The sequence below is a fragment of the Chiloscyllium plagiosum genome, unplaced genomic scaffold, assembly GCF_037043375.1.
Source record: "Chiloscyllium plagiosum isolate Xiang-an unplaced genomic scaffold, Cpla_swu_hap1 HiC_scaffold_180, whole genome shotgun sequence".
NCBI classification, from domain to species: Eukaryota; Metazoa; Chordata; class Chondrichthyes; order Orectolobiformes; family Hemiscylliidae; genus Chiloscyllium; species Chiloscyllium plagiosum.
In genome coordinates this window covers 44,787-621,502 of record NW_028270319.1, presented here as the reverse complement: position 1 = coordinate 621,502, position 576,716 = coordinate 44,787, and the positions used below count along the sequence as shown (strand labels likewise).

Sequence of the window (576,716 nt, the reverse complement as noted above, 5' to 3'; positions counted from 1 at the left end):
TTTTTAAAATTATTGATTTCAAATGTCTCCTTTTCAGATGGCTGGTTTCAATCCTGCCTCCCCTGAACATTGGCTGAGGTTTTGGATATATTCTCTAGCAATAATACCACTAGGCCATTACTTCACCTGCTCACTGGGTGCTCATCCCTGAGCACCGATACCAGGGCATCATGAAGCTAAACCCATTCTTCCGACACAATTGTGTGATCCTGACATCTTCCAGCAATCTGGGACTATTACTTAATATCGCTCCATTTTCCAGATCTCTGTGGAACTCAGTGCCATTCTCCATGTGTAACCCTCACTGCATCTGTTTAATTTCCCAATCTGTCTATTTCTCTGTCTCCTGTCGGTACTCAGGAAAGTCCTGACTTAATAGCCTTCCCAGCTGCGGGGTGGATCGTCCATCACCTCATTGAACGCAGTTGGTCTGCCAGAGACAGACAAAGGGAAAGGAGATCTGGAGCCTTCAATAAATCCTGCAGTGAAGTAAGGTCACCCACAGTGCACAGAGCAAAGAACAATGAAAGGGCTCCAAACATCTATTAACACAACATGACATTGATACAGTGCTGGAGGGAAGCACAATACACACACACACACCCCAGGCTCAATCACCACCCCAATGTAAGTTCTGTTATATTAAAATTCACTACTCTGCAACACTATGTATGGCATGCCTTGTGGTCCAGTATCTTCAATAATTTTTAATTCCTATAACAGATCCTATCGCTGTAACCTCCTCCCTTCCCGATAGTCCCTCCACATATTTGAAATGTATTGCATTCCTGACTACCATCCCTATCGCTGTAACCTGCTTCAGTGTCTACAACATGCCTTATCTCGGTAGTCTACTCCCCAATAAGGTAAAAACTGCAGATGCTGGAAACCAGAGTTTGGATCAGAGTGGTGCTGGAAACGCACGGCAGGTCAGGCAGCATTCGAGGAGCAGGAAAACCGACGTATCTGGCAAAAGCCCTTCATCAGGAACAGAGGCCGGGAGCCTGCAGAGTGGGGAGATAAATGAGAGGGGGGTGGGGATGGGGAGAAAGTAGCATGGAGTACAATAGGTGAATGGGGTGGGGAAGAAGGTGATAGGTCAGAGTGGAGGATGGGAGAAGGTAGCAAAGAGTACAATGGGTGAATTGGGGTGGGGATGGGGGTGATAGGTCAGAGTGGAGAGTGGAATGGAGAGGTGGGAAGGGAGATAGGCCATTAGGACAGTTCATGAGGGCGGTGCTGAGCTAGAAGGCTGGAGGTGGGGTGAGATGGGGGAAGGGAAAATGAGGAAACTGGTGAAGTTCACATTGATGCCCTGGGGTTGAAGTGTTCCGAAGCGGAAGGTGAGGCGTTCTTCCTCCAGGCGGCGGGTGGTGAGGAAGTGGCGGTGGAGGAAGCCCAGGACCTGCATGTCCTCGGCAGAGTGGGAGGGGGAGTTGAAATGTTGGGTCACAGAGTGGTGTGGTTGTTTGGTGCGGGTGTACCAGAGATGTTCCCTAAAGTGCTCTGCTAGGAGGAGTCCAGTCTCCCCAATGTAGAGGAGACCTCATCGGGAGCAACGGATACAATAAATGATATTGGTGGATGTGCAGGCAAAACTTTGGATGTGGAAGGCTCCTTTGAGGCCTTGGATGGTGGGGAGGGGAGAGGTGTGGGCGAAGATTTTGCAATTCCTGCAGTGGCAGCAGAAGGTGCCAGGAAGGAAGGGTGGGTTTTTGGGGGGCGTGGAACTGACCAAGTCGTCACGGAGGGAATGGTCTTTGAGGAAAGTGTAGAGGGGTGGGGAGGGAAATATATCCCTGGTGGTGGGGTCCGTTTGGAGGTGGTGGAAATGTCGGCGGATGATTTGGTTTATGCGACGGTTGGTGGGGTGGAAGGTGAGCACCAGGGGTGTTCTGTCCTTGTTACGGTTGAAGGGGTGGGGTCTGAGGGCGGAGGTGCGGGATGTGGATGAGATGCGTTGCAGGGCATCTTTTACCACGTGAGAAGGGAAATTTCGATCTCTAAAGAAGGAGGCTATCTGGTGTGTTATGTGGTCGAACTGGTCCTCCTGGGAGCAGGTACGGTGGAGGCGGAGGAATTGGAAATAGGGGTTGGGAATTTTGCAGGCGGTAGGGTGGGAAGATGTGTCATCTAGGTAGCTGTGGGAGTCGGTAGGTTTGTAGTAAATGTCGGTGTCAAGTCGGTTGTCATTAATGGGGATGGAGATATCCAGGAAGGGGAGGGAGGTGCCAGAGATGGTCCAGGTAAATTTAAGGTCAGGGTGGAATGTGTTGATAAAGTTGATGAATTGCTCAATCTCCTCGAGGGAGCACGAGGTGGTGCCAGTGCAGTCATCAGTGTTGCGGAGGAAGACGGGCGGAATGGTGCCATTGTAACTACGGAATATGGACTGTTCTATGTAGCCTTCAAAGAGACAGGCATTGCTGGAACCCATATGGGTGCCCATGGCTACCCCGTTGGTCTGGAGGCAGTGGGAGGATTTGAAGGAAAAATTGTTAAGGGTGAGGACAATCCTGAAGAAGGGCCTGTGCCCGAAACGTCGAATCTCCTGTTCCCTGGATGCTGCCTGACCTGCTGTGCTGTTCCAGCAATAAAGTTTCAACTGAGGACAAGTTCAGCCAAACGAATGAGAGTATCGGTGGAAGGGTACTGCTGTCGGGAGATGAAGAAGGTCCTGGTCATTGTGGATGGAGGTGTAGAGGGATTGGATATCCGTTGTGAAGATGAGGCGTTGGGGGCCAGGGAAACGGAAGTCTTGGAGGAGTGGAGGGTGTGAGTCGTGTCTCGAAAGAATGTGGGTAGTTCCTGGACTGGGGGATAAGACAATGTCGAGGTAGGCAGACATGAGTTCGGTGGGGTAGGAGCATGCTGAGACAGTGGGTCGGCCAGGGTGGTCAGGCTTGTGGATCTTGGGAGGGAGGTAGAACCGGGCAGTGGGGGATCCAGGGCTATGAGGTTGGAAGCTGTGGGTGGGAGATCTCCTCCTGAGGTGATGAGGTTATGTATGCTCTGGGAGATGACGGTTTAGTGATGGAAGTAGGGTCATGGTAGAGGGGGAAGTTGGAGGAGGTGTCTTTGAGTTGGCGTCATGGCTTCAGCGGTGTAGAGGTCAGTGCACCAGACTACCACTGCATCCCCTTTATCTGCTGGTTTGATGGTGAGGTCGGTATTGGAGCAGAGGAAGTGGAGGGCTGTACGTTGTGAGGGTGAGAGGTTGGAGTGGGGGAGGGGTAGATAGGTTGAGGTGGTTAAGGTCTCGGTGGAAGTTGGAAATGAAGAAATCGAAGGCAAGTAAGAGGCCAGCGCGGGGTGTCCAGGTGGATGGAGTGTATTGCATGCCGGCAAAGGGGTCCTCAGAAAATAGGCGGGAGTCTTCGTTGTAAAAGTAAGCTCTGAGGCGGAGGCGGTGGAAGAAGTGTTCGATGTCACGGCGTGTATTAAATTCATTGATGTGTGGACGGAGGGTGATAAAGGTGAGGCCTTTGCTGAAGACTGATCATTCGTCCTGTAACTGTAGTGGTTGTGGTGTTAGGGGGAATGGGGATGGAGTCATGAGCAGGGGTGGTATTCCCCTCAGGGTTCTGGGGGCAGGGATGGTGACGGTGGGACCTGGGGGTGGTGTCAGCAGAATGCAGATGAGTGGCGTTGGTGGGGGCGGAAGTGGTGGCAAACACGGCAGTGAGTGAGTGACATTAGCGATGATGTGAGGGGCGGAAGTGATGTCACTTGTGGTGTATGAGGAATTGCGAGGGGCGGAAATGGCATTTACTTTATTTTAACCAATAATTTCCTGTCACAAATCTGTTTGACAATGTCGTATTTTAATTAAACTCAGTCCTTTACTGTTTCTTTCTTTGGGTCTTCATTCACATCTCCATGGTGTTCCAATATTTCAACCTTTCTCTTTGGACTTGGGAATTTCCATTCACCTCAGACCTCTCCCCCTCCTCATCTGTGTCCATTTATAGCACACTGCATAATCTGGTACCAGAGGAGCCTATCCCAATAAAATAGCTCAGTCCTCTCTGAGTACTGTGAGCAGTGCTCACTGGTCAGAACCACTTCTGATGATACCATTGTGTTATCCTGATACATTCCTGCACTCTGCTGATATCACTGTCTCTCTCCATGTGATATCCCTCACTGTGTGGGTCTAATTGCAGACTCTATCAGTGTCTCTCACTCTTGCAGCTACTCCAGATCCTGAGCCAACAGCATTCTCCACTCCAGAGGGAAGCAACTGCACAAGCCATGGATGGAGACTGGGAATTTCCAGATCTCTGTGGGATTCAGTGCCATTCTCCATGTGTAATCTTCATTGCATTAGTCTAATTTCCCATTCTGTCTACTTCTCTGTCTCCAGTCGGTATTCCTGATGTCCCTGGCTCAGCAGAATTCCCAATTCCTGTCTCGTCCATCACCACATTGAAGACATTTGATCAGCCAGAGAGATGGAGAGTGAGATCTGGAGCCTTCAGTTAATCCTGCAGCCGGTAAGAACACTCACAGTAAACAGCACACGGAAGAGTTCATGGACTTTAATTCCGACCCTGAGGGCATGATGTAGGAACAATGCTGGGCAAGGAAGATGAGAAAATTCTCAGGCTTCATTATCACCATCATGTCTGTAAATTCATCTGTTCCACAGAACCCTCCCTATGTCTGTCAGTTTCTCCATTGTCTGTTTCATCAATACCACTTCCCCTATCTCTATCAGCCCCTACAATCCTGCTTATCCCTGTAAGCTCCTCATATCAGTAAAACTCTCCAAGTTTCTGCCTTTGCCTTGAATTCCGGGTTCTGTCACATCTCTCCTTAACTGAAGAAAAACAACTCTTCAGTTCCTTCAGCCATCCTGGTCAGTGTAGTCCTTTCCAGACCTGAAAAATCTCCCTGTCTTTGTGACTTTTTTGAACTCCTACTACCTTCATGATCTCTGTAACCTTCCCGTCACGACAACAAAAAAAGCTCTGTACGTTAGTAACCTCCTCCAGCTGTTGGACTCCTCCTTGACTCTGGACACAAAGCAGAGTGGCCCTGTTTCTCTCATAAATTTGTTTCTGCATTTCTAATGATGACTATGAACTCTTCCTGTCTCTGAAACGCACTCAGTCTCCGTCAACTCTGCTGGTCCCAATTGATGTAATTTTCTTTGATAACTACAAACCTTTATACCTTTAATCTCCCCCAGACGCGACCACACAGTTTATTTCTATAACCTCTGAGTGATAGAGTCATAGAGATGTACAGCACGGAAACAGACCCTTCGGTCCAACCCGTCCATGCCAACCAGATATCCCAACCCAATCTAGTCCCACCTGCCAGCACCCAACCCATATTTCTCCCATCCCTTTCCATTCATATACCCATCCAAATGCCTCTTAAATGTTGCAATTGTACCACCCTCCACCACATCCTCTGGCAGCTCGTTCCATACACGTACCACCATCTGCATGAAAAAGTTGCCACTTAGGTCTCTTTTATATCTTTCCTCTCTCAAACTAAACCTATGCCCTCGAGTTCTGGACTCCCCGACCCCAGGGAAAAGACTTTGTCTATTTATCCTATCCATGCCCCTCATAATTTTGTAAACCTCTATAAGGTCACCCCTCAGCCTCTGACACTCCAAGGAAAACCGCCCCAGCCTCTTCGGCCTCCCCCTGTAGCTCAAATCCTCCAATCCTGGCAACATCCTTGTAAATCTTTTCTGAACCCTTTCAAGTTTCACAACAATTCTTCCGATAGCAAGGAGACCGGAATTGCACAGAATATTCCAACAGTGGCCAAACCAATGTCCTGTACAGCCGCAACATGACCTCCCATCTCCTGTACTGAATACTCTGACCAATAAAGGAAAGCATACCAAATGCCGCCTTCACTATCCTATCTTCCTGCTACTCTACTTTCAAGGAGCTATGAACTTGCACTCCAAGGTTTCTTTGATCAGCAATACTCCCTAGGACCTTACCATTACGTGTATAAGTCCTGCTAAGATTTGCTTTCCCAAAATGCAGCACATCGCATTTATCTGAATTAAACTCCATCTGCAAGTTAGCCCATTGGTCCATCTGGTCAAGATCCTGTTGTAACCCTCTTCGCTGTCCACTACACCTCCAATGTTGGTGTCCTCTGTAAACTTACTAACTATACCTCTTATGCTCGCATCCAAATCATTTATGTAAATGACAAAATGTAGAGGGCCCAGCACCGATCCTTGTGGCACTGCACTGCTCACAGGCCTCCAGTCTGAAAAACAAACCTCCACCACCACTCTCTGTCTTTTACCTTTGAGCCAGTTCTGTATCCAAATGGTCAGTTCTCCCTGTATTCCATGAGTTCTAACCTTGCTGATCAGTCTCCCGTGGGGAACCTTGTCGAACGCCTTACTGAAGTCCATATGGATCACATCTACCATTCTGCCCTCCTCAATCTTCTTTGTTACTTCTTCAAGAAACTCAATCAAGTTTGTGAGACATGTTTTCCCACGCACAAAGCCATGTGGACTATTACTAATCAGTCCTTGCCTTTCCAAATACATGTGCATCTTGTCCCTCAGGATTCCCTCCAATAACTTGCCCACCACTAAGTTCAGGCTCACCGGTCTATAGTTCCCTGGCTTGTCTTTACCACCCTTCTTAAACAGTGGCACCACATTTGCCAACCTCCAGTCTTCCGGCATCTCACCTGTTACGATCGATGATACAAATATCTCAGCAAGAGGCCCAGCAATCACTTCTCAAGCTTCCCACAGAGTTCTTGGGGAAAACCTGATCAGTTCCTGGGGGTTTATTCACCTTCAACCATTTCAAGACATCCAGTCTACTTCCTCTGTATATCTGGACATTTTGCACGATGTCACCATCTATTTCCCTACAGTCTATATCTTCCATATGCTTTTTCCACAGTAAATGCTGATGCAAAATATTAATTTAGTATCTCCCCCATTTTCTGTGGCTCCACACAAAGGCCGCCTTGCTGATCTTTGTGGGGCCTTATTCTCTCCCTAGTTACCCTTTTTCCTTAATATATTTGTATAAACCCTTTGCATTCTCCTTAATTCTCTTTGTCAGACCTATCTCATGTCCGCGTTTTGCCCTCCTGATTTCCTTCTTAAGTATACTCCTACTTCCTTTATACTCTTCTAAGGATTCACTCGATCTATCCTGTCTATACCTGCCATATGCTTCCTTCTTTTTCTGAACCAAAGACTCAATTTCTTTAGTCATCCAGAATTCCCAATACTTACCAGCGTTCCCTTTCATCCCGACAGGAATATACTTTCTCTGGATTCTTGTTATCTCATTTCTGAAGGCTTCCCTTTTTCCAGCTGTCCCTTTAGCTGCGAACATCTGCCTCCAATCAGCTTTCAAAAGTTCTTGCCTAATACCGTCAAAATTGGCCTTTCTCCAATTTAAAACTTTGAGATCCGGTCTATCCTTTTCCATCACTATTTTAAAACAAATAGAATTATGGTCGCTGGCCCCAAAATGTTCCCCCACTGACACCTCACTGACCTGCCCTGCCTTATTTCCGAAGAGTAGGTCAGGTTTTGCACCTTCTCTAGTCGGTTCATCCACATACTAAATAAGAAAATTGTCTTGTACACACTTAAGAAATTCCTCTCCATCTAAACCTTTTACACTATGGCAGTCCCAGTCAATGTTTGGAAAGTTAAAATCCCCTACCATACGTACCCGATTATTCTTACAGATGGTTGAGGTCTCCTTACAAGTTTGTTTCTCAATTTCCCTCTGACTATTGGGGGGTCAATAATACAATCCCAATAAGATGATCTTTCCTTTCTTATTTCTCAGTTCCACACAAATAACTTCCCTGGATGTATTTCTGGGAATATTATCCCTCAGCACAGCTGTGATGTTATCCCTTATCAAAAATGTCACTCCCCCTCCTCTCTTGCCTCCCTTTCTATCCTTCCTGTAGCATTTGTATCCTGGAACATTAAGTTGCCAGTCCTGCCCATCCCTGAGCCATGTTTCTGTAATTGCTATGATAACCCAGTCCCATGTTCCGAACCATGCCCTGAGTTAATCTGCCTTCCCTGTTATACCCCTTGCATTGAAATAAATTTAATTTATTAGTTTAATTTATTAGTCCTACCTCGTCCCTGCCTGTCCTGAATGTTTGACTCACTTCTGTTCTCAGCTGTACCCATCTCAGATCGAGCTCCCAAAATCCTCCCTGTGATTGTTATCACATCCCATCCCTGCATTCCTCCAAATCCCTGCAAAGCCCTCCCATTCCTAAAACCCGCCATGTATCTGTCACCTGTCCCAGCTTTCACAACCCTCCCTATCTCTGTAATACACCCCCCATCCACCCCCCCACCCCCGTCCCAGTTACTACAGCCCACTGTATCACTAAATGCCAGCAGTCACTATAATATCAGAGTAAGGTGTGAAAGCAGGAATACTGTACTGGGTTAAATGATCAGTCGTGATCATATTGAATGGTGGGACCGACTCTGGTAAAATGGCCGATACCTGCTCTTCTTTCCTGTGCTTCTCTATAAACTTACAATCTATATAACCTCCTTCAGTCCCCACAGTCCTCCCTATCTCCATAAACTCCTTCAGTCCCCACGACTCTTCCTATCCATGTAACCTGAATCATTCCCCATAAACCTCCCTAACTCCACAACCTCCAGAACGCCCCACCACCCTCCCTATCTCCATAATCTCATCCTGACCCAACGAACTTCCCATTCAGAGCAACCTCCTTCAATCCCCATGATCCTCCTGCCTCACAGCGCCAGAGACCCGGGTTCAATTCCCGACTCAGGCGACTGACTGTGTGGAGTTTGCACATTCTCCCCGTGTCTGCGTGGGTTTCCTCCGGGTGCTCCGGTTTGCTCCAACAGTCAAAAGATGTGCAGGTCAGGTGAAATGGCCATGCTAAATTGCCCGGTAGTGTTATGTAAAGGGGTAAATGTAGGGGAATGGGTGGGTTGCGCTTCGGCGGGTTGGTGTGGACTTGTTGGGCCGAAGGGCCTGTTTTCACACTGTAAGTAATCTAATCTAATCCTGATCTTTGCAACATCCTTCAGGCCTAACAGCCCTGCAGATCTCTTTGGCCCCTTTCAGGCCCCACAGCACTCCCTATCTCCATAATGTTCTTCAATCACCACTGCATTCTCTACGTGCATAACCTCATAAAATCCCCACATCACTCCCCTTCTCCATAATGTCCTTCAGTCCCCACGACCCTCCTTATTTCCAAAACATCTATTTCCTGTTGAAACTGTAAGCTACCTTTTCCATATTGATAAACACGAACTCCCATAACCCTTTCTGCTGCCAGTCTGAAACCAAACAGTGTTAGCCTGATAGTAAGTCGGGAGGTGAAATATGTTTGAAAGGATATGTCAATGAACTGGACCGTTAGAAACGCTTTTAAGAAAAAGAGAATGTGTTTTTGAGCCTGTTGGATGTTATTTTTATTGGTGTGAATATAAATAGCAGAATAGATACGGATGTAGGAGTGGTTGTACCGAGGATACGGTTTATTTGAATTTTCAGAAACCTAACACAAGTTTCAATAGGGATAAAGAATAACTTGGTAGAGAATAGGGCACCTTAACTATCAGGAGGTGGGTGAGATATTAGACAAAATCGTGTTGTCAGAATTTACTGTAGAGAAAGACATGGAAGCTCAGGAACTTGGGGAAATAAATAGCGATGTCTTGGAAAGAATCCTCAACAGAGAAGAATAAGTGCTGGAATCTTAAAACAAATAAAGGTAGATCAATCCTCAGTCGCTAATTAGGTCTATCCTTGAATATTCATGGGAAGCTAGGGAAGAGATTGCAGTGTCCCTAACAGAGATATTTATATTATCAACAGACACAATGAGTTACCGGAAGACTGGAGGGTGGCTAATGCTATTCCATCACTTAAGGTCTGCAGGGAAAAGCCAGGAAATCACAGCCCAGTGAGCCAGTGCTGGGAAGTTGTTGGAGGCGATTCTGAGAGAAAGGAGGTACGTACATTTGGAAAGGCAAGGGCTGATTAGAGATAGTCAGCATGGCTTTGTTAGTGGAAAACCATGTTTCACAAACTGGATTGATTCTTTGACGAGTTTACCAAGAGATAGATGAAGGCAGAGCAGTCAACGTTGTCTACATGAAATTCAGCAAAGCATTTGACAAGGTTGCAAGGGATGTAGAACATCTAGTCAAGAGGAAGAAGGAAGCTAATTTAAGTTTGAGGAACCAAAGATCAGAAGCAGGGCTCTAGAGAGTTACATGGGGCAGCACGGTGGCTCAGTGGTTAGCACTGCTGCCTCACAGCACTCGGGACGCGATTTCAAATCCAGCCCCAGGCCACTGTCTGCGTGGAGTTTGCACATTCTCTCCATGTTTGCGTGGGTTTCCGACCGGTGCTCCGGTTTCCACCCACAGCCCAAAGATGTTCAGGTTATGTGAATCAGCCATGCGTTGTTCGAGAAAGGGAATAGAGATAATCCTGGGAATCACAGACCTGTCAGTCTTCTGTCTGTGATGTGCAGATTATTGGAGACTCTGAGTTACAGGGTTTATGATTCCTTAGAAAACCATAGTTTGATTAGAGAAAGTCAACATGACTTTGTAAGGGACAGGTCATGCCTCACAAATCTTGTTGAATCCTTTGAGAATGTGACAAAACATTTATGGCTCATTGAGAAAGTACAGAGCATGGGATACAGGGAAACCTGCCTGTCTGGATACAGAATTCCTGGCCCATAGAAGACAGGGTGATGACAGATGGAAATCATTCAGCCTGGAGCTCAGTGACCAGTGGTTTCCTGCAGGGAGAGGTCAAAAAATCTCTGTTCTTTGTGATTTTATGAATGATTTGGATGTGTGAGTGAAAGAGTGAGTAAGTAAGTTTGCCAATGACACGAAGGTTGGTGGAGTGGTGAATAGTTTGGATGTCTGCTGGAGGTTACAATGGGACATTGACAGGATGTAGAGCTGGGCTGAGAAGTGGCAGATGAAGTCAAATCTGGAAAAGTGTGAATTGATGCATTTTGGGTGGTGAGACATGAATGCAGAATACAGGGGTAAAAGAAGAATACTGAATAGTGTGGAGGAACAGATGAATCTTGGATTTCATGACCAGAGATCCATCAAATTTGCCACTAAGCTGGTAGTGTTGTTAAGAAATAATATGTTGTATTGGCTTTCATTAGCTGGGGGATTGAGTTTTAAAGCCATGAGGTTATGCTGCAGTTCTATACAGCCCTGTTTAAATCCCGATTAGAATATTGTGTTCAGTTTTGATCCCTTCATTACAGGAAGGATGTGGAAGCTTTAGAGAGGGTAAAGAGGAGATTTACCAGGATACTACCTGGTCTGGAGGGCAGGTCTTATGAAGAAAGGTTGAGAGAGCTAAGGCTTTTCTCATTGGAGTGAAGAAGAGTGTGGTGTGATTTGGTAGAGATGAACAAGATGGTGTGAGGCAAAGATAGAGTGAACAGTGAGAGACCTCTTTATCCCATGGCATACATGGTACAAGGGGGCATAATTGTCAGGTGATTGGAGGATGGGTAAGGGGAGATTTCAGATGTAGGTTCTTTACAGAGAGAGTGGTGGGTGGGTGTAATGGGACATTTTAACAGACTCTTAGATAGTCACATGGATGATAGCAAAATGAAGGGTATGTAAGTTAGTTTGATCTTACAGTCGGTTAAAAGATGGGCATGGCATCATGGCCGAAGTGTCTTGTGCTGTACTGTTCTGTGTTCTACGTTCTGTATGGTAAACTGGGTAATAAGCTCAGATCAATGTAAAAGGATATGGCATTCAGGAGGAGCTAGTCAACTGGATACAAAATTTGCTTGATGGTAGGAGACAGTGGGTGATGGGAGGCATGTTGCCTTTCTGACTGGAGACATGTGACCAGCGGTGAAGTGGGTCCCCTGTTGTTTGTCATTTGGAGAAATGGTTTGGATGGGAATATTGGTTTTGTGGTAAATAAGTTTTTTGAGTGACACTGAAATTGTTGGTAAAGTGGAAAGTGAAGAAAGTTATCTATGATACAACAGGACGAATAGTACACTGGGATAGTGGGCTGAAGAATAGCAGATGGAGTTTAATTAGATAAATGTGGGGTGTTCCATTTTGGTGAAACAAACCAGGGCGGGGCTTGTACAGTTAATGTTCGGGCCCTGGGTAGTGTTGTCAGTCAGAGACCCAGGGATGCAGGTACACAGTTCGTTGTAAGTGGTGTCACAGGTTGACAGGTTGGTGAAGCAGGCGTTTGGGATGGTTACCTTCTTTGGGCAGAGCATTGAGAGTAAGAGTTGAGATGTCATGTTGTATCTGTACAAGACATTGGTGAGGCCACCATAAAAGCATTGTTGACCAGTAGGAAGTACTCATCTGGTTCACTTACGTCCTTTAGAGAAGAACATCTGACATTCTAACCTGGTCTGGCCTGCACGTGACACCAGAACCAAAGCAATATGGCTGACTCTGTGCTCTCCTCTGGGTCATTAGCAGTTGGGCAAAGAATGTTGGTCCAATCAGTGACATCCTCATCCCATGAATGAATAAATAAAAATACATATATCCCTCCCTACCTCCAGCTGCAGCTGCAGCAATCCGTACTGGCTTTGTAACACCGTTCAGACCCTGACCACTCTCTGTAACACTCTCACCACCTCCAGCACCTTCACCTCTCCCAGTTCCTTTTGTGACATAAAACCTTGACAATTATTCCCTCTTCCATCTGACCTCCTCCTGAGGGCAGACCCTTTGCAATCCCGTTAAAACTTACTCCTAAAACATTCTCTCACTTCAGAATTTTAAGTACTTTTTGGTGATCCTCTGAGCCCAGTAATCTAATATGATCCTTTTTACTTGAGTGTGGGACAGATGGGGATTTCTTGCTTAGGATTTGTCTGTTTCAGTGGAATGTCCTTTTGTTGAGTGATTTACACTGCTCCTTCAAATGTTTTCCACTGTTCATTGACGGGCACATATTTCAGTCTGTTTAGCCTATTTACCTTGGTCACTTCTCCTCTCAAACTCATGTTATTGGTTATTTTTTGTTTCTAGTTGTAGCTTGTCCTTTCTGTTATTCACTTTAAAACTTTATATTTCTTTAAATTGCACTTTATCACTATTTCACAGAGGATCTCTCCAGGTGACATTACTCATTCACGAAGTTTCATCACACAACGGTCGCTCTGAGATAGTTCTGTCCTTAGCCAGTTGCACAATGTGTTATTCAAAGAAACACTGAAAACTAATTCTCTGAACTCCTCTTCCAATATCACTCTTGCCAGTGTGACTGTCCCACATTTTGTGAATATTGATGTTCCCAAAATTATCACCATGTGTTTGTTAAAAAAATTCCAATGAGTTCCTGTGTAATGCAGTTATGAGCAACGGAATGCTGTTCGGTGGCTAAAACTGTTCTGCTGCTTGTGTCCTTGGCAACTAGTAGCCGGAATTTACATTCAGACTGATTCTACTTCATGATCTGAGGTCAAATGCTTTCCCTGTGATGCCTTTCTTAGTGTTACCCATTTTGCCTGAGTTTCCGCAAGGTTATGATCCATTGAGTATTTATGTCCACCTTTTGTTCACCCTGTAACCATATCTTTCTTGTGTCTAAACCTCTTCTATCTCAGTGTCACAAATCCACTTGCCTTATTGATAAGACTTCATCCATTCAAAAAAGAATATAATTTCCTCTTTTCCACAATTTCCTGTCACAAACCTATTCACTGATGTACGGTTTTAGTTAATCGCTGTCCCTTCCTGTTTCTTTCTGTTTGCCTTCAGCCACATCCCCATGCTGTTCTGATGCTTCACCTTTTCTCTTTGGATTTGGAAAGCTGCTTTCACCTGGACCCTGTCGGTTTAAAGCCCTATCCATAAACCTACTGACATGATTGGCCAGGACACTGGTCCCAGCACGGCTCCAGTGGGACCATCCTATTGGATATTTTTATAAATCAGGTAGGGGATGTGAGTGTCTCTGGCTGACCAGCCTTTCTTGCCCAGCCCTAGGTGCCCATGAGCTGAGTAACTTGCTCGGCCATTTCAGAGGGCAATTGAGATGCAAACACTTTGCTTGTGGGTATGTCGTGCAGACCACGTGAGGATGATCAGATCTTGTTGTCGAAAGGACAAGTGGGCGGTACAGTGGCTCAGTGATTAGCACTCCAGTATCACAGCACCAGGGTCCCAGGTTCGATTCCAGACCCGGGCGACTGTGTGGAGTTTGCACATTCTCCCCGTGTCTAGGTGAATTGCCTCCGGATGCTCAGGTTTCCTCCCACAGTCCCAAGATGCGCAGGTCAGGCGAATTGGCCATGCTAAATTGCCAATAATGTTAGGTATATTAGGTCGAGGGAGCTGGGTCTGAGTGGGTTACTCTTGGGCCGAAAGGCCTGTTTCCAGACTGTATGGAATCTAATCTAAGGGATTGGGATTTTTGTACATCAGCAATGGTTTCGTATTTGTTTATGGATTGTTAATTGCTATTTTTAAAATTATTGATTTTAAATTCCACCTTATCTTATGATGGGATTCAAACCTGCCTCCCCTGAACGTTAGCTGAGGTTTTGGACAAATGCCCTAACAATAACGTTACTAGGCCATCACTTCACCTGCTCACTGGTTGCTCATCCCTGAGCACTGACACATGAAGCTAAACCATTCTTCCAACATGATTGTGTGATCCTGAAGTCTTCCAGCACTCCAGTGATATCACTTAGTCTCTCTCCATGTGGTATCCCTCACTATGTGGGTCCAATTGCTGCCTCTGTCACTGTCTCTCTCTTGCAGTTACTCCAGATCCTGAGCCAACAGAATTCTCCACTCCAAAGAGACGCAACAGCACAGGCCAGGGATGGAGACTGGGATTTTTCAGATCTCTGTGGGGCTCATTTCCATTCTCCTTGTGCATCAGTCTAATTTCCTATTCCGTCTATTTCACTGTCTCTTTAGGTACTCAGGAAGTTGCTGACTCAATAGACTTCCCAACTGCTGTGTGTCTCATCCATCACCTCATTGAAGATGGTTGGTCAGCCAGAGAGACAAAGGGCAGGGAGATCTGGAGCCTTCAATAAATCCTGCAGTGAGGTAAGATCACTCACAGTGCACAGAGATCAAGGATAGTCAGCATGGTTTTGTGAAGGGCAGGTCGTGCCTCACAAACCTTATTGAATTCTTTGAAAAGGTGACGAAGGAGGTTGATGAGGGGAAAGCGGTAGATGTGGTATATATGGATTTTAGTAAGGCGTTTGATAAGGTTCCCCATGGTAGGCTACTGCAGAAAATACGGAGATATGGCATTGAGGGTGAGTTGGAGGTTTGGATTAGGAATTGGCTGGATGGAAGAAGACAGAGGGTAGTAGTTGATGGCAAAGTTTCTTCATGGAGTGCCGTCACTAGCGGTGTTCCGCAAGGATCTGTTTTGGGACCATTGCTGTTTGTCATTTTTATAAATGACCTGGAAGAGGGGTTAGAAGGTTGGGTGAGCAAGTTTGCGGATGATACGAAAGTCGGAGGAGTTGTTGACAGTGAGGAAGGATGTGGCAGGTTACAGCAGGATATAGAGAAGCTGCAGAGCTGGGCAGAAAGGTGGCAAATGGAATTCAATGTAGCTAAGTGTGAGGTGATTCACTTTGGGAAGAATAACAAAAAGATGGGGTACTGGGCTAATGGTCGGATACTTGGTAGTGTGGATGAGCAGAGGGATCTTGGTGTCCATGTACACAGATCTCTGAAAGTTGCCACCCAGGTAAATAGTGCGGTGAGGAAGGCATATGGCGTACTGGCTTTTATTGGTAGAGGAATTGAGTTCCGGAGTCCTGAGGTCATGATGCAGTTGTATAAGACTCTGGTGCGGCCGCATCTGGAATATTGTGTGCAGTTTTGGTCGCCATACTATAGGAAGGATGTGGAGGCACTGGAAAGGGTGGAGAGGAGGTTTACCAGGATGTTGCCTGGTATGGAAGGAAGATCGTATGAGGAAAGACTGAGACACTTGGGGCTGTTTTCATTAGAGAAAAGAAGGTTTAGGGGTGACTTGATTGAGGTGTACAAGATGATTAGGGGGTGAGATAGGGTTGACAGTGTGAACCTTTTACCGCGTATGGAGTCGGGTATTACAAGGGGGCATAGCTTTAAATTAAGGGGGGGTAGATATAGGACTGAAGTTAGGGGTAGGTTCTTCACTCAGCGAGTCGTAAGTTCATGGAATGCCCTGCCAGTAGCAGTGGTGGACTCTCCCTTTTTATGGGCATTTAAACGGGCATTGGATAGGTATATGGAGGATAGTGGGTTAGTATAGGTTAGGTGGGCTTGGATCGGCGCAACATCGAGGGCCAAAGGGCCTGTACTGCGCTGTATTCTTCTATGTTCTATGTTCTAGAGCGCAATGAGAGGGCTCAAAACATTGGCTAACAAGACATTATATAGATACAGTGCTGGATGGGGAGCACAGTATAGGCACACGCCATGCTCAATCACCACATCTACTTTAACTTATGTTGCACTGAGACAGCATCGGGAGTTCAGTGTTATCAATCCAGGCCTGCGCTGCCGTAGTGAGCATGAGTACAACAGTGGTTAAAGCAGGCCTCCGACGAGAAGTTGGGAATGCTGCCTGGGATATTTCTGTTCTGTGTTCTTCCTCCAATACTGTACTAAGACTCATTACTCTGCAACACTGTATCTATGGCATGGCTTCTGCACCAGTGTCTTCAGTCATTTTTAACTCATATAACAGTAATTGTCCCAGTAACCTGCTCCATTCCCGATAGTCCCTCCAAATATTTGAAACATACTGCATTCCAGACTACAATCCCTATCGCTGCGACTTGCTTCAGTGTCTACAACATGCTTTATTTCGGTACTGTAATCCTCTTTAACTGGATACAGAGTGATACAGAACGGAAACAGAACCTGTGGTCCAACTCCTCAATGCTGAAAATGTGTTGCTGGAAAAGCGCAGCAGGTCAGGCAGCATTCAGGGAACAGGAGAATCGACGTTTCGGGCATAAGCCCTTCTTCAGGAATGAGGAAAGTTTGTCCAGCAGGCTAAGATAAAAGATAGGGTGGAGGGACTTGGGGGACGGGCGTCGGAAATGTGATAGGTGGAAAGAGTTCAAGGTGAGGGTGATAGGTCAGACTGGGGTGGGGGCGGAGAGGTCAGGAAGAAGATTGCAGGTTCGGAAGGCGGTGCTGAGTTCGATGGATTTGACTGAGACAAGGTGGGGGAGGGGAAATGAGGAAACTGGTGAAATCCGAGTTCATCCCTTGTGGTTGGAGGGTTCCTTGGCGGAAGATGAGGCGCTCTTCCTCCAACCGTCGAGTTGTTGTGGTCTGGCGATGCAGGAGTCCAAAGACCTGCATATCCTTGGTGGAGTGGGAGGGGGAGTTGAAGTGTTGCGCCACAAGGTGGTTGGGTTAGTTGGTCCGGGTGTCCCAGAGATGTTCTCTGAAATGCTCCGCAAGTAGGCGGACTGTCTCCCCAATATAGAGGAGGCCACATCGGGTGCAGAGGATGCAATAGATGATGTGTGTGGAGGTGCAGGTGAATCTGTGGCGGATATGGAAGTTTCCTTTGGGACCTTGGAGGGAGGTGAGGGGGGAGGTGTGGGCGCAAGTCTTGCACCTCCTGCGGTGGCAGGGGAAGGTGCCGGGAGTGGAGGTTGGGTTGGTGGGGTGTGTGGATCTGACGAGGGAGTCACAGAGGGAGTGGTCTTTACGGAATGCTGATAGGGGAGGGGAGGGAAATATATCCTTGGTGTTGGGGTCCGTTTGGAGGTGGCGGAAATGGCGGCGGATGATACGTTGTACATGGAGGTTGGTGGGGTGGGAGGTGAGGACCAGTGGGGTTCTGTCCTGGTGGCGGTTGGAGGGGCGGGGCTCAAGGGCGGAGGAGCGGGAAGTGGAAGAGATGCGGTGGAGGGCATCGTCGACCACGTCGCGGGGGGAAATTGCAGTCCTTGAAGAAGGAGGCCATCTGGGTTGTACGTTTTTGGAATTGGTCCTCCTGGGATCAGATGTGGCGGAGACAAAGGAATTGGGAGAATGGGACGGCGTTTTTACAGGGGGCAGGGTGGGAGGAGGTATAGTACAGGGGGCAGGGGGCTCCGCCCTTGAGCCCCGCCCCTCCAACCGCCACCAGGACAGAACCCCACTGGTCCTCACCTACCACCCCACCAATCTCCATGTACAGCGCATCATCCACCGTCATTTCCGCCACCTCCAAACGGACCCCACCACCAAAGATATATTTCCCTCCCCTTCCCTATCAGCATTCCGTAAAGACCACTCCCTCCGTGAGTCCCTCGTCAGATCCACACACCCCACCAACCCAACCTCCACTCCCAGCACCTTCCACTGCAACCGCAGGAGGTTGAAGACTTGCGCCCACACCTCCCCCCTCACCTCCCTCCAAGGTCCCAAAGGAAACTTCCATATCCGCCACAGATTCACCTGCACCTCCACACACATCATCTATTGCATCCTCTGCACCCGATGTGGCCTCCTCTATATTGGGGAGACAGACCGCCTACTTGCAGAGCGTTTCAGAGAACACCTCTGGGACACCCGGACCAACTAACCCAACCACCCTGTGGCTCAACACTTCAACTCCCCCTCCCACACCACCAAGGATATGCAGGTCTTTGGACTCCTCCATCGCCAGACCACAACAACACGACGGTTGGAGGAAGAGCGCCTCATCTTCCGCCAAGGAACCCTCCAACCACAAGGGATGAACTCGGATTTCACCAGTTTCCTCATTTGCCCTCCCCCCACCTTGTCCCAGTCAAATCCATCGAACTCAGCACCGCCCTCCTAACCTGCAATCTTCTTCCTGTCCTCTCCGCCCCCACCCCAGTCTGACCTATCACCCTCACCTTGACCTCTTTCCACCTATCACATTTCCGACGCCCCTCCCCCAAGTCCGTCCTCCCTACCTTTTATCTTAGCCTGATGGACAAACTTTCCTCATTCCTGAAGAAGGGCGTATGGCCGAAACATCGATTCTCCTGTTCCCTGGATGCTGCCTGACCTGCTGCGCTTTTCCAGCAACACATTTTCAGCTCTGATCTCCAGCATCTGCAGACCTCACTTTCTCCAACTCCTCAATGCTGCCCATGTTACCCAAACTGAACGACTCTCATTTGCCTGCGTTTGGCCCTTATCTCATCAATCCTTCTCCTCTCAATATACCTCCCCAAATGTCTTTTCCATGCTGCAATTGTTCTTGTTTCTCCCATGTGCCCTTGGCTGTCCGTTCCGTCTGTGCACCATCCTCTGTGGATAATGTTCCCCCTCAGCTCCCACTTTAAATCCTTGCTCTCTCACCTCCGTTTATACCCTCCAATTTTGTACTCACCTACGCTTGGTTAATCACAATTCTTAGGGTCACCCCGTGGCCTCCTCTGCCCAAGGGAATTATTTAGGACAATATTACAAATATCTCCAATGTATGTAACAAAGTGCTGGCCAATGTTGGCAAATGTGCCAAATGTCGCTTTCCCCACCCTGTCCACCTGGTATGCCACTTCCGAGGAACAATGTAACGTGCACACCCTGGTCTTTCTCTCTCTGTTCAACCCTAGCCAGAGCCCTTCCATTAACTGTGTTTGTCTTAACAAACTCCAACAGCTGAATTAAACTCCATCTTTCATTCCTTGGTCCACTGGCCCATTTGGTCAAGATCCCCTTTGATAATCGTATTTACTGCCCACTACACCATTCATTTTATCATTAACAAACCTTCGCACAATCACTCCTATATTTTCAACCAAATCGTTTATGTAGATGATGCACATCAGTGGACCCAGCCCTGATCCTTTCTTCAATAATGGAATAAAACCATATTCTTGTCATAGAGCCATACAGCATGGAAACTGACCCTTCAGCTGATACCCACCATAATCTAAAACTAAACTCTTCCCAGCTGCCTGTTGCTGGCCCACATCACTCCAACCCTTCCCTATTCACCTGTCAATCCAAATATCTTTCAAATGTTGTAATTGCACCTCCATCAACCCCTTTCTCAGGAAGTTCATTCCACACTCATACCACCCTCTGTGTAGCAAATTGCCCCATATCTTTTTTTTGAACATCTCTCTCCTCTAACCTTAAAAATGTGGCCCCTCCTCTTGAGACTCCCCCATCCTGAGGGAAAGGCAACTACCATCAAATCGATCTATATACCTCATTTTTTTCCCCATAAACCTTTATAGCATCATGTCTGATCCTCCAGGCTCCAGTGAAAAAAGACTCAGCCTATCCAGCCATTTTTCAGAACTCAAGCCTTCCATACCCAGCAATATCCTGGTAAATTTCTTCTGAATCCCCTGCAGCTTAATAATATCCTCCCTGTTAACTTGGCGACCAGAAATGGACAGAGTATTGCAGAACAGGCCTCACAAATGTCTGTGCAATCTCAACATGACGTCCCAAATCCTCCACTCAATGGACTGAGCAATAGTCAGGCATGCAAAGCACTGTCTTATCCATCCTCTGATGCAAGCTTCAAGAATCATGTAGCTGAACCCAGAGGTCCCTCTGCTCTAAAACACTAACCGAAGCCTTAACATTAATTGTATAAGCTCTACCCTTGTATGTTTTACAAAATGGATTACCTCGTATTGAATTCCATCTCTAGTTTTGCTGCCCATTCACTCTCTTCATCAAGATCCCTTTGTAATCTCAGAAAACATCCTTCACTGTCCATGATGCCACCCTCCAGTCTGTCAGCCCATCACACATAGCTGTCAGTTAGTACACATACCTTTGCTCGGGGCTCCACCATTTCTTCCCTAGCATCCCACAGTGTCCTGTGATACACTTAATCAGGTTCTGGAACTTGCCATAGCTTTGTGTTTAAAACCTCCAGCACCACTTCTTTTATAACATGCACTCTTTTCAAGTCATAGAGATATACAGCATAGAAACAGACTCTTCGGTCCCCACCTCGTCCAGGCTTACCAGAACATCTAAATAAATCCATTTCCTTTTCCAGCATTTGGCCCATATACGTCTACACCCTTACTATTCAGATGCCCATCCAGATACCTTTTAAATGTTGTAATTGTATCAGTCTCCATTACTTTCTCTCTCAGCTCCTTCCATACACACATCATCATGTATGTTAAGAAGCTGTCCCTTCAGTCCCTCTGTAAACCGTTCACCTCTAACCTTAAACTTATGCCCTCTAGTTTTGGACTCCCCAACTTCTGGGAAAAGGCCTTGAATGCTTACCCTATCCATGCCCCTCATGTTTATATAAACCTCTGTCAGGTCTTCCCTCAGTCTCCGATTCTCCAGTGACAGTAACCCCATCTTATTCAGCAACAACCCGGGCAATATCTTGTTAATCTTTTCTGAGCCCTTTCAAGTTTCACAACATCCTTCCTGTAGCAGAGAGACTGGAATTGCAGAGTACTCCAATTGTGGTCTAATGTATTACTCTTGTTCCCTGAGTTCCCCCGTCTTTCTCCACAGTAAGTTCTGGAGTTAAAAAATAGTTTACGATCTCAGCAAATATCCTGCAGTTCCAAACATCGATGGCCTCATTGATCTTTAATTGACACTATTTTGTTCCGAGTTACTTATGCACTCTTAATATACTGATACAATCACTTTTGGATTCCCCTTTCCTTCTCTGCTGAGGCTATTTCATTTAGCCTTTCTCCATTCCTGTTTTCTACTCAAAGTGTATTCCTACAGCCCCCGTATATCCTCAGGGATTCCCTTGATCCAGCTGACTATACCTGACACGTGCCCCCTTTTCCTTGACCAGACCCTCAACAGACAGCCTGTGATTCCGAATGCTGTCAGCATTGACCTGCACACAAACAGGAACATGCTGGCGCTGATCGATCAGTTTATGTCACTTTTAAAATATTCTCACTTGCCAAACTTCCCTTTCCCTGTAAATAATTCCTTTCCCTCATTACATTTTGAAAGGTCCTGGCTTATACGATCAAGATTGGTCAGGCTCTATTTTCTAACTTGCACTTGTGGACCAGGCCTGTCCTTTACCAAAGCTGTTTTCAAACTACTAGAACTGTGGTCACTTTGGCAAAATGCTTTCCCACTCACGTCTCAGTCCGTTTCCCTACCTTAATTCCCAAGTGGAGGTCAGGTTTTGCCCATTTCTCTTTTCAGGCCATTTACATATTGATTGGGAGTTTTCTGGAACACAATTACCAAATTCCTCCCTTGCAAACGCTGAACACTGGCACTCCCAGTCTAGATTTGGAAAGTTCAAAAACCCTACCATAACAGCCTTATTATTATGGTTGATATTTAAGATGTCCCGACATATTTGTTCCTCAGTCTGCCACAGATTATTTGGGGTCAGCAGTCCGATCGTATCAAAGTGATAACCCATTCTTATTTCTCTGTTCCACTAACGTAGCTTCACTGGGTGATCCCACAGGAATATCCTCTCTAAGTACTGCTGTGATGATTCATGCATCAAAACCCACCACCACACGTCCTCTCTTGCCTCCCCTTCCTGTAGCATCTCTACCTTGAAACAATGAACTACCAGTCCTGCCACTCCCTCAGTTGTGTTTCTGTTATAACTATAATATCCCAGTCCCATGTTCCAATCCATACCTTGAGTTCATCTTTCTTAGCTGTCTGGCCCCTTGCATTGAAATAAATGCAGTTTAATCATCAGTTTTCCCCCATTACCTGCTATTTTCTTGCCTGCCTTGTCTGCTGAAATTGCTGTCTTCAACTCGTGTACAAGCCTCAATCTTCTTTCTGGCCTTACGTTTATTTAAGGTCCAACACCCTGCCAGACCAGGTTATATCCTCTCAAGCAGCTCTAGCAATTCACCCCACTATGATATGGGCCCCTCTCCCGCTCCGAGTTGAGGTGCCTTTCACACCCTGTCTCCTTGTGCTGACACCTTCAGGGATCTATGGACTTATCCACCAAGGTCCCTGTATTCCTCAGTACTCCGCAAGGACCTACCGTTTATTATGTCTGTACTTCGCTTATCGTACCTCCCACAGAGTATTACCTCACTTCAATCAGAACTAAACTCTGCTTAGATTATCATCAATCGACATCGGACTGCAGACGGAGACCACCCTCCTCACTGTGAACAATACCCTCACCTTTCATGTCATCTGCAAACCTACTCTTGATACCTTCTGCTTTCACATCCGAGTTATTAATGTTCAATGGTTCCTGCACAGATCCCTGTAGTGAAAGTATTCTATCTATCAATTTTGCATCCAATTTGCCAACTTGCCTTGGAACCCAGTCTTTTTGGACCAGCCTTCCATGTTGGATCTTGTTTAAGGACTTATTCAAGTCTATGTAAACCACATCATCTGCACTTCACTCATCAATATACTTAAGCACCATTTCAAAAAAACTGAACTGAACTCCTCAGACAGTATCTTCCTCTGCCAAATCCGTGATGACTAAACCGTGTTGATCCTTACCTTTGCAAGTGTTGATTCATCCTCACAATTGTTCCAATAATTTCCCTCCCCCTGCTGTCAGACTATCTGCTCTAATTACCTGGCCTACCCGTGCTGCCCTTCTTGAACAAAGGAACCACATGCGCTATCCTCCAGTCATTCAGCACTTCACCTGTGTTCAGCAATGTAATATATTTATCCACCAGGGCCCCAACAATCTCTGGGTAATTAGCATGGGGTCAAAGAATGCTGGTCCAGGCAGTGACACCCACATCCCATGAATGAATAAATAAAAATACATATGTCCCTCCCTACCTCTGCAAACCACTCCAGCTGCAGCAATTTGTACTGGCTTGGTAACACCGTTCAGGCCCTGACCACTCTCTGTAACTCTCTCACTACCTCCAGCACCTTCACTTCTCCCTGTTCGTATCGTGTCAAGAAACCTTGACAACGATTCCCCTTTCCATTGCCCTCCTCATGCTAGCAGACCCATTGCAATCCCTTTAAAACTTACTCTAAAACTCTCTCTCTCACTTCAGGATTTTAAGTACTTTGTGGTGATCTTCTCAGACTCACAATCTAATATGATCCATTTTGTCCTGAATGAGGGGATTTCTTGCTGAGTTTTTATCTGTTTCAGTGGAATGTCCTTTTGTTGAGTATTTTACACTGTTCCTTCAAATGTTTTCCACTGTTCATTTACAGACACATATTTCAGTCTGTTCAGCCTGTTTACCTTGGTCAGTTCTCCTCTCAAACTCATGTAATTGGCTATTTTTGTTTCTAGTTGTAGCTTGTCCTTTCTGTGTTTCACTTTAAAACTTTATATTTCTTTAAACTGCACTTTATCACAATTTCCCAGAGGATCTCTCCAGGTGACATTACTCATTCACTACGTTTTATCACACAACAGTCTCTCTGAGACAGTTACATCCCTCGCCAGTTGCACAATGTGTTATTCTAAGAAACACTGAAAAAAATTCTCCGAACTCCTCTTCCAATATCACTGTTGTCAGTGTGATTGTCCCAGACGTTGCGAATATTGACGTTTCACTAAATGTTCACCATGCCTTTATTAAAAATTCCAATGAATTCCTATTTATTGCAGTGACGAGCCATGAAATGCTGTTCGGTGGTCTAAAACTGTTCTGCTGCTTGTGTCCTTGGCAAGTAGTAGCCAGAATTTACATTCAGATTGACTCTACTTCATGTTCTGATGCCAAATGATTTCTCTGTAATGCCTTTCTTACCCATTATTGTTAGCGTCGTCCATTTTGCCTGAGTTTGCACAAGGTTGTGATCCATTGAATATTTATGTTCTACCTTTTGTTCGCCCTGTAACCACATCTCTCTGGTGTCTAAATCCCTTTTATCTCTGTGTCATAAATCCATCTACCTTGTTGCAGAGTCTTTGTCCATTAATAAAAAAACATAATTTACTCATTCGCACAATTTCCTGTCACAAATGGATTTGCTGATCTACAGTTTTAGTTAAACTTTGTCCCATCCTGTTCCTTTCTGTTGTCTTCGGTCACATTCCCACGCTGCTCTGATGCTTCACGTTTTCTCTTTGGATTTGGAAAGCTCCTTTCACCTGGACCCTGTTCCTGCATCCTCTCTGTCAGTTTAAAGCCGTGTCCATAAATCTACCAACGTAATTGGCCAGGACATTGTTCCACTGGAACTGTGCTGGGACCAATCTGAATGGATTTTTTTTTTAAAACAGGTATGGAATGTGGGTGTCTCTGGCTGACTCGCCTTTATTGCCCATCCCTTGCTGCCTTGAGCTAAGCAGCTGGCTCGCCCATTTCACAGGGTAATTGAGAGGCAAACATTTTGCTGTGGGTATGTCGTGCAGACCACATGAGAGTGAACTGTTGTCTTTCTCTGAAGGTCAAGTGTTTGGATTTTTATAAATACTTATTTATGGATTGTTAATTCCAATTTTTAAAACATATATTCATTTAAAATTCCACATGGTTAGAAGTTAGAAAGAAGAAGAGGGGTGGTCACTATGTTGGGACTGTACTGTAGACTGTTGTAGACCCAACAGATACCAGAGGAGCAGCTGTGTAGAGAGATTGCAGATAACAATAGGAATAATAGAGAAGTATTGGCTGGAGATTTTAATATTCGCAGTTTTGACTGGGCCACCTCGAGTATAAAAAGACCTGGACAGAGGGCAATTTTTCAAATGTGTCCAAAAAAGGTTCCTAAATCAATATGCAGAGGGCCCTATTCTCCTCAGGCAGGTGCAACACTGGACGTCCCCTCAGAAAACGAGGTCGGGCAAGTGACTGAAGTGTCATTCAGAGAGCACTTTGGGTCCAGTGCCCACAACTGTCTTCGTTTTAACATAGTTGTGGAAAAAGATCAGCAGGTCCGCAGATTGAAGAGGAAAACTGGAACAGGGCCAGGTTTGGGGCCATTAGGCAGGATCTGGCCAGCGTCAATGCCGTGAATTTAAAATTGCACAACAGCCAGTTGTAGTCCAGCTCGCTTTGGAAGCGCTGGTAATCACTGTAACAGATGAAGGGCTTAAACTAAGTATGTTTGATACTATATTCCATGACACTGCCATCCTGTTGCTATAAATTCTGTACCTTAGGATTGTGCTCCACAACCACCTGATGAAGAAGCAGTGCTCTGAAAGCTAGTGCTTTCAAATAAACCGGTTGGACTGGAACCGAGTGTCGTGTGATTTTTAACTTTGTCCACTCCCAGTCCGACACCGGCACCTCCACATTATGATTCCAATCGATCGGGTGAGTATGTTTGAAGGAAAAGGAACAACTGGCAAATGGGAGGCTTTTCAAAGTGTGATATCAAGAATCCAGGGCCAGTATGTCCCATTGGGGTAAAGGGAAAAGCTGGCAGGTTTAGGGATCCTTGGCTGATGAGGGATAATAAGGCTCTGGTCTTGAAATGAAGACTGCATGCATTGGGTTTAAGCTTTCCGTATCTACATAAACTCTTCTATTCTTAAAGACGCGATCAATCTGTGGAGACCCTACAATCCTCTCAGTCCCTGTAACACTCCCAATCTGCAGAAGTCATTCCAATGCCTGTGACTCTTCTGATCCAGACGAACTATCTATGCGCTATCTTTTCATTGCCAGCACCCACCCTGTCAATGTCTGCTCCTCCACTATATCCATCCATCTGCTCATTTCCATAATCTTCCCCAGTTCTTACATGTATAAACATCACCCTCCCCGACAACCCTTCCCACTTTGACCAAACTGGAGGAGGTTACAAATGCTCCATAATCTGTGAAACTGTCTCCAACCAAAATTGCTCTCTTTACCCCTTGGAAAATCTGTATGATTCCACTCCCTCCATGTCTAAATAACCTGCAGAACCTAAGCCTTCCTGTCTATAAACATCTTCAGTCACGACTACCCTCCACATGTCTGTTTGTTTTTCCAATCTGTACAACCCACGTTATCTCTGTATTCATCTCCATTCACCTGAAAGATTCATGTCTGTGTAAAACACCCCATCCTACCAACATCCCTATCCCTGTGAACTGATCCATCCCTCCCAACCTCCCCAACTCCATGAAACTCCTGTAGGCCCTACAGCTCTCCACATTTCTGTAACCTGCTGTGGCTCTGTGCTCCTCCCTCCCTGTGAAACCACCTCTAGTCCCCACAACCCTCTGTCTCTGTTACCTCATACAACCTCAGCAACGCCTCCTCTTTGTGTCTCTTCATTCAGACCCCATCCTCTACAGCTTCCCGAAACCTCTTCCTGCCTTCATAACACACGCTATTTAGAACATAGAATAGGACAGCCCAGGACAAGTCCTTCAGCGCTCGATATTGTGCTGACCCTTTATCCTACTCTTAAGACTAAACAAACCTACATACCCTACATTTTGCTATAATCGCTGTGCAATGCAAGAGTTGCTGAGATGTCCGTAATGTGTCTGAATCTCCTACCACGGCTGGCAGTCCATTCCACGCACCCACCATACTCTGTGTAAATAACTTATCTCTGATATCTTAGTTAAATCTTCCGCCAATTACCATAAAAAATATGTCCCCTTGTGATTGCCATTTTGCCATGGGAAGTTGTCTCTGGTTATCCACACAATTGATGCCTATCTTGCCTGAAGATTCCTGAAGAAGGGTTCATGCCCGAAACGTCGATTCTACTGCTCCCTGTATGCTGCCTGACCTGCTGCGCTTTTCCAGCAACACATTTTCAGCACCTCTTTACCTTGTACACCTCTATCATGTCACCATTATTCTTTATTCACTCCGATCAGAAAAGCCCGAGCTTCCACAACTTACTTCAATGGGCATGACCTCCAGTCCAGGCAGCATCTTGCTAAGTATCCTCTGTCCTATCTTTAAAGCTTCCCCATCCTTCCTATAATGAGGTGAACAGAACTGTTCACAGCATTCCAAGTGTGGTGTAACCGGGGCTCTATAGAGCTGCAGCAAAACCCTGGAACTCTTAAACCCAATCCCTCGCTAATGAAAGCCAACACACCGTATGCCTTCTTAACACCCTCTCAACTTGGGAAGTAACTTCAGGGACACAGGAACCCTCTGTTCGTGCACACTGCTAAGTATCCTGCCTTTAACCATATAAAGTTCTTTTTCTGCAGAATCCTCCAATCTGAAACCATCCCTATCTTTGTAACTTCCTCCAGTCCCTACAACACTCATAAACTGTGAAACCTCCTCAAGTCCCAATATTCCTAATGCCTGCAAAATCTTCCATTCCCGATAGTCCTCCCTAACTCTGTAAATGCCACCGGCCTCCAGTACTCTTCTGGGGAACATTGCAGAAGAAGGAAGAGTTGTAGTGTCCGGGCCATGTGACAGAGGTAGGAAGGGCTGCAGAACCTGGATGATGGTACAAACATGGGAAGGGACGTGGGTCCTGTAGGAGTGTAGAGGGAGCGGGATACATAGAGCCTGCAAGATGGAACCAAGAATGGATTACGGAAACTGAAGGATGTTATGATTTGAACCACAGATCATTTTTGATTGGACCATTCAGCCCCTCTTAGAGTCAAATAGACGTACAGCAAGGAAACAGACCCTTTGGTCCAAACCGTCCATGCCGAACAGATATCCCAATCCAATCTAGTCCCACCTACCAGCATCTCTGGTCAACATTCTTGCAAACCCTTCCTATTCATATACCCATCCAGATGTCTTTGTATCAGCCTCCACCACTTTCTCTGGCAGCTCATTCCATACACGTAGCACCCTCTGCGGGGGGAAAAAAAGCTCGTTAAGTCTCTTTTATATCTTTCCCCTCTAACCATAAACCTTAGCCCTCCAGTTCTGGACTGCCACACCCAAGGATAAAGACTTTGTCTCTTTACCCTCTCAATGCCCCTCATGATTTTATAAACCTCTATTAGGTCACCCCTCAGCCTTCGAGGCTCCGGGAAAAACAGCCCCAGCGTATTCAACCTCTCAAACCCTCCAATCCTGGCAAAATCCTTGCAAATATTTTCTGAACGCTTTCAAGTTTCACAACATCTTTCCGATAGGTAGGAGACCAGAATTGGGCACAATATTCCAAAAGTGACCGAACCAATGTCCTGTACAGCCACAACATGACCTCCCAACTCCTGTACTCAATACTCAGACCAATAAAAGAAAGCATACCAAACACCTTCTTCACTATCCTACCTACCCGCGACTCTGCTTTCAAGGAGCTATGAACCTGCATTCCATTTTCCCTATGTTCAGCAACACTTCGTCAGACCTTACCATTAAGTATATAAGTCCAGCAAAGATTTGCTTTTGCGAAATGCAGCACTTCGCATTTATCTGAATTAATCTCCATCTGCCACTTCTCAGCCCATTGGTCCATCTGATCAAGATCCCATTGTAATCTGAAGTAACCTGTTTCACTGACCATTACACCTCCAATTTCGTTGTCAACTGAACACTTACAAACAATACCTCTTATGCTCACATCCAAATTATTTATGTAAATAATGCAAAGTATTGGACACAGCACCGATCCTTCTGTCACTCCACTGGTCACAGGCCTCCAGTTTGAAAACCAACCTTCCCCCACCACACTCTATCTTCTACCTTTGAGCCAGTTCTGTACCAATTGGCTAGTTCTCCCTGTATTCCGTGAGATCTAACCTTGCTAACCAATCTCCCATGGGGAATCTTGTTGAACACCTTACTGAAGTCCATATAGATCTGCCCTCATCAATCCTCTATGTTCCTTCTTCAAAAATCTCAATCAAGTTTGTGAGACATGATTTCCAACTCACAAAGCAATGATGACTATCCCTAATCAGTCCTTGCCTTTCCAAATACATGTACATCCTGTCCCTTACGATTCCCTCCAACAACTTGCCCACCGATGTCAGGCTCAACAGGCTATAGTTTCCTGGATTTTCTTTACTGCCTTCCTTAAATAATAGCAACACGATAGCCAACATCCAGTCTTCTGGTTCTGATGTCCTGTTTCTATAGATCTTTACCGGAATGGGTGAGCACAGCTTCAAATTCCCAGGCTGGGAGATGTGAATTCCAATGTGAATCTATTTTCCCGTTCTGTTTGTGCGCCTGATGCTGACCTGGTGGTGCTCTGTTAGAAAGCACTCTCCGTGGATCTGGTAACCTCCAGGTCTGTGTTACTGACCAGAGCTCACCTCATCAAAGCCTTCATTTGGAATGTTCTTTATTTTAACATTTAAAAATGGCAGTTTTGTGAGATGCAGGTATTGAGGAGTTGTCATTTTTGAAAGAATGAAACTTTTGTCATTGACCCTGACCCATGCAATGGGGATTTGTGGATTCTGTTGTTCTCTGCAGACTATCACTCAGAGGGTTGTATCACCAGGGAATCTGAGTGCAGATGGTCTTTGCCTGGAAGAGTGTGAATTTGCCAGGTTATGTCGGCTAGGACACAGAGTTTCTGGAAATGTATAACTGTGTAAATACTTCAACGACTGGTTCAGGGGTGAGTGCACTGGGACCTGAGCACCAGCAGCTGGGAAACCTCATGCTGTTTGTATGTGGGGCATGGCACCAGACTGGGTGAGAGCCGCTCCCTGAGTAAATGACAGGTACGGAGTTTGGGATCCTTCTGCTGTGTTTGACCTTGTGCCATTTCGTTATCTCCCTCTCATGACAGTGTTCTCCAGTCCTGACAATTTCCACTCCCTGTAAACCCTTCTTGCTGTTGAACATCTTCCTTCTCTCTCACTCCCTCCAGCCCTTCCAACCTGGCCTTCGTCTCATATCTCCTGCAGTCCCAAACAACCTTGCTCTTTGTTATCGCTTTGCTTTTCTTTGAGCTGTGCGGGAACAAACCTGAAGTAGGTTTGGGCCATTGGAAGAAAAAGACAACTCCCTCTTCTCCATCCTTGTCAGACTCTCGTTGTCTGCCTCTCTCCCATAAGGAGAAGGAAGCATCCTTTCAGCATCCACCCTGTACATTCCCCTGAGGATCTGTACATTTTAATGAGGAAGACTGTCGTCCTGATGACCCTCAGTGGCACAGCACCGAAGTGACATGTTTATGTTCTATAATTTTTGCAACCACTTCATTTTGCTCGACCCCTCCATCATTCTGAAGCCTCCCCCAGTCTGGACAGTGCTCCAAACCACTAATTACTGAGAATGCTCCAACCCCCGATCTCTGTAAACTTCCCACATTCCTACAATCCTCCTTGTCTGTGAGAACCCCTCCAGCTTCTACAGTCGTTCTAAATTATTGCATCTCCTACAGCCCTCACCATCTCCGTATGCTCCAGTCACTACATTTCTGCATGCATCTGTAAACCCCTTAGGCCCCTCCAAATCTACCTATCTTTCCAAAGTCCAACAATTCCAAAAACCATCCCTCTCCATGGAACTTCCACCAGAGACAACTGGCCACCATATCTCTGTAATCCCCTGTGCGTCTCTCTATCTCTGTTCCCAGCGTCAGTCCCTATAACTCTACTTCCATGTGCAACATCATCAAGTCCCTGCAATCCTCCCGAACTGTGGAACCTCCAAAAGACCTTACAATTCTATCTCCATCTCTAACTGCCTGCAGTGATTTGAAACTTCGGCAATTAAGGTCAGAGAATTATAGAGATGGTACAGCATGGAAACAAACCCTTTGGTCCAACTTGTCCATGACAATCCAGTCGCACCAAACAGCACGCAGTCCATCTCCCTGTAAACCCTTCCTATTCATGTACCCATCCATATGCCTTTTAAGTGTTGCAGTTGTACTAGCCTCCACCACTTTCTCTGGCAGCTCATTCCAAACACGTACCATCCTGTGTGAAAACGTTGCCCCTTAGGTCTCTTTAATATCTTTCCCCTCTCAACCTAAACCTATGCCCTCTAGTTCTGGACACCCGACTCCAGGGAAAATGCTTTGCCTATTTATCCTATCCATGCCCCTCATGATTTTATAAACCTCTCTAAGGTCGCCCCTCATAATTTTATAAGCCTTGAGAAGGTCACCCATCAACATCTGACGTTCCAGGGAAAACAGCCCCAGCCCGTTCAGCCTCTCCTTATAGCTCAAATCTTCCAACCCTGGCAAAATCCTTGTAAATCATTTCGGAACCATTTCAAGTTTCATAACATCCTTCTGATAGGAAAGAGACCGGAATTGCACACGGTATTCCAAAAGTGGCTTAACCATGTCCTGTACAGCCGCAACATGACCTCCCAACTCCTGTTCTCAATATACTGACCAATAAAGGAATGCATACCAAGTGCCTGCAACATCGTCGCACTCCCAAACATATCTCCAACTCTGTGACCTCTATCCATCCCTCAAAGGCCCTCTCTCGGTGATACACGACATGCATTTTCAACAAGGCAGATGGAATGACAGCATTAACTGAAGAGAACAGATGTGATCGACATGTTGTTATGGAGATGTGGCTGCAGAATGACCATGGCTGGGATCTGATTATTGAGGGGTTGTAGGGAGTTAGGCAGGATCAGTAAAAAAAAAAAAAACAAGGTCCCGTTTTGTTGTGAAGAAAGGATGCAGTCAGTGCATTAGTGAGACAGCCAATTTAATCTGGGAATCAAAATTTAGAGTAATGTTGAATGGACAACTTTCAAATAGCAAGGGAAATCTGGAAGATCAAATCACAATCCATGGAATCCATGGTCGTTGGTAAGTTGGATACAATATTTTCTTGGTGATAGTAGACAGAGGCATGTGCAGTGGTGAGTTTCTGATTGGACGTCTGTGGCCAATGATGTTTCACAAGGATCAGTGCTGCGATATCTGTTTGTAATTTATATCTGTGATTCAGATGAAAAGGTCAGCAGTTTGAGTGGTAATTTTGCAGACGACATTTGGAAAGGCATGTAATGATTAGGGATAGTTGTGGATAGTGAGGAAGAGTGTTAAAAGTCGCAGCAGTGTGTCGATCAGCTGGAACGCTGGGCAGAGAAAGGGCAAATCGAATTTCATCGGGACAAGTGTGAGGTGATGCACTTATGAAGTCAAATGGAAGAGAGAATTACACCAATTGACTAATTGAAAACATTGATAAAACAGGCGACCTTGGATGCAAATCCGTAGCTTCCTGAAAATAACAACACAGCAGGATGTGGTGGTAAAGGAGGAATAGGGCATGCTTCCTTTCATTGGTCACAGTACTGAGTACAGACGTTTGCATGTCATGTTGTGACTGAATAAAACTTCATTCGGCCATGTTTGGTATGTTGTGTGTTGGTCTCATCGACACACTACAGGAATGATGTGGATGCTTTGGGGCCCGTGCAATAGAGGGTTACCAGAATGTTGTCTGGATGAGAATGTGTTTACTGTAAGGAGTATAGACACAGTTGGATTGTTTTGTGCGAGTATCGGCGGCTGAGGGGTGATCTGATACAGATATAGAGCATTAGGAGAGGCATGGATCGTGTGGATAGTTGGAATCCTTCTTCCAATGTTGAAATCTCAAATACTAGGTTGCGTTGATTTAAGGTGAGAGTGAGAATTTTTATGTGAGATGAAGGAGGCCAGTTTTTTTGCCAGAGAGAGTGGAAGATGCTCAGGAGGTGAGAGAAGTGGCAACGAGTGCGAAGTTTTGAAGTGGCATTTCGATAGTCACATGAACAGGCAGAGAATAGAGGGATACCGCCCATGTGCAGGCAGATATGATTAGTTTAGATTAGCATCACGGTCAGCACAGCCATGGTGGGCCGAAGGGCCTATTACTCTGCTGTACTGTTCGATTTTCTAACTTAACGGCATCTACCCTGTCAAAGCTCCTCCGAATCCTGGATGTTTCATTCAATTTCTCTCCCATTCTTCAAAACCCCAATGGTTTAAAGTCAATCTACTCCACCTCTTCTCATTGGAAAATCTCGCCATCTCCAGGTCAGCCAAGTGAACCTTCTCTGGCCTGCCTCTGATACAGGAATATCTTTACTTAGGGCATGCATACTGTTCATTATAATCTAGGTGTGGTCTGACTTGCACCTTGCATTGTCTTCGCAAGACTTCCCTAATTTTAGACTGCATTCCCCTGTAAGAAATGCCAACATTTGATTTGCCTTCTCTACTACCTGCTAACACTGTAAACTACCTTTTACAGAATGATCCACAAAGATTCCCAAAACCCTTTGTGCAGTCAGTCTGAAACCAAACGGTGTTAGCCTGACAGTAAGTCGGGAATGTGCTGGAATGTGTTATAAAGGATATGACAATAAATGATAACTGGACGCTTAGAAACAACGGGAGACGCATGATTTTATAAAAGGGGAATATTTTTAAAATTTGTTGCATTCTATATTTTAGTGTGACCATAAATGGCAGAATAGTTAAATCTGGGGGAGGCTAGTAGCGCTCGGGGGATATTTTAAATTTCAGAAGCATTTTGACAAGTTTCAACAAGGGTTAAAAAATAGCTCGGGATATAATAGGGCCCCTGAAATGTCAATGAGGCTGTCTATGTGGAATCACTGCTGATGGGTGAGATACTGAACAAGTGTTTTGCATTAGGATTTACTTTGGAGAAAGAGATGGAAGCTCGGGACCTTGGGAAAATACATAGTGATGTCTTGAACACAGTTCACATTGGAGAACAGGAGGTGCTGGAAGTCTAAAAATGCAAACCGTTAGATAAAACCTTGGGACATGATCAGCTGTATCCCAGCGCCTTGTGAGAAGCTACCAGGTCCCTCGCAGAGATGTTTGTGTCATCGACAGCCACTACAGACCAGTGAGACTGATGGTAGAGGTGGGTAAGTTGTTGGAGGTGATTCTGAGAGAAAGGATCATCATGCATTTGGAAAGGCAAGGACAGACTAACGATAGTCAGCATGGCTTTGTGTTTGGGAAATCATGCCTCAAACCTGTGTGTAGAGGTGGATAAGTGACAGATCAAAGCAGAGCAGTACATGATGTCCACATTACCTTTAGCAAGGCCTTTGACAATGATCTGCATGGCAGACTGGTTAATAAGTTTAGATCACACATAACCAGGGAGCACTCACCAACTGGATACAAAATTGGATTGACGGTAGGAGACAGAACGTATTCATAGAGGGTTGCTGTTCAAACTGCAGGCCTGTGACCAGCGGTGTGCTGGGTCACTGTTGTGCATCATTTATATAAACAATTTGGATGAGAAGAGAGGCGTCATGGTTAGTAAGTGTGTGAGTGACACTGAAAGTAGTGGTAAAATGGACAGTGAAGAGGGTTATCGAAGACTACAATGGGATCAACATTACTGCTGGGTCAGAGAGGTTAGGAATAGCAAGTGGAGAAATGCACAGTGTTGTATTCTGGTAAAGCAGACCAGGGCTGGACTTGTACAGTTAATGTTCGGACCCTGGATAGTGTTGTCAATCAGTGACCCGGGGGGGGGGGGGGGGGGGATACAGATACACAGTAATTTGAAAGTAGCGTCACAGGTAGACAGGCTGATGAAGCCGGCATTTGGGATAGTTAGCTTCATTGGTCAGAGTATTGAGAATAGGAGTTGGGATGTCAGGTTGTATCTGTACCGGACATTCATGAGGTCACCATATAAACATTGTTGATTATCTGGAAAAACTCATCTTGTTCACGTATGTCCTTTAGTTAAGGACATCTGAAATTCTTACCTGGCCTGGCCTACATGTGACTCCAGACCCACAGCAAAATGGCTGTCTCTGGGCACTTAGCAGGAGGGCAATGTGTGCTGGTCCAACCGATGACATCCTCAGGCCGTGAATGAATCAATGAAAAATACATACGTCCATCCCTACCTCTGCAAACAGCTCTAGCTGCAGCAATTCGTACTGGCTTTGTAACATTGTTTAGGCCTTTGCCCATTCTGTAACACTCTCACCACTTCCAGCACCTTCACCTCTCCCTGTTCCTATCTTCTGATTAAACACTGGCAACGTTTCCTCTTCCTACTGCACTCCTGCTCGGAGACTCCCTAGTGATCTCTTTAACAAATGTGTCCACATTTCTAAACTTTGGCTCCTTCAGAATTGATACGATTTTTCATCTCTTAATCAAATCTGGTAACTCCTGGGAAATACTAGGTCAAGGCCGTCCGATGTGGGGAAGGAGCATTGGGACGGTGTCGGGCACCTCGAGACTTGCTGTGGGAAAAAAGGGGAGTCCAGGAGAAAACAGCACAACGAGCGTGCTGCCACACCAACGCCCCACCCACCCCCTTCCCACGGCAACCTGTTAGCCCAAGTGTAAGAGAACATATGGAAGGCCACATCGGTCTGTACAGCCACCTACAGGCTCCACTGAGAGTGAATGAGAGTCAGCCTCGTCTGTGACCCATCACCAATGAGATGATGAGATAGGAAGGCTGAATTCCCTCTCAATTATCCCAGCGCCTTTGTTACAAATTCCAATAACTCCCCGTTAATGCAGTGTCGAAAAATGTAATGCTATAAAAGGGCTTTAACACTGTCCTTCCATTTTTGTGTTCTGACCGTTATTACCCAGAATTTGGTTTCCTATTACATGATAATCTGAGGACACATATTTTGCTGGTAATCCCATTGTAATCTCGAACTGTGGGAGTTCCCCATTCTGCTTCCCATTCTGTCTGTCTTTCCACAATGTTGTCTGACCTCGAATATCAATGACTCACCTTTTTTGTTCACTCTGTGAAAATGTCACCGATTGTGATTAGACAGAAATCACAGTCACACGTCCATGTAACTTATTGCAAATACTTCATGCATTCAAATTAAGAAACAGCAATTTACTTTTTTTAATCACAATTTCCGTCACAAACCTTTTTGCTGATGTGCAATTTCAGTTAAATGCAGTCCCTTCCTGTTTCTTTCTGTTTGTCTTTAACCACATCCCATGGTGTTCCAGTATTTCAACCTTTCTCTTTGGACTTGGGAATTTCCTTTCACCTATACCGTGTCCCTCCTCATCTTTGTCAGTTTAAAGCAATCTGCATAATCCTGGTCATATGATTGACAAGGACATTGGCCCTAGCACCGTACCACCCATTCCAATATAATGGCTAACGCCTCCTTGAGTACTGGTAGCTGTTCCCACCGCAACAAAACCACGTCTTCTGACAGCATTATATAATCCTGACAACTTCCTGTACTCTAGTGATATTACTCAGTCTCTCTCCATGTGGTACCGTCGCCACCGTCACGCTCACACCCAAACACTCTACCACAAACAAACACACAGCCCCCCACCATCCCAACAGTCACGCTCAATCCCAAACACTCCAAAACCCTCACAGACACTGCTCCAAATCAAGCCCACTGTCACGCTCACATCCGCACACTCCAACACCCTCACCATCACGCTCACTCCTACACACTCCACCACCATCACATACACTGCCCCAAACCACCCTCACCATCACGCTCATCCTCACACACTCCACCACCCTCATGCACAGTGCCCCACACCATCGCCATCATCACGCTCACACCCAAACACTCCACCACCATCACACACACTGCCCCACAACACACCCACCGTCACGCTCACCTTCACACACTCCACCAACCTCATACATAGCCCCACACCACCCTCACCGTCACGCTCACCACCACACTCTCCACCACCATTACGCATAGCCCCATAACACACCCACCGTCACGCTCACCCGCACACACTCCACCACCCTCATGCACAGTGCCCCACACCATCGCCACCATCACGCTCACACCCAAACACTCCACCACCAATACACACACTGCCCCACAACACACCCACCGTCACGCTCACCTTCACACACTCCACCAACCTTACACGTAGCCCCACACCACCCTCACCGTCACGCTCACCACCAAACACTCCACCACCATCACACACAGCCCCACAACACACCCACCGTCACGCTCACCCGGACACACTCCACCACCCTCATGCACAGTGCCCCACACCATCGCCACCATCACGCTCACACCCAAACACTCCACCATGATCACACACACTGCCCCACAACACCACAACCGTCACGCTCACCCTCACAAACGCCGCCACCCTCACACACACACAGCCCCACAACGCTCCACACACCATCCACACCATCACACTCACATCCACACACTCCACCACCATCATGCACACTGCCCCACCCCACCCCCACCGTCACGCGCACCCCCATGCACTACACCACCATCACACACACTGCCCCACCCCACCCTCCTCGTCACTCTCATCACCACACACTCCACCACCCTCACACACACAGCCCCACAACACACTCACCATGACGCTCAACCGCATAAACTCCACCATCCTCACGCACAGCACCCCACACCATCGCCACCGTCACGCTCACACCCAAACACTCTACCACAACCACACACACTGCCCCACACCACTCCAACTGTCACGCTCAAACCCAAACACTCCAACACCCTCACACACACAGCCGCACACGACACACTGTCACACTCGCAACCAAACACTCCAACACCCTCACATACACTGCCCCACACCACCCTCACCATCACGCTCAACCTCACACACTCCACCAGCTTCAAACAAACAGCCCCACAAAACACCCACCATCACGCTCACCTTCACACACTGCACCAACATCACACACACGGCACAACACCACCGTCACCGTCACGCTCACCACTACACACTCCACCACCCTCACACACAGCCCCACAACACGCCCACCGTCACGCTCACCCGCAAACACTCCACCACCCTCACGCACAGTGCCCCACACCACCCCAACCGTCACGCTCAAACCCAAACACTCCAACAAACTCACACACACTGCTTCAAATCAACCCCACTGTCACGCTCACCTTCGCACATTCCACCACCCTCACACACAGCCCCACAACGCAACCACCATCACGCTCACGTTCACACACTCCACCACACTCGCACACACTGCCCCACACCAACCCCACTATCACGTAACCTCCACATACTGCACCACATTTGCACACACTGCCCACGCCACCCTCACCGTCACGCTCACACCCACGCAATGTACCACAGTTGCACACACTGCCCACACCACCCTCACCATCACGCTCATACCCCCACACTCCACCAGCCTCACACACACTGCAATAGATCACCGACAACATCACGCGCACCCCAAAATCACCACATCACCATCACACACAGTGCCACAAACCACATCCACCGTCACGCTCACACACACACACGTTCCACCACCCTCTCACACACAGGCCCACACCACCCTCACCGTCACGCTCACCTCCACAAACTCTAGCACCATCACACATACTGCCCCACACCACCCCCCAACCCTCCAACACCCTCCCACACACTGCCCCACACCACCCTCACAGTCATGCTCACCCCCACACACACAAACACCATCACAACACACTGCCCCACACCACCTTCCCCGTCACGCTCAAAACCACATACACCACCACCATCACACACTCTGCTCCAGAGCACCCTAACCATCACGCAGATTTCGACCATCACACACAACGCCCCACACCACCCCCACCGTCACGCTGAAACTCACAAACACCACCACAAGCACACACACTGCCCCACACCATCCCACTGTCACACTCACCCACACACGCCACCACCCTCATGCACACTGGCAACACCATCACACCGTCACTGTCTCCCCAATCCACACCACCCCCACCATCACACACTCACACACACTCCACCACAATCACACCCACTGCCCCACACTATCCCCACCATCACACTCAACCCCACACACTCCACCACCGTCATGCACACTTCTCCACACCACCCTCACCGTCACGCTCACCTCCACACACTCCACCAATCACATACAGAGCCCCACACCACCCTCACCATCACGCTCACCTCCACACACTCCACCACTCTCACAAACACTGCCCCACACCATCACACCGTCACGCTCTCCCCCACCCACTCCGCCACCATCACACACACTGCCCCATACTACCCTCACCGTCACGCTCACCCCCACACACTCCACCTCCCTCACAGATACTGCGCCACACCACACTCACCATCACGCTCACAACCACACTCTCAACCACCATCACACGCACTGCCCCACATCACCCTAAACGTAACACTCACCCACACGCACAACACCACCCTCACATGCACGCCCACACTACCCCCACCGTCACGCTCAGGCCCACACAATCCACCACAGTCACACACAATGCGCCACACAACAATCACCATCACGCTCACAACCACACTCTCAACGACTATCACACACACTGCCCCACACCACCGTCACAGTCACGCTCACTCCACACTCCACCACCGTCACACAGACTGCCACACACCATACCCACGGTCACGCTCACACCCACACAACCCACCACCTTCTCACACACACTGCACCACACCACCCCCACAGTCACACTCACTCCCAAACACTCCGCCATCATCACACACCCTGTCCCACAACACACCCATGGTCACACTCACACCCACACATTCGACCACCCTCTCACACACACTGCACTCCACCACCCCCACCATCAAGCTCACCCTCACACACTCCGCCATCATCACACACACTGTCCCACAACACACCCACCGTCACGCTCAACCCAAACACACCGCCATCACCACACACACTGCCCCACACCAGCCTCACTGTCACGTTCACCCTCACCGTCACGCTCACTCCCACACATTCCACCTCCCTCACACTCACTGCCCCACAAAACACCCACCATCACGCTCACCCCCATTCACTCCGCCATTATCACACACACTGCCCCACACCACCCCCATCGTCACGCTCACCCCCACACAATCACCACCATCACACACACTGCCGCACACCACCCCCACCGTCACGCTCACCCCCACACACTCCACCAGCATTACACACACCATCCCACACCTCCCTCACCATCGCACACAGCCGCACACTGCGCCCATTTTCTCCCTCAATCGTGCACACTCCATCGCCCTCACCCACACTGCCACACGCCTCACCCACCATCACGCTCACGCCCAGGCACTCCACCACCATCACACACACACTGCCCCACAAAACACCCACCGTGACGCTCAACACCACACACTCCACCACTCTCACACACACTGCCCCACATCACCCTCACGGTCATGCTCACCTCTACATACTCCACCACCTTCCCTCACACTGCCTCATACCACACCAACGTCACGCTAACCCCAATCTCGCCACCACCATCACACACACTGCCCTACACCATCCTCATCGTCACGCTCACCGCCACACACTCCACTACCATTACACACATTCCAAACACCACCCCCACAGTCATGCTCACACCCCCACACTCCACCACCATCACACACGCTGCCGCATTCCACCCCCACCGTCACACTCATCCCTACACACTCCACCACCATCACACACACTGCCACACACCACCCTCACCGTCACGCTCACCCCTACACACTCTATCACCATCAAACACACTGCCCCACACCACCCTCACCATCACGCTTACCCCCTTAACCACCACGATCACACACACTGCCCCACATCAACCCCACCGTCACGCTCACCGTCACACACTCCACAACCCTTACACACACTGCCACATACCACCCTCACCGTCACGCTCACCCCCACACCCTCCACCCCATCATACACAGCCCGACACCACTCCCACCGTAACGCTGACCCCCACGCAAATTCCCCTACCATCACGCTCACTCCCTCGCACACTCCCCCCGCATCACACTCACATGGCCACGCAGTCTCCCACCATCACACCGCTCACACACCTTAAACTGAGCTCCTGCCTGTGAACCGACCCAGTTGATCCCCTCTAAATGGACTTTAACCCCATTCCCATTCTATTCCCTGAATAACAGACAGTGGGTCCCATACAATGTGTTCTGTTTGTGATATCCTGATGTACCAGTCTCAGGCACAGCCTATGGTGCCACTCCACCTGTTACCCCCGAGTAACAGCTCGTGTTCTCACCTCCACTATGTCCCCGAGCAATGGCGTTTGGCCCAAGCTGCATACAGTTGCCTTTGCAATGGCCTGAAATGCCGTCCCAATCTCTGTTCCCTAACATCGGCCTGAAGATCTACAACCCTCTTCTGTTCCCCCAGCGATGAAGGATTCGAGGAAGACAGTAACATTGGGAGGTTATAATCGCAAGACAGCGAGAGAGTGAATGAGATTGCGGAAGGCAAGGACAGTGAAATTGAGTGTGTAAATGGGAAAAGGATAGAGAACTAGCAGTGCAGTGTGAGAGTGGGAGGATATATCGAGGGAGAGTTCCAAAGGGAGCAAGTTGAATTCTGCTGAGAGCCAAGTTGGAGTTGGAGATCCAGAAGGGAAAATAAGGACAGAGGGAGTTAAGCCCACCTCCTGAGCTCAGGGCGCGGTGCTCTCCCCTTCCCTGAGGACCAGGACTTGGGGCTGAATCTGTCTGTCTCCATCTCAGCTTCTCCAACACAAAGACACACAACAACATCGGTCACTCTGCTGCTCAGCACACTTTAATCAACATTTTTATTGTGCACAAATGGAAGTGATGGATACAGTCAGTGGGATGGTGCCTTTTCACACCGCCCCCTGAGTTGTGAGAAACAGTGAAATGTTTCCCTGTAACCCCCCTGTGGGATAAGGAAGGACAAACCAGCGCTACCCTCAGTCTGTTACCATAACGACAGGCTGCTCCATCGCTGAAACACTGAACTGAAATGAGAAAATCCCGGATGGATTGATTAATGAGGGAATTTGATTGATGGATGGATTTGGGTGAAGGGATATTTGAGCACATTCTTCAGCTGCTGCCTGAACTTAGTCTGGGTCACGTCATAAATCACGGTGTTTGTGCAGCAACTGAGGAGCTACAGCATGAAGCCCAAATCCCGCACAAAGTAATGGAGATACACAGACTGATACCCAATATACCACATCCGGTACCATTTTGTTGACCATAACAGGATGAAATTGGCCGAGATCACAAACAGTAAAATGATGGATTTTTTTCGGTTTCTCATTTCTGTGTCAGCCTGAGCATCCCCATTGGTGTGAGCGCGGAGTCTCCTGCGGGCTCTGCTGGTCACTAAAATGTGTCTGACGGTGAGAACATTGAGCAGCAGAATCAGGAGAAATGGGACACACGGGGTTAGAATGTGGTGGAGGAACTCGATTGTGACCCAGACACTGGAGTAACGAACAGCGTCTGTTACATCACAAAACCAGGGGGCGTTCTCAGGGTTCCACAGCCGATACCGAGCCGTGAGAATAAAATACCAGGAAATGTTCTTTAAACAGCTCAGCACAGTCACTGCTCCCAGAACCACAGCCACCGCTTTCTCACTGCAATATTTACTTTTCAGCTTCTGGCAACAAATGGCCACAAACCGATCAAAGGTGAAAGTGACGGTGAACCAGACAGAGCAGTCAGTGGCTGCATAAAGCAGGACGGCATGGATATTACACACGGGGACGGAATACTCCAGGAAATAAAACTGTTCCCAAAAAACAATGGGAATGTGTCTCAGTATCAGGTCGAAGATAATGACCAGGAGATCCGCCGCTGCCATGGCCCCCAGGTAACGTCTGACACATGGAGACAATCCATAATCTTTATAAAGCAGGACGTAGATGGTCACTACGTTAACTGTGAGGAAGGAAAACAAACCCATTATCAATCAGCCTGGAGGCAAAGGGACCCGTTTGATCGGGGACACAGTGAGATTTTCAAATATGTCCCTGTATTCAGGGATTTATTAAAATAATTGGAGCTGGAATAACAAATGGTAAGGTCTGAATGACTGACAAAAATGTGACATAAACCACAAGCAACCCTCCCTCCCCAAACACACAGAGATTCATCCATAAGGACAGATGGTTTCTAGAACATTCCTATACACTCGATCACTCGAGAGCAGACATAGGTCACTCCTTCCCAGTTCCTAATACGGAGGGTGGAAAGGTTGCTGTCCTGAAGAATTCTCTCCCAGTATCCTGAAGACAAACGGAGTTTGGGAATTTCTGTATTTTGGTCTAAACTGTGGTCGATCCTGAGTCGTGAACAAATGTAAACACAGGGAAAACATATTCCCCCCTTTAACTGCCAGAGGGGCCTTCGGAACAGTGTCTCCTGCTCCCTGGAACGGGATCTCTTCCTTCGGGATCTTATCGTTTGTTCAATTCACTGCCGTCCGGCCGATCACAAACAATGTCAGGGACAGAACGTTCCGGGGAATGTCAGTTATAGAATGTCGGGGACAGAACGTTCCGGGGAATGTCAGTTATAGCATGTCAGGGACAGAACGTTCCGGGGAATGACTGTCAGTTATAGAATGTCGGGGACAGAACGTTCCGGGGAATGTCAGTTATAGAATGTCGGGGATAGAACGTTCCGGGGAATGTCAGTTATAGAATGTTGGGGATAGAAAGTTACGGGGAATGTCAGTTATAGAATGTTGGGGACAGAACGTTCCGGGGAATGTCAGTTATAGAATGTTGGGGACAGAACGTTCCGGGGAATGACAGTTACAGAATGTTGGGGATAGAACGTTCCGGGGAATGACAGTTATAGAATGTTGGGGACAGAACGTTCTGGGGAATGACAGTTATAGAATGTTGGGGACAGAACGTTCCGGGGAATGGCAGTGAGAGAATGTTGGGGACAGAACGTTCCAGGGAATGACAGTTATAGAATGTCGCGTACAGAACGTTCCGGGGAATGGCAGTTACAGAATATTGGGGACAGAACGTTCAGGGGAACTCCCTGACCTCTCCTTCACCTACCCACCCCACCAACATCATGTACTGTGCCTGGACACACTGAAACATTAATGGGGTGAGAGACGGAGGGTTCAATCACAGGAATGGGAACTAAAGGCATTGCCAGATCAGCTGAAATGGTTAGATATACCACATTCTCAATCCACCTCACAGAACCAGCCGAGACACCATAAACCCAGAGGAGATATCTGTTCACCATGGAACACTGTGCAGACCAGGCCAGTGTGCTGCTCAGTACAACCCAGCAATCTGTCCAGATTCAACCATTGCTCTGGTCAATGCAATCCAACAATCTGTCCATAGTGGAGCACTGCACAGATCAGATCCGGACATTGATCCATTAACACGGACGAGATACCTGTCCAGCACCGGGAGCTGTGCAGACCACAGCAGGGCACTGACGTGTTAACTTGAAATAAATATTCATCCAGCATTGGGAGCTAAACAAACCACAACATTGCATTATCTATAAACCTCAACCAGATAGTCTGACCAGTACAGCGAACTCTGCAGTGATCACCAGTGAATTAATCTGTCAACAAGGAGCAGTTACCTTCCCAGCATGTAGGACTGTGTACACCACACCAGTGCATTGATCTGTAAACCAGGAGCAGTTACCCTCCCAGCATGCAGGACTGTGTACCAGGCCTCAGTGCATTGATCTGTAAAACAGGAGCAGTTACTCTCCTAGCATGTAGGATGATGTACACCACCCCAGTGCATTGATCTGTAAACCAGGAGCAGTTACCCTCCCAGCATGTAGGACTGTGTACACCACCCCAGTGCATTGATCTGGAAATCAGGCATAGATACCCTCCCAGCATGTAGAGCTGTGTCCACCAACCCACTGCATCGATCTGTAAACCAGGCGTAGTTACCCTCCCAGTGTGTCGTGATCCGTACGACCCCCCTGTGCATTTATATGTAAACCAGGAGCAGTTACCCTCACAGCATGTAGGACTGTGTACACCACTCCACAGCATTGCTCAGTAACATTGTGCTCGATCCCTGCGCAGTGTGGGGAAACTTGCAGCCCATGCTGGAAGTGACAGGATGTGCAGCTCCCGCCCATTTACAGCTCCATATCTCCATTGTGCCATGTCAAGGGGGTGCTGTGGGTGTGAACATCACTGCCAGAGAGAGATGGCGGGGGAATCAGTTTAAATATCACCACATGGGAGTGGTTTGGAAAGTAGAGAGAGAGCGAAAGAATGAGAGACAGTGCCATAGAAGGATATGTTCCCAGGTTTCAGGATGTTGAAATGTCGACACTTCGATAGCATCCTGTAACATGAGCCAGTCTTCCCAGGAAAGATGGGAAAAAGGGATATTGGTGTGAAGTCAGATGAGCATTTGTTCTACATCTTTTTAACTGGAATGGGTTTAAACAGAATCTATGACTTATTGGGCAGATTCTAAAAATAGCTTATCTCAGTGAATTGTTCATTGAGTGTGACAGAGGGATTGTCGTAACGAGGCTGAGCAAGTTTCCTGGTGCTATCTTATCGCGCTCACCTCATTAACTACCCACCCCACCCCATGGTGTCCCTCTCATTCGATACCAGCCCGATTCTCCCACCCATCATGGCTGGAGGTACTCACCATCGCCCGGGTGACCCTAGATATTCCGTGATCCCAGACACTGGTGCCATCTTTAAAAGGCCAGTGGGCACACGGTTGAGCTTTCTCAGTTTGGAGCTTCCCTGCACAGTTTACCCCGAGCATGGCAGATAGAGAGCAATTACACCACGGTTTGCCGACAGGGGCATGGAGTTCCTGACGGATGGGCTAGTACAGAGGGGGACCATTCTCTTCCCAGAGGGGGCCACACCACCAGACGCACCGAGGATGGTGTGAGCTCACCACCCAGCTCACTGCTGTATCTGCGGTCTGAAGAAATGTCCAGTAGTACAGGACAAGCATCAATAATCTTCCGTGCTCAGGATAAGGCTCGCCGTATACTCTCTGCTCCTTCACACCCTGTATCTCTGTTACAGCACCGACATACGAACAAGGCTCATGTTCCACCACACTCACTACTGCATGCAGCACCTTTCCTCTCTCTCTCTCCCTCCACTTTACCCCCCCCCCCCCATTAATAACACTGCCTTGATACAACACTGTGGACTGACTCCCGCCGGACACCTCACCATGACCCTGTCCCCCACCTTCACACGCACTAACAGCAGGACAACCCTATCCCTCCCTCACTCCCTCCCTTCCTCCCATTCCAGGAGAAACAGCCTGGAGTAGGGCAGAAAGGTCCTAGCCTGTTGGTGGAGTGCTCGATATCCGATCCCTCGCCACCCTCCCCCCGCCACATGTGGAGGATGCTGGTACGAGTTGGAGAGGACCGGGACACCTCGTGTGGAGATGCTGAAACATCCACGTCCCACCGACCGAGTAAGGAGCAATGTTCAGTGAAGGGCAATTCTCACTTTAAACCCATTGGCATCTCCGTTTCACCCCGGCACAACTTAGAAGCCGTGGCCCTGATGCTGTCTCCATTTTGTGTCGAGCTGGTACAAATGGAATCCCCACGGTCTCGGTGGGCATGAAGATGGGCTCACAACACGTCGTCACCACTACCTCCCAGGAAGGAAGCACAGAGACTCCCTCCCACACCTCCTCCTGTAAACAGCTCAGATACTGAAACTAATCTTTGATAGTTACTGTTCTCCCCACTTGTCCTGACATCTTCAATAATCTGTGCTCATACACACCCAGCGCCCTCTGCTCCTCAACCCTCTTGTCCATGTAGTGATCTAAATGTTATTTAAACGGTGTAACTCTCCCTGCTTTTACCACTTCCACTGGAAGTTCATTCCAAACACAAGCCAAATTCTGGCTAAAATAATTACCCTCCCCCCTCATGACTTTTGTAAATCTTTTTCCTCGCACCTCAAAATATCCCTCAGTTTTCAATCCTAAACTCTCGGGAAAAGGCATTAGCTCTTCAGCTTATCTGTACCCCACATGATTTTATAAACTTCTGTAAAGTTATCCATTCATCCTATACTCTCCAGTGAAAAAAGTCCCAGCCTACCCAGTCTCTCATTATAGATCACTCACTCCATTCCCAGCAACAACCATTTAATCTCTTCTGAACCATCTTCAGCACACTTTAATTCCCTCTCCCACTCCGCCAAGGACATGCAGGTCCTTGGCCTCCTCCATCGCCAAACCATGGCAACACAACGCCTGGAGGATGAGCCACTCTTCTTCAGCCTAAGAACCCTCCAACCACAAGTGATGAATACAGATTTCTCCAGCTTCCTTATTTCCCCTCCTCCACCTTTTCCCAGTCCCAAGCCTCAGATTCAGCACCGCCTTCCTGACCTGCAATCTTCTTCCAGACCTCTCCGCCCCCACCCCTCTCCGGCCTATCACCTTCACATTAACCTCCTTCCACCTATCGCATTCCCAACGATCCTCCCCCAAGTCCATCCTCCCTACCTTTTATCTTAGCCTGGTTGGCAAACCCTCCTCATTCCTGAAGAAGGGCTTATGCCCGAAACGTCAATTCTCCTTCTCTTTTGATGCTGCCTGACCTGCTGCGCTTTTCCACCACCCCTTTTTTAAAATAATAAAATCAAGGTCAATAATATCAAAGTGAATATTCAAAGTATTTTCTTCCGGTCCAGGGAGATCAAAACTAGAGGACATAGTTTTAAGTTGAGAGGGAAAACATTTAAAAGTGACCTGAGGGGCAGCTTTTTCACCCAGAGGGTGGTGCACCTATAGAATGAGCGGGAAGGGAGACCAGACTGGATACAGTATTCCAGACGTGGCCTCACCAATGTCCTGTACAACCACAACATAACGTCCCGATTCCAATACTCAAAGGTCTGACCAATGGAGACATGTGTGCAACTTGACCACAATATCTATAGGAGATGCAAAGTTTAAAGAATTATACCTGACAGCCTAGGTCTCTTTTCTACCACGTTGTCAAATGCCCTACTTTTAATTGCATAGGTCCTGCTCTTGTTTGATTTACCAAATCCAATACCTCGCATTAATCCAAACTAAACTCCATCTGCCACCCCTCAGCCCAGTGTGTGATATTACTGCCACCTCCCCCTCCCTCTTCAATTTTAAAATGCCCATCCCCCTCTCCAGGAGGCCTGCACACTCTGGCCTTCATTTTCACAAAGACCCTGTGCTTGGGTTGCCTTGTGTTGCTAGGGGGAGGAGGGACAGATCGCAGACACAGTTAGTGCGGAGGAGAGGATGGACAGTAATCAGCGGCATGCTATCATTTCATGTTTTTTGGAAGAGGGACGTCACACGTGAGAGTTGGGTAATACTGATCGGTGTTTTGGGGTCAGACCTTAAGCTCTTCCTTCGTCACTGGTGTTCCGTAATAAATATCCATTTGAGACGCTTCATTGGGCTGAGTGTGTCTGCAGGATTTCTTTCCCTAATATTGAAGGCTACAGATAATAGCGATTAAAGACGTTCATAGTTAATTTCGATGGCACAGCATGTACACTCAATATCCTACAGTTGAGACAAATATTTTGCATTTGTTTAACAATAAAAAGTCTTTTTTGTAATTCAATAATAGTAACCTGAGTATAATATATCCTCACCGAGCTTAAAGCGGGCACTAAAATATGACCCAATTTCTGGCTATGGTAGTGTAATGGGTAGTGTCCCAGTCTCTGAGCCAGTGTTCTGGATTTGCTTCCAATTCCTGAACTTGTGTGGTAGTGTTCCTAGCTCTGGACTAGAAGGCCGGAATTCAAGTCCTGCCTGTTGCAGAGGAATGTCACAGCGTGTCAGAACAGGCTGATGAGCAAACACACAGGGGAATAATGTTACAGCTTTATGGGTATTGCTGAGTGATGCTAGTGTCCCTTTCTCTGGGCACAAAGGTCCAGGTGTAAAGGCCAAAGAAGTGTCTCATGATACATTTGAACAAACTGATTAAAATGGATTTAGAATTGTGACTTGATGGAGAAGGTAAAGGTGTCAGTATTGTGTTTCAGAAGTTAGGCCGAGGATGACTGAGAATACAGGTATTCGTGTAGATTGGGGTCCCATTTCGCAGCAGTAGAGGTTTATAAAATCAGAACTGTCCTGGATAGGGTGAGTAGTCAGGGTTTTTCCCCAGGTTAGGGGCGTCCAAAACTAGAGGGCATTGGTTGAAAGTGAGAGGTGAAAGGTTTTGACGAGGCCTAAAGGAGACCATTTCACACAGAGGGTGGTGTACATATGGAATGAGCTGCCAGAAGAAGTGGTGGAGGCTGGTACAACGACAGCATGTAAAAGGCATCTGGATGCTGAATTAAAAAATAAAATTAAGCATTTTATTTTTTAATGATGCAGAACCATGTAAACATATTTCAAATCGACCAAGACCATTTTCTGCTAAGGGTATGACTCTGTGTATGACAGCAGCAATGATGCACCTACATGGAACAGGGAATGTGATGGAGACATAGTTTGGACAATGTACAAGGATACTTCACATGGTCCAGTTTGGGAGAAGATAACATTATTGTGTGATTCAACTCAGAGAGGGAGAAAATGTAATCTGCCTGAGAAGGAATGGCCGATTGCACTCTCTCTCCTTCATTGTTCCTCATCACAGGAATGTGTGCAAGCGAAAAACAACTCTACAGTCATCGTTACCCTCTTATTTTTGTAGAATCCCTGCAGAGTTGAAACAGGCCCTTCAGCCCAATAAGTCCACACCAACCTTCCCAACCCATTCCCCATTTATTTACCCCTGACTAATGCACCTAACCTAGAAATCCCTGAACACTACAGAAAATTTAGCATGATCAATCCACCTAACCTACACCGTTTGTGGTAGGAAACTGGATCACCCATTAGAAGCTCACACAGAAAAATGGAGAATGTGCAAACTCCCGGCAGGCAGTCACCCAAGGTTGAATCGACCCCAAGTCCCTGGTGCTGTGAGGCAGCAGTGCAAACCATCGTGCTACCCTTTGGGTGATCCCTAACCAGAATTCACTGGAATCTACTCACTGCCTAAGGCAAAGGGAATTCTTAGATTAGATTAGATTACTTACAGTGTGGAAACAGGCCCTTCGGCCCAACAAGTCCACACCGACCCGCCGAAGCGCAACCCACCCATACCCCTACATTTACCCCTTATTACCTAACACTAAGGGCAATTTAGCATGGCCAATTCACCTAACCTGCACATCTTTGTGACTGTGGGAGGAAACCGGAGCACCCGGAGGAAACCCACGCAGACACGGGGAGAACGTGCAAACTCCACACAGTCAGTCGCCTGAGTCGGGAATTGAACCCGGGGCTCTGGCGCAGTGAGGCAGCAGTGCTAACCACTGTGCCACCGTGCCGCCCACTATGCCACCGTGCCGCCCACTAATTCAGCCAAATCCAAACTCTCCCAGGATGAAATCCTATTGCTAGCAGCTTGTGTGAGTGCAATATCTTCAGAAGCAAAATAATGTTTTGGACAATGTTGCAATTTTTCCTTTTGTCATGAGTTACACTAATATCTGGACAAAATTCTTTCGAGTTAAAATTGCAGAGATTTTGTTTGTTTGTGTGTGTGTGTGTCAGTATTTTTAGAAAGGGAAATATTGATTATGTATTTGCAATACCCAAACAGTTTGCTATTCATCTTTCCATCATAGTTTGAGTAACATTGCACTGGATCATAAAGGTGTTGTTTCAGCAGATTAAAGAAACTAGCCTGACTTATTCCTAAAACTAACCCTGACCCAGTCTGAGACCGACATCATCGGCCATATCACAAACTGGTCACATTTAACATTTGTTGTGAGCAGTGGAGGAGTGAGACTAGAAAAGGAAACAGTGACACAAAAAGCCGGGGAACTATAGACCAGTGAGTCTGATGTCAGTGGTGGGTATGTTATTGGAGGGGATTCTGAGGGACAGCATTTGCAAACATTTGGGAAGACAAGGGCTGATCGGGGTAGACAACGAGGCTTTCTGCATGGAAAATCGTGTCTCATTAATTTGGTTGAGTTTTGTGAAGAGGTGACAAAGAAGATTGATGAAGGCATTTTGGTAGGCATTGTCTATATGAACTTCAGCAAGGTGTTCATTTAAAGAACAAAGAGCAAAGAAAATGTACATCCCAGGGACAGGCCCTTCGACCTCCAAGCCTGAATCGATCCAAATGTACTGTCTAAATCTGTCGGTCAATTCCTAAGCATCTGCATCCCTCTGCTCCCCACCTACTCATGCATCTGTCCAGACGCATCTTAAATGAATCTGCCGTGCCTGCCTCTGCTACCTCTGCTGGCAACGCGTTCCAAATGCCCACCACCCTCTGTGGAAGTACTTACCGGGTGTCTCCCCCTTAAACTTTCCACCTCTCACCTTGAAAGCACAACCTCTCGTTATTGAATCCTTCACGCTTGGAAAAAGTTTGTCTCTGTCCACCCGATCTATACCCTTCATGATTTTGCAAACCTCACTCAGGTTCCCCCTTAATGTCCTTTTTGCCAGTGAAAATAAACCTAACCGACTCAGCCTTTCTTCGTAGCTGGTAATTCATTCTGATTTGTAGGCAGATGAGTAAGTTTCAGTCACATGGGATACAGAAGAAGATAGTCACAATTGGCTTGAAGGAAGAAGGGTAATTTTCAGACTGGAGGCTTGTGAGCAGCAGTGTGCTGTAAGAATCAGTACTGAGTTCACTGCATTTCATCACTTTTGTATAGGATTTAGATGTGGATATCGGGGTCATAGCTAGTAAGTTTATAGATGACATCAGAAAGGTGATGTAGTAGATTATCTCAGAGTACAACGAGACCACAATTAGATGGGACAGAGGGACAAGGAGTGACAGATGAAGTTTAATTTAGATAAATACGAGGTTTTGTATTTTGGGAACGCAAATCAGGGTAGAAATTATACATTTAATGGTAAGGTCCTGGGGAGAGTTGTGAAACAAAGGGACCGAGGGCTGCAGGTACATTGTTCCTTGAAAGTGGAGTCGCAGGTAGACAGAGTGGTGCAAAACACATTTGGGACATTTCCCTTAATCAGTCAGAGCATTGGGTATAGGGGTTGTGGTGGCATGTTGCATCTGTACATGATGTTGTCAGGACACTTTAAGAATACTGCGTACAACTCGGTTTTCTTCTGAAAAGATTTACACAGATGTTCCAGGACTGGAGGTTTGAGCTTAAGGGAGAGGTTGATTAGGTTGAGGTGTTTCCCCCAGGAGTGACCAGCGGGGGCATGGATATTCTGAACAGCCACGCTCTGCTCCCAAGGATAGTGGGGGGGAGGGGGGGGGGTTTGGGAGTGGGGGGGGGGGGCGGGGCGGGGGTCCAGAACAAGTGGGAATAGGTTGAAGGCGAGAGGGAGAATGATTTATAAGGGACCTGAAGGGAAATGGTTCACACAGACAATGGTATGTGCACAGAAAGTGCTGTCAGCAGAAGTGCTGAAGGCGGTTACAGTCGCACATTTAAAAGTATCTGAGAGGAGGGATATTGGCCAAATCCTGGCAAATGGGACTGGATCAGATTTGATATCTGATCGGAGGGAACAGATTGGACTAACGGGTCTGTTTCCGTTCTGCATGACTCTCTAATTCTACAAGACGGATGACAAAAATTCTGAAAGGACCTTTCAAGTGGGAATTCTCTTCACCGGAAGGTTATCGTGCGTCTATGCTCATATTGATTGAGAGCTGCATTAGTTATATATTTGACAGAGAAGTGAGTCACGGATAATGGGATACAGACAGGAAAGTGGGGCTGAGTCCCCAACCTGATCAGCCAGAATCTTAGTGCCTGGTGGAGAAGGCTCAAAGTATCCAATGACCCACTTCTGCTCCTCAGTCCCATGTTCCTGTATTCCATTCAGCCCCTCAAACCTGCTAGACAGAAGCAGTGGGAGGCGACTTACTGCAAAACCTGATGCAAAGAAACAGAGGAGACCATTTGGCCCTTCAGGACTGTCCCACACGCTTTGAGGTGATTTGGGAAATGTAATTAGAAAACCCATGCTGGGTATGAAAGAGGCCCCTCATCTCTCTGCAACTTGTGCTTCATTTGTTGGTTATGTTATCGACCCAGATTCACTGCAAATACAGCCCATATACCGCACCCAGAAATGGCTCACAAAATCCTCTGGTCTCCCTGTCTGCAACATTCAATAACAGAACATTCACGAAAATAACATCCACTAACTTTCCAATAACAGAATGTGAGAACATCAGAAACAGGGCTCGGCCGTTCACTCCCCAAGCCTGTCTTTCCCTTCACTAAGATCATGACTGATCTGCTCTTGGTCTGAAATCCTCTTTCATACCCAATTCTTCATAGCCCTCAACTCTCTGACAGGTCAATATTCATCTATCTTCTTTTCAAATACTTTCAGTCATCTTGCTACCCAACACTCTTGAGAAGAGAAATCCTGATATTCAACACCACCTGTTTGAAGAAACACTTACTGCTCCTGTATCATGGCTTATTGATCTGAACAAAAGAGGTTAATACAAGGGTTCAGGTAAAAATGACTGGCCCTGATGTCAAAGCAGTGGTTGACTTCTGTTGACATCAAGGAGCTTAACAAAACTGGACTAAATGGGAATCAGAGTAAACTCTCCAGTGTTTGGAATCAAACATGGCACAAAGGAAGATGTTCATCATCTCAGTCCTGGGTCAACTCTGTGGGAGTTTCTCAGGCTATCTTCCTCTTCACAAACATCTTCAGTTGCTACATCAATGTCTCCCCGACCCACCCTCTCCACCATAAGATCAGAAGTGGGAATGGTCACTGAAGATTCCACAATATTTAGAAAATTTTGTCTCCCCTCAGCTCCTGAACTAGTCTGTGTCCATATGCAGCAAGACCCAGACTCCATTGAGACTTATGCTGTTAAAGTGTCAGTAACATTCATGTAACAGCACTGCCTGACACTGCACAAAGCCACAGTAAAACAAGAGTTCATTCAGCACCTCACGCTGGTTTCACAGGAGTATGAGGAAGTCATTCAGCCCATTGACGCTATTGGAGAAGAACAGGGAGAGGCCATTCAGTGCCTCCAGCCTATTACTCAGGAAGAGAAGGAGTCTAGTGTGATGGACCACATCAGAGCCCCTAGAAAATATGTGAAGGCAGTAGGCAAGACGCTAATGTTGTCTTATTTTAAAGGAATTGTAAAGTGTCTGTTCCAGATGCAATGTGACTGGTCATACTACTCGGTGTGAAGCAAAACACAATTTATTTCAAAACGAAAGATGAAACAAAACCAAAGAAAGAGGAATTTAGAATAACGTAATTCTATTGGACAAGTTAACAGAATAATAGATCTAGGAACTATTACTAATGAACTGTTCCAACATAGGAATCTCCCATAAACACAACCCCTGGCAAAAAGGAATATTCAGACACAGAATGTCACAAATATTTCTCATTTCCAGGAATTGAAAACAGCATCAAGAGAAAATTCATAGAGAGTAGCAGCCAGGAGACATTCCATGAAGCTTCCAACTCTGTGGAGACCCCATTAGTTTCTGATGTTACTGAGAAACCAAAACCCAGAAATCTTAATCTCTGAGAGTTGGTCACATCCATTCAGGCTGCATTAAAATAAATCCAAGGCCTCCCTCGCTGTTTACTCAAGGGGACTTAACTAGCCAGTTCGTTAAGAATCATTCAAACTCTCTCTTAAATGAAACCAGGACAAAATAACATCTTAAAGCTGCAACATTGTCACATTTGTCAGCACATCGAACTGTCAAACAGGAACCAGAGGTAACCCAGTCAGGCCCTTGGCCCTGTCCAATCGGATGAGGAAGAAGCCAGTCAGTCCCTTCAGTCACTTACTCAGGAACAGGAGGAGGCCATTCCCACCTCAATGCACTTACAAGGGGGCAGAATGAGGTAAGCTATGCTGATTCCTGATGAATGTCTTCCTGATGAAAGTGGAGCTTTGGATGCACAGACAGACTGCTCCACGTTGTTCCTCTTGGCTCCATTGCTTATGATACACACGTGGGACTTTAACGTGGTTTTCTAGTGGTGAGTAGAGAAAACATATATCTTATGTGAAGTCTCAAGAAGGCATCTTTCATCTCCGAGAAGGCAGCCAGGTGTTCTCTATGTGAGGTGGAGGTGGATACGAATAGCTACCTGTTTCAGATGCAAGGTATTGTGGCTGCCGTTGGGGATTGTGAGCATCCTGACGTTCAGTACGGGTTCACACGCCAACTGCACAATAACGTGGGGAAGAGTTAATTTAGGCATATAAACTATTAGGAAAGTCACGTTAGACTGATGAATGGACTCTGTAAGTTCAAATAATGCTGATCTTGTTCATGTTGATCTTGTCTGGTGCATGTCCTGTTCAGTGTATCCTGTATGCCTTACTCTGTCCAAGTTTATTTCCAACCTATGATCTGTCTGGCCATGCTTACTATGATCTGCCTCCATTGCTCATAAATAAAGTGTTTCCCATTACTGAGGTTCATGTGACAATAAATCAAACTAATCAATCCTGGTTAAAGTATGGAATTTCTCTCCCTGTCAATGTCTGTTTTGAAAATAAGTGATCGTTGCCACTCCTCGTGTTTCAGTGTCACCATTACTTCGCCTCTCACAGCTCTTCAGATTAAACACTCAGCTTCTTCACTTCATTCTCATGATACCATCACCTGTGTCTGTGGTAAGGAGATAATTCCTTACAAAGGCGATCAAATCTATACAGAGTGCCCCGAATGGTCTCTCAGCAACCCTCGACAACAGCCGGAAGATGGCTTTACTTATGTAATCGAATCATCTTACAATGAAGGACAGCTTACCATTGACTGCATCCATTTCTTACACAGGGTTTGATTCGGAGCCGTCAGCATGGACTTGTGAGTGGGACATCATGCTTCCCAAATTTCTTAGCGTCCTTTGGTGAAGCGACCAAGAAGGTTGATGAGGGCCGAGCTATAAACGTAGTCGCCATGGATTTCAGTAAGGCCTTTGATAAAGCTCCACATGGCAGGCTGCTCTGGAAGGTTCCATCCCGTGGAATGTTGGGGGATTTGACCAATTGGATACACAGTTGGATTGATGGTAGGAAGGAAAGGGTTTAGTGGAGGGATGCTTGTCAGACTGGAGGCTGGCTCCATAGCTGCTTGTTATCTATGATTTGGTTGAGAATGTACAAGGCATGATTAGTAAGTTTGCAGATGACGCGAAAATAAGTGGAAGATTATCAGAAATTGCAGCAGGCCCTTAATCAGGTGGGCAAGTGGGCCGAGAAATGGCAAATGGAATTTAATATAGAAGTGCGAACTCTTGCGTTTTGGAATCCCAAATCAAGGTGGAGTTCCATGGTGCATGGGAGGGTCTTAAGGGGTGTAGTGGGCAGAGAGACGTTGCCGTTCAGGTGCATACTTTTCTGACAGTGGAGTCACAAGTAGACAGGGCAGTGAAAAAGACATTTGGGACATTGGCCTTCATCAGGCAGGACATTGAGTTGTGTTGCAGTCACAAAGGACTTTATTAAGGCTGCACTTGGAGTATTGTGTTCAGTTTTTTCACCCTGTTATAGGGAGGATGTTATGAAATTAGAAAGAGCGCAGAAGAAATTTACAAGGACGTTGCCAGGACCTAATGGTCTGAATGAAAGGGAGAGGTAGGACAAGCTGGGAGCTTTTCTTTAGCGTGCAGGAGACTGAGGGGGGAGCCTTAAGATCATGAGGGATATGGATAGGGTGAATTCTCTCAGTCTTTTTCAGGTTTGGAAAATCGAGGGCGAGAGGAGATCAGTTTTAGGTAAAAGGGGAAAGAATAAAAGGGAACCTGAGGGGCCACGTGTTTGCACTGAGGGCTTGTTTGTGGATGAGCTGCCAGAAGATGTGGCTGAAGGGGATACATTAACAATATTTCAAAAGCATGGAATAAATATGTGTATCGGAAAGGATATGGGCCAACTGCAGGGAACTGGGGTTAGCGTGGATGGATATTTACAAAGTGGATTCAAACCCTTCTGTTAATTAAAACCAAATCCCCAGCAAAGCTCGCCTCACCTCATAATCTGTTAAAATATGAGTGGCACAGATCTCCTACATTCCACTATTTAAACAAAAATTAGCAAGTTATTTTCTTAACTTTAATAGTGAACACTAAACAACAACTATTCACAAATCCAAGCCCCTTTTGTCTTATCTACTTATATCTGACTCCAACTCTGTAGAAATATGCTGTTCCAACAACCCATACATTAAACATTACAATCTCAAGACCACGCAGTCTCCATCTTCCCCGCTGTGTTCACTCTTCCAGATGCTGATCTCCCTGTGTCTTGTTTTTTTTTTACTGAAGGGAGGTTTGACATGAACGTGTATCTTTGATAGAGAGTATTTGAAATGGTCAGTTAGCACTCCTGCTCTGCAGCAGTTACTCTGCTGTTGGATGTCAGTGGCTCTCCCTCTAATTTCAAAATGCTGGGTTTATATACTGCCCATGGTACAATAATTCTCATAATTTGATTGCTTCCAGGTGTCCAAACAATAATATTGAAATTCTGTTGGCTTCTGGTATCCTGAGCGTTATTTAAACTCTTTGGTTGTATTTGAATTGTTGTCAAAACAGCAACCAAAATTCAGGTATCCATTTCCCAGATAATAGTGACATGTGGAACAGCCTGACCTTCAGCTGGCATCTGTGGCTGTACTTGCTATTCAGCAAAACCCGTTCTGTCTTAAAGTGGCCTGATATGCTTCTGGAAACATAACACCTCCCCACTTCAGAAAAAAACATGAACCAGCAGAACGAAAAGATGGCTTCATTTCCTTTCCTCTAATTGTTAATCCCATTATTATGAAATACAAAAGTATCAATCTCAGCTATACCATACATATTAATTCTGCACGCATACATAACACTGCCATAAGTCAAATCTTATCTAACCTTTTTCCTTTAAATCCGTGATACGCATCTGCTATCACATTTTAGGACCCACAGCACGTACATGTTGTAGGGTTAAAATTGGTAAGATAAGACTCCAATGAAATACTGTCATATTCTGGTCTTTAAATATTCCAAAAAATGTGAGAGGTTTGTCGTTGTCCACAACCATCTCCGACAATTCCTTTGTCATATAAACATTATAATATTGTCGGTCCAGTGCGAAACTTACTTATTCCTTTGCAGTAATGGAGATTTTGTACTTTTTTTTCTAGTGGATATTGTGATTTTTCGACAAGTACCGAATTGGACATTCAATTCCATCGTCATCATTCTGTATCAATACATCTCCGACCACTATTTTCTTGTAATCGTTGGTGTTCATGGATGCGGATCTTGAGCTGTCTTCCTGTTTATCCAAAGGACTAGCCACACTACCATACATCAAGAACATTTCCGACTGACAGCCAAACTACTGCGACCACTAGGTCTTACAACAGCACACAAACCAACAGCCACTCTCAGACAACAACTCACCAGAACGAAGGACCCGATACCCAGCATGAGCAAAACCAATGTAGTGTACAAAATCACATGAAAGAACTGCACAAAACACTGCATAGGACAAACAGGAAGACAGCTAACGATCCACATCCATGAACACCAACTAGCCACGAAACGACACGACCAGCTATCCTTAGTAGCCACACACGCAGATGGCAAGCAACATGAGTTCGACTGGGACAACACTACTATTATAGGAGAAGCCAAACAGAACAGCCAGGGAATTCCTAGAGGCATGGCACTCATCCACAGATTCAATCAATAAGCACATCGACTTGGACCCAATATACCGGCCACTGCAGCGGACAGCTGGAACTGACAACCGGAAGCGGCAGATTCAAACCATTATAAATACCGGAGGAAACATCACAGAAGCACTTCACTGGAGGCTCCCAAGCACTGAGGATGCCACCTAGACAGGGGACGAAACGTCTGCAACTCAAATGTTCAGCTCGGCGAACAGAACCACAACTCCTAATTATCTTTCAGCCCCCTTGTCCCTCCACCACATTCCTGACGATGGGTGTATGCCTGATATGTCGATTGTCCTGCTCTTCGAATGCTGCCTGATTTGTTGTGCCTTTCCAGCTCCTCACTTCTCAACTATTAGATACTGAACAAATCCCGTATCTTGCATAATTATAAGTTCTTGTCCTCCCCCCACACCCCAGTTTTCCTTGGAAAGGTTTATCTACAGAGGCGAATTCTTTAAAGAGATCAGGCACTAACTCCATACCCCGCCCCTGCCTAGGCTGTGCACTCTCCTGCAGCTCCTCAGCTCTACTTGGGGTCTTCTTTACCACGTTCTCCAGGTTTTCCTTCAATGCTTAGCATTGTGTGTCCCAGCTTGCGGCAGTGGAAACGCCTTTTCCCACTGCCCTTCTTAAACCAACGGCACTGTAATTTTATGTGTTCCACTCCCTAATGGTGAGTACACCTGAGTTCTTCCACTTCCTTTCAACCCCTTTGGGCCTTTTCTTTCACCTGTGGTAAACTATTGCCAGTGTGTTTTATGTTTTGTCGTGTGTGATCTCCCTTTCTCCCAATTTTTATCCCTCACAGGATGAAAATCCTCCCAGAAGCGAAATTTCATCTCATGCGCCAATGCATATTTATCTGCCAGTTCTGCCGCGCTTCTCACTTCTTGAACTTCCTATTCATTCACATGAATTCTTACCATCTCTGGAAGTGAGTCTTTAAACTCCTCGGGCAGAATAATCTCCCTTCGAGCGTCACAGGTCTTATCCATATTTAAGGATTGCACCCATCTGTCAAAATGACTGTGTTTAATTCTTTCCAACTCAATATAAGTCTGACCTGGTTCCGTCTCCATATTTCTGAACCACTGTCTATATTCTTCTCCTACCAATTCATAAGCACTCAATATAGCCTGTTTGACATCTGCATAATCTCTTACTCCCTCATGTGACAGCACTGCACATACCTCTCAAGCTATACCCACCAGCTTAGTCTGAACCAGCATTCTCCACAAGATCACTGGACATGCCATCTGCCGAGCCAATTTTGCAAATGAAATAAAAAAAAGGTTTTGGCATTTTTCTCACCGAAATATGCCAATGTATTAGCATAGTTGTATACATCCCTACGTTCTCCCTTCATCTTCATCCTGCTTCATTCTTATCTAATTCTAAACATCAGAATTTCAAATTCTCCATCTCTTCCTTTTTCGTCTCTTTCTCTTTCTCTATCTTCTCTCTCTTTCTGTCTCTCTCTTTATCTTCTAGCTCCAGTTGCCATATTTGCAATTTAAGTTTTTTCGAACTCGACTGCAGTAGCCTGCTTCTCGGATACACCAAAGTGCTTGACCAACTCCATTATGATGACAGCTTTCCTTTTGTCTCTGGTGAAACCCAATTCTAATCTACATGTTAATTCTAAAAGTATGCCCTTCCATTGTCTTTCTACACTTTTTTGGCAAATTTGGGAACCACCTTCAAACCTCAGAACCTCTTTCGTAATGTTAAAAGCCATTTCTTTTAATTTAACCAACCACAAGAAAACAAAATTAAATGAATTTTGTCACCTATTTTATTTGAAGATCTCGGTCACTAAGTGCCAAGTGATGGAATCTGCTGGGACCTTTTGCATCCCAAATCTGTTCAAATCTGTCTAAATCCAATACGGCAAGCCCTCAAACCGTTATGATGTCGATGTGGAACTCCCCTGTTAATTAAAACCACACACCAAAAAGTCTCACCCCACCTATTAATCTGTTAAAACATGAATGACAAAGTAGTCGCAAATTCCAGTATTAAGAGAAAAATAACAATTTGTCAGTATGTATGTTAACTCGCTGAGCTTGAAGGTTTTTTTCAGATGTTTCGTCACCATGACTAGGTAATATCATTAGTGAGAGTCTTTGGTGACGCACTGGTGGTATGTCTCGTCTTTCTATTTGTAGGTCTTGGTTTCTTAAGTTTCGTGGTGTCATTTCCAGTTTTTTGTTCAAGGGAAGGTAGATATGATCTAAAATGATGTGTTTATTGATGTACTTCTGGCTAGAATGTCATGCTTCTAAGAAATTTCATGCGTAGCTTTGTCCTAGGAAGTGTGTGTTGTCACAGTCAACGTGGTGTTCTTCTTTTTCTGTATGTGTGGAAACTAGTGATAGTGGGTCATGTCTTTTGGTAGCCAGGTGGTGCTCCTATATCCTGCTATCACGACAACAGGACAGTCTGAAATGGAGGAACAATGATTTTATATACACTGTTCAATCAGTGTGTGTTCAGATAAGTAACATTGTTCATATGTGTACACACATTCTGAATGAACAACGGAGACACAGTTAACGAAAAATGATGCACACGATGAATAAAATTTTTAAAGCATTAAAGCATTATTTGATCCTCATCTGAAGTGATACCTTCCCTTTCTCTCAACGTTCCCCCTTTTCTGGGATTCCCAACTCTAGTCTCTCATTCTTATCAGGATGTGTGTTATAAATTCTTGTTTCTGGTTTCCCAACTTATTTCAGTTCATCTCCTTTCTACCAGGAATTGAATATGTTGGCTTGCTGGGTTCTTTCCAAAGCTAGTGTCTGTCGTATTATTGGAGAGAAAAGTTATGGCATCAGACCCAGCATTTGAACATATTGCTCTGTTGTAGGTGAACTGTACAAATGACCACAGCACACAGGAATTGCCAAAACATTGATGGAAGTACATCTACTACTTTCGATAATGCAGTTTGCTCATTTTCCACATCTCCATATCTATATCCTTTCTCTTGTTCTCCCTTTGTATCTAGTTAAGAAATCCACCAATTATTCTGTGTGTCCAATCTCTCAAAACTCCTTCTATCGGTTTATATCTATTGCTCTCTTCTCGATGTAATGTGATTATAATTGAGCAAGTAACTACAAAGGCATAAGGGAGGAGCTGACCAGGGTTAATTGGAAGGGGAGTCGAGCAGGAAAGTCCATATAGCGGCAATGGGAGGAGTTACTGGGGATAAGTCGGAAGATAATACCAGAAATTCATACCCAAGAAGATGAAATATACTCATGGGAGGACAAGGCAACCATGAGTGATACGGCATCAAACCAATAGTGAAAACATGCAATGTGGTGAAGATGATTGGGAATCTGGAGAATTCATTGACTCTGAAACTACATAAGGCTGGCATCACTGAAATTACAGAACTCTTAATCATGGTCATGGCGAGAAACAGAGGGAAACACTTCAATCTCAGAAGATGGCATTACTCAAGGAAAAAGATTCAGGTGAATTAACCATTTGAATTAAGATCAGTTAAATGCTTCTGCGGAATGTGTCAGATTGGAAGCAAGACCCGGGGAGAGAGACCCTCAGCAGGATGAGAGTTTGAAAATGGAAGTATTTCCACATCAGAAACCAGGTTAGGTCACTGAGTGCAGGGCTGATGGGTGAATGGGTCTCAGTGAGGATTGGGGAACAGACAGCAGAATTGCATTGCAGATATTGCAGCTCGAAACTGCGTATTCATGTAGTGCTGCAGACCACAGCAGCAGGAGAAGCAGAACACCATTCAACCACAACCTGTAACGTTTTGCCAGGATGACACCTCAGTCTGCCATTACCATCAACACCATCTATGGCTCAGTGACGAGTGCGGGTGAACATGTCAGAGTCAGAATCACATGAACATTAACCTGATGCTAACTCATTAAAGCTACGAGACATGACCAACAGATCTGAACGAAGCCCTGCAGTCCTGTCACGTTCAGTTACAAAATAGTGATGGACGATTAAACAAATGACTGGAGGAGAGGGCTCCACAGACATCCCCATTCTGAATAATGGAACAGACCTGCACATCAGTGTAAAAGAGAAGGATGTTTTATCTGCACCCTTCTCTGTCAGAAGTGTTGAGTCGATGATCCAACTCACCCTCATCATGATGCCCACAAAATCACAGATGCCAGTCCTCAACCAATTCGATTTGCTGCCCTTGAGATGAAGAAACAGCTGAAAACAGTAGATAAGACAAAGGCAATGGGCCCTGACATCATTCCTGCAATGGGACTGAAGACTTTTGCTGCCCAACAAGCCGTGTCCCCGGGGAAGCTGTTTCATTCCAGCTCAAACTCTGACATCTCGCTGGCAATGTGGAAAAGTACTCAACTACGCCCCCCCCCCCCCTAAAACGGGAATAATTACAATCTGACCAATTTCCACCCCTCAGTCCCATCACGACAGTCAAATTGGTGGGAATACTTTTTGACAGAGCTGTAAAGCAGCACAGAAATAACCTGTTCAGTGTGGATTTTGACAGGTTCCCATGTGAAGATGGTGTTGTTGTGGAAATGTCACTGGATCACTAATCCAGACCAGGCTAATGCTCTGGCAGCGGGTGGGAGTTAAAGACAATTAATAAAATATCGAGATCTCAAATCTGGGGTCAGTAACAGTGACCTTGAAGCCAATATGGATTGTAAATATAATTTCCTTCTCCAATATCCTTTTGGAAGTGAATCTCCCATGATTTCCTTGGCTGGCCTAAAAGTGATTCCAAAGACGCAGACATGTGATAAACATTTCAATGGTCTCTGAAACGGCCAAGCAAGAGCACTCATTTGTATCAAACTACTCCGAGGTATGAAAGGATGAAACCGGACAGAACACCCGGCCTCAAAATCAGTGTCAGAAAAGGGAATGGGAACACAGTCCTGTCGACTCTGCAGAGACCTCCTTCTCAACATCTGAGAGCTTGTGACAACATTTACCGAGCTTTCCCAGAGAACAGAAACACCGGGAAAAGAGTAGATCATACAACACATTGAGCCTCCCCATTGTAGTTCATGGAAAAAATCTCCTCAATGCACTTACCCCACAGGATATACATATCCGTTAATGTGAGTAACCTTGGGAAGCTATAAAATATGAAGTGCAGTAGTACGTTTGGTCCATCGAGTTTGCTACCCAACTCAATGTAATGATGTTTGGCCCTTAATTTCCATACCGTACTCCAGCTCTCCCACCATCCCCTTACTGTCTCTAAATCCTTATTTATAATCAGTGTCTTGGTTTCCAGGTGCGAGCGAATTCCCCATGTTCACCAGTCAGTGAGTGCAGACATTTATTCTCATCTCAATGCAGAGTGACCTGCTTGTACTTAATACTGTGGCCCCTTGTTTTAGACGTCCCATCCAGGGGAATTATCATCCCTGCTTTCAATCTGTCTCACCCTGTCAGAGCTTTGTACATTTTACTGAGATCTCCACTCATTTTCCTAAACCCCATGGAATACTGGCCCAGTCTCCGAAACTCTGCTCCCAAAACAAGCCCGTCATCCCAGAGACCAGTCTGGTCATCCTTCACTGCTCTCCATCAATTTCAGGTTTGTCCTTTATTTGGTAAGGAGACCAAACCTGCACACAATACTGCACAATACTCGAGATGGGATATCTCCAAGGGCCTGTACAGCTGCAGTAAGACACCCTTTCTCCTGGACTCACATCCCCCTGAAATGAAGGTCAACACACCATTTATCTTCGTCACTGCTTTCTGTTTCTGCAATATTGCTTTCAGTGACTGGTGTACAAGGAGATGCAGATCCTTTTCCGTGTTATAGCTCCCCACTTGCTGGTTGGATATACACTGATCAGCGTGCCAATGCCATGCCCAGTATTGACTTCTGGTTACAGAACTCACTTCGCTGCAGGGACCTCGGAGGTTCATGCAGAAGGAAACAACAAAAAGGAGCATATGTCCCTTTATAGATCAACAGGTTTCCACCAATCCTTTTCAAATGGTAGGCTGCCAATTTATCATTTCCATCAAAGGGCACACCGTCACCTCTATCCACATTGTTCTCCATCTGTCACATATTTACCCATTCACTCCACTTGTCTTCGTCTTCTCGCTGCTTGCTTATATCCTCCTCACCCACACACAATCGCACATCCGTTAGTGCTGTCAGCAGGTTGGGATATATTGTATCTGATTACAGCAACCAAATGTTTAAAGGGCATTGTGAACAGCTGGGCCCCAAGCACTGATTCCTGCAACACCTCAGCAACCGTCCTCTGTTAATTTCTATTTATTTATTTCGTAAATCTGGATGTCACTGGCTGGGCCAGCATTTATTGCCTATCCCCAGTTGCCCTTGAGAAGGTGGTGGCCAGCTGCCTTGTTGAACGCTGCAGTCCACCTGCTGTGGTTGACCGCCAATGCCATTCGGGAGGGAATTCCAGGATTCTGATCCAGCGACTGTGAAGGAGCGGTGATATATTTCCAAGTCAGGGTAGTGTATGGGTTGTAGGGGAACGTAAAGATGATCGTTTTTCCATACATCTGCAGCCCTTGTCCTTCTAAATAGACGTAGTCTTGAGTTGGGAAGATGGTCTCTGAGGATCTTTGGTGAATCATTTCATTGCAGCATGTAGATAGTGAAACACTGCTGTTGCTGCTGAGCGTTGATGGGGGAGCATTGTGGATGAAGGGACAGTCAAACTGGTTGCTTTGTCCTGGATGGTATAAAGCTTCTTGAGTGTTGTTGGGGCTGCACTCATCCAGGCAAATTGGGAGTCGTCTATCACACTTCTGACTTATACATTGTAGACGATGGACAGACGTTTGGAAGTCAGGATGTGAGTTCCTCGCCGCAGTATTCCTAGCTTCTGACCTGCTCTTGTATTTACTATGTTTATGTGGTGAGACTAGTGAGTATCTGAGCAATGATTACCTACCAAGACTTTGATACTGGGGGATTCACTGATCGTAACACCATTGAATGCCAAGGGACAGGTTAGATTGTATTTTATTGGTGATTGTCACGGTCTGGCCTGAATATTACTTCCACTTGTTAGCCTGGATGCTCTCCAGATCTTGTCGCATTTGAACATAGACTGCTTCAGTATCTGAGGAGCCACAAATTTTGCAGAATATTGTACAATCATTAGCGAACATCCCCACTTCTGACCTTAAAATGGAGGGAAGGTCTTTGATGAAGCAGCTCTAAAGAAGTTTTCGGCCACTGCCCGAGGGACTCCTACAGACTTGGAGCTGAGTTGACTGACCCTCATCAACCATAGCAATCTTCCTACGTGTCAGGTATGATTCTAACCAGCAGAGAGTTTGCCCCTGATATCCATTGATTCCAGTGTTGCTAAGGCCCCTTAATGCCACACTTGATCGAAGGCAGCCTCGTTTTAAAGGGCTGTCACTCTCACCCCACCTCTGCAATTCAGCTCCTTTGTACATGTTTGAACCGAGGTCAGGAGCTGAGTGGCCCTGGTGGAGCCCTAACTGGACGTCATTGACCAGAATATTGCTGAGCACGTGCTGCTTAAAAGCACTGAGACTTCCACCACTTTACTGATGATCGAGAGTAGACTGATGGAGTGGGAATACCATCATTTTTAGGTTCCCCTCCAAGCCATTCACCATCCTGACTTGGAAATGTATTTGCTTTTTATAAACTGGAGATACTTGGGGATAAGTTTCCACATAATCGGGGAAAACCATTGTAACTGTGTTGAAACAGTTTGGCTAGGGGAGTGGAAAGTTATGGAGCACACGTTTTCAGTACTATTGCCAGAATGTTGTCAGAGTATGGACTCTTTGGAGCATCCAGTATCTCCAACCGTTTCTGGATATTATGTGGACTGAATCGAATTGGTTGATGACTGGTAACTGAATCGCTGAGGACCACTGGAGGAGGCCGATATAGATCATCCACTCAGCACTTCTGACTGAAGATTGTTGCGAATGCATCAGCCTTATCTTATTCACTGAAGTGCTGGGCTCTTCCATCAAGGAGGAAGGGGTTACTTGTGGAATCTCTTCCTCCAGTGAATTGTTTAATTGTCCCCAACGTTTCTCGACTAGATGTGGAAGGACTGCAAAGCTTAGGTCTGATCCTATGCTGTGGGATCACTTAGCTCGGTCTGTCACTTACTGCTTATGCTGCTTGGCACACACGTTGTCTTGTTTGGTGGCTTCAACAAGCTGACACCTCATTTGCAGGTATGCCCACTGCTGCTCCTGCCATCCTGCACACTCCATTGAACCAAGGCAGATGCTCTGGATTGATAGTAATTGTTGTGAGGGGGATATGCCAGGCCATGAGGTTATTTGGGTGTATAATTCTGCTCCTATAGATTAACCATAGCACCTTATGGACACCCAGACTTGAGCTGCTAGATCTGTTCGAAGTCTGTCCTATTTAGCACCGTGATAGTACCACCCAAATTGGTGGAAGATATTCTCAATGTGCAAGTGTGACTTTGTCTCTACAATGACTATGCGGTGGCCACTCTTACCGATACTGTCATGGACAGATACTTCTGCAACTGGCAGATTAGTAAGGCTGTGTTCAATATGTATTTTCCTCTTGTTGGTTCCTTCACCATCTGCCGCAGTACCAGTCTAGCAGTTATATCCTTTAGGACTCGGACAGCTCGATCAGTAATGCTGGAGCTCAGATACGATTGGAGGTGGACATTGAAATCCGCTACCCAGAGTACATCTTGCGTCCGTGCTACCCTCAATGCTTCTTCCAGGTGTTAATCAGCATGGAGGAGTACTGATTAACCAGTTGAAAGAGCCTGATACATGGTTATCAGCAGGAGTATTCCTTTCCCATGTGTAAACTAATGCCATGGGACTTCATGGGATACGGAGTCAAGAGCAATTCCCTTCCAACTGGATCCCAATGTGCCGCCACTTCTGCTGTGTCCGTCCTGCTGATGAGACAGGAGATATCCGGGGAAGGTGATGGGGAATCTGGGACATAGGCTGAAATGGATCATCCACTCAGCACTTCTGACTGAAGATTGTTTCGAATGAATCAGCCTTATCTTATACAATGATTTGATTGGCTCTTCCATCATGGAGGAAGGGGTTATTTGTGGAATCTCTTCCTCCAGTGAATTGTTTAATTGTCCCCAACGTTTCTTGACGAGATGTGGAAGGACTTATGCCTTATATAATCATACCTTACAGACAATGTCAGGCTGTTGCTTGACGAGTCTGTTTATTTCTATTCACTGTTTCTTGCCAGCCGTCCCATTCTAGAAACATATCCATATATTAGCCCCAATCCACTCAGATTTGATTTTACAAATTGGGTTGGAGCTTTACCAAAACTTTTCTAAAAATCAAAATGTATTACATCCATTGCTTCTTTTTCATTTGTCTCCCAGTCTGTTTCTCAAACATAATTCCTATTTCATAAATCTATGTTAGTGTTGTCTATGATCATTACTTTCAACCCCAATAATTTCTCCTAAACCATTTTCTTACTATGTTCTATGTTCCATGTACTCTATCATTTTCCCACACCAGACTTGCTTTTCCTTGTATTGTTTGAAAGTTCTGTGAAGACAGAACTGAAGTAGTGGCTTCATAGTTCTGCCATTTCCGTGTTCCCCATTGTCCATTCTCTGGTTTCAAACTGTAAGGAAACTGCCCTTGTTTTCTCATATTTTTCACATTGACATGATTTATCAAGTTATTACAGTTCACTCATAACTCTTGAGAATATACTCTTCAGAAATTCATCAATTCCTGCCTTAAACTGCTCACTAATTGACTTTCCACACCATACACTCACAGGAGCATAGCCTCTGTGCCAACAGAAGTACAGCACGATCTATATTAGTCTTACTTTCCTACACCAGGCCATAGCCTGGAATGTTATGACAATTCCAAGTGCTCGTCCAAGTACTTTTTAAATAATTGTGAGGTTACCCGAGATAATTCCCCTCTCAGGAAGTAATCCCAGAACACAACACCCTCTCGGTGAAAAAAGTTTAAATCCTCTCTGAACCTCAAACGTTTCACTTTAGAAGTGTGCTCCTTTGTTCTTTATCTTCTGACTAAAAGGAACAGCCGCTGTCTATCCAATCTTCCGTGTTGCTTATAATCTTATCCTTCTGAATCATGGACCCCTCAGCTTTCTCTGCTCCAAAGTAAACAACCAGAGCTAATGCAGCATCTCTCCATAGCTGATATGCTCCATCCCAGGGAACATCCTGATGAATCACCTCTGCACCCTCTCCAGTACAATCACATCCTTCCTGAATGTGGCTCCCAGATCTATATACAGTATTCCATTTTGGCCGAACCAAAGCCCTGTGTTGCTCTTATAATCTACACTCTGATTCGGAAACACAACACCCAAGGTCCAAGTCTTAACTAGTCCATTAACCTGTCCAGTCACATTCAGGGATGTGTGGAGAAGCACACACTGAACTTCCCAGTGTGCTGCCATTCATTGAGTCCTCCCCTGCCTGGTTCCTTCTCCCAAAGTGCATCACCTCATATTTATCAGAGTTACATTCTATCTGCCATTGATCTGCCCATCTGACCATTCCGTCTGCATCTTCCTGTAACTTCAGGCTTTCCTCCTCACTGCTAACCACCCAGCCAATCTTTATGTCAAGCATGCATTTACTTATCACACCTTCCCCATTCTCCACGTAGCCCCCTCCACATTCACATCTATATTTTCTTTATGAATAACACAAACAATAAGGGACACAGCACTAATCCCCGTGGTACTCAGACAATTTTCGTTATAACCTGTCAAGTAACCCTTCATATTGTGAGATTTTACTTTACTTTTCAGTTTCCCAGGTGGAAATTTGTCAAAGGCCTTCCTACAAAACTAAATAATCCACCTCCTCAAACTAATTCAATCACATCCATTGGATGTGACTTCCTTCTGATAAAGTCATGATAATTATCCCTAATCATACCTTGCGACTCTGATTGGAGTTCTATATTCTCATTCCCTATTTTATCCAGTAGTTTCCTTAACAGTGATCTAATACTCGATCGTCTATAGTTACCTGGTCTATCTCTCCCACACTTACTGTGAAGTGGAATCGTATTAGCAGTTCTCTGGCACGTCCGCTATGGTCAGATTCTAATTAAAATATTCAGTCAGGGAGTTTCCTCCCTTGACTCCAACAGCTGCCTGTGTTAGAACTCATTCAGACATGGAGACTTGTCCAAATTTATACAGAACAAAGCCTCAAATCCTTTCTCGTATTTTACATCAATCTGTTCAAGAGCTTCCCAGTCCATCTTCTTGAATTCTGCAACTGCTTCCTCCTTCTCCCAAGTAAAATAGTTGTGAAGGTGTCATGTTACAATCCTTCAATGTTCTCCAGCTTGACACACAGATTGCCCCTTTGGTTTCTCATGGACACTAACTGTTTGTTGATTATTCTGTTCTACTTGTCCGTGTAGAATATCGTGGGATTCTCCCTGATCTCGCCTACTTGTACTTCTCCATGTCCTTCTGTTATTCAGTCCGCTCGATGTTTCTAAGCTTCACTGCAATCACCTCTCATGTTTTGAAACTTGAGATCACAGGCTGAGTTTCCACATCAGACAATCGTGCCATTTTATGGATTAATCTGGATAATACCTTTTGCAGTTCCTCTGTAGTCAATCTATTCTTTCTTAGCTTGGGTCTGCAAACGATACAAAATACGCTAAGTGTAGTCTCATGAACACTCGATGCAACTGGCGCACGACATCCTCTATATTCCAATTACATTCACATGAATGTCAACCTAATTTTTACTTTCCGATGTTCATATGTTCTTCCTCATACCTCTCGCTTTAAGTTTTCTTATGAGCTTACTGTGTGAGTTCTTTGAACAAAACGCTCATGAATATCCAACTATACGTTATCCAATGGTTCATCATTGCCCTATGTCCACAAGAATCATCTTCAAACCATTCGAAAAAGATGTTTGCCACTTCTGGTTTTCCTTTCAACGGTACATTCTCACACTCCCCAGTTAAGTTATTATCTTCTAAATATCTAGTATCATGTTCTTTGTAATCGAGTCCAACAGATACCTGACTGTGGATGACATGATAACTGGTCTGTAGTTCACCATTCTCCAAATTCATCCTTTCTTTAACTTTTGGATAATATTTATTACCTTTGCCTTATCCAGATTGGCTAAATGCCTTTCTGGAATGTGTCGTAAAATAAAGCGACAATCCGCGATGCACTCAACATGTCTATTGCTGCTTCCTCTGAAATTCTTGTATGACGTTCATCTAGTCTGTCAGATTTATAAATACTCAATTCAGCTTTCTTTTCAAAGATAAGTTCAACACTGATAAGAATGATCTTAGACTTTACTTACACAAGTCCCATGGTCACTTGGTATTTCTGGAAGAATTTCTGGACATTCTTCCATGAAGATAGACACAAAGAAACTGTTTCTTTTCCCTGCGATTTCTCTGTTCTCTGCAATAAATTATCCTGAACGCACACCCACTGTTCCACATTTGACCTTGTTTTTATTTTTTTTCATACATTGATAGACGCTTTTTAGCAGTCTTTATATTTTTCTTTCATTTGCACGCTTTTTCTCTTTCTGATTTTCTTCTCAGTTTCTTGGTCATCCTTTGCTGGGTCCTACATTTCTCTGAATCTACTAGCTTACTGCAACACTTGGCATTTTTCTAAGCTGCCTCCTTTCATTTAATAGATAGATGAAGGTGGGGTTGAAAGTGATAGTCGGAGAGGAGGGTGGACCAGATTGATAGGGAGGAAGGTGGACACATAGGAACATTCAAAAGGGCGGTGCTGACTTGCAAGGTTGGAGTGGGATAAGGCGGAATTAGGGGAAATGGGGAAATGGTGAAAACCACTTTGTTCCCCTGTGGTTGGAGGGTCCCAAGGCAGAAGATGAGGCTTTCTTCCTCCAGGCTTCTGGTGGCTCGGGTTTGGTGATGGATCAGGCCCAGGGCCGTCATGTCCTTGGCTGAGTGGGAAGGGGAGTTAAAGTGCTCAGCCACAAGGCGATGGAGTTATTCAATGTGGCTGTCCGAGAAATGTTCTCTGAAATGATCTACAAGTTGAGCTCCTGCCTCGCCAATGTAGAGAAGACCACATTGGGTTTAATGGATGCAGTAGATGAGGCGTTCTGTCTCCCTTCATCACCTATTATTTTCAACCCACCTTCATCTATCGCAATCCCAGCTACTGGCCCCCTGCCGCACCCCCTTCTCATTTATCTCTCAGCCCTCTTGGCCCAAAAGCTTCATTCCTGATGAACGGCTTATGCCCGAAACATGGACTTAACTGCTCTTACTATGCTGCCTGACTGTGCTTTTCCAGCACCACATTCCTCGACTCTGATCTCCGCATCTGTAGTCCCCACTTTCTCCTCACACTTTCATGGCTTGCATGACTCAGATTTATAACGGTTACTTCAAATAAAACAAAAACTGCCGTGTACTCAGACAGCATAAAAGAAAACCAATGCATTGTGGTCACTGTTCCCAAAATGTCCTTGACAGCAAAAGTTTCAATTAGCTCTTCTGATCATTCAACACCAATTCCTAAATAACCTGATCTCGAACTCAGTGCTCGACATAATGTTAATGCAAACCATCTCACACGTGTTCATGATATCCATTTTTCCCAGCATTAGCATTCGATTGGGTTCACACAGTTTAGATATAATTTAAACAGTACATTATTACTGAAGTTCCCACAAATGTGTATATCTCATTTCCTGTTTTTAACATGTCCAGCATTTGTACTGCAGCTTTCACTTTGATATATAACTCCCATCAATGTTTGCTCCTCCTTGCTGTTTTGCGCTCCACCTTACTAGATTCTGTGGAATCTGAGCGACGTGGGCTCTGGGGAGAGTAATGGTGGATATCATCTCGCCACATCATTTATAATCTTCTTAAACTTTAATTTCTCCAGATCTCCCGTTATGCTGATGGAATAGAGAAGACATTGATCTTCCAACAATGCTCTCTATTCCCCCCGAGAGCTGAGACTGCTCTAACCTGGGTGGGAACCTTAAAACAGGCTGGTAAAGTGTTGCTGCTGCTGTACAGGGTCTTAGTGAGATCACATCTGGAGTAGTGTGTACAGATTTAATCTCTTCAATGAAGAAAGGATGTTGTTATATTGGAAGCAGCTCTGAGATGGTTCCCTCAAATGATTCCTGCAATGAAGGTGCTAACTTATAACGAAAGGATGATCAGGTTGACCCAGTAGCCAGTGGAGTTTACAAAAAATAAGGATGATCTTATTTCAACATAGAAGACAGAAGGATTCAACAAGTTAAGCGAATTACACAGAGAGTGGAGGAATCCATTCCGTTCTTCAGCCTGTTACACAGGAACAACAGAAGTATTTTCAGGCATTCGAACCTGTTACACCAAAACAGGACGAGGCTCGTCAGCCCCTGGATCCTGATATACATTTACAGAAGGAGGCCAATCAGCCACTCGAGCCTATAACAGTAGGCCATGTTGCACCAGTATCCTGTTAAACAGCAACAGGATCAGTCCATTCAGCCTCCTCAAGTCTGGAACATAGGAACAGGAAGAGGTCACACAGTGACTGGAGATTGTTACACTGGGATAACAGGAGGCCATTCAGACCCACCGAGCATATTGCAAGGGAATTGGATAAGGATAAAAACTATCTGACACTTCTTTCATGAAAAAGGAAGAGGTAATTTAGACACGTGTCTGTTGTATGGGAACAAGAGAAGATCAATCAATCCCTCGGTCCCATCTCCGGGATATATGAGGAGACCGTTCAGTATATCCACCTGTTATGGAGAAATATGAGAAGACCCATCAGCTCCTCAAAATGTTAGACAGCAACAGGAAGATTCCACCATCTCCCAATCCTCTAAAGCATCAACAGGAGGAGGCCATTCTGGCCTTGGAGGTGGCAACATGGTAACACCAGAAAGACGTCAGCACATCGAGTTTGTACATCAGCAGGATGATGAGTCCATTCAGCCACACATGGCTCTTACACAGCATTTGGAGCAGATCTCTTAAAGCCTTGTGCCCATTAAATAGGAATTCAAAGAAAACGTGAAGGTTTTCGAAAGGGAAGAACTTGTAATAATGTTATACATCAGGGACTAAAATGTAACAATAAACTATTGTAATTTAAGGCAACTTTTTAGAGTCTATTGTTCAGGACATTTGCAACCTCAAATTCGTCAGAGTCAACATGGTTTTACGAAGGCTAAATCGTGTTTGAATTGTTTCCTTGAGTTATTTGAAGATGTCACAAACAAGGTGGATCGTGGAAATTCTGGAGATGGAACATATCTAGTCTTCCTGAAGGCATCGGATATGTCGCTTCTGCAAAGAGTAAAAGGTAAGATCAGACAACATGGGTTTAGGAGTAATTTATTAGATTGGATGGAGGATTGGTTATCCAACAAAATGTAGTCAGGTGGAATAAATGTTTCATTTTCTTTTGGCAAATGCAGTTTGTGCCATTGATTTCAGTACTCATGCCTCAACCATTTGCAATTGATAGTATTACTGTACTCGGTTGCGGGAGAGAAAATACAATGCCACATTTTCAGATGACACTAACATCGGTGGGAAATTACTTCGGAATGATGATGCAAGAGATTTTAAAACATATGGATAGGTTGAGTGAATGGGCCAACATTTAGCAAGGAAAATTAAAGTGAATAAATATGGGGCTATTCAAGTTGGCCAGTATAATAGAAAGACAAATTATTATCTAAATGGAGAGAAAGTTCAAAGTGCTTAGGTGCAAAGGGATCTGGGTATCTGCTTGCATATCACAGAAAATCTGCCTCCGGGTACTGCAAGTGTTTATTTATAAAAGGATAGAGTAGAAAGGTAGGGAGTGTTGGTGTAACTATGCAAGGCATTAGTGAGGCTGCAACTGGAGTACAGTTTGGGTATCCTGCAGAATGAGGTATTTCCATTGGAGGCAATTCAAAAGAGCTTCATTAGATTGATTCCATATTTGAAGTATTTGTCTTATGAAGAGTAATTGAGAAGTTTATGCCGATACTCTCGAGTTTATAAGAATGAAAGGAGATCTCATTGAGGTCTGTAAAATGCTAAAAGTAATTGAAAGTAGAGAGATGGAGTGGATTTTTTTTCATGTGGCGCAATCTACAACAAGAGATTAGAGTTTTATGATGGAGAGATGGCAGGAAAGTGGAACAGAGGCGGCGTTGACATCAGCCTCATCAAGGGGTTGGATACCTCACAGATGCTCCTTGTTCTTATTCAATTCTTCTACTGTGTTGTCCAGGAATGGGGCAGGACTGGGTATCATACAGGATCAGGCACTCAGGATAAATCATTTAGAGAGAACATAGCCAGTAGGGTCACACAGTGACCAGCGCTGGGTTCTCAACTATCTGCAGTCTATATTAATGATCAGGAGGATGGAACAGATATACAGATGCTGAGTTTGGTGATGTCCATAAGACCATAAGACATAGGGGTCGAAGTAAGGCCATTCGGCCCATCGAGTCCACTCCGCCATTTAATCATGGCTGGTGGGTATTTCAACTCCACTTGCTTGCATTCTCCCCGTAGCCCTTAATTCCTTGTGACATCAAGAATTTGTCAATCTCTGCCTTGAAGACACTTAGCATCCCGACCTCTACTGCACTCCGCGGCAATGAATTCCACAGGCCCACCACTCTCTGGCTGAAGATGTGTCTCCGCATTTCTGTTCTGAATTGACCCCTTCTACTGCAAAGGCTGTGCCCACGGGGCCTCGTCTCCTCGCCTAACAGAAACAACTTCCTTGCGTCCATCTTTTCCAAGCCATGTATTATCTTGTAAGTTTCTATTAGATCTCCCCTTAACATTCTAAACTCTAATGAATACAATCCCAGGATCCTCAGCCGTTCCTCGTACGATAGACCTACCATTCCATGGATAATCCGTGTGAATCTCTCCTGGACACGCTCCAGTGCCAGTATGTCCTTCCTGAGGTGTGGGGCCCAAAACTGGACACAGTATTCCAAATGGGGCCTAACCAGAGCTTTATAAATTCTCAGTAGCACATCGCTGCTTTTATATTCCAATCATTTTGAGATAAATGACAACATTGCATTCGCTTTCTTAATCACGGACTCAACCTGCATGTTTACCTTAAGAGAATCCTCGACGAGCACTCCCAGATCCCTTTGTACTTTGGCTTTATGAATTTTCTCACCATTTAAAAAGTAGTCCATGCTTGCATTCATTTTTCCAAAGTGCAAGACCTCGCATTTGCTCACATTGACTTCCATCAGCCATTTCCTGGACCACTCTCCCAAACTGCCTAGATCCTTCTACAGCCTCCCCACCTCAGGACTACCTGCCTGTCCACCTAACTTTGTATCATCGGCAAACTTCGCTAGAATGCCCCCAGTCCCTTCATCCAGATCATTAATATATAATGTGAACAGCTGCGGCCCCAACACTGAACCCTGCGGGACACCGCTTGTCACCGCTGGTCACCGCTGCCATTCCGAAAATGAACCTTTTATCCCAACTCTCTGCCTTCTGTCAGGCAGCCAATCCTCAATCCATACCAGTAGTAAACCTCGAAACACCATGGGCCCTCACCTTATCAAAGGCCTTTTGAAAGTCTAGATAGACCACATCCACTGGGTTTCCCTGTTATAACCTACTTGTCACCTCTTCAAATAATTGTTATGTCGCTGTGATAAGCAAGAGATTAAATTATCAAGAGATGGTGGAGAGTCTGCAAATAGATTCAGAGAGGTAAAGACAATAGTTAATAATTTAGCAGGTGGAATTAAACATGATATAACCTGTCATTCCATTTAGAGGAATAATGGAAGGCAGTATGTTACTGAACTGGAGAGGGATTACAGTACTTAATGATACTGTGTACTGGGGGGTTCACTCAGATCCGTTCAGACATGGGAGGTTTTGCTCCATCCCTGATCGTCAGCTCCCAGACACTCCAAGTGACCCTATTGCTCTCCGTACACATGGAATACTTTGATGTGGTTGATTGGTGGTGGGGATGGTGTTTTGACACATGCATCAAGGGGAAGGCTTTTATCCAAGATATATTCATTTCTTTCTACGATGGGAATGGCTGACTGCTTCTGAATGAACACGTCGTGACTGCTGCCAGGACCGCGGGTATTCACCAACATGATGAACTGTGCATGGACACACTGTAACATTAATAGAGAGAGAGAGCTCCTTCAGTTCCTCTACCTCTCCCCATTGACATGGGTACTCTGCAGATGCCATGTGCACCATCAGGAATTCCACTATACTGGATACACCCGGCAGCTCCCTGCTGTGGGAGAAACAATCTATTTACCTCATCCGCCATATATATCCTCCATCACTGAATGGTGACATTGATGTTGAGATACTGGAAAATGATGGATATGTCACCTAGTCCTGTCTGGAAAGTTCTGGATCATGGAAGCTGAATGAAACAGTGACGCTTACAGCTACTGGCAGCATCCTCCTCCCTCTGGTGTGAAGCTGCAGGTCGTGTTGAAGGAGGTGACACCGTTCTGTAACCAGCTCCTTGTTCAGTCAGGGACCCCTCACACTCTGCTCTTGGTTAAGTGAAGCTTGGTAAGCTGTTCCTGTAAAACCCGATGTGGATACAGCAGATCCCGTTCACCACACACACTCACTGCATGGTTTCAGAGCTTCCCCTCTCTGCAGCCTCTGCTCCATTTGGTCTTCATGTTACACACCCAGATACTGTAACTACAGTCCCCATGCTCCATCCAGAATTGGGTCACCTAATCCTCAGGTCCCCGCAAACCATCCCCAGCCACTCCACTAAATTTTCAATTACAGGAGTCAGTCATAATCCCCTGGGTACAAGTGTTGTGAACCAGACCAGATCCCCCCAGAATGTTTTAAGAAGGCCACTTAGACCCATACCTTTCCTTGTTTTGAATATAGATGTGAAGTATGCGTTCCAGATATGTTGTTACTGGTCAAGCCACCCGACATTGAGCAAAATATAATCTGTTAAAATGCTTTAGTTAAAATACAATCAAAAAAAGAACATTTTGGGGTTGTTTATATGTCGGAACACTTAGACAAACATTAGATACCGTACCTTCTTGGTTTACACCGCTTGGCACAAAGATATATTCAAATACAGATCCTTACAGCGGTTTTCCAATCCAGGAGGAAACAATATCAACACAGATCTCAGAGAAAAGCAGCTGGGGATCATGTATTGAAACTTCCAACCCTTCTGGGACCCCGAGCAGCTTCTGAATGCTGCAGGTAAAAACTAAATGAGAAACCCTGGTTTGGGAGAGCTGGCTACTGCCCTTCCCTTGTTATCACCGTTTTAATGAAACCTAAAGGCTTTCTCAGTTATTTACTTGGGGTGTTTTCAGACAGCAGTTCTTCACCTCTGCCTTTAAAACCTCTCTTTAAAAAAAATAACCCAAGAGAAAATAACCTTTTTACAGTGATAGTATTCTCACAATTCCATCTTTAATAAAATCATCCATCAATATACAAAGGTGGATTCATTTTAGACATCCTAATCTTCCTCTATTCGTAGACTGAAATGCATATACATTACATTGACTGTGAGCATACTAGTTCGCAACTAGTTTCGATTTCAGTCATTTTACTCCTGCCACAGAATGCCTTTGTCTTTCTTCATCCAAGTCTCCACAACGTGTCAAAACGTAGGGTTTCTCGCCCTGTCACCTGTATAATTTCAAACTGAATGGCAGCAATAATAATCTCAATCGAAACAGACTGGTATTTTTCTCCCTAACCTTCTCCAAAACCTTTCAGGGGTCACGATCAGTGCTCAAGATTTGTCTCATGTATGTTATTCACAATTTAAATGTGGAAATGTTGTAACGCCAATCCCAAGCTCAAGGCTTCCTTACCCATTGTGGAATAAGTCTGTTGATGTTTCCACTGGACACTCCAACCACACGTTACATAATGGAGCACTTCTCATCTCTCCAATAGTCCCTCTGAATGGCATAGCTCCTCATGTCTCAGGATAAAAGAGTTACATACTTCTGTACCTCTTAATGTTCTAACCTGCTACTCCTGGCCTATGCCAGTAAACCTTACTCTCACGGGTATATGTTTTAAGAAGATCTCGCACATTCTTAGCAATCTCTCACAGAAACCAAATTTTGATTTCTGAACACAATCATCATCATCAGCTAGTTCAGCTTCTAAGTTTGCCATTGTTTCTCTCTGCTCTTCCACACTAGTTCTCACGACTGCAGGAAGTGAATTGTTGAACTTCTCCAAAATAAGAATCTCTCTAACAGTGTCATAGGTTTGCTCTGTTTTTAAATACCCTTACCCACCTTTCAAAATTACTTTGTTTGATCATTTCAAACTCAATGTGCGTTTAACCAGCGACCCTTTTTTAGATTCCTGAAATGCTGTCTGTCGGCTTCTGGCCCAAGCTCATATGCACTTCAGATGGCTTTCTTCACATCCTCATATTCCCCAGATACCTCATCCGATAGGGATGCAAATACCTATCAGCTTTGTTTGGACCAACTAAATCTACATGATCACTTGCCACTGCATTAGTCACTTTCTCAAATGAAATTCAAAAGGTTTCTCCACCTTTCACATCAAATTTAGATAATGCCTAGAAGTATTTAAATAGAACCCCATTAGTGAATTGGTTACAATAGGGTTGCTCAACCTCACTATCCTTCTCATCCAGCCGACCCTCTACCTTCATCACCGCCCTCTATGTCAACTTTCCTCTCTAATTGTTAACTGTTTAAGTTGAAACTCTCTGCTTTTCTTCTCTCCTTTCCTCTCTTTCGTCTTCATTTCCTTTTCTTTTATATCTACTTTTCATCATAATTTAAACTGTTTCAATTCCTTCTCATGTTAAAAGTGCCTCATTTGAAATTGAATTCTCGCCATTTCCAAAGAGTCTGATGGTGTTTCCACAAAACGCAATTGCCGAGCTATAGCTGTAATTGTCTGTCATTTTCTCACAGACAAACGCAACCACAACTCCAGCTTGTCTGCCAAATCCTACAGCTTTGCCTTCATTACCTTTTGTAAAACACCCAACTTCACTTCTTCCACACCGAGAGATCTTAGTGACTGAAAGAATCTTTATACACAAAACACTGTTTAAACCAACCGAATTCAACATCTGGAACAAAAGACGCTAACAGCTACCATACGCGACCTTTGAACCCAATAGCCTCCCGTTGCCTACTCTCCAGTGTCTGTATGGGCTTATTCTGGATTATCTGGTTTCCTCCCACAACCCAAAGATATGCATGTCAGGTGAATTGGCCATGCTAAATTGTTTGTAGTTTTCAGGGATGTGTGGGTTAGGAGCCTTTGTTAGGATAAATGTGTAATAATGGGGTAGAGGAATGGGTCTGGGTAGGTTACTCCTCGCAGGTTTGGACTTGTTGGGTCGAATGGCCTGTTGCACACTTTAGGGATTGTAATTCTGAACACAATTTGGTATTATCGATTTAAAACCAGACAAGAGTCTCCAATTTGCTATCGACCAACTAGACTGCCTCAAACTATTTTAAGATGGTAGCTTGGATGCCAACTTTTCTTATTTTAAAGGTAGATGTGAGTTGGATGTTCCAGATGTCAAACTATTTAAACCACTCACCATTAGCAAAACACAACATACTCAAACACTGTAATGAAAATCCATACAAAATGAAGAAGAATTAAGAATAATTTAACTATTGGAAACCATGACCGAATAATGGATACAGTATCTTCTACAAATGTACTGTTCCAATACACCAACATCCCATAAACACACCGCTTGGCAAAATGGAACATTGAGACATAGATTCCTGCATACAATTCTCCAATTCAGGAGGAAACAGCATCAACTCAGATTTCAGAGAGAGTAGCAGCTATGAATAAGTTATAGGCCATTGTTACTACTATTTATCAAAAACTGTAAAAGCGTCGTAAGTTATTTACTTGAGCCGTTTTCAGTAGGCAGTTTGGCCTTTAAGATCTCTTATATGAAAAAAAAAGAGAAAATAATCTTTTTTTAAAAAAGTGACAGCATTGTCACACACTTTAGATGCCTGGTCCTTTACTTAAGGGGCTTCCTCGATCGCAAGATCACCTGAGAGGGACAAATACAGGTACAGACCAAGTTACAAGGATGCATCTCATAACTTCTGAAACACGCCTGTCCATGGACCATCACATGGGGCATACCGGGAAGTGAACAACAGCCTGACACACAACATTTCACTGTTTTTGAGCTTCACAATGCCAGCACTCGATACACTTGGGAGCCAAAAACAAATGCCAGGGAAAGATACGGAGGGACAGAAAGAGTTACATTAAAGAAAGAAAGAGATAGTTAATTAACTGAAAAGATGTGGAAATATTTGGAAAAAGACAGGACAGTGAGACTAACTGGAGAAGTGAGATCTTCAAGAGTAAAATTACAAGAATGAGAACATTGAATAAAGGCATTGTCAGATCAGCTGAAATTGTTTGTTACATCAAATTCTGAATCTGCTTGACAAAAAAAAAAACCATAAACAACATAAACTGGGACAAGATGACAGCCCAGCATGGAGAGCTGTGCAGAGCATGCTAGTGTGTTGCTCAGTAAACTGCACTATCTGACCAGCATAGAGAGTATTGCAAACTTTACTATAATGTGATAACTATACTCGCATCAGATTACTATAATGTTTACAATGAGAAGATTTGCTGTGTGTGTGTTCATCAAAGACTGAGAGAGAGTCCGTTTGTGCGCGCGATTGGTGGGTTGAATGAGAAACTCATTGTTAGCGAAGGAACGCACATGGAGGAAACTATTTTAAATACGAACAGCTGGCAGGCTTTTTGTTAATCGACAGAGAGAGAACGAGAGAAGTTTCATGGACAGATGAGGTAAAGTATTTGAGAATGTTATAATAAAGGCATTGCCAGACACAATAGCAATATACATCGGCGTGCACATGAATGACAGATGGATGGGAGTTTGGTGTGAGGTCGAATCAAATTTGCTTCGGCAGGTTTGAAGCCGGGAGTGTCAGCAGCAGATTATTGGCTTCATTAAGACTGTACTTCATAGCTCAAGGTTCAAACAGCAGATGGAATAAGCCAGTGAGATATATTCTGGGGTGGTGAGTATTTCAAGTTAGAAATGGTCAGGATATGGTGTCATGACTCAGCTCATGGTCAAAGGGATCTCCCACAGTTGTGACTTGTCTGCTTCAGTCGCAGATATTGGCCAGGGATGAGATGGAAACAGTGGAAGGAAGTGGAGTTTGTAACCAGAACAGTAGAGAGTGACCTCCCTGCTCTTAATATTTAAATAACAAAGGCAACGATCCAGTAAATTGTCGTTCTCCACTCGAACTGAGTAGGTCAACATAGAGAGTAGCAATGCCAGCTCAGAGAGGGAGACAGTCATTGAACACATTCCTTTATGTAGTTAGTTGTGTTCTGCAGAGTGAATATCTGGAGTGAGAGTTTCAACAGAATAATAATAGTGACAAGAAGTGTAGACTATATAAAAGAACAGTAATACAGTCATAACAGATTTATAGAACTAAAAAATCTGGACAGTGACACTTACCAGGAACACCGACGATAGCCAGGAAAGGATAATAAAAATATTGAATAATGAGAAGAGCGTAATAGATCCGCGATGATAATGACAACCAATAAAGTACAGAAAGACGCCAAACATAAATGTATAAACTCCTGTCTATTGTTGGAACATGCCAGTCTAATGTTCCCAGATTCTGATACATTTTTGGAACATTCCAGTCTAATGTTCTCAGATTCTGATCCATTTTTGGAACATTCCAGTCTAATGTTCTCAGATTCTGATCTCTCCTCCCCCTCTCCCTGGGTCTGCTGTTCCCTGTCAGTGCTGTCGGTTATGCTCCCACTAATGTTATGGGATAACACATTGAACGGCGCCCATTTATCATTAAAAGATGGAAACCCTCCACTGGGATAATTAGAATCCATGGAGATTGGCATTAAGCACAGTCACTGAAAAAAACACTGGGAAAATTAGCAAAGGCTACGACAACGGATGAATGGGCACTGCACAATAATCAACAGACAGGAGGGTTCCCTACCAGTTGGTGAACACTTCAGTGGTCCAGGATATTCAACCTCGGACCTTCTGGTGACCATCCTTCAAGGCGGACTTCAGGACAGGCAGCAGCGAAAAGTGGCTGAGCAGAGGCTGATTATAAATTTCGGTACCCATTGGGAGGGCTTCAACTGGGGCCTTGGGTTCATGTCACATTGCAGGTGACCACCATTGCGCTACACGCACACACACACTCCTATACACACACATATATAGGGACACGTACGTACACAGACACGCACACAGACACACACCCCCCCCTTACAGACACACACACTCTCACAGGCATCCGCTCAGAGACTTAGACCACTCTACACTCATGCATACACATATACACTCTCTCTCACTGATATTCAAACCCCCACCGAAGACACACACACACTCCCACACTCACACATGCACCCCCTCACAGACGTAAGACACTCTCCATCACTACACACACATATACACTCCCTCTCACACTCACAACCCCCAACCAAGACAAACACACACATACAAACAGACAAAGGCCCACATGCACACATATATTTTGTGGGGCGAATTTGTACTTGCAGAGTTACATTGTACTTTGCTCAAAAACTGCATGCATTCATGTAGAACTCTGAGCTCCTAAACTACATGAATTCATGTAAAACACTATCACCTAATAAAGGAGCAGCGCTCTGAAAGCTAGTGTCCTTCCAATTAAACCTGTTGGACGAAAACCTGGTGTTGTGTGATTTTTAACTTTGTACACCCCAGTCCAACACCGTCATCTCCAAATCATGATTAAACAAACAGGCTCAGTTAACCAGTTCCACACATCACTTTTCATATCACCATAAAAGGGAACATTTACTGGGTTTGAAAGGAATGGATGAGGGTTGCTGAGGGATGGACCATAAATCTTTAAATCTTTAGAAACTTTTTTTAAAACTTGTATATGAGAGTATTAAAAGACACTGCAGTGGTCTATATGTGCTCCACTCTGTTTATGAAAGGAGGCAGTTATAAAATAACAGATCGGTTGCATAAAAAAGTCGGCTGGGTAAGTTTATAGATACCTTACCCCAAAGTATAATACTTATTGACCAGTGTGAGGCTACTCCTGGTTTTAAGTGCCCTGTTATCAAATCCTTTCATAACCTTGAGACAGTGCATTGAGACTGCTGCTCAGCAACAGGCTGAAGCAATTCTGTCCCTATGGGCCTCTTGCAAAGGGATAAGAGAAGACCATTCAGCCCATATTAGCCTGTTGCTACTTGAAAAGGTGGAAATCTAAAATATTGGCACATTTTGCCAACAGAATCATTCAAAACGAAGATATATGCCGCTGCAGCTGTATGAAGTACTACTGGGAGGGCACCTGGAGTAAGTACATTGTGTTGTTTGTGCTTCTGGAACTGAGAAGGGTTGGACCGACATCAGATACAGTTTAATGGCTGCTCGTAATCCACGGGTTGCTGTGTTATTTACTGTCTCGTGTCTGTTGCACAGGGACAGGAGGAGGCCATTCAGCCTTTCCAGCCAGCCTTTCCAGCCTATTACAGAGGGCCACGTGGAACCCATTCAGCCTCTCGAGCCTGTTACGGAGGGGCAGGAAGTGTTTATGTAACTTTCAAGTCTGTTACGCATAAATATTAGTTTTAAATTAGTTTTGCAATAGGAAAGACATGATGTAAGCATTAAGGTTCTAACTTTGAACAAGGCCATCTTTGAAAGTGTTACGTGAGCCCTGTAAAAGGCTGATTGGAATACCCTATTCACAGGTAAAGGGATGGTTGGAAAACGCAAGGCCATCAAAACTTGGTTTTAGAGAGTCCAGAGCCAACGTGTTCCCATTAGTGAGAGGGGCAAAGCTGGTGCGTGCAGGGAGTGCTGGATGGCTAGATATATTGATGCTCTGGTCAAGGTAAGGAAGGAGGCATATGTCAGACAAACAGAGTTGAGGATCAAGTGACTCCCGAGAGGTGTGTCAGGGCAGCAAGTGTGCAGTCAATGGGGAAACCGGGCCAGAAAAATGTGGACAAGAGATGGCTTTAGAAATACGGTTAACGAGGCATTGAAGAAATTATACAAATCCTTTAATGTCAAAAGATTAACTAGGGAGAGGATAGGGCCCCTTAAAGATCAGTAAGGCTACCTATGTGTGGAACCCCAGAAGATTGGAGGGATACTAAACAAGTATTTCTTCTCAGTATTTAATGTGGAGGAGGTTACAAGAGAGAATGAAGAAATATATAGTGATACCTTGAAAGTGTCTATATTACAAGGAGATGTTGGACATTTTAAAACACAGAAAGGTGAACAAATGCCTGGGACCTGACCAGTTGTATCCCAGATGTTTGTGGGAAGCTAAGAAAGAGATTGCTCAGCATTTTGGTGATATATTTGTAATATTGATTTCCACAGGTGAGGTGTCAAAAAACTGGAGGGCTGCGAACATAGTGTCATTATTTAAGAAATTAAGGAAAAAACAGGTTACCATAGATCGGGTGAGCCTGACGTCAATGATGACTAAATTGTTGGAGGGGATTTCGAGGAAAAAGATCGATATGCATTTGGAAAGATAAGGTCTGAAGAGGGCTTTGTCCATTGGAGATCACATCCCACTGACTGGGTGGAATTTTTTGAGGAAGTGATGAAGATGATTGATGACGGCAGGACAGTGGATGTTGTCTTTATGGAATTCAGTAAGAAAACCAAAATGTTCTACATGGTAGACTGGTTAACAAGGTTAGACTGCCTGGGATCCAGGGAGAGCTCACCTGTTATATCCAAAATTTTCTTAACTATTGGAAACAGAGAGTGACAGTGGACATTTGTTCTTTAAGCTTGGAGACCAATGACCAGTGGCGTGCCGCAAAGATCAACAGTGGGTCCACTGCCTTTTGTTACTTATACATATCATTTGCATTTGAGTATATGAAGTATGGTCAGTAAGTTTGTAGATAATACCAAATTTGGTGGTGTAGTCGACAGTGAAGAATGAACTCTCAGACTATAATGGGACTTTGCTTAGGTGAACCGAGGAGTGGCAGTTGGAGTTTATTTAGTTAAATGTGAGGTGTTGCATTTTGGCAAGACAGATCAATGCAAGACATGTAAGTATGCTCCTGTCTAAAGCTTCCAATCAAGGAGAACACCATAGAAGTTATCAAATCCCTTCACTGAGGAAACAACCTATTCTCCCCATCGAGGCCACACTGACCCTCTAAAAAGTATCCAATTGGACAAATCCCTACTCTATCACTCTGAGCCTGCATTTCCCCTGGCTAATCCACCTCACCTACACATCCTTGGGTACTTTACGCAAGTTAGAATGGCCAATCTACCCTTACCTGTATATCTTTATACAGTCGGAGGAAAACATAACATCCGGAGGAAATTCATGCAGACACGGGGAGAATGTGCAAAGAATGGAATTAAACCCAGATCGCTGCGCTCTGAAGCAGCAATGCTAGTCACTGAGCTACTGTGTCACCTTGAGCTGCAGGTTCTCCGTTCCTTGAAAGTGCCGTCACAGGTAGACAGCGCAGTGAAGAAGGCACTTGGTGATCTTCCCTTTATTGGTGCGTGCTTTGTGTTTAAACATTTTCATGACGTGTTGCATCTGTACAGGACATTGGTTTGGCCACTTTTGTAATATTGCTTTTAATTCTGGTCTCCCTGCTGTCGGAAAGATGTTGTTAAACTTGAAAGGGTGCAGAAGAGACTTAAAATACTGTTGCAGGTGTTGGAGGGTTAGAATTACAGGGAGAGGTTGAATAGGTTGGGACTATTTTCAAGTGTTAAGGCTGAGGGGTGACGTTAAAGAGTTTTATAAAATCAGGAGGGGCATACATAAGGTAAACAGTCAACGTCTTTTACCCATGATAGGCGAGTCCAAAATTAGAAGACAAAGGTTTAAGGTGAGAGTGGTAAGATTTAAAAAGGAACATGAGGGACAACATTTTCACACAGAAACTGCTGTGTGTCTGGATTGAACAGCCAAAAGAGGTGGTGGAGGCAGGTAGAGTTAACACCATTTAAAAGGCATTTGGAAGGATACGTGCATGGAAAGTGTTTAGAGGGAGATGGGCCAAGTGATGGCAAGGGGAACGAGATTTATTTAGGTTATTTGGTCGGTATGGGCGATCAGACCGAAAGGTATTTTTCCGTGCTGTACATCTCTGAAACTCTATTGCCACTTGAGTGTATAACACAGGAACAGGAGGAGACTATTCAGCTTCTGAATTCTGTCAGGCAACTTGTTTGATCAATTGCTGAGAGTGAAATACAAAAATACCTCATTCAGATTTTTATGGTGCTTTACAAAAACAGGAGAAAGGCTTTTAGTCAAGAGAAGCTGTAAGGAATGTGAAGAGGCCATTCAGGCCCTCGACTCCATTCCCCAGGAGCAGCAGTTGAGCTCAAAGCTATTGGAGCCTGTCAGTCAGTCGTAGGAGGAGGACGTCTACTTTCGCAAACCATGGATAGGTGGCAGTCACGCAGCTGCTCAAGATTGGGACACAGAACAGGACGCAGTCATTCAACTGCTTGAGACAGTGACAAAGGACCTGAGAGAGTCACTCAGAGCTCTAAACTGGGGCACAGGGAAATCTGGAGGTTAGTGAGGCCCAGCATCCTGTTATGCAAGGACAGCAGAAGGTGACTCACTCCCCACCAGTATGGGACACTGGCAGAGAAGGGGAGTTTGCTTGGAACAAACAGAAATATATGAACAGGTTGCATTAGTAGTCCATTCAATCCTGCCTCAACTTTCACTAAGACCACGGCTGATCTGATTGTGATTCCCTCATTCCATTTTACGGAGACTCCCCTCTCTGCAGCCTCTGCTCCGTTTCTTGGTCATGTTGCAGACTCAGTCTCTGCAACAACACTCACCACGACTCATCCAGAAGGATGGGTCTAACAGGATAAATCAGGATTTGAGGGGTCTAATGACAAGAATGAAAACACAAAATAAAGGCATTGCCAGACATTTTGTACTCTCACATTCGCAATCCAACTCGCATAAGCAGCCCATCCATTGCATATTCAGGATGTAGCACTGTGTAGATCCGGCTAGTGTACAGCTGTATGCAACCCAGCATTGTCCAGTGTGAAACTCTGTGCAGCCCACACCAATGCTTGATCTATAATCCTGGGCTAAATGTTCAGCATGGGGAGCTATGCAGTCCGCACTGGTTCATTCATATATAAACCCAGACTGTTGCATTGTTCGGTAACACTGTTAGATCACTGCCCAGTGTGGTGAAAAATGTAACCAATGCTGGAAGTGACAGGATGTGCAGTTCCCATCCATTTACAGCTCCATATCTGCATTGACAAGGGGTGCTGCGAATGTGAAAATCAATGTGAGGAAGAAATATAAATGGAAACAATTTAAATACCAATAGTTCTGATTAAGGCGCATATCACTCTAGCATTTAAAGTTGAAATAACTGAGATAATATCCAATGAGGTTTTGTGAACGGTGCAAAGAAGTAAGAGGGGGTTGGTGATGTTATAGTGGTTGCACTATAAGCCTCCAAATAATCAATGGGACTGGCGAGACTTGCAGGAGCAATAGGGTTGACATAATAGGCGATTTTAATTTTCCTAACATAGACTGGTACTTTCAGATGGTTAAGAACTGAGATGGAACGTAATTTGTTAAGTGTGTTCAGGAAGGCTTCCACAAGCAATATCGAGAGTTTCCTATTGGAGAAGGGACAAACTCGACCTACTGTTGGGAAATAAGGTCGGATAGGTGACGGAGGTAAAGTGGGCGAGCATTTTAGGAATAGTGACTAGAGCTGTATTCGTTTTAAAATAGTAATGGTAGAGACAAAATTGATCCACAGAATCAAGTTCTAAATTGGGGCAAGGCGTATTTTGTTGGAATTAGACAGGGGATTGCAGGGGATGATTGGAGTAATTTGTTTCGAGGTAAAACGATCCCGGGCAAGTGGGAGGGCTTCAAAGGTGAGATAGCTCGAGTTCAAGGTCTATATGTTCCTGTGAGCATGAAGGGAAAGTGAGGCAGGAAGAGAGAACCCTGGATAACAAGAAATATTGAGGCTCTGACCAGAAAAAAAATGAGGCGTGGCTCAGGTACAGGCAGCTGGAATCAGGGAATCCCTGAAGGTACACAGGTGATACAGGAGTTTAGTGAAGAAGGAAATCAGCAGGGCGAAAAGGGGGTATGAGATAGCCTTGGCTGAGCAGATTAGTGTGAATCCAAATTCAGTATAGGAAAGAAAAAGAACAACCAGAGAGAGAATAGGACGCCTTACAATCCAAAATGGGCACGCATGTGTAAAACCTCAAGAGATGGGTGAGGTCCTCAATTACCCCTCTGTGTTTACCATGAAGAAAGACATGAAGACCTGTGTCCTTTGGGAGGTTAGTTGTGATATCTTGGTACATTCCATATCACAGTAGAGGTGCTGATGGACATATTAGAATGCATAAAGTCAGCTAAATCTCTTGGTCCTGACCAGATATATCCAAGAGCACTGCAGGTAGCGAGCCAAGACAGTTCAGGGGCCAAGGACCCGGAAGACTGGGCTGTAACAAATGTGCCCATATTCAAGAATGGTTGCAAAGAAAAGCCTGGGAAATATAGACCAGTAAGCTTCATATCTGTTTTCGGTAAACCGCTTGAGAAGGTTCTGAGATATAAGATATGCATGCATTTGGAAAAACAGAGTTTGAATTGGAGCAGTCAGCATAGCTTTGTGCGTGGCAGATCATGCCTTACAATTTTTGTTAGAGTTTTTGAGGAAGTGACCATAAAGGTTGCCGAGGGCAGGGTGGTGGACATAGTCTATATGGATTGCAGTAAGGCCTTTGATAAGGTTCCACATGGTAAGTCGCTCTGGAAGGTTAGCTCGCATGGACTCCAATGTAAATTGGCAAATTGGTGACACAATTGGCTTGATGTTATGAAGCAAATGGCTATGGTGGAGGTATGCTTGTCGGACCGGAGGCCTGCGACTAATGGAGTGCCTCACTGGTCGCTCCTGGGCCCATTGCTGTTTGTTAACTTACACCAATGATTTGGACCAGAGTGCACAACGCAAGGTTAGTAAGTTTGCAGATGACTCTAAATTAGGAGGCATCATTTACAATGAGAAACATTATCAGAAATTGCAGCAGTACCTTGGTCAGCTGAGGAAGTGGGCTCAGAAACAGCAATTTGAGTTTAATACAGATAAGTGCATTTTGGAAAGTCAAATTCAGGTGGGAGTTTAATGATAAATGAGAGGGTCTTAAGGAGTGCAGTGGAACAAAAGGACGTTGGAGATCAGGTGCACAGTTGTCTGAAATTTGAGTCACAGATACACAGGACAGTGAAGAAGGCTGTTGGCACACTGGTCTTCATCAGCACATTGAGTATAGAAGTTGGGACGTTGTGTTGCAGTTGTACAGGATGCTGGTAAGGCTGCAGTTGGAGTATTGCGTTCAGTTTTGTTCACCTTGCTCTAGAAAGGATATTATTGAACAAGAAAGAGTGTAGAACAAATTTACAAAGATGTTTCCTGGGCTAAAGGCTCTAAGTTATAGGCAGAGGTTGGACAGGTTAGAACTTATTTCTTTACAGCGTAAGAAACTGAGAGGGTTCTTATAGAAGTGGAACTCTTATAAAATCATGAGAGGCGGGCATGGGGTGAATACTTCAATTTTTTTCCTAAGGTTGTGGAATCGAGGACGAGAGGACATCCATTAATGTTTGGAAAGGATAAAAAATATAAAAAGGAAACTGAGGGGCAACTTTTTTACACATAGAGTGTGGTACATATATGGACTGAGCTGTCAGTGGAAGTGATTGAGGTGGGTACAATAACAATATTGAAAAGGCATTTGGACAAATACACAGATAGGAAAGGATGAGAGGGATACAGTGAAAGTGCAGGGAAATGGAGTGAGTGTGGATGGACATTTTGGTTGGCATGGACCAGCTGGGCCAAGTGGCCAGTCATACTGGAAGTCTCGTGCAGTATGACTGTAAATGAGTGTGATTAGGAGTGGATGCAGAGTGGGGGAGACTGAGAACAATGTCATGGAAAGATATGTTCACAGGTTCAGAATGCTGAAATAAAGACATTTCGATAGTATCATGCAACACGGGTCAGTATTAAGAAGAATTATGAGTGAAAGGAATATTGCTGTGAGTTCAGGCGATGGAGAGTTTTGGATGAGCATTTGTTCTGCGGTTTTGTAACTGGGAGTGAGAACTGCAGAGTTTTTGCCTCACTGGGCTGAATCTAACAAAAATCTGTCTCAGTGACATTTCTTTGAGTGTGACAGAGGGGTTGTCTGCACGAGGTTGAGCTGGAATCCTGGTGCTATCGTACCAAACACATCTCATTAACTACCCACCCCACTCCATGGTGTCCCTCTCATACAATGCCAGCCCGATTCTCCCACCCATCATGACTGGAGGTACTCAAAATCGCCCGGATGAACCTGGATATTCCATTACCCCTGACACTGGGGCCAACTTTAAAAGGCCAAGGGGCACATGGTTGAGCTTTCTCAGTTTGGAGCTGCCCTGCACAGTTTACCCCGAGCATGGCAGATAAGGGGAAATGTCATCACGGTTTGTCGACAGGGGCACGGAGGTCCTGGTGGATGAGCTAGTACAGAGGGGGACCATTCTTTTCCCAGGGGGATCACACGACTAGACACACCGAGCATGGTCTGAGCTCACCACCCTCCTCAGTGCAGTATCTGCAGTCTGAAGATATCTACAGCAAAACAGGACAAGCTTCAATAACCGTCCCCACTCTGTTAGGATAAGGGTCACCATATTCACTCTGCTCCCTCACACTCACTGTATGTCTGTTATAGCACCGGTTCCTGAACAAGGCTCATGGTCTACCACTCTCACTACTGCATACAGCACCTTCCTTCTCTTTCTCCCTTGCATCTCTAATACCCCCCCCCCCCCACCCCGCACACACACACACACACACACACACACACACACACACACGGTTATAGAATATTCTGGACAATTTCAATTATGGAATTTTCCAGATCATGTTCCAACTTATTCCCAGTTTCAGTAAAGCGGCAGTAAAGTGCCCCTATGTGTGACATGTAAGAGGATGGAGTAGAGATGTACATTTGTCAAGTCACACACAATTAAAATCCATCATGAGGCCATTCAGCACTTCAAATAATTTCCTACATTCATTACGTTTGGAGGTGAGCTGATTGTTTTCTCGTTCATTCAACCCCCAGCTTCCTGTTCCCGAGCAGACGATTCTCAGAAACATTTTACCCCGTGTTTCTTCTAGCATGTGTTCCGAAGGCATTTTCCATGGGGACAGACTCTCCTAAAAATATATTTCATCTGCTTTATAAATTCATACAACAGTCAGCATGCTTTCCACAGACCAATCAAAAGCATGCACTTATTTTATGGTTATCGATATCCAATCACAATTAGTCAATCTGGTTATTTCACTTGTCTCACCTTATTGTATTCAGCCAAAGATAGCTTCCAAACACTCGTCTCAATATAAAATACAATTTCTCGCAGAGAACATTTTTATCCTCAGAGGTTATCATGATCGTTATCTCAAATATACCTTTTTCCTTGTCATGAAAGTTTCTCTTGCCCTTTGTCTGTGACTGATTCTGTGTGGAACAGTTACACAGTCTCCCACTCAGTTGGCTGGATGGTTTGGGATGCAGAGGGTGGCCACCAGCGCAGGTTCAATTCCCCACACAGACTGAGGTTACCATGAAGGGGATGCTCTCTCAACTCACCCCATCACCCGAAGTGTGGTGAAATTCAGCATAAACCACCATTAGTGGTCTAGCTAATGAGAGCTCTTTGGGACTCTATTCTATTAATGTTAGCATTTTAATTTTTTAAACATTTTTTTTTACTGAAAAATAGATTTTTATTAATAAACATACCAACTCAAACAACTGAACAATATTTCACCCATGTGCATGTACATACAAAACAAGTTAAAGTCTATAAACGGACAGAAGAAAAACAATAATAAACAATAAATAATAAATAAATAATACGGTTGAGAATAACAAAACGATCGCTCTTGTTCAGCATTAACTGATACACATTCATATGTTCATAACTTTTCATATTAGATTCTTTAGACAATATCGTCATAGCTATATAAAAGCCCTTTTCAGAGTGGCAGATAAGCCTAATCGTGGTAATCCAAAAAAGGTTGCTATATCTTATATAAATCTCTGCTTTCTGGTGGACCATACAGGTGAAAACGTCCAAATGGATATTCTCCATGACGAGCTTACGACGAGCCAACAGACCGTGGTGGGGGGGGGGGGGGGGGGGGGGGGGTTGAGGTCTTTCAGACATCCAACACAAAAGAATACTTTTCCTGGCACAGGAAGTGTGGGGGAGATGCTAAACGAGTATTTTGCATCAGTATTTACTGTGGAAAAGGATATAGAAGATATAACATGTAGGAAAATAGATAGTGACACCTTGCAAAATGTCCATACTGCAGAGGAGGAAGTGCTGGATGTCTTAAAACGGGTAAAGGTGGATAAATCCTCAGGACCTGATTAGGTGTACCCTCGAACTCTGTGTGAAGCTAGAGAGGTGTTTGCTGGGCCTCTTGCTGAGATAGTTGTAATATGAATAGTCACTGGTGAGGTGCCGGAAGACTGGAGGTGGCTAACGTGCTGCCACTGTTTAAGAAGGGTGGTAAGGACAAGCCAGGGAACTATAGACCAATGAGCCTGACGTTGGTGGTGCCAAGTTTTTGGAGGGAATCCTGAGGCACAGGATGTGCATGTATTTGGAAAGGCAAGGACTGATTAGTGATAGTCAACATGGCTTTGTGCGTGTGCAATCATGTCTCACAAACTTGATTGATTTTTTGAGGAAGTATCAAAGAGTATTAATGAGGGCAGAGGGATAGATGTGATTTATATCGACTTGAGTAAGGCTTTTGACAAGGTTCCCCTTGGGAGGCTGATTAGCAAGGTTAGAACTCATGGAATACAGGGAGAACTAGCCATTTGGATACAGAATTAGGTCATAGGTAGAAGACAGAGGGTGGTGGTGGACGGTTGTTTTTTAGACTGGAGGCCTCTGACCAGTGGAATGCCACAAGGATGCTGGATTCACTACTTTTTGTCATTGGCATAAATGACTTGGATGCGAGCATAAGAGGTACAGTTAGTAAGTTTGCAGATGACACCAAAATTGGAGGTACAGTGAACAGCGAAGATGTCACCTCAGATTACAACAGGATCTTGCCAAGATGGGCCAATGGGCTGAGAAGTGGCAGATGGAGTTCAATTCAGATAAATGCGAGGTGCTGCATTTTGGGAAAGCAAATCATAGCAGGACTTATGCACTTAATGGTAAGGTACCAGGGAGTTTTGCTGAACAAAGAGGCCTTGGAGTGCAGGTTCATAGCTCCTTGAAAGTGGAGTCGCAAGTAGATACGATAGTGAAGAAGGCGTTTGGTATGCTTTCCTTTATTGGTCAGAGTATTGAGTACAGGACTTGGGAGGTCATGTTGCAGCTGTACAGGATATTGGTTAGGCCAATGTTGGAATGTTGCGTGCAATTCTGCTTTCCTTCCTATCGGAAAAATGTTGAGAAACTTGAAAGGTTTCAGAAAAGATTTATAAGGCTTGGAGCATTTGACCTATAGAGGGAGGCTGAATAGGCTGGGGCTGTTTTCGCTGGAGCTTGGGATGCTGAGGGATGACATTATAGAGGATTTCAAAAGTATAAGGGGTATATAGGGATATAGGGTATATAGGGATAGTCCTTTCCCTGGGGTCAGGGAGTCCAGAAGTGGAGGGCATAATTTTATGGTGAGAGGGGTAAGATATAAAAGAGAACTACAGGGCAACTATTTCACACAGAGGGTGGTACGTGTACGTGATGAGCTGCCAGGTGAAGTGGGGGAGGCTGGTACAAGTGCAAGATTTAAGAGGCATTGGGATGAGTATATTGAATAGGAGGGTTATGGGCCGGGAGCTGGCTGGTGGGACAAGAATGTATTGGGATATGTGGTCGGCATGGAGGGGTTGGACCGAAGGGTCTGTTTCCATGCTGAACATCTCTATGACTCTATGACTTATATTAATCTCTGTTTTTTGGTGCACCAGACTGGTGAGAAAGTCCAAAGGGATATTCTCCATGATGAGCTTACAAAGACCCAACACATCCTGGGAGTTTCAGACATCCAACACAACAGAATATTATTTCCTAGCACAGAAAGTAAGGATATTTTTTCCCATGTTCCTCTGCGGAAGATACTCTGGGCAGGCGCAGGAAAAGAGAAACCGTGTCCATCTCCAATTCGGTTCCAAGACCCATTCTACCACACTGAACACAGTGATCCAATATACAAAGCCTGCAGCAGGACCACATGCAATGAGTAAGAGAGCCTGTAGTCATTCTGTATTTAGGACATGCTGAAGATAATCCCACATTGAATTTTGAGAGAAAATCTGGCGTCAGATAGACCCTATGAAGAATTTGCAACTACATGGAATGGGTCCTATTACAGATCAAAATCCTTCAAGCATTTTCACAAATATCCTTCCATGTCTCCAAAGAGATCTAAACCCCCCAACTCTCTCACACAGACGTAACGAAGCTGCACAGTCATGACTCAGGGGACACTCTCCAACAAATGATAAAGGGTACTGACAAAGAGTGTATGCTTAGCAATAAGTACCCGCTTCTCTGTATCGGATCTGTAAGAGTCTGCTAAAAGTGTGTGTTTTTAAAATCAAATCCCTAATCTGGAAAAAGAAACAGAAGAAATCTCTACTAGGTAGTCCATACTTACGAGCTATTTGATCAAATGATATCATTGTTTCTCCCTCAAGTAACACGTGGTGGCTCAGTGGTTTGCACTGCTGACTCACCGCACCAGGGTCACGGGTTTGGTTCCAGCCTTGGGTGACTGGCTGTGTGGAGTTAGTATCTTCTCAACTGTGACTGCGAAGGTTTCCTCCCACAGTCACAAAGATGTGCAGGTTAGATGACTTGGCCATTGCTAAATCACTCAAAGTGTCCAAGGATCTGTAAGTTCAGACATTAGTCAGGATAAATATAGAATAGTAAGAGAATGGGTCTGGGTGGGTTACCCCTCAGAGGGTTGAAGTTGACTTGCTGGGCCCAAGGGCTTGTATCCACACTGTAGGGATTCTACTAATTCTAAATCACCCAAGCAAGGTACCCCCATCGCTGCCCACAGTATAAACCTGGAATCCATTATCCCTGGTTGACAACCTGGTATACCAATTAAAGGGGTAAGAAACGTGGGTTTGGCTGGATTGCCCTCGATCTGAAACATTGTTCTTCAAGTTTTAACAGTATTGATAACCATTAGTTTTTGACAATACTCCATAAAGGTTGTCATTTTATCTAAGAACAACAGACTAATAAAGGTTCACTTTGTCTGAGAGGGCTCAATTTCTAGCCGTATTGATGCCGAGTCCTCAGGGGCCCAGGCACTAACATCGGATGATTAAAAAAAAAAGCTTAATTGATTGCTTTTAATCTGGGAGATCTACCCCTCACAATCTGTGAGGCAGTTGCAATTTTGTTAGCTTGATAAGGAATCGCTTATGGTGCCAAATAAAAGAGCTAAACCAGCCATTCTGTTTCCTAAGTATCTGTCTGGGAAACATCAAAGAAAGCATTCACACGGGTTCTAGGAAATGAGGAAGGACATTCATTCTAATAACAGCTATCGACCTAGCCACGATATTGTAAATGCCTCCCATCTTTGAAGGTCTTGTTTAATTTTGTCAAACAAATGGTCACAGTTCACGTTAAATAAATGATCAAAGACAGATGTAATGAATATACTGAAATAGGGAAACCACCCCAGAGACCATTTAAAAGGAAACCAGGATTTGTCCTCAGTGTCAGGTATTTCTCTAAGACCTCCCATAGGCATGGCCTCCATATTTGTAAAATTAATCTTATCCTCCAGAAAGGCAACACGCGAATTAATGCATTGCATCACATGAACTACCGACATTGCGGGATTTGACAAAAAAAACATAAGTCCCTCCTTTGCATACAATGTAATCTTACGAGACTTCTATCTCACTTCTGGAGCAGATGTGTTGGCAGCCCTACGGATGGCCTCCGCCAGTGGCTCAATCCCCAACGTTAACAACAATGGTGAAAGGTGTCAACCTTGTCGGCTGCCTGGAGAAATATTCATATTACTGGGTTGGCCACACCATTAGTGAGAACCGCAGCCAGAGGATCGCGGTAAAGGACCCTCACCCACTTAATAAAAACTTTGCGTATACCAAACCGTTCTAATGTACAAAAGAGATCCGGCCACTCAACCCAATCAAATGCCTTCTCTCATCTAAAGAGATCAATAATCCCTGGACAGATTGTTGTTGACACTCTTGGATCATATTGAGTAAACTCTTCACATTGTAGGAAGATCTGCGGCCCTTTATAAAACATGTTTGGTTCTCTTTGGTAACGGAAGGCAGCAACGTTTCCACCTTAATGCACGGATCTCAGACAGCATTTTGAGACCAACATTTAAAAGTGAGATTGCAGGGTAAGAAGCACAATCCTTCAGGGTCTTCCTTTCTGCAGCATCAGAGAGATATGAGCCTCTGTTAAGGATGGAGGGAGGGGTTCCTGACGGTATGAGCGACGGGCCGTGTTAAATATCAGCCCTGATAATAGGTTTATAAAGTATTTATAACATTCTCTAGGAAATCCGTCAGGACCGTGCCCCTTTACATTCTGAAGCTGCTTCACACTCTCCTGCGCTGACAATGATGCATAAAGACACAACACTTATTCAGGGGTTACTCCTGGAAGACCCAGGTTCTTGAAACATGACTCCATCTTAATCCATCTATCCTCAAAATGTTCAGTCTGAAATAATTCGGAGAAAAATCTCGGACAGGGGGCATTAATAATTTTGGAATTGAAGGTAAGGATCCCAGTACCTTCCCTAATTGAGGTAATGGCTTGAGGGGACGCTCGGTTTCCTGGCAAGATAGATTAAATACTTGCCTGGCTTATCACCATGTTCAAACAGCCTTTGTTTATCAAAAGTAAGTTCCTTCTTGGCTGTCTGTGTGAGCGTGGAATTCACCGTAGACCGAAACGTTGTGATCCTCTGCAGCTGAGCCACTGAGTGTCTATCACAGTATGCACACTCGGCTGCCCTCAGCTGTGCCTCAAGCCAGCGTTCCTGCTTCCCCTTCTGCTGCATCCTGAGGAATAATTATTCCCTTGGCATAAGCCTTAACAATTTCCCATAGAGTGGATGGTTTACTGGTTGAATCTGAATGAATGGCTAAGGAAGTTTTGAATTCATCGCAGTGCGTGGCACGGTAGCACAATGGTTAGCACTGCTGCCTCACAGTGCCAGAGACCCGGGTTCAATTCTTCGCCTCAGGTGACTGACTGTGTACAGCTTTCATATTCTCCCCGTGTCTGCATGGCTTTCCTCCGCGTGCTCCGGTTTCCTCCCACAGTCCGAAAATGTGCAGGTTAGGTGAATTGGCCATGCTAAATTGCCCGGGGTAAATATGTGAAGGGGTAAATGTCGGGGAATGGGTCTGGGTGGGTTGCACTTCGGCGGGTCGGTGTGGACTTGTTGGGCCTGCTTCTACACTGTAAGTAATCTAATCTAAATGAACTAGCTAGTCTTCAGAATAGAGGGATACCTTCGCTAGTGTCTCGAATCTGTTACATTGCCTTTAATCTTAATCAATAAGAATACTGCTTCATGGTCAGAAATGGTAATATTCCCACCGAATGCCAACGAATCTAAGATTGTGGCAGGGATGGGGAAGATATCAACCCTCGTGTGACATTTCTGCTGGTTAAAGAGGAAAATGAAATCCCGACTTGTGATGTGGATCTGCCTCCAGACATCCATGCTCTAGTTCTGCACACCAATCCACTAATTGCTTACATTATAACGAGGGTATTGGGGCAACTTTGGACATTCTGTCCACCGTAGGATCCATAGGACAGTTGAAATTTTAATGTGCCACGATGCAAGATAACTGAATTGGGAAAATGCATCGACCAGGATTTTAAGAGGGTGCGCCGGGAGGAGGGTGGGCAATAAACATTCAAAATACTGTATTATTTACGATAGTTCAAGGCTTTGGGGATTATGAGCCTTCCGTGAGTGTCAAATACAATCTAGTAGATTAAATGGAAGATTTATTTATCCATTATGGCTTCTCCCCTACTCGTAGTATTAAAAGAGGAGAAATAAGCCCGATGAAACCCGACCTGCTGTAATGTTAAATGTTCCTTGTCATCAAGGTGCATCTCCTGCAATAGGACAACATCCGCCCTCTCTTTTTAAGACTAGAGAGTTTGTTTTCCTCTCTTCTGGACAATGGCTCCCCTAATGTTCCAGGTAGACCATTTAAGCACATCATTACCCAGAACACACTGTTGCAACATTTGAACTGGAGAGAGGAAGAACTTGAATTACTGATCATGAATAAACAAAGTCTCATAGAGCTTAAAAACTGCACAAACTACGACTACTACAACTGTCCACTCTCAAAACCTTCAAAAACTAAGCATTTTAAATAAATGGCTGGCTTGCAGTGGATGAGGGAACCACTTTGCCCGTGCTGTTATGCAGAGCCCAACAAAGCAGACCTTCCAGATCGCCACCATCTTGGATTTCCCCTTAACATTTTATCGGTATTATCATTTCATTTTGCATTATATTCCTGGATGTGCTGGAGCAGTGTGATTTTTTTTACCACTGTCAGCATTTCCCCAACACTGCTCATTCCTGCAATTCCCCGATAATCCTTGACTCCATTATTCTTTATGAACTTTCTGTCTGTCCATCAAACATATTCAATATCTCTGCCTCCAATGATCTGCAGGGAAGAGAGTTCCAAATACTCTCACCATTGAGAAAACAAAAATTAACCTCATTTGTGTGTGAGAGATTATTTTTGTATCCTTACCTGAGAAAGGATATAATTAAATTGGAAGCAGTTCGGAGACGTTTCACTTCATGTATTCCAGGGATGAGGGTCTTATATTATGAAGGCTTTAACAGGTTACTCTTGGAATGAGAGGTGATCTTATTGAAACATACAAAACCTAGAGGAGAGTGGATCAGATAGATACCCCCGGGGTGTTAGTATCGTCCAAACTTTTTGTTATTTTTATAGAAACTCTACAGTGTGGAAGCAGGACGTTCCGTCCATCAAGTCCAGATTGACCCTCGGAATAGGATCCCCCCCCGCCCCGGACCTGCCCCCCTACTCTTGCCATGTAACCCTGCATTTCCCATGACTAACCACCTATCTAACCTACACATCCCTGGGAACTATGGGCAATTTAGCATGGCCAATCCGCTCTAAGCTGCACATCTTTGGACTGTGGGAGGAAATCCACACTGACATGGGAAGAATGTTCAAAATCCACACAGAGGGTTGCCCGAGGTTGGAATTTAACGCAGCTACTTGGTGATGGGAGATAGCAGTGCTAACCACAGATCCACCATGCGCATCCGTTAGTTCTATTAATTACTTGTGGTTGACTAAAGAAATCTGCCTGACTTGTTCCTGTCACTGAACCTAACTCAATCTGTGAACTTTATCATCGGCCATATCACCAACTTGGTTGCATTTAAAATTTCGTGTGAGCAATGGATGAATGGGACGAGGAAAGGAAACAGTGACACCTTCCAACCTCCGTCAGAGCAGGAATTAGGAGAAATTCACAAAGTGGGATTTCAGTCAAGTGGGAATTCTCTTTCCCAGAAATTTGAGATGGCTGGATCTTTATATCATATCGAAGCTGGCTGTGTCTGATTTTCCATGGACAGATGAATCAGGGATAATGGTGCATGGAAAGAAAAGTGCAGCTGGGATCACAATGAGATGATCCATGACCTTATTTACTGGTGGAGTAGTGTCAAAGGGCCGAATGGCCCACTTGTGTCCCTCAGCCCTATGTTATGATGTTCCATTCAGCCCTCGGATCTGCTAAAGAGGGGCCGATCGAGGCCACTCCGATGGTTAGCTGTAGTTTTGGAAATGCACTTGGAAAATCCAGGTTGTGTCAGGAAGTGGCCAACACCCCTACCCCTCAATCCCTGTTTCCAGGCTTACCCTCTCTGTAAGAGATGTCGCTCATGTTGTAGCCCCAGATACGCTAGGAATACAGCCACATACCCCACCCAGGGTTAAAATATCAAATCCTCTGCTCTGCCTGAATGCAATATTGTACAACACGATTTCCAGCAAAATAACCCGTTTCGTTCCAAATGCACAACATGTGAAATTAATAAATAGGAACAGGAGTAGGTCAATCGGCCCCTCAAGCTAAACCTGTCATTTCATAAGAACATGGCTGATCAACTCCAGTGCTCAATCCACTTTCTTCCCGACTCCTTATATCCCTCCACACCTCTCTGAGTTAGGGAATGCCAGACCTTCACTACCTTCGGAGAGAAGACATTACTCTGCATCTCAGATTGAAATCGATGTTCCATATTCGGTATCGAAATCCTTGAGCTCGACACTTTGCACAAGAATGGAAACAACTTCTCAACATCTACCTTCTCCAACCCCTTCTATGTCTTGTATGTTTCAGCAGTACCACTCCTCATTCATTTAAACCCAATGAATAATCGCCTCACCATTTTAGAGATTCTCAGTAACTCAACCCTTTCATCCCAGGAAACTGCCGAACGTACCAACCGAGTTACTTGCTGCATCAGCATGCTGAATTTATGTTTCATACACAGGAAGACTCCAAAGCCTTTGTACTGTTCCTTTTCTGGAAGTCCTCTCCATTAAATAACAGCCTGCCTTTTGATCCTCAGTGTTATCCTCAAACTCGGATGTATATTGCACTCGACTCCCTCCTTCAGGCTGTCAGCAGAGATTGCAAATAACTGTTGACATCAGACTGATATTTGTGGTACTCCAGCAGATAAACCTTTACCATAAAGAACCATTAATCCTGACTCTCCGATTTCTGTGTTAACCAATCATCATCCCATGTTAATACAGTATCCAACATCCTGGAGCTTCTGTTTTGTGTAAGAACTCTAAATTTGTAATACCTTGTGGAAAATCTCTGGAAAGCCTCGTGTCTACCAGATCGCCTTTATAAGTCCGCTTGTTACATTCTCAGGCATCTCCAGAAATACTTTGCATGATTTTACAGGGCAAAGTATGATTTCCCTTTCACAAACCTACTCTGACTCTTCGTTAAACTTTTCTAAATGTCCATGCTGGCCAAGAGTTTCAAATTAAGCTCGTCTCATTTGATATCATTTGGCCCATAGGCCTCAAAATGTTTCCCATTCATATGTTTGTACAAATGAGTTTTAAATGTTGTAGCAGTCCTTGCATCTCCCACTCTTTCTCTGGAAGCTCATTTCACACCCACGCCACCCTCAGTGTATGAACGCTGACCCTTCATCCCTTTTAAATCTGCCCCCTTTCACCTTAAACCAATTTATTCTATGTTTGGATTCCCCTATCCTGTGGAAAAGACCTTGGCTATTCACCCTATCCATACCTCTCATGATTTTATAAGTTTCTATAATGTCACCCCTCAACATTCTACATTCCATCTGATACTAACTTCAAGAACAAGCGTTTAAAGATAAGCACTGCAAAATAGAAACAATATTAAAAATGACAGGTAACCAACACTCAGCCCAAACTTCATGCTGTAATTTGTTTTTCTCCATGTTGCAATACTAAGGCAGTATGAAACGCTTACTAGTGCCAATTAGAATTCAAGCACCTGAATTCCTTTGTCTAAAGGGGGTGATAATCATTACAGTGAAAATGTATCAGTGGCCCGATTTATATAATAAATCTTGTGCTACTGAGACTTTATCAAGCTCTGGTTAGGCTTTATAGTACTGTGTCCAGTTTTGGGCCCCACACCTCAGGAAGGACATACTGGCACTGGAGCGTGTCCAGCGGAGATTCACACGGATGATCCCTGGAATGGTAGGTCTAACATATGAGGAATGGCTGAGGATCCTGGGATTGTATTCATTGGAGTTTAGAAGGTTAAGGGGAGATCTAATAGAAACTTACAAGATAATACATGGCTTGGAAAGGGTGGACGCTCGGAAATTGTTTCCGTTAGGCGAGGAGACTAGGATCCGTGGCCACAGCCTTAGAATTAGAGGGGGTCAATTCAGAACAGAAATGCAGAGACATTTCTTCAGCCAGAGAGTGGTGGGCCTGTGGAATTTATTGCCACGGAGTGCAGTGGAGGCCGGGATGATAAATGTCATCAAAGCAGGGATTGATAAATGCTTGATGTCACAAGGAATTAAGGGCTATGGGGAGAATGCGGGTAAGTGGAGTTGAAATGCCCATCAGCCATGATTAAATGGCGGATTGGCTCGATGGGGCGAATGGCCTTACTTCCACTGCTACGCCTTATGGTCTTATGGTATTATACCATGTGGTCAACATTCTCCCTCCGTATAACTTTGTGTGGTTGTGTCTTCTTTATCTTGCATTCAGTAGAGAGAACCCCTTTCCCCCATTCATACCTTAAATTCGACCCGTTATCCAGAATCTTCTCGTTCACTACTGCTAAAAGCCCGTTTTTCTTTTGCCACACCCTCTTTTCCCTGCCACCTATCCTCCACTTCTGGCAAGGGATTAAAAGACCATTTTGCAATTGTATTCAGTTTTGATGACTTGTCACACTGGACTGGAACCGCTTACTCTGTTTCTCTGTCTCTGCAGATGTTGACAGACCTGCTGAGTTTCTCCAGAAATGAATAGGCACAGAACAAATCTTCAAATAAACAAATAACAATGGATACTGGAAATAAAAATACAAAAACCTTTGTAGAATGTTCACTGAACCTCAAAATTTAACTCCACATTCACTCCAGAAAATGCTGCAACACTTTTAGCAATTTCTTCAGCAATTTCTGTTTGTTGAACAATTTCCAAAGACATATTATCAAAGATGCTCAAACATCCTGTCCAACATGGTGCGCCGTACACTGGGAACTGAACAGTTACGCATGGTGACAAGTTCCTTGACTCTGGAACTGCATAAGGCCGGCATCACTGACACTGCAGAGCTCTGAATCATGGTCAGGGGAAAAAAAAACAGAAGGAAACACGTTCACTTCAAATACAGAAGATGGCATTACTGCAAGGAAAAGATTCAGATTAGTACCTTCAATGGATATTGTTTATGTAAAACATTGGAGGCGTCACACAAGGAAAGACTTCCAGCAGAATGAGAATATGAAAATGGAAGTATTTCCGCTTCAGAAACCAGAGTAGGTCACTGAATAAGGGCTGATGGGTGAATAGGTCTCGGTGTGAACTGGGGGGCAGTCAGGAGAATTGAATTGTAGATATTGAAGCTAAAACTGGGTAATCATCTGAAGCGGTAGATTTCAATGACAATCTGTAACCTTTCCCCCAGGATAGTCCATCCGTCGACCATTTCCATCAAGCCGATCCATGGGTCAGTAACGAGTGTGGGTGAACATGGTTGGGTCGGAATCACGTGCACCTACACCTATGACAATCCATTAAAGCTACTGCACTTGACTGGTTACTCTATGAACAGGAGGACTAACATCTGATACAGAGAGAGAGATGATCACAAGACTAACAAATCAGATCTAAGCTCTGTCGTCCTGTCAAATCCATGCATAAAAGTCGATGGACCATGAAACAACTTACTGGAAGAGAGGACTCCACAAATATCCGCACCCTAAATAATGGAACAGCCCTTTACGTCAGTGTAAAAGATGCAGTATCTGCACCATCCTTATCCAGAAGTGTTGAGTGGATTATCCACCTCACCCTCACCATGATGCCCACAGAATCCAGATGGCAGTCTTCAATCAATTCAATTCACTGCACGTGACATGAAAAAACAGCTGGACACTGTAGATACGACTAAGGCAGTGGGCCTTGACCCCATTCCTGCAATAGGACTGAAGACGTGTGCTGCACAACAAGCCCTGCCCCTGGGGAAGCAGTTTCATTCCAGCTCCAACTCCCTGTCAGTGTGGAAAATTACTCAACTATATACAATCCGCTAAGAGGAGGATTACTGCAGTCTGACTCTTTACTCGTCCTTCAGATCTTTCACGACAGTTAAATTGGTGGGAGTTCTATTTGACAGAGATGCCAAGCAGCACAGAAATAATCTGCTCAGTGTGGTGTCCGCTCGGTCCCGATGTGGAGGTGGTGCTGTTGTGGAAATATCACTGGATTACTTACCGAGTCCAGGCTAATGCTCTGGCAGCTGGTGCAAATTAAAACAATTAATAAAATATCAAGATCTAAAATCTGGTGTCAGTAATGATGATCTTGTGTTCAATATCAGTTGTAAACTTCGATTTCCTTCCCCAATGCACTTTCAGGAAGTGAATCCCCCGTGCTTTCCTGGTCTGGCCTAAAAGTGACTCCAGGCACACAGACATGTGATAAACTCTTCAATGATCTCTGAATCGGCCAAGCAAGACACTCAATTATATCAAACTGCACTGAGGTCTTAAATGATAAACCCGTACCGAACACCAGGCCCCAGAAAAGGGAATGGGAAACACAATCCTGTCGACCCTGCAGAGAGCTCTTTCCTAATATTTGCAGAGCTTTCCCACACAGTGCACAGAAACATTGTGACAGGAGCAGGTCATACAACACATTGAGCTTTCCCTGTGCTAGTTAATGGCCAAACATATTCTCAGTGCAGTTTTCCCCATACAATAATCATATCCCTTAATATGTTGAAACATTGTGAAATATAAAATGAGAACTGCTGCAGTGCCTTCAGCCCATCAGTTTTGCTCCTCCATTCAATATGCAGGCAGTTCTCTGATAATACGTGTTGATTAAATACAATTTGGCTGCAATGTGATTCGTGAATCTTTTTTCTATCAAGTGAATTCCCGTTCACTGTGACGCGATTCCTTGCCGGGAACCAGCTGAACAGCAAAACCCTGCCTCAAGATCCTCTTTCTGCAAAATGTAAAAACAATGTGGTCAGCTAAAACAGGAATGCAATGAGGTCAGGAAGCCTTGAAACTGAGGCTGCAACTGGAAATTGTAGATTACATTTAGAAAGAACTTTATTTCAAACTGTGGAGAGAATCTTGAGGAGACCTGGAATTCCTCATCGGCATCACGTGGTCATTCAGCCCCCATCTGCTTTCTGGTGAACGGTACAGTGCTCCAGTGATGACTGTAGTGTGAAAGTGTTACATTTACGGCACTGTTTCATTACAACATGTGATTTAAAGATTTATTTAGACTGAACTAGTGTGGTTGTTAGACCAAACTTAATTTTTTAATTTTTACTGATATTTTTTGGGGTTCGCCCCTTACCCTCTTTTTTCCATAGACCCCATTATTAATATTGCACGATTTTCGACAACACAGTGTTGCACAGAAACACAGTTGCCGTGTTATTTGAGAACAACCTGGACTGATAGCTGATCTGCTATCTTCACACCGTACTCCTGCTCTATCCCTATCACTGTAATTTCCAAAAATCCTTATTTATATTCAGCGCCATGAATTCCACAGCCTGATCTGGGAGAGAGTACCCCTGGTTAGCCAGTCTCAGAGTGCAGACATTTATTCTCACCTCAATGCATAGCGGCCTGTCTGTACCTGATACTGTGGCCTCTTGCTTTAGACATCCGATCAGGGAATTACCATCCCTGCTTCCAATCTGTCTCGTTCAATCAGAGTGTTATATATTTCACTGAGACCTCCACTCATTTTCCTAAACCGCATGTAACACAAGTCCAGTCCCCCCAAACTCAGATCCCATAATAAGTCTGTCATCCCAGAGATCAGTTTGGTCATCCTTTGCTGCTCTCCCTCAATGTCAGGTTTGTCCTCTATTAGGAACAGAGAACAAAACTGCACACAATACTGCACAATGTTCGAGATGGTGTCTCACCAAGACCCTGTACCGCTGCAGTAAGATACTCTTACTCCTTGACTCAAATCCCCCTGAAATGAAAGTGAATACAGCAGTTATCTTCCTACATGCTTACTGCACCTGAAATATTGCTTTCAGTGACTGGTGTTCAAGGAGATCCAGATTCCTTTCAATGTTACAGCTCCCCATTTGCTGGGTCTATATACACTGGTCAGCGTGCCAATGCCATTCCCAGTATTGACTCCTGGATTCAGAACTCACTGCCTGACATGGACTTGGGGGCTGCACAGAAATAAACAAAAATGCAGCTTAAGTTCCTTTATAGAGCAACATTTTTCAACCACGCCCTTTTCAAATGATAGGCTGCCATTCTATTGTTCCCATCAAAGTACACAACATCTCATTTCTCCCATTGCTCTCCATCCATCATGTATTTGCTCAGTCATTTCACTTGTCTGAGTCACCTTGGAGCTTTGTTACATCGTCCTCACCCATTCACAAGCTGACATTGTTTAGTGCTGTCAGCAAACTTGGGAATATTGCATTTGAGACACTCAACCAAATATATGATGTGTATTAGCAATAGCTGGCGCCCAAGCCACGATCCTTGTTGTATACTCCTCGCCCCCCCTTAAAAAAACGTTGTTTTATTCCTACTCACTGTTTCCTGCCATCTTTGTCCTTCGAGAACCATGTCCATGTATTATCTCCAGTCCCACAGGATTTGAATTTGCACAATAGGCTTGGGGCTTTATCAAAAATCTTTCTGAAATTCCACTCGTATTGCATTGATAGCTTCTACATAATTTTACTAAAAGCCGCTTTCTCAAATATGATTCCTATTTCATGAATCTCTATTGACTTTGTCTATGCCCATTAATTTCAGTCCGATACTTTCTCCAAACTGTTTAGTGGATAATTTAATTCTATTCCATTTTTCTCACCAGACTAAAGTTCCCTCGTATTACTAGGAAGTTTTCTGTTTTGTTCTGCTTTCTTCTGTGAAGGCATAACTGAAGCATTTGCTCCACAGTTCTGCTATTTCCCGGTCCTCAATTCTCTGGTATCAAACTGTAGGAAAGCTGCACATTTATTTCCCTTAATTTTGCCATTGACACATTTTCAGAAAATATTACAAGTTCTGTCTTATAAACTTTGTTAAGACATTCTTCAGAAACCTATCAATTCCTATTTTAAGATACTCAGTGATTGGCCTTCCACAGCCATACAATCATAGAAGCAAAGACTCTGTACTATCAGAAATACAGCACGGTCTACATTAGAGCCACTTTCCGACACAATACCCGTAGCCGTGAATCTTAAGGCATTTCAAGTGCACTACCGTGTATTTTCTCATGGTTTTGAGGTTACGATGACAACTCGCCTCTCAAGAAATGCATTTCAAACCCCAACACACACTGGGTGAAAAGCAATCCTCAAATCCTCACTTTAAAAGTGTAGCCCTTGGACTAAAAGGAACAGCTGCTGTCTATCCACACTGTCCATGCTCCTTGTAATACTATCCTTCAGAATCACGTCCCCCTCAGACTCCTCTCGTCCAAAGTAAACAATCCGAGCTTATCCAGCCTCTCTCCATAGCTGATATTCTCCATCCCAGGGAACATCCTGGTGAATCTCCTCTGCACCCCCTCCAGTGCAATCACATCCTTCCTGTAATGTGATTCCCAGAACTACACACAATATTCCATCTTGGCCTCACCAAAGTTCCGCAAAGCTCTTATAATCTGTGCCTCAATGAATCAAGGTTATCTTTACAATCCCCTATGCTTTCCCAAATTGTGTTTTAACCTGTCCATCACATTCAGGGATGTGTGGAGAAGCACCCTCTGACCTTCCTAGTGTGCTGCCATTCATTGAGTCCTCCCCTGTCTGGTTCCTTCTTCCAAAGTGTATCACCTCATATTTATCAGGGTTACATTCCATCTGCCATTGATCTTCCAAGCTGACCGTTCCATCTGTATCTTCCCATAACTTAAGGCCTTCCACCTCACTGCCAACCAACAGGCCAATCTGCGTATCAAAGACTTATCACGCTCCCCACCCCCGTCCATATTCACAGCTACATCATTTCTGAATACCACAAATATTAAAGTGGAGAATGCTAAAAATCTCGTAACATCAGGTTAGAGTCAACAAGTTTATTCGGAGGCACTAGCTTTCGAAGCGCTACTTCATCAGGTGATTGTGCGCTTTGATGAAGAAGCAGCACTTCGAAAGCTAGTGGCGCCGAATAAACCTGTTGAACTATAATCTGTTGTTACGAGATTTTTAGCATTCTCCACTCAGTCCAACACCAGCACATCCGAATCACAAATAATAAGGGACACAGCACTGATCCCTGTAGTATACTCTTGGACACTGGCCTCCAGTCACACAAGCAGCCGTCTACCACCACCTTCTGTCTCCTACCACTAAAGTTCATTTGGATGCAACTTGGCACGTCACTAAAGAGTCTTACCTGTTCCCTGGTTATTCTGTTCCGCTGGACACACTTGTCGAATATCTGGGAATTCTCCCTACTCTTGCGCTGCCAGCAGGTCTCCATGCCACTGTGTTAGTTAGTCCCCTACGCGTGCAGAATTTCCTCCTTATTGCAGCCTTAAATGGTCGTCATTTATCCTGCCATTATTTGCCTTGAATGTGGATTAGACAGCCGGAGAAACATCCTATTAATTTCCAACTTGTGACATGTTTTGTGAATTTTATACATTTCACAGTGACCCACCTCTCATTCTTTGAAACTTTAGAGAACACAGGCCCAGTTTCCTCATCACACAATCTGGCCAATTGAGGATTTAATCTGTAGAATGTCAATTGCACTTCCTCTGTGGTCAGTATATTCTTTCTCAGGTTTGGTCACCAAAACTGTACTCAGTATTCCAGGTACAGTCTCATCAACACGTTGTTAAACTGCTTCAACATGTCTTTACATCTATATTTTAATTCCCTTAAAGGAAGGCAATCCAAACTTTAACTTACCACTTGCATATAGTCCTCCCAATACCCTTCACATTCATTGCATTTACGAACTCATTGTGTGAGTTCTTATAGAAAGCCTTCTGATAATCTAAAATATGCAAATTCTACTGGTTCCCCATTATCTCTGCTGTAAGAATCAACTTCAAACAATTCCAAAGCTTGTCTAGTATTATTTTCCTTTTAGAAATGCATACTGATTTTCTCCAATGTTGTTGTTAATTTCTAAATAATGAATATCACATCATATATAATAGATTCCAACAGTTTCCCCACAAATGTCACGTTAATTAGTCTGCAGTTCTCTACACTATCTATTCTCCCCTTTGTAGATGCTTCGATCACTACCGTACATCTATAGTGCTTGGATCACGTTTACTAATGTCCATTTATCGACAATGGCTTCCAGACTATGCAGAATGCACTGGGTAAGAGAACACAGTCATCGACAGTGCAACTAACGCTTCTATTAGTGGTTTATTTCTGAAGATTTTGGTATGAAGTACATCTGGTTTGTCAATGTTAGCAATGCTCAATCCAGCTGCATGTTCAAATAAAGCCTTGCTACTGATATAAATTGACTTTATGTTTTTCGATCCACAAGTCTTATATAATGACGTCGTATTTCTGGGAGATTTTCTGGATCTTCCTCCATGAAGATAGATGCAAAGTAACTGGTTATTTGTTGGCCATTTCCCTGTTATCCATAATAAGCTCGTCTCTCCTGATTGAAGATTTCCACATTTGACTTTGCTTTTCTCTTTCCTTTGAAATATAGAACATAGGTTTATGCACTCTTTGTGTTCCTGTTTGTTTGCATGCATGTTCGCTTTTTGATTTGCTTACCCATTTCATCGCCCTCCTTTTCTGGATTGTACATTTCTGAGAATTCTCAGGATTCCACTATATCTGGAATTCTTCTGAAGTCACTTCCTGTGATTAATATAATTTTTAATTTATTATGCTAATCATTGCCAACTCACTTTCTCACTCTTGGGTGTTTTACCTGAAATAAATAGACATATTTTTCAGACTTTGTTGCATTTCTATAAATCTCCTGGTCCTGACCAGATATATTCAGGAACACTGCAGGAGGACAGGAAAGAAATAACGGGGGCCCTCGTTGGTAATTTGCATCATCGGTAGCCATTGGGTGAGGTCCTGGAGGGTAGTGAATGCTGCACCCTTATTCAAGAAGAGGGACGAAGAAAAACCTGGGAACCATATACCAGTAAAACTAAAATCAGTAGCAGATAATTTACTTAAGAAGATTTTGAGAGAGAAGATATACATGCATTTGGAAAGACAGGGCTTTGTGAATGGGGGAATCATGGCACACCAATTTGTTAGACTGCTTTGATGAAATGACCAGTAACTTTGACAAGGGCTTGGTTGTATACATAGTCTATATGGATTTCAGTAAGGCCTTCAATAAGGTTCCACATAGTACGCTGCTCTGGAAGGTTAGATCGCATGGAATTGAGGGGGAGCTGGCAAATTATGTCCAAACTTGGCTTGATGATAGGAAGAAGAGGGTAATCGTGGAAGGATGCTTGTCACACTGGTGGCCTGTGATGAGTGGAATGCCTCAGGGGTCGGTGCTGAGACCATTACTGTTTGTTTGAAGCATATATATGCATTCATATATTACACGTATCTATGATTTAGCTGAAAATGCACGATTTGTAAGTTTCAAGGTGACACTAAAATAGGTGGTATCGTAGACAGTGAGGAAGGTTAACAGAAATTTCAGCAATTACAGCAGTACCTTGATCAGGCGGGGAAATGGGCCGAGAAATGACAAATGGAGTAAAATACAGATAAGCGTAAGTCCTTGCATTTTAGAAACTCAAATCAAGGTAGGGGTTTCGTGGTGAATGGCAGGGCCTTAAGGATTGCAGTGAAACAGTGGGAGCTTGGAATTCAGGAGCACCGTTCTCTGTAAGTGGAGTCCCAGGTAGACAAGGCAGTGAAAAGGGCATTTGGCACACTATCCTCCATCAGTTAGAGCATTGAGTATCGAAATTAGAAAGTTCTGTTGCAGTTATACAGGATGTTGGCGAGTCCGTACTTGGAGTATCATGTTCAGTTTTGTTCAATTTGCTCGGGGAAGGATGTTATTTAACTGGAAAGAATGCAGAAGAAATTTACAAGGGTGTTGCCAAGACACAATGGTCTGAGTTATAGTGAGAGGTTGAACAAGCTAGGAGTTTGTACTTTAGACTGTATGAGGCTGAGAGGGAGCTGATAGTAGTGTATAAGATCATGGGAGGCATGGATAGAGTCAATGCACTCAGTCTTTTTCTCCCCAGGATTGGGTAATCACGGACTAGAGGGCATCAATTTAAGGTCAGAGGGGAAAGAGTAAAAGTGAACCTGAGGGGCAATTTCTTTTACACACAGGGTGGTATGCATATGGAATGAGCTGCCAGCAGAAATGGTTGAGGCGGGTACATTCACAAACTTTAAAATAAATTTGGACAAATACACAGGTAGGAAAGGATTAGAAGGATACAGGGAAATGGCAGGGAAATGGGGTTAGTGTGAATGGACATTTTATTCGGAATGGACCAGTTTGGGCCGAATGGCCTGTTTCCGTGCTGGAAGACTCGATGAGTCTCACAACCATTGTTCTCCCACTGAATGTTATATTGTATTTTCCCAATTCATTGGAGCGTACTTGACATTCTAGTCTCTGGGCTTCCATAATGTTTGATCAGAATGTTCAAACATTCCACATTGAATGCAGACGCCGTGTAAAATACAACATATTAATGTCACTATTCCTCCAAAGCTGCTTCAGAGCAAGGTTAGTAATTAGTCCTTCCGACCTCACAACACCAAATCCGAAATAATCTGCTCTCTCGTTTGGTTCACAACATACTCTTCAACCTACCAGATATACACTTATTGAATTTATTTTTCACAACATTAGCAGTCACTTTGTTAACTCAGTTTCGATGCAACTTGACACCATCCATTATTACTGCAGAACCCACGAGTATTTGTTACTCGTTCACAGGATGAGGGCTTCTCTGGACAACCAGCATTTACTGGCCATGCCAGACGGCAGTTCAGGGTCAACAGCATTGCTTTGGATGTGGAGTGACGTCTCGACCAGACCAGGTAAGAATAACCGTTTCCTTCCCTAAAGGACATCAGTGAACCAGATGAATTTTTCCAACAATCAACAATGAATTCCTGATCATCATAAACCCTCGATTCCAGATACTTCTTGAATTCAATATCCACAATCTGCCATGGCAGGATTTGAAACCATGTCCCCAGAACTTTAACTGGGTCTCTGGGTCAAGAGCCCAGCGATAATATCAGTATGCCATGGCTTCCCTTAGCATACAGTTGCATATATGATTTCCAGAGCATATGATGCAAAACATTTGCGGGACAGTTTTGGTTCAGATATATAACACATCAAGTTTGTTTCTCCTTGCTATTTGTAAGAGCCCCCAAAGTGATTCTGTGGAATCTGAGAGACAGAGCCTGTGTCGTTATTAGTGATAGACTTGGATAAGGCATTCGGGGAAGCTCACCTCGATGCTGACATGATCTGAAGAAATGTTCAGCAATACAGGACAAGCATCAATATCCACCCCGCTCTGTCAGGATAAGTGTCACCGTATATTCTCACTGCTCCCTCACACTCACTGTATGTCTCATAGCACCTACACTCAACCAACGCTCACGCTCCATCTCCAATAAAGGCTCAAGCACGACCAATCACACTGTTGAATTCAGCACCTTCCCTCCCCCACATTTTCTGTCTCTGACGCAATAGCCCCGCACACTAATAACACTGCATGGATATAACACTGTGGACAGACTCCCTATGGCTACCTCGCAATGTCACACCTCACCTACTCCAGCACTAACAGCATGGCCATCCACTCCCACCCTCACTCATTCCCTCCCTTTCTCCCATTCCAGTAGAAACAGCCTGGAATAGGACAGAAAGGGCCAGGTCGGGTGATGGAGTGCCGGATATCTGTTCCCTCATCCCCCTACCCCGACATGTGGGGAGGACCCTGGAGAGAGCCGAAGTGGACCAGGAGGCCTTGTGTGGAGATTCTGAAGCATCCACCGTATAAGGAGCAGTGTTCATTAAAGAACAATTTTCAATTCAAACCTACTGTCAGTTACAACCTCATCTCTCTCACTCGCAGAAGAACAGATGCCCCATTGCACAAAGATGCAGGCATCGAAATACACAGGTGTATTGGTAAATACCCCAATATACTAACATGCACAATGCATACAAGGAGATAAGCATGCACACACGTAGAAGCACGCAAAGACATATACCGTCACACACAAATAGACACAAACACAGATAGAAACACACAGGCTGATACACAGACAGACAGACATAATCACACAAATACACAGATGACAAGCACATGGACACACACAACACATAAATAAACATTAAGACACAGACCACGAGTGCCATTAAGACACAAATAAATACGTTTTTGATTTTTAAGGAGATCAAGGATTCTCAGGAGAAGGTAGGAGAATGATGTTGAGGAACATATTAGAAATGACTGAATGGCATATCAGACTCGATAGGCCAAATCGTCTAATTCTGCTCCTTTTTTAATGCTCGTGTGGTGTTATGCTATCAGGAATTCTCTTCCTGAGACAGCAACAGCATCATATTTGATTGGAAAGAGTCAGTGGTAATATGGGAAAATATTGGAGGGCAGAATGGTTAATGTCTATTCGTAGTTATTGTACCACTCTCTCCGAGAAGGGGCAGTGAATTTATGTGAGGTTAACCCAGTATTAAAAAAATGGGTCCCACAATGAAAGAAGGATGCCCCTTTCCCTTTACTGTTGTGCTATCTGTGGTGTCCTCGCCCTCAGGGAGCACTGAAGACTCTAGGTTGAGCTTGACTGATCTTTGCTGGACAGGAGAGTCAATGTTTATTGGGAACAGACAGGAGACGGATGGTCACACACACTCGAGTCAACCATGAGCATTCTGAATGGTGTTACCAAATGGCCAACTACCGCCCCTATTCCATGCGTTGTTCCCTCAATCCACACTCCCGGCCGTTACAGAGATATACTGCTGTCCCGACCCCATGTGCTGTTCCCTCAATCCACCCCTGGATGCTGTTACAGAGATATCCTGCTGTCCCTAACCCATGTGTTGTTCCCTCAATCCACCCCTCGATGTTGTTACAGAGATGTACTGCTGTTTCTTCTCCATGTGTTGCTCCCTCAATCCACCCTCGATGGAGTTACAGAGATACACTGCTGTCCTTACACCATGAACTGTTCCCTCAATGCGATTACAGAGTAGAGGACCATCCCATTCAGCCAGACTGGATCGTTACAATGAGACGGGAGGAGACCTTTCTGCCTCTCTAAGTAATTATGCAGAAATATAGAATGAAGTAATTCAGCTCGTTGAGTATATTACACAGCCCAGGACGAGGCCCGCCTGAACTGCTGCACAGGAACAGGGATGCTGTCACTAACAGGAAATAGTCAGTAGAGATATATGATTTTTAAAACAAAGTTGTAACTAGTTTTGCCTCAGAGATCACTGTGTAGTCAGCAATGATCAATAATCTATGTCAAATATTTGGATGAGGGACTGAATGGATCAAAGCTGAATTACTTTGTACACCAAAATGATCATTCAATGTATCTTCAAATGGAGGTAGTGAATCTGCATTATGATGTAGACAGGGAAGGTTAGTGAGCATACCCTCAACAGAAATAATATTATGTGACTTGTCTATTGCAGTCGGAAACAATTTAAATGGAGAGAGATTGTAGAACTCTGCGATGCAGATGTTTTTCATATTCTTGGTACATGAATCATATGAAGTCTGTCTGCAGGTGCAGCAAGTGATTTGGAAGGTAAGTGGAATGATGCTGTTTGTGGCAACGGGTATTAAGTTTAATTAGGAATGTTTCATTGTATCTCTACAGCGCATTGCTGATAACACATCAGATACACTGGGTGCAGTTTTTATCCTCTAAACTAAAAAAAAGGTACAATTCCTTTCAAAGATGTTCAAAGATGCTTCCCTTTACACATTCCTGAAACGAAGGCCTTTTGTTTTAAAGGATTATCTGTTTCGATCTTAGATGAGAAATCTTATTGAACCACGATTTTCAGAGAAGTGTTTTGGCTGGCTAAATATTTTCTCTTGTTAAGGAGACTAAAGCTAGATAATATTTTTTTGAATGAGATGCATTGGTATTAACACAAATATTATGAAGATATCAAGCTATTTTTAAAAATTATGCAGACGCATGTAAACATGTCATCAAATTATAAAGAGGGCACTTTTGTCTTTTGCTAATGAAAGGCACTATGCAAAACAACAGCAATGATGCTGCATACAGCATACAGTCTATTATCATCCATTCCAGAGAATGTACATGGAGAGTGCGCATTGTCCAGTTTGGTGTTCAGTTGACATTAGTGGAAATTTCCACACAGACACTAAGAAAAATATTACTTGCTTCAGAAGCAACAGCCAATTGGTCTCTCTCTCTTACTTTGTTCTGCCTGAAAACAAAGTATGAGAGCAGAAAATTCGCGAGTCATCTTTACCACTCGTCGAGGATTCCTGATGAGGATTCATAGGAATCTCTGTACAGGTCGAAGCAAAGGGAATTCAACCAAATCCAACTGTTCCGGGAATAAATCCGCATTCCCAGACATTTCTGTGAGCAGAATAACTTCAAAGACAGAAAAACATTTGGGACCCTCTAACATTTCACCATTTGTTCAGAAATCAACTTTCTGTGTCTCAGATTTTTTTTAGAAAATTACCCAGTCTGAGACCTTTTTCATTGGACTCAGCATTCAACTCGTCACATATAAAATTTGCTTTCACCAATAGAGGAGTGGGAAAAGACAGGGGTGACGCTCCAATATTGGTCAGAACACGAACAACAGATTCTCAAAGGGTTGGTAAGATGTGTATTCCCTTCCCCAGAAGTTTGTGACGACTGGATATTTCCATTTGTTCAAAATTGTCTGTGTTAAACATTTGACAGACAAATGAATGTAGGAAAATGGTGAACTGACAGAAAAGTGCTGCTGAGACCTTAATCGGATCATAGTGCGTGGTAGAGCAGTGACAAAGTGTCTGATGACCCATTCTTGCTCAACAGTCCCGTCTTACTATGTTGCATTCAGCCTCTCACATCTCGTGCATGGTGCAGACGGGGGCCACTTGCTCCAAATACCTGGTCCACAGTAACACAGGATCTCATTTAATCCCTCACAATTGTCACACACAGATTAGTACAGAATGGAAAATGTTTTTGGAATCCAGACTGGGTTCGTAAGACGCCTCTAGTCTGTTTACAGAGTGCCCCCTCTCTGCAACTTGTGCTTCATTTATTGGTCTTGGTCTAGACCAATATTCATTATGAATAAAGCCCCATAACGCATTCAGATATGACTCAAAAATGATTTGCTCTCCATGATTGCAACATTCAATAACAGAACGTCCAGGAAAATTACAGCCGTTTACTTTGGAATTACAGAAAATGAAAACACAAGGAACAGGAATAGGTAATTCGGGCTGACAAGCCATTGTATACGATCATGGCTGATCTTTGTTTGCATTAACTCCTCCTTAATGCCCAGTTCTTCATACTGCTCAGCTCTCTGACGTGTCAAAATTCCATCGACCTCCTCTTTAAATACTTTCAATGATATAGCTCCCCTAACTCTCTAAGCCAGATAATTCCTGACAGTGATTACCCCCTGTGAGAGGAAAACACTCTCTACACATACACCGTCACCTATTGAAATGAAAAGGAGGTGACCACAGGGGCTCAGGGAAGAGTGAATACCCCTGATATCAAGGCAGTATTTGACTGAGGATGGCACCAGGACCACCTACTTATTTGAGCTGAATGGGAATCAGGTGTAACCTCCGCACTGGATTGGGTCTTTCAGAGCACAAAGGAAGATGTTTGTAATCAGTGGCCGGCAATCATCTCAGTCCAGAGACATCTCTTCAGGAGATCCTCAGATTAACTTCCTCAGCACAAACATTTTCAGCTCCTTCGTCAATGTCTACGTGCCCCCACTCACGGCGCCCCGCATCCATCACAAGGTCAGAAGCGGGGTGATCACTGAAGATCACACAATATTCTGAACATTTTCCCCCCTCAGCTCCTAAACAAGTCTGCGTCCATATACAGCAAGACCTCGATAGCATTCAGGTTTGTGCTGTTAAAGTGTCGTTAACATTCATGTAACAGCACAGCCAGACACTGCACATTTCCACAGTTAAAAGAGGAGCTCATTCAGCGTCTCAAGCTGGTTCCACCCGGATATGTGGAGGCCATTCAGTCCATCGAAACGACTGAACATGAAGAGGGACAGCCCATTCAATCCTCCTGCATGTTCCATAAGAAGCGTAGGGGTCTGGTCAGTACATTGAGCTGTTAAACAGTAATAGGCAGAGCCCAACCTGACCCCTAAAACTGCTCTATGGAACCAGGAGGAGACCATTCACCCCTCGAGACACTTACACAGGAATAGGAGGGTGTCATTGATGCTCCAACCTGAAAAACGAATGGAGCTGACAATGCACTCATAGACTGCTCACAATGCTCCTCCTGGCTCCATTGCCTGTGGAACAAATGATACTTTAACGTGTTTTGCCGGCAGTGAGGAAGGCAGCCAAATGTTTTTTTGCCAAGCCTCAAGGAGGCATCTTCCATCTCTAAGAAAACAGACCCATGTTCTGCGTGGGGTAATGAAGGTATTGTGGCTCCTGTCTGGGTGGTGGATAACGTGAAGGTCTATGCATGATCACACACCGAATGCACTGTCTTAATGTGGGAAATGTTTAGTCAAAACTGGCCCTCTCTCTCAATCGAAATGGGGAGTTGCGTGAAGTGAGACGAACGTTCTCAGAGGCTTGTAAGCCATCGAGTATCATGTTAACCAAGTAACCGACAAGCCATGGAATTTATCACCGTATTAGTGTCTGTTTGGAATATAATGAGTGACTGTCCATCCCCTTAAGGTTCAATGCAATCACCTCTTATTCCTTCAAAGCGCTACAGATTAATCCTTATGCACTTCCAATGGTACAATCATGCCAACAATTAGTCTGGTGAAATTCCTTTACACTCTTTCTGCCAAGAGGATTATTCCTTATAAAGGAGAGAAAATCTGTGCACAATACCTCAAATACTATCTCAACAACACTCTCAGGGTTGATCACAATAATTCTGATCCCTCGCTTAGCTGTCTCAGCTTCTTTCCGGTGGTACAAAAAGCCACCGCTGCGAATGATGTGGAATTTTGAAGTTTCTTACATCTTTGCATTAGTCATCGCCAGAGGTTCCGATGGAGATGAATACCACTCTCGGAGGGAGATTCAATCCAAAAGAATTCACTCGGAACAGGGGATGGTCACCTACCTGAATGGAAATGATTTGTGGGAACATGGAAATCGAACAGAGGAAGGGAGCTAGCTTTCCTGTTGTTCTTCCCTCACGGGATGTGTGCAGCCTTGGGCAGACCAGCATGTTATGCCAAACTTGAACTGCGTGGCTGTTTCAGCTGTTCCACAGGACAGTAAAGAGTAAACTACATTGCTGTGGGTTTGCAGTCACACAAATACCTGACCAGGGAAGGATAACCCATTGCCTTCTCTAAAGGACATGAGGCAAACAGATCGGCTTCCGTTTAAAATAAGTGGTGATGATTTCATTTGCATTTCATAAACTTCCTTCATGATACATCAAAAGATTATTATTTTGTGCCTCACAATTATGAGTCAATGACTTGACCACCATACGCTCTCTGCCCATCTGAAAAATTCTGTGCAGACAACAAATTAACCATCTCACGTGCAAGTATTTTGTGACTGAAGCATAGTTAGAAGGGACTTGAAACGGTTATATCTGGACTTAACAAAGTCACCAACGATGGATTATTCAGCAGTGGCACTGAGGCTGAAAAGGAGACTAAAATATCCTGGTAGTGGTCCAGGGCAGTGTTGGTGAGTGAGGAGAATATGTAGAAATGTAAACCTGAAGGGAGAAAAAAAGATAATGGAGTTTGCAAACAGTGTGGTTTCTCCACGCATATTGTTGGGTAAGTTGTGAATAGTAATTTGCCAGTTATAATTTGCAAGGAATAATATTTTACACTGGATATGAAAATGATGACTTCTAAATTCTAAAATTTGAATGTGAACAGCAATTCAGTTCAACTCAGCTTAATCGTCAGATGGAATGACTTACCAGGAACACCAACTGTAGCAAGGATGGGATATTAACCACCTTGAATAATCCAAAGGATATCTTCGATCCGTGAGGCTAATTATATCCAAGGCTGAGAAAGACAGTAAAGACACCAGGATAAACTTCTGTCTGTTATTGCAATATTCCAGTCTAATGTTCTCAGACTCTGATCCATTATTGGAACATTCCAGTCTAATATTCTCAGATGCTGATCCATTATTGGAACATTCCAGCCTTATGTTCTCAGATTCTGATCTCTCCTCCCTCCTCTCTCGAGCTGTTGTAACCTGTTAGTGCTGACGGTGATACTCCTGCCCATACTATGGGGAAACACATTGAACTGAGTCCCGAATTAATAGAAGAGGCAAACCCTCCAGTGACACATTTAGGATCTACGTAGACTGACATCAATTACATTCGCTGAAGAAATAGCTCCAACCAACGCCTTTTAATACAATGCTGTTTTATTAAAATTCAAAACAATGATTTTTCTTTTGCATTATTAATGGGGTAGGTGAGGGTGACTGATGGAGCAAATGTTGGGGCTGGTAGATCAATTGCGTGTAACCATTCAATCTGCCTTGGACATGAGAGTAATGCCAAAAGTTTATCAGAATGTAAACATGCATTCTGTTTATAAATGGAAACATACATTCTGTAACTACTGACCAAGCATTATAATTTCAATAAAACATTGAGACCATTTTTATAGTTCATGATCTGAGGGGAATGTTGCCTGAGATAACGTGGGGTTATAACAGACAAATGGCATGAATATGTTAACAGAGAATTGTACGTGACAAATGCAATTCAGTTTGATATTCCAGGATCAGAGGGGGCCGACAAGGCCTGTGCTATTGATGTTATTGATATTAATGAACTGTGTGGAAGTGTCATTTATTGGACTTTAATTACAGTGTGATTATGGCATTGTGGAGGAGATAGAAAACAGAGAGACTTTGGGGACATGGCAGTTCAGACTGGAGGTAGGGACAATAATATTCCCCAGTCATCAGTATTGGAATGTTACTCTTTATAACTCATATGAAGAACAGATTAAAGGATACATTTAAAGTGAGGAATGAGCACTGATATTTGTTTATTAACACAAAATACAGCGACAAAATGATTTTCTGTCCATACTAAACATAGAGATAAGATAGTTAAAATTGAGCAATATAAATCGAAATGTGTATTACAAAACCGTGGAAATGATGTGGAAACGTTATCAATCATTATTTGACCCACAGCTGAGATGCTGATTCCCTGTCTAACAGTGATCTACCTCACTGAGATTCACTGGCATCGTATCTCAGTATCGAGTGGGTTTCTCAGTGCTTGCTACTGTTCTATTTAAGTTAATCCACTTTCTACCAGTAAAAATAAAAAATCGTTTGGCCTTTCGGTCTCTGTTTAACTGTCATCAACTCAGGTATGTGATATTATTGAAGATAAATGATCTGTGACCACAGTCAGTATCAGCACAGTGCTCACAGGGTATGGCATCAGACAAAGGCCTTGCTGTCCATGAGAATTTCTGAATAAAACTTCCATTTTCTGACTATTCTTGTCTATCTCCCCTCCTGATGTCTTCTGATCTATCCAACTGACCCTCGTTTAACACCCTTCCAATCACTCCCTGTTTCCAAATTGTGCAGTTGTACAGTTTGATGTGTGGCCATTTTGGAGAAATGGATACAGCAGGGATAGGAATGATTGTTACAGGGTCCGGGGTTTATGCTGCCTGACCTGCTGTGCTTTTCCAGCAACACATTTTCAGCTCTGATCTCCAGCATCTGCAGTCCTCACTTTCTCTCCGGGGTTTAGATGCTACATTAAGAACAGGGAAGGTACGAAAAGTAGGGAGGGTGGCATTGTTAATCAGAGACAGTATTACAGTGGCAGAAAGGATGTTTGATGAGGACTTGTTTACTGAGGTAGTATGGGAAGAGGTTAGAAACAGGAAAGAAAAGGTCACCCTGTTGAGAGTTCTCTATAGACCTCTGAAACGTTCCAGAGATGTAGAGAAAATGATGAAAAAATGATACTGGATTGGAGCGAAAGTAGAAGAATAATTGTTATGGAGGACTTTAATTTTCCAAATATTGACGGGAAATGCTACAGTTCAAATACTTTATGTGGGTCAGTTTTTTTGTCAAATCTGTGCGGAATGGTTTCCTGACAGTATGCCGATAGGTCAACAAGGGACGAGGCCAAATTGGATTTGATACTGGGTAGTGAACCAGACCAGATGTTTGATTTGGAGGTAGGTGAGCAACTCGGTGATAGTGACCACAATTCGGATTGAAAGGGACAGGTGTACACCGCAGGGCAAGTGTTATAGCTGGGGGGAAAGCCTATTATGATACGATTAGGAAAGGTTTTAGGATGCATGGGATGGGCAAAGAAACTGCAGGGGATGGGCACAATTCAAATGTGGAGCTTTTTCAAGGAACAGCTACTGCGTGTCCTTGATAAGGTTATACCTGTCAGGAAAGGAGGAAGTGGTCGAATAAGGGTGCTGTGCTTCACTGAATAAGTTGAATCTCTTGTCAAGAGGAAGAAACAGGCTTCCTTCTCCATGAGGTTATGCTGCAGCTGTACAAATTCTGGTGCAGCCACACTTTGAGCATTGAGTACAGTTCTGGTCGCCGCATTATAGGAAGGATGTGGATGCATTGGAAAAGGTGAAGAGGAGATTTGCTGGGATGTAGCCTGGTATGCAGGGAAGGTCTTACAGGAAAGGCTAATGGACTTGAGGCTGTTTTCATGAAATAGAAGAAGGTTGAGAGACATGCAAGATGATCAGAGAATTAGATATTTTGGAAATTGACAGCCTTTTTCCTCGGATGATGATTCCTAGCGTTAGGGGATGTAGTGTTAAAATGAGGGATGATAGATTTCAGACAGATTTCAGAAATAATTTCTTTACACAGAGAGTAATAAGGGCGTGGAATATGCTGCCTGCCCAACAATAGTAGACTCACCAGCTTTAAGACCATTTAAATGAGCATTGAATAAACATAAGGATGAAAATGTAATAGTGTCAGTTAGATGGGCATCAGTTTGGTTTCACAGGTCGGTGCAACATTGAGATCCGAAGGGCCTGTACTGCGCTGTAATGTTCTGTGCTCTTGGACATACAATGGGCTGAATAGCTTCCTTCTGTGATGTAACAATTCTGAAGTCCTCTGACACACAATAAAAGCTTCAGGTGCCTGGAGAGGCAAGTTGGTCCAGTCCGGCATTTATAGTGGTTTGTCTCTGCAGCTTCCGGTTGTCAGTTCTCGCTGTCCGCTGCAGTGGCTGGTATATTGGGTCCAGGTCGATGTGCTTATTGATTGAATCTGTGGATGAGTGCCATGCCTCTAGGAATTCCCTGGCTGTTCTCTGTTTGGCTTGTCCTATAATAGTAGTGTTGTCCCAGTTGAACTCATGTTGCTTGTCATCTGCGTGTGTGGCTACTAAGGTCGTGTCGTTTCGTGGCTAGTTGGTGTTCATGGATGCTATTTTCCAGCTTGTCCAATGTAGTGTTTTGTGCAGTCCTTGCATGGGAATTGCAAAATCACTATAAATGCCGGAGGAAACATCACAGAAGTGCTTCACAGGAGGCTCCCAAGCACTGAGGATGTCACCTAGACAGGGGACGAAACGTCTGCAACACAAATTCCCAACTCGGCGAACAGGACCACAACGAAGGGCTTCACACTCTGTCATAAAATTGATTTTAACGCAGATGTAATGAAGACATCAACCGATTTCTTAAAATTATGCAAACACATGTAAACATGCCATCAAATTTTACAGCTGGGATTTTGTTTTTTTGTTGTTGCTAAGGAAAGGCTCAATGTACAACAGCAGTAATGATGCATTTGCATATAGCACCTTATCATCCATTCTAGAAAATGTTCAAGGAAATTACCCCTGGTCCTTTTTGATGTTCAGTTGGCATTATTGCATATTTTAGCACAGGGTGGGAGAAAAATGCCTCAGAAGCAGCAGCATCGTGCCCCCCTCTCATTTTGTTCCGCCTGACAAGAGGAAAAAATCCTGCGTCATCTTTACCAATCGTGGGGGTTTTCTGTTGAAAGTTTATTTGGCATTTTACCACCATCTGACGCAAAGCGAATTGAAACAAATCCAACTGTTCCAGGGCGATATCCCATTACCAGCAGCTTGTGTGAGCAGAAGAACTTCAGAGGACAGAATAACATTTGGGACATTCTGTCATCTTTCCATTTGTTACGAGTTCAGCCATTATGAAACTCTGGAAAGTATTCATTTTTCTGTTTTATCTTAAAATGTGTGTGTTCATGTGTGCATGCAGCTTCACATTTTGCGAGAAGATGAGCCAAGCTGACACTAATATTATTGGCCTTATCACTAAACTTTGAAATTTGTTGGAACCAGTGGAGGATTGTGACTGCAAAAGGAATCAGTGACCCTGTAACATTGGTTGGGGAACACGAATGAGAAATTCTGAAAGAGTTGTACAAGTGGGAATTCCCTTTCCCAGAAGTTTGTGATGTCTAAGTGTTTGCATTGAACAGAGAATTGAATGAAGGAAAATGGTGCATACAGTAAAGTGCTTCTAAGACCACAACCAGATCAGCCACGAACTTAGTGCCTGGCACAGCAGTGGCAAAGTGGTTAATAACCCACTCCTGTTCCTCACTTAAATGTTCCAATGTTCTATTCAGCCCAGCACAGGAGCAGATGGAGGCCACTTGCTCTAAATACCTGGTCCACGTTTACATATGATATCATTCAGTCCCTCCAGACTGACACACAGCTTGGTGTGGGTTGGAAAATGTTATTTGGAAATCCACTCTGGGTTCGAAAGACGCCTCTGGTCTCTTTACAGAGAGCCTCCTCTCTGCAAATTGTGTTTCATTTGTTGGTCATGTAGTGGATCCAGATTCACTGTGAATACAACCCACAGACATCGCTCAGAGATGATACACAAAATACTTTGCTCTCTCTGACTGCAACATTCAGGAAAATTACAACCATTAACTTTCCAGTTACAGAATATGAGCTCATAAGGAATAGGATGAGGTAATTCGGCCAGTCAACCCTGCTGTGCCATTGTATACCATCATGGCTGATCCACTGTCCGCATCAACTCCATTCAATTCTCAATTCTTCACACCCTTCGACTCAATGATAGTGGGTAAAAAACAATCTCCCTCCTCTGTAAATACTTTCAGTGATCTAGCTCCCTGGATTCTCTAGTTCAGATAGTTCCTGACATTCACTACTCTCTGTGAGAAGAAAACACTCCCCACACAGATACAATTACCTATTAATATGTTCAAAAGAGGGGAACACAGGAGCTCAGCTAAGAGTGACAGACCCTGTCATCAAGGCAGGAGTTGGCTCAGGATGGTATCAAGGAACGCTGACTACATTAAATTTAGTGGGCATCAGCTACATTATCTCCTTTGGTTGGGGTCATCCATAGCACAACGGAAGGTATGTTTGGTTTGTGGACATCAGTCCTTTCAGTCCCAGGACATCACTTCGGGAGATCCTTCGGGGAGCTTCCTTAACATAAACAGCTCCAGCTGCTGCATCAATCCTTTCCTCCAGCATAAGATCAGAAGTTGTGATGGTCACTGAAGATCAGGCAATTTTCAGAACATTTTGTCCACTGTCAGCTTCTGAACCAGTCTGTGTCCATATGCAGCAAAACCCAGACAATATTCAGGCTTGTGCTGTTAAAGTGTCGGTAACATTCATGTAACAGCACGGCCAGACACTGCACATTTCCACAGTTAAAAGAGGAGCTCATTCAGCATCTCAAGGTGGTTACACATGGGTATGTGGGAGTCATTCAGTCCATCAAAACGAATGAACAAGAAGAGGGACAAACCATTTAACCCTTCTGCCTGTTCCACAGGAAAAGCAGTCTGGTCAGTACATCTAATTGCTAAACAGGAACGTGCAAAGTCCAATCAGATCATTAAACGTGTTCCATGCGACCAGGGCGAGAACATTCATCTCCTCCAGGGCTTATTCAGGAATAGGAAGATGTAATTGATGATCCAACGTGACAAAGCAATGGAGCAGAGACTGCACTCAGAGACGGCTCCATGATATTCCTCATGGCCCCATTGCATGTGGAACGTGTGCTATTTTAACATGGTATCCTGGTAGTGAAGAGAGAAGCCAAATATTTTATGCGATGTCTCAAGGAGGCATCTTCTACCTCCGAGAAGACAGACCCATGTTCTCCATCAAGGACAGAAGCTGTTGGGAAGGTATTGTGGGAAGGTATTGGGAACTGTGTTAGAGTGAAGGTATTGTGGCTGCTGTCGGGATTGTGGATAACATGCCGTTCAGTGCAGAATCACACACCAAATGCATTGTATTAATGTAGGGAGACTGTATGCAAAGCCTGAATCTGTCTCTGTCAATCGACATGGAGAGTGGGGCTGAAGTAGGGGAAACGTTCTCAAAGGCATTTAAACTTTCGAGAATTATAATCCGAGTAAAAAAAACAAACTATGGAATTTATCACGTTCATAGTGTCTATTTAGAACATAATGAGTGATTATCCATTCCCCTCAAGTTTCAATGCAATCACCTCTTATTCTCTCACTGCGCTACAGATTAATCTTCACTCACTCCTCATGGTACCATGATCCCAGTGATTAGTCTGTTGACATTCTTTCATACTCTCTCTGTGACGAGGAGATCATTCCTTATAAAGGAGAGAAAATCTGTCCACAATACCCTAACTACTGCCTCAACAACACTCTCAGAGATGATCACAATAATTGAATTACCTCACTTTTCCGTCTCTGTTTCTTTCTTGTGGTGTGAAAAAGCCATTCTTTTTCTATGCCCTGTGACTGACGTGAAATTTACAAGTTCCTTACGTCTGGACATCAACATCAATAAAGCCAACACCAAACATGGAGATGAACATCACTCTTTTGAAGAACTTCAAAGATAAAGAATACACCTAAAACAAGGAATGGTCACCGCCTGAATGGAAATGAGCTGTCGGAATATGTTAAACAGGCAGAGGCAGGAGTTATATTTCCTTTTTTTTAGATTAGATTACAGTGTGGAAACAGGCCCTTCGGCACAACAAGTCCACACCGACCCGCCGAAGCGAAACCCACCCATACCCCTACATTTACCCCTTATCTAACACTACGGGCAATTTAGTATGGCCAATTCACCTGACCCTGCACATCTTTGGACTGTGGGAGGAAACCGGAGCACCCGGAGGAAACCCACGCAGACACGGGGAGAACGTGCAAACTCCACACAGTCAGTCGCCTGAGGCGGGAAATGAACCCGGGTCTCTGGCGCTGTGAGGCAGCAGTGCTAACCACTGTGCCATCTCCTCACGGGATGTGTGCAGCCCTGGTCAGGCTGGCATGTTATACCGATCTGAAACTGAGTGGCTGGTTCTGCTGTTCCACAGGACAGTAAAGAGTAAACTATATTGCTGTGGGATTGCAGTCACACGGAGACCTGACCAGGCAAGGATGACCCATTGCCTTCTCTAAAGGACATGAGGCAAACAGATGGACGTTTTCTCACAAATGATAATGGGTTCATTTTAATTGTGTCAACTTCGTTCATGAGATATCAATGCATTATTATTCGATGGCAGTAGGTTAAGAGTCTACGACTTGAGTACTATACACTCAAGTCTTACATCTGACAGATTCTGTGCAGAGACCAAGTTAAACATCTCAAGTGCAATTATTTTGTAATTGGCACGTGCTTTGAGGAGACTTGAAGAAACAGCTGTATCTGATTTAACAAAAGCACAAACGGTGGTTCATTCAGGAATTGCACTGAGGCTGAGGAGGCGACTGGGATATCATAATGGTGATATTAGACAGGATTGGTGTGTGGGGAGGATATAATAATGTAAATTTGTGCAGGACAGAGTTTGAGAACAGTCTGGTTCCTTCTCGCATATCAGTAAAAAATTTGTAAATAGTAATTTGCTTTATATATTATATGAGGAAAGGAATTTTTGATTGGAACCGAAGACATTGGTTTCCCTTTTCCACAATTTCCATATCATGAGCAGAAATTCAGTTTAACCCAGTTTAACGGTCAAAGAGAATGACTTACTAGGAACACCAACTATAGTGAGGATGGGATAATAACCACCTTGAATAATCCAAAGGATTTACTGGATCCGCCATGCTAATGATATCCAAGGCCGAGAAAGAAAGTAAAGACCCAAGGAAAAACTCCTCTCCATTGTTGGAACATTCAAGTCTAATGTTCTCAGATTCTGATCTCTCCTCCCTTCCCTTTGGAGCTGCTGATCCCTGTTAGTGCTGTCGGTGATACTCCCTCTCACACTATGGGATCATACATTGACAGAGCCCATTTATCGTTTAACGATGGAAACCATCCACTGGGATAATTAGAATCGACAGAGATTGACAACAATCACAGTCGGTGAACAAATAGCTCCAGTAAACCCCTTTCAATTCAATATTAATTTTATTAAAATTCAAAATAACGTTTAACATTTACACATTAAGCATGGGATATGTGGGAGTGACTGGGAGAAGGGATGTTGGAGATGGCAGATTGTTTGTGTGTAATCATTCAATCTGCCTTGAATATGAGAGTAATGACAGAGGATTGTTGGAACATAAACCAGTTTCTCCATTTATCAATGGAAACTTATAGCCTGAAATTACTGATCACTGATTATATTAATGAGTGAAACTTTATGTTGCCTAATCTGATGGGAAAATGTGCTTAAGAAAACATGGATTATAACAGGCAAACTGCATGAATATGTTAACAGAGAATCTTACGTGACAAATACAATTCAGATTGGTATTAGAGGATCAGAAGGGGCAAGTGAAGGTCATGCTGTTGATGTTATTGATGTCAATGAACTATGATGAAGTATCATTTATTGGACTTCAATTACTGTGTGATTATGACATTGGGGAGGAGACAGAGGAATTGGAGGAAATGGCTGCTGCGACTGGAGGGAGAGATAATTATATTGCCAGTCATCAGTATTGGAACGGGCCTCTTTATAAATCATAACGTCAGAATCATGACGCATCTCTCGTGAGGGATGAGGACAATCTACATTAACCGTAAGACCAGAAGACATAGGAGCAGAAATTTGGCCTTTCAGCCCATTGAGTCTGCTCCGCCATTTGATCATAGCTGTTAAGCTTCTCAACATCACTCTCCCGATTTCTCCAAATAACCCCTGATCCGTTGAGGAGAATCGGTGGAGCACCTTTCTGCAAGCTCTTCTCCTCTTCAATGCTATCTGGCACTCTTCATGTCTTTGCACTGTCTGAACTCAGGCTGTGGGTGGCACGGTAGCTTAGTGGTTAGTACAGTGCTAGGGACACAGGTTTGATTCCCACTTCGGATGACTTCCAGTTTGGGGTTTGCACATTCTCCCCATATCTGCATGGGTTCCCTGTCAGTGTTCTGGTTTCCTCCTGCAGTCCAAACATACGCAGATCTGGTGAAATGAGTATGCTAAATTGCCCATAAATTACGTTATTAGTCAGCAGAAATGGGTCTGCCTGGGTTACTCTTCGGAGGGTTGGTGTGAACCGATTTTGCCAAAAGGCCTGTTTCCACACTCTGGTGATTTTAATACTAAAAATTATCCAAAGTGCCCTCAGTTCCTTCATCTAGATCGTTAACTGTATAATGTGAAATTTGGTCCTCCCAACACCGAGCCTTGTGGAACAATGCTTGTCACTGACTGCCATCGTGAGAAGGCACATTCTACCCTTACTCTCTGCTAGCTTTTATCGATGCTAGCACGTTGCCTCTGTCACCATGGGTTCCCTTTCTCAATAACCTCCAGTGTAGCAATTTGTCAAAGGACATCTTGAGGTATAGGTAGATAATATCCATTGGTTCTTCTAATCTGCTCAGTATTCCTCAAAACATTCTAGCGGGTTTGTCAGACATGCCCGCCCCTTGATGAAACCATGCTAACTCTGCCCCATTTTACCATCTACATCCAAGTATTCAGAAATCGCATTCTTCATGATGGATTTCAGGATCGTACCCACAACTGAAGTTAGGTTAATCAGTCTGTAATTTTCTGTCTTCTGCCTTAATCCGTTGTTAAACGGGGTGTCACGTTCGCGATTTTCCGGTCCACTTTGTCCTTTCCTGATTCTAGTCATTCCTGAAAGATCACAACTAACGCTTGCACTACACCTTCAGCTATCTCCCTTACAAGGCTTGGGTGTAGTCCATCTGGTCCAGAAAATGTATCTGCATTCTGTCCATTCAGTTTCCTAACCCGTTCTCTTTGGTGATGACCACCATTCTCCGTTCTTACCCTCACTCTGTTGAATTTTTGCGAAATTAATCGTGTCTTCCACTGTGAAGACTGATGCAAAGTTCCTCAGCCATTCCTTTGTTCCATGCCACTACCTCTCTGGCATCATTTCCATTATCCACTTTTGCCTCTCGTTTGCACTTTATAAATCTCAGTGGCTAGCTTACCCACTTATTTAATTTTCTCCCTCCTTATACATTTTTGTTGCCCTCTGTTGGTCTTTGTAAGCTTCCCAATACTTTGGTTTCACACTGTCCTTCACCACATCATATATTTCTCTCTTTTGCTTTGATGCTATCCCTGACTTCACTCGTCAGCCATAGTTGCTTCATCCTCGTTGTACCATGACTCTTTCTTCTTGCAATGATTCTCTGTTGTGTATCCTAATTTACTCTTAGAGCCTCCTGCCATTGCTTTTCTACTGTCTTTTCTGCTGGGCTACTGTCCCCGTCAATTCTACCCAGCTTCTCCCTTATGCCTCTGCAGTAGCCCTTATTCAGCTGAAGTACTGTTGCCTCTGATTCTATCTTCTGCCTCTCAAATTGCAGGATAAATTCAACCATGTTATGATCGCTGCTTCCGACGACTTCCTTCAGTTTAAGCTCCCTTATCTAGTCTGCCTCTTTGCACAACACTAAAACCAGTATTGCCTGTTCCCTCGTGGACTGCACCACAAGCTACTAAAAAAAAAACACATCTTGTTCACATTCCATGAATTGTTTTTCTTACAATTCACTACCAATGTGATTTCCCAGTCCCCCTGCATATTGACATCGCCCATGATCACTGTAACCTTGCCTTTCCTACACATCTTTTCTATCTCCTGATATATCTAATGGCCCAGCTCCTCACTACTGTTTGTCGGCCTGTATAAGACTCCAACTGTGGTTGCTTTAATATTGTGCTTCCTCAATTTTACCCATGCAGATTCTACACCATCTGACCCTATGTTATTTCTTGCTATTGATTTAATTTCATTTCTTACTAATAAGGAAACCTCACCTCGTCAGCCCACCTGCATATCTTTTGGATACAGTGCATACACTTGAATATTTAGCTCCCAATCCTGATCCCCTTGCAATCATGTCTCCGTGATGCCCATCACGTCATACCTGTCACTTTCGATCTGGGTCACGAATTCATTTACACTATTCCTTATACTGCATGCATTCAGACATAACACTGTCAGTCCTGTATTAACCATCCCTCCTCTCAATGTCATTCGTTTTCCAGTGTGCTCAAAGTTTATTTGTTAATCATTTCTAGATACTCTATCCTATTTATGTCTGTGATGGAGGTTTTCATAATCTATCCTGAATTCTGCACTTTTACCTCCTCTTTTAATTCAGGTTTCTGATTACCCCATAACTGATTCCCGTTCCCCCACTCCTCTTCCATTTACATCCCTGTCTTTCGCCCTAGTTAAGCAAATCATTCGGACTCTGGTCCCAGCATGGATCCGATAAAGGCTGTCCCATCAGAACATCTACTGCAAACCCACAGACAACCTCACAATGCATCACTTCTCCAGCTTGAACCCAAAACATATTAAAACAGCCAGCATCTATAGACAGGTCCTATGCATACACCGGATCTGCTCAGATGAGGAGGAACGTGATGGACACCTGGAAGGACTCAAGGATGCCCTCACAAGAACGGGGTACGATGCTCAACTCATCGACTGCCAGTTCCGATGTGCCACAGCAAGGAACCGTAATGACGTCCTCAGGAGACAGACACTGACAGGGTACCCTTCGTTGTTCAGTACTTCCCAGGAACTGAAAAATTGCGTCGTGTTCTTTATGACCTGCAAAACATTATCAATGAGGATGAGCACCTCACCAAGACCTTCCCCACACCTCCAGTACATGCCTTTAAACGCCGCCAAACCTCAAAAAGATCGTTGTTCGTAGCAAGCTGCCCGGCTCTCAGGACAACTTCAAACAACCATGTCACGGTGGACGCTTCAAGACGAATCAGAGTGTGGACATGGATACCACCATTGCACGTGGGGACACCTCCCACCTTGTACATAGCAGGTACTCATGTGTCTCAGCCAACGTTGTCTATCTTATTAGTTGCAGGCAAAGATGCCCGGAGCATTGGTACATTGGGGAAACCGTGCAAAGGGTATGGCAACGGAAGAATGGGAACTGCACAACAATCAACAGACAGGACGGTTCCCTCCCAGTTGGGGAACACTTCAGTGGTCCAGGGCATCCAGCCTCGGACCTTCGGGTGACCATCCTCCAAAGTGCACTTCGGGACAGGCAGCAGAGAAAAGTTGCCGAACAGAGGCTGATAGCTAAGTTCGGTATCAGAGGGAGGGCCTCAACCAGGACCTTGGGTGAATGTCACATTACAGGTGACCACCATTGCACTATACACACACACAGATGCTCCTACACACACACACACACACACACACACACACACACACACACACACACACACACACACACACACACACACACACTCACATACACACGTATACACGTACAGAGGCGCGCACACAGACACCCACACACACCCTTACAGACACAAACAGACACTCCCACACCCACACGCACTCCCACACGCACCGCCAGACATTCTGCATTCACTAGACAAACACACATGCACTTTCTCACACTCACAACCCCCAATCCAGACAGACACACACACACAAAGACCCACATGGACACAAAAGTGGGGTGAATTTGTCCTTGCAGGGTGACATTGTATTTTGCTCAAAAACTGCATGCATTCATGTAGAACTCTGAGCTCAAAAACTGCATGAAATTATGTAAAACGCCGTTATCTCACTTTTTAGATTAGAATCAATCTAAGCACTATGACATATACAGAGAACACAGGGGGCCAACACCTTCAACATATTGTCTAGATATCACCATTGCTAACAGCTAACCCGAGAATGCAACTTTTTAAAAAAAGATTTTGTGATTTACAAATGAAAGAAGTGAAACTATCACTGTATTCTAACAGATGAAAGGCTTAACAGACACTCATTTTTTCAATGTATGATTTCAGTTACGTCACACTGTAAATTCTTGCTATAAATTATGTGTTACGATTGAGCCCTCCACTATCCCTGATGAAGGAGCGTCGCTACGAAAGCTAGTGTGCTTCCAATTAAACCTGTTGGACGATAACCTGGTGTTGAGTGATTTTTAACTTTGTACCCCCCGGTCCAACACCGGCACCTCCAAACCATCAGAACAGGTCCTTTCTTCCCCAGAAATCAAATGTGTTTATTCAACACAAAATACAGGGACAACCCGATTTTCTGGACAAACCAAAATATGAAATGTACAAAGAGATAAGATTGTTAAAATACACTCATGATATCGAGCTATATGAGTGAAATGTGGATTACTAAACGATGGAAGTGGTGTGCAAACTTTTTAAGTCATTACTTGACCCACAGCTGAGATGCTGATTTGCCCTCTGACAGTGATCCCCCTCACTGTGACTCTCTGGCTCAGTCTCTCGCACAGTGACTCAGGAGGTTATCGGTTCCTGTTACGATTAACACAGTCCATTTAAATTAATCCACCTTCTCTCTGGAGGCAGTCAATTAGTCTATTGGATTCTGTTTAGCTGTCAGCCACTCAACGCTGTGATATTATAGGAGATAAATGATCTAGGATCACAACCAGTATCAGCATAGTGCTCACAGGGTATGGCTCCCAGACAAAGAGCTTGCGGTTCAGGGGAATGTTTAAATAAAACTTCCATCTACTGTCTATTTCTCCTCATGCTGCCTCCTGGTCTGTCTAATTTAATCCTAGTTTCACACCCCTTCATTTCTCACTCAGTGTGGCACTCCGTTCTCCTGTCTGTTTATCTCCCTTCACATTCTCTCTTTATATTTCATTCTCTCTCTCTGTCTATCTCCAATAACTCTCTCTGCTTTCAGATAGTGTAGTTGGAGAGCTCGTGGGTGTACGAAGGACTGAATGGCTTCCGTCTCTGCTCTATTAATTCTGAGGTTCTCCGACCCACAATAAAAACGTTAGGTGCCTGTAGAGACAAGCTGGTTCAGCGAAGGATACAGGGCACAATCATCCATTATCTCTTGCTGTTCTCTGGTATACAGCGACTTCGAAATATCTATCCAAATAAAATAGATAGAAGTTCGAATAGTCAGGAGGACGTTCGCCAGATGATATTGCAATCAGGATTTAATAAACAGCCGCCACACACAAAATGTGGATTTGCCTCATAGCTCATCCTCCCAATTAATACTCCCTAGCTCCTGCCTGATACTGACGTAACTTGCCTTACTCCAATTCCATAGCTTCTCAAAAGGTCCTGACTTATCCATGTTCTTAGCTATCTTAAAACTGAAGGAGTTTCCAAAATGATTCCACAATGCTGTCCCCCTGAAATGTCAGTCACCTGTCCAGGCTCATTACCCAATACGAGGTCCAGTATGGCCATTCCTGTTGTGGATTATCCACATACCGTTTCAAGTAACCCACTTGGATGCATCAGACAAATTCTGCCCCGTCTAATCCAGTTGCTCTAAGTGAGCCCCAGTCAATATTGAGGATGTTGAAGTCATTCACTATGACAACTCTGTTTTTATTACACCTTTCCATAACTGGCCCACACATTTGTTCTCAAAGTCTCGGTGGCTGGCAAAAGGACTATAGTATAATCCGAACAACAGTAATTGCATCAATCTTATTTTTGTGCAGTACTCATATTGCCTCAGTGGATGAGCCCTCCAGTACGAGCTCTCTGAGTGCAAATGCAACATTATTCCTGATTAGTAATACAGCTCCTCCACCTCTTTCACCTTCCTCTCTATCTCGTCTAACACAACAAAATGCTGGGACGTTGAACGCCCAGTCTTGTCCCTCTCTAAACTAAGTACCTGTAATGGCTACAACATCATGGTCCCATGTATTGAATCAGGCCGTAAGCTCATCTGCCTTACCATTAATAATCATTGCGTTGACATAAACACACTTCAGCCCAATGCCATCAGGTCCTGAGTCAATAGGATATATACAAGAAGCAATCTCCGATATATGGATGATTGGGATTTGCAGGCCGGTAGGATGTATGCAAGAAGGACGGGATGGACTTGAACTGGCAGCGATTTCCTGGCAGGCAGGTTTGCTGTTGTCACTCAGGAGGGTTTAAACTAGTGTGGCCGTTGGGGGGAGGGGGGCGCAGTGGGAAACAGAGCAGTAGATCCACCAGTACACGACTGAGGCGGGGTTGGCGACTCATCCCAGTACAGCTAAGACCAAAAACAAACAGGCAGAGGTTACTGATTACAATGGGCCTGGCAATCTGAAGTTCGCTGATTATAATGTGAGGAGTATGACAGGCAAGACGGATGAACTTGGAGCTTGGGTGAGTATATATAACTGTTATGTTAATATTATAGAGATTTGTTTGAGAGAGGGACTTGGGAATCCCAATGATACACATATCGGAAGTGCTACCTCCTCTACCAGTTCTTTGCCCATGTATTTAACTCTACTATCATCCTATTCCTAACCTCATTGGCACATGGAATAGCCTTGTCGCACCAAAATTTAAATATCATTTCAGCACAACTCCGGCAAGACTTTTTTTTCTTTAATATGGACAGACTTGACAATAAATACTTAAGTGTGAGTTCATTAACTGGGAAAGAGGAGTCATCTGAATCAGTCTAATGATGACAGGATCTGATATTTATCACCTCCATCAAACCTGCTTGACAACGAACTCCATTTTCCCAAAGCGGCGTGGAAAGGAGGAGGAGTGAAGCGAGGCCTGCCGGGAACGTTAGGGCTTAATTTATATCTGGGCAGTGGCTATACCAAGATACTACACGTTTCTCTGCTCAACACCCCCCTCCACTAACCGGAAGAAAAGGTTCCTGTAAGGTAAGGTTTTTATTTCATATCCATCTTTTTCATTTATTTAAGTGCATTGTTTGGTTTTAGTTAGTTCATATAAATTTAAGTTTACAATGGAAGAGGATGTCAGACCCGTGGCATGTGACTATTGCTTGATGGGGGAGCTTAGGAACGTGTCTGACGTTCCTGACTCTTACAACTGCAAGAAGTGTGTCCAGCTGCAGGTGTTGTTTGACCGCATGACGGCTCTGGAGCTAAGGATTGAATCACTGTGGAGCATCCGCGATGCTGAGGACGTTGTGGATAGCACGTTTAGTGAACTGGTCACACCGCAGGTTAGGATTGCTGAGCGAGACAGTGAATGTCTCCAGCTAGCACATGATGCAGAAACAACACATCCCCCGACCCGCCATCGTTATTGTATTTAGCTAGTGCTGGATTTGTTGTTTTTTTACTTTTTAACTGTTTTTATATCTCTGCTCATGCAACTTGTAACCAATAGATGAACAAAATTCAATTTAAGGCAGATTCATATTTCGCAGAGTCCCAATTAGCCAATCAAATCACATCCTTCCTTTGTCAAACTTGCACATTATCATCTGAAAGAATTCTGGCAGACTTGTCAGCGAGTTCTCCCCTTGACAAATCATGCTGACTCAGACCTATTTTACTGTGCACCTCCCAGTACTGCATTACAAGGGCCCAGTTCTTCAGCAAAATATCCCAGGCCAAGCCATCTCCAGCTGCTTCATCAACATCCTTCCCTCTATCAGAAGCTCAAAAGCGTGAATGTTCAATGACAAATGTGCAATTAATACCAAACACAACTCCTCAGTTGAAATTTAACATAGCACAATCAATTAGAGATTGCGCTACTTTAGATTTAGTCCTAAGCAATAAGAAAGTATAATTAATAACGTCACTACAATGGACCCTGTGAGATCTGACTGTGGCGTCGTTCATTCTGGAATGCTGCTGGTTGTCAACCATTATGAGGACTGATGCAAAGCACCTATTCAGTTCATCCTCCAATTCTCTGTTCTCCGTAACTCTGCAGCTGCCCTCGTTTTCAAGTTGTCCAATGTTCACTCTTGCATCTTTTCCTTTTATAGTTCTTAACTAAACTCCTTAACTTAACAGTCTCCTTTCATATGAGGAGCTAAATTATGCGTTCCATATTCTCCACCTTATTGTTTATTTTAAATTATCCTCTGCTGCTATAGAAAGGCTTCCCAATCTTACAGAGACTGAGGGAGAATATTCCAGGGAATTGACTGCAGAAGGCAACATGTAACTACACTAACCCTGTTAGCCATCATTGGGTGGCATGGTGACACATCTCTGCTGCCTCACAGTGCCAGGGACTCGGGTTCAATTCCAATCTCTGGAGCCTATCTGTCTGGCGTTAATACAATCTCCCCATGTTTGCATTAGCAGCATTAACCCCTTTCGTCTCTCCACTGTCTGTCTCCGTGTTTATGCCATTGGCAGTATTTCTGCCTCAGGTCGATGAAGAAATGCGGCAAATGCAACCAGTTTTCGTAAAAGCGACCCTGGTGTTCAGGCTGCCCTGGGTAACAGGAGACTTGCCTGGCTACTCGTGTGAGCGCAGTGTCACTGATTTCCAAGCTATCCCTCTCAGTCCCTCAGTCCATCCATCACTGCATGCAGCCTTTCATCAAGCCACTCCTGAGACTCCCCAGAACTCATCGCCTGGCAATGGTTGCTCCCTAACAGGGCTGGCTACACAAAGACACTGGGCACTTTCTGACCCACTAGGGATTCTGGGTGAAGACACAGACATTGAAAGGAACAGAATAACTACAATTCAGTTGAATAGCAAAGGCTGAATGGCATCCAATGGCGTGGTATACATCCTAACCGAGCTTGGACTAGACTACGAAGGGATTGCACATCCAGGGCTGTCAACAGGGCTTTAAACTAAATAGGGTGAGGGTGGGCAAGGTCAGATATTGGCGGAATTAAGAAAACCCGAGTTAAAGGAGGAGGCAAGAGTGCTGAACACAGGAGAAGTTATTAAAATCTCCAACACAGACATAAATATGACAGAGTGTATGGAGAGTGTTAGAAATCAAACTTCAAGCACACTGGACAAACGAATGACAACATGAAGAGGTTAATACAGGACTGAAGGCGTTATATCTGAATGTATGCAGTGGAAGGAATAGAGTAAATGAGCCTGTGGCGCAGGTCAGAATTGGCAGGTATGACGTGGCGGGCATCACGGAGACATGGCTTCAAGGGTATCAGGACTGGGAGCTGAATATTGAAGGGTATACATCTTATTGAAAAGATAGGCAGGTGGGTGGAAGAGGTGGAGTTGCCTTATTTATAAGAAATAAAACTAAATCAATAGTAAGAAATTCAGTAGGGTCAGATGATGGGGAATCTGTGTGGATAGAATTGAGGTATCGAAAAGATGAAAAAAAAACATAATTGGAGTCTTGTACAGGCCTCCAAACAGTAGTCAGGAGCTGGGGCACAAGATACACCAGAAGAGAGAAAAGATGTGTATGAAAAGCAAAGTTAGAGTGATCATGGGGATGTTAAAACGAAAGGTTGTTGAGAATGAGGACGGGCTCAGCCAGTTGGAGGATGGTGGTGGTGTTGGGTGCAGTTCAGAACTTTGTTCCAGGAAGAAGCGGAGAGTCCTGAGACCATCCTAATGGGGCTGGGGGGTGGGGAGGGTGTTGGTGGATGTGTAATGGCATGGTACATCCATGGGAACGAGGAGGTGGATGGAACCTGCAAAATGGAAATTCTGAAATTGGTGTAAAGTGTCAAATGAATCACGGATGTATGTGAGCAGGGACTGGACCAGGAGGGATTACTGAGTCAAAGTAGGAAGGGATGAGTTGTTTGTAGCAGGTGCAGACTGAAGCAATGTATCTGCCTGGGCCAAACTGTTTGTGGAAGACTGGAGGATATGGAAACGACCTTTGCTATCAGAGGGCGATCAGCTTGGTGCCATTGGCTGCTGTTTGGGAGGGCAGTGTGGCGAGGGGGTGAAGGAGGGGATCACCAGGAGAAATTAGATCAGTTATCGCAGTTGGTAGAATGGCCTGTTGTGCCATGGTGGGGGTCGTGGTGTAGGAAATGACTTGTTATATGTTTTTCTATCACTTGATTCTTGTTCAGATTGTGCAGCTATTCTGAATTTCTGTATCTCCATCAAGTGTAGACCACATGTATTTTCTCGCCTAGTGTGGCGGCTCAACAGTTCTTCAACATTTTTTTTTACAGTATATGCAACAATGGGCGTTTGTTCTAATAATTTGCTTCCAATTCAAGGAAAACGTGAGAATATGATTTTGAATTCCGGCAGTGTGTCCATTACATGCAATTTAATTGAATCTTTATCCTCATCACACTCACTCTTTCAAACAAACAATGAATGAATCCGTAAATTCTGCAGATTTTTCTTTCAGCCCTGACGATTGTTGGGAGTGTTACAAAGTACACACTTCAGTGTCACGGAAAATATAAATGTTCCAGTGCAAGGTGCCAAATCCTGGTCCATCCTAAATTATTCACAAGCTTTATAAATAAAATATGCAGAGGTGGCAGAGCATACGTAAAAAGAGAGTTCAGCTCTGTGTTCAAAATGCTATTTCTGGCTCCCTCATAAAAGACCTTAACTACATCACTCTGTAAATTCCCCAAAATAAGAATAGCAAGAGACTGTCCCACTATTTCCATTGCTGTGAGCATCATGTGGCGGTAAGGTTACACAGCATCCTGGCTTGAATCAACGTCATTGTCCCTTCACTGTCACTTGTTCAGAATCCTGTGGCTCTCTTTGAGACATATCAGTTAGTGTCCCTGCACCGCGAGGATCACTGGAGTTCACCACCATATTCTGAATGGAAATTAGACATAGGCAATAAATGCTGGTCTTGCTAACGGAATTCACCTTACAAGAACAACCGACAGGAATCTGTTCTATTAAAGGCATCCATTCTAACCTATCTGATTTCTAACGCAGTTTTACTGAGGATTTTACTTTGACCTAAGCATCTGATCTTTCCATAACTCGATGAAGCTTCCACGAGGTTTTGCAGTGCTGATAAAAAATCAATTTACATGTTGTGCTCATCATTCTGAAAGGGAGAGACTTTGTGCGCTTAAGAATGCGTTCATTATTTGTCAGTATCTAAAGGCAATAGCAACGTAGAAACTAAGATCAGGAGTAAGTGATTGGGCAACTTGAACCAAGTCTGCCATGTGATAAGATCATGGATGATCTGATTGTGGCCAGAAACACACATTCCTGATATGCCCTATAACATTAATTCATGATTCATAGGCGATAAACTGTCTGACTGTGTCTTAAGAATATTCAATGTCTTACCTTCCATCACTCTCTGGGAGGGAAGTTCCCACAGACGCAGAACACTTTGAGATGGTTAAAACAATCACCAACTTCTTCACTAGGATATTCTCCAGTTTCCAGGAGTCCATCCATTTCTGAAAATCTCTCGCACAAATTGAAATATTGTTTCAGCATTCAACTTGAATAGACTACTCAGAATATTATTGGTTTAAACAGGATCATACGCCATTTGCCTAAACCCCAACTGATACAAGGCCATTCTGACAATGCTTCCTTCAGAGATAAATGCTCCTGACAGTAATCAGGTGAGTGAATTTTCTCTGGACTGCTTTTCATGTCATTGGGCCCTCAGCTCTCCTGAAGTAATCTCACCGTACCCTGCAAAACTGTAGGAAATCGTCCCTACTCCTGAATGTATTCTCTTTCAAAAGGTTTGAAAATTTATATTGCGTCCCTATGATGTGCACGCAACGTGTTTTTTTTTGCCATCCAGGTGCCTGATTCCTCTGTGCCTCAGATTTGAAATCTCTCCATTGGATTAATGCACTGTTTTTCCATTCAAACCACCAATCTATTCAAACACTGACACACTTTTCCTGCTAAGCCCCATATACCAATATATCATTCACTTGACCCACTTTGAACTCTCTATATTATTATGAAGTGGAGGTCAACATCCATCTGATAATTAAAAACAATGCACCCAGCGAAGATTTCCTCGCCTTCTGATATGGTAAGGGAGTGTGACAAGTGATGTAACCCACCTCCTTTTTGACACCCAGTTTGTTTTCAACGAGTAGTTCAATGAAATGAAATCCTTTCAAGCATTCTGTAATTAACAATTACTATTTGCCTGTCTAGGGGTGACACCGTGGCTCGGGGCTAGCACTGCTTCCTCACAACGCTAAGGACCTAGGTTCGATTCCACCTCTATGTGGAGTTATCACATTCTACTCGTGTCTGCATGGGCTTCAAACACGTGCTCCTGCTTCCTCTCACAATGTGCAGGTTACTTGAATTGGGCATGCTAAATTGCGCACAGTGTTCACGGATGTGTACGTTAGGTGCATTAGCCAGGGGTAAACATAGTTAATAGGGTAGAGAATGCATCTGACTGGTTTATTCTTTGGAATGTCAGTGTGGACCTAGTTCGTCTGAAGGGCCTGTTTCCCTACTCTAGGTATTCTATGATTCTAACTTTAACAGTGAACAAATCACTAACAAACCGAACAATCTCTCTGTAGCTAATTACTTATTATGGAATAAAACAAGATTTTCCTGATATGCGGTTTCATTAATGCGGATTCCACTCATAAATCCATTATTAGTAAGAACAAAATTAAACTTAGTTCTCAAAGATCATCCAGAATGGGCTCTCTTGAAATTTCTGTATCTTATTCCCTCGTCTTTCTCTGTCTGAAATGTCTTCTCAGTTGTTTTCTGGTTTCAAGAATATTTGCTCAGCATGTTGTGCAACTTTATTGATGGATAGAGCTTTTTAGGCAGAGTATGGAGATTTTTTGTGAGACCCCAATATATCTTTCACAGATGACACTTCCCTGTCATCATTTGTTCAGATAGCAGTGGACTCTCCCCCTCTGTCCAATTGCCTCGCTGTTATATATATCTCCTTGACACAAGAAATTCTTATTATATGATTGGTTTCATATTGTTAACACTAAAATGGATCCTTAATCTCCAAGTGCCGTTTTAAGTTAATTGGCAGCATTTGAACTGTTGCCTGGATAAAAATGCTGCTTGGGCCTGATAACTGAACGGGTTTGATCCATTCTGTCAATTTGCGCACCTGCAAACTGCTTACCCACAGACATTCGTTCTTCTGTTTAATCACCGAAAAATACCTTACCTTTTCAAAGGTCATCATGGTATTGCCCCAAATTTTGCAAGTTCGCCGTTTTTACGCACCAATAGACTGACATGCATACCTCCACCTCTATAATAATAGTCCGATCAAAAACTCTTATTTCAAAACCAGCCAGCTATCGATTCTTCTCCATATTCCTGTCTTCTTTTCTTATTCTTGGGGTTTCTGCTTCCCAGGTCTTTGGCTGATAAAGGTACCTGTCAGAGAACAGATCTTTATGCTACTAGTCTGGACTTGTTGGCGGCTTGCTGCTCTTTTCCGCTCTGGCCAACTGTTCAAAATGTTTAATATTTATACCCCAAAAGATTGGATTGTTTCATTGGGTTTAATATTGTCAAAACACTGAATACAAACTTGATTAGCATTTGGCATCTTGGCACATTATTTAAACTGATTGGCTGAATTTGAATTTGAATTTGTCTCATAGCAACCTAGATACTGCTCGCTGTTTGACCAAATATTACATATCGATTAGATTAGATTAGATTACATTACAGTGTGGAAACAGGCCCTTCGGCCCAACAAGTCCACACCTACCCGCCGAAGCGAAACCCACCCATACCCCTACATTTACCCCTTACCTAACACTACGGGTAATTTAGCATGGCCAATTTACCTGACCCTGCACATCTTTGGACTGTGGGAGGAAACCGGAGCACCCGGAGGAAACCCACGCAGACACGGGGAGAACGTGCAAACTCCACACAGTCAGTCACCTGAGGCGGGAATTGAACCCGGGTCTCAGGCGCTGTGAGGCAGCAGTGCTAACCACTGTGCCACCGTGCCACCCACATTTTTAATTATTTCCAGTACTCTGGGCAGCCTTTCAACTCTCTTGAAGGTATGGTACACTTAAAAATTCAGAACACTGTCCACCCTATATAAACCTTTGCTTATCTTATATAGATCAATTCAGACAGGTCTCACCCTTCTTTGCTCGAATGAAAACAGCGGCAACTACCTCAGACTTTCCTTCTAAGACCTTCCCTCCAAATCAGGCAACATCCTCGTAAAACTCTTCTGAACTCTTTCCAAACGTTGTACGTCCTTTCTGTAATGCAGCAAGCAGAAATATAAACAGTACTCCAAGTGTGGTCACAGGGGAGTTTTGTGCACCTGCAGTATGATCGTTTGGCTCCAAAATTCTATCCCTCTTCCAATGTAAGCTAACATACTGTATCCCTTCTTAACAAGCCTATTAACCAGATTGGCAATTTTCAGTGATCTACATACATTGAAACCGAGATCTCTCTGCTCATCGACACTGCCAAGAATCTTGCCATTGTCCCAGTACTCTTTATTCCTTTTGCTTCTTCCAAAGTGAATCAACTCACACTCTTGCATATTAAACTCAAGTTGCCACCTCTTAGGCCAGCTCTGCAGTTTATCTATGTCCCTCTGTAACCTGCAACATCCTTCAGCACTATCCACACTTCACCAACCTTAGTATCATCATTAAATTTACTAACATATCTTTTTTTATGCCCTCATCGAGGTAATTTATACAAAGGACAAATAGCAGTAATCCCAACAGGTTCCTCTGTAGGAACTACATTTTGTGGTGTCGTCTGTGAAAACGGAAAGCATTGATTTTGTGCCTCTGCCATTTTTGAGTTTTTCATCGTTACCTTGTCAGTTGCAAAGAGCCATCACTTAGTTTCACTCTGCGCTTATTTTTTTATGTACTAGTGAAAGCTACTGGTATCAGTATTTATGTTTCCGTTCATTTCCTGTCATAGCTCCTTTTAATGTTGTGTGTTAACCCTTTGCTGATATTTTTCGTTTGTTTTCATTAATTCACAGGAAGAGGGGATTGCTGCGTAGGCCGGCATTTATTACCTATCCTTGATTTCCCAGAGGGCAGTTAGGAGTTATCTACATTGCGGTGTGTCTGGAGTCACATATCGGTCAGACCAGCGAAGGATGGCAGTTTCCTTTCCCATTGGACATTCGTGAGCTTCTCCTGACAATTTATTCATGTTCACCATCTGTTTGTTAATCCCAAATTTGAATTCAAATTCCACCACCTGCCATGGCAGGATTCGAATCCAGCTCCCTAGAACATTATCTGAGTCTCTCGATGAACAGTTCAGCTATAATGCACTAGGCCACTGCCTTACCCAATCCAGCGGAGTGTGACTAACTTGTGCAATATGATTTGTCCTAGTTTTTGTCCTCATGCTGTCATTGACGTCCTTATCTAGACATGGATACTTTTTCTCTGTCATGCGATTCCTCTTCTCTCACAAATATACTTTAATTGAGAGGTATTTAGTATCCCCTTAAGTATTTGCCAAATTTCTTCATCTGCCTTGCCTTTGACTGTTCCCCCACATCCTAGCAACACCTTCCTTAGGCCACTGTAAGTATCATTACCCAATACTAAGGCTCTCGTATGTGACTCTGTTCTCACTCTTTCAATCTGAATTTGAAACTACAGTATGTTGTGGTCATTCTTTCCAAGAGGATCCTTAACTTTAAGATCGTGTTTTCATTCCTTCCTTATATCAAATCTAATGTAGCCTGCTCTCTGGGTGGTTCCTTGACATGCGTTCTCAGAAACAATCCTTCATATACTCTACGATTTGTACCTGGAGCCTACCATTTGCCAAGTTGATTAATTGATTCAATATGCACGTTTATCCAACCGTTGTTAACTTGGCACGAACCCTCATTATTTCCGACCTCAGAAGTACTTCGGGGAGACGGTGGCTGAAAATTACTCTTCCAAAGAGGTTTCTTCAGTTGCTTTTTATTTTCACCTGGACTGATTTTCATTTTGTTGCCACGTGCCAATACTATTTCTTAATATAGCCTTGATATCATCCTTAACCAATACACCAATTTCTCCTCCTTTACCCTCATATCTATCCTTTCGGAATACAGAGTACCCATGGACAGTTCACTGTTCAGTTCTGATCTTCCTGTAACCATGTTTCAATCATTCTTACCAAGTCATACCCATTTATCTCTGTATCTACTTCCAGCTCATCAATTTTATTCCAAATGCTGTATGTTTTTAGGCCTAAGGCTTTTAGATAAATTCTTTTGATTTGTTTTTCCCCTTTACTATTTCCTTGAGTACGAGTTTCCTGATCTCACACACCTCACTCCTTCACTAACCCTGTACATTCCATCTTCATTTGTTAATCTCTGACAAACATCTCTATCATTTATTCCAAATTCCAACTCACCTTTTGGACTGATTTGATTCCTTCTCGCAGCATGGTCATGAGACTGGCCGTGCCTGATGCCCTACTCACCTCTACCTACTGCTCAGTTCTTGACCTGCTGCTTTGTTTCCCAGCCTCCTGGTTTATTAGTTTAAATACCCCCAATTTGCACGAGACAACCTCCCCACTAGGATGTTTGTGCTCGTCCAGTTAAGATGCAATCTCTCCATTTCTTAAAGAGGCGCCAATAATCCAGACATCTGAAGCCATCGCCTGTGAACTAGCTATTTTACCATATGTTAATCGTTACCCAATCCTTACCCCTTTTACACGAGGCACTGGGTGTAATTCAGACATTACAGAAAATTGTTTTCTCCGTCTGCTCTCTGTCTCTCTCTCTCTCTCTCTCTCTCACACACACACACACACACACACACAGACACACAGACACACACAGACACACCCTTCATTACTTTGGAGAAGAATACCTGTAACCTTATAAATAATCAGAATGGTAAGTGAAATGAAGAAATTAGTTATAGGTAGGATGCGAGAAATTAGAGTAATAAAAAAATACTCCTGATTGATCAGAACAGACGAAGATGCAAACTTATTGCAGTAATCAAAATTATGAAAAAAAGGGTAAAATAAGAATACTTCGTTTCTCTTAACTGGCATTGCAGCATCCCAGTTTCAAGATCGTCGGCACAAGACCTCGGAGTGAGATAAAGCAAAAGTTCTTTATGGAGAAAGTTGTTAGGAGTTGGAATGCCCTGTTTGGGAGATTTATGAATGAAGATTCGAGAGGGAACTGGATATATATTTGAAAGTTCCGAAATTAAAAGGCAATAGTGATTGAGGCGGCAAGTGGGAGGATTTGGGAGACATTTCACAAGCTGATGCATACACCGTGGCCCAATAGCCTCCTTGTGTACATTTAAATTCTGTACTCTATCATGTACAAATGCAAGTCAAAGCCAGTATCAGATTATTTCCAATTGTAAATGTTGGCAAATATCTGATCATTTTGCTGCAGCATAACCATTTAACATGCAAGTATTACAAGGTCAGCTTGATGATGAAGTCTAATTAGTACTCAGCACACGAATATTTTATATCATGTAACCCTACAAATGAAACAAATATTTCCTTTGCTTTGCCACAAAACTCTTTGAAAATGTCTGACTGTTCAATCACACGGATGGATGTTCATCGTTCTTTTTCACATTTTACATTAACTACCATTCATTCTAAAAATTGCAAGGTTTCAAATTATTGTTCACTTCAATTTAATAACACAAATCATTTATTCAAACTAATATTCTCTGTTCATATTGAATTATTGTCATTTTTCAATTGTTGGTAAAGAGCTGAAGCTTGCACATTTAGTGAGAAATTAAACTGATTGATTATATATACATTTGTAAGAACTTTATTTCTATAAGATGGTTCAATCGCTTTCTTACTCTAAAAATGCAATCATTCAGAATCCAACGACTTTCCAAATGTTGGAGCGACGATGTATTCTTTTGAATACTGACAATGAGTATGTAATTGTAGCGAGCTTTGAGAATATTTGTAGCTCAGTTTAAGGTTTTGGATGTAGGCTTGCTCGTTGAGCTGGGAGGTTCATTTCCAGACTTTTAACTATCTTCATCCTCAGTGGGCCTCAGGCGAACTAACACTGAAAATTCCTGCTTTCTATTTATATGTTTGGGTTCCTTTGGATTGGTGATGTCATTTCGTGATGTTATGTTATTTCCTGTGGTGAAGTCACGTTCTTTTCCTTCTCTCAGGGGTGGTAGTTGAGATCTAACTCGATGAGTTTGTGGACAGAGTTTTGGTTGGAATGCCATGCTTCTAGGAATTCTCGTGTATCCTCTATTTGATTTGTCCTAGGATGGATGCGTTGTCCCAGTCGAAGTGGTGTCCTTCCTCATCCGTATATGTGGATACCAGTGAGAGAGGATGATGTCCTTTTGTAGTTAGTTGGTGTTCATGTATCCTAAAGTATGTAATTGTGATCAGCACTATAATCAGATAACACGTTCTTTGTTCGATATTAAATAAAATATACATTCTTTTTTTTGTATCATAAAATGATAGCAGGAAAGTATATTTTAGTTCCATAAACATAATATCAACCTAATTGTTTTCAGAGATGATGCAATTATTGTTTGTTTGAATAATGATATTTCATATTTTTGTGAATCACAATTCACAAACATAGCAAATGTTTGATTTTTTTCAGATCAGCTTGCAATCATAACCTACAGTGAAAAAAGATTTTGAAAGATTTGAATTCAGTCACAGCTGCCTGTGATACTTGGTAAGACCTCGTTCTGCTCTTAAATGAATCCAGAGAGCTTCCACCTGGCTCAGGGCAGTCATTCAATCATTATTTCACAACAAATTATTTCGACTCCATCTTCGGTCTGAGCCTTGCCCAGAGGCAGATGAATGGACATGGAGTGTCAGAATCACATCGCACAAGTTACTTATGGTGATGGCATCTGTCCTGCCTTCCAGACTCCAAACATCTGCTACCTGGACCTGACGCTGGGTGAAGACGTCAACAAGTTGACAGTATTCTGCAGCACATTGTGTCTCGCAAATAAACCTCGAAAACTGTGTCCAATAAACAGTGTCCAGTATCAAAATAAAATTGTACATCTCTGTTGATGGACAAAAAGTAATACACGGGTCACCCAACAGAATCTATCTGAAGAAAACAGCAGCAAATGGCAAGTCCAGCATCACATTAATAACTGAAGTTGACGGATTCTGTCTGGTGTAGGTCGTCACACACATATTCTACTGTTACTCAGGTGACTGTAAGAATGCACACCATAAGTGGACGTCTTGGACTAACGCCCCTACAAAGCTTCTTGATCTCACACACATCACTCCCTCACACATTCAACAACTTGTAATAATCCTCAAGCTGGTTGAAGCATGAAACACAGAACAGTACGGCACAGTGCAGACATTTCGGCCCTTGACGTCCACCCAACCTTTTATCCTACTCTAAGTTCAGACTAACCTACGTACCCTTCATTATGCTATCATTCATTTGCCAATCCAATATTCGCTTAATTTATCCCCAATGCAGCTGACTCTACTACAGTTGCCAGCAGTACATTCCACCCATGCACCATTCTCTGTGTAAGGAACCTACCTCTGACATCTCCACTAAACCTTCCTCCAATTACATTAAAGTTTTTCGCCCTCGCGATAGATATTTCCACCATGGGAAAAGGTCCCTGGTTATCCACTCTATCTTTGACTCTCATCATTTTGTACACATCTATCAAGTCATCTCTCATCCTTCTTTGCTCCAATGAGAAAAGCCCTGAACTCTTCTTTGTTACCATCCTGATAAATCTCCTCAGCACCCTCATTAAAGGTTCCACATCCTTCCTAAAATGAGGCAACCAGAACTGATCACAATATTCTAAGTGTGATCTCACCAGCTCTTAAACCCTATCCCTATGTAAATGAAAACATCATACGTCTTCTTAACAATCTTATCAAACTGGGTGGCAACTCTGAGGGAGCTATGACATGGACCACAAGATCACCCTGTTCCTCCACAATGCAAGAATCCTGCCTTTTTTTTCTGCATTCAAATTCGACCTTCCAAAATGAATTGCTTCACACATTTCCAGATTGAACTCCATCTGCCACTTATCAGCCCCGTTCTGCATCCTGTCAATGTCCCATTGCAAACTACTACAGCTCTCCACACAATCCACAACTTCAACAATAAATGTAACGTCGACATACTTACTAACCTACCCTTCCACTTCCTCATCTAAGTCAGTTATAAAAATAACAAACAGCTGAGGTCCCAGAACTGATCCCAACCGAACACCACTGATCACTGAGCTCCAGACTGTATACTTCCCATTTACCACCACTTTGTGTCTTCTGTGTGCTAGCCAGTTCTGTATCCAGAGTGACAGGTTTCCTTGTATGCCATCCCTCCTTCCTTTCTGAATGAACCTGCCTTGGGGAATATCATCAAACGCCTTGTTAAAATCCATGCACTCCACATCCATTGCTCCACCTTCTTCAATGTGTTTGATCCCATCCTCAAAGTTTTTAATAAGTTTTGTGAGGCATGACCTGCCCCTCACAAAGCCATGCCGACTATTTGTAATCAATCTATGATTTTCCAAAAATCATAAATTCTGTCTCTCAGAAACCCCTCCAATACTTTGCCCAATACTGATGTAAGACTGACTGGTCTGTAATTCTCAGGATAATTCCTAGTACCTTCCTTGAACAAGGAGTAACATTTACCGCCCTCCAATCATCTGGCACTACTCCAGTCGACAGTGAGGATGTAAAGATCATCGCAAAGGGCGCAGGAATCTCTTCCCTGTCTTCCTGTAGTAACCTCGGGTTTCGTCCGTTTGGCCCAAGGGATTTATCAATTCTTGTGTTTGTACTTGAATTCAATCTGTACTTCACCTCAAAATGTCTAATCCCTGTCCAAACAAATGATTGACTGCTTTCCATATCAGGACTATATGCAGTGCTGCCTTCTGGAACACGTATGGTTCACAATATCCTGTCAATCGTGAAATGGAAAGCATGGGAAGGTACCAATTCCTTCCTGATGAAGGGCTGATGGCCAAAGCTTTGACTCTCCTGTTCCTCAGATGCTGCCCGACTGGCTGTGCTTAACCACGTTTCGATTCTGATCCCCAGGACCTTCAGTTCTCATTTTCTCCATTACTTAGAGCTCTCCCCTCTGCACACTGAACAGGGAAATAATCAGCAGAAACTCATTGCATGTGGAGCTGCCTGTTTATTTCTGGAGAGTTGCATTTGATGAATACATTTATTAAAAGAGAAATTACAATTCAACAAATATACATTCATTCCCAGAGTAACAGATTTGTTCATGAATTGGGCAGCTTGAGAACAAACAATCAATGACCGAAGAACTCCGCGTTGTAGAGTATTCCAGGTGTTATATACCAGGCTGGATGTCATTTACCTCAATGCTGGGAATATTATCCGACAGACAGATATGATAAGGGAACAATGTGAAATGGGGTAGTGTGACATTTTTACCATCACAGAGATGTGTTTGAGGGAGGTCAGGGCTGACAATACAATATCCAGTGGTACAAGAACTATAGGCACGACAGGAGAGGTGGTAAAAGAGGAAGTGTTGTTACATTATTAATTATAGAGTCAGTTACTGCAGTAAGAAGGGTCTTCTAATGAGGCTTGGTGGTTATAGCTCAGGATCAAAACCATGACAGACACACCGTTGGGGATATATTGTAGACTCCCAGATAAAAGAAAGTACAGGAGCTGATATAAAACCAATTTCCTGAGGTGTGTAAATATAACAATAGGATCACTATATTCAGGCATTTCAATTCCAAACATTGATTCAGGCAGTGATAACTTTTTTAGAGGGGACAGATGCCTCGAAAATTATTCCACAGAGCTCCTTATATCAACGTGTAGCAGTTACAACAATGGGCGGGGCTGTGCTGGGCCTCAGCGTAGGGAAAGAAGCCAGTCAGATGTTGCAGGCAAGATTGGGAGAGCATGAAATGACTAGTGGCCATCACTCATATGTTTTGAGTTTGCTTTGGAAAAGACCCAAAAATGTTTGAAAAATAAAAGCTTTTTGGATATGGGAGACCGATTTTAGGAAAAACTATGACAGGATCTGGCCAAAGTACGGTTGCTTCTGGGTGAAACTGTAACAGAACAGCGTGGGGCGGGGGGTTGAGGGATCACTTTATAAAAATGGGATTGATGACAGTGTTGGCCCAGCATGATTTAGGAAAACAAGCCAAGAGCACCTCAGATGTCGACACAAATTTCGAACAGAATTAAAAAGGATAGTGAAGCCTAAAGCTGTTACAAAATGAGGTCAATGGAGGTCCGAAAAGAATATAGAAAGTGTAGGGCTAAACTTAAAAAATTAGTAGAAGAGCAGAAGTGGAGGCGGGGAGTTAAAACATTCGAGAGTAAGATTAGCAAGAATTCAAAGACATTCTTTCGGTTTATTAAGGGGAAGAGGATAACGTGGGAGAGAAGTGGGAGTATTATGGACCAAGGGGGTGCACGGAGCCAGCGAATATGTTAAACAGGGACTTTCTTTCGGCTTCAGATTGAGGAAGGAGTTCCTGCATTCAGGGAGAGAGACCGTGTGATCCTTGAGTGAATTGATACGGAAGCTAACGAAGAATTGGAAGTTTATGCGGGATAGAGAGTGGGAAAATCCACAGATCAGAATGAACTGTATCTTCGGCTGACGTGGAAGACGAGTGAGGAGATTACAGTCTCTTAACTTTTCATTTTTGTTTTGCCTCTGGCCACAGAGAAGATGTGATCGGACAGGAGAATATCTCATATTGGTACAACTTTCAAACAGAGTGCTAGAAATACCGCATGGGGTTAAAGACCACTATGTCTCACATCAGTGAGAGGGAAAAATTGTAGAAGATTCTGTGGGCTGTTGAGGCTCGCCCATTAAATATATTCAGGGTTGAGGCAGACTGATTTTTATACAAATATTATGGGGAAAATGCAGAGAAGTGGATTATCAAAATAGATCTCATCTAATTGAGCGGAAAAGCAGACTCAGTGAGCGGATAGACATACTGTTTTTTTCCTATGTCGAATTGTATCATTTTTACAATAGGCTTGTATTCACTGGAACGTCAACCTCTCTCGCTATGGAGTGAGACACAATTTGGAATGCAGTCGACGGATTCCAGGAATTCATAAATGCAGTACTATTAGACAGAAAGGACCAAGGGACTGTGACAATGCGGATTGGCTGTCGGGATGAAGATTAGCATCAGCGCAGTCAGCACTACCAAACGGAAGACCTCAGTAAGACACCCTCCAAGACCAAATTAGTGACTTTGTTTGGAGAGCAGATAGTCAGTGGCAAGGCGTCAAGGAGTGCTTAAACCTCAAGTGCTACATCATTGCAGTGTCTCCATCTTTCCCTAACCAAAACTAAGTGCGAAGGGGTTGAGAGACACGCTTTTGCTAGTAGAGTAAGTAGCAATGTTTGGCTCAAGATGCTTTGCAAAGCAACAGCTCAGCAAAACCTACAGAGAAGCTCAAGTAAAGTCCATTCAACTTTAGTGTTGCAACAGTGGTGATAGCAGTTATGACAGTTGCACGTTCCGCCTACGGGATGTGGGATCTCAGGTAAATTTCCACCATCCCTGAAGACTACACGTGTGGAAAGTGAACACAACTGCGATACCTGGGAGACCGTGTTCGGGATCTGGAGCTGAATGTATTCAGGATAATCCGAGATACTGAGAACTTCATAGATAAGAGCTTTCTTGTTGTGGTCACACCCAAGACCCGCAGCAATCATGTTTCTGCAATGACTATAATATCCCAGTTCCACATTAAGATTCATGCCATGATTTCTTCAGGCTTACCAGTCAGTCCTGTTGCATTTAAATAAAGGCAATTTAATCCAACAGACAGTCCTTGCTTCCTGTTGTGTTCAAGACAGAGAGGAGGTGGACGACGACCTGGAATGGCGAACAGAGTAGGCAGAGAGTGCAGGAATCCCCGGTGGCCATTCCCGTCGAAAACAAGCACACCGTTTTGGATACTGTTCAGGGGAATGACGGTTCAGGGAAAAGCAGCAGTAGCCAGGTTGGTGGCATTACCATTGTCTCTGGGTCACAGTAGGAAAGGGTAACGCTAAACAAGACCTTAGAGATAGGAGAGTCGATTGTTAGAGGGACAGATCAGAGATTCCGTGGCCTCAAACGGGAATCCAGGAAGGTGTGTTATCTCCCAGGAGCCAGGATGTCTCCGAGTGGCTGCAGAACATTCTCAAGGTGGAATGGGAGCAGCCAGAAATCATTGTGCACATTGGCACAAATGACACAGGTAGATATAAGAATGAGGTCCTACAGAGTGATTACTGAGAACTAGGAGAAAAGTTAAAAACTAGGACATTGAAGGTGGTAATCTGCTGATTACTTCCAGTGGGATGAGCTAATGATAGTAAGAACAGGAGGATATGGCAGATAAATAAGTAACTAAAGCATTGGTGCGGGGTGGGGGGGACAGAGAGATTCAAATGTTTAGATCATTGGTGTCTTTTCTGTGACAGGGTTGACCTGATCAGGAGATACAGGTGGCACATGCAATGTGGAGGAGAGCAATATCTTGTGGGCGAATTTTGCCAGTGCAACAAGGGAGGGTTTAAACTATATTGGCGAGGAGGGTATTCTCATGATCAGGGAGTCAAGTGCAAGGCTGCAAGGAAATACAGTAATCAGAAACAGTAAAGTGAAGAGACAGGTTAGGCTGTAAAACGACAGGGAGCAAGGAATGCCTGTTGGATTAAACTGCATTTATTTCGATGCTAGAGTGCTGGCAGGTAAGACCAATAAACTAAGGGCGAGGAAAGGATGGGTGTGATTGGGATAATACAGCCTTTATAGAAACATAGCTAAGCGAGGGACAGGACTGGTTGCTTAACGTACCAGAGTACAGGTGCTTTAGGCGGGACAGGGATGCTGGAAGGAGGGGAGGAGGAGTTGAATTTCTGATTAAGTGGATTATCACAGCAGTAATCAGAGATAAAATAACTGACCAATCACCAGTGAGGCTTTGTGGGTGGAGCTAAGAAGTAGGAAGTGGATGATGATGTCACCGGGTTGTACTATAGGCCTCCAAATAGCCAACGTGAATTAGAGTAACAAATATGCATGGAGAAGAGAGACATCCAGGAGCAATGTGGTTGTCATAACAGTGGATTTTAATTTTTGTAGCAGACTGAGACTGCCGGAACGTTACGGAATTTGATGGAGTGGAATCCGATAAGTGTGTTCAGGAAAGTTTCCTCAAGCAGTATGTAGAGGGTATTACTTGGGAAGGGTCAAAACGCGAACAACTCTTGAGAAACAGACCAGGACAGGTGACTGAGGTGACAGTGGGGGAGCACTTGTGGACCAGTGATCATCATTCTATTAATTTTCAAATAGCTATGGAGAGGGACAAAACTATGGAGAAGCTCAAGTTCTAAACTGGGACAAGATGAATGTTGATGGGATTAGACAGAAGCTTGCAGGGGTCAAGTGGAGTAGTATGTTTGCAGGTGAATGGTCTCCTGGCTAGTGGGAGACCTTTAAACGTGAGATAGCTAGAGTTCAAAGGTTTTTATGTTCCTGTGACAGTGAAGGGCAAGGTTGGCAGGAATGGGGAACTCAGCATGACAAGAGATATTTAGGCGTTGACTGAAAAAAGGGGGATGCGTGGCTCAGGTACAGACAACTGGGATCAAGGGAATCCCTGGTGGTATATAAGGGATATAGGAGTCGACCTCTGATGGAAATCAAGAAGGGGACAAAGGTGCGAAAGAATCTTGGCTGAGAAAATTGGGATGAATCCAAAGAGGTACTTTAAGAGTATGAAAGGAAAGCAATAACTACGTGAGAGAATAGGACCCCTCAAATACCAAATTGGACATATATGTGTAGAACCATAAGAGATGGACGAGGTCCTCAGCAAATATTCCTTCACTGTATGTACCGTGGAGAAAGACATAAATACTTAGGAACTTGAGGAAGTTAGTGATAATATCTTAGGGGCAGTCCATGTCACTGTAGAGGAGGTATTGGGCACACAAGGATGATTGACAGTGGATTAATCTCACGGATCTTAACAAGTATATCCATGAACACTGCAAGGAGCTAGAGAAGAACTTGCGAGGACCCTTGTTAAAAATTTTTTTATCACCATTAACCAAATTTGAGATTCTGGAAGACTGGAGGATAACAAATGCTGTGCCTTTATTCAAAAAGATCTGTAAAAGAAATGTCAGGGAACTATAGACCAGTACGTTTAACATCATTGGTAGGTACATTACTTGAGAAGATACCAAGGAATAAGATGTACATGCATTTGGAAACGCAGGGTCTGATTCGGAATAGTAGGCATGGCTTTGTGCCTGGAGGTTTATGCCTAAAACCGTTTTAAACTTAATTGATGATGTGACCCGGAAGGTTGACTTTGGCTGGGTGTTAGACGTCGAAACGTATGGTGCTGGAAATGCACACCAGACCAGGGACAGCATTCAAGGGACAGGAGAATCGATATTTCAGGTATAACCCCTTAATCAGGAATGTCCAAACATCGATTCTCCTGCTTCTCGGATGGTGCCTGACCTGTCGTGCTTTTCCAATGCCATACGATTTTCGCTCTGATCTCCAGCATCTGCAGTGCTCACTTTCTCCTCTTAGTATTAGTCTGTATGGATTTCAGTTACAACAGAACAGGATGAATGTTTTCAGCTCCTCGACACTGATATACAGTAACAGGAGCAGGCTAATCAGCCCCTCAAGCCTATAAAACTGTACCCAGAGTAAATCACGCAGCACCAGTATCCTGATACACAGCAACAGGATCAGTCTATTCAGTTACTTGAAGTCCGTAACACAGGAAATCGAAGAGAACACAAACTGACTGAACTCTGGGGTACACTGGAATAACACGAGGCCCTTTAGCTCCTCAAGCCTGCCTTTCCCTTCAGTAACGTCAGGGCTGATCTGGTCTCGGCTGCAATTTCTCTTTCATGCCCAATTCCTTGTAGCCCTTGAATCTCTGAGGTGTCAAAATCCATTGACACCCATTCCCACCCCTCCCAAACATTTCTGTTATGCAACTGTGTGAGACAGAGAGTCCCCAACATTCTCTACCCTCTGAGAGAAGGCAACACTCTCCACACATATACCTTGGCCTATTGACATGAACAAATGATACAAACTCAGCGTCAGAGTGGCTGGCTATGACATTATGGCAGGATTTGATGGTGCAAGGTGTCAAGGAGTCTGTATAAGTTTGAACTGAATTGGATCAGGTGTAAACTCCCCACTGATTCATTCAGAAAACAGTGTGGTTGGTGGACAGCAATCCTCTTAGTCCCTGGATATCTCTGTGGGCAATCTGCAGGATAGCGTCCTCGGCACAAACACCTTCAGCTGCTTCATCAATGTCTTTCCCTATGTCATTCTATCAGAAGTGAAGATGTTCTGTGGAAATCTTATAAAACTTCAAAACCTGAACAACATTCATGCTCATGTTGTTAACGTGTAAGTAACATTCATGTAATAGCACTGCGCAACCCCGAACATTTCCACAGGATAAAGAGAGGAGCTCTTTCAGCATGTCAAGCTGGTTTCACAAGAATGTGAGAAAGCCATTCAACCCATCGAAACTATTGGACAAGCAGGGTCACAGCCAATTCACTCTGTCCTGCCTATTACACCTGAAGAGATTTTTTTAAAAAAGGTAAAAATTGAAAACCAGGAGGCTGGAAGACCACACAAAGCAAAGCAGCATCAGGAGGGGGAGTAGTCAGCACCTTGGGTGTAACATTTCTTAAGGAGTAGGGATTGAAGTAAGGAGGTTTACAGATAAAGATGCGGCGTGGGGAGGAGGAGTTGGTGTGGTGAGTTGGGGATAGATCAACACTGGTTAAGGGTACCACCGAATTAGTCGATTGCAGGAATGAATCCAGTTGGAAGCTGGAAGAAGGGTGGATCAGAGGAATGGAAGGGAGGTGAAGGGCTGGGAAGGGAGGGGGAGGTGATGGGAAGAGAGTGGGAGGAATTGGAAAGGGAGTCAGCAGATTGGAAGGGAGGTTATTTGAAATTGGAGTACTCAGTGTTTTCGAGACACTAGCGACACTGACACATCAAAAAGAAGAGGCCATTCAGCCCCTACAAACTGTGATACTGAAACAGGAGGATGTCTTTGATGCTGCAACATGACAAACTAATGAAACAGAGACTGCAGAGACAGATTGATCCATGTTGTTCCTCCTGGCTCCATTGCTAATGGTACACACGTGTTAAGTTAACATGGTTTGCTGATCGTGAGGAGGGACTTGGTTTGTATCAAGTTCCAAGGAGGCATTTTCCATCACCGAGATGTTATGGACGAGTCTAGATCACTCAAAACATTCTTGAGCAAACAACCTAGAGCATAACTTTTCAATTTGTTTCATTAAGCGTACAATGAAAATTACGTGGTGTAGTTTAGCTATGTCGACTACTGATTTTAAAACAGACAAAAACTTTATTCACAAAAGTACACAATGAAACACAAAGACAGAATAAAGTCCCCCTACAGAACTCCACCGATCAGGCTCGACTTAATTATGCTGTTCCGAATGCACATAACAGTCCCAATAAGCAAACTCCCTTTAAAAACCAGTATAAATGGAACACAAGCTTACAGGTTGAAGTTGAACGGCAGAAAAGAGAGAGAGTTTCCACACAGCTCCCTGTTGAACTTCCCAGTTCTAGACTCAACCGAAAGCTGCTCAGCTCAGCTCGTTCAGCAAAAAGAGCTCACCACTCCCCTTTCATTATATAAGTCACTTCTCAAGCCCAACATTTTGGCCTTAAGTCTCATCTGTTTACAGATAAACAAAAGGGCACTGAAAACCCTTTTAGTCTCTGTACCAAGTCAGACTGACCAGAATCAGGCCCCTTTTTATTGTCCCTCTGAAAAAAATCAAGGACAGAGTCCACCTGAGCCAAGAATAAGCTTCTTGACAAAAATGAGACTAGGTTTGTGACGCCTCCCCCCTTAAAAAATAAACCATAAATACCAAAATATGGCTGCATTTTTAACCATTCAAACCCAGTTGGTAGTTTAAAAACGCACATATGCACTATAGCAACTGGAAGCATGCAAACATGCACAACCCCATGCAAATTCAGGCCGCAGTACACCCACAACCAAACGCCTCCATATCTCATTCAAGTTTCAGAAACGCATCGGCAATAACGTTTTCACAACCTGCCACATGCACAATTGTCATAATGAATGGCTGCAACAACAAGCTTCATCGAAAGAGTCTGGCATTTTTGTCCTTAATTTTGTCCACAAATATCAATGTGTTGTGATCAGCATATACAATTGTCTCAGATGCATCGCTGGTGATATAAACACTGAAATGTTGTCATGCCAACACCAAGCTTAAATTCTCTAGATCCACCGTTGAATATTTCTGTTGATGAAGTTGAAAATGTCCGACTGTTCTCTTGATTCCCTCGTCATCTTCCTGCAGGAGCACCGCACTGACACCCACATCACTGGCATCGATAGCCACCTTGAAAGGCTTTGTGTAATCCGGTGTGGCTCATACTGGGGGCAGTGGTTAACACAGTTTTTAGGCTGGCAAATGCCTTTTGACACTTTGCTATCCAGTGAGAATTCATGCCCTTTTTTAATAATTTGGTGAGTGGAGCAGCCATACTGCTAAAGTTTGGCACAAACATTCAGTAAAATCCAGTCAATCCCAGGAACCGTAATACTACTTTTTGTTCAAAGTTTGTGCGAAGATTTGTAGCTCGGGTGCTCGTTGTTGTGGTTCTGTTCGCCGAGCTGGAAGTTTTTGTTGCAAACGTTTCGTCCCCTGGCTAGGCGACATCATCAGTGCTTGGGAGCCTCCTGCGAAGCGCTTCTTTGATGTTTCTTCCGGTGTTTATAGTGGTCTGTCCCTGCCTTTTCCGGTTGTCAGTTTCAGCTGTCCGCTGTCGTGGTTGGTATATTGGTCCAGGTCGATGTGTTTGTTGATGGAGTTTGTGGATGAATGCCATGCCTCTAGGAATTCCCTGGCTGTTCTCTATCTTGCTTGCCGTATGATAGTATTGTTGTCCCAGTCGAATTCATGTTACTTGTTGTCTGCGTGTGTGGCTACTAAGTATAGCTGGTCGTGTCGTTTCGTGGCTAGTTGATGTTCATGTATGCGGATTGTTAGCTGTCTTCCTGTTTGTCCTATATAGTGTTTCGTGCAGTCCTTGCATGGTATTTTGTATACTACATTCGTCTTGCTCATGCTGGGTATCGGGTACTTCGTTCTGGTGAGTTGTTGTCTGAGCGCGGCTGTTGGTTTGTGTGCCGTTATGAGTCCAAGGGGTCGCAGTAGTCTGGCAGTCAGTTCCGAGATGCCCCTGATGTATGGTAGTGTGGCTAATCCTTTTGTTTGTGGTATGTCCTCGTTCCGTGGTCTTTCTCTTAGGCATCTGCTGATGAAGTTGCGCGGGTATCCGTTTTTGGCGAATACCTTGTATAGGTGTTCCTCTTCTTCTTTTTGCAGTCCTGGTGTACTGAAGTGTGTTGTGGCCCTTTTGAATAGTGTCCTGATGCAGCTTCGTTTGTGTGTGTTGGGGTGGTTACTTTCATAGTTTAGGACTTGGTCTGTGTGTGTGGCTTTCCTGTATACTCTTGTAGTGAATTCTCCGTCTGGTGTTCTCTGTACCATCACGTCTCGGAATGGGAGTTGGCTATCCTTTTCTTCTTCTCTCGTGAATCGGATTCCTGTGAGTGTGGCGTTGATGATCCGGTGCGTTTTTTCTATTTCCGTGTTTTTAATGATTACAAACGTGTCATCGACATATCTGACCCAGAGTTTGGGTTGAATTTGTGGTACGACTGTTTGTTCTAACCTTTGCATAACTGCCACTGCAATGAGTCCCGAGATTGGTGATCCCATGGGTGTTCCGTTGATTTGTTCGTAAAGCTGGTTGTTGAATGTGAAGTGTGTTGTGAGGCACAAGTCCAGTAATTTAAGTATGCCGTCTTTGTTGAAACCGGAAAGCAACAACACCCCCAGATTCTATGGATTACCTAAAGTACACAAACCAGACATCCCACTCAGACCAACTACCAGGGACACCATCATACAAACTGGCCAAAGAACTACAACAGAAACTGAAACACCTGTTCAGCGGATCCAAACACTCTATACAATCAACACAGGATTTCTTGGACATCATCAGAAATATACACGTAGACAAAGAAGAAACCATGATATCATTCGACGTGACGGCACTGTTCACTTCGATTGAGAAAACCCTAGCCAGAGAAACAATAGCCACCTACTGGACATACAGAACATAAAACAGGACGCTGAACCTATCAACAAAGACGGCATACTTAAACTACTGGACTTGTGCCTCACAACACATTTCACATTCAATAACCAGATTTACGAACAAATCAACGGATCACCCATGGGATCACCAATCTCGGGACTCATAGCAGAGGCAGTTATGCAAAGGTTAGAACAAACAGTCCTACCACAAATTCAACCCAAACTCTGGGTCAGATATGTCGATGACACGTTTGTAATCATTAAAAACACGGAAATAGAAAAAACACACCGGATCATCAACGCCACACTCACAGGAATCCGATTCACGAGAGAAGAAGAAAAGGATAGCCAACTCCCATTCCTAGACGTGATGGTATAGAGAACACCAGACGGAGAATTCACTACAAGAGTATACAGGAAAGCCACACACACAGACCAAGTCCTAAACTATGAAAGTAACCACCCCAACACACACAAACGAAGCTGCATCAGGACACTATTCAAAAGGGCCACAACACACTTCAGTACACCAGGACTGCAAAAAGAAGAAGAGGAACACCTATACAAGGTATTCGCCAAAAACGGATACCCGCGCAACTTCATCAGCAGATGCCTAAGAGAAAGACCACGGAACGAGGACATACCACAACCAAAAGGACTAGCCACACTACCATACATCAGGGGCATCTCGGAACTGACTGCCAGCATACTACGACCCCTAGGACTCATAACGGCACACAAACCAACAGCCGCGCTCAGACACCAACTCACCAGAACAAAGGACCCGATACCCAACATGAGCAAGACGAATGTAGTGTACAAAATACCATGCAAGGACTGCACGAAACACTATATAGGACAAACAGGAAGACAGCTAACAATCCGCATACATGAACATCAACTAGCCACGAAACGACACGACCAGCTATCCTTAGTAGCCACACACGCAGACAACAAGCAACATGAATTCGACTGGGACAACAATACTATCATACGGCAAGCAAGATAGAGCACAGCCAAGGAATTCCTAGAGGCATGGCATTCATCCACAAACTCCATCAACAAGCACATCGACCTGGACCCAATATACGAACCACGACAGCGGACAGCTGAAACTGACAACCGGAAGCGGCAGGGACAGACCACTATAAACACCGGAGGAAACATCAAAGAAGCGCTTCGCAGGAGGCTCCCAAGCACTGATGATGTCGCCTAGCCAGGGGACGAAACGTTTGCAACAAAAACTTCCAGCTCGGCGAACAGAACCACAACAACTACTTTTTGTCGATGGTGTGGGAATTTCCCCACTACTTTCGTTTTTTGCATCTCATGGGGCTATTGGTCCATGTCCAATAACATGGCATAGGAACGTGACTTGGGCTTTTGCAAATTCACATTTAGCTATGTTTGTAACAGTGTTGACTTTTTCATAGTCCCCACATGACTGTGGGGTACCATCTCGCTTTGGCATCATGACTATAGGTGAGTTCCAGTCACTGCAACTCACTTCGATTATGCATCTTGGAGCATTCACTCTATCTCTTTCTGAACCTGTGCCAACTTTGGAGGGTTATGCCTATAACGCTGTTGCTTAATCGGAACTGCATCTCCTATATCTACACCATGCACAATTATGTTAGTACTTCCCGTTTAATACCGTATATATCCCAAAGTGATAATAATAAATCTTTTAGGTAATTTTGATTTTCTTGTGGAAGGTAACTCAATAATTTATCCTAATTTTTGAAAACTTTCTCATTGTTCAATTTGATTTGAGGAATGTCCCATTCAGAATCCTCTGAACTTGGTTCTTCCTTCTGTGTTGTAATCATGAACACCTTCTCCTCTTGCTTTCTTTCACTATCAAACTATCTTTTGAGCACATTCTTATGACACACTTTGTGAGATTTCTTCCTGTCAGGAGTCATTAGCAAGTAGTTCATCGCACTAAATTTCTTAACAATTTGATAAGGTACGCAAAACCTTGTTTTTTAAAGGCTCATCTGTTTCTGGAAAGAACACCAATGCCTTATTCCCGATTGCAAACTTGTAAATTTGTGATTTCGTATCCACTTTCTGTTTCATTGTATGCTGTTATACTTTTAAATGCTGTCTCGACAACTCTCCAGCTCTATTTAATCGTTCCCTAAAATTTGACACATTGTCCAAATGGGTGGTCTCTGAATTCTGACTTTTTAATTTCTCCTTCATCAATTTTAATGGTCCTCCTAGTTCTTGTCCAAAAAGTAATTCAAATGGACTGAATTTGGTCGATTCATTCGGTGCATCTCTGATTGCAAAAAGTTCATAAGGAATTTCGTGATCGCAATCATCTGGATAATCCTGACCATAAACGCACAACATAGTCTTCAGTTTTTGATGCCATCTCTCTCGTGCTCTCTGTGACTCTGGATAGTGAGCAGTAGATTTGAATTGTTTTATTCCCAAGTTATCCATCACCTCCTTGAATAGTTTGGATATGAAGTTTGATCATTGATCTGACTGTATCATTATTGGTAGTCCGTATCTAGGAAAAATATTAAGTTTTCTTTCCACAACCCTTTTAACTGTGATGCTGCAAAATGAGATTGCCCTCTGGATATCTAGTCGACACATCCATTATTGTTAATAAGTACTTATTCCCACCTTTTGTTTGTGGTAGGGGACCTACGCAGTCAATCAAGACTATTGTGAAAGGGTCGTCAAATGCTGGAATAGGTATTAAAGGTGCAAGTTTTATTACTGCCTGCGTGATATGTTTGACACGTCTGGCAAATTTCAGCTACATCTTTGTATAGTCCAGCCCTGTAAACAAATCCTTTTATTTTAGCTGGTGTTGTCCTCACCCCAAAATGAACTCCAACTGGTAGCTCAAGTGCCAATCGCGGCACCGTTTTTCTGTACCCATCTAGCAAAACATTTTAATGAATTTCTGCCATGTCTGATCTGATTGAAAGTGTGGTTGTCTACATTTCTTCATTAAGACATAATTTGTTAAGTAATAACAGACAGGAATGCTTTCTTTCTTGCTCGCTAAATGCCTTTTGATATAACTGTTTTAATTCCTCATCTTTCTGCTGCAAGTCAATCAGCTTAGCAGAGCTAAAAATACTTGCATGTTTTTCCTACTTGCTCCTTCTCTGTTCTACTTATCTGATCAAAATAACATTCGGATAAGTCTACATCAGCTTCTTTTTGATCCATGCCTTTTGATCCCTCCTGCTTCAACCTGAACATTGTGATCTGTGATCAAACAGTCAGGGAAAATTCCTGGATAAACATTCTCCAGGTCTTCCATTGCCTGCATCTCCACTGGCTTTTCAGCTAGAGGAGGCAGCACGCCTACCAGCGAATCAGCTATATCATTTGCAAGGACAAATTTTATTCCTGGAGCTGAGAGTTTGGGGTCCAGTACTCCTATCACACATTATCCACTGTTCTCCCTTTACATAACTGAGCACTTTTTGTCTCACGATGAATTCTTGTTACCAGCCCATTTTCTGGCAATAGTCTCTCAGGCGTGCATATCTTCTCATCCCTCAGTATTGCTGACTGAGAAGATCCTGTCTCCTTCAATATATTCCCTTACCTATGACTACTGGCCTATGTGAATAAACTTTACCCTTGTATGTATATTTTAAGCATATTTGGCACATATTCCTTGATCAACTTCTGATCATATTGTACACTCTGAGGCAGTTGTCTAACTTCCCTTATGCTTTTTGTTACTGGTCCAACAAATCTTCCAGGGTTGTCTGGTTTTCCTACATCTGGTTTTCCTAGCCCACCAACACTGTGATTTTGTGTGGCCCATTTTATTACAATGAAAACACCGGGGGCATTTAGCAAGAAAGAGAGTGAATGCATTCCTATCTGTTACTACTTAACAAATGATGTCTAAATGAGGAAATGGAGGCCATCACTTCTTTGTCCCTCTCAAGGGTTTCTTTATTAACCTATGGTAAATTATCCTTATTATCTTCATTGAGATCTACCTTTTCCTTTCCACGTGAGGATATCTCTTTGCTCCAATTTCTATCCCCCATGGACTGAAATAGATTCTGAAAGCCAAACTGAGTTTATGGACCAACTGAGAATCATCAGCCACTTTAGCTGATAACTTTGCTGTTTTAACTCTCTTTTTATCCACATGAGGTCGCACTGCTTCAAGCAGTGAATATTCGAATTTCTCCAAATTACTTATCGTTCGAAGTGCAACGTAGGATTGCTTGCTTTATTCAAGCTCATATTCATCTATCAAAATTACTCTGTTTGATCCTTTCAAACTCAATGTAGTTTTGACCAGGATCCCTCATTAGATTCCAGAAGCCAGATCCGTCCTCTGATAGGGATGCGAATGCCTCACGAGCGCTACCTAAAAGTTCCGTTTGTATTAACAAAACCCACATTGACTGTGGCCATTGCATTTGTCTAGCCACCTTTTCAAATGAGTTGAAAAAGTCTTCCATATTCTTCTCATCAAACGTAGGCAATGCTTGACCGAAGATAAGCTTCTGACTACCAGGAGAAAGTGAGGTCTGCAAATGCTGGAGATCAGAGCTGAAAATGTGTTGCTGGAAAAGCGCAGCAGGTCAGGCAGCATCCAGGGAACAGGAGAATCCTGAAGAAGGGCTTATGCCCGAAACGTCGATTCTCCTGTTCCCTGGATACTGCCTGACCTGCTGCGCTTTTCCAGCAACACATTTTCTGACTACCAGGGGTTTGCTCATCCTCACTCATTTCCTCACTAACGCTACCCTCAGCCTTTATCTCCAGTCCTTTATGCTGACTTTCCTTTTTAAAGTGTCAGTTTTTGCTGTTCAAAAGCTCTCTCTTTCTTTCTCCTTTGCTGCTCTCTCTTTTTTCCATCTCTTCTGCTGTTTTTCCCTCTCTTCTGCTTTTAAATGTAACTCTAACTGTTTCATTTCTGCTGTCCTTTCCTTAAATCTCGCCGCTAACTCAAGCTGCCTCATTTGCAATTGAATTCTTGCCAGCTCTGTAGATTCTGATGGTTTCTCCAGCAAGTTTAATTGAGAGCTACGGCTGTAAGTATCTCTCCTTTCCTCACAGAAGCAGGCAGGTCCAATTCCAGCTTCACTGCTAATTCCTGCAGCTTGGTCTTATTCACTTTTTTCAAACCTTCAAAAGTCATTGCATCCACATCCAGAAAACGTTTGGCGACTGAAATAGCCATTGCTATCCAAAGCTTCGTCTACCCAACAAACCCAACACCCGAAATAAAGACACGAGCACCTCACACTCGCTGTGTGAACTCCCGCAAAGAGCCCCCAGTCTGTTATGGACTGGGCTAGACAACTCAAAGCACTCTTAAGTAGGCCGCCCAGATCATAACATTGCAACGTGTTTCGGTAAGTGCACAATGTAAATTACCCGGACTAAGTTAGCGAGTTTGTCTACTAGATTTTAAAACAGACAAAAACTGTATGCAAAAAGACAAAAATTTACACAATGAAATACAAAGAACAGAATAAAGAAACCCTACTGAACTTAACATATGCAGATAGACTTAATTATGCTGTTCCAAATATACACAACAGTCACAATAGGCAAACTCCATTGAAAGACCAGTATAAATGGAGCACATGCTTTCAGGTTAAAGTTGAAGGGCAGAAGTCTCATCTGTTTACATATAATCAAAAGGCCTCTGGAAATCCTTTTCATCTCTGTACCAAAGGAGTCAGGCCCCGTTTAATTGTCCCTCTGATAAACATCAAAGACAGGGTCTCCTTGAGTCAAGGAACAGCTTTTAAACCAAAATGGGAGTAGCTTTGTGGCAGAAAAAATAGGCTAGTGTTCTGTACGGGGGTCAGTAGCTGGCGGGAATGGCGAACTCTTTCAGAATTCGACTGCTGACAGATGTGTGAAAAACATAACGTTCAGTGCAGGCTTACACACCAACTGCACATTGAGATGATAAGATTTCATTCAGGACCTGGAAGTCTCTCTCAACCAACATGGTGGGGGAGGGAGAGTGTCCAGAGAGCTATGTACATTATGATGGAGTCATAGAGTCCTATAGCACGGAGACAGGCCTTTAGCCCAAACTGGTTCATGCTGACCAAAATGTTCATCCATGTTCAGCCCATTTCTCTGCACTTGGCCCAAATCGTTGTCAATGTTGCCGATCTATATATTTGTCCAAATGTGAAGACGTGTATTGCAGAAAACACACTATGTTTCACACTATCACGTTTTGTTTTGGAAATAATGAGTGTTCGTGCATAACGTTCAAGTTTTAATGCAATCAGTTTTTATTCTTTTTGTAGCGTTACAGATTAAACACTAATTTCCTTCACACTCTCCTCATGGTACTAAAACTGCAGGGATTAGTCTGGTGAAACTCCTTTATTCTGTCTCTATGTAGCAAGGAAATTATTCATTACAAAGGAGAGAAAATCTGTTCACAGTGTCCCACGTACTATCTCAAGAACACTCTACAAATGCAAGAAGATGGCTTCACTCTTACACTTTAATCATTTTGCAATGAACTTACTGTCAGTGACTCATGACCAAGGACATTCAGCTCATTTTCAACAGGAGCACTTCCCATTATTTCGCCTTCTCATAAATACAAAATGAAAATTGATGGTATGTTTTGCCAAATCATTTCTTTGCCTTATGAAGCAAAGCCACTCCAACAGCATCATCACTATTGACATTGGAGATGGTTGGAGATGCTGAGGAGGTAATGGCCTAGCTGTATGATCTCTGGAATATTAATTCAGGGACCCAGGTAATGACCCAGACCTCGGATTGCAATTCCACCTCGGCAAATGTTGGAACTTGAATTCAATAAAATATCAGGAATTAAGAATCAAATAAAACAATGAAACCATTGTCGATTGTCCTACCTGGCACCCCCATGCCCTTCAGGGAATGAAATCCAACATCTTCACCTGATTGGGCTTATGTGTGACACCAGACCCACATTAATATGGTTAGCTCTCAGTTGCAGTTTGAAATGGCCAAGCCAGCCATTCAGCTATATCAGTCACTATAAAGTCTCAAAGAAATGAAACCGGACAGAACTAAGCACTGACTATTTATTGCCCACATACTGCTCTGGTCAGCAAGGCAGCTCACAAACACCTTCTCAAGGACAATCGTGAAAGGGAATTAAATATTGGCCCAGCATCCCATTCATGAATAAAAGAATATGTTTACACTCAGGGAAGAGAGACAAAGCTACATATCTCACTTTAAACAGTAACTCTGATGTATACCTTACATGGTCACAGTTTTCAGTAATATGGTAACAGGAGAAAAATAAATAAGGTTAATCTCGTTTGTTTTCCATCCCAGCTAATCATCAAAAATGCGTTTGCTAGCTTCTTTCCCTCTGTCGTTCCCTTTCTCTATCTATTCTACTCATTCCTTCTCCCCTTTACAACAGACGTCCCTGTCACCAACATCAATCACACTATTTTCCGAGCAGCGTTCACTTCTGATGTCTGGTCATTGGACTCAAAATGCCAATTCTTTTTTTCTCTCGATCTGAGGCTGCCAAATCTGCTCAGTTTCTCTGGCACTTTCTCGTTCTTTTTGATTCTGATCTCTTCCATCATTCTTTGATATATTTAACCTTTACTGTTGTTATTACATGGGATGTCTGCATCGCTGACAGGGGCAGTATTTGTTGACCCTTTACTGTGAGCTTATTCCCGAAGGTAGGACAGAGCCAAGCACATTACTGTGGGTCTGATGTCAGTCTTAAGCCAGATGTCTTTTCCAAGCGACATCAGTGAAATAGATAAACTTTTTGGACTAAATGCTGGTGATGCTATGGTTATAATTATTTAAAATTAATTTTATTTCCAATTCCTGAAATTTGAATTTACGTTCTGACATAATTTGTGGTAGGATGTGAACAGTGTCTTTACCTGTAATAACATGTGCCTCTGAGTTACATTTCTTGCAACAGTATTACACTGACACAGCGTCCCTATCATGAGGTTACTTTAGAGACCAGAACAAGGTAGTGATCAATATATTTGCAACTGAAATCATGCTTCGAGGAGACCTGTAAACATAAAGGCATGAATAATGGTTTATTAAGCGTCAGCGTTGATCCCAAGATGGTGACTGGGGATATTATCGAGCTGATCGTGGATAGGTTTAATGATGGACAGAATACCGAGACATAAATGAATTCCGGGTAAAAATGTTCTTCAGGATTGCGAACAAACTTGCTCTCAGGTGTTTGTGAGGGCGCGAGTGTGGACGGTTCTGAAATTTGTGGATAATGAATGGAATTTGCATTTGAAACTGAAGTCAACATTTTCCGTCTTTGCCAAATACCATTGTCGATTGTCAGAAATAACAAGGAAGTTCGCCATGGTTTATGGGATTAGTAAATGGATAGAGATGGAGGTACTTACCAGGAACACCAACAATAGCGAGCATGGGATAGTAACCTGTCTGAAGAATCATCAGTACACTGAATATCCGATCTGATAATGTCGACCAATACCAGGAAAGATAGAAAAGACCCGAGGACAAACTCCTGTCCATTGTTGCAGCATTCCAGTCTAATGTTAGCAGATTCTGATCCATTAATGGAACATTCTAGACGATTCTCAGATGGATACCTCTCCTCTTCCTATCTCTGCAGCTGCTGATCACTGTTAGTGATGGAGGCGATGCATCTGCTGATACAATGGCATAAAGCATTGCAAGAAACCCCTTACTAATTGGAGAGGGAAACCGTCCAGTGACATCATTAAGATCCATGGAGACTGACATCAATCATAGTCAATGAACAAACAGGCGTTGTTCATTTGCAATCCTGTAACCGCCTGAACCTCCACCACCACCCCTCTCAAAAACCACAATCCAGATATTGTTACCGTGCTGGTCGCTCCTCGATTAGAACAGGCACTAGCCAATATATTTACAGTGGCTACATTGACACTCCATTACACGGGAAATGTGGATTTGACTGGGCATTCCTTTCATTGACCTAATGAGGCAATTTTGTATCTTCAGCACTCAATATGCTTCAGCACCTTTTTTTAAAAAATAAACTCACAAACACCTTAACACACTTTATTGGCTTCAAAGCAGGAAGACTTACATAGTTTGTATTCAGTCCAAAGCCAAATGTAGCATATATTGTCACAAAGCCGGTCCTTCTACAAAGTTATATAATCCTTGAATTTTCTTCTTCAGTGAGGTTCCAAACGACCCAAGATTCCAATATGTCTGAGTTTTGAAAGGTTCATTTGGGGTCCCTTTGTTTAAACCTAACTGGAAATGCCTCAGACAGAACACGTTCAAGTCTTTAAATAAAAACATGTATAATCAAGCGGACGTGGCCAGCTCTCTAACTGGGCAGATCGATTCAGTTTGGGGGTTAGCTGAGTTAGGGTCACTGTTGAAATTGGACGCTCTCGCCCTCCTTCTCTTCCGACCTCATCACCTGTAAGCTTTTTGTATCAGATTTACTTTTTGTGATAAAGCATTTTTTTTTTTTGCAATTCTTGCAAGTATATTGGAACAACATTCTAAAGTCAGGATAGCCTCTTGGTTGGATAACGCAATTTCGTTGGGTATTCTACTTTTAGTTTCATATGCATCATGCTGTAATTTGGTAAATTAAGTCTGTTTGTTTAAAACCCGGCAGTCTGACCAGCTAATTCTCTCCGGGAATATCCACTATACACAAACCTTCAACAAATACCAAAGTTACGTTTGGACTACCTGCTTAAAAATGTTTTGAGGGTTCTGGTCTGGTCCATAACAGATTGGAGGAGGGGGGGCTTTGCGGAATTTAGACAGCGAGTGGTAGATATTACAGTCTCGTTTCTCGTGTGTTGATTTTTTGCGTAAATAGACCTTCAGAAAACAGTAGCTCTTGCAGTCAACAAAGGGTGTTTTGGAAATGGGAGAATCGACCTTGGGAGTTTTACAAAATGCACATAAATCCAAGCTGCGGGAGTTAGTAGACAAGCTGGAGTTGAAGCTCCCTCCTAAAATGAGGAAAGATGAGATGATTGCAGCAATAGCTCAGCATTCCAATTTGCTGGAAACTCCACTGGAGTCTGTAGAAATGGCTAAACTTCAATCACAAATAAAGCAGCTTGAGTTCGAAGCAGAAATGAAGCAGTTTGCGTTACGACTAAAATTAAACGAGAAACAAAGAAAATGAATTGGTTTTATCCAGAAAAGAGAGAAAAAAAAACAAATGGCTTTAGCAGGAGAGAAACAAAAAGAGAGAGCGTTTGAGCTCCAGAGATGGACATTGTGAGTGGAAAGTCAGCTGAAAACGATGGTGATGAAGGCTGAAGGTAAGCTTAGTTTGCAACAGCGTGAGGATGAGCAAACTCATGGTAGTCAAAAGCCCGGTGAGATACTTTTTAAGTATATTCACGCCTTGCCTAAATATGATGAGTAGGATATGGAAATCTTTTTCATTTCATTTGGAAAAGTGGCTAAACAATTGCAGTTGGCATGTGGGTTTTGTTGATCCAAACGCAACTTGTAGGTAGAGCTAGTGAGGTATCTGCAACAATATCAGAGGAAGGATCTGGGGAGTATGAGGAGGCCGAGAAAGTGCATTTGATCTGGGAAGTATGAGGAGGCCGAGAAAGTGCCAGAGGCCTATAGACAACATTTCTGAAATCTTAGGAGTGACTCTGGTCAAACCTATATTGAGTTTGAAAGGGTCAAAGAAAGTAATTTTGATAAATGGGTAAGAATTTTAAAAATCGAGCAAATCTATGATGCACTTAGAGAGATAATTATTTTGGAGGAATTCAAAGATTCATTGCCTGAAGTAGTGCAAACTCTTGTGGAAGAGCAGAGAGTTAAAACAGCAAGGTTAGCAGCTGAAGAGCATGATGATTATGAATTGTTTCATAAAACGCATTTTGGCTTTCAGAACCAGTTTCAGTCCACAAGGGATTGGAATTAGGGCAAAGAGATATCCTCACGTGGAAAGGATATGTAGATCTCAGTGAAGATCAGAAGGATAACTTACCACAGGGTAAAAAGGAAACCCTTGAAGGGGACAAAGAAGCTAAAAAGCTCCGGTGTTTTCGTTGCAATAAATTAGGTCACAGGAAATCACTGTGTTTGTGGGCTATGGAAAAAAAAAACAGATGTCGGAAAACAGGATAAGCCTGGGAGTTTTATTGGAGCGGTAACAGAAAGCACAGTGGAGGCAAGAAAGCTGCATCAGAGTCTACAAGCTGATCGGAGGTTGGTTACGGAGGAAGTGCCAGATCCGCGTATAAAATATACCTGCAAAGGGAAAGTTTGGAGTAGCAGATAAAGAGGAAGCAATATTAAAGGACACAGGATGCTCAGTCTGTGATGCTGAAAGATGAGAAGGTATGTACTCCTGAAGGACTATTTCCAGAAAAGGTACTGCTGAAGTGAATTCATTTGAGACAAATATCACACAATTTTGTAAAGCGGGGATGGAATGTCCAGTAAAGTGTGGATATGTTGTGGTAGGAGCATTGGACAAATTGTCAGCTCCAGGAATACAACTTGTCCTTACAAAGTATATAACTAATTCACCGATAGAAATGCTGCCTGCTCTGGTTGAAAAGCGAGTGGAGACATAGGCAACTGAAGCAATGCATCGGGAGCCTCATCCTGGAATCTTTCCTGATTATGGGGCAACAAGGTCACAATGTCACCAGCTGAAACAGGAGTGATCACAAATGTAAAAATAAGGAAGCAGAAGTGGCATTGTCAGAGACATTGTTCCATCAGATAGTTGAGACAAAACTGGAGTAAATAGGTGATAATGGAAATATGTTTAGTTCAGCTGAACTAATTGAGTTACAACATAAAAATGAACATTTAAAGCAGTTAGCTCCCATGGAATCCAGGGAAAGTTAACCAATTGGATGCAAAAATTGTGTTGAAGGTATGATTAGTACGTTTACAGATAACAGCAAAATCTGGTGCAGTGGACAGTGAGGAAGATTCCCTTAGAATACAACAGCAACCATGAATGCGGATATAATCACGCATTTAAAATATATCTGGATAGGTACATTAATAAGAATTTTTCAGAGGTATATTGGCAAAATGCTGGGAAAATGAGACGAGATCAGATTAGGATGTCTGGTCGGCGCAGATAATTTGGACAAAATTGTCTGTTTCCGTGCTGTTTCACCCTCTGATTCGATCATAGGAATGAGGAAAAGTTCCAAAAGGCCTTTAGAGTGGAGATTCTCTTCCCAAATTTTTGTGGTGCTTCTTTGTTGACAATTATTCAAAGATGTTAGCTAGTTAAATATTTGACAGTGAAGTGAATCATGGATAATAGGATTAGGACAGGACAGTGGGGCTGAGACCCCAACCTGATCAGCCACAATCTTAGTGCCTGGAGGATAAGGCTCACAGTATCCAATGACCCATTCCTGCTCCTCAGTCCCATGTTTCTGTGTTCCATTCAGCCTCTAAAACCTTGTAGAATGGAGCAGTTGGAGGCCACTTACTGGTATCACCTCGTGCACAGAAACAGAGGAGACCATTCTGTCCTTCAATACTTTCCCACATGGTTTGGATGATCTGGAAAATGATATTGGAAAACCCAGGCTGGGTATGAAAGAGGCCCCTCATCTCTCTTCCCAGAGCTTCCCCATTCTGCAAAATATGTTCCATTTGTTGGTCACGTTATCGACCAATTTCACTGTGAACACAGCTCAGGTACCTCACTCAGAGATGGCTCAGAAAATCCTCTGGACTCCCTGACTATAACATTCAATATCAGAACTTCCTGGAAAATAACACCCACTAACTTTTCAATGTGAGAACATAGAAACAGAAGCAAGTCATTCGCTCCCTACCCCCACCCCTCAAGATTGACTTGTCCTTCAGTAAGATCATGGCTGATCTTCTCTCGGTCTCAAGTCCTCTGTCATGCCTAAATATTCGTAGCACTCAACTCTGACAGGTCAAAATCCATCTAAAGCCTCTTTAAATACTTTCGTAGAACAGAGAACATTGGACAGTACAGCACAGTACAGGCCCTTCGGTCCTCCATGTTGTGCTGCTCTTTTATCTTATTCTAAGATCAAACTCATCAAAATACTTAAGTGCATTATCCTTCATGTGCTATCCAAGCATCATTTAAATGACCCGCAGGTATCTGACTCGACCAGCATTGCCGGCAGTGCATTCATGCACCCAACATTCTCTGTGTAAGGAACCGAACTCTGACATCTCCCCAAAACCTTCCTCCATCACGTGAAAATTATGTACCCTCGTTATATACATTTCTGCTTGGGGAAAAGGTCTCTGGCTATTCACTCTATCTATGCCTATCATATTGTACATCTCTATCCAGTCACCTTTCATCCTGCTTCACTCCATTGAGAAAAGCCCTAGCTCCCTCAACCTTTCTTCATAAGACCTGCTCTCCAGTCCAGTCAGTATCCTGGAAACTTCCTTCTGCACCGTCTCTAAAGCTTCCTCATCCTCCCTAGAATGAGGTGACCAGAACTAAACAAAATTTTCCAAGTGTGGTCTACCCAGGGCGTTACAGATCTGCAGCATCACCTCGCGGCTCTTAAACTCAATCTTCCTGCTAATTAAAGCTAACATACTATGCGCCGTCTTAACAACCCTATCACAATTTGGGTGGCAAACTTAATGGATCTATGGACATGGAACCCAAGATCTCTCTTTTCCTCCACACTGCCAACAATCCTGACTTTATTCCTGTATTCTGCATTCACATTAGACCTTGCAAACAGAATCATTTCATGCTTTGCCAGGTTAAACTCCATCTGCCACTTATCAGCCCAGCTCTGCCCTGTGAATGCCCCATTGCAACCGACATCAGCCCTACACACTATGTACCAGTCCACAAACGTCCGTGTAATCGGTAAACTTACTAACCCTCTCTTCCACTTCCTCATCCAAGTCATTTATAAAAATCACAACGAGCAGCGGTCCCACAACCGATCCCTGCAGAACACCACTGGTCCCTTTCAGTGACCTAGCTCCCTTAACTCTCTGTGTAAGAGAATTCCTGATATTCATTTCCCTCTGAAGAAAACATTCTCTGTTTCTCCACCATGACCTACTGAAATGAACAAAAGAGGGAACACAGGCGCTCAAGTAAGAGAGACTGTCCCCGAAGTCAAGGCAGTATTAGACTGAGGATGGCATCAAGGAGCCTGAGAAAAATCGCATTAATGAGAATCGATTATGACCTCTCCACCGCTCGGAGTTGTTCACAGCACAAGGGAAGGTATTTATTTTTGGTGGACATCATTCATCTCAGCCGTGGGGTATCTCTGCAGGAGATTCTCAGGGTCTCTCCCTCAGCCCAGGCATCTGCAGTTGGCCAGCGGGGAATCCCTGCAGTGTGGAAGCAGGCCATTCAGCCCATTGACTTCACACCGATCCAAAGTGGGGTTATTCACTGAGGACTACGCAATGTTCAGAAAAAATTTCAGCCCTCAGCTTCTGAATCCATCTGTGTCCATGTGCGACAAGACCTAGAGAACATTCAAACTTTTGCTGTTCAAGTTTTGGTAACATTCATGTAACAGCACTGCCAGGCACTGCGCATATCCCCAGAAAAAGGAAAAACTCATTCCGTAGCTCAATGTGGGTTCACAAGAATATGGGGAAGTCATTCACCCCATCAAAACGACTGGGCAAGAAGAGGGATAGCCCAATCAGTCCCTCCTGCCTATGCCATAGAAAGACAAGGAGACCGCTCACTCCCATGAATCATTTGCACGGGTCAGAAAGAGACCATTTCATATCTGGAGCCATTTACAAAGCTACAAGAAGTGGTCATTCAGCTTCTTAGGTCACTGACACAGGAAGAGGAAGGTGTCAGAGATGCTCCAATATCACAAACAAATGGTGCATAGACTGCTTTAACCTGTTCCATATTGCTTCATTACTCATAGTACGTATGTGTTACTTTAACATGGTTTTCTGGCAGTGGGAATGAAGACAACATTTTTACCCATTCACCAAAATGTTGTCCATTCCAGGAAGTTAGACCCATGGTCTCTATGTAGGTCAGAAGCTGGTGGGGAATGGCTAATTGTTTCAGTATGAAGGTATTGTGGCTGCTGACAATGTAACATTCAGTGCGGGGTCACACAGCAACTGTACATTAAAGTTAATTCAGAGTCTGTACTTCTCTGCCTTTAGACATGGGCTCTGCAGAGGCATGGACACTACCACTATAATGAGTGTCCAACTATAACCATCAAGTTTCAACTTCCCTCATATTGTTACATATTAAACACGAGTTTCTTCACTTTCTCCTTATAGTAACATCATGCCAGGGTTTAGTCTGGTGAAATCTCTTTGGACTGTATCGCTGACAAGATCATTAGTTATTAATCAGATTATGTCTGTACACAATATCCCAAATAGTCTCCAAACAAAACACTACCATTGGGAAAGATGCATTACTCTGGTACTTTAATCATTTTGCATGAAGAGACATATAACATTTACTTGCTGCTGCGTAAAAATTCTGTCAGTGATTTATGACCAAGTGCATCCAGGTCTGTTTCAACAACAGCACTTCCCAACTTCTCACTATTTAATGAATATAAATGTGAATGATGATATTTGTTGTTCCTGTCTGAAACATTTTATGTTTTGCGAAGAGCTATTGCCCAAACACTGATCCTACTGATACCCCACAGTGTTCACTCCAGATAAAAAAAAACCCACTACTCTCTTCATTCCCTCGATTATCCAACTTTTAATACATTCAGTGCATTCCACTCCTACCTACCCATGGACTCTAACATTCACACCTCACCTGCATTCAACCATGTCAAATATCTGCTTAAAATGCAAATACTCCACTCCCATTGGTTCTCAATTGTCGATATCACTACAGACAACCTCCACAAAACCCAGCAGGTTTATCAAAGATCATTTCCCCTTCCTAAATCTAGGCCGAATCTACCGAATCATGTCATTATTTTCTAAGTGTCTAGTTGTCACATTCCTCACAAAAGGTTACAATGTTTTTCTCACAGCTGATACCAAGCTAACCACTATTTAGTGATCTGTTTACCCTCTCCGTCCTGTTTTAAATATTTAGGTTTACAATAGCTGCTTTCCAGTCTGCAGGATCCTTTCCAGAATCTAACCAGCTTTGAATAATAATCAGTAATTCCTTCACTCGTTCTGCTGCCACCTCCTCAATACTCTGGGATGTAGCTCATCAGATGCAGCAACATACCAACCTTCAATTTAATTAGATTTTCAAAGAAATAACTTTTTATCAATTCTAATTTCTTGCTGTTACTCATTTTAACCAGTCACTATGTTCCCTTGTATTTCTGGAAGGTGGTTTTTGTACCTTCCTCAGGGAGATGGACTCAATATATAGCTCTCAGCGGACAGGTGGCTTCTGTCAGCCAGTCAATACATCGGAGGACTGCACTTCGGTGATGATGGATATGTTATTCGCTCCTGTCTGGAAAGTGCCAGAATTAATCTAGTTTAATTCATGGTCAGCATCAGCACAGTCCTGTAACTAATGTGAAGCTACATAGCATACTGAACGAGGGAACAAAGCTCAGTGACCACCTCAAATTTGAAACTAACTGGATTCATACCATACACTTGGCCCAGCTGAGACAAATGTCCCGGGAAATCACAGGGAGAATAGTGCACTGTCCTGCTCCTTCCTATTTATACAGCTTCCGTTCTGTGGAATTTCATGTCCATTTGTTCACCATGGACCCAGACACTCTGTAAATGCAGTGTACAGAGTGGGCTAACCAGACCCAGCGGCTGACAATACAAATCCGAGATAAGCATCCACAGAAACTCCACTGATTTTCCAAAGTCAGGAACAAGTCAATTCCCCATACGCTTGGTGCACGCATTCAGTTTTGAAAACTATTTCCACTCCCGAGTTTCTCTTCCTGGTTGAGAAAGCCGTTGCATCTCTGCACAGTCCCACAGTAAACGTTTCTCTCCTCAAAGAAGCATTTGACAGTGTAACATTACTTTTCTCTGTATGTCAGCAACTATAAATGCAGCACCAGTATTGCCAATAGATTTGATCATGACACTCAGAAAAGAGAGATAGAGGGAACCTAACTCACTATAAACAGGGACATATCTAAATGGACGTGATATTCAGGAATATGGGAAGTGGGGAAATGTGAGATTAATTTGCCAATTTGTTTTCCTTTCAGTTCATCATCAGCAATCCCTTTGCTTACTTTTCATTTATTTTCCTCTCTTTTTCTGGCAATTACCCCGTCCATTCTATTTAAACCTGGCCCCCACCTCACTCTCCAAGCTAACCATCCCTGATGCCAGGATTAAGAATATTATTTCCCAGTTTGCTTTCAGTTGTGAAGCAGGGTCACTGGACTCCAACCGTTATCTGCATTGCTACTGACAGAGGCTGCCATACCTACTGAGATTCTCCAACAATTTCCGAAGGTGGAGAATTTTATTTTCGATCTCTAGCACCCACCGTTCCTCAGTTTATTTCACCTTTAATGCTGTTGTGTCACGGGATGCCAGTCTCACGGGAAAAGGCAGCATTTGCTGTCCATCACTAATTGTCCTTGACCACGCAGCCATTTGTCAAAACAAAATGGAGTCAACAATTTTGTTGTGGGTCTGAAGTCACACTGAGTTCATACTGGGCAATAATGTTAAGTTTCTTTACCAAAGACTATCAGTCAAATAATAACAATAAACCCTGACGGTTTCTGGTTTCCATGAGTGAAATTAGGTTTCATTCCAAGTTTTGTCATTCGAAGTTAAGCTCTGATATGAGCTGTGGTAGGATTTTAAACACTGCCTTAGAGTCACAGCCCGTGCCTCTGAATTACCCGTCTAGTTACATTATCACTCGGATACAGAGTCCTTATTCCCTAATCCATATTCCCTAGTCACTGCCCGAGTGGCTTGGCGGGGAAATCAGTTTAACTACCAACAGTCAAAAGGATTTTGGGAAAAAAAGAGAAAGAGAGATTGAGAGACAATTTCATGCAAGAGCACAGATTTCAGAATGTTGAAATGAAGATATTTCGAAAGCATTATGCAATATGAGCCTGTATTCCCTGTAAAGATAAATGAAGGGGACATTGGTGTTAGTAAAGATGATGGAGAGTTTTGGATGAGCATTTGTTCTGCAACTTTGTAACTGGGTGTGGGGTCAGCAGAGTCTTCGACTCATTGGTCTGAATCTAACAATAATTTGTCTCAGTGACATTTTTAATGAGTGTGACGAGGGATTGTACGAGGCTGAGCTAGTTTCTTGGTGCTATCGTATCGAACTCACCTCATTAACTACCCACTCAATCTCATAGCATTACACTCATTCAATGCCAGCCCAATTCTCCAAACCAACATGGCTGAAAGGACTTACCATCTCACTGATGCCCCTGGATATTCCGTGATCACTGGTATTGGTGCCATCTTTCAAATTGTTGAACTTTCTCACTTTGGAGCGACCCTGTAAAGTTGACCCCGCACATGGCGGATAAGGGGAATTAACACAACAATTTTTCATCTCTCTCTCTCTCTCTCTCTCTCTCTCTCTCCACTTATGTTATATTCAAACACAATTCGTAATGCTGGCTCACTCTGTCTCACTTTATTCTATTCAGCCAAACACTGTTTCCAAACACTTGTCCCGTTATTAAATACAATTTCGAGCAGAGAACGTTTTTATCCTCAGCTGTTATCTTGACCGTTATCTGAATTGTACCACTATTCTTGTAATGAACGTTTCTTTTGCCCTTTATCTGTGACTGTTTCTGTCTGTAGCAGTTACACTGTCTCTCACTCAGTTGGCTGGACGGCTGATTTGTGATGCAGAGGGAGTCCAGCAGAGCAGTTTCAATTCCCCCACACTGACAGAGGTTACCATGAAGGGGACGCTCTCTCAACAATGGGCAACCTAGCGTGGTCAATCCACTCTAAACTGCACATCTTTGTACTCTGGGAGGAAACTGGAGAATTGGGGAGAACCCATATAGATACGTGGTGAATGTTCAAAGTCCACATAGAGGGTCACCTGAGGTTTGGAATTGAACCCAGCTCCTTGGTGACGTGAGGCAGCAGTGCTAACCACATATCCATCATACTCCTCAGTAGGTTCTATTAATTGCCTGTAGCTGACTAAAGAAATCTAACTGAGTTGTTCTGATAACTGAACCTGTCTTAGACCTTTAGCATTGGCCATATTACCAACCTGGTTACATTTAAAATCTGCTGTGAACAGTAGAGGAGTGGGACTAGAAAGGGAAACAGTGGCACCCTCCAACCTCAGTCAGAACCGGAGTGAGGAGAAATTCGCAAAGTGGGAATTCATTCAAGTGGGAATTCCGTTTCCCAGCAGTTTGGAAGGGCTGAATCATTACATTATTTTGAGGTTGGCTTAATCTGATTGTCCATAGACAGGTGAATCAGGGATAATGGTGCATGGAGAGAAAAGTGCAGCTGGGAACACAATGAGATGAGCCATGAGCTAATTGACTGATGGAGTAGTGTCAAACGGCCGAATGGCCTACTCGTTTCCTCAGCCCTGAGTTTTGATGTTGATTTCAGCTCTTCGGACCTGCTGCACAGGAGCAGATCGAGGCCACTCCGAAACTTAGGTGTAGGTTGGGAAATGTACTTGGAAAATCCAGGCTGGGTCAGGGAGTGACACCCCCTCCCCCCACTCCAATCCCTGTTTCCAGGCTTCTCCTCTCTGTAACTTCTACTCCAGATGTCGGTTATGTTACAGACCTAGGTTCGCTGTGAATACAGCAACCATACCACACACAAGGTCAACTCAGACAAATCCTCTGCTCTCCCTGAATGCAACATTTTACATCAAGACTTCCAGGAAAATAACCAGTTATTTTCCAAAAGCATAACATGAGAACGTACGAAATAGGTGAGTAGCGGGTTATTCGGCCCCTCAAGCCTGCACTGTCAATCAATAAGAACATGGCTGGTCTACTCCAGGGCTCAACTCCACTTTCCTGCTAACCCCTTGTATCGCTCAACTGGCAGATATGTCAAAAACCAATCCAGCCCGTCTGTAAAGACGTTCAGTGTCCCAGCATCCACACTCTCTGAGTTCGGGAATTCCAGCCATTCACTACCTTCTGAAAAAGATAATCATTTACATCTCAGTTTGAAATCGATATTCCTTATTCTGTATCGACATCACTGAGTTCGAGACTCTGCCCTGGTGTGGAATCACGTTCTCAACACCTACCTTGTCAAGCCCACTCTGTATTTTGTCCGTTTCAGTAATGCCACCCTCATTCATTTAAAGCACAATGAATAATCACCTCAGCATTTTTGATGTATTCAGTAAATCAACTCTTTCATCCCAGGAACCAGTCTAATGAACCAACACTTCTGCATCGGCATGCTGACGTTATGTTTCATATACAGGAATACTCCAGTCCGTTGTACTGCTCCTTTTTTGGGAGTCTTCCCCATTAAATAAGAGCCTGCCTTTTGGTTGTCAGTGTCATCCACAAACTTGGATGTCTCCTGCACTGAGCTCCCGTCGTCAGGCTATCAGTATAGACTGTAAGCAGCTCTAGCCATCGCACTGATATTTGTGGTCTTCCAGATGATACTTTTTTCATAAAGATCGATGTATCCTGACTCTCTGATTTCTAAGTGTTCACCAATTGTCATCTCATGCTAATGCATTATCCGTCATAATATGAGCTTCTGTCTTCTGTAAGAACAGTTATTTTGTGATACCTTGTGGAAAATCTCTAGAAAGCTTCACGTCTACCAGTCCACCTTTATCAAGGCCACTTGTCACATTCTCAGGGATCTCCAGAAAAACCTTTGTATGATTTTACAGGCAAAATATAGTTCGCCTTTACCAAGACCATGCTGACTCTGTGTGAAGCTTTTTAAATGTCTTCCAGTCCCTTCCTTAACAACAGACTCTCAGAGATTCATAGCAATAAAGGTTAGGCTGAATTGTTCCTGCTTTCAGTCTAGCTCCTTTCTTGAAGACGGTCGCCACATTGGAAGGTCTCCAGGTTCACTGGATCACTCCTTTAATCCAGAGAGTTATGGGATATTCCATACAGAGTCACCAGGCACTCTGTGACCACTTCTTTTTAAACCAGCTATGAATTGCTGATGACCTGTTTACCTTTGGTCTTATCTGTTTGAGAAATGCCTTGTTCCTTTTGTTAGACGGGAACTTCCCTCCTATTACCATTTTGTTTATATAATTGAAATATTTACAGCATCTTCACCAGTGAGGAACGATGTAAAATACTGGTGTAAGTGATCTATCTGTTCCCTGTTGCCAGTTTCCCAGTCACAACCTCCAAATGTCCTCAATATACCTTTCTTTTTACCAAAGATCTCGCACACCTCTTGAACTCTTCTTGCACACATGGAAAAGCTCGTGCTGCTTGTTTTTACATTACTAGCCAATTTTCTTACATCACTTATTTTCTTCCCCTTTCGTCGTTTTCTATATTCACACAGTCATATCGCGCACACATACAATCTTTGGTCCAACATATCCATGCAAGCCAGATTTCCCAATATAAACTAGTCCCATCTGCTTACACTTGGCGCATACGCCTCAAAACGGTTCCCATTCGTATGTTTGTCAAAATGCCTTGTAAATGTTGGAGATGTACTTGCATCTGCCAGTCTTCCTCTGTCAGCTCATTCCATAAACACATCACCCTCTGTGTAAAAGAAGCTCCCTCTTCCTCCCTTTTAAATCTTCCCTCTTACACCGTAAACCTATGCTCTCTATGATTTCATTTTCCTGTGCCAAATCTTCTCTCACAAAATTCATTTTCCTATCCTGTCGAAAAGACCTTGGCTATTCACCCTATCCATGCCTTCCATGGTATTATAAACTTCTAGAATGTCACCCCTCAACCTCCTACACTCCATCTGATTCTAGCTTCAAGAACAAGCATTTAAAGATAAGCACTGCAAATTTGAAACAATATTAAAAATGATAGGTAAACAGCACTCAGCCCAAACTTCATACTGTTATTTGTTTTCTCCATGTTACAATACTAAGGCAGCATGAAAATCTTACTACTGACAATAAAAAGTCAAACAGCTGAATTCCTTTGTCTAATGGCTGTGATGATCTCTACAGTGAAAACGTATCTCTGGCCAGATCTATATAATACCACATGTTCAAACTTCTCCCTCCTGGCCTCCCTGTGACCTTGTGTGGTTGTGTCTTCTTTATCTTGCACTCAATAGAGAGAACTTCTTTCCCCCATTCACATTTTAACTTAATTCATTTATATCATCTTCTCGTTCACCACTGCTAAAAGCCTGTTTATCTGTTCTCACGCCCTCTTTTGCCTGTTACTTACCGCCCCCCACCAACCCACCCCCACCTCTGCCAAGGGACTAAAATGCCCAAATTCCAATCCTTTTCAGTTCTGAAGAAGTGTCACACTGGACTTGCAACGCTAACTCTGTTTTTATGTCTCCGCAGATGCTGCCAGACCTGCTGAGTTTCTCCAGAAATAAATAGGCACAGAATAAATTTTCAATTAAACAAATAATTGTGGATACTGGAAATAAAAATATAAAAATTGCTGGAGAAACTGGGAAGGGTCACTGCGCCTGAAAGATGAACTCAGCTTTCACGACACAAGATGCAGCTAGACCTGCTTAGTTTCTTCAGCAATTTCTGTTTTTGAACAAGTTCCTATGAAGTGTGTCAAATCTGCTCAAACGCCCTGTCCAACACAGAGCGCTGTACAATGGGAAGTGAACAATAACGGAAAGTGCACAAGTTAATTGGCTCTGAAACGACATAAGGCTGGCATCACTGATACGACAAAACTCTTAATCATGTTCAGGGAGAAAAACAGAGGAAAAAAAATTCACTTCAAACACGGAAAATGGTATTACGGGAAAGAAAACGATTCAGATTAATATGTTAAAGTATCGGAGTAATTTAACATATTGGAGGCGTGACATCAGGGAGAGACTCTCAACAGAATGAGAAATATGAAACTGGAAGTGTTCACACATTAGAAACCAGGTTAGGTCACTGAGTACGTTGCTGATGGGTGAATGGGCCTCGGTGTGAACTGGGGGAAAGTCAGTGGAATTGGTTTGGAGATATTGCAGCTCCCACTGGGTTATCATGTGATGCTGTAGATCACAGCAGCAGCCGCAGTACAATTGCATTCAATCACAATTCATAATTTATCCCCCAGGATAATCCATCAGTCTATCGTTACCATTAAACCGAGAGATGGTTCAGTGGCGATTTTGGGTGAACATGCCAGAGTCAGAACCATGTGTATCTAAACCTGATGACAACCCATTAAAGCTACCGCACTTGACTGGTTACATTCCAAGCAGCAGAATTACCATCTGATGGAGAGGGGGAAATGATCCCAGGACTAACAGATAAGAACGAAGCTCAGCAGTCCTGTCACATTCAGTCATCAATGTCCAAGGACGATTAAACAACTTACTCGAGGAGAGGACTCTACAAATATCCCCATCGTAAATAACGGAACGGCCGTGTACATCAGCGTAGAAGACAAGGATGTAATGTCTGCACCATCCACAGCAAGAAGAGTTGAGTCGATAATCCACCTCATCCTCCTCATGATGCTCACAGAATCACAGATGCCAGTCTTCAACCGATTCGATTTGCTGCACATGACATGTAGAAACAGTTGAACACAGTAGCTAAACAAAGGCAATAGGCCCTGACCCCGTTCCTGCAATAGGATTGAAGACTTGTGCTGCACAACAAGCCGTGTCCTTCGGGAAGCTGTTTCATTCGAGCTCCAAATCTGACATCTGCCTGGCCACGTGGAAAATTACTCAACTATATCCAGTCTCATAACAAGAGAATGACTACAGTCTGACCATTTACCACGCCCTCAGTCCCGTCGCGATAGTCACATTGGTGGGAGTTCTTTTTGACAGAGCTGCCCAGTAGCATAGAAATAGCCTGCTCAGTGTGATTTCTGACAGGTCCCCATGAGGAAATGGTGCTGTTGTGGAATTGTCACTGGATTACAAATCCAGAGCAGGATAATGCTCTGGCAGCTGGTGGAAATTAATAACAATTAATAAAGTATGGAGATATAAAATCTGGCGTCAGTAACAATGTCGATTGTAAACGCCAATTTCCTTCCCCACTGTACTTTCAAGAAGTGAATATCCTGTGCTTTCCTCGTCTGGCCTAAAAGTGACTGCAGACACACAGACATGTGAGAAACTCTTCAATGGTCTCTGAATCGGCCAAGCAAGACACTCAATTGTATCAAACCCCTCCGGGTCTTAAAGGATAAAACCGGACAGAACACCCAGCACCAGCCTCGGCATTGGAAAAGGGAATTGGAAACACAGTCCTGTCATCCTGCAGAGATCTCCTTCCTAACATCTGAGAGCTTGTGACAACAGTTATAGAGCTGCCCCACAGACTGCACAGAAACATCAGGAAAGGAGGAGGTCTTTAGACACATTGAGCTTTCTCCATTCTAGTTCATGGTGAAAATTTTCTCAATAGTTTTCCCCACACAGTGTTCATAACCCTTCGTATGTTTAAACATCGGGACATATAAAATAAGAATTACTCCCGTCCATCAATTTTGCTCCTCCATTCAATATACAGGTAGTTCTCCAATAATGTGGGTTTATTAAAAACGATTTGGCTGCAACACGATTATGAATTGTGCACCTTTCTTTATAAAGCGAGCTCCTGTTCACTGGGACGTGATTCCATTCCCGGCCCCAGCTGAACAGCAAAACCCAGCCTCAGGATCCTCTGTCTGCCAAATGCACCCTCAATGTGTTCAGCTAAACCAGGAATGTAATCCGCTCTGCAAGCCTTGAAACTGCGACTGAAACTGGAAATTGTTATCGAGTTTTGAGAAGATTTGTGGCACAGGTTGAAGTTCTCCATGTATGAACCTTCCAGCGAGCAAACCTCCATCCAGAACTGGGAATTGTAGTCGACATTGAGAAGAAACTTTATTTCAAACCAGGGGAAGAATCTTGGGGAGAAACCTTGGGATGGCAGAGAGGCTCAGTGGTTATCACCAGGGACCCGGGTTCAATTTCCGCATTGGGTGACTGTCTGTGTGCAGTTTGCACCTTCTCCCTGTGTCTGCGTGGGTTTCCTCCGGGTGCTCCAGTTTCCTCCCACAAAGATGTGCTGGTCAGGTGAATTGGTCATGCTAAATTGGCCATAGTGCTAGGTGTGTTAGTCACGAGTGAATATAGGGTCGAAGAATGAGTCTGTGCGGGTTACTCTTCGGAGGGTGATGTGGACTTGTTGGGCCGAAGGGCCTGTTTACATACTATCGGGAATCTACTCTAACTGTAAACCCGCAGCAGCGTCATGTGGTCAGTCAGCTCGCGTGCTTTCAGGTGAAGCCCTTGTTGAAAGGTACAGTGCTGTAGCCGGTAACTGTAGTGTGAAAGTGGTATATTTACAGCACTATTAAATTACAATATATGGTTTAAAAATTTACGTAGACTGTGCTGTTGTTTGTGTTACGTTGACTATCATTTTTGTTTTGATTTTTCCTGACATTATTGGGCGTTCGCCCCATACACGCTTTTCCTCATAGCCCCCATTATTTATATTGCACCACTTTCTATATTTCGGTGTTACACAAGAACACAGCTGCCGAGCTATCAGAGAACAACCTGCAATGATCGCTAGTCCTCTATCACCACACCATTCTCCTGCTCTCTTCCCATCCCTTCCCTGTCTAAAAATCATTATTTATATTCAGTGCCTTGTTTTCCACAGCCTGATCTGGGAGAGAATTCCCCAGGTTCAGCAGTCTCTGAGTGCAGACATCTATTCTCATCTCAATGCAGAGTGACCTGCCTGTACCTAATACTGTGTGCCTTTGTTTTAGACGCCCCAGACTGGGAAATCATCATCCCTGCTTCCATATTTTCTCCTCCTGTCAGAGTTTTATATATTTCACTCGTTTTCCTAAAGCTCATGGAATACAGGCCCAGTAACCCCAAACTCTGCTCCCACAACAAGCCTGTCATACCAGAAATTGAACTTGTCATCCTTCACCACTCCCCCTCAATGTCAGTTTGTCCTTTATCAGGTAAGGACATTAAAACTGCACATAATACTGCACAATGTTTGAGATGGGGCCTCACCAAGGCTCTGTGCAGCTGCAGTAAGACGCCCTTAGTCCTGTACTCAAGTCCCCCTGAAATGATGGTCAACGCACCACTTATCTTCTTAACTGCTTTCACCGTCCATAATCAAACAATCACAGAAGCATATAATCTGGACTGTCAGAAAAGCAATACGAACTACATTAGTCCCTCTTTTCCATGAGATCTGTAGCCATAAATGTTATGATACTTCAAGTACATTTTAACGGTTTTTGAGGTTACTCATCACAACTATCCTCTCAGGAAGTTTAATACTGACCCAACACCCTCTGGGTAAAAAACAATCCTCATATCTTCTCTAAACCTCAAACCCTTCACTTTAAAAGTGTGCTCCCTTGTTGTTGTCCCTTTTTACAAAATGGAACAGTTGCTGTCTATCCACCCTGTCCATGCCTCTTGGAATCCCATCCTTCTGAATCACGTCCCCCTCAGCCTTCTCTGTTCCAAGGTAAACAACCCGATCCTATCAAGCCTCTCTCCGTAGCAAATCTGCTCCATCCCAGGGAACATCCTGGTGAATCTCCTCTGCAACCTCTCCACTGCAATCGCATTCTTCCATAATGTGACTCCCAGAACTCCACACAGTATTCCATCTGTGGCTGAATTAAAAATTTTGCATAACTCTTACAATCTATGTCTCGATGAATAAAGGCTATGCCGACAGGCGCATGTGACTTCTAAACTTACCGATTACTCTGCCTAGTGACATTTAGGAATGTGTCGAGAGACACCCTCGGAGCTTCCTAGTGTGCTGTCATTCATTGAGTCCTCCCCTGTCTGATTTCTTCTTCCAAGGTGCATCACCTCATATTTATCAGGTTTACATTCCATCTGCAATTGCTCTGCACATCTGATCATTCCGTCTGTATCTTCCTGTAACATAAAACCTTTCTCCTCACTGACAACCACCTGGACAATATTTGTGCTAAACGCAAACTTACTTAACACACTCTCCCCATCCCCTCCTCCACATTCACATCTAAATCATTTCTGACCAACACAAATAATAAGGGACACAGCACTGAACCATGTGGTACGCCAGGGGAGACTGGTCTCCAGTCACACAAACAATTTTCTACTCTCTGTCTCCTGAGAGTACAATGAACAACATTGTAAGTTGTTCATTAGTTTCCCATGCGGGGCTTTGACAAAGGTCTTGCTGAAAAACCATATAAATCACCTCTTCAAAAAAAAAATCAATAAAATTCGTTCGGTACGACTTCCCTCTGATATCTTCATGCTGGTGATCCTGATCAAACAATGCCTCTCTAAATGAAGATCAATTTTCTCAATCTCTATTTTCCCCAGTGGTTTCCTTGACAATGATCTGATACTCACTGATCTACAGTTCCCTGGTCTACCTCCACCCGCACTCCTGTAAAGGCTCTAGTCCTCGAAGCACCTCCCATGTGACAGGGTCCTACATAAACATTTGAGTCAGTGCCTTTCCTCCCTTGCCTCCAACAGCAGCCTGTGAAACAACTCATCCAGACCTGGGGACTTGTCCAATTTTATACCAGCCAAAACCATCAATCCCTGCTCGCATCTTATATCAATCTGTTTAAGAACTTCCCAGTCTATCTTCTTGAACTATGTATCTGCCTCCTGATTCTCCCAAGTTAAACAGATGGGAAGCTCTCATGTCACAATCCATCAATGTTTTCCAGCTTCGCACACAGATTGCCCTCTTGTTTTCTAATGGGCCCTGATTGTTCCCTGGTTATTCTGTTCTGCTTGATGTTCTTGTGGAATATTTTGAAATCCTCGCTAATCTTGCTCACACTTTTCAATGCCCCTATGTTCGTCACTCCCCTCTGAGTGATATTTTGAAAGTTTCATTTCGATCACCTCTCATTCTCTGAAACTCTACAGCATACAGGCGGAGTTCCCTCATTGGACAATATTGCCATCCGAGGGAGTAATCTGGAAAACGTCCACTCAGTATATGAGATCAGTATGATTTACTTGGATCAGGAAATCAAAGCTGTACTCAATACTCCAGGTACAGACTAACCAACATTATGTGTCACTGGTGCAGAACATTTTTACTCCTTGTCGGTGCAAATTAGTTCAGAAGCTGGAATCTGTACTGAAACCAAGACATGGAGATCATAGTGAATCAGATATCATCCATGGAGAGAGAGCACAGAGCCTTTCATCGTCTATATTCTGATTCCCTTCAAACAAAGGGAAACTTAACTTTTACCTTCCCCCATTTGCGTATGTTCCTCCCAATACAATTTTCTTTATTGTTTTACGGATAACTTACTATATGAATTCTTTAACAATCCTCCTGATATCCAACTAGACCACTTCTACTGATTGTCCATTGTTTATGTCGACAAGAGACATCTTCAAGCAAAAATTTGGTAAATGTTGCCTTCCCTTTCAGAAATCTAGCATCATTCTCTAGACTATGCTATAACTTTCCAAGTGTCCAATATCACATTCTTTATAATAAATTCCGACAGATTCCCCATTGTGAACAATAAGTTAACTGGTCTGTAGTTCACCATTCCCCCTCTTCTTCACTTTGTAAATCCTTACAATGCATTTATAACGTTCCAAATTGAATATGGAAAAATAGAATGATTCCCAATGCAATTATTATCTCTATTTCTGTTTTCTCTGAAATTCTGGTATGAAGTACATTTGGTCCTTCAGACTTATCAATACAGTTATGTTTTCAAATGCTATCTCGTCACTGATTTTAGTCTTTAGTTACACAAGTCCCATGGTCACTTGGTATTTCTGGGAGATATTCTGGACCCTCCTCCGTGAAGACAGATATAAAATAACTGTTTAGTTTCCCTATCATTTTTCTGTTCTAGCAATAAATTATCCTGTCCACACATTCACTGTTCCACATTTGACCTTGTTTTTATTTTCCTTTTAAATGTTCATAGAGGTTTTTCGACAGTCCTTTTGTTTCTGGTTAGTTTGTATTGCTGTTCTCTTTATACTTTACTTATCAGTTTATCTGTCCTCTTTGGTTGCGTCCAAAGGTTCAATGAATGCACAATATATGACCCCTTTCTAAGGCACTTTCTTCGATCTCATGTAATTTTTAACTTCTTTTGTTCACCATCGTTGAGTTTGCCTTTTGTGAATTATGCCTTGGAGGGATATATGTATATTACAGACCTTACAGTGCTTCTGTAAATAACAGATATTGCCTGTCTTTCATTAAGTCATTTTAACGTACTTTCCAAATTCACTAAAGCCAACTTTACTCTTGTATCTTAATGGCTTGCACGACTTAGGTATATATCCATAATATAAGAAAAAGAACTGCTTGCATTCAGACGTCATGTAAAATTCAATATTTTAAGATCACTATTCACCAAAGATCCTCAAGAGCAAAGTATTCGATTTGCTCTTCTGATCACACAACACCAATTCCAAAATTTCCTGATCAACAGCCCGGTGCTCAACATACTACTAAAGCAACCCGGCTCATACACACTCAACATTAACATTCACTTGGGTAAAGAGTGGTTAGATGTAAATTGAAACTGTCCATTATTACTGCAGTACCCACAAACTTGTATGTCTAATTTCTTGTTTTATAACATAGCCAACATTTGCATTGCAGCTTTCAATTTGATACGTAACTCACATGAATGTTTGCTTCTCCTTGCTGTTTCTAAGATCACCTCAACAGATTCTGTGAAATCTGAGTGACGTGGGCTCTGGCGAGGTTAATGGTAGATTCAGGCGAGATGTTTGGAGAGGCATATCTCAACACGGATATTATCTCACCACCTCTTACCCGTTCTTCCCAAGCGGCATTGTAAGATTTTCTCCAGATTTCCTGTTATACTGGTGTAGTAGAGAAGGGCAATGAACTTTCAGCAATGCTGTGTATTCCCCAGAGAGTTGAGACTGCTCTAACCTGGGTGGGAATCTTATAGCAGGCTGGTAAAGTGCTACTGCTGCTGTACAGGATCTTCGTGAGATCAAATCTGGAGTCGTGTGTACAGATGTAATCTCCTCACTGAGGAAAAGATATTGTACATAACTCAAAGATTGTTCCCTCAACTGAATTCTGCAATAAAGGTGTTAATCATCGAATCTCTCCAAAGTGGAAACAGACCACTTGACCCATCGACAACACACTGATACTCCGAAGATCATCCCATCCAATCCCCACCACCCACCCCACCCAATATTTATAACCTGGCATTTTCCATGACTGATGCGCCTAGCTTCCACATCCCCGGATATTATGGGTAATTTAGCTTGGCCAATCCACCTAACCTGCATATCTTGGGACTGTGGGAGGAAACTGGAGACTGAAATTGAACTAGGATCGCTGGTGTAGTGAGACAGGAGTTCTAACCACTGAGCTATCCAGTGTGGGCAACATCATTTGCCTGCATATTTCAGACCTTGAAAAGTGGCATTTGAGCAGGGAGATTCCAGAAGTCCCCAAAACTGTGATTGAACGACAGGAGGAGAACATTGAGATCATGAACGGCTTGGTCAGGAACAGAAGCAGGACATGCAAGTCCATGAGACTATAATGTATGAACACCAGGAGGACATTTCGCCCAGCGAGTGTGTAAAGAAGGAACAGATTGAGTCCAATCAGCCACACATGCCTCTTATACAGCAATTGGAACAGATCTTTTCCAGCCTTGTGCCTGTTACACAGGAATTGTGAAACGGAACACAATGGTTATAGAAAGGGTAGAACTTCGAATAACCAGCTTCACTCGGGAATGATAAGTGGTGAGAAAATTATTCGGATTGAAGACAAATTGTTAGGATGCGTTATGACAGAATTAATAACAGGAGATTTCCAAAGTCAAGCCACAATCCAGCACAATCAACATAGTTATATGAAGGATAAATCATGATTGAATCATTTGACTAACTTTCTTTTAAAAAAAAACGTAACAAGCAAGGTAGATAATGGGGTTTCTATAGATGTATTATATCTGGACTTCCAGACATCAGTGCGTAACGTGTCACAAAAGATTATTATGCAAGACAAAAACATTTGGGATTAGGAACAATTTACTTGCTAGGGGAGAGGATTAGCTAACCAGTAAAAGTCATGATATGGAGCCGTTTGATTTGGACTGCGTTGGACAATGTCAAAAATGAAATGAAACCCATTAGAGTCCAATGGGTTTATTTTAAACACAAGGTTTCATTGTGCTGCTCCTTCATCAGGTGTAAGCGACAGGAAGACCTTAAACACAGAAGATATAAGGAAAAGATCAAAGGGTTGTACAACTCATGCACATGAATTGTACACACACCTAAGATGGCTCTTAAATACTTAATCAGTTAGAATGGAGGTGCGAGTTTGATTGGTTAATATGAAAATTGCCAAATTTATTTCAAGTCACTGCCTGGAGATACCTTCATGTATTATCGATGTAAATGAAGTAACACGTGCGATCAGACAATGTATTCTAAGCTTGACGCCTTGTATGGACTCTGTCTGTGTCTTGACCTGTAGTTAGACTGGTTTTATTTACAAAGTACGATTTATAAAATAACACATTGACTGAATGTCTACAAATTGTATGTTTTGGAACAAAATAAAATGTATCTGCAAATACAAATGGGAAAATGTAAATTCAACCCACAGATTTATATATGCATTCGTGTGTGTGCGTGTGCATATGTGTGAGAGAGGGGTGTGTATGTGTGAAGGGGAGACAGAGACATTGTCTGTATGTCAGAGACAGTGAGGTGGAGTGTGGGTGTGAGTGCGGGAGGGAGAGAGAGTGGTTGTGTGTGCATGTGTGTGTGACAGAGTGCAGTACGTGTGTGAAATGTGAGAGAGGGTGAGTGTGAGTGTGTGTGAGGGGTAGAAAGGGAGAATGTGCATCAATGTATGTAACAGGGAGAGTGAGAGGGTGTGCTTGTCCGGCTAAGACACAAGCAGATATGGCTGATCCCTTTCCCCACACACACTCACTCCATGATTTTCAGAGCTTCTCCTCTCTGCAGCCTCTGCTCCATTTGTTGTTCATGTTACAGACCCAGATGCTGTTACTACAGTCCCATGCTACGTCCCGAGCTGGGACACCAAATCCTCCGGTCTCCTGGAATGTCTGAAGCAGCTTACAGCACAACTTCTAGCAAACAATCCCCAGTACCTCCACTAAGAGGAGGCAGTCAGAGTCCCCTCAGCTACAGGTTAGATGCCTTGTCCTTTACAATTATACTCAAGGACCTTCCTTGCATTACTGACCGCATGATCAACTGAGAGGGACAAATAGAGGCATTCCATGGGAAGGCGCATACCAAGATTCAAACACGTGAATCAAAGCTCCTGGAACACCCTTGTCCATGGAGTATCACATGGGACACATGGAGAAGTGAACAACAGCCTGACACACACTATTTCAATGTTTCTGAGCTTCACCATGCCATCACTCGATACACGAGGGAGTCAAAATCCAATGCCAGGGAAAGACGCAAAAAAAAAACAAATAATTAATTAACTGATAACTTGGTGAAAATATGGATAAGGAGATTGGGGGACTGTATTAACTGGATAAGTGAGACAACGATGGGCCCAATCACAAGAATGCAAACATTGAATAAATACATCTCTAGATCAGCTGAATTGGTCAATTGCCTCAAATTCTAAATCTGCTTCACAGAACCAGCCCAGACACCTTAAATTGGGGTAAGGTAACGGCCAAGATGGAGAGCTGTGCAGGCCGTGCTAGTGGATTACTCCATAAACCGGACTATCTGCACAGCATGGGGAGCATTGCAAACCTTTGTCAGGATATTGCAACCTCTTCCACCACTCTCTGTCTGGACCTTTGAGTCAATTTTGTATCCAAATGGCTAGTTTTCCATGTATTTCATATGAACCAACCTTGCTAAACAGATGACCATGCACAATGTTGTTCAACACCTTACTGATGTCCATATCGCCAATGTGCACCTCTCTACCTCAATTAATCTTTTTAGTCATTTCTTCAAAAAAATCTCAGTCAAGTCATTGAGACACAACATTGCTTCCACAAAGCCATGTTGACTATCCCTAATCCGTCGTTACCTTTCAAAGTGCGTGAAAATACTATGCCTCATAATTCCCTCCAACAACTTACCCACCACTAACGTCATACTCACTGCTTTTCCTTATTACCTTTCTTAAATTGCTTAAGTTATGGCACCACGTTAGCCAACCTCCAGTCTTCCGGCACATTACCAGTGGCTATTGATGATAGCACGAGGCCTAGCAATCACTTTCCTTGCTTCTCACAGAGATCTAGCGTACATCTAATAAAAGTCAGGACATTTTCCTTCCTTTGCATATTTTGAGACCTCCAGCAGCTCCTCTGTGATGCAGACACTTTCCAAGATGTCATTACTTATTTCCTAAATTATTTAGCTTCCACATCCTCCTCCACAGTAAATACTGGTACAAAATATTCGTTCAGTATATCCCCCATTTCCTGTGGTTCTGCATATGGGCCGCCTTGCTGATGTTGAAGGATGTCCTATTCTTTCCACAGTTACTGTTTTGTCCTTGACGTATTTGAAGAAGCCAAAGCTATCACATGTCCCCTGCTTTACGCTCGCAATTTCCCTCTCAAGTATACTATTGTTGCCTTCAGTCTCTTCTATTGATTCACTTTAAATCAGGAATTAAGAGGCAAATGCTGACCATTCCAATTGTCGAAAAAATCCATCTGGTTCACTGATACCCTTTAAGGAAGCAAACTGCCATGCTTAACTGGTGTGGCCTACATGTGACTCCAGACCCACAGCAATGTGGTTGACTGTTAACTGCTCTCTAGGCAGTTAGGGATGGGTAATGGATGTTTGCCTAGCCAGGAACGCCCTCATCCCGTGAATGCATTAAGAAAAATCCCTCAATTCCTGCTGTCTATACCTCACATATTCTTCCCTCTTATCCGTGACCAGAACCTCAATTTCTCCAATCCTCCAGCATTCCTTACACGTAACAGCCTTACCCTTCAACCTAAGAGGGACATACTGTCTCTTTACTCCTGACATCACATTTTTGAAGGCTTCTCACTTCACAACTGACCCATTTGTCTGCGAATATATATCCCAACCGACTTTGACATTTTCATTGAGTAGGACAGAGGGCTTGTCTGCATGAGGCTGAGCTAAATGATGCTATCCTATCAAACTCACCTCATTAACTACCCACCCCACCCCATGGAGTCCCTCCTATTCAATGCCAACCCGATTCTCCCATTCATCATGGCTGGAGGTTCTCACCATCGCCCTGATGCCCCCGATACTCCACGACCCCTGGCATTGAAGCCATCTTTAAAAGGTCAATGGGCACATGGTTGTGCTTTCTCAAGTTGGAGCTGCCCTCCATAGTTTATCCTGAACATGGCAGATAAGTGGAAATTATACCACAGTTTGTCGACTGGGGCCCGCAGATTCTGGTGGATTGGCTAGTACAGAGACGGAAATTCTCTCCCCAAAATGGGGGCCACACCACCAGACCCACCAATCATGGTCTGAACTCAGAGCAGTATCTGCGGTCTGAAAAAATATCCAGCAATACAGGACAACAATCAATGTCCTTCCCCACTCTGTCAGGATAAGATCACCGTATTTTCTCTACTCCCCCACAGTCACTGTATATCTGTTATAACACCTACCCCGGAACAGGACTTATGCCCCACCACTCTCACTGCTGCATGCAGCACCTTCCCTTTCTCTCTTTTCCCCACTACTGTATCTCCTTCACTCGTAGCACTGCATGGATACAACACTCTTGAACAACTCTCTTTGTACAAGTCACCAACTCACCCACCCAACCACCCCACCCCACACCCCCCCCCCCCCCCCCACCTTCACCAGCACGAACAGTAGTGTCATCCACTCCCACCCTCACTGAATCCTTCCCCGTCTCCTATTCCAGAAGAAACAGCTCGGAATAGGATAGAAAGTGCGAAGTCGGGTAGTGGAGTGGTCGATATCCACCTCCCCCCACCCCCTGTATTTGTGTGTCTGTATTTCTCTCTGTGAGTGTCTGCGTGTGGTTGCAGGTCTGGCAGTCTCTGTGGTGCTTAAAATGGCATAATCTCTCTCTTATCTGGCCACCACACCCTACTGCAGTGATGGTGACAGAGGGTGATAACCTTCGATGATTCCGTCTGAGTGGGAGAGAAGGCAGCAGCTCACAGCACCATCCAAACTGACAGCACCGTCAGCACACGCACCTTCCCGCCCGCTACACCCCGCGCCCCACCACACACACACAATGCTGGTAGATGGAGAGCTGCAAATATACTTGGGCTCGTCAGAATGGAAATGCTCACCTCCGAGTGAACCACTTTGTCAGGAGATGACATGAATTGATTTCTGATTCTATGACTTGCAATGCTTAAAAATTACGTGGAAAAATATTGAAAATTCCCAAAAAAGGCCTAGTAGTGTTGATAATGACGCAGGGACAATATCGCTTAGTATCAGACAAAACTGCTCTGTGTTTCCAAAGATATTATTTGAAAAAATCAAACGAACGTGTAATTTGAGAGATTCACAGCAAAGGATTTGCTATCTCCTCAGAGCCAAAAACTGTGACACTGATGCAGTGGCGTGGCGAGGCCAGCAGAGGGTAGTATTGGATGAATCCAATCATAAAACTGAGTGGTTCGCACTCCCTCTATAAAGATTAGAGATGTTGGCCTTACAAACCTTCCGAACATTCCGTGGAAGAATAAAGGGAGTGATAGATAATTTTCGTCTCCATGTAGACGATGTTCATGAACTGGATAGATAAAATTTATCTTATTGGAGTTTATAGATAGAGAAGTCATATTTAAAAAGCAGAGTTCATAGTGTAACTGTAAAATCTTTAGGTCACCCTCAGTGGGAGCATTGTGTGTAATCCTTATCCTCATTCTCCACCAAAATCATGTAAAGAAGTTAGAAAGGGCACAGACGCTATTCCCTGGATAGCAAGATATTAGAATGCCAAGTGGCGTTGTTTACTGAGACATAAAAATATCAGAAAGGATACAAAAGGTTTAATCGGGATGGTAGAAAGAATGAATGAGTTTACTCACGAGATTTGGGAATACTGGAGCAGAAACACACACGTTTTTATGTAAACAAATGAGATTTTCATATAACGCGAGGTTTGAATGACTAAGTCAGGGAAATGCGCTCTTTCGAGTGGAACAATAACTTTAGTTAGAGCTTCAAAACCATTAGTGAATGATTAATTAAGGTTTGGATGAGAGTTTCTTCCACTCAATAGAGTTATTTAAATCGTGAATGACTTTCAAGAAATAAAGCGTAGAAGCTGATTTCATAGTGTTTTAAAAGATACACGAGCAAACATACAAGGAGGGAATTTACCATTGAGAGAAAGTCAGTGTGGTTGCGTAACAATTTCGAATTTGGTTGAGTTCGGAAACAAAGACATTTCATGAACACGTACAACTGAATAAGATTGAATATAAAATGTTCATGGATTGGTAAGGTGTGACGTATTATTCAAGGTGAAACTCTGCAAATGGAGCTGATGTCTTAAAATAACTGCAGAGAGAAGTTATATCCTAATGAGTAGGAATTGAATCGTCACTAGCAGACACAACACCTACTTTAAAGATTTGACCACATTCACATGATGTTATGTATATTTCATACATTCTTAACTCCACCCAAGAAATCCACCAAGAAGACTCTGTCCTTTTGTGTTGTTAACCCTCTGTACTTCTCTGCACCACGCCATTGAAGATAAATTATGCTCAGACCAAAATTCAATTCAATACAATATTCAAACAGTCCTATGTTATTTCTTTTTTTTATTATTGCAACAACCTTTGTGAGTTTGCAACAAACTGTGTAACATGAAACCAGTTCAACATCTATTTTCCCGGAATTTAACGCAGTGCACATGGGAAACGCTATCCATCTGCTGAAAAATCACCTTCGGCTCTTTCTCCATACATGTCTCTTCACGTTTTACATACTTGCACTATGTTTGTTGATCAAGGAGTCATTATCCAGAAAAGGTCGTTTCTCAATCCACAAACACGGGTATCTTCCCATAAACTTGGCTTTGCTCAATAGCAAATTTTATCCGTACCCCTCAACACGACGACAAATTGAAGCTTCTCCATGTGATGCTCAAACGTAAAACTTCGGCACAGCACAGCCCACTATACTGGCACAGAGATACGGTGCACTGGTCACCTGTAGCACAAGAGCAACACATTAATGCTTACCTCCACATTCCTGGTTTTATCTTAACGTTTGGGAAACCGAATTTCTCTGATTCCATGGCTAGTAACGGGGATTATAGGATCATCTTCACCAGTGGTTCTGACCCCGAGTGAGGAAAGTGGTGAGCTACTCATTGCAAAGATGGGTAGATTGTTGAAATATACAATTTCGACATTTGCCATCAAATTCCTAAGTGTAAACCCCCTCTGAATTCTTCCACCGCAGTCCGCTGTTTGGGAAGTGTTCCTGTTGTGGGAAATGCACTTCCCCGTGTGTCATCTGCTGCTCCTAGCATGCGCTCTGGCACTGCACTCATTTTCCTTCTGACACTTGCTCACTGTGTTGCTGTGATCATACAATGACTTGGTGTCGCACGGCTCAGGAAAATGATGCAGATCAAGGTTTTTGCATTGTTGAATTCAATTGTCAGTTTAGCCTTATTTAGGATTTTGAAATTGTCTGTTCTGTACACAGGTGCGTGTCAAACATATCTGAGTGGAAGAAAGGTGTTCCGAATAATGACATTGAGCACTATGCACTCTCCTCCAGTCTGGCAAACAATTCCTCACAAAGGCAATTTAATAGACAATACACAATAGGTGCAGGAGTAGGCAATTCTGCCCTTCGAGCCAGCACCACCATTCATTATGATCATGGCTGATCATCCTCAATCAGTATCCTGTTCCTGCCTTATCCACATAACCCTTTATTACACTATCCTTAAGAGCTCTATCCAACTATTTCTTGAATGAACACCTCCTGTTGTCTCGGGTTCTTCATTCCATTGACTTCAAATCTTCACAGAATTCAACAGACCTTGTTACATAGTCATTTCTTCATTTTTGTTCAGATCCCTGTGAGCAGAGTGTCACAGTGGGAATGCGCTTGCCCCACAACCCAGAGGTCAGACCATAGTCTAGGAACCGTACTGTGCTATTTATCATTTCACCAAAACAAGGGAGAAATATCTGCTGCTCTGCATAATTTATGCAATTCACTTACTCATAATGTTATAGGCACTTAGGCATATGTGGCGAGCTGGCCGAGAGGTTAAGGCGATGGACTGCTAATCTATTGTGCTCTGCAGGCGTGGGTTCGAGTCCCACTCTCGTCGGTGTTATCAGTGGTTTTCAATGTTGCTGTTTTTGGATGATCTCAGCTGTCTTACTGAAATTGGAACTGCAATGTCAGTTTGTATGCATCGACGCTATTATAAAATCTCAAAGAATAATTTGGTCCTGTTGCCTAAACTGCATTGAAATGTATATTGCATTGGGATATTGAAAAGGAACGCGACTTTCTTTTTCAAGTCAAGCTGCTGTGACCTTTTATCATATGAAAGAGATCCAGGAAAACCAAATAACAAGAGATGTGAGGGGCATGTGTATGTAGTGGGATTCTTAATGAATGTTTTGTCAAATGAAATCTGGAGCAGGTTGAGTAGAAGTGATTCATCTTGGTGAGAAGAGCACAAAATAATGGAGATATTTCAAAAGGAGCAGGGCCTGGGTGTAGGGGCACCGAGAACTAGCTGTAAATGCACAGTAGAGAATTGCCGATGTGGGTGCTGTGCATGGGCACGGAAAGACTTACAAATTGGTCTCGCCCTCACCCCTTGCTCTCGCCATTGAGGAATGCTGGACATAAGGCCCAAACGCAAGATGTGGGAAGCGAGCTCCCTCTCGTTGTGCACACACTGGATGCATCACATTGAACTATGAACAACTGAAGAAGTCAGCATATTAACTTTAGGGACTGAACCTAAACTGTGCATCAATAACCTCAGATTCATGCAGCATAAACATTAAAAATGATTTAAAGTGTCTTTATGCGCATGTCATTAACAGACGTTTCGTCATAATACCCGTGTGGTTGAAAGAATAAGGCACCACATTTCAGATGGATGACAACGTAATCAATTTTGTTTTGAAACTGAGATCTATTTGATCATTTTACACAGTGAACAAGTTTATTTTAAATAATGCAAACCACATTCCCTTACCTGGAGTAAAAGCGTGATTTCATTACAAACATTGTCCTTGCTAAATCGCAATTACTCAACATGAAAAATAGGATGTAATTTTTATTTAGAATACATCAATTAGCACCATTATCTAACTTCGGATTGACTGCAATATGCACATGCTAAATAAGGTTTAAGAAAGAATGACTTTTGGAAATAATGATTCGGTGGTGACTAAAATTAATATTAAGTTCTCATAATGTGGATATTCCACCAATAGCTCCATGGTGGAAATGCTCAGTGGGCAGTATTTCTATGATGGTATAGAGGTGTGTGATCTGCCAGGGATGGGAGCTTCCACTTCATCTGGAGCAGCGTCTGTTGACATGGACCAGGGAGCATTGTGACATCAGTCTGGGAGTTCCAACCACACCTGGAGCAGCTTTTATTGACATTGAGCAGCAGGGAGCATTGGAACATTAGATTGAGATCCAGCCTCACCTGGAGCAGCCTCTATTGACATGAAGCAGCAGGGAGCATTGGAACATCAGACTGCGAGATCTAACCTCATTTGGAGCAGCTTCAGTTGACATGGAGCATTGAGCTTTGCGAGATCCGTCTGGGAGCTCCACTCTCACATGGAGCAGCCTTTAATGACATGTAGCAGCAGAAAGCATTGGGACATCAGAGTGATAGATCCAACCTCAACTGGACCGCTTCTATTGACATGGAGCAGGGAGCATTGGGACATCAAATAGGAGCTCCAACTGCAAGTAGAGCAGCTTCTATTGAATGGTGCAGCAAGGAGAATTGAAACGTCACGTTGGGAGCTCCAACCGCACTTGGAGCAGCTGTTATTTACATGGAAGAGGAGGGAGGATTGGGACATTAGGCGGGGGGAAAGGATATTCAACTATTTTAATCTGAAGTAAAATATGAGTCAACGACTCTGATGTTAATTGATTTATGAAGAATCTTTCCCGGGGAAATAATTGATTATTTAGATATTAAAGACAAGTTCTGCAAATATTCAACTCAGGAAAACGCATTGGTACAGAGAGAAATGGGAGTGATGTTTCATGTCTTTGTCTATTCTTTTCTGGCCGACTCTGCACTGGTTTACATCACCGGAAGGACGTTTTCAGTCATTTCATGTTGTTCAGTTTCCTGCAAATACGGACAGATCATTAAAGTAATCTAAAACTGAAAATTAACGGGAATATGCGATGTTATGATTAGGCTGGAGTATACCTCAAATTATTTTGAAAACGCAGCAAAGTAAGTTGCAATTTCCTTGATCAGCAGTGACCTCATTGATTGGCTGATCAGATTGTAAATGTCGTTTTTTGAGGACAATTTGAAGTGAATCAATGATGGTGATTATCTTTGTTCTTTGTTCACCTTGTGACTGTTACTGTTATTGCTCATGTCCATGTTAACACCGCAGCTCTGTAGCGTGTAAAATCTCAGCTGTGCATCTGGCCAGGGGTACAAACATTCGTATAGCTGGCTACGGATCAGGCGGTTGTAAGTGCGACTTTTACTTGGAGCAAGCGCATTGTGGAGATTCATCACACATACAAACTAATCATTTTTGTTCCGCTGAGGTGGATAATATTTGAAATTTTCATCTCCACGAACGAAAATTCTTTCACTGTCTTCGATGAGTTAAATATTACCAAGAACAATTCGAGTAAAGATCACACAGCACCAGATTGTATCGAACAGACGTATTTGGAAGCATCAGTGTTCCATGCACTGCTTCTTCATCAGGTGTTTGTCAACTGTTGGAATCTAAAGTGGCTTTGTGTGATTTTTAAATTTGGCCACCCCAGTCCAACACCAACACCTCCAAGTCATGGGTACCATCGACACCACGAACGGTCTGCTAAAGTCCAGATGATCTTCCAAAAGATCGCGCATATTGACACACACACCAAGGTTCTGCAGAAAAACACCCACCTGCTGAAGGAGCGGCTCTCTGAAAGCTAGTGCTTCCAAATAAACCTGGTGGACTATGCCCTGATATTGTGTAATTTTTAATTTTGTCTACTCAACTCAAACACTGGCACTTCCATATCATAGACAACATCAATCATGTCCCACCGTTGTCAGAGAAGGCAATCCTGGAATAGCCTCACACATTGCTCATAGGTACGTTTCGTTTTCAGAAACCAATGCACTCAATCGCTGCAGCTCCTTTGTATGAAAAGCACAGAAAAAAAATAGCTGAAACTCAGTTTTTACGGTATTTTGAAACTCTTTGGGAAGTGGAATCAGAGGAGAATGAAGGATTAACTGTCCAATTGTGCAGAGAGAGGGAAGAAATTTTCCCTTCTTTGAAGAGCTGCGGTATTGACTGATCTAAGGCATGAAACAGATTCCTGGTAGACCTGCGCTCTCTGCAACAGGAACAAGAAGTCCTGATTTCCTGAACGGTAATGAAACCCAGGCCACTCAGTTAAAGCGCAGAATATTAACCACTAGACCACCAGGGATGAGGGCAGAAGCAGTTGCACCGTTTCTTCATAACACCGTTTTTGGAATTATGTCAGTGCAGATATGTTTCTCTTAAAAAATGATTGAATTATCTAATGTTTACAGCACAGAAATGGGTCCCTTGATCTCATTCCCAGCACTTGGTCTGTAAACTTGTAAGCTCTGACGTTTCACGTGTTCATCTGAATGCTAATTTCTCTGAAAAGTTTTAATCTCGGAAGACACAACAAATGGGATTAAAGTTTGAGATGGGAAAAATGTATTCACATTCAGTCGGGTAACTGAACCCCATTTTTACCCACAGGCTGAAGCACGCAGGCACATTTCCCCAAGAGTGACACAATCCTCGAGAGAAAACAAGCAGAAAGTAAGATTACACGGACTTGGCTGATATTGTCCCATTTTAGACTTCAACATCAGTGTCTGGCTACAGCAAAGAAAGGAAGCATTCAACCCCTCCCGTCCCAGTGTTCCTTGTGCATTGTTACCCCTTCATTCTGTAGTTTGTATTGCCTCACCTCGTTCTTGCTGTCAAACTTGATCATTGTTCACGCCCGCTATTTCCTGTCCTGCCGAACGGTTTTCCTCAAGTTCTTGGAATGAAAAACAGGAATGGTCTATTTCAAGCACTTTTGTAGTTTACAAGTCCAGTGTTATCGCCACTGAGCAAGCACTTTGCCAGCTCAGAGAGAAGGTCTCATACATTAGAAACTGAAATGCAAAGATGATTGGATAGCCTCAGTATTGTAAACCAACCAACAAGACCGGCAGAGAGCCGAGGGGATCATGCGCAGAAGGATGAGAGTATAGAATGACGAATCTTATGGTGTCCAGGGTGGTGTTAACAGAAATCTTCCCTGGTAATATAGTGATGAGGATTCAATACTTTCACTGTCATGACTTGTTAAAGGTTAACGTTTACAGTAACCAATATGAAATACTGTCTGATATTTCGAAGCAGAATGGTGTTGTGCAGAAGACAGAATCGTTTCCCTGCATGACCTAATAAGAGAGCTCAGAAGAGCCAGGAGGAGACATGAGAGCCAGGAGGAGACATGAGATGTTGTTTGCGGATAGGATCAGTGTTAACCCTAAGGCTTTCCATAGGTATGTCATGAATAAACGAATGACGAGAGTTAAATTAGGGCCAATCAAGAATAATAGTGGGAAATTGTGTGTGGTGTCAGAGGAGACATAGGGAAACACTAAATAAATATTTTTCGACAGTGTTCGCTATAGAAAATGAGAATGTTGGCGAGGAAGATACAGAGATACTTGCATCTAGATTAGAAGAGATTGAGGTTCACAAGGAAGAGGTATTAGAAATACTGCAGGGTGTGAAAATAGACAAGTCCTCTGGGCCGGATGGGATGCATCCTAGGATCATCTGGGAAGCAAGAGAAGAGATTGCCGAGCCTGTGGCATTGATCTAGAAATCATCATTGTCTACAGGAATAGTGCCTGAGGACTGGAGGATAGCAAATGTGGTTCCCTTGTTCCTAGTAGAGACAACTCGGGTAATTACAGACCAGTGAGTCTCACTTCAGTTGTTGGTAAAGCTTTGGAAAAGGTTATAAGAGATAGGATTTATAATCATCTCGAAAATAATAATCTGATCAGGGTCAGTCAGCACTGTTTTGTAAAGGGTAGGTCGTGCCTAACGAATCTTATTGAGTTTTTTGACAAAAAGACCAAACAGGTAGATGAGCGTCAATAGGTTGATGTGGGTGTATATGGATTTCAGCAAGGCGTTCGATAAGGTTCCCCACAGTAGGCTATTATACAAAATGCCGAGGAATGGGATTGTGGGAGACATAGCAGTTTGAATCAGTAATTGGCTCGCTGAAAGAAAACAGAGTGTTGTAGTTGATGTAACATGTTCATCTTGGTATCCAGTTACTAGAAGCGTTCCACAAGGGTCGGTGTTGGGTCCAGTGCTATTCGTCATTTTTATAAATGACCTGGATGAGGGCTTAGAAGGGTGGGTTAGTAAATTTGCGGATGACACTACAGTCGGTGGAGTTGTGGATAGTGACCAAGGATGTAGTAGGTTGCAGAGAGACATAGATAGGATGCAGAGCTGGGCTGAGAGGTGGCAAATGGAGTTTAATGAGGACAAGTGTGAGGTGATACACTTTGGACGGCGTAATCGGAATGCAAATACTGGGCTGATAGTAAGATTCTTGGGAGTGCAGATGAATGGAGAGATATCGGTGTCCAAGTACACAGATCCCTGAAAGTTGCCACCTAGATTGACAGGGTTGTGCAGAAGGCATACAGTGTTTTGGCCTTTATTAATAGAGTGATTGAGTTCCGGAATCAGGAGGTAATGCTACAGCTATACAAAGCTCTGTTACGGCCACATTTGGAGTATTGTGAACAGTTCTGGTCACCGCATTATAATAAGAATGTTAAAGCTTTGGAAAGAGTGCAGAGGTGATTTTCTAGGATGTTGCCTGATATGGAAGGAATGTCTTACAAGGAAAGACTGAGGGCCTTGAGGCTGTTCTCGTTAGAGAGAAGAAGATTGAGAGGTGACTTAATGGAGACATACAAGATAATCAGAGGGTTAGATAGGGTGGAAAGGGAGAGCCTTTTTCCAATTATGGGGACGCCAAACACGAGGGGACACAACTTTAAAGTGAGGGGAGATAGGTATAAGACAGATGTCAGAGGTAGCTTCTTTACTCAGATTGTAATTAGGGTATGGAATGCTTTGCCTGCAACGGTAGTAGATTCGCCAAGATTAAGTGCATTTAAATCGTCATTGGAGAGGCATATGGACGTACATGGAATAGTATAGATGGGATGGGCTTCAGATTAGTATGACAGGGCGGCGCAACATCGAGGGCCGAAGGGCCTGTACTGCCTGTACTACAGCTAAAAGTGCCCACGCATGTTCTATATGCTACAGTTCCACATCAGCAATGTCATCTACAATTGCCTGAAGTTCAATCAGTTTAAAACAAGAACGGAGGGGGCGTCAGGAAAACGGAAGGGGAATAGTGGTTTGTGAGAGTTAACTACATGCCTCGTGGAGCCAGTTTCAATGTCGATACTGAATATCGGTTTTTCTGTTTACCTTGGTATACTGATCACTCCGGATCAATTACCCAATATTGTCTGCCGTTTGTGCGTTGTTCTTTGTACATTTCACCTCGGTTCACTGATCTGGGAGGACCTCGCTTTTTTTTAAATTTGGCACATTTTACTCAGGTCGGTTTTGCAGCTTCATATTAAGGCCAACAATTTTAGGAACAGATAGACACCATTCAGACCATCAAGTCTGCTCCGCCATTGAATGGTTTCATATCTGATCTGATAACCTTGAACTGCACTTTCTTGCCTTTCCCCATAACGCTTGATGTCTTTGCTGCTTGAAGATCTGCCGATCTCAGCCTCATTACACCTAATGACACTTCCTCAACAGCCTTCTGCTACAAGACAGTCCACTGATACAGAACTATCTGAGAGAATAAATGCTTCTTCATCTCTATTTTAATTGTGAGATCCACATTCTAATATGAAGTTAAAAACCACACAACGCCAGGTCATAGTCCAACAGGTTTAAAGGGAGCAATAGCTTGTGGAGAGCTGCCCCTTCATCAGGTGGCTGTGGAGTACACAGTGGTAAGATACAGAATTTATAGCAAAAGGTTACAGTGTAATGTCACTGAAATTATACTTTGAAAAATACCTTGATCGGTTGTTAAGTCTTCCATCTGTTAGAATGACTATGTTAGGATCACTTCTTTCTTCTGTAAATCGAAAAACTTTCTTTTAACAGTTACATTCTCAGGTGAACTTTACCAATTAGTGTCATCACAGATAGATTGTTGACAGTGTTAGTCGCTGTGTGCTGCGTCCGTGCCATAATGTTTAGACTGACGCTAATCTAAAAAAAAACACACTGCAGGCAATGATGCTTTAAGGCATGGTACATTGGTGAAGCCGAGCAGAGGCTACAGCAACGGAATGAGCACTGCACATCAATCAACAGACAGGTATGCACCTTCCCAGTTGGAGAGCACTTCAGGGGTCCAGGACATTCGACCTCGGTGACAATCCTCCAAGGCGGGCTTCGGAACAGGCAGCAGCTAAAAGTGCCCACGCAGAGGCTGATAGCTAAATTCGGTACCCATGGGAATGGCCTCAGCCGGCTCCTTGGGTATATGTCACAGTACAGGTGATCCCATTGCCCGATCTACAAATAGAGACGCTCACACACACACACACACACACACACACACACACACACACACACACACACACACACACACACACACACACACACACACACACACACACACACGTTTTTGGCGTGAATTTGTACTTGCAGAGTTACAGTGCACTTCGCTCAAAAAAACTGCATGAATCCATGTAAGTCTCTGGTAACTCATTTTTATAAACTAGAATCAGTCTAAAAATTATGAAACAGATAGCAGCACACGGGGGCAGACACCAGTTGTTAAATTTCACCTGAGAATGAAACTTTAAAATAAAAAGTTTTGCACTTTACATATGAAAGAAGTGAAGCTAACATGGTCATTCTAACAGATCGGAGACTTAGCAAACAATCAAGGTATTTTTCAATGTATCATTTGAGTTACATCACACTGTAAACTTGTGCTATAAATTCTGTGTCTTACATCTGTGTACTCCACAATCACCTGATGAATGAGCAGCAGTCCGAAAGCTAGTACATCCAATTAAGCCTGTTGGAGTGTAATCTGGTGTTGTGTGATTTTCAAATTTGCATACCCCAGTCCAAAACCGGCATCTTCAACTCATTCGATACGAGGCGCTCTGGTCACAGAACCAAACTTTCTGCATCCAACTTATTAAATCCTTGAAAAAAACCTATATGTTTCAATAAGGATCATATTTGTAGTACTGAGTCTGAGCAGGCAAAGGCAACTGATTTCAGTGTTTCTTCCCATTTGATTTCATCTCCGATATCAAATTCTCACTGACTCTGACAGAACTGCTACCTTTGCTGTTTTGTAATGTTCGGAACTCATGTTTAATTTAATATTTTCATAAGGAGCAACAATTTTGTTTCCCTGACCTGGAAATCAAGATTGGGAAATTGCATGAATTGAGCTGAATTTCAGCACTTGCGCTCCAAGGAAGACATACGCAATTCTTGCAACATTTCTTGATGACTTTGATTTTGCCTTTTTGGTTCAGTTGAAAAATGAAAGTTTTTGAGTATTTCAAAGCATGGCGAGAGGCCCTTCAGCCTATTGCATCATTATCAGTCATTAAACAGCTGGCTTGTAAACACAGTTTCTAGCACGTGACTCATCGTCTGGTGTGTTCTAACATTTCAAGTCTTTAGTTAAATTGTTATTCAATTTATTAAGGGCTTAAAATGGAACAAAAACATCTCTGTGAACTAATAGTTCTGAAAGACAAATTCTTTCTCAGAGCAGTTTGTCAGTTTTCCTCATGATGCTGCGGAAAATGTTTCTGCGCTCCCATCTGAATTGCTTTACCCTGTTTCTTCTTCAGCTTCCTTCTTCTTTCTATTAAATGGTTTAGATTCCAATCCAGACACAAGGTGCGGGTTGCAGAAGTCACGTGTTTGCACTTTCACTGATACTCTGTCTCGCCGGGAGCTGCAGTCCTTCCCCACGCTGATTCAGACAGCACTGTCCTTCCTGTGACATGTCCCATGGAGAATGGAAGGACAGGCATTAATAACCCGCACTTGGAAACGGAGCGAATGTTTTAAAACCTTTACAGTGCCCCAGCGAGGAATTGAGCTCCTATCTCCCGCATAACATACGGCGACACTAACCACTATACCACCGAGAACAACAGTTTCAAAGGAGACACTTCAGCCCATTGTGGTTGCATTTGTCAAAAGCAACTGCTTAACGACCCGAATCGTTTAGCCCATAGCCTTACAGGTATTGGCATAACATATTCACATCTGAATATTCCTTCAGGTTATAAGGATTGCTGCCTCTCTGAACCTTACAGACAGTGTGTTCCAAATTCGAACACCCGCCGGCCTATACCACTTTTCTACACATCTACTTAAACCTTTCTGTCTCTCTCATCAAATTTCTGGCCCTCCGTGATCGTTCTTTCCATCGATGGGAAACGCTTCTTTAGTCTACTTTATCTATACCTCTCACAAACTCCTTTGCACGGTGACAAACAACCCCAGTTTGTCCTGTCTCCCTTCATGACTGAAACTCTTCTGCCCAGATACTATCCGAGTGAATCTCTCCTGCAACTTTCCCAGTGCGAACTCATCCCTGGACAATTCTAGCAATGAGCCGAATGAACATATTTCCATTCTGTAACAGCATCGGGGTAGCTCTGCAGCATTTATTGCCTTCCGGTTTGGAGTCACGTGGACGCCAGACCAGATAAGGACGGTAGTTTCCTTCCCTCAAGGACGTCAGTGAAACAGATGGGTTTTTCAGACAACGTATTCTAAATTCTAGGCATTTATTGCATTCACATACGACCATCGTCGTGGTGTGGTGGGAATCCAACTCGTCTCCACAGAACATTACCTGGCTTTACTGTGTTAACAATCCAGCAATAAGACCACTAGGCTATCGCAGAAAGCCCTCATGGGGGATTTTTTCCAATAGAGCCTCTTTTCCCCTATTATTCCCTATGCCCTTTTATTGAGCCGCACGCTCCAATAATCTCTGGTCCATGTCAGTAAAAGCTGCTAAAAGAGAATTGATCTCACAGCCACGATATCCAAACGGGTGGAATGATTTGAAGATGCCAATGAAGAGATGGTCACCCAGCAACAGTGAGTGCAACGGCACAGACTGGATGGCATCAACGTGAAAATGTATGTTAGATTGTGCAATGCCTCAGTCAAATGGGATGAGGGACGGAAGAGTGAGTTAGGGAGAGTGCGAGGGAGAGACATCTTCAAGAACTTTTGGGTTTAAATCCTGATACATGAAACGCAGAAATATCAGTTAACAAAATTCGATGGAAAACAAATCATCACCTCGAAGAATATTATCATGTGAAAACGATTAATTGTTTACCGTGTTTCACCAAAAGTAAACCTTTGAGAGAACTGACCGCCATGATGTGGATTCAAGCCGAATTCGCTGCAATCACAATGCAGAATACGAACTATTGAACGGTTACAGCATTCCACAGACAACGTTTGCAAACTGCAACCAGTATGGTAGTGGAGGAAATGTCAGGAAGAATGTATAATATCAAGACTTAGCGACAGGCATGTAGGAACGCAGAATGAACCGAATCTTTAACCTTAGCGTCCCCAGAGACTGTGGAGATTCCATGAATGAGAGTATTGAAGAATGGGATTAATGAAACTCTCCAAACTCTTGGGACAGTGCAGGATATTGTTGAAATGTATGCTTCAATAGCAGTATAGTTCAACATCGGCTACTTCATCACTTTGCCCACACATGGCAGTACCAACTGCTGCATGCAATCACACATAATCCCAGGTCCGGACCCGGAATCAGAGAAACTGTGTGAAGTATGCACGAAGATCCAATCGGAAATTGGGATGGAATGACGAGAGAGAGGCGCATGTGTTTCCGAGGTTGGGACAGCTCCTGGTCAAAAGCGGGGCGGAAGGAAATACTTTCCCTCATTTATAATATTATGACCATGAACAGTACATGTTGCTGAGACAGCCGATTGGCGCATCTCGAGCGTGTGGAGACTTTAACTTTGGGGTGCCAAGGTTCGAAATTTCATTTTCCTATTTGGATCAGTGTTTTTGACATTGACAGTAGGATCTGCTTTGTCGCATCAGCTCAGAATCAGCTTCTTGTTCCCAATAAATACTGCAACCTGGAGAAGGTGGTGTTGTGGTTTTATAATAAACTAGTCATCCGTGGGGACTCACACACGGAACTGGTAATGTTAAAGTTCGACGAATAAAACCTGGAATGAAAGCCTGACCTCAGGAACAGAGAACATGCCTTTAATTTCCTGCAATCCATTCATGCATATCGCTTATGCAGGGGATGCCACCATCTTTATCCAATCCGGTCTACTTGTGACTCCAGGACCTGAACAACATAGCTGACCTTTAATTCGAGAATGACGATCATGTGGGAAAGCAGGCCATTCGGCCCTTCCCATCGACACCATCCCTTCGAAGCGCATCCTATCAGACCCACACTCCATACCAATTCCTTTCCCCTTCATTTTCCATGGCTGATCCCAGTAATCTGTACACCTTCAGACTGTGGGAGGAAACTCACACAAGGAAAGAGAGAATGTGCAAAATGCACACAATCACATGAGATTGGGATCGAATCCATGTCTCTCATGCAGCGAGACAGCAACGAATCAGGAAGAACAACAAATGCTGTCCTGAGCAGCGACATCCACACCCTGTGGGTATATCGGGAAGAATAAAAACACATTCACAACATGGACAACGGGACTTGTGTCTGCGTGGACATGAGTTGAACCTATCGTTCTTCCTGGGTAGATACAAGGACACCGATATCACAGAGAAACCAGCGCAATGCGGGATTCAATTATCTGCTGAAGTGGAAACTTATCTACTCAGTCAAACTGGGGACAGGCTATTCAACAGTCCCGTGTGTGGGAAGGGCTCAATGAGCAGAAGAACCTCCAGAGTAACCAGCAAGATTACATATCCCAGAAGGAGATCAATTAAACTGTCAACGCTGCTGTTAATCCAAACCAGCTGCCAGTTTCATAGTGTCAAAGTCATAGACTCACACAGCATGAAAACAGGCCTTTCACTCCTACCAACTCATACTGCACATAATGCCAAACTAAATGAGTCGCATCTGACGGCTGTTGTAACTGCTGAGGGTTAATAATGCCCTTGTGATATTATTACTGCATTGTTAATATGAATGTCCAGATATAATTCTATGGACACGGGTTCAAACCCTGGCATGGCAGATGCTGTAATTTTATTTAAAAAAATACCTCGAGTCTAATGGTGATATTGAATCAGTTGTTATGGATCTGATTCACTAATGCCTGATAGGGAAGGAAACTGCCATACCTATCTGGTCTGGCTGGTATGTGACTCCTGATCCATAATATCGTCGTTTATTCTGAACTTCCCTCTGGCAATAAATAATGTACTAGTCATGAATGAATAGCTTTTGTTAATCCCACTGAAACTTTCCAATTCATTTATCGATCCAAATATCCTGCAAATATTGTAAATGTACTTTCATTCATCACTTCCTCAGGAAGTGAATTGCACCCATAAACCATCCTCTTTTAAAGAACAAGCCTCTCATGTCTTATTTTAAATCCCTCTTTTCATTTTAAACATTTGCCCTCTCGTCTTGAAGTGCCCCTCCTTGAAGAAAAGACAGTTACAGTTAACTCTAGCTGAACTCTCAATAATTTATAAATTTCTATCAGGTCGCCTTTCAAATTCCAGTGTTTGAGTGAAAATATTCTCAGCCTATCCAGCCTTTCGTTATAACACAAACCTTCCCCACTAGCCATACGCTGGTATCCCTGTTATAAACCTACTCCAGCTGAATATTTTCCTTGCTATTCCTGGGCGACAAGAACTGGACACAATATTCCAGAAGAGGCATCACCTAATGTCCTATTCAACTTCAACATAACATACCAACTCCTACTCTCAAAGGACTGAGCAACGAAGGCAAGATGACACTTTTGTTAACCATTCTGTCTATATATGAAGCAAACTAAAATGAATTATGTACTTGCATTCCTGGCCTTCGTTTCCCACAACACTAGGCATTGCCCGATCATTAATTGTATAAGCCCTACTCTTATTTGATGTAGCAAAATGCAATACATTCCATTTATCCAGATTGAACACTATGTGACATTTTTCTGCCCAAAGACGCATTGGATTCAGAGCCGTCTGGAATCTTAGATCACCTTCTTTACATCTCCAATTCTGCTGTCCTCTGCAAGCTTATGAACCATGGCTTCTACGAGTTCTATTGTTTTCTCATATAGGTCAACGATTTTTAATTATTTGTCGTGGCCATCATTTAGCAGTTTGCAAATCATGTAACAATTAGTCATGTAGTTAACCATGAGGAAGAATGCCATAGACTGCAGGGAGATTGGAAACAATTGACAAGAAAATGTGCTGAAAGGAATTCAATCCAGTTAATTGAATGATAATGAATTTGGGGAGGAACAATGATAAAAGTGTGACTGTTAAAAGTAATAAAAGAGAAATTGGAGTAGGCATTCACGAATTTTTGAAGGTGATTGGGCAAGGGATCAAGTGGTCTCGCGGGGTAAGAGATGCTTTCTGTTCTTGAAAGCAGGTGGGAATATAAGAGCAGGGAAATGATGCTGGAACTTTAGCAACTGCCTGTTCAGAGAACAGTCAGGGGACCGGCCACAAGTCTGGTCATTGCGTTAATCTTTTTTTTTCCAGAAGAATGATAAAATAGACGATGGAGGGCGGAAAGAGACCATTTGGCCCATCAAGTCTGGATCAGCACTAAATCAGATCTTCGCTGACAATGCTTCAAGGCAGGCTGGCACGTTCCTTGGAGGGGAACTTGCAGATTGAGGTCATTCGATGCATAAGTCCATAAGACAATAGAGCAGAAATTAAGCCAATCAGCTCAGTGAGTCTGCTCTGCTTTCTGTACTGCGAGCGCACCTTGCCTCCGACACCATGGGCTCTTATCTTATTCTGTAGCCTCCTGTGCGGCAAATATCAAAGGCCTTTATGAAGTCCCGACACATAACATCCAATGGCTCTCCTTGGTCTACCTTCCTCGTTACTTCCTCAAAGCGGAATTCTTACAGATTTATCAAGCATGGCCTCCCCTTGAAACCATGCTGACTTTGCCTTATTTTTACATACATTTCCAAGTATTCAGAAATTTCTTCCAACGCAATAGATTCCAGGACCTTTTCCACAACCAAGTTTCGGCTGATTGGTCTGTAATTTGCAGCTTTTGTGTTGTTTCTTTTTAACGTGGGGTGTCACGTTTGTGATTTTTCAGTCCTGTAGCACCCTTCCTGATTCTAGCGATTCCTGAAAGTTCTCCACTAACGCATGCACGATTTCTTCAGTTGTCTACCTGGCGGGTACTCCACCTGATCCAGTTGATTTATCCACTTTCAGGCCATTCAGTGCTTCTGGCACCTTCTCAGTGATGGCACGAGACTCACTTCTGTTCCCCCATTCTCTTGTATGTTTGGGTATAACTCATGTCTTCCACTGCGAAGACAGGCACAAAATATTTTTTCAGTTCCTCAACCCATTGTCGACTTCTTCCTCTCTTTTGCGTTTATATGAATAGAGAAACAACTGCAGTCTTCCTTTATATTCTTAGTTTTCTTATATTTAATCTTCTCCCACCTCATTTGTTTTGTTGTTGCCCTTTGTAGGTCTTTGTGAGCGTTCCAATCCTCTAATTGCTCACTGCCCTTCGCCACATTATATATTTTCTCTTTTGCTTTTATGCTATTGATGACTTCCTAAGTCAGCCATGGTTGTCTCATTCTCCCTGCACCATGCCTCATTTTCCACACGATGTGTCTCTGATGTGTCTGCTGAATTATGCTCAGACACTTCTGCCATTGCATTTCCACTTTCCTGCTTTCTTGCTAGGCTCCTCACCTCACCAATTTCATCCAGCTCCTCCCTCATGCCTCTGTAATTGTCTTTATTCAACTTTAAAACCGTTAACTCTGATCGTATATTCTCCCTCTCAAATTGCAGGGTAAATTTAATCATGTTATCATCACCGCCTCCTAAGGGTTCCTTTATCTTCAGCTCCCTTGTCACGTCTGCCTCATTGCACAACTCTAAATCCAGTATTGCCTGTTCCCTACTTGGCTCCACCACAAGCTGCTCCAAAAATCCATCTCGTCGACATTTCACATTTGAATTGAATTGAATTTATTGTCACGCGTTCTGAGGCACAGTGAAAAGCTTTGTCTTGCGATCAATACAAGCAGATCGCAGTGTTAAGTAGCATAGATGTATTAAGAAAATGTAAACATATAATATGTTGGCCTTTGTGATTGTCCAGGCCGAGTTCACCACTCGCTGTGTCTCCGATCTTGAATGGTACAGATGCCATACCTGGTACTGATACATCCAGACAGAATGCTCTCAATGCCGCACCAATAAACGTTGGCAAACGTATTCGTAGTAGTGCTTCAAGTGATCATCAATTAAAAAAAAACATTTCCACCACCTTTTGCGAGATGTCATCATCACACATATATCCCTCTCCCCCCTTGTCCACCATCTACAGGGATCATTCCCTACAGGAAGCCCTGTTGCACTGTGCCTTCACTCCCAACACCTCCCGCAACTCGTCCCATGGAGTCTTCCACCGCATCGCTGCTTTTGTGACACATAAATGCATAGAACCTAAAACCCGAGCAGGGGTAGGCTGTCCGGCCCTTCAAGCCTGCTCCGCCGTTCAATGACATCATTGCTGATCTTTCTAAAGACTCAAATCCGCTTACTTGCCCTCTCACTCTATCGCTTATTTCATTTATTGTTCAAAAGAAGTATCGCTCTTAGCTATAAAAACCTTTGTTGTACCAGCATCAAGTTCTTCGCTGGGCAAGGTTTTCCAAATAGTAATATCCGTCTGGGTGGAGAAGGTCCTTCTGAACTCAGTCCTAAATCTGCTTCCTCTAATCCTGAGGCTATTCCCTCCTGTCAGAATTTCACCCGCAATGTGGAAGCATCCTTTCCAATTCTACCTAAGCTATTCCGTTCAAAGTAAGATTCCCCGCTCATTCTTCTAAATTCCAAAGACAATAATCCTAATCTACGTAGTCTCTCTTTATAGGTCAACCCCCTCACCTCCGGAATCAACCTCGTGAACCTACTCTCCACCGCCACCCCCCACCCCATTCCGCCCAGTGCCAGTACATCCGTTCGCAAGTAAGGGGACCAAAAGCGCACGCAATGCACCAAGGATAGCCTCACCAGCACCTTTTACAGCTGCAACATAACATCTCTGCTTGAACCTTCATGAACTTACGTTGCATCTGTCGAATTTCTATTGTGATGCCCCGCTACGTCTTCCTTGATAATAGGCTCAAACATCTTCCCAACTGCAGAAATTAAGCTAACTAATCAACAATTCCCAATCTTTTATCCACCTCCCTTTTTAAACAGTGGTGTCACACCAGCTGTATTCCAGTCTGCTGGGACTGCCACGCAGTCTAGTGAATTTGAAAATTGCCACTAGAGCACTTGCTGTTTCTCCCGCCATCTCCTTTCATACGCTGAGGTGCATTCCCTCACGGCCAGGAGACTTGTCCATCCTCAGCTCCATTAGCTTGCCTAACACTACCTCTAACGTAATAATGTTTGTTTCCAGGTCCTCACGTGCATTTCTCTATTTGCCACATACTGGCATGTTATTAGCATCCTCCACTGTGATGACTGACACCAAATACCTGTTCAATGCCTCGGTCATTTCATCACATCGCAAAACTAAATGTCCCTTCTCATCCTCGAAAGGACCAATCTTTACTTTAGCCACTGTTTTTTTCGTTTTATATTTTTATAGAAACTTTTCCTATCCGTCTTTGTATTCTGTACTAGTTTGTTTTTCCCCTCATGCTTATCTTTAAAATTTTCCCTCTCTTCCAGTTTCATGCTGTTCTTGGCCACTTGGTATGCCTTCTCTTTCACTTTGATAGCCTCCCTTATTTCCTAAGACACGCAGGGCAGATTACCCCTTTTCTTACAGTCTTTCCTTTTCACTTGAATATAATTTTGATGAGCACTTCTACAAAAACATCGTTTCAGGGAGTCGGTCCACTGCTCGTTATCTGTCCCACCATATAACCTTTGCGTCCAGTCTACTTTAGCCAGGTGCACTCTCGTTCTATTGTTGTGCCCCCTGTACGTGCACAGGACCCTGGTATTGGATCTTCACTTCACACTCCCCATCTGAATTCTAAGTTCTGCCATACTGTGATCACTCTTTCCAAGAGGATCCCTAAATATGAGATCATTAATTATTCCTGTTCCTTTACACAGTACCAGATCGAGGATTGCTTTCTCCCTCGTCGGTTCCATTGCATATTGTTCAAGAAGACTATCACGGGTGCTCTCAAAGAACTCCTCCTAAAAGGTACTGTGACTGAGTTGGTTCGACCAGGCTACATGTAAATTAAAATCCCTAATGATAAAAGCAGACCCACTTTTACAGGCATTGCTTATTTATTTGTTTTGTTGCATTTACCAGTGTGATGTTATTATTTGCTGGCCTATGGACTGCACCTGTCAGTGACTTGTTTTTCTTAGAATTTCTACTTTCCACGCAAATTAATTCAAACTCATTCTCCATAGAACATATATTGTCTCTCCACACAGCCCTGATGTCGGCCTTGAATAACAAAGAAACACCACCTTCTTTACACTGCTGTCTGACCTTCCAAATAGTCTCGTACTCCTGGGTATTTCACTCACAGTGGTGGCCTTCCTGTAGCCGTGTCTCTCTAATGGCTATTAAATATTTTCATTTACGTTTATTTGTGCCATTAACTCTTCAACCATGTTATGAATGCGACGAGCATTCAGATGAAGTGCTTTTTTGTTCGGTTTCTTGTCCTCATGATTTCTCTAATAATATCACCTTATGCTTCTTTTCTCTCCTCATCTGTCCATTGACGTCTTCCCTGCTTTGATTCTAATGGCCCAAACAGACCTTCCAGTTGAATCAACATATGAACTGCACTTCACGCAGTCCACTCCACTACAATCACTGCTCGCAATGTGGCTTCCACTATCTTGGGAAACGAAGTTTGGACTGGGTGACCACACTGCAGAACATCCAAGTTCTGCCTTCAAGGAGAGTTTCAGCGAATCTCAAGGAAGGACACCACCTCAGTTTCTATTTGGGGAGTCTGCAGACCTCCAGACCACATATCAATTTCATTTTTTTAGGGCCTGAACTCTCCCATGTCCTATTCCCCTATCCCACACGCCAGGCCTTGTTGTCACATAATCTTCGCTACTAGCAGTCACATATGGTTCGCTACTAGCAGTCTCCATTAACAACTATTCACCCTGCTAGCCAGATCATCATCCACTCCTTTGTCCAACTGTTCTTCTCTCTATTTGAACTCTATCCCTACCTATCGTTTACTCCTTACCCTCCCCCAACCACCACTATATCTTCTGCAGATAGACCAACATTTTCCCAGCTATCGTCAGTTCTGAGGAATGATCACTGGACTCGAAATGTTAACTCTGATTTCTTTTTTCAGATGCTACTAGACCTGCTGAGTTTTTCCAGCACCATCTGGTTTTGTTCTAGTTAGAGTCGGATACTGTGAATGTTCGAGGAAGAATGACTGCACATGGCCTTGTAGAAGCTTGATACTGCGCTTGTGAAATGATCCCTTGCACAGAAGACAGAACTGTGTTCCTGTTGAAAAGTTCTCTTGTGGATAGTTCCCATTACAAGGTGAGCCATCGGCATCAACTACTTCGATCAATGAAGACAGTAATAATTTCTGCCGCAGTTCTATCCTGGATGTGATGAACAGCAGAGGGGAAAACATCCTTCATGTCAGATGTGAACGGATTGGAGTCCACGCAGGAGTGTAATCAAGTCCAATCAGATAGAGAACGCTCAAACGATTTCTCACTGCAGCAATGTTCCATTGGGTATCAAAGCTACATGGTTTGTTGCCGCAAAGGCTAAACACAATGTTTTCCAGTTAAAATACGTGGATGTGTTCTCTCATGTGTGACAGTACAGTTGTGTATAGTTGTAAACAGGATAACTGGATGAATCACTTTACACATTCAGCTGGCAAACAGTCTTTTTGTGGGAAGACATCTGTATAGAATGCAGGAAGAGGCACTGAGAGGTTTTTGATCAGTTTCATATAGGGGCTGAGACAACACTGGAGGTTTTGAGAGTCTTGAACGTGGACAAATCCCCAGCTCAGAGTGAAGTTGTATCTCACGTTGCTCTGTGAGAAAAAGGAGCAATTTCAGGGGTTCTGACCAATGTTTCACATTCCTCTTTGGCCAAAGAGGAATTGGTCGAGGACTGCGGGTCTACTAATGGGGTTCCACTTTTTAACAAGGCAAATAGAAACAAACTAGGGAAATACAGCCAAGTGAGTCTCACAGGAGTGGTCGGGAAACGTTTGGGGAAACCTCTGAAGGAGAGACTTAATTGCAACTTGTCCAGGCAAGGTTTGATCAAGGAGTCAGCATGGTTTTGTCAGAGGAGGTGATGCCTAACACATCTGTGGCCACAGACAAAATAAGTGTCATTGTATGTTCTTAGGTTGTGGGTTTGTGTTCCTGTCTAAATATTATTGAAAATGGAATTGTCGGCAGACAAGTTGTGGTCAAGTAAATGTTTTGAGGAAGTGATCAGAGGGGTGTGAAAATAATGTAGTGTATGTGGGTTTCACTGAGATCCCACACAGGAGACTGATACCACGGTAAAAACATAAGCAATTCACGATCACGTGGTGTCAGAGAAATTCAGCTCAATGGATCAGAGACCAGATACAATTAAACAAATTGACATCGCGGAAAAGACATTGACCAGGCTGACAAAGAACTGATTCTCCGCACAGATGGCCAGAATGTTCTCCCCCAAGCAGAGGGTGCAGGCAGGTTTCATAGGGGTACAAAACAAAGGTGATAAATGTACAGCAGTAACAGTACAGTGGTGAAAATTGTAAAGCGATTAAAACAAGAATAAACTGAATGGAATTTAATCAAGCGTCTGGCAGTAACAATTCAATTGTAATTGACACTGGAGATTCCAGCCATCTCCTTGAATAGGTGAGAATGGCTTCTCGGGGATTCATAACTGTATTTCCTATCTGCACGAGTATGTGTCAGTGTTCCTTCTGCTGGCATTCAGTTTGTCCATTGTGTTCCTTCTGGGAGCAAAGTCTTCCACGGTCTCTCAGTCTGCCTCTTTGTTTATGCGCCATCGGTTTCTATGGGAAACAAGCTTGTGCTCAGGGTATTTGGACTGAAGAGATGATCGAGGCTAGGAGCTTACCGAGAAGTGTCTTATTTGGTTTGGGAGTAGCTTAGAATATCTGGATTCTATATTCGCCTGTTTGGCCAAAACTGAGGCATTGTGGGTGTGTTTTATGTGTGTTAGCAGGCATGCTTTCTGTGTTTCGTAGACATGCTTCTGTGTTTTTTTATGTGTTTATGCTGTGGGTGGACAGTGTAGCAGATTTTCTCCCACAGTTACTCTTTTTTTTTTGTTAAGGGCATTTTGAAAAAAGTGCGATGTAGCCCAGACCAAGTAGGCTATCAGATGGTGGGATTTCGGTGTCAGACAGGTAGTAGTCAGTGTCTGAATCTGACCAAGTGTAATTTGTGTCAGGGGAGGGGATCTCACTCCAGCGAACTTGTACAAGCTGGTTTGTGAGGAGAGCAGGGATAAAAGTGCTGTACAAAACCGGCAGCAGCACATACGGAGGCCCATGACCAGGATAATGATACCCACCACCGCAATACGGGATATTAGTTCCTCCAGCAGTTCAGTGCCCCGTGAGCCAAGCCAGGCGGTTGCCCAGGTCCACAGATCCCCGTGGGACTCCGGTTCATTTGGGGCAGCAGCAGCCTGTGGAAAGTGGTGTGTCATGTCCGTTATATTTTCGTTGGGGTCAGGGATGTCGGTACAGCAGTCTGTGCCAATGAACGTGCAAGTGCCCCAGTTTTGGCCAGCCAGTTGTCCAGGGCCATTCTGTTTTGTAGGGTGAGAGTACGAATGGCGACAACCTCTGCATTCAGCTGGGCAAGTACTTCAGCCGTGGCATGTTATCTCCTCGAGCGTGGTGGCCAGTTGATATGCATCTATGCCGAGGTACAGGGTTTCGTAAGTGGACACGAAAACGGGGGTGGGGAGTATATCGTTTAGGGCAGTGAGGGCGCGTTTTCTGTGGGGAAAAAAAACTTCTGGAAGGGAGACGAATGGGACTGGAAAATGAGTGGTACAACACACCACGAGTCAGCCCATCACAACGCCAGCCAGGGTATGCCTTGTGGCCGCAGACAAAGTAAGTGTTATTGTATATTCTTACGTGGTGGGTTTTGGTTCCTGTCTAAATATTATTGAAAATGGAATTGTGGGCAGACATGTTGTGGCCAAGTAAATCTAGGATGCTGAACTCTGCTCCAGACCAGAACGCTGCAGGTATCAATAGCAGTGAGTTAGTGCATCACCTCCACCCAGCCACCCATGCGGATGGCTGGCTTCTCGTTAGGCAGATGGTCCTCTGCGTGACACTCGTGCGGTGGTGTCAGTGATGGTAAAAGTTGGGTGTTCATGTGAGAGGTTCTGGGGTGCGTATGACCATCCTGTGAATTTGTCGAGGTCGTATCCTGCGGATTTCCAGCAGTCTGAGCTCTTGGCCACATGAATGGCCGGTCAGGTTAGCAGACTGAGCATTGTGTACCCGAGGACCTGTCCAGTTTCAGCCACAATTCTGCCATCCGGGCGATGTTAAAAGGGACTGCGCCGTGGGGAATGTGCCGGTGGGAATGTTCAGGTACATGGGCACAGACCCAGCAGCTTGTCTCGTTTACCCTCTGGGCATACATGTGGGTCATGTCAAGGAAAATGTTTACCCACGGCTCAAGGTGGAGTAAGTGCCCTGTTCTATATGCCCTGTTAATGATCAGTGGAGAAGTGCAGGTCAGAACAAAAGTGATGATCCCGATGGCTGCAGGGAGCAGCTGGATCCCTCTGTGGTGTCTGGAGCTGTATCCTGTTCTGCTTGGTTGTCCATCTGTGGACTCTTTCACCGGGTCACATTCTGGTCTCCCTTGGAGCGGGACAGCTGTCATTGCCGTGAGACAGACCAAGAGTGGTCCTTTCCATCCAGGGGAGAGAGAATCTTTCGGCAGGGACTGACACGTTACATAGTGCCCAATTTAAACGGGTGAAGTGGTTCCTGCAGCGGTGTGGACACCGCAGCTTTTTATTTGTTTTTTTTTGTTTTACCCCCACACTATCGCCTAACTATGGTAGTGCTTATATTTTTCCCCAGTTGTGTGTGTACACGTTTGAGCACAGTGAAGGACACAAGATGCGCAAATCTTTATTCAGTTTCCATCAGCAGGAAAAAAAGAAACACACAAGTGGCCAGTATATCGCAGCTTTTAACAAATCATGGTTTAAAGTGATCCTTCTACTAAGGGCTTGAACGTAATCCAAGAGCGTTTCCTGTGTTAAGAGCAGCGCTGTGTCATTGGCTGGTTTTGGGGGTCCGGCAGCTGTGGGAATTCGTCGTTCCATTAGCACTTCAAAGGGTGTGATTTCTGTTATTCGGTTTCCCTGTCCTCTTACTGTGTAAAACACCAGTGGCTGGCCATCTGGCCAAGCCAGTCCTGTGTCCTGAGTGATTTTGGGGAGTGTGGTTTTGAGGGTGCCGTTCATTCTCTCCACCAATCCTGATGACTGGGGGGTGGTACAGAATGTGGTATCTCTAGCATATCCCGAGGGTGGAACAGTCAGCAGTAATGAAATTTGCGGTGAAATGGGCCCCATCCCCCGTATGTTTCTAAGCGCCCTGGGATATAAAACTCTTGTAATAACGTCCTGCAGGATACATTTTACCACTGCTCAGGTGGCATTTTTTTGTTGATGGGTAATGACTCTACCCATTTTGAAAACATGTCGACAATAACCAGGGCATGTTTTTATTCCTCTTTCTGAGGCATATGGGCAAGGTCAGTTAGAAGGTGCGTGAATGGACTCTCAGGAACTGGTATGTAGTCATGTTTGTCCATCGGCTTCCCTGCATTTTACAGTAGACAGATGAGGCACTGTGACAGCAGGGCTTGGGCAGCTGCAGCGAATCCCGCTGCATACCAGGAATGGCTGGCAGCATCTTGCCTTTGTGTCCGATTCCGTGTGCCGCCAGGTCCAGTAAGTGCAGGTGGGCTTTCAGGTAGATGATGCAGCCATCAAGGTGGGTAAGAACCTGTAAGGATGGTGATTGCACGGCACCAATGTGGGCCCATGCGGCCCTCTCTTCTGGTGTGGCGGCTAGCTGATCTGCTCGGACTGCATTGAGAGGGTCAGGAGACTCTGGAGGTTTCACCACCTTGGGGGTCTGCAGGGCATAACTGACCAGGGGTAATACGGATTCCCGGGTGGCTGCATCAGCAGAGGCATTTGCTAAGGTGATGGGGTCGGTGGCAGAGTTGTTGGCAACATATATTATAATAGCGACAGCGGCGAGTAGCAGGACTGCTTCTCGAATTTTGGCAATGTGTGCAGCATGTTTGATTCGTCTCCCTGCTGAGCCGATAAACCCCACTGTTTCCATGTTGTGCCAAAGTCCTGAACGACTCCAAAGGCATATCTGGAGTTTGTGTAGATAGTGGCTGTGCTACCCTGTGCCAGTTTGCAGGCTCTGGTGAGAGCAAAGAGCTCTGCCACCTGTGTGGAAACCCCGTCTGATAATGCAGCTGATTCGAGAGTGGTGAAGGGGGTGCAGATTGCATGACCTGCTAATGTGTATTGGTCTGATGCCGGAAGGAAAAGCTGCTGGTGAAAAGAATCTGGTCAGGGTTTTCTCAGATCGATCAGGACACCTGCTGAACCAGGCAAAGGTGAGGACTGCAGATGCTGGAGATTAGAGTCAAGATGAGAATGGTGCTGAAAACCACAGCAGGTAAGACAGCATCCGAGAAGCAGGAAAATCAATGATTCTGGCAGGAGCCCGTTTGTCAGGAATGCTGAACCATGTCCAATAAGTTGTGGTTGTCTGCACCATCATGTTTGGTGAGCGGAATTAGGGTGGCAGGTATCAAAGCTAGGGCACGGTGTAGGGAACGGTTAATCTAGATCACCAAGCGACCTGATGACCAGTTCTCTGAGTTGCAGTAAAATGTTGGATTGCTGCTGAATTAAGCAGCAGGAAGATTGACAGTGGGACCAAAACAGTACACGGATTATATAGCACAATGGGGGTGGCCTTATCCATTGTTACTGTGGCTGCTGCCAACGCGCACAAACATGCCGGCATTCCACTCATAACAGGTGGTAACTAAACAATAGTAAAACGCAACAGGGCGATGGAGATCCCCATGAAGCTGTGTTAAAATGCCAGACGCGAACCCTTCTAGCTTGGTTACATAAAGACAGAAGGGCTGGGATTAATCTGGACTCCCAGAGCAGGAGTGGAAATTATTTGTTGCTTCAGATCAATGAATGTCTGTTGCATTTTGGATCTTCACTTCATTCTGTTTACGGGAAGCTACCTCCCATAGAGGTGCATTAATAACACTTTGGGCAGGAATCCAAGGCCTGCCTTTATTTACCAGCCCCAGAAACACTTGCAGCTGCCTACTTGTGGCAGGTCGAGGAAGCCTAGTGATGACAGCCAATTGCTCCATGGACAGTGCTCTGAGGCCATAGGAAAAATATTAGACATTTTGCTGACAGAGCTCCATTTTCTTGATAGGCACCCTATGCCCATCCTGTGCCAGACTAAAGAGCAAGGCAACCGTAAACTGCTTTCATGCAGTAGTGGAGGTGGAAGCCAATAGCAGGCCATTCGCATACTGGAGGAACGTGCTGTGGCATGGTAGGTGAAGGGTGGACAGGGTGAGGTATACTGCAGCGGCAAAAATTTGGGGCTCTCGAATACCCTGAGGGAAATCCGGCCCATGTATCTTTGCAGCCGCCATATGTAAAAACATAAAGTTTCGGGGAATAACTTAATGGAGAATGATGCTGAGCAAAGGTCGATTACAAGAATATCAGGAGGAGGAGGCGGGGTACTGACAGGAGTGCATTTGTGTCCGAGACTACTGGGAAGCAGGGAACAACAATGGCATTGACATCCCTAAGGTTTTGCACAAAGCGCCATTTTCATGGTCGTCCACGCTTCGGGATAGTTAAGAAGGGAGTGTTGCATGGGCTGCTTGTGGGCCCGAGGATTCCCTGTTGCAGAGGTGATTCAATGACTGGTTTGATTCCCAATACTGCCACAGGTGATACGGGTATTGTTGTATTGATGGCAGGATTGCTCCCTGTCTGAGTGTAACTGTCCGTGATTGGGCGGAAAATAGCTGGCCTGCATGGTTCTATTGCTGTGCCCACAGTGATTATGGGATGTCAGCTAATAAGAGTCGGCTGTCGTTGGTGGAGGAAGCGCCTGGGCCTTGTTTTGTAAAGGTAGATCTAGTAATGCGGGAGCACAGCGCATACAAAACTCGCCCTGTCCAGTGAGTGGTAGCTCTACTAAAGGGCCTGTGTCTTGCCTAAAGGATGTGAAATGTATTGTTGGTAGTGCGACATGCCCGATCATGGTTGTGAGATCTATGGGGAGCCACATGTTCTTAATTAGAAAGGAATTGTGCGGGACTGCCGTTGGGTCTTTGCAGGCCAGTGCAGCCTGTTCTGCGCTGAGTTGCACGTCTGCTGCAACACTCTGTGCTCTGGCAAAGTATCTGACAGTGATGGTTAGTGGGGAGGTGAGCTCAAGATGTGAGTCCATGAGTGGAGGATATGTTGATGCTGGTTCCTGGGGGGCTAAAGCTGGACAGTGAAATTGACAGATAAAACGGCCACCCACCTGAGAATGGGTGGACGATGGAGGGGTAGTTGATATCCGGGAGCGGAGAGGGTCAGGCCGGATGAGGGTAGGTTCTGGCGGGCACAACCAGGGGCATGAGCAATATACTAATCTCAGAACTAACAGCAGGGCTATTCCAGACTACTGTTTCAAACATCCTGGAGCCTTAGTGCACGGCCACATCCCAGAAAGTGTTGAAAAGGGAGAAAGAAAGAACACAATAAGAATGGGCAATAAAAAGTGAACTTCACCAATTAGATTCTCGATTAGATTTCCTTTCCATTCCGCCGTGTCCAGGACAGAAATGAAGGAAATGGGAGAAATTTTTGAACATATGTAATCGTAATTCATTGGCATAATTTTCTCATTTGCCAGAACACCAAATAACGGCGGGTAGAGTAACGGAAGGACTATGTTTCACAAAAGCAATGAAATAACAGTCTCTCCTCGGTTGCAGTGAAAAGTTAACAAGCCTGGAAAAAAACAGTGGCAGTAAAGCTGCTTGTTATTTTACATGTGGGAGGCAAACACGATCATGACAGCACAGAAACTGACCCCTTTGAGAGAGACTGCACTCTCCCACACCGTCGTTAATTTTCCAACAAGCAAACCTACCAGGTCTTTTTTTTTGCTTTGAATACGGCACTTAAACACGCTGCAGCTTTGCTGTTGACCAACAGAAATGGCAGTGGTGGGATTGGAAGTGACGTCCCATTCGAGACCGGCCTCGTTAACACCCGCGCGTGCGCGCGGCCTATTTTCATACATTTTCAATTGGGCTCCTGCAAAACAACAGATGAAAAAGCACAGGGAAAACATTTTGCGGTCCTTGTCCTCCTCGCATACAGTTGGGATATGCCCGACTCTGATATCAATTTCACAGCAGATAATGATAGCCTATCAACCCACACAAAACTCAATGGAAAGCTGAATCTATCTTCTGACAATATTTTCAGCTACAAATGTATATGCGAGTGTAAGAATGCATGTTCTATCATGATTTGATAAAATAACCATGAGCTGCATGACATTACTGGAATTTCGATTCTTGCTATGGTAAATTATTTCGACCATTGCTCGAAACAAAACGGAACACAAAACATTTCGGATGACAGGGAAAATGCACAAAGCTGAGCAGGCCGTGTTCCACATCATACCGTGCAGCATAGTTTCAGTTACTGCGACTGTTTTGCAGAATAAGCGTCCCAAAGAATGTTCTCTACCTGAAAAGCCGAGGTATCAGGACAATCCGAGAAGGACAGATCACATTGTGAGCATGCTCAAACCTTGGTGCCAGTACGAGTTGGCATTTCCTTGTCTTTCAACTAATCCATGCAACTTGCTGCAGAATGTCCACATCAGGACATGAGTGACATGCCTGCCAGCTGAGGTGGAAACCAATGTGGGAATCGATGGGACGCGACTCAGAAAAGTTACAAAATTCCATGGTGCTTATTAGGGAAGCAGTTTCTGTTCTCATCAATGTAAAAGATAGTTTCTGAACATATTAACAGAAGTCAAAAAGTGATTATCCCACCCTCCCACCACACTCGATGTCAAAGAGTTGCTAACTGTGCATGAGTGTTCTTTGTTCTCAATGTGAAAATCTCTCCCGCCTGAGTCACCTTCACGTCTCTTGTTGTTGAGTGAATCAAAAAGCAGGAAGTTCACCAAACTGCAACTGCCTCACTTTGTTATCCCGCTTGCATCATCCCCTCCCCCTCCCCGTTTACATTTTCCTGCTTTTCTGTGATATTAAGAAAACCAAATGGATGCAATGTCATTCTGTAGCCTGTCTGTTATTTCCGCAGTCTCAGTTCCATCATGGCTTAGATCTCGGTGCATACCTAAATATTAGTAACGCTATGACAGCACAACTCTAGAGGATCATCTGAGATTGTAAATCCAGTTATTGCTGTTGCTGATGGAATGAGCTGCTAACGTGCGAAAACACGGTTCAGGACTTCTGGTGCTAATTCTCGCATGTTGAATAACGGCAGTCAGCTTCCAAATGAGGCCTTTCAGAGACTACTTTGGGATACTTTTGACAGAGAGGCGACATTAGAAATCCGTGGTGCACCGTGTCCCAGCATATCACCTTTCTCCTTGGCTTTGAACCGGGCCGCCTGTGCAAGGAATGCAAATGTGTTACTGCTTTTCGTCGAAGGACAAGAACGCGGTAACTACAGTCTTAAACAGGATGGCGTATGATCAGAAGCCGGTTGGAGAAACACTTAACAACGTTTCGCCCAGTACTTAAATGGAATTGCATTACTTTTCACCCTGAGAGCGGATTTGCACGAGCAAACGCAAAGCCAGGTTTGCTGATGGGAAAGCAAGCAGGAAGGATCCATTCTCGTCCATCTAAAAGGCTGCGGTTGGGGACAGGGCTGTTTCTGCCCAGTTTCAAACTGGGGATCTTTCGCGTGTGAAGCGAATGTGATAACCACTACACACCAGAGACAAGTCCCGCCAGGGCCTGCTGTTGTTCAGCGGTGCCCAGCTGTCATTTGCAACAGGTCTCCGCTTCACATTTCCATTTCCAATAGCCCGTTGTTGTCCAGCGTAATTGGCATCATCGAAAAAGTAAGAAAATCATGTCAAATTGCTTACAAAATGTTTAGAATGTTGTCAATGTATCGACTGTCGGGTGAAGCTGAATAGGCTGGGTCAATTTGCTCTGCAGCGCAGCGGCTGGGGCATGATCTTATGGAAAGTTTGTAAACTGAGTATTTAAGTATTTTACCCAAGGTGGGGTGAGTTGAAAACTGGAGAGCGTAGGTTTCAGGTGAGAGGGCTAAAAGTTAAACGGAATCTGAGGCACATTTCCCACACAGACAGGTGTGCGTGTTTGGAATTGGCTACCAGAGGAAGCGGAGGAGGCTAGTACACTCAGAAGGTTTTAAAGGCAACTAGAGGAGTTTCTGGATCGGAAGGGTTCAGAGGGATAGGGGCCAAGTGCTGGAAAGTGGGACTTGTTTAATTTTGGCGATGTGGTCAGCATGGACGAGATCCACAAAGACACTGTTTCCATGCTGTGTGCCCCAATAACGTTGTGTTACTTACACCGGCTTGAACGGATTACTTTTAGCGGGGCTTGCCATCGCACTCTGCGGCTGTTCACCGGAAAGGTAGTATTGTGAAATACTGCAGAACCGAAAGACTTTCTTACTTTTGCCCCGACTGACCATACTCCGTGAAATATTCCCGGATCTTCAGTTGAGGATGTTTGCTGCTGGAAGTTACCTCACAAACCGTGTTATCTCGTAATGTATTGAGCAAATGGCAAAACAGTCAGCATTTAACACGGAACAGAAACAAAAGTGACAAAGCAAATGCATTTTTCAGACACAGCGAAGCATGAACGCTGAATGTGATACAGACCGTGGGCATGAGCCATAAACTAATCTCACAACTAACAGCAGGGCAATTCCAAACTACTCTTTCAATCATACTGGAGCCTTAGTGCACCACCACTTCCCAGAAAGTGCTGAAAAGAGACGAAGAAACAACACAACAAGAATGGTCCATAAAAAGTGAAGTTCACCAATGACAGTCTAGATTAGATTACCTTTCCCTTCTAATGTCTGTAGGATAGGAATGAAGAATACTTAAGACCATGTAACATCGTAACTCATTGGAAACATTTCCCTTTCATCAGAACACCAAATAACGACGTGTGGAGTCACCGCAGGACTTTGTTTCACCCCAGCGATGAAGTAACAGTCTCTTTTTGGTTCCAGTGAAAGCTCAACTCGCTGTGGGACGAAACAACAGCAGTAGAGCCTGCGATTTTCAGTATGGGAGGCGACCACCGCATGGACTGTGTCACCTTTGCACTCGCCAACACTGCATTCAACTCTCCAATAGCGCTGCTTTTAGCTTGGCTTTGACCAGAGCACATTAACACGCTGCAGCGGTGGGAGTCGAACCTCCGCCCGCCTGGCGAACAGGAACGTGAATCCCGCGGCTTAGGCCGCTTGGCCACGGTACAGAGGCCTGCTTCTCTGCACCACCCCCCCCCCGCCCCCCTAGTGAAGTGTGCTGTTTCTGATCCGCAGGACACACTGCAGGATTTTCAGACAGCGCCATCCTTCCTGCGACATGTCCGTGCTGGATAATATTCTGTTGTGTCGATGTGCCCCGGCCTTGCCAGCATCACCGTGGTCTAACTCCTTACATTCTGTTGGTCGGACTGTGATTCCACTCTGAGTCACAAAGGTGTCACAAACTACCTTAGATGTGCTGGCTCTCCACAGAGATAAATGTGTTTCTCTTTTGGTATAATTCTCTTGCCTTCTTCCTCTAACTATGCACACTTTCACTTTCAACATAAACATCGAATTAGTTTTTAAATAATTCGAATGATACTGCGTCTTTGTCAATTTCAGGCAGTGGTTTACAGCCACTAACCACTCGCTTTGTGAAAACGTTTCTCCTCAAGTACATTTTTCTTCTTTTACTAATGACTTTAGAACTTGGGCGGCACGGTGGCACAGTGGTTAGCACTGCTGCCTCGCAGCGCCAGAGACCCGGGTTCAATTCCCGACTCAGGCGACTGACTGTGTGGAGTTTGCACGTTCTCCCCGTGTCTGCGTGGGTTTCCTCCGGGTGCTCCGGTTTCCTCCCACAGTCCAAAGATGTGCAGGGTCAGGTGAATTGGCCATACTAAATTGCCCGTAGTGTTAGATAAGGGGTAAATGTAGGGGTATGGGTGGGTTTCGCTTCGGCGGGTCGGTGTGGACTTGTTGGGCCGAAGGGCCTGTTTCCACACTGTAATCTAATCTAAAAACTCTGCTGAATTGTTCTCGATCCTTTCAGGCGTGGGAGCATTCTCCCTTCCTTATTTCCTCTGTCTATCCCACTCATGTAGAACATAGAACATAGAACATTGAAAAATATAGCACAGAACAGGCCCTTCGGCCCACGATGTTGTGCCGAACATTTGTCCTAGCTTAAGCACCCATCCATGTACCTATCCAATTGCCGCTAAAAGGTCACCAAAGATTCTGACTCTACCACTCCCACAGGCAGCGCATTCCATACCCCCACCAATCTCTGGGTAAAGAACCCACCCCTGACATCTCCCCTAGACCTTCCACCCTTCACCTTAAATTTATGTCCACTTGTAACACTCTGTTGCACCCGGGCAAAAAGCTTCTGACTGTCTACTCTATCTATTCCTCTGATCATCTTATAAACCTCCATCAAGTCACACCTCATCCTTCGCCGTTCCAACGAGAAAAGGCCTAGCACTCTCAACCTATCCTCGTACGACCTATTCTCCATTCCAGGCAACATCCTGGTAAATCTTCTCTGCACCCTCTCCAAAGCTTCCACATCTTTCCTAAAGTGAGGCGACCAGAACTGCACACAGTACTCCAAATGTGGCCTAACCAAAGTCCTGTACAGCTGCAACATCACTTCACGACTTTTGAATTCAATCCCTCTGCTAATGAACGCTAATACACCATAGGCCTTCTTACAAGCTCTATCCACCTGAGTGGAAACTTTCAAAGATCTATGAATATAGACCCCAAGATCCCTCTGTTCCTCCACCTCATTAAGAACGCTACCGTTAACCCTGTATTCCGCATTCTTAATTGTCTTTCCAAAATGGACAACCTCACACTTGGCAGGGTTGAACTCCATCTGCCACTCCTCAGGCCAGGTCTGCCTCATATCTAAGTCTCTGTTCAGCCGACAACTGCCCTCCTCACTATCCACAACTCCACCAATCTTCGTATCATCTGCAAATTTACTGACCCACCCTTCGACTCCCTCATCCAAGTCATTAATAAAACTTACAATCAGCAGAGGACCCAGAACTGATCCCTGCGGAACTCCACTTGTAAGGGGACTCCAGGTAAATATTTGCCATCTACCACCACTCTCTGACTTCGACCGGTTGGCCAGTTTTCTATCCAATTGGCCAAATGTCCCTCAATCCCGTGCCTCCTGACTTTCCACATAAGCCTACAATGGGGAACCTTATCAAATGCCTTACTAAAATCCATGTATAGTACATCCACTGCTCTACCCTCATCCACATGCTTGGACACCTCCTCAAATAATTGAATAAGACTTGTAAGGCAAGACCTATCCTTCACAAATCCGTGCTGGCTGGCTGTCGCTAATCAAGCAGTGTCTTTCCAGATACGCATAAATTCTATCCCTCAGGACCCTTTCCATTACTTTGCCTACCACCGAAGTAAGACTAACTTGCCTGTAATTCACGGGGTTATCCCTATTCCCTTTTTGAACATGGGCACAACATTCGCCACTCTCCAGTCCCCCGTTGACAATGAAGACAAAAAGATCATTGCCAACGGTACTGCAATTTCCTCACTTGCTTCCCACATAACCCTAGGATATATCCCGTCAGGCCCAGGGGACTTGTCTATCCTCAAGTTGTTCAAAATGTCCAACACAACTTCCTTCCTAACAAGTATCTCCTCTAGCTTACCAGTCGTTTCACACTCTCCTCTTCAACAATACGGTGCCTCTCGTTCGTAAATATGGAAGAAAAGTATTCATTCAAGACCTCTCCTATCTCTTCCGACTCAATACACAGTCTCCCACTACTGTCCTTGATCGGACCTACCCTCGTTCTCGTCATTCTCATGTTTCTCACATACGCATAAAATGCCTTTGGGTTATCCTTGAGCCTATCCGCCAAAGATTTTTCATGCCCTCTCTTAGCTCTCCTAATCCCTTTATTCAGGTCCCTTCTGGCTATTCTGTATCCCTCCACTGCTCTGTCTGAACCCTGTTTCCTCACCCTTTTGTAAGCCTCCTTCTTGCTCTTTACAAGACATTCAACCTCCCTCGTCAACCAAGGTTCCCTCACATGACCATTTCTTTCCTGCCTGACAGGTACATACATATCAAGGACACGTCGTATCTGTTCCTTGAAAAAGTTCCACAATTCCACGACATCCTTCTCTGACAGCCTATGCTCCCAACTTATGCTCCTCAGATCCTGTCTTACAGCATCGTAATTACCCATCCCCCAATTCGAAAACCTACCCTGTTGCAAGCACCTATCTCTCTCCACAACCAAGGTGAAAGTCACAGAATTGTGGTCACCATCAGCAAAATGTCTTGGAAAGGTTTAACAAGGCCAACTGTTGGCCTTCTGCTCTCCAAGAAGAACTGCCCCAACCTTACAAATCACCTTTATTGCTGACATTCCTCATATACCACACCATTGCCGTTAACCTGTTAGCGCTGTTTCCAATCTTTCCTCTCCCCACTTCCTCAAGTTTAATACGCAGAACTGTGCAAACAACCAAGATGGTGGATTTATTCAGAACGGGATTGTGTGGGTGAGCATCCTGAAACACTTGTTTCGCTTTCACCACATGTGGTACTGTGCCATGCCTACTGAAATGACACTTCTTACTCCAGAATTCAACGTTATTTCAAGGGGGGAAACTTCCTAATTTACACCTTTTTTCATCAAATAGCTGATAGGACGACGGGCAAAAGTGAAATCAAACGACCAAGGCTCGATGGTGACTTCAAGTAAGACATTCTCACATGCCAGTATTAACACAAGCTGCTGAGCGAAGATGATGCCCCTTGATAAATGGCATTCTTACGTTTTCAGCACCACACCAGCTGAAAGTCGCTCAGATCCAACAAAATTATACTTTGATCTCGGGTTTCTAAGCACCAAAGTGTTTCAAGAATATCGCCTTCTCATTCCGTAACCTTGTTCACGGGACAGTGCTGTTTAATCCTTCCGCTTAGACTGCATCGGCAGAGTATTCAGTTATTTCCCTCCACCTGCAAGCAGTGTGAGGGGAGGTAAGCGCGGATATGCTGTCATCGGCAGAGCCAGCTCCACGAGTGCTGGAAATCAGCAAGTTTGATTGTGAACTTTCTGTAAATATTATTTATCTGAGAGACCGGTAAAGATGTTGAGTTGTTGGGAAAGACAGAATGTACTCCGGATTCTCTACCCTCAAGTAAATTGATGTGAGGACATTTTGGCGCAGCCTGTTTGCTGTTCATAATCCATCTTCACACAGCAATCCTGCAGAAAGGCTTTTGTAACAGTGACATCGGTTTCTTTGCTGCAATCGGGCAGCAGTTAACAACTGATCCCCAGCTGTCCTTGATGAAGAGAAAGCGAATAAAACCCTTCGTCTCTGAGAGTCATCCCTACGGTCCTGAGCTGCGGAGCTGCAGACAGTCTAACGCGGAAGGGAGGGTTAACAATGAGACATTATTTCACCATCAGCCACTCTGTCCCAGAGACAGGACGAGGGGCAGCATCAATGTGTGGATCACTCACTTGCTGACAGAAGCTGTTCAGCCCATCGAGTCCATGGCAACTCTCTGTCGCTTGTATATCTCTGTGGTTATTCATAATTGGCTATCTCTGTTATAATAATGCGGAACTGTGTCAGTGTCATAATGCTGTCTCCAACAAGTTGATCCAATTGTTACTCTCGTCTTTTCATTTCACGGGGACGACATGGCTGTGTGAAACAGGGTGGGGAATAACTGCAGGGCGTCATGCGTATAGAGCACTAAACAACGAATATAACTCACCTTCACCAGTTTATTCCCAGCTCTGGCAAATGATTTTGCGAATCAGATCAGAGCAGACCGACAGAGAACAGGAAAAGAGCTTCCCGAACTTCACGAGTGTGTTTCCTCACCTTTGTCAATTTGGCGGGTGTATCAGTACGAAATATTCATTTCAGATACAATGAGTGAAAGGAAATGGAAAGGGAAACAACATGCAATACGTAGAATGGAGCTATGTTATAGAGGAACACTGCCAGGGACAGTACACACACTGAAAGGTGGAATTGTCAACGAGCAGAGGATGTTTTCAATCCATTAATTTCCGGGTTATGAGCCCAATAGGCTGCAGCTGGCCCGCTCTGTTAGCGCTGACTTTAGCATGAATTACACTATCTTCAGCATTTCGCCTGCCGTGTGGCATGTACCTCAGAGGATGATGTTGAAAGGTCTTCACTATTATTGTGTGTGGCGCAGGTGTGTCCCGGCTGTTCAATATAACCTGTGGGCAACTTCCACATTCTGTTGCTTTAACAGTGATTTAATTTGGAATCAGAAAGTATGTCACAGTGAAAAGTGAGGCCATGCAGCCAACCTTCGCTGTGCTGGCACCAAACAATAAGGAACTGTCTGTGTGGTTCGATTGATTGACTTTATTTGATTGTTTGATTGTCACATGAACCTGAGTACAGTGAAAACATTTGTTTGCGATTGTTAAAGGCAGATCACACTAATCAAGGACATGCAGATTACAGTGTGAGTAAAAACAACATTTTGGTCAGCTTAAGGCTTTCAGGTTAATTCACTCAGGACGTGCGCTCGGCAAGATCGACATTAAAAGGATCAGCATCATTTGAATTAGGGAATCCATTTCTCAGTCTAGTAACGGCCGACAAGAAGTTGCTGGTGTATGTCTTGAAGCTTCGGTATCTTGCCTTCTGAGTCAAACATAGAATTAAATGCAAAACTCCAGGGCTCAAGTGTGACTTCTCAAACGTACATCACCCAACCGAGGCGACGTCACACCCAAGACCAACGAGCCAGAACTGCAGCTTGTGCGTGATCTATAAATCAGGTGAGTCCCTTTGTTTAAAAATAGGCTTTTTCTGTTGTTTCGGAGTGAAGGCAGCATTGAGATTTAAGAACAGTTCCTTGCCATTCTGACTTCATTTTTCTCGGAAGCTGTGCTAGCCACTTTCCCCGCGAGCTGGCTCCCACCATTGGCAGCTGGACGAACTCATCTTCTATTGGCAATCAGTGTCGTGGGAGAGAAACGTGAACGCGCTCTTTAGCTTCATATCAAACACGCGTTTAGGGATCGGGGCGGGGGCTAGAGGGAGTGGGAGTTATGAAAATTCTGGAAAGTTGTACAAAAGGGAGATCATGCATGCACAGGAACCCATCTTCTTTTGGGAACCTGTGCAAATAACGCCATCTGAAACAAATAGAAAAGTGCACAACTGCAGGGAAAAAGAGAATCTCTCCCAGTCATCGGGAACTGTTTCTGTGTCCTTCTCGAAGTCACATCGAAGCCTCTGCTGTCTGAATCAGCATGGGATGTTACTGCAGCGAGTTCTGTCGCTCGGGCACACTGCACATGATATGTATAAGCTTTATCACATTACCCCAAGCTCAGAGAATAGATTTCACAGCTCACATCATCCTAGCGTGACAGGGAACAGAAGAAAGCGATTCAGACAATCATCTTTACACCCATGGGAAAGGAAACGGATGTCTGCGAGCAGGTTGTCTCCACCAGTGCTGTTGTTCTCTGTGTGACAACAACCAGGAAATATTTATCTTGTTTCTTAAAACAGGTGTGAAAATTTCCAGAGCGTCTACTTGCTGTTAGTGAAATGATGAACAGCAGAGTACAGTTCACAGAGTATGGTCTGACCTCTGGGTTATGGGCTCAGCACGCTCCAACTGTGACGCTCTGCTCACAGGTTTCGAGCACAAACAAAGGAATGACTCAGTGACAAAATCTGTTGAAACGGATTCTGTGAGGAATTGAAAGCGATGGAATGAAAAGCCCCTTGAGAGCGGGATGCAACATTATCTGTGAAGGGGTTGTTTTCCATACTCGAGGAGAGTAGGCACTGCTGTTTCCATGGGTCAACATCAGGATAGATAGACTGAATCAGCGTCGAATGTTATTGTAGGGAGCCTTGTCGCCGAGACCCATTGTTCCTTTTGTACAATGGTGCAAAAGCGCGGACGTTTTGTGTGGAGGGGAACAACTTCAAAATCGTTAATGAGGCAAAATGCACAAATGAGCAAAACAACAAAGCAACCACAGGAACTGGTTTTACGTGACGGGGTAAACCCCCTCTGCTAATGTAAACCAGCAAAGCAGAAAGGATTCATCCCGTGCTGTATTCTGTTAAAATTCAACAGGCAAAGAACTATCCCAAAAATCACTATTTAAACAAATCACTATTTATTGTCATTTTTAACATGTGACAGAGAACAATCAACTTTCAACTACTTACAACTCCTTTCTCTAAACCTTCTGGTCTACAATACCTTCCCTCACCCAGACCCCATTAACATTTACAAAAAAAAAGTCAAATTTACAAACCAGCTAGTTGTCGAATGTTCTCTTTGTATCTTCCTCTGTAGATTTTTTTTCTCCAGGTCGGTGTTAATGCTTTTTTTCTGTGCAATCTATTTCTCCAGATAGTCACTCTTGGAGATTTTACTAACATCCTACATCTGTTGGCCTTTTAGCTGTTCTCTTTGCTGTTCTTTGCCGCTCTGGGTAACTGTTCAAAATATCTGATAATTGTCTCACAAAACGTCGGATCGTTTCATTGGTTTTAACATTGTAAAAATACCAAATTCAAACTTGATTGCGGCATAATTTAAACTGATTGGCCGAGTTCGAATTTGTTTTTTGTATCCATATAACACAGCTCTTAGTTGTTTCGACCAACTGTTATGTTGTTACCTTGTTCTGGACTCCTTGTGCTTGCCAAACATTTCAACACCATTAAAAGTACATTACACCCAAAACTTCATAACACTGGCATTTGCCAAGAAAGTCTATTTCGCTCAACATCGCTCTCTGTCAATCACATGTGCCTGAGATTTGAGCAATCTCTGGTCTATGTTAATCAAAACTGCCCTATTCTCATAACTTCAGATTTAACCCGCCACCTTATGTATGTCTTACAATATTAATTGATTCCTCACTGTGTTACTTAAGCACACGTTAAGAAGAAATACAAATGAGAACAACAGTCACCTGTGTGACTGCGATTTGACCCAATGTTGCAGCAGCCAACCGACTCAGCTGTAAGTGAAATAACCCACACCATTCCGGTACCAGTAAAGAGATTGCATAGCATAGTGGTAAGTTTTCATGAGTTGAGTTAGACTCAGCATCATTACGCAGGACGAAATTTACTGGGATATGAAATAGACGGGGATTGGGGGGTGGAATATGGTTAGGAAAGATATGATCAGCGTTCCCTTGATACAAAATCGTTTGAGACGACGGAAATGAGATTCCGCACAATTTCATCAACAGATGCCGAAGGGAAAGACAACGGAACGAGGACATGCCGCAACCCAAAGAACTAGCCACAATAGCATATATCAGAAGCATTTACGAACTGACAGCCAGGCTACTGCGACCACTTGCACTTATAACAGCACACAAACCAACAGCCACTCTCAGACAACAACTCACCAGAACGAAGGACCCGATACCCAGCATGAGCAAAACCAATGTAGTGTACAAAATCCCATGCAAGGACTACACAAAACACTACATAGGACAAACAGGAGGGCAGCTAACGATCCGTATCCATGAACACCAACGAGCCACGAATCGACACGACCAGCTATCCTTAGTAGCCACACACGCAGATGACAAGCAACATGAATTCGACTGGAACAACACTACCATTATAGGGCAAGCCAAACAAAGAACAGCCAGGGAATTCCTAGAGGCATGGCACTCATCCACAGACTCTATCAACGAACACATCGACCTGGACCCAATATACCGGCCACTATAGCGGACAGCTGGAACTGACAACCGGAAGCGGCAGAGACAGGCCACCATAAATGCCGGAGGAAACATCACAGAAGCGCTTCACACGAGGCTCCCAAGCACTGAGGATGTCACCTAGACAGGGGACGAAACATTTGCAACACAAATTCCCAGCTCGGCCAACAGAACCACAACAAAAGAGACTTGATTGAAAGCTGGGTTTCCGTGGGTCGCTGCGTTGTTTATAGACAATGTTATATTATCGCTGACACAGGGCTTCTCATTCGGTCGGCTTCAATTTGGCACAGTATTCGATTCAACGACACTTCACTAACTTCCTTCTTCAAGTGCCTACTGACAACATGAAACATACTGCACTCATCATCAATCTTCATCATGGCCAGATCCAACGACATGTTGCACAGTTTTCATGAATACTGAAGATAGAAGAATGTTTTGCAAGAGTAAATTGAATTTCAATTTAAATTTTAAAGTGAGAAGGATCCAGAGAAAGATACTGAATTTCCCAAATTCATGTTTATTACCTTGGCCAGAACTCTAGCCAGGCAAAGGGGAAATCTGTCCCTGAATCCCCAATATCCGCACTGCCGTTTTCTCCATGTGCACATTTGGAAACCTGTGTGAAGGAGCATGCAGTCTTCAGAGTGCCTGGGAGAATCCTCCACTGTCTGATCTAAAGCTGCAACAGGAGCTGTGTATTCCAGCTGTGAGAGCAGTGGAATAAAGGAACTTGCTATTCCGTGGTGTGGATTCACAGGGTCCGCATCATGTTATTGTTTAAAACCCTCTATCTGAAACAGCACAGACAGAGAGGATTAGATGGGGACCATTTCGGTCGCCAGCGCTACCCCGCCATTTGATGTCATCATGGCTAACCGAACCATCAATTTCCTTTCCCAGCCCATCCACATCAACCTGTCGCCCAAAGGGAAAGAGGCACTGAATAAACCGAAAAACTCTGCAACTGTGGGTGGGAAATGTGTTCAGAGATAGTGGGCTTCTGCAGTGGGTTTTGTGAATGAGAGGCCGATTCTGGGCTGATTAAGTTTCAAGTGATATGATTCCCTCAAAACTCACCACCCAGAAAGTGAGGAATCTTCTCTGGTCAGTAGCAGGGCGGAGAACTCCAGACGATGGGAACTGATGATGAATCAGCAGAATGATCATTCATTCAGCTGAAATCCGAACTAAATTCCGATTCTGGTGGGACTCAAACCCACAAACTTTGAATCGCAATCTTAACAATGCAGTAGAAGTCCAACACGTCTTTCATTGTGCCACAGAGCTGTACTAGCCTCCATTTTACTACACCTGAAGTTACGGTGTTCAAGTCTCTGATCAAAGATCTGTTTATCCTCGCCCCAGTTTACAGTACTAGATCCTCATCCGTGCATGCTCTAGCTCCTCAAGTGTTCGGCTAAGTACTCCTGAAGCATTTTAATGACACTTAGCTTCTCCTCACGTTCAAATAGTGAGTTCCAGACAAACAACACTCTCAGGATGTAAACCTTCTTCCTAAACCTATTTTGAACATTTTCTCTCCAGCGTGTCATCTATATCCCTGGTTATTAATCCTTCCCATAAGAAGTTTATTCCTTTCACACATATCTATCCCCGTTCTATGCACGTTAATCAATTCCTCTCTCAGCTTTCTCCTCTCTCAGATAAAGACCCCCAGTCCAGCTTATCTAGCTTTGCAGTGGCGTGAGAGTAGTGCTTTCAAAGCACAGCAGGTCAGGCAGCATCCGAGCAGCAGGACAATTGATGTGTCGGGAATATGTGTCAGGAATGAGACTTTTGAACGGGGTTGAGGGTGGGGAATGGGAGTGGAGGTCAGGTTGCGGGGAAAGTGATAGGTGGATGAAGGTGAGGGAAGTGGTGGTAGTTCAGAGGGGGGATTGTTGGCCGGTTCCAGAGAGCAGTGCCTAATTGGAGGCTTTGCACTGGGATAATGTGGGGGGAGGTGAAATGAGGAAGGTATTAAAATACACATTTGGCCCATGTGGTTGCAGGATCCTAAGGTGGAATATGGGACGTTCTTCCTCCAGGCATCGGCTGGTAATGCAATGGCAGTGGCTTGTGCCAGAAGCAGTGATTCTTTTCTCCTCAGATGCTGTCTAACGTACTGTGCTTTTCCAGCATTACACTCTCGACTCTGAGCTCCAGCATCTGCAGCCCTCACTTTTGCTTATCGACACAGGGAGAATGTTCGAGCTCAGGAACCATCTTGGTAAATCTCCTCTGATCACGCTTCCGTGCAAACACACGCTTCCTGAAGGCTGGCGAAGAGAACAGAATAAAGTTATCCAAAGAAAAGCAGAAATAACGGAACAAAATCAGCAGGTCCAGTGCATCTGGGGAGAGATTTTCGAGCCAAATGATCCGCCTTTGGAACGAATGGTATGCGTAGGTGGGGCAGGAATGTGAAAGAAGGTGGACAGGGTCTAAAATGATTGAACTCGATACTGGGTATTGAAGATTGCACGGTGTCTCAGCAGGAAATGACGTTCCGCTCATCCAAAGTACGCTGTGCTATGCGGGAGCTCTGCAGCAGACCAAACTGAAATGGATGCATGGGAACACAGTGGGATGTTGCAGTGACAGGAACCTGGAAGCTCACGGTCTTATTTTGCTTGCAGACAGAACGAAGGTGCACACACGTTTGTCACCCACTCTGTTTCTCTCTCCCCAGTCTGGACGAGATCACATTCTGAGCAGGAATTGCAGTTTGCTAAATTGAGTGATGGGCAGATAAATCACTGAAACTTACACAATGAGGAGAGACATCATAAACGATCAGCATTGCACCTTCTTAGATTTCGTGGAATGGTGCCATATGGGGAAGTGCTGGAAGTCAAGAAGGATTGGACGATGGCGTACAGAGAGAAAGTTTCCTGCATTGTGCCGGTATTCAGTGGTATGGGCTAGTGGGGAAAGGGCAGAATGTATATCTTCCTGTGCTACATGCTATAAATGAACAGCTCACTCCGGAGCAAAAGTATTTAATGAGTTTCATTCAAACACTGACAGTAGATACAGCTTGCAGAAGTCACGTGTTTGCGCTATCACTATCACTCTGTCTCCCCGAGAGCAGCAGTACTCCCCCACGTTGATTCAGACAGAACAGTTCTTCCTGTGACATGCCCATTCGAGAATGGAAGGACAGGTGTTAATAACCCGTCCTTGGAATGGAGTAACTGTATTGCTCAGTAACAATCACTGAACTGTCCGAACTCGATTTCAAATAACTTTACGCATAGCCTTGTATGTCTTGGCATCACAAATTCACATCCGAATATTTCGGAAAGTTATGGGGATTTCTGCCTCTTCGATCCTTGCATACACTGTCTTCCAGATTTCAAACACCCACTGTTTGAAAACGTTTTTCCACGCCTCTGACCTTAAATCGATGGCCAACCGTGGTCGAAGTCTCCATCAAAGTGTAACATGTACTTCCGTCTATTCTATCCATATCCCTCAGTACTTTTTACATCTTAATCATGCCCCCCTCAATCCCCTCTGCTCTAAAAAAAACAACTCTAGTTTGTCCAATCTCACTTCTTTAGCCCAGACAATATCTTATCAAATCTCCCCTGCATCGTTTCCCGTTCTATTACATCCCTGCTGCAATGTAAATTGCATAACTACACACATTGGTCTCACTTGAGCCGAATGAACAAGTGAAACAGATAAGGTGAAAATAGATAAGTCCCCTGGGCAAGATGGCATTTATCCTAGGATTCTCTGGGAAGCAAGGGAGGAGATTACAGAGCCATTGGCCTTGATTTTTATGTTCTCGTTGTCTACAGGAGTAGTGCCAGAAGACTGGAGGCTAGCACATGTGGTTCCCTTGTTCAAGAAGGGGAGTAGGGATAACCCTAGTAACTATCGGCCGGTGAGTCTCACTTCTGTTGTGGGCAAAGTCTTAGAGAGAATTGCAAGGGATAGGATTTATGAACATCTGGATAGGAATAATGTGATCAAGGCTAGTCAGCATGGTTTTGTGAAGGGCAGGTCGTGCCTCACAAACCTTATTGAATTCTTTGAGAAGGTGACTAAGGAGGTGGACGAGGGGAAAGCGGTAGATGTGGTGTATATGGATTTTAGTCAGGCGTTTGATAAGGTTCCCCATGGTAGGCTACTTCAAAAAATACGGAGGTATGGCATTGAGGGTGAGTTGGAGGTTTGGATTAGGAATTGGCTGGCTCGAAGAAGGCAGAGGGTAGTAGTTAATGGTAAAGATTCATCTTGGAATGCCGTTACTAGCGGCGTTCCGCAAGGATCTGTTTTGGGACCATTGCTGTTTGTCATTTTTATAAATGACCTGGAGGAGGGGCTAGAAGGTTGGGTGAGCAAGTTTGCGGATGATACGAAAGTCGGAGGAGTTGTTGACAGTGAGGAAGGATGTGGCAGGTTACAGCGGGATATAGATAAGCTGCAGAACTGGGCATAAAAGTGGCATATGGAGTTCAATGTAGCTAAGTGTGAGGTGATTCACTTTGGTAAGAATAACAAAAAGATGGGGTATTGGGCTAATGGTCGGATACTTGGTAGTGTGGATGAGCAGAGGGATCTTGGTGTCCATGTACACAGATCTTTGAAAGTTGCCAACCAGGTAAATAGTGCGGTGAAGAAGGCATATGGTGTACTGGCTTTTATTGGTAGAGGAATTGAGTTCCGGAGCCCTGAGGTCATGTTGCAGTTGTATAAGACTCTGGTGCGGCTGCATCTGGAGTATTGTGTGCAGTTTTGGTCGCCATACTATAGAAAGGATGTGGAGGCACTGGAACTGGTGCAGAGGAGGTATGGTATGGTATGGTAGGAAGATCGTATGAGGAAAGGCTGAGGCACTTGGGGTTGTTTTCATTGGAGAAAAGAAGGTTTAGGGGTGACTTGATAGAGGTGTACAATAAGATTAGGGGTTTAGATAGGGTTGACCGTGAGAACCTTTTTCCACGTATGGAGTCAGCTATTACGAGGGGGCATAGCTTTAAATTAAGTGGGGGTAGGTATAGGACAGATGTTAGGGGTAGGTTCTTTACTCAGCGTGTCGTGAGTTCATGGAATGCACTGCCAGTAGCAGTGGTGGACTCTCCCTCTTTATGGGCATTTAAACGGGCATTGGATAAGCATATCGAGGATAGTGGGCTATTGTAGGTTAGGTGGACTTGGATCGGCGCAACATCGAGGGCCAAAGGGCCTGTACTGCGCTGTATTCTTCTATGTTCTATGTTCTATGAAATAAATGATGCGCAATTCGACAAAAAACTGGTGTTTTGTTGAATAAAGTATCTTTTCCTCAATGCTGCCCTGTGCCCTATTCCTGAGCCTGATGTTTCAATAATCGCTGATCCATGTCAGTAACAGCTGCGACATGAGGAGTGATCTCACAACCGCGGTATCCAAATGGATCAACTAGTTTGAAGGTCCCGATGGTGAGACTTGGGCATGGTCACACAGCAACAGTGAGTGCAGTAACACCAACTGAACGGGGTCAATGTGAAAGTAATTGTAAGGGAAATGGGAGGGGGGACGTAAAGGAGGTATGTGATTGCGGGAGGGAGGGAAGACTCCGAGAAGGGGTGAGTCTGAATCCTGAAACATGACTCGCAGAGATGTGTGTGAGAGAGAGGGGTTTGGTGGCAAAGTAATCATAATCTCTGAGAAGGTTTTCATGTAAAATCAATTACTTTCTTTCTGTGTGTTCTCTGCATGAGTCACAAGGAATAAAATGCAGTGACTCGGATTCGTACGAGCTTACTGCGGCCACAATGCAGAATATTTTATCATTGAAACCATTACTGAGTCATGCAGAGACACGCGTTTAAAAACAAGAAAAATTATAGTGACAGAAGATATGTTAGGAAGAGTAGCAGATGCACAACAGGGATATTAGGCGAGGGATAGCAGACATGTCGGAATTCAGAATTGGCTGAATTTTAAATTCGATATCCTCAGACGCGGTGGTGGTTCCATCGGACTGCATGTTGAAGACTGAGTTTGATGAATTTCGAGAAACAAAAAGTTTCAGGGGACAGTGCGAGATATTATTGCAATGTATGTTTCAATAACAATGAGATTTAAAATTTTTGCTTCACTAACTTACCCACACAAGGAGGTACCCATTGCTGCAGTCAGTAACATAACCCCTGTTCCTGGAACCAGAATCTGGCAAACTCTGTGGCTGAGCCGCTAATATCAAACCGGAAGTGGTGGCGGAAATGAGCACGTGAAGCTATTCTGTGGCACCAGTGACATGATTGGTAAAGGTGCGGACATTGAGTCATAGAGATGTACAGCATGGAAACAGACTCTTTGGTCCAACCCGTCCATGCCGACCAAATATCCCAACCTAATCTAGTCCCACCTGCCAGTACTCTGCCGATATCCCTCCAAACCCTTCCTATTCATATACTCATCCAAATGCCTTTGAAATGTTGCAATTGTACAAGCTTCCACCACTTCCTCTGGCAGCTTATTCCATACACGCACCACCTTCTGTATGAAAAGGTTACCCCTTAAGTCTCTTTTATATCTTCCCCTTCTCAACCTAAATCTATGCCCTCGAGTTCTGGACTCCGCGCCACCAGTGAAAAGACATTGTCTATCTATTCAAGCGTGTGAAATGCTGAGGATGGGAGTGCTTCTGGTCAAAGGCGAGGTGGAAGGGCATCTTGGTCTCAATTTATTATATTATTAAGATTCAGCAGCAGCATTAACCAGCACTGAGGATTGGCTCAGAGGAAGCTTACTGAAGCCTTAAGTGAGAGGTCGATGTATTGAAAGCATTCTAAGAGATTTTCCTTAACAAATCGGTATTTTGTTATTTTGACAGTAAGAACTGATTTTGCTCACATCGTCTCCACATCAGTCTCTTGCTCCAGTAAACACTCCAATCCATTGTACATTTCTTCCATTCCAACACAGGAACGCGTAGTAATCTCTCTCCATCTGGGATAATCGAAATTGACAATGTTATTCTTTGAATGGAGAAATGCAGCAGGGAGTTGTTAGTGCAGCGGCGATCTATTGGGCTAGTAATCTTTGAAGAATGGAACGTGGCAGCTGTTCTTATTTGAATTCGATGAACAAAATCTGGAAAATGAACCCAACCTCAGGAACAGAGACAATGATTTTAATATGCAGAAAACGCATTCGTTCATGTCCCTTCGAAAGGGGAATCTGCCGACCGTAACGAGTCCTGCCAACATGTGTCTCCAGACCTACAACAATGTGGTTCACACATAAATACCCTCTGACTCAGTTCAAGGTGAATTACAAATGAAGAACTAATGGTCTTCAGACCAATGATAACAACTTTTCGTGGGAGAATAAGGAAGCATAAACATACATGGACAACGGGGGAAATGGGAATCGTGTCTGTGTGGACTCGAATTCAACTGTTTATCAAACTAAATAGACAAAAGGATACCCGCAACGCCAAGAAGTCAGGGCCATGGGATGACTGCTGGAAGGGATTCAATTACCCGCTGAGGTGTAAACTCACTTGCTCAGTCAGAATGCGCACAGATCACTCACCACACCCATATGTAAGAAGTGATCACTCCGGAGAACAACTGACAGAGTGAACAGCTAGTTTCCAAATTACAGTAGGAGTTAGATTCTGCTTTATCGCAGCTGTTAACCCCAACCAGCAATGAACCCTGTTTGGACGCGTGTTTCCAGTGGAGTTCCACTGTTTTTTGATGTCGACCAATGATTTCGACTTAGTTGTAGGAGCTATGATTCAGAGGTGTGCTGATGATTCAACAATTGGTCGTGTCGTTGACTATGACGAAGAATGTCAGAGACTGCAGGGATGTATCAATAAGATGGAAAGGAAAAATAGCGAATTGCATTGAATTCAGACCAATGAGTGTGAACGAAATTGGGGAGAAGAAACAATAGCAATGAGTATTTTGTGTGGTGTAGACAGACAAAGTGATCTTGGAGTGGACATTCATGATCGCTGAAGATCAATTGACAGGGGAATCAGTTGGACGGAAGTGCGTACTGTCGATGCTGGAGATCAGAGTCAAGAGTTGAGTGGTGCTGAAGAAGCACAGCAGGTCAGGCAGCATCCGAGTTGCAGACAAAAAATGACGCGTTGAGCAAAAGGCCTTCATCAGGAATAAGGCTTGGAGCCTCGAGGTTGGGGAGATAAATGGGTGGGGTTGGGTTTGGGAGAATTTAGCTGAGACAGCAATAGGTGGATGGAGGTGGGGATAAGAGTGTTAGTTCGGAGAAGATGTTGGAGTGGATAGGTGGGAAGGAAGATAGACAGGTGGGATAGGTCAGTAGGACAGTGCCAAGCTGGAAGGTTGGAACTAGGGTAAGATGAGAGGTGAGGGGAAATGAGGAAACTGGTGAAATCCACATTGATGCCATGGGGTTAAGTGTCATGAGGCAGAAGATAAGACGTTCTTCCTCTAGGCGTCGGGTGGTGAGGGCGTGGCGGTGAAGGAGGCCCCAGGACCTGCATGTCCTCGGGAGAGTGGCGGGGGGAGCTGATGTGTTCGGTCACGGGGCATTGGTGTTGATTGTTGCCGGTTTCCTGGAGATGTCCTCTGAAGCGCTCTCTGAGAAGGTGTCCAGTGACCCCATTGTCGAGGAAACTGCATCAGGAGCAACGGATGCAATAAATGGCATGTGTGGAAGTGCAGGTGAATCTTTGATGGATGTGGAAGGCGTCTTTGGGTCAGTGGGCGGAGTTGGGAATGTGTGGGCGCAGGTTTTACAATTCCTGTGGTGGCAGATGAAGGTGCCGGGAGGGGAGCGTGGGTCATTTGAGGGTGTGGACTTGACTAGGTAGTCATGGAGGGAATGGTCTTTGCGGAAAGTGGATAGGGGTAGGGATTGAAAAATATCCCTGGAGGTCAGTGTTACTGATATGTTTTTAGAAATCCACTAACTCCCACAGCTGTCTGAATTTCAACTCCTCCCATCGCACCTCCTACACCAAAGTTATCCTGTATTCCCAACTCCTCCGCCTCTGCCGCATCTTCTCCAAGAGGACCAGTTCCACAACAGAACACAGCAGATGGCCTTCTTCTTTAAAGAACGGAACTTTCCCTCCCATGTCGTTTAAGATGCCCTCTAACGCATTTCATCCATGTCCTGCACGTCCATCCATGAACCCCATATGTCCCCAAACACAACAAGGACAGATCAAGGCCAGAGGAAGGTTCTCAACTTCCATTCCACCAACCTCCGCAAAAATCACATCATCCACCGATATTTTCGCTACTTCTAAATTGACCCAAACACCAGGGATATATTTCCCTCACCAAACCCATTAATTTTCCTCAAAGACCATTCCCTCCGCGACTACCTAGTCACGTCCATGCCCTCAAATGACCCACCATTCCCTCTCAGCACCTTCCTTTGCCACCGCAGGAATTGCAAAACCTGCACCCACATCGTACCACTCACATCTATCCAAGGCTCCAGTGGAGCCTTCCATATCCATCAAAGGTTCACCTATACTTCCACAGATGTCAATTGTTGTATCTGCTGTTCCAGATGCGGTCACCTCTAAATTGGGGAGACCGGATATCTTCTGACAGAGCACTTCAGAGAACATCTCCAGGATACCTGTAAGAATCAACTCCACTGACCTATGGCCAAACATTCCAACTTCGCCTCCCACTCTCCTGAGGAAATGCAGGTCCTGAGCCACCTGCATCGCCACTCCCTCACGACCCAACGCCTGGAGGAAGAACGCCTCATCTTCTTCCTCGGGACCCTTGAACCCCATGGCATCAATGTGGATTTCATCAGTTTCCTCATTTCCACTCTCTCATCTTACCCCAGTTCTAACCTTCCAGCTCAGCACCGTCCTCCTGACCTGTCCAACCTGTGTATTTTCATTCCCACCTATCCATTCCACCTTCCTCTCTGACATATCACCGTCAACCCACCTCTATCCACCTATTGCACTCTCAGCGACCTTCTCCCCAGACCCACGACCTCCCATTTCTCTCCAACCCATAAGCTGCCTGCCTCATTCCTGATGAAGGGCTTTTGCCCGAAACGTTGATTTTTCCTCAGATGCTGACGGACTTGCCTGTGCTTCTCCAACACCACTTTAATCTTGAAGGGAATAAGTTGATTGAGAGGGATTTTGGATTTTTCTGTTGTTGACCACAGACTGTTGCAGCTAGTTGAACTTTAGCAAACACCACTTTACGGAATAGCTAAAGTTCTGAGCACAAGTCTGGTCACTGCATTAATCAACATTGATAAAGTTTTTAGATTAAAGATGGAGGGCTGAAGTATGCAACTTTGCCCATCAAGACTGATTCACCACTCAATGAATTTATAATTGATTCCTTTCAAAGTCAGGCTGCTATTGGCCTTGGAGGGGAACTTGCAAATGGTGGAGTTTCGTTGCATGTTCCAAACTTGTCCTATTAGTCAGTACAGCTGTTCAGATTTGAAGGTTCGGTCAAAAATTCTCGGATGACTTACTCCAGTGCATCGTGTCGTTGGTGCACTCTGCTGCTATTGTGCCTTAACGATGAAGGGAATAAATATTCAGGTATTGAATCGGGTACAATCAATTGACTGCATTGTCGTGGATGGTGTCCAGTTCCTTAAGTGTTGTTGAAGTCACACCCATCTCGGCAAATGGAGAGAGTCCTGTTCCGCATCTCATTTGTACCTTGCAAACGATGTCGGATTCACGGAGCAATGAGTTGAGTTTAAATCCAAAACTGTCTACCAACGGTCATGTTTTTGTTGTTGAAAGTGTTTATATAGCCGGTCTCAATCCGTTTTTCCCAAATTCTAGCTCCGTGGACGATTACACAGGGGAACTAGGTTACAGTAAAGCCATTGAATGTCAATGGAATATGACAAGGTTCTCATTTGTCAGATTTATAATTACTCTATTTCGTCCTTGTGTGGACCAATCTGATTCAAATCGCTAGCTGATTTCAAGTTCCAATTCTCGGCTGTGCATGAAATTTCAACCGTTGCCTCACATAAATTTCTCCACCTGCCTTAATAATATGTAAGGACGTATAAGGGACAGCAGAGATTTACAGACATGGTGCCAACCCTGTATAAAATGGAGCTCTATAATCACATAATAACAATTATAAACGTTCAATATTCGTGGGATCCTGACAGGGTAGATACGGTCAGGTGGTTTGCCCTCTGGTATGAGGAGAGCACCAGAGGACATGAACTCAGAATTAGATATTGCCTATTTAATTCAGAAATGAGGAGGAGTTTCTTTGCTCAGGGCCCAGTGATTCTGTGGAACTCTTTCCTGAAACTGTTGTTGAGGCTGAGTTGTTATGTATTTTCAAACTGTGCCAGACAGATATTTAACCAGAAAGTCGATGAAGCATTATCGAGGTTAGACAGGAAAATTGAGTTGAAGATTATCAGATCAGCCATGAGTTCGTTGAATGGTGGAGAAGGGCTGAATGGGCCGACTTCCAATCCTATATCATTTGATGTAATACCTTATTTTATTGATAAGTTTAGAATTCTGAGGGGATGGGATGAAGTGATAGAAAAGGTTTCTCAAACTGATCAGACAGATCAGGAACTAGGCTCATCAACTGATGAACAAGAAATGTGCTGTGGCTTGGAGGCATAAATGGCACTGGGCACACCACAGGTGGGTATGTGCAGACGCTGTGATTGCTAAACAAAATTGGTGGATCTTATATTGTTGCCAACTTGGTGATCACGCTGGATGATGGATCGCCGTATGATTCACACAGCAAAAGGTTGTGAAAGAATGAATGATTCGTTTCATTGGAAAAGTTTTCTGCAGTTCCAATTCAATTGACTGTTTAAAATACTGATCAGAACTTTGTGTGGAGTGTGATATTAAAATTCACAAGCCCACTGTATAAACTATTGCACCCGATCTCTCCTTATTTGTTCCTCTTTCATTCGATGTAAGTTCATAGAAAGTCAAGATGGAATGAAAGGAGGAAAGAAACGTTACACTCCTTTTCATTATCTCAATGTAACTTACAACAGAAACAAATTGCTTAATTACAACTTTCAGGAGGTATCGATTTATCACAAATCTACGGTGCAATGAAGGGCAAGAGCAAGATTCTTCATCCAATGTATCCTAAAGATGCGAGGCGCAAAGGGAAACCACAGCTGCTTATGATGGAAGTAACAGCCCGAGTAGGATTCAAATCCACACATGCGCAGTGAAAGAGCAACCCGTCGCCTTAACCTCTGGGCCACTTCAGCCCATGGCAAAGGGGCTCACATGTGACCACATCAAGATCACATACGGTGCACCTAGGGGATAAGAAATTCCCTGAGCGGAATCGACTCCACACCATTATGTTTCTGCTTTCAGCGGAAAAATAATACCAGCAAAATCCAAGGGATTGACCTCATCCTTGGAAGGAATACCTTGTCCTTGATTTAGTCCGAGTCGGAACTGTCTCAGAATGAACCAGAAAACATGAAATTTCCGTCACATTCACACACACATTTAGTCTTGATGCATAATTTCTGCAGACAGTTTCTCTCTCACGTGAAGAGAACTATACACGGAGAGAGAAGTGAAGGTGATGTTTTAGCTCGATGGGCTTTCTCATATGGCTGAACCTGAAGGGGATAAAATTCCCGGAAATGCAGTGTTGTTCGTTTTATTTTATTAATTTTGCTGCAACTTCACTTTGTTCATTTGCAATGATTGGAAGTGAATTGGATTTATGTTATTGGAACGTTAAATGTTGCATTCAATTTTGCTCCGAATTTATTTCAGCTTAAAGAAAATACTGATGAGAAAAACAGAAGATTAAACTACAAAACAAGATGCCAGTTTTGACGCTCAGTTACTTTGGCAGATTTCAGTGGGTGTCAAATGAACCCAACATTATGGCGATTGTCCTCCCACCTTTAAGACATGGGATTAAAGCAGGAAATCGATGTCTAAGAGACGGGTCACTTCCGATTCATTATGGAATAGCCTTCCTTGACAATATACAAAATCTGCTCAGTTCCATTTATAATGCTTCATGTGGAATATTAATAGAATTGTTTCAAAACTCTAAGGTTTTTTTTTATGAATCTTACTCACCTGCAGACGTTTCCGATATTTCTTTGCATCTGAAGTCGTCCAAATAAGATATTGTTTCCTCGCACCTTCTACCCCCCACACCCCACTTTTACACTTTTACCTGGCCACAGGCTGTCTCTCTCCTGGTGAAACTCACTGTTTGTGTGTCGCTAAATATGCCTTTCCAAGTATTTTGGAAACGGATTCTCTGAGTGACAGAAATTCTGCTCCCATCATTTCTTTGTCCTACATCGATGGTTTTGAAAACCTGACGTTCAGAAATATACGAACTTTAAAGAGTGAATTTGCCACCTATTTATTCTCTCCAAACCCCAAATACTCTGGAAAACTTCCATTCGGTTTTCCTTGGTTCAGTGTCAAATTTTCCAACACACAAATAAATAAAATGCCATCCCCACTAAACGCCGTCAGCATCGTCTCTAATGCCTTAGCAGCCCAGGAAACGCTGGCAGTGTCCTCTCTGATAAAATCACCGATTCCCTACAATGCAGGAAGTACAGTTCAGCCAATCGAGTCTGTAGGAACACTCTGAACAGCATCTCAACCAGATCTAGCTCCCGTCTGTATCCCCGCAGGCCTCTGGCTTGTGATTTCAAATAAACCTGCTGGAATAAAACCTGGCATTGTATGACTGCTGACCTTATCACTGCGGTACCCATGGCTAAATCACTTAACTTACTGAATTCACTCTCTGGACACATCAGCGCAATTTAACATGACCAATCTACCTAATCTTCAGACTTAATAGCAGTTCGAACCACTGAGCAAATGTACCATTACATTGAACACTATCTGTATAATTTACACACTGGTAACTCAGCCTAGTGAAAGCAAGCTGCGCCCATCAACCGGAATTCAATGCACTCAAACGCGGTTCTGCGCTGTACAACCTCATTAGTGCTGCTGGAAATGTTTCTGCACTCAGGTCTGAATGGGTTTACTCTGTTTTCTTCCTCAGATTCCAGCTTTAAATAAACACATCAGTCAGGAACAACTCTATATATTGGTTTTCATTGCAACACAAACACAATGTGCAGTTTGCTGAAGTTACGCGTTTGCACTTTCACTGACACCCTCTCTCCCCAGGAGCTGCAGTCCTTCTCCAGCTGATTCAGACAGCACTGTCCTTCCTGTGACATACCCAATCGAGAATGGAAGGCCAAGCATAAATAACCTTCAGTGGGGAATATAGCCACAGGTTTAAAACCTTTAAGATGCGTCCAGTGGAGAATTGAGCCCTGTGACAGGAGGGGACACTAACCACGATACTGTGGAGGACAACATCGAAGGAAGTCCTTCAACCTGTTGTGGCCGCACTTGTCCAACACAATTGCTTAACGACCTGAATCAAGTTTTCCATTGTTGAGCCCATAGTCTTATATGTTTTGGCATCGCAAATTAACATCTCAATTTTTTTCAGGTTGGAAGGGTTTCCACCTCTCTGACCCTTTCCGCACATCCACTCAAAACTTTCTGCCTTTTCCCGAAATCTCTTGGCCCCAGTGTTCGATCCCTCCATCAATAACAAAAGCTTCTTTCAGTCTATCCTATCCATATCCCTCATTATTTTGTACATCTCAGTCATGTCTTCTCCAATCTCCTCTGCTCGGTAACAAACAACACCAGTCTGTCCAATCTCTCCACATAACCGAAACTCTTCAGTGAAGACAATATCCCATTGAATCTCTCCTGCAATATTCCCAGTGCGATCACATCATTGCTATACTGTGAATTGCAGAATTGCACACAGTAATCTAGCTAGAGCCGAATTAACTTTTGTTTTCTATCCTGTTACTGTATGAGGGCGTCGCTGGCTCGGCAGTATTGATTGCGATCCCTAAATGCACAGCGGGCAGTTAGGACTCAACCGTATTACAGTGAGTCTGGAGTCACATCGAGGCCCGACCAGAAAAGAATGGCAGGTTCTTTCCTCAAAGGACGTCAGTGAATCCGATGGTTTTGTTTTTTCAACAATTGACCATGGATTTATAGGTGTTATTAGATTCGTAATTCTAGATATTTATTGAATCTCAATTCTAACACCTGGCATGGTTGGAGTCCAACCCGGGTCCCTGGTTCATTTGCTTAGTGTCTGAGTCAACAGTCCAGTGGTAATAGTGCTCAGCCATTGCAGAAAACCCGTGAAACTAATCTTTCCGAATGAAGTCGCTTTTCCTCGATATTGTCCTGTGTCATTTTTCTGAGCTTGACCCCCAATAATCGCAAGTCCATATCAGTGAAAGCTGGAACCTGAGGATTGGCCTCACAACAGCTGTAACCAAATGGATCAACTGGTCTGTAGGTCCCGATGGTGGGGTTGGGGCACGTTCACCCAGCAACAGTGACCGCAGCAGCACAGACTGAACAGTATCAATGTGAGAGTCAGTGTTAGATTCTGCAGTGCCTGAATGAAATAGGAAATGACTCCACAACCACATGATGAAAGTGCAGCGCTCCGAAACCTCGTCCTCAGTTCAACCTGTTAGACTCTAACCTGGTGTTGTGTGATTTTTAACTTTGTACACCATAGTCCAACACCGGCATCTCTAAATTAATGAAATGGGGGTGTGGGACGGAACGTTCAGTTAGTGATCGAAGGAGGGAGAGAAATCTCTGAGAAGGGATGGATTTGAATTCTGACGTATGAAACACAGAGTTGTGAACGAGCAGAATTTGAAGGGAAAAGATTGGAGAAAATTGCCATGCTAAAACAACTGATTCCATTGTGTTTCACAAAAACGGGGACAGATAGAGCAATTACTGCCGTGACTCGGATTCGAACCGTGGTTGCTGCGGCCACAACGCAGAACAATAACCACTATACGATCACGGCATTCCACCGACGCACACGCTCGCAGGGGGCAATAAGTACAGTATCATAGGAAATGTTAGGCAGCGCACCAAATGCACAATATCAGTGCTTAGCGAACAGTGGCAGATATGTGGGAACTCAGAATGGGCTGACCGGTTAATATCGGTTCCCCCAGAGGCTGTGGTGATTCCATCATTAATATGCTGAAGGCTGAGATAAATAGATTTCTCGAAAACATCAAAACCTCCGGTGGATAGTGCAGGTGTTGTTGAAATGTATGCTTCAATAGTAATGCAGTTTAACATCGGCTACTTCACCAGTATCCCCCCCACAAGGCAGTAACCACTGCTACCACATAGTTCCAATTCCCAGTCCCAGAATCAGAGGAATTGAGTGACGCAGTCGCGAAAATGCAACTGGAAGTCGGGATAGGAATGATGTCGCAGAGATACTCGAACACTCCAGTGACACAAGCGGTGAATGCAGGGCATTTCTGTGATGGTTTCGAGGCGCAAGCAATTCCGAGGTTGGGAGTGCTCCTGGTCAAAGGCGGGGCAGAAGGGAAATTATTTTCTCGTTTATAGCAATCTACAGTACATCTTGCTGAGACAGCTGAGTGCCACAACTGGAACGAGGGCGGCTGGTTTGAAGTTTGAACTTGGTTCACTGTCACCAACTTGCCTGGAATGAATTGCCTCCCCCATTTTCATTTCCAATAGTTTAATATCTCCCTGCAGTCTGCGGCTTTCTTCCTCATGGTTAATTGCATGACTAACTGTTGTATGATCTGCACATCGCTAAATCATGGCCACTACAAGTAAATATGAATCATTAATCTATATGAGAAAACAGTGGAACTCACTGCAGGCATGCTTTGTCGGTTTGCAGGCGACGCCAGAATTGGTGACAGTGGGGAAGATTATCTAAGTTTCAAAAGGATCTTAATCCAATGAGTCGTTGGACTGAAAAATGTAACTTCGAGTTCAATCTGGATAAATGGAAGGTATTGCATTTTGGTACAACAACAAGAGTAGGGCTTTGCGTAGTGTTGGAGAACACAGAAGCTAGGGGTGCAGGTGCATAATTTCTTGTAGTTTGCATCACCTACAGACAAGATGGTTCAAAGGCATTTAACATACTTCCATACTTAACATACTTAACATTTAAGGCAGTGTTGTGTGATTTTTAACTTTGTACACCATAGTCCAACACCGGCATCTCTAAATTGATGAAATGGGGGTGTGGGACGGAACGTTCAGTTAGTGATCGAAGGTGGGAGAGACATTTCTGAGAACGGGTGAATTTGAATTCGGACAGATGAAACACAGAGATGTGAGCAAGCAGAATTTGAAGGGAAAAGATCATCACCTTGGAGAAAATTACCATGTTAAAGCAACTGATTCCTTTGTGTTTCACAAAAACTGGGACACTTCGAGCGATTACTGCTGTGACTCGCATTCGAACCGAGGTTACTGCGGCCACAACACAGAGTACTAACCACGATACGATCACAGCGGCCCACAGACGCGCACGCGAGCAACAGGCAATAAGTACAGTATCATAGGAAATGTTAGGCAGCGCACCAAATGCACAATATCAGTGATAAGCGAACAGTGGCAGATATGTTAGAACTCAGAATGGGCTGACCGTTTCATATCGGTTCCGCCAGTGGCTGTGGTGATTCCATTATTTATATGCCGTAGGCTGAGATAAATAGATTTCTCGAAAACATAAAACAACTCCGGGGACAGTGCAGGTGTTGTTGAAATGTATGCTTCAATAGTAATGCAGTTTACCATCGGCTACTTCACCAGTTTCCCCACACAAGGCAGTAAACACTGCTGCCACATAGTCCCAATTCCCAGCCCCAGAATCAGAGGAATTGAGTGGCGCAGTCGCGAAGATTCAACTGGAAGTCGGGATGGGAATGAGGTCGCACAGATACTCGAAAACTCCAGTGACACAACCGGTGAATGCAGGGCATTTCTATGACGGTTTAGAGGCGCAAGCAATTCCGAGGTTGGGAGTGCTCCTGGTCAAAGACGGGGCAGAAGGGTAATTTTTTTCCCGTTTATAGCAATCTACAGAGCATCTTGTTGAGACAGCTGAGTGCCACAACTGGAGCGTGGGCAGCTGGTTTGAAGTTTGAACTTGCTTCACTATCACCAACATGCCTGGAATGAATTGCTTTCACCATTTTCATTTCCGAATGTTTAATATCTCCCTGCAGTCTGCGGCTTTCTTCCACACTGTTAATTGCATGACTAACTTTTGTATGATCAGCACACCGCTAAATCATGGCCACTATAAGTAAATATGAATCATTGATCTATATGAGAAAACAGTGGAACTCACTGCAGGCATTATTCGTAGGTTTGCAGGCGACGCCAGAATTGTAGACAGTGAGGAAGATTATCGAAGTTTCAAAAGGATCTTCATCCAATGAGTCGTTGGACTGAAAAATGTAACATGGAGTTCAATCTGGATGAATGGAAGGTATTGCATTTTGTTACAACAACAAGTTGTGTAGTGTTGGAGAACACAGAAGCTCGGGGTGCAGGTACATAATTCCTTGTAGTTTTCATCACCTACAGACAAGGTGGTTCAAAGGCATTTAACATACTTCCCTTCATTCTTCAGTCCTTTGTGTATAGGAGCAGGGACGTTTTGTTGAAGCATTGCAGGACATTGATGAGGCCTCTTCTGCAGTATTATTTCCAGTTCCGGTCGCCCAGTTGTAGGAATGATATTATTCAGCTGGAGCAGGTTCAGAAAAGTATACACGCATGTTGCTGTGTGTGGAAGGTTTGAGTTATAATGAAAGGCTGGATAGGCTGAGACTATTTTCAGCTTCGAGATCGGGGTGATGGAAAACCACAACAGGTAAGGCAGCATCCCAGGAGCAGAAGAATATTTTTTTTGCGCAAGTGTTCTTCATCAGGCTCTTCCCCGAAATGTCGATTCTCCTGCTCCTCAAATGCTGCATGACCTGTTGTGCATCCCAGCACAACACTCTGGGTTCTGATCTCTCACCTGCAGTTCTCACTGTCTCCTAGTTGAGACTGTTTTCACTCTAGGTTAGGGGTTTGAACGGCGACCTGACAGAATTTGGGAGAAGATATGTAGCTCGGGTGCTCGTTGTTGTGGTTCTGTTCGCCGAGCTGGAAATTTTTGTGGCAAATGTTTCATCCCCTGTCTAGGTGACATCGTCAGTGCTTGGGAGCCTCCTGTGAAGCGCTTCTGTGGTGTTTCCTCCGGCATTTATAGTGGCCTGTCCCTGCTGCTTCCGGTTGTCAGTCCGGCACACTGCAGCACACCAGAACTGCAAAAAGAGGAAGAGGAACACCTGTACAAGGTATTCCCCAAAAACGGATTCCCGCGCAATTTCATCAACAGATGCCTAAGAGAAAGACAATGGAACGAGGACATGCCACAACCCAAAGGACTAGCCACACTACCATACATCAGAAGCATTTCAGAACTGACAGCCAGACTACTGCGACCACTCGGACTCATAACAGCACACAAACCAACAGCCACCCTCAGACAACAACTCACCAGAACGAAGGACCCGATACACAGCATGAGCAAAACTAATGTAGTGTACAAAATCCCATGCAAGGACTGCACAAAACACTACATAGGACAAACAGGAAGACAGCTAACGATCCGCATCCATGAACATCAACTAGCCACGAAACGACACGACCAGCTATCCTTAGTAGCCACACACGCAGACGACAAGCAACATGAATTCGACTGGGACAACACTACCATTATAGGGCAAGCCAAACAAAGAACAGCCAGGGAATTCCTAGAAGTATGGCACTCATCCACAAACTCCATCAACAAACACATCGACCTGGACCCAATAAATAGGCCACTACAGCGGACAGCTGCAACTGACAACCAGAAGCGGCAGGGACAGGCCACTATAAATGCCGGACGAAACACCACAGAAGCGCTTCACAGGAGGCTCCCAAGCACTGAGGATGTCACCTAGACAGGGGACGAAACGTTTGCAACAAAAATTTCCAGCTCGGCGAACAGAACCACAACAACCTGAAAGAAGTTTATGAATTATTGAGAGGCAAGTTAGAGTTAACGATAACTGCCTTTTCTCAGGATGGGGATTTCAAGGTGAGAGGGCATATGTTTAAGATGAAAAGACAGAGTTTTTTTTAAATCATGTGAGGCTTTTTTTAAGGAAGGTGTTTCACGTGTGCAATTAACTAGCTGAGGAAGTGATGGATGAGGGTATGTTTGCAACATTTAATGGACAATTGATTCCAAATATGAATGGGAAAGTGGGATTTTTAAAATAAATTTATTCATGCCTAGTACATCAGTTATTTCCCAGAGGATATTTAAGAGTCAACCGCGGGATTATACATCTGGAGTCTCCTGTGGGACAGAGCAGCTGAATATGACAATTTACTTCCCGAACTGGCATGCGTGAATCAGATGGAATTTTCCACACAACTGAGTTAGGTCATCACGAGATTCTTCAATTCCAGGTGCTTATTGAATTCAAACTCCACCATCTGTCATGCCAGGACCTGAACTCTTTGTCCCCAAAATATTACCTGGTTTTTTGGATTAACAACACAGTAATAAAACTACAAGGGCATTATAACCACTCAACGGGTACAGGAGGAGGCAGATGGGAGTAGATTAGTTTGGCAGTATGTTCAGCATGGATTGGTTGCACTGACGGGCCTGTATGCCTTCATGCTGTATGACTCTATGATTGACGCTATGGAGCGAATAGCTGGTTGGGATTAACAGCAGCACTGAAAACATAATCGAACACCTGATGGGATATGTAATCCTGCTGGAGTCTCGGAGGTTGTTTCATCAGTCATCCCTTCCCACACACGGGACTGGTGAACGGTCTCTCTCCAGTGTTACTGATTAAATGAGTTTCAATTTTTGTGGTTAATTGAATCCCTTCCAGCAGTTCCCACATTGCCCTGCTTTCTCTGCGGTATCAGTGTCCTTTTTTCTACTCAGGGTGAACGATCCTTTCAAATTGTGAGCACACAGGTACAAATCCCGTTTTCCATGTTGTTAATGTGTTTTCATTCTTCCTTATTCACCCACAGGGTGTAAGTAACACTGGTCAGGACAACATTTATTTTTCGCCCCTCGTTCGTTGCTGTCTGGCTACACCACAAACCTGGGTGCGATCCCAGCCTCGGGTGTCTGTCTGTGGGCAGTCTGCACATTCTCTGTGTGTTTGTGTTTTTATTTCTCCCTCTGACCAAAGGTGTACCTGTTACAGGGATCAACAATGGGAAATACAGGCTTATGGGACAGGGAATAACCTGGGGTCTGGTGGGATGCACTTCCGATGTACCGTTTGAACTGGAAGGGCCGACAAGCCTGCTTCCCCACATGATGGGGATTCCTGAATTAAGGGTGAGCTCATGTTTTTTTTTTCTGGTCCTGGAGTCTCTCGTAGGCCGGACTGGATGAAGATGGTTGAATCCCCTGCATAAGGGACATGTATGAATGAGATTGCAGGAAATTAAAATCATGATCTCTGTTCCTGAGGTCAGGCTTGCATTTCAGGTTTTATTCGTCGAATGTAAACATCACCTTTTCTGTATTCCAGTCGCCAAGGATGACTAGTTTAAAATATCACCCCAACACCACCTTCTCCAGGTTGAGGTCTTGACTGTGTGGAAGAAACTGATACTGAGCAGATGCGAGCAAATGTAGCTGCCACCGCCAGTGTCGGAAACACAGATCCAAATAGCAAAATCATCTTTTAAACCCACCACTGAAAGGTTAAGGGTTCAACACGTTCCACTTGTGCCACTCAGTTGTCTTAGAAAGATGCACCAGAAATCGCTATGGTAATATAAACGGGGACAACCATTCCCTTGAGCAGGAGCACACTCAACCGAGGAATTTTCTGCGCCTCTGTACCATCACAGAAGGACAGGACGCTCACCTATTGCATCACTGGAGCCAGAGAGTAACTCTGCACATTCATTCCCATCCACATTTCCAGTTGGATCTGGGCGGCTGTGCCGATGTTAAGCTAAAATGCTATTGAAGCAGACATTTCAACAATATCCTGTACTGTCTCCCGAGTCTTTGATGTTTTGTCGAAATCGATCAATCTCAGTTTTCAACTTTCTCATTCAAGGGATCTCCACAGCCTCTGAGGACATCGAACTCAAAGATTCAGCTCATTCTCAGTTCCCACATGTCTGTCACTGTTCGCTGAGTACTGATACTGTACATTTGCTGTTCTTCCGAACATTTCCTCTGCTAGTATACTTATTGCTGCTTGCAAGCATCCTGTTCTGTGGTGACTGTGATCGTGGTCAACTGTATTTTGCATTGTGACCACAGCAACCTCTATTTGAAACCAAATCACGGCACTCAGTGTTCTCTCCGTTGTCCTTTTTGTGACACATGCTAAGAAATTAATTGTTTTATCTTCAAATTCCGCTCTCTCACATCTCTGCGTTTCATATATCAAGATTCAAACATACCGGTTGTCGGAGATTTCTCTCCTCTCCTTCCCACGATCATTAAACCTCCTTTCCGTCCCTCCTCCCATTTCTCTGGGGCAATGCTCAATCTATCACTGTCTTTCACATTCATGCTGTTCTGTCTGTGCTGCTGCTGCGGTCACCTTTGTTGGGTGAACGTGCCCCAATACCACCATCGGGACCTTCAAACAAATCGATCCATTTGAATACCAAGGTTGTGAAATCAATCCCCATGTGGCAGCTTTTACTGACCAGAGACAATTGTAGCGTCAGACTCATGGAGAACACCAGGACAGTTCTGGTGAAAAGACATTTTACTGTTAAAGATCAGCTTTTATGGCTTTCTGCGTTGGTCTTGTGATAATTTCATAGGACTGATAATCCAGAGACCGAGGTAATAGTCTGTGTAGTCGGGCTTGAATCCCATCATGCCATAATTGTCAAATTTGGATTAAAAAATTATCTGCAAGGAAGAATCTAATGACTACTATAGATCCATTGACAATTGTTGAAAAAAAAATCTGTTTCACTGATGTCATTGCGGGATGGAATTTGCGATCCTTACATGGCCTGGGCTGCATGTGACTTCAGACTCATAACAATATGGTTGAGTCTCAACTGCCATCTGGGCAATTCGGAATGGGTAACAAATTCTGCTTAGCCAAAATCTCCCTCACACTAATACAGACATTTTAAAACAAATGCTCATTAGGCTCAAGCAAGAGTGTTGTGTGCAGTTTTGCAAGTCACATTATCGCAGGGATGTGATCACACTGAGAACATTGCAGGAGATATTTACCGGGATACTGTTTGGGATGAAGAGTTTCAGTTGTGAAGAAAGACAGGACAGAGTGGAGTGTTTGTTGCAGTGCCAAAGAGATGTATACAAGACATGATTGAGTTAGGGCACGGACAGGGTTGAATAAACGAGTTTCCCATTGATGGAGGGATCGATCAGCAGGGGCCAGAGACTTAAGGAGAAAGACAGAAACGCTTGAGAAGATGTGCGAAAAAGCTTTATCAGCAAGTGGATGGTTGGAATTTGGAATACACTGTCTGCATTTTTCAGAGCGGCAGAAAGCTTCATAACCTGAATAAATATTCAGATGTGAACTTTTGATGCCAAGACATATAAGGCTGTGAGGTAAGCATTATGAAATGGGATTCAGTTCATTAGGCAGTTGTTTTTGTCAAGTGTGGCCACATTTAGTTGAAGGGCCTCCTTTGACACTCTTGCCCTCGGTAGTATAATGGTTAATGTCCCCGCCTGTCACAGGGCTCAATTCTCCACTGGGGACAATGTAAACGTTTTAAAACTGTCGCTCCATTCCCAAGTGCGGGTATTGATACCTGTCCTTCCATTCTCGATGAGGCATATCACACGAAGGACAGTGCTGCCTGAATAAAGGTGGGGAAGGACTGCAACTCTCAGGGAGGCAGAGTGTCAGTGAACGGCCAAACACGTGACTTCTGCAAACTTCACCTTGTGACTGTGTTGGAATGCAAAGCATTTGACAGACTTGTTCCGGATTGAAATGTTTACTAGAAGCAGGAAGCTGAGGAAGAAACAACATAAACGCATTCAAGTATGAGTGCAGAAACATTTCCCGCAGAACAAATTAAATTGTAAAGGACAGAGTGGCGTTTCAATACAGTGAATTTGGGTTCATTTGTTTTGATGAGGCTGTTACCAGGGTATAAAACCATTAAAAAATGATACAGCATTTGCTCAGTATGATGGAACATTGTCTCAGTAATTCGCACTGCTGTTCAGAGGGAGGGTTAGGTTGATTGGCAAAGTTAAATTGCCCTCTCGTGTCCAGGGAGTGAATTAAGTAAGTTAGGTGAATTAGCCATGGGTAACGCGGGGATAAGGTCAGCAGTCACAGGACGTCAGGTTATACTCCAACAGGTTTATTTGAAATCATAAGAGGGAGGGATTCCCCTTCTTCAGGTGAAATATAAGGAAATAGGGAGGGGAGCTAGGTTTGGTTGAGATGTTCGTCAGAGAGTCAACACCGGCTAAATTGACTGAAATGCTCTTTCTGCACTGTAGAATTTTGTGATTCTATGAATTGTTAATGACGGTGTTTACTGAGGTGTAAAGCCATTAGATAAGATGCTGATGGGGGTGTACTGAGGATGAGATTTTATTCACTTGTCTTCTTTGAAAATTGAGAATAGTTATCCCTGAACCAAGGAAGACTTAATGGGGGTTTTCAGGTTATAAAATGTTTGGACAGAGTAAATAGGTGGAAAATTCCCTCTTTCAAGAAAGTAAACATCTAGATGTCAGGCATTCAATACCTTTGACAAACCCTTTTAAGGACAAAGCAATGATGAGAACAGAATCGCTGTCACTCCGAGAATCTGTTTTTCAAAATATTTTGACATTTGGTGACATACAAGGAATAAATTTCACAAGGAGAGAGACAGCGTGTGGCTAGGTAAAGGTGCAGAGGTGGGGTGTAGTCGGTCGGAAGTTGCGGGGAAACAATGTCTAAGTTGGTTGACTTTAAATGTAAAGAAATTTCTTTAATGTGTGCAGCTGAATAAGATTCGGTTCCAAAACTCTGCATTTTGAAAGATTTGGCATAATATTCCACCTAAAGCATTGTAAATGGTACTGAGTGGATTTTTATTTATTGTGAAGAAGAATATATTACATAATGAATGGGAAGTTACCAATTGCTTGAAGATCGACTTCCTGCTTTCACCACATGCGTTAAGGATGTGAGAACAAACACCATGATGTTTGGTCCATTTAATACTCAGTGAAATCTGCCAAAACAACGAGCAACGAAACTGGTGGGTTTTATTTTGCACTTTAACCCTCTGTTTTTCTTAGCAGTATTTTCCTTAAGCTGAAAGAAATTCAGAGCAAATTTGAATACAACATTAATAGTTCCAATGAGATATATCTAATTCACTTCTGATTATTACAATGAACATTGTGAGGTTTCAGCAAAATTAAAATGAAACGAACAAATCAGCATTTCTTGCGATTTAATCCAATTCAGGTTTAGCCATATGAGAAAGGCCATTGAGCGACAACGTCGCCTTTATTTCCCTCACCATGGCTTCTTCACGTGAGAGAGAAAGTGACTGAAGAAATTATGTGTCAAATGTAGGTGTAAATATGACGGTATATTTTGTCCTGTTTCATTCTGACTCAGTTATGACTCAGAATGTATCACTGACAGCTATTCATTCTGACCAGCATGGCTATTTATTGGAATTTCCTCTTATTATAATTCAAGTGGAAGCAGAAACACAATGGTGTGGATTCGATTCCGCTCTGGAACTTTCTCATCCATGACGTTCACCACATGTAACCTGATGAGGTCACATGTCATCCCTCTACAAAATGTGCTGAGGAGACCGAGAGATGATGGTGGTGGGTTATTATATCGCTGTGCTCCACATTCACGGGTTCGAATCGCACTCTGGTTGTTAACTTTACACACCGCTCTGGCAGTTTTTCTTTGCACCTCACACCTCTGGTATACACTGGATCTAGAATCTTGTTCTTGCCCTTCACTGAACGTGAGACTCACAAATAATCCGCACCACATTAAATTCGAAATGAAGAGTGAGAGCTGTAATTCTATTCAATTGTAGATGAAATTGGTGTAATGGGAAGGAACGCATTTTTCTTTCCGCCCTACATTCCATCTTGTCTTTCTATGAATTTACATCGAAAGAAAGAGAAAAAAATAACAAGAGATTGGGAGCAAAAGTTTATCCATTGGGGTTGTTCATGAGTATTTTAACCTAACACTTCTCACAAAGATCTATCATTATTTCAAACAGTCACTCGGAATTGGAACCGCAGAAAATTTCTCCAATGGAAAAAAATTCTTTCTTTCACAAATTTCTGCTGTGTGTGAATCATACAACAGTCCATCATCCAGCGTGATCACTGACTTTCCAACTGTATAAGATCTAGCAACTTCCTTCAGCAATCGCAGCTTCTGTACACAGCCACCTGTGCTGTGCCCAGTGTCAGTTGTTGCCCCCAGGTCACAGCACATTTCTTCTTCCTGAGTTTATGAGCCTTGTTCCTGATCTGTCTGATTTGTTTAATAAACCTTTTCTGTCACTTCATCAGATCCCCTCATAATTCTGAACGCATGAATAAAATAAGGCGTTAGACGAAATGTTAAACCAAGTGGAAGTATGCTATTCAGCCCAAGGAGTCTGCTCAACCATTCAACGAACTCATGGTTGATCTGTTTTGGAGATGCCGGTGTTGGACTGGCGTGTTCAAAGTTAAAAATTACACAACACCTGATAGTCACCTGACTATTACCTGATGAAGGAGTGATGCCCCGAAAGCTAGTGTGCTTCCAATTAAACCTGTTGGACTATAACCTGGTGTTGTGTGATTTTTAACATAGTTGATCTGATAATCTTCAATTCCTTTCAGCTCACTTACCTCGACAAAGTTTCATCATCTTCCTGATTAACTATCTGGCACAGTTTGAAAATACCCAACCACACAGTCTCAACAGCGGGTACTGGAAAATGCCACAGATCTTTGATCCCTGAGCAAAGAAATTACTCCTCATTTCTGAATTAAATGGGCAATATCTAATTCTGATATTATGTCCTCTGGTGCTCTCCTCAGAGCATAGCGCAAGCCACCTGCCCGTATCTACCCTGTCAAGATCCCACGAAAATTGAACGTTTACAAATGTTATTATGTGATTATAAAGTTCCCCTCCTCCTCCTTTGTTTCAAGGAGAATAATCCCAGCCTAACCAATCATTCCACGACGTTCTACTGTATACAGAGTTAGCAACATGTTAGTAAGTCTGCGCTGTCCCTTACAGCGTCCTTACATATTATTAAGAAAGGTGGAGAAATTTCGGTGAGGAAACGGGTTGAAATTTCAGGCGCAGACGGGAATTGAAACTTGAAATCAGAAAGCGATTATGATCGGATTGACCCACAGAAGGACCAAATGCAGCGAAGTTAACTCTGACAAATGCGAATCTAATCATATTCGAGTGACATTCAATGGCTTCAATGTAACTGAATTCCTCCGTGTAATCATCCTGGGAGCTAGTATTTGGGAAAATTGGAACCTGACCTCCCATATAAAGAAGTTGACGACAAACACCTGTCCGTGGGTCGACCTTGTTTGATTATTAACTCAACTCTTCTCTCCGTGAAGCCTACATCGTCCACAACGCACAAATTAGATGTTTAACAGAACTCTCTCCATTTGCCGAGGTGGGTGCAGCTTCAATGCCATTGAAAGAACAGGACACCCTCCACGACAATGCAGTCACATAACTGTATATTGTTCAACACCTGAATATTTATTCCCTTAACTGCTAAGGCACAATTGCAGCAGAGTGCACCACATAGAAGATTCACTGGAGTAAGTCATCCAGGCTTTGTTGACAGAACCTTCAAAGCTCAAAAATTGTACTGACTATAAGGACAAGGTTGAAGATGCACTGAACCTCCACCATTTGCAAATTACCCTCTAAGGCACATACCAGCATTACCTGGAGAGGAATCAGTGGTAAATTCATTGAGTGGTGAAGTAGTTTGATGGGCAAAGATTTATACTTCAGCCCTCTATCTTTCAACTTTCAATTTTTTAAAATGTAGATTATTGCATGGACCAGACTTGTGCTCATTCCTTTAGTTGTTTCCTAAACTGGCGGTTACTAAAGATCGAATATCATCCACAGTCTGTGGTCAACAATGGAAAATATCCAAAAACCTCTCGAACAACTGATCTACATGTCCAACAATCTTCAGGGATCTGTGAATGTCCACTCCAAGATCTCTTTGTTCATGTACACCACTCAGAATCCTCACTGTTATTGTTACAACTCCCCAATTTCACGACCACTCATTAGTCTGGATTCAATTCCATTCGCCATTTTTCCTTTCCACCTGATGGATACATCCCTGCGGTCCCTGACATTATTCATCATAGTCAACCACACGACTATGTATCGTCAGTAAACTTCTAAATTATGACTCCTAATAAAAAAGTTTGAATTATTGATCTACATCAGGAAACAGTGGTTCTTCACTGGGAACAAGAATCCAAACATGGTTACTTGCTGCATGTGATGAACAACTGCCATGTTCCAATCTCCAAGGGTTGCTAGCCCAGTATCTCGCCACTACATTTGCAGATGACACAAAGATTGGTGGAGTAGCCAGAAAACATAGGGGACTGTCAAAGAATGAAGTGGAATATAGATAGACAGAAGAGTTGAGCGGAGAAGTGGCAAATGGTGTTCCATCCAAGCAAATGTGAGGTGATGATTTGGGGAAGTCTAATTCCAGAGCCAAGTAAACGGAAGAGCCTTGGGTAAACTTTATGAGAAGAGAGATCTGGGAGTTCAGGTCCTTTGTACCCTGCAGTTGACTGCACAGGTGGATAGAGTGGTCAAGAAGGCGTATGGCATTCTTGCCTTCACCGGATAGGGCACTGAGTATAAGAGCAGGCAAGCCCTGCTAAAATTGTACAAGAGTTTGTTTCGGCCACGTTTACAATACTCTGTACAGTTCTGGTCGCCAAATTATCAAAATTATGTGGACGTTTAGGAGAGAATGCGGAGAAGGTTTACGCAGATGCTGCCTGGCATGGAAGATGCAAGCTCTGAAGAGAGGTTGAGTAGGTTACTTCTGCTTTCATTAGAAAAAACGAGATTGAGGGGACCTGATTGAGGTCTACAATATCATGAAGGGTACAGACAGGGTGGATAGAGATAAGCTTTTTCCCAAGATGAGGGATTCAATAATGAGAGATAACGCGTTCAATGAGAGAGGTGAAACGTTTAAGGGAGATAGACATGGGAAGTATTTTACACAGAGGGTGGTGGGTGCTGGAATGCGTTGCCAGCAGAGGTAATAAAGGCAGTCATGGTAGATTCATTTCAGGTACGCCTGGACCGATGCATGAGTAAGTAAGAAGCAGAGGGATACGGATGCTCAGAAATTGGGCGATATGTTTAGATAGTTGATTTGGATTGGCTCAGGCTCGGCTGTCCAAAGGGCCTGTTCCTGGGCTACACATTTTCTGTATTCTTTGTTCTTCTTTGTTCACTGCACTACCAACTGTGGGTTACAGGTGAAGTTGTGTTACTTCTGCAGTCATAATTACTTATGAAAGGTAAATGAACTCACACCAGTGTCCAACTGTTTCAACCAAGAGCTTAGTCAACAAGAATGAAACCTATGTGAAGGAAATATATAATTGTTTTCATATTAGCTAAAATGTGCATACAAGAATGAAAGGTGTCTGCAGACAATGGTAGATGGTACAGACAAATAGATAAGGTGCTGTGAGGATGTAGGTTAAGCCAGAAATGCTTGTACAAGCAGCTGTTATAAGCATTTGTTTCCCATTTCTGCAAAAATAAAAAAACAAACCCCAAATAAAAGGTAGTAAGGTTCAATATGGTTGGGGAAAGGGAGGAAATGTCACAAGTGGGGGAAATAGATCGCAGTGAAGGAGGACATACCTAACAGTTGACCACAGCCAAGATGTGGTGAAAAGGCCAAGTCAAACCTGTACTTTGTTATGCCCAAGGCAGGTTAAGGCAAGAGAGAAACAATAGTAATGGGTACCGGGTTTGGAGTAGTGAATCCTATGTACTTGCTAAACTCTGCGAGTCGAGTTCAGGCACCATGTTTGCAAGCGTGTAATAAACATACTGATTGCTTCAGATCTTGTCTCGCACTGAAATTATTGAAGTGAGTGGGCTTAGTTTCTTACAATTGGGGGATCGTCCGGGATATTCTTCCATCGCCGGGGGGAGTGGCTGGCCCTGGACACTGGGAAGATGCCTCCCATTCACAATTGAGGAGCGGTTTCTTGTCCAGGTTTTGTCCGCTCCCTTGGGCGACTGGTACGAATCCCACAATAGAGACATCTGAATCAGACAGTGAAAGAAGGTCGATAAAAAGTATAGAAAAAAAGGGGCCAGGCAACTCTGTGCACAGACCAACGTCAGAAAACTGACTTTTAAGTATTAACTTGGTGGCCGGGAAAAGGGATATTTAATCGCTGAGGGACTGGTGAGGGCCTCGAGAAATGGGGCGGGGGGAGGGGTAGGTCGAACTGTCACGGAGTAAAGAAAGAAAAAGTCCCTGGTAACATTCCTCCTGAAAGTCCGTTGGGGAGGATATTGAGGGAATGGACAAGTGACACTTGTACAAGGGAAAAAGATAAAAAGAAAATGATTAAATATTGTTGTTTGGTATGGACCAAAGAACCAATCCTTCATCCAGCTGTCTTCTGGCCAAAGTATGATTCGGATGAGGATTGGGTATGTCAATATTTAGATTTGTATGTGAATTAAAAACAAACTTATAGTGAAGAAGAGGCGGACTATGCATCCTGTTGGAAGGGCAGTTTGGGAATGATGGTAGTAAAGACAAATGATTCCCCCTCTGCCCCACCCAGTCCCTGAGATCATTTTGCCTGTTTGCACTCCCGCCCCCCATACCATAAAATCAAATTAGGTGAAAATGGGGGAGGAGGAGAGACAGACAGACAGGGACAGGGAACGGATGACGCACAAGAGGAGAACGAAGGTGCGGTGGGCGGGGATGTTGTTGTTCCCGACCCTCAATCCGCAACAAAAGGAAGGGAAGATAAAGTAGATGTAGAGGAGGCCTCTGGCGTAACTAAACGAAAGCCTAAGGGGGAAAAACAAAAACAAAAAAGGGGAAGAATATAAAGACTTATCCCCTTCGCGAGGTACCAAAAGTGGACAAAGAGATTGGGTTTTAAAGTGCCCCACTCACCAGTGGGGAGGTCAGAACAGTTAAAAAGGAGATGAAGGTCCTGGTTGAGGATCCGGTAGGGCTGTCTGATCAAATTGATCAATTCTTGGGGCCCAGTCTGTATACGTGGGCTGAGTTAATGTCTATTTTGAATGTACTACTTACTTGGGAAGAAAGGGGACTTATATCAGGAGGAACCATTAAAATATGGGACAGTGAACTTCCCATTGGGAATGGGGATACTGGACAGGGAGAGACGGAGTTTCCCCTCAGAGACACACAGTGGTAAAATCAAAACCCGGAGCATAGGGAAGAAATGATGGAATTGAAAGACCTGATTCTAAAAGGAATAAGAGAGGCAGTTCCGAAGTCTCAGAATTTGACTAAAGCCTTTGAAGTTAAAGAGGAGAAAGATGACACACCCTCAGCTTTCTTGCAAAGATTAAGAGACTCAATGCAAAAATATTCTGGAATGAACCCTGAGGACCAAGTGGCACAGTCTTTTGAAAATATATTTTGTGACAAAGGCATGGCCAGACATCGAGAAAGATACTGAAGATAGAAGGGAGGAGTGAAACACCATTAGATGAATTGTTAAGAGAGGCACAGAAAGTATTTGCAAAGAGAGAGGATGAGAGACAAAAACAGAAGGCAAAAATGATGGTAGCTACGATTGATGACGTAGTTAAGAAAAGAATGGAACCAATAGTGAGCAACCGGAGCGGTGGGTGGCAGCATGTAGGACAGAGAGGAAGAGGGAGAGGGAGAGGACAAGGGGGAGCATTTGATAGAGGGTTCGGGCGACAGGGGCAGAGATGGAAGTCTCCACAGGCAGAATGATGTTATTGCAGTAACTCGGGCATTTTAAGCGGGAGTGTCCTGATCTACAAAGTGTAGAAAGGGCAATTCCGCTTATGAATTTTGATGAAGAATACGGGTGTCAGGGGTTCGTGCCCCCGGGGAGCCACGAGGAACTGTTGATAAACTTGAAAGTGGGACCCTGTGGGGAAGAGGTAGTCTTCCTAGAAGATACGGGGGCAGCACGGTCATTGCTGAATTTTAAACCAAAGACAGTAGGAATGTCAACACGGTCAATTACTGTTTCCGGGGTAAAAGGGGAAGGATTTCCTGTTCCAGAATTTGAACCTATGATGATAGAAGGTCTGAAGGATACAGTCACAGGGGAACTGTTGTATATCCCTGATATAGGAAGTAACTAACTAGACAGAGATTTAATTACCCTCTTAGGACTGGAGATTTGAATTCAGGAAAAAGAATTAGTTGTACAAATGGCAATGTTGACAGAAGATGTGGAGAGAGAGGTAGACTCTATTATATGGGCTAGAGAAGGGAATCGTGGAAAAATACAGATCCGTCCCCTAGAAATAAGTTTAAAAAGGAAAGGGGACGTTGTTTATGAGCGACAATATCCCATTTCCATAGAAGGTAAACGAGGACTGCAGCCAGTAATTGAGGGGCTAGAGATTGACTGTTGGAGCCATGTATGTCTCCTTATAATATCCTAATTCTACCAGTGAGAAATTCCGATGGAACTTATCGATTGGTGCACGATTTGAGTACATTGAATCGAATAGAACAGGTCAGGCACCCAGTGGTGTCAAATATGTTATTAAGTAAGATCCCTCATGACCACAAATTGTTTAGTGTGATAGATTTAAAGGATGCCTTTTGGGCTTGTCCCTTGGCGGAGGAAAGTAGGATTTTTTTGCCTTTGAATGGGAAGATCCCAAGACAGGACGGAAACAGCAATACCGGTCGACCGCGCTCCCCCAGGTGTTTACGCAATCCCCGAATTTATTTGGACAGATGCTAGAACAAATATTGGAGAAATTTAGCAGCCCCAAGGGGACTACCCTGTTGCAGTATGTAGACGACCTCTTAGTATCAGGAATAAGAAGAGAAAGAGTAGTAGAAGCCACTAAAAAATATTGAATTTCCTGGGACAGCAGGGACTGCGAGTATCTAAAAACAAAATACAATATGTGGAGTGAGAAGTGAAATTCTTGGGACATTTAGTTAGTGAGGGAAAGCGAAAGATAAGCCCGGAACGTTTAGAGGGAATACTGGGGATTCCACTGCTCAGGACCAAACGGGAATTACGTATTTTTTTGGGTTTAACGAGATATTGTAGATTGTGGATTGATGCTTATGCTCAAAAGAGGAATAAATTATATCTCAAACGATTAGAGGAGGAACCAAAGTGTCTGAGTTGGGAAGAAGAGGAAAATGAAGCATTTAAGAATTCAAAAGTGATCTAATCCATGCCCCCATGTTAGCCTTACCTTCTCTAGATAAACCTTACCATCTCTTTGCTACCGTAGATAAGGGAGCGGCTTTGGGAGTATTAACCCAGAGGTGGGGAGGAATGAGACAGCCAGTAGCATATCTTTCGAAGCTATTGGATCCAATATCCCGGAAGTGGCCTGAGTGTGTGCAGACCGTGGCTGCCACTGCACTGTTGGTGGAGGAAAGCAGGAAGCTTACATTTGGGGGAGTCCTAATAGTAAGTACCCCACACCAAGTGAGAATGATCCTAAACCAAAAAGCTGGGCGATGGTTGACAGACTCGAGGGTTCTGAAATATGAGGCAATATTAATACAAAAGGATGATTTCGTGTTGGTCACGGACAATTGTTTAAATCCAGCTGCCTTTCTTTGGAAAGGGGAAGAAGAACCTCCTCAGAATCCAGAACACGACTGCCTTGACATTATAGAATACCAAACTAAGGTCCACATGGACCTGAGAGATGTTCCGCTTCATGTAGGAGCCTGACTTTTTATAGACGGATCATCCCAGGTGACTGAAGGGAAAAGACATAATGGGTATGCAGTCATAGACGGGACAAACGGTAGTGTGGTGGAGGCAGGAAGGTTGCCAAATTGGTGGTCAGCTCAGACCTGCGAACTCTATGCATTGGAAAGCGCCCTTAGGGCATTAGAAAATAAAGAGGGAGCAGCATACAGTGACTCTAAATATGCATTTGGTGTTGTGCACACTTTTGGAAAGATTTGGCAGGAAAGAGGACTGATCAATAGCCGGGGGAAGGAATTAGCAAATGATGAGTTGATTAAACGGGTCTTGGAATCCCTATTACACCCCCGAGAAATAGCGGTCGGGCATGTAAATGGTCATCAGAAAGGAAATGAACCAGAAGTTAGGGGGAATAGATTAGCCGATGAAGTGGCTAAGGAATCAGGCCTGGACCCACAAGGGGTGCTGATTCATTCCCTAATACCTATTGTCCCTGATCCCTGGAAGCTCCTATATTTACTGAACGAGAAGAAAAATTATTGAAACATTTTGGGGATGCAAAAAACAGCATACGGGCAATGGATGTTACCTGATGGACGGGAAATGTTAAGCAAAATGATGATGCGATAAATTATGGCTGTCCTACATCAAGTCAGCCATTGGGGAGTACAAGCAACGTATCTTTTAGTTCTTAGGGAATACGGATGTAAAGGAATATATACAATTGCTAAACAAATATGTGAGGCATGTATAATATGCAGAAAGGTAAATAAGAAAGTCTTGAGAAAACATACCCTGGGAGGAAGAGACCCAGGATTGAGACCCTTCCAGAGTATACAAGTAGATTATACTGAACTATCCAGAGTAGGAAGACTAAAATATATGCTGGTCATAGTATATCAACTATCTGGTTGGGTTGAGGCATACCACCTAGCTACCGCCACTGCGAGTGTGGTGTCTAAAACAATATTAGAGCACATAATTCCCCCATATGGGCCAATGGACGGTATAGAATCCGACCAAGGAACTCATTTTGCCTCTAAAGTGTTACAGGAGATAATTAAAAGTTTGGGAATTTCCTGGGAGTTCCATGCTCCATGGAACCCACCATCATCAGGAAGGGTTGAGAGAATGAACCAAACACTCAAACGACAGCTCTCTAAATTGATAATAGAAACCAGACTCCCTTGGACCAAATGTTTACCGATAACTCTCTTGCGAGTATGAACAGCCCCAAGGAAAGATTTGGGACTATCACCTATGAAATCATATTTAGATTACCTTACCTGGGAACGAACGGAGAATTGACAATTCCCGAAACTAAAGACTTGTTCGAAATAAATATATACTGGGCTTGTCCGCCTCTTTATCTCTCCTCAGGAAACAGAGTTTATTGGCACAGACTCCGCCCCTTGAATTTACCGTTCATCCCATGCGGCCAGGAGATTGGGTCGTGGCAAAATCATGGATCGAGACTAAATTGCAGCCGGACTGGAAAGGGCTGTATCAGGATCCTTTGATTACCGAAACGACAATAAGGCCAGCGGAGAAAGGCTGGACTCACTACACTCGGGCCAGTGAAATCTCCAGTTGAGGAAGAAGTCTGGACAGCCGAATCAACGCAAGACGCGCTGAAACTCAGGCTGAAGAGACTTGGAGTAACTGATTATAGAGTGGCGACGCGAGCGCAGGATTATTTCTGTAGGATTGTGTATTAGGTTTTTTGTGCTTCAGCACAATTTTTAGAATGTTGGGGATGCTTAGAGTTATGATACTAGCTCTCTTGGTAATGGGATTTTGTCAAATATTATTTTCATATGTGTTATTAACGGTCTCTGAGTCTGATAATCCGCAAGTAATAGATCTGATGCATGTAGCTTAGTAAATTGTGGGGATGTAGATAATCAGAGACAGTACCGCAGCTCAGAGATACATCTTAAGTCCTTTGGGGATGATACTTGTCACAATACACAGGGCCATCTTCCGATCACCTCTCGATTGTCCCAATAAAGAGCGTAACCCAATATACCTATTGATAAAGAAAACCATATGGCACAAAGCAATTCTCGGGATGGGGGTGGGGAATTAGATGAAACATTTGGGACAGAAATGTAAGCAAACGGGAAGGATTTCTAGGGCTGTTGTTTTCAAATTAGTGCAGGACAGGGAAAACGGGCAGAACTATTGGATACTGAGCTGAAAATGTGCTGCTGGTCAGGCAGCATCCAAGGAACAGGAGAATCGACGTTTCGGGCATAAGCCCTACTTCAGGAATCGGGCATAAGCCCTTCTTCAGAACGATTGGATATTAAGGTACAACCTTTCACCCCTCCCGATGATCCTGAACTAGTAAAAATTATAGAGATAAAGGACTTGAAACTGACTATCCAAATAGAAACTGGGTATGGGGATGCAAACGCCTGGTTTGAATGGGTAAAATATACTGCAAAAAGTCTGAACAAGAGCAATTGCTATGCATGTGCCTCCAGTAGGCCAGTGACCCAGGTGGTTCCCTTTCCGCTCGGGTGTAAGCGAGACAGGAAGGGCTTGAAATGTATAATAGCCCTGTAACAGGGTAAGACTGCATGGAATGATAGGAAGTGTACCTCCCTATCTCTGATGTTCGCTCCCTTGGAGAAGAAAGATTCAAAAGACCCGCTACGTTTTCAGCTGCAGTCGGAAATCACACGACGTGTGTGCATAGACGCGATACAAGTCAGTCTAGAGATTTGGGGGAACTGAAAGTATGTTCAGAGATTAAGAATGTCACCGATAACGGACAAGGGAGGGAACTACTCAGCACCAAAGGCTCCCCGAGCGGATCTGTGGTGGTACTGTGGAGGCAAAATATTGAGACCCACCCTACCACTGGATTGGAGAGGGATATGTGCAATTCTACAATTCGTAATTCCATTTACCCTGGCATTTGAGAAGGAAAAGATAGTGGGGGAAAAGGAAAGGAGTAAGAGATCACTGTTAGACACTTCTTTCGATGACAGGATTTATCTCGATTCTGTAGGAGTCCCTAGGAGAATACCTGATGAGTTCAAGGCTCATCATCAGATTGCAGAAGGCTTTGAGTCAGCTCTCCTTTGGTAGACAACAATTAATAAAAATGTACATTGGATAAATTACATTTTCTATAATCAACAGCGATTTATAAATTATACAAGAGATGTGGTTAAAGGAATATCAGAACAGCTTGATGAGACAAGTAGGATGGCATGGGAAAACAGAATGGCCCTTGACATGATTTTAGCGGAAAACGTGTGTGTGTGATGTTAGGAGGAAGCTGTTGCACCTTTATTCCTAATAACACTGCACCTGATGGTTCAACTACTCTGGCCTTAAGGGGATTGACTACCTTAGCAGAGGAACTGGCTGAGAATTCAGCAGTAGATACATCTCTCAGGGGATGGCGTGAATGATGGTTTGGAAAATGGAAGGGGGTGGTGGTTTCCATCCTTACTTCCCTGATAGTAGTAGCCATTGGCTGCTGTATCATGCCCTATATACGAGAACTCACCCAAAGACTGATTCAGACAGCCTTAGTAAAACAGATACCCCTAAAATGGAATCAGGCAGAGGAACTTTGTCGACTAAATAATGAGGGGATGAGTGAGTGCAAGATGGATGAAATCTCCAGAATGATGCTTGCGAATTTTGGAGGCAATGCTTAAAAGAAAAATGCAGAAGAAAACAAATGGTAATTAACGAAAAAGGGGGAAATTTTGGGATATAGGTAAAGTAGTGTCACTTCTGCAATCATAATTATTTATGCAAGGTTTATGCACTCACACCAGTGTATAATTGCTTCAACCAAGAGCTGAGTCAACAAGAATGAAAACTATGTGAAGGAAATATATAATTGTTTTTGTATTAGCTAAAATGTGCATACAAGAATGAAACGTGCCTGCAAACAATGGTAGATGTTACAGACAAGGAGATAAGGTGCTGTGAGGATGTAGGTTAAGCCAGATATGCTTCTACAAGCAGTAGTTATAAGCATCTGTTTCCCACTTTTGCAAAAACACAAAAACAAACCCCAATTAAAAGGTCATAAGGACCAATATGGTTGGTGAAAGGGAGGAAATGTCACAGGTGGGGGATTTAGATAATAGTGAAGGAGGATATACCTAACAATGGGCCAGAACAGGATGTGGTGAAATGGCCAAGTAAATCTTGTACGTTATTATGTACAAGGCCGGATAAGGCAAGCGAGAAACAATAGTAATGGGCACCGGGTTTGGAGTAGTGAGTCCTATATAAGGTATGTATTTGCTAAACTCTGTGTGCCTTATTCCAGGCACCACGCTTGCAAGCACCTAATAAACAAACTGATTGCTTCAGATCTTGTCTTGGGCTGAAATTATTGAAGTTAGTGAGCTTTGTTTCTCACAGTCTGTAATTAAAATTTGCTGTGCTTTCTATTCTCTCAAGTTCTCTTATTAATTGCTCCTCGTTTTCTTCATAACTTTGAGACAAATCTAAAAATTCCGGGCACAATAAAAGCGATATGAATTATGAATTAGTATCTGACAAGAGAACCAATGAACAGCTACATAGACCTCTTGAACATGGGGTTGGGCATTGAGAACAGAGGATCAGTGGTTAGCACTCGTATCTTACAGTCTTATGCACTTGGGTTTGATTCCATCCTCGGCCACATGTTTGTGTGGAGTTTGCATGTTCTGGTTTTCTCCCACACTCCAAAGATGTGCAGATTAGGTAACTTGGCCATGCTAAGCTGTACGTTCTGTTCAGGGATGTGTAGATTATGTGCATTAGTCAGGGGTAAATGTTCAGTAATCTGAGAGCAGAATGGTGCTGAGTGGATCATTCTGTGGAACGTCAGTGTAGACTTCTTGGGGCAAATGGCCTATTTCCACACAGTAGGGATTCCATAAACGTAGAATTGTGTTTCGCTAAACATAACTGACAATTTTTTTTTAAATGTTGCATTTAAAACTTATCTTTAACCATCAATTGTCAATCTTGTAAAATATCTCAATGTTACTGAAATCAATGTTCAAACAAAACACTGTACATAAAGCCACACAAAGATCTTCATGACCATCTAATTACTGTTCAGTGGAATAATCACAGTAAAATTTTATTGTTTCTGAGATCAATCCCCACTATCACAGTAAGGATCTGGTTATCATTCCCTTCAATAAATGCAATCGTTGTCCTCTGGTGCTTCAGTTCAGTCGTTATACAGCACACTGGCTGTTCAAAGTATGGTTATTCTTTATTATGAAGGGCCAAGGGTTCTAACGGCAAGAGATGTTGTTCGATCTTATTTGTTGCACGTTCTCAAACAAGTTTTCACTATAAATATTGCACAAAATGTGTTTATTTGGTCTTGTTCAACTGCTGATCCTAACATTTTCAGTTAATGTTCATTAAGCATATTTGGAGAAAGTGAGGAAAGCTGTGGTGCTGGAAAAGTGCAGGCACATTCAAAGAGCAGGAGTATCGAAAAGTTTCCTGGTGAAGGACTCATGCCCAAAACGTCGATTCTGCTTCTCCTTGAAAGCTGCCTGAACTGCTGTGCTTTACCAGCACCACGCTCTTGCCATTAGAAATATTTGACTGAATATTCAGAGACAATACCAGAAGTTACCTCTGTCAATTTAATTTACTGTGCTGTTTATTCACTAAAGTTTTCATGTTAATTGCTCCTCTTTTTCTTCTTAAATCTGATACAAATTTCTAAATAAAGAACGCATTACAATTCACATGAATTATACATTTACATTCGCGACAAGAAAACCAATGGAAGGCGATATAGAATTCTCGAACAGCCTACACATTTGAATGAAAAAGCAATTCCTTCTAAAAAATGTTTCCATGTCTATATCTTTTTCTCAATTCAATAATCCTGCAAATAGTTTATAATTGTCAGTTGATCTCTCTGAATGAGTACCTAATCAATGTCAATGTAACAGCTGAAACATTAACAACAGATTGATAACTGGGTGTTAAAGACCTTATTTGGAGCCAACAAATGTTTGGTATTTACTAGAATTCCACCAGTAAACATTCTTGAATCATAGTACAAGAAGTGAGATTTGTGAGAGATGTGCAAACCTTATTTTTAAATGAACAAACTCCAATATTTTCAAAGCATTTCAATCTTACGGTCAAAATGAACAGGTGAATGGAAAAATAAAAACAAGTTTCTGACAATTCATAAACTGAACAACGATTACATATTCACTTTGATCAAAGGACAGAGGAATATTTAGATGAATCACAACATTTAGTTACAAAGTAGGTAATCAGCTGACTGACAAGTAATAGGTGGTAGCATTTGTTAGTTTACTGAAGAAGATATCAACTTTATTTCCAATTTATAGCACGAGAGAATAATGTTTAATGTGTTTCAATTTTTTGGACTTGCACCTTTGCAACAAAAAAAGATCAATCTCATTACTTAGACATCGTAATCTTTAATTCTGCAACATTTTCAAATATTCTCCAGGAACTTATAAGCAACAGAATTAGATACAGTTATCCCCACTATCCGAAAATAGAGCGTTATTATGAAACCTTACATAAACTGAAAAGGCGTAGATCGAAGAAGCATTAATTTATATGGGAAGCACCTCCCCTTTTTTCTTAAAAGTGAAAATCCTCTTCAGATTTCTTTCAGTTAGAGAAAACAGGAACAGATGTAAGTCTTTTGTAAAAGCAAAGTGGCTAAAGCGAATTTTCCAACACATATTTCTTGGTACACTGACACAAATAAGTATCAGATTTTGTGATTATTGATATAATTGATAAAAGCAGATCTAATGTTGGATTGAAAAGCAGTTCAATCTGTGCTTAGGTGCTCTCTAATCACCATTCAGATAGCTCTTGATATATTTCTGGTGAAGGTGTGATTTGAAACCTTCCCTCGGGTCTAGTAATAGAGACAATGCCACAGCTCCACAGGCTCCATTCATAATTTTCCCACTCAGGACGGCAGGACTGCAATACTATGTTTAAAGTGGTTACACAAGTGAAAACTAATCATCTGTTTATTGTAGTAATTCGAACGGGAATTAATTAGGTACTTTCTGTGTGTAATGGACTGGAAATTAAACAATATTGTACAATAACAATAGAATAAATGAATGATAGACTTAAATAAAGAGGAATCTCATGACAATTCTTTGAAAGACACATTGACAAAACTGCGTGATCATTGTACTTGAATTTTAAAAATGCATCAGTCATTCAATGTGAATATTCAGCCGAAGACAAGTTCCCTTCCTTTCAACAATGTACAACTTCCACAATGTGCTGAAAATATTTAAAAATCATGGGGATAGATAAGTCCCCTGGGCCAGAAAGGATATAACTTAGGTTGTTATGAGAAGGGAGGCAAGTGATTACTGTGTTTTGGCAATGATCTTTGCATCCTCACTGTCCACTGGAGTCATACCAGATGTTTGGAGGGTGGCAAACGTCATTCCCTTATTCAAGAAAGGCAATTGAGATAATCCTGGGAATCATTGATGAGTCAGTCTTACATCAGTTGTGGGCAAATGTTTGGAGAGAAATCTGAGAGACAGGATTGATAATTATTTGGAAAAGCAGAGATTGATTAGAAATGGTCAGCATGGCTTTGTGAGCGGCAGGTTATGCCTTACAATCCTCATTGATTTATTTGAGGTTGTAGCAAACACATTGGTGAGGACAGAGTAGTGGATGTGGTGTATAAGGACTTTAGCAACGTGTTTGATATGGTTCCCCATGGTAGGCTCATTTAGAAAGTAATGAGGCCTGGGATATAGGGAAACCCGCCTGGTTAGATAATAAATTGGCTGACCCATAGAAGACAGGGTGAGATTAAATGGATAGTTTTCAGCTTAGAGCACGGTGACCAATGGTGTTCTGAAGGGATTAGTTATGGGACCTCTGCTCTTTGTGATTTGTGAAGTTATTCATTTTGGAATATCAAATTTGAATGCATATTTTCAGATTAAATACAGGATTCTTGACAATATGGAGGAGCAGAGGGATCGTGGGGTGCACGTCCATACATCCCTCATAGCTGACATCCAAGATGATAGGGTTATTAAGATGGTGCATAGTGTGTTGGCTTTCATTAGCGGGGAAATTGAGTTTAAGAGCCACGAGGTTATGCTGCAGCTCGATGGATCCCTCGTGAGACTACACTTGGAATATTGTGTTCTGTTCTGATCACCTCATTAGACATAGGATGCGAAAGCTTTAGAGAAGGTGCAGATGAGATTTATCCAGATGTTGCCTGGACTGGAAGGCATGTCTTATGAATAAAGGTTGACAGAGCTGGGACTTTGTTCACTGCAGTGAAAGAGGATGATAGTTTACTTGATAGCTTTGTGTAAGATGATGAGAGGCATAGGTAGAGTGGACAATGAAAGACTTTTCCCCACAAAGTGGCATAATTTTAAGATGAATGGGGGAAGTTGTGGGGAGATGTCAGAGACTGTTTCTTTATCTATAGTGGTGAGTGTCTGGAATGCACTGCCAGTGGTGGTAGTAGATTCAGATCCATCAGGGACATCTAAGCGACTCTTGGATAGGCACATGGATGATAGTAAATGAAGGGCATGTTGGTTAGTTTGATCTTAGAGTAGGATAAAAGGTCGGAACAACATTGTGGCCAAAGGGCCCTGACTGTGCTGTACTGTTCTATATTCTATGGATTGAAATGAGCAATTATTATATATTAGCAACATATAGCTTTTCAAAAATCTATTAGCATACTTAAGAATAATGATAAATGTCATCTTGCTATTTGACTGTGCTATCTGCAAAAATGAACAGGAATTGTTGCAGGGAAAGCAATTAGGTTTTTCTAAATTTATAAGGCTGAGATTACACAGATCATTCAAACGAGGAATAGTCATATTTTTAACAGTGCGCTATGCATCAGAAATAATGGATTCTTTTGTAGGTGTGTTGATTGGAAATAAAATGGATTTTTATATTACTGTATAGGTACGAGGGAAGATCGGATTAAATTCAAATATAAACTTCACTGTAGTTGTTAGCAAGACTAAACTAAAGTATACTATAATTATTGTCATGCAAATGCCTTAACAATTACTCTTAGATTCCTGAAAAAAGGATATATCGTACCATATTTCAAACAGTCAATAAATTAAATTGTGAACCTCAGTATATTTGTTACCCAGACCAATTATTATGCAATTATTGTAATGGTAATGACTTGATAACTAATGCTAAAACCTAAACAGGTAAATTGGTTCAATACTTTGTCAGCATGTTGCTCTGAAATTGATTGGATATTTATTAAGATCGGTAAACTGAGGGACAAAATATAATAGCTCGCTTGATAGAATTGAAGGAAAAAATGAGACAGTGTTTATTGAACAGGATTGTTTTTGTTTAAAAATGCAGTTGATGCAAGAATAATATATTTTCCTCCATTGGTTTTCTTGTAGACACATGTTTTTTTTTTAATTGTCATGATTCAAGGTTGAGACACTTGTGTCAGAGTCTGCAAAGGGGAGAGTGAGAGATAAATATTTTTTTAAAAAAGCAGAAAGGAAAGGAACTGGCGAGCAGAGGAGCTCCAACTGTAGTGTCCCACCCTGCCAACATCTTATTGGGTGAGCTGGAACGCAGACTATTCAAGCAACAAGCTGACACAGTCATACACACAGAATTATTGCTTACAATGTCCTAGACACCATCGTCACCATCCCTGTATGTCCTGTCCCACCAGCAGGACATGGATGTAACTGAAATGCTGGAACATGCAGGGTTATGGACTAAGATCTGCAGAATGCGATCAATGTGATTTATTTGACATTTCTCCAGAATATTAAACTCCAGTCCAATTTGAAAAGTTACTATCGTCATCAGACTTGAACTACAAATGTCAGAAAAAAAATTATCAGAAAGTTACAGCACACTTGGCCAATCCTGGGTATATGTTGGCTGTGATAGAACTCCCCAGGCTTTACAGCTTCTTATACTCACCATTGAGAGTAAAAATTTCAGACTGAACTCTGCCCTCTATGCTTTTATGATCTGTTTTTAAACATATTTCTTTGGCAGCTGCACACCTTCTTTCCTTGTTTCTTTCCCAGCTCAAACTCCATTCCCCGTGGCCTTGAGGGACTAGCATTTCTGCTACTTAATTTCTCCTGCCATCCCCCGTGTGACAGACTGTCTTTTTGTCCTTGTCTCACCCCCACCTTGCTCACAACCTGTTACATTTCTGATGGTTCCCAGACCTCTGTAACTTTCACTGCGCCCCCCTGGGTCAATGGCGCGAGTTTTGAATTCTTTTCCTCCTGAGATAATCAGAATTTTTTTCGGTTGCAGTATCCACCAGATTTTATTTTGAAAAGCAGAGCATTTGTGTCAGAGTCAAGTATTTGTGAGCCCTCATCCACAATTCCCAGCATTTGGATGTAATTTGTGACCCTCCCACAGATGTGTAACGTTACTGGATTGGCTATGCTAACATGGCCTGCAGTGTGTAATTTAGGTGGGTTGGACGAGCCATGGTTAATGTGGGATTATGGAGGTAGGGTGGGTGAGCAGGTCATTGCAGACTCTATGGGCCGAATGGACTCTCTCTGCACCCACTCGATTCTGTGATTCTAACTAGTTGTGATTGTTGTCTTGTTTTCCTCATGTCAGGTTCATTCAACTCATACGTATGATTCTGTGGGTGCTCACTCACTCATTTCCTTCAGTTTTACATCAATTTCACACTGAATGTGAGGGTGGGAATGGATTTGTAAATCTAAATACTCCAACCAAAACCCCTCACAGGTCAGGAAATGTTTCTGCTACTTTCCTCACTCACAAGGAACAGGGAAATAAAGGTTCAGTAACAAATCTTACAGGAACATAGCGGTTATAATCACCAGGAAAGGCTGAACAGCTCAAAACGCTTTTCTCAAGAAAACAGGAGGCTCAGAGACAACCTGTTACAAGTAGAAAGCTTTGTGTCTGTGTTTTCAGATATTTGAGGTTGAAATCATTGGGTTGGAAGCATGTTTCATTGCCCCAGATCATCGAAGGTGCTGTCTAAATGTGCATCTTTCTTTCTATCTGTCTGAGTTAACAATCAGATGGACAGGTCAATGTCTGAGTGTCTTACCAAATCCCTGATTGAATCTGTCTACGCCCACAAACTCAGGTGCCTCACCACTCACTGGGTCATGGAGAAAGTCTGCCGGTACAATGAGAACTATCTTTGCTGTCAGCTCTCCTCGTACTTCCGCCTAATCCCCACTTCACTTCATTAAATCCCAGCTGCATCTCGTCCACCCACATGGACATGTTGAAGAGCATGACAGGAGAAAGGATTGAAACCGAGAGTTCAATAGCCAGAATGAGAGAGGAAGAAGGAAATAAAGGGTGATTGTGGGTATACAGACTCCAGGATTAGTCCTTGTGGGCATTCCCGCAGTAATACAAGACAGCATTCCATGATGAGAGTTAAACGCGGGTGGCAGGAGAGGGAGCCACTGAACATTAGCAAGTTTATTTCAAACACAGGAGATTTGTTCAGTCAGTAACAATGTGTTCGACATGGAGGTGAAGTGAGCAGTGGGGGGAAATGTTACCACAAGCTGACGATGGATAACTTTCATTGGAACAGGAGGAGGCCATTCTGCCCCTCAACTTTGCTCTGCCATTCATGATGATCATAGCTGATGTGTGACCTAACGTACAATTTTCAAAACACTCTAATTTCATCAATAAACTCCTCTGCAACAGACAAGATGAGTATTGAAAAACTAAACATCTGCAAGTGCTGGGAAATCAGAAAATAACAGAAATTGCTGGAAAAAATCAGCAGATCTGGCAGCATCTGTGGAGAGTGAACCTTTCAGGACCAGTGACCGGTCAGGTGACCAGCTGCAGCTGACCTTTCTGCCTATTCTGGAACACTCTCTGGAACAGGTTCTGGTGTGAGATTGTCAATAATAACTGAGAGAAACAGGAGGACGGGCTCAATTAGAATAAGGAATTCACTTAAGCCTCCCAGTGGGACACTCACCAACACAGTCACACTGCGGAGAGGCCATTCACCTGCCCCACATATGGGAAGGGATTTACTCGATCTTACAATCTGCTGAGGCACCAGAGATAGCACAGTGGATTTAGACCCTTCACCAGCTCCATGTGTGAGAAAGGTTTCATTCAAATCTCTCACCTGCGGAGACATTAGTGCATTCCCACCGGGGTGAGGCCATTCACCTGCTCAGTGTGTGGGAAAGCATTCCCTCAGTCCTCTGACCGACTTAAACACCAGCGAGCTCACTCTGGGGAAAGATCATTCACTTGTCCCCAGTGTGGGGGGAGATTCACTCAAATGCAGCACCTGCGGAGTCCCCAATGAGCCCACACAGGGGGAGAGGCCATTCAGATGCTCAGTGTGTGAGAGGGGATTCAGTGATTCATCCACCCCCCCCCCCCCACCCCGAGACACCAGTGAGCCCACACAGGGGACAGCTCATTCAGATGCTCAGTGTGGGAGAGGGGATTCAGTGATTCATCCCATCCCCTGAGACCCCAGCGGGTTCACACTGGGTGGGAGCTGTTCACCCCTCTGTCTGACAAGGGATTTGCTACATCTTCAACACGATTGAGAGACCAGTGAGTGCTCACAGGGAAGTGGTCATCCACCTGCTCCCTGTGGACTGCAGGACTCTGATTCTGATGTTACTGTCCATCAGAGTCAGGAGAGGACCTTGTTCATGATGACACTGTTGGAGTATTGATGTTGTTGTTAACCACATTAACTGGGCTGGAATTGATTGAATTTATTTTGCCACTTTCTGAACCTCAGCATGTCTCCCTGGGCAGTAAGTCTCCACAAACAGCAATGTGACAATAAACAGGGATCATATGTTTTGATTTAAATTGTGACTGTAGCACTGCTGCTTCAGGTACAAAGTTGGAGTCCAGGCTTGTCCAACGGCCGGTGTGGAGTTCCCACATTCTCCCCATGATAGTGTGGGTCCCCTCGGGGTGCTCTGGTTTCCTCCCACAGTCCAAAGATGTACAGGTCAGGTGGATCAGTCGTGCTAAATTGTCCACAGGATCCAGGATTGTGCAGACTAGGTGGAACAGCCATGGGAAATGCAGTGTTACAGTGATGGAGTGCTCTGGGCGTGATGTTCTTCGGATGGTCGCTGGGGTTTGATGGGCCAATGCTCTCCTTCCACACTGTAGGGATTTTATTCTATGATTGTGGATAAAGGCTACACAGCAGGTGTCCTTGGAGAAGGAGCATGTGGTGTGCATCAATACTCTCGATGCCTTTAGTTAGAGGTGGGCACCATAGGGGATATAGTGCTTTATCTGCACCACTGCCCCCTCCGCACAACTCTCCTTTGATTTAGTCCCTTCTCACTCTGTCACTTATAATGGTTTGCTTGGCCCATAATGGGCTTTGTTTGGAAATATTCAATTGTTTACACAAATGGTTTACTGCTGGTGATTATGTGTCTAGATTAGAGTGGTGCTGGAAAAGCACAGCAGGTCAGGCAGGATCCGAGGAGCTGGAAAATCAACGTTTTGGCAAAAGGCCTTTTCCAGCACCCCTCTAATCTTGGCTCTGGTTTCCAGCATCTGCAGTCCTCACTTTTGCACTGCTGGTTATTCCATGTTAACCAAAAGCAAAATGGCGTTATGATTATTTTGATGGTGGGAAGGTTGCTGTGATCACATTTCTGGGTAGGAGAAATGGGGAAAAAGAACGCTTCACAGCTCACAGAACGAGAACTGAAAAGCAGTTAAATCAAGCCAAAGGTTCAGACGGGGAGGGAATATTTCTCTGGAGTTTGAGTAGATGGAAAGTGATAGTATCCGGGAATAGACAGGCTTTTGTTTTACAAAGGTTGAAAGTTTTAAAATTGTTATAGTCAGACAATTTACGTTATTTTCTTTAATTTTATTTGTTGTGCAAAAAACTTTTACAACATTTTAAAACCAAAATTTACAAACCTTGTGTTAAAGATAAATGTTAAATAAAATCCATCAAACCATCCCTCACTGAAAACTGTTGTGGAAGTGCAATCTCCTGGAGAACCGCTGCCTACTCCTTCCTACCCGGGCTCCATGACTATATACATAATTGGGAGATAGCAGCAGGAGGAGACCATTCAGCCTTTCAATCCTGCTCCACCATTCAATGGGAAACAGCTGACCATCCAGCTCAGTCTCCTGTTCCTGCTGTGCTCCAATCCCCTTTCATGACTTTACCTCGAATAACTATATCTAAGTCCTCCTTTGGTTTCACTGCCTTTTGTTCCAGTGACGTTGCTATGTTACTGTGTGGGAGTAGGCAGGGTTAATGTGATGGTGCTGCCTCCTGGAGGATGCACTCAGCATCCCTTATCATCCTGCAGTAACATCAATTGGGTTTCAACAACTAGAGATAGAAACCATTTACAGGATATGGGCATCACTGGCTCAGCCAGCATTTATTCCCCATCTCTAGATACCCTTGAGAAGATGGTAGTGAGCTGCAGTCTTGAACCATTCGCAGTCCATTTGGCACAGATAGACCGACAATGCTGGGAGGGACAGTGTTGCAGGATTTTGGCCGAGTGATTCTCTATCTTTGGTTCTTCAAATGTTGTTTAACTTAATCACGATCTGCGCATGATTTTAAGGTTCCAGTCTGCAAATCTTCACCATCTAGCACCCTGTATAAAGGAAATGTACAGGTTAGAAATTCAGAACAGACAATTCTAGTTTCTCTGGAATATATTTTTCCCCTTTCTTCCCCAAAAGCTGTAACCCTCCAGCCCACGTACTCTCTCCCTCCATTCTGACTCTGCTACCCCCTAATGTACACCCTCCACATTTTCATGGAGTTGTTGATAAACAGATCCATGCCACTACTTCCCGTCCCTGGGTCGACTCTGCACCCTTTCTGGGTTCACTTCCGTTCCCTTCAGTTGCTGCAAGTCAATAATGTAACAGCAGAATGAAACAAAAGGAAACAGGAAGGGAGGTGGCAGATCCTGGACAGAAGAGGAACCTTCAGTCTGGGAGAATGGGTCAGATCTTTCTTTGTTTCCCATTAGTTGATTCCCACCATTACAACGAAATGGGGATGGAGAGTGGTCCTACATGGGTGTGGTGACACTTTGACACCCCAACTGATCAATACTATAAGCAGGTGCATTCCTCCTCCAGCCAATCACTATGTGAAATACTTTCCGCAAAGTATACTTACCCAAAGCACATGCTCCAAAACCCGCCAACATTCTGTACATGTCCAGTGCCGGGGTTTCCCCGCACACGTGTGGGCCCTGCTTCAGGGATTGTGGGAGTTGTAGACCCCATGAAGCTACTGGAGCCATGTCTCTGGAAAGTGAATGAAAAGTGTGGACTGGAGGGTGTTGTGTATAGGATCCCCATTCAGACACAGAGAACATATGGACTGTCACTGGGTTTTACTGAGACACCTGCTTCCACAACCTGATTTTCTGATGTAAGGAATATAGATTCACCAATTGGGGCGTGGGGTTGTGAATAGGAGGAGCAGATTTAAGCAGAGGTGGCCCAATGGTTAGCATTGCTGACTCACAGTGTCAGGGACCTGGAATTTATTCCAGCCTTAGGCGACTGTGTGGAGTTTACACGTTCTCCCCGTGTCTGTGTGAGTTTCCTCTGGGTGCTCTAGTTTCATCCCACAGTCCAAAGATGTGCAGCTTAGGCGGATTGGATATGCTAAATTCCAACAGTGTCCATGCCAGTGCAGGTTAAGCCATTAACCACGGGAAATACGGGGAATGGGTGAGTCTGAATGGGATGCACATCATAGGGTTGGTGTGGACTCCATGGACGATTACCCTGTTTCTGCACTATAGGGATTCTATTCTATTCTCATGAAGAAGAATGCACCTATCTCAATGTGCTGTGAATCTGTGGAATTCCCTATTCAAAATGCAGTGGATGCCAGGACAATGAGCAAATCTACTGAAGAGCTACAGATGTTGAATTTGCAATGCGATGAAAGGTGAGAGAGAGCAGGCGGGAAAATTCAGCTGAGACCGAGGTGAGCTCAGTCATCACCGTATTAAATGGTGGGGCTGGTTCGAAGGGCTGCACTGCCTCTTCTGTGCCCAGGGCTTATCTTCTTACGGTAATAACTGGAAAGCTGAATCCAAAACTCACCACCTTCACCAAAGGAGATTTTCGGAAAAAGCAGGATAGTCAGATGGATTAGCATTCCAAACGTAGATAGTGAGGAAGCATGGGGAGATAATGATTTTGCAATTTTAAACTGAGGTGAGTTAAAAATCACACAACAACAGGTTATAGTCCAACAGGTTTAATTGGATCATGATGAAGGAGCAACGCTCCGAAATCTAGTGTGTTTCCAATTAAACCTGAGGGACTATAACCTGGTGTTGAGATTTTTAACTTTCTACATCCCAATCCAACATCAGCATCTCCAAAAATGTAAACTGAGGGCCGACAGTGATTTATGGTTTTCGACTGTGTAGTACATTCACACCCGTCCAGAATACTCTGCTGTGAATATCTATCCTGTACTTTATCACAAAGCCATGATCTCTGACAATGAAAACCGAAACACCCAAGTAACATCGCCTCACCTCGTAATCTGATAAAAGACTTGTAACAAGTATGGTTGAATTTAGAATATATTTGGAAAGAGGGAAGATTAAATCCAATCCCAAGATCCTGTGCTTAAACAAAGGAGACTACAATAGGATGAGGCAGGAGTTGGCTAATGTAGACTGGAAGCAAAGACTTTAGGGTGGGACAGTTGACAGACAGTGGAGGAATATCAATGAATTTTTCAAACTGCTCAGCAAAAGTATATATCAGTGAAAAGAAAGGACTGTAGGAAAAGGAATAATCTTCCATGGGTGGTTAAGGAAAAAAGGGAGTCTATCAAATTGAAATAGAAAGCATACAAATTGGCAAAGACCAAAGAGAAACTAGGAGATTAGAAAAACGTTTAAGATCAACAGAAAACTAGATGGGATTGGGGGAGAAAAGTGATGAGTAGCTGTCCCCAGGGCCAGAATAGCAGTTTACACTGCTAGAGGGGAACCTATTGTGTGGGGAACATATGGCCTCTGTCGTTGTTGAAGCACTTAACTGTTACCATAGAGATAATCCTGATCAAGTTCAAAATCCCAGCACACTCCAAAAGCTTGTACTTCCAAATAAACCTGTTGGACAATAACCTGGTGATGTGTGGTTTTTAACTTTGCCCAACCCGCTCCAACACCAGCTCTTTCACATCAGAATCTTGACAGACAGCCCCACTGAAACTGAACCGCCTGTCAGATACCTGACTGAGCCACAGGGGCGTGGGGAAGGGATATGTGGTTTAACCACAAAGTGCTGAGCTGAACTCGACTTTTTAACTGCCGTTGCCATGGAGATAATACTGAGAAACAGCCTCCATTCAAAACCACAAACCACAAAGGTATAAGAATGGGAGTGGCACATCGGACAGGCGGGGAGTTACCTGATGCTGCCTGGAGGTGTTCTGCATGTACACTATCCATGTAACCGCCATGTTTCATCAATAAAGACTCAAAGAAGACCTCTCAGAGTTCTGTACCTAGTTATTCCTATCCAGCATGGTTCAGGAATATGAGTACACAGCAGTCAGTCTTCACAGTGGAGGATACGAAGAACATGCCAGTAATTGATAAGGAGACTGAGGAAGGTGAGGACCAAGAAACAATCATTATCACGAAAGCGTTAGAGTTGAACAAGCTAATGGAGCTAAAGGTAGACAAGTGTCTTTGCCCTGATGGAATACATCCCAGGATGCTACCAGAGATAGCGGGAGAAATAGTAAATATATTTCGAGTCAGAGTCCTGCAGCAGAAACAGGCCCTTTGGCCCAAACTGGCCCATGCCGACAGAATGTCCATCCACGCTAACCCCATTTCCCTGCACTTGGCCCATCTGCTTCTGACCCTTTGCTATCCACGTATTTGTCCAAATGTCTTTTACATGTTGTTAATGTACCCACCTCAACCACTTCCACTGGCAGCTCAGTCCATATACATGCCCCCCTCTGTGTAAAACAAGTGCCCCTCAGGTTCCCTTTCATTCTTTCTCCTCCAACCTTAAACTGATGCCCTCCAGTCCTTGATTTCCTGGGAAAAAGACTGAATGCATTCTCCTTATCCAAGCCTCTTATACACTTCCAGAAAAGATCCCCTTCTGTTTCCTCTGCTCGAAACAAAAAAAAAATCCTCACTTGCACAACCTCTCCCGATAATTCAGACCCCTGAGCCCTGGCAAAAATCCCTGTAAATTTCTTCTGCACTTTTTACAGTTTAATAATTGAAACCTACATTACATTCATTACATTTTCAGTGTTTCCCAAAGGCGCTGGAGCCGACGTGACAACGCCAATGGATTAAAAGCCATGATCGATAATTAAGCCCTTTACAACAGTCCCGCTTTCATAGTTTTTTTTCCATGGTGCAGGTATCGTGGTGTCTTTCTGGTTGCATGATTAATTAAAAACCTGTCCTCATACAAAACAATTCTGTAGCTTAATTGTTCCTGGGAATATGTGCCATGTTTTTTCAGACTTTTAACAACAAATGAACTCTCTCTCCACAGTCACCACGCTGACATGTACTTGGCTTTGTCTCAGTAATTTTTCCAGTCACTGACATTTGAAATATTCGCCCACGGACAGAATACACACCTTTCCTTCCACATGGAAAGGCCAGTGATATTCAGAGCGGCACGGATCAAGTAACTATCAAAACTGAACAGGAAGTTCAATTTGAATTTCTCATCCACAAAGCCACCCTTTCAGAACCCTACAATAAAGAAAACAGGTCACCACCGTTAACACAGGATGGAAATTCATAAGACAGTGATAGTATTAAATTGTAGTTTCTTTGTTTCCCCAAAGCTTTAAATCTCAGTCTCACAATTGCTCTCTTCTGTGACTGAAATACAAACCAATCTCCTCGCTCCTTCCCTCCACACCCAGTTCTAACACTCTCTCCTCTCTTTTAATTCAGTTTCCTCGCTCCTGTCTGCAGACTAAGAACCTAAAAAAGGGGCGGCACGATGGCACAGTAGTTAGCACTGCTGCCTCACAGCACTCGGGTCCCAGATTCTCTCCGTGTCTGCGTGGGCACCCCTCCGGGAGGTTCAGAGGCTGATGGGTGACCTTATAGAGGTTTATAAAATCAGCAGGGGCATGGATACGGTAAATACACAAGGTCTTTTCCCTGCGTTGGGGAGGAGGTACGATGGGAGGTGGGAGACAGAGGGGAGAGACCGAGAGCAGAGGGTGACCGTTATTTTGTAGATTACAACGCAACCCTGTTCCTGTTTTCTCCCTACCCCCTTCAATCTCTCTGAAGGGCTCAGAACAAGTGCACAGTCTCTGGAAAGTAGAGCTTCAGGGTGATCAAGTGCTGAAGGTTGCATTTGGGACGCAGACCTTTATTGGTCTTTACACCTATCAATAAATGGACCTAGGTTCAATTCCACTGTCCTGGATTCATATCTATGGCCACAGACACGCCTGTCTCTGACCCTGACTACTGGATCCCCTGTCATTAAAGCTCTGCCATTCTCCTTCCTCTCGTTCTGTGCAGTGGAGCTATCTGTGGTGTCATGAACCTGCCCGTTGCTGAGTTCCCCTGAGAGGCTACCCCACCTGTCCCCCCCCCCCCCCACCCTTATAGAATCCCTAGTGGTGCACAATATCTGTATGAGAAGGGGAATGATCACAGGGGAATCCTGCACTTCCTTCCTGAGCCTTTTACTTGATCTGAAGGTCACCCATTCCCTTTCTGCCTGTGTAACCCTCACCTGCAGTGTGACTAACTCACTAAACGTGCTGTCCATAACATTCTCAGTATCGCAGATGCTCCACAGTAAATCCACTCACAGCTCCAGGTCTGAAAAGCAGTTTCCCAGTAGCTGCAGATGGACACACTTCCTGCACACACAGCCGTCTGGGACACTGGAAGCGGCCCTTATTCCCCACATTGTACAAGAGGAGCACACCAAGGGTCTAAGGGCTCCAGTAACAATGCGTCTCTAGATTCAGCTAGTTAATCCAATTAAGAGAATTTAAATGAGCGAGAAACCTTCCTTCACTTCAAACATTTCCATTATAATCAAAAGCCCCAATATTTACTTAAGCTGACATTTTATACTTTAAAAAACTGTTATAAATATCTCAGCAGGTTTCACTTACAAACTGGCTGTTCCCATTGGGACCATGTGAATTTCTGAATGGCCTGAACTAAAACTGAAGCTGTGGTTCACCTTTTCCCTGTCTCACCACGCTCTGTTTACACCCAACTCCAAAACACACATTGAGCCAAGCAGCACTCGCAGTGCAGCCCTGTCATTTTCGTTACCTTCTCACACCTACATTGCCCTCAGCTTCCTGTACTGTTCCAATACATCTCAATGGGAGCTCAGGAAGTGCATCTCATCTTTCAATTCAGCCCTTTGTAACCCCAGAGTCAACATAGACCTCAGCAGTTTCTGGATGAACAGACAGTTGTCAGAATCTGGAACATTCCACCCGACATGGTGCTGGAATTTGAGTCCATAAGGAATTTTAATGAGAAGTTTGCAGTGAATTGAAAATAAGGAGTTTACAGGTTAACATCATGACGTGGGTGACTGGGACAAAATCTGACATTTCCTACAAAGAGACGAGGTGTAATTTGGATAAATCTGTGCTCCCTCTCAGGGCAATATCTCCTTCCACAGCTGCAGCGCCCAGAACAGAGCACAAACCCAAAGGGTGATCCAACCACAAATTTGAATATCTTTCTGCTTTTTGCTCGAAAAAAACATACTTTCCCACAGACAGAACAGACAAACCTTTCTCCTTTCCACAGTAAAATGTCAATGGTATTCAGATCCTGATGATCCTGATGACGATAGAAAATTGCTTTTGAGAACCCTGTCTCAATTATTCTCAATTAATCTCCTATAAAATGAATTCACAAAACAAAGCTCATAGTCAGTGCAGGATGAATATTGAAGGCAAGCATTTCTCTTGGTATGTGTTTGATGTGTAAATGCTCCTCTTCAAATCACCCCTCCCCCACCCAGGAAGACGACATGTCCATGTGTCTCGCTGTAACTTGCCCCCAAATAAAGATGGTGGCCATAACCCAGGACCTATCACTGCCTGAGGGTCACAGCCATTTTCCCATTTGCTATAAACGTGGGACCAAGAGTTTCTAATTCAGGCCTAAATACCTGTACAGAGTGTAATTAAACCCTCCCTCTAAACTGGATCCAACTCCCCTTTCCCGTTTCCTCCTCCTGCACACACTAAGGGTCATTCTAGGTCAAGTGACTCTTCCTCAGAACCAATGGCAGCTGGGAAAATTAGAATCCCTACAGTGTGGCAACAGGCCATTCGGCCCAACAAGTCCACACCCACCCTCTGAAGAGTTTCTCAACCAAACCCATTCCCCGACCCTATTATTCTACATTCAAAGTTTGTGCGAAGATTTGTAGCTCGGTTGCTCGTTGTTGTGGTTCTGTTCGCCGAGCTGGAAGTTTTTGTTTCAAACGTTTCGTCCCCTGGCTCGGCGACATCATCAGTGCTTGGGAGCCTCCTGCGAAGCGCTTCTTTGATGTTTCCTCCGGTGTTTATGGTGGTCTGTCCCTGCCGCTTCCGGTTGACAACCGAAAGCGGCAGGGACAGACCACTATAAACACCGGAGGAAACATCAAAGAAGCGCTTCGCAGGAGGCTCCCAAGCACTGATGATGTCGCCTATTATTCTACATTTCTCCTGACTAATGCACCTAACCTATACATCCCTGAGCACTACGGGAAATTTAGCTTGGCCAATTCACCTAACCTGCATATCTTTGGACTATAGGAGATAGGGGTTAAAGAGTAAATAATAGATGGGGACAGAGCCCAAAAGAGAGACAGGAACATTTGGAAAGACAAACGAGTGGATAACAATCTGGCTGGGAGGGTGCATAGCTGTTAATGGAGGGGACAGGAACCTGTGTCTGGCAGCATCTCAGTGGAGGTGCTGGAAATGGCAGCTGATGATCTACGTTCTGCTGCAAAACAGACCCTGAGCTTCCAGTTGCCTGTCACTTTAACACACGAGTCTGTTCCCTGGCCAACATCTCTGTCTCATGCATACTGCAGTGTTCCAGTGAAGCTGGCAGAACACTCGAGAACATACCAAAACGCCCCGTATTTCAAGGACAGCAATTTCCCCTCCCATGTGGTCAACAATACTCTCCAGTGTATCTCCATCACTTCCCACACCTCTGCCATTAAACCACACCTCTCCAACTGCAGCAAGTATAGAATCCCCCAGTCCTCACCTTCCACCCAGATACAACGCATCATCCTCTGCCATTTCCACCACCTACAATCAGATCCCACCGGAGATGTTTTTCCCTCTCCATTCCTTTCAGCATTCCACAGAGACCATTCCCTGTGAATTCCTAGTCAGATCCATGCTCCCCACTAACCTACCTTCCACTCCCAGCACCTTCACTTGTCAATGCAAGAGGTGTAAAACCTGTGCCCACACTCCCCCCTCACCTCTAAAGGACCCTTCCACATCCAGCAAGAGATTTTCCTGCACATCCATCCACCTCACCTATTATGGCCTTTGCTTTCGATGTGGTCTCATCTCCACTGGGGAGTCAGGACACCAACTTGTGGAATGTTTCAGGGAACATTTCTGGGACACATGCACCAACCAACCCCACCATCCTGTGGCCGACCACTTCAACTTCCCCACCCACTCCGGCAAGGACATGCAAGTCCTGGGCCACCTCCACCACCAAATCCCAGCCACCCGACGCCTGGAGGAAGAAAACCTCATTTTCCACATTGGGACCCTTTAACCACAGAATCAAGGTTTCCTCATCTCCTCTACCTTACCTTATCCCAGATCCAACCCTCCAACTCGACACCACCCTCTTGAACTGTCCCACCTGTCCATCTTCCTTTCCAATTATCCACTCCACCATCTCTCCATTACCCTCCACCTACATCTACCTATTGCCTTCCTAGATCCCTTCCCACCAACCTCACACATCCCTCTTATTTAACTCTCTGCCCTCTTACTCACCCCTCCTCCCCCAAATCCCTGCATTCCTGAAGAAAGGAATATGCCCAAAACGTCAATTCTCTTGATCCTGAGATGCTGCCTGACCTGCTGTGATTTTCCAGCACCACACGTTAATGCAAGCTGGAAGAACAACACCTCATCTTCTACTTGGGGACCCTGCACACCTCTAGCCCCAGTATCAAATTCAATAATTTTAGGTCCTGAACTCTCCAATGTCCTAGCGCCCTAGCCTCTTAACCCACATACCAAGCCATGTTATCACATAGCCTACCACTACACATTACCTATGGTTAGCCACTAACAGTCCCCATAAACAGCTATTCGCCCTCCCCCAGCCAGATCGTTATGCACTCCTTTGTCCAACTGCTCCCATCTCTTTGGACTCTATCACCACCTATCATTTACTCCTTAACCCCTACCTTCTGCATATAAACCGACATTTCTTTTCAGTAACATCAGCTCTGAGGAAGGGTCAGCGGATCGAAAACGTTAACTCTGATTTCTCTTCACAGATGCTGCCAGACCTGCTGAGGTTTTCCAGTACCTTTTGGATGTTGTGTGAGATTTACAGCATCCGCAGTTCTTTTGGTTCTAACTTAGCAGGAATTTCTAATTCAGGTCTAGCAGCCTAAAACCGTGCATTTATAAACCCTCCGAGTCCACAATTGCTCCATTTCTTCCCCAGACTTTGCAGTCTCTCCCACTCCCTTCACACTCACTAGGTCCCCCCTCACCGTGACACTGCACCTGCACAACTTATGGCCACGTGTTGGCCTGCTGGACCCACCCCAATTCACTCCCATTGGCTGGAGGATCATGCCCATTCTCCTATTGGTCTGAAGCTGCTGTCAATCACCCGGGCCCATTGTGACATGAGTGGGCTCCTCCCAAGGGCATCGGATGCTGAGGGGTGACCTCATAGAGCTTTATAAAATCCTGAGGAGTATGGATGGGAAAAATAGACAAGGTCTTTTCCCTGGGGTGGGAGAGTCTAGAACGAGAAGGTGTAGGTTTAAGGTGAGAGGGGAAAGATTTAAAAGGGACCCAAGAGGCAACTTTTTTCACACTGAGATTGGTGCGTGTATGGAATCGTCTGTTCAGAGAAGTGGTGGAGGCTGGTACAATTACACCATTTGGCATCTGGATAGGTATGTGAATAGTAAGGGTGTAGAGGGATATGTGCCAAGTGTTGGCAAATGGGACTAGATTAGGTTGGGATATCTGGTTGGCATGGACCAGTTCGACCAAAGGGTCTAATTCCATGCTGTAGGTCTCAATGACTCTGCCCTGGGATGAGCTTCATCATTCACAGTGAATGGGGCAGTAACACCGAGCACAGGGGTTTGGGGCTGTTCAGCCCATTGGGGCTGCACTCTCCCCCTCTGGAGATGGTGCCAGTCTATCCCAACTCACCTCCCATTTGTCTGTAGCCCTCCAAATCCTTCCTTAAAAAAGTTAAATTCCAAATTTGTTTTGACAATAACTACTGAATCTGCATCCAGCTGTTGGTCAAACTGTTCCAGATGCTCAGAACTTAGTGAGCAAAATAATCTTCACATTTTTAACCTGTATTATTTGTCAGTTACTTGAAGGTAGTTACTAAAAATTGTGACGTTAATAATTTCTCCCTCTGTCTCTCTGTAAATTAAAAATCCTGGAAACAAATCTGCTCCTGGTCGAAATCACTGCCTAACCTTCTCAGCTCCAAGGAGAATTATCTGATCTTCTGCTAACTCTCCATCAAAGAGAAACCCATCTTAATTTTAGTAGTGCCATAAAGATGTACGGCAGAGAAAGAGACCCTTCGATCCAACTTGACCATGCTGACCAGATATCCTAAATTAATCTCATCCCATATGCCATCTCTTGGCCTATATCCTTCTAAACTTTTGGTAATCACATACAACATCTCAAAGGCATAATTGGGTAATTGTACCAGCCTCCACACTTCCTCTGGCAGCTCATTCCATATACGTACCATGTTCAGCTGGAAACATTGCTCCTTAGATCCCTTTTAAATCTTTTCCCTCACGCCTGAAGCCTGTGCCCCCAAACTTTGGACTCACATATCCTGGGAATAAGACTCTGGGATTTCACCCTATCCATGCTCCTCACAATTGTATCCGATGCTCCAGGTAAAACAGCCCCAGCCTATTCAGCATCAACCTATATAGCTCAAACCCTCAACCCTGGCAACATCTTTGCGGATCTATTCCCAACCCTTTCAAGTTTCACAATATCATTCCAATAGTGGGGAGACCAGGACTGAAAGCAGAATTCCAGAAGTGGCCGAATCAATGTGCTGTGCAGCCGCAAAATGACGTCCCAACTCCACTACTCAATGCACTGACCAGTAAAGGCAAGTACACCAAACACCTTCTTCACTACCCTGCCTATGATTCCACTTTCAAGGAACTATGAATCTGCACTCCAAGGTCTCTTTGTTCAGCAACATTCCCCAGGATCTTCCCATTAAGTGTATAATTCCTGCCCTCATTTGCTTTTCCAAGATGGAGCACCTCACATTTATCTGAAATAAACTCGATCTGATAATCCTCAGCCCATTTGATTGAAGTCCCATTGTACTCGGAGGTAACCTTCTTCGCTGTCCAGTGCCCCTCCAATTTTGATGTCTACTGTAAACCTACTAACTATACCTCATATATTCACATAGAAATCACTGATATAAATGATGACAAGCAGTGGACCCAGCACTGATCCTTACACCATATTGCTCATCACAGGCCTCCAGTCCGAAAAGCACTACCCTCCGTCTCCAACCTTACAACCAATTTGTATCCAAATAGCTGGTTCTCTCCGTATCCCATGGTGTCTAACTCGCTAACCAGTCTATTATGTGGTACCCTTTTGAATGTCTTTCTGAAGTCCAAGTTCGTGATTTATGTACAAAGCCATGCTGACTATCCCTAATCACTTCTTGCCTTTCCAATTACATATAAACCTGTCCTTTAGAATTCCTTCCAACACCTTGTCTGCCACTAACCTCAGGCTCATCAGTGTATTGTTCCCTGGCCTTTCCTCATCACCTTTCTCAAATAATGGTGCTGTCTCGCAGCACCTCACCTGTGGCTATCAGTGATGGAAATATCTCAGCGAGGGGCCCAGCAATCACTTCCCTCACTTCCCATAAAGATTTGGGATACACCTGATCAGGTCCCACAGATTTACTCAGCTTTATGTATAAGACATCAAGTACAACCTTCTCTTTAATATGGGCAGTTGTCAAGTTCTCACTTTTTATTTCTCCAAAGTCTCTAGCTTCCATATCCTCTTTCAGTAAAAGCTGACATGAAATCCTCGGATTCTGTGGTTCCACACCTTCTGTGGTTCCACAGACAGCCTTGTTGATCTTTGAGGGTCCCTATTCTCTGCCTGGTTACTCTTTTGTCCTTAGTGTTTTGCAGAATCTCTTTGGATTGTCCTTAAACCTCTTTCCCCACAAAGCTATCTCATGTATGCTTTTTGCCCTCCAGTTTTCCCTCAAGTGTACTCCTACTGCCCATATACTCCGAGGGATTCACTCAAACCCAGCTGTCTGTACCTGCCATATCCCTCCTTCATCTTTTTGACCAGACCCTCAATTTTTCTAGACACACAGCATTCTCTACACCTACCAGACTTGGCCTTAACAGGAACATGCTGTCTATGTACTCTTGTTGTCTCATTTTCACAGGCCTATGGATGCAATGGAAGATGAGGACATGGAAACAGTCATTCTCAGTAAAGAGGTAGTGTTGGGAAAGATAACAGCCCAAAAGTACATGGGTATCCTGACCATGATGGAATGCATCCCAGGGGACTAAAAGAGATGGTGAAGGGTCTATTGTCCTTCCTTGCTAGAGGGATGGTTACGCTGCAGCTGTACAGGGTGCTGGTGAGGCTACACCTGGAGTACTGTGTATAGGCTTGATCTCCTTACTTCAGCGAAGATATACTAACACTGGAGGGGGTGCAGAGGAGGGTCACTAGTTTGAGTCGGGAGTTGAGAGGTTTGGTGTATGTGGAGAGACAGAATAGACTGGGACTATCCTTGTTGGAATTTAGAAGAATGGGAGGTTGTATTGGAAAAAATAAAATTAAGAAGTGAATAGATAAGATAGAAGCAGGGAGGTTATTTCCATTGGGGGGAGCGGGTCAACCTAGAGACCATAGCGTCAAAATAAGGGTGTATCTGATTTAGGACAGAGTTGAGAAGGAACTTCTTCAGCTAAAAGGTTATAAATCTGTGGAATTCCCTGCTGAGTGTAGCAGTTGACATTATCATCTTGAATGCCTTTAAGGCAAAATGTAGATTTGCAAACAGAAAATAAATTAAGGGTTATGGTGAGAGAGCAGGAAAGTGGAGCTGAGGCCATGAAAAGATCAGCCCTGACCTTATTCAATGGCAGTGCAGGCTTGAGTGGCCAGATGGCCTACTCCTGCTCCTATTTCTTCTGTTCTTATGTTCCCACTTTCCAGCCATCCCTTTACCTGGGGGTTGCAAGGAAATATTGAAAGTTCTCGCCTTGTACCGTCAAAATTCACCTTTGTCCAATTTTGAACACAAACTTTTAGATCTGGTCTATTATTTTCTGCAACTATATTAAAACTAGTAGAATTATCGTCAGAGAATCCCAAGTGTGGAATCAGGCCATTCGGCCAATCACTTCCACACTGACCCTTAGATCCTCCTATCTTACCCCTGTAACGCTGCATTTCCCATGGCCAATCCATTTAGCCTGCATATCCCTGAACACTGTAGGCACTTCACATGGCCAATCCACCCAACCTGCACATCCCTGAACAATATGGGCAATTCAGCCTGGATTATCCACCCAACATGCACATCCCTGAACAATATGGGCAATTCAGCCTGGATTATCCACCCTTTGGACTGTGGGAGGAAACCAGAGCACCCGGACGAAACCCACACAGACAACCTCAATAAGGTGAGCATCCTGTTCTTATTTCCCAGTTCAACCCAAGTAAGTTCACTGGGCGAATTCCCATGAATATCCTCCCTAAGCACAACAATAATGTTATCCCTAATCAAAAACACCATTCCACCTTCTCTCTTATCCCCCTTTCTAACCTTCCTCTTACATCTATTCCCTGGAACATTAAGCTACCTGTCCTCTCCAACCTAAGCCACGTTTCTGTAATACCCACTTTCTCCCAGTCCCATGTTCAAAACCATATCTTAAGTTCATCTGCTTTCCCTGTCAAACCTCTTGCATTGAAATAAATGCAGTGCAGTGCTATCAAAAGGACAGACTGATGGGCAAAGGGGGTGGGATGGCCCTGTTGGTGAGGGATGACGTTCAGCCCCTTGCGAAGGGGGAGACAGAGAATCAGGAGATGTAGAGTCAGACTGGAGGGTGGCTAATGTTGTCCCACTTTTCAAGAAAGGTGGGAGAGAGAAAACAAGGAAGTATGGATCGGTTAGACTGATGTCGGTGCTGAGAAAGATGCTGGAGTCAATTATAAAAGATGAAATTATGGCTCATTTGGATAGCGGTAATAGGATTCGTCAGAGTCAGTATGGATTTACAAAGGGGAATATACTGATTGAAAATTGGCTGCTGACAGGAAGCAAAGAGTAGTGATAAACGCTTTCTTTCGGAATGGCAGGCCGTGACTAGTGGGGTACCACAAGGTTCAGTGCTGGGACCGCAGCTGTTTACAATATACATTAATAATATAAATGAATATATTAAAAGTAATATCAGCAAATTTGCTGATGACACAAAGCTGGGTGGCAGGGTGAAATGTGAGGAGGATGTTATGAGAATACAGGTTAACTTGGATAGGCGAGGTGAGTGGTATTGTGTGCTGTTTTGGTCTCGACATTTGACGAAGAGCATTGTGGCTATTGAGGGAGTGTAGGGTAGGTTCACGAGGTCAATTCCCGGAATGGCGGAATGATCATATGTTGAAAGATTAGAGCGACTGAGTTTGTATACACTTGAGTTTAGAAGAATTAGAGGGGATCTGATAGAGAGCTACAAGATTATTAAAGGGTTGGACACTCTGGACGCGGGAAGCATGGTTCCACGGATGGGTGAGTCCAGAACCAGAGGACACAGTTTAAAAATAAGGGAGAGGCCATTTAGAACAGAGTTGAGGAGAAACGTCTTCACCCAGAAAGTAGTGGGCACAAGGAATGCTCTGGTCCAGAAGGCAGTGGAGGACAAGTCTCTGGATACTTTCAAGAAAGAGATGGATAGAGCTGTTAAAGATAATGGAATCAAGTGTTATGGAGATAAGGCAGGAACAGGATACTGATTGTGGACGATCGGCCATGATCATAATGAATGGTGATGCTGACTCAAAGGGCAGAATGGCCTATTCCTGCACCTATTGTCTATTGTAACTTGTCAGTCCTACCTCATTCTGTGCCTTGCGCTTGCCTGTCTAACTTCTAAACTGTACCAGTCTCAGACTTGGGTCCTTTCTCACTATCTCTTTATGTTTACCCCCACGCCCTCACTGGTTTAATGCCTCCCGAGTAGCACTAGCAAATCTCCCTGCTTGGATATGAGACAGCTTCCAATTCAGGGTGTAATCCATCCTTCTTATGCACGTCAATTCTACCCCAGCAGAGATTCCAATGATCCAAAAATGTGAATCATTCTCCCCTGTATCAGATCCTTACCCACACATTCATCTGCTGTACCCTGCTATTCCTACTCTCACTAGCATGTGGCACCGGGAGTAATCCAGATATTACTACCCACAAGGACCCTGCTTATTATCCTCCAGGCTATTTTGCTATATTCCCTCATCAGGACTTCATCCTTTTCTCTTATGTCATTGGTACCAATGTACAGCGAGCTCCATCTGATCATTCTCCCCTTTCAGAATATTCTGCACCCTCGGAGCCATCCTTCACCCAGACATTAGGGAGGCACCCCACCCCATTCTGATGTCTCACCGTTAGCTACAGAAACTGCATTCTGTGCTGCAGACTAGAGAGGCCCCTATCACCATCGATCGCGTGGAACCTGATATACCTCACGTTACACTAGGAACTTGGCTGTCAGTGCGATATTTCCCTGAGAGTCTGTGACACCCGATGCTTTCCCAAACAGTATACTTGTTGGAAATGGAAATAACTACAGGAGATTCCTGCACTACTTGCCCTCCACTCCTCCCTTTCCGAAAGGAAAGCCATCTACCTGACTGGATTGGCAGTTTTCCTTCCTTTCTGAAACTGCGACCTATCACACACCCCGGCTCCTGTAAATTCTTCATTACCTTTAACCATCGCTCCATCTAGTCCATGAAATCCTACAGGATTTGCATCCTCACTTTCTGCAGACAATCAGGATCATTGAAACTTGCCTTAATCTCCTACATCCAACAGGAAGAACACATCACTGTACGAATGGCCATCTCTGCACCTTAACAAACCACAGACCCAGAAAAAGGCACAGTCTTACAGCTTTACAAAACACGACTCTCGAATAAATTAGTACCAATATTTTATATTTAAAAACTTAATCAAAGTATCATAAGATGTGTATTTAAACAAATAAACCGTCGCCCTACTGACTGTTGTAGCTTTACTGAAATAAAACAGACTAAGATTGATCTCTGAAGAGACTGAAACCCACTGAGCTGTGAGTCACAGATGAACAGCACTAAACAGAACCTTCGCTCAAATGTGTCCATGCCGACCAGATATCCGAACTTAATCTTATCCCTCTTGTCAGCACCTGGGCCATATCCCTCTAAATCTTTCCTATTCTTGTCAAGAGTCAAAATGCCTTTAAAATGCAATAATTGTCAGCCTCCACCACTTCTTCTGGCAGCTTATTCCATACACGCACCACTCTCTGCATGAAAAAGTTGCTCCTTAGTTCCCTTTTATATCTTTCCCCTCTCACCCTCAACCTATGCTCTCTATTTCTGGACTCTCCTACTCAGACAAAGACCTTGTCTGTTTACTCCATCCATGCTACCAATGATTTTTTCAACCTCTATGGAGGTCACCCCTCAGTCTCTGATGCTCCAGGGAAAGAAAGCCCCAGCCTTTTTGCTCTCTTCCTGCAGCTCAAACCCTCCAACCCTGGAAATATCCTTGTAAATCTTTTTTTGAACCCTTTCAAGTTTCACAACATCCTTCCGATTGGCGGAGAACAGAATTGCATGCAATATTCCAAAAGTGGCCTAACCAACATCCTGTACGTGACCTTCCAACTTCTATACTCAATGCTCTGATCAATAAAGGAATGTATTCCAAATACTTTCTTCAATATCCTATCTACCTGCAACTCTACGTTCAAGGAAATATGAACCTGCACTGCAAGATATCTTTGTTCATCAACACTATCTAGGAATTTGCCACTAAGTGTATCAGTCCTGTTAAGATTTGCTTTACCAACATGCAGCATGTCACATTTATCTGAATTAAACTCCATCTGCCACTTCTCACCCATCTGAACAACATCTTGTTGTAATCTGAGGTGACCCTCTTTGCTGTCCACTATACCTCCAATTGTGGTGTCATCTGCAAACTTACTATCTATGCCTCCTATGTTCATATCTAAATCATATATATATGATTTAGCACTTATCCTTGCGGCACTCCACTGGTCACATGCCTCCAATCTGAAAAACAACCCTCCACCACCACCCTGCCTTCTACATTTGATCCAGTTCTATGTCCAAACAGCAAGTTCTCCCTGTATTCATGAGATCCAACCTTGCTGACCAGTTTTCCATGGGGAACCTTGTCGAGCACCTTACTGAATTCCATAGATCATGTCCACCTCTCTTCCCTCATCAATCCTCTTTGATACATCTTCAAATCACTCAGTCGAGTTTGTGAGACATGATTTCCAACGCACATAGTCATGCTGGCTATTACTAATCAGTCCTTGCTTTTCAGAATACATGCGCATCTTGTTCCGCAGGATTCCCTCCAACAACTTGCCCAGCATCAATGTCAGGCTCACCAGTCGATAGTTCCCTGGCTTGTCCTTACCTCCTTTCTTAAATAGCGGCACCACGTTAGCCAATCTCTAGTCTTTCGGCATCTCACCTGTGACAATTGATGATACAAATATCTCAGCAAGAGGCCCAGCAATCACATCCCAGCTTCCCAGAGTTCTAGGGTTCACCTGATCAGGTGCTGGGGATTAACCAAGCTTTACGGTTTACAAGACACCCAGCACGTCCTCCTCTGTAAGATGGACATATTCAACATGTCGACATCAATTTCCCCAAATTCTATATTGCCCATTTCCTTCTCCACAGTACACACTGATGCAAAATATTCAGTTAGTATCTCTCACATCTCCTGCGGCTTCACGCATAGGCTGCCTTGCTGATCTTTGAGGAGCCCTATTCTCTCTCTCGAGTTACCCTTTTGTTCTTAATGTATTTATAAACACCCTTGGGATTATTCATAACTCTATTTGCCAAAGCTATCTCATGTCCCCTTTTTGCCCTCCTGATTTCCCTCTTAAGTATACTCCTGCTGTCTTTAATGCTCAGGGTTTTTTTGGATTTTTGGATTGGAATAAATGCAAAATATTACATCTTGATAAAACAAACGAGGGCATACGTACACTAATTAAAGATAGGGCCTCGAGTAGTGATGTGGAACAACGAGGCCGAGGGGTTCCGGTCTTTCAAGTCTGTGTCACATGTCGACAGGGTGGTTAAGAAGGTGCTTAGCACACTTGCCTTCATTGCTCAGACCTTTGAGTACAAAAGTTGGGACATTATTATGGATGTTGGGGAGGCCTTTTCTGGAATTCCATGTCCAATTCTGGTCATGCTGATATCGGGAGGACATTATGTAGTTGGAGCGGATTCAGAAGAGATTTACCAGGATGTTGATGGGAATGGATAGTTTGAATTATAAGCAGACGCTGGATAGGCTGCGACTTCTTTCACTGGCGCGCAGGAGGCTGAGGAGTGACCTTATTAGATGTTTCTCAAATCATGGAGGGTTGGTATCAGTAATGTGAATAGCAGGTGTCCTTCCAGGAAGAGACGCAATTCAAGACTGGGTACATACCTTTTAAGGTGACAGCAGAACGGCTTTTAAAAGGCGTTGTGGATTTTTTTTTTGTTCAGACAATGGTTTGTGTGTGGAATGGACTATCAGAGGAAGTGGTAGTTGTGAATCAAATTACAATTTTAGGGTGGCACAGTGGCTCAGTGATTAGCACTGCTGCCAGGGCCCCAGGTTCGATTCCAGCTTTGGACATCTGTCTCTGTGGGACTTGCACATTCTCCCAGTGTCTGCATGGGTTTCTTCCAGGGGCTACAGTTTCCTCCTTAATGAGAGAGAAGCCCTATGGTCTGGTAGGACAATGCTGCCTTTACCTTTTACACAGTGATGCCATGGTGTCTCTGGGGTGGGGAGAGGGAATGCTGAAGGTGGTGGATGGGACACCACTCAGGCACAATGCTTTGTCCTGGAGGATGTTCACTTTCTTTAATAGTGTTGGTGTCTCCACTGATGCAGGCAAGTGGAGAATGTTCCAACACAATCCTGATGTGTGCCTTATAGAGAGCAAACAGACATTGGGGAATCAGGGGTTTGGGGAAACTGAGGTGTTCTCCTTGTAGCAAAGACAATTGAGAGGAGCTGTGACAGAGGGGTTTAGAAAAGTTACACGCTATAATAATAAACCTTACACCCATCAGCTCATTATACAAGGATTATAGGACACACATTAAAGGTTTGGGAAGATTCAAAGGAGAACTTTTATGCAGCAAATGGGATTCAGATGGAATACAATACTCTCTCACAATGCGAATATCCAGGTCTGGATGAATTGACTAATTCAATCACAGTTAGGTGTTACAATGACTGAGATTACCAGCTGAATGTCCACCTGTAGTATCCTGTAATGCAAGTTTATAAAATCCATCTCTGTCAGTTCAGGTTAGAAACTCGCACCATCCCCTCCTCCTGGCCCAGGATGACTGGACACATTACCCCTTGTGGAGGTTAGCAGTCAGTTCAGGTGGGAAATCTATGTGGGTTTCTAGGTGTTTCCACTTTGGAATTTCATGTGACTGAACAGGGCTGATGTTTGACACATGGGACAGAATATTCCAAGAGTCAGTGAGATGTGGAGAGCAGGATTTGCTTCTTCTTTTTTTTCCTTCCGTTCTGCTGCTGTGCCTCATCAATAAGACATGGGGTGTGAAAGGCTCATGCAGCTCGATGGGCAAGTTGTCTCCATTCTGACCAATGGGCTGCAAGCTCCTCCCATTGTGCATCTCTAAAAACAGAGCAACTCTGCATGCTTCACACTGCCCAGTGCTCCCAGTAAATGTTTAGAGGAATGGGGGTGGAGTGTGGGGGGGATCTCCTGGAAAAGTTATTACTGTAAAGTTCTAAGAGCATTGTGAAGAGAGATTGGGCGGCACGGTGGCACAGTGGTTAGCACTGCTGCCTCACAGCGCCTGTAGACCCGGGTTCAATTCCCACCTCAGGCGACTGACTGTGTGGAGTTTGCACGTTCTCCCCGAGTCTGCGTGGGTTTCCTCCGGGTGCTCCGGTTTCTTCCCACAGTCCAAAAGATGTGCAGGGTCAGGTGAATTGGCCATGCTAAATTGCCCATAGTGTTAGGTAAGGGGTAAATGTAGGGGTATGGGTGGTTTCGCTTCGGCGGGTCGGTGTGGACTTGTTGGGCCGAAGGGCCTGTTTCTACACTGTAATGTAATCTAATCTAAAAAAAAAGATGCACAGGAGAAGGGGGAAACAAGTTGTCAGATGGGAAAAAGTTAAGTCGGTCATTTGGGAGGGGATAATAAAAGAACAGAGGTCTATTTAAATGGTGGAAACTGTTGAAAGGGATCGGGGGGTAATTGTGCAGGAAACACTGAAAGCTAGCAGATTCTGGGTCAGTCACGAAATCAAGGGTTCATTTCAGATTCATCAAGTTTAAGGTAACACCAACACGGGTAAGGGGTTTCAGTAGAAATGGAGCTGGGGTGAGGTGGAGACAAGCAACATTTTAGAGTTTGGAATTCCAGGTGTTTGTGATTGCGTAGAAGTCTGATCAGAAGGTCACCTTGGGGTTACAGATATGACAGCAATGTTGTGAAGAGTAGTTCTATCTCAGACTGCACTCAGTGAGAGTGAGGGGCTCAGCAGTAAGGGAAAGGAACTTGTAATAGCAACTGAAGGTAATGGGTTTAACCGTAACAATGTTTCTTTGGAGGAAATTGCAGTTAATCGAGTAGTGGGAATGTGATAAGCAGTTTGGTAACTGAGTAACAGTGGAGCAATGGAGAGGGATGGTGGGGAGGGAGAGCTGGACATATTCGATGTACATGTGAAACCTAACACAGTGCTTTTAGACGATGTCATCTCCTGGCAGTGCGTAGGTGAGAAACAGGACGGACCAAGGATAGATCCTTGAGGGACACCAAATGCAAGAAATTCAGAAAGGAAAGGGAGAGTGAGATGGAGCAGGATTGACAAATGATGGTGAGGTCAAATGTTAGTTTTTTTTTGCAGAATGGATGAGAAGGACATAACCAGGAAAGACAGACAGACAGAACAAGGAACAATACCTGTGAATTGGCGAGGGGGAGTTATGAGGAGGAAACAGAGTTGGAATGTCTGTAGTTTAGCGAGACTAGTAAAAGATCAAGGTGAGCTCTGATAAGGCTTGACAAGAGACTGGAGAAAGATGTAAGTTTGGAACAAAAATCAGGAACACCATGTAAGGCAGTTTGCCTCGGTGGGCTAGTGGGAGGGAGGGAAGCAGCAGAGGCAGCTGATCGGATTGTCTCAGTCTTAGTGACAGAGAAACTCAATGTGTTCCTTGCTCTTGTTGTTGGAGGGAAGGATGAAGGAGACAGGATGATGGACAGTGTTTTACAAAGAAACAAATCCAGTGTTAGTGATATTTAAAATGAGTGAACAAGCCTAATATATTTAACTTTTATCCAGAATATTAAAATGTCCAACTGAAGTCCTTGTTCGAATCCTAGCTCGGCAGATGGTAGAATCTGAATTCAAGAAAAAATAACGAATTAGGAATCTCCTGATCTCCATGAAACCATTGTCAATGGCGAAACAAATCCTGCCAACCTGACAGTCGCCCAACAAGCTACTCACTGTATTAATTACTGCAAAGTCTCAACAAAGGAATGAAACTGGATGGACCTAACAAGGTATTAGAAAATACAACCACAGAATCAGCCCTCTCGACTCTGCAACATCCTGCTCACTAACATCTGTTTTTTTTTTCTTATGCCAAAACGTGGCGAGCTGTCTCACAGACTAGTCAAGGAACAGCCTGACATAGTCATACTCACAGAGTAACCCCTTACAGATAATGGCCAGACACCACTATCACCATCCCTAGATAGAGAGTGTGATGATGGAAAACCACAACAGGTCAGGCAGCATCCGAGGAGCAGGAGAATCGACGTTTCGAGCCTAAGCCTTTCATCAAGATGACCTGCTGTGCTTTTCCAGCACCACACTCTTGACTCTGATCTCCAGCATCTGCAGTCTTCACTTTCTCCTGAAATCTCTGGATAAGTCCTGTCCCACCAGCAGGACAGACCAGGCAGAGGTGATGGCACAGTGGTATATACACAGGAACCATTTGCCCTCGGAGTACTCAGCATTGACTTTGGACACCTTATGTCTCATGGCTCCTGCTGATTGCCACGTACCATGCTCCCACGGCTGATGAATCAGTGCTCCTCCATATTGAATAACACTTGGAGGAAGCACTGAGGCAATAAAATGGTGACAAGCCTACTCTGGGTACAGGATTTCCATGTCCTCTACCAAGAGTAGCTCAGCAGCAGGATTACTGACTGAGCTGGTAGGGTCCTCAAGGACATAGCTGCTCAACAGGGTTTGCAGCAGGCGGTAACGGAACCAGCAAGAGGGAAAAACATACTAGATCTTATCAGTATGAATCTGCCAGCTGCAAATGCATCTGTCCATGATAGTATCGGTAAGAGCGACCATCCCACAGTCTTTTGGGAGACAAAGCCTCACCTTAATGTTGAGAAAAATCTCCATTGTGCTGAGTGGTACTATCACTGTGCTAAATGGGACCGGGGTAGGAACTCAAACTGGATCTCTCTGAGGCACTGTGGGCTAACAACAGCAGCAGAACTGTACTCCAGCACAATCTGTAATCTCATGGGTTTGTACATCCTGCTCTCACCCATCACAATGGACAGCAAAGGACAGAATGCCATGAGCAGCACCAGACAGACCTAAAAACGAAGTGCCAACCTGGTGAAGCTACCAAGCAGGACTATCTGCACATCAAAAAGCATCAGCAGCAAGCAACAGAGCTAAGTGATCCCACAATCAATGGATCAGATCAGAGTTCTGCCACACCCAGTTGTGAATGGTAATGAACAATTAAACAGCATGTTGCAGGAAGCACCACCCTTACTGATGGAGGGGTTTCACACATCCATGCAAAAGATAAGATGACAGCATTTGCAGTAATTTGCAGCCAGATGCAAAGTGAGATGATCCATCTCAGCCTTCTCCAGTGGTTCCTAACGTCACAGATGTCAACTTTAAGCCAGTTCAATTTAGTTCGAACAATATCGAGAAATGGTTAAGTAGTGTAAAGGCTATGGGTCCTGCTAACATTCTGGCAATAATACTGATAGCTTGTGCTCCAGAACTTGCCACCCACCAAGCCACGTACCGCTCCAGCACTGGCATCGACCGACAATGTGGAACATTACCCAGGCATGTTCAACTTAAAAACACAGGGCAAATCCAACTCAGGCAATTTCCCTCTGTCAGTCCACACTCGATCAGCAGTAAAGTGATGGAAGGAGTCATCAACAGAGCTATCTAGCAGCAGGTGCTTAGCAACAGCCAGCTGAGTGACACTCATTTTAGTCTCCACCAGGGCCATTCAGCTCCCGATTGTGTTACCGCCCTGATTCACAACCTGGCAACCAGCTGAATCCCAGAGGTGAGGTGAGAGTGACAGCCCAGTCCCACTCCAACACCACTATTTCTAGCTGATTCCACCCTCATCTCAGCTCATATACTGAAACTCTCATCCATCGTGTGTTATCTCCAAACTTAATTATCCAAACACACTCCTGGCCAGCCTCCCAAATTCAACCTCCTTGTAATCTCAAGAAAAAAATGAAAGCTCTATCGCCCACATGCTCACTTCTCTCCGAACATGTTCATCCGTCAAAAGGCTCCTATTCAGAACCAACAACAATTTAAAATTCTCATTCTTGATTTGATTCCTGGGTGTTATCATCCCTAGCTCCCTGCACCACACATCCTTTGTCGAGGTCTCAACCCATTTTCTTCGAGACTCCCAACGATTTGTTAATTCATTACTTCAACTGTGTGGCTGATTCTACAGTTACTAAAGCAACATGGTCTGGAATTTGCAGACAAAACCTCACAGGTCTGCTTTCCACCTTTAAGACATCCCTCAAAACCTGCTTTTTGGCAATGCTTTTGGTCACCTGACCTAAAATCTCCATCTCTGGCCTTATAGCTAAAGTTCTCGATCGTATTTTTGTGAAATTAAAAGCATGATAATAAAACTACAAACTGTTCTTGATTTGGACATTATCTTCAAATAAACACTGTTGCTGTAATGAATAATCTGTAATGTCTCTTACCCAACCACATTGTGGGAGCACCTTCACCCCATAAACTGCAGCTGTACAAGAAAGTCAAACATCACACTCTCCCCAGGCTCCAGGGTTTTGGCATTAATCACTGGCATCTGTGGAAGGAGAAACACAGTTGATGTTTAAGGGAGTGCAAAATGAATTACAGGGAATGAAAAAGAAAAAAAGTAATCTGATAATAGAGCAGCACATGGTCAGGGGCTGGGCCGCAGTGAAAAACTAATTTACAAAAAGTCTATAAAAGTAATAATACAGTACTAAACAGACCAAAAATACACTTATGGTTCGAGACTGAGGAAGGTAGACATTGACAAAGTGGTCATGAGGGAGCCCAGAAATGAATCAGAACAGTATGAGCTGCTATGATCACAATGACTCTTTCCTGGAGAAAGGCTGCACCTTGCCCCTGGCTGCACCTTGCCCCTTACAAAGATGGCGACGGTGCACATGTCCAGTGAATCATTGTCCCGAATAAAGATGGCGGCGCTCACTCAGGCTTGCAGCCGCGCTGAGGCCATTCCTCATTTACTGCAAACACGGGACTGGGACGTTCAAATTTGTGTTTTCCGACGTGCACAATTTGTTTGTAAAACCTCTCCGCTCATAGCAACACAGTCTTTCTCCCGTTTCCATGTTTATTTCTTTCCTTACCGTATCCTTTCTCTCCATAACTTCCCGAGCATTCATTACAGCGACTCTGCGCCCCGCGCGGGGGTGATCACGTGGTTGTTTAGCTCCGCCCTTTATTCACTTTGATTGGTTGGAGGACCAACAACCCGCTAGGTCCTCCAGATCCGCCCACCGTCCTTTCATTGGTCCGGTGTTGATATCAATCACCCTCGGGTCACTTTGTTGGCTTCAGCATGCGCTTCAGCTGATATGTTGGGGAATGTGATGGGAGAGTTTGCTGAGGGTAAGAATTCCCTTTGTGTGAGCTCTGCAGTAGATTTCCTTTATTCATGGAGGGAATTGCCTTCCTACTCATAACTGTATAGCTGTGATTGATGAATCAATGCCATCTGAATCAGTACAGAAACACCCAATTTTCACTCCTTTTCACAACATCTGAGATCTTTAGCACATTGTATCTCGTTCTTCTTTGGAAACAAAAAAATACATTTACAAATCGGAGCAGGAGTAGGGCATTTATCGCCCTCAACTTGATCCTCCATTCTATCAGATCATGGCTTGGCCAACCCAGACCTCAACACCTCTTTTATGCTTGATCCGCATAGCCCTCAACTGGTCAATATTTCAAAAATCTATCTGCCCTCTTTTAAAATAATTTGAAATAGAATCACAGATTCCCTACTGTGTGGAAACAGGCCCTTCAGCCCAACAAGCCAGAACAACCCTCTGAAGAGTAACTCAACCATTCCCCTCCCACATTTAACTTTCACAATTGTTTGGGCGAGAAAATTCTAGCCATTCACTGAGAGAAAAAATTCTTTACTTTTTCTAAAATGAATGTTCCCTTATGTAATGTCCCCTGGTTTGAGACGTCACTGGTGCTAGAAGATCTAGTCAACATCTACCCTGTCAAGCTCCTCAGAATCTTGTTTTCATAAGATCACCCCTGCTTATCTATTCTTGATAGGTCAACCCTTTTGTCCTCAAAGCAGCTCAGTGAATCTTTTTTGAATGGTCTCCGATGTTAGTTTATCCTTTATTAAATATGGGAGCTAACATTGTATACAGTACGCCAAGTGAGAACTCAGCAACTGCCAGTGTGGTTAACCAATCCTCAGTCCATGCTAATACATTACCCTGATACCATGAGCTCCTAAATTGTGCAATTAACTTTTATGTAGCACCTTATCATTTACATTTTTTAAAATCCAAATACAGAACATCATTGGATTGCCCTTTATCAGCCCTGCTTGTTATCTCCTCAATGAACTATCGTAAATTTGTCAAATATAGTTTCTCTTTCACAAAACCGAGTCTACCATGTTTAATGATAAGCTTTTCTAAATGTCCTCCAATTTCTTTCTTTAATATTCGACTCTGTAGATTCTTTCAGTAGATTTGCTAAGTATGATTCCCCTCTCTTAAATCCATGCAGACCCTATCCAATCTTGTCACTGTTCAGTAAGAAACTTGACTGTACTCCAATATAGTTAGTAAATGTATCTGTATTTATTTTTAAAAATTGATTACTTATAAATGCTGGACCCATGCAATATCAATGAATTAGTGACTTTGAATTTGGGTTATAATTTTTTTTTGTTAATTCCTTTTCGTACTGTGTTATGCAGACAGCACCAAGTGATCACTCTTAATTGTGAGTAACTTCGAAAATAATATATTTTAAAAATGACATCCCAAAATGTTGCCTCATTATTGTGCAAGGAGGATTTTGCATTCAATAGGTTGCAGATAAAATTGAACAGATTTTTGCTGCAATTTGGCCAGACTGCAGGTTACACCGAAGTGGCAACTCTGTTGTCAAATTCTTACTTGACACTGCCCAAGGCGATACTGATGGGACTTCACTTTGCCATTAAAGTTCACCAGCTTTATTTCCAGGTTTAATCGTATAATCATTCGAGAGCTTGTAATTTTAGACAACTTCTCTTTTAGGTACACATGTAAATATCATACTGAAATGTTGCACTGAATGGTACCAATTCTGAAATTAGTCTGTAATCTGATAGTAACATGCTCTGACCCTTCTACATATGTATTGGCATAAGTCTATGCCAGTTATTTTTCTGAAGCCTGTGATTCCTCATGAAGGGCTTACGCCTGAAACATCAACTCTCCTGCTTCTCCGATGCTGCCTGACTTGCTGTGCTTTTACAACATGACACTTTTCGACTCTGATGTCTAGCTTCTTTGGTCATCACTTTCTCCTTTGATCAACAAAAATTATTCTTGGTTTAATCTTCTCAAAGTGCAATACGAACCAATTCATGAAATTCAGATATCTCACATTTACCTTAACTATGGGAAGGCTAAGACATTACTAAATTATTGTCAGTAATTGAAACCGTGCTGACAAACTTGTGCAGTATCAATGCCTCAGCTTTAGACTGTTTCCAGATATCACGCAGCTGCAGTATTTTGTTTTTCTCTCCGCTATATGTTGTTCTCACTTGTTTCTTTGTGAAAGATTACAAAATTAACTTAGATGAATGAACTTATGATTTCTTTAACCAATGTTGGGAGAAAAAAATGTCAGTATTCCAAGTGCTGATAAAATAAAATAAACTGATAATCAGTAGAAAGTGTTTAAGATGGATATGGAACAAATGCTGGCAAATGTTTTAGATTAATTTTGGATATATGGTCAGCATGGGCAAGTTGGACTGAAGGGTCTGATTTTGTGTTGTACAACTGTGACTTCATTCTCTCAATTATTGAAGAAGTTGAATACTTCGAGGAGGAAAAGGAGAATTTATGCAGAGAATGCACTTGAAATGATGATTGAGGTATATGAAACTCACATTGTTTCATGACCTTTTCCTCTGAGTTCTTCAATAAACAAACTTGTTTTATTATCTGAATAACTATGTATCATGTGATTTGTTTCGCACAAAATATTTCGTTAGGATCTGGCGAACTATTAAGAAGTGTTCATATTTAACATTTAAGCAGCGTGATTGTTAAGCAAGATAAGGTTGGCGTTTTACTCCCACTGAATCATTGCTGTATAAAAGGTAACAAGATTTTTATCTGTTCTGGGCACTGAATATATGGAAGTCAATTCTGAAGGAAAAAAATCCTCATTGGTAATGTTCCCACATGTGTGGAGTAATTGCTTCTGGTCACTCTTCAGGCTGTAGAGGCTAGGAAAGAAATGAGTTGGCCAAAGTTAACAACATCATTTGGATGGACTATGCTCATTAGGGAAACTTGCCGGATCTGTAGAAGGAACACGGGTTTCAGAGTGTATGCAATAAACCTGAACATTGTTATTTTTTTTTTCACAGAGCTTGGGACCCGACAGGAGCAGCAATGAAGCTCGTATTGTTTATTAAATTTCCGAGCTTGCCAAATTATTGTTGGTAAATGCAGGTGACTTTATCAAAGCACATTTCACATGCCCCAGCTAGGAATTTCGTCCCAATTCTGTCAGTCCATCCATTCCTATGGATAACAGGTATTTTAAATGTGAGCACTCCATTTAACTATTTGAATTGAATACTTCAGTGGTTAAGTCCTCTTGGATTCTTAATTTCAAATTAATCAATGTGATTTTTTGTCCCCCCTAAATTTGCCAAGCACTGGGCAGTTCTGGAATATTCCAAATATTTACAATAGGTGCATTCACACTATTGAAGGCAACCTTGCAGATTTGAATACCTTGCACGTAGTCAGCAACAATACATAAGTAACTTTATGAATTGCTTACTATACACCAACAACGCAAAGCTGAAAATGTGTTGCTGGAAAAGCGCAGCATGTCAGGCAGCATCCAGGGAACAGGAGAGTCGAAGTTTCGGGCATAAGCCCTTCTTTAGGAATGAGGAAAGTTTGTCCAGCAGGCTAAGAATAAAGGTAGGGAGGAGGGACTTGGAGGAGGGGCGTCGGAAATGTGATAGGTGGAAAGAGGTCAAGGTGAGGGTGATAGGTCAGACTGGGGTGGGGGCGGAGAGGTCGGGAAGAAGATTGCAGGTTAGGAAGGCGGTGCTGAATTCGATGGATTAGACTGAGACAAGGTGGGGGGAGGGGAAATGAGGAAACTGGTGAAATCCGAGTTCATCCCTTGTGATTGGAGGGTTCCTAGGCGGAAGATGAGGCGCTCTTCCTCCAACCGTCGATTTGTTGTGGTCTGGCGATGGAGAAGTCTAAAGACCTGCATATCCTTGGTGGAGTGGGAGGGGGAATTGAAATGTTGAGCCACAGGGTGGTTGGGTTGGTTGGTCCGGGTGTCCCAGAGGTGTTCTCTGAAACGCTCCGCAAGTAGCCGGCCTGTCTCCCCAATATAGAGGAAACCACATCGGGTGCAGAGGATGCAATAGATGATGTGTGTGGAGGTGCAGGTGACTCTGTGGCGGATATGGAAGTTTCCTTTGGGGCCTTGGAGGGAGGTGAGGGGGAAGGTGTTAGCGCAAGTCTTGTATCTCCTGCGTTTGCAGGGGAAGGTGCCGGGAGTGGAGGTTGGGTTGGTGGGGGGTGTGGACCTGACGAGGGAGTCACGGAGGGAGTGGTCTTTACGGAACGCTGATAGGGGAGGGGAGGGAAATATATCCGTGGTGGTGGGGTCCGTTTGGAGGTGGCGGAAATGACGGCGGATGATGCGCTGAATATGGAGATTGGTGGGGTGGTAGGTGAGGACCAGTGGGGTTCTGTCCTGGTGGCGGTTGGAGGGGCGGGGCTCAAGGGCGGAGGATCGGGAAGTGGAAGAGATGCGGTGGAGGGCATCGTCGACCACGTTGGGGCGGACCTTCTTCAAGGACCGCAATTTCCCCCCCAACGTGGTCGACGATGCTCCCAGAATTTAGAAAGCGCATAAACTGCCCTCCAAAGCTAAATCTGCTGTCACAGGCTTCACTCTTATTGCATACAGTGACATTTATTGTCCAGTTCTTTAATGTCACAAATGATTTTACAAACAATTTATAAAATACTTTAAAACCTGAAGAAATGTGATGTCAGCCCTTTTTCGAAGTGAATGGAAAGTGTGATGTTTGCTTGACATTTGGCTCTATGTGTCAGGCCGAACTGAACCTTTACCAAGATGTGGGATGTTTAAAAAAGCAAAGATTATGCTCTGAGATTTAAATGTTCAATCAGGTTCAACAAAAATCCTTCCAAAAATTGAGTTTGACTTCAGCTCCTTCAAAGAGACATGCTCTTGGCCTTCAATTTTGTGACATGTGATCATTCTTTGATAAAGGTGGCTGTTTGCAATACTGCAGGATGTTGTGCTGAAGTGCCTCATTGGGTGGATGAGCTTTATCACTGGTGTAACTTTGCTAATTTTGAGATGGAATATTACTTTGAGTTCAATCTTGTTTTTAAACTGAGGTGTGCTTGTGTAACTCAAGTGAAGAAACTCTGCTCATGTTTGCAATGAAACTTTCACTTTTGGAGATTAGTATTTTTCCGATCTGTTTTGTAAATAGAGTTCACTATAGAAAGCACAGTGCTGGAGAACTGCAGGTCCAGCAGCATCTCTGTGGGGAATTAACATTGTAAGTTCCAAGTCCAGTGACCTTTTGTCTGTTCAGATGAAGAGTCAGTGAACTTGAAATTTAACATTTTTTTCTCTTCACCGATGCCCTCAGAACTGCTGAGTTTCTTCAGCACTTTGTTTCTGGGATTCAGATCTCCAGCACCTCCAGTTTATTGTTTTGTTATCGATCCTATTATTTGACTTGCGGAGCGAGAGGCAGCAACTATGAACAACGAGGATAAAACTCCCCAACCATGAAAAAAAAAATGACTGTAAATAAGAAATGCAATTAAGCTAAGTGAAAGATGGTATACTACCTGCCTTGTCTCAAACTTGCTACTCATCTTTGAGGATTAATCTGTCAGAATTGTGCTTGCTCGCTTCCTTTGAGATCACAGTCCACAAATGTCCCAGTTCCAATTTCTGGGCCGGGCCCAGTTACCACATTGCAGTGGGGTGGGGAGCTTTGTGTCAGCCTGAAGTTTTTGTTAATAACAACATTGCAGTTTGAAATTGACGGTTTTGACGAATATTGCGTCATCAAACTTGGAGGAAATCCTTCTGAATGTATTGATTAACTGGACTGAGCCTGTTTACATGCAGCCCTGTTAGTAGTGCTGTAATATTCTAAGTTAATAATCACACAACACCAGGTTATAGTCCAACAGGTTTAATTGGAAGCACACTAGCTTTCGGAGCACCCCTCCTTCATCAGGTGATTGTGGAGGGCACAATTCCAAGGCACAGAATTTATAGCAAAACTTTAGTGTGATGTAACTGAAATTATCCATTGAAAAATACCTTGATTGTCTGTTGAGTCTTTCATCTGTTCGAATACCATGATAGATTCACTTCTTTCATGTGGAAATCACAAAACCCTTTTTAAAAGTTGCATTCCTGACAGTGGCCCATCAAATCACTCATTGTATTAATCACTGCACAGTCTCAACAAAGGAATGAAACTGGATGGACCACATTATATCTACCAATGCACTGGAAAATACAACAACACAATCAGCCCTCTTGACCCTGCAACGTCAATCTCACTGTGGGCCTAAACAGCAGCAGAACTGGACTCCAGCCCAATCTGAAATCTCATGGCCTGGTATATCCCCCACTCAACCATTAACATCAAGCCAGGGGATCAACCCTGGTTCAATGAAGAGTTCCGCAGGGAATGCCAGGAGCAATACCAGGCATACCTAAAAATGTGGTGCCAACCTGGTGAAGCTACCCAACCTGCACGCCAAACAGCGCAAGCAACACCAAATAGAACTATGTGATCCAATAACCAATGGATCAGATCTGAGCTCTTCAGTTCTGCCACACCTAGTCAGGAATGGAGATGGGCAATTAAACAACTCACTGCAGGAAGCATCACAGATATCCCCACCCTTACTGATGGAGGGGTCTCGCACATCCATGCAACAGACAAGGCAACAGCATTTGAGGCAATCTTCAGCCATTAGTGCCAAGTGGATGAGCCTTCTACATTGGTCCCTGACATCACAGACGTGAATCAACTTGGTTGAAAACTGACTTCAAATCAGATCAAGAAATGAAGAAGTAGCGTAAAGGCTGTCAGCCCTACCAATATTGTGGCAATAATACTGTTGGCTGTGCTCCAGAAATTGCTGCCCACCAAGACAAGTACTGCACCAGCACCGGCATCTACTGACATTGTGGAACATTTCTCAGGGATGTTCAACACAAAAATGCAGGACAGAGCCAACCCAGCCAATTTCCCTCCATCAGTCGACACTCGCTCAGCAGTGAAGTGATGGAAGGTGTCATCAACAGTGCTGTCATGCAACTGCTCAGCAATAACCTTCTGTGACACCTAGTTTGGGTTCTGCCAGGGCCACTCAGTTCCTGATCTTGTTACAGACTTGATTCACAAACTGACAAACAGCTGAATTCCAGAGGTGAGGTGAGGGTAATAGCCCAGTCCCACTCCAAGACAACTATTTCGACTTCAGTGATATCACCTGAACTCACCACAGTCTCAGCTCATTTAATGAAACTCTCATTCATTCCTTTTGTTAACTCTAGATTTCATTATCTATATCCACTCCTGGCCAGCATCCCACAATCACCCTCCCTATAATCTCCAGAATATTGAAAACTCTACCGCCCAAGTGCTCACTTGTACCAGAACTTGCTGATCCATCGAAAGTCTCCCATTTATAAGCAACAGCAATTTTCTTTCACACCCTTGACTTAATTCCTGGCTGTAATCATTCCTATCTCCATGCATCAGACACCCTTTCACATCTCAATAACTCATTTTAGCTTCGACTCCCAATGATGCGTTTATTTTTGAGTTCAGCTGTGTGACTGTTTCTATAGATTCCAAGGCAACACGGTCTGGAATTCCCACCCTCTAAGATCTGCTTTCTTCCTTTAAGGCATTCCTGAAAAATTGCTTATTTGGCAATAGGTTTGGTCACTAGACATAATATTCTCCAGCTGTGGCCTTATGTCAAACGTTCTCAATATTTTTGTGAAATTAAAAACATGTTGAGTTGTACAGATATCTTCTACTTTTCACTATCGCTGAGTGAATAATCTGTAATGTCTCTTACCCAACCATGTTGTGGGAGCACCTTCACCATTCAAACTGCAGCTGTACAAGGAAGTCAAACATCACCCTCTCCACAGGCAACAGGGCTTTGGCAATGATCACTGGTATCCGTGGAAGGAGAAATACACATGATGTTTCAGGGAGTGCAATATGAATTATAGGGAATGAAAATGGTGCAGAATTTGACTGTCAGAAATGGAAGAAAAATCCACTCACTATTGGAAAAAAGAATTCTTGACTGTCAAAGATATTGTGGAAAAAATAACCTGATAATGGAGCAGCATACGGTCAGGAGTCGGGCAGCAGTGGACAATCCATTTACAAAAAGGTCTGTGAACGTATTAGTAAAATACTTAACATGGCAAAAATACACTCATGTGAGACTGAGGAAGCTAGATAACGAACAAGTGGACATCAATGAGCCCAGAGGTGAATCAGAGCAGTGTTCACTTTTATGATCCCACAGTCAGAGATGTCTAGCACAAAAACAGACTCTTCAGTCCAACCCATCTACGCAAATCAGATATTCTAACCTAAACTATTCCCATTTGCCAGTACTTGACCGACATCCCTCTGGACCCTTCCTATTCAAATGCCTTTTAAATGTTACAATTTTAGTTGCGCTTTAGGCTCCTTTTGAATTTTCCCCTTTCACCCTAAACCTATATCCTCTAGTTCTGGGCTCCACCACCCCAGGGTAAACACCTTGTCTATTTACGCTATCCATGCCCCTCGCGATTTTATAAACCTCTTCAACATCACACCTCAGCCCTTGACACTCCAGGGAAAATGGCCCCAGCCTATTATGCTTCTCGCTGCAACTCAAATCCTCCAACCCTGACAACATCCTTAAACAATCAATTCTCAAACCTTCCATGTTTTAGTGCCTCTTTCTGATAAGAGGGAGACCAGAATTCCACACAATATTCCAAAAGTGGCCTAACCAATGTCCTGTACAGCTCCTTTACTCAATGCTCTGACCAACGAAGGGAAGAATCCCAAACAATTTCTTCACTATCCTATCTACCTGTGACTCTACTTTCAAGGAACCATGAACATGCACTCCAAGGTCTCTTTGTTCAGCAAGACTCACCAAGACCTTACAATTCAGTGTGAGTGCTGCTCTGATTTGCTTTTCTAAAATGCAGCACCTCACATTTATCTAAATTAAACCCTATCTGCCTCTCCGCAGCCCATTGGCCCATCTGATCAATATCCCATTGTATTCAGAGACAACCTTTAACACTGTCGACAATACCTCCAATTTTGGTGTCATCTGCAAACTTACTAACTGTACCGCCTCTATTCACATCCAGATCATTTAAATGGATGAAGAAACAAATCCAGAAAAAAAACCCACCCATTTCTCTGGGTTTGAATGTGCTCTGTGTAAATCCTGCCCTATGACTCTCTACCAGGGAGGGCTACCTCTGAACTTTGCCCCCGACAAAGCTAGCGGCCGCGCACGTGTCCAGTGAATCTTTGCCACAAATAATGATGGCGGCGATCACGCGATGAGGTTATTTTCCAGTTTACTGCAAAAACGGGACTGAAAGTTTCAAATTTGTATTTTCTGATGTGCACCAAATGTTTGTAAAATCTCTCAGCCCATACCAGCACCATTTCCGTCCAACTTCCTGCTGTTTATTTCTTTCCTTACGAACAGCTCTCCATCCACAGGTCCCGCACACCCGCACCCACCGTGCGGATGATCACGTGGTATAGTCTAGTCCCATCCCTCATTTACTCTGATTGGTCGGAGGACAAAATGCCCCGCCAGGTCCTCCAGTTCTGCCCCTGCCTTTCCATTGGTCTTCCGCTGACATCAACCACCAGGGGCCCATTGTTGCCTGGAGCATGCTCACTGCTTCGTGGCTTTTGTTGCTGTTTATCAGTTACAAGAGTGAGACACAAAGTTAAAAATCACACAACCACCTGATGAAGAAGCTGCAAAGTGAGTGCTTCCAAATAAACCTGGTGTTCTGTGAATTTTAATTTTGTCCATCCTAATCCAATGCCAGCACCTGAAAGTCAAGAGTGCGGGAGGAATGCAAAATATAACAACAAAAGAACTCGGAACAGGAGAAGGCCGTCCTGCCCTTTGAGCTTGCTCTGCCATTCATTAAGATCATGGCTGATCATTTCGTGGATGCAGAACCATTTACCAACGTTCTCACCATATCCCTTAATTAATTAGTTATTTCTTTAAAAAAAAAGCTTCCTTAGCTTTAAAAACGTTTACTGAACTAGCATCAGCTACTTCCCTGGGCAATAAATTCCATAGAGGTCAAGAAGTTCCTTCTCAATTCAGTCCTAAATTTGCTGCCTCTAATCTTGAGGTGATGCCCTCTTGTCCTGGCTTCATCTGCCAGTGGAAACATTCTCTCTACTTCTGTTTTATCCATTCCATTCATGATTTTATATGTTTCCCATTCTTCTGATTTTCAATGAATATAATCCCAATCTACTCAGTCTCTGTTAAGCCAACCCCCTCAACTCCGTAATCAACCTAGTTAACCTCCTCTGCACCCCCTCTAGTGCTGGTACATCCTTGAGCAAGTGAGGAGACAGAAACTGCATGCAGTACTCCAGGTGTGGCCTCACCAGCACCCAATACAGCTGGAACATAACCTCTGCTTTCAAACGCAATCCCTTCAGCAATGAAGGCCAAACTTCCATTTGCTTTCTGAATTGCTTGTTGTACCTGTTGACCAACCTTCATGCAGAAGGTTACTCAGGTGACCCCTGCATAGCAAATGATGCAACCTTTTAAAATTCAAGTAATAATCTCTTTTTTAATGTTACTCCAACCAAACAGTAGGACTTTATGAACATTATTTTCCAAATGCCAGACCATTGCCCACTCACTCAATATATTTATGTTCCTCTGCAAAGTTTCACAGTCCTCTGCTTCAATTTGTTCCACTAATCACCTTAGTGTCATATGCAAACGTTGACACCCTACATGTGGTCGCCAACTCCAAATCATCTGTATCAATTCTAAATAATCGCAGTCCCAAACAGTGATCCCTGAGTCACACTATTAGTCACTGATTGCCAGCCTGGCTAGTACTCATTTATCCCCACACTTTGCTTCCTGTTCGTCAACCAATCTTCTATCCATGCTAATACTCTACTCCTAACGCCATGCACCTTTATATTATGCAACAGCCTCTTGCACAGCACTTTGTTGAAGGCCTTTTCGAAATCCAGGTACACCGCATCCACTGGGTCCCCGTTGTCCACCTTGCTCAAAATGTCTTCATAGAATTCCAAACGATTTGTGAAGCATGACCTGCCCTACATGAACCCATGCTCTGTCTGTCCAATGGGACAATTTCTATTAAGATTCCCTGCTATTTCTTATTTGATAATAGACCCAAGCATCTTTCCCACTACAGAGAATAAGTTAACTTGTGTATAATTCCCCACTTTTTGTCCACCTCCTTTTTAAAAACGTGGCATCACTTTTGCTGCTTTCCAATCTGCTGGGATTGCCACAGAGTCCAGTGAATTTTGGAAAATTACTGCCAGTGCATTTGCTATTTCTCCTGGTATCTCCTTTAGTACCCTGGGATGCATTCCATCAGCATCAGAAGACTTTTCTGTCATTAGCTCAATTAACTCCAACAGTCCAACACTAGCTGTTCCGTAATAATGATAGTTTCCAAATCCTCACCTATGTTTGTCTCTTTGCTAATTATTGGCAAGATATTAGTTTCCTCCACTGTGATATCCCATAATTAAATGTTCCTTCTCATTTTCCAAAGGACTTTAGCCACTTTTCTCATTCAATATAAAATTTTGCTATCTGTCTTTATAGTCTGTGCTAGTTTATTTTTCTCATGTTCTATATTAGTTTTCTTTATAGCTCTTCTGTGGCTTTCTGTTGACCTTTAACGTTTTCCCAGTTCTAGTTTCAGGCTGTTTTTGGCCACGTTGCATGCCTTCTCTTTCAGTTTGATCGCTTTCCTTAGAAACCCATCGCAGAGTATGCCTTTTCTTACAGTCCTTCCTTTTCACTGAAATATACCATTGCTGAGCACTTCGTAAAGTGCGTTTGAAAATCTTCCACTGCTCATCAACTGTCCCACCATAAAATCTTTGTTTCCAGTCTACTTTATCCAGGTTCTCCCTCATTCTATTGTAGTTCCCTGTGTTGAAGCCCAGGACCCAGGTATTAGAATTTATCTTCACACTCTGCATATGTATTCTAAATTCAACTATACAGTGATCATTTCTTCCAAGAGGATCCCTAACTCTGAGGTCATTAATTATTCCTGTCTCATTGCACAGCGCCAAATGCTGGATAGATTGCTCCCTTGTCAGTTCCATATCATATAGTTCAAGAAAACTATCATGGATACACTTAATAAACTCAAGGCTACCCTGACTGAGCTGGTTCGATCAATCTACATGTAGATTAAAATCACCCATGGTAATAGCCGTACCATTTTTACAGGCAATAGTTATTTCGTTGTTTATTGCCCATCCCAATGTGATGTTATTATTTGGTGGCCTACACACTACACCTGTCAGTGACTTACTTGTTAGAATTTTGAATGCGTCATTCCTGTTTCTCCTAATGTACGACAATAACAACAACTACTTGCATTGTATGGAATCTTTCACAATGGCAAATCTCCTAAGGTGCTTCATGGATGATCAAAACGTTGATTAAAGAGAATGATTTTAAAATACATCTTAAAGGAGGATAGAGAAGGTGAGGGAGGGTATTCCACTGACTTCTGCCCTTGACAGCAGCATTCGTGGAGTGATGCAGGTGGGGTGGGTTGGAAAGGGAACGTGCAAAGGGGAAATGGAGGAGCATAGGCAGTGCATAAGGTCTTAAGGACAGAGGAGGTTCCAGACTGAGTCTGTCTGTCAGAGAGTATGGCTGCCTCATGGAGTTTGAAGCTCTGCAATGGGTCCATGCATGTCACCTTAGATGAGGAGAGCATAACGGTGGCTGAGAGAACTTTTGATGAGGACTCGTCTACTGAGGTAGTGTGGGCTGAGGTTAGAAACAGGAGAGGAGAGGTCACACAGCTTGGAGTTCTTTTTTAATATAGGCCTCTGCAGAGTTCCAGGGAGGTGGAATAGAGGATTAGCAAAATTATTCTGGATAGGGGTGAAAGTAACAGGGTGGTCATTATGGGAGACTTTAACTTCCCCAAAATTGACTGGAAATGCGTTCACTCTAATACGTTGGATGGATCAGTTTTATCCAATGTGTACAGGAGGGTTTCCTGACACAGTACATAGAACATAGAACATAGAAGAATACAGCGCAGTACAGGCCCTTGGGCCCTCGATGTTGCGCCGATCCAAGCCCACCTAAACTACACTAACCCACTATCCTCCATATACCTATCCAATGCCCTCTTAAATGCCCATAAAGAGGGAGAGTCCACCACTGTTACTGGCAGGGCATTCCATGAACTAACGACTCGCTGAGTGAAGAACCTACCCCTAACATCAGTCCTATATCTACCCCCCCTTAATTTAAAGCTATGCCCCCTTGTAATACCAGACTCAATACGCGGGAAAAGGTTCATACTGTCGACCCTATCTAACCCCCTAATCATCTTGTAAAAAGAGAGAGTTCAGAAGAGCAAAGAGAGGACACGAGCAGTCTTTAACAAATCATCAGTATGTCGAAGGGCCGACAAGAGGGGAGGCCACATTGGATCTGGTCCTTGGTAATGAACCAGACTAGGTGTTTGATTTAGTTGTAGGTGAGCACTTTGGAGAGAGTGAGCATAATTCAGTTAAGTTTTGTTTAGCGATGGAAAGGAATAAGAACATGCCACAGGTCAAGAGTTATTGATGGGTCAAGGGCAATTACAATGCTATTAGGCAAGATTTAGATGCACAGAATGGGGTAGCAAAGTGCAGGGGATGCAGAGAATGGAAATGTGGAGCTGGTTTAAGAAACAGATATTGCGTGTCCTTGATAGGTATGTCCCTGTCAGGCAGAGAGGAAGTGATAAGGTAAGGGAACCGCGGTTTACTGTGGAACTGCATCTCTTGTTACGAAGAAGAAGGAGGCTAAGGTGTTGATGAGGCAAGATGGTTCAGATGAGGCGATGGAGATTTACAGATCAGCTAAGAACGATTTAAAGAGAGAGTTCAGAAGAGCAAAGAGAGGACACGAGCAGTCTTTAACAAATAGAATGAAGGAGAACACCTAAAGCTTTCTATGGGTATGTGAGGAATAAAAAGATGATTAGGGTAGGAATAGGGCCTATCACAGACAGAATGAGAAGATGAGTGTTGATCCTGTGGAGATCAGAGAGATGCTAAATGAACATTTCTCATCGGTTTTCACTCAGGAAAAGGAGAATAGTGTAGAGGAGGAGAATGAGGTATGAGATATTAGACTAGAAATTATCAAGGTTAGTTCCGAACAGGTGTTAAGAATGCTGGAAGGAGTGAAAATAGTCAAGTCCCCTGGGCTGGATGGGATTTATCCGAGGATTCTCTGGGAAGCTAGGGAGAAGGTGGCATAGCCTTTGGCTTGGATATTTGAGTTGTCATTGTCTGCAGATTTGGTACCAGAGCACTGGAAGATTGCAAATGTTGTGCCCTTGTTCAAGAAGGGCAGTAGAGATGACCCAGGTAATTATAGACCAGTGAGCCTTACTTCTGTTGTAGGAAAGGTTTAGGAAAGGCTTATATGAGATAAGATTTATAATCATCTGGCAAACATCAATTTGATTTCAGATAGTCAACTTAGTTTTGTCAAGAGCAGGTCATGTCTCACAAAACTCATTGAGTTTTTTGAGAAGGTCACCAAGCTTGTAGACGAGGGTAGGGCATTTGACGTGGTACACATGGACAAAAGTAAAGCCTTTGACAAGGTTCCACGTGGTAAGCTGTTGGAGAAAATGCAGAGGCATAGAATTGAGGGTGATTTAGCAGTTTGGATTAGAAACTTGCTTTCTGAAAGAAGGCAACGTGTGGTGGTTGATGGAAAATATTCAGCCTGGAGTCCAGTTACCAGTCACGTGCCACCAGGATCTGTTTTGGGACCACTGCCGGTATAGGTGAATGGATGAGGAAATTTGCAGATGACACTAAAGTCAGTGTAGTACTGGACAGTTTGGAAGAATGTTACAGGTTGCAAGGGGACTTGGATAAACTGCAGAATTGGGCTGAGAGGTGGCAAATAGAGTTCAATACAACTAAATGTGAGGTGATGCACTTTGAGAAGAATAACAGGAAGGCTGGATACTGGGTCAATGGAAATATTCTTGTTAGTGTGGTGTGCAGAGGGATCTTTGAGTCCATGTACACAGATCCCTGAAAGTTGCCACCCAGGATGATAGTGCTGTTAAGAAGGCAAACGGTGTGTTAGGTTTCATTCGTGGAGGGATTGAGTTCCGAAGTTGAAATACCATACAACAACTACACAAAACGCTGGTGCAGCCACACTTGGAATATTGTGTTCAGTTCTGGTGCCCATATTTCCAGAAGGATCTGGAAACATTGGGAAAGGTGCAGAGGAGATTTACCAGAACGTTGCCTGGTCTGGAGAGAAGGTCTTGTGAGGAAAGGCTGAGAGACTTGAAACTCTTCTCATTGGCAAGAATAAGGCTAGAGGGAATTTGATAGAGACATACAAGATGATCAGAGGATGAGAAAGGTAGACAGTGGAAGTCTTTTTCCTAGGATGATGATGCCAGCTCCACACCCACACCAGATCCCAGCTCCCAGCCCTGCCGAGTTTTCACCATCCCTCCAGACCTTCCACTCACTGAGGACGAACGATCAGTTCTCAGCAAAGGCCTCACCTTCGTCCCTCTCCGTCCACGCATCAATGAATTTAATGCACGCTGTGACGTCGAACAATTCTTCCGCCCCCTCCGAGCTTACTTTCATAATCAGGACTCCCGCCCACCTTCCGAGGACCCCTTCGCCCACCACCAACACACTGCATCCACCTGGACACCCCGCGCTGGCCTATTACCTGCCTTCAACCTCTTCATTTCCAACTGCCGCCAGGACATTAACCGCCTCAACCTGCCTACCCCCCTCCCCGACTCCAACCTCTCACCCTCACAACGTGCAGCCCTCCAATCCCATCCTCACCATCAAGCCAGCAGGTAAAGGGGGTAGTCTGGCGCACTGACCTCTACACCACTGAAGCCAAACCCCAACTCGAGGACACCTCGTAATACCGCCCCCTCGAACATGACCCCACCCCCCATCACCCCCCACACGTGGTTAAAGATGCCCTCCAACGCATCTCGTCCACATCCCGCACCTAAAACCCTGAGACCTCACCCCTCTAACCGTAACAAGGACAGAACACCCCTGGTGCTCACCTTCCACCCCACCAACCTTCGAAAATGCCTAAATCATCCGCCGACATTTCCGCGACCACCAAAAAGACCCCACTACCAGGGATATATTTCCCTCCCCACCCCTTTCCGCCTTCCGCAAAGACCATTCCCTCTGCGACTACCTGGTCAGGTCCACACCCCCCTACAACCCACCCTCCCAACCTGGCACCTTCCCCTGCCACCACAGGAATTGCAAAACCTGCGCCCACACCTCCTCCCTCATCTCTCTCCAAGGCCCTAAAGGAGACTTCCACATCCAAAGATTTACCTGCGCATCCACTAATATCATTTATTATATCCGTTGCTCCCGATGCGGTCTCCTCTACAGTGAGGAGACTGGACGCCTCCTAGCAGAGTGCTTTAGGGAACATCTTCGGGACATCCACACCAATCAACCCACCACCCTGTGGTCCAACATTTCAACTCTCCCTCCCACTCTGCCGAGGACATGGAGGTCCTGGGCCTCCTTCACCGCCGCTCCCTCACCACCAGACGCCTGGAGGAAGAACGCCTCATCTTCTGCCTCGCAACACTTCAACCCCAGGGCATCAATGTGGACTTCAACAGTTTCCTCATTTCCCCTTCCCCCCTCATCCCACTTCCAAACTTCCAGCTCAGCACTGTCCCCGTGACTTGTCCTGACTTGTCCTACCTGCCTATCTTCTTTTCCACCTATCCACTCCATCCTCCGACCGCCCCCGACCTATCACCTTCATCCCCTCCCCCACTCACCCTATTGTACTTTATGCTACTTTCTCCCCATCCCCACTCTCCACTAGCTTATCTCTCCACGCTTCAGGCTCTCTGCCTGTATTCCTGATGAAGAGCTTTTGCCCGAAACGTCGATTTTACTGCTACCTCGGGTGCAGCCTGAACTGCTGTGCTCTTCCAACACCACTAATCCAGAATCTGTACCCCACCACATCACTTTGCCCCACAATCGTGGTATGTGGCTGTGCAGAAGGAGGAATGGCAGTCTGTACTGGGATGCCCTGGGGACCTGAAACACATGGTAAAGACTAAAATTACCAGAGCATTGAGAGCCCCACCACATTGTTTGCATGTTCTATTGTTTTTACTCTGTTCCTGCCTTCCCTTGTTTTTTCTTAATAAAGTTGTTATTATACACACCTGCACAAGCTGTGAAATGAACTCAGGCATCTCGATCCAAGATTCGGGATATTTTCACCACATCACAAAGCATCGACTCTAACTTCCTTTGTCCCTTAGCCTGCTGAGTCGCGCCTGAATCAACTCCGTAATTGGGAGGAAGGGGCGGAACAGAAGGACCGAGCAGCGGCCGGTCGTCTAACCGGAGTGAGTGAGAAGCGGGGCCAAAGCATTCTCGGGCAGTGAACGCTTCAGAATTGGTCAGAAAGCAAACTATTTTGCAGGATTGATCATTCTCACTACATAGTGGAGCATTAAACCTCTCCCATGAATCAATGTGAGATTTTTAAGAAATAGTAGAGATGTAAATCTGATAACGGACATTAGGGAGATTTAAACAATCCTTAGAAAAACACATGGGTGATTTTGCAATAATGTAGGGGACGAGCTGAGAATAAATCACAGGTCGGCGTGAATAATTCACAGGTCGGTTTACACAACTCGAGTAAGAAATTTATTTTCAAATTCCCAGAACGATTGGTAATTTACATACCTAGCTAGTATGGTTAAGTTGGACCGAACAATCTCTTTGCATACTAATCAGCTCAATGTCTGTAACTCGACATAGCAATTGTTAATGACTAATATTTCACCCATGATCCTGTGCAGATATGAATATTCACTATAAACCCACCGATAACCTCAGACGCACGCGCATTTTGGTTTCTATGCAGAGCATGCGCAGTGTCACATTGATCAGGAGAGAGACAGGTAGAGACATGGAGCTGCTTTCTCCAGCAGCGGCTGCGATCGGCTTCAGAGAGCGGCGCTCATAGCTGGTGTGTGGGAGCCTCGCTGGGAGAAAGGAGCGGAGAGATTTCACAAGTCCCGGATACAGGTTAAAAATAACTCGAAAAAGACCATCCAGGCCCGGGTAAGGAGGTGGCGGTCTCTGATCAAGGAAGCCGCCCACAGCCACGGCCGCCATTTGTTTGAGGGAAGAGGGAGCACTCAGGGCCGCCATCTTGAGAAGGTCAAGGTGCAGGAGGACGGGGCTCTCGGGATCTGTAGAACAATCAGAGGAAAGGGAAGACCCATTGTTATTGATTAATTCCACAAACACAGCTTCACTGGGCGATCCCGCAGGAATATCCTCTCTCAGTCCTGCTGGGATGTTTCACCCAGTCAGAGCCAGCAGCTCTCCTCCTCTCTCAGCTCCCCTTCTGTCCTTCCTGCAGCATCTGTCGCCTGGAACATTGAACTGCCTGTCCTGTCCCTCCCTCAGCTGTTGTTTCTGTAATATCTGTGATATCCCAGTCCCATCTTAGGTTACTTCACTAAAGACAGGAATGCACCCGATGGATTTTTCTTAACATCTGCAATTGTTTAATACTCATTTACAGGTTTTTAATTACATCGTTTTTGAAGCATTTACTTCACATTCAATCATTTGCAATGGTGATATTTGAACCTGTGGCCAGAGAACACTTGCTGAGTTTCTGGATAAATTGTCACACAATAATGCCACTAGGCCATCACGTCGCCTGTTCACAGTTTGTATATCCCAGCAACATGAATCAAAACTCTTTCTTCCTGCACAATTGTTTGACCCGGCACTCTGTTGATGTGACTCAGTACCTCTCCATGTGGTATTCCTCATTGTGTGGGTCTAATTGCTGCCTCTGTCAGCGTCTCTCACTTTTGAAGCTACTCCAGATCATGAGCCAACAGAATTCTCCACTCCAGAGAGATGAGCCAGCACAGGTCAGGAATGTAGACTTGGATTTTCCAGATCTCTGTGGGCTCAGTGCATTCTATATGTGTCACCCTCAAAGCATTAGTCTAATTTCCCATTCTGCCTGTTTCTGTGTCTTCTACAGGTACTCATGGAGTTCCTGACTCAATAGATTTGCCAACTGCTGGTTGGGACGATGGTTGGTCAGCCAGAAAGACAAAGTCGGGGAGGTCGGAAGTCTTCAATAAATCCTGCTGCCAGGTAAGATCATTCCAGTGCACAGAGCAGAAAGTAATAAGGGGGATCCAAACATCACCTAACAAGACATGACATAGAGAAAGTGCTGGAGGGGGAGCACAGTACAGACACAACCCAGGCTCAATCACCTCGCCTGCTGCAAGTTTTGTTGTAATGTGACAGAATCCGGAGTTCCCAGTTATCAGTCCAGGCCTGTGCTTTCTTAGGGAGCATCAGAACAACTGAGGGGAAAGCAGGCCTCCCACGAGAGGATGGTAATGCTGCCTGGGATCTTTCTCTCTCCAACACTGTATCTATGGCTTGTATTGTGGACCAGTGTCTTCAATCATTCTAACTCCTATAACAGTTCCTATCTCTGTCATCTCCTCCCCTCTCACCAATTATTTTACATATTTGAAACCTCCAGTCCAGATGACCATCCGTATTGCTGTAACTTGCGTCAGTCTCTACAACATGCCTTGTCTCGAGACTCTCCTCCTCCAATAACTAGAGACATCAGGTCTGTTTCTGTGCGGCATGACTCTTTGGCCGAGGTTTCCTAAATGGAATGAGTCGCGTTTGCCTGTGTTTGGCTCATATCCCTTCAAAACTTCTCCTTTCCACGTACCTGCCCGAGTTTCTTTTCCATGTTGTAATTGTACTTGTTTTTGCCATTTCCTCTGGCGGCCAGTTCCGTCTATGCACCATCCTCTGTGGATAATGTTGCCCATCAGCTCCCTCTTTAAATCCTTGCTCTCTCACCTCACGTTTATGCTTCTAGCTTTGGACTCACCTACCCTTGGCAATTCACCTTACTTAAACCCTACATGGTTTCATAAATCTTTATAAAGTCACCCCGTGGCCTCCTCTGCCCAGGAGAAATATTGACGACAGTGTTACCAATATCTCCAACGCATGTATTGAATGCTCTGACCAATCAAGACAAGTGTGCCAATTGCTGCTTTCAACACCATGTCGCCCTGTGATGCCAGTCCAAGGATCAATGTAACTGCACCCCTTGGTCTCTCTCTTTTCTACAACACTGAACAGGGCCCAACCATTACCCGTGTTAGTCCTCCCTGGTTTGTCTTAACTGAATCCAACACCTGAATTAAACTCCATCTTTCATTCCTTGGCCCAGTTGATTAACATCCCCTTCGATAACTATATTCCCTGCCCACTCTTCCACTAATCTTGGTATCTATAAACATATTAACAGGGACTCCTATATTTTCACTCAAATTGTTTATGTAAGTGGTCCACAACAGTGGTCCCAGCACCAATCCTTACAGCACACTGCTGGTCAGAGGCCTCCAATCTGAACAACAACCCTCTCCCACCACCCTCTGTCTCCCACTGTCATTCCATTTTGTATGCAGTTGGCTAGCTCTCCCTGATCCCTTGTGATCTACCCTTACTAAACAATGTCTCACGCTACATCCTAAACAAGGGTTTGCGGAAGCCAGAAACAACGCCTGTTGCTCTGCCTTCATCTGTCTTTTTGGTCGCATCTTGAGCAAACTCCAGTCACGTTGTAAGACATGTTTTTCCATGCACAAAGCCATGCTGGCTGTCCGTAATCAGACATTATCTTTCCAAATTCATGTAAGGCCTACCTCTCAGAATGACCTCCAACAACTGACCCACCCTGATGTCTCGCTCATCAGTCTGCAGTTCCCTGGCTTTCTCTTGCAGCCTTTCTTAATTGATGACACAAAATTATAATCATAGTCAGAGAGTCATAGCGCACTGTTCCTTTAACGCTAACCATACTCGAAAACACATCTCATCCCACCTGCCTGTTCCTGTATCATATCCCTTCAAACCTTTCCTATTCCTGTACTAATCCAAATGTCTTTTAAACATTGTAATTGTCCCCATCTTCACCCCTTCCTTGGGAAGTTCATTTCACACACAACCCATCCTCTGTGCAAAAATGTGCCTTTTATTTTGTATGTCTCTCCTCTAACTTAAAAATGTAGTGCCTTGTCTTGAAACTCCCCTGTCCATGGGAAAACACAACTCCCACTAACTCTATCTATCCCCCTCATGACTTTATAAACTTCTATGAGTTCATTTGTCAAGATTCAGGTTTCAGTGAAAAATACCAACCTATTCAGCCTTTCTTTATACTGAAGCCTTTCGTATCCAGCCACATCCCAGTAAATCTCACAATCCTTTCCAGCTTAATAATATCCTTCCTATAACTGGGCGACCAGAACTGGACACAGTATTCCAGAAGAGGACTCACCACTGGCCTGTATAATCTCAATATGACTTCCCAATTCCTATATGCAAAGGACTGGGCAATGAAAGCAAGTGAGGCAAGCACCTTTTTTAAACTATCCTGTCTCTCCATGTTGCAAACTTCAAAGAATTATGTAGCTGAACCCTGAGGTCCCTCTGTTCTACAACCACTACCGAAGGTCTTGCCATTAATTGTATAAGTCCTGTCCGTGTTTGTTGTACAAAATGCATTACCTCGCATTTATTCAGATTGAACTCCATCTACAGTTTTTAAGCCATTCACACATTTCATCAGTATCCCTTTGTAATCTCAGAAAACCTTCTTCACTGTCCACAATTCCACCCTCCAGTCTAACAGCCAATCACACATAGCACTCCATGGTACAAATATCTCTGCTAGGGGCCCTACAATTTCTTCACCAGATTCCTACAATGTCCTGAGATCCATTTGATCAGGTCCTGGGGTTTTATCTACCTTTGTGTTTTAAAACCTCCAGCACCTCCTTTTCTATAATGTGGACTCATTTCAAGACATTGAGTCTTCGAGATGTGCAGCACAGAAACAGGCCCTTTGGACCAACTCCTGCATGGCGTTTCTAGTCACATTTGCCACAATTTTGCCAATATCCCTCTAAACCCTTGCTATTCATAGAGGAGAAAGTGAGGTCTGCAGATGCTGGAGATCAGAACTGAAAATGTGTTGCTGGAAAACGCAGCAGGTCAGGCAGCATCCAGGGAACGGGAGAATCGACGTTTTGGGCATAAGCCCTTCTTCAGGAATTCCTGAAGAAGGGCTTATGCCCGAAACGTCGATTCTCCTGTTCCCTGCATGCTGCCTGACCTTGCAATTCATACACCCATCCACATGCCTTTTAAATGTATTTCTATCAACATCCATTATTTGCTCTGGCAGCTTATTCCATCCACTCTGTTGCGGCCAGTTGTCCTTTAGATCCCTTTGAAAAGTTTCCCTCGCCTGGGGAAATGACCTTGTCTGTTGACCCTGTCGATGACCATCATGATTTTAAACACCTTTTATCGGTTAAATCCTCAGCCTCCCATGTTCAACTGAAAACAGTCCCAGCCTATTCAGGCTTTTCGCTGAAGCGGAAACCCTCCAGCCCTGGCAACATCCTTGGTCATTTCTTCTGAACCCTTTCATGTTCCACGACATCCTCCCGATGGCATTGAGACCAGATTGCACAGTATTCCAATAGTAGTCAGGCCAAACACTGTTTAGTTCCCTGAGCGCCCCAGTCATTACCCACAGTAAGTTCCAGAGTGAAATATTTGTTTTGGATCTTGTAGTTTCACACATCGTTGTCTTCATTGATCATTAAGGATACCGGTTTTGTCCCGAGACCTTCTATTGGTGTTAATACCCTTGTAGCGTCCCTTTGGATTCTCCTTAACTTCCTGTGCCAAAGCTATCTCGTGTCCCCTTTTTACAACCCTGATTTCCATCCTAAGTGTATTTCTGCTGCCCCGATGCTCCTGAAGGGATTCCCTTGAGTCAGCCAGCTATATCTGACATGTGACCCCTTTTGTTCTTGACCACAGTCTCGAAACGCAGCCAGTGTTTCCTAATTCAGTCAGCATTGAGCTGCACACCAACAGGAACACGCTGGCGCTGAACTCTCCTTTTATCTCGGTTTTACAATATTCCTACTTGCCAGACTTCCCTTTATCTGCAAATAGCCTCCACAGATCTACTTTAAAAATTCATGTCTAATACTATCTTGCTCCATTGAATAACTTGAACTTGTGGACCAGGCCTGTCCTTTTCCATCGCTATTTTCAAACTAATACAATTGTGGTAACTTTCCAAAGTGCTCCCTCACTAACACCTCAGTCCTGTTCCCTACCTTGTTTTCCAAGGGGAAGTCAGGTTTAGCCCCATTCTCCAGTTGGGCCACTTACATAATGACTAGGAGTTTTCAGAACACACTTAACAAATTCCTTCCATCCAAATGCTTAACTTAGTAGCAATCCCAGTCCAGGTTTGGAACGGTTAAGATCCCCTATCATTACATCCGTATTATTCTCAGAGATATCTGAAATCTCCTGACATATTTGCTCCTTCATCTCCCATTGCCTATCGCTGTAGTCCGACAGTAGAAAACTAATGGACAATTTTTATTTCTCAGTTCCACCAATATCGCTTAACTGGGCGATGCTGCATGAATACTCCCTCTAGGTACTGCTGGGATGTTTCCCCCAATCAAAACCAACAGCTCTCCTCCTGTTTTGCCTCCTGTTCTATCCTTCCTTTAGCATCTGTCTCCGGAACATTGAGCTGCTGGTCCAGTTGCTCCCTCAGCTGTGTTTCTGTAATATCTGTGGTATCCCAATCCCATGTTCCCATCCATGCTCTGGGTTCATCTGCCTTATCTGTTATGGCCCTTTGTATTGAAATAACTGCAGTTTAATCCACCAGTTTTCCCTAATTGTCTGCTATGTTCTTGCCTGCCTTGCCTACTTATATTGTTCTCTTAAACATTTGTACCAGCCTCAATTTGCTTTCTGGCCTTACGGCTCTTTGGGGTCACACAGCCCTGCCAGACGAGTTTAAATCCTCTCAAGCAGCTCCAGCAACGTTCCCCACCAGGATGTGGGTCCCCCTCCTGCTCCCAGTTCAGGTGTATTCCCCACCCTGTCTACCTGTGCTGACACCTTCAGACATCAAGGTCCACCAAGGTCCCTGTGTTCCTCAGTACTCCAGGAGGACCTACCATTCATGATGTATATCATTCGTTTATTAGACTTGCCACAGTGAATTACCACACAGTGATCAGAAGTAAACTCTGTCTGCCATTACTCTGCTCAATTTATCATCTGATCGATATCAGACTGCAGCCTGAGTGCATCCCCCTCACTATGGACAACACCCTTACCTTTCATGTTATCTGCAAACGTACTAGTGTTACCTTCTGCTTTCACATCTGAGTGATTAATGCCCATAATGAACACCAATGGCTCCAGCACAGATCACAATGATACACCCGCTGGACAATGGCTTTCAATCACAAAACCAACCCTCCACCAATTGTGGAGCCAATTTACCAACTTGCCTTGGATCCCATGGGATCTTTCCTTTTGGACCAGCCTTCCGTGTGGGACCTTGTCAAAGACCTTAATGAACTCCATATAAACCACATCATCTGCACTGCCCTCATCAATATCAGAGGACAGTCGTCCAGCAAATCCATACAAACAATCCCTAATGAAATTGCGGGGGTATCCGTTTTTGGCGAATACATTGTATAGGTGTTTTTCTTCCTCTTTTTGCCGTTCTGGTGTACTGCAGTGTGTTGTGGACCTTTTGAACAGTGTCTTGATGCAACTTCTTTTGTGTGTGTGTTGGGGTGGTTGCTTTCGTAGTTTAGGACTTGGTCTGTGTGTGTGTGTCTATCCTGTATATCTTTGTGGTGAATTTTCCGTTCGGTGTTCTCTGCATTACCGCTTCTGTTATGAGTCCAGAGATGGGTGAGCCCATGGGTGTGCCGTTGATTTGTTCATATATTTGGTTGTTGAATGTGAAGTGAGTTGTGAGGCACAGGTCCAGTAGTTTGAGTATGCCATCTTTGTTGATAGGTTTACCGTCCTGTTGTCTGTTCTGTATGTCCAGCAGGTTGGCTATTGTTTCTCTGGCTAGGGTTTTGACGATAGAGGTGAACAGTGCCGTGACATCGAATGAGACCATAGTTTCTTCCTTGTCTATGTGTATATTTCTGATCATGTCCACGAATTCCTTTGTTGACTGTATAGAGTGTCTGGATACGCTGATCAGGTGTTCCAGTTTCTGCTGTAGTTCTTTAGCCAGTTTGTGTGATGGTGTCCCTGGTAGTGATACTATGGGTCTGAGTGGGATGTCTGGTTTGTGCACTTTAGGTAGTCCATAGAATCTGAGGATGTTGTTGCTTTCAGATTTCACTCTCTGTCGGTCAAAACTGGTTATCTGTCCGTTTTGTTTTTGTAGGTTTCTCAGTGTGCTGTTTATCCTATTGGTGAGCTGCGGCGTGGGGTCAAACTCCACGCAATCTCATCCACAGATGCCTCAGGAAAAGACAACGGAATGAAGACATGCCACAACCCAAAGGACGAGCCATATTGGAATACATCAAGAACATTTCCGAACTGACAGCCAGACTACTGCGACCACTAGGACTCATAACAGCACACAAACCAACAGCCACTCTCAGACAACAACTCACCAGGACAAAGGAATCGATACCCAGCATGAGCAAAACCAATGTAGTGTACAAAATCCCATGCAAGGACTGCACAAAACACTACATAGGACAAACAGGAAGACAGCTAACGATCCGCATCCATGAACACCAACTAGCCACGAAACGACACGACCATCTATCCTTAGTAGCCACACAAGCAGATGACAAGCAACGTGAGTTCGACTGGGACAACACTACCATTATCGGACAAGCCAAACAGAGAACAGCCAGGGAATTCCTCGAAGCATGGCACTCATCCACAGTTTCAATCAATAAGCACATCGACCTGGACCCAATATACCGGCCACTGCAACGGACAGCTGAACTGACAACCGGAAGCGGCAGAGACAAATCACTATAGTTGCCAGAGGAAACATCACAGAAGGGCTTCACAGGAGGCTCCCTGAGGATGTCACCTAGACAGGGGACGAAACGTCTGCAACACAAATTCCCAACTCTGCGAACAGAACCACTACAATGAGCACCCGAGCTACAAATCTTCTCACAAACTTTGAAGCCCTTTAGACTCTACAAAGCTCCGTCATGAACAAGCCACCATCTCTCTATTTCCTTTGCCTTCTTCAGTGTCTGCAACTCTCGCTCCAGTAACGTTCTTTAGTTACTGCAGGTCTGCCTAGCTCCCCAGACAACCTGTTTCATCCCCTACAACTCCCCCAATCACTGTAACACCCTCTGCTCTGTCTAATCCTCGTCTGTTCCACTGTATTTCAGGCATAACTGTGATCCCCGTCGCCTCCTTTGCCCAGGAGAAATATAGACGACAATGTTACCAATATGCTGTATTGTTCTATGACTATTGTACTACAAAAGACTTCCGCTGTCTTAAACAGAGTGACAGATCTTGTATTGTGGGCTTATGAAATGTCACTGATCTCTACCAAACATGTATGAGATCAAGTCAGGGCAATAATAAGATGCTGCAGCAGGAGTGCAACAGGTAACTCCATACAAAGCCCTGCTCCTTCTCACCTATTTTCACCTCCAAAACCGAGGGAGTGCCAGAAAAACACCTCTGTAGCACAACACCCACAATCGTGGTATCTGGCTATGCACTATTAGAGTGGAACAGTCTGTACTGGGACCCATTGCGACCCTGAAACACTTGGTAAAGACTAAAATCATCTGAGCATTGAGAGCCCCACCACATTTTGTGCATTTTCAATTGTTTTTACTCTGTTCTTGTTTTTCCCTTGTTTTTCCAAATGAACCTGTTCAAAGTTGTTATTAGACACACCTGCATTAGCTGTGAATTGAACCCAAGCCTCCCGGTCCAAGATTTGGGATATTTTCACCGCATCACAAGACATCGACTCAAACTTCCCTTGTCCCTTAATGTTTCTGGTGCTTAGCTGCTGAGTCACGCCCGAATCAACTCTGCAAATGGGAGGAAGGGGCGGAACTGGAGGACCAAGCAGCGGCCGGACCTCCAACCAGAGTGAGTGAGAAGCGGGGCCAAAGCATTCTCGGGAGTGAACGCTTCAGGATTGGTCAGAAAGCAAACTGTTTTGCAGGATTGATCGTTCTCACTACATAGTGGAGTATTCAACCTTTCTCACAAATCAATGTGAGATTTTAAGAAATAGTTGAGATGTAAATCTGATAACGTATATTAGGGAGATTTAAACAATCCTTAGATAAACACATAGGTGATTTTGCAATAGTGTAGGGAGACGAGCTGAGAATAATTCACAGGTCGGCGTGAATAATTCACAGGAGAAAGTGAGGTCTGCAGATGCTGGAGTCAGAGCTCAAAATGTGTTGCTGGAAAAGCGCAGCAGGTCAGGCAGCATCCAGGGAACAGGAGAATCGACGTTTCGGGCATAAGCCCTTCTTCAGGAAGAATTCACAGGTCGGTTTACACAACTCGAGTCAGAAACTTATATTCAAACTCCCAGAACGATTGGTAATTTACATACCTGGCCGGTATGGTTAAGTTGAACCGAACAATCTATTTACATAGTTAGCAGCTCAATGACTGTAACTCTACAGAGCAATTCTTAATGACTAGTATTTCACCCATGATCCTGCGCAGATGTGAATATTCTCTATAAACTCACCGGTAACCTCAGACGCACGCGCAGTTTGGTTTCTATGCAGAGCATGCGCAGTGTCACATTGATCAGGAGAGAGACAGGGAGAGACAAGGAGCTGCTTTCTCCAGCAGCGGCTGCGATCGGCTTCAGAGAGCGGCGTTCAGAGCCGGTGTGTGGGAGCCTCGCTGGGAGAAAGGAGCGGAGAGATTTCACAAGTCCCGGATACAGGTTAAAAATAAATCGACAAAGACCCTCCAGGCCCGGGTAAGGAGGTGGCGGTCTCTGATCAAGGAAGCGGCTCAGGTTCACGGCCGCCATTTGTTTGAGGGAAGAGGGAGCGCTCAGGGCCGCCATCTTGAGAAGGTCAAGGTGCAGGAGGACGGGGCTCTCGGGATCTGTAGAACAATCAGAGGAAAGGGAAGACCCATTGTTATTGATTAATTCCACAAACACAGCTTCACTGGGCGGTCCCGCAGGAATATCCTCTCTCAGTCCTGCTGGGATGTTTCACCCAGTCAGAACCAGCAGCTCTCCTCCTCTCTCAGCTCCCCTTCTGTCCTTCCTGCAGCATCTGTCCCCTGGAACATTGAGCTGCCTGTCCTTTCACTCCCTCAGCTGTGTTTCTGTAATGCCTGTGATATCCCAGTCCCACCTTAGATTACTTCACTAACGACAGGAATGCACCCGATGGATTTTTCTTAGCATCAGCAATTGTTTAATATTCACTTACAGGTTTTAATTACATCGTTTTTGAAGCATTTACTTCACATTCAATCATTTGCAATGGTGGGATTTGGATCTGTGTCCAGAGATCACTTGCTGAGTTTCTGGATAAATTGTCACACAATAATGCCACTAGGCCATCACTTCGCCTGCTCACAGTTTGTATATCCCAGTGCAACATGAATCAAAACTCTCTTCCTGCACAATTGTTTGACCCGGCACTCTGGTGATGTGACTCAGTACCTCTCCATGTGGTATCCCTCACTGTGTGGATCTAATTGCTGCTTCTGTCATCGTCTCTCACTCTTGCAGCTACTCCAGATCATGAGCCAACAGAATTCTCCACTCCAGAGAGATGAGGCAGCACAGGTCAGGAATGTAGAATGGGAATTTCCAGATCTCTGTGGGCTCAGTGCCATTCTATGTCTGTAACCCTCAAAGCATTAGTCTAATTTCCCATTCTGCCTGTTTCTGTGTCTGCTACAGGTACTCATGGAATTCCTGACTCAATAGACTTGCCAACTGCTGGTTGGGACGATGGTTGGTCAGCCAGAAAGACAAAGTCATGGAGCTCGGGAGTCTTCAATAATTCCTGCTACCAGGTAAGATCATTCCAGTGCACAGAGCAGAAAGTAATAAGGGGGATCCAAACATCAGCTAACAGGACATGACATAGAGAAAGTGCTGGAGGGGGAGCACAGTACAGACACACCCCAGGCTCAATCACCAAGCCTGCTGCAAGTTTTGTTGTAATGAGACAGCATCGGGAGTTCCCAGTTATCAGTCCATGCCTGTGCTTTCTTAGGGAGCATCAGAACAGCTGAGGGGAAAGCAGGCCTCCCACGAGAGGGTGGTAATGCTGCCTGGGATCTTTCTGTTCCCTATTCCCTCTCCAACACTGTATCTATGGCTTGTATTGAGGACCAGTGTCTTCAATCATTCTAACTCCTATAACAGTTCCTATCTCTGTCATCTCCTCCCCTCTCACCAATTATTTCACATATTTGAAACTTCCAGTCCAGATGACCATCCTTATCGCTGTACCTTGCTTTAGTCTCTACAACATGTCTTGTCACGATAGTCTCCTCCTCCAATAACTGGAGACATTGGGTCTGTTTCTGTGCGGCATGACTCTTTGGCCAAGGTTCCCTAAATGGAATGCGTTGCGTTTGCCGATGTTTGGCTCATATCCCTTCAAATCTTCTCCTTCCATGTACCTGCCCAAGTGTCTTTTCCATGTTGTAATTGTACTTGTTTTTACCATTTCCTCTGGCAGTCCATTCCGTCTATGCACCATCCTCTGTGGACAATGTTGCCCCTCAGCTCCCTCTTTAAATCCTTGCTCTCACACCTCACGTTTATGCCTCCTGCTATGGACTCACCTAACCTTGGCAATTCACCTTAATTCGGCCCTACATCGTTTCATAAACCATTATAACGTCACCCCGTGGCCTCCTCTGCCCAGTTGAAATATAGACGACAATGGTACCAATATCTCCAACTCATGTTCTCAATGCTCTGACCAATGAAGACAAGTGTGCCAATTGCCACTTTCAACACCCTGTCGCCCCGTGATGCCAGTCCAAGGAACAGTGTAACTGCACTCCTTGGTCTCTCCCTTTTCTACAACACTGTCCAGGGCCCAACCATTACCCGTGTTAGTCCTCCCTGGTTTGTCTTAACTGAATCCAACACTTGAATTAAACGCCATCTTTCATTCCTTGGCCCAGTTGATTAACATCCCCTTCGATAACTATATTCCCTGCCCACTCTTCCACTAATCTTGGTATCTATAAACATATTAACAGGGACTCCTATATTTTCACTCAAATTGTTTATGTAAGTGGTCCACAACAGTGGTCCCAGCACCAATCCTTACAGCACACTGCTGGTCAGAGCCCTCCAGTCTGAACAACAACCCTCTTCCACCACCCTCTGCCTCCCACTGTCATTCCATTTTGTATCCAGTTGGCTAGCTCTCCCTGATCTTTTGTGATCTACCCCTTCTAACTAATGTATCATGCTACATCCTGAACAAGGGTTTGCGGAAGCCAGAAACAACGTCTGTTGCTCTGCCTTCGTCTATCTTTTTGGTCACATCTTGAGCAAACTCCAGACAAGTTTGTGGGACATGTTTTCCCACGCACAAAGCCATGCTTGCTGTCCGTAAACAGGCCTTATCTTTCCAAATGCAAGTAAGGCCTACCTCTCAGAATGACCTCCAACAACTGACCCACCATGTCTCCCTCATCAGTCTGTAGTTCCCTGGCTATCTCTTGCAGCCTTTCTTAATTGATGACACAAATTTATAATCATAGTCAGAGTCATTCCGCACTGTTCCGTTAACCCTAACCATACTCTAAAACAGATCTCATCCCACCTGCCTGTTCCTGGATCATATCCCTTCAAACCTTTCCTATTCCTGTACTAATCCAAATGTCTTTTGAACATTGTAATTGTCCCCATGTTCACCCCTTCCTTGGGAAGTTCATTTCACACACAACCCATCCTCTGTGTAACAATGTGCCTCTCATGTCTTTTATTTTGTATGTCTCTCCTCTAACTTAAAAATGTAGTGCCTTGTCTTGAAACTCCCCTGTCCATGGGAAAAGACAAGTCTCATTAACTCTATCTATCCTCCTCATGATTTTATAAACTTCTAATGGGTCATTTGTCAACATTCAGGTTTCAGTGAAAAATACCAACCTATTCAGCCTTTCTTTATACTGAAGCCTTTCGTATCCAGCCACATCCCAGTAAATCTCCTCCCAACCCTTTCCAACTTAATAATACCCTTCCGATAACTGTTCGACCAGAACCGGACACAGTATTCCAGAAGAGGACTCATCAATGGCATGTATATTCTCAATATGACTTCCCAACTCCTATATCCAAAGGATTGAGCAATGGAAGCAAGTGAGGCAAATACCTTTTTTTTGAACTATCCTGTCTATCCATGTTGCAAACTTCAAATAATTATGTAGCTGAACCCTGAGGTCCCTCTGTTCTACAACACTACCGAAGGTCTTGCCATTAATTGTATAAGTCCTGCCCGTGTTTGTTGTACCAAATGCATTACCTCGCATTTATTCAGATTAAACTCCATCTACAGTTTTTTAGCCAGTCACACATTTCATCAGGATCCCTTTGTAATCTTAGAAAACCTTCTTCACTGTCCACAATGCCACCCTCCAGTCTAACAGCCTATCAAATGCAGCTCTCAATTGTACAAATATCTCTGCTAGTGGCGCTACAATTTCTTCACCAGCTTCCCACAATGTCTTGAGATGCATTTGATCAGGTCCTGGGGATTTATCTACCTTTGTGTTTTAAAACCTCCAGCACCTCCTTTTCTACAATTTGGACTCATTTCAAGACATTGAGTCTTAAAAATGTACAGCACGGAAACAGGCCCTTTGGACCAACTCCTGAATGGTGTTTCGAGTCGCATTTACCACAATTTTACCAATATTCCTCTAAACCTTTGCTTTTCATACACCCATCCACATGCCTTTTAAATGTATGTCTATCAGCCTCCACTATTTGCTCTGGCAGCTTATCCCATCCACTCTGCGAGAGTCAGTTGTCCTTTAGATCCCTTTGAAAAGTTTCCCTCGCCTGGGGAAATAATCTTGTCTCTTGAACCTGTCGATGACTATCATGATCTTAAACACCTTTTATCGGTTAACTCCTCAGCTTCCCATGTTCAACTGAAAACAGCCCCAGCCTATTCAGGCTTCTCCCTGAAGCGCAAGCCCTCCAACCCTGGCAACAACTTTGGTCATTTCTTCTGAACCCTTTCATGTTCCACGACATCCTTCCGATGGCATTGAGATCAGAATTGCACACAGTATTCCAATAGTGGTCAGGCCAAACACTGTTTAGTTCCATGAGCGCCCCAGTCTTTATCCACAGTAAGTTCCAAAGTGAAATATTTGTTTCGGATCTTGTAGTTTCACACATCGTTGGCTTCATTGATCATTAAGAATACCGGGTTTGTCCCTAGCTCTTCTTTTCCTCTTAATACACTTGCAGAGTCTCTTTGGATTCTCCTTAACGTTCTCTGCCAAATCTATCTCATGTCCTCTTTTTACATTCCTGATTTCCATCCTAAGTGTATTTCTACTGCCCCGATGCTCCCTTGAGTCAGCCAGTTATATCTGACATGTGACCTCTTTTTTTCTTGACCACAGTCTCGAAACTCAGCCAGTGTTTCCTAATTCAGTCAGCATTGAGCTGCACACTAACAGGAACACGCTGGCGTTGAACCCTCCTGTTATCTCGGTTTTAAAATATTCCTACTTGCCAGGCTTCCCTTTATCTGCAAATAGCCTCCACAGATCTACTTTAAAAATTCATGTCTTATACTATCTTGCTCCATTGAATAACTTTAACTTGTGGACCAGGTCCTTTTCCATCGCTATTTTCAAACTAATACAATTGTGGTAACTTTCCAAAGAGCTCCCCCACTAACACCTCAGTCCTGTTCCCTACCTTGTTTCCCACGGGGAGGTCAGGTTTAGCCCCATTCTCCAGTTGGACCACTTACATAATGACTATGAGTTTTCGGAACACACTTAACAAATTCCTTCCATCCAAATGCTTAACTTAGTAGCAATCCCAGTCCAGGTTTGGAACGGTTAAGATCCCCTATCATTACAACACTATTAATTTAAGAGATATCTGAAATCTCCTGATATATTTGCTCCTTCATCTCCCATTGACTATCGCTGTCGCACGATCGTAGAAAACTAACGACCAGTTTTATTTCTCAGTTCCACTAATATCGCTTAACTGGGCGATGCTGCATGAATCCTCCCTCTCGGTCCTGCTGGGATGTTTCCCCCAATCAAAACCACCAGCTCTCCTCCTGTTGTGCCTCCTGTTCTATCCTTCCTGAAGAGTCTGTCTCCGGAACATTGAGCTGCTGGTCCTGTTGCTCCCTCAACTGTGTTTTTGTAATATCTATGGTATCCCAATCCCATGTTCCCATCCATGCTCTGGGTTCATCGGCCTTATCTGTCTGGCACTTTGCATTGAAATAACTGCAGTTTAATCCACCAGTTTTTCCTAATTGTCTACTATGTTCTTGCCTGCCTTGCCTACTTATATTGCTCTCTTGAACATTTGTAACAGCCTCAACTTTCTTTCTGGCCCTACGACTCTTTGGGGTCACACAGCCCTGCCAGATGAGTTTAAATGCTCTCGAGCAGCTCCAGCAATGCTTCCCAAGGGAATGTGGGTCCCCCCTCCTGCTCACAGTTCAAGTGTATTCCCCACCCTGTTGACCTGTGCTGACACCTTCAGACATCCAGGGACTTGCCCACCAATGTCCCTATATTCCTCAGTACCCCAGGAGGACCTTCCATTCATGATGTATATCATTTGTTAATTAAACTTGCCACAGTGCATTACCTCACCGTGATCTGAAGTAAACTCTGTCTGACATTACTCTGCTCAGTTTATCATGTTATGGATATCAGACTGCAGCCTGAGTGCATCCCCCTCACTGTGGAAAACACCCTCACCTTTCATGTCATCTGCAAACCTACTAATGTTACCTTCTGCTTTCACATCCCAGTGATTAATGTCCATAATGAACAGCAAAGGCTCCTGCACAGATACCTGTGGTACACCCGCTGGGCAAAGGCTTTCAATCACAAAACCAACCCTCCACCAATTGTGGAGCCAATTTACCAATGTACCTTGGAACCCATGGTACCTTCCCTTTTGGTCCAGCCTTCCGTGTGGGACCTTAATGAACTCCATATAAACCACATCATCTGCACTGCCCTCATCAATATCAGAGGACAGTCGTCTCGCAAATCCATACAGACAATCCCTAATGAAATTGCGGGGGTATCCACTTTTGGCGAATACATTGTATAGGTGTTCTTCTTCCTCTTTTTCCAGTTCTGGTATACTGCAGTGTGTTGTGGCCCTTTTGAATAGTGTCTTGATGCAACTTCTTTTGTGTGTGTTGGGGTGGATGCTTTCGTAGTTCAGGACTCGGTCTGTGTGTGTGGGTTTCCTGTATGCCTTTGTGGTGAATTCTCCGTTAGATGTTCTCTGTACCGTCACATCTAGGAATGGGAGTTGGTTGTACTTTTCTTCCTCTCTAGTGAATCGGATTCCTGTGAGTGTGGCGTTGATGATCCGGTGTGTGTTCTCTATTTCTGTGTTTTTAATTATTACAAAGGTGTCATCCACATATCTGACCCAGAGTTTGGGTTGAATTTGCGGTAAGACACTTTGTTCTAATCTTTGCATTACCGCTTCTGCTATGAGTCCAGAGATGGGTGAGCCCATGGGTGTGCCGTTGATTTGTTCATATATTTGGTTGTTGAATGTGAAGTGTGTTGTGAGGTACAGATCCAGTAGTTTGAGTATGCCGTCTTTGTTGATAGGTTCCCCGTCTTGTTGTCTGTTCTGTATGTCCAGCAGGTTGGCTATTGTTTCTCTGGCTAGGGTTTTGTCGATAGAGGTGAACAGTGCCGTGACATCGAATGAGACCATGGTTTCTTCCTTGTCTATGTGTATATTTCTGATGATGTCCAAGAATTCCTGTGTTGACTGTATAGAGTATCTGGATCCGCTGATCAGGTGTTTCAGTTTCTGCTGTAGTTCTTTCGCCAGTTTGTGTGATATTATGGGTCTGAGTGGGATGCCTGGTTTGTGCACTTTAGGTAGTCCATGGAATCTGGGGGTGTTGTTGCTTTCAGGTTTCATTCTCTGTAGATCAAACCTGGTTAGCGGTCCGGTTTTTTTGGTAGGTTTCTCAGTGTGTTGTTTATCCTATTGGTGAGCTGTGGGGTGGAGTCAAACTTCACGCAATTTCATCCACAGATGCCTAAGGGAAAGACAACGGAATGAGGACATGCCACAACCCAAAGGACTAGCCACACTACCATACATCAAGAATATTTCTGAACTGACAGCCAGACTACTGCGACCACTAGGACTCATAACAGCACACAAACCAACAGCCACCCTCAGACAACAACTCATCAGGATGAAAGACCCGATACCCAGCATGAGCAAAACCAATGTAGTGTACAAAATCCCATGCAAGGACTGCACAAAACACTACATAGGACAAACAGGAAGACAGCTAACAATCCGCATCCATGAACACCAACTAGCCACGAAAGGACACGACCAGCTATCCTTCGTAGCCGCACACGCAGATGACAAGCAACGTGAGTTCGACTGGGACAAAACTACTATTATCGGACAAGCCAAACAGAGAACAGCCAGGGAATTCCTAGAGGCATGGCACTCATCCACAGTTTTAATCAATAAGCACATCGACCTGGACCCAATATACCGGCCTCAGCAGCGGACAACTGGAACTGACAACCGGAAGCGGCAGATACAAATCACTACATTTGCCAAAGGAAACATCACAGATACGCTTCACGGGAGACTCCCTGAGGATGTCACCTAGACAGGGGACGAAACGCCTGCAACACAAATTCCCAACTCGGCGAACAGAACCACAAAAATGCCCACCCGTGCCACAAATCTTCTCCCAAACTTTGAAGCCCTTTAGACTCTACAATGCTCCGTCATGAACAAGCCACCATCTCTCTATTTCCTTTGTCTTCTTCAGTGTCTGCAACTCTCGCTATATCTTCCAGTAATATTTTTTAGTTTCTGCAGGTCTGCCTGGCTCCCCAGACAACCTATTTCATCCCCTAAGCTCCCTCAATCACTGTAACCCCCTCTGCTCTGTCTAATCCTCCTCTTTCCCACTGTCTTCCAGGTACAACGGCGATCCTGTAAGAGAGCAGTGCGGAATGGGATGTTATAAATCTCAGTTCAGGCTTGAGGACTACCATTACCTGGGAGTCACAAAGGAGAGAACCTGAGAGAGAGCAGCACAGAGCGGGAGAATATAAATCAGCAGCGAGGATCGAGGCCGACTGGGACTTGGATTTGGATAATAAGCAGAGCAGGAGGTTCGAAATCAGCACCGAGTCACAGAGGGAGTGACCACGTGAGGGAGCAACTTGAAGCAGGAGCTTGAGGCTGTCTCACACCTGGGAGAATATAAATCAGCACTTAGGATCGAGGCGTAGTTGTACCTGGGAGTCACAGAGACGGTGACCCTGTGAGGGAGAAGACTGGAGTGAGAGCTGGACGATTACACGTCCGAGGAGACACATCACTGTGTGTGCACGTGTCCCTCCCTTCGTCTGTGTTTGTGTGTGTGTATGCATGTATGTCCCCTTCCCTCGCTGTGTGTGTGTAACTCTCCTCAATGTGTGTTTGTCTCTCCCTCACTGTGTGTGCGTTTCCCTCCCTCACTGTGTGTGTGTTTGTGTGTGCGTATGTCTGCATGTCCACCTCCCTCACTTTGTGTGTGTGCGTCCCCTCGCTGTGTGTGTTTGTGTGTCCCCTCTCGCTTTCTGAGCACATGTCCCACCACTTGCTATGTCTGCGTGTCCTACTCTCGCTGCGTGTGTGTGTGTGCCCCTCTTGCTGTGTGTGAGGGTGTCCTCCCCTCGCTCTGTATGTGTGTGTATGCGTATCACTCACTCACTGTGTGTCTGTGCGTGTCCCTCTCTCACTGTGTGCGCGTTAATCTTGCTGTGTGTGTGTGTGTGTGATTGTGTGTGTGTCCCTCGCTGTGTGTGTATGTGCGTATGACTGTGTGTGTGCGTATGACTGTGTGTGTGTGTCCCTCGCTGTGTGTGTGTGTGTGACTGTGTGTGTGTGTCCCTCGCTGTGTGTGTGTGTGTCCCGCCCGCGTTGTGTGTGTGTGTCCCTTCCTCGTTGTGTTTGTGTGTCCCTCCCTCGCTGTGTTTGTGCGTGTCCCTCCCTCGCTGTGTGTGTGTGTGTCCCTCCCTCGCTGTGTGCGTGTCCGTGTGTGTGTGTCCCTCCCTCACTGTGTGTGTGTGTGTGTCCCTCCCTCGTTGTGTATGTGTGTGTCCCTCCCTCGCTATGTGAGTGCATGTCTTTCACTCTTGCAGTTGTGCGTGTCCCCCTCACTGTGTGTGTGTGTGTCCCTCCCGCGTTGTGTATGTGTGTGTCCCTCCCTCGCTGTGTGTGTGTGTGTGTGTCCCTCCCTCGTTGTGTATGTGTGTGTCCCTCCCTCGCTATGTGTGTGTGTCCCTCCCTCGCTCTGTGTGTGTGTCCCTCCCTCGCTGTGTGTGTGCGTGTATCTCCCTTGCTGTGCGTGCGTGTCCCCCACTCGCGGTGTGTGTGCGTGTCCCTCCCACGCTGTGTATGAGCATGTCCCCTCCCTCGCTGTGTGTGTGTGTGAGACCCTGTGTGTGTGTCTCTCTCGGTCTGTGTGTGTGTCCCTCTCTCGCTGTGTGTGTGTCCCTCTCTCGCTGTGTGTGTGTGTGTATCTCTCCCTCCCTCGCTGTGTGTATGTGTCCCTCCCTCGCTGTGTGTGTGTGTGTGTGTGTGTGTCCTTCCTCATGCATGTGTCGCTCCCTCGCTGTCTCTGTGTGTGTCCCTCCCTCGCTGTGTGTGTGTGTGTGTGTGTGTCCCTCCCTCGCTCTGTGTATGCGTATGTGTCCCTCCCTCGCTGTGTGTGTGTGTGTGTGTGTGTGTGTTTGTGTGGTCCCACCCTCGCTGTCTGGGTGTGTGCGTGGCCCTCCCTCACAGTGTGTGCGCGTGTCATTCTCTTGCTCTCTGTGTGTGTGTGTGTGTGTGTATGTCTCTCCCTGGCTGTGTGAGTGCGTGTCCCTCTCTCACTGTGTGTGTCTGTGTTTGTGTGCTTCCTCATGCGCGTGTCGCTCCCTCGCTGTGTGTGGAGTGTCCCTCCCTCGCTGTGTGTGTGTGCCCACCCTCGCTGTCTGTGTGCGTGCGTGGCCCTCCCTCACTGTGTGTGCGCGTGTCCCTCTCTTGCTCTGTGTGTGTGTGTGTGTGTGTGCATGTCTCCCCCTGGCTGTGTGAGTGCGTGTCCCTCTCTCACTGTATGTGTCTGTGTTTGTGTGTTTCCTCATGCGCATGTCGCTCCCCCACTGTGTGTGCGTGTCCCTCCCTCGCTGTGTGTGTGTGTGTGTGTCCCTCCCTCACTGTGTGTGTGTGTGTGTCCCTCCCTCGTTGTGTATGTGTGTGTCCCTCCCTCGCTATGTGAGTGCATGTCTTTCACTCTTGCAGTTGTGCGTGTCCCCCTCACTCTGTGTGTGTGTGTGTGTGTCCCTCCCACGTTGTGTATGTGTGTGTCCCTCCCTCACTGTGTGTGCGCGTGTCCCTCTCTTGCTCTGTGTGTGTGTGTGTGTGTGTGTGTGCATGTCTCCTCCTGGCTGTGTGAGTGCGTGTCCCTCTCTCACTGTATGTGTCTGTGTTTGTGTGTTTCCTCATGCGCATGTCGCTCCCCCACTGTGTGTGTGTGTCTCCTTCGCTCTGTGTGTGTGTATGTGGTCCCACCCTTGGTGTGTGTGTGTGTGTCCCTCTGTGTGTGTGTGTGTGTGTGTGTGTGGTCCCACCCTCGCTGTCTGTGTGTGTGCGTGTCCCTCCCTTGCTGTGTGTGCGTGCGTGTTCTTCCCTCGCTTGTATGTGTGAGTTACCTCCTTGCTATGTGTGTGTGTGTGTGTGTGCCCCCTCTCAATTTGTGTGCACATGCCCTCGCCCTCGCGGTGTGTGTGCTTGTCCCTCCTTCGCTGTGTGTCCCTCCCTCGCTGTGTGTGTACGTGTCCCACCCTCTCTGTGTGTGTTCGTGTCCCTCCCACGCTGTGTATGAGCATGTCCCCTCCCTCACTGCGTGTCTCAGCATGTCCTTCCCTCACTGTGTGTGTGTGTGTGTGTGTGTTTGTGTGTGCACGTCCCTCCCTTGCTGTGTGTTTGTGTGTCCCACACTCGCTGTGTGTGTGTGTGTGTGTGTGTATGTGTGTCTCCGTCGCTGTTTGCGTGTCCCTCCCCCGTTGTGTGTGTGCATGTCCTCCCCTCACTGTGTGTGCATGTCCTTCCCTCGCTGTGTCTGTGTGTGTATGCACGGATGCACGTCCCCCCCCCTTCGATGTGTGTGTCCGTGTTGCTCCCTCGCTGCGTGAGTGTGTGTCCCTCCCTCGCTGTGTGTGTCCGTATTCCTCCCTATCTGTATATGTCTGTGTCCCTCCCTCGCTGTGTGAGTGTGTGTCCCTCCCTATCTGTATGTGTCTGTGTCCCTCCCTCGCTGTGTGTGTCCCTCCCTCGCTTCGTGTGTGTTCCTCCCTCGCTGTGTGTGTGTGTGTGTGTGTGTGTGTGTGTGTCCCTCCCTCGCTGCGTGTGTGCGTGTCCCTTCTTCGCTGCGTGTGTGCGTGTCCCCCCTCGCTGTGTGTATGTTCCTTCCTCGATTTGCGTGTGCGTCCCTGCCTCGCTGTGTGTCTGCGTGTATCCCCCTCACTGTGTGTGTGTATGTCCTTTCCTCGCTGTGTGTCTGCGTGTATCCCCCTCACTGTGTGTGCGTGCATGTCCTTCCCTCGCTGTGTGCCTGCGTGTCCCTCCCTCGCTGTGTGTGTGTGTGTCCCTCCCTCGCTGTGTGCGTGTCCGTGTGTGTGTGTCCCTCCCTCACTGTGTGTGTGTGTGTGTCCCTCCCTCGTTGTGTATGTGTGTGTCCCTCCCTCGCTATGTGAGTGCATGTCTTTCACTCTTGCAGTTGTGCGTGTCCCCCTCACTGTGTGTGTGTGTGTCCCTCCCGCGTTGTGTATGTGTGTGTCCCTCCCTCGCTGTGTGTGTGTGTGTGTGTGTCCCTCCCTCGTTGTGTATGTGTGTGTCCCTCCCTCGCTATGTGTGTGTGTCCCTCCCTCGCTCTGTGTGTGTGTCCCTCCCTCGCTGTGTGTGTGCGTGTATCTCCCTTGCTGTGCGTGCGTGTCCCCCACTCGCGGTGTGTGTGCGTGTCCCTCCCACGCTGTGTATGAGCATGTCCCCTCCCTCACTGCGTGTCTCAGCATGTCCTCCCCTCACTGTGTGTGTGTGTGTGTGTGTGTGTGCGCGCGTGTGTGTGCGCGTCCCTCCCTCACTGTGTGTCTGTGTGGGTGTGTCCCTCTCTTACTGTGTGTGTGTGTGTGTGGGTGTGTCCCTCTCTTCGTGTGTGTGTCCCTCCCTCGCTCTCTGTGTGTGTGCGCGTGCATGTCCTTCCCTCACTGTGTGTGCATGTCCTTCCCTCGCTGTGTCTGTGTGTGTCCCTTTCGCTGCGTGTCTCTCCCTTGCTGTGTGTGTGTCCCTTCCTCGCTGTGTGTGTGCGTCTCTATGTGTGTGTCCCTCCCTTGCTCTGTGTGTATGTGTGTGTGCGCGCGCGCGCTCGCATGTCCGCATTGCTGTGTGTGTGCATGTCCCTCCCTTGCTGTATGTGTGTGTGTCCCCGTGTGTGTCCCTCCTCACTGTGTGTGTGTGTGTGTGAGTGTGTGTGTGTGGGTGTGTCCCTCTCTCACTGTGTGTGTCCCTCTCTTCGTGTGTGTGTGTGTCCCTCCCTCGCTCTGTGTGTGTCTGTGTGTGTCCCTCCCTTGCTGTGTATGTGCGTGTCACTCCCTCACTGTGTATGTGTGAGTTTCCCCCCTTGCTCTGTGTGTATGTATGTGCGTGTATGTCCCTCTTGGTGTGTGTGTGTGTGCTTGGCCCTCCCTTCTTGTGTGAGCATGTGTCTCCCCACCTCGCTGTGTGTGCACGTGTCACTCTGTTGCTCTCTGTGTGTGTTTGTGTGTGACCCTCCCTCGCTGTGTGTGCATGTCCCTCCCTGGCTGTGTGTGTGCGTATCCCTCTCTAACTGTGTGTCTGTGTTTGTGTGCTTCCTCATGTGCGTGTCGCTCCCCCGCTGTGTGTACATGTCCCTCCCTCGCTGTGTGTGTGTGCGAGACCCTGTGTGTGTGTCTCTCTCGGTCTGTGTGTGTGTCCCTCTCTCGCTGTGTGTGTGTCCCTCTCTCGCTGTGTGTGTGTGTGTATCTCTCCCTCCCTCGCTGTGTGTATGTGTCCCTCCCTCGCTGTGTGTGTGTGTGTGTGTGTGTGTGTGTCCTTCCTCATGCATGTGTCGCTCCCTCGCTGTCTGTGTGTGTGTCCCTCCCTCGCTGTGTGTGTGTGTGTGTGTGTGTGTGTCCCTCCCTCGCTCTGTGTATGCGTATGTGTCCCTCCCTCGCTGTGTGTGTGTGTGTGTGTGTGTGTGTGTGGTCCCACCCTCGCTGTCTGGGTGTGTGCGTGGCCCTCCCTCACAGTGTGTGCGCGTGTCATTCTCTTGCTCTGTGTGTGTGTGTGTGTGTGTGTGTGTATGTCTCTCCCTGGCTGTGTGAGTGCGTGTCCCTCTCTCACTGTATGTGTCTGTGTTTGTGTGTTTCCTCATGCGCATGTCGCTCCCCCACTGTGTGTGCGTGTCCCTCCCTCGCTGTGTGTGTGTGTCCCTCCCTCACTGTGTGTGTGTGTGTGTCCCTCCCTCGTTGTGTATGTGTGTGTCCCTCCCTCGCTATGTGAGTGCATGTCTTTCACTCTTGCAGTTGTGCTTGTCCCCCTCACTGTGTGTGTGTGTGTGTGTCCCTCCCGCGTTGTGTATGTGTGTGTCCCTCCCTCACTGTGTGTGCGCGTGTCCCTCTCTTGCTCTGTGTGTGTGTGTGTGTGTGTGTGCATGTCTCCTCCTGGCTGTGTGAGTGCGTGTCCCTCTCTCACTGTATGTGTCTGTGTTTGTGTGTTTCCTCATGCGCATGTCGCTCCCCCACTGTGTGTGTGTGTCTCCTTCGCTCTGTGTGTGTGTATGTGGTCCCACCCTTGGTGTGTGTGTGTGTGTGTGTGTGTGTGTGTGTGTGTCCCTCTGTGTGTGTGTGTGTGTGTGTGTGTGTGGTCCCACCCTCGCTGTCTGTGTGTGTGCGTGTCCCTCCCTTGCTGTGTGTGCGTGCGTGTTCTTCCCTCGCTTGTATGTGTGAGTTACCTCCTTGCTATGTGTGTGTGTGTGTGCCCCCTCTCAATTTGTGTGCACATGCCCTCGCCCTCGCGGTGTGTGTGCTTGTCCCTCCTTCGCTGTGTGTCCCTCCCTCGCTGTGTGTGTACGTGTCCCACCCTCTCTGTGTGTGTTCGTGTCCCTCCCACGCTGTGTATGAGCATGTCCCCTCCCTCACTGCGTGTCTCAGCATGTCCTTCCCTCACTGTGTGTGTGTGTGTGTGTGTGTGTTTGTGTGTGCACGTCCCTCCCTTGCTGTGTGTTTGTGTGTCCCACACTCGCTGTGTGTGTGTGTGTGTGTGTGTGTATGTGTGTCTCCGTCGCTGTTTGCGTGTCCCTCCCCCGTTGTGTGTGTGCATGTCCTCCCCTCACTGTGTGTGCATGTCCTTCCCTCGCTGTGTCTGTGTGTGTATGCACGGATGCACGTCCCCCCCCCCTTCGATGTGTGTGTCCGTGTTGCTCCCTCGCTGCGTGAGTGTGTGTCCCTCCCTCGCTGAGTGTGTCCGTATTCCTCCCTATCTGTATATGTCTGTGTCCCTCCCTCGCTGTGTGAGTGTGTGTCCCTCCCTATCTGTATGTGTCTGTGTCCCTCCCTCGCTGTGTGTGTCCCTCCCTCGCTTCGTGTGTGTTCCTCCCTCGCTGTGTGTGTGTGTGTGTGTGTGTGTGTGTCCCTCCCTCGCTGCGTGTGTGCGTGTCCCTTCTTCGCTGCGTGTGTGCGTGTCCCCCCTCGCTGTGTGTATGTTCCTTCCTCGATTTGCGTGTGCGTCCCTGCCTCGCTGTGTGTCTGCGTGTATCCCCCTCACTGTGTGTGTGTATGTCCTTTCCTCGCTGTGTGTCTGCGTGTATCCCCCTCACTGTGTGTGCGTGCATGTCCTTCCCTCGCTGTGTGCCTGCGTGTATCCCCCTCACTGTGTGTGTGTGCATGTCCTTCCCTCGCTGTGTGTCTGCGTGTATTCCCCCTAACTGTATGTGTGTGCATGTCCTTCCCTCGCTGTGTGTCTGCGTGTATCCCCCTCACTGTGTGTTTGTGCATGTCCTTCCCTCGCTGTGTGTCTGCGTGTATCCCCCTCACTGTGTGTGTGTGCATGTCCTTCCCTCGCTGTGTCTCTGCGGGTATTCCCCTCACTGTGTGTGTGTGTGTGTCTGTCCTTCCCTCACTGTGTGTTTGCGGGTATCTCCCTCACTGTGTGTTTGCATGTCGCTCCTTTTCTGTGTGTGGTTTAAGTAAGTTCACCACGAGAAATGCAGGGTTTAATGTATAGGTAGAGGGGTCGGTCTGGGAAGGATGCTCTTCAGAGTTTTGGAATGGACTGGTTGGGCCGAATGGCCTGGTTACACACGATGGCGATTCTAATCAGGTTATTGTCCAGCCCTGTCCATCATCCCCGTCTCTTACACCTGGCCTGATCCCCAATATTCTCCTTAACACTGTAATCTCCTCCAGACTCTAAAACCCTCCTTGGCGATGTAACCTTCTCCAGTCCTTGCAAAGATCGATATGTCTGTCACCTCTTCCTGCTTTTAGAACCCTCCCTATAACTATTACCATTTGGTAGAGCACTCCCAATCATTGTTCCCTCTTGAAACTCCCATAAACATTTGTATCTCTGAAAACTCATCTGGACTGTCTCAACTTTCCTTTGACAGTTATTTGCTGAGACCTGCTCTATTTCAGTGAAGTAATTAAGTCTTGGCAACACTCACTGTTCGAATCTCCCTCCAGCTTTACGGCACTGAGGATCTGCAGAAGCTCTTTTCAACCCGACAGCCATCTCTGTGTCTGTAATCTCCTCCACTCCCCATAATACATTCTCTCTGAGCTCCTCTGTAGTCCACTAAACACTCCCTAACACTGTCTGTATCAGTGTAACCTTCTCCAAAAACACAACCTTCCCTATTTGTGTAAATCCCTACATTGGTCCCTATCCCTCTCAGCTCCATCTAACAATACAACCCTCCATGTATGTGTATTTACCTTCAGTTCCTAATCACCTCCCTATCTGTGTAACCTTCTCCATGCATTTTTGCATCAGTCTCTTCAACTGTCCCTGTCAGTGTAACCTCTTCCAGACGCGAAAACTCTCCTCTTTTTGACTTACTCAGACCACACAACCCTCACAACTATAACCTACTCCTGTCTGAGAAACCTACCTCTGCAAATTGCTCCAACTCTTCAACTCTCCATAAGCTCCAGCAGCTCTTACATCCCTCCCTATCTACCAAATCTCATCCAGTCCTTAAACACCAACAGTCTGTGGAGACCCGACCACCTTCCCTATCAGTGAAATCCTCTCAGGTCTCTGCAGTAATCCTGATCTGTCGAACTCACTTCATGCCTGTGCCTCTCCCAATCCAGAGACTACAAAACCCACTATCTATTTAACACCCTCCTGTCACTATCAGTCCCATGTCAATGTAAGCTCCTCCTGTGTCTCCACCATCTACCCATCTTCATAACCTTGTCCAGCTCTTTCACCACTATCTGTTTAAACGTCACCTTCCTCTACAACTTCCTCCTGTTTGTGCTATGCTCCCTTATCTGTGAAACTGTTTCTGACCAAAATTGTTATCCCAGTCTCTGAAAAGAAATCCAGATTCCACAGCCTCCATTACCCCCAGAACCTAAGCCTTCCCTACATCCATTAACATCTCCAGTCACGACTATCCTGCATATCTCTGTTTGTTCTTCCAGTCGATACAAACATCTTTATCTCTGTAATCTGCTCAGCTCCCTAAAACACTCCCTGTCTGTGATCCAGCCCTGGCCTACAAACATCCCTGTAAACTTCTCTATCCCTCCCAACATTCCCATCTCCAAGACCTCCTGTCAGCCCTACAGCTCTCCACATTTCTGTAACCTCTTGAGGCCCTATGGTCCTCCCTCCCCGTGAAACCACCTCCAGTCCCCACATCCCTCCCAATCTGGGTCCTCTGCTCCAGAATAGACCATTGCTGTCTCTGTAAACATCTCCACCTCTGACAACTCTTCCCATTTGTGTAACCTCGTTCAGGCCCCATACTCTCCAGCGTCCTGAATCCTCTTCCTGCATTGCAACCAAAACCACATGTTTATGTAATATCCACCTGTGCTTACACCGTCCCAAACTCAGTAACTACTTGCAGCCCTAACAAAGCACCTAAACTGTGAAACATCTCATTTCCCTACAATCCTCCCTCCCTCCCTCCTCAAATGCCTTCATCACCATGAAACCTCACAATTACTGAAGCCTCATTTTATCACTGCAAACCTCCTAATGTCTGCAAAATCCTGCTGTGCTGATATTCCTCTCTATCTCTGTACCCCCCACCACCCTCCATTGCCCTTCTGGGGAACCTGGCAGAGGAGGGAAGATTTGTAAAGTCACAGCCATGTTACGGAGGTAGAATTCTGGGAATTACAGATTTGGTCGAATGTCTGTGGTGTGCAGATTATTGGCGAGGACTCTAAAGAGAGGATTTATGACTACTTGGAAAACCATTGTTAAATTACCCCACAGTCAGTATGGGTTTGTGAGGGGTCGGGTCATGCCTCACAAACCTTATTGAATTCTTTGAGGATATGGCAGAATATGTTGATGGCTCATTCAGAAAAGAAAGAAAATTAGGATACAGGGAAATCTGTCTGTCTGGATACAGGATTGGATGGCCTAGAGAAGACAGAGGGTGGCAGCAGATGGACAGTATTGAGCCTGGAGCACAGTGACCACTGATGTTCTGTAACAATCGGTTCTGAGACTCTGCTCTTTGTGATTGTGGTCAATGACTTGGATGTGGATGTTGGAGAGTGAGTTAGTAGGTTTGCCAATAACATGAAGGTTGGTGGAGTGGTGGGGAATGTGGAGGGCTGTTGGAGGTTGCAATGGGATATTGACAGGATGCAGAGCTGGACTGTAAGTGGCAGATGGAGTCCAATCTGGAAAAGTGTGAAGTGATTCATTCAGGAAGTTCGAATTTGAATATAGAATACAGGATGAAAGGCAGAATACTTGGCAATGCAGAGGAACAGAGATCATGGGGTCCATGTCCATGGATCCCTCAAAATCGGCACGCACGTCGGTAGAGTTGTTAAAAAAGCATATGTTGTGTTGTCTCCCCTTAGAAGTGGATTGACTGTAAGAGCCGTGAGGTTTTACCGCATCTTGATAGCGTCCTGGTGAGACCACACTTGGAATATTGTGTTCATTTCTGGTCCCCTGTTTACAGGAATGCTGTGCAAGTTTTAGAGAGTGTACACAGGAGATTTACCAGGATGCTGCCTGTAATGGAGGGCAGTTCTTACGAAGAAAGGTTGAGGGAGCTAAGGCTTTGTTCATTGGAGAAGGGGGCGGGGGATTTTGTGGAGGTGAACAAGATGATAAGAGGCACAGAGTGAGTGAATAGTCAGAGACTTTTCCTTCTATGGCATAAATGACTATTACAAGGCGGCATAATTTTAAGGTGATTGGAGGATGGATAAGAGGATAGAGAATGGTAGGTGGTTGGATGGACTGCCAATGGTGGTAGTAAAATTAGATACATTCGGGACATTTAATAGACTCTTGGACAGACACGTGGATAATAGTAAAATGAAGGGTATGTAGTTTACTTTGATCTTACAGTTGGATAAAAGGTTGGCATGAAATCATGACTGAAGGGTCTTGGGCTGAACTGTTCTGCATTCTGTGTTCTGTCTGGTAAACTGGGTAATAATCTCAGATCAGTGTAAAAGGATATAGCATTCAGGAGAAGCTAGTGAACAGGATACAAAATTTGCCTGATGGTTGGAGACAGAGGGTACTGGGTAACATGTTGTTTTTCTGACTGGAGGTATGTGACCAGCGGTGGAGTGGGTCCCCTGTTGTTTGTCATTTGGATAAATGGTTTGGATGGAAATATTGGTTTCCTGGGAAGAAATTGTGTTGGAAGACACTGAAATTGATGGTAAAGTGGACAGTGAAGAAGGTTATCTATGATACAACAGGATGAACAGTCCTGCTGGGATAGTGGACTGAAGAATAGCTGATGGAGTTTAATTAAATAAATGTGAGGTGTTCCATTTTGGTGGAACAAACCAGGGTGGGACTTGTACAGTTAATGTGCGGGCCCTGCGTAGTGTTGTCAGTCAGTGACCCAGGGGTGAAGGTACACAGTTCTTTGTAAGTGGTGTCACAGGTAGACAGGCTGGTGAAGCAGGCGTTTGGGGTGGTTACCTTCATTCGGGAGAGCATTAAGAGTAAGAGTTGGGATGTCATGTTATGGCTAAAAAAGACATTGGTGGGGCCACCATTAAAACATTGTTGATCAGTAGGAAGAACTCATCTAGTTCACTAACCTGCTTGAGGGAAGGACATCTGACACTCTAACCTGGTCTGGCCGACAAGTGACACCAGACCCACAGCAATATGGCTGACTCTGAGCTACGCTCAGTAATTAGCAGTGAGGTGAAAGAATGTTGTTCCAGGAAATGACACCTGCATCCCATGAATGAATATATAAAAACACCTATGTCCCTCCCTACCTCGACAAACCCCTCCAGCTGCAGCAATCCTTCCTGGCTTTGTAACACCCTGACCACTCTCTGTCACACTCTCACCACCTCCAGCACCTTCACCTCTCCCTGATCCTATTATGTCAATGAACACTGGATGTGGCTCCTCTTCCCACAGCCCTCGTCCTGCGAGCAGACCCATTGAAATCCATTAACATTTACTCCGAAAACACACTCTCACTTCAGGATTTTAAGGATTTTTTGGTGATCGTCTCAGCCTCATAATCTAGTATGATCCTTTTTGTCCTGAGTGAGGGATCAGTGGGAATTTCTTGCTGAGGTTTTTACTGTTTCAATTCAATGTCCTTTTGTTGAGTATTTTGCATTCTCCCTTCAATTGTTTTCCACTGTTCATTGACAGGCACATATTTCAGTCTGTTTAGCCTGTTTACCTTGGTCAGTTCTCCTCTGAAACTCATGTCATTGGCTATTTTTGATTCTAGTTGCAGCTTGTCCTTTCTGTGATTCACTTAAAAACTTTATATTTATATAAACTGCACTTTATTACAATTTCCCGAAGGATCTCTCCAGGTGACATTACTCATTCACTAAGTTTCATTACATGGTCACTCTGTGATAATTGTGCCCCTTAACAGTTGCACAATGTGTTTCTCAAAGAAACACTGAAAAAAAATTAACCGAACTCCTCTTCCAATATCAATGTAGCCCGTGTTTTTGTCCCAGATTATACAAATATTGAAGTTTTCCAAAATTATCACAATGCCTTTGCTCAAACATTCCAATGAGTTCCTGTTTATTGCAGTGATGAGCAATAAAATGCTGTTCGCTGGCTAAAACTGTCCTGCTGCTTGTGTCCTTGGCAAGTAGTAGCCAGAATTTACATTCAGACTGACTCTACTTCATGATCTGAGGCCAAATGCTTTCTCTGTAATGCCTTTGTTATACATTCTTGTAAGCGTTGCCCATTTTGCCTGGGTTTGAACGAGATGACGAACCACTGAATATTTTTGTTCACCCTGTATCCATGTCTCCCTGGCTCTAAATCTCTTTTATCTCTGTGTCACAAATCCATCGACCTTATTGCAGCAACGTTGTCCATTAAAAAAAAACATGATATACTCTCTTCCACAATTTTCTGTCACAAATCTATTTGCTGATGTACAATTTTCGTTAAACTCTGTCCCATCCTGTTCCTTTCTGCTTGTCTTCAGCCACATCCCCATGCTGTTCCATTTCTTCACCTTTTCCCTTTGGATTTGGAAAGCTCCTTTCACCTGCATCCTCTCTGTCAATTTAATGCCATGTCCATAAACCTACTAACATGATTGGCCATGACATTGGTCCCAGCACAGTTCCAGGGGGACCATCCTAATAGATTTTTTTTAAAAATCAGGTATGGGATGTGTGAGTCTCTGGCTGACCAGCCTTTCTTGCCCAGTCCTAGAAGCCCTTGAACTGAGTAGCTTGCTCGGCCATTTCAGAGGATAATTGAGAGGCAAACAATTTGCTGTGGGTATGTTGTGCAGACCATGTGAGGATGGGCAGATGTCCTTCTCTAAAGGACAAGTGTTTGGATTTGTTGCACATCAGTAATGGTTTCATACTTATTTGTGGATTGTTAATTATTATTTTTAAAATTATTGATTTCAAATGTCTCCTTTTCAGATGGCTGGTTTCAATCCTGCCTCCCCTGAACATTGGCTGAGGTTTTGGATATATTCTCTAGCAATAATACCACTAGGCCATTACTTCACCTGCTCACTGGGTGCTCATCCCTGAGCACCGATACCAGGGCATCATGAAGCTAAACCCATTCTTCCGACACAATTGTGTGATCCTGACATCTTCCAGCAATCTGGGACTATTACTTAATATCGCTCCATTTTCCAGATCTCTGTGGAACTCAGTGCCATTCTCCATGTGTAACCCTCACTGCATCTGTTTAATTTCCCAATCTGTCTTTTTCTCTGTCTCCTGTCGGTACTCAGGAAAGTCCTGACTTAATAGCCTTCCCAGCTGCGGGGTGGATCGTCCATCACCTCATTGAACGCAGTTGGTCTGCCAGAGACAGACAAAGGGAAAGGAGATCTGGAGCCTTCAATAAATCCTGCAGTGAAGTAAGGTCACCCACAGTGCACAGAGCAAAGAACAATGAAAGGGCTCCAAACATCTATTAACACAACATGACATTGATACAGTGCTGGAGGGAAGCACAATACACACACACACACCCCAGGCTCAATCACCACCCCAATGTAAGTTCTGTTATATTAAAATTCACTACTCTGCAACACTATGTATGGCATGCCTTGTGGTCCAGTATCTTCAATAATTTTTAATTCCTATAACAGATCCTATCGCTGTAACCTCCTCCCTTCCCGATAGTCCCTCCACATATTTGAAATGTATTGCATTCCTGACTACCATCCCTATCGCTGTAACCTGCTTCAGTGTCTACAACATGCCTTATATCGGTAGTCTACTCCCCAATAAGGTAAAAACTGCAGATGCTGGAAACCAGAGTTTGGATCAGAGTGGTGCTGGAAACGCACGGCAGGTCAGGCAGCATTCGAGGAGCAGGAAAACCGACGTATCTGGCAAAAGCCCTTCATCAGGAACAGAGGCCGGGAGCCTGCAGAGTGGGGAGATAAATGAGAGGGGGGTGGGGATGGGGAGAAAGTAGCATGGAGTACAATAGGTGAATGGGGTGGGGAAGAAGGTGATAGGTCAGAGTGGAGGATGGGAGAAGGTAGCAAAGAGTACAATGGGTGAATTGGGGTGGGGATGGGGGTGATAGGTCAGAGTGGAGAGTGGAATGGAGAGGTGGGAAGGGAGATAGGCCATTAGGACAGTTCATGAGGGCGGTGCTGAGCTAGAAGGCTGGAGGTGGGGTGAGATGGGGGAAGGGAAAATGAGGAAACTGGTGAAGTTCACATTGATGCCCTGGGGTTGAAGTGTTCCGAAGCGGAAGGTGAGGCGTTCTTCCTCCAGGCGGCGGGTGGTGAGGAAGTGGCGGTGGAGGAAGCCCAGGACCTGCATGTCCTCGGCAGAGTGGGAGGGGGAGTTGAAATGTTGGGTCACAGAGTGGTGTGGTTGTTTGGTACGGGTGTACCAGAGATGTTCCCTAAAGTGCTCTGCTAGGAGGAGTCCAGTCTCCCCAATGTAGAGGAGACCTCATCGGGAGCAACGGATACAATAAATGATATTCGTGGATGTGCAGGCAAAACTTTGGATGTGGAAGGCTCCTTTGAGGCCTTGGATGGTGGGGAGGGGAGAGGTGTGGGCGAAGATTTTGCAATTCCTGCAGTGGCAGCAGAAGGTGCCAGGAAGGAAGGGTGGGTTTTTGGGGGGCGTGGAACTGACCAAGTCGTCACGGAGGGAATGGTCTTTGAGGAAAGTGTAGAGGGGTGGGGAGGGAAATATATCCCTGGTGGTGGGGTCCGTTTGGAGGTGGTGGAAATGTCGGCGGATGATTTGGTTTATGCGACGGTTGGTGGGGTGGAAGGTGAGTACCAGGGGTGTTCTGTCCTTGTTACGGTTGAAGGGGTGGGGTCTGAGGGCGGATGTGCGGGATGTGGATGAGATGCGTTGCAGGGCATCTTTTACCACGTGAGAAGGGAAATTTCGATCTCTAAAGAAGGAGGCTATCTGGTGTGTTATGTGGTCGAACTGGTCCTCCTGGGAGCAGGTACGGTGGAGGCGGAGGAATTGGAAATAGGGGTTGGGAATTTTGCAGGCGGTAGGGTGGGAAGATGTGTCATCTAGGTAGCTGTGGGAGTCGGTAGGTTTGTAATAAATGTCGGTGTCAAGTCGGTTGTCATTAATGGGGATGGAGATATCCAGGAAGGGGAGGGAGGTGCCAGAGATGGTCCAGGTAAATTTAAGGTCAGGGTGGAATGTGTTGATAAAGTTGATGAATTGCTCAATCTCCTCGAGGGAGCACGAGGTGGTGCCAGTGCAGTCATCAGTGTTACGGAGGAAGACGGGCGGAATGGTGCCATTGTAACTACGGAATATGGACTGTTCTATGTAGCCTTCAAAGAGACAGGCATTGCTGGAACCCACATGGGTGCCCATGGCTACCCCGTTGGTCTGGAGGCAGTGGGAGGATTTGAAGGAAAAATTGTTAAGGGTGAGGACAAGTTCAGCCAAACGAATGAGAGTATCGGTGGAAGGGTACTGCTGTCGGGAGATGAAGAAGGTCCTGGTCATTGTGGATGGAGGTGTAGAGGGATTGGATATCCGTTGTGAAGATGAGGCGTTGGGGGCCAGGGAAACGGAAGTCTTGGAGGAGTGGAGGGTGTGAGTCGTGTCTCGAAAGAATGTGGGTAGTTCCTGGACTGGGGGATAAGACAATGTCGAGGTAGGCAGACATGAGTTCGGTGGGGTAGGAGCATGCTGAGACAGTGGGTCGGCCAGGGTGGTCAGGCTTGTGGATCTTGGGAGGGAGATAGAACCGGGCAGTGGGGGATCCAGGGCTATGAGGTTGGAAGCTGTGGGTGGGAGATCTCCTCCTGAGGTGATGAGGTTATGTATGCTCTGGGAGATGACGGTTTAGTGATGGAAGTAGGGTCATGGTAGAGGGGGAAGTTGGAGGAGGTGTCTTTGAGTTGGCGTCATGGCTTCAGCGGTGTAGAGGTCAGTGCACCAGACTACCACTGCATCCCCTTTATCTGCTGGTTTGATGGTGAGGTCGGTATTGGAGCAGTGGAAGTGGAGGGCTGTACGTTGTGAGGGTGAGAGGTTGGAGTGGGGGAGGGGTAGATAGGTTGAGGTGGTTAAGGTCTCGGTGGAAGTTGGAAATGAAGAAATCGAAGGCAAGTAAGAGGCCAGCGCGGGGTGTCCAGGTGGATGGAGTGTATTGCATGCCGGCAAAGGCGTCCTCAGAAAATAGGCGGGAGTCTTCGTTGTAAAAGTAAGCTCTGAGGCGGAGGCGGTGGAAGAAGTGTTCGATGTCACGGCGTGTATTAAATTCATTGATGTGTGGACGGAGGGTGATAAAGGTGAGGCCTTTGCTGAAGACTGATCATTCGTCCTGTAACTGTAGTGGTTGTGGTGTTAGGGGGAATGGGGATGGAGTCATGAGCAGGGGTGGTATTCCCCTCAGGGTTCTGGGGGCAGGGATGGTGACGGTGGGACCTGGGGGTGGTGTCAGCAGAATGCAGATGAGTGGCGTTGGTGGGGGCGGAAGTGGTGGCAAACACGGCAGTGAGTGAGTGACATTAGCGATGATGTGAGGGGCGGAAGTGATGTCACTTGTGGTGTATGAGGAATTGCGAGGGGCGGAAATGGCATTTACTTTATTTTAACCAATAATTTCCTGTCACAAATCTGTTTGACAATGTCGTATTTTAATTAAACTCAGTCCTTTACTGTTTCTTTCTTTGGGTCTTCATTCACATCTCCATGGTGTTCCAATATTTCAACCTTTCTCTTTGGACTTGGGAATTTCCATTCACCTCAGACCTCTCCCCCTCCTCATCTGTGTCCATTTATAGCACACTGCATAATCTGGTACCAGAGGAGCCTATCCCAATAAAATAGCTCAGTCCTCTCTGAGTACTGTGAGCAGTGCTCACTGGTCAGAACCACTTCTGATGATACCATTGTGTTATCCTGATACATTCCTGCACTCTGCTGATATCACTGTCTCTCTCCATGTGATATCCCTCACTGTGTGGGTCTAATTGCAGCCTCTATCAGTGTCTCTCACTCTTGCAGCTACTCCAGATCCTGAGCCAACAGCATTCTCCACTCCAGAGGGAAGCAACTGCACAAGCCATGGATGGAGACTGGGAATTTCCAGATCTCTGTGGGATTCAGTGCCATTCTCCATGTGTAATCTTCATTGCATTAGTCTAATTTCCCATTCTGTCTACTTCTCTGTCTCCAGTCGGTATTCCTGATGTCCCTGGCTCAGCAGAATTCCCAATTCCTGTCTCGTCCATCACCACATTGAAGACATTTGATCAGCCAGAGAGATGGAGAGTGAGATCTGGAGCCTTCAGTTAATCCTGCAGCCGGTAAGAACACTCACAGTAAACAGCACACGGAAGAGTTCATGGACTTTAATTCAGACCCTGAGGGCATGATGTAGGAACAATGCTGGGCAAGGAAGATGAGAAAATTCTCAGGCTTCATTATCACCATCATGTCTGTAAATTCATCTGTTCCATAGAACCCTCCCTATGTCTGTCAGTTTCTCCATTGTCTGTTTCATCAATACCACTTCCCCTATCTCTATCAGCCCCTACAATCCTGCTTATCCCTGTAAGCTCCTCATATCAGTAAAACTCTCCAAGTTTCTGCCTTTGCCTTTAATTCCGGGTTCTGTCACATCTCTCCTTAACTGAAGAAAAACAACTCTTCAGTTCCTTCAGCCATCCTGGTCAGTGTAGTCCTTTCCAGACCTGAAAAACCTCCCTGTCTTTGTGACTTTTTTGAACTCCTACTACCTTCATGATCTCTGTAACCTTCCCGTCACGACAACAAAAAAAGCTCTGTACGTTAGTAACCTCCTCCAGCTGTTGGACTCCTCCTTGACTCTGGACACAAAGCAGAGTGGCCCTGTTTCTCTCATAAATTTGTTTCTGCATTTCTAATGATGACTATGAACTCTTCCTGTCTCTGAAACGCACTCAGTCTCTGTCAACTCTGCTGGTCCCAATTGATGTAATTTTCTTTGATAACTACAAACCTTTATACCTTTAATCTCCCCCAGACGCGACCACACAGTTTATTTCTATAACCTCTGAGTGATAGAGTCATAGAGATGTACAGCACGGAAACAGACCCTTCGGTCCAACCCGTCCATGCCAACCAGATATCCCAACCCAATCTAGTCCCACCTGCCAGCACCCAACCCATATTTCTCCCATCCCTTTCCATTCATATACCCATCCAAATGCCTCTTAAATGTTGCAATTGTACCACCCTCCACCACATCCTCTGGCAGCTCGTTCCATACACGTACCACCATCTGCATGAAAAAGTTGCCACTTAGGTCTCTTTTATATCTTTCCTCTCTCAAACTAAACCTATGCCCTCGAGTTCTGGACTCCCCGACCCCAGGGAAAAGACTTTGTCTATTTATCCTATCCATGCCCCTCATAATTTTGTAAACCTCTATAAGGTCACCCCTCAGCCTCTGACACTCCAAGGAAAACCGCCCCAGCCTCTTCGGCCTCCCCCTGTAGCTCAAATCCTCCAATCCTGGCAACATCCTTGTAAATCTTTTCTGAACCCTTTCAAGTTTCACAACAATTCTTCCGATAGCAAGGAGACCGGAATTGCACAGAATATTCCAACAGTGGCCAAACCAATGTCCTGTACAGCCGCAACATGACCTCCCATCTCCTGTACTGAATACTCTGACCAATAAAGGAAAGCATACCAAATGCCGCCTTCACTATCCTATCTTCCTGCTACTCTACTTTCAAGGAGCTATGAACTTGCACTCCAAGGTTTCTTTGATCAGCAATACTCCCTAGGACCTTACCATTACGTGTATAAGTCCTGCTAAGATTTGCTTTCCCAAAATGCAGCACATCGCATTTATCTGAATTAAACTCCATCTGCAAGTTAGCCCATTGGTCCATCTGGTCAAGATCCTGTTGTAACCCTCTTCGCTGTCCACTACACCTCCAATGTTGGTGTCCTCTGTAAACTTACTAACTATACCTCTTATGCTCGCATCCAAATCATTTATGTAAATGACAAAATGTAGAGGGCCCAGCACCGATCCTTGTGGCACTGCACTGCTCACAGGCCTCCAGTCTGAAAAACAAACCTCCACCACCACTCTCTGTCTTTTACCTTTGAGCCAGTTCTGTATCCAAATGGTCAGTTCTCCCTGTATTCCATGAGTTCTAACCTTGCTGATCAGTCTCCCGTGGGGAACCTTGTCGAACGCCTTACTGAAGTCCATATGGATCACATCTACCATTCTTCCCTCCTCAATCTTCTTTGTTACTTCTTCAAGAAACTCAATCAAGTTTGTGAGACATGTTTTCCCACGCACAAAGCCATGTGGACTATTACTAATCAGTCCTTGCCTTTCCAAATACATGTGCATCTTGTCCCTCAGGATTCCCTCCAATAACTTGCCCACCACTAAGTTCAGGCTCACCGGTCTATAGTTCCCTGGCTTGTCTTTACCACCCTTCTTAAACAGTGGCACCACATTTGCCAACCTCCAGTCTTCCGGCATCTCACCTGTTACGATCGATGATACAAATATCTCAGCAAGAGGCCCAGCAATCACTTCTCAAGCTTCCCACAGAGTTCTTGGGGAAAACCTGATCAGTTCCTGGGGGTTTATTCACCTTCAACCATTTCAAGACATCCAGTCTACTTCCTCTGTATATCTGGACATTTTGCACGATGTCACCATCTATTTCCCTACAGTCTATATCTTCCATATGCTTTTTCCACAGTAAATGCTGATGCAAAATATTAATTTAGTATCTCCCCCATTTTCTGTGGCTCCACACAAAGGCCGCCTTGCTGATCTTTGTGGGGCCTTATTCTCTCCCTAGTTACCCTTTTTCCTTAATATATTTGTATAAACCCTTTGCATTCTCCTTAATTCTCTTTGTCAGACCTATCTCATGTCCGCGTTTTGCCCTCCTGATTTCCTTCTTAAGTATACTCCTACTTCCTTTATACTCTTCTAAGGATTCACTCGATCTATCCTGTCTATACCTGCCATATGCTTCCTTCTTTTTCTGAACCAAAGACTCAATTTCTTTAGTCATCCAGAATTCCCAATACTTACCAGCGTTCCCTTTCATCCCGACAGGAATATACTTTCTCTGGATTCTTGTTATCTCATTTCTGAAGGCTTCCCTTTTTCCAGCTGTCCCTTTAGCTGCGAACATCTGCCTCCAATCAGCTTTCAAAAGTTCTTGCCTAATACCGTCAAAATTGGCCTTTCTCCAATTTAAAACTTTGAGATCCGGTCTATCCTTTTCCATCACTATTTTAAAACAAATAGAATTATGGTCGCTGGCCCCAAAATATTCCCCCACTGACACCTCACTGACCTGCCCTGCCTTATTTCCGAAGAGTAGGTCAGGTTTTGCACCTTCTCTAGTCGGTTCATCCACATACTAAATAAGAAAATTGTCTTGTACACACTTAAGAAATTCCTCTCCATTTAAACCTTTTACACTATGGCAGTCCCAGTCAATGTTTGGAAAGTTAAAATCCCCTACCATACGTACCCGATTATTCTTACAGATGGTTGAGGTCTCCTTACAAGTTTGTTTCTCAATTTCCCTCTGACTATTGGGGGGTCAATAATACAATCCCAATAAGATGATCTTTCCTTTCTTATTTCTCAGTTCCACACAAATAACTTCCCTGGATGTATTTCTGGGAATATTATCCCTCAGCACAGCTGTGATGTTATCCCTTATCAAAAATGTCACTCCCCCTCCTCTCTTGCCTCCCTTTCTATCCTTCCTGTAGCATTTGTATCCTGGAACATTAAGTTGCCAGTCCTGCCCATCCCTGAGCCATGTTTCTGTAATTGCTATGATAACCCAGTCCCATGTTCCTAACCATGCCCTGAGTTAATCTGCCTTCCCTGTTATACCCCTTGCATTGAAATAAATTTAATTTATTAGTTTAATTTATTAGTCCTACCTCGTCCCTGCCTGTCCTGAATGTTTGACTCACTTCTGTTCTCAGCTGTACCCATCTCAGATCGAGCTCCCAAAATCCTCCCTGTGATTGTTATCACATCCCATCCCTGCATTCCTCCAAATCCCTGCAAAGCCCTCCCATTCCTAAAACCCGCCATGTATCTGTCACCTGTCCCAGCTTTCACAACCCTCCCTATCTCTGTAATACACCCCCCATCCACCCCCCCACCCCCGTCCCAGTTACTACAGCCCACTGTATCACTAAATGCCAGCAGTCACTATAATATCAGAGTAAGGTGTGAAAGCAGGAATACTGTACTGGGTTAAATGATCAGTCGTGATCATATTGAATGGTGGGACCGACTCTGGTAAAATGGCCGATACCTGCTCTTCTTTCCTGTGCTTCTCTATAAACTTACAATCTATATAACCTCCTTCAGTCCCCACAGTCCTCCCTATCTCCATAAACTCCTTCAGTCCCCACGACTCTTCCTATCCATGTAACCTGAATCATTCCCCATAAACCTCCCTAACTCCACAACCTCCAGAACGCCCCACCACCCTCCCTATCTCCATAATCTCATCCTGACCCAACGAACTTCCCATTCAGAGCAACCTCCTTCAATCCCCATGATCCTCCTGCCTCACAGCGCCAGAGACCCGGGTTCAATTCCCGACTCAGGCGACTGACTGTGTGGAGTTTGCACATTCTCCCCGTGTCTGCGTGGGTTTCCTCCGGGTGCTCCGGTTTGCTCCAACAGTCAAAAGATGTGCAGGTCAGGTGAAATGGCCATGCCAAATTGCCCGGTAGTGTTATGTAAAGGGGTAAATGTAGGGAAATGGGTGGGTTGCGCTTCGGCGGGTTGGTGTGGACTTGTTGGGCCGAAGGGCCTGTTTTCACACTGTAAGTAATCTAATCTAATCCTGATCTTTGCAACATCCTTCAGGCCTAACAGCCCTGCAGATCTCTTTGGCCCCTTTCAGGCCCCACAGCACTCCCTATCTCCATAATGTTCTTCAATCACCACTGCATTCTCTACGTGCATAACCTCATAAAATCCCCACATCACTCCCCTTCTCCATAATGTCCTTCAGTCCCCACGACCCTCCTTATTTCCAAAACATCTATTCCCTGTTGAAACTGTAAGCTACCTTTTCCATATTGATAAACACGAACTCCCATAACCCTTTCTGCTGCCAGTCTGAAACCAAACAGTGTTAGCCTGATAGTAAGTCGGGAGGTGAAATATGTTTGAAAGGATATGTCAATGAACTGGACCGTTAGAAACGCTTTTAAGAAAAAGAGAATGTGTTTTTGAGCCTGTTGGATTTTATTTTTATTGGTGTGAATATAAATAGCAGAATAGATACGGATGTAGGAGTGGTTGTACCGAGGATACGGTTTATTTGAATTTTCAGAAACCTAACACAAGTTTCAATAGGGATAAAGAATAACTTGGTAGAGAATAGGGCACCTTAACTATCAGGAGGTGGGTGAGATATTAGACAAAATCGTGTTGTCAGAATTTACTGTAGAGAAAGACATGGAAGCTCAGGAACTTGGGGAAATAAATAGCGATGTCTTGGAAAGAATCCTCAACAGAGAAGAATAAGTGCTGGAATCTTAAAACAAATAAAGGTAGATCAATCCTCAGTCGCTAATTAGGTCTATCCTTGAATATTCATGGGAAGCTAGGGAAGAGATTGCAGTGTCCCTAACAGAGATATTTATATTATCAACAGACACAATGAGTTACCGGAAGACTGGAGGGTGGCTAATGCTATTCCATCACTTAAGGTCTGCAGGGAAAAGCCAGGAAATCACAGCCCAGTGAGCCAGTGCTGGGAAGTTGTTGGAGGCGATTCTGAGAGAAAGGAGGTACGTACATTTGGAAAGGCAAGGGCTGATTAGAGATAGTCAGCATGGCTTTGTTAGTGGAAAACCATGTTTCACAAACTGGATTGATTATTTGACGAGTTTACCAAGAGATAGATGAAGGCAGAGCAGTCAACGTTGTCTACATGAAATTCAGCAAAGCATTTGACAAGGTTGCAAGGGATGTAGAACATCTAGTCAAGAGGAAGAAGGAAGCTAACTTAAGTTTGAGGAACCAAAGATCAGAAGCAGGGCTCTAGAGAGTTACATGGGGCAGCACGGTGGCTCAGTGGTTAGCACTGCTGCCTCACAGCACTCGGGACGCGATTTCAAATCCAGCCCCAGGCCACTGTCTGCGTGGAGTTTGCACATTCTCTCCATGTTTGCGTGGGTTTCCGACAGGTGCTCCGGTTTCCACCCACAGCCCAAAGATGTTCAGGTTATGTGAATCAGACATGCGTTGTTCGAGAAAGGGAATAGAGATAATCCTGGGAATCACAGACCTGTCAGTCTTCTGTCTGTGATGTGCAGATTATTGGAGACTCTGAGTTACAGGGTTTATGATTCCTTAGAAAACCATAGTTTGATTAGAGAAAGTCAACATGACTTTGTAAGGGACAGGTCATGCCTCACAAATCTTGTTGAATCCTTTGAGAATGTGACAAAACATTTATGGCTCATTGAGAAAGTACAGAGCATGGGATACAGGGAAACCTGCCTGTCTGGATACAGAATTCCTGGCCCATAGAAGACAGGGTGATGACAGATGGAAATCATTCAGCCTGGAGCTCAGTGACCAGTGGTTTCCTGCAGGGAGAGGTCAAAAAATCTCTGTTCTTTGTGATTTTATGAATGATTTGGATGTGTGAGTGAAAGAGTGAGTAAGTAAGTTTGCCAATGACACGAAGGTTGGTGGAGTGGTGAATAGTTTGGATGTCTGCTGGAGGTTACAATGGGACATTGACAGGATGTAGAGCTGGGCTGAGAAGTGGCAGATGAAGTCAAATCTGGAAAAGTGTGAATTGATGCATTTTGGGTGGTGAGACATGAATGCAGAATACAGGGGTAAAAGAAGAATACTGAATAGTGTGGAGGAACAGATGAATCTTGGATTTCATGACCAGAGATCCATCAAATTTGCCACTAAGCTGGTAGTGTTGTTAAGAAATAATATGTTGTATTGGCTTTCATTAGCTGGGGGATTGAGTTTTAAAGCCATGAGGTTATGCTGCAGTTCTATACAGCCCTGTTTAAATCCCGATTAGAATATTGTGTTCAGTTTTGATCCCTTCATTACAGGAAGGATGTGGAAGCTTTAGAGAGGGTAAAGAGGAGATTTACCAGGATACTACCTGGTCTGGAGGGCATGTCTTATGAAGAAAGGTTGAGAGAGCTAAGGCTTTTCTCATTGGAGTGAAGAAGAGTGTGGTGTGATTTGGTAGAAATGAACAAGATGGTGTGAGGCAAAGATAGAGTGAACAGTGAGAGACCTCTTTATCCCATGGCATACATGGTACAAGGGGGCATAATTGTCAGGTGATTGGAGGATGGGTAAGGGGAGATTTCAGATGTAGGTTCTTTACAGAGAGAGTGGTGGGTGGGTGTAATGGGACATTTTAACAGACTCTTAGATAGTCACATGGATGATAGCAAAATGAAGGGTATGTAAGTTAGTTTGATCTTACAGTCGGTTAAAAGATGGGCATGGCATCATGGCCGAAGTGTCTTGTGCTGTACTGTTCTGTGTTCTACGTTCTGTATGGTAAACTGGGTAATAAGCTCAGATCAATGTAAAAGGATATGGCATTCAGGAGGAGCTAGTCAACTGGATACAAAATTTGCTTGATGGTAGGAGACAGTGGGTGATGGGAGGCATGTTGCCTTTCTGACTGGAGACATGTGACCAGCGGTGAAGTGGGTCCCCTGTTGTTTGTCATTTGGAGAAATGGTTTGGATGGGAATATTGGTTTTGTGGTAAATAAGTTTTTTGAGTGACACTGAAATTGTTGGTAAAGTGGACAGTGAAGAAAGTTATCTATGATACAACAGGACGAATAGTACACTGGGATAGTGGGCTGAAGAATAGCAGATGGAGTTTAATTATATAAATGTGGGGTGTTCCATTTTGGTGAAACAAACCAGGGCGGGGCTTGTACAGTTAATGTTCGGGCCCTGGGTAGTGTTGTCAGTCAGAGACCCAGGGATGCAGGTACACAGTTCGTTGTAAGTGGTGTCACAGGTTGACAGGTTGGTGAAGCAGGCGTTTGGGATGGTTACCTTCTTTGGGCAGAGCATTGAGAGTAAGAGTTGAGATGTCATGTTGTATCTGTACAAGACATTGGTGAGGCCACCATAAAAGCATTGTTGACCAGTAGGAAGTACTCATCTGGTTCACTTACGTCCTTTAGAGAAGAACATCTGACATTCTAACCTGGTCTGGCCTGCACGTGACACCAGAACCAAAGCAATATGGCTGACTCTGTGCTATACTCTGGGTCATTAGCAGTTGGGCAAAGAATGTTGGTCCAATCAGTGACATCCTCATCCCATGAATGAATAAATAAAAATACATATATCCCTCCCTACCTCCAGCTGCAGCTGCAGCAATCCATACTGGCTTTGTAACACCGTTCAGACCCTGACCACTCTCTGTAACACTCTCACCACCTCCAGCACCTTCACCTCTCCCAGTTCCTTTTGTGACATAAAACCTTGACAATTATTCCCTCTTCCATCTGACCTCCTCCTGAGGGCAGACCCTTTGCAATCCCGTTAAAACTTACTCCTAAAACATTCTCTCACTTCAGAATTTTAAGTACTTTTTGGTGATCGTCTGAGCCCAGTAATCTAATATGATCCTTTTTACTTGAGTGTGGGACAGATGGGGATTTCTTGCTGAGGATTTGTCTGTTTCAGTGGAATGTCCTTTTGTTGAGTGATTTACACTGCTCCTTCAAATGTTTTCCACTGTTCATTGACGGGCACATATTTCAGTCTGTTTAGCCTATTTACCTTGGTCACTTCTCCTCTCAAACTTATGTTATTGGTTATTTTTGTTTCTAGTTGTAGCTTGTCCTTTCTGTTATTCACTTTAAAACTTTATATTTCTTTAAATTGCACTTTATCACTATTTCACAGAGGATCTCTCCAGGTGACATTACTCATTCACGAAGTTTCATCACACAACGGTCGCTCTGAGATAGTTCTGTCCTTAACCAGTTGCACAATGTGTTATTCAAAGAAACACTGAAAACTAATTCTCTGAACTCCTCTTCCAATATCACTCTTGCCAGTGTGACTGTCCCACATTTTGTGAATATTGATGTTCCCAAAATTATCACCATGTGTTTGTTAAAAAAATTCCAATGAGTTCCTGTGTAATGCAGTTATGAGCAACGGAATGCTGTTCGGTGGCTAAAACTGTTCTGCTGCTTGTGTCCTTGGCAACTAGTAGCCGGAATTTACATTCAGACTGATTCTACTTCATGATCTGAGGTCAAATGCTTTCCCTGTGATGCCTTTCTTAGTGTTACCCATTTTGCCTGAGTTTCCGCAAGGTTATGATCCATTGAGTATTTATGTCCACCTTTTGTTCACCCTGTAACCATATCTTTCTTGTGTCTAAACCTCTTCTATCTCAGTGTCACAAATCCATTTGCCTTATTGATAAGACTTCATCCATTCAAAAAAGAATATAATTTCCTCTTTTCCACAATTTCCTGTCACAAACCTATTCACTGATGTACGGTTTTAGTTAATCGCTGTCCCTTCCTGTTTCTTTCTGTTTGCCTTCAGCCACATCCCCATGCTGTTCTGATGCTTCACCTTTTCTCTTTGGATTTGGAAAGCTGCTTTCACCTGGACCCTGTCGGTTTAAAGCCCTATCCATAAACCTACTGACATGATTGGCCAGGACACTGGTCCCAGCACGGCTCCAGTGGGACCATCCTATTGGATATTTTTATAAATCAGGTAGGGGATGTGAGTGTCTCTGGCTGACCAGCCTTTCTTGCCCAGCCCTAGGTGCCCATGAGCTGAGTAACTTGCTCGGCCATTTCAGAGGGCAATTGAGATGCAAACACTTTGCTTGTGGGTATGTCGTGCAGACCACGTGAGGATGATCAGATCTTGTTGTCGAAAGGACAAGTGGGCGGTACAGTGGCTCAGTGATTAGCACTCCAGTATCACAGCACCAGGGTCCCAGGTTCGATTCCAGACCCGGGCGACTGTGTGGAGTTTGCACATTCTCCCCGTGTCTAGGTGAATTGCCTCCGGATGCTCAGGTTTCCTCCCACAGTCCCAAGATGCGCAGGTCAGGCGAATTGGCCATGCTAAATTGCCAATAATGTTAGGTATATTAGGTCGAGGGAGATGGGTCTGAGTGGGTTACTCTTGGGCCGAAAGGCCTGTTTCCAGACTGTATGGAATCTAATCTAAGGGATTGGGATTTTTGTACATCAGCAATGGTTTCGTATTTGTTTATGGATTGTTAATTGCTATTTTTAAAATTATTGATTTTAAATTCCACCTTATCTTATGATGGGATTCAAACCTGCCTCCCCTGAACGTTAGCTGAGGTTTTGGACAAATGCCCTAACAATAACGTTACTAGGCCATCACTTCACCTGCTCACTGGTTGCTCATCCCTGAGCACTGACACATGAAGCTAAACCATTCTTCCAACATGATTGTGTGATCCTGAAGTCTTCCAGCACTCCAGTGATATCACTTAGTCTCTCTCCATGTGGTATCCCTCACTATGTGGGTCCAATTGCTGCCTCTGTCACTGTCTCTCTCTTGCAGTTACTCCAGATCCTGAGCCAACAGAATTCTCCACTCCAAAGAGACGCAACAGCACAGGCCAGGGATGGAGACTGGGATTTTTCAGATCTCTGTGGGGCTCATTTCCATTCTCCTTGTGTAACCCTCACTGCATCAGTCTAATTTCCTATTCCGTCTATTTCACTGTCTCTTTAGGTACTCAGGAAGTTGCTGACTCAATAGACTTCCCAACTGCTGTGTGTCTCATCCATCACCTCATTGAAGATGGTTGGTCAGCCAGAGAGACAAAGGGCAGGGAGATCTGGAGCCTTCAATAAATCCTGCAGTGAGGTAAGATCACTCACAGTGCACAGAGATCAAGGATAGTCAGCATGGTTTTGTGAAGGGCAGGTCGTGCCTCACAAACCTTATTGAATTCTTTGAAAAGGTGACGAAGGAGGTTGATGAGGGGAAAGCGGTAGATGTGGTATATATGGATTTTAGTAAGGCGTTTGATAAGGTTCCCCATGGTAGGCTACTGCAGAAAATACGGAGATATGGCATTGAGGGTGAGTTGGAGGTTTGGATTAGGAATTGGCTGGATGGAAGAAGACAGAGGGTAGTAGTTGATGGCAAAGTTTCTTCATGGAGTGCCGTCACTAGCGGTGTTCCGCAAGGATCTGTTTTGGGACCATTGCTGTTTGTCATTTTTATAAATGACCTGGAAGAGGGGTTAGAAGGTTGGGTGAGCAAGTTTGCGGATGATACGAAAGTCGGAGGAGTTGTTGACAGTGAGGAAGGATGTGGCAGGTTACAGCAGGATATAGAGAAGCTGCAGAGCTGGGCAGAAAGGTGGCAAATGGAATTCAATGTAGCTAAGTGTGAGGTGATTCACTTTGGGAAGAATAACAAAAAGATGGGGTACTGGGCTAATGGTCGGATACTTGGTAGTGTGGATGAGCAGAGGGATCTTGGTGTCCATGTACACAGATCTCTGAAAGTTGCCACCCAGGTAAATAGTGCGGTGAGGAAGGCATATGGCGTACTGGCTTTTATTGGTAGAGGAATTGAGTTCCGGAGTCCTGAGGTCATGATGCAGTTGTATAAGACTCTGGTGCGGCCGCATCTGGAATATTGTGTGCAGTTTTGGTCGCCATACTATAGGAAGGATGTGGAGGCACTGGAAAGGGTGGAGAGGAGGTTTACCAGGATGTTGCCTGGTATGGAAGGAAGATCGTATGAGGAAAGACTGAGACACTTGGGGCTGTTTTCATTAGAGAAAAGAAGGTTTAGGGGTGACTTGATTGAGGTGTACAAGATGATGAGGGGGTTAGATAGGGTTGACAGTGTGAACCTTTTACCGCGTATGGAGTCGGGTATTACAAGGGGGCATAGCTTTAAATTAAGGGGGGGTAGATATAGGACTGAAGTTAGGGGTAGGTTCTTCACTCAGCGAGTCGTAAGTTCATGGAATGCCCTGCCAGTAGCAGTGGTGGACTCTCCCTCTTTATGGGCATTTAAGCGGGCATTGGATAGGTATATGGAGGATAGTGGGTTAGTATAGGTTAGGTGGGCTTGGATCGGCGCAACATCGAGGGCCAAAGGGCCTGTACTGCGCTGTATTCTTCTATGTTCTATGTTCTAGAGCGCAATGAGAGGGCTCACAACATTGGCTAACAAGACATTATATAGATACAGTGCTGGATGGGGAGCACAGTATAGACACACGCCATGCTCAATCACCACATCTACTTTAACTTATGTTGCACTGAGACAGCATCGGGAGTTCAGTGTTATCAATCCAGGCCTGCGCTGCCGTAGTGAGCATGAGTACAACAGTGGTTAAAGCAGGCCTCCGACGAGAAGTTGGGAATGCTGCCTGGGATATTTCTGTTCTGTGTTCTTCCTCCAATACTGTACTAAGACTCATTACTCTGCAACACTGTATCTATGGCATGGCTTCTGCACCAGTGTCTTCAGTCATTTTTAACTCATATAACAGTAATTGTCCCAGTAACCTGCTCCATTCCCGATAGTCCCTCCAAATATTTGAAACATACTGCATTCCAGACTACCATCCCTATCGCTGCGACTTGCTTCAGTGTCTACAACATGCTTTATTTCGGTACTGTAATCCTCTTTAACTGGATACAGAGTGATACAGAACGGAAACAGAACCTGTGGTCCAACTCCTCAATGCTGAAAATGTGTTGCTGGAAAAGCGCAGCAGGTCAGGCAGCATTCAGGGAACAGGAGAATCGACATTTCGGGCATAAGCCCTTCTTCAGGAATGAGGAAAGTTTGTCCAGCAGGCTAAGATAAAAGATAGGGTGGAGGGACTTGGGGGACGGGCGTCGGAAATGTGATAGGTGGAAAGAGTTCAAGGTGAGGGTGATAGGTCAGACTGGGGTGGGGGCGGAGAGGTCAGGAAGAAGATTGCAGGTTCGGAAGGCGGTGCTGAGTTCGATGGATTTGACTGAGACAAGGTGGGGGAGGGGAAATGAGGAAACTGGTGAAATCCGAGTTCATCCCTTGTGGTTGGAGGGTTCCTTGGCGGAAGATGATGCGCTCTTCCTCCAACCGTCGTGTTGTTGTGGTCTGGCGATGCAGGAGTCCAAAGACCTGCATATCCTTGGTGGAGTGGGAGGGGGAGTTGAAGTGTTGAGCCACAAGGTGGTTGGGTTAGTTGGTCCGGGTGTCCCAGAGATGTTCTCTGAAATGCTCCGCAAGTAGGCGGACTGTCTCCCCAATATAGAGGAGGCCACATCGGGTGCAGAGGATGCAATAGATGATGTGTGTGGAGGTGCAGGTGAATCTGTGGCGGATATGGAAGTTTCCTTTGGGACCTTGGAGGGAGGTGAGGGGGGAGGTGTGGGCGCAGGTCTTGCACCTCCTGCGGTGGCAGGGGAAGGTGCCGGGAGTGGAGGTTGGGTTGGTGGGGTGTGTGGATCTGACGAGGGAGTCACAGAGGGAGTGGTCTTTACGGAATGCTGATAGGGGAGGGGAGGGAAATATATCCTTGGTGGTGGGGTCCGTTTGGAGGTGGCGGAAATGACGGTGGATGATGCGCTGTACATGGAGATTTGTGGAGTGGGAGGTGAGGACCAGTGGGGTTCTGTCCTGGTGGCGGTTGGGGCAACAAATGTTGTAATTGCACCTCCATCAACCCCTTTCTCAGGAAGTTCATTCCACACTCATCCCACCCTCTGTGTAGCAAATTGCCCCATATCTTTTTTTTGAACATCTCTCTCCTCTAACCTTAAAAATGTGGCCCCTCCTATTGAGACTCCCCCATCCTGAGGGAAAGGCAACTACCATCAAATCGATCTATATACCTCATTTTTTTCCCCATAAACCTTTATAGCATCATGTCTGATCCTCCAGGCTCCAGTGAAAAAAGACTCAGCCTATCCAGCCATTTTTCAGAACTCAAGCCTTCCATACCCAGCAATATCCTGGTAAATTTCTTCTGAATCCCCTGCAGCTTAATAATATCCTCCCTGTTAACTTGGCGACCAGAAATGGACAGAGTATTGCAGAACAGGCCTCACAAATGTCTGTGCTATCTCAACATGACGTCCCAAATCCTCCACTCAATGGACTGAGCAATAGTCAGGCATGCAAAGCACTGTCTTATCCATCCTCTGATGCAAGCTTCAAGAATCATGTAGCTGAACCCAGAGGTCCCTCTGCTCTAAAACACTAACCGAAGCCTTAACATTAATTGTATAAGCTCTACCCTTGTTTGTTTTACAAAATGGATTACCTCGTATTGAATTCCATCTCTAGTTTTGTTGCCCATTCACTCTCTTCATCAAGATCCCTTTGTAATCTCAGAAAACATCCTTCACTGTCCATGATGCCACCCTCCAGTCTGTCAGCCCATCACACATAGCTGTCAGTTAGTACACATACCTTTGCTCGGGGCTCCACCATTTCTTCCCTAGCATCCCACAGTGTCCTGTGATACACTTAATCAGGTTCTGGAACTTGCCATAGCTTTGTGTTTAAAACCTCCAGCACCACTTCTTTTATAACATGCACTCTTTTCAAGTCATAGAGATATACAGCATAGAAACAGACTCTTCGGTCCCCACCTCGTCCAGGCTTACCAGAACATCTAAATAAATCCATTTCCTTTTCCAGCATTTGGCCCATATACGTCTACACCCTTACTATTCAGATGCCCATCCAGATACCTTTTAAATGTTGTAATTGTATCAGTCTCCATTACTTTCTCTCTCAGCTCCTTCCATACACACATCATCATGTATGTTAAGAAGCTGTCCCTTCAGTCCCTCTGTAAACCGTTCACCTCTAACCTTAAACTTATGCCCTCTAGTTTTGGACTCCCCAACTTCTGGGAAAAGGCCTTGAATGCTTACCCTATCCATGCCCCTCATGTTTATATAAACCTCTGTCAGGTCTTCCCTCAGTCTCCGATTCTCCAGTGACAGTAACCCCATCTTATTCAGCAACAACCCGGGCAATATCTTGTTAATCTTTTCTGAGCCCTTTCAAGTTTCACAACATCCTTCCTGTAGCAGAGAGACTGGAATTGCAGAGTACTCCAATTGTGGTCTAATGTATTACTCTTGTTCCCTGAGTTCCCCCGTCTTTCTCCACAGTAAGTTCTGGAGTTAAAAAATAGTTTACGATCTCAGCAAATATCCTGCAGTTCCAAACATCGATGGCCTCATTGATCTTTAATTGACACTATTTTGTTCCGAGTTACTTATGCACTCTTAATATACTGATACGATCACTTTTGGATTCCCCTTTCCTTCTCTGCTGAGACTATTTCATTTAGCCTTTCTCCATTCCTGTTTTCTACTCAAAGTGTATTCCTACAGCCCCCGTATATCCTCAGGGATTCCCTTGATCCAGCTGACTATACCTGACACGTGCCCCCTTTGCCTTGACCAGACCCTCAACAGACAGCCTGTGATTCCGAATGCTGTCAGCATTGACCTGCACACAAACAGGAACATGCTGGCGCTGATCGATCAGTTTATGTCACTTTTAAAATATTCTCACTTGCCAAACTTCCCTTTCCCTGTAAATAATTCCTTTCCCTCATAACATTTTGAAAGCTCCTGGCTTATACGATCAAGATTGGTCAGGCTCTATTTTCTAACTTGCACTTGTGGACCAGGCCTGTCCTTTACCAAAGCTGTTTTCAAACTACTAGAACTGTGGTCACTTTGGCAAAATGCTTTCCCACTCACGTCTCAGTCCGTTTCCCTACCTTAATTCCCAAGTGGAGGTCAGGTTTTGCCCATTTCTCTTTTCAGGCCATTTACATATTGATTGGGAGTTTTCTGGAACACAATTACCAAATTCCTCCCTTGCAAACGCTGAACACTGGCACTCCCAGTCTAGATTTGGAAAGTTCAAAAACCCTACCATAACAGCCTTATTATTATGGTTGATATTTAAGATGTCCCGACATATTTGTTCCTCAGTCTGCCACAGATTATTTGGGGTCAGCAGTCCGATCGTATCAAAGTGATAACCCATTCTTATTTCTCTGTTCCACTAACGTAGCTTCACTGGGTGATTCCACAGGAATATCCTCTCTAAGTACTGCTGTGATGATTCATGCATCAAAACCCACCACCACACGTCCTCTCTTGCCTCCCCTTCCTGTAGCATCTCTACCTTGAAACAATGAACTACCAGTCCTGCCCCTCCCTCAGTTGTGTTTCTGTTATAACTATAATATCCCAGTCCCATGTTCCAATCCATACCTTGAGTTCATCTTTCTTAGCTGTCTGGCCCCTTGCATTGAAATAAATGCAGTTTAATCATCAGTTTTCCCCCATTCCCTGCTATTTTCTTGCCTGCCTTGTCTGCTGAAATTGCTGTCTTCAACTCGTGTACAAGCCTCAATCTTCTTTCTGGCCTTACGTTTATTTAAGGTCCAACACCCTGCCAGACCAGGTTATATCCTCTCAAGCAGCTCTAGCAATTCACCCCACTATGATATGGGCCCCTCTCCCGCTCCGAGTTGAGGTGCCTTTCACACCCTGTCTCCTTGTGCTGACACCTTCAGGGATCTATGGACTTATCCACCAAGGTCCCTGTATTCCTCAGTACTCCGCAAGGACCTACCGTTTATTATGTCTGTACTTCGCTTATCGTACCTCCCACAGAGTATTACCTCACTTCAATCAGAACTAAACTCTGCTTAGATTATCATCAATCGACATCGGACTGCAGACGGAGACCACCCTCCTCACTGTGAACAATACCCTCACCTTTCATGTCATCTGCAAACCTACTCTTGATACCTTCTGCTTTCACATCCGAGTTATTAATGTTCAATGGTTCCTGCACAGATCCCTGTAGTGAAAGTATTCTATCTATCAATTTTGCATCCAATTTGCCAACTTGCCTTGGAACCCAGTCTTTTTGGACCAGCCTTCCATGTTGGATCTTGTTTAAGGACTTATTCAAGTCTATGTAAACCACATCATCTGCACTTCACTCATCAATATACTTAAGCACCATTTCAAAAAAACTGAACTGAACTCCTCAGACAGTATCTTCCTCTGCCAAATCCGTGATGACTAAACCGTGTTGATCCTTACCTTTGCAAGTGTTGATTCATCCTCACAATTGTTCCAATAATTTCCCTCCCCCTGCAGTCAGACTATCTGCTCTAATTACCTGGCCTACCCGTGCTGCCCTTCTTGAACAAAGGAACCACATGCGCTATCCTCCAGTCATTCAGCACTTCACCTGTGTTCAGCAATGTAATATATTTATCCACCAGGGCCCCAACAATCTCTGGGTAATTAGCATGGGGTCAAAGAATGCTGGTCCAGGCAGTGACACCCACATCCCATGAATGAATAAATAAAAATACATATGTCCCTCCCTACCTCTGCAAACCACTCCAGCTGCAGCAATTTGTACTGGCTTGGTAACACCGTTCAGGCCCTGACCACTCTCTGTAACTCTCTCACTACCTCCAGCACCTTCACTTCTCCCTGTTCGTATCGTGTCAAGAAACCTTGACAACGATTCCCCTTTCCATTTCCCTCCTCATGCTAGCAGACCCATTGCAATCCCTTTAAAACTTACTCTAAAACTCTCTCTCTCACTTCAGGATTTTAAGTACTTTGTGGTGATCTTCTCAGACTCACAATCTAATATGATCCATTTTGTCCTGAATGAGGGGATTTCTTGCTGAGTTTTTATCTGTTTCAGTGGAATGTCCTTTTGTTGAGTATTTTACACTGTTCCTTCAAATGTTTTCCACTGTTCATTTACAGACACATATTTCAGTCTGTTCAGCCTGTTTACCTTGGTCAGTTCTCCTCTCAAACTCATGTAATTGGCTATTTTTGTTTCTAGTTGTAGCTTGTCCTTTCTGTGTTTCACTTTAAAACTTTATATTTCTTTAAACTGCACTTTATCACAATTTCCCAGAGGATCTCTCCAGGTGACATTACTCATTCACTAAGTTTTATCACACAACAGTCTCTCTGAGACAGTTACATCCCTCGCCAGTTGCACAATGTGTTATTCTAAGAAACACTGAAAAAAATTCTCCGAACTCCTCTTCCAATATCACTGTTGTCAGTGTGATTGTCCCAGACGTTGCGAATATTGACGTTTCACTAAATGTTCACCATGCCTTTATTAAAAATTCCAATGAATTCCTATTTATTGCAGTGACGAGCCATGAATTTACATTCAGATTGACTCTACTTCATGTTCTGATGCCAAATGCTTTCTCTGTAATGCCTTTCTTACCCATTATTGTTAGCGTCGTCCATTTTGCCTGAGTTTGCACAAGGTTGTGATCCATTGAATATTTATGTTCTACCTTTTGTTCGCCCTGTAACCACATCTCTCTGGTGTCTAAATCCCTTTTATCTCTGTGTCATAAATCCATCTACCTTGTTGCAGAGTCTTTGTCCATTAATAAAAAAACATAATTTACTCATTCGCACAATTTCCTGTCACAAATGGATTTGCTGATCTACAGTTTTAGTTAAACTTTGTCCCATCCTGTTCCTTTCTGTTGTCTTCGGTCACATTCCCACGCTGCTCTGATGCTTCACGTTTTCTCTTTGGATTTGGAAAGCTCCTTTCACCTGGACCCTGTTCCTGCATCCTCTCTGTCAGTTTAAAGCCGTGTCCATAAATCTACCAACGTAATTGGCCAGGACATTGTTCCACTGGAACTGTGCTGGGACCAATCTGAATGGATTTTTTTTTAAAAAACAGGTATGGAATGTGGGTGTCTCTGGCTGACTCGCCTTTATTGCCCATCCCTTGCTGCCTTGAGCTAAGCAGCTGGCTCGCCCATTTCACAGGGTAATTGAGAGGCAAACATTTTGCTGTGGGTATGTCGTGCAGACCACATGAGAGTGAACTGTTGTCTTTCTCTGAAGGTCAAGTGTTTGGATTTTTATAAATACTTATTTATGGATTGTTAATTCCAATTTTTAAAACATATATTCATTTAAAATTCCACATGGTTAGAAGTTAGAAAGAAGAAGAGGGGTGGTCACTATGTTGGGACTGTACTGTAGACTGTTGTAGACCCAACAGATACCAGAGGAGCAGCTGTGTAGAGAGATTGCAGATAACTATAGGAATAATAGAGAAGTATTGGCTGGAGATTTTAATATTCACAGTTTTGACTGGGCCACCTCGAGTATAAAAAGACCTGGACAGAGGGCAATTTTTCAAATGTGTCCAAAAAAGGTTCCTAAATCAATATGCAGAGGGCCCTATTCTCCTCAGGCAGGTGCAACACTGGACGTCCCCTCAGAAAACGAGGTCGGGCAAGTGACTGAAGTGTCATTCAGAGAGCACTTTGGGTCCAGTGCCCACAACTGTCTACGTTTTAACATAGTTATGGAAAAAGATCAGCAGGTCCGCAGATTGAAGAGGAAAACTGGAACAGGGCCAGGTTTGGGGCCATTAGGCAGGATCTGGCCAGCGTCAATGCCGTGAATTTAAAATTGCACAACAGCCAGTTGTAGTCCAGCTCACTTTGGAAGCGCTGGTAATCACTGTAACAGATGAAGGGCTTAAACTAAGTATGTTTGATACTATATTCCATGACACTGCCATCCTGTTGCTATAAATTCTGTACCTTAGGATTGTGCTCCACAACCACCTGATGAAGAAGCAGTGCTCTGAAAGCTAGTGCTTTCAAATAAACCGGTTGGACTGGAACCGAGTGTCGTGTGATTTTTAACTTTGTCCACTCCCAGTCCGACACCGGCACCTCCACATTATGATTCCAATCGATCGGGTGAGTATGTTTGAAGGAAAAGGAACAACTGGCAAATGGGAGGCTTTTCAAAGTGTGATATCAAGAATCCAGGGCCAGTATGTCCCATTGGGGTAAAGGGAAAAGCTGGCAGGTTTAGGGATCCTTGGCTGATGAGGGATAATAAGGCTCTGGTCTTGAAATGAAGACTGCATGCATTGGGTTTAAGCTTTCCGTATCTACATAAACTCATCCATTCTTAAAGACGCGATCAATCTGTGGAGACCCTACAATCCTCTCAGTCCCTGTAACACTCCCAATCTGCAGAAGTCATTCCAATGCCTGTGACTCTTCTGATCCAGACGAACTATCTATGCGCTATCTTTTCATTGCCAGCACCCACCCTGTCAATGTCTGCTCCTCCACTATATCCATCCATCTGCTCATTTCCATAATCTTCCCCAGTTCTTACATGTATAAACATCACCCTCCCCGACAACCCTTCCCACTTTGACCAAACTGGAGGAGGTTACAAATGCTCCCTAATCTGTGAAACTGTCTCCAACCAAAATTGCTCTCTTTATCCCTTGGAAAATCTGTATGATTCCACTCCCTCCATGTCTAAATAACCTGCAGAACCTAAGCCTTCCTGTCTATAAACATCTTCAGTCACGACTACCCTCCACATGTCTGTTTGTTTTTCCAATCTGTACAACCCACGTTATCTCTGTATTCATCTCCATTCACCTGAAAGATTCATGTCTGTGCAAAAACACCCCATCCTACCAACATCCCTATCCCTGTGAACTGATCCATCCCTCCCAACCTCCCCAACTCCATGAAACTCCTGTAGGCCCTACAGCTCTCCACATTTCTGTAACCTGCTGTGGCTCTGTGCTCCTCCCTCCCTGTGAAACCACCTCTAGTCCCCACAACCCTCTGTCTCTGTTACCTCATACAACCTCAGCAACGCCTCCTCTTTGTGTCTCTTCATTCAGACCCCATCCTCTACAGCTTCCCGAAACCTCTTCCTGCCTTCATAACACACGCTATTTAGAACATAGAATAGGACAGCCCAGGACAAGTCCTTCAGCGCTCGATATTGTGCTGACCCTTTATCCTCCTCTTAAGACTAAACAAACCTACATACCCTACATTTTGCTATAATCGCTGTGCAATGCAAGAGTTGCTGAGATGTCCGTAATGTGTCTGAATCTCCTACCACGGCTGGCAGTCCATTCCACGCACCCACCATACTCTGTGTAAATAACTTATCTCTGATATCTTAGTTAAATCTTCCGCCAATTACCATAAAAAATATGTCCCCTTGTGATTGCCATTTTGCCATGGGAAGTTGTCTCTGGTTATCCACACAATTGATGCCTATCTTGCCTGAAGATTCCTGAAGAAGGGTTCATGCCCGAAACGTCGATTCTCCTGCTCCCTGGATGCTGCCTGACCTGCTGCGCTTTTCCAGCAACACATTTTCAGCCCCTCTTTACCTTGTACACCTCTATCATGTCACCATTATTCTTTATTCACTCCGATCAGAAAAGCCCGAGTTTCCACAACTTACTTCAATGGGCATGACCTCCAGTCCAGGCAGCATCTTGCTAAGTATCCTCTGTCCTATCTTTAAAGCTTCCCCATCCTTCCTATAATGAGGTGAACAGAACTGTTCACAGTATTCCAAGTGTGGTGTAACCGGGGCTCTATAGAGCTGCAGCAAAACCCTGGAACTCTTAAACCCAATCCCTCGCTAATGAAAGCCAACACACCGTATGCCTTCTTAACACCCTCTCAACTTGGGAAGTAACTTCAGGGACACAGGAACCCTCTGTTCGTGCACACTGTTAAGTATCCTGCCTTTAACCATGTAAAGTTCTTTTTCTGCAGAATCCTCCAATCTGAAACCATCCCTATCTTTGTAACTTCCTCCAGTCCCTACAACACTCATAAACTGTGAAACCTCCTCAAGTCACAATATTCCTAATGCCTGCAAAATCTTCCATTCCCGATAGTCCTCCCTAACTCTGTAAATGCCACCGGCCTCCAGTACTCTTCTGGGGAACATTGCAGAAGAAGGAAGAGTTGTAGTGTCCGGGCCATGTGACAGAGGTAGGAGGGCTGCAGAACCTGGATGATGGTACAAACATGGGAAGGGACGTGGGTCCTGTAGGAGTGTAGAGGGAGCGGGATACATAGAGCCTGCAAGATGGAACCAAGAATGGATTACGGAAACTGAAGGATGTTATGATTTGAACCACAGATCATTTTTGATTGGACCATTCAGCCCCTCTTAGAGTCAAATAGACGTACAGCAAGGAAACAGACCCTTTGGTCCAAACCGTCCATGCCGAACAGATATCCCAATCCAATCTAGTCCCACCTACCAGCATCTCTGGTCAACATTCTTGCGAACCCTTCCTATTCATATACCCATCCAGATGTCTTTGTATCAGCCTCCACCACTTTCTCTGGCAGCTCATTCCATACACGTAGCACCCTCTGCGGGGGAAAAAAAAGCTCGTTAAGTCTCTTTTATATCTTTCCCCTCTAACCATAAACCTTAGCCCTCCAGTTCTGGACTGCCACACCCAAGGATAAAGACTTTGTCTCTTTACCCTCTCAATGCCCCTCATGATTTTATAAACCTCTATTAGGTCACCCCTCAGCCTTCGAGGCTCCGGGAAAAACAGCCCCAGCGTATTCAACCTCTCAAACCCTCCAATCCTGGCAAAATCCTTGCAAATATTTTCTGAACGCTTTCAAGTTTCACAACATCTTTCCGATAGGTAGGAGACCAGAATTGGGCACAATATTCCAAAAGTGACCGAACCAATGTCCTGTACAGCCACAACATGACCTCCCAACTCCTGTACTCAATACTCAGACCAATAAAAGAAAGCATACCAAACACCTTCTTCACTATCCTACCTACCCGCGACTCTGCTTTCAAGGAGCTATGAACCTGCATTCCATTTTCCCTATGTTCAGCAACACTTCGTCAGACCTTACCATTAAGTATATAAGTCCAGCAAAGATTTGCTTTTGCGAAATGCAGCACCTCGCATTTATCTGAATTAATCTCAATCTGCCACTTCTCAGCCCATTGGTCCATCTGATCAAGATCCCATTGTAATCTGAAGTAACCTGTTTCACTGACCATTACACCTCCAATTTTGTTGTCAACTGAACACTTACAAACGATACCTCTTATGCTCACATCCAAATTATTTATGTAAATAATGCAAAGTATTGGACACAGCACCGATCCTTCTGTCACTCCACTGGTCACAGGCCTCCAGTTTGAAAACCAACCCTCCCCCACCACACTCTATCTTCTACCTTTGAGCCAGTTCTGTACCAATTGGCTAGTTCTCCCTGTATTCCGTGAGATCTAACCTTGCTAACCAATCTCCCATGGGGAATCTTGTTGAACACCTTACTGAAGTCCATATAGATCTGCCCTCATCAATCCTCTATGTTCCTTCTTCAAAAATCTCAATCAAGTTTGTGAGACATGATTTCCAACTCACAAAGCAATGATGACTATCCCTAATCAGTCCTTGCCTTTCCAAATACATGTACATCCTGTCCCTTACGATTCCCTCCAACAACTTGCCCACCGATGTCAGGCTCAACAGTCTATAGTTTCCTGGATTTTCTTTACTGCCTTCCTTAAATAATAGCAACACGATAGCCAACATCCAGTCTTCTGGTTCTGATGTCCTGTTTCTATAGATCTTTACCGGAATGGGTGAGCACAGCTTCAAATTCCCAGGCTGGGAGATGTGAATTCCAATGTGAATCTATTTTCCCGTTCTGTTTGTGCGCCTGATGCTGACCTGGTGGTGCTCTGGTAGAAAGCACTCTCCGTGGATCTGGTAACCTCCAGGTCTGTGTTACTGACCAGAGCTCACCTCATCAAAGCCTTCATTTGGAATGTTCTTTATTTTAACATTTAAAAATGGCAGTTTTGTGAGATGCAGGTATTGAGGAGTTGTCATTTTTGAAAGAATGAAACTTTTGTCATTGACCCTGACCCATGCAATGGGGATTTGTGGATTCTGTTGTTCTCTGCAGACTATCACTCAGAGGGTTGTATCACCAGGGAATCTGAGTGCAGATGGTCTTTGCCTGGAAGAGTGTGAATTTGCCAGGTTATGTCGGCTAGGACACAGGGTTTCTGGAAATGTATAACTGTGTAAATACTTCAACGACTGGTTCAGGGGTGAGTGCACTGGGACCTGAGCACCAGCAGCTGGGAAACCTCATGCTGTTTGTATGTGGGGCATGGCACCAGACTGGGTGAGAGCCGCTCCCTGAGTAAATGACAGGTATGGAGTTTGGGATCCTCCTGCCGTGTTTGACGTTGTGCCGTATCGTTATCTCCCTCTCATGACAGTGTTCTCCAGTCCTGACAATTTCCACTCCCTGTAAACCCTTCTTGCCGTTGAACATCTTCCTTCTCTCTCACTCCCTCCAGCCCTTCCAACCTGGCCTTCGTCTCATATCTCCTGCAGTCCCAAACAACCTTGCTCTTTGTTATCGCTTTGCTTTTCTTTGAGCTGTGCGGGAACAAACCTGAAGTAGGTTTGGGCCATTGGAAGAAAAAGACAACTCCCTCTTCTCCATCCTTGTCAGACTCTCGTTGTCTGCCTCTCTCCCATAAGGAGAAGGAAGCATCCTTTCAGCATCCACCCTGTACATTCCCCTGAGGATCTGTACATTTTAATGAGGAAGACTGTCGTCCTGATGACCCTCAGTGGCACAGCACCGAAGTGAAATGTTTATGTTCTATAATTTTTGCAACCACTTCATTTTGCTCGACCCCTCCATCATTCTGAAGCCTCCCCCAGTCTGGACAGTGCTCCAAACCACTAATTACTGAGAATGCTCCAACCCCCGATCTCTGTAAACTTCCCACATTCCTACAATCCTCCTTGTCTGTGAGAACCCCTCCAGCTTCTACAGTCGTTCTAAATTATTGCATCTCCTACAGCCCTCACCATCTCCGTATGCTCCAGTCACTACATTTCTGCATGCATCTGTAAACCCCTTAGGCCCCTCCAAATCTACCTATCTTTCCAAAGTCCAACAATTCCAAAAACCATCCCTCTCCATGGAACTTCCACCAGAGACAACTGGCCACCATATCTCTGTAATCCCCTGTGCGTCTCTCTATCTCTGTTCCCAGCGTCAGTCCCTATAACTCTACTTCCATGTGCAACATCATCAAGTCCCTGCAATCCTCCCGAACTGTGGAACCTCCAAAAGACCTTACAATTCTATCTCCATCTCTAACTGCCTGCAGTGATTTGAAACTTCGGCAATTTTGGTCAGAGAATTATAGAGATGGTACAGCATGGAAACAAACCCTTTGGTCCAACTTGTCCATGACAATCCAGTCGCACCAAACAGCACGCAGTCCATCTCCCTGTAAACCCTTCCTATTCATGTACCCATCCATATGCCTTTTAAGTGTTGCAGTTGTACTAGCCTCCACCACTTTCTCTGGCAGCTCATTCCAAACACGTACCATCCTGTGTGAAAACGTTGCCCCTTAGGTCTCTTTAATATCTTTCCCCTCTCAACCTAAACCTATGCCCTCTAGTTCTGGACACCCGACTCCAGGGAAAATGCTTTGCCTATTTATCCTATCCATGCCCCTCATGATTTTATAAACCTCTCTAAGGTCGCCCCTCATAATTTTATAAGCCTTGGGAAGGTCACCCATCAACATCTGACGCTCCAGGGAAAACAGCCCCAGCCCGTTCAGCCTCTCCTTATAGCTCAAATCTTCCAACCCTGGCAAAATCCTTGTAAATCATTTCGGAACCATTTCAAGTTTCATAACATCCTTCTGATAGGAAAGAGACCGGAATTGCACACGGTATTCCAAAAGTGGCTTAACCATGTCCTGTACAGCCGCAACATGACCTCCCAACTCCTGTTCTCAATATACTGACCAATAAAGGAATGCATACCAAGTGCCTGCAACATCGTCGCACTCCCAAACATATCTCCAACTCTGTGACCTCTATCCATCCCTCAAAGGCCCTCTCTCGGTGATACACGACATGCATTTTCAACAAGGCAGATGGAATGACAGCATTAACTGAAGAGAACAGATGTGATCGACATGTTGTTATGGAGATGTGGCTGCAGAATGACCATGGCTGGGATCTGATTATTGAGGGGTTGTAGGGAGTTAGGCAGGATCAGTAAAAAAAAAAAAAACAAGGTCCCGTTTTGTTGTGAAGAAAGGATGCAGTCAGTGCATTAGTGAGACAGCCAATTTAATCTGGGAATCAAAATTTAGAGTAATGTTGAATGGACAACTTTCAAATAGCAAGGGAAATCTGGAAGATCAAATCACAATCCATGGAATCCATGGTCGTTGGTAAGTTGGATACAATATTTTCTTGGTGATAGTAGACAGAGGCATGTGCAGTGGTGAGTTTCTGATTGGACGTCTGTGGCCAATGATGTTTCACAAGGATCAGTGCTGCGATATCTGTTTGTAATTTATATCTGTGATTCAGATGAAAAGGTCAGCAGTTTGAGTGGTAATTTTGCAGACGACATTTGGAAAGGCATGTAATGATTAGGGATAGTTGTGGATAGTGAGGAAGAGTGTTAAAAATCGCAGCAGTGTGTCGATCAGCTGGAACGCTGGGCAGAGAAAGGGCAAATCGAATTTCATCGGGACAAGTGTGAGGTGATGCACTTATGAAGTCAAATGGAAGAGAGAATTACACCAATTGACTAATTGAAAACATTGATAAAACAGGCGACCTTGGATGCAAATCCGTAGCTTCCTGAAAATAACAACACAGCAGGATGTGGTGGTAAAGGAGGAATAGGGCATGCTTCCTTTCATTGGTCACAGTACTGAGTACAGACGTTTGCATGTCATGTTGTGACTGAATAAAACTTCATTCGGCCATGTTTGGTATGTTGTGTGTTGGTCTCATCGACACACTGCAGGAATGATGTGGATGCTTTGGGGACCGTGCAATAGAGGGTTACCAGAATGTTGTCTGGATGAGAATGTGTTTACAGTAAGGAGTATAGACACAGTTGGATTGTTTTGTGCGAGTATCGGCGGCTGAGGGGTGATCTGATACAGATATAGAGCATTAGGAGAGGCATGGATCGTGTGGATAGTTGGAATCCTTCTTCCAATGTTGAAATCTCAAATACTAGGTTGCGTTGATTTAAGGTGAGAGTGAGAATTTTTATGTGAGATGAAGGAGGCCAGTTTTTTTGCCAGAGAGAGTGGAAGATGCTCAGGAGGTGAGAGAAGTGGCAACGAGTGCGAAGTTTTGAAGTGGCATTTCGATAGTCACATGAACAGGCAGAGAACAGAGGGATACCGCCCATGTGCAGGCAGATATGATTATTTTAGATTAGCATCACGGTCAGCACAGCCATGGTGGGCCGAAGGGCCTATTACTCTGCTGTACTGTTCGATTTTCTAACTTAACGGCATCTACCCTGTCAAAGCTCCTCCGAATCCTGGATGTTTCATTCAATTTCTCTCCCATTCTTCAAAACCCCAATGGTTTAAAGTCAATCTACTCCACCTCTTCTCATTGGAAAATCTCGCCATCTCCAGGTCAGCCAAGTGAACCTTCTCTGGCCTGCCTCTGATACAGGAATATCTTTACTTAGGGCATGCATACTGTTCATTATAATCTAGGTGTGGTCTGACTTGCACCTTGCATTGTCTTCGCAAGACTTCCCTAATTTTAGACTGCATTCCCCTGTAAGAAATGCCAACATTTGATTTGCCTTCTCTACTACCTGCTAACACTGTAAACTACCTTTTACAGAATGATCCACAAAGATTCCCAAAACCCTTTGTGCAGTCAGTCTGAAACCAAACGGTGTTAGCCTGACAGTAAGTCGGGAATGTGCTGGAATGTGTTATAAAGGATCTGACAATAAATGATAACTGGACGCTTAGAAACAACGGGAGACGCATGATTTTATAAAAGGGGAATATTTTTAAAATTTGTTGCATTCTATATTTTAGTGTGACCATAAATGGCAGAATAGTTAAATCTGGGGGAGGCTAGTAGCGCTCGGGGGATATTTTAAATTTCAGAAGCATTTTGACAAGTTTCAACAAGGGTTAAAAAATAGCTCGGGATATAATAGGGCCCCTGAAATGTCAATGAGGCTGTCTATGTGGAATCACTGCTGATGGGTGAGATACTGAACAAGTGTTTTGCATTAGGATTTACTTTGGAGAAAGAGATGGAAGCTCGGGACCTTGGGAAAATACATAGTGATGTCTTGAACACAGTTCACATTGGAGAACAGGAGGTGCTGGAAGTCTAAAAATGCAAACCGTTAGATAAAACCTTGGGACATGATCAGCTGTATCCCAGCGCCTTGTGAGAAGCTACCAGGTCCCTCGCAGAGATGTTTGTGTCATCGACAGCCACTACAGACCAGTGAGACTGATGGTAGAGGTGGGTAAGTTGTTGGAGGTGATTCTGAGAGAAAGGATCATCATGCATTTGGAAAGGCAAGGACAGACTAACGATAGTCAGCATGGCTTTGTGTTTGGGAAATCATGCCTCAAACCTGTGTGTAGAGGTGGATAAGTGACAGATCAAAGCAGAGCAGTACATGATGTCCACATTACCTTTAGCAAGGCCTTTGACAATGATCTGCATGGCAGACTGGTTAATAAGTTTAGATCACACATAACCAGGGAGCACTCACCAACTGGATACAAAATTGGATTGACGGTAGGAGACAGAACGTATTCATAGAGGGTTGCTGTTCAAACTGCAGGCCTGTGACCAGCGGTGTGCTGGGTCACTGTTGTGCATCATTTATATAAACAATTTGGATGAGAAGAGAGGCGTCATGGTTAGTAAGTGTGTGAGTGACACTGAAAGTAGTGGTAAAGTGGACAGTGAAGAGGGTTATCGAAGACTACAATGGGATCAACATTACTGCTGGGTCAGAGAGGTTAGGAATAGCAAGTGGAGAAATGCACAGTGTTGTATTCTGGTAAAGCAGACCAGGGCTGGACTTGTACAGTTAATGTTCGGACCCTGGGTAGTGTTGTCAATCAGTGACCCGGGGGGGATACAGATACACAGTAATTTGAAAGTAGCGTCACAGGTAGACAGGCTGATGAAGCCGGCATTTGGGATAGTTAGCTTCATTGGTCAGAGTATTGAGAATAGGAGTTGGGATGTCAGGTTGTATCTGTACCGGACATTCATGAGGTCACCATATAAACATTGTTGATTATCTGGAAAAACTCATCTTGTTCACGTATGTCCTTTAGTTAAGGACATCTGAAATTCTTACCTGGCCTGGCCTACATGTGACTCCAGACCCACAGCAATATGGCTGTCTCTGGGCACTTAGCAGGAGGGCAATGTGTGCTGGTCCAACCGATGACATCCTCAGGCCGTGAATGAATCAATGAAAAATACATACGTCCATCCCTACCTCTGCAAACAGCTCTAGCTGCAGCAATTCGTACTGGCTTTGTAACATTGTTTAGGCCTTTGCCCATTCTGTAACACTCTCACCACTTCCAGCACCTTCACCTCTCCCTGTTCCTATCTTCTGATTAAACACTGGCAACGTTTCCTCTTCCTACTGCACTCCTGCTCGGAGACTCCCTAGTGATCTCTTTAACAAATGTGTCCACATTTCTAAACTTTGGCTCCTTCAGAATTGATAGGATTTTTCATCTCTTAATCAAATCTGGTAACTCCTGGGAAATACTAGGTCAAGGCCGTCCGATGTGGGGAAGGAGCATTGGGACGGTGTCGGGCACCTCGAGACTTGCTGTGGGAAAAAAGGGGAGTCCAGGAGAAAACAGCACAACGAGCGTGCTGCCACACCAACGCCCCACCCACCCCCTTCCCACGGCAACCTGTTAGCCCAAGTGTAAGAGAACATATGGAAGGCCACATCGGTCTGTACAGCCACCTACAGGCTCCACTGAGAGTGAATGAGAGTCAGCCTCGTCTGTGACCCATCACCAATGAGATGATGAGATAGGAAGGCTGAATTCCCTCTCAATTATCCCAGCGCCTTTGTTACAAATTCCAATAACTCCCCGTTAATGCAGTGTCTAATAATGTAATGCTATAAAAGGGCTTTAACACTGTCCTTCCATTTTTGTGTTCTGACCGTTATTACCCAGAATTTGGTTTCCTATTACATGATAATCTGAGGACACATATTTTGCTGGTAATCCCATTGTAATCTCGAACTGTGGGAGTTCCCCATTCTGCTTCCCATTCTGTCTGTCTTTCCACAATGTTGTCTGACCTCGAATATCAATGACTCACCTTTTTTGTTCACTCTGTGAAAATGTCACCGATTGTGATTAGACAGAAATCACAGTCACACGTCCATGTAACTTATTGCAAATACTTCATGCATTCAAATTAAGAAACAGCAATTTACTTTTTTTAATCACAATTTCCGTCACAAACCTTTTTGCTGATGTGCAATTTCAGTTAAATGCAGTCCCTTCCTGTTTCTTTCTGTTTGTCTTTAACCACATCCCATGGTGTTCCAGTATTTCAACCTTTCTCTTTGGACTTGGGAATTTCCTTTCACCTATACCGTGTCCCTCCTCATCTTTGTCAGTTTAAAGCAATCTGCATAATCCTGGTCATATGATTGACAAGGACATTGGCCCTAGCACCGTACCACCCATTCCAATATAATGGCTAACGCCTCCTTGAGTACTGGTAGCTGTTCCCACCGCAACAAAACCACGTCTTCTGACAGCATTATATAATCCTGACAACTTCCTGTACTCTAGTGATATTACTCAGTCTCTCTCCATGTGGTACCCCTCGCTGTGTGGGTCTATTTGCTGCCTCTGTCAGTGTTTCTCCCACTTACAGCTTGTCTGATATCCTGAGTCAACAGAATTGTCCACTTCAGAGAGACGCAGCAGCGCAGGCCAAGAACGGAGACTGGGAGTTTTGTGATCTCTGGTGGACTCTGTGCCACTCTGCACAATTTATCCTCACTGAATCAGTCTAATTTCCCATTCTGTCTATTTCTCAGCCTCTTGCAGGTAATCAGAATATTCTGAATTCATCACCTCATTGAAGACGCTTGGTCAGCCAGAGAGAGATGGTGAGGGAGGTCTGGAGCCTTAAGTAAATCCTGCAGCCTGTAAGATTACTCACAGTAAACAGCACAGGGAGGAGTTAGTGGCCATATATATTGAGACTCGGAAGACAGGGCATAGATACAGAGCTGGGCAAGGAACAGCGACATTCTAGGCTTCACTCCCACCATCTTGTGAGGATCCTGCTCTCACCCCTTCTGTATTAGTCGTCCTTGAGACAGCACAGGGGATCGCAGGCATCAATCCTGGCCCATGCTGTATTAGTTATCTCTGTAATATCCTTCAAACCCGATAATCCTTCCTCTGTTTGGAATCTCCTCTAGTCCACACCATTCTCTCTGTCACTGTCAGTTTGTCTAACCCCTAACACCCTAATCCCTAACCTTCTCCAGTAGATGCCAATTTCCTTCATCCCTGCAAACCCCGACAGTCCTGTCTATCACTGTAAGCTCCTCCTACCAATACCACCCTCCATATCAATGTATTTGTCTTTTACCTCTCCATCGGTCCGTACCTAAGTAATCTTCTCCAGCTCCTACAACCCTTCCTTAGCTGTGAAAGATTTGTAATCTCCTTATCTTTCTCCAATTCTTCGATCTGAATTGTTTTGAATTTCACCCTCGTTCCCGACCCCACACCCATCTGTACCGTAGGAACCTATTTCAGTTTGTGCAACCCTCCCCATCTGTGTAACTGTCTCCAACCCAGTAGCCTGGCATTCTCCATTGCCTTCCGATCTATGAAGTCTCCAGAAAGTAGAAAACGCCTTATATCTGTAAACGTCTTCTGTCACTACAACCTTCCATATCTCTGTTAGTATATACAATACTATCCTACTGAAACACACTCCTGTCTGTGCCGCTCAGTCTGCCCCTCTCCCTACATCCATCCCTATCCCTATTTCCAGAGTCTAATCCAGCTCCCAATATCTCTGTAAATTCCTCTTATCCTCAAACCCCTTTGATCCACTGACATTTTTGACCAGATGTAAATCTGTTTAACTCAAACATCCTCGAGCCCCTGTAAGCCTCCCTATCTCTGTAACCTCTACCCATCCGTTCAACTCCCCACTACGGAGGATTGACTCCCTGCATTTGCCATAAGGCAGAAGGAATAACAGTAAACAGATATGATGGAACTGTCATTCCGGAGATGTTGCTGCAGAATGACCATCGCTGGGAAGGGAATATTGAAGGTTGTTGGGATATAGTCATAGAGCCAATGAGATGTACAACATGGAAACACATCCTTCAGTCCAACCCATCCATGCCTCCCAGATATCCCAACCCAATCTCGTCCCAAGAGACAAACTAGGCAAAAAAACTCAACAAGTTGCGAAGAAAGGACGAGGTTAATGCATAAATGAGATAGCCACATGGAACTGAAGATCAAACTTTGAATACTATTTGGATGGAGCTGAGAGTAAACAAGGGGCAGCAACCAGAAGCAGGAATTCCTTGAGAGGCACCAGTCAGTGATGGTAATGTCAGTATAGTTACAGTCAGATGTAACTATATTGAATGTACTTGTAGCAAGGGCAATACAGTAATTGTGTGTGACAGTGGTCTCCATGTCGACTGGATTATTATTGAGTATCAGGGCAGGAATGGATGGAATCCTGGATTGGATACGAGATGGTTTGCTGTAACATCACATCAAGGAGCCATCAACAAAATTGTCTACTGTAGATCAAATGCTGTGTAACAATAAGTATCTAAAAATCCCATTATAAAGGAGTTTTGTGAGCAGAGACACATAATGTTATGCAGGACATATTTAGTTTGAGTTAGGACCATGAGATGCAAGAGCGGAATTAGGCCATTTGGCCCATTGAGGATGCTCTTGCTCTTCAATCAGATCATGGCTGTCTTGATGATCTTTAACTCTACTTTCCTGCCTTCTTCACAAAACTCTTGTTTCCCTGATTCATTAAAACCTCACCATCTCTGCTGTAACTATTCTTAATTACCCAGCCTGAGCAACCCCCGCAGTCAGGAATTCCCACAGAGGCACAACCCTCTGAATGAAGACAACCTCCTCCTCTCCATCTTCAATGGATGAGCCTTTGCTGGGGTTTATGCCCTCTGATTCTCACACAATTGAAATGAAAGGAAGTGACAAATATGATTATTGCAGGTGACATGAAAATTGGTGGAGTTGGGGTGAATGAGCAAGGAGATCCAAGGTTGCAGGAGGTTCCTGATCAGTTGGAAAGATGTGGAGAGAAATGGCAAAATGAGTTTAATCTGGACAAATGTGAGGTCATGTCAAAGACAAGAAGAAATTTAAGATAAATAGGGACATTGATGAACAGAAGGACCTTGGTGCAAGTCAGTAACTCCCTGAAAATGGCAACAGAAGTGTTTTAGATGGGAAGGAAAGCAAATGGAACACTGGTCTGCATCGGTCACAGTATTGGGTACAGTGGTTTGCATCTGACGTTTGTTTACCCACCTTGGGAGTACTGTGTGCAGTTCTCATTTCCACACAAGAGGAAGGATGTGGAGACTTTGGAGAGGGTGCAAAAGGGGTTTATCAGCATGTTGCCTGCGTTAGGTTTTTTAAGTGTTGTTAGGTGTAAGAGGAAATTTAAACAAAGTTGATTTGTTTTGCGAGATTATCAGAGGGTGACAGACGACCAGGTACAGCAACAAACATTGGGAGAGAAACAGATAATATGGATGGTCAGAATCTCTTTTCCAATGTGTCAGTTTTGAATACTAGAGCGCACAGGTTTAAGGTGAGAAAGAGAACGTTTAAACGCGATGTGTGAGGCAAGTTTATTTTTTACATAGAGAGTGGAAGTTATCGAGGGTGTTTGTGGAAGCAAAAATGTGAGTGAAGTTTTGAAGTGGCATTTCGACAGAAACATGAACAGGCAGAGAATAGGGGGATACGGACCATGTGCAGATGGGATAATTTAGAATAGCATCACAGACAGCACAGACATGGTGGGCCGAAGGGCCTGTTGCTGTGCTCTACTGTTCTATTTTCTAACTTCCCAGCATCTTCCCGATCAGAGCCCCTCAGAATCTTGGATGTTTCATTCCATTTCTTTCTCTTTATCTAAACGTCAATGGGTTCAACCTCAACCTACTCCACCTCTTCTCATTAGAAAATCCCTCCATTCCCGGGATCAGCCGACTGAAGTTTCTTTGGACTGCCTCCAATGCGACAATATCTTTCCTTCGGGCACTCACACTGTTCATAATATTCTAGTGTGGTCTGACTGGTACCTTGCGTCATTTTAGCAAGATCTCCCTAGTTTTTAACTCCATTCCCTCTGTAATAAAAGGCAGCATTTGATTTGCCTTCTCTGTTGCCTGCTGACCCTGTAAGCTACCTTTTTTAGATTGATAAACAAGAACTCCGAAAACCTGCTTCCAGTCTGAAACCCAACAGTGTTAGCCTGACTGTAAGTCAAGAGCGTGCTGAAATGAGTGAGAAAGGATAGTCAATAAAAAAATAACTGAACCCTTAGAAACACATTTTATAAAGGAGAATGTGTTTTGAGCCTGTTGGATTTAATTTGTTGGTGTGAGTATAAATGGCAGCATTGTAAGTACGTAGGAGGGATGTAGTGGTACGGGGGATATGGTGTATTTGATTTTTCAAAAGCCTTTACGCAAGTTTCAACAAGGGCTAATGAGTAACTTGGTAGAGAATAGGGCCTCTTAAATATCGATAAGGTCACCTATGTGCGGAACCTGAGGAGAAGGGTGACAAATTGGACAAAACAATCTTGTCAGTATTTACTGTGGAGAAAAATATGGAAGCTCAGGAACTTAGGGATAAACATAGAGATGTCTTGGAAAGAATCCTCAACAGAGAAGAGAAAGTGCTGGAATCTTAAAACAAATAAAGGTAGATCAATCCTCAGTAGCTCATTAGGTCTATGCTGGAACATTGTGGGAAGCTAGGGAAGAGATTGCAGTGTCCCGAACAGAGATATTTATATTATCAACAGACACAGTGAGGTGTCGGAAGACTGGAGGGCGGATAATGCTGGTCCGTCACTTAAGGGCTCAGTGAAAAGCCAGGAAATTACAGCCCAGTGAGCCCAGTGATGGGGAAGTTGTTGGAGGAGATTCTGAGAGAAAGGAGCTACGTATATTTGGAAAGACAAGGGCTGATTAGAGATAGTCAGCATGGCTTTGTGAGTGGGAAACTGTGTTTCACACACTGGATTGACTCTTTGAGGAGGTGGCCAAGAGATGGAAAGTCAACGTTGGCCACATGGACTTCAGCAAAGCATTTAACTGGGTTAGAAGGGATGTAGAACATCTGGTCAAGAGGAAGAAGGAAGCTTATTTAAGGTTGAGGTAGCAAGGCTCAGACAGGTTCCGAGAGGGTAACATGGAGCAGCACGACGGCACAGTGGTTAGCACTGCTACCCCATTGCACCACGGACTCCATTTCGGTTCCAGCCTCAGGCGACTGTAGTTGTGGAGTTTGCCCATTCTCCCCGTGTCTGCGTGTGGTTCCCCTAGGTATTCCAGTTTTGACCACAGCCCAAGGATGTGCATGTCAGGTGTCTCAGCCAAGCTAAATTACCCATAGTGTTCACGGATGTGTAGGTTTGGCGAATTAGCCAGGACAAATGGAGAGAATAAGGTTGGGAGAATGGTTCTGGTTGGTGTACAGTTTGGAGGGTTGATATGGAGGCATTGGGCCAAATGGCCTGTTTCCACAATGTAGGGACTCTCTGAAGGTACCAGGAAGGAACTGATTATTGACCTTAGGACAGCTAGAAGGGGGCATGAAAAAGCATTATTGGGAAGGATTAAGGAAAACCGTAAGGCATTCTCCACTAATGTGAGGAACAAGAGCATGGCCAGAGTGCGGGTAGTGCCGATCAGGATAGTGGAGGGAACTTGTACCTGAAGTCGGAGGAGGTAGAGGATTTCCTTAATGCATACTGTGCTTCAGTATTCACTCCTGAGAGGGACCTTTGTTATTTGTGAGGACAGCGTGACAAAAGGCTGATATATGTGAACAGGTTGATGTTAAGAATGAGGATGTGCTGAGTATTGTGTAAAACATAAGGATAGATAAGTCTATTGGACCAGACGGGATGTGTCCAAAGTTACTACACGAAATGAGGGAAGAGATTGCTGTGCACTTGGCAATGACCTTTGTGCCCTCACTGACCACTGAGTTGTACCAGATGGTTGGAGGGCGGCAAATGTTATCCCCTTGTTCAGGAAAGGGAATATGGATAACGCTGGGAATTCCAGACCTGTCAGTCTTATGTCTGTGGTGTGCAGATTATTGGAGAGGACTCTGAGACAGGATTTATAATTCCTTGGAAAACCATAGTTTGATTAGAGGTAGTCAGCATGGCTTTGTAAGGGGCAGGTCATGCCTTACAAATCTTATTGAGTCCTTTGGCAATGTGACAAATCACTTTTATGGCTCATTCAGAAAGTATAGAGACATGGAATACAGGGAAACCTGTCTATCTGGATACAGAATTCCTGGCTCATAAAAGATCGAGGGTGATGATGAATGCAAAGCACTCACCCTGCAGCACAGTGTCCAGTGGTTTTCTGTAGGGAGAGGTTACAGGACCCTCTGCTCTTTGTGATTTTATAAATGACTTGGATGTGTGAGTGGAAAAGTGGGTTAGTAAATTTGGCAATGACACAAAGGTTGGTAGAATGGCTGAGAATGTGGAGGGCTATTGTAGGTTGCAGCTGGGCAATGACAGAATGCAGAGCTGGGCTGCGAAGTGGCAGATGGAGTTGAATCTGCAAAAATATGAAGTCATTCATTTTGCAAGACTGAATTTGAATGCATAATGCAGGGTTAAAGGTAGCATCCTTGGCAGTGTGGAGGAACAGAGGGATCTTGGGTTCCAAGCCCATAGATCCCTGATAGTTGCCACACAAGCTGATAGGCTTGTTAAGCAGGAATATATTGTGCTGGATTTCATTAGCTGGGGGATTGGGTTTTAAAGCCATGAAGTTATGATGCAACTCTATAGAGCCCTGGTTAGATCCCACTTGGAATATTGTGTTCAGTTCTGAACCCCTCATTACATGATGGATGTGGAAGCTTTAGAGAGGGTAAAGAGGAGATTTACCAGGATGCTGCCTGTACTGGAGAGCATGTCTTATGAAGAAAGGTTGAGGGAGCTAAGGCTTTTATCATTGGAGTAAAGAAGGCATAAAGGAGGGGTGACTTGGTAGAGGTGAACACGATGATGAGAGGCAAAGAGAGAGTGAATAGTGAGAGCCATTTTTTACCCTGACATAAACAGCTATTACAAGGGGGTATAATTTTCAGGTGATTCTCGGATGGTTAAGGGGAGATTTCAGAGGTAGGTTCGTTACGTAATGAGTGGTGGGTGAGTGGAATGCACTGCCAGTGGTGGCAGTAAAATTAGATGCATGAGGGACATTTAATATACTTCTCGATAGGCACATGGATGATAATAAAATGAAGGGTACGTCGGTTAGTTTGATCATACAGTCGGATTAAGGGTTGGCATGGCATCATGGCCGAAGGGTCTTGTGCTGTTCTGTTCTGTGTTCTGTGTCTGTATGGTAAACTGGGTAATAAGCTCAGATCAATGTAAAAGGATATGGCATTCAGGAGGAGCGTGTGAACTGGTTACAAAATTGGCTTGATGGTAGGAGACAGCGGGTGATGAGAGACATTTTGTTTTTCTCACCGGAGGCATGTGACCAGCGGTGTAGTGGGCCACTGTTGTTTGTCATTTGGATAAATGGTTTGGATGGGAATATTGGTTTTGTGGTAAGTAAGTTTTCTGGGAGGCACTGAAATTGCTGGTAAAGGGGACAGTGAAGAAGGTTATCTGTGGTTCAACAGAATGAACAGTACTGCTGGGATAGTGGGCTGAAGAATAGCAGATGGAGTTTAATTAAATAAATGTGAAGTGTTCCATTTTGGTGAAACAAACCAGGGTGGGACTTGTCCAGTTAATGTTCGGGCCCTGGGTAGTGATGTCAGTCAGAGACCCAGGGATGCAGGTACACAGTCTTTGAAAGTGGTGTCGCAGGTAGACAGGCTGGTAAAGCAGGCGTTTGGGATGGTTACCTTCATTGGTCAGAGCATTGAAAGTAGGAGAAGGATGTCATGTTGCATCTGTACAAGACATTGGCAAGACCACCATGAAACCATTGTTGATCAGCAGGAAGAACTCATTAGATTCACTTACCTCCTTTACTGAAGGACATCTGACATTCTAACCTGGTCTGGCCTCCACGTGAATCCAGACCCACAGCAATATAGCTGACTCTGATCTGCCCTCTGGGCAATTAGCAGTGGGGGCAAAGAATACTGGTCCAATTAGAGATCCCCACATTCCATGCATGAATAAATAAAAATTCATATGTCCCTCCCTACCTCTGCAAACCCCTCCAGCTGCAGCAATCCGTACTGGCTTTGTAACACCGTTCAGGCCCTGAACACTCTCTGTAACACTCTCACCACCTCCAGCATCTTCACCGCTCCCTGTTCGTATCGTGTCATTAAGCCCTGACAATTATTCCCCTTCCCACTGCCTTCTTCCTGCTAGCAGACCCGCTGCAATCCCTTTTAAACATACTCCTAAAACACTCTTTCACTTCAGGATTTTAAGTACTTTGTAGTGATCTTCTAAGCCTCATAATCTAATATGATCCATTTTGTCCTTAATGAGGGATGGATGGGAATTTCTTGCTGAAGTTTTGTCTATTTCAATCGAATGTTCTTTTGTTGAATATTTTACACTGTTCCTTCAAATGTTTTCCACTGTTCATTTACAGATACATGTTTCAGTCTGTTTCGCCTCTTTACCTTGGTCAGTTCTCATCTCAAACCCATGTAATTGGTTGTTTTTGTTTCTAGTTGTAGCTTGTCCTTTCTGTGATTCACTTTAAAGCTATATATTTCTTTAAACTGCACTTTCTCATAATTTCCCAGAGGATCTCTCCGGGTGACATTACTCATTCACTAAGTTTCATCACACAACGGTCGCTCTGAGATAGTTATGTCCCTCGCCAGTTGCACAATGTGCTATTCAAAGAAACACTGAAAAAAAAATTCTGAACTCCTCTTCAAATATTGCTCTTGTCAGTGTGAATGTCCCAGATTTTGGGAATATTGAAATTTCCCAAAATGATCACAATGCTTTTATTAAAAATTCTAATTGATTCATGTTTATTGCAGTGATGAGCAATGAAATGCTGTTCGGTGGCTAAAACTGTCCTGCTGCTTGTGTCCTTGGCAAGTAGTAGACAAAATGTACATTCAGACTGACTGTACTTCATGGTCTGCGGCCAAATGCTTTCTCTGTAATGCCTTTGTTATCCATTATTGTTAGCGTTGCCCATTTTGCCTGAGTTTGCACAAGGTTGTGAACCATTGAATATTTGTGTTCCACCTTTTGTTCACCCTGGAGCCATGTCTCACTGTTATCTAAATCTATTTTATCTCTGTGTCACAAATCCATCTACCCTATTGCAGAGACTTTGTCCATTCCAAACAAAACATAACTTTCTCTTCCCCACAATTTCCTGTCACAAACCGATTCACTGATGTACAGTTTTAACTAAACTTTTTCCCATCCCGTTCCTTTCTGCTTGTCTTCAGGCACATCTCCATGCTGTTCCATTGCTTCATCTTTTCTATTTGGATTTGAAAAGCTCCTTTCACCTGAACCCTGTCCCTGCATCCTCTCTGTCAGTTTAAAGCCCTGTCCGTAAACCTACCGACGTGATTGGCCAGGACACTGGTCCCAGCACATTTCCAGGGGGACCCAGTGCAACGGGATTGTTTTTATTAACTCATGGGATGATGGTATCTCTGTCTGACCTGCCTTTCTTTCCCAGCCCTAGCTGCCCTTGAACTGAGTAACTTGCTCGGCCATGTCAGAGGGTCATTGAGAGACAAACACTTTGCTGTGAGTATTTTGTGCAGACCACGTGAGGATAGGCAGATGTCCTTCTCGAAATGACAAGTGTTTGTATTTTTTGTACATCAGCAATTGTCTCATATTTATTTATGGATTATTAATTATTATCTTTAAAAGTATTGTTTTCAAATTCCCCCATTTCTGATGGTGGGGTTCAACATGTCTCCCCTGAACATTAGCTGAGGTTTTAAATACATGCTCTAGAAATAATGCCACTAGGCCATCACTTCGCCTCTCACTGGTTGCTCATTCCTGACCAGTTATACCATCATGAAGCAGAACCCCTTCTTCCAACACAATTGATTGATTCTGAGACCTTCCGACATGATTGTTTGAGCCTGATACCTTCCAGCACTCTGGTGATATCACACAGTATCTCTCTCCATGTGGTATCCCTCACTGTGTGGATCTAATTGCTGCCTCTGTCAATTCCCCTAGCTCTTATAGTTACTCCAGATCCTGAGTCAACAGAATTCTCCACTCCAGAGAGACGCAGCAGGGATGGAGTCTGAGATTTTCCAGATCTCTGTTTTACTCAGGACCATTCTCCATGTGTAACTCTCACTACATCAGTATAAATTCCAATTCTGTCTATTTGTCTGTCTCCTGTAGGTACTCAGGAATGTCCTGACTCAATAGAATTCACAGCTGCTGGGTGTCTCGTCCATCACCACATTGAAGATGGTTTGTCAGCCAGAGAGACCATGGGAAGGGAGATCTGGAGCCTTCAATAAATCCTGCAGTGAGGTAAGATCACTCAACGTGCACAGAGCAGAGAGCAATGAGAGGGCTCCATATATCGGCTAACAAGACATGACATAGATACAGTGCTGGAGGGGGAGTAGAGTACAGACAAACCTCAGGCTCAATCACCACCCCTGCTGTAAGTTTTGTTGTACTGAGACAGTATCGGAAGTGTCACAGTCACCAATCCAGGCCTGTGCTGTCTTAGTGAGCATCAGTACAACAGGGGGGAAAGCAGGCTTCCCAAGAGAGGGTGGGAATGCTGCCTGGGATTTCTCTTCTGTATTTCCCTCTCCGGAATTGTATCTATAGCATGTCGCATGGACCGATGTCTTCAATAATTTTTAACTCCTATAACAGTTCCTGACCCTGTAACCTCCTCCCTTCCCTATAGTCCGTCCACATATTTGAAATGTACTGCATTCCAGCCTACCATCCCTATCTCTGTAAGTTGCTTCAGTGTCTACAACATGCCTTATCTCGGTCGTCTCCTCCTCAAATGACACAGTCATGCAGCACGGAAACAGAACCTTTGCTTTGATCCAACTAGTCGATGCTGAACACGGTTCCTGAACGAGACGTGTTTCCCTGCAATTGGCCGGTATTCCTTCAAACCTTCTCCTCTCCATGTATTCACCCAAATGTCTTTTCCATGTTGTCATTGTGCTTCTCTCCATCACTTCCCCTGGCAGCTAATTCAATTTGTGCACCATGCTCTCTGTGAAAAATGTTCTCCTCTGATCCCTTTTAAGCCTTCCCTCTCCCACCTCAAATTTCTGCCCTCTAGTTATGGACTCCCTTACCCTGGGGTAGAGACCTTCACTATTCACCTTACCTGTACCCCTCATGGTTTTATAATACTTTATAAGGTCACCCCTCAGCCACCTACGCCCAATGGAAATACGAAGGACAATGATATAAATATTTCTGTTCGTATCCCTGCCACTACTTTGCTACAATGTTCTGGGATACAGTTGTTCAGGACCTTGGGCTTTTTCTACATTTGTGTTCTAAGACATCCAGCACCATCTCTCCTATAATGGGGACTCTCTACAAGCCATCACTGTTTCTTTCCCTTTGTTTCCTAGTCTTTGTCCACAGTACGTTCTGACATGAAACGTTCATTTAGGGTCTCGCCCATCACCTGAGGGGCCTTATTGTCTCTCTAGTTGCTTTTTTGTACTTGTATGCTGTAGACTTTCCTTGCATTCTCCTTAACCTTATCTGCCAAAACTATCTCATTCCCACTGTTGTGCTTTCCAGCTTATCCACCCTGTCCTTGGAAGTCAAACCCTCCAGTATCAGTAACATCTTCATCAATCTTTGCTCCGTGTACAGTTTCAGAAAATGCTTCCTAAATCGGGAAAATCGGAATTCTACACAGTACTCCAACTGGGGACCCAGCAATGTCTTGCACAGCCGTATCATGATGTACCAACTCAATGCTCTGACCCCATGAGGGCAAGTGTATCTAATCCGCTTTCACCACCCTGTCCACCTGTGACACCACTGACAAGGAACAATGTCTCTGCACCCCTTGGTCTCGCTGTCTGTTCGACAGCATTGAACGTGGCCCTACCATTAACAGTGTAAGCCATCCCGGTTTTGTCTTAACAATCCATTAATTAAAATCCATTAATTAAAATCCATCTTTCATTCCTTGACCCACTTGTCCAGTTGATCAAGAGCCTCTTCGATAACTGTCTTCACTCCCCACTGTAACACTTATTTTGTTTACTAACGATGATTCCTATATTCTCGTTTATGTAAATAATGCACATGTGGGCCAAGCACCGATCCTTAGGGCGGCACGGTGGCACAGTGGTTAGCACTGCTGCCTCACAGCGCCAAAGACCCGGGTTCAATTCCCACCTCAGGCCACTGACTGTGTGGAGTTTGCACGTTCTCCCCGTGTCTGCGTGGGTTTCCTCCGGGTGTTCCGGTTTCCACCCACAGTCCAAAAATGATGTGCAGGTCAGGTGAATTGGCCATGCTAAATTGCCTGTAGTGTTAGGGTAAGGGGTAAATGTAGGGGTATGGGTGGGTTGCGCTTCGGCGGGGCGGTGTGGACTTGTTGGGCCGAAGGGCCTGTTTCTATACTGTAAGTAATCTAATCTAATCCTTGTGGCACACCGCTGGTCAGAGCCTCCAGTCCACACAACAACCCTCTCCCACTACCCTCTGTTTCTTACTGTCAAGCCCATTTTGTGTCCATTTGTCTCGCTCTCCCTGATTCCATGTGAACTGAAAAACCAGTGCACCAGGCTAAACCCTGTCAAAGGCCTTGCTGAAGTCAGGATAGACAATGTCTACTGCTCTGTCTTCATCTATCTTCTTAATCACCTCTTCGGAAATCAGTCAAGTTTGCGAGACACTACTTTGTACACACAAAGCTGTGCTGACTATCCCTAATAAATCCTTGCCTTTCCAAATGTATGTAACTCCTGCCCTACAGAATCGCTTCCAACTGACGTCAACCAATTGGTCTTTTGGCCCCTGGATTTCCCTCGCAGCCTTTCTTAAATACTGACACAGCATTAGTCACCCTCCAGACTCCCAGCTCAATATCTGTAGCTGTCTTTGATAGAAATATCTCTCTAAGGGACCCCGCAATTTTGTTCCCTAACTCCCCCCCCCCCATCCCTAATGTCATGGAATATACCTGATTAGTTCCGAGAGAGTTGTCTATTTTTTATGCGTTTTAAGACTTTCAGCACTTCATGTTCGTCAATGTGGACTCTTGTGAAGACATCACTGTTTATTTCCCTGACTTCCCCAGAGTTTCTCCACAGTAAGTTCTGACGTGACATTTATGTTCAAACTGATAGAATTGTGGTAATTCTGCCACAGTGCTCCCCTACAGACACTTCAGTCCCTTTCCCTACTTTTGTTTCCCAAGGGAAGGTCAGGTTTTATCACAGTCTGCAGTGAGGCCATTTCCATATTGACTGAGACCGTTTTCTTGAACATCCTGAACGAATTCCTCCTATCTAAGCTGTATACATTATGGCAGTCCCAGTCTAGTTATGGAAAGTTAAAATCCCCGACCATTACAACCCTATTATTCTTAGATATCTGAGATCTCCTGATACATTTGCTGCTCTATTCCCCGTTGACTATTGGAGGCCTGTACTACAGTCATATCAAAGTGATGACTCATTCTTATTTCTCAGTTCCACTCAGAGAATTTCACTGGGCGATCCCCAGGCAAACCCTCTCTAAGTGCTGCAGTGATTTTTTTCACTAATCAAGAACTCCACTCTCCCTCCACCTTTGTTTCCTGTTCTGTCCTTCCTCTAGCATCTGTCCCTGGAACATTGAGCTGCTGGTCCTGTCCCTCCCTCAGCTCTTGTCCTGTAAGACCTGGGATACTTCAGTCCCGTGTTCCCATCCATGCCATGCGCTCATCTGCCTTATCTGTCAGGCCTTTTCCATCAAAGTAAGTGCAGTTTAATTGATCGGTTTTCCCTCATTGCCTGCTGTGCTCTTGCCTGCCTTATCGATTGAAATGTCTCTTTGAAATTCCGTCCCAACCTCAGCCTTCAGACTCTAGCCTGAGACTATCCCCCTCACTGTGGACAACACGCTCATCCTTCATGTCATCTGTAAACCTTCTGCTACCACATCAACTCATTAATGTACATAATAAACAGCGATGTTTCCTGCACAGATTCCTGTGGTACACCCGCTGGACAAAGGCTTTCAATCACAAAACCAACCCTCCACCAATTGTGGAGCCAATTTACCAACGTACCTTGGATCCCATGGGATCTTCCCTTTAGGACCAGCCTTCCATGTGGGACCTTGTCAAAGGCCTTAATGAACTCCAAGGAACCCACATCATCTGCACTGCCCTCATCAATATTTTTAATCGTAATTTCAAAGAAAACTCCGCTGAATTCATCAGACAGGATCTTCCTTTGCCAAATCCGTGCTGACTATCCCTAATTGCTTCCTGCCTTTCCAGTTATTGATTCAAACTGTCCCTCAGAATTGTTCCCAATAATCTCCCTCCCCCTGCTGTCAGACTGTCTGCTCTGTAATTACCTGGCCAATCCTTTGGGTCCAGTGACCACAACTATCTTCGTTTTAACATTGTTATGGAAAAAGATTAGACAGATTGACAGATTAAGGTGTGAAATTGGAGCAGGGCCAGATTTGGGGCCATTAGGCAGGATCGAGCAGAGGTAGATTGGGTGAATTAAAAATCACACAACACCAGGTTATAGTCCAACTGGTTTATTTTGAAGCACTAGCTTTCGAAGCGCAGATGATCATCCTAAAAGATGAAAGGCTGAAACTAAATGTGTTTGATATTACATTCCATGACAATGCTATCATGTTGCTATAAATTCTGAGCCTTATGATTGTGCTCCACAACCACCTGATGAAGTAGCGCTCCGAAACTTAGTGCCTCCAGCTAAATCTGCTGGACTGTAGGCTCGTGTTGTGTGATTTTTAACTTTGTACACCCCAGTCCAACACCAGCTTCTCCGCATTATGACGACCATCGATTGGGCAAGTCTGTTTGAAGGAAAATGAATGACTGGCAAACGGGAAGCTTTTGAAAGTGTGATCTCAAGAATCCAGGGCCAGTATGTCCCTGTGAGAGTGAAGGGAAAATCTGGCAGGTTCGGGGATCCCTGGCTGATGAGGGATATTGAGGCTCTGTTCAGGAAAAAGAAAACAGCGTACATAGAGTTTAAGCTATTCGTATCTTCTTCCAGTCCTAAAGACATGATCAATCTGTGGAGACCGTAGAATCCTCTCAGATCCCTGCAGCACTCCTGATCTGTAGAACTCACTGCAATGCCTGTGACTATCTGATCCGTAATGACTATTTGTGTAACATCCTCCCTTGCCTATCATCCATCCTTTCATTGTCAGGTCTTCCAGTCTGTCCATCATCTACTCATCTCCATAACCTTCTCCATCTCTTACACCCCTATCTGTGTAAATGTCACCTTCCCCTACAAACTTTCCCACTTTGACCAAACTGCAGGAGTTACTAATGCTCCCTTATCTGTGAAACTGTCTCCAACCAAAATGGATGTCCTTATCTCCTGGTAAAATCGTCAGACACCGCACCCTCTATACCTAAATAACCTGCAGAACGTAAGCCTTTCAATAACTATAAAATCTTCAGTCACGACCACCCTCCACATATCTGTAACTACCCTCCACATATGCTGGAACTGCTGCATCCCTCCCTACTTCCCCATCTCTATGAACTCCTGTAGACCCTACAGCTCTCCACATTTCTGTCACACCCTGTGGCTCTCTGGTCCTCGCTCCCTGTCAAACCACTTCCAGTCCCCACACCCCTTCCAGTCTGGGTCGTCTGCTCCAGGTCAGACCATTGCTGTCTCTGTTACCTCCTGACAATCCTAGCAACCCTTCCTATTTGTGTCTCTTCATTCAGATCCCATCTCTCCAGCTTTCTGAAACCACTGTGTGCCATTGTGAGCCTCTTTATTTAGAATACAGAGCGGTACAGCACAGTGCAGGCCCTTCGGCCCTCGATGTTGCAATGACTTATTATCCTACTCTCAGATTAAACTAAACTACAGACCCTACATTTTACTATCATCCATGTGCCTATCTAATTGTTGATTAAATGTCTCTAATGTATTGGACTCCACGACAAATGTTGGCGGTCCATTCCATGCATCTGCCACTCTATGTGTAAAAAAAAACCCCTCTCACATCTCCCGTAAAACTTTCTCCAATCCCCCTCCATTTATTTCCCCTCGTTATAGCCATTTTTGTAATGGGACAAGTATCTGGTTATCCTCTCTGTCGAGGCGTCAAATCATCTCGTTCACTTTTATCAAGTCACTTCTCATCCTTTTTCATTCCAAAGAGAAAATCCCTAATTTCCTCAACCTTTCTTCCTTAGACCTCCACTCCTGATAAATCTCCTCTGCACCCTCTCCAAAGCTTCAACATCTTTCTGATAATGAGGCAACCAGAACTGAACACAATATACCAAATGTTCTCTATCCAGGGCTCGATAGAGCTGCAGCATAACTTCGTGGAACTTAAACTCAATCCCCCTGCTAATGAAAGCCAACACACCATACACCTTCTGAACAAGGCAATCAACTTGAGTGATAACATTGAGAGATCTATGGACGTGGACTTCAAGAATCTTCTGTTCCTCCACACTGTCAAGAATCCTGCCTTTCACCCTGTAAAGGTTGTCTGTGAAATCCTGCAATCTTAAACCCTCCCTATCTTGGTAACTTCCTCTGATCCCTACAACTCTCGTAAACAGTGAAACCTCTTCATGTCCCGACAATCCTCCTTCGCTCTGTAACCTCCTTTATTACCATCAACCCTCAAAAGTCCTGAAGCCTCTTTTTTTTTACCACAGCAGTATTCCTAATATCTGCAACACCGTCCCATCCTGATAAAAATTCACTGTCTCTGTAACCCCCATCACCCTCCAGTACCCTCTGGGGAACATTGCAGAAGAAGGAAGGGTTGTAGAGTCCGGGTTATGTTACAGAAGTAGGAAGGGCTGCAGAACCTGGAGGATGGTACAAATGTATGAAGGGACGTGGATCCTGCAGGAGGCTAGAGGGAGGGGGATTAATAGAACCTGCAGGATGGGGCCGAGAATGGATTGTGGAACCTGAAGGATATTACAATTTGAATGACTGACTCTTTTTGATCGGACTATTGGGCTAATCTCGCTGTACTATTTATGCAGATATTTATCATAATGGCTGTGCACAGCTTCAGATTCCCAGACTGGGAGATGTGAGCTCAGATGTGAATCTATTTACCCATTCTGTCTGTGTGCCTGACACTGACGTGGTGCTGCTCAGGTAGCAAGCACTCTCCGTGTATATCTACGTGACTGACCAGAGCTCACCACATCCAAGCCTTTGTTTGGAATGTACTTCATTTTTTTCATTATTTTCAAGTGGCAATTCCACGAGATGCAGTAATTGGGGAGTTTCCATTTTGAGAGAATGAAACCTTTACCATTGGAAATTGGGAAACCTTCCAAAATGAGATAACGGCAGTCCAGAGACAATATACAGTATTCCTGTTAGGGTGAAAGGAAAGGCTGGTAAGGTGTAGGGAATGCTGGATGATTAGAAAATTTGAGGTTTTAGTTCAGAAAAAGAAGTAAGCATATGTCAGGTACAGACAGGAGATCTCCCGACATATTTGTTCCTCAGTCTGCCACAGGTTATTCAGGGTCCGTACACTCGTATCAAAGTGATGACCCATTGTTATTTCACAGTTCCACTAACACAGTAGCTGATCCCATAGGAATGTCCTCTCTAAGCATTGCTGTGATGTTTTATGCAATCAAAACCTACCACCATGTGTCCTTCCTCTTTTGCCAACCCTTCTATGCTTCCTGTGCTCTCTCTATCTTGAAACAATGATTTGTTGGTCCTGTCCCTCCCTCAGCAGTGTTTCTGTAATGATTTGATTAGATTAGTTTACTTACAGTGTGGAAACAGGCTCTTTGGACTCTCCGAAGGGCAACCCACCCAGACCCATTCCCCTACATTTAGATCTTCACCTAACACTACGGGCAACTTAGCATTGCTGATTCACCTAACCTGTACATCTTTGGACTGTGGGAGGAAACCAGAGTACCCGGAGGAAACCCACGCAGACACGGGGATAATGTGCATATTCCACACAGATAGTAGCACAATGATAACTATAATCTCCCAGTCTCTTATTCCCATCCATCCCTACGTTCATCTTCCCTAGCTGTCAGGCCCCTTGCATTGTAATAAATGCAGGTTAATCATCAGTGGTTCCCTATTCCCTGCTATGTTCTTGCCTGCCTCGTCTGTTGAAATTGCTCTCTTTAACTTGTGTACCAGCCTCAATCTTCTTTCTGTCTTTATGACAGTTTAAGGTCCAAACCCCTGCCAGACTAGTTTATACACTCTCAAGCCGCTTCAGTAATTTGCCCCACCAGAATGTTGGTCCTCATCCCACCCCCAGGTCAGGTCCATTCCCCTCCCTGAATCCCTGTGCTGATACCTTCAGGGATCTATGGACTTGTCCACCAAGGTCCCTGTGTTCCTCAGTACTACACAAGGACCTACCGTTCATTATGTCTGTCCATCGCTTATCGTACCTCCCACAGAGTATTATCTCACTTCGATCAGAACTAAACCCTGCTCAAATTACCATCTGAAAGACATTGAAATGTAGACTGAGATCAACCACCGCACTGTGGACAAAACCTCACCTTTCATGTCATTTGCGAGCCGACAAATGCTTCATTCTGCTTTCACATCCGAGTTGTTAATGCACATAATAACCAGCAATGGTTCCTGCACAGATCCCTGTGGTACACCCACTGGTGAAGGAATTTCAAACACGAATCAGTCTGTCCACCAATTGTGGATCCAATTTACCAACTTGCCTTGGAACCCAATGGCTCTTTACTTTTGGATCAGCCTTCCGTGTGTGAACTTGTCAAAGGTCTTATTCAATTCCATGTATCATCTGCACTGCCCTCATCAATACCTTTATTCACCATTTCAAAAACCTCCCCTGAATTTCTCAGACAGTATCTTCCTCTCCCAAATCCGTGAGGATTGAGCCGAGATGATCCTTACCTGTGTAAGTGTTTTATTCATCCTCAGAGTTGTTTCCAATAATGTCCCTCCCTCTGCTGTCAGACTATCTGCTCTGTAATTACCTGGCCTATCCCTGCTGCTCCTGAACAAAGGAACCACATTAGCTATCCTCCAGTCACTCGGCACTTCATCTGTGACCGGAAAACTATTAAATATATCCACCAGGGCCCCAGCAAACTCCTGCCTTACCTCCCATAGCAGCCTGGGATACATTTTATTGGGCACTGGGGATTTATCCAGCTTTATGCCTGTGAAAACATTTAATACCTCCTACGTATTGATCTTAACATGTTCACGAACCTCACCATCCCAACTGAAATCCCTGGCTACAATGTCTTTCTCCTGTGTGAATACAGATGAGAATTATTCATTGAAGACCTCACCTACTTCCTATGGCTTCATGCACAGATTGTCTCTTTGGTTTCTAACAGGCCTCACTATTTCTTCAGTAATCCTCTTATTCTAAATATACTGAAAAAATACCTTGTGACTTTTCCTTAATAGTATCTGACAAGGATATTTTATGGTCATTGTGTGTCCCTCATTTCTAAGGATATCCTTGCAGTCCCTATACTTTTGAATGGCTTCATCTGGTTTTATTGCACTGTGTTTTCTTTATCAAACTCACGATGTCGCTTGATCAGTATTCACTGGATTTGCTGCCTTTACCGTTCCGTCGTCAGGAACACACTGGCCCTGAATTCTCACTGTATCACTTTAACATACTCCCACTTTCCAAATATGGACAAACTGCAGATAGTCTTCCCAGTGTATGCTTGCCAGATCCTCTCTAATGAATGTGATACTGATAGGAGATTCAGTTGTGAGCGGGACAGACAGGAGACTGCGTGGCTGCAGAAGAGACCCCAGGATGGTGTGCCGCATCCTGAGAACCAGGGTCAAGGATGTCTCTGAGCGGTTACTGATCATTCTGAAGGGGAGGGTGAATAGCCAGAGGTCATTGTGCACATCGGTCCACATGACAGAGGTAGACGATGGGATTTAACATGCATTTATTTCAATGCATGAGGCCTGACTGGTAAGAAAGACGAGCTCAGAGCATGGATTTGCTCGAGGGACTGGGATATTATAACCATAACAGAAACATGGCTGAGAGAAGGGCAGGACTGGCAGCTCAGTGTTCCAGGATACAGAAGCTACAGTTGTGTCAGAAGGACAAGTAAGTGAGGAGGGGGAGCTGTCCTTTTGATGAGGGAGGTCAGAAAAACGGCGCGTCGAGAGGATACTCTTTAAGAGTCATCAAATGAGGCCATATGTTGAGATATTAGAAACAAAAAGGGGGTGGGCACTCTGTTGTGACAGTGTTCAAGATTCCCAAATAGCCAGAGGATACTAGAGGAGCAGATGTGTAGAGAGATTGCAGGTACCTAATGAAATAATAATGTAGTATTAGTTGTCGATTTTAACTTCCCTGAATGGACTGGGCCACTCCACAGACTAAAAGTCCCGTAAGAAGTGCAATTTGTCAAATGTGTCCAAGAAGTTTTCTTAAATCAAGATGTAACTCGAACAAGGCCTAACCCTACTCAGGCGGGTGCAACACTGTACCGCCCCTCAGAAAACGTGGTCAGGCAAGTGACTGAATATTCAGTCAGAGAGCAGTTTGGGTCCAGTGACCACAACTGTCCTGCTTTTAACATAGTTATGTAAAAAATCAGAGAGCAGTTTGTGTACAGTGACCACAACTGTCCTGCTTTTAACATAGTTATGTAATAAAATCAAACAGGTTCACAGATTAAGATGTGAAACTGGAGCAGGGCCAATTTTGGGGCTATTTGGCCGAGGTTGATTGGGTGAATTAAAAATCGCGCAACAGCAGGTTTAAATACAACAGGTTTATTTCGAAGCACCAGCTTTCGAAGCTCAGGTGATCATCCTAAAAGATGAAAGGCTAAAACTAAACGTGTTTGATATTACATTCCATGACACTGCAATCCTGTTGCTATAAATTCTGTGCCTTATGATTGTCCTCCACAACCACCTGATGAAAACGCAGCGCTCTGAAACCTAGTGCCTCCGAATAAACCTGCTGGACTGGAACCTGGTGTTGTGTGATTTTAAACATTGTCCACCCCATTCCAACAACGTCTCCTCCACATTATGATTACAATCGATTGGGCAAGTCTGTTTGAAGGAAAAGGAATGACTGACAAATGGGAGGCTTGTAAAAGTGTGATCTCAGGAAGCCAAGGCCAGTGTGTTTGAGTGAAGGGAAAATCTGGCAGTTTCAGAGATCCCTGGCTGATGAGAGATCTTGAGGTTCTGTTCAGGAAAAAGAAAGCAGCATACATTGACTTTAAGCTATTTGTATCTTTTTCCAGTCCGAAAGATACAATCAATCTGTGGAGACCGTACAATCCTCTCAGGTCCGTGCAGCACTCCTGATCTGTAGAACTCACTCCAATGCCTGTGACTATCTGATTCACTTCCGAAAAGACTCACTATATGTGTAACATCCTCCAGTGGCTATCTCCCACCCTGTCAATGCAAGCTGTTCCAGTCTCTCCATCTCGCCACTCATCTCCATAACCTTCTCCAGCTCTTACACCCCTATCTGTGGAAACGTCACCCTCCCCAACAACCCATCCCAATTTGACAAAACTGCAGGAGGTTACTAATGCTCCCTTATCCGTGAAACTGTCTCTAACCAAAATTACTGTCCTTTCCTCCTGGTAAAAAAATGTCCTACTCCACATCCTCTATATCTAAATAACCTGCAGAACTTTATTCTTTCTTTAACTATAAACATCTTCACTCGCGACTGCACTCCACATAGCTGTGTGTTCTTCTAATCGATAAAACCGTCTTGATTTCCATAAGCTGCTCCATTCACCAAAACCACTGCTGTCTGTGTGGAACTCCCCATCCTACCAACATCCTTCACCTGTAAACTTCACCTTCCAATCTCCCCATCTCCATGAACACCTGTAGGCCCTACTTTCGAGGAGCTATGGACCTGCATTCCCTCGGACCTTACCAGGATCTGATCAGGTGTACCCTTGAACTCTGTGGGAAGCTCGGGAAGTGATTGCTGGGCCCCTTGCTGAAATATTTGTATCATCGATAGTCCCAGGTGAGATGCCAGAAGACTGGAGGTTGGCTAGTGTGGTGCCACTATTTAAACAAGATGGGAAGGAAAAGCCAGGGAACGACAGACCGGTTCGCCTGACATCAGTGGTGGGCACGTTCAAGGAGGGAATCATGATTTGCATGTATTTGGAAAGGCAGTGTCTAATTAGGGATAGTCAGCATTGCTTTGTGTGTGGGAAATCATGTCTCAAGAAATTGGATTGAGGTTTTTGAAGAAATAACAAAAAGGATTGTTGAGAGCAGAGCAGTCAATGTGAGCGATATGGACTTCAGTAAGGTGTTCGCAAAGTTTCCACATGGGAAATTGGTGAGCAAGGTTAAATCTCAGGGAATACAGGGAAAACCAGCCATTTGGTTCCAGAACTGGTTTGAAGCTAGAAGACAGAGGGTGGTGATGATGTGTTTTTCAGACTGGAGGCCTGTAACCAGTGAAGTGCCACAAGGATCGGTGCTGGATCCACTATTTGTGTTATTTATATAAATGATTTGGATGTGAACATAGGAAGTGTAGTTAGTAAGTTTGCAGATGACACCAAAATTGGAGGTGTTATGATAGCGAAGAATGTTACCTCAGATCTGGATCGGGTGGGTCAATGGGCTGAGGTGTGGTAGATGGAGTTTAATTTAGATAAATGTGAGGTGCTGCATTTTGAGAAAGCGAATCCCAGCAGGACTTATGCACTTAATGGTATGTTCCTGGGGAGTGTTGCTGAACAAAGAAACTTTGGAGTGCAGGTTCATAGCTCCTTGAAAGTGGAGTTGCAGGTAGATAGGATAGTGAAGAAGGTGTTTGGTATGCTTGCGTTTACTGATCAGAGCATTGAATAGAGGAGTTAGGACGTCACGTTCTGGCTGTACAGGACATTGGATAAGTCACTTTTGGAATATTGCGTGCAATACTTGTCTCCTTCCTATCGGAAGGATGTTGTGTAAATTTAAAGGTTTCAGAAAAGATTTACAAGGATGTTGCCAGGATTGGAAGATTTGAGCTATAGCAAGAGGTTAAATGGGCTGGGGTATTTGGGGCTGATGGGTGACCATACAGAGATGTATAAAATCATGAGTGGCATGGATAGGTTTAACAAAGAAGGGAATACAGGCTTTTCCCTGAGGTAGTGGAGTCCACAACTGAACAGCCTAGCTTCAGGGTGAGAGGAGAAAGATACAAAAGGCAGAGGGTGATGCATGTATGGAATGAACTGCCAGAGGAAGTGATGGAGACTAGTACAATTATTGCATTTAAAAGGCATCTGGATGGATATACGAACAGGAAGGGTTGAGGGGGTTTTGGGCCAAGTGTTGGCAAATAAGATGATATTATGTCAGGATATGTGGGTGGCGTGTACGAGTTGGACACCGAAGGCCCTGTTTCTGTGCTGTACATCTCTATGACTGTAAATGTTTTCCACTGTCCATTACCAGTCACACACTTCCCTGTTTCCCCTGTTTACTTGGCCAGTTCCCCTCTCAAATACATATCAATGGCTTTGGTTGTGATTATAGGATGTGCTTTATGGTCACTCTAAAATTCTTCACCTCTTTGAATTCCACTATACTACAATTTCCCAGACGATATCTCAGTGTGACATTACTCCTTCACTCAGCTTCATCACCCAATGATCGATCTGAGACAGTCACATCCCAGGCCATTTACTCAATGTGTTGTTGAAAGAAACACTGACACAACCATTCGGAGAGGAGTTCGGAGAATATCATTTTAGACAAAGATTGAAGTCTCCCAAAATTATCACAGTGCCTTTGCATTACACAGGAATTCATTGGAATGTGTAACAGTGTTGAGCAATGAAATATTGTTAGGCAGCCTAAAAACTGTTCTCTCCTGCTTGTGTTTTTGACATGCATTCCTCACAATCTGCATTCACACTGATTCAGCTGCATCATCTGAGGCCAAATGCTTTCTCTGTAATGCCTTTGTTACCCATTACTGTCAGGGCTACCCATCCTGCACTCCCTGACACCCCTCAAGGATGTGTACAATAGAATATTTATGTTCCACCTTTTGTTTCTCCTGTAACCACATTTTTCTGGTGACCGAATATTATTTAATCTGTGTCACAAGTCTATTATCTTAATGCAGATGCTTCGTCCATTCCAAAGAAAGAATATTGAAACTAACTTTTTCCCAGAATTGCCTGTCACAGCCTAATTCACTGATGTAAAGTTATAGTTATACTCTGTCCCATCCTGTTCCTTTCTGCTTCTCTTCAGCCACATTCCCATGCTGTTCCGATGCTTCACCTTTTCTCTTTGGATTTGGAAAGCTCCTTTCACCTGAACTTTTCTATGCATTCTCTCTGTCAGTCTAAATCCCTGTCCATAAACCTACTGACGCGATTGGCCAGGACACTGCTCCCAGCATGGTTGTTTTCAATTCACTCATGAGATGTTGCTGTCTCTTTCTGGCCAGCATTTCACTTGAGCTGACTTGCTTGCCAGGTCATTTCAGGGGGCAGTGGAGAATCAACCGCGTTGCTCTGCGTCTGGAGTCACATGTCGGCCAGACCTGCTGTCGATAACCGATTTCCTTCCTTAAAGGCTATTAAGCAGTTAGATGGGTTTAGCTGACACCGGCATGAAATTCTGGATGAACAGTCTGGTGAGAATAACCTGAGGTCATCAGCTGTCCCACTCGTAGTTCACCCATCACTGAGTACTGATCCCCGTGCTCCATGAATCGAAACCCTTTCACCATGACCGTTGTTTGATCCTGACACTTTCCTGCACTCTGGTGATAGCACTCATTATCTCCCCATGTGGTATCCCTCACTGTGTGGGTCTAATTGCTGCCTTTGTCAGCTTCTCTCACTCTTGCAGCTGGTTTGAGATCCTGAGCCAAAATAATCCTCTGATCAACAATAGCACAGACCAGGGACAGAGACTAGGATTTTTGTGATCTCTGCTGGACTCAGTTCTACTCTACATGAGCTGAAAATGTGTTGCTGGAAAAGCGCAGCGAGTCAGGTAGCATCCAGAGAACAGGAGAATCGACGTTTCGGGCATAAGCCCTTCTTCAGGAATCTCGTGTTCCCTGGATGCTGCCTGACCTGCTGCGCTTTTCCAGCAACACATTTTCAGCTCTGATCCCCAGCATCTGCAGTCCTCATTTTCTCCTACTCTACATGAGTCATCCTCACTGCATCAGTCTACTTTTCCATTCTGTCTGTTTCTCTCTCATGCAGGTAATCAGGAGGTTGCTAAATCCTGTCTCTTTCATCACCTCGTTGAAGATGCTTGGTTAGCCAGAGAGAGATGGAGAGCGAGGTCTGGAGCCTTCAGTAAATCCTGCAGCCGGTAAGATCACTCACAGTAAACAGCACATGGAGGAGTTTGTGGCCTTCTGTATTCAGGCACGGAAGAACAGGACGTAGATACACTGCTGGGCAAGGAACAGCAACATTCTAGACTTCATTCCCACCATCTTGTAACGGTTCTTATTTCACCTTTGCTGTACTGGTCCTCACTGAGACAGCACAGAAGTCCCAAGCATCAATCCTGGTCCATGTTGTAGGTAAACTTCTCCAGCTCCTACAACCCTTCCTTTCTGTGAAAAAATCAGAACTTCCTTATCGTTCTCCAAACCTGCAGTCTTAAGCTATTTAAACTTCACCCTGTCCCCACCAACCCGCCTGACCACAGGAACCCCTTCCAATTTGCGCAACCCTCCCCATCTGTGTAACTGTCTCCATACCAGTAACCTAGCATTCTCCATTGACTTCCTGTCTATGTAGTCTTCCTGAACCTAGAAGCCTTCTTATATCTGTGAACGTGCTCAGTCGCTACAACCTTCCATATCTCTGTTAGTACACACAATAATTTTCTCCCTGAAACACCCCCTGTTTGTGACTCTCAGTCTGCCTGCCTCTCCCTGTATCCATCCCTGTCCCTATCTCCAGAAGCTAATCCAGCTCCCTCTATCTCTATAAATTCCTCCAATTACCCAAACCCCTTTGTCCTTCTGACATTCTTGACAAGATGTAACTCTGTTCAACGCTAATATCCTCGAGCTACTGTTAGCCTCCATATCTCTTGTAATCTGTACCATGCAGGATGTAGCTGCAGAATGACCATCGTTGGAAAGGGAATATTGAAGGTTCGTTGGGATCGAGGCAGGCTAGGCAAAAAGGCAACGAGGTAAGAAGAAAGGATGAGGTTAATGCAGTAATGAAATTGCCACGTGGAACTGAAGTCCAAAATTTGGAGGCGATTTGGATGGAGCTGGGAATAAGCAAACAGCAGCAATCATTGGGCGGAATTCTTTTATAGGGACCAACCAGTGATAGGAATGCAAATATGGCTACAGTTAGGACACTGAATATACTTGCAGCAAGGGCAGTACAGTATCTGTGTGTGACAGTGGTCTCCATCCGCACGAGATAACTAATGAGTATCAGTGCTAGGATCCTGGATTGTATACTGGATGGTTTTCAATAACATCATTGAACAGACAGAGAATATAGGGATATGGACAATGTGGGGGCAGATGGCATGTGTTGAGAATATCACCATGGTCGGCACAGCCATGGTGGGCCGAAGGGCCTATTGCTGTGCTGTACTTTCTAATTTCCTACTTTCCAGCATCTACCTGATCAAAGCTCTTCCGAATCTTGAATCTTACATTCACTTTTTCTCTCATGTTTTCTAAACATCAATGGGTTCAACCTCAACTTACTCCACTTCTTATTGGGAAATTCATCCATTCCCAGGATCAACCAAGGGACCCTTCTCTGACCTGCCTCTAATTTAAGCATATCTTTTCTTCGGGCACTCACACTGTTCATAGTATTCTGGCTGTGGTCTGACTCATATCTCGTATAGTTTTAGCAAGACCTTCCTATTTTTAGACTCCATTCCCTTTGTAATAGGTCGCAGCATTTGATTTGCCTTCTCTATTACCTGATGACTCTGTAAGCTACCTTTTTCAGATTGATAAACAAGAACTCCCTCAACCCTTTCTGCTGCCTGTCTGAAACCAAATAGTAAATTCAGTCAAGATTTTTTCCATATCCGCCACAGATTCACCTGCACCTCCACCCACATCATCTACTGCATCCGCTGCAGCCGGTGTGGCCTCCTCTATATTGGGGAAACAGGCCGCCTACTTGCGGAGCGATTCAGAGAGCACCTCTGAGCCACCCGGACGAACCAACCCAACCAACCTGTAGCACAGCATTTCAACTCCCCCTCCCACTCCACCGAGGATATGCAGGTCATTGGACTCATCCACCGCCAAACCACAACAACCCGACGGTCGGAGGAGGAGCGTCTTATCTTCCGACTGGGAACCCTCCAACCGCAGGGGATGAACTTGGACTTCACCAGTTTCTTCATCCTCCCTCCCCCCACCTTGTCTCAGCCGGATCCCTCCAGCCCGGCACCGCCTTCCTGACCTGCAGTCTTCTTCTTGACCTCTCCGCCTCCATCCTACTCCGACCTATCACCCTCACCTTGACCTCTTTCCACCTATCACATTTCCAACGCCCCTCCTCCAAGTCCCTCCTCCCTACCTTTTATCTTCTCCTGCTGAACACTCTCTGCTCATTCCTGAAGAAGGGCCTGTGCCCGAAACGTCGAATCTCCTGTTCCCTGGATGCTGCCTGACCTGCTGTGCTGTTCCAGCAATAAAGTTTCAACTGAAACCAAATAGTGTTAGCCTGACAGTAATCAGGAGCATGCTGAAATGAGTGAGAAAGGACCTATCAATAAAAAATAACTGAAACCTTAGAAACACATTTTATAAAGGAGAATGTGTTTTTGGGCCTGTTGGATATGAATGGCAAAATAGATAAGGCTGTGGGGGTGTGGTGGTATGGAGGGAATGTACTATTTGAATTTTCAGAAGCCTTGATGCACGTTTCAGTAAGGGCTAAAGAATAACTTGGAAGAGAATAGGGTTCCTTCAATATCAATAAAGTCGCCTATGTGTGGAACCAGAGGAGATGGGTGAGATCTTAAACAAAAAAAAAATCTTGACTGAATTTACTATGCAGAAAGACATGGAGGATTGGGAGCTTGGAGAAATAAATAGTGATTTCTTGGAAAGAATCCTCAACAGAGAAGGGAAAGTGCTGCAATCTTAAAACAAATAAAGGTAGAGGAATCCTAAGTAGCTTATGAGGCTTATCCTAGAACATTGTGGGAAGCTAGGGAAGAGATTGCAGTGTCGCGAACAGAGATAAATATATATTATCAACAGACACAGTGAGGTGCCGGAAGACTGGAGAGTGGTTAATGCTGTTCAATCAATTAAGGGCTGTAGGGAAAAGCCAGGAAATTACAGTCCAGTGGGCCCAATGCTGGGTAAGTTGTTGGAGGAGGTTCTGAGAGAAAAGAGCTACATATATTTGGAAAGGCAAGGGCTGATTAGAGATAGTCAGCATCGCTTTGTGAGTGGAAAACCGTATTTCACAAACCGGATTGACTCTGCGAAGAGGTGGCCAAGGGATAGATGAAGGCAGAGCAGTCAATATTGTCTACATGGACTTCAGCAAAGCATTTGATAAGGTTCCAAGGGATGTACAACAACTAGTCCAGAGGAACAACGACGCTTCCATAAGGTTGAGGACGCAAGGATCGTTAGACCTCTATAGGGTTATATGGGGTTGGCACGATGGCTCAGTGGTTAGCATGGCTGCCTTATAGCACCAGTGACCCGCTTTCGATTCCAGTCCCAGGCGATTGTCTGTGTGGAGTTTACACGTTCTCCCGATGTCTGCGTGGGGTTCCTCCAGGTGCCCCAGGTTCCACCCACCGTTCAAAGATGTGTGGATTAGGTGATTCAGCCATGCTAAATTACCCATAGTGTTCAGGGAAGTGCAGGATTGACACATTAGTCAGGGTAAATGGAGAATAATAGGGTGGGGGAATGGTTTTCGGCGGGATGTTCTTCAGAAGGTCCGTATGGAGTTGGGCGAAATAGCCTGTTTCCACACTCTGGAGACTCTCTGAAGGTAGCCAGGAAGGAACTGACAAATGGACTTAGGACAGCTAGAATGTGACATGAAAAAGCTTTTTTGGGAAAGATTAAGGAAAACCGTAAGGTATTCTCCACTTATATGAGGAACAAGAGGATGGTCAGAGTGAGGGTAGGGCCGGTCAGGGATAGTGGAGGGAACATGTGCCTGGAGTGACAGGGGATAGGGAAGATCCTTAATGCATACTGTGCTTCGGTATTCACGACTGTGAGGCACCTTGTCATTTGCGAGGACAGCGTGAAAAGGACTGATATATATGAACAGGTGGATGTTAAGAAGGAGGATGTGCTGAGAATTGTGTAAAACATAAAGATAGATAAGTCTGTTGGACCAGACGGGATATGCCCAAAGTTACTACAGGAAACAATTGCTGCACCTTTGGTGATGACCTTTGCATCCACACTGTCCACCGGAATTGTACCAGATGATTGGAGGGTAGCAAATGTTACTCCCTTGTTCAAGAAAGGGAATAGGGATAATCCTGGGAATTACAGACTTCACTTTCTTATGTCTGCGGTATGCAATTTATTGGAGAGGACTCTGAGAGAGCGGCTTTTTGACTCCGTAGAAAACTATAGTTTGATTATAGATAGTCAGCATGGCTTTGTAAGGGACAGGTCTCTCCCTCACAAATCTTATTGAATCCTTTGTGGCTCATTCAGAAAGTACATGGGATACAGGAAACCTGTCTGGATACAGAATTCCTGGCTCATAGAAGACAGAGGGTGGTGATAGATGAGAAGCATTCAGTATGGAGCTCGGTGAACAATGGTGTTCTGCAGGTATCAGTTGCAGGACCTCTGCTATTTGTGTTTTTTTTATAAACGATTTGGATGTGGGTGTGGAAGAATGGGTTAGTAATTTTGTCAATGGCATGGAGGTTGGTGGAGTGGTGGATAGTGTGGAGGTCTGTTGTAGGTTGCAGCAGGGTATTGACAGGACGCAGAGCTGGGCTGAGAATTGACAGACGGAGTTCAATCTGGAAAAGTGTGAAATGATTCATTTTGGAAAGTCGAACTTGAATGCAGAATACAGGGTTAAAGGCAGAATACTTGGCTGTGTTGTGGAACAGAGGAATCTTGGGTTCCACGTCCATCGATCCCTCAAAGTTGCTACCCAAGCTTCCCGGAGCGCAAAGCCGGTCGGGAAGGTAAGTGATTGCTATTAGAGTGGGTGTGTTCTAAACCCCAGGTCCTACAAAGTAGAGTCTCCCTCCCTCCCTCCTCCTCTAACCTTAATTAAGAGTCCACAGACGTGCCACAAAAAGAGGGTCTAAGGAAGTTTAGATCGAAGAGTGAGGCTTCAGCTCAGGAATCTTTGACAAGGAGGTTGAGTGAAGTGATTACACCACAGTTGAAGAGGGTGAAGACATGACTGCCCAGCTGGTTCAGTGGGCTAGGTGCTTGATGTGGGAGGTCAACGACTCTGGTGTGTCTGGCTCGTATATGTGTGGAAAATGTGTGCACATTCAGCAATTGACCGAGCATATTGCAGCGCTGACGAAAGAACTCGAAGATCTTAGGCTCATCCGAGAGAACGAGATCTTTCTGGACAAGACCTTCAGCGATGTTATTGCACCAATCATGCCAGAAGAGAGCAGAAGAGAACAGACGATGAGGAAGGCGGTGAGGAGACAGGTGCAAGAGACCCCGGGAGAAGTACCTGTCAGGAACAAGTTGAAGCTTTTGGAAACAGACACTAATGACACTGCCAGTTCGCAAGGCGGCCAAGTTTGTCAATCAAAAGTTGCCGCAGAGGCAGAGCGGAAGAGTCGGACATCGCACAGATCCGTGGTAATAGGGGACTCCATCGTGAGAAGAACTGACCGGGGTTTTTGTGGCAGCAGACGGGATTTAAGGATGGTGTGTTGCCTTCCTGGTGCTAGAGTGAAAGACATCGCGGACAGAGTGCAGGAAATCCTCAAGGATGAGGGTGAAGAGCCAGAGGTGGTGGTACATGTCAGCACAAATGATGTCGGGAAGAAGAGGAGGAACATACTACAGCGAGACTTCGGAGAACTAGGAAGAAGGCTGAAAAGCAGGACGTCCAATGTGGTTATCTCCGGTTTGCTTCCAGTTCCTCGGGCTAGTGTGGCCAGAAACAGAGAGATAATGGACTTGAACATGTGGCTGGGGAACTGGTGCAGGAAGCAAGGATTTAAGTTCTTGGATCACTGGGGTATATTTTGTGGTAAGCATAAAATCTACAAGAGAGACGGCTTGCACCTTAATAGGTTAGGGACCAGCATCCTGGCAGGCAGATTTTCTACTGCAACACCGCTACATTTAAACTAAGTAGCGGGGGGTGGGGGGGGGGGGGGGTGGGGAGGGGACAAGCTGGATGTTTAAAAAGGAAATTGAAGGGAAAGTTAGAACAAGAGAAGTGAAGAAAGACAACTGTGTAATTGAGGCAGAAAACTCGGAAAGGCATCATGCTGTAAGGTTGAGTGAAATAAGGGTTGATGGGAAGGGTGCGAGCAGTAACAAATTAAAAATACTATACATGAATGCACGAAGTTTTAGACATAAGATGGATGAGCTTGAGGCTCTTTTGGAAATTGGCAGATACGATATTGTGGGGATAACTGAGACTTGGTTTCAAGTGGACAGGGCCTGGGAAATGAATATTCAAGGCTACACGTGCTATCGTAAGGACAGACTGATGGGCAGAGGGGGTGAGGTGGTCTTGTTGGTAAGGGACGATATTCAGTCCCTTGCGCGGGGGGACCTAGAGTCAGGGGATGTAGAGTCAGTGCGGATAGAGCTTCGAAATACTAAGGGTAAAAAGACCCTCTTGGGAGTCATCTACAGGCCCCCAAACAGTAGTCTGGATGTCGGATGCAAGTTAAATCAGGAGCTGAAATTGCCCTGTCGCAAAGATGTCACTACAGTTGTTATGGGGGATTTTAACATGCAGGTAGACTGGGAGAATCAGGATGGTATGGGGCCTCAAGAAAGAGACTTTGTGGAGTGCCTCAGAGATGGATTCTTAGAGCAGCTGGTGCTGGAGCCGACCAGGGAGAAGGCAATTCTGGATCTGATATTGTGTAACGAACCAGAATTGGTCAGAGACCTCGAAGTGAAGGAGCCATTGGGAAGTAGTGACCATAATACAATAAGCTTTAATTTGCAATTTGAGAGGGAGAGGGTACAGTCGGAAGTGACAGTACTTCTGTTGAATAAAGGGAACTATGGAGCTATGAGGGAGGAGCTGGCCAAAGTTCAATGGTGTAATACCTTCGCAGGGATGACCGTGGAGGAACAATGGCAGATATTTCTGTGTATAATGCAGAAGTTGCAGGATCAGTTCATTCCTAAAAGGAAGAAAGATCCCAGAAGGAGGCATGGGCGGCCGTGGCTGACGAGGGAAGTAAAGAAACATATAAAGTTAAAAGAGAAAAAGTATAACATAGCTAAGATAAGTGGGAAAACTGAGGACTGGGAAGCTTTTAAAGAGCAACAGAGGATTACTAAGAAGGAAATACGCAGAGGAAAAATGAGGTACGAAGGTAAACTGCCCAAGATTATTAAGGAGGATTGTAAAAGCTTTTTTAGGTATGTGCAAGGCAAAAAAATGGTTAGGACTAAAATTGGGACCATGAAGACAGAAACATGGGAATATATTACTAGGAACAAAGAAATGGCAGAGGAATTAAATGGGTACTTCAGATCTGTGTTCACTGGGGAAGACACAAGCAATCTCCCTGAGGTAACAGTGGCTGAAGGACCTGAAGTTAAGGGAATTATTTTTGCCAGGATTTGGTGTTGGAGAGACTGTTAGGTCTGAAGGTTGATAGGTCTCCGGGGCCTGATGGTCTGCATCCCAGGGTACTGAAGGAGGTGGCTCGGGAAATCGTGGATGCGTTGGTGATTATTTTCCAGAGTTCAATAGATTCGGGGTCGGTTCCTGAGGATTGGAAGGTGGCTAATGTTATACCACTTTTTAAGAAAGGTGGGCGAGAGAAAGCAGGAAAGTCTAAAACAGTTAGTCTGACCTCAGTGGTGGGAAAGATGCTGGAGTCTATTATAAAGGATGAAATTACTGCACATCTGGATAGTAGTAACAGGATAGGACAGAGTCAGCATGGATTTATGATGGGGAAATCATGCTTGACTAGTCTTCTTGAATTTTTTGAGGATGTAACTCTGAAGTTGGACGAGGGAGATCCAGTAGATGTAGTGTACCTGGACTTTCAGAAAGCTTTTGATAAAGTCCCACACAGGAGGTTAGTGAGGAAAATTAGGGCGCATGGTATTGGGGGCAAAGTACTAGATTGGATTAAAAATTGGTTGGCTAATAGGAAACAAAGAGTAGTGATAAACGGCTCCATTTCGGAATGGCAGGCAGTGACCAGTGGGGTACCGCAGGGATTCGTGCTGGGACCGCCGCTTTTTACAATATATGTTAATGATATAGAAGATGGTATCAGCAATAACATTAGCAAATTTGCTGATGATACAAAGCTGGGTGGCAGGGTGAAATGTGATGAGGATGTTAGGAGATTACAGGGTGACTTGGACAAGTTTAGTGAGTGGGCAGATGCATGGCAGATGCAGTTTAATGTGGATAAATGTATGGTTATCCACTTTGGTGGCAAGAACAAGAAGGCAGATTACTACCTCAATGGAATCAATTTATGTAAAGGGGCAGTACAGAGAGATCTGGGTGTTCTTGTACACCAGTCAATGAAGGCAAGCATGCAGGTACAGCAGGTAGTGAAAACGGCTAATAGCATGCTGGCCTTCATAACAAGAGGAATTGAGTATAGAAGCAAAGAGGTGCTTCTGGAGCTGTACAGGGCCCTGGTGAGACCACACCTGGAGTACTGTGTGCAGTTCTGGTCTCCAAATTTGAGAAAAGACATTCTGGCTATTGAGGGAGTGCAGCGTAGATTCACGAGGTCAATTTCTGGAATGGCAGGATTACCTTATACTGAAAGACTGAAGCGACTGGGCTTGTATACCCTTGAGTTTCGAAGACTGAGAGAGGATATGATTGAGACGTATAAGATTATGAAATGATTAGACACACTGGCAGTAGGAAACATATTCCAACTGATGGGTGAGTGCCGAACCAGAGAACACAGCTTAAATGTACGGGGTAGACCATTTAGGACAGAGCTCAGGAGAAACTTCTTCACCCAGAGAATGGTGGCTGTGTGGAATGCTCTGCCCCAGAGGGCAGTGGAGGCCCACTCTCTGGATTCATTTAAAAAAGAGTTGGAGAGAGCTCTCAAAGATAGTAGAATCAAGGGTTATGGAGATAAGGCAGGAACAGGATACTGATTAGGAATGATCAGCCATGATTATATTGAATGGCGGCGCAGGCTCGAAGGGCTGAATGGCCTACTCCCGCACCTATTGTCTATTGTCTATTGTCTATTGTCCAAGCTGATAGGGTTGTAATGAAGGAATATGTTGTGTTGGCTTTCAGTTGATGGGGGATTGAGTTTTATGGCAGTGAAGTTATTCTGCAACTCTATCGAGCCCGAGTTAGTCCCCACTTGTGATGTTATGTTCAGTTCTCATCCCCTCATTACAGGAAGGCAGTGGAAGCTTTTGGAGGGTAAATTGGAAATTTACTACGATGCTGCCTGTGCTGGCGCGCATTTCTTATGAAGAAAGGTTGAGGGAGGTTCGGCTTTTCTCATTGGAGTGAAGAAGGGTGAGGGGCGAGTTGGTAGAGGTGAACAAGATGATGTGAGGAACAGAGAGAGTGAATAGTAGAGACTTCTTTATATCATGGCATACATGGTGGATGGTTAAGGAGAGATTTCAGATGCAGGTTATTTACACAAAGTTTGTGTGGGGGGTGTGGAATGCACGGCCAGTGGTGGTAGGAGAATCAGATACATTAGGGACATTTAATACACTCATGGATAATACATTTAATACACACATGGTGGCAGTAAAACGAAGGATATGTAGGTTAGTTTGATCTTACAGTCGGATAAAAGGTTGGCATGGCATCATGGCCGAAGGGTCTTGTGCTGCGCTGTTCTGTGTTCTACGTTCTGTATGGTAAACTAGGCAATAAGCTCAGAACAGTGTAAAAGGATATGGCATTCAGGAAAAGCTCGTGAACTGGTTACACAATCGCCTTGATGGTAGGAGAAGGTGGTGGGAGACATGTTGTTTTCCTGACTGGAGGCATGTGACCAGCAGTGGAGTGAGCCCACGGTTGTTTGTCATTTGGATAAATGGTTGGGATGGGGATATTAGTTTGCAGGTAAGTAAGTCTTTTGGGTGACATTGAAATATGTGGTAAAGTGGACAGTGAAGAAGGTTATCTATGATACAACAGGATGAACAGTACTGCTGGGATAGTGGGCTGATGAATAGCAGATGGAGTTTAATTAGATAAAGGTGAAGTGTTTCATTTTGATGAGACAAACCAGGTGGGACTTGGACAGTAAATGTTTGGGCCCTGGGTCGTGTTGTCAATCAGTGACCCAGGGATGCAGGTACACAGTTCATGTTGTCTGAACAAGACATTGGTGCGGCCACCATAAAAGCATTGTTGATCAGTTGGAAGAACTCATTAGGTTCACTTACCTCCTTTACTGAAGGACATCTGACATTCTAACCTGGTCTGGCCTCCACGTGAATCCAGACCCACAGCAATATAGCCGACCCTGATCTGCCCTCTGGGCAATTAGCAGTGGGGGCAAAGAATACTGGTCCAATCAGTGACCCCCACATCCCATGCATGAATAAATAAAAATGCAGATGTCCCTCCCTACCTCTGCAAACTCCTCCATCTGCACCAATCCGTACTGGCTTTGTAACATCGTTCAGGCTCTGAGCACTCTCTGTAACACTCTTACCACCTCCAGTACCTTCACCTCTCCCTGTTCATATCGTGTCATTAAGCCCTGACAATGATTCCCCTTCCCACTGCCGCCTTCATGCTAGCAAACCCTTCGCAATCCCTCGAATACTTACTGGTTAAACTCTCTCTCATTTCAGGATTTTAAGTACTTTGTAGTGATCTTCTAAGCCTCATAATCTAATATGATCCATTTTGTCCTTAATGAGGGATGGGAGCGAATTTCTTGCTGAGGTTTTGATGTTTCAATGGAATGTCCTTTTGCTGAATATTTTACACTGTTCCTTCAAATGTTTTCCTCTGTTCATTTACAGACACATGTTTCAGTATGTTTCGCCTGTTTATCTTGGTCAGTTCTCCTCTCAAACTCATGTAATTGGCTGTTTTTGTTTCTAGTTGTAGTTTGTCCTTTCTGTGATTCACTTTAAAACTTTATATTTCTTTAAACTGCACTTTATCACAATTTCCAGGAGGATATCCCCAGGTGACATTACTCATTCACTAAGTTTCATCACGCAACAGTCTTAGATAGTTATGTCCTTAACCAGTTGCACAATTTGTTATTCAAAAAAAACTGAAAAAAAGTCTACAATCTCTTCGAATATCACTCTTGTCAGTATGATTGTTAAAATTATATGAATATTGAAGTTTCACTAAATTATCACAATACCTTTATTAAAGGTTCCAATGAATTCCTGTTTAATGCTGTGAGGAGCAGTGAAATGTTGTTAGGTCACTAAATCTCTTCTGCTCCTTGTGTCCTTGGCAAGTATTAGCCAGAATTTACATTCAGACTGACGCTACTTCATGATCTGAGACCAAATGCTTTCTCTGTAATGCCTTTGTTATCCATTAGTTTTAGCGTTGCCCATTTTGCCTGAGTTTCTGCATGCTTGTGAAATATTGAGTATTTATTTTCCACCTTTTTTTCGCACTGTAACCACATATCTCTGGTGTTTAAATCTCTTTCAACTCTGTGTCACAAATCCATCCACCTTATTGAAGAGACTTTGTCCATTCAAAAAAAAACATAACTTACTCTTTCCCACAATTTCCTATCACAAATCGATTCACTGATGTATAGTTTCAGTTAAACTCTGTCCCATCCTGTTCCTTTCTGCTTGTCTCCGGCCACATTCCCATGCTCTTCTGATGCATCACCTTTTCTGTTTGGATTTGGAAAGCTTCTTTCACCTGAATCCTGTCCCTGCATCTTTTCTGTCAGTTTTAAGCCCTGTCCATAAACCTATCGACATGATTGGCCATGTGGGACCATCGGAATGGATTTTTAAAAGAAATCAAGTATGGGTTATGGGTGTCACTGGCTGACCAGCCTTTCTTGCCCAGCCCTAGCTGCCCTTGAGCTGAGTAACTTGCTCGACCATTTCAAGGGTTATTGAGAGGCAAACACTTTGCTGTGGGTATGTCATGCAGACCACGTGAGGATGGGCAGATGTCTTTCTTGAAAGGCGAAGTTTTTGGAATTATTGTACATCAGTAATGGTATTAATGGATAGATAATTACTATTTTCAAAATAATTTATTTCAAATTCAACCTTCCTCCCCCGAACATTAGCTGAGGTTTGGGATACATGCTCTAGCAATAACACCACTAGGCCATCACTTCGCCTGCTCACAGACTATTCATCCCTGAACACTGATACCAGTGCATCATGGAGACAAACCTGTTTTTCTTTCATGATTGTTTGATCCTGATACCTTCCTGCACTCTGGTGATATCACTCAGTATCTCTCCATGTGGTATCCCTCACTGTGTGGGTCCAATTTCTGCCTCTGTCAGTGTCTCTCACTCTTACAGCTGCTCCAGATCCTGAGCCTACAGAATTCTCCACTCTGCAGAGACACAACAGCACAGACCAGGAATGGAGACTGGGATTTTCCAGATCTTTGTGGGAATTACTGCCAGTCTCCATGTGTAATCCTCACTACGTTAGTCTAATTTCCCATCCTGTCTATTTCTCTGTCTCCTGCAGTTAATCAGGAAGCTCCTGATTCAATAGAATTCCCAACTACTGGGTGTCTCGTCCATCACCACATTGAAGATGGTTGGTCAGCCAGAGAGACAAAGGGCAGGGAAATCTGGAATCTTCAATAAATCCTGCAGTGAGGTAAGATCACCCACAGTGAACAGAGCAGAGAGCAATGAGAGGGCTCCAAACATCGGCTAACAAGACATCACTTAGATACAGTTCTGGAGGGGGAGCACAGCACAGACACACCCCAGGGCAATCACCACCCCTACTGTAAGTTTTGTTGCATTGAGACAGCATCGGGAGTGTCACAATTATCAATCCAGGCCTGTGATGTCTTAGTGACATCAGTATAACAGAGGGGAAAGCAGGTTTCTTATGAGTGTGTTGGAATGCTGCCTGGGATCTTTCTGCTCTGTGTTCCCCCTCCAACACTGTACAGATACAATGTCTCGTGGACCAATGTCTTCAATAATTTTTAACTCCTATAACAGTTCCTGTCCCTGTAACCTCCTCCCGTCCCGATAGTCCCTCCACATATTTGAAATATACTGCATTCTCGACTACCATTTACATCGCTGTAACTTGCTTCAGTGCCTACAACATGCCTTATCTCAGTAGTCTCCTCCTCCAATAACTGGAGAAAGAGCCATGCAGAACAGAAACGGTTCATTCGATCCAACTAATCTGTGCTGAGCACAGTTCCTGAACGAGTCGCATTTGCCTGTGTTTGGTCCGATCCCGTCAAACTTTCTCCTCTTCATGTACGTGCCCAAATGTCTTTTCCATGATGTAATTATACTTTTCTCTACCACTTCAGCGGCAGCTCATTCAATATGTGCACCATTCTTTGTGTGGAAATGTGCTCCTCTGGTCGCTTTTAAGTATTTCCTCTCCCACCTCATATTTTTGCTCTCTAGTTATGGATTCTCCTACCCTGCTGTAGAGACCTTCACTATTCAACCTACGTATACCCCTCATGTTTTTATAAATATTTATAAGGTCACCACTCAGCCACCTACACCCAATGGAAATACGAAGGATAATGATACAAATATATCTGCCATGGTCCCCACTGCGACTTTGGCGCAATGTTCTAGGATACACTTGTTCAGGACCTAGGGCTTTCTCTACCTTTGTGTGCTAAGACCTCCAGCACCACCTCTTCTGTAATGGGGACGCTTTTCACTATTTATTTCCTTTTGTTTCCTGGACTTTGTCCACGGTACGTTCTGACATGAAATATTGATGTCGGGTCGCGCCCATCCCCTGTGGTTCCAGGCATGGATGGTCTTATTGATCTTTGAGGGGCCCTATTTTCTCTCTAGTAGCTTTTTTGTACTTGTCTGCTGTAGAATCTCTTTGGATTCTCCTTAACCTTATCTGCCAAATCTATCTCATTCCACCCATGTTGCTTTCCAGCTTATCCAGCCTCTCTGTTTCTGTCAAACGCTCCAGTATCAGTAACATCTTCGTCAATCTTTGCTCCATTTACAGTTTCAGAATATGCTTCCTAAAGCAGGAGGATCAGAATTCTACACAGTACTGCAACTGGGGACCCAGCAATGTCAGAAGCAGCCGCATCATGATGTACTCAATGCTGTGACCCACGAGGGCCAGTGTGCCAAATGTTGCTTTCCCCATCCTGTCCACCTGTGACACCACTTCCAAGGAACAATGTCACTGCATCCCTTAGTCTCTCTCCGTTCGACAACACTGTCCAGAGCTCTGCCATTAATTGTGTTAGTCGTCCCTGGTTTATCTTAACAACATCCAACACCTGAATTCTGTTCCATCTTTCATTTCTTGACCCACTGGCTCAATTGGTTAAAAGCATCTTTGACAACTGTTTTCCCTGCCCACTATAACACTTATTTTACTATCCACAAACTTACTAACAATAATTTATATATTCTTGTTTATGTCAATAATGCACATGCGTCACCCCAGCACCAATGCTTATGGCACACTGCTGGTCAGAGGCCCCCAGTCTGCACAACAACCCTCTACCATCATCCTCTGTTTCCTACTGTCAAGCCCATTTTGTGTCCGTTTGTCTTGCTGTCCCTGATCCCATGTGATCTAACCTTACGAACCAGTGCACCACGCTAAACCCTGTCAAAGGCCTTGCTGAAGTCAGGATAGACAAAGTCTACTGCTCTGCCTTCATCCATCTTCTTGGTCACCTCGTCACCAAACTCTATCAAATTTGAGAGACACGACTTTGTATGCACAAAGCTGTGCTGACTCTCCCTAATCAAGCGTTGCCTTTTCACATGCATGCAAGCCCTGTCCTGCGGAATTGCTTCCAACAACATTTGCACCACTGACATCAAGCTAATTGGTGTTTATGTCCCTGGCTTTCCGTCGCAGCCTTTCCGAAATGCTGGCACAACATTAGGCAACCTCCAGGCTCCCAGCTCACCACCCGTGGCTGTCAGTGATATAAGTATCATTGTAAGTTTCTTCCCTAACTTACCCCAATGTCCTCGGATATACTTGATTGGTTCCCAGGGAGTTGTCTAACTTTAATGTGTTTGAAAATCTTGAGCACCTCCTGTTCTCCAATGTGGACTCGTTTGAAAAATCACTGTTTATTTCCTTGCTTCCCCACTGTGATTTCCACAGTAAGTTCTAACGTGAAGTGTTTGTTTTGGATCTCACCCATTTCCTGTGGTTCACACATGATTTTAAGGGGTCACATTCTGTCGCGAGTTAATCTTCTATTGTTAATATACTTATAGAATCTCTCTGGATTTTCCTCAACCTTCTCTGCCAAAGCTCTGTCAGATCCCCTTTAGGCCCTCATGGTTTCCCCCTTTAGAGTATTACTACACCCACAATGTTCTTCAAGGGATTGACTTAATCCAGCTGGCTGTATATGACATGTGCCCCCTTTTGTCTTGACCAGAACCTCAATATCCCCAGTCATCCAGTGTATCCCACTTGTGTCAGCATTGTCTTTCACACTAACAGGAATATGCTGCCCCTGAAATATTAATTTATCTCTCTTTTGAAAGAGTCCCACCTGCCCCACGTTCCTTTACTTGCAATTAGCCTCCATGAATCAACTTTTGGACAGTCTTGCCGAATACCTTCTGGACTGGGGCAAGGCCAGTTTTGATCTTTAACTTGTGGACCAGGCCTGTCCTTTTCCATCGCTATTTTCAAACTAATAGAATTGTGGTGACTTTGCAAAAGTGCTGTCCCACAAACTCTTCAGCCCCTTTCTCTCCCTTGTTTCCCAAAGGTTTTATCCTTTTCTCCAGTCGGGCCAGTTACATACTGATTGAGACAGTTTTCTTGAACACAATGAACAAATCTCTCCCATCCAAGCTGTGAACACACTGACAGTCCCCCAGTCTAGGTTTGGAAAGTTAAAATCCCCGACCATTACAACCCTATCCTTCTTACAGACATCTGAGATCTCCGACATATTTGCTGCTCAATTTCCCGCTGACTATTGCGGGCTTGTAGTACAGTCATATCAAACTGATTATTCATTCTTATTTCTCAGTTCCATAACAGCTTTACTGGGCGATCCCCAGGAATATCCTCTCTCAGTGCTGCAGTGATGTTTTCACTGATCAAAAACTCCACTCCCCCTCCTCCCTTGCCTTCCCTTCTATCCTTCCTGTTGAATCTGTCCTCTGGAACAATAATCTGCGAACCCTGTCCCTCCCTCAGCTGTGTTTCTGTAATTCCTGTCATTTCCCAGTCCCACGTTCCCATCCATGCTGTGCTTTCATCTGACTGACCTGTCAGGCATTTTACATCAAAGTAAATGCAGTTTAATTCATCAGTTTTCCCTCATGGCCGGCTGTACCCGAGCCTGGTTATCAATTGAAATTACTCTGTTGAAATTCTGTCCCAGCCTCAACCTTCAGACTGTAGCCTGGGACCATTCCCCTCACTGTGGACAACACCCTGACCTTTCATGTCATCTGCAAACCTACTAAAGATACCTTCTGCTTTCACATCCGAGTGATTAATGTCCATAATGAACAGCAATGGTTCCAGCACATATCCCTGTGGTACACCCACTGGGCAAAGGCTTTCACTCACAAAACCAACCCTTCACCAGTTTTGGATCCAATTTGCTAACTTGCCTTGGATCCCATGGGCTCTTCCCTTTTGGACCAGCCTTCCATGTGGGACCTTGTCAAAGGCCTTAATGAACTTCATGGAACCCACATCATCTGCACTGCCCTCATCAATATTTTCAGACACCATTTAAAAAAACTGAACTGATTTCACCAGACAAGATCTTCCTGTATCAAATACGTGCTGACAAACCTTAATCAATCCCTGCCTTTGCAGTTATGAATTCAAAATGTCCCTCAGAATTGTTCCCAATAATTTCCCTCCCACTGCTGTCAGACTATCTGCTCTGTAATTACCTGGCCTACCCCTGCTGCTCTTGAACTAAGGAACCACATTAGCGATCCTCCAGTCATTCGGCACTTCACCTTTCGCCAGCAAAGTATTAAATATAACCACCAGGGCCCAAGCAACCTCCTTCCTTACCTCCCATAGCAGCGTGGGGTACATTTCATTGGGTCTGGGGATTTCACCACCTATTTATGCCTGTGAAAACATTTAATACCCCCTCCTTATTGATCTTACCATGTTCTAGATCCTCACCATCCCGACTGAAATCCCCGGCTACATTGCCTTTCTCCTGTGTGAATACAGATGGGAAGTATTCATTGAAGACCTCACCTACTTCCTCTGGCTCCATGCACAGATTGTCCCTTTGGTTTCTAACAGGCCTGTTATGCTAACGATGGTGATCAAACACCTTGTGGTTTTTCCTCAGTTGTATCTGCCAAATGTACTTCGTGACCATTGTTTGTCCCTCATTTTCTACAATCCCTTTGCCCTCTCTATACTTATGAATGGTCTCACCTGATTTTATTGAACTGGATTTTCTTTATCAAACTCACGTTATCGTTTGATCAGTATTCGCTGGAGTTGATGCCTTTACTATTCACTCTCCAAGGAACCCACTGGCCCCGAGTTTTCACAGCATCACTTTTAATTACTCCCACTTTCCTAATATCGACCCAACAGCAGGTAGTTCCTCCCTGTCTCTGTTTGCCAGATCCTGTCTACTGATTGAATACTGATAAGAGACTCAGTTGTGAGGGGGACAGACAGGAGACTGTGTGACTGCAGAAGAGACCCCCGATGGTGTGCTGCCTCCTGGGTGCCAGGGTCAAGGATGTCTCTGAGCGGTTACTGAACATTCTGAAGGGGAGGGTGAACATTCAGAGGTCATTGTGCACATCGGCCCACGAGACCGAGCTAGACAAAGGGATAGGCCCCTGTGAAATAAGTACAGGGAGTTAGGTAAGAAGTTAAAAAACAGGATATTGAGGTTAATGCTCTCCAGATTACCCCCAGTACCACATGCCAGTGAGGATAGAATTAGAAAGATCGGCCAGATGGATGAGTGGCTGAGGCGCTGGTATAGAGTGTAGGGTTTTCAGTTCTTAGGTCATTGGGATCTCTTCTGGGGTAGAGGTGACGTGTACCGGGGGATGGTTTGCACTGGTAGCAGAGAGGCAACAGTATCACTGGGAGCAGATTTGCTAGTGTTACCCGGCAGGATTTAAACTAGTTTGGCAGGGAGTTGAGACTCTGAATAAGACAGGGGCCATCAACTAGTCAGGGGAAAATACATGAGCCATCGAAAGCAAGTTTCCTATCCAGGATATCCGAGCACAGTATAGGGAGGGAAAAGACTTCTGGTTTAAAAGGCATTAATTTGAACACACGAGGCCTGACTGGTATGGCAGACAAGTTCAGAGCATGGATTAGCTCTGGGGACTGGGATACTATAGCCATAACAGAAACATGGCTGAGAGAAGGGCAGGACTGGCAGCACAGTGTTCCAGGATACAGAAGCTACAAGCGTGACAGAAGGACAAGTAATTGAGGAGGGCAAGTTGTCCCTTTGATTAGGGAGGACAGAAAAACAGTGCTGAGAGACAATATTGTTAAGTGGTCCTCAAATGAGGCCATATTTTTAAAAGTTAGAAACAAAAAGGGTGTGGTCAGTCTGTTGGGATGGTGTTCTAGTCCCCCAAATAGCCAGCGGGTACGAGAGGAGAAAATGTGTAGTCAGATTGCAGGTACCTATAAAAATAATAGAGTAGTATTGGATGGAGAGTTTAACTTCCAATGGATTGACTGGGTCACCCAGAGTGTAAAAGGAACATACGGGGTGGAATTTGTCAAATATGTCTAAGAATGTTTCCTAAATCAAGATGTGCAGGGCTCTATGCTACTCAGGCGGGTGCAACACTGGACCTCCCCTCTGAAACCGAGGTCGGGCAAGTGACTGAAGTGTCAGTCAGAGAGCACTTTGGGTCCAGTGACCACAACTGTCTTCGTTTTAACAACGTTATGGAAAAAGATCAGACAGGTCCACAGATTAAGGTCGTAAACTGGAACAGGGCCAACATTGGGGCCATTCAGAAAGATCGAGCAAGGGTTGATTGGGTGAAGGTAAAAATCACACAACACCAGGTTAACATTCAGCTGTTTACACAGGAACCTTGATTATCTGAACGAGATGGGCGGGCAATAGTACATTCAGATAATTGGTTATTTGATTAATCGATTCCATGCCTTTCCTCTGGGGCTCGGAGTTTTGGTAATGTCTAGTTCCCATTGAGGTGACGAGGCAGCAGCAAACCATGCGTGAGCCCTCACGCCCTGCCAACACCCGAAAACACCCCGCTGCTCGGCCCCAAACACTTCCAACACTGCCCCCACCCACACCTCAACATCGCCTCCCACCCGTTCTCAAACCCTTCCAACACCAACCCACGCCAGCCCCCACCACAAAAAAGCCCACCGCCACCCTCCACATAACACCCGACCCGCCCCCAAACCCATCCAACATCACCCTCCGCCCGCCTCCAACAGTTCACCCTAACCCCAAACCCATCCAACATCACCCTCCGCCTGCCTCCAACAGTTCACCCTAACCCCATACCCATCCAACACCCACCCACGCCGCTCCCTGCCTCCAAAACCGTCCAACGCCACCTTCCACTTGCCACCCACCCCACCCCTAAACCCATCCATCATCACCCTCCGCCCGCCTCCAACAGAGCACCCCGCCTGCCCCAAACCCATCCAACACCACCCCCCGCCCGCCTCCAACAAGGCACCCCACCCACTCCCAAACCCATCCATCATCACCCTCCGCCCGCCTCCAACAAGGCACCCCACCCACTCCCAAACCCATCCAACATCACCCTCCGCCCGCCTCCAACAGTTCGCCCTAACCCCAAATCCATCCAACATCACCCTCCGCCTGCCTCCAACAGTTCACCCTAACCCCATACCCATCCAACATCCACCCACGCCGCTCCCTGCCTCCAAAACCGTCCAACGCCACCCTCCACTTGCCACCCACCCCACCCCTAAACCCATCCATCATCACCCTCCGCCCGCCTCCAACAAGGCACCCCACCCACTCCCAAACCCATCCAACATCACCCTCCGCCCGCCTCCAACAGTTCGCCCTAACCCCAAATCCATCCAACATCACCCTCCGCCTGCCTCCAACAGTTCACCCTAACCCCATACCCATCCAACATCCACCCACGCCGCTCCCTGCCTCCAAAACCGTCCAACGCCACCCTCCACTTGCCACCCACCCCACCCCTAAACCCATCCATCATCACCCTCCGCCCGCCTCCAACAGAGCACCCCGCCTGCCCCAAACCCATCCAACACCACCCCCCGCCCGCCTCCAACAGAGCACCCATCCTGCCTCCAAACCCATCCATCATCACCCTCCGCCCGCCTCCAACAAGGCACCCCACCCACCCCCAAACTCATCCATCATCACCCTCCGCCCGCCTCCAACAAGGCACCCCACCCACCCCCAAACCCATCCATCATCACCCTCTGCCCGCCTCCAACAGAGCACCCCACCCACCCCAAACCCATACAACATCACCCACCACCCGCCTCTAAAAGAGCACCATGCCCGCCCCCAAACCCATCCATCATGACCCTCCGCCCACCTCCAACAAGGCACCCCGCCCACCCCCAAACCCATCCAACACCACCCTCCGCCCGCCTCCAACAGAGCACCTGGCCTGCCCCAAACCTATCCATCATCACCCTCCGCCCGCCTCCAACAAGGCACCTCACCCACCCCAAACCCATCCAACATCACCCTCCACCCGCCTCCAACAGTTCACCCCCAGACCCATCCAACACCGATCCACACCGCCCCCCCGCCTCCAAAACCGTCCAATGCCATCCTCCACTTGCCACCGCACCCACCCCCAAACACATCCAACATCACCCTCCTCCCGCCTCCAACAGGGCACCCACCCCCAAACCCATCCAACATCACCCTCCGCCCGCCCCCAACAGAGCACCCCGCCCGCCCCCAAACCCATCCAACATCACCCTCCTCCCGCTTCCAACAGAGCACCCTGCCCGCCCCCAGACCCATCCAACATCACCCTCCGCCCATTTCCAACACAGCATCCCACCCACCCCCAAACCCATCCAACATCACCCTCCGGCCGCCTCCAACAGAGTACCCCGCCTGCCCCAAACCCATCCATCATCACCCTCCGCCCGCCTCCAACAGGGCATCCCGCCCACCCCCAAACCCTTCCTGTGAAATCACCTCCAATCCCCACACCCATCCCAGTCTGGGTCATCTGTTTCAGATCAGGACATTGGTGTTTCTGTTACCTCTGGCACTCCGAGCAAATCTTCATAATTGTGTCTATTCGTTCAGTTCTCATCCTCTTCAGCCTCCTGAAATTCTTCCTGCCATTGTAACCTTTTGATCACCTGTAGTCCCTTCAGATCTCCCTGTATCTTTCCTGACTCCATTGAATACAGCTCATCTCATTTTATAATTCCTCTAACTCATATGTTACTCCCCATCTCTGTGATATTCTTCAGTTACTGCATTTCTCATTCTTTATTTCCAGAGCTTCCAATCCCCCTGATCGATGTAAGGTTATTGATCCCTTGCAGCATGTTTAACACCTGTAGTAGCCTCCAACTCCTCAATATCTCCTGTTGCTGTAACCTCCTCAAATACTACAGTCTTTGTAATATCTTCCAGTAACTGCAACCCTGTCGATTTCTGTATCCTCCTCCAGAACAGCATTCCACATCTCTGTATACTGATGGGAATGCTGCAAACCTGCCTTCATAGTCCTCTCTAGCTCTCTGAACTACTGCAGCCTGAGAACCTTCAGCATATCTGGCTCCTCCAATCCCTACACTTCTCCCTGGCTGTGTGAACTGAACCAACTAATTCAACACCCCCACCCCCGGCCATCTCACTCCTGCAGCTCCAACTATTATCCATGTCAGTGTAATTCCCAGCACCAACAATCCTCCCGGTCTCTATAAACTCCTGCAGCTCCAACTACCACCCAAATATGTGTAATCTCCAGACCGTCCAATCCTCCCAGTCTCTATAAACTCCTGTAGCTCCAACTACCACCAATATCTCTGTAATCCCCAGACCTGACAACCCACTCCCCCCCCCCCCGTATCTCCAGTAGCTCCAATGACTACCCCATCTGTGTAATCTCTAGTCCCTATATTCCTCCTTATCGCTTTAAATCCTTCAGAACTGATAACCCTGTAACGCTCCTTGACATCTTTCAGGCCGCCAACCATCTGATCTCTAACCACCAACAGTGATCTCAAACCACCCGAACTCTGTAACATCCTCCAGTCTTTCCAACCCAGCTTTTCTCTGTTCGCTTCTCTGGTGTCTGTTATCTCCAGTTACAGATCCTTACTCAGGAGAAAATGTCTCAGTACCTAATCCGTAAGAACCCAAGAATCTTTGGTGTATCAGTGAATTTGCGTCATTTTCTAAATTTTAACGACTGCAAGTTCAACCTTTTCCACCTTTTCTCATCAATATCCCTCCATTTTGAAGATCAGCCTGGTGAACCTTCTCTGGGCTGCATCCAATGCAAGAACATTTTCCCTCCAGATAGGGGACCAAACCTGATCACAGTATTCTCAGTGTGGGCTGATTGGAGTCCTCTATAGTTATTACAAACCTTCATTATTTTTATTCCCCCATCCCTTTGGAATCAATGTCAGCATTCCATTTACATTCTCTATGTCCTGCTGGCTCTGTATGCCATATTTCTGAGATTTATACACAAGGATCCCCACGTTACTCCGTGGTGTAGCTTTCTGCACTTGATCTGAAACCAACAGGTGACAGCAATAATCAGAGAAGTGTTGGAATGTATGGTAAACGATATGCCATAAATAACTGGACAGTTAAAAACCTATGGAAAAAGCGCAGTCCATTGATAGGAGTAGAATTAAGCCATTCGGTCCAATGGGTCTATTCCACTAATCGATTATGGCTGAATTGTTTCTCAACCCCATTCTCTCACTTACTCCCTGTAACCATTGATCTCCTTACTCATCAAGATCCTGGCTATCTCTGAGTTAGATATGTTAAATCACTTAGCACCCTAAGCCCCATGAGGTAGTGAGTTCAACAGATCCATCATCCTCTGGCTGAATAAATTCCTCCACATCTCTATTCTAAAGGGTCGTCCCTTCACTCTGAAGCTGTGCCCTTGACCCGTAGTCTCTCTTGCTCGTGGAAACATCTTGCCCCCGTCCACTCCATCGAGGCCCCTCAGTATTCTGTAAGCTTGAATGAGATTCTGCCGCTGCCTCTGAAACTTCGTTAAGTGCAGACCAGAGACTTCATCTGCTCCTCATATAACACGAATTTCAGCCCTGGGAACTTTCTTGGAAACCCATTTCTCGTACCGCTTCACATCCTTTGTCCAGACTCTGAATGAATAACGTGTAGAGTGTAGTCCCAACACTGACCCCTGCGGAGCTCCCCTCATCACCAGTTCCCATCGTGAAAACTACCCCTTTCTTCACACTCTCTGTCTTGTGCCAATCAGACAAATCCTCTATCCGTGTTCAGCATGTTGTTCTGAAACGGAAATTTCATTTCTCACATACACTGCTGGATTTATTTCTCTGTCTGGCTGTAAACCGCAGAGTATCACCATTACCTTCCCATCTGTATTTCCCTGGAGAAGGTGGTGGGGAGCTGGCTTCCTCACCCACTGCAATCCGTTAGGTGTAGGGACAGACACAGTGCTGGGAGGATGGAGTGTGGATTGAAGGGCACCTTGGAAATGCTGGTGTTCCCGTGCAGCTGGAGCTGCTGTCCTTCCAGGGTATAGTGGTTCCGGGTTTGGGAAGTGCTGTTGAAAGGGCCTGCCTGAGTGACCTCAGTGCTACTTGTAGATCACTTTGGGAGGCACGGTGGCACAGTGGTTAGCACTGCTGCCTCGCAGCGCCAGAGACCCGGGTTCAATTCCCGCCTCAGGCCACTGACTGTGTGGAGTTTGCACATTCTCCCCGTGTCTGCGTGGGTTTCCTCCGGGAGCTCCGGTTTCCTCCCACAGTCACAAAGATGTGCAGGTTAGGTGAATTGGCCATGTTAAATTGTCCGTAATGTTAGGTAAGGGGTAAATGTAGGGGTATGGGTGGTTTGCGATTCGGCGGGTCGGTGTGGACTTGTTGGGCCGAAGGGCCTGTTTCCACACTGTAAAGCAATCAATCTAATCTTTTATTCCTTCATTCATTCACGGACATGAACTTTGATGGCTGAGTCAGCAGTTCTTGTTGATTTTGTGTTGTTCCTGAGAAGGTGGTGAGCTGCCTTCCTGAGCCACTGCACCAGCCGTTGGAAATTCTCATCACTGAAAATCTCTCCCTTTTTAAATTCATCACCCCTTCAGCTTCTGTAACTCACCATATAACTGTAATCAATGACAGCACAGATTCCCTTCCTAAATCTCTCTAATTACAATGGTAGCGTGTGCTAAATTGGCACTTTTCGTCCTCTTTATCCATCTCATGACTTCCCGCCCCTACCATCCCACTATTTGGAATGCTTCCATTCTCTGCACCTCTTCATGTCCTGAGGGACCTTGAACACTACCAGTGCTCCAAAAGTTTATATTCCGCCCAGTTACTGCGAGTCTTCTAACTCTGTAACATCCAACAGTTTCCAGTACCATATAACACTTGCTGGCTCTCAATTTGCATTTTTTGAAGTCTGCACATCTCTGCAAGCAGCTCAGAAAAAAGTCCTTTAGACTCTCCAAAGCTGCATCATGAACAAGCCACAATCTTTCTATTTCCTTTGCCTTCTTCTGTGTCTTCAACTCTCACTCTATCTTCCAGTAAACCTCTTTAGTGGCTGCAGGTCTCCCTAGCTCCCCAGATAACCTGTTCCATCGCATACAGCTCGCTCAATCACTGTAACACCCTCTGCTCTGTCTAATCCTCCTCTTTCCCACTGTCTTCCAGGCACAATAGCGATCCTGTAAGAGTGCAGTGCGGAACGGGCTGTTATAAATCTCAGCTGAGGCTTGAGGCCTACCATTACCTGGGAGTCACAAGGGGAGAGACCCTGAGAGAGAGCAGTAGAATATTAATCAGCAGCGAGGATTGAGGCCAACTGCGACTTGGAGTTGGAGAAACAGCAGAGCAGGAGGCTCGAAATCAACAGCGAGTCACAGAGGGAGTAACCATGTGAGGGAGAAACATGGAGCCAGAGCTTGAGGCTCACTCACGTCTCGGAGGTGAATGCACCAACATGGGACGATATAAATCAGCACTGAGGATCGAGGCCTAGTCATGCCTGGGATTCACAGAGACGATGACCCTATGAGGGAGCAGACTGGAGGGGGAGCTGGAGGTTTGCACGCCCCTGGCAGTCACAGAGATGGTGACCCTGTGAAGGCCAGAGTGGAGTGGGAGCTGGAGGATTACACGTATCTGGGAGTCACGGAGACGGTGACCCTGTGAGGGAGCAGAGTGGAGTGGGAGCTGGAGGATTACATGTAGCTGGGAGTCACAGAGACGGTGACCCTGTGAGGGAGCAGAGTGGAGTGGGAGCTGGAGGATTACACGTATCTGGGAATCACTGAGAAAACCTTCTGCTGCTGGGACCTACCTGCACCGAGTTTGAATGAAGTGCAAGAGCCATCACAGAAAAGGCTGTATGTTCATTGGCTGATAAAATACACCGTTATTAGTGACTGTCAGTTAATTGCTGTAAGTCAGCAAATTTATTTTTTAACTTCTGAAGTAAAGATTGATCTCAGAAATATGAGGGCGATGTGAAATTCTGAGCCAGTATAATAAATTGCGCTCAGTAAGCCACAGTGGAATAAGGGACTTAACCATATTATGATGTCCCTGATGTTAACTTAATTCTAAGTAATTAAGTAAGTTACTCTAGACATGTTGCATTTTAAGACATGGCAAGGCATGTTTGTCAAATGGAAAATGTCTTCTGTTACATTGGGAATTCAGAGCGCCTGCTCGTGTCCTCGATGAACACTGGGTCGGAGAGCTCAGACAGTGACTAGAGACTCTCCCATACTGAGAGTTATGGGGATAGCACACACACACAACAGACCACCCTGCAGACATGACAGCCTGGAATAAGTAAGGGATGGGCAATCGAAGAGAAACAGCCAGGGAATCCAGGTATAACCTGACGTCTCCCTCCCAATTCAGTTTCCCATTTTGGAAGCTGGTGAAGATGCAGTCAGACCCATGTCTGTGGCCCCACAAGCAGCCTGACTGTACAGGAGGGGAGGGAGAAGGAAGGAGGAGCAATAGTCACAGAGGAGTCAGGAAACTGAATAAGTTGTCAGCGTGTCTGTAATTCCAGGATAGTGGGGTTGAGAACGTTAATGTGTCTGCACGACAATCGTCTGGTGGCCAGTGAGCAGTCAAAAGTCATGTCCACGTTGGTAGGGATGGCATGTGTAGGAAGAGTGAAGTGGTCTGGGAATCAGAATTTAGGGAGTTAGGTGGATGGTTCGCAAATGGGAACTCAAATGTATCAATCCCTGGAATACTCGCAGGGCCGTGTACAAGTGAGAACAGGACTCGGAGTTTTAGGTAGTTGAGTGTGTGACTGGAACGATGGTGTAGCAGGAAGGGCTTCAGATTCCTGGGTCATTGGGACTGATTCTGGGGAAGGCAGCAACTCTACAAACTGGATGGGCTAACATTTGACAGAGCTGGGACTGAATTCCTCTGGGGTGTGTGGGTGGAATTGAAAATAACTTGACGTGTGTAAGGGATCCAAAAAGGAATAGTGGAGGAGACTACCGGGATTCTCAAAATAATGGGAGATACAGTTGGTACTAATTTACAACAACAAGTTTATCAGTGGAAGATGGAGTGAGAAAGAAAGCCTTAATTTGAGGTTTTCTGCATGGACATGAATACTCGGAATGTGGGGAGTTCCAGATGCAGATTGCTGCGAGGAAATCTGATGTACTGATCACCGAGAGCTGGCGCAAGGAATAGCAGGACTGGGTGTTAAATATTGCTGGGGATAAAGGATTCCAAAATGATAGAAGGAAAGGGAAAGGATGAAGGTAGAAGTACTGCTTGAGATTAGCGTTAGTTAAGGAGTCCAAGAGAAAGAGGATCCGTCCAAGGACAGAATGAATTTGGCTGGAGCTGCAGAACAAAAAGTGTACAATTAAACTGTGACGTATAGTCTATCAGCCAGCAACCATTGGAAAGGATGGAGAGAATAAATATGCAGGGACATTTGAGACCGATGATAATACTACAGATTAGTTATACTGAGAAACTTAATTTATCCAAATATTGACTGGGTTATTGGTGGTGCAGGGTCATGAGGGGCCAGTATCCCTGGATTATATGGAGGAGAGCATACTTTAGGAGTATGTGTCCAGCCCAAGAGAGCATATACTGTTGGGCCTGGTCCTTGGGAAAGAGATGGGGCAAATGGATCCAGTGTCAGTAGGGGAACGTTTTGGAGTGCAGCGATCTTTTCTTTTGTAAAGGTAAGAATGATGGTAGAGAATGATATGCAATAATTGAGAGTGAGAAACATTAGTTGACTGAGAGCAGCCTTCAATAAGGCAAGAATGAAGCTGGGAACTTGTTAACAACGCCAGTGAAATTGTAGCTTTAAATAGCTAGGTCAGATGGAGCTGGGATTGTGGAGATGTGGCTGCAGTGTGGCCACGACTGAGAACTGGATAATCAAAGGTTTTCCCCATTTCTACAGGAAGGATAAATAGGCCAACACAGTGAAGTAGCATTGTGTATAAAGGATGGGATCAGTATTATTGTGACGCTAATCAATTCACACACTGCTCCTCCCTGTCCTCATCCCTCATCACTGCGTATTGATTCTATCAGATATTGGTAACCTTTGAAAACTTCAGAAAATAGCACAGTATAGAGGATATGACTCTGTCCGCTGTCTGCATTGGACAAGATGTAACGTTTGTTAAAGCCCTAGTTCTGTCTCCCCGGACAGTGTAGGACTTCAGGTGCAGATCCCGGCCCCTTTTTAAATGGTTTGAGAATTTCTGCATGTACTCCGCTTCCATGTGTGACTCCCAGGTCCCTACCATACTCTGGGTGAAATAACAACTTTCCTCACCACTTCTCTAATATTTCATCCAATTACATTAAAGATTCACCGCTGGCAATTGAGCTCTCTAACAGCAACAAGATGTTGTCTCCCTTTCTACCCATGTCCCTGACAATATGTGCACCCCAATCAAATCTCCTCTCAGCATCCTCCGTTCCTATCTTTCCTCATAACTGCACTTCCCCGTTCACAGGGTGAAGAATCTCCTCTGTTCCCTCTCCAGTCCAATTCCATCCTTCCATGTGATGGAGTGACCAGAACTACACACAGTCCCCAAGCTGTGACTGAACTCATTACTTATACAGTTCCTGCATAAGCTTCCTGCTCTGAAGTTCATTATTTTGTCTGATAGAGGAAATAATGCCATTTGCTACATTAATGAGATTATTGATGTTTCAGCTACCTTCGTTTATCTGCCCACATTTTATTGTACATTCCTCTCTATTGTCGATGTCCCCAAATGCCTTGCCTTGCACTTCTCTGGGTTGTTTGCTCCATTCACCTGGATCCCATAATTTCTGTTTTTAAACAGTCTGCCATGGGTTCTCTCGTTATATTCAAGTAAGTCACATGCAGTTACAGGTTAGTGCCTCAAACCGACACACTCCATAAGACCATAAGACCATAAGACATAGGAGTGGAAGTAAGGCCATTCGGCCCATCAAGTCCACTCCGCCATTCAATCATGGCTGATGCGCATTTCAGCTCCACTTACCAGCGTTCTCCCCGTAGCCCTTAATTCCTCGAGACAACAAGAATCTATCAATCTCGGCCTTGAAGACATTTAGCGTCCCGGCTTCCACTGCACTCCGTGGCAATGAATTCCACAGGCCCACCACTCTCTGGCTGAAGAAATGCCTCCGCATTTCTGTTCTGAAATGACCCCCTCTAATTCTAAGGCTGTGTCCACGGGTCCTAGTCTCCTCGATTAACTGAAACAATTTCCTAGCATCCACCTTTTCCAAGCCATGTATTATTTTGTACGTCTCTATTAAGTCTCCCCTTAATCTTCTAAACTCCAACGAAATCAATCCCAGTATCCTCAGCCGTTCCTCATATGTTAGACCTGTCATTCCAGGGATCATCCGTGTGAATCTCCGCTGGACACGTTCCAGTGCCAGTATATCCTTCCTGAGGTGTGGGGACCAAAACTGGACACGGTACTCCAAATGGGGCCTAACCAGAGCTTTATAAAGTCTTAGTAGTACATCTCTGCTTTTATATTCCAACCCTCTTGAGATAAGAGACAACATTGCATTCGCTTTCGAAATCACGGACTCAACCTGCATGTTTACCTTTAGAGAATCCTGGACTAGCACTCCCAGATCCCTTTGTGCTTTGGCTTTATTAATTTTCTCACCATTTAGAAAGTAGTCTATGCTTTTATTCTTTTTGCCAAAGTGCAAGACCTCGCACTTGCTCACGTTAAATTCCATCAGCCATTTCCTGGACCACTCTCCCAACCTGTCAAGATCCTTCTGCAGCCTCCCCACTTCCTCAGTACTACCTGCCTGTCCACCTAACTTCGTATCATCGGCAAACTTCGCTAGAATGCCCCCGGTTCCCTCATCCAAATCGTTAATACATAATGCGAACAGCTGTGGCCCCAGCACCGAACCCTGCGGGACACCGCTCGTCACCGGCTGCCATTCTGAAAAAGAACCTTTTATCCCAACTCTCTGCCTTCTGTTAGACAGCCAATCCTCAATCCATCCCAGCAGCTCACCTCGAACACCATGGGCCTTCACCTTGCTCAGCAGCCTCCCGTGTGGCACCTTATCAAAGGCCTTTTGAAAGTCTAGATAGACCACATCCACTGGGTTTCCCTGGTCTAACCTACTTGTTACCTCTTCAAAAAATTCCAACAGGTTTGTCAGGCATGACCTCCCTTTACTAAATCCATGTTGACTTGTTCTAATCAGACTCTGCTCTTCCAAGAATTTAGAAACCTCATCCTTAATGATGTATTCTAGAATTTTACCAACAACCGAGATTAAGCTGATTGGCCTATAATTTTCCATCTTTTGCCTTGATCCTTTCTTGAACAAGGGGGTTACAACAGCCATCTTCCAATCATCCGGGACCTTTCCTGACTCCAGTGACTCTTGAAAGATCTCAACCAATGCCTCTGATATTTCCTCAGCCACCTCTCTCAGAACTCTAGGGTGTATCCCATCGGGGCCAGGAGATTTATCAATTTTAAGACTTTTTAACTTTTCTAGCACTATCTCTTTCGTAATGGCAACCATACTCAACTCAGCCCCGTGACACCCTTTAATTTGTGGGATATTACTCATGTCTTCCACTGTGAAGACTGACGCAAAGTACTTGTTAAGTTCTCCTGCTATTTCCTTATCTCCCATCACTAGGCTTCCTGCATCAGTTTGAAGTGGCCCAATGTCTACTTTTGCCTGTCGTTTGTTTCTTATGTACTGAAAGAAACTTTTACTATTATTTCTAATATTACTGGCTAGCCTACCTTCATATTTGATCCTCTCCTTTCTTATTACACTCTTTGTTATCCTCTGTTTGCTTTTGTATCCTTCCCAATCTTCTGATTTCCCACTGTTCTTAGCCACTTTATAGGATCTCTCTTTTTCTTTAATACATTTCCTGACTTCCTTTGTCAGCCAAGGTTGTCTAATCCCTCCCCGGTTAATCTTTATTTTCTTTGGAATGAACCTCTGTACAGTGTCCTCAATTATACCTACAAACCCCTGCCATTTTTGCTCTACTGTCTTCCCGGTTAGCCTCTGCTTCCAGTCTATTTTAGTCAGTTCCTCTCTCATGCCCTCATAATTACCTTTATTCAACTGTAACACCATTACATCCGATTTTGCCTTCTCCCTTTCAAACTCCAGACTGAACTCTATCATATTATGGTCGCTACTTCCTAAGGGTTCCCTTACTTTAAGATCTTTTATAGAGTCTGGTTCATTGCAAAGCACTAGGTCCAGAATAGCCTGCTCTCTTGTGGGCTCCATGACAAGCTGTTCCAAAAAGCCATCCTGTAAGCATTCCATGAATTCCCTTTCTTTAGATCCACTAACAACATTATTTACCCAGTCCACCTGCATATTGAAGTCTCCCATGATCAATGTAACCTTGCCTTTCTGACATGCCTTCTCTATTTCCCGGTACATGTTGCGTCCCTGGTCCTGACCACTGTTAGGAGGTCTATACACAACTCCAATTATGTTTTTTTTGCCTTTGTGGTTCCTCAATTCCACCCACACAGACTCCACATCATCCGACGCTATGTCATTCAATACCATAGATTTAATTTTGTTCTTAACTAACAAGGCAACCCCACCCCCTCTGCCCACCTCTCTGATTAATTACACACGATCTTCCTTGAATAAATCCAGACCGACTGTCCTGGAGTCCATGGGACTTCCTCAGTGACCGTTTATCCACTGTCTCAGAATTCCAGCCTCGATATTTTCAGTCAGTCCCTTGCTCCACATTAAACAAAGCTGCAGTGTTAGCCGTTCTCCAGTCCTCCAGCACCATCCCTACATCCAATGAGGATTGGATAATGTGGGTAACTATAAGGAAGCAAATTTTCCCCGGCTTCTTTTAACCGTCTGGAACATTGTGTTATCCCATTTTAAGGATTTGAATCTCCTGTATTATTCGCCACTCCAAGTTTGTCGCTCCCAATATTTCACACTGCATACCTATTTTAATTCAGACAGACAGAGGCCTAAACCATCTTATGATTTGGTCAAGTCTCATTTTAGTCCAGGTTCATGGAGAGTTTCTCTCCACAGGTGAAGTGCATTTTCTCATGATACAATCTGCAATCTGCCTCAGTAACTACCCTCCCTGCCCGCGTGGTTATCTTCTCAACTGACACTAACACGATGATTTTCGCCTTCGTCATAACAACTGCCCACTGCCTGGATATCCCAGAATGCACCAGCCTCCCTGTTCTAGGTGTCATTATTAAAATGACAGTACAATCTTAGATTGACAAGCCAAAACTGGCCTGGACATGGCAAACACGGTAAACCTGGGGCCCCACTTTGTGGCCAAGCCCCTGAGGTTCTGGTGGATTGCATGGTGCAGGAGAGGGACATTCTCTTCCTCCGGGACTGGCAGGGGAGGCCACAACATCAGACCCTGCCAGCTTGGTCTGAAGCTGACCCTTGGGTCAGTGAGGTGCCAGCCTTCTGTGTGAATGCCCAGCAGTGTAGGAAGGAGGTCAGTGACCTTCTCCCCTCCACCAGGGTAAGTGCAACCATCTGCACTTCGTGCCCTCTCCTTCACTCTCTCTCTGTTAATGCACCCACCTCCCACCAAGGTGCATGTTCTCTCACTCTCCCTAAATGCAGCACCTTCTCTCGGTCTTTCTCTAACCTCTTCTCTGTCACTCTGCCCAAGTCTGCCTGGTGTCTGTGCTGCCCACTCAGTCACTCACTCACTCAGGACACCCCCCCACCTTTCCCTCAGCTGTCCCAGCACTAACAGCTGTTCCAAACTTTTCCATCTCCCTTAATACCTCTTGCTAGTTTTCACATTCCAGATGGAACCATCCCACAATAGGAGAGAAAGAGCCAAGAGGATTAAGGGTCTCTCCAACATTCAGCTCCTCGCCGCCTCAAGGGAATGTATCCTGACGCTAACAATCACGACAGGCTGACTGACCGTGTCCAAGCTCCCGGACTGGGATCTGAGACCTCCCCTGAATCACTGTGCTGGGCACCGTGACTGACTGTAGACAATGATATCAAGCTTCCTGGTTTGTATCTGTGCTAAACACCAAGATAATACAACAGGCATCTGAGCCTGGTAGCTCTGGCTGAGGGGAAACACTGCTGAGGGCATGGTAAGACAAGGCAATAATTCTGTGAACATTCAAGTCAGCTCAAAGTGAGTGTGTACAAACACGGAGTGAGCAGCCCAGAGGGACAGTCCATGAGCTAGGTGGGTGTCCCTGAGCACAGTGTCCTTGTAGCAGCATTGAGTGTGTACAAACACGGAGTGATCAGCCCAGAGGGACAGGCCATGAGCTGGGTGTGTGTCCCTGAGCACAGTGTCCTTGCAGCAGCATTGAGTGTGTGCAATCACGGAGTGAGCAGCCCAGAGGGACAGCCCATGAACTGGGTGTGTGTCCCTGAGCACAGTGTCCTTGCAGCAGCATTGACAGTGTACAAACAAGGAGTGAGCAGCCTAGAGGGACAGGCCATGAGCTGGGTGTGTGTCCCTAAGCGCAGAGTCCTTGCAGCAGCATTGAGCGTGTACAAACACGGAATGAGCAGCCCAGAGGGACAGCCCATGAGCTGGGTGTGTCTCCCTGAGCACAGTGTCCTTGCAGCAGCATTGCAATTAGAGTTGTCAGTGCACCCTGAGCTGCAGCATTGAAGTACAGAAGCGTATTGTCAGTGGGTCGGAGATGTTATGAGATGGCATGGTGAGGCTGGCATGTGTCAGATGCCAACGTTGGGGATGTGGCATCCTTGCGGCTTCTGTTGGTGCAGTGTTCCCTGAGACGTTGGTGTCCAAGATAGAAGGCTGCAGGAGCGAGGGGCGAGATGGAGTTACCAGTTACCAGCTCGGACTTTCACGTCAAATTCTCCGTATTGAGTTTCCCGACAGTGGAAGGGAGGTCATGAACCTGCAAGTTGATGAGGAGAGATCAACAATAATGTGGTTATTGATCATCAGTAATCATTGACTGAGCATCTCGCCACTGCTGCACACAAATCTTGACTTAACGAACAGTCCAGCAAAGGAACAGGCCCTTCAGGCCCAGCAAGCCTATACTGACACATGATGCCCTTCTAAAGTTAAAACGAAAGTTTTTTCTTCTACACATTCTATGTAATTCTATTCGTTGCTGTCTCTACTCTGTGTCAAGATGCCTCTTAAACCTTGCTATATTAGCTTCTTCCCCTCTTATCAATAAAAAACTTGCCGAGTATATCTCCTGAACTTTCTCCTTTACCTAAAACCTACGGTCCTGAGTAATGGATATCTCTAATCTGGGAAAAAAGTCTTTAACTGCCCTTCTCTCTATGTCTCTGATAATGTTGTAAATATCTATCACGCAGCCCCATAGCCAATGATGCCCAGCTGCACACAAACGATGTTTGTTCAATTTCTCCTTCTGGCTAATACCATCCAAACTAGACAACATCCTGGTAAAACGTTTCCATACCCTCTCCAACACTTCCACATCGTTCTGCTGGTGTGGCAATCAGTACTGTACACAATTTTCTAAATGTGCCCGAACTAAGTTTCTCCACAGCTGCAATATGACCTGCTAATTTTCATATTGGATGCTCTGATGCTTGTCTGCAAGTTTACCATCAGTCTTCTTGATCACCCTATCCACCCGTGTTGCCACTTTCCGGGAATGTGGAGCTGTCTCCCCAGATCTCTTTGGATGTTGATGCAGCCAGTAGTTTTTCCATCCACCTTATACTTCTCTCCTGCATTAGACCTTCTAAAATGTATCATGTCCCAATTGTCCAGATAAAGTTACATCTGTGTTTTCTCTGTCCAAGTCTGAAGCAGACCTACATCCTGCTGTATTCTCTGGCAATCATCCTCACAAGCTGCAACTTCGCCAATCTATTTACAGATCTCCAGTCACAAAAACACTGTTCCATCAATACTCTGTCTTCTATGACCAAGCAGTTTTCTATCCATCTTACTAACTGACGGCGGATCCCATTTCACTTCACCTTCTCTATGAGCCTGCCATAAGGAACCGTATCAAAGGCTTGCTAAGGTCCAAACTGCCAACATCCAGCCCCACGCCCTCATCAATCAATTGTCTCACTTCCCTAAAATAATCAAGTTTGTAAGACAGGATATTCCACACAAAACTGTGTTGCCTGTTGCGAGTAAGTCCATACTATAATACTGTTGAAGCTGCATTCATTCAGACAAGTGTTTATTCCATCACATTCCTGACTTGAACCTTGGAGATTAGATCATATTCCCTACAGTGTGGAAACAGGCCCTTCAGCCCAACCACTCCACACCAACCCTCAGAAGAGAAACCCACCCAGACCCATTCCCCTGCACGATATTGAACCCTAACTAATGCACCAAACACTATGGGCAGTTTAGAATGGCCAATTCACCTGACATGCACATCTTTGGACTGTGGGAGGAAACCGGAGCACCTGGAGGAAACCCACACAGACACGGGGTAAATGTGAAAACTCCACACAGACAGTCATCCAAGGCCAGAATTGAACCTAGGACTTGGGTGAGGCAGCAGTGCTAAACACTGAGTTCTTGATGGTGACTGTACAGTGGGAGGTATGTCGGGCTGTGATGGTTACTGTACAGTGCGTGGTATGTCTGACCGTGATGGTTACGGTACAGTGGGAGGTATGTCAGGGTGTGATGGTTACTGTACAGTGGGAGGTATGTCGGGCCGTGACGGCTACTGTACAGTAGGAGGTATGACGGGCTGTGATGGTTACTGTACAGTGGGAGGTATGATCGGCTGTGATGGTTACTGTACAGTGGGAGGTATGTCGGGCCGTGACGGTTACTGTACAGTGGGTGGGTTGTCGGGGTGTGTCGGTTACTGTACAGTGGGAGATATGTCGGGCCGTGACGGTTACTGTACACTGGGTGGTATGTCTAGCCGTGATGGTTACTGTACAGTGGGAGGTATGTCGGGCCGTGATGGTTACTGTACAGTGGGAGGTATGTAGGGCTGTGATGGTTACTGTACAGTGGGAGGTATGTCGGGCCGTGATGGTTACTGTACAGTAGGAGGTATGTCGGGCCGTGATGGTTACTGTACAGTGGGAGGTATGTCGGGCCGTGACGGTTACTGTACAGTGGGAGGTATGTTGGGGCGTGACGGTTACTGTACAGTGGGACGTATGTCGGGCCGTGACGGTTACTGTACAGTGGGAGGTATGTCGGGCCGTGACGGTTACTGTACACTGGGTGGTATGTCGGGCCGTGATGGTTACTGTACAGTGAGAGGTATTTCGGGCCGTGATGGTTATTGTACTGATGGAGGTATGTCGGGCCGTGATGGTTACTGTACAGTGGGAGGTATGTCGGGCCGTGACGGTTACTGTACAGTGGGAGGTATGTCGGGCCGTGACGGTTACTGTACAGTGGGAGGTATGTAGGGCTGTGATGGTTACTGTACAGTGGGAGGTATGTCGGGCCGTGATGGTTACTGTACAGTAGGAGGTATGTCGGGCCGTGATGGTTACTGTACAGTGGGAGGTATGTCGGGCCGTGACGGTTACTGTACAGTGGGAGGTATGTTGGGGCGTGACGGTTACTGTACAGTGGGACGTATGTCGGGCCGTGACGGTTACTGTACAGTGGGAGGTATGTCGGGCCGTGACGGTTACTGTACACTGGGTGGTATGTCGGGCCGTGATGGTTACTGTACAGTGAGAGGTATTTCGGGCCGTGATGGTTATTGTACTGATGGAGGTAGGTCGAGCCGAGCGTGTTACTGTACACTAGACGGTATGTTGCGCTATGGAGTTGCAGACTGTATGAGTTGTACAGAGCGCGATTCTTCTGCTGCTGATGGACCATTGCATCTCATGGATGCCTCATCATTTGTTGCTCAATCAGTTTAAAGTTTGTCCCATTCATTACCCAGAGGTCTTCATATCATGAGGAGTGTCAGCAAAATGTGCTCTTGCTTCCCATTGTGCAGTGACTATTCTTACCGATATATGAAATGGCGTAGTGTATCTGCAGTAGGCAGATCGGTGACGATGTGGTCAATGATATGTTTCCCTATTATTGATTTCCCCATAACCTGCCACAGAGCAGTCCAGCAGCCACAGGATCCAGCATCAATGCTGAGCACTGTATTGACTATATACCAAGGATCTGCCCTCTCTGCCTGGTTGTCACCTGTCAGTGGGACAGACCCTACCAGAGAGGACGGAGATATTGCCTGGGACATAGTCGTGTTCACATAATCCTGCTTCAGAGGCAATATTTAACTTTTGCTTGATTAGTCTGAGGGAAATATACAGCAGGTCACTTTTACATTTTGTGTAATGAAGAGTTAATATCACTTTGTTTCTTACATATTTTGAAATAAACCAAACAACATTGTTTTTCCGTTGAAAACAATTGAAGTGAACAATAATTAAAATACCAGAGTACACCGCTAACTATTACACAATTCAGTGACTGTAGTAAACAGATGATTCATGTTCAGATCAGTGAACACACCATCGTGCAGGCAGCAAAGCTGGTGAAAATGACTTTGAGGAAAAAGCCTGAAATCAGACACAGTGTTATTGAGTCTCATCATTACCTCCAAAACACTGGTCATCTTCACAATCTGTTCAGAGAGCTTCCAAACTGGAGCTGGGCTGTTACTCACATAATGTCTCACAACAGACTAGTTAGAGACATAACTGAAAACGGGAAGATATGTGTGGGGCAGACTGGTCAATGGACTAGCACATGGCGCTGGTCCAGACGCAGTCCAGCATTTGTAACAATGACCTGTAAACAACCATGTCTTGCAAATATATCTTTTCTGTATGCCACCTAAACTCTGTAATCCTATACCTTAGACCCGATCCTGAATGATGGTGTTATGAAGGTAGAGGGCTCCTGCAGCACATGGCATCTTACATTGAATTCCTCATAAACCATATCCAGTGTATGTTAGCCCCACAATGTCAGTATCCAAATAGAATTGTGCAGCTCCATTGATGGACAGTATGATCCCAGCCCAACATCCTTGTGTGTGACGTGTGCTGAAAATCTCTGTGTAAATGTTTGCAGCATTGTTCTCACATTGAACAGTAAAGTCTTTTTGCTGAAGTTTCGACAGTCTGTTTTAATACCAACTTTTAGATTGTCCAATAAACATTATTTCCCCCCTTTATTCAGTTCACTTTTATAACAACAATATGATGAAAACAGTGCCCAACTCACAGTAAGGAACATTGAAATGATGAGTCTCATTACCACTACCAAGACCACATTATTATTAAGTACAAGGACTTTGAAAATATACAATTATTTTCCCTTATATTAATATTGTGAACCAATAGTCGACTTCCATGCTCCTCAGATGCTGCCTGAATGGGTGTGCTTTTTCAGAACCACACGTTTTGACTCTGATCTCCAGGATCTGCAGTGCTCACTTTCTCCCTGTTAATGCGCACTCATAATCATTTTCGTGGCAACAATATCACTGTGTGTTTAAACATTTTACAGTCAGATAGGAGTACATTTTGAATTGCTTCTGTCCATCTCAGAGCTCAGTAATGTGCGATATGAATGTCAGTGTCTGTGTGATGCTTGGTATGTAGACCATGCATCTGAGAGATGGACAGATTGTTTAAACATCATTTTCCTTCAGCTGTTCACGAAAAGCAAGTTACTGCCCCGACCTCACCAGCCTGAGCAGACAAAACCCAAAGCACAGTGTCCAGCACTGGGCATGACAATATTTTTCATTTTAATGTATTCATAGAATATGATTGAGATGGTATTTATTGCCCATCCCGTATTTCCCTTGAGAAGGTGGGGGTGAGCTACCACATTGACCCACTGCAGTCCATGTGTTGTAGATGTGCATTACGAAGGGACGTTGAAACAGTGACACTGAAAGAACAACAATATGCTTCCCAATCAGGATGGTGGGTGGCTTGGAATGGAACGTGAACATGGTGATGATCCCATGTGTCTACTTCCCTTGTCATTTTTGATGGTCTTGGTTTCGGTAACGAGCCTTGGTAAATTTCTGCAGAGCACCTGTAGATGGCAGACATTTTTGCTACTGAGTGCCAGTGGATGAGGGTTGAAGCTGCACTCACACAGGCAAATGAGGCTGTTCCATCACACACACATTCAATGTGTGTCTTATAGAGTTATTTCTGCAGAATTCCTAGCTCCTGACATATTCTTGTTGCCAATCAATTTATATGTATCAAATTGTGGCACTGGAAAAAAACACAACAAGTCTGGCAACATCTGCGGTACAGGAGAGTCGACGTTTTAGTATAAACCCTTCACAGGAATGGGTAATGAAATTATGTGGTCAGTCCAGTTCTGGATAACGGGAATCCCCGGGATATTGCTAGGTGGGTGTTCAGTGATGGTGGTGGCATTGAACATTGGAAGGTATGGTTCAATTTTCTATTGTTACAGGTAATCGTTGTCTGGCACGTGTGTAATGGAAATGGTACTTGTCACTTTTAAGCACACTCCTTCATATTTCCAGGTCCTTGTTGCATTTGGATAAGGATTGCTTCAGAATCTGAATAAATCACAAATGGTGTTGAACATTGTCCAATCATTGGCAGACATCCCCAGTTGTGACTTAACAGTGTAGGGATGGTCATTTATGATTGGGCCTGGGGCAGAGAGCACTCTGAGATCTCACTGATACTGTCCCTCTGTCTGAGCAAGGAAGCTTGCTTCTAGTTCCACCTGCTCCAGAGGTGTCTAACAACATATCTAAGCAGAATAATGTTACAGTATCTTCCCCATGGAGCTGAGGGAGGACTTGGTTAGCTCAATCAATTTGACGGCTAGATATTAATGCTAACAGTGTGGATTTAATTCCTTCACTGACTGGGGTGACAAAAGGACTGTTCTACTCAACCTCTCCCTTACTTGAGGCATGATGACTGTCCAGTTCAACTGCCACCATTCGTCTCTGTCTAACGAGAGAGCAGCCCTATCATCCTGTAGGAGTATGGTGCCTTACCTTTCCAATTTTGACCTACAGGTTTACTCAGAAACCCCTCTCCCGGGGAACTGCTGCAGAGCTGTCCTGGAGCTGAGATGTCTGCTCCCCACCAACCCCAGCCACCTTCCTTTCAGGTATAACTTCAGCCAGTGCAGATGATTCCTATTTGCTCCAGTTTTGCCGTTAATCCTGGATACGACATTTGCTCAAATGCAGTTATGATGATGTTAAGTGCAGTCACTGTCGCCTCCCCTCTAGATTTCAGCTGTGTGTTTTCTTGTTGTGCAATATTTAACCCAGGGTTCAATGAGCCTAAGGGATGAGAGCCCAAACTGAGCTTCAGTGACCAGGTTGGTGTTGAGGAAGTGCTGCTTGATCCCACTGTAGATGACATCTTCATCACTTTATTATTGATTGGGATTAGAGCAATGGGGCAATCACTGATTGTCTGATGTTTTGTCTGTGTGTGTACAGACACACCCATATCTTCCAATCTTCAATGCCACCATCACTGAACACCCACCTAGCAATATCCCAGGGATTACCGTTATCCAGAACTGGACTGACCATATAATTGAACCCACACCCGGACAGTTTCCCACATTATCAGGTAGGTCCCAGTGCTGTATCCCAGCAGGAACAGCTTCATTGGAATGTTATCAGGGCCCACAGCCTTTGCATTCTCCAATCCCTCCAGCCGTTTGTAGATACCACATACAGTGAATCGAATTAGCTGAAGAATGCCATACGGAGGGGACCTAAAATAGATCATCCCATCAATACTTCTGTCTGAACATTATTGTGAATGATTGAGCCTAAATTTTTCTATTGCTGTTCTAGGCTTTTCCATCATTGAGGAAGTTGGTATGTGGGGATACTCTTTCTCTATTGAATTGTTTAATTGACCACACAATTCAACCTGACTGCATGTGACAGGATTGCAGAGATTAGGTCTGATTTGTTGGTTAGATATATCTGTCACTAGCTGTTTATGCTATTAGGTGAGTAAGTGGTCCTGTTTGGTAACGTCACCTCATTTTGAGGTGTACCTGCTGCTGCTCTTGGATCGTCCTCCTGTATTCCCCATTGGACAAGGGTTTATCCACTAGCCTGATGGTCAGGGTAAAGTGGAGCATATGCCAGGCATGGACAGTGAAAATTATGCAAGAGTACAAATATGCTTCTGTAGGTATTGACCCACATCACCTCACACAGGCCAGTGCTGAGTTCTAGATCGCTTTGAAATCTGTTCCATTTAGAATGGTGACAGCATCTCTCACATGTGCGCTCATGCGCGCGCGCGCGCACACACACACACACATACACAAACAAACACACAGAAACACAAACACACTATTCATAATGTGAAAGTGGGGCTTTGTCTCCAGAAATACTGTGTGCAGTAGTCACTGTTCCCAATCGTCAATGTGTCGGCAGGCGGTAGATTGGAGAAGATGAGGTAAAGTATGTTTCTGCCTGTCAGTCATTCCCTCCCGACCCGGTGCAGACCCAATCAAGCAGCTATGACCTTTTGGACACGACCATGTCGATCAGCAATGCTGCTTCTGAGCCCCTCTGGGTGGTGGATTTGAAATGGCCCACCCAGTATAGATTCTCCAGACTTGCATTCCAATCTCTGTAAGATCGCCAGCCTTGCTTTCTTCTCTCTGTAAATTCTCCAGCCTTACTTTCCACTCTCTGAAACATCTCCAGCCTTGCATTCTTATCTCTTTAAATTCTCCAGCCTTGCTTTCCTCTCTCTCCGTAACATCTCTAGACATCGTTTCCTATCTCTGTAACATCTCCAGCCTTGTTTTCCTGACTCAAAAATATCTCCAGCCTTGCTATTCACTCTCTGTAACATCTCCAGCCTTGATTTCCTCACTCTCCTCAAAATCTCCAGACTTATTTTCCAATCTCGGAAACATCTCCAGCCTTGCTTTCCATCTCTGTAACATCTCCAGCCTTGCTTTCCACTCTCTCCGTAACATCTCCGTCCTTGCTTTCCTACCTCATTAACGTCTCCAGCCTGGCATTCCTATTTCTGCAACCTCTCCAGACTTGCTTTCCTTATCTCTGTAACATCCCCTGACTTATTTCCTCTCTCTGTAACATCTCCAGCCTTGCTTTCTATCTCTGTAACATCTCCAGCCTTACTTTCCTCTCTCTGTAACATCTCCAGCCTTGCTTTCCTCTCTCTCCGTAACATCTCCTACCTTGCCTTCCTATCTCATTAACATCTCCAGCCTGGCATTCCTATCCCTTTAATCTCTCCAGACTTGCTTTCATTATCTCTGTAACATCTCCTGACTTATATCCTCTCTCTGTAAATCTCCAGCCTTGCTTTCCTCACTCTCCTCAACATCTCCAGAATTATTTTCCTATCTCTGTAACATCTCCAGCCTTGCATTCCTATCTCTGTAACATCTCCAGACTTGTTTTCATATCTCTGTAACATCTCGACCCTTGCTTTCCTATGTATGTCACATCTCCAGCCTTCCTTTCCTACCTCTGTAACATCCCCAGCCAAGCTTCCTATCTCTGTAACATCTCCTACCTTGCTTTCCTATCTCCAGCCTGGCATTCTTATCTCTGTAACCTCTCCAGACTTGCTTTCCTTATCTCTGTAACATCCCCTGACTTATTTCCTCTCTCTGTAACATCTCCAGCCTTGTTTTCCTATCTCTGCAACATCTCCAGCCTTGCTTTACTATCTCTGTAACATCACCAGACTTGTATTCATATCTCTGTAACATCTCGACCCTTGCTTTCCTATGTCTGTCACATCTCCGGCCTTTCTTTCCAATCTCTGTTACATCCCCAGCCTTGCTTTCCTCTGTCTGTAACATAGAACATAGAACATAGAACAATACAGGACAGAACAGGCCCTTCGGCCCACGATGTTGTGCCGAACATTTGTCCTAGCTTAAGCACCCATCCATGTACCTATCCAATTGCCACTTAAAGTTCGCCAATGATTCTGACTCTGCCACTCCCACAGGCAGCGTATCCCATGCCCCCACCACTCTCTGGGTAAAGAACCTACCCCTGACATCTCCCCTGTACCTTCTACCCTTCACCTTATATTTATGTCCCCTTGTAACACTCTGTTGTACGCGGGGAAAAATTTTCTGACTGTCTACTCTATCTATTCCTCTGATCATCTTATAAACCTCTATCAAGTGTCCCCTCATCCTTCTCCGTTCCAGTGAGAAAAGTCCTAGCACTCTCAACCTATCCACGTACGATCTATTCTCCATTCCAGGCAACACCTGGTAAATCTTCTCTGCACCCTCTCCAAAGCTTCCACATCTTTCCTAAAGTGAGGCGACCAGAACTGCACACAGTACTCCAAATGTGTCCTAACCAAAGTCCTGTACAGGTGTAACATCACTTCACGACTCTTGAATTCAATCCCTCTGCTAATGAATGCTAATTCACCATAGGCCTTCTTACAAGCTCTATCCACCTGAGTGGCAACTTTCAAAGATCTATGAACATAGACCCCAAGATCCCTCTGCTCCTCCACCTTACTAAGAACCCTACCATTAACCCTGAATTCCGCATTCGTATTTGTCCTTCCAAAATGCACAACCTCACACAACCAAATCCAATATGGCAGGGTTGAACTCCATCTGCCACTCCTCAGCCCAGCTCTGCATCATATCTAAGTCCCTTTGCACCCGACAATAGCCCTCCTCACTATCCACAACTCCAGCAATCTTCGTATCATCTACAAATGTACTGACCCACCCTTCGACTCCATCTTCCAAGTCATTAATAAAAATGACAAACAGCAGAGGACCCAAAACTGATCCCTGCGGAACTCCACTTGTAACTGGGCTCCAGACTGAATATTTACCATCTACCACCACTCTCTGACTTCGACCGGTTAGCCAGTTTTCTATCCACCTGTCCAAACTTCCCTCAATCCCATGCCTCCAGACTATCCGCATAGGCCTACCATGGGGAACCTTATCAAATGCCTTACTAAAATCCATGTATACTACAGCCACTGCTCTACCCTCATCCACATGCTTGGTCACCTCCTCAAAGAATTCAATAAGACTTGTGAGGCAAGACCTACCCTTCAGATCCTGTCTTACAGCATCCTAATTACCCTTCCCCCAATTGTAAAACCTACCCTGTTGCACGCACCTATCTCTCTCCATAACCAAGGTGAAAGTCACAGAATTGTGGTCACCATCACCAAAATGTTCACCCACTAACAAACCCATCACTTGTCCCGGTTCGTTACCAAGTACCAAATCCAATATGGCCTCCCCTCTGGTCGGGCAATCTACATACTGAGTTAGAAAAGCTTCCTGGACACACTGCACAAACACCACCCCATCCAATCTACTTGATCGAAAGAGCTTCCAATCAATGTTTGGGAAGTTGAAATCACCCATGACTACTACCCTGTGGCTTCTTCACTTTTCCAAAATGTGTTTCTCCACATCTCTGCTGCTATTGGGCGGCCGATAGTAAACACCCAACAAGGTGACTGCACCTTTCCTTTTTCTGACGTCAGCCCATACTACCTCCAAAGGTAGATACCCCTCCAACTGCCTTTCTGCTGCCGTTATACCATTTCTAATTAGCAACGCCACCCCCCCTCCTTTTTTTAACCACACTCCCTCATCTTACTGAAACGTCTATAACCAGGAACCTCCAATAACCATTCCTGTCCCTCTTCTATCCACGTTTCCGTGATGGCCACAACATCGTAGTCCCAGGTACCGATCCACGTCTTAAGTTCACCCACCTTATTTCTGATACTACTTGCATTTAAGTATACACACTTGAACCCATCTCTGTGTCCGCAAGTACTCCCTTTCAGTGCTACCTTCACCACAGCCTCCCTACATTCTTGGACATTTTGACAAACAGCTAGCTAGCCTACTTGCTGGACTACAAGTCCGGATCCCATCCCCCTGCCAAATTAGTTTAAACCCCCACCCCCCCGAAGAGTGCTAGCAAACCTACCCCCCAGGATATTGGTGCCCTTCTGGTTCAGTGCAACTCGTCCTGCTTGTACAGGTCCCACCTTTCCCAGAATGCAGTCCAATTGTCCAAATACCTGAAGCCCTCCCTCCTACACCATCCTTGTAGCCACGTGTTCAACTGCACTCTCTCCCTATTCCTTGACTCACTGTCACGTGGCACCGGCAACAACCAGGAGATGACGACTCTGTGCGTCCTAGCTTTTAGCTTCCAGCCTAACTCTCTGAGCTCCTGAATGACCTCCCCACCCTTCTTCCTACCTATGTCGTTGGTGCCAACCTGCACCAAGACTTCTGGCTGCACACCCTCCCCCTTAAGGATTCTGAAGACACGGTCCGAGATGTCTCAGACCATGGCACCAGGGAGGCAACAAACCATCCTAGTGTCTCGCCCATGTCCACAGAACCGCCTGTCCGTCCCTCTAACTAAAAAGTCTCCTAAACTAGCGCTCTCCCCCTCTCCCCCTTTCCCTTCTGAGCCTCAGAGCTGGACCTCGTGCCAGAGACCCAGTCACTGCAGCTTACCCCTGCTAGGCCGTCCCCCGAAACAGTATCTAGAGCGGTATACTTATTGTTGAGGGGAACGACCACAGGGGATCTCTGCACTGCCTGCTTCCTCCCCTTCCCACCTCTAACTGTTACCCACCTACCTCTGTTCTCTGGCGTAACTATGTCCCTGTAGCTTCTATCTATCACCCTCTCAGCCTCTCGAATAATCCTCTAGCCTTGCTTACCACTCTCTGCAACATCTCCAGCTTTGTTTTACACTCTCGCCGTAACATCTCCTCCCTTGGATTCCAATCTCATTAACATCTCCAGCCTGGCATTTCTATCTCTGTAACCTCTCAAGACTTGCTTTACTTATCTCTGAATCATCCCCTGACTTATTTCCTCCCTGTGTAACATCTCCAGCATTGCTTTCCACTCTCTCCGTAACATCTCCTAACTTGCATTCCTATCTCATTAACATCTCCAGCCTGGCATTCCTATCTCTTTAATCTATCCAGACTTGCTTTCCTTATCTCTGTAACGTCCCCTGACTTATTTCCTCTCTGTGTAACATCTCCAACCTTACTTTCCTATCTCTGCAACATTACCAGAATGCTTTCCTATCTCTGTAACATCTCCAGCCTTGCTTTCCTATCTCTGTAACATTTTCAGCCTTGCGTTCCTATCTCTCTAACGTCCCCAGCCTTGCTTTCCTCTCTCAGTAGCATCATAGGCCTTGCTTTCCTCTCTCTGTAACATCACCAGCCCTGCTTTCCTATCTCTGTAACATCTCCGGCCTTGCTTTCCACTCTCTCCGTAACATATCCTACCGAGTTTTCCTATCTCATTAACATCTCCAGTCTGGCATTCATATCTCTGAAACATCTCCAGCCTTGCTTTCCACTCTCTGTAACAACTCCAGCCTTGCTTTCCACTCTCTGACAAATCTCCAGCCTTGCATTCCTTTCTCTGTAACATCTCCAGCCTTGCTTTCCACTCTCTCCGTAACATATCCTACCTTGCTTTCCGATCTCATTAACATCTCCAGCCTGGCATTTCTATCTCTGTCACCTCTCCACACATGCTTTCCTATCTCGGTAATATCTCTAGCCTTGTTTTCCTATCTCGGTAATATCTCCAGCCTTGGTATTCACTCTCTGTAACATCTCCAGCCTTGCATTCCTCACTCTCCTCATCATCACCAGACTTATTTTCCAAATCTGAAACATATCCAGGCTTGCTTTGCTATCTCTGTAACATATCCAGGCTTGCTTTCCTATCTCTGAAACATCTCCAGCCTTGCTTTCCTCTCTCTGTAACATCTCCAGCCTTGCTTTCCTATCTGATTAACATTTCCAGCCTTGCTTTCCTATCTCTGCAACATTACCAGAATGCTTTCCTATCTCTCTAACGTCTCCAGCCTTGCTTTCCTATCTCTGTAGAATCATCAGCCTTGCTTTCCTCTCTTTGTAACATCTCCAGCCTTGCTTTCCTCTCTCTGTAACATCTCCCGCCTTGCTTTCCACTCACTGAAACATCTCCTGCCTTGCTTTCCTATCTCTAAAACATCTCCAGCCTTGCTTTCCTATCTGTGTAACATTTCCAGCCTTGCTTTCCTATCTCTGTAGTATCATCGGCCTGGCTTACCTCTCCCAGTAACATCACCAGCCTTGTTTTCATCTATCTGTAACTTCTCTCGCCTTGCTTTCCTATCTCGTAACATTTCCAGCCTTGTTTTCCTCTCTCTGTAGCATCATAGGCCTTGATTTCCTCTCTCTGTAACATCTCCAGCCTTGCTTTCCTCTCTCTGTAACGTCACCAGCCTTGCTTTCCACTCTCTGACAAATCTCCAGCCTTGCATTCCTCTCTCTGTAACATCTCCAGCCTTGCTTTCCACTCTCTCCGTAACATATCTTACCTTGCTTTCCTATCTCATTAACTTCTCCAGCCTGGCATTCCTATCTCTGTAACCGCTCCAGACTTTCTTTCCCATCTTTGTAGCATCCCTTGACTTATTTCCTCTCTCTGTAACATCTCCAACCTTGCTTTCCTATCTCTGCAAAATTACCAGAATGCTTTCCAATCTCTATAACATCTCCAGCCTTGCTTTCCTATCTCTGCAACATTTCCAGCCTTGCTTTCCTCTCTCTGTAACATCTCCAGCCTTACTTTCCTCTCTCTGTAACATTTCCAGCCTTGCTTTCCACTCTCTCCGTAACATCTCATACCTTGCCTTCCTATCTCATTAACATCTCCAGCCTAGCATTCCTATCTCTGTAACATCTCCAGAGTTGCTTTCCTTATCGCTGTAACATCCCCTGACATATTCCTTCTCTCTGTAACTTCTCCAGCCTTGCTTTCCAATCTCTACAACATTACCAGAATGCTTTCCTATCTCTGTAACATCTCCAGCCTTGCTTTCCTGTCTCTGTAACATCTCCAGCCTTGCTTTCCACTCTCTGTAACATCTGCAGCCTAGCTTTCCACTCTCTATAACATCTCCAGCCTTGCTTTCCTATCTCTGTAACATTTCCAGCCTTGCCTTCCTATCTCTGTAACATCTCCAGCCTTGCTTTCCACTCTCTGTAACATCTGCAGCCTAGCTTTCCACTCTCTCGAACACCTCCAGCCTTACATTCCTCTCTCTGTAACCTCTCCAGTCTTGCTTTCCTCTCTCTCTCCGTAACATCTCCTACTTTGCCTTCCTATCTCATTAACATCTCCAGCCTGGCATTCCTATCTCTTTAATCTTTCAAACCTTGCTTTCCTTCTCTTTGTAACTTTTCCAGCCTTGCTTTCCAATCTCTGCAACATTACCAGAATGCTTTTCCATCACAGTAACATCTCCAGCCTTGCTTTCCAATCTCTGTACAATCTGCAACCTTGCTTTCCACTCTCTGTAACAACTCCAGCCTTGCTTTCATCACTCTCCTCATCATCACCAGACTTATTTCCCTCTCTCTGTAACATCTCCAGCCTTGCTTTCCAATCTCTAAAACATCTCCAGCCTTGCTTTCCTCTCTCTGTAACATCTCCAGACCTGTTTTCCTCTCTCTGTAACATCTCCGGCCTTGCATTCCTCACTCTCCTCATCATCACCAGACTTATTTTCCAAATCTGAAACATATCCAGGCTTGCTTTGCTATCTCTGTAACATATCCAGGCTTGCTTTCCTATCTCTGAAACATCTCCAGCCTTGCTTTCCTCTCTCTGTAACATCTCCAGCCTTGCTTTCCTATCTGATTAACATTTCCAGCCTTGCTTTCCTATCTCTGCAACATTACCAGAATGCTTTCCTATCTCTCTAACGTCTCCAGCCTTGCTTTCCTATCTCTGTAGAATCATCAGCCTTGCTTTCCTCTCTTTGTAACATCTCCAGCCTTGCTTTCCTCTCTCTGTAACATCTCCCGCCTTGCTTTCCACTCACTGAAACATCTCCTGCCTTGCTTTCCTATCTCTAAAACATCTCCAGCCTTGCTTTCCTATCTGTGTAACATTTCCAGCCTTGCTTTCCTATCTCTGTAGTATCATCGGCCTGGCTTACCTCTCCCAGTAACATCACCAGCCTTGTTTTCATCTATCTGTAACTTCTCTCGCCTTGCTTTCCTATCTCGTAACATTTCCAGCCTTGTTTTCCTCTCTCTGTAGCATCATAGGCCTTGATTTCCTCTCTCTGTAACATCTCCAGCCTTGCTTTCCTCTCTCTGTAACGTCACCAGCCTTGCTTTCCACTCTCTGACAAATCTCCAGCCTTGCATTCCTCTCTCTGTAACATCTCCAGCCTTGCTTTCCACTCTCTCCGTAACATATCTTACCTTGCTTTCCTATCTCATTAACTTCTCCAGCCTGGCATTCCTATCTCTGTAACCGCTCCAGACTTTCTTTCCCATCTTTGTAGCATCCCTTGACTTATTTCCTCTCTCTGTAACATCTCCAACCTTGCTTTCCTATCTCTGCAAAATTACCAGAATGCTTTCCAATCTCTATAACATCTCCAGCCTTGCTTTCCTATCTCTGCAACATTTCCAGCCTTGCTTTCCTCTCTCTGTAACATCTCCAGCCTTACTTTCCTCTCTCTGTAACATTTCCAGCCTTGCTTTCCACTCTCTCCGTAACATCTCATACCTTGCCTTCCTATCTCATTAACATCTCCAGCCTAGCATTCCTATCTCTGTAACATCTCCAGAGTTGCTTTCCTTATCGCTGTAACATCCCCTGACATATTCCTTCTCTCTGTAACTTCTCCAGCCTTGCTTTCCAATCTCTACAACATTACCAGAATGCTTTCCTATCTCTGTAACATCTCCAGCCTTGCTTTCCTGTCTCTGTAACATCTCCAGCCTTGCTTTCCACTCTCTGTAACATCTGCAGCCTAGCTTTCCACTCTCTATAACATCTCCAGCCTTGCTTTCCTATCTCTGTAACATTTCCAGCCTTGCCTTCCTATCTCTGTAACATCTCCAGCCTTGCTTTCCACTCTCTGTAACATCTGCAGCCTAGCTTTCCACTCTCTCGAACACCTCCAGCCTTACATTCCTCTCTCTGTAACCTCTCCAGTCTTGCTTTCCTCTCTCTCTCCGTAACATCTCCTACTTTGCCTTCCTATCTCATTAACATCTCCAGCCTGGCATTCCTATCTCTTTAATCTTTCAAACCTTGCTTTCCTTCTCTTTGTAACTTTTCCAGCCTTGCTTTCCAATCTCTGCAACATTACCAGAATGCTTTTCCATCACAGTAACATCTCCAGCCTTGCTTTCCAATCTCTGTACAATCTGCAACCTTGCTTTCCACTCTCTGTAACAACTCCAGCCTTGCTTTCATCACTCTCCTCATCATCACCAGACTTATTTCCCTCTCTCTGTAACATCTCCAGCCTTGCTTTCCAATCTCTAAAACATCTCCAGCCTTGCTTTCCTCTCTCTGTAACATCTCCAGACCTGTTTTCCTCTCTCTGTAACATCTCCGGCCTTGCTTTCCACTCTCTGAAACATCTCCAGCCTTGCTTTCCTATCTCTGTATCATCTCCAGACCTGTTTTCATATCTCTGTAACATCTGAACCCTTGTTTTCCTATGACTGTCACAACTCCGGCCTTCCTTTTCTATCTCTGTAACATCCCCAGCCTTGCTTTCCTATCTCTCCCTACAATCTCCTACCTTGTTTTCCTATCTCATGAACCTCTCCAGCCTGGTATTCCTCTCTCTGTAACCTCTCCAATCTTGCTTTCCTTATCTCTGTTGCATCTCTTGACTTATTTCCTCTCTCTTTACCATCTCCAGCCTTGTTTTAATATCTCTGTAGCATCTTCGGTCTTGCTTTCCTCTCTCTGTAACCTCTCCAGTCTTGCTTTCCACTCTCTGTAACATCTCCAGCTTTACTTTTCTCTCTCTCCGTAACATCTCCTGCCTTGCTTTCCTATCTCATTACCATCTGCAGCCTGGCATTCCTAATCTCTGTATCATCTCCAGCCTTGCTTTCCTATCACTGTAACATCTCCAGGCCTGCTTTCCGCTCTCTGTAACGTCTCCAGCCTCACTTTCCTATCCCTGTAACATCTCTCGCGTTGCTTTCCTATCACTGTAAAATCTCCAGCCTTGCTTTCCAATCTCTGCAACATCTCCAACCTTGCTTTTCTCTCTCTCCATAACATCTCCTATCTTGCTTTCCTATCATATTAACATCTCCAGCCTTGCATTCCTATCTCTGTAACATCTCCAGCCTTGCTTTGCTGTCTCAAAAATATCTCCAGCCATGCTATTCACTCTCTATAACATCTCCAGCCTTGCTTTCCTCACTCTCCTCAACATCTCCAGCCTTGCTTTACTATCTCCTTAACATCTACAGCCTTGCTTTCCTATCTCATTAACATCTCAAGCCTTGCAATCCAATCACTTTAACATCTCCAGCCTTGCATTCCTATCTCTGTCGCCTCTCCTGACTTGCTTTCCTGTCTCAGAAATATCTCCAGCCTTGCTATTTACTCTCTATAACATGTCCAGCCTTGCTTTCCTCACTCTCCTGAACATCTCCAGACCTATCTGTGTACTATCTTCAGCCTTGCTTTCCTATCTCTATATCATCTCCAGCCTTGCTTTCCTCTCACTGGAAGATCTCCAGCCTGGCTTTCTTCTCTCTGTAACATTACCTGCCTTGCTTTCCACTGTCTGAAACATCTCCAGCCTTGCATTCCTATCTCTGTAACACCTCCTACCTTGCTTTCCTATCTCATTAACATCTCCAGCCAGGCATTCCTATCTCTGTAACCTCTCCAGACTTGCTTTCCTTATCTCTGTAACATCCACCGACTTATTTCCTCTCTCTGTAACATCTACAACCTTTCTTTCCTATCTCTGCAACATTACCAGAACGCTTTCCAATCTCTATAACATCTCCAGACTTGCTTTCCTATCTCTGTAACATTTCCAGCCTTGCTTTCCGATCGCTGTAACATCTCCAGCCTTACTTTCCTCTCTCTGTAACATCGCCAGTCTTGCTTTCCTCTCTCTCCGTAACATCACCTACTTTGCTTTCCTATCTCATTAACATCTCCAGCCTAGCATTCCTATCGATTAAATCTCTCCAGACCTGTTCTTCTTATCTCTGTAACATCTCCTGACTTATTTCCTCTCTCTGTAACATCCCCAGTCTAGCTTTCCTATCTCTGTAACATCTCCATCCTTGCTTTCATCTGTCTGTAACATCTCCAGCCTTGCTTTCCTATCTCGTAAGAACTCCAGCCGAGCTTTCCTATCTCGTAACATTTCAAGCCTTGCTTTCCTCTCTCTGTTGCATCATAGGCCTTGCTTTCATCTCTCTGTAACATCACCAGCCTTGCTTTCCACTCTCTGAAAAATCTCCAGCCTTGCTTTCCGCTCTCTGTAACATCTCCAGCCTTGCTTTCCACTCTCTGAAACATCTCCCGCCTTGGTTTCCTATCTCTGGGACATTGCTAGCTTTGCTTTCCTATCTCTGCAACATCTCTAGCCTTGCTTTCCTCTATCTGTAATATCTGCAGCCTTGCTTTCCTATCTCTGTAGCATCATCGGTTTGGCTTTCCTCACTCTGTAACATCTCCAGCCTTGCTTTAGACTCTCTGAAACACCTCCAGCCTTACTTTCCTATCTGTGTAACATTGCCAGCCTTGCTTTCCTATCTCTGTAGTATTATCGGCCTTGGTTTCCTCTCCCAGTAACATCACCAGCCTTGCTTTCCACTCTCTGAAAAATCTCCAGCCTTAAATTCCTCTCTCTGTAACATCTCCAGCCTTGCTTTCCACTCTCTCTACGTTAAATATCCTACCTAGCTTTCCTATCTCATTAACACCTCCACCCTGGCATTCCTATCTCTGTAACCTGTCCAGACTTGCTTTCCCATCTCTGTAACATCCCCTGACTTATTTCCTCTCTCTGAAACATCTCCAACCTTGCTTTCCTATCTCTGCAACATTACCAGCATGCTTTCCTATCTCTGTAACATCTCCTGCCTCGCGTTCCAATCTCTATAACATTTGCAGCCTTGCTTTCATCTCTCTGTAATATCTCCTGCCTTGCTTTCTACTCTCTCCGTAATATCTCCTAACTTGCTTTCCTATCTAATTAACATCTCCCGCCTGGCATTCCTATCTCTGTAACCTCTCCAGACTTGCTTTCCTTATCTCTGTAACATCCACTGATTCATTTCCTCTCTCTGTAACATCTCCAACCTTTCTTTCCTATATCTGCAACATTACCAGAATGCTTCCTATCTCTGTAACATCTCCTGCCTTGCTTTCCAATCTCCATAACATCTCCAGACTTGCTTTCCTATCTCTGTAACATTTCCAGCCTTGCTTTCCGATCTCTGTAGCATCTCCAGCCTTATTTTCCTCTCTCTGTAACATCTCCAGTCTTGCTTTCCTCTCTCTCCGTAACATCACCTACTTTGCCTTCCTATCTCATTAACATCTCCAGCCTGGCATTCCTATCAATTGAATCTCTCCAGACTTGCTTTCCTATCTCTGGGACATTGCTAGCTTTGCTTTCCTCTCTCTGTAACATCCCCAGCCTAGCTTTCCCAGCTCTGTAACATCTCTAGCCTTGCTTTCCTATCTCGTAACATTTCCAGACTTGCTTTCCTCTCTCTTTAGCATCATACGCCTTGCTTGCATCTCTTTCAAACATCAGCAGCCTTGCTTTCCACTCTCTGAAAAATCTCCAGCCTTGCTTTCCTCTCTCTGGGACATTGCTAGCTTTGCTTCCCCATCTCTGCAACATCTCAACCTTTGCTTTCCTCTATCTGTAATATCTCCAGCCTTGCGTTCCTATCTCTGTAACATTTCCAGCCTTGCTTTCCTATCTCTGTAGTATCATCGGCCTTGCTTTCCTCTCCCAGTAACATCACCAGCCTTGCTTTCCACTCTCTGAAATATCTCCAGCCTTAAATTCCTCTCTCTGTAACATCTCCAGCCTTGCTTTCCACTCTCTCTGTAAAATATCCTACCAAGCTTTCCTATCTCATGAACCTCTCCAGCCTGGTATTCCTCTCTCTGTAACCTCTCCAATCTTGCTTTCCTTATCTCTGTTGCATCTCTTGACTTATTTCCTCTCTCTTTACCATCTCCAGCCTTGTTTTAATATCTCTGTAGCATCTTCGGTCTTGCTTTCCTCTCTCTGTAACCTCTCCAGTCTTGCTTTCCACTCTCTGTAACATCTCCAGCTTTACTTTTCTCTCTCTCCGTAACATCTCCTGCCTTGCTTTCCTATCTCATTACCATCTGCAGCCTGGCATTCCTAATCTCTGTATCATCTCCAGCCTTGCTTTCCTATCACTGTAACATCTCCAGGCCTGCTTTCCGCTCTCTGTAACGTCTCCAGCCTCACTTTCCTATCCCTGTAACATCTCTCGCGTTGCTTTCCTATCACTGTAAAATCTCCAGCCTTGCTTTCCAATCTCTGCAACATCTCCAACCTTGCTTTTCTCTCTCTCCATAACATCTCCTATCTTGCTTTCCTATCATATTAACATCTCCAGCCTTGCATTCCTATCTCTGTAACATCTCCAGCCTTGCTTTGCTGTCTCAAAAATATCTCCAGCCATGCTATTCACTCTCTATAACATCTCCAGCCTTGCTTTCCTCACTCTCCTCAACATCTCCAGCCTTGCTTTACTATCTCCTTAACATCTACAGCCTTGCTTTCCTATCTCATTAACATCTCAAGCCTTGCAATCCAATCACTTTAACATCTCCAGCCTTGCATTCCTATCTCTGTCGCCTCTCCTGACTTGCTTTCCTGTCTCAGAAATATCTCCAGCCTTGCTATTTACTCTCTATAACATGTCCAGCCTTGCTTTCCTCACTCTCCTGAACATCTCCAGACCTATCTGTGTACTATCTTCAGCCTTGCTTTCCTATCTCTATATCATCTCCAGCCTTGCTTTCCTCTCACTGGAAGATCTCCAGCCTGGCTTTCTTCTCTCTGTAACATTACCTGCCTTGCTTTCCACTGTCTGAAACATCTCCAGCCTTGCATTCCTATCTCTGTAACACCTCCTACCTTGCTTTCCTATCTCATTAACATCTCCAGCCAGGCATTCCTATCTCTGTAACCTCTCCAGACTTGCTTTCCTTATCTCTGTAACATCCACCGACTTATTTCCTCTCTCTGTAACATCTACAACCTTTCTTTCCTATCTCTGCAACATTACCAGAACGCTTTCCAATCTCTATAACATCTCCAGACTTGCTTTCCTATCTCTGTAACATTTCCAGCCTTGCTTTCCGATCGCTGTAACATCTCCAGCCTTACTTTCCTCTCTCTGTAACATCGCCAGTCTTGCTTTCCTCTCTCTCCGTAACATCACCTACTTTGCTTTCCTATCTCATTAACATCTCCAGCCTAGCATTCCTATCGATTAAATCTCTCCAGACCTGTTCTTCTTATCTCTGTAACATCTCCTGACTTATTTCCTCTCTCTGTAACATCCCCAGTCTAGCTTTCCTATCTCTGTAACATCTCCATCCTTGCTTTCATCTGTCTGTAACATCTCCAGCCTTGCTTTCCTATCTCGTAAGAACTCCAGCCGAGCTTTCCTATCTCGTAACATTTCAAGCCTTGCTTTCCTCTCTCTGTTGCATCATAGGCCTTGCTTTCATCTCTCTGTAACATCACCAGCCTTGCTTTCCACTCTCTGAAAAATCTCCAGCCTTGCTTTCCGCTCTCTGTAACATCTCCAGCCTTGCTTTCCACTCTCTGAAACATCTCCCGCCTTGGTTTCCTATCTCTGGGACATTGCTAGCTTTGCTTTCCTATCTCTGCAACATCTCTAGCCTTGCTTTCCTCTATCTGTAATATCTGCAGCCTTGCTTTCCTATCTCTGTAGCATCATCGGTTTGGCTTTCCTCACTCTGTAACATCTCCAGCCTTGCTTTAGACTCTCTGAAACACCTCCAGCCTTACTTTCCTATCTGTGTAACATTGCCAGCCTTGCTTTCCTATCTCTGTAGTATTATCGGCCTTGGTTTCCTCTCCCAGTAACATCACCAGCCTTGCTTTCCACTCTCTGAAAAATCTCCAGCCTTAAATTCCTCTCTCTGTAACATCTCCAGCCTTGCTTTCCACTCTCTCTACGTTAAATATCCTACCTAGCTTTCCTATCTCATTAACACCTCCACCCTGGCATTCCTATCTCTGTAACCTGTCCAGACTTGCTTTCCCATCTCTGTAACATCCCCTGACTTATTTCCTCTCTCTGAAACATCTCCAACCTTGCTTTCCTATCTCTGCAACATTACCAGCATGCTTTCCTATCTCTGTAACATCTCCTGCCTCGCGTTCCAATCTCTATAACATTTGCAGCCTTGCTTTCATCTCTCTGTAATATCTCCTGCCTTGCTTTCTACTCTCTCCGTAATATCTCCTAACTTGCTTTCCTATCTAATTAACATCTCCCGCCTGGCATTCCTATCTCTGTAACCTCTCCAGACTTGCTTTCCTTATCTCTGTAACATCCACTGATTCATTTCCTCTCTCTGTAACATCTCCAACCTTTCTTTCCTATATCTGCAACATTACCAGAATGCTTCCTATCTCTGTAACATCTCCTGCCTTGCTTTCCAATCTCCATAACATCTCCAGACTTGCTTTCCTATCTCTGTAACATTTCCAGCCTTGCTTTCCGATCTCTGTAGCATCTCCAGCCTTATTTTCCTCTCTCTGTAACATCTCCAGTCTTGCTTTCCTCTCTCTCCGTAACATCACCTACTTTGCCTTCCTATCTCATTAACATCTCCAGCCTGGCATTCCTATCAATTGAATCTCTCCAGACTTGCTTTCCTATCTCTGGGACATTGCTAGCTTTGCTTTCCTCTCTCTGTAACATCCCCAGCCTAGCTTTCCCAGCTCTGTAACATCTCTAGCCTTGCTTTCCTATCTCGTAACATTTCCAGACTTGCTTTCCTCTCTCTTTAGCATCATACGCCTTGCTTGCATCTCTTTCAAACATCAGCAGCCTTGCTTTCCACTCTCTGAAAAATCTCCAGCCTTGCTTTCCTCTCTCTGGGACATTGCTAGCTTTGCTTCCCCATCTCTGCAACATCTCAACCTTTGCTTTCCTCTATCTGTAATATCTCCAGCCTTGCGTTCCTATCTCTGTAACATTTCCAGCCTTGCTTTCCTATCTCTGTAGTATCATCGGCCTTGCTTTCCTCTCCCAGTAACATCACCAGCCTTGCTTTCCACTCTCTGAAATATCTCCAGCCTTAAATTCCTCTCTCTGTAACATCTCCAGCCTTGCTTTCCACTCTCTCTGTAAAATATCCTACCAAGCTTTCCTATCTCATTAAGATCTCCAGCCTGGCATTCCTATCTCTGTAACCTCTCCAGACTTGCTTTCCCATCTCTGTAACATCCCCTGACTTATTTCCTCTCTCTGTATCATCTCCAACCTTTCTTTCCTATCTCTGCAACATTACCAGAATGCTTTCCTATCTCTGTAACATCTCCTGCCTTGCTTTCCAATCTCTATAACATCTCGAGACTTGCTTTCCTATCTCTGTAACATTTCCAGCCTTGCTTTCCCATCTCTGTAGCATCTCCAGCCTTATTTGCCTCTCTCTGTAACATCTCCAGTCTTGCGTTCCTCTCTTTCCGTAACATCACCTACTTTGCCTTCCTATCTCATTAACATCTCCAGCCTGGCATTCCTATCGATTTACTCTCTCCAGACTTGCTTTCCTATCTCTGGGACATTGCTAGCTTTGCTTTCCTCTCTCTGTAACATCCCCAGCCTAGCTTTCCTATCTCTGTAACATCTCTAGCCTTGCTTTCCTATCTCGTAACATTTCCAGACTTGCTTTCCTCTCTCTGTAGCATCATAGGCCTTGCTTGCATCTCTTTCTAACATCAGCAGCCTTGCTTTCCACTCTCTGAAAAATCTCCAGCCTTGCTTTCCTCTCTCTGGGACATTGCTAGCTTTGCTTTCCCATCTCTGCAACATCTCTAGCCTTTGCTTTCCTCTATCTGCAATATCTCCAGCCTTGCGTTCCTATCTCTGTAACATCATCCGTTTGGCTTTCCTCTCTGCAACATCTCCAGCTTTGCTTTAGACTCTCTGAAACATCTCCAGCCTTGCATTCCTATCTGTGTAACATTTCCAGCCTTGCTTTCCTATCTCTGTAGTATCATCGGCCTTGCTTTCCTCTCCCAGTAACATCACCAGCCTTGCTTTCCTCTCTCTGTAAAATCCCCAGCCGAGCGTTTCTATCTCCGTAACATCTCCGGCCTTGCTTTCATCTGTCTGTAACATCTCCAGCCTTGCTTTCCTATCTCTGTAACATCTCCAGCCTTGCTTTCCTATCTCTGTAACATCTACAGCCTTGCTTTCCTATCTCTGTAACATCTCCAGCCTTGATTTCATCTCTCTGTAACATCACCAGCCTTGCTTTCCACTCTCTGAAAAATCTCCAGCCTTGCTTTCCACTCTCTCCGTAAAATATCCTACCAAGCTTTCCTATCTCATTAACATCTCCAGGCTGGCATTCCTATCTCTGTAACCTCTCCAGACTTGCTTTCCCATCTATGTAACATCCCCTGACTTATTTCCTCTCTCTGTAACATCTCCAACCTTTCTTTCCTATCTCTGCAACATTACCAGAATGCTTTCCTGTCTCTGTAACATCTCCTGCCTTGCTTTCCAATCTCTATAACATCTCCAGACTGGCTTTCCTATCTCTGTAACATTTCCAGCCTTGCTTTCCGATCTCTGTAGCATCTCCAGCCTTACTTTCCTCTCTCTGTTACATCTCCAGCCTTGCGTTCCTCTCTCTCCGTAACATCACCGACGTTGCCTTCCTATCTCATTAACATCTCCAGCCTGGCATTCCTATCGATTAAATCTCTCCAGACTTGCTTTCCTATCTCTGGGACATTGCTAGCTTTGCTGTCCTCTCTCTGTAACATCCCCAGCCTAGCTTTCCTATCTCTGTAACATCTCTAGCCTTGCTTTCCTATCTCATAACATTTCCAGACTTGCTTTCCTCTCTCTGTAGCACCATAGACCTTGCTTGCATCTCTTTCTAACATCAGCAGCCTTGCTTTCCACTCTCTGAAAAATCTCCAGCCTTGCTTTCCTCTCTCTGGGACATTGCTAGCTTTGCTTTCCCATCTCTGCAACATTTCTAGCCTTGCTTTCCTCTCTCTGTAATATCTCCAGCCTTGCTTTAGACTCTCTGAAACATCTCCAGCCTTGCTTTCCTATCTGTGTAACATTTCCCGCCTTGCTTTCCTAGTGTAGTGATGTAGTGACATCGGCCCAGTAATATCACCAGCCTTTTTTTCAGCGCTCTGAAACATCTCCAGCCTTGCTTTCCTCTCTGTAAAATCCCCAGCCTAGCGTTTCTATCTCCGTAACATCTCCGGCCTTGCTTTCATCTGTCTGCAACATCTCCAGCCTTGCTTTCCTATCTCTGTAACATCTCCAGCCTTGCTTTTATCTCTCTGTAACATCACCAGCCTTGCTTTCCACTCTCTGAAAAATCTCCAGCCTTAAATTCCTCTCTCTGTAACATCTCCAGCCTTGCTTTCCACTCTTTCCGTAAAATATCCTACCAAGCTTTCCTATCTTATTAACATCTCCAGCCTGGCATTCCTATCTCTGTAACCTCTCCAACCTTGCTTTCCAATCTCTGCAACATTACCAGAATGCTTTCCCATCTCTGTAACATCTCCATCCTTGCTTTCCTATCTCTGTAACATCTCCAGCCTTGCTTTCCACTCTCTATAACATCTCCAGACTTAGTTTCCTACCTCTGTAACATTTCCAGCCTTGCTTTCCACTCTCGGTAACATCTCCAGCCTAGCGTTCCACTCTCTCTAACATTTCCAGCCTTGCTTTCCTATCTCTGTAACATTTCCAGCCTTGCTTTCCTACCTCTGTAACATCTCCAGCCTTACTGTCCTATCTCTGTAACCTCTCCAGCCTTGCTTCCCTCTCTCTCCGTAACATCTCCAACTTTGCATTCCTATCTCATTAACATCTCCAGCCTGGCATTCCTGTCTCTTTAATCTATCTAGGCTTGCTTTCCTTATCTCTGTAACGTCCCCTGACTTATTTCCTCTCTCTGTAACTTCTCCAGCCTTGCTTTCCAATCGCTGCAACATTACCAGAATGCTTTCCTATCTCTGTAACATCTCCATCCTTGCTTTCCTATCTCTGTACAATCTGCAACCTTGCTTTCCACTCTCTATAACAACTCCAGCCTTGCATTCCTGTCTGTGTATCATCTTCAGCCCTGCATTCCTATCTCTGTAACACCTCCATCCTTGCTTTCCTATCTCTGAAACATCTCCATCCTTGCATTACTATCTCTGAAACATCTCCATCCTTGCTTTCCTATCTCTGTAACATCTCCAGCCTTGCATTCCTATCTCTGTAACATCTCCAGACTTGCTTTCCTCTTTCTGTAACATCTCCTGACTTCCTTTCCTCTCTCAGTAACATCTCCGGTCTTGCTTACCACTCTGTGTAACAACTCCAGACTTGTTTCCCTATCTCTATTACATCTCCAGCCTTCCTTTTCTCTCTCCTTAACATCTACAGCCTTGCTTTCCTATCTCATTAACATCTCAAGCCTTGCTATTTACTCTCTGTAACATGTCCAGCCTTGCTTCCCTCACTCTCCTGAACATCTCCAGACCTATTTTCCTATCTCTGTAACATCTCCAGCTTTGCGTTTCTCTCTCTGTAACATCTCCAGCCTTGCTTTCCACTCTCTGAAACATCTCCAGCCTTGCTTTCCTATCTCTGCAACATCTCCAGCCTTGCTTTCCTCTCTCTGTAACATCTCCTGCCTTGCTTTCCTCTCTCTGTAACATCTCCAGCCTTCCGTTCCTCTCTCTGTAACAACTCCAGCCTTGCTCCTCTCTCTCTCTGTAACGTCTGCAAACTTGCTTTGCTGTCTGTAACATCTCCAGCCTTGCTTTTCTCTCTGTAACATCTCCAGCCTTGCTTTCATATCTCTGTAACATCTCCGGCCTTGCATTCCTACTTCTGTAACATCTCAGCCCTTGGTTTCCTCTCTCTGAAACATCTCCAGCCTTGCTTTCCTCTCTCTGTAACATCTGCAAATTTGCTTTCCTATCTCTGTAACATCTCCGGCCATGCTTTCCTTTCTCTGTAACATCTGCAAACATTCTTTACTATCTCTGTAACATCTGTTGCCTTGCTTTCCTCTCTCTGTAACATCTCCAGCCTTGCATTCCTCTCTCTGTAACATCTGCAAACATGCTTTACTATCTCTGTAACATCTCCGGCCTTGCTTTCCTATCTCTGTACCATCTCTAGCCTTCCATTACACTCTCTGGAACATCTGCAGCCTTGTTTTCCTCTCTCTGTAACATCTCCAGATTTGCTTTCCACTTTCTGTAACGTCTCCAGCTGTGATTTCCACTCTCCGAAACATGTCCAGCCTTGCTTTCCTCTCTCTGTAACATCTGCAAACTAGCTTTGCTATCTCTGTAACATCTCCAGCCTTGCATTCCTATCTCTGTAACATGTCCAGCCTTGCTTTCCACTCTCTGTAACATCTGCAAACTTGTTTTCCAATCTCTGCAACATCTCCGGCCATGTTTTCCTCTCTCTGTAACATCCCCAACCTTGCTTTCCACTCTCTGAAACATCTCCAGCCTTGCTTTCCTATCTCTGTTATATGGCTAGACTTGTTTTACTCTCTCTGTAACATCTCCAGCCTTGCTTTGCTATCTCTTTAACATCTCCAGCCTTGCGTTCATATCTCTGTAACATCTCCGGCCTTGCATTCCTCCTTCTGTTACATCTCAGCCCTTGCTTTCCTCTCTCTGTAACATCTCCAGCCTTGCTTTCATATCTCTGTAACATCTGCAAAGTTGCTTTCCTGTATCTGTAACATCTCCGGCCTTGCTTTCCTATCTCTTTAACATCTCCAGCCTTGCTTTCCACTCTCTGTAACATCTCCAGCTTTGCGTTCCTCTCTCTGCAACATCTCCAGCCTTGCTCCTCTCTCTCTGTAACATCTGCAAACTTGCTTTGCTTTGTCTGTAAAATCTGCAAACTTGCTTTGCTATCTCTGTAACATCTCCAGCCTTACTTTCATATCTCTGTAACACCTCCGGCCTTGCATTCCTATCTCTGTAACATCTCCAGCCTTGCTTTCCACTCTCTGTAACATCTGAAGCTTTGCTTTCCTCGCTCTGTAACATCTCCAGCTTTGCTTTCCTCTCTCTGTAACATCTGCAAACTTGCTTTGCGATCTCTGCAACATCTACAGCCTTGCTTTCATATCTCTGTAACATCTTCGGCCTTGCTTTCCACTGTCTGAAACATCTCCAGCCTGGCATTCCTATCTTTGTAACATCTGCAGCGATGCTTTCCTATCTCTGTAAATTCTCCAGCCTTGTTTTCTTCTCTCTGTAACATCTCCAGCCTTGCTTTCCTCTCTCTGTACCATTTCTAGCCTTCCATTCACTCTCGGGAACATCTCCAGCCTTGCTTTCATATCTCTGTAACATCTCCAGCTTTGCTTTCCACTCTCTGTGACGTCTCCAGCCGTGCTTTCCACTGTCCGAAACATGTCCAGCCTTGCTTTCATCTCTCTGTAACATCTGCAAACTTGCTTTGCTATCTCTGTAACATCTCCAGCCTTGCTTTCCCTTCTCTGTAACATGTCCAGCCTTGCTTTCCACTCTCTGTAACATCTGAAAACTTGCTTTCCAATCTCTGCAACATCTCCGGCCATAATTTCCTCTCTCTGTAACATCTCCAACCTTGCTTTCCACTCACTGAAACATCTCCAGCCTTGCTTTCCGACCTCTGTTATATCGCTAGCCTTGTTTTCCTCTCTCTGTAACATCTCCAGCCTTGCTTTGCTATCTCTGTAACATCTTCCAGCCTTGCTTTCATATCTCTGTAACATCTCCGGCCTTGCATTCCTACTTCTGTAACATCTCAGCACTTGCTTTCCTGTCTCTGTAACATCTCCAGCCTTGCTTTCATATCTCTGTAACATCTGCAAAGTTGCTTTCCTGAATGTGTAACATCTCCGGCCTTGCTTTCCTATCTGTTTAACATCTCCAGCCTTGCTTTCCACTCTCTGTTACATCTCCAGCTTTGTGTTCCTATCTCTGTAACGTCTCCAGCCTTGCTCCTCTCTCTCTGTAACATCTGCAAACATGCTTTGCTATGTCTGTAACATCTCCAGCCTTGCTTTGCTATCTCTGTAACATCTCCAGCCTTGCTTTCACATCTCTGTAACATCTCCAGCCTTGATTTCCACTCTCTGTAACATCTCCAGCTTTGCTTTCCTCTCTCTGTAACATCTCCAGCCTTGCTTTTCTCTCTCTGTAACATCTGCAAACTTGCTTTGCTATCTCTGTAACATCTTCAGTCTTGCTTTCATATCTCTGTAACATCTCCAGCTTTGCTTTCCACACTCTGAAACATCTCCAGCCTTGCTTACGTATCTCTGTAACATCTCCAGCCTTGCTTTCCTATCTCTGTAACATCTCCGGCCATGCTTTCCGCTCTCTGTCACGTCTGCAAACATGCTTTCCTATCTCTGTAACATCCTTTGCCTTGCGTTACTCTCTCTGTAATATCTGCTTACATGCTTTCCTATCTCTGTACCATCTCTATCCTTGTATTCCGCTCTCTGTAACATCTCCAGCCTTGCTTTCGTATCTCTCTAACATCTGCAAACTTGCATTGCTACCTCTGTAACATCTCCAGCCTTGTTTTCCTCTCTCTGTAACATCTGCAAATGTGCTTTCCTATCTCTGTAACATCTCTGGCCATGCATTCCTCTCTCTGTAACATCTGCAAACATGTTTTACTATCTCTGTATCATCTGTTGCCTTGCTTTCCTCTCTCTGTAACATCTCCAGCCTTGCTTTGCTCTCTCTGTAACATCTGCATACATGCTTTACTATCTCTGTAACATCGTCGGCCTTGCTTTCCTATCTCTGTACCATCTCTAGCCTTCCATTCCACTCTCTGGAACATCTGCAGCCTTGCTTTCCTCTCTCTGTAACATCTCCAGCCTTGCTTTTCTCTCTCTGTAACATCTGCATACATGCTTTACTATCTCTGTAACATCTCCGGCCTTGCTTTCCTATCTCTGTACCATCTCTAACCTTCCATTCCACTCTCTGGAACATCTGCAGCCTTGCTTTCCTCTCTCTGTAACATCTCCAGATTTGCTTTCCACTCTCTGTAACGTCTCTAGCCGTGCTTTCCACTCTCCGAAACATGTCCAGCCTTGCTTTCCTCTCTCTGTAACATCTGCAAACTTGCTTTACAATCTCTGCAACATCTCCGGCCATGCTTTCCTCTCTCTGTAACATCTCCAATCTTGCTTTCCACTCTTTGAAACATCTCCAGCTTTCCTTTCCTATGTCTGTTATATCGCTAGCCTTGTTTTCCTCTCTCTGTAACATTTCTGGCCTTGCTTTCCTATCTCTGTAACATCTCCAGCTTTGTGTTCCTCTCTCTGTAACATCTCCAGCCTTGTTTTGCTATCTCTGTAACATCTCCAGCTTTGCTTTGTTATCTCTGTAACATCTCCAGCCTTGCTTTCATATCTCTGCAACATCTCCGGCCTTGCATTCCTACTTCTGTAACATCTGCAAATTTGCTTTCCTGTATTTGTATTCATCTCGGGCCTTGCTTTCCTATCTCTTAAACATCTCCAGCCTTGCTCCTCTCTCTCTGGAACATCTGCAGACTTGCTTTGCTATGTCTGTAACATCTCCAGCCTTGCTTTGCTATCTCTGTAACGCCTCCAGCCTTGCTTTCCTATCTCTGTAACATGTCCAGCCTTGCTTTCTACTCTCTGTAACATCTGCAAACTTGCTTTACAACCTCTGCAACATCTCCGACCATGCTTTCCTCTCTCTGTAACATCTCCAACCTTGCTTTCCACTCTTTGAAACATCTCCAGCTTTCCTTTCCTATCTCTGTTATATCGCTAGCCTTGTTTTCCTCTCTCTGTAACATTTCTGGCCTTGCTTTCCTATCTCTGTAACATCTCCAGCTTTGCGTTCCTCTCTCTGTAACATCTCCAGCCTTGCTTTGTCATCTCTGTAACATCTCCAGCCTTGCTTTCATATCTCTGCAACATCTCCGGCCTTGCGTTCCTCTCTCTGTAACATCTCCGGCCTTGCATTCCTACTTCTGTAACATCTGCAATTTTGTTTTCCTGTATTGTAACATCTTGGGCCTTGCTTTCCTATCTCTTTAACATCTCCAGCCTTGCTCCTCTCTCTCTGTAACATCTGCAGACTTGCTTTGCTATGTCTGTAACATCTCCAGCCTTCCTTTGCTATCTCGGTAACATCTCCAGCCTTGCCTTCATATCTCTGTAACATCTCCGACCTTGCATTCCTATCTCCGTAACATCTGCAAACTTGCTTTCCTATATCAGTAACATCTCCGGACTTAACTTCCTATCTCTGTAACATTTCCGGACTTGTTTTCCTATCTCTGTAATATCTCCAACTTTGCGTTCCTCTCTCTGTAACATCTGGGCGGCACGGTGGCACAGTGGTTAGCACTGCTGCCTCACAGCGCCAGAGACCCGGATTCAATTCCCGCCTCAGGCGACTGACTGTGTGGAGTTTGCACGTTCTCCCCGTGTCTGCGTGGGTTTCCTCCGGGTGCTCCGGTTTCCTCCCACAGTCCAAAGATGTGCAGGGTCAGGTGAATTGGCCATACTAAAATTGCCCGTAGTGTTAGATAAGGGGTAAATGTCGGGGTATGGGTCGGTTTCGCTTCGGCGGGTCGGTGTGGACTTGTTGGGCCGAAGGGCCTGTTTCCACACTGTAATCTAATCTAATCTAATCTAATCTCCAGCCTTGATTTGCTATCACTGTAACATCTCCAGCCTTGCTTTCATATCTCTGTAACAGCTCCGGCCTTGCATTCATATCTCTGTAACATCTCCAGCCTTGCTTTCCTATCTCTGTATCATCACCAGCCTTGTTTTCCTCTCTCTGTAACATCTCCAGCCTTGCTTTCCACTCTCTGAAACATCTCCAGGCTTGGTTTTCTCTCTCTGTAACATCTCCAGCCTTGCCTTTCTCTCTCTGTAACATCTGCAAACTTGCTTTGCTATCTCTGTAACATCTCCAGCCTTGCTTTCATATCTCTGTAACATCTCCGCCTTGCATTCCTATCTCTGTAACATCTCCAGCCTTGCTTTCCACTCTCTGAAACATCTCCAGCCTTGCTTTCATATCTCTGTAACATCTCCAGCCTTGTTTTCCTCTCTCTGTAACATTTCCAGCCTTGCTTACATATCTCTGAAACATCTCCAGCCTTGCTTTCCTCTCTCTGTAACATCTCCAGCTTTGCTTTCCTATCTGTGTAACATCTCCGGCCATGGTTTCCACTCTCTGAAACATCTCCAGCCTTGCTTTCCACTCTCTGTAACATCTGCAAACATGCTTTCCTATCTCTGGAACATTTGTTGTCTTGCTTTCCTCTCTCTGTAATATCTCCAGCCTTGCTTTCCTCTCTCTGTAACATCTGCAAACATGCTTTACTATCTCTGTAACATCTCCGGCCTTGCTTTCCTATCTCTGTAACATTTCCAGCCTTGCTTTCCAGTCTCTGTAACATCTGCAAACTTGCTTTCCAATCTCTGTAACATCTCCAACCATGCTTTGCTCTCTCTGTAACATCTCCAACCTTGCTTTCCACGCTCTGAAACATCTCCAGCCTTGCTTTCCTATCTCTGTTATATCGCTAGCCTTGTTTTCCTCTCTCTGTAATCTCCAGCCTTGTTTTCCACTCTCTGAAACATCTCCAGCCTTGTTTTGAAATCTCTGTAACATCGGCAAACTTGCTTTCCTATCTCTGTAACATGTCCGGACTTGCCTTCCTATCTCTGTAACATTTCCGGCCTTGCTTTCCTATCTCTGTAACATCTCCAGCTTTGCGTTCCTCTCTCTGCAACATCTCCAGCCTTGCTTTCCACTCTCTGTAACATCTCCAGCTTTGCGTTCCTCTCTCTGTAACATCTCCAGCCTTGCTTTCCACTCTCTGTAACATCTCTAGCCTTGCTTTCCTCTCTCTGTCACATTTCCAATCTTGCTTTCCTATCTCTGTAACATCTCTGGCCTTGCTTTGCTCTCTCTGTAACATGTCCAACCTTGCTTTCCACTCTCTGAAACATCTCCAGCCTTGCTGTCCTATCTCTGTTCTATCGCTAGCCTTGTTTTCCTCTCTCTGTAACATCTCCAGCCTTGCTTTCATATCTCTGTAATATCTGCAAACTTGCTTTCCTATCTCTGTAACATCTCCAGCCTTGCTTTTCTCTCTCTCTAACATCTGCAAACTTGCTTTGCTGTCTCTGTAACATCTCCAGCCTTGATTTTATATCTCTGTTACATCTCCGGCCTTGCATTCCACTCTCTGCATCATCTCCAGCTTTGCGTTCCTTTCTCTGAAACAGCTCCAGCCTTGCTGTCCTCCCTGTGTAACATCTCCAGGCTTGATTTCCTCTCTCTGTAACATCGGCAAACTTGCTTTCCTATACCTGTAACATCTCCAGCATTGTTTTCCTATCCCTGTAACATCTCCAGCCTTGCTTTTCTCTCTTTGTAACATCTCCAGCCTTGCTTTTCTCTCTCTGTAACATCTGCAAACTTGCTTTGCTATCTCTGTAATATCTCCAGCCTTGCTTTGCTATCTCTGTAACATCTCCAGCCTTGCCTTCCTATCTCTGTAACATTTCCGGCCTTGCTTTCCTATCTCTGTAACATCTCCGGCTTTGCGTTCCTCTCTCTGTAACATCTCCAGCCTTGCTTTCCACTCTCTGTAACATCTCCAGCTTTGCGTTCCTCTCTCTGTAACATCTCGAGCCTTGCTTTCCTATCTCTGTAACATCTCTAGCCTTGCTTTCCTCTCTCTGTCACATCTGCAAACTTGCTTTGCTATCTCTGCAACATTACCAGAATGCTTTTCTATCTCTGTAAAATCCCCAGCCTTGCTTTCCACTCTCTATAACATCTCCAGCCTTGCTTTCCTCTCTCTGTAACATCTCCACCCTTGTGTCCTCTCTCTGTAACATCTGCAAATTTGCTTTCCTTTCTCTGTAAAATCCCCAGCCTTGCTTTCCTCTCTCTGTATCATCTCCAGCCTTGCTTTCCTCTCTGTGTAACAGCTGCAAACTTGCTTTCATATCGCTGTAACATCTCCGGCCTTGCTTTCCTTTCTCTCCATAACATCTCCTACTTCGCTTTCCTATCTCATTAACCTCTCCAGCATGATATTCCTATCTCTGTAACCTCTCCAGACTTGCTTTGCTATCTCTGCAACATTACCAGAATGCTTTCCTATCTCTGTAAAATCCCCAGCCTTGCTTTTCACTCTCTGTAACATCTCCAGCCTTGCGTTCCTCTCTCTGTAACATCTCCAGCCTTGCTTTCCACTCTCTATAACATCTCCAGCCTTGCTTTCCTCTCTCTGTAACATCTCCACCCTTGTTTCCTCTCTCTGTAACATCTGCAAATTTGTTTTCCTTTCTCTGTCACATCTCCTGCCTTGCTTTCCTCTCTCTGTATCATCTCCAGCCTTGCTTTCCTCTCTGTGTAACAGCTGCAAACTTGCTTTCATATCGCTGTAACATCTTCGGCCTTGCTTTCCTTTCTCTCCATAACATCTCCTACTTCGCTTTCCTATCTCATTAACCTCTCCAGCATGGTATTCCTATCTCTGTAACCTCTCCAGACTTGCTTTGCTATCTCTGCAACATTACCAGAATGCTTTCCTATCTCTGTAAAATCCCCAGCCTTGCTTTCCACTCTCTGTAACATCTCCAGCCTTGCTTTCCTCTCTCTGTAACATCTCCACCCTTGCTTTCCTATCTCTGTAACATCTCCAGCCTTGCTTTCCACTCTCTCCGTAACATCTCCTACTTCGCTTTCCTATCTCATTAACCTCTCCAGCATGGTATTCCTATCTCTGTAACCTCTCCAGACTTGTTTTGCTATCTCTGCAACATTACCAGAATGCTTTCCTATCTCTGTAAAATCCCCAGCCTTGCTTTCCACTCTCTGTAACATCTCCAGCCTTGCTTTCCTCTCTCTGTAACATCTCCACCCTTGCTTTCCTATCTCTGTAACATCTCCAGCCTTGCTTTCCACTCTCTCCGTAACATCTCCCACCTTGCCTTCCTATCTCATTAACATCTTCAGCCTGGCATTCTAATCTCTGTAACCTCTCCTGACTTGCTTTCCTATCTTTGTAACATTACCAGAATGCTTCACAATCTCTGTAACATCTCCAGTCTTGCATTCCTGTCTCGGTAATATCTCCATCCTTGCTATGCACTCTCTGTAACATTTCCAGCCTTGCTTTTCTTTCTCTGTAACATCTCCAGACTTGTTTTCCTATCACCAGCCTTCCTTCCCTCTCTCGCCATAACATCTCCAGTTTTGCTTTCCTGTCACATTCACATGTCCAGCCTTGCATTCCAATCTCTTTAACATCTCTAGCCTTGCATTCCTATCTCTTTAACCTCTCCAACCTTGCTTTCCTCTCTCTGTGACATATCCAGCCTTACTTTCCTTTCTCTGTAACATTACCAGAATGATTTCCTATCTCTGTGTCATCTCCAGCCTTGCAGTTCTATCTCACCAATATCTCCAACCTTGCTTTCCTCCCTCTGTAACATCTCCAGACTTGTTTTCCTATCTCCATAACATCTCCAGACTTGCTTCTCTATCTCTGTGACATCTCCAGACTTGTATTCCCCTCTCTGTAACATCTCCAGCCTGGCATTCCTATATCTGTAACTTATCCAGATTTGCTTTCCTATCTCTGTAACATCATCAGCCTTGCTTTCCTATGTCTTTTGTATCTCCTTCCTTGCTTTCCTATCTCTGTAACATCTTCTGCCTTGCTTTCCTCTCTCTGTAACGTCTCCAGCCTTACTTTCCTATCTCTGTAACAATTCCAGCCTTCCTTCCTATCCCTGTAACATCTCCAGAATTGTTTGCCTAACTCTGTAACATATTCAGCCTTGCCTTCCTTTCTCCGTAACATCAGAGGAGAAATTGAGGACTTCAGATGCTGGAGATCAGAGCTGAAAAATGTGTTGCTGGAAAAGCGCAGCTGATCAGGCAGCATCCGAGGAGCAGGAGAATCGACGTTTCGGGCGTAAGCCCTTCTTCAGGAATGAGGAGGGTGTGCCAAGCAGGCTAAGATTAAAGGTAGGGAGGAGGGACACGGTGGTGGGGCGTTGGGAATGCGATAGGTCGAAGGAGGTTAAGGTGAGGGTGATAGGCCGGAGAGGGGGTGGGGGCGGAGATGTCGGGAAGAAAATTGCAGGTCAACATAGCGGCGCTGAGTCCGAGGGTTGGGACTGATATAAGGTGGGGGAGGGGAAATAAGGATGCTGGAGAAATCTGCATTCATCCCTTGTGGTTGGAGGGTTCCTAGGCGGAAGATGAGGCGCTCTTACTCCAGGCGTCGTGTTGCCATGGTCTGGTGATGGATCAGGCCAAGGACATGCATGTCCTTGGCGGAGTGGGAGGGGGAGTTAAAGTGTTCAGCCTCGGGGTGGTTGGGTTGGTTGTTGTGGGTGTCCCAGAGGTGTTCTTTGAAATGTTCTGCAAGTAGGCGACCTGTCTCCCCAATGTATAGGAGGCCACGTCGGGTGCAGCGGATGCAGTAAATGATGCGTGTGGAGGTGCAGGGGAATTTTCTGACGGATATGAAAGGATCCCTTGAGGCCTTGGAGGGAAGTGAGGGGGGAGGTGTGGGCGCAAGTGTTGCATTTCTTGGGGTTGCAGGGGTAGGTGCTGGGAGTGGAGGTTGGGTTCGTGGGGGTGTGTGGACCTGACGATGGAGTCGTGGAGGGAATGGTCTTTCCGGAACGCTGATAGGGGAGGGGAGGGAAATATATCCGTGGTGGTGGGGTCTGTTTGGAGATGGCGGAAATGATGATGGATGATACGATGTATGTGGAGGTCGGTGGGGTGGTAGGTGAGGACCAGTGGGGTTCTGTGCTGGTGGCGATTGGAGGGGCGGGGCTCAAGGGCCGAGGAGCGGGAAGTGGAGGAGATGCGGTGGAGAGCATCGTCAACCTCGTCTGAGGGGAAATTGCGGTCTTTGAAGAAGGAGGCCATCTGGGTTGTTCGGTATTGGAATTGGTCCTCCTGGGAGCAGATGCGGGGGAGGCGAAGGAATTGGGAATATAGGATAGCGTTTTTTACAGAGGGCAGCGTGGGAGGAGGTGCAATCTGGGTAGCTGTGGGAGTCGGTCGGTTTATAGTAAATGTCTGTGTTGAGTCGGTTGCCCGAGATAGAAATGGAGAGGTCTTTTTAACATCTCCAACCTTGCTTTCCACTCTCTGTAACATCTCCAGACTTGCTTTAATATCTCTGTAATATCTCCAGCCTTGCTTTCCTATCTCATTAACATCTCCAGCCTTGCTTTCCTCTCTCTGTAACATCTCCAGCCTTGCTTTCCTCTCTCTGTAACATCTCCAGCCTTGCTTTCCTATCTCTGTAACATTACCAGACTTGCTTTTCTATCTCTGTAACGTCTCCAGACTTGCATTCCCCTCTCTGTAACATCTCCAGCCTTGCTTTCCTCTCTCTGTAAGACCTCCCACTTGGATTTCCTATCTCTGTATCATCACCAGCCTTTTCTATGAAGTCCTCAGTATCTCGGATGTTCTGGAGTGCATCCAGCTCCAGCTCCTGAACTCGGTCTCTCAGGAGCTGCAGCTGGGTGCACTTCCCACACACGTGTACTCATCAAAAAATTGAAATCTCCCTTAACTCCCACATCCTGCAGGAAGAACATGCGACTGACCTAACTGCCATCCCGACTGCTATAAGACTAGAGTTAAAAGGAGTTTACCTGAACTGATTGGCACCTTTTGCTGAGCTGCTGCTCACTGAAACCGCTCAAATCAAAGCACCACGACCTACTCTGCTCCTGACAGAATATCTATAGACTGCTCCACATTTACTTTTGGCGAGGGAAGGAGGGAGTCACGAGAGTGATGTAGTGATTGGGTTTTAAGCACTCCTTCACACCACACACATAATGACCTTTTCATCAGTGCGGGTCACTGCTTGATCTTGGAAGGTGCCTTACTGAGGTCTTCCTTCTGGTCGTGGTGACTGCGCTGAAGCAAATACTCCCCCTGACATCCAATCCGCGTTGTCGCAGTACTCTGGTATTTTCTGTCTAATAGCACTGCATTTATGAATACCTTGAATCTCTTGATTCCATTCCAAACTGTGTCTCAATCCCCATGGAGAGAGGTTGAAATTCCACTCAATACAGGCTATTGGAAAAAAAGCTTACCATTGGTCATATGAGTGGCAGTATGCTGATCCGCTCACTGATTCTGCTTTTCCTTTTAATTAGCGTATATTTATTCTGATAACCCTCCATTACACTTTCCTGCATTTTCCCCGTAACACTTGTTTAAAAATCTGTCCATCTCAGCCTTGAAGATGTTTAGTAATCCAGCCTCAACAGCCTTCACAATTTTCTACAGTTGTTTCACTCTCACTGATGTAAGACTTGGTGATCTTTAAACCCATGATGTTTTTTTTTCTAACACTGTGTGGAAGGTGAACCTACATTAATTGCTGTCCTATTCGATCACACCACCTCTGTGGCCAGATGCAAAATCAAAAACGCAAAGATTAGGAGGCTGCAATCTCTTCCCTCATCTTCCACATCAGCCTAAAGTACAGTTCATCCGGATCTAGGGATTTGCCCACTTTTTATCCTGCATAATCTTTCAATTCAATCCTCATCTTGTGTTTCAATTTGCTCAAAGCACTCTATTGGAGACTGACAGTGAATCCAGGAACTGCTTCTTCAAAATGATGACCGATATGTAATCCGTGTTTAAAATATTCTCTGGCTCTGTGCAGAGGCTGCTTCCTTGGGCCCTAATGCTCCCTGTTGTTTCTCTTGTTAACTTCTCGCCCTTAATAAACCGATAAAATGTCTTTGGATTATTGAAACTATTGCCTGCAAATTTTTTTGTTAACCCCATTTTTGTTCTTCTACTAACTTTCTTGGGTGCACCCCGATACGTTCACTGCTCTTCTGTCACCCATTTTGGTATCTGCTACATATTGATATAAGAAGTTCTCTGGAATAAATGTCAAGACATGTTTCCCCTCTTAAAAAAAAAACATTCACTGCCCTAATGAATGTTTGGAATTGAAATGCCTAAATACAATGATCCTATTATTGGATTTACACAACTCAATGAAATTGATTACATGTCTGCTCCTGTACACACGTGGTAGGGGAGCAGTATATCTCTGTAACAGCCCCGAGGGCTGAATTGAGGAACAAGGCATGACTTTGGGCAGCAGTCGGCCATTTGGCTGTACCATTCAGAATGCTCATGTCTGATCTGAATGTGTCTGTCTATCCGTCTCCTGTCTGTTCCCAAGAAACATTAACTGAACTGTCCAGCAAAGATCAGTCAAGCTCAGACTAATGCACTTAATGGTAAGATCATCGGGTGTGTTGCTGAATAAAGAGACCTTGGAGTGCAGGTTCATAGCTCTTTGAAAGTGGAGTCGCAGGTAGATAGGATAGTGAAGAAGGCGTTTGGCATGCTTTCCTTTATTGTTCAGAGTATTGAGTACTGGAATAGGGAGGTAATGTTGCTGCTGGTCAGGACATTGGTAAGGCAACTGTTGGATTATTGCGTGCAATTCTAGTCTCCTACCTATTGGAAAGAAGTTGTGAAGCTTGAAAGGGTTCAGAAAAGATTTACAAGGATGTTGCCAGGGTTGGAGGATTTGAGATATATAGAGAGGCTGAACAGGCTGTGGCTGTTTTCCCTGGAGCGTCAGAAGCTGAGGGGTGACTTTATGTAGGTTTACAAAATTGTGAGGGGCATGGATAGGATAAATAGACAAAGTATTTTCCCTGGGGTCAGGGAGTCCAGAAATAGAGGGCATAGTTTTAGGGTGAGAGGGGAAAGATATAAAAGAGACCTAAGGGGCAATGTTTTCACGCAGACAGTGGTACGTATATGAACTGAGCTGCCAGAGGATGTGATGGGGGCTGGTACAATTGCAACAATTAAGAGGCATTTGGATGGATATATGAATAGTTATGATATGGGCTAGGTGCTGACAGGTGGGACTAGATTGGGTTGGGATATCTGGTCGGCAATGATCGGGTCGGACCGAAAGGCCTGCTTCCATGCTGAATATCGCTGTGACTCTACAAAAAATTCTTCACTGCTCCCCGAGGATGAGGACACCACAGGTAGCACAACACTAAAGTGAAAGGGACGTCCTTATTTCTTTGTGAGACCTGTTATTTTAAAACTGAACATCAAATCACCACCTATTTTCAGAAATAAGGAAAGATTAATTAGGAATAAACATAAACCATTGCAGACTCCAAACCTGTCCCACATTGCCACTGACCCTTTCGAATTGAATATGTATCAAACACAGCCTCTGTTGCTGTCTCAGGAAGAGAGTACCTGATAGCATAACACCACATGAGCATGAAAAATGTAGCAGAATGAAGCCATTCGGCCCATCGAGTCTGATATACCAATAATTCTGTGTATTTCAGTGTCTGCATCTATATTTTTTGGGGGAAGTGAAAGGACTCTCGTTGGAACTGCCAGTGGGTTTAAAGTGAGAATTGTCTTTCACTGAGCACTGCTCCTTAATCGGTCAGTGGGATATGGATGTTTCAGAAACTCAACGCGAGTTATCCCTGTCCACTCCATCTTGTATTAGGGTCCTCCCCATATGGCGGTGTTAGGCGGGTGAGGGAATGGATATTGGGAACTTTTGATTCTTCACTGAGGGGCATGGATAGGCTTGGCCATTTCTGTCCTATTCCAGGCTGTTTCTCTTGGAATGGGAGAAAGGGAGGGAGGGAGTGAGGGCAGGGTTTGGTGTCCCTGCAGTTAGTGCTGGTGTCGGTGGGGCTGGGCGGAGTTGTGAGGTGTCCGGAATGAGTCAGTCGATAGTGTTATTAGTGTGGGGTGTATTGCGTAGGTGACAGAGAAAGTGTGGGAAGGAAGTTGCTGAATTCAATAGTGAGAGTGGTACTGCCGGCGCCTTATTTGGAAATAGAGCATGAGGATTGTCTGGGGGTAGGTGCTATAACATATACACAGTGAGTGTGAGGGAGCAGAGAGAATATGGTGACCTTTATCCTGACAGAGTGGGAAGGTTATTGATTCTTGTCCTGTATTTCTTCAGATCATCTCAGTGTCGAGGTGAGCCTCCCTGAATGTTTTGTCCAAGTCTCTCATTAATAATGACACAGAGCTGACCCTCAGATTCCACAAAATCAGTTTAGCTAGAGGTTAAAAATAGCAAGGAGATGCAAATATTGGTGTGTTATATACCCAAACCAAAACGGTTGCAGGAACTCTGAGCATCATATGCTCTGGAAATTAGATATGCAAGTATCATGGATACTGCAGTTTTGTTGGTTAGTCTCAAGTTGCATCTAAACTGCATTAACTAAGTGACTGCTCCCGCTGTGAAAAGTAAATTCTGTAAGTGCATATGAGGTGGGTTGAAGAGTATGTTGTGAAGCAAACTAGAGAGCAGGTTATTTTGGATTTGGTGTTGTGTGACCAGAAGGATGAATTAATAACCTTGCTCTGAAACAGCTTTTAAGGAATAGTGACATTAATAAAGTGCATTTTACACGGTGTCTGCATATAAAATAGAATGCTTGAGTATTCTGGTCAAACATCATGGTAGCTTGGAGGGTCAGGTTCGCTCCAGTGAATTGGGAAAGTACAATATAACATTCAGTAGTACACAGCAATGGTTGTTAGAGTCATAGAGTCCGACAGGAGGGAGATAGGCCCTTCGGCCCCTGGTCCATTCCGACCAAAATGCCCATCCACCCTAACCCCATTGCCCTGTATTTTTCTAATCCTTTCCTGTCCGTGTATTTGTCTAAATGCCTTTTAAATGTTGCAAATGTTCCCGCCTCAACCTCTTCCGCGGGCACATCATTCCATATGCGTATCACCCCTGTGTGTAAAGCAGTTGATCCTCAGGTTCCCTTTTATTGTTTCCCCTCTGACCTTAAACTGATGCCCTCTTGTCCGTGATTGCCTAACCCTGGGAAAAAAAAACACTGAGTGCATTCACTCTGTCCATCCCTCCCATGATCTTATACCCTTCTATCAGATTCCCCCTCAGCCTCATACATCTAAAGTTAAAAGTCCTAGCTTGTCCAAGCTCTCCCAATAAGTCAGACCATTGAGTCATTTGCAAAATTCTTGTAAATTTCTTCTGCACTATTTCCAGTTTAATATCGTCCTTCCCATAGCAAACTGAACAAAACTGAACATAACGCTCCCAGTATGGTCTCACCAGCATCTTGTATAATTGCAACATAACTCCCTAATTTACATACTTAGTGATATACACTGATGAAGGCCAGTGTGCCAAAAGCTTTCTTCACTGCCATGTCGACCTTTGAATCAACTTTCAGAGAGCCATGCACCTGAATTCCAAGGTCCGTCTGGTCCACTACACTCCTTAGGATCCAACCATTCACCATGAAACTCCAACCTTGATTTGACTTTCTAAAATGCAAGAACTTACACTGATCTATATTAAAATCCAGTTGCTATTTCTCAGCCATTTCTACAGCTGATCAAGATACTGCTGTATTTTCTGAAATTTCTGATATCCTTCCTCACTCTCCATGATGCTGCTTATTTTCGTGTCATCTTCAAACTTGCAAATCATGCCTATACATTCTCATCTAAATCATAGATATATGTAATATGTAGTGGTCGCAGCACCAACCCGTGAGGCATTCCACTAGTCACAGACCTCCAGTCTGACAAGCATCCTTCCACAATGACCCTCTGTTCCTACCATCAAGACAATTTTGTATCTAATTTGGCAGCTCCTCCTAAATTTCATGCAATCTAACCCTCCAGAGTAGCATACCATGTGGAACCCCTTATTGAAGGCCTTACTGGAACTCATATAGACTACATATACCACCCTGCCCTCCTCAAATTTGCTCGTCACATCATCAAAGAATTCGAACACATTTGTGAGCCATGACCTCCCATGCACAAAGCCGTGCTGAGTTTGATGATGGGCTTTTGCCTGAAACATTGATTTTCCTGTTCCTCGAATGCTGCTTGACCTGCTGTGCTTTTCCAGCACTACTCTAATCTTACTCCTAATCACACCCTGTATTTTCAAATGCATGTACATCTTATCTCTCAGAACCTTTTCCATTAAGATACCTAAAGAGATTTTAGGTTTACTGGTCTATAGTTCTCAGGTTTTTCTTTGTAAACCTTCTTGAGTAGAGGGCACAGGTTTCGCTACCTTCCAGTCCTCCGATACCTCACCCGTTGATCAAAGATGATGCAAAACTATCAGCCAGGGCTCCCGCAATTCCTTCTCTGTCCTCCTGCAGTGTTCCCGAATATATCTGGTCAGACCAGGAGATTCATACAAATACAAAGTATGAAAAATACGTCTATTTATTTCAGGTACAAACACTAAAGAAAGGAAAATGATGTTTAACATAACAAATTCGAAAATGTATTAATCATAGGAAGTGGCTTCAGAAGAATTTCAGTCATTGTGGAAACCTGAGAATTTTCAGAAATTCACGATCCAGAAACGAGGGCCTTGAAACTGATCAGGAAATCAGAACGCGAACATGAATTCTAACAAACAGGAACAAAAACGCTGCATAAATCTACAATCTGTATTTCAAAGGAAACAAAATAAAAGCAAGGTCAAATATGGAAATTTGTAATCAGGAGAGTAGAGTTTATTGTGAAGAACAGGGAAATCGTCAAGAAAATAATCAGTTACTATGCATCTGTCTTCATGGAGGAAAATCCACAATTCACCCAGTAATACCCAGTGATATTGTGGGGCTTGTGCAACTAAAGACATAAAGTCAATTCATATCAGTAACAAGGTAATATTTGAAAGAGTAACTGGATTGAGCATTGCTAAGTCTGACAAGCCTGATGTACTTCATATTAAAATCTCAGGCATAAATCAGTATTAGAAGTATTAAATGCACTGTCGAGACTGTTTTATTTTCCTGTGCATTCTGCAGAGGCCGGAATCAATTGCGAATAAATGGAAGTTAGTAAATGTGGTCCAAGCACTACAGATTAATGGAAAGGATCCAAGCATCTATAAAGGGAAGAAGACATAGTTTGGAGAACTGCGACCAATTAACTTAACATCTGCAGGGAAACTATTGGAATCTATTATACAGAGTGTGATACTGGATATTTAGAAATTAACAGCAACACTGGAGAAAATCCGTATGTATTTCTGACAGATGTCTAACTAGATGTGCTATTGGTTGTCAGACCCCATCTACCACCACCTGAGAAAAGCAACAGGAAGTGACTTCACCACAGGAAATAACATCACCACAGAAAATGACATCAACAACCCAAAGAAACCTTAACATACAAATAGAAAGCAGAAATTTTCAGCATTGCTTCGCGTGAGGTCCACTGAAGATGTTACTGAGTAAGGTAATGAAACGTCTGGAAATGAACATTCCAAACCTGCATCCATTGTGTACAGTGTTGGTGACCCAATCTGAGAAAGAATATACTGACCACAAATAAAGTGCAATGGACGTTCTCCAGATTAATGCCACAGATGGTGAGGTTGCTTGATGAGGAAACTCGACCTATGTTCTCCAGAGTTTCAAAGAATGAGAAGTGGGTCACAGTGAAATTTAGAAAATTCTCAAAACATATGACAATTTGGAAATGAACAGAACGCTTCCCTGGCTGTCTAACCCACATTCAGGGCAAATAAAAGCAAGATAAGGGATTGGCCACTTATGACCGTAATAATGAGGAAATTCAACACTCGGTGAGAACTGCCTAAAACAGGAACATGGAAACCTGCTGGCAGGGTAAGATTAGGGAAAATCCCCAGGTATTCTGCAAGTGTGTCAAGCAGGAAAGAATAACAAGGGAACAGGTAGGAGTCATTAGTGACTTGCCAAGTTGCATCCAAATCAACTTAGTGGAAGGAGACAGAGGGTCAGGGTTGAAGGCTCTTAGTGTGACTGGAGACCGGTGTCCAATGGTATAACACAGGGATCAGTGCTGTGTCCCTTATTATTTGTGATTCGTAGGTGCTGGTGTTGGACTGGGGTGCACAAACCTAAATCACATAACATCAGGTTATAGTCCAGCAGGTTTATTCAGAGGCACGTGCTTTCAAAGTGCATAACACCTGATGAAGAAGCAGCCCTTCGAAGCTGGTGCCTCCGAATAAACCAGTTGGACTATAACCAGGTGTTGTGTGAACTATAACCTTCTTATTTGTGGTACTCATAAATGATGCAGCTTTGAATACAGACGGGGTTGGCGGGAGTATGACAACTAAGTTTGTGTTTGATACAAAGATTGGCCGGGTGGTTGGCAGTGAGGAGGAAGGCCTTATGTTACAGGAAGATACAGATGGAATGGTCAGATGGACAGATCAATAGCAGATGGAATGTAACCCTGATAATTATGAGACGATACACTTTAGAAGAAGGAACCAGACAGGGGAGTACTCAATGAATGGCAGCACAGGAGGATGCTTAGAGGGTGCTTCTCCACACATCCCTGAATGTGACTAAACAGGTTAATACACAATTTGGGAAAGCATCGGGGAGGTAAACATAACCTTTATTCACCAGGACACAGATTATAAGAGCTGTGCGGAACTTTGGTTTGGCCAAGATGGAATACTGTATGTAGTTCTGGGAACCACATTACGGGAAGGATCTGATTGTATTGGAGGGGGCTCAGAGGAGATTTACCAGGATGTTCCCAGGGATAGAGCAAATAAGCTATGGAGAGAGGCTGGATTAGCACGGGTTGTTTAGTTTGGAGGAGAGAAGGCTGAGTGGGCCGTGATTCGGAAGGATAGTGTTCCGAGGGACATGGACAGACAGCAGCTGTTCTTTTCAGTCAAAGGTCCAAGAACAATGGAGCACATTTTAAAGTAATGTGTTTGAGATTTGGAGAGGAATTGAGAATTGTTTTTCACCCAGAGGGTGTTTGGGTCAGGAATGCCCTTCCTGAGAGAGGATTTGTCATGGTAACTTCACAACCATCATAAAATATACGGCTGTGCAGTTGAAGTGCCATAAGATTCACGGCTACGGGTCTTGTGTCGGAAAGTGGGGCTAATGTAGACCGTGCAATATTTCTGATGGTACAAAGTCTGTGCGTCTGTGTTTGCATGGCTGTGGAAGGTCAATCATTGAGTAGCTTAAGATAGGAATTGATGGGCTTCTGAAGAGTATATTAACAAGGGTTTTCAGATTGAACTTGTAATATCTTCTGAAAATATGTCAATGGCAAAATTAAGTGGAAAAAGGTGCAGCTTTCTTCCAGTCTGATACCAGAGAATTGAGGACAGGGAAAAGGTAGACCTATGGAGCAAATACTTCAGTTATGTCTTCACAGAAGAAAACAAAACAAAAAAGAAAACTTCCCAACAATACTAGCGAACATTAGTCTGTTGAAAAAAAAAGAGAATAGAATGAAATTAGCAACCAAACAGTTTTAGAGGAAGTATTGGAACTGAAAGTAATGAGCACAGACAAGGTCAACAGATATTTATCAAATGGGAATCATAGTTGAGAAAGTGTCTTTTAGCATAATTATGGAGAAGCAATCAATCCAATATGATTCGATTTTCAGGAAGACTTTTGATAAAGTCCCAAGCCTATTATGCAAATTAAAATCATATGGGACTGGGACTAATTTGGCTTTTGAATGGGAGAGCTGGCAGGAAGCAGTGAGTAGGAATAAACAAGTTTTGTTTCGAGTGGAACCCTTGGCGGATATAGCAGGACTGGGGCTTGGGCCCCAGCTATTCCAAATACATATCATATATTTGGTGGAGGAGATCAAATACAATATTTCCAAGTCTGCTGATGGCACTAAACAATATCGGATTGTGAGTGGGTGAGCAGGATGTCAAAAACACTGCAAGGTGATTGAGACAAGTGGAGTGTCTGGACAAATACGTGGCAGATGAAGAGCAATGGGGGAGCGGGGGATATGTGATGTTGTGACCTTTGATGGGAATAACAGAACGGGAGCCTATCATTTGAAAAGGGATTTTTTTGAAAAATGTTGATCTATAAAGGAACTTAAGCTGCATTCTTGCTTCCTTCTGAGCAGCCCTCCGAGATCAGTGCAGGGCAGTGAGATCTGAAACCAGAAGTCAATACTGGGAATTGAATTGGTACGCTGACCAGTATACACAGACCCAACAAGTGGGAAGCTGTAACATTGAAAAGGATCTGAATCTCCCTGTACATCAGTCACTGAAAGCACTTTTGCAGGAACAGAAATCTGGTAGGCAGATATATCGTGTTTTCACCTTCATTTCAGGGGTATTTGAATACAGGAATAATGGTGTATTACTGTAGCTGGACAGGGCCTTGGTGAGATCTCATTTCGAATATTGTGCAGTATTTTCTGCAGTTTTGGTCTCCTTATCTTATAAAGAACAAACCTGACATTGAGGGAGAGCAGCGAAGAATGACCAGACTGATCTCTGGAATAGCAGGCTTGTTGTGGGAAAAGAGGCTGGTGCGGCTGGGCCTGTATTCCAATGGGTTTAGGAAAATGAGTGGAGATCTCTACGAAATACATAAACCTCTGTCAGGACGAGACAGATTGGAAGCAGAGGTGATAATTTCCCTAGGTGGGACATCAAAAACAAGGGGCTACAATATTAGATACAGACAGGCCACTCTGCATTGAGATGAGAACAAATGTCTCTACTCAGAGACTGGTGAACCTGGGGAACAGTCTCCCAGGTCAGGCTGTGTAAACCAAGGCACTGATTATAAATAAGGATTTCTATGCAGTAAAGGGATATGGAGCAAGCAAGAGTATGGTATGAAGATAGAAGATCAGATATCTTTACAGGTTATTCTCCAATATCACGGTAGCTGTATATCTGTGCAATACTATGTTACAGAAAATCGTGCAATATTAATAATGGGGTCAATGGGAAAAAACAGGTAAGGAGCGAACCACAAAATATCAGTAAAAACCAAAAATTAAAGTTAGTCTAACACACACACACACTAGCGCAGTCAAAGTAAACCTTTAAATCATATATTTTAATGCAATAGTGCTCTGAATGTAACACTTTCACACTACAGTCACTGACTACAGCTCTGTACCTTTCACCAAGCTCTTCAGCAGAAGGCATTCAGGGCTGACTGACCACGAGATGCTGATGCGATATCCAGTTCTCCCCAAGATTCTCCTCCGGTTTTAAATAAAATTCTTTCTAAATATAGACTAATATTCCCAGTTTCAGGCTCAGTTTCAAGGTTTGCAGAGCGATTACATTCCTGTTTTAGCTGAACACATTTATTGTGCATTTTGCAGACAGAGGATCCTGAGGCTGGGTTTTATTGTTCAGCTGGTGCCTGGCAAGGAATCGCGTCACAGTGAACGGGAGTTCACTTTATAGAAAAAGGTGCGCAATTCACGAATCGCATTGCAGCGAAATCGTACTTAATAAACATTCGCTATCAGAGAACTGCCTGTATATTGAATCGAGGAGCAAAATTGATGGACCAAAGGGACGACAGCAGTTCTTATTTTATATTTCACAGTGTTTAAACATATTGCGGGATCTGAACACTGTGTCGGGAAAACTGCATTCAGGAGATTTTCTCCATGAACAAGAATGGGGGAGGCTCAATGTGTCGAATGGCCTACTCCTTTCCCGATGTTTCTGTTCAATCTGTGGGAAAGCTCTGTAAATGTCACAAGCGCTCAGAGGTGAGGTCTCTGCAGGGTCAACAGGTCTGTCTTTACCGTTCCCTTTTCCGGTACCGAGGCTGGGGCCGGGTATTCTGTCCGGTTTTATCCTTTAAGACCTCAGAGCAGTTTGATACAATAGAATGTCTTGCTTGACCGTTTCAGAGACTATTGAAGAGTTGATCACATGTCTGTGTGTCTGGAGTCACTCGTAGGCCAGACCAGGAAAACATGGGAGATTCACTTCCTAAAAGTACATTGGGGTAGGAAATCGAAGTTTAAAATCAACACTGGTGGAAGGTCACTCTTACTGACACCAGATCCTAGATCTTGATATTGTATTAATTGTTTATAACTTCCACCAGCTGCAAGAGCATTATCCTGTATTGGATTAGTAATCCAGTGACATTCCCACAACAGCACCATCTCCACATAGAAACCTATCCGAAACCACACTGTGCAGGTTATTTCTGTACTGCTTGACAGCCCTGTCAAAAAGACCTCCCACCAATTTGATTATCGTGAAGGGACTGAGGGAGTGTTAAATTGTCAGAATGCAATTATTCATCCGTGAGGGGACGCGATATAGTTGAGTACTTTTCCACATTGCCAGGGAGTTGTCAGAGTTGGAGCTGGAATGAAGCAGCTTCCCCAGGGACACAGTTTGTTGTGCAGCACACGTCTTCAGTCCTATTGCAGGAATGGTGTCAGGGCCCATTGTCTTTGTCGTATCTGCTGGGTTCAGCTGTTTCTTCATGTCACATGCAGTGAATAGAACTGGTTGAACACTGCCATCTGTGATTCTGTGGGAATCATGACGAGGTTGAGGTGGATCACCTCTGGCTGAGGATGGTGCATATACTCCATCCTTCTCTTTTTCACTGATGTGTAGGGCTGTTCCTTTGCTTAAGATGGGGATATTTCTGGAGTCCTCTCCTCCAGTAAGTTGTTTACTAGTATACCGACATTTATGTCTGGATGTGGCAGCACTGCAGAGCTTAGATCTGATCTGTTGGTCTTGGATCATTTTGTCCTCTCTATCAGATGTTAGTTCTGCTGTTTGGAATGAAACCATGCAAGTGCGGTAGCTTTAATGGTTTGTCATCAGCTTTAGGTACGCATGGTTCTGACCTTGGCATGTTCTCCCACACTCGTCACTGAACCATCACTCGGCTTGATGGTACTTATAGACTGATGGAATATCCTGGGGAAAATGTTACAGATTATGTTTGAATACAATCCGACTTCTGTTGCTGCTGTTGTCTACAGCATCACATGAACGCCCAGGTTGAGCTGCAATATCTGCAATTCAATTGTACTGACTGTCCCCCACTTCACATCGAGACCCATTCACCCATCAGCTGGGAACTCAGTGACCTCACCTGTTGTCTACAGCATCACATGAATGCCCAGGTTGAGCTGCAATATCTGCAATTCAATTCTGCTGACTGTCACCCAGTTCACATCTGGACCAATTCACCCATCAGCCGTGAACTCAGTGACCTCATCTGGTGTCTGATGCAGGAATACGTTAATTTTAATATTCTCATTCTGCTGAGGGTCTCTCCTTGGTGTCATGCTTCTAATATGTTACATTACTCAAACCCTTTAACATATTCATCTGAACCTTTTCCTTTCTCGTAATGCCATCTTCAGCGTTTGAATTGAATGCGTTTCCCTTTCGTTTTCTCCCTGACCATGATTAAGAGCTCTGTGGTGTCAGTGATGCCAGCCTTTTGCAGTTTCAGAGCCAATGAATGTGTGAACTTTGCGGTATCGTTCAGTTCCCAGTGTAGGGCGCTCCGTGTTGGGCAGGGCGTTTGAGCAGCTTTCACACACGTCATTGGAACTTGTTCAAAAACAGAAATTGCTGAAGAAACAAAGGAGGTCTGGCGGCATCTTCTGTAGTGAATGCGGAGTTCATGTTTCGGGTCCAGTGACCCTTTTATGAAGCTCTCAGTTTCTCCAGCATTTTTTGTGTTTTTAGTTCCAGTATACCTTCGCTATTTCTTTAATTGAAAATTTGTGCTGTGCCTATTCGTTTCCAGCAGGTCTGGCAGAATATGCAGAGACAGAGAAGCAGAGTGAGCGTTACAAGTCCAGTGTGACTCGTTCAGAACTGAAAAGGGTTGGAAACTGGGCTTTTTAATCCCTTGCTGGAGATGGCGGATGGTTGACTTGGAAAAAATGGCGTGGCAAAAGATAAACGGGTTATTAGCAGTGGTGAACGGGAAGATGATGCAAAATGGGTTTAAATTAAGGTGTAAATGGGGGAAAGGGGTTCTCTCTAACTGAGTGTAAGATAAAGAAGACACAACCACACAAGGTCATAGGGAAAACAGGAGGGAGAATGTTGACCAGGTAGTATTAAATAGATCTAGAAATATACATTTTCACAGTATACATCATCACTGCGTTCACACTAAGGAATTCAGGTGCTTGACCACTTATTGGCACTAGTAAGAGTTTCATGCTGCCTTAGTTTTGTTACATACAGCAAAACTAACAGTATGAAGTTTGGGCTGTTTTCTTTACTTGTCATTTTTAATATTCTTTCAAATTTGCAGTGCTTATCATTAAACTTTTGATCTCCTATCAAAAGGAGTATACGAGGTTGAGGGGCGGTATACTAGAAGTTTATAATATCATGGGAGGCATGGAGGGGGTGAATAGCCAAGGTCTTTTCTGCAGAATCGGGGAGTTCAAACACAGATGCACAGCTTTAAGTTGAAAGGGGGGAAACTTGAAAGAGACAAAGGGGCAACTTTTTTTACACAGAGGGCGATGAATGTATGGAATTAGCTGCCAGAGGAATAGTACAGCTACAATATTTCAAAGACATTTGGACCAACGTATGAATGGGAAATGTGAAGAGGCATATAGGCCAAGTGCAAGCAGATGGGATTAATTTAATTTAGAAAACCTGATCAGCATGGACAAGTTGGACCAAATGTTCTGTTTGCACATGATATGACTATGAATCTAGAAAGCGAGGAAAATGTACGAAAAGATAAGATGTAATAAATTGGCAAGAAATATAAAAACAAGCATCATGAGCTTTTTCGTCTACATAAGAAAACCTTGAAGATGTGTGTGTGAGCTGAGTCAGAAGTGAAGTGAGGAAAGTACATTGAGGCCATTTGGAGGAGGTGACTGGAGAACTGGCCACAGGAACAGGCAGATAATTTACACCAGTATTTCCGCATGGGGAAGGCACTGTAAGCATGTCAATGGTATAAACAAAATGGTAATAGGAGGGAAATTATTGAACTGTCTCTAACAAAATGAGCAAGGTTTTTAACTAACAGATAAGAATAAGGATAGACAGGTCAGCAGTAATTCATAGTTAATTTTAAAAGAAGTGGTCACAGAGTGACTTGCGGCACTGTGTGAAATATTCCTTAATTCTCTGGATTACAGGAGTGTTCCAGTGAAACTGGAGAACCTCCAATGTGGCGCCTGTCTTCAAGAAAGGAATGAGACAGAAGGCAGGAACAATTTAGCCTAACCATTATTGCTGGGAATCTGCTAGAACCTGTTATTAAGGAAGGAATTGCAGGGCACTTAGAAAAGCTTAATGGAGAGTTGGCATGGTTTGTGAAGGAGAAACTATTTTTGTCCTGTAAAATCATACAAATTATTTTTTGGAGATCCCTGAGAATGTGAAGATTAGAGCCATGCTGGAAAAGCACAGCATGTCAGGCAGTATCCAAGGAGCAGGAAAATCAATGTTTCGGCAGGAACCCTTCATCAGGAATCCCTGAGAAAATGACAAGCAGATTTGATAAAGGGAACTGGTCAACATGAGGCTTTCCAGAGATTTTTCACAAGGTATCACAAAATAAACGTTCTGACACAAGACAGAGGCTCGTAGTATGATGAATAATATATTAGCATGGGATGATAGTTGTTTAACACATAGAAATCGGAGAGTCAGGATTAATGGATCTTTATAATAAAGACATATCTACTGGATTACCACAAATATCAGGCCGATGACATCAGTTATTTACAATCTATACTGATAGCCTGACGGCGGGAGCTGGGTGCAATAAACATCGGAGTTTGTGGATGACACTGAGAACCAAAATGCAGGCTGTTATTTCATGAAGAGGACTCCCAAATAAGGAGCAGTACAAAGGGATTGGAGTGTTCCTGTGTATGAATCATAACGTTAGCATGGTGATGCAGCATGTAACTAGGTTGGTTCATGAGGCGGCTTTCTGGGATGAAAGGAATGAATTATTGAATGCATCTCCAATGGCGAGGCGATTATTCATTGTGGTTGAAATGAATGAGGGTGATATTATTGAAATGTACAAGATGCAGAGGAAGCTTGACGAGGTAGATGCTGATAAGGTGTTTCCCCTGAGTCTCGAACTCGAAGCGGTAGATACCGAATAAGGAACATCGATTTCAATCTGAGGTGAAAAATAATGAACTCTCTCAGAAGGCAGTGAATGTCTGGAATTCCCTAACCCAGAGAGTTGTGGAGAGATACAGGGAATTGGGTAGGAAAGTGGAATTGAGCCTGGAAGTACATCAGCAATATTCTTATTGAATGAGAGTTCAGGCCTGAGAGGCCGAATATCCGACTCATGTTCCTACTTCTTAACGTTTTACGTTATGTTTTTGGAAAGTAATTGGTTATTTTCCTGGAAGTCGTGTTGTACAATGTTGCATTTGGGAGAGGAGGAAATTTGCCTGAGTTAACCCTGGATGGGATGTGGGGGCTGTATTCCGAGCAATTCCAGAGCAGACGTTACAGAGTGGGGAAGCCTGGAAAAAGGGATTGCGGCTCGGGGTCACTTCCTGACGATGCCTGGAATTTCCAAGTGCACTTCCAAAACTACACTTAACCATCGGCATGACCTCAATCTGCCTGCGTGTAGCAGGTCCGGAGGGCTGAATCGAACATCAGAACATAGGGTTGAGGGACACGAGTGGGCCAATCGGCCCTTTGACACTACTCCACCAGTAAATAAGATCATGGCTCATCTCATTGTGCTCCCTTCTGCACTTTTCTCTCCATGCAGCATTATCCCTGATTCATTTGTCTATGTAAAATCAGACAAAGCCATAAAAACATCATATAATATTATATAATATTAATATAAAGATCCAGCCATCCCAAACTTCTGGGAACGAGAATTCCCACTTGAATGAAATCTCACTTTGTGATTTTTTACCAACTCCGGTTCTGACTGAGGATCGAGGGTGTCATTGTTTCCTTTTCTAGTCCCAATCCTCCACTGCTCACAACAAATTTTAAATGTAACCAGGTTGGTGATATGACCGATGATAAAGGTCTCAGACTGGGTCAGGTTTAGTGACAGGAACAAGTCAGGCAGATTTCTTTCGTCAGCCGCAGGTAACTAATAGAGCTAACGGAGCAGCATGTTAGATTTGTGGTTAGTACTGCTGCCTCATATCAACAAGGAGCTGAGTTCAATGCCAACCTCGTCCGACACTCTGAGTGGAGTTTGAACATTCTTTCCGTGTCTGTGTGGGTTTCTTCCCAGTTCTCCAGTTTCCTCCCACAGTTCAAAGATGTGCAGCTTAGTTTGATTGGCCATGCTAAATTACGGAGCGTGACCATGGATGTGTAGGTTAAGTGGGTTATTCATGGGAATTGCAGGGTTACATGGATAGGGGAGGGGGACAGGTCTGGATGGGATACTGTTCAGTGGGTTAGTGTGTACTCGATGGGTCGAATGTCCTGCTTCCACACTGTAGGGGTTTAATGACAACGGGATCAAGTTTGGGCTATTCAAATCCCAGTCGATATATACCTTATCCACTCGCCTCAAGGCTTTTTTGTATTTCAATAAGATCAGCTTTCATTCTAAGGGTTACCTGTTAAAGTCTCCATAATATCAGCCCTTCATGCATGGAATAAATGAAGTGAAACACCTCAGAACTGCTTCCAGTGTTACTATATCCTTTCTCAGATAAGAATGCAAAACTAAAACTAATCTCACATTCCGATGAGTCGGTTTATCTTTGTTTTCTCAGTGTAGTGAGTCTTTTGAACACTCTTCCCAGCAGAACATAGGAAGCAGAGATATTGAATATTTTTGAGGCAAGGTTCACAAATCACAAAGGAGTCAAGGATTATCATGGAGTGGGCAGCAATGTGCATTGTGGGGAAAATATAGACATTGGTACCGAATGACACGGCTCCAGAATATCCAGGAATTAAACGAAATGGATAACATCGATAAAGTTTTAAAGGGGAAACAAGATGGCAGAGATCTGAAATGTCTGCTTTGCTGAGCTCTGCATCACAATGATGCTCAACCCCACCCCACCACAGTCATTTACTTAAAAGTTAACACTAAAAGAGCTATAGAATCCTTACTCATGCCATTTTGTCAAGTGGAAATGACAACATGGGAAAGGATCAAGTAAGTCCCAACAAGCGGTGCACCCGTCAGAAGCTGTCAGCATGCCTGTGGCCGCATCTGCAACCCCCTCTGCTCGTTCTATGGCCCAGTTACTCACCAGGTCTTGGTTACCGAGTTCACCAAGTTACGTGAAATGATTGAAGGCATGATTGAAGAAAGGTTAAGCAGGAGGCGAGAACCACTCTCAGCCGTGCTCCACAAACATGAGCAACAAATTGAAAGCCTTGGAAACAGAACGGATGAGGTCGAGCGACAAACTACAGGGGCAGAGTCTGTGATCGATTCCTCTAAGGAACGGATCCTCGCCCTTGAAAAACAGGTCAGTACCTTAATTGAACAAGGTGACGACCTCGAAACAGGTGCAGAAGGAAGAATGTTCATATCATCGGTCTGCTGGAGACATAAGGTGTTCAGCCAGTGAGATTTATTTCGAGAACTGGCTGCCGTGTTTCTTCACTTCGAAGCTGAAGAGGGACGGGTGAAGAGTGAGACAGTTCATCGGGTTACGGAGCGCAGGTCAGACTCAGACTAACGCCCTAACCCTATCCTTGTGCGATTACGTAGTGGCAGAGACAATCAAAGACTTATGGAAGCTTCCAGAACACAGGGAAAAGATCCGACGAGGGCTCCAGGATTATGTTCTTTTTTGGTCTTTTCAGCGGCAGTGATTCAGGAAAGAAACTCTTTTGATGATATCAAGAGAAGACTAAGGGAACTTGCGATTCAGTATTCCTTCATGAACGCAGCGGTTCTCGGTATGCTTTCAATAGATCTACGCACTGGTGGATCTTTCAATAGATCCATTGACGCTCCAGAGGACGCGAAAACTTTGTGGACACTATAAAGCAGGCTGGATGCTTTAATGGATATCGATAATTATGTTTCTCTCGTTTTAAAGAAAGCTTGTTGAATCTTTCTTGTATTAAGTAGTGTTAAATTATAGGCGGGGATGGGGAGAGTACACACTTTTAACTTCATTAACATTAGTACTCGTTTTTCTCTTGCTTAGTTTGTGTGTCGGGTTCGGCTCAATCTGGAGGGAGTTATGAAGGTGATCATGATGACTGAATGTCCACCAAAGGGCAGTTCAATCCATGGATGCAGTATTGATAATGGGGCAGAAGATAAAGATTTGTGACGTGCAAATGCCCCCAGTGGGCGGGGGGTAAATGCCCCTCCTGAGTGCCATTGGCACGTTGTATCCTTGTTTTTGTATGTATTTAGTTATGGGACGTTTGGAGAGCTTGTTAGTTGTAGTAGCTTTAGTTAGTATGTGTCTTTTACGGTCTATGAGTCGTTTTTCATTGACGCTCAGCGATTTGTAATTCGAGTTCTTCTTCTCAGGAGTTCAAATGTTGTTCTAGTGTGTTATGGCTAATGTCATGCTTAAATGGTGTATTTGTAGCATTAAGGGGAAGCAGTTAAGAGGAAAAAGGTACTTTCTAGCCTTAAAAAGGAGAGGGTGGATATTGTCCTATTGCAGGAGATGCACCTTGATGACAAGGAATATTTGACATTACAGCAGGGCGGGTTTGATGGCTTTATTTCTCGTCTTTTAATACTAGGAGTAGAGGAGAAGCCATACTGGATAGGAAGAATCTTCCATTTTCATCACGAGTTTGTATTAGGCACCCACGGAGGATCATAATCTCAAATATATATGGGGAAGAAACGGTATTTTGAATGTTATTGCCCCCTGGCGCACAGCCTTAAATTCCTGATATATGCATTTTCCAAATAAATAATCTTTCTTCGCAGCTTGTTATTGTAGGAGGAGACTTCAATTGTCTTTTGCTCCCACCGTGGACAGAATGCCCAAAAGCCCTCAGTACCTTCTTTACAATCTAAGCAATTAGTGGATTTTTGTGTGGAACTAGGGCTGGTGGATGTTTGGAGGCAGATCCACCTCATGTATACGCTTTTCCTTTTTCTTTTAACCCGCAGAAATGCCACACGAGGTTGATCTCTTCCTCACCTTGCAGCAATCTTCGAATCAATGGTGTTCTGTGCAATTGGGAATATTACCATTTCTGACCATGCAGCAGTATACTTATTGGTTAAGATTAAGGGCAATATAGCAGGCTCAAGACACTGGCGAATGGATCCCTTTATTCTTAGGGATAGTCAGTTCATTGAGTATTTCTGTAATGAAGTCAGATATTTCTTAGCCATTAATTCAGATCCAACCAGTAACCCATCCATTCTATGGAAAATTGCTAATGTTGATGCCAAAGGAATAATTATTCCTTAGGATGCGGCAGATGCTGGAGCAGAACGCTTGCTCCAGGCACGGTTGAAGGCAGCCGAGAGGGTATACTGTGATAGACCCTCGGTGGCTAGGCTGCAGAGGATCACAATGCTTCGGTGTACAATGAATTCTATTCTCATACAGACAACTAAGAATGAATTTACTTTTGCAAAACAAAGGCTGTTTGAGCATGGTGATAAGCCGGGCAAGTATTTAGCCTATCTTGCGAGGAAAAGAGAGCCCCAAAGCCATTGCCTCAGGGAAGGTACTGGAACCTTTACCTGCAATCCCATAAAGGTTAAAGCACCATTTCGGAGATTTTACTCCGAATTATATCAGACTGAGCATACTGAGGTTAGGTGGATTAATATGGAGTCTTTCTTCAAGAACTTGAATATTCCAGGGAATACCCACAAGTAAGAGTCTTGCCTTAATGCACCATTGTCAGTGCTGGAGGAGGTAAAGCAGCTTCAGGGCGGAAAGGCGCCCGATCCTGACGGATCTCCAAGTGAATTTTACGTCTAATTTATAGAACTATTGTCAGAGCCGATGCTTACCATGTTAGTCACTCACACAGTCACGACTGACTCCTACCATCCTTAAGAAAGGTTCATGTCTCTTTTATTTTTAAGAAAACGAAGACACTGGAAGATTGTGCTACTTATAGGCCCATCTCACATTTAAATGTTGATTTCAAGTTCCTGTCTGAGACCCTTACATTATGGCTGGAAAATGTGTATCCTTCCATTGTAAAACTGGACCAAACCACCTTATAAAGGGCTGAAGATACTCCCAACAATATTAGGAGACTACTCAATATTGTCAAGCGTGTCCAGAACAAATTATATAGGTATAAGTGATCCCTTTTAACGCAGAGAAGGCATTTGATTGGGTTGAGTGGCTGTATCTCTTGTATACATTGGAATGGTTTTGTCGAGGGAAGGTTTTAATCAAGTGGGTGATGGTCCTTGAAATTGATCCTCTGGCCATGTTTCTCACCAATATTATGTTATCCTATAACATTAATATTGCTAGAGGCAGTCCAAAGTAGACCCCTTTCGCCAGTGTTGTTTACGTTGGTGATTGAGCCACTGGTGAAGGCCTTCTGCAGGGACCCCAACATATCTGCCCCAGAAGTGGGAGAGAAGTCACGTAAGATTACATTGTCTGCAGATGATGGTCTAATATTTTTGTTAAATCCCACAGTTTTGGTACCTCAACTCATGCAATGCATCAGTTCGAATGGTGCCTTTTCCGGCTAGACCATTGATTTTACAAAGTCGGAGGCCAAGTCTATGGGCAATATTGGGTAAATACCTGATGTCGATGGAGAAACCTGGTTTATTTTTCAATGGTCCCGGGGTTTATGGGGATATTCCCTTTTCAGGTGTATTCATTAATTCTATCTTTGAACTTATATTTAACGTGGAATTTGTCCATTTGTTTGACAAAATTAAACAAGACCTTAGAAGATGGGAGGCACTTCCAATAATCTGGCTAGATCAGATAGCTCTTATTAAAATGAATTCCCTCCCTTGCTTGCTATACCCCATGTGAATGCTTTATTTGATGATTCCCAGATAGAGATTTAGGAGATTTAATGGATGATTTAGCTCTTCGACTTGTCACCATAAGCGACCCCTTATCAAGTTAACCAAATTACAACGACTCCACAGTTTGTGGGGAGTAGTTCTCCTGGATATTAAAATCTATCAATTAAGCTCTTTGTTACCCCGTGTTAGTGAGGCCTCGGCATCAATATGGTAAGATATTGAAGTTTCTCAGGCAAAATTCTCCCTTATTAGTCTACTATTCATAGACAAAATGAGGACGGAGATACGGAATATTGCCATTTCCCAATGAGTATCAATAATTTTAAAGTAGGGAGGGCAATGTGTCCGATCGAGGGCAATATAGCCAAGCCTCATTTCTTACCCCAAAACTTGGTGTACAGTGTTTCCGACGGGGGGAATACTCGATTCCATGTTTAAACTATGGGCAACTCGTGGGTGTATCTTGCTTTGATGATTTATCAGAGGGAAAAACAAGAATATCCTTTGATCAAATAAGTCGTAACTATAGACTACTGAGTAGAGATCTCTTCTGTTTTCTTTTTATCAGATCAGAGATGTTATTCAAAAAAGAACCACGCTTTTAACAGACCCATACAGATCCGATACAGAGAAGAGGGTGCTTGGTGCTAAGAACACACCCTCTGTCAGTACCCTTTATCATTTGTTGGAGAGTGGCCCCCAGACGAGACTTTGTGCCTTTCCGAGGTCTGCAAAGAGAGTTGGGGGTTCAGATCTCTTCAGACACAGGGGAGGATATTTGTGAAAAGGCAAGAATTATTTTGATCTGTAAGAAGACTCTTGCCATGTAGTTGAAGTTTCTTCACAGAATCTATCTGGCCCCATATCCTCTCTCAAAATTCAAGATGGGAATATGTCTTAAATACAGAATGACTATGGGCACTCTTACTCATTGCTTGTTGACCTTCCACCGGCGCTATAGGAGCGGTGTGTTCGGTAGGATGGAGAGGGTCTTGGGGACCGAATTGGAGATGGATCCGTTTTCCCTTTTCCTGGACCTGCATAGTCTACCTTACTCAGATGTGCTTAGGAAAAAAAATACTTCAATACCCTCACTCTCTGTGTTCAGAAAAAATGTTCTGTTGTGTTGGGTGTCTGAAAAACCCCTGGATCTGTTGGGTTGCTTTAACCTCGTCATGGAGAATAGCCCTTTGGACTTTTTTAAAGGTATGTTGCACCAGAAAATAAAGGATTTTTATTAAAAATGGCAGCCCTTTTTGAATTACCAAGATACAGGCTGATCTGCCACTCTAATAAGGACTTGTATATAGCTGTGACGAACTTGACTAATGAATGTAATGTCCAGAGAGCAAGAATTACGAACAAATGAACGTGTATTAGTTAATGCTTTTGAAGGTTGCGAGCTATAGTTTTGTTATACTGAGCTCAACTATTCATTTTATAATTTTTTTTAAAATTTTCTTCTGTCCATTGATTTACCTTGCTTCTTTTTTATATACATGCACATGGGTGTAATTGTGTTCAATGTGCATTGTTTTTTGAGTTGGTACTTATTGGTTCATTGAAGCATTAAAAAGATTTTCTCTGAATAAAAATATTTTTGAAAAAGTTAAAATGTTTACATGGATAGAATAGAGTCCCAAACGACCACTTGCTCATTAGTGAGAACACAAATTATGGTTTATCTTAAGGGTCATCACACCTTGGGTGATAGGATGATGTTGAGAGGACGTCCCCTTCGTGGCAACCTCTGTCTGTGTGGGGAATTGAACCTGCGCTGTTAGCCTTCCTGTGCATCACCAGCCAGCCAACAGATTGCGAGACTGTGTAACTGCTATAGATAGAAATAGCCAAAGTCAAAGTAAAATATAAACTTTGATAAGAAGGAAAAAAGGCACAATTCAGATAATGGTCAAGATAATGGCTGAGGAAAAAAAATCTCCGCTGGAAATTGTATTTTATAACGAGACAGTTGATGGGATGCTGTCTTTGGTTGAATATAATAAGGTTACCCAAGCAAAATAAACAGAATTACTAATTGTGATTAGATATCGATAAGTATAAAATATGAGTACATTTTTGATTGGTCTGTGTGAAGCATGCGAACCATTGTATGAATGTTTAAAGCTTATGGAACATATTTTTGGAGGGTTGATCCCCATGGGAAATGCCTCCCGAACACAAGCTTGAAGAAACCCAGGGTAGAAAGTGCGTGAGTGTCGTCTGGTCAGTGACAGGAAACCAGGGGGCTGAATGATTGAAAGTTCCTGCAACGTGAAGCCCAGGAGACAGTCAGATCACCCCGATCTTATTAAATGGTACAGTACATTTGAAGGGCTGAATGGACTCAGTATGGATTTTAATTGCATGTGATTTTTTACAAATCACACTCTGTTCCTTCACCTAATGTTTTACACACTGGGGCACTGCCATTTTCCTGAAACTGGGAATTATTGGAATATTATCTGGAACATTCCATAATCAGCATTCTCCGGAAGATCTACAATCTGGGGGGATATTACAAAGGCAAGAGATACGGGGGGAGGGGGGTGCTTCATGCAGGAGTGAGAGTGGTGGAGCATAAACCTTGTTCAGGTGTCGGTGCTGGAACAGACATACATTGAGTGTGAGGGACCAGAGAGCATACGATGACCCTTATCCTCGCAGAGTGGGAAATGTTATCGATGCTTGTTCTGTATTGCTAGACATTACTACAGATCGCAGATACTGCACTGAACTGGGTGGTGAGCTCAGACCTTGCTCGGTGGGTCTGGTGGTGTGGCCCCCTTGGGAAGAGATGTACTAATCCATTCACCAGGACATCTGTGACCTTGTTGACAAACCGTGGCGTGATTGAACCTTATCTGCTATGCTCTGGGTAAACTGTACATGACAGCTCCAAACTCAGGAAAGCTCAATCGAGTGCCCATTGTCCTTTTAAAGATGCCACCAGTGCCAGGGATAATGGAATATCCAGGGGCATCCAGGCGATGGTGGGTACCTCCAGCCATGATGGGTGGGGAAATTGGGCTAGCATTGAATGAGAGCGACACCATGGGGTAGGGTGGGTAATTAATGAGGTGAGTTCGATAAGATAACACCAGGAAACTAGCTCGGCCTCGTGCAGAGCTTGTCACACTCAATGACAATCATTCAAAGATAGATTATTGTTAGATTCAGATGGATGAGATGAAGACTCTTGCTGACCCCATTCACAGTTACAGAGTTGCAGAACAAATCCTCATCCAAAACTCTCCATCATCTGTTCTCACACCTATATTCTGTTCACCATCATTCCTGGTAATACTGGCTTATTTTGTCGGATGCTTTCGAAATGTCTATATCACAGCTAACTACTGATAAATCCAGCATATATTTCACTGGAATCGGCCCATTGCGCAGATACAACATAGTTTCCTGAAGGGCAGGTCATGCTTATCAAGTCTGTTGGAAATTTATGAAGAAATTATGAGCAATGTAGACAACGAGGCCCAAGTGAATGCAGTGTATCTAGGTTTCCAAATGGTCTTCGACAAGGTGCCGCACAATACACTGCTGCAGAAGGTAAAAATGGAACGCGTTATTGGTAAAGTATTAGTATGGATAGAAGATTGGTTGACTAACAGGAAGCAAAGGGTGGGTCTAAATGAGTGCTATTCATATCTGGCAAACAGTGACTAGTGGTGTGCTTCAGGGATCAGTATTGGGGCTGCAACTATGCGGTAGTTGGTCAATGTTTGCAGATGACATGAAGATAAGTGGCAGGGCAACGTGTGCAGAGATCTATGAAACGTTTAAGAAGAGCACAGATACTTTGAGTGAATAGGCAAATATCTGGCAGATGGAATACGATGTCAGTAAATGTGAATGCATCCATTTTGTTGGGAATACCAGTAAAAAGGATTGTTACTTGGATGGTAAAACGTTGCAGCATGCTGCTCTGCAGAGGGTCATGGGTGTCCATGTGCATGAATCACACAAGGTTGTTCTGCAGATAAAGCAGGTACTGAGGAAGGCAAATGGTATGTTGCCTTTCGTTGCTGAAGGTATTCAATTTAAAATCAGGTAAGTTATTTTGCAGCTGTACAGGGTGCTGGTGAAGACACACCTGGAGTATTGTATCAAGTTTAAGCCCCTTTACTTGAGAACGAATGTACTGACACTAGATAGAGTGCAGAAGAGTTTCACTGAGTTGAATTCGGAGTTGAGAGATAATTTGTTGGTTTTTCAGAAAGTTACGTTATTCTATCTGCTATCCTCTTGTGTTTCATTCAGCTGCATCACTCCTGGAATATCCACCATAAACCTGCTTAAGTCAATGAGCAAAGGTTGGGTCTGCGCTACTTCCTTGAAATGATTTGAGGAGGTCTGTCCTGGTCCATAACAGTGTGTAACAGCTAGATCTAATATACTGGCATGGGTTGAGAATGGGAGAGTTTAAATGAAAAAGTGTTTCAGTATAAACAGTTCTATATATTTTTGGAGTAGAAAGCAATGACTAGCATGATAATCCAGGATTTGATGTTTGGACCCCAGCTATTCAGAAAGCATATTAAACATTTGCTCAAGGGCATTGTATACAATCTTTCCAAATCGGCTGATGGCCCCAAATTGAGATTGTGAGTTGGTGATCAGGATGTTGGTGATCAGATGAAGACAATTGGAGGGAATGGGCAAATACCTGGCAGGTGAAGAACAACGTGGATGGACGTGACATTGAGCACATTGGTTGGAAAAAATAAAATAACGGTTAACATTTCAAAAGAAATTGATGTAAACTTGTGAAATAAGTGTATACTTTTGTTGACTTCTTTACAAATTGACGGACCGAAGTTCCTACTTCAATTTATATCCAGATAGTTAAGCACTTCAAAGGATGTAGAGTATATAGTGTAAAACTCATTTACATAAATGATAAAATCCATTAGATCATTGTGGTACATTGCTGGTCACAGGCCTCCGGTCCAAATAAATATGCAGCACCAGCATTACCTTCATCTCTTACCTTTGAGCGAATTATCTACAACTCTCCCTGTATTCCATGTGATCTAACCATGTTTAACAGTTTACCACGCAGAACATTTTTGAATGCCTCAGTAAAGTCCATATTCTATTTCACAGTTCTATTTTTGTGCATTTATCAATCTTCTTCGTCACTTCTTCAATAAACTAAATCAAATTAGTGGGACAAGATTTCCCACACGCAAAGTCATGTTGACTAACGCTAATCGGAATTTACCTTTCCAAACACAAGTAAATCCTGTCCCTCAGAATCCCCTCCAACAACTTACCCACCAATGACATCAGACCCACCGGTCTATAGTTTCCTCACTTTCCCTTACCAACTATTCTTAAACAATGGCACAACCTTACCTGTGGCTGTACATGATAAAAATATCTCAGCCAGATATAAAACAATGGCTTCCCTAGCTTCCCATCAGATTCTCGGGTACACTTGATCAGGTCATAGAACACAGAACAGTGCAGCACAGTACGGGCCCTTGAGCAGTTGATGTTGTGCTATCAGTTACTCCTACTCTAAGATCAGACTAACCTATGTGCCCTTCATTGTGCTAACTTCCAAGTGCCTATCCTAGAGTCACATAAAAGGTCAGAGGGAGTTATGCACCGTTATGCGTTTTAAGACGGCCAGCTCCTCATCATCTGGATATTGGACACTTTTCAAGATATCACCATTCATTTCCCCAAGTTCTCTCCCTTCCATATCCTACTCCACAGTAAATACGGATGCAAAATATTTATGTAGTATCTCACCAATCTTCTGTAATTCCACACATAGGTCGCTTTGCTGATCTTTAAAGGGCCCTGCCCTCTCCCTAGTTACTCTTTTGACCTCAATGTATTGGTAGATTCTCTTTGGATTGTCCCTTACCTTATTTTAGAAAGATGTTTTATGCCCCCAGTTTACCTCCTGATTTCCCTCTTGAGTATTAGCCTTCAGCCCTGGTACTCCTCGATGGATTCACTCGATCCCTACTGTCTGTACCTATCATATATTTAGGTCTTTTTCTTGAACAAAACCGCAATTCCACTCGCCATCCAGCATTCCCGACCGGCCTTGCATTGTTCATGAACCGGAACATACTCTATCTAGACTCTGTAATCTCAGTTGTGACGGCCTCCCACTTTCCTGCCACGAGTTTCTCCCAAGCAGCTTTTGAAATTGCCAATATAAAACGTTCAAAGTTGGCCTGATTCAGTTTAGAACTTTCCCATTTATGACAGGACTGTTCTTCTCCATAAGTATTTTAAAACTGGTAGTTACTGAATAACAGGCTCAAGAAGCAGAATGGCCTCCTCCTGACCCTCTGCAACAGACCCGAGAGGCTGAATGGCCTCCTTCTGTCCCTCTGTGACACGCTCTATGGGCTGAATGGCTTCCTCCTGTCCCTCTGTAACAGGATCAATAGGCTGAATGGCCTCCTCCTGTCCATTTGCAACAGACCCGAGAGGCTGAATGGCTTTCTCCTGTCCATTTGCAACAGACCCGAGAGACTGAATGGTCTCCTCCTATACCTCTGCAACAGACCCGAGAGGCTTTATGGCCTCTCACTGTCCATCTGTAAAAGGGTCAAAAGGCTGAATGGTCTCCTCCTGTCCCTCTGTGACAGATACATAGGGACAGAATTACCTTCTCCTGTTCCTGAGCAGCAGTCGCAATGCTCTGAATGATGTTGCAAGGAGCAGCACTACACAACGCCAATGGGCAATAAATAGTGTACACTGTTTTATTGTCTATGGAAGTGTCCCCACTGGTCACCCTGTGCAGCTGGTCTGTTTATTTATCTCAATCTCCCTTTAGAAACAGAATGTAATATAAACAGTCCAGCAGTGTTCTTGCACTACTCCCACATACATGGAAGAAAGAATAAGAATACTGAAAGATTTATGGTCCATCCCTAAGCAACGCCCATCTATTCCACCCAGTCTGAGTAAATGTTCCCTTTTATTGGGATGGGAAAAGTTACGTAAGTAAGGGGTTAACTGAGCCTGTTTGTTTAGTGACTGTGATTAATGCCAGTCTCAATGGATTGTAATTATCCCAGTGGAGGGGTTCCATCTTTTAAATGGGTTCCGTTGAATGTGCTATTCCACAGTATAAGTGGACCACCACCGACAGCATTAACAGGGATCGGCAGCTCAAGAGATGCAGTGGGGAGAGATCAGAATCTGAGTAGTTTTAAAGTGTCTGGAATGTTCCAACAATGAATCAGAATCTGAGAACCTTAGACTGGAATGTCTCAAGAATGGATAGGAATTTATTTTGGGATGTTTGGCTTCTTTCTACATATTATGATCGAAGCCCATTATCTTGGCGGATCGAATATGTACTTTACATTATTCAATATTTTTATTATCCAATCCTGGCTTTCGTTGGTGTCCCTGGTAAGTCTCAATGTTCAGTCATTAATTTTATAAATCATGATTGACTGTAATGCTATCCTTTCATTGACTCTATTATCATTGTCTCTGGTATTGTTCCTGCTGAGACTCTAAATCGAGATGTTCACTTTACAAGCCACTACTAACTACAGCAATGAACTTGTTAATTCACTCTCTCCCTCATTGCTTCTGGCACTGTTACGCATGGGTCTCTATGTTGACCTGTCCAGTTTTAACTGTGAAACATGATTTATTTTATCACTGCCCTTGCTGTTTAAATATTGAAAGCATTGAGGTCACTATGCTCTGTTCTGCTTACAGATTGAATTGCGTTCCTCTGACTGCATCCCATCCCCGGCCATAGTGAGGCTGAGATACACTGGCATAGTCTACCCAGCTCCCCATGCTGAGCAGATAGTCCACCTTACTGAGCAATACATTGGTACGATCTGCACAGCTCCCCATGCTGGGCAGATAGTCCATCTTACTGAGCAATACACTGGCATAGTTTACACAGCTCCCCATGCTGAGCAGATAGTCCAGCTTACTGAGCAATACACTGGCACGGTCTGCACAGCTCCCCATGCTGGGCAGATAGTCTAACTTACTGAGCAATACACTGGCACGGTCTGCACAGCTCCCTATGCTGGGTAGATAGTTCATCTTCCGAAGCAATACATCGGCATAGTCTGCACAGCTCCCCAGTTAGTCTTTTTCCCCATATTTCACCAATAGTGCCTATTTCTATCTTATTTACCTGGTTCTATCTTTAATGTGCATTTTTTTATCCCTCAGTATCTTTCCCCGGCTTTGAGTTTTGGCTCCCTAATGTATCGAGTGCTGACATTGTGAAACTCAGAAACAATGAAATGGTATGTGGGCCTGTTGTTCACTTCCCCGTGTGTCCCATGTTTCATGTTATATATGCAATCCTGCAGTGCTCTTGCACGACTCCGACACACATGGAAGAAAGAAAAAAGGTTGACAGTTTAATGATCATATTGGACAGGAGGGATTCAGCAGTTTTGACTCACGTCTTTGAAACATAGTCTGTGCCTGTCCCCTGAACGCCTGTGTTTGTCCCTCTCAGCTGATCGTGTGGCCAGTAAAACAAAGAGGCCCTCGAGTATTATTGTAAAGGGGCAGGCATGCAGGCCTCGAACTTGCGTCGGAGGCTGAGGGGTGACTTTATAGAGGTTTGCAAAATTATGAGCGACATTGATAGAGTAAATAGACAAAGTATTTTCCCAAGCGTCGGGGAGTCCATAAATAGAGGGCATAGGTTTAGGGTGAGAGGTGAAAGAGACCAAAGGGGCAACTTTTTCACATAGTGTAGTACGTGTATGGAATGAGCAGCCGGAGAGAGTGGTGGAGGCTGGTAAAATTGCAACATTTAAGAGGCATTTAGATGGGTATATGAATAGGAAGGGTTTGGGTCGATAATCGGCTGGGTGGTGGCAGGTAGGACTAGATTGGGTTGGGATCTCTGGTCCGCAAGGACGGGTTGGACGAAAAGGTCTGTGTCCATGCTGTACATCTCTGTGACTCTATGAAAATCTTCTGACTGACTCCCTTTATTCAAAATTGAGTGGAGGTGTTGGGGATGGTTTGCTGGAAGTTCTGCTGTGAGCTGCCCCAGGCATTCAGAAAGACCTGCAGATTTTGTGACCCAACTCTGAATGGAGCATGGGGACTGTAGTTACAGTATCTGAGTCTGTAACATGATCAACAAATGGAGCAGAGGCTGCAGAGTTTAGAAGCTCTGAATCCAGGGCGTTAGTCTGTGTGGGGAAAGGCATCTGTCAAATCTGTGTCTTAACGAGGACACCCACACCTGCCATCCTTGTACGCACATGTACACACACACACACACACACACACACACACACACACACACACACACACACACACACACACACACACACACACACACACACACACACACACACACACACACACACACACACACAGTATTTCTCGCGCACACATACACGCGCTCTCTCTCCCACACTTCCCCCACCCCCGTGCACACACACTCCGCATTTCTCAGATGCACGCACACATAAATCTGTGGGGTGAATTTGAATTTGTAGCCTTGTATGTGCAAATGCATTCAATTTTGTTTTAAAAAATACATGCACTTTGTAGTCAGTTCGTCAATGTGGCATTTTATAAAGTTCTGCCTTGGAAATAAAACCCGTCTGATTCCAGAGAACAACATAAGCAGACTTCAAACAAGACCATCCCTGGTTTTGTTCCAGGGAGGTCACATCTTCGCAAACGTAATAGATTTCTTTGTGGAAGTGAAAATTGATATTGAGGAAAAGGCTGTAGATGTTATACAATGGACTTCGGTAAGGTATTTGTTAAGATAAGCTGACGGAGAAGGTGAAGTTGCAAGGGGTCCAGGGACTATACTAGCTGAATGGATGGAGAACAGGCTGGGCAGCAGCAGACAGCGAGTAGCAGTTGAAGGGAGTTTCTCAAAATGAAGAACTGTTCTGGGTGGTGTTTCACAGGGTTTAGTGCTGGGACCGCTATTGTTTATGATACACATAATTGAACAAAAGGACGGTAAAGGTGGTCTGATTAATAAGTTTGCAGATGGCACTACGATTGGTAGAGTAGCAGAAAGTGAAGGGGACTGTCAGAGAATGCAGCAGAAAATAGTTACATTGGAGAGTTGTGCAGAGAAATGGCAAATAGAGTTCAATCTGGACAAATGTGAGATGATGCATTTTGGAAGATCCAATTCAAGACTGAACTATCGGGTAAACGGAAAAAGCCCTGGGCAAAATTGATGTACAGAGAGATCTGGGTGTTCAGATCCATTGTTCCTTAGAGGGGCAGGTCGATAGAGTGGTCAAGAAGGCATACAACATACTTTGCTTCCTGCATTCCACCATTTTAGGAAGGGCAGAAAAGAGAAAGTGGCGAAGTACAGACCAGTTAACTTGTCATCCACAGGAGGGAATCTGTTGGAATCTATTGTGTACAAGAGATGACAGGTCATGTTATAATTCTATACGGCATTGGTTCGACAACATTTCAAATAGTTCGTACAGCTCTGATCAACACCTTAACAAAAGGATGTGGATGCTTTGGAGATTGTGCAGAGGAGTTTCACCAGGATGTTTCCTGGTATTGGAGGCAACTGGCTATGAAGAGAGGTTTGGTACATTAGGATTATTTTCATTAGACTGACGGAAGTTCGGGGGACCTGATTGAGTTCTACAAAATCATAAGAGGTATAGACCGTGTGAATAGCAAGACGCTTATTCCCAGAGTCGGGTACTCAATTTCTAGTGGTCAGGAATTCAAGATGAGAGGGAAAAGGTTTTTGGGAGATATATTCAGAAATATCATTACACAGAATCTGGCAGATGCCTGAAACGCATTGCCAGCGGAGGTGTTAGACGTGGTCACGATAGCAACATTTACTATGTATCTAGACAGATGCATTAATTGGTAGGGAGCAGGGGGATACAGATCCTTCGAAAATAGGTGACAGGTTTAGACAGAGGATCTGGATCGGTGCAGGCTTGGAAGGCCGAAGGGCTGTTCCTGTGCTGGATTTTCTTTTGTTCTTGGTAAATACTGGCGCAAAGTGTCGGTCCATATTTGAAAGGAAAATGAAAACAACGCCAAATGTGGCACAGTGAATGTGTGGACAGGATAATTTATTGTAGAGAACAGAAAATTGACAGGGATACGAAACTGTTACATTATGTCTGCCTTCACGGACGAAGGTCCAGAACATATCCCAGAAATACCATAGAACTTTTGTAACAGAGCACTAAAATCCTTCATACTAGTGACGTGTAGCATATGACAACATACCTGGTTTGAGGATTGATAAGTCTGACAGACCAGATGTACTTCACACTGCAATTTCAGAGAAAGCAGCAATACACAGATGGATTGAATTGTGGATGACTTTATTTATCCATATTCAATTTGAAATGATATAAATGCATTCCAACGATTTAGGAAGGGAAGAAGAGGGAGAGTGGAAAACTACAGACCAGTTTACTTGTCATCCGCAGGAAGTAATCTTTTACGAACTATCATAACGAATGTGATATTGGACACTGAGAAAGTAATAGCAAATTTCAAGAGAATTATTCTGCATTTATGAAAGGGAAGTTATAATTTACAAACGTTTTGTTTGAAGCTATATCTTGTAGACCTAATCATAGTGAAGCAATGGATGTGATACAGTCAGATATTCAGGAGGATTTTTAATCAGCACATACAGTATGTTAGCAGAAACATTAAAGCAAAGGGTATTGGGAGAAACATATACAAACAGGGAAGGTAAAAGTTAAGTTTGCCTTCATTTAAAAGGAATCCGAATACAGACAATGAAGGGTCAACTAGACTGAAAGCGATAACTTGCTCTCTCTTTACGGATGCTGTCTGACTCACTGTGATGTCTAGCATGTGTTAGTTTCAGTACAGATTCCAGCTTCTGCAGTAATTTGTTCAGACGATCAAGAAAAACATTCTGCACTAGTTATACAGAGTGCTGGTGAGACTGTACCTGGAGCATTGTATACAATTTTGATGTCTTGATCTAAATAAAATATACTGATCCCATATACTGAATGGAGATTCTCAGATTAATCCCTCAGATAGCAAAGTATTCTGCTGGTGAAACTTGGCCTGAGATCAAGGCGGGAATCTGTTTGTGAAGCTCGTGAACATTGATAGATTGAAATATAAGAGCTTCATGTCTGTTTTACTTGGGAGAAGGACAATGCAGGGACAGAATTCGAGAAGATGGACTGAGAAGCTCTTGAGCAGATTTATGTAAGATGTGTACAGGGATTGATAGTTTTGGCTGGTATAAAATATTCACGTCCCTAGGTCCAGCTCAGTTACGTCTCAGGCTTCTGTTGGAGACAAGGGATGAAAGGCGCTGATGAAAATGTTTAAATACAATCTGGTCACAGGTAAGGTACCGAGGACTGGAGAACACCCTTTATGGGAAGGGCTGTAGAGATTGACCAAGGAACCACAGACCAGTGAGTATCAGATCAGTGTTCGAGAAACTACAGCAGAAAAAGGTGGTTGTCGAAGACTGTTTGTGTGTCAGTGCCGTGTTCCTTATTATTTGTGGCATTCATAAATGATATAGATGTGAATGTGAAGGGGTATAGGGCGAGTGTAATAATTAGGTTTGTGTCTGACACACAGATTACTCGGGTGGTTAGCAGTGAGGAGGAAGGTCTTACGTTACAGGAAGATACAGATAGAATGGTCAGATGGGCAGATCAATGGCAGATGGAATGTAACACTGATAAATATGAGGTGATGCACTTTGGAAGATGGAACCAGACATGGGAGGACTCAATAAATGGCAGCAGAATCGCAAGTTCAGAGGGTCCTTCTCCACACATTCCTGAATGTGACAGGACTGGGTAATAGATTAGTTAAGAAGTAATTGGAGACAGTATGCATAGCCTTTACTAATCGAGGCATAGATTACAAGAGTTATATAGCACTTTGGCTAGGTCAAGATGGAATACTGTGTGCAGTTCAGGGATCCACATTACAGGAAGGATGTGATTGCACTGAGAGTGGCGCAGAGGAGATTCACCAGGATGTTCCCTGGAATGGAGCATATCAGCTATGGAGAGAGGCTGGATACGCTCGGGTCAGGAGCAAAGGAGCACGCTTTTAAAGTGAAGGGTTTGAGGTTTAGAGAGGATTTCAGGATGGTTTTTTCACCCAGAGGATGTTGGTGTCTAGAATGCACTTTTTGAGAGGGAAGTTGTTGTGGGTCATCGCACAGCCGTTAAACGGAATGTGGACAAGCACTTGAAGTGTCATAACACTCACGTCTATGGGACTGATGTATGAAAGTGGGACTAATGTAGATTGTACTGTGTTTCGGACTGTACAGAGATTGCTTCTGTGATTGTATGGCTATGGAATGTCAATCACTGAGCAGCTTTAGACAGGAAATGATGGGTTTATGAAGCGTACATTAACAAGAGTGAAATGCAAAAGCTTCTCAACATACAGTATACCAAGGTGAAATGTTAGAGAAGATCATTGTATCTTCCTTACAGACTGAAACCAGAGAACAGGAAAATTGCAGGACTATGAAGCAACCACTTTTGTTCTGCCTTCACAAAAGAAAACATTTCAAAAAGTAAACTCCAAGCACTTCTCAGTCTACTGAGAAAAAGTAAATAGAATCAAATCTGTACATAAACAGTTTTGGAGAAATTATTTTGACTGAAATCTGATAAATCCCTATGACCTGTTAATCTTCTCGTTGATTACTCAGGGAGGAGGCCAAGGTAATAATGAATACTCTGTTTATCCTCTTCCAAATGCTTGATCATTCTGGAACTGAATTCACAGATTTGACAGCAGCAAATGTAACCCCAGTGTTTGTAAAGGAGGCAGGGTATCACAGTCTGCTTAGCACCAAAGAAAAAAATCAGGACAATACAAGAGTCTAGTAGAAAAGACGCATTTTCAGGGAACTTTGAAAATTACATTAATGATGAAGTAATGCACATAGATAAAGTCATTGCCGATTTATTAAAGGCCAATCATATTTGAGAAACTGATTGGGAAATAAATTATGGCGCAGCAATGCCTGCAGAGAATTTGGATTATCAGAAACATCTTTGATGAAGTCCCAAGTCTAGTGTTGTGACAATGCTACTCCTTTAACAAGTTTATTCTGTCCTTGTTTTATTTTTCATGGATGTCTTAAAAACAGCGAATCCAAAAGGTCTGGGTTTGACTACTTGGGAATGCTTTCAAGTCTAAAATAAAAGCACGCATAATGAGGAGCAAGGTTTCGTCGGTCTGGTCATGTACAATGAGACAAGAATAAGTATTCACATCACAGTGAAGTAGTGATCACAGTATGGTTGAATTTAGAATACAGTTAGAGAGGAGATAAAATCCAATAACAAGTAGCTGTGCTTCAGCAAGGGAGACTACAATAGAATGAGGGAGGAGTTGGCTAAAGTCGCCTCGAAATAAATACTTCATGACGGGAGAGTTGACAAGCAGTGGGCAACTTTCAAAGGAGATTTTTAATTTCCGTGGCAAAAGTATATTCCAGTGAATAGGAAAGACTCTTAAGAAAACGAATAATCTGTCAATTGTGTCGAAGGAAATAAGGAAGCTATCAAATTGAAAGAGAAGGAATGTAAAGTGGCCAAGAACAGCAGAAACCTAAAATATTGGGGAAAACATTAAAGGTGAACAGAAAGCCACAAAATGAACTATAAAGAAAAGTATGATAGAACACGAGAGAAAAGAAAAGGACAGAATATAAAGATAGATAGATGATGGTATATACTATAAATGCATAAAATGTAAAAGCATGACTCGAGTAAATGTTGGTCCTTCAGAGGATGGGAAGGGTCATTTAGTTATAAGATATGACGAAATGGCCGAGGCATTGAACAGGTGTTTTGTATCTGCCATCATAGTGGATGATACTTATAGCATGCTAGTACTTGTCAAAGAGACGAAGGTAGGTGAGGACCTTGGAAACATTCATTATTATGGAAGAGATAGTGTTGCGCAAGCTAACGGATGTGAGGGTAGGCAAGTCTCCTGGCCCTGATGGAATGCATCCCAGGGTTCTAGAAGAGGTAGCGGGAAAATAGTAAATGCAATTATGGCAATTTGATAGAATTTGCTGAACTCCAGGGCAGTCCCAGCAGAATCGAAAACAGCAAATGTGACGCCACTGTTTAAAAAGGGAGGTAAACAAAGTATGGGGAATTATAGACCAGTTAGCTTTTCCTGTGTAGTGAGGAAACTGCTTGAGTGTATTATCAAGGAAGAAATAGCAAAGCATTTCAATAGAAATCCTCCCATTGTGCAGACGCAGCATGGGTTCATGAAGAAAGATCATGTTTAACAAGTCTTTTGGAAATCTATGGAGACAATACGAGTAAGATGGACAACGAGGCCTCAGTGGTTATGGTGTACCTAAATTTCCAAAATCTCTTCAACAAGTTGCCGCACAAGAAGCTGCTGCTTAAGGAAAAGGTGGAAATTGTGAGTGTAGGTGAGTGATATGCTGGCTGGCAATCAATACCTAGTGGTGTGCCTCAGGGATCGGTGTTGGGGCCACAATTATTCACAATTTATATAGAAGATTTGGAGTTGAGGAAAACGTGTAGTGTGTCAAGATTTGCAGATGACACGAAGATGCGTTTCATAGCAAAGCATGCGGAGGACTGTGAGACTTCGTGGATTAACATAGATACTTTGAGTAAATGGGTAAAGGTCTGGCAGATGGAATACAAAGTTGATAAATGTGATATCATCCTTTTTGATGGGAGTGCCAGAAAAAGGATTATTACGTGAATGGTAAAACGTTGCAGCATGCTGTTATACAAAGGGACCTGCGTGTCCATGTGCATGAATGACAGAAGGTTGGTCTGCAGGTACAGTATTTACTGAGGAAAGCAAATGGAATGTTGCCCTTCATTGCTAAAGGGATTGAGGTTAAAGGCAGGGAGGTTATGTTGCAGATGTCCAGGGTGCTGGTGAGGCTTCACCTGGAGTACTGCATGCTGTTTTGGTCTCCTTACTTCAGGAAAGGTATACTGACACTGGAGGGGGTGCAGTTCGGGTGATTCCAGAGGTGAGGGGGTTGGCTTATGAAGTGTGACTTAGCAGACTGGAAGTATATTCATTGGAGTTTAGAAGAATGAGGGGATGATCTCATAGAAACATATAAAATTATGCTAAAATAGAAGTAGAGAGGATGTTTCCAATGGCAAGTGAAGCTAGGACAAGAGGGAATGGCCTCAAAATTAGAGGGAGTAGATTTAGGATTGAATTGAGAAGGAACCTCTTCACCCAGAGGTTTGTAATCTCTGGAATTCCCTGCCCAGTTAAGTAGTTGGTACTACTTCAGTAAACGTATTTAAAACTAAGGTAGATACTGTGTGCACAATAAAGTCAATAAGGGATACGGTGAGAGCGCGGGAAAATAGATCAGAGTCCACGAGTAGATTAGTCATGATCTTATTGAATGGAAGAGGCCTACTCCTGCTCCAAGTTCTTCTCTTCTTCTGTCCTTATGAAAGGGGAGTGGCCAGTTATCCCAGTTCAGCTCCTCTGCTTCGGTTTGTTTGGTCTGATTTTTTGCAGTCTGGCTGTTTACTCAAAGCAGGCAGCAGTTGTGAAGCTACCGGACCCAAAGAGGCAGGTCCATGTTGTTCCTCGCTCTCTCTGACATCTCTCCAGTTAGAAACTGGATTTGATTTTTTTTCCCTTTCGGTTTTGCCATTGAGTGTTTATCGGGATTATATCAAGTATTTGGAACACCATCATTAAATTGGGATAATCTGTTGGGTTTTCGGATCGGTTAAGTTGTTCTGTATTGTCTGTGTTTCACTCAGTAATCTTGCAAAGACATTCTGTTTTGATTAAAACTAAGTGATTTGACCAGCTGCATCACCCCTGGAATATCCGCCTTAGACTTGCTTAAGTCAATGAGCAAAAGTTCGGTCTGTGCTACTTCCTTGAAATGATTTGAGGGTGTCTGAACTGGCCCATAACAGTGTATAACAGCTAGATCGAATATAATGGCATGGGTTGAGAACAGGAGACCTGACAGGAAAAAGTGAATGAGCATAAACCGTTCCATATATTTTGCAGTAGAAAGCAATGACTAGCCGGATAATCCAGGAATTGATATTTGGGCCCCATCTATTCAGAAAACAGATCAAACATTTGTTCATGGGTATTAAGTGTAATCTTTTCAAATTTGCTGATGGTACCAAACTGAGATTGTGAGTCGGTGAGGAGGATATAAAAAAGTTCCAAGGTGATTGAGACAAGTGGACGAAATGGTAAAATACGTGGCAGATGAAGAAAAATGTGGATAGATGTAACATTGAGCAATTTGGTAGGAAATAGATGAACAGACTCCCACTTCAAAAGGAATTCATGAAAAAAAGTTGCTGCATGAAGATACTTACGTGTATACTTTTGTTGCCTTCTTCACCACCAAACTCCAAGGTCCATGCAGGACAGTTAGTTCTGAAGCCAGAAGTCAATACTGGGATTGATATTGGCACACTGACCAATATACATAGACCCACCAAGTGGGGAGCTGTATCATTGAAAAGAATCTCGACCTCTTTGTACACCAGTCACAGAAAGCAATACTGCTGCAACAAAAAGTAGGTAGAAAGTTAAGTGATGTATTGATCTTCATTTCTGGGCATTTGATCCCAGGTGTGTCTTACTGCAGCTACACAGGGCCTTGGTGAGCCCCCATATCGAACATTGCGCAGTATTGTGTGCAGTATTGGTGCCCTTACCTAATAAAGCACAAACCTGACATTGAGGGAGTGCAGTGAAGGATGACCAGACTGATCTGTGGGATGACAGACGTGTTGGGGGAGCAGAGTTTGGGGCAACTGGGCCTGTATTCCATGGACTTTAGGAAAATGGGTGGAGATCTCAGTGGAATATATAAAACTCTGACAGGGTGAAACAGATTATCAGCGGGAATGATAATTCCACGGGCTGGGACGTCGAAAACAAGGGTCATAGTATTATGTATAGGCAAGCCACTCTGCATTGAGATGAGAATAAATGTCTGCATTCGCAGACTGGTGAACCTGGGGAATTCTGTCCCACATAAGACTGTGGAAGCTAAAGCACTGAATATAAATAAAGATATCTAGACACTAAACGGGTGAAGTTGCAGCAGGGGTTTGGTGTGGAGATACAGGATCAGCCATTGTTATATTGAATGGGAGAGCAAAATTGACGGACCAAAGTTCCTACTTCATATTTCTCTGATATATGAACACTTCAAAGGATATACAGTATATAGTGTTAGGGAAAAGTTAATTGAAGAGTTGTTTGGCCATAACTTAGAGTGGGGAAAGCTCAATGTGTTGAAAGGCCTACTCATCTTGCGATGTTTCTGTGCAGTCTGTGGGAAAACTCTGTTAATGTTGTCATAAGCTCTCATTAGCCTGCTTGGTACACCCTCCTCATTCCTGAAGAAGTGCTTATGCCCGAAACATCGATTCTCCTTCGCCTTTGATGCTGCCTGACCTGCTGCGCTTTTCCAGCAACACATTTTTAAGCTCTGATCCCCAGCATCTGCAGTCCTCACTTTCTTCTCATAAGCTCTTAGATGTAAGGAAGGAGGTCTCTGCGGTGTCGACAGGACTGCTTCCTTCTCCTTTTTCCGATACAAAGGCTGGTGCCAAGCGTTATCTCATTTTTATCCTTTAATACCTTGGAGAAGTATGATTTAACGGCCTTGCATGGCCGGTTCAGAGACCATCGAAGTGTTTACCATATGTCTGTGTGTCTGGAGTCACTTTCTGGTTCGACCAGGAAAGCACTGGAAATTCACTTCCTGAATGTACATTAGGGAAAGGAAATTTACGGTTGACAATGGACATGTGCTTCAAGGTCAATATTACTGGCACAAGATTTTAGATCTCGATATTCTATTAATTATACCTAACTTCCACCAGCGGCCAGAGCATTATTCTGGTCTGGATTAGTAATCCAGTGATATTTCCACAGCAACATCGTCTCCACATGGGGCCCTATCGGAAACAGCACTGCGCACGTTATTTCTGTGCTCGTCAAAAAATTCCCTCCAATTTGATTATCATGATGGGCATGAGGGGGTGGTAATTGGTCAGATTGTAATTATTCTCTTCTTAGGGGACGGGACACTTTTGTGTAATTTTCCACATTGCCAGGGAGATGTCAGAGTTGGAGCTGGAATGAAAGAATTTCCACAGAGACACGGCTTGTTTTGCAGCACAAGTCTTTCATTCTATTGCAGGAATAGTGTCAGGGCCCATTCCCTTTGTCGTATCGACTGTGTTCAGCTGTTTCTTCATGTTACGTGCTGCGAATCGAATTGTTTGAATTCTGGCATCGGTGATTCTGTGCGGATCATCCAAGCAACACTTCTGACTGAGGATGATGTATACACTGCATTCTTGTCTTTTACACTGATGTGCAGGAAGGTTCCATGTTTTTCGGGGAGTGGTCAAGCTCGAGCTGAGTGGTGTTGCAGCAGATGTGTTAGTCTAACAACTCCAGGAATAATCTGGTGACCTGAGTTCGAATCCTGTATACAGTACATGATGGAATTCAAATCCAATAAATGTTTGGGATTAAGAGGCTAATGATGATCATGAATCGATTGCTGATTGTGGGAGAAATAGATTTGGTTCACTGATGTCCTTCAGGGAAAGAAACTGCCATCCATACCTGCTCTGGCCCACATGTAACTCCAGACACACAGCAATGTCATTGACTCTTAACAGTCCTCTGGGCAATAAATGCTTACCAAGTAAGCGACACCCTAATCCCAATGAATATTGTTTTCAAATAATGTTTGTTGAGACGTTTTCTCTCGTCAGTTGTTCCATGGTTCAACTCCATTTCTGATGGATGTGCCAGGACTGCAGAGCTTCGATTTGATCTGTTTGCTTTGTAATCATTTTGCCTTCTCGATCAGATATTATTCCTGCTGTTTGGAATGTAAGTACAGTAGCCAGTGTGATAGCTTTAAATGGATTGTCAAAAGTTTGAGGGACACATGGTTCTGACTCTGGTATATTCACCCACAATCGTCAATGAAACATCGATCCGATAATGGGAATAATAGACTGAAAGATTAGACTGGGCAAAACGTTACAGGTTGTAACTGAATACAATTTTCCTTCTGTCCAGCTGTGATCTACAGTATCACATGAATTTCCAGGTTTGAGCTGCTATTTCTGCAATGCAATTCAGCTGTCTGTCCCCCAGTTCACACCGAGACCCATTCACCCATCACCCCGTGAACTGCCCTGTTTACTGATGTGGTACCCTTTTAATATTCTCATTCCTCTAAGTATCTGTCCAGGGTGTCACAGCACTTACTTGTCATGTTTCTGAAGACCCCTAAATATTTTCCGTGGAGCAGCACCGTGGCTCAGTGGTTAGCGATGCTGCCTCACAGTGCTGGGGACCCAGGTCCGATTCCATCCTCTGGCAACTGTTTTACACATTTTTTCTGTGTCTGTGTGAGTTTTGTCTGCATGCTCTGGTTCCCACCCACAATCCAAAACTGTGCAGGTTATTGACCTTGCTGAACTGCCTATAGTGTTCAGGAATGTGCAGATTAGGTCCATTAGTCAGGGATAAATATAAGATAGGGCAATGGGTCTGGTTGGTTTAGTCTTCAGAGGATCGGTGAGAACTTGTTGGGACGAAGGGCCTGTTTCCACACTGTAACGATTCCAATTCTAATATTCATCTGAATCTTTTCTGTCCAGTTGTGCCACTTTCGGTTTTAACATTGTAACTTTTTCTCTCTGTTTCTCTCCATGCCCTTGATTAAGAACTTTGTAGTGTCAATGATGCCAATCCTATGTAATTTCAGAACCAATGGATTTGTACATCTTGTGTTATTGTTCACTTCCCAGTTTATGGTGCTCAATGTTAGACAGGGCGTTTGAGTAGCTTTGATACACGTCTTTCAAGCTGTTCAAAACCAGAAATTGCTGGAGAAACTCAGCAGGTCTGACAGCATCTCTGCAGACAAAGAAACAGAGGTAGTATTTCAAGTCCAGCTTGAGCCTTGTTCAGAACTGCAAAGGATGTTTAATCCCTTGACAGAAGTGGACGAGGGATAATGGGAAACAGAGCATGTGAAGGTGCAATATCACAGAGGAGGGGCGTTTGATTGTGGTGAAAGAGAAACAGATGTAAATTTGGTGTATATTAAAGTGTGAATAGGAGAAATGGTTTCTCTTTACTGAGTGCAAGGTAACCAAGACATAGACAAGGTCATAGGAAGCAGAATGTACGTAAAATGGAGAACAGCCATAATGGGTTCAGACTGTGAAGCTATGGAAATGAATGTTAGCTCCTAGGGGCTGTAACATACAATCCGTAAAGTGAGGTGTTACTAGAGCTTGGGTTGTGCTTCATTGGAACATTGCAGCAGCTCAGGACCGAAAAGTCAGCATGAGAGCAAGGAAGGTTATTGAAATGGAAAGCAGTGAGAAGGTCAAGGTTATTCTTCCAGACGGAGTGGGAATATTCCTCAGTGCAGTCTCTGTTTGGTCTCCCCAGTGTAAAGGAGACTGCATTATGAGGAGCAGAGAGGAAGACAGTAAGAATGGATTGAAAGAGTACAAGTGAAATATTGCTTCCCAGGGAGTTGTGACTGAGTCAGTCTCTACTGATGATATGTTCAGCCACATGCAGAAGTTCCCCCGAATGATTGAATAGAACCGGACATCTAACGTGAGGATTTCTGTCTCACATCTGGTCTGAGTCGTGATGTGGAATTACACCCAGAGGAAGGTCAGTGGGTATACATGGGTAGACGTTCAAGCAGATATCCCATACTGCTTAGAAATCATTGTTTCAGTTCGAAAAGAAGGACTCGAAAGAAGATGAACCACATAAAGTCTGTCAAGGATATTAGTTAATGACAAATTAACGAGCATTAGAGTGTGCCCAGATTTAAGACATTTATTTCAGGGACCATACGCAGATGCGAGGCAAGAATTTCAATTGTGCTTCCGAAATTACACATTGAAATCCCTACCATTGCTGCTCCATCCTCTTTCCTGCTTGTCTACCCTTTCTGATTCCAGGTTCTCCCTTTCCAATTACTAAGCACATTCTGTCACATTCTGGTCCCTTCCCACTACAACTGAAGTTTTTTGATCAAGTCTACCTTCCTTGAAGTAGCATCAAGCTACGTTTGTGCTGCGACTTTGCCTCTGGCCTCAGTGTGGTTCGGCCTCTCCATTCATGCTGTTTTACACCTCCCACTCACACTTCACTCTGGAAAGTTTCCTTCTTGGAATAAACTTTATTGAAAACTTCTATTCCCCTTTGTACTGAATAATTCAAATTTTAAAAAGTATTCATTCCTTCATCTCACTGCACTAAAGGCAACTGCACGCTGACCGTGTGGTATAAGAATTCCTTTTCTTACATAGCTCTGGTGAGAGAAACGTTTTCACTGTAGAGATCATCACCCCCTTTAGACAAAGGAATTTATTTTTTTGACGTATTATTGGCACTAGTAAGAGTTTCACGCTGCCTTAGTATTGTAACACGGAGAAGAACAAATCACAGTATGAAGTTTGGGCTGAGTGTTGTTTATCTGTCATTGTTTTAAATATTGTTTCAAATTTGCAATGCTGATTAGTAAATGCTTGTACTTGAAGTTAGTAACAAATGGAATGGAGGACGTTGAGAGGTGACATTCTGGAACTGAATAAAATCATGGATGCATGGATAGGGTGAATTGCCAAGGTCTTTTCCACACGATGGGGGAGACCAACCATATAGGATACAGCTTTAAGGTGAAAAGGGGAAGATATAACAGGGACAAAACGGCAACATTTTCACGCAGAGGAGGTGTGTGTATGGAATGAGCTGCCAGATGAACTGGTAGATGCAAGTACAGCGACAACATTTAAAAGACATTTGGACAAACATATTAATGGGAAGCGTTAAGAGGCATGTGGACCAAATGCAATCAGATGAGACTAGTTTAGTTTGGAAAACCTGGTCAGCATGGACATTTTGGATGAAATGTTTGTGTGTAATATGACTGTATGAATCTAGAAAGCGAGGGAAAAACCAAGACATAGACGGATTAGATTAGATTACATACAGTGTGGAAACAGGCCCAACAAGTCCACACCAACTCGCCGAAGCGCAACCCCCCCATACCCCTACATTTACCCCTTACCTAACACTACGGGCAATTTAGCATGGCCAATTCACCTGACCTGCACATCTTTGGACTGTGGGAGGAAACCGGAGCACCCGGAGGAAACCCACGCAGACACGGGGAGAACGTGCAAACTCCACACAGTCAGTTGCCTGAGGCGGGAATTGAACCCGGGTCTCTGGCGCTGTGAGGCAGCAATGCTAACCACTGTGCCACCGTGCCGCCCACTAAGGATAAAGGATGAAAAGATATGATGTAAATTAATTGGCAAGAAATATAAAAACAAGCATCACAAGTTTTTCTGTGCGTATATAAAAAGTTGAAGATGAGTGTGTGACCTTTGATAGAATGAAATTCAGGAAAGTATATTGAAGACATTCGGAAGGTATCACTGGGGAAATGGCTACAGGGAACAGGCAGATAATTAACACCAGTATTTGACATCAATCCTCACTGGGAAGGCACTGTAAGTATTGCAAAATCATCAAGAAAATGGTAATAGGAGGGTTCTCGAACTGTCTCTAACAAAAGGTACAAGATTTTTAACAAAGGATAAAACTAAGGATAGGCAGGTCAGCAGTAAATCATAATTGGTTTTAGAAGAAGTGGCTACAGAGTGACTGGTGCCACTGTGTGAAATATGCCATAACTCTCTGTATTACAGACGTGTTTCAGCAAAACTCGTGAAGCTTCAATATGGCGCCTGTTTTCAAGGATGGAGCGAGACAGAAAGCAGGAACCATTTAGCCTGACCATTATTGCTGGGAATCTGCGACAGTCTGTTATTAAGGAAGGAATTGCAGGGTGTTTAGAAAAGCATTAGGCAGAGTCCGCATGGTTTTGAGAAAGGGAAACTATATTTTGCCTTGTAAAATCATGCAAAGTTTTTCTGGACATCCCATGAGAATGTAATAAGCGGACTTAATAAAGGGAACTGGTAGTCATGAGGCTTTCCAGAGATTTTCCACAAGGTATCACAAAGTAAAGGTTCTTCCACCAGACAGAAACTCATAGTATGATGGATAGTATGGGATGACGGATGGTTATCACAAAGAAATTGAAGAGTCAGGATTCATCGATGTATATGATAAAGACATATCTACTGGAGTAGCACGAATATCAGTCCAATGGCTTCAGTTATTGACATGTATACTGAGAACCTGAAGGAGAGAGCTGAGTGCAATACGCATCCGAGTTTGAGGATGACACTGACAAACAAAAGGCCGGCTGTTATTTAATGAAGAAGAGTCCCAGCAAAAGAGCAGTACAAAGGGATTGGAGTGTTCCTGCGCATGAAACATAAAGTCATCATGCTGATGCAGAAAGTAACTAAATTGGTACATTAAGCGGGTTTCTGCGATGAAAGGTTTGAATTATTGAGTATATCTAAAATGGTGAGGCAATTATTCATTGTGCTTGAAATGAATGAGCGTGACATTACTGAAATGGACACGGTACAGAGGGGGCTTGACAAGGTATTTGTTGAGAATATGGTTCCACACCTGGGCAGACTGTCTCATTCCGGGACATTGATACAGAATAAGGGATAACGATTTCAAACCGAGATGTAAAGAAATGTCATCTTTCAGAAAATAGTGAATGTCTGGTATTCCCGAACCCAGAGAGTTGTGGAAGGTGGGTCACTGAATGTATTTACAGAGAGGGTGGATTGGTTTCGGACATATAAGCGAGTTGAGAGTTACAAGGGGGTAGCAGGAAAGTGGAGTTGAACCAGCCTGGATTCTGCAAGTACATTTTCGAAACAAGGTCCTAACCATCGGAGTGACCTCGATCTGCTCCTGTGTAGCAGGTCCGAAGGGCTGAATGGAACATCAGAGCATAGGGCTGAGGGATACGAGTGGGCCATTCGGCCCTTTGACACTACTTCATCTGTAAAGTATGTCATCTCACTGTGCTCTCGACTGCACTTTTCTCTCCATGCACCATTATCCCCGATACACATGTCTATGGAAAATCAGATGAAGCCAGCCTCGATATAACAAAAAGATTCAGCCATCACAAACTTCTGGGAAAGAGAATTCCCACTTGAATAAATGCCCACTCTGTGAATTCTTCTCACTCCGGTTCTGACTGTGGTTGGAAGGTGCCAGTGTTACCTTTTCTAGTCCCGCTCCTCCACAGTTTGCAACAACTTTAAATGCAACCAGGTTGGAGATATGGCCGATGATAAAGGTCTCAGACTGGGTCAAATACAGTGATAGGAACAAGTCAGGCAGATTTCTTTACTCAGCCACATATAACTAATAGAAATAACGGAGCAGCCTGGTGGATCTGTGGTTAGCACTGCTGCCTCACATCACCAAGGAGCTGGGTTCAATAGCAACCATCAATACTCACCATATCTGTGTGTGTTTCCTCCCGGTGATCCACTTTCCTCCAACCGTCCAAAGATGTGCAGGTTAGAGTTAATTGGCCATGCTCAATTGCCCATAGTGCTCAGGAATGTGTAGGTTAGCTGGTGTAGTCATGGAAAATGCAGGATTACATGGTTAGGGTAGGGGAATAGGTCTGGGTGGGATGCCGATCAGTGGGCCAGTGTGGACTCAATGGACAGAATGTCCTGCATCGACATTATAGAGGTTCTATGACAATGGCAAGTTTGGTCCAGACAAACACCCAGTGGTTATTTACCTGATCCATGCTCCTCACGGTCTTGCATATTTCAATATGATCATCTCTCATTCCAGTAATAAACTATTAAAGCCTCCATAATTTCAGTCCTTCATTTCTGGAATACGTCAAATGAAACATCTCTGAACTGCTTCCAATGTAGTTATATCTTATCTCAGATAAGGAGACAAAAAAACAACTTCACACCCCAGATGAGGTTATTTATTATTTTCTCTTCTTTGGATATCTCTTCCCGCAGAGCATTGGAGGCAGAGATATTGAATATTTTTGAGGCACAGACAGAAGGTTCGTAGATAACAATGGAGTCAAGGATTATTGGGCAGGAATATGCAGTGTGGGTGAAATGCTGGCAGTAGTGCAAAATGACACTGATCTAAAACACCCAGGAACATAATGCAAAACAAATGGTAAGGTAGATAAATAAAATAAATGCAAAAGTGATAGAATAGAGTTCCAAAGGACCATGGGGCTGCTCTGTCATGACAGAGAGACCACTCGTGGTGGTTTAACCTGAGGGTGAGCACACCTAAGGTGTTGGGGTGAGGCTGAGAGAGCGTCCATATCATGGTAACCTCTGTCAGTGTGGGAAATTGAACCTGGTATTCCCCCCCTCTGCATCACAAACCAGCCGTCCAACCAAATGAGTGGGAGACTGTCTAACTGTTACAGAAAGAAACAGCCACAGACAAAGGGCAATATAAACTTTCAAAACATGGGAAAAGGTACAAATCAGATAACGATCAAGGTAACGGCTGAGGATAAAAATGTTCTCGGCTAGAAATTGTATTTTATAACGAGATAAGTGTTTAGAAGCTGTCTTTTGGCTGAATAAAATAAGGTGAGACAAGTGAAATAACCAGAATACTAATTGTTATATCTTATCAATAACAATAAAATAACTGTAGATTTTTGTTAGTCTGTGTAAAATGAGCTTAACATTACATAAAAGTATACAACTGATGGAATATATTGTTTGGAGTGTCCGCTCCCGTGGGAAATGCCCTCGAACAGGCGCTTGAAGAAAACCAGGTCAAACGTGCCTGAGTTTCGGCTGGTCAGTGACGGGAACCCGGGGGTTGAATAACTGAAAATTCCTGCTACATGGAGCTGAGTTAACCATCAAATAAGCCGCAATCGTATTATATGCGAGAGCACATTTGAAGGGTTGATTGGCCTCGTGATAGATTTTAATTGTATGTGATTTGAATAACATACATCTCTACTCCTTCCCTTTATATGATACATACTGGTGCATTGACATTTTCCTCAAAAAGAAAATTACTTGGAACATTTTCTGGAACATCCCATAATGGGCATTCTTCAGAATATTCTATCACCGTGTGAAGGTATTTGAAAGGTGAGAGAGAAAGAGAGAAAGGGGAAAGGCGCTGTGTGAAGCAGTCAGAGTGATGGAGAATGAGCCTTGTTTGGATAGGTGCTATAACAGATATACAGTGTTTATAGTGTGGGCGTAAAGTGGCGAGAGAGAGAGAGGAGGTGCTGCATGCAGCAGTGAGAGTGGTGGAGCATGAACATTGTTCTGGGGTAGATGCTGTAACAGATTTCAATGAGTGTGCAGGAGCAGAGAGAAGACGGTGACCCTTATCCTGGCAGAACGGGGAAGGTTATTGATGCCTGTCCTGTACTATTGGACATTTCTTCAGACCACAGATCCTGGTCGGTGAGCTGCCACCAGTGTGCAGGGCAGCTCCGAACTGAGAAACTCAACCGTTTGCCAATTGGCCTTTTAAAGATGGTACCAGTGCCAGGGATCACAGAACATCCATGGGACATCCAAGCGATGGTGTTTACCTCCAGCCATGAAGGGTGGGAGAATTTGGCCCGTGGGTTGGGGTGGGTAGTTAATGAGATAAGTTCGATAAGATAGCACCAGGAAACTAACTCGGCCTTGTACAGATAATCCCTCAGTCGCACTCAATGAAAATAGCACTGAGATAAATTATTATTAGTTTCTGCCCAATGAGTTGAAGAAGCTGTGACCCTACTCCTAGTTACAAATCTGAAGAACAAATGCTCACCCAAAACTCTCCATCATCCGAACTCACACCAATATCCCATTCACCCATCATTCCTGCGAATACTGGCTCACGTTGCAGGATGCTGTCAAAATGTCTTTGTTTCAGCATTCTGAAACCTGTGATCTTCCACGAAATTGTCTCTCAATCTCCCTTTCCCTTTTTTTCCTCAAAATTATTTTGTTTGTTGATATTTAAACTGATCCCTCCCGCCATCTCTCTCTGGCAGTGACGTTCAAACCCACGCAGCACCCCCTTGTCATGGCACAATGGACATATGGGTCTGTAAATGGATGGGAGCTGCACATCCCGTCACTTCCAGCATGGGCTGCAAGTTTCTTCACTATGGGCAATGATCTAACACAGTGTTACTGAGCAATATACTGGAGTTGTGAAAACATATGCTTTGACGGTAACTGCTCCAGGTTCACAGATCCATTCACTGCACAGCTCCCCATACTGTGCAGATGCCTTGCCCACGTCTATAGAGCAAGACACTGGTGCAGGCTGCATATCACCCCATGCTGGACAGAAAGTTTCGTCAGTGTTTCTGAATCAGTGCATCGGTGTGTACTGTACTGCTCCACGTGTTGGACAGATAGTTAGTGGACTGGAGAAACCTGTGCCAAATTCCATCCTGGATTGTTTGCTGGGTTGCACTGAACCTGGTCTGTACAGTGCTCCATGTTGAGCAGATACCTCACCTGGGCTTATACGGTCTGGGCTGGATCTGTGAAGTGGATTAACTATGCGATATAATATCACTCCCCCAGCATGGCGCATTCCACTGTCAAATCCTGCTTCTGTAACATGTTGTTCATTAAGTAATTCGCCAATTAAATCATGAATATCTATCCTTTTTGCTATGGAACTGAGCAGACACATCTCAAAATATATGATGAAGTTGATCTCGACCGGAACATTTTCTTATTTAAAGGTGTGTTTCAGATGCAATTCGCTTGATCAAAATATTCGACATTAAGCATAACACAATTCATTCAACCATTGTCCACAAAACATACAATAAGCAGAATAATAGATTGTCTGACTACTAAACAATCACTGTTCCAATATGGTTACATCCTAAAAACACACACTTGTCAAAAAAACTAATTCAGGAAGCAGATTGCCTCACATGCAGTTCTCCAATCCAGGAGGAAAGAACATCAAAAGACAATTCTGAGAGAAACCTCAGAGAGAGTGTAGCAGCTGGGAGAGATTTCCAGCCTTTCATTCCTGCTGAAAACCCAGCAATATCTGTGGAAAGGTAAAACGAAGAATCCTGGTTCTGCGACAGCTTGACCGTCACTGCACAGGACCAGGCCGCAGCTGCAAGGATCACAAGGAGTGGACTGCATCTACACTGTTTATGGTACTGTAGGAGCCTTTCAGAAATGCCTAACCCCACTTAAGCCGTTAAATGATGGTAAGATAAATGTCAAAGCTAAACAGAAATAAATAAAACGAAAGGATGCAGCAGGACTGGTTTTCAGACACAATCAGCCTTGAGACCCCAGCAATTCCGACCCTGCCAAAACATAGTAAGATCATCGAGCGAGTGAATAGAAAGCATCATCTCTCTGCCTCACTTCGAACTTTACAAATGGAGATATACTATTAGCCCAATAGTCAGCGATGTCAACATCCCAACCAGACCAAACATTATTATGACTTATAAGGATTGTAGTGAAAGGGTTAACTGGAGCTGTTTGTACATGGACTGCGATTGATGTCAGTCTCCATGGATACTAACTGTGTCATTGAAGGGTTTCCCTCTTCTACTAGGGGCTTCCGTCAGCCTGTTATTCCATAGTATCAGCGGCAGCGTCATCCTCAAGATGATTGGACCCAGCAGTTACAGTAACAGGGAGAGGAAGAGAATCTTAGAACAACAGACTGGAATGTTCCAACAATGGATTAGAATCTAAGAGCATTAGACTGTAATGTTCCAACAATGGACAGTAGTTTGTCCTTGGGTCTATACTTTCTTTCTCAGGATTGGGCATGATTAGAGTTGCGGATACGAGCCGTACTGATGATTATTCAGGCTGGTTACTATCCTATACTCGCTATTATTGGTGTTCCGGGTAAGCCTATCTCTGTCAATTCTATTCGCGATGGTAAAGGTTATTGTTATTTCTGTTATTTATATTTATCTTCAATTTCAGTCACAAATTCCACTTCATTTCTATCAATTTCCGAATCCTCACTCATAAACACCTAAGAAGGAACAAGACTGTTCAGACTCTTGAGTTTTCCTTTTGCCCTGAACCGTTTTATGTCTCTATATTCTCTCTGTTATCAACCCTGCCTACGCCCACCACTATAGTATCCCCAGTCTCCAGCTCTGCCTCAATGCTATTGCAAAATAGGCCATCATCTGCCCCCTTGTTAACTTCAGATTTTACGGCTCCAGTTATTTTCTGACCACTCTTCCAGATATATTGACTACAAACTTGTACCTGTCTCTCCAGTTATTTCATAATAGTGACCTCATATCAGAATAATAATGTCACTAGCCATGTTATGACTCTCGAGGCATTGTTTCAAATTCTACCAGAACCAATTATAGAACTTAAATTCAAATGGCAACAATCGGAAAGAAACCTCATTTTACAAACAGCAACCAGAAACCATAATGATTTATTTCATTATTTCACTAATAGCCTTTGGTAAAGAAACCAAGTGTGATAAAAAAAAAGGTTGGCTCCATATTGACTTGACAAATGGTCTCGCAGTCAACGGCAATTAGTGATGGATGACAAATGCTGCCCTTGCCAGTGATGCGGACATCTCGTGAAACAACAGAATTAAATGTGAAATAAACCAAGGAACTGTGGATGGTGGAGATCTGAAATAAAATTCCCCAGCGTCTGAAAACATTGGTGAATATCAGGAAGTATGGCAACCTCTGTCAGGAGAAAAAAACTTTGAATCTACTGACCCGATATCACAACTGAAAGCAACTGAGAAGTAATGCGATTTATATCAGGGATGGTCTGATACGTGAGGGGGAGGTTAGTTGAATGGATGTAGAAATGCCCAGTGAGAAAGAGAGGGAGAGATAGAGAGAGAGAGAGAGAAATAAAAAGCAAACATAAAAACTGCTGATGATGAACCAGAAGGAAAATAACAAGGGAGCTTATTCTAAAATCTCCCATTTTTCCATATTCCTGAAAATCATGTGAATTTAGATGTGTCCCTGTTTACATTGAGTTATATTCCCTCTGTCTTTCTTCTCTGAGTGTGATGATCAACTCCATCGGCAATACTGGTACCGTCCTTATAGTTGCTGAGATACAAAGAAACGGAACGTCACATTGGAAACTGATTTTTTTGAAGAAGGTAACTGTAAATGTAGGGCTGTGCAGAGATTTAACTGTTTTTGTCTGCTCAGAACAGAAACATTTTCAACACTGAATGGGTGCACCGTGTGTGGGGATTTGACTTGCTCCAGTAATTACAGAGTAAAGAGACGTTCTGTGGACGCTTTTAACGGGTTTGTGTTATCAGCTGCTGCGTCTATTGAGAGAGACCCAAGGGTATGGTGACCCTACTCTGGACGAGATATGAGCATTGCGTTTACAGAGTGTTCTGGGTCATTGGTAAACACATGGAGTCGTGGCTGCACAGAGGGGAAGCTCTGTACAAGGCACTGCATGTTCCTACCAGGAATTTCCAGGAACATTTGTCAAAGCTGGACACATTCCAAGTGTAAAATGTGAAACCAGCTTCTTTCATAAATGAGGTGGTCACTGAGCTGGGTCCCCTCCTTCAAACTCACACCAGGGGCAGGACTGTGCTGACGCTCACCATGAAGTGAACTGGATTGATTCTGGAACTTTCCAGGCAGAGTGGATGACATATCCATCACCATGAAGTATATTGGATTGAGTCTGGAACTTTCCAGGCAGGAGTTAGCGACATATCCGGAGTGCAGTCCTCCGATATATCACTAGCTAATAGAAGCCACCTGCCTGCTGAGTGGAATACATTGGTTTTGCCTCCACAGAAGAAGGTGCAGTAACTAACTTCCAGAAATACTAGGGAACAGGGACACTGGTGAAAATGAGGGGCTGCACGCAATTGGAATTAATGAAGTGTATGTCTGCGAAAATCTAATCGAATTGAAGCTTGGTATGTTGCTGGATCTGATGAGCTACATCCCAGAGTATTGAGGAGGTGGCAACAGGGCTCGTAAAAGAATTACTGACTATTCGTCAAAGCTGGTTAGATTCTGCAGACTGGAAAACAGCTATTGTAAACCTAAACATTTAAAACAGGACGAAGAAGGCAAACAGAAAACTAAATAGCTTGATTTCAGCTGTGAGAAAAACATTGTAACCTTTTATAAGTAATGTGACAACTAGACACTTGGAAAATAATGATATGATTTTGTCGAGCCAGCCTAGATTCAGGAAAGAGAAAGGATCTTTGATAAACCTGCTGTAGTTTGTGGAGATTGTCCGTTGTGACATCGAAAATTGACAACCGGTGGGAGTAGAGGATTTCATTGTTCAGAAAACGTTTGACACGGTTGAATACTGGTGAGTGGTGAGAGTCCATGGGTTAGTACGGGTGGAACACGCAGAATGGAACAAAAATTGAATAATGGGCAAAATGAGGAGAGTAGTATTTTTCTGTGGGTGGAAGGCTTGCGGGGTATCAGAAGGATGAATGCTTGGGCAATAGCTGTTCGCAAGGTATAACATGATTCAAGTGGGAACAACAAATATAATAATTCTCTTTTAAGTTTATTAAATGGTGAGAGGTTGGGCAGTGCTGTTATTGAAAAGGACCTGGATGTCCTTGGTTATAAGTCACTAACAGAATTCAGATGGGACAGTAAGGAATTATAACTGGAAATGATATCTGGTCTTTCATGCAAAATACTTGAAGTACCACAGTAAATATATCTTACTCAATGGTAGTGTTTTGTTGAAAGAGAATTGGGGACATTATGTACAGACTGAGTCTGCTTCATAAATAATGATCGCCACGTCACCAAGACAGTGCAAAGGAGTTTCACCAGACTGAACCCTGGCATGATGGTACGATGTGCAACAAGAGTGTAACAGCGTGATGGTAACTATGTGGTTAACCTGTAGCACTGTGAGAGAATACGAAGGTGAAACTTGACGGTTATGGACGGACACGCATGTGGTCCCAAACAACCATTGATAAGGTGAGTAATTTCGTACTTTCCATAGGATGCTCGATTCCCAGTAGTTTACGTGCCAGTGCATAGACCTCATTTCGCTTAACAGAGAGGTACAGGCTCCGAATGAACTCTGAACATTGTAATTCACAGTCCCATTATCTGTGACTCTCTTCCAGTCAACGTTACAATTTCCATAATCCTGTCAGCACCAATAATACCTTTATTCTGAAACAGTTAGCCATTCCCCACCAGCTTCTGAATTCCAGAGAGAACATAGGTCTGCTCTCTCAGCGACGGAAGATGCCTTTGAGACTGGTTAAAAAAAGGCTTCATTCCCACTGCCAGAAAAGCATGCTAACATAACCCTGATGCACTACGAATAATGAAGCCAGGAGGAATACCATGGAACAGTCCATCTGTGCGGTTCCTGCTCCATTTGATTGTTATGCTGAAGCATCTCTGACACTTTCCTATTCCTGTGTTAGTGACTTGAGAAGCTGAATGTCCTCTTCCTGTTCCTTTGTTAGCGACTCCAGGTGTGAAATGGTCACTTTCTGATTCCGTGTAACTGATGTGTGGGAGTGAGCAGACTCCTTGTCTTCCTGTGTAATGGCAGGAGGGATTGAATGGGCTATCCTTCGTCTTGTCCAGTAGTCTTGATGGGCCGAATGACATTACCATATTCCTGTGAAGCCAGATTGAGGTACTGAGTGACCTCCTCCGTTTACTGTGGAAATGTGCAGCGCTGTTTCATGAATGTTACCGACGGTTTAACAGCTTGAACGCTGTCTCAGTCTTGTTCCACATGGACTCAGACTGCATTAGGAGGTCAAAGATGACGAATTTCCCTGAATATTGTGCATCATACAGTAAATATCCCCATTTCTGATCGATGTGGTCTCAAATGGATGAATGGCCTGCTTCCTCCCAGCAGGGATTCCCTGCTGACAAACGGGGGATGCCTGGGCTGAGGTAGCTACCCTGAGGATTTCCTGCGGAGATGTCCCACGGCTGAGATGATTGATGCTCACCGATGATAAACATGTTCCATCGTGCTATGGATGACTCCAAACACTGGAGAGTTTGCAATGGATTCTGATGAAGTGCAATTTTGCTCAAGCTTCTTGAAGTTAAATATTGCCTTGATGTCAGGGCCAGTCGCTCTTTGCTAAGTCCTTATATTCACCTCTATTGCTCATATCAAGAGGTCATCATGTAGGAGCAAGCAGTGATTTCTTCGAACGGGGGTAGTGATTGTCAGGAATTCTCTATTCCAGAGAGTCAGGGGAGCTATAGCAGTAAGTGGCCTCCAACTGTTTGTAGCACGTCGGATGGTCTGAATGGAACATCAGAAAAGGAGCAGAGTTAGATCGTTATACACGATGAACCTTCTCCACCAGGCACCAAGATTGTGGCTGATCAGGTTAAGTTCTCAGCCCCACTTTCCTGTCTGTATCCAATTATCTGTGACTCTCTTCTCTGTCAAATATTTAACTAACTCAGCTTTGGATAAATGTGAACAAAGAGGCACCACATACCTCTGGAGAAGAGACTTCCCACTCAAAAGGTCCTTTTAGAATTTCTTCTCATCTCTCTTACAGTCTCATAAAGCACAGAGAACTGTGCACATCAGACATCCCAATCTGATCTCGTCCCATTTGCCAGCATTAGGCCCATATTCCTCCAAATCCTTCCTATTAATATGTATATCCAGATGCCTATAAAATGTTGTAACTGTACCAGCCTCTATCACTTTCTCTGAGAGCTCATTCCATACACACACCACAATCTGCATGAAACTTTTGTCCCTTTACGATCATTCCCCTCACGTTTAGCCATTGCCCGATAGTTTAGGACTCCCCTATCCTGGAAAAAAAAGACCTTGGCTATTCACATTATCCATTTTCTTCATGATTTGATAAACCTCTATAATGTCACGTCTCATCCTCCGATGCTCTCGAGTAAACAAGCCCCAGCCTGTCCAGCCTCTCCCTGCAGATCATCACTCCATGTCCGGCACTATCCATGTAAATCTTTTCTGCACCCTCTCAAGTTTAAAAGCATCCTGCCTGGAGCAGAGCGTTCTGAATTAAACACATCATTCTATATCTGGCCTCACCAACATCCTGCCCAGTTCCAACATGATCTTCCAACTCGCATACTCAATGAACTTATCATAAAATGGCAAGCATACCAAACCCCTCCTTCCCCACCCTGTTTACCTGCGACTCCACTTTCAAGGATCTACGAGCCTGCACACTTTTGTTCAACAACATTCGCCAGGACCTCACCATTAATTGTAGATGTCCTGCCCTGTTTTACCTTACCAAAATGCAACAATTTGCATTTATCTAAATTTAACTCCATCTCTCACTCCTTGGTCCATTGGCCCATCTGATCGAGGTCCCATTGTACACTGACGTAAACCTTGCTGGCAACTGCACCTCCAATTTTAATGTCGTCTGGCAACAAAATAAACTGGCGAGTATTCGCATTCAAATCATTTATATAAATAATGAAAAGCAGTGGATTCAGCACTGCTCCTTGTGGCACATTATTGGTCAGATGCCTCCTGTCTGAAAAGCAGTCTTCTATCACCTTGTGTCTCCAAGCTTCACTCTAATTTTATAGTCACTTGGCTAGCTTATCTTGGATCTATTGATGACCTAAGCTTACTAACTTGTCTGCCATGCGGAATCCTGTCGAATGCATTGCTGAAGTCTATATGGACAGCGTCTACCACACTGCCATCACCAATCTTCTTTGTTACCTCAACACAAAATGGAATCAACTTCGTTAGAAATGATTTCCCATGCACAAAGCCATGTTGACTATCCTTCTACAGGTGTTACATTTGCAAATACATGTAAATCCTGACCCTCTCAATGCTCTCCAACAACACGGCCACCAATGACGTCAGGCTCACTGATCAATAGTTCAGGACATTATTCCCCTTCCTCGTCCCACACTTCCGCTGCTCGCTGCAAATGCTAATGTAACCGGGTTGGTGATATGACCAATAATATAGGTCTCAGAGTGCATGAGGTTTAGGAACAAGTCAGGCAGGATTCTTTAATCTGCTAAAATTAACAAGTTTATGCTCGAAACAAGGTTACTCAAACTACGACAGAAAGATGAATGACAAACGGTTTGAATATTGCAAATCTGTGCGTCGATGTTTCCCTCTCTAAAAATACTGACACACACACAGGTTTGATGACAAACTGAAAAATATAATCTGTGCAGAACGTTAACTTGAAAGAACTGTGCCCAAATATTAATTGTGCTCATGACGAAAGGAAACATGAGGGATTGTTCCAAATATCATTCAGCTTATTCTGCTCTTACAAGCTACTACAATGGGATTACTTCCTGGAACAGGTGGATTTAGCTGACTTCCCTTTACATCAGGCAGTGGGCGATTCCAGTGAATCCTCGAAAGGAATCCTCCATGAGTGGTAAAGGTGACTGAGGAGTTTTCAGCTCACACACATTGCTGGGAAGAGGAACACAGAGAGAGAGAGGGAGCAACAGGTTATTCCTTCTCAGGAAGGTTACATTTTCTCCCTTCCTGAGCTGAATCACACAATGACGTTATTCTAAACCAAGCTGGACGAAATGAGGTCTATTTGAACAGTGACTGAACTGTACGACTCCATCGCATTCCCTGATCCTTGTAGGTACATCACTGTTGTTGTTGAACACCCAACCATTTCTTTCGGAATAAATAGCGCCACTAGATTTAAAGATGCGTTTATATGTTCCCGTATACTTTTATAATACAACTTGCAATATCTTCACAATATCTGCATTTAAATGAAAGCATCTTATTCTTAAATTAGCTCCCCAGTCTTATTCTCCCATAGAAGATAAAATGTCAATCAGGTATTCACCATCTCAAAATCTTATATGGTCAATAAGAACATTTCTCATTCTCAGGCCTAAGCTTCGAATCGTACAGAACACAATGCCTTCATTGCAAGAACGAGTAAAGAGAAACATCTTTGAAAAGTTTCAAAAACACTTTGTTTTTCACATTAGTGGAATTACAACCACACACAGTACATCAGATGCTGTCTCAACATCGGCCTGTATAGATGCAGTAAAACATCCTTTAGATCAGACACTATACTCTTTATCAAGAAAAAAGTATCACTTAATTTGTTTTCAAAATCACGTGCTGCATCTACAAACTAAGTTGTTGCGATTTATCGACCAGGACACGTAAATCCCTTTGTACCACCGAGTTCTGCAAGCTGCCTCCAATTACATAATATAATGTTGTTTTATGATTCGTACAAAACACAAACTTCACATCACCCACCTCGTACATTTGTTTTTTTTGCTGAAGGTTTGCTCACAACCCTCCCATGCCTGTATCCCATTGCAGACACTGTGTCTCTACTTGACATCTTATTAAATGACTATCCTGGTGTGAGGGCAAATTGAGCTCCAATCCATTCGGTCCCATCATCCAAATCATTATTCTAGATTGTAAACCGTTGATAAACTCATACTGATCCACGAGGAATTTCACTAGTGACAGCTGTCCAATCTGAAAATAAGTAATTATCTCTATTCTGTGTTTCCTGGTAGCTGACCAGTACTCCCTGTTCCTGTGTAGCAGCCTAGATATGTTGCATGGCTTCCTGCTATGCTGGGTAGCTGTTTGTCGATTTAGGGTGGTGATGGAGGGTTGTGTCTGTGTATATCTGTTTAATGGTAGGATACTGGGTGGTCGTGGAAGGGCTGTGCATGTATGTGTTTCTATGTATATCTATTTAATTGCTGGGGACAAGGAGGTGGTAGAGAGATACGTGTGTGTTTCATTGTATATCTGTTTAATGACAGGAGACAAGGTGGTGGTATGGGGTGTCTCGGTCTGCGTTTCTGTGTACATCCGTTTAATGGTAGGAGACAGGGCGGTGGTGGAGGGAGTATGTGTATATCTGTTTAATTGCAGGAGACAGGTTGGTGATGGAGGGTTGGGTGTGTGTGTGTGTGTGTGTGTTTCGGTGCATATCTGTTTAATGACAGGGACAGGGCGGTGGTGGAGGGTGGTGTGTGCGTGTTTCTATGTTTTTCTGTTTAATCGTAGGAGACAGGGTAGTGATGGAGGGTTTTGTGTGTTTGTGTTCCTGTGCATATCTGTTTAATGACGGGAGACAGGGTGGTGGTGGAGGGTTGCTGTATGTTTCTGTAAATTTCTGTTTAATAGCAGGATATAGCGTCGAGGTGGAGGATGGTGAGTGTGTGTTTCTGTGTATAACTGTTTAATGGCCGAAGACAGGGTGGTGCTGGAGTTTTGTGTGTTTATTTCTGTATGTATCTGTTTAATTGCAAGTGACAGGGTGTTCGTGGAGGGTTGCTTTTGCGTTTCTGTGTATATCTGCTTAATGACAGGATGCAAATTGGGTGTCAAGGGTTGTGCGTGCGTATGTGTGCGTTCCTGTGTATACCTGTTTAATCGCAGAAAACAATGTGGTGGTGGAGGGTTGTGTGTGTGTTTCTGCGTATGTCTGTTTAATGGCAGGAGACAGGGTGGTGGTGTCGAGATGTTTGTGTATTTCTGTTTATACCTGTTTAATTGCCGGAGAGTGTGTGATGGTGGACCTATGTGTGTGTGTTTCAGTGCATATCTGTTTCATGACAGGGGACAGGGCGGTGTTGGAGGGTGGTGTGTGCATGTTTCTGTGTATAACTGTTTAATGGCCGGAGACAGGGTAGTGCTGGAGTTATGTGTGTGTATTTCTGTATGTATCTGTTTAATTACAGGTGACAGGGTGGTCGTGAAGGGTTGTGTGCGTGTTTCTGTGTGTATCTGCATTTGACAGGAAACAAATTTGGTGTCAAGGTTTGTGCGTGCGGGTGTGTTCGTTCCTGTGTATATCTGTTTAGTGGCAGAAAACAATGTGGTGGTGGAGGGTCGTGTGTGTGTTTGTGTGTATGTCGGTTTAATGGCAGGAGACGGAGGCGGTTTAGTTTTGTGTGTGTTTCTGTGTATATCTCTTTATTGAGAGGAGGTAGGGTGTTCTTGGAGGGTTGTGTTTGCGTGTGTTTCTGTGTATATCTGCTTAATACCGGGAGACTGCATGGTGTTGGACGGTTATGTTGTGTGTTTCAGTGTCTATCTGATTAATCGCAGGAAACAGGGTGTGCCGCAGGGTTTTGTGTGTGTGTGTTTCTGTGTATATCTGTTTAATGGAAGGTGACAGCGTCCTGGTGGAGGGTTGTGTGTGTATGTTTCTGCATATATTTGTTTAATGACAGGAGACAGGGTGGTGGTGGAAGTTTGTGGGCCTGTGTTTCTGTCTATACCTGTTTAATAAAAGGAGACAGGTATTGGTGCAGGTTGGTGTGTATGTGTTTCTGCATATCCCTGTTTAATGGCGGGAGGCAGAGCGACTTTGGAGAGTTGTATGTGTGTTTCTGTGTATATCTGTTTAATTGCAGGAGACAGTGTGGTCGTGGAGGGTTGTGTGTGTGTTTCTGTGTATCTGTTTAATGACAGGAAACAAATTGGGTGTCAAGGGTTGTGTGTGCGTGTGTGTTTGCGTGTATATCTGTGTAATGGCAGCAGACAGGATGTTCGCGGAGGCTTGTGTGTGCGTGTTTCTGTGTAGATCTGTGTAATGGCAGGAGACGGGATGGTCGTGGAGGATTTTATGTGGGTGTTTCTGTTTATATCTGTTTAATGGCAGGAGACAGTGTGGTCGTGGATGATTGTGTATGTGTGTGTTTCTGTGTATATCTGTTTAATGGCAGGAGACAGTGTGGTCGTGGATGATTGTGTGTGTGTCTCTGTGTACATCTGTTTAATCACAGGAGACAAGGTGGTCATGGAGTATTTTGTGTGTGTATTTCTGTTATTTTTGTTTCGTGGCAGGAGACAGGCAGGTGGTTTCGGGTTTTGTATGTGTTTCTGTGTATATCTGTTTATTGACCGGAGGCAGGATGTTAGTGGAGGGTGGTGTGTGTGTGTAAGTGTGTGTGTGTAAGTGTGTGTGAGTAGTGTGTGTGTCTGTATATCTGTTTAATGGAAGGTGACAGCGTGATGGTGGAGGGTTGTGTGTGTGTGTTTCTGCATATATTTGTTTAATGGCAGGAGAAAGGGTGGTGGTGGAGGGAATATGTGCGTGTTTCTGTGAATATCTGTTTAATTGCAGGAGACAGGTTGGTGATGGAAGGTTGGGTGTGTGTGTGTTTCAGTACATATTGGTTTAATGACAGGGGACAGGGTGGTGGTGGAGCACGGTGTGTGCGTGTTTCTGTGCATATATGTTTAATTGTAGGAGACAGGATGGTGATGGAGGGTTGTGTGTGTTTGTGTAAATTTCTGTTTAATGGCAGGAGACAGCATGGTGCTGCAGAATGGTGATTTGTGTTTCTGTGCATAACTGTTTAATGGCCGGTGACAGGGTAGTGCTAGAGTTTTGTGTGTGTATTCCTGTATGTATCTGTTTAATTGCAAGAGACAGGGTGGTCGTGGAGGGTTGTGCGTGTGTTTCTGTGTATATCTGCTTAATGACAGGATACAAATTGGGTGTCAAGGGTTTTGCATGCATGTGTGTGCGTTCCTGTGTATATCTGTTTAATGGCAGAAAACACTGTGGTGGTAGAGGATTTGTGTGCGTTTCTGTGTGTGTCTGTTTAATGGCAAGGGACAGGGTGATGGTTTCGAGATGCGTATGTGTTTCTATTTATACCTGTTAATTGCCGGAGAGTGTGTGATGGTGGACGTGTGTGTGTGTTTCTGTGTACATCTGTGTAATGGCAGCAGACACGATGTTGTGAAGGCTTGTGTGCCTGTTTCTGTGTTTATCTGTTTAATTGAAGGAGACGGAGGTGGTTTAGTTTTGCGTGTATTTCTGTGTAAATCTCTTTATTGGTAGGTGGCAGGGTGTTAGTGGAGGGTTGTGTATGTGTTTCTGTGTATATCTGCTTAATAGAGGGAGACAACGTGGTGGTAGAGTGTTGTGTTGTGTGTTTCAGTGTATGTCTGATTAATCGCAGGAAACAGGGTGTGGTGCAGGGTTTTGTGTGTGTGTATTTCTGTGTATATCTGTTTAATGGAAGGTGACAGCGTGATGATGGAGGGTTGTGTGCGTGTTTCTGCATATATTTACTTAATGGCAGGAGACAGGGTGGTGGTGGAAGTTTGTGTGCTTGTGTTTCTGTCTATATCAGTTTAATAACAGAAGACTGGTATTGGTGCAGGTTGGTGTGTATGTGTTTCTGCATATCCCTGTTTAATGGCGGGTGGCAGGACGACGGTGGAGGGTTGTGTGTGTGTTTCTGTGTATATCTGATTAATTGCAGGAGACAGGGTGGTCGTGGAGGGATGTGTGTGTGTTTCTGTATATATCTGTTTAATGACAGGAAACAATGTGGTGGTGAAGGGTTGTGTGTGCGTCTTTCTGTGTATGTCTGTTTAATTGCAGGAAACAAATAGTGTGTCAAGAGTTGTGTGTACGTGTGTGTTTGTGTGTGTGTGTGCGTGTGTTTCTGTGTATATCTGTTTAATCGCAGGAGACAAGGTGGTCATGGAGTGTTTTGTGCGTGTGTTTCTATTATACTTGTTTCATGGCAGGAGACAGGAAGGTGGTTTAGAGTATTGATTGTATTTCTGTGTCTATCTGTGTATTGATCGGAGGCAATGGTGTTAGTAAAGGGTTGTGTGTGTGTGCACGTGTGGGTGTTTCTGTGTATATCTGCTTAAAAGCGGGAGACAACGTGGTGGTGGAGGGTTGTGTTGTGTATTTCAGTGTATATCTGATTAATGGCAGGAAACCATGGTTTTGGTGGAGGGTTGTGTGTGTGTTTCCGTGTATATCTATTTAATTGAAGGAGACAGCATACTGATGGAGGGTTGGGTGTGTGTGTTTCTGCATATATCTGTTTAATGGCAGGAGACAGGGTAGTGGTGGAAGGTTGTGTGCTTGTGTTTCTGTCTATAACTGTTTAATAACAGGAGACAGGTATTGGTGCGTATGTGCTTCTGCATATTCCTGTTCAGTGGCGGGAGATAGGGCGGAGGTGGAGGGTTGTGTGTGCGTGATTTTGCATATATCTGTTTAATGGCAGGAGACAGGGTGGTGGTGGAAAGTTGTGTTTTTGTGTTTCTGTCTATAACTGTTTAATAACAGGAGACAGGTGTTGGTGCATGTTGGTGTGTATGTGTTTCTGCATATTACTGTTCAGTGGCGGGAGATAGGGGGGAGGTGGAGGGTTATGTGTGTGTGATTTTGCATAATCTGGTTAATGGCAGGAGACATGGTGGTGGTGGAAAGTTGTGTGCTTGTGTTTCTGTCTATAACTGTTAAATAACAGGAGACAGGTATTTGTGCAGGCTTGTGTATGCGTTTCTGTGTATACCTGTTTAATGGCGGGAGACAGGGTGGCGATGAATGGTTGTGTGCATTTGTGTTTTATTTTTATATCAGTTGAATTGCAGGAGACAGCGTGTTGTTAGAGGTTTGTGTGTGTCCATTGCTGTGTATTTCTGTTTAATGGCAGGAGACAGAGTGGTAAAGGGGGATTGTGTGTGTGTTTCTGTGTAAAACTGATCAATAGCAGGAAACAACTTGGTGGTGTAGGGCTTTGTGTGTGTGTTTCTGTGTACAACTGTTTACTGGCAGGAGACTACGTCGTGGTGGAGGGTGGTTTGTCTGTGCTTCTGTGTATACCTGTTGTGGTTCTGTTGTGGTTTATGTTGCAGACGTTTCTTCCCCTGTCTAGGTGACATCCTCAGTGCTTGGGGGCCTCCTGTGAAGCGCTTCTGTGATGTTTCCTCCGGCATTTATAGTGGTTTGTCTCTGCCACTTCCGGTTGTCAGTTCCAGCTGTCCGTTGCAGAGGCCGGTATATTGGGTCCAAGTCGATGTGTTTGTTGATAGAATCTGTTGATCAGTGCCATGCCTCGAGGAATTCCCTGGCAGTTCTCTGTTTGCCTTGTCCTATAATAGTAGTGTTGTCCCAGTCGAACTCATATTGCTTGTCATCTGCGTGTGTGGCTACGAAGGATCGCTGGTCGTGTCGTTCCGTGGATAGTTGGTGTTCATGGATGCGGATCGTTAGCTGTTTCCCTGTTTGTCCTATGTAGTGTTTTGTGCAGACCTTGCATGGACTCCATCAAGTCACATTTCAAACATCATTTTAATCCACGTGCTCAGACATAAAATGAATAATCTTTGTGGGATGTGAACCTTTAGGCTCAGAGGTCGGGGCACTACCACCACTCAAACATAGCCCCTAAAGCTGCAACATTATTCTCCTGTGTGTTCGTTCATCGGCTTTCTTTGAACATACTGTGACACACCCCCACAACAGAATCGAGATAATCTGTTCCAGAGAAAGTGATACTACCACAAGTTCATGGAAGGGAATCGAATCCAGAGCTCTGACCCAGGGGCAGTGGTGCTACCCACTACACAAGACTTAAACCATGCCCAGAATTTGAGTCATATTTTAAGTGTCAGTTTTGAGCTCTGTATGGATTTATTAAATTCTGATTAACATTACTGAAAAACACAGGCAACGGTTCTCATTGTTAAACAAATAAAAGGTATTAGCCTCAACTATAGGATGATGAGTGCATGTGCTCTGCCATCGAGATGAACCGTGAACTTCTTTAATTGCTTGGCTATGATTTCCAGCTTCAATAGCTATTATCTGTAATCTGCAATACTAGGGCAAGAAATCTTGTAGAAACACTCTGCACTATGAGGGATCTCGAATAGATATCAATAATGAACACCAGAGATGAGGAAAGAGCACAATTTCTGGCCAAAAAACACCGGCCACTATTTCCAACCTCTCACATGTGGCTTCCCCCTTCCTTAAATTATTAAGTGATACAAGGCATCGGTTTACTTTCCAGCATCTCCTTACCCTCTCGTCCCTATGCTTGCACAAAGCAAATCAAGCTCTTGGTCTTTGGGAAACTCAAGGTCTGTGTTTGTAGGCCTGCTCGAGAGGGGAGGGTCTTTTAAACCTGAAGCAGGAGGGTGAGGGGGCAGTAACATTACTCACTGGGCTGAGGTGTGGCAGTTCGAGTTTAACTTGGATAAATGCGAGGTATTGCATTTTGGTAAAATAAAAAAGCGCGGGGGGGGGGGGACTTATACAATTAATAGTAGTGCGTTGGTAGTGTTGTAGAAAAGAGGGACCCACAGGTGCAGATCGAATTCACAGAAGTTTGTGGCACTTTTCGACAAGGTGTTTAACGTTACTTCTTTGCTCAGACTTTTGTGGTTACAAGTTGAGGAGTCATGCTGAGATAGTGCAGGACATTGATGAAGCCTCTTCTGCAGTACTGTGTGCAGTTCTGATATTGGAAGGAAATTATTAAGGTTCAGAAGATATATACCAGGATGTCGCCAGGAACACCTCATCTTCTGCCTCGGGAGCCGACAAACACACGGAATGAACATTGAACTCACTAATTAGCCAATCTCCCCTCGACGACCCAGATCCCAGATCCGACCCTCCGACTCACATCCGCCCTCTCGTGGGAACCTACCCATCCATCTTCCTTTCCACCGATCCGCTCCAACTCCCCACCGACCTCTCACTATCACCTTCTAGCTTCGCTCACCTATCACCAACCTTTCCCCCAGCCTCACCCCTACCAACCATTTATTTGTCAGCCCCTTTACTCCAACGCAGTTCTGAAGAAGGGCCCTGCCTGAAACGTTGACTCTCTTGCTCCTCGGAAGCTGCCTGACCTACTGTGCCTTCTCCACTATCATGCTTTATCGACACTTAATTCTCCAACATCTGGAGTCCCCATTGTCTCTTAGGTACAATTCTATTCTAACCCCACATGTCTGTTATAACCCCACGCTGTCTTAAGTATGTATTCTCTCCAGATCATGGCCTATAAAAGTTCTTGTGGTTCTGTTCGCCGAGCAGGAAGTTTTTGTTGCAAACGTTTCGTCCCCTGGCTAGGCGACATCATCAGTGCTTGGGAGCCTCCTGCGAAGCGCTTCTTTGATGTTTCCTCCGGTGTTTATAGTGGTCTGTCCCTACCGCTTCCGCTTGTCAGTTTCAGCTGTCCGCTGTAGTGGTTGGTATATTGGGTCCAGGTCGATGTGTTTGTTGATGGAGTTTGTGGATGAATGCCATGCCTCTAGGAATTCCCTGGCTGTTCTCTGTCTGGCTTGCCCTATGATAGTAGTGTTGTCCCAGTCGAATTCATGTTGCTTGTTGTCTGCGTGTGTGGCTACTAAGGATAGCTGGTCGTGTCGTTTCGTGGCTAGTTGATGTTCATGTATGCAGATTGTTAGCTGTCTTCCTGTTTGTCCTATATAGTGTTTTGTGCAGTCTTTGCATGGTATTTTGTACACTACATTAGTTTTGCTCATGCTGGGTATCGGGTCCTTCGTTCTGGTGAGTTGTTGTCTGAGCGTGGCTGTTTGTTTGTGTGCCGTTATGAGTCCTAGGGGTCGCAGTAGTCTGGCTGTCAGTTCCGAGATGCTCCTGATGTATGGTAGTGTGGCTAATCCTTTTGGTTGTGGTATGTCCTCGTTCCGTGGTCTTTCTCTTAGGCATCTGTTGATGAAGTTGCGCGGGTATCCGTTTTTGGCGAATACCTTGTATAGGTGTTCCTCTTCTTTTTGCAGTTCTGGTGTACTGCAGTGTGTTGTGGCCCTTTTGAATAGTGTCCTGATGCAGCTTCGTTTGTGTGTGTTGGGGTGGTTACTTTCATAGTTTAGGACTTGGTCTGTGTGTGTGGCTTTCCTGTATACCCTTGTAGTATAAACACCGGAGGAAACATCAAACAAGCGCTTCGCAGGAGGCACCCAAGCACTGATGATGTCGCCGAGCCAGGGGACGAAACGTTTGCAACAAAAACTTCCAGCTCGGCGAACAGAACCACAACAACGAGCACCCGAGCTACAAATCTTCGCAAAAACTTATAAAAGTTCTCTCAATCTCTTACTGATATTGTCATGCCTCAGCAGCAGTTACACGGTCTGTGTTTCCATTTATAAGCAGAGAAGCATGTTGGTGTTCCGATAAACCTGTGGCATTATTTCCATATCCAATTCAGACTGAATGGTTACACACAATTAATCTACCAGACTCAACATTCGTTCCTTCAGTAACCCTCGCATATCCCCAGACTGTGCAAATGTTAATCATTATTTTGAATTTTAATAAAACAGTATTGAATTGAAAGGCGTTGGCTCCAGCTATTTGTTCATTGACTGTGATTAATGTCAGTCTCCGTGGATCCTAAATGTGTCACTGGAGGGCTTGCCTCTTTTATTAATTAAGGATTCAGTTCAATGTGTTATCCCGTAGTATGAGTGGGAGCATTGACTCATGATCTGGAGCCACAGAATAATAATATGTTAATATGAAGGAAATTTGTGGCATTGAAGTGAAATCATCATCATTAAGTATAAAACGTCATACTGCTTGCCTCATGTCCTTTAGTGAAGGCAATGTGTCATCCTCTCCTGATCAGTGTAGGATCACACACCAAATGCACTATATTCAAAGTCTGACCCTCTCTCTCTCTCTCTCTCTATCGATATAGGGAGTGGCGGTGAGGTGAGGGGAACGTCCTCAGAGGGTCTTGTAACCCGAGTAGAAACAAACCATGGATTTCATCACCGTATCAATGTCTGTTTAGAACATCATGAGAGACTGTCCATTCCCCTTAAGTTTCAATGCAATAATCTTTTATTCTCTCAAAGCGCTAAAGATTAACCTTCATTCGCCCCTCATTTTACCTCCAGCCCAGGGATTAGTCTGTGTGACTGCAAATCCACAGCAATGTGTTTTACTATTTGCTGCCCTGTCGAACAGCTGAAACATCCACTCAGTTCAAGGTAGGCATAACATGCTGCCCTGACATATGAGGGAAGAACAAAAGCAAAGATAGCACCCTTTCTCTGCCTGTTTCCCATATTCCTACGGCTCATTTCCATTCAGGTGGGTGACCATTCCTTATTTAAAGTGCATTCTTTCTTAGTCTTTCCCTGAGTGTGATGTTCATTTCCCGTAGGAACTCTGCTGTTGGCTTTGTTGATGCTCACATATAGATGTAAGGAGCTTTTACATTCCACTTCAGGTGCAGCTATGCGAGAAGGAAAGGCTTTTTACGCCATAGGAAAGAAACGGCGATGTCTCAGTGAGGAAAAGGAATTATTGTGATCAAACCGAAGCGTGTTGTTGAGGCAGTCTTTGGGACATTGTGGACAGATTTTCTTTTCTTTATAAGAGATAATCGCCCTGCCACAGAGAGAGTGCAAAGATTTTTCACCAGACTAATCCCTGGGATAGTGATAAAATGAGGGGTGAATGAAGATTAATCTTTAACGCTGTGAGAGAATAAAAGATGATTGCATTGAAACTTAAGGGGAATGGACAGTCTCTCATGATGTTCTAAACAGACATTGATACGATGATAAAATCCATGGCTTGTTTTTACTCGAGTTACAAGAGCCTCTAAGGATGTTCCCCTCACCCCACCCCCACTCCCTATATCGATAGAGAGAGAAAGAGAGGGGGGCGGGGGAGAGAGAGAGAGAGAGAGAGCGAGAGAGAGAGAATCAGACTTTGAATATAGTGCATTTGGTGTGTGCTGTTACACTGAACATCACGTTATCCAAACACCTGAAAGCAGCCACAATACCTTCATTCTAAAACAGTTAACTATTCCCATCACCTTCTGACCTCCATGGAGAACATGGGTCTGTCTACTCAGAGATGGAAGATACCTCTTTGAGACTTGATGCAAAACATCTGGCTTCCATCCTCACTGCCAGCAAACCACTTTAAAGTAGCAGACGTTCCACTGGCAATGGCCCACGAGGAACCTCCATTGGCTTGTCATATTGAAACATCAGTGACACCCTCCTGTTCATGTATAACTATCCAATGGGGCAGAATGGCCTCCTCCAAATCCCACGGAACAGGTTCAAGGGTCTGATTGGGCTCAACCTGATCCTGTTTGACAGCTCGATATACTGACCAGACCCCTTCTCTTCCGAAGGAACAAGCAGGAATATTGAATTGCTGTCCCTCTTCTTGTTCAGTCGTTTCGTTGGGCTGAGTGGCTTCCACATTTCTGTATGTAATCAGCTTGAGATGTTGAATGAGCTCCTCTTTTCACTGTGTCTGACAGCACTTTTACATGAATGTTACCGACACTTTAACAGCACAAACTTGAATGCTGTCCGGGTCTTACTGAACACATACACAGGCTGCATCAGGAGCTGATGGGAGACAAAATGTTGTGAACGTTATGTAACCCTCAGTGACCATCCCCACCTCCGGTCTTATGATGGGGAAAAACATTGATGAAGCAGCTGAAGATGTTTGTGCTGAGGAAGCTACCCTGAGGATCTCCTGAAGAGATGTCCTGGGACTGAGAATATTTTCGGCCCCCACCCACAGGCATTTTCCTTTGTGCTCTGAAAGAACCCCGGAGGGGACACTTGATTCCCATTAAGCTCAAATAAGATGGCACTTCTGATGACATTCTCAGTCAAATACTGCCTTGATATCAAGACTATTCACTCTTTGCTGAGCCCCTGTGTCCCCTTCTTGTTCATATCAATAGGTGACGGTGTCTGTGTGGGAAGTGTTTTCCTCTCACAGAGGGTAGTAAATGTCAGGATTTACCTTGTCTCGAGAGCTAAGGGAGCTGCATCACTGAAAGTATTTAAAAAGGTGGATTTTTGATCTGCCAAAGAGCTGAGAGGGTGTGAAGAATTGGACATGAAAGATGAGTTAATACGAACAGTAGATCGCCCATGATCGTATACAATGTCTTGCTTATCCGAACGACCTGATCCTGTACTTTATGTTCTCATATTCTGTAATTACAAAGTTAATGGTTGTAATTTTCCTGCACGTTCTGTTATTGAACGTTGCAATCAGAGAGAGCAAAGTACTTTATGAGTCATCAATTAGTGAGGTTTGGGGGCTTTTTTCACAGTGAATCTGCGTCTATACCATGACCAACAAATGAAGCACAAGTTGCACAGAGGAGACACTATGTAAAGAGACCAGAGTTGTCTTTCGAACCCAGCCTGAGTTTTGAAGTAACATTTTCCAACCCACACCAAACCATGTGTGACAGCCCTGAGGGAATGAATGAGATCCTGTGTTACTGTGGACCAGGTGTTTGGAGCAAGATGCCCCCGTCAGCACCAGTGCAGGAGGTTTGAGGGGCTGTATTGAACTTAGGAACATAGGACGGAGGAGCAGGAGTGGGTCATTAGACACGTTTCACTGCTCCACAAGGCACAAAGATCATAGTTGCTCTAATTGTGGTTTCAGCAGCAGTTTTCTGTCTGCATACAATTTTCCTACATGCACTTGTCTGTCAAATGTTTGAATACAGCACAACTTTGAACAAATGCAAACATCCAGGCACCATCAACGTTTGGTAAAGGAAATTCCCACTTGAACAATCCAATAATAATTTCTCATTCGTGTTCTGACAAATGTTAGAGGGTCACTGTGTCCTTTTCCAGTTCCACTCCTCCACTGGTTACAACAAATTTTAAATGTAGCCAGTTTAGAGAGATGGCCAATTGTATAGGACTCAGACTGGGTCATTTTTGAGAAAAATGTGAAATTCAGGAATTTGAACTCACAACAAATGGTAAAAGATAAAGTGTCCCAAATGTTCTTCTCCCTTTGAAATTATTCTACTCACACAAGCTGCTGGTAATGGGATTTATTTGTGGAACAGTTGGATTTGGCTGAACTCCCTTTGCTTCCAGCAGTGGAGAGATTCCAATGAGTCCTCACGAGGAATGCTTCACAAGTGGTGAAGATAACTCAGGGATTTTATGGTCCCTGATCCTTTCCTATCCGTGTATTGTCCAAATGCCTTTTAAATGTTGTTAATGTATCCGCCTCAATCACTTCCCCTGGTAGCTCATTCCATATGCGTACCAGCCCCTGTGTGTAAAAAGGTTGTTACTCAGGTTCCCTTTTATTCTTTCCGCTCTGACCTTAAACTGATACTCTCTAGTTTGTGACTGCCCAACCCTGGGAAAATAAACTGGGAACATTCACTCTATCCATGCCTGTCATGATCTTACAGACTTCAATATGATCCTCCCTCAGTCTAAACACATCGAAGTAAAAACTCTTAGCTTGTCCAACCTCTCCCTATAACTCAGTCCATTGACCCTTGGCAACATCCTTATATTTTTTCTGCATTCTTTCCAGTTTAAAAACATCCTTCCTAAAGCAAAGTGAACAAAACTGAACATAACGCTACCAATATGACCTCAGCAGCGTCCTGTATAAGTGCAACATAACTCCCTAATTTCGATACTCAGTGAAATACACTGATTAAAGCTGGTGTGCCAAAAGCTTTCTTCACTGCACTGCATACCTCTTATTCAACTTTTAGAGAACCATGCACCTGAATTCTAAGGTCCCTCTGTTCCACTACACTCCTTAGGAAACAACCATTCACCATGAAACTCCAAACTTGATTTGACTTTCTAAAATGCAAGAACCTTCACTGATCAATATTAAAATCCATTTGCAAATTCTCAGGCGACTTCCCCAGCTGATCAAAGTACTGCTGTAATTTCTGAAATTTATGATAACCTTCCTCACTCTCCATGATGCCGCCTATTTTAGTGTCGTCTTCAAACTTATAAATCATGCCTGTACATTCTCATCTAAATCACAGGTATATATAATATGCAGTGGTCCCAATCCCTGAGGCAATCCACTAGTCACAGGCCTCCAGTCTGACCAGCATTCTTCCAGTATTACCCTCTGCTTCCTACCATCAAGCCAATTTTGTAACTAATTTGCCAGCTTCCTCTCAATTCCATGTGATCTAACCTTGCAGAGCAGTGGAAAATGTGGAACCTTACTGAAGGCCTTACTGGAATACATATAGACTACGTATACCACCCTTCCCTCCTCAACGATGCTGGTCACTTCATCAAAAATCTCCAACACATTTACGAGTCATGATCTCCCATGCACAAAGCCGTGCTGAATTTGATGAAGGGCTTTTGCCAAAACATTGATTTTCCTGCTCCTCGGATGTTACCTGACCTGCTCTGCTTTTCCAGAACCATTCTAATCTTACTCCCAATCACACCCTGTCTTTCCAAATACAGGGATATTCAATCGCTGTGAATCTTCTCAAGTACCTTACCCACTAGATTTTAGGTTTACTGATCTTTAGTTCCCAGGTGTATCATTGTAGCCATTATTGAATATGGGCTCAGCATACGCTCCCCTCCAGTCATCCAGAACCTCAATTGTTGGCCAGCAATGATGGAATAGAGCCAAGCAGGGCTCCCGCAATTTCTTCTCTGTCCTCCTATCCTCCTGCAGTGTTCCTGAATGTATCTGGTCAGGACAAGGAGTTTTTAGAAATACTGCAAAGTCTGAAAAATACGTCTATTTATTTCAGATACAAACATGAAAGAGTGAGAAAGTGACTCAATAATGGTTAACATAACAAATTAGAAAATATATTAATCATAGGAAGTGACTTCAGAAGAATTCCAGATATTCTAGAAAGCTGAGAATTCTCAGAAATGAACCATCCAGGAAAGGAAGGCCATGAAACTGATAAGGAAATCAAAAAGAGAACATGTATGCTAACAAACAGGAACACAAAGACTGCATCAGTCTACGACCTATATTTCAAAGGAAACAAAACAAAAGCAAGGTCAAATGTGGAAATTTGTAATCGGAAGAGGCGAGGTCATTGTTGAGAACAGGGAAATTACCAAGAAAAGAACCAGTTACTTTGCATCTGTCTTCATCGACGAAGATCCAGAAAATCCTCCAGTAATATCAAGTGATCATATCGGACTTCTGCAGCTAAAGACATAAAGTCAATTCAAATCAGTAATAAGGTAGTACTTGAACATGTAGCTGGATTGAGCATTGCTAAGTCTGACGAAACAGATGTACTTCCGATCAAAATGTCATAAATAAATCACTAATAGTAGGGTTAAATGCACTTTCGATGACTTTGTTTTATTTTCCTGTACATTCTGCAGAGACCAGAAACTATTGTGGATAAACGTGATCCAAGCAGTATCGATGAATGGAAGGGATCCAAACAGCTACAATGGGAAACAGACATAGTGTGAGAACTGCAGGCGAATTAACTTGACATCTATAGGGAAAGTGTTAGAATCTATTGCACAGGATGACGTTTTTGATATCTGGAAATTAACAGCAACAATGGAGATAATCAGTATGCATTTTTGATAGAGAAATCATACTTGATAAACTTCGGAATTGTTTGAAGTTGTTTCTTACAGAATAGATAATGAGGAACCAGTGGAAGTGGTATATATTGGATTTTCGGAAGTGTTTCTATGCGAACTCAGTGAGTTCGTAAGTGCAATGAATGTGAAGGGTATTTGGAGGAATATATGTAAGTGGAAAGTTAAAGTTTGGTTCGCCTTCATTTAAGAGAGTCAGAACATTGATGTAAAGACATGTTGAAGCAGTTTCACAGCGTGTTGATGGGACTGTACCTGGAGTATTGTGTGCGGTTTTGGTGACCGAATCTCAGAAAGAATATACTGACCACAGAGAAAGTGCAATGGACATTCTTCAGATTAATCCCTCAGGTGGTGAGATTGCCTAATGAGGAAACTCGGCCTGTGTTCTCGAGAGAATCAAAGAATGAGAGTCGGGTCACAGTGAAATTTAGAAAATTCACAAAACATCTGACAAGTTGAAAATTAACAGAACACTTCCCTCGCTGTCTATTCCACATTCAAGGCAAATAATGGCAGGATTTGGGACAGGATAGTTAAGACTGCAATAGGGAGGACATCTCTCACTTGGAGGGGACTAATTAACACAGGGACATGGAAACCGACTGGCAGGCAAGATTAGGGATAATGTCCAGATATTCTACAAGTGTATCCAGCGGAACAGAATAATCAGGGAACAGGTACGACTCATTAGTGACTTGCGAAGTTGCATCTAAATCAACTTTAGTGGTAGGAGACAGAGGGTGGTGGTAGAAGGCTGTTTGTGTGATTGGAGGCTAGTAGCCAATGGTGTACCACAGGGATCAGTGCTCTGTCTCTTATTATTTCTGATTCGGAGGTGTTGGTGTTGGACTGGGGTGGACAAAGCTAATAATTGCATAATAGCAGGTTATCGTCCAAACGGTATATTCGGCAGCACTAGCTTTCGAAGCGCTTAATCAAAGCGCACAACCACTTGGTGAAGAAGCAGCGCTTCGAAAGCTCGTGCCTCCAAATAAACCTGTTGCATTACAAACTGATGTTTTGTGATTTTAAACCTTATCATAAATGATGCAGCTGTGAATATAGACGAGGGGTGGGGGTGTCATAAGTAAGTTTATGATTGATACAAAGATTGGCCAGGTGGTTGACAGTGAAGCGGAAGATACGGATGGAATAGTAGAAATGGTAGATCAATGGCAGATGGAATGTAACCCTGATAACCAGATATGTAACCAGATAGGGGAGGACTCAATGAATGACAGCACACTAGGAAGCTCAGAGGGTACTTCTCCACACATTATTGAAAGTGACTGAACAGATTATTGCACAATTTGGGGAAGCATAGGGGAGCGTAAACATAGCCTTTATACACCGAAGTGTAGATTATAAGATCTATGCGGAGCTTTATTTAGGCCAAGATAGAATACTGTGTGTAGTTATGGAAGCCTCATTACAGGAAGGATGGGATTGTACTGGATGGGGTGCACAGGAGATTCACCAGGATGTTCCCTGGGATGGAGTAAAACAGCTATGGAGAGAGGCTGGATAAGCTCGGGTTGTTTACTTTGGAGCAGAGAAGGCTGCAGGGTCCGTGAATCAGAAGGATAAGATTACGAGGGACATGGACAGGGTAGATAGAGAGGAGCTGAAAATGTGTTGCTGGAAAAGCGCAGCAGGTCAGGCAGCATCCAGGGAACAGGATAATCGACGTTTCGGTCATAAGCCCTTCTTCAGGAATCTGAGAGACGAGCTGTTCCTTTTAGTCAAATGGCCACACTTTTAAAGTGAAGGGAGGAGGGTGAGTGAGGAACTGAGGACTGTTTTTCATCCAGAGTGTGTTGGGGTCTGGAATGCATTCCTTGAGAGGGAGTTTGTCATGGTAACCTCAAAATCTTTAGAAAATACATGCTAGTGCAATTGAAATGCTATAAGATTCACAGCTACGTGTCTTGTGTCGGGAAGTGGGCCTAATGTAGACCGTGCTGTATTTCTGATGGAACAGAGACTGTGCTTCTGTTATTGTATGGATGTAGGAGGTCAATCATCGAGTGGCTTAAGATAGGAATTGATGGGTTTCTGAAGAATACCTTATCAAAGTATATAAGTGTGAACTTGTAATATCATCTGAAAATATGTCAATGGCAAAATTAAGAGAAAATGTTGCAGCTTTCTTACAGTCTGATACTTGAGGACAGGGAAATAGCAGAACTATGGAATAAATACTTCAGTTATGCCTTCACAGAAGAAAAAAAAACAAAGTAAACTTCCTAGAAATGCTAGAGAACTTTCGTGTGGTGAGAAAAAGGAAAAAGCAACTAAATTAGCAACTAAACAGTTTTAGAGAGAAATATTGGACTGACATTAATGGGCAAAGACAAAGTCAACAGAGATTTATGAAATGGGAATCACATTTGGGAAAGTGACTTTTAGCAAAATTATGGAGAAGGTATCAATGCAATACGATTGGCATCTCAGAAAGATTTTTGATAAAGCCCCAAGCCTTTTGTGCAAATTCGAATCGTGTGGGCCTGGGGCTAATATATGGTCGTGGTTTTAGAATGGGAGAGCTGGCAGGAAACAGTGAGTAAGAATAAAACCCTGTTTTTTTTTAATGGAAGGCTTAGAGGATATAACAAGGATCGAGATTTGACATCACGCTATTCCCAATACATATCATATATTTAGTTGAGGGGCTAAAATGCAATATTCCCCAGTCTGCTGACAGTACTAAACGATGTTAGCTTGTGAATGGATGAGGAGGATGTAAAAAAGACTCCAAGGTGATTGAGACAAGTGGAGAGACTGGGCAAATACGTGGTAGATGGAGAGCAATGGGAGAGATGAGATGTTGTGCACTTTGATGGGAACAATAGAATGGCAGCCTATCATTTGCAAAGGGAGTGGTTGAAAAATGTTGATCTATAAAGGAACTTCAGCTGCATTTTTGTTTTATTTCTGCGCAGCCCTCTGAGTCCATGTAAGGCAGTGAGTTCTGAAGCCAGAAGTCAACACTGGGAATGGCATTGGCACGCTGACCGGTGTATATAGACACAGCAAGTGGGGAGCTGTAACATTGAAAACGATCTGTATCTCCCTGTCCGCCAGTCAGTGAAAGTAATTTTGCAGGAGCAGAAAGCAGGTCGGCAGATAAATGGTGTATTCACCTTCATTTCAGGGGGATTTGAATACAGGAGTAAGGGTCATTTACTGCAGCTGTACAGGGCCTTAGTGGGACCTCATCTCAGACACTGTGCAGTATTGTTTGCAGTTTTGGTCTCCTTGCCTAGTAAAGGACAAACCTGACATTGAGGGAGAGCAGTGCAGGATGACCAGACTGATCTCTGGGAGGACAGGCTTGTTGTGGGACCAGAGTTTTGGGGTGACTGGGCCTGTATTTCATAGGGATTAGGAAAATGAGTGGAGATATCATTGAAATATATCAAACTCTGACAGTGTGAGACAGATTGGAAGCAGGGATGATAGTTCACTTTATAGAAAACAGTCAAATCGTATTTAATACACAAGCGTTATCAAAGAACCGCGTGTATATAGAATAGATGAGCCAACTTGATGGGCCGAAAGCACTACATCAGCTCTAGGTTTATGTCTCACAATGTTTAAACATATTATGATATATGAACATTGTATGGGGAAAAGTGCATTGAGGAGATGTTCGGCCATGAACTAGCATGGGGAAAGCTCAATGCATTGAATGACCTCCTCCTTTCCCGATGTTTCTATGAAGTCTGTGGGAGAGCTCTGTAAATGTTGTCACATGCTCTCAGATGCTTGGAAGGAGGCCTCTGCAGGGTCGACAGGACTATGTTTCCCATTCCCCTCTCCTCTTCGGTGACTGGACATAGTTGAGTAATTTTCCACATTGGCATGGAGATGTCAGAGTTGGAGCTGGAATGAAACAGCTTCCCCAGTGACTCGGCTTGTTGTGCAGCACAAGTCTTCAGTCCTATTGCAGGAATGGTGTCAGGGCCCATTGCTTTTGTCAAATCTACAGTGTTCAGCGGTTTCTTCATGTCACGTACAGCAATTCGAATTGTTGGAAGACTGGCATCTGTGAGTCTGTGGGCATCATGATGAGTGTGAGTTGGATCATCCCCTCAACACCTCTGGCTGAGGACAGTGCAGACACCACACACGACTTTTTTTCACTAGTGTACAGAGTTGTTCCGATATTTAGGATGAGGATATTTGTGGAGTCCTCTCCTCCAGTAAATTGTTTAATAGTCTACCGACGTTTATGCTTGTATTTAGCAGGACGATGGAGCTTAGATCCGATCTGTTAGTCTTGGGATAATTTCCCCCTCTCCATCAGAAGTTAATTCTGCTGTTTGGAATGCAACTAGTCAAGCGTGGTCGCTTTAATGGGTTGTCAATAGGTTTAGGTGCATTTAATTCCGATCTTGGCATCAGCCCTGTATTCAGTGGCCTAACCTGGTTTCTGATGCGGTAACATATCCATTTTCATATTCTCATTCTGCTGAGGGCTTCTCCCTGGTGTCACACTTCCAATTTGTTACTTTAACTCAATCAATTTAAGCTAATAATCTAAATCGTTTCTTTTCCACAATGTCAACTTCTGTATTTGAAGTGAATGTGTTTCTCTCTGTTTTTCTCCCTGACCATGATTAAAAGCTCTGTAGTGTCAGTGATGCCAGTCCTTTGCAGTTTCAGAGTCAAGGAACTTGTGCACCATGCATTATTGTTCAGTTCCCAGTGTACGGCGCTCCATGTTGGGCAGGATGTTTGAGCATCTTTGACATACTTCTTTGGAAATTGTCCAAAAACAGAAAATGCTGAAGAAATTGCTGAAAAATGTTGCAGCATGTTCTGGAATGAATGCAGAGTTAAACGTTCAGGTCCAGTGATCCTTTACAAAGCTCCCAGTTTCTCCAGCAATTTTTGTATTTTTATTTCCAGTATCCAGAGTTATTTGTTTTAGTGAAAATTTGTTCTGTGCCTATTCATTCCTGGAGAAACCCAGCAGGTCTGTCAGCATCTGCAGAGACAGAGAAAAAGCATTAGCATTTCAAGCCCAGTGTGACACTTCTTCAGAACTGAAAAGGATTGGAAACTGGGATTTTAATCCCTTGTCAGAGGTGGAAGATGGGTGACAGGGAAAAGAGGGTGTGGCAAAGGTAAACGGGCTTTTAGCATGCTGAACGAGTGGATGATGCAAAATGTGTTTAAATTCAGGTGTGAATGGGGGAAAGGGGTTCTCTCAATTGAGTGCAAGATAAAGAAGACACAACCACACAAGGTCATAGGGAGGCCAGGAGGGAGAATGTTGACTATGTGGCATTATATAGATCTGGCCATAGATACGTTTTTATAGTCGAGATCATCGCCCCCTTTAGAAAAAGGAATCCAGGTGCTTGACTTCTTATTCGCACTAGTAAGCATTTCATGCTGCCTTGGAATTGTAATATGGAGAAAAACAAATCACCATATCAAGTTTGGGCTGAGTATTGTTTACATGTCATGTTTAATATTGTTTCAAATTTGCAGTGCTTATCTTTAAGTGCTGGTCCTTGAAATTAATATCAGATAGAGTGTAGGAGGTTGGTTGGTGACATCATAAAAGTTTCAAAAATCATGATTGATTTGGATAGGTGAATAGACAAGATCTTTCAAACGGCATGGGGGAGTTCAGCCATAGAAGGCACAGGTTTAATGTGATTGATGAAAGATATAAAAGGAACAGAGGTTGTTGTGGGTATGGACTTAGCTGCCAGAGGTAGATGACAGCACAGCTACAACATTTAAAATTCATTTGGAAAAACATATGGATAGGAAACATTTAGAGGCATATGGGCCAAATGAAAGCAGATGGGACAAGCTTAATTTGGAAATCCTGGCCAGCATGGACATTTAGAAAAGCTTCGCTCAGGGTCAGAGTGATTTTGTGAAAGGGTAATCATACTTTGCCCTGTAAAATCATGCAAATTATTTCTGGAGATGCCTGAGAATGTAACAAGCGGATTTGATAAAGGGAAACTATTAGACACGAGGATTTTCAGAGATTTTCCACAAGGTATGACAAAATAAAATTCTTACACAAGACAGAAGTTCATAGGATGATGGATAATGTATTAACATGGAATGATCATTGGTTAGCTCAAAGCAACCGGAGAATCATGATTAATGGATCTTCATGACAAAGGTGTATCTGCTGGAGTACCACAGCTATGAGTCCTATGGCATCAAATATTTACAATCTATACTGAAAGCCTGAAGGAGGGAGTTGTGTGCAATATACATCCAAGTTTGTGGATGACACTGAGAACCAAAAAGCAGGCTGTTATTTAATGGAGAGGACTTCCAGAAAAGGAGCAGTATAAAGGGATTGGAGCCTTTCAGTGTATGAAACATAAAGTCAGCATGCTGGTGCAGCAAGTAACTGGGCTGGTTCATTAGACGGGTTCCTGGGATGAAAGGTTTGTGTTATTGAGAATCTCTAAAATGGTGAGCTGATTATTCATTGGGGTTTAAATGAATGAAGAGTGATACTGCTGAAAAAAAAACAGAAGACACAGAGAGGGATTGACATGATAGATGTTGAGAAGTTGTTACTATTCCCGGGTGGAGTCTCGAACTCGATGACATAGATACCGAATATGGAATATCGATTTCATTCTGAGATGCAAAGTGATGTATTCTCTCAGAAGGTCGAGAATGTCTGGAATTCCCTAACCCAGAGAGGTGTGGAGGGACAACAAATTTGGACAATACAAACACCCAGGGGGTATATACCTAATCCACTCTCATCAAGGAGTCGGCAAGAAAGTGGAGTGGAGCCCTGGAGTAGATCATCCATGTTCGTATTAAATGACAGGGCAAGCTTGAGGGGCCGAATATCCTACTGTTGTTCCTATTTATTAATTTCACATGTTATGCTTTTGGAAAGTAACTGGTTATTTTCCTGGAAATTGTGTTGTGTCATGCTACATTGAGATGAGCAGACGATTTGTTTGAGTTTACCCTGGGTGGAGTATGGGGGCTGTATTCACAGCGAATCTGGGTCTGGGACACGACTTACATCTAGGGCAGAAGTTACAGAGAGGGGAAGCCTGGAAACAGGGATTGGGAGTGAGGGTCACTTCCTGATCCAGCCTGGATTTTCCAAGGTCATTTCCAAGACTACACCTAACAGTCGGAGTAGCCTCGATCTACCTGTGTGTAGCAGGACGGAAGGGTTGATTGGAACATCAGAACACAGGGCTGAGGGACACGAGGAGGCCATTCTGCCCTTTGACACAATTCCACCAATAAATGAGGTCATGGCTCATCTCATTGTGGTCCCAGCTTCACTTTTCTCTCCATGCACCATTATCCCTGATTCACTTGTCTATGGGAAATCAGGCGGAGCCAGTCTCGTTATAATATAAAGATTTAGCCATCCCAAACTTCTGAGAAAGAGGATTCCCACTTGAATGAATTCCCACTTTGTGAATATCTTCTCACTCCAGTTGTGACAGAGGATGGAGGGTGTCACCATTTCCTTTTCTAGTCCCACTCCTCCACTGCTTACAACAAGTTTTAAATATAACCAGGTTGGTGATATGGCCGATGATAAAGGTCTCAGATTGGGTAACGTTCAGTGATAAGAATAAGTCAGGCAGATTTCTTTAGTCAGCCACAAGTTACTAACAGAACTAACGGAGGAGTATGGTGTATCTGTGGGTGGCACTGCTTCCTCACATCACCAAAGAGCTGGGTTCAATTCCAACCTTGGGCGACCCCCTAAGTGGAGTTGAACATCCTCCCCATGCCTTTGTGGGTTTCCTCTCAGTGCTCCAGTTTCCTGCTACAGTCCAAAGATGTGCAGTTTACAGTGGATTGCCCATAGTACCCCGGGATGTGTAGGTTAGGTGGGTTAGTTATGGGAAATGCAAGGTTACATGGATAAGGTAGGATGCTGTTTGGTGGATAAGTGCAGACTTAATGGACGGAATGGCCTGCCTCCACACTGTAGAGTTTCTATGATAATGACAACAAATTTGAACTTTACAAACACCCAGCGGGTATATACCTAATCCAAACTCCTCAACGTCTTATATGTTTCATGCTCATTCCAAAAGTAACCTGTTAAACCCTTCAAAATATCAGCCCTTCACCCCAGGAATACGTGAAATGAAACATCGCTGAATTGCTTCCAATGTATTCTCCTCAAGGTCTTATATGCTTCATTCTCATTCCAGGAGTAACCTGTTAAAACCTTCATAATAAAGCCCTTCACCCAAGGAATACGTGAAATGAAATATCTCTGAACTGCTTTCAATGTAATTATATCCTTTCTCAGATAAGGAGACACAAAAAAATTAATCTCACACTCAGATCATAATGTTTATATTTGATTTCTCAAAGTGCTGAGAGTATTTGGAAGACTCTTCCCCACAGAGCATTGGAGGCAGAAATATTGAATATTTTTGAGGCACCGACAGAAGGTTGATGAATAACAACAGAGTCAAGGATTATCGAGGAATGGGCAGCAATGTGCAGTGTAGGGGGAAATGTAGACAGAAGTATCAAATTACACAGGTCCAGAACATCCAGGAATACAACGCAAAATGAAATGATAATATCGATAAAACATGAAGGGGGAATCCAAGATGGCGGCGATCCCGAAGGTATGCTCTGCTGGGCTCTGCATCACTGCACGGGCAAAGTGGCTCTTTAACCCATCACATCCCAGCCATTTACGCAAAATTCAACACTAAAAGAGAAATAGAATCTTTACTAATCCCGTTTTATCAAGTGGAAATGACAAAACACGGGAAAGGATCGAGTAAGTCCCAACATCGGTGCACCCGTCAGAATCATCGAGCATGCCTGAGACTGAAGCTGCAACCCACTCTGCTCATTCAATGGACCCAGTTACTCACCAGGCTTTGGTCACTGAGGTCACCAAGTAATTTGAAATGATTGAAGCCATGATTGAAGAAGGGTTCAGCAGTGGATACAGCCGCTCTCAGCCGTGCTCCAAAAACATGAGCAGCAACTTGACATCCTTGGAAACAGAACAGACGATGTCAAGCGCCGAACTGCAGTGATAGAGACCGCGATCGATTCCTTTCAGGAGAGAATCCTCACCTTTGAAAAACAGGTCCATATCTTAACTGAACATGACGACCACCTCGAGAAGAGGGGTAGGATGAAGAATGTTCACATCGTCCGTTTGCTGGACCGGACGGAAGGTGGTCAGCCAGTGAGTTATTGAGAACTGGCTGCCGCGATTCCTTCACTTCGAAGCTGAAGAGAGACGGGTGAAGAACGAGACAGTTCATCGGGTTAGAGCGCGGAGGTCAGACTCAGACAGCGCCCTCGCCCTGTCCTTGTGCAGTTACATAGTTATGGGGATAAACAAAGACTGATGGAATCTTCCAGAACCCAGTGGAAAGATCCGATGGGTTTAATTCACGAGGGCTCCAGTATTATGTTCTTTCAGGACTTTTCAACAGCGTTGATTCAGGAAAAAAAATCTTATGTTGATATCAAGAGATATATAAGGGAACTTGGGATTCAGTATTCCTTAAAGTTCCGAGCGATGCTCCAAATTGCTTTCAATGAATCCATTCAGTCTTCTGACTCTCCAGAGAAAGCGAAACCTTTGTGGACATTTTAAAGTATATTGGATGTTTAGATAAGCATGTTTCTCTCTTAAAGAAATTTTCTTGGACTTTTATGGTATTAACCAGTGTTGAATTATAGTCGGGGCTGGGTATAGTACTCACTTTTAACTTCTTCATTAGTATGACTAGTCTTTTTCTCTTTTCTTGCTTGTGTCTGGGGTGTAGCTCAATCTGGAGCAGGTTACAAAAGTAGTTGTGATGACTAAATGCCTACCAAAGGGCAGTTGATGCCCGATTTTTGTTGTTAATTGCCCTGGATGTCATATTGGTAGCGAGCAGAAGATAAAGTTTTGGGATATGTAACCGTCCCCACTGGGCAGGCACGGGGTAAATTCCCTATGGAGTGTCATTGACATTTTGGATTTTGTTTCTTTTTTTATGTGTTTAGTTTCAGAAAGTTTTGAGAGCTTGATAGATGTAGTAGTCTTAGGTTGTATTGTTTTTAAGCTCTATGAGTCTTTTTTCATTCATGATCAGTGATCTGTAATTCGATTTCTTCCTCTCTCGAGCTCAAATGTTACTACAGTGTGTGATGGATAATGATGTGCTTAAATGGTGTACCTGGAACAATAAGCAGAGCCATCTTCCAGTCAAGAAGAAAAATGTACTTTCTAGTCTTAGAAAGGAGATGGTGGATGTTGTCCTATTGTAGAAGATGCACCTTGATGACAAGGAGCAGTTGTCTTTACAGCAGGGTGGGTTTGATCGGGTTTATTTCTTGTTTTTTAATAGTAGGAGAAGGGGAGAAGCCATACTGGATAGGAAGAATCTTCCAGTTAAATTACTAGATTATATAAGACATTAACAGGAGGATCATAATCCCTAAACCCTTGAACTATGTGGGAAAGAATACAGTATTTTGAATGATTATTGCCTCCCGGCGCACCCTCCTAAAACCGTGGTAGATGCATTTTCCAAATTAAGTTACCTTGCCTCGTGGTGCATTAGTGTAGATGATTTCAACTGTCTTACGTACCCCACAGTGGACAGAATGTCCAAAGGTTCCCCGATGCCCTCGTTATAATGTAAGCACTTAATTGATTCTTGTGCAGAACTAGAGCTAGTGGATGTCTGGAGGCAAATCTATCTCACAAGTAGGGACTTTATTTTCTCCTTTAACCCGCAGAAATGACACACGAAGGTTGATCTCTTCCACATCCCTGCAACAATCTTAGATTCGGTGGCATCCTGCATAATTGCGATAATTACATTTCTGACCATGAAGCAGTATAACAGTTTCGAAATGCTGGCGAATGGATCCTTTTTTTCTTAAGGCTAGTTCGTTCATTGAGTATTTCTGTAATGATTTCAGATCTTTCTTAGCCATTAATTCAGAT

At 44.3% G+C, this 576,716-nt stretch overlaps 1 non-coding gene across 1 annotated transcript; it reads left to right on the top strand.

Moving 5' to 3' along the window:
* Positions 1–199,506: 199,506 nt before the first annotated feature.
* trnas-gcu (transfer RNA serine (anticodon GCU)) lies at positions 199,507–199,588 on the top strand. The gene has a single exon. It is a non-coding gene; the product is annotated as a tRNA-Ser (tRNA).
* Positions 199,589–576,716: the final 377,128 nt, after the last annotated feature.